At 46.4% G+C, this 528,253-nt stretch overlaps 2 protein-coding genes and 5 non-coding genes across 7 annotated transcripts; 4 read left to right on the top strand and 3 right to left on the bottom strand.

Moving 5' to 3' along the window:
- The first annotated feature begins 10,040 nt into the window (after positions 1-10,040).
- Positions 10,041-10,177, top strand: LOC119933869. Its single transcript, XR_005452738.1, has one exon. It is a non-coding gene; the product is annotated as a small nucleolar RNA SNORA7 (small nucleolar RNA).
- Positions 10,178-11,809: 1,632 nt separating this feature from the next.
- LOC119933870 lies at positions 11,810-11,946 on the top strand. The gene has a single exon (XR_005452739.1). It is a non-coding gene; the product is annotated as a small nucleolar RNA SNORA7 (small nucleolar RNA).
- Positions 11,947-49,897: 37,951 nt separating this feature from the next.
- Positions 49,898-77,267, bottom strand: ATOH8 (atonal bHLH transcription factor 8). The gene is made up of 7 exons (XM_038751957.1): positions 76,416-77,267; positions 58,891-59,113; positions 57,001-57,075; positions 53,092-53,171; positions 51,929-51,975; positions 51,766-51,864; positions 49,898-49,976 (listed from the first exon to the last, which is right to left on the bottom strand). Exons 1-7 carry the CDS (start codon positions 77,130-77,132, stop codon positions 49,898-49,900), a joined length of 1,320 nt encoding a protein of 439 aa, XP_038607885.1. The 5' UTR covers positions 77,133-77,267.
- A 137,510-nt stretch (positions 77,268-214,777) lies between these two features.
- FGFRL1 (fibroblast growth factor receptor like 1) lies at positions 214,778-452,870 on the top strand. The gene is given in 8 exon segments (XM_038753283.1): positions 214,778-215,244; positions 218,831-218,938; positions 340,369-340,641; positions 432,882-432,947; positions 440,687-440,971; positions 447,855-448,208; positions 452,351-452,547; positions 452,549-452,870. Coding segments are annotated over 7 exon segments (1,455 nt in total). The 5' UTR covers positions 214,778-215,244; positions 218,831-218,877; the 3' UTR covers positions 452,768-452,870.
- LOC119933747 lies at positions 384,222-384,358 on the bottom strand. The gene has a single exon (XR_005452621.1). It is a non-coding gene; the product is annotated as a small nucleolar RNA SNORA7 (small nucleolar RNA).
- Positions 452,871-467,115: 14,245 nt separating the features above from the next.
- Positions 467,116-467,253, bottom strand: LOC119933782. The gene has a single exon (XR_005452655.1). It is a non-coding gene; the product is annotated as a small nucleolar RNA SNORA7 (small nucleolar RNA).
- Positions 467,254-525,705: 58,452 nt separating this feature from the next.
- Positions 525,706-525,843, top strand: LOC119933938. The gene has a single exon (XR_005452805.1). It is a non-coding gene; the product is annotated as a small nucleolar RNA SNORA7 (small nucleolar RNA).
- The last annotated feature ends 2,410 nt before the right edge of the window (positions 525,844-528,253 follow it).

The following is a 528,253-nucleotide window of genomic DNA, read 5'->3' on the forward strand; positions in this document are numbered from 1 at the left end:
TTAACGAATACCATAAAAAAAGCACTGTACTAAGCGCTTGGGAGAGTACAATATAACATCAGACACATTCCCCCACTCCCAATGAGCTCACAGTCTAGTGGGGGAGACACTTTAATATAAATAAACACTGGGTTGGATACAAGACAATTAGATCAGACTGTTGTTGGGTAGGAACCGTCACTATATGTTGCTGACTTGTACTTCCCAAGCGCTTAGTACAGTGCTCTGCACACAGTAAGTGCTCAATAAATACGACTGAATGAATGAATGAGACACAGTCCCTGTCCCACTTGGGGTTCACAGTCTGAGAAGCAGGGAGAACAGGTATCATTCATTCATTCATTCATTCAATTGTACTTATTGAGCGCTTACTGTGTGCAGAGCACTGTACTAAGCGCTTGAGAAGTACAAGTTGGCAACATATAGAGACGGTCCCCACCCAACAACGGGCTCACAGCCTAGAAGGGGGAGACAGACAACAAAACAAAACATGTGGACAGGTGTCAAGCTATCAGAATAAATAGAAATAAAGCTAGATGCCCATCATTAACAAAATAAATAGGATAGTAAATATGTACAAGTAAAATAAATATGGAATCCCCAGTCACAGCTGAGGAAATGGAGGCTCAGAAAAGTTAAGTGACCAGCCCCAGGTCACACAGCAGGCCCTTGGCAGAGTTGGGACTAGAACCCAGGTCTCCTGATTACCAGGCCCTGTGTTCTTTTTGTATTGCAGCTACTCCAGTGCTTAGTACAGTGTTTGGCGCACAATAAGCACTTAACAAAATGTCCTAATTATCGTGAATTTCCACTAGGCCATGCTGCTTCTCTGTCTTTAACCCCTCTGGAGTGTTTCACCAACAATTGAAATCATTCATCCCAGACTCCAAACGTTTGGAGCAGTGTGGCCTAGTGGATAGAGCCTGGGCCGGGAGTCAGAAGGACCTGGGTTCTAATCCCAGCTCCGCCACTTGTCTGCTGCGTCACCTTGGGCAAGTCACTTCTCTAGGCCTAAATTACCTCCGCTGTAAACCCGGGATTAAGATGCGAGACAGCCTGATGATTTTGTATCTACTCCAGGGCTGAGAACGGTGCTTTGACAGATAGTAAGAGTTTAACAAATCCCATTTTTTTTTTTAAAGTAACTATTTTGAATACAAATAGAAAGAATGGGACACTGTATTCTTTGGCCAACTGCCTCTTCACGGCTACCAGGTGCCTTACCACAACTCCGGCGTGATTTGGAAAGGCTGGAGAATGTTGCCGACTTGTACTTCCCAAGCGCTCAGTACAGTGCTCTACGCACAGTCAGCGCTCAATAAATCCGATTGAATGAATGAATGAGAATGTCCAGAGCCTTTGAAAAGGCTGGTCAGAGCTGGTGAAACTTGCCCCAGGCTCAGCTGTGACCTTGGAGTGTAAGGTATTCGGTGGATTCGCTCCCCAATTCGTCTCCTCAGTCTGTCAATCAATCGGTGGCATTTATTAAGCTCTTCCTGGGTACACACCACTGTAATGAGCGTTTGGGTGCAGCGTGGCCAGGCAATCAGAAGACATGGATCCTAATTCCGGCTCCATGTCTTGCCTGCTGGAATGACCCTGGGCGAGTCACAGAGTGCTTAGTACAGCGTGGCTCAGTGGAAAGAGAGCGGGCTTGGGAGTCAGAGGTCATGGGTTCGAATCCCCGCTCTGCCACTTAGCTGTGTGACCTTGGGCAAGGCACTTAATTTCTCTGTGCCTCAGTTACCTCCTCTGTAAAATAGGGATTAAGACTGTGAGCCCCAAGTGGGACAACCTGATCACCTTGTATCCCCCCAGTGCTTAAAACAGTGCTTTGCACATAGTAAGCGCTTAACAAATACCACCATTATTATTAGTACAGCGCTTTGCACATACTAGGTACCCAATCAGTACAATTGAGTGAGCCCACTGTTGGGTAGGGACTGTCTCTATATGTTCCCAATTTGTACTTCCCAAGCGCTTAGTGCAGTGCTCTGCACACAGTAAGCGCTCAATAAATACGATTGATGATGATGAATTGAGTGGATGAAGACATTTAAATTCTTCTTGCCACAGTTTCCCCATCTGTAATATGGGGATTCATTATCTGTTCTCTCTCCTACTTAGACTGTGAGCTCCAAGTGGGTCAGGAATTCGGTCTGACCTGATTATCTTCTGTCTATCCCAGCACTTAGGTCTTGGCACATAGGAAGTGCTTAAAAATATGATTATTATTTTCATTATTACTACTATAAGAGTACAATGGAGTTGATAGACAGTAGTAGCTTATCATCCATGCTTCCCTCTCACTACAACTCAGCTCTCACTCTTCGATCCTCTCTAGCCAGCCAACCTACTCACCGAACTTCAATCTCCTCTCTCTCGCCATCGTGCCTGATGCCCCCCTCCCCATTCACATCCAGCAAAACACTGCTCTCCTCATCTTCAGACCTCTTCTAAGAGTTTATCTCCTCCAAGAGGTCTTCCCTGATTATATGTCATGCCCCTGCCCTCTATTGCCATTTCAGCACTTCAAGTTTCTTGCCCTTTGAATAGTTGGGTAGTCCCCCAGTAGCACTTAGGTACCCATCTTAAAGTTTTATTGCTTCCGCCTGCCCATAAATTATATTCGTGTTTCTCTCCTCAGCTAGATTATAAACTCCATGAGGGAAGGAATTGTACCTTATTACTCTATTGCACTTTCTGAAATGCTTAGTACAGTGCCCTGTTCAGGAGAAGCGTTCAATAAATAGTACTGATTAGCACCCACTCAGCATACCTTTTGAAAGGCATGGCCCTCTTTGTGGAGAAGGGGGTTGGGCCATTACGGTCCGACGGATTAGAGTTGGCAAATCACTTAATAATAATAATAATAATAATGGCATTTATTAAGCACTTACTATGTGCAAAGCACTATTCTAAGCGCTGGGGAGGATACAAGGTGATCAGGTTGTCCCACGGGGGGCTCACAGTTTTCATCCTCATTTTCCAGATGAGGGAACTGAGGCCCAGAGAAGTGAAGTGACTTGCCCAAAGTCACACAGCTGACAGTTGGCAGAGCCGGGATTTGAACCCATGACCTCTGACTCCAAAGCCCAAGCTCTTTCCACTGAGCCATGCTGCTTCTCTGTACCTCAGTTTCCTCATCTATAAAATGAGGACTCAAGGCCTGTTCTCCCTCTCTCTTAGACTTTGAGCCCCATGTGGGACGGGGGCTGTGTCCCACTTCATTATCTGGCATCTATCCCAGCACTTAGTACAGTGCCTGGTACATAGTAAATGCTTAACCAATATGGCAATTATTATTATGAACAATACAATCAAGCCTGATTCCGGTCCAGGATGTCCAGGGGTTGCTACGGGCTCTTGTCACCTAGTCAAAATGGGTAGAAGCCTTTACTGGTTGTTTACGGAACATGTCTGTCAGCTCTATTATATGGTAATAATCATAAATAATAATAACTGGGGTATTTGTTAAGTGCTTACTATGTACCAGGCAAGCTCTGGGGGATACAAGCAAATTGAGTTGGACGCAGTCCCTGTCCCATGTGGGGCTCACGGTCTCAATCCCTATTTTACAGACGAGGGAACAGGGGCGCAGAGAAGTGAAGTGACTTGCCCAAGGTCACACAGCAGACAAGAGGCTGAAGAGGGATTAGAACCCATGACCTTCCAACTCCCAGGCCCGTGCTCTAGCCACTAAACCATGCTGTAGTCTCCCGAGCGGTTAGTACAATGCTCTGCATAAAATAAGCACTCAAAAAATACACTAGGCCACGCTGCTTCTCAAACTCCTTTCAAACCTAACCCCAGAGGTGGGAAAGTCGGAGGGCAGGATGACCGAAAGTGTGGCCGAAAGGCAGCCCTGACGGCCAGGAATTGACAAATATTTACGCTAAGCACAGGGATTAGTACTTGTGGTCTCTGCTCGGGGGTGTGGTGGCAGGATCATGCGGGGAAAGGAAAATCCTCCTCTTCTCTCCCTCAGCAGCCCCTCATAATTCACCCCCTGAGGGTGGTCTTTCACCCCTTAAGGGCCTGAGCCCCTCTGTGATTGACCCTGGGAGTGGAGGAAAGCGGCTCAAACTTTCTGCTTCCCGGCCTCCCTCAAACTGGACAGGGATGGAATGAAATCCAGATTCTGGCCCCTTCGGGTGCGACGGAATGAAAGGACATCTTCTCCCACAGAAGGCCGAGTATCCTTGGACGTGTCTCGTGCTTTCGTTGCTCCAGATCACGCCGACATCCGTCGGTCAGTCAGTCGTATTTATTGAGCGCTTACTATGTACAGAGCGCGGTAAAACCACTTAGGAGAGTACGATACAACAATAAACAGGCACGTTGGTGAGCTCATTCGATTTGCCCATCTGCCTCATGAGGGAGGCAGAAGGAGAGCTTATCTCCATCTTACAATCAATCAATCAATAGTATTTATTGAGCCCTTACTGTGTGCAGAGCACTGTACTAAGAGGTTGGAAAGTACAAGTTGCCAACATATAGAGACAGTCCCTACCCAACAGTGGGCTCAAAGTCTAACAGGGGGAGACAGAACAAAACCAAACATACTAACAGAATGAAATAGAATAGATATGTACGAGTAAAATAAATAAATAAATAGAGTAATAAATATGTTCAAACATATATATATATGTTTGAACATATATATATATATGTTTGAACACACACACACACACATATATATATATATATATATATGTATATATATATATATATAAAGGTGCTGAGCCTTGGGGACCAGAGAGGAAGCAGTATGGCCAACTTGTACTTCCCAAGCGCTTAGCACAGTGCTCTGCACACAGTAAGCACTCAATAAATACGATTGATGATGATGATGATGATTGAACTCAGCCCCGGGAGTCAGAAGGACCTGGGTTTTAATCAGGGCTCTGCCACTAGTTGGCTGTGTGACCTTAGGCAAGTCACTTCATTCATTCATTCTTTCAGTGATATTTATTAAGCGCTTACTGTGTGAAGAACACTGTACTAAGGGCTTGGGAAAATACAATACAACAATAAAGAGTGAAAATCCCAGCCCACAGCAAGCTCACAGCCTAGAAGTCGCTTCTGGACTTCAGTTCCCTCATCTGTGAAATGGGGATTAAGACTGTGAGCCCCATGTGGGACAGGGACTGTGTCCAACTCATTTTGTATCTACTCCAGTGCTTAGTACAGTGCCTGGCACATAGTAAATGCTTAACAAATGCCATTAAATAAAAAAGAAACTGTGGAAAAAATGGCATCTCTGGGCTTGTCTGACTCTGAAAGGATTTGGCTTCCTTGTTCCTCAGTGCCGCTTTTGTGCCGTTCTCACTCCCTCCGCCCTCTCTTCCCTTCCTTTGAAATCCTCCTTTACCACCCACTCCTGATATTAGTCATGGTCATCTATTGCCCGCCCCCCAGACCTCTCCTCCAATTTTCTGAACCATTTTGATCCCTTTTTCACATTCCTTCTCTCTTTCTCCATCCCCACATTGATCCGTGGGGATTTGGATGTTCCCAGTGACCTTTCCGCCACCGCTTTCCATCACTCCTCAACTCCACTGACCTCCTGCTCCTCCCCAGCTCGCCCACTTGCCTAGTTTTGGACACACACTCGATCTCATCATCGCTAGTCTCTCTACAATCTCTACCCTCACTAACTACTTTCTCTGTGCAAATGATTCCCAAATCTACATCTCCAGCCCTGATCTCTCTCCTTCCCTGCGGTCTCACATTTCCTCTTGCCTTCAGGACACCTTTACTTAGTTGGCCCTTCTCGGCTTTGAGGGACAGACACATAGTAAGTGCTTAATAAATGCTATTATTATTATTATTATTATTATTATTATTATTATTATTATTATTATTATTATTATTATTATTATTATTATCTCCAGGCCCTGCCCGGCTTTGAGGGGGAGAGGTTGACACCCCTACAGCCCGTGCTGTTTGCTGGTGGTTCTTCTCCCTTCATGAGGTAAAATTCTCCCATGACCTAGTGGAAAAAGCACCGGCCTGGGAGCCAGAGGACCTGGGTTCTAATCTGGCCTCCACCACTTGTCAGCTGTGTGACTTTGGGCTTTGAGAAGTCTTTGAGTGACTTTGAGAAGTCACTTCACTTCTCTGTGCCACAGTTACCTCTTCTGTAAAATGGGGATTAAGACTTGAGCCCACTGTTGGGTAGGGACTGTCTCTATATGTTGCCAACTTGTACTTCCCAAGCGCTTAGTACAGTGCTCTGCACACAGTAAGCGCTCAACAAATACGATTGATTGATTGATTGATTGACTGTGAACCTTATGTGGACGGGGATTGTGTCCAATCTGATTTCCTTGATTTCCCCCACTAGACTGCGAATTCATTTTGGGCAGGGAATGTGTCTGATATTATATTGTACTCTACCAGGTACTTAGTACCGTGCTTTGCACACAGTAAGTGCTTAATAAATGTGATTGAATAATCATAATTGTGGTATTTGTTAAGCGCTTACTATGCTCCAGACACTGTACTAAGCACTTGGGTGGATACAAGTAAATCGGGTTGCATGTCCCTGTCCCATGTGGGGCTCACAGTCTAAATCCCTATTTTATGGATGAGGTAACTGAGGCAAAGTGAAGTGACTTGCGTAAGGTCACACGGCAAACAAGTGGTGGAGTCAGGATTAGAACCCATGACCTTCTGACTTGTAGATCTATCCCAGCACTTAATACAGTGCCTGGCACATAGTAAATGCTTAACAAATACCATTAAAAAAAATTAAGCAGGAGGAGGAGGAGACAGCAGCAGGGAAGAGAAGAGGGTCTGCTCTACAGTGTGGGAGAAAGGCAGTGCTGCATAGTGAATAGCGCTCAGGCCTGGGAATCAGAAGGTCATGGGTTCTAATGCTGGCTCCACCACTTGTTTGCTGTGTGACCCTGGGCAAGTCACTTCACTGGGCCTCAGTTGCCTCATCTGTAAAATGGGGATTAAGACTGTGAGCCCCACACAGGACAGGGACTCTCACCCATCTGATTAACTTGTAATAACGATGGTATTTGTTAAGCACTTACTATGTGCAAAGCACTGTTCTAAGCGCTGAGGGGGATACAAGGTAATCAGTTTGTCCCACGGGGGGCTCACAGTCTTAATCCCCATTTTACAGATCAATCAATCAATCAATCAATCAATCATATTTATTGAGCGCTTACTATGTGCAGAGCACTGTACTAAGCGCTTGGGAAGTACAAATTGGCATCACATAGAGACAGTCCCTACCCAACAGTGGGCTCACAGTCTAAAAGGGGGAGACAGAGAACAGAACCAAACATACCAACAAAATAAAATAAGTAGGATAGAAATGAGGGAACTGAGGCTCCGAGAAGTTAAGTGACTTGCCCAAGGTCACACAGCAGACATGTGGTGGAGCCGGGATCCGAACCCATGACCTCTGACTCCAAAGCCTGTGCTCTTTCCACTGAGCCACGCTGCTTCTCTGTACTTGTACCTACCCCAGTGCTTAGAACAGTGCTTGGCACATAGTAAGTGCTTAACAAATACCACAATTATTCATTATAATTAGTAAGCGCTGAACAAATAATCATTTAAAAAAGAACAAGCTGCGGGGTTGCCAGAGAATGTTGGGTGGGCAGAGAAGAGTGTTTTTTCCTCAGTGTAAATACAGATCAGCCTCATCTCACCTCTTGGGCCAGCCAATTTAACTTCAAACTTATCCTTTCCTGAAAACATCCTCAGTGCCAAAAACCTGGTTTGGCTTCCTGTTTGCCAAGAAAAAAAAACCTTCCCACCCAGTGAAAAGCTGTGAATGTCACCGTGGGCCACAGAATCGGAGGGCTGGAAGGAACTTGGCGAAGAGCGTCAGCTCCTTGAGGGCAAGAATCATCAAGCGTATTTATTGAGCGCTTACTGTGTGCAGAGCACTGTACCAAGCGCTTGGGAAGTACAAGTTGGCAACGTATAGAGACAGTCCCTACCCAATAGTGGGCTCACAGTCTAAAAGGGGCTCACAGTCTAAAAGGGGGAGGAGGAGAGGAAAAAGGGGGTCAATCTAGGAAGGCCTCCTGGGGGAGGTGAGCTCTCAGTAGGGCTTTGAAGGGAGGAAGAGAGCTAGTTTGGTGGATGTGCAGAGGGATTGGGGGCATTCCAGGCCAGGGGGAGGATGTGGGCCGGGGGTCGACGGCGGGACAGGCAAGAATGAGGCACGGTGAGGAGATTAGTGGCAGAGGAGCGGAGGGTGCGGGCTGGGCTGGAGAAGGAGAGAAGGGAGGTGAGGTAGGAGGGGGCGAGGTGACTGACAGCCTTGAAGCCGAGAGTGAGGAGTTTTTGCTTGATGCGTAGGTTGACAGGCAACCACTGGAGATTTTTGAGGAGGGGAGTGACATGCCCAGAGCGTTTCTGTACAAAGGTAAACTGGGCAGCAGCGGGAAGTATAGACTGAAGTGGAGAGAGACAGGAGAATGGGCGATCAGGCTGATGCAGTAATCCAGTTGGGATAGGATGAGAGATTGAACCAGAAAGGTAGCGGTTCATGGCACACAAGTGGGAGTGCCGGAATTAGAATCCAGGTCCTTCTGATTCCCAGGCCCGGGCTGTATCCACCAGGCCACGCTGCTATTTATTGAGCGCTAACGTTGTGCAGAACACTGATGTGTGTATGTGTAAACGCTGAGGAAAGGGAAAAGTCACTTGGGTAAGTGACTTCTCCAAGGTCACACAGCGGACAACTGGCAGAGCTGGGATTAGAACCCAGGTCCTTCTGACTCTCCAGCCTGGGCTCTATCCACTAGGCCACGCTGTTATTTATTGAGCGCTGTGTGCAGAACACTGTACTGAGCATTTGGGAGAGTGCAATGCAATAGACTTGGTAGACATGGTCCCTGCCCTCAGGGAGCTTACAGCCTTGGAAGGGTAGGCCCGGTTTGAGGTTTCTGGACAGGCACTGGAGTAAAGAGATGGAGCGAAAGCTGGAGACAGCTGAAGGAGGCTGAGGTTTGTTTGACACAAGGGAGAAGAGTGTGTTTGAAGGCAGTGGGGAGAGCCAGTGTTGAAGAGAGAGGCCAAGGGAAGGAGCGGAGTAGGAGCGAGTGTTCTGAAGAGATGAGATTCTAATCCCAGCTCTGCCTCATGTCTGCTGTGTGACTTTGGGCAAGTCACTTAACTTCTCTGTGCCTCAGTGACCTCATCTGCCAAATGGGGATTAAGACGGTGAGCCCCACGTGGGACAACCTGATCACCTTGTATCCCCTGCCAGCGCTTAGAACATAGTAAGAACTTAATAAATACCATTATTATTATTAGAGAAGCAGCGTGGCTCAGTGGAAAGAGCGTGGGCTTGGGAGTCAGAGGTCATGGGTTCAAATCCTGGCTCCGCCAATTGTCAGCTGTGTGGCTTTGGGCAGGTCACTTAACTTCTCTGTGCCTCAGTTCCCTCATCTGTAAAATGGGGATTAAGACTGTGAGCCCCCCCATGAGACAACCTGATCACCTTGTAACCTCCCCAGTGCTTTGAACGGTGCTTTGCACATAGTAAGTGCTTAATAAATGCCATTATTATTATTATTAAGAGCTAGGATCTGAGGCTCAGATAGAAGGGGAGGCTTAGAGAGCAGGTGGGAAGCAGCATGGCCTAGTGGAAAGAGCATTAACCTGAGTTCCAATCCAGACTCCACCACTTGTCTCCTGTGTGACCTTGGGCAAATAACACGTGTAGACAGGGAATGTGTCTGTTTGTGGTGGTAGTGTACTCTCCCAAATGCTTAGTACTGTGCTTTGCACACAATCAGCACTCAAAAACCACGATTGAATGAATGAATGACTTAACTTCTCAGTGCCTCAGTTACCTCATCTGCAAAATGGGGATTAGGACTGTGAGCCCCATAAGGGACATGGACGTATCCAACTGGATTAGTCTGTGTCTACTCCAGCGCTTTATACAATGACTGCCGCATAGTAAGCACTTAACAAATACCATAAAAAAAGATACAAGCCCTATGTGGGACATGGACTATGTCTAACCTGATTTAACTTATTTCTACCAAGGTGCTCCCCTCTCAGGATGGCACCTGGAGAGTTTTTAGTACTCTACCAGTCTTAGTACAGGAGGGAGAGAAAAGCAGAGGTGTGTCCATTCTGTTTCTAGCTTGGGCAGTGGCTAGCTAGTGGAAGGCAATCTGCTACAAGTCAAAACTCACTTCTGCTGGCAGCAGCGGCGTGGAAGACAGTCAAAGGCGGAGACTCAAGTGTACTGCGCGGAAGAAGGCAACGGTAAACTACTTCTGTATTTTGACCAAGAAACTCTGTGGATCCACTACCAGAATAATTGTGGGTGGAGGTGGGACGTTCTGGGAGAGATGTGTCCATGGAGTCACTATGGGTCAGAGACAACTCGATAGCATAAGACAAGAGAAGAACGCAGTGCTTATTACAATGTCGGGCACCAAGTAAGTGCCTAAAAAGTACCATTTGAAAAAAATAAAAGTGGGGGGTCTTTCTGGATGAACAGCTAAGTAGGAGAGGAAGCAGTTCTGATGGAGTGTGTGTGTTTGTGTGAGAGAAAGAGGACTGGATGAGACTGAGGAGGGCATAGCAGAGCAGTCAGAGGAAGGGCTGGAAGAGATAGAGGCATTTGGAAAATTCATTCCTTTTAGTTTCCACTTAGCTGGCAACCTAAACCCAATTCTACCCAAACATTGCGGTTACATTCTCGCAAAACCCTAAGTTAAGGACAACTTGCACTGCAGTCAATCAATCAACAATATTTACTGAATGGCGACTGTTTGCAGAGCACTGTATTAGCCACTTGGGCCAGTGACTAGATGGAAGGGATTCTGCGTGGCCTAGTGGAAGGAGGATGGGCCTAGGAGTCAGGAGATCTGGATTACAGGAAGTACAATTCTGACTTGTACTTCCCAAGTGCTTAGTACAGTGCTCTGCACACAGTAAGCGCTCAATAAATACGATTGATTGATTGATTGATTGATTACATGCCTGGATCTGCCACTTGTCCACTGTGTGACCTTAGACAAGTCCCTTTAATGTCTCTGCACTTCAGTTTCTCATTCGTAAAATGGGGATAAAATACCTGTTCTCCCTCTCTGCTACCCTGTTCAAATCTGTTACATGGGTTCAAATCCCGGCTCCGCCAATTGTCAACTGTGTGACTTTGGGCAAGTCACTTCACTTCTCTGCGCCTCAGTTCCCTCATCTGTAAAATGGGGATTAAGACTGTGAGCCCCCCCATGAGACAACCTGATCACCTTGTAACCTCCCCAGTGCTTTGAACGGTGCTTTGCACATAGTAAGTGCTTAATAAATGCCATTATTATTATTATTAAGAGCTAGGATCTGAGGCTCAGATAGAAGGGGAGGCTTAGAGAGCAGGTGGGAAGCAGCATGGCCTAGTGGAAAGAGCATTAACCTGAGTTCCAATCCAGACTCCACCACTTGTCTCCTGTGTGACCTTGGGCAAATAACACTTGTAGACAGGGAATGTGTCTGTTTGTGGTGGTAGTGTACTCTCCCAAATGCTTAGTACAGTGCTTTGCACACAATAAGCACTCAATAACTACGATTGAATGAATGAATGACAACTTCTCAGTGCCTCAGTTACCTCATCTGCAAAATGGGGATTAGGACTGGGAGCCCCATAAGGGACATGGACGTATCCAACCGGATTAGCCTGTGTCTACTCCAGTGCTTTATACAATGACTGCCGCATAGTAAGCACGTAACAAATACCATAAAAAAAGATACGAGCCCTATGTGGGACATGGACTATGTCTAACCCGATTGAACTTATTTCTACCAAGGTGCTCCCCTCTCAGGATGGCACCTGGAGAGTTTTTAGTACTCTACCAGTCTTAGTACAGGAGGGAGAGAAAAGCAGAGGTGTGTCCATTCTGTTTCTAGCTTGGGCAGTGGCTAGCTAGTGGAAGGCAATCTGCTACAAGTCAAAACTCACTTCTGCTGGCAGCAGCGGCGTGGAAGACAGTCAAAGGCGGAGACTCAAGTGTACTGCGCGGAAGAAGGCAACGGTAAACTACTTCTGTATTTTGACCAAGAAACTCTGTGGATCCACTACCAGAATAATTGCGGGTGGAGGTGGGGCGTTCTGGGAGAGATGTGTCCATGGAGTCGCTATGGGTCAGAGACAACTCGATAGCATAAGACAAGAGAAGAACGCAGTGCTTATTACAATGTCGGGCACCAAGTAAGTGCCTAAAAAGTACCATTTGAAAAAAATAAAAGTGGGGGGTCTTTCTGGATGAACAGCTAAGTAGGAGAGGAAGCAGTTCTGATGGAGTGTGTGTGTTTGTGTGAGAGAAAGAGGACTGGATGAGACTGAGGAGGGCATAGCAGAGCAGTCAGAGGAAGGGCTGGAAGAGATAGAGGCATTTGGAAAATTCATTCCTTTTAGTTTCCACTTAGCTGGCAACCTAAACCCAATTCTACCCAAACATTGCGGTTACATTCTCGCAAAACCCTAAGTTAAGGACAACTTGCACTGCAGTCAATCAATCAACAATATTTACTGAATGGCGACTGTTTGCAGAGCACTGTATTAGCCACTTGGGCCAGTGACTAGATGGAAGGGATTCTGCGTGGCCTAGTGGAAGGAGGATGGGCCTAGGAGTCAGGAGATCTGGATTACAGGAAGTACAATTCTGACTTGTACTTCCCAAGTGCTTAGTACAGTGCTCTGCACACAGTAAGCGCTCAATAAATACGATTGATTGATTGATTGATTGATTACATGCCTGGATCTGCCACTTGTCCACTGTGTGACCTTAGACAAGTCCCTTTAATGTCTCTGCACTTCAGTTTCTCATTCGTAAAATGGGGATAAAATACCTGTTCTCCCTCTCTGCTACCCTGTTCAAATCTGTTACATGGGTTCAAATCCCGGCTCCGCCAATTGTCAACTGTGTGACTTTGGGCAAGTCACTTCACTTCTCTGCGCCTCAGTTACCTCATCTGTAAAATGAGGATTAAGACTGTGAGCCCCTCATGGGACAACCTGATCACCTTGTAACCTCCCCAGCGCTTAGAACAATGCTTTGCACATAGCAAGTGCTTAATAAATGTCATTATTATTATTATTATTATTATTGTAAGCCCCATCTGGGAAAGAGACTAAGTCAGATCTGATTATCCTGTACCTAACTCAGTGCTTGGCACATAGTAAGTGCTTAACAAATACCATTATTATTATTATTGAGAGACATGACCCCTGACCACAAGGAGATCACTCCTCCAATGCCAACATACTCACTATACCTCGATCTTGTCTATCTCACCACCGACCCCTCTCCCACATCCTGCCTCTGGCTTGGAGCTCCCTCCCCATTCATATCTGACAGACAACCACCCTCCCCACCTTCAAAACTTCATTAATAGCGCATCTTCTCTTACAGGCCTTCCCCAACTAAGCCATCATTTCCTCTTCTACAACTCCCTTCTGCATTGGGTGATTTTTTTTTTATGGTATTTGTTAAACACTTACTATATGCCAGGCACTGTACTAAGCACTGGAGTAGATACAAGCGAATCAAGTTGGACACAGTTCCACGTGGGGCTCACAGTTTTAATTCTCATTTTACAGATGGGGTAACTGAGGCACAGAGAAGTGAAGTGACTTGTCCAAGGCCACACAGAGCTAGGATTAGAACCCAGGTCCTTCTGACTCTCAGGCCTGTGGTCTATCCACTAGGCTATGCTGCTTTCCTCCCGTCCTCTCCCCACTACGTCCCCTCGTCTACTTTCTCCTTTCTTCTCGCAACACTTCCTCCTTCCTGGACTATTGGCCCAAGTCAGGAGTAAGGGGAGGGATGTATAGAGGTCCAGGTCCTGGAAGGAGCCATGCCCGCCTGGTGCCAGCGGCCAGTCAGCAAAGCAGGCAGTGGGATACCAACCATCTTATTGCCAGCTACCCGGACAGAGGGGCGTTGTGGGAGTTGGGGAAAAGAAAGGCCCAACAAAGCTGGCTCACTGCCCATCTGAGAGAAACAGACCCCATTCCATTTGGTTAGCTGAATTTATGACCACCTGCTGTGGCCCAGGGCTGCGTTTCTCTCGGGGCCCTCCTGTGTGCTCAGTGAGGACAACTGGATGTTCAGACAAACTTCCCTCCACTCGCTGGTCCCCAGGAGTCCTGGCCCCCAGCCCTGCCTCTGCTGTGCTCAGCTCAGGAGCGGCTTTCCCTCCCAGCAAGTTCAGTCTGATAGCCCCAGGCCAGCGGGCCCTCTGGCTTTGTTGCCCGAATGGCCGCCAGAGCAGAAATCAAATCGCAATGAAAAATAGCTTGTTATCCAGCGCTTGATTCCAAGGAATTCAACCCACAGTACTTTTTAGACTCGGTTTCCTGATCCTTACAATGCTTCTGGGAGGAGGCGGGGAGGAGGGAGAGAGCGAGAGAGCAAGAATCGTTGTTTCCATTGAATAGGTAATAATAACTAAAATGATTTGTTTATGGTATTTATTAAGCACTTTCGATGTGTCGAGCACTGTTCTAAGCTCTGGGGTAGGTACTAGTTTGTTAGATCAGACACAGTCCTTTCCCTCACGGGCTCACACTCTAAATAGGAGGCAGAACAGGCATCTCCCTGTTACAGTTGAGGAAACAGGCCCAAAGAAATGAAGTGACTTGCCCAAGGTCACACTGCAAGCAATTGGCAGAGCCGGGACTGGAATCCATGTCCTTCTGATTCCCAGGCCTGTGCTCTCTCCATTAGGCCACGCTGCTTCTCTTCTTATTAAGTGCTTGCTATATGCTAAGCTCTGTGCTAAGAGCTGGGGGTTGTTGCAAGATATTCATTCATTCACTCATTCATTGTCATATTTATTGAGCACTTACTGTATGCAGAGCACTGTACTAAGCGCTTGGGAAAGTAAAATACAATAAACAGACACATTCCCTGCCCACAACAAGCTCACAGTCTAAAGCGGCGGAGATGAAAATCAACACAAATAAATAAATGAGATATGTACATAAGTGCTGTGGGGCGGGAGTGGGGAAGAACAAAGAGAGTGAGTAAGTGCGATGTAGAAGGGAGTCGGGGAAGAGGAAAGAGGGGGCTTAGTCTGGGAAGGCCTCTTGGAGAAAATGTGCCTTCAATAAGATTTTGAAGGTGGGGGAGAGTAATTCTCTGTCAGATTTGAAGAAGGAGGGCGTTCCAGGCCAGAGGCCAGGGGTCGGCACCAAGACAGGGGAGACTGAGGCATAGTGAGAAAGTTAGCACTAGAGGAGTGAAGTGTGAGGGCTGGGTTGCAGGAAAGTAGTGAGCGAGGTAGGAGGGGACAAGGTGGTGGAGTGATTTAAAGCCAAGGGTGAGGAGTTTTTGTTTGATGCAGAGGTGAATGGGCAACTGCTGGAGTTTTTTGAGAAGTAGGGTGACATGTCCTGAACGTTTCTGTAGAAGAATGATCCAGGCACCAGAGTGCAGTACGGACTGGAATGGGGAGAGACAGGAGGCTGGGAGGTCTGCAAAGAGGCTGATTCAGTAATCCAGGCGGGATAGGATGAGTGATTGTACTAATGTGGTAGCAGTTTTGGATGGAGAGGAAAGGGTGGATTTTAGCAATGTTGTGAAGGTGGGACCGACAGGATTTAGTGATGGATTGAATATGTGGGTTGATAATGCCAAAGTTATGGGCTTGTGATACAGGAAGGACAGTGGTGTCATTTACGGTGATGGGAAAGTGAAGGGGAGGACAGGGTTTGGGTGGGAAGATAAGAAGTTCTGTTTTGGACATGTTAAGCTTGAGTTGAAGGGAGGACATCCAAGTAGAGATGTCTTGAAGGCAAGAGGAAATGTGAGACTTCAGAGAGGGAGAGAGACCAGGCCCGGAGAATTTAATTTGGGTATCACCCACGTAGAGGTGGTAGTTGAAGCCATGGAAGCAAATGAGTTCTCCAGAGGAGTGGATACAGATGGAGAATAGAAGGGGACCCAGAATTGAACCTTGAGGGAACCCCACAGTTAGGGGTTGGGAGAGAGAGGAAGAGCCCTCAAAGGAGATTGAGAATGAACGGCCAGAGAGATCAGAGAACCAGGAGAGGACAGTCAGTGAAGCCAAGGTTTGATAACATTTCCAGGAAAAGGGGGTGGTTCACAGTGTCGAAGGCAGTTGAGAGGTCAAGGAGGATTAGGATGGGGTAGAGGCCATTAGATTGGGCAAGAAGGAGATCAATAGTGACCTTTTAGAGGGTGGTTTCTGTGGAGTGAAGGGGACAGAAACCAGATAGGAGGGGGTCAAGGAGAGACTTGGAAGAGAGGAATTTGAAACAACAGGTGTAGACAACTAGCTCGAGGAGTTTGGAAAGGAATGGCTGGAGATAATAATAATAATGATGGGATTTATTAAGCGCTTACTATGTGCAAAGTACTGTTCTAAGCGCTGGGGGGTTACAAGGTGATCAGGTTGTCCCACGGGGGGCTCACAGTCAACCCCCATTTTACAGATGAGGGAACTGAGGCCCAGAGAAGTTAAGTGACTTGCCCAAGGTCACACAGCTGACAATTGGCAGAGCTGGGATTTGAACCCACGACCACTGACTCCAAAGCCCGGGCTCTTTCCACTGAGCCACGCTGCTTCTCCACTAGAGAGACTTCTGGGAAGGAAGGGGTAGGATCTGAGGAGGGGCAGGGGTGTTTTTAGGGAGCTCATACTTGATAGTGTCAATTTTCTTTATGAAATAGGTGGCCAGGTAATTGGGGGCACAGGCTGGGGGAGGTGGAGGGACAGGGGGCCTGAGGAGGGAGTTAGAAGTCATGGGTGTCAATAAGGGTGGACCTATACCAGCAGTGTGGCCCAGTGGATAGAGCCCTGAGCTGGGAGTCAGAAGAACCTGATTCTAGTCCTGGCTTCTCCTCTCCCCTGCCGTTTGATCTCGGGCAAGTCGCTTAACCACTTTGGGCTTCAGTTTCCTCCTCTGTCAAACGAGGATTAAATATCTGTTCTCCCTCCCTTTTAGGCTGTGAGTCTTGTGGGGGACAGTGCTTAGAACAGTGCTTGGCACATAGTAAGCCCTTAACAAATACCATCATCATTATTATTATTGTGCCCAGTCTGCACTATATCCACTAGACTTTGCTGCTTCTCGGTTCTTTATTATTTTAAAAATTATTATTATTGTTTTCCAGACAGCTGTTTTGCTCTATTTAACCACCTAATATATTCATGTGTTCAGCACAGCAGTGTTCAGTTCAGAGAAGCAGCACCTAGAGCAAGGTCCTGGGAGCCAGAAGGCCCCAGGTTCTAATCCCAGCTCTGCCACATAATAATAATAATAATAATAATAATGATAATAATAATAATGACATTTATTAAGCGCTTACTATGTGCAAAGCACTGTTCTAAGCGCTGGGGAGGTTACAAGGTGATCAGGTTGTCCCAAGGGGCTCACAGTCTTAATCCCCATTTTACAGATGAGGGAACTGAGGCCCAGAGAAGTGAAGTGACTTGCCCAAAGTCACACAGCTGACAAGTGGCAGAGCTGGGATTTGAACCCATGACCTCGGACTCCAAAGCCCGGGCTCTTTCCATTGAGCCACGCTGCTTCGTTAAGCGCTTACTATGTGCAAAATACTGTTCTAAGCGCTGGGGGGATACAAGGTGATCAGGTTGTCCCACATGAGACTCACAGTCTTAATCCCCATTTTACAGATGAGGTAACTGAGGCACAGAGAAGTTAAGTGACTTGTCCAAAGTCACACAGCTGACAAGCAGCAGAGCTGGGATTAGAACCCATAACCTCCGACTCCCAAGCCCGTGCTCTTTCCACTGAGCCACGCTGCTTCTCTATGTCTGCTGTGTGACCCTGGACAAGTTACATCACTTCTCTGGGCCTGTTACCTCATCTGTAAAATGAGGATAAGAGTGTGAGCCCCCTGTGAGACAGGGATAGTGCGTGGCTCAGTGGAAAGAGCCCGGGCTTGGGAGTCAGAGGTGATGGGTTCAAATTCCGGCTCCGCCAATTGTCAGCTATGTGACTTTGGGCAAATCACTTAACTTCTCTGTGCCACAGTTACCTCATCTGTAAAATGGGGATTAAGACTGTGAGCCCCACGTGGGACAACCTGATCACCTTGTATCCTCCCCAGCACTTAGAACAGTGCTTTGCACATAGTAAGTGCTTAATAAATGCCATTATTATTATTATTATTATGAGCTCGTTGTTGGGTAGGGATTGTCTCCATCTGTTGCCGAATTGTACTTTCCAAGTGCTTAGTACAGAGTTCGGCACACAGTAAGTGCTCAATAAATACGATTGAATGAATGAACTTGTATCTACTCCAGCGCTTAGAACAGTGCTTGGTGCAAAGTAAGCGCTTAATAAATGCCATTCTTCTTCTTCTTCTTCTTCTTCTTATTATTATTATTATGAGCTCGTTGTTGGGTAGGGATTGTCTCTATCTGTTGCTGAATTGTACTTTCCAAGTGCTTAGTACGGGGTTCTGCACACAGTAAGTGCTCAATAAATACGATTGAATGAATGAACTTGTATCTACTCCGGGGCTTAGAACAGTGCTTGGTGCAAAGTAAGCGCTTAATAAATGCCATTATTATTATTATTATGAGCTCGTTGTTGGGTAGGGATTGTCTCTGTTGCCGAATTGTACTTTCCAAGTGCTTAGTATAGGGTTCTGCACACAGTAAGTGCTCAGTAAATGCGATTAAATGAATGAACTTGTATCTACTCCAGCGCTTAGAACAGTGCTTGGTGCAAAGTAAGCGCTTAATAAATGCCATTATTATTATTATTATTATTATGAGCTCGTTGTTGGGTAGGGATTGTCTCTATCTGTTGCCGAATTGTACTTTCCAAGGGCTTAGTATAGGGTTCTGCACATAGTAAGTGCTCAATAAATATGATTGAATGAATGAACTTGTATCTACTCCAGCGCTTAGAACAGTGCTTGGTGCAAAGTAAGCGCTTAGTAAGTAGCAAATAACAGCAAGAATCCCAAACATAGGCCAGCAGAGGGCAGAGCCCCACGTCAGTCGCCCTCCTGGAAGCCTGGGAGCAGCTGATTCCAATGCTCAGTCTTCCCTGCGGGCCTGGCTGACTTCTCCCTGGGAAGCCCAGAGACCTTCTCCACCTGATAAGCTGAAACATAATAATAATAATAATAATGTCATTTGTTAAGCGCTTACTATGTGCAAAGCACTGTTCTAAGCACTGGGGAGGTTACAAGGCAATCAGGTTGTCCCCTTTGGGGGCTCACAGTCTTCATCCCCATTTTACAGATGAGGTATCTGAGGCCCAGAGAAGTGAAGCGACTTGCCCAAAGTCACACAGCTGACAATTGGCAGGGCTGGGATTTGAACCCGTGACCTCTGACTCCAAAGCCCGGGCTGTTTCCGCTGAGCCACGCTGCTTCTCATCTGCCCAGAATTCCAACGCAAACCTCTCGTCAGGAATTGAGGGAAATCTCTGCGGGCAACGCCAATCTGTTGAAACCTGGTTTCAGCTGGAGGAAGAGCAAATGCTCCCCTTAGACGGTAAGCTCGTTATGGGCAGGGAACACGTCTGCTAATTCTGTTGCACTCTCCCAACAGTTTAGTATAGTGCTCTGTACATAGTAAGCGCTCAATAGATATCACTGATATCGATTCCACAGGCCTGGCCCCTTTCCCACCACCTGCTTGCCCCAGTAAAATGATGGCATTTATTAAGCGCTTACTATGTGCAAAGCACTGTTCTAAGCACTGGGGAAGTTACAAGGCGATCAGGTTGTCCCACAGGGGGCTCACAGTCTTCATCCCCATTTTACAGATAACTGAGGCCCAGAGAAGTTAAGTGACTTGCCCAAAGTCACACAGCAGACAACCCTCCCACCTGTCCGGAATGGTTTGCCATGGCTTGGACTGGAAACGGTAGGTGGACCAGATGACCTCTGACATCTGGACCTTCTGGGATTCTGAGGTGACCTTTCGGTGGTGGCCCAAGCAACGTGGGAGAGTGGATAGAGCACGGTCCTGAAGTTAGAAGGCTATAGGTTCCACCATTTTTCTGCTGTTTGACCCTGAGTAAGTCACTTCCCTTCTCTGTGCCTCGGTTACCTCATCTGTAAAATGGAGATTGAAACTGTGAGCCCCACATGGGACAGGGAGACTGTCTTGATTTTCTTGTATCCACCCCAGCGCTTAATAAAGTGACCGGCACATAGTAAGCGCTTAACAAATACCATCATTGTTATTATAGTGACCCTGATTTGGTGGATCTCCTCTTGCTCCCCTGACCCCTGCCTTTGGTGCAGGGGAGTTGGAAAGACTGTGCGGAGAGAATAGGCCTCAAAGAGGTAAAACCGGGGTCTATACCCAGCTCTGCCAACAATCTGCTGTGTGGCCTTGGGCAAGTCACTTAACCTCTCTGGGCCTCGGTTCCCTCATTTGTCAAATGGGTTATGATCCTGTGAACTCCAGGTGGGACAAGGACCGGGCCTAATCTTATGATATTTTATCTCCCCCTCTGCTTAAGCACAGTGCTTGGCTGGGATTAAATGATACGTAAAGATTATGATTGCTTTATGACACACTCCTTGACCAGCTGGGGCCGGCCCTTTCTGGATCCTTCCTCAGCATCCAGGAATCGCGGGTGAAAAAATATCAAAAGCAAATCAGCATCCTTGAACCCCCACCACCTCAGAACAGTGCTTGGGGGTTGGGGAGGAATTGGGGGAGTTAGTACAGTGCTAAGTGCTTAGCACAGTGATTTGCACACAGTAATAAATACAACTGAATGAATTGGGGGCTGAGGGATAGTCCAGCTTTCTGCGGCTTGTTCAGCACAGGAACGACAAGGGGGCTGTATGTCTCCCAAGCAAGTCACTTAATTTCTCTCTGCCTCAGTTTCCTCATCAGTAAAATGGGGATTAAAGACCTGTTTTCCCTCCTCCTTAGACTGTAACTTCCATTTGAGGCAGGGACGGTGTCTCTATCTACCCCAACGCTCAGCCCAGTGTGTGGCACCCAGTCAAAGCTTAACAAATATCGTAGCGGCAAAGGCGGCTGAAAGGTCAAGGAGAATTAATGTGGCTGTGGCATCAAGTGGTCTTTGGTAAATTAGAAAAGAGCAGTTTCTGTGGGGCGGAAGGGGAGGAAGCCAGATGGCAGGGGAGTCTAGAAGGGAGTTGGAGGAGAGGAAGTGCTTAGTACATTGCCTGTCACATAATAAGCACTTTTACAAACACGGTTAAGAAAAACACAGAGAAAGCATCCTCCAACCTCTAGCAATCCCCGGGAGAATCAGGAGTTGGGGGAGATGGTTCTCAAATCTGTTGAATCCCTGGTTTGGATTTCAGCTCCAGAAGCTTTTATTGAACATCCTTTTGGTGCTTTGCACTATACTAGGTGCTTGAGAAATACAGAATAAAAAGTGACAAGTTCCCTGACCACAGAGACTTTTTGTGTGTGTAGGGGATGGGAATTTGTTAAGCGCTTACTATGTGCAAGGCATTGTGCTAAGAGCTGGGGTAGATCCAGCGCTTAGAACAGTGCTTGGCACACAGTAAGCACTTAACAAATACCATCATTATTATGCAAACTAGTCAAGCTGGACGCAGTCCCTGTCCCACGTGGAGCTTTCAGTCTTAATAGCCATTTTACAAATAAAGTAATTGAGGCACAGAGGAGTGAACTGACTTGCCCAAGGTCACACAACAGCAGGCAAGTGGCAGAGGCAGGATTAGAACTCATGACCTACTGACTCCCAGGGCTGTGTTCTATCCACTTAGGCCACACTGCTTCTCTAACCTTGTTAGCGAGGCTGAGCTCCTGGATTTCTGGGGTTCTTAGACACTGTACCCCAAAGATTCCCTTCCCCACCTAGGCCGGGCCGGCTAAACTGCAAACTCGCTGTGGGCAGGGAATATGTCTAATGTTATATTGAGCTCTCCCTAGCACTTAGGATAGTGGTCTGAACATAGTAAGCACTCAGTAAAGCCAATTGACTAACTAATTGACTAGGTAATCAGACCCCTCCCCTCTGTAACCTCTGGAGCCTGTGAGAATGACCTTTATTCCTCATTTCAGGGGGCCTCCCAAAGTTGGGGGGGACACCTTGGGGTTTCTCCAGTGGAGTCTGTTCTCTTGAGAGAAGTGTTTTGCTCTATATGCTTCAGCAAATCCCTCTTTACAAGCTCCAATAACAATCAATCAATCAATGGTACGAAGTCTCCCCCTCGTCCACCTCTCCATCCCCCCCATCTTACCTCCTTCCCTTCCCCACAGCACCTGTATATATGTATATATGTTTGTACATATTTATTACTCTATTACTCCATTTATTTTACTTGTACATATCTATTCTATTTATTTTATTTTGTTAGTATGTTTGGTTTTGTTCTCTGTCTCCCCCTTTTAGACTGTGAGCCCACTGTTGGGGAGGGACTGTCTCTATATGTTGCCAACTTATACTTCCCAAGGACTTAGTACAGTGCTCTGCACACAGTAAGCGCTCAATAAATACGATTGATTGATTATGTGCAGAGCACTGTACTAAGCGTTTGGGGAAGTGCAATAGCAGAAGTAGACATGAACCAAGCCCCGAGAAGCTTTCAGTCTGGGGATATTTGCAAAAAGTACTTACTAGGTGCTAAGCCCTGGGGTAGATTCAATACTATCTGATTAGGCACAATAATAATGATAATAATTAGGTACTTGTTAGTGCTTACTATGTGCCAAGCACTGGGGTAGATTCAAGTGAGGTTGGACACAGTTACTGTCCCACATAGGGCTCACACTCTTTATCCCCATTTTGCAGATGAGGTTACTGAGGCCCAAAGAAGTGAAGTGACTTGCCCAGAGTCACGCAGCAGATGTGGTGGAGCCAGGATTAGAACTCCTGACCTTCCAACTCCCAGGCCCATGCTCCATCCACTATGCCATGCTGCTTCCCCAGTCCCTGGGCCACAGTGTAAAGGGAAGGGAAAGAAAGATATTTAGTCCCCACTTTACGAATCAGAAAATTGAGGCACAGAGAACTTTGCTCTGCCAATTGTCAACTGTGTGACTTTGGGAAAGTCACTTAACTTCTTTGTGCCTCAGTTCCCTCATCTGTAAAATGGGGATTAAGACTGTGAGCCCCCCGAGGGACAACCTGATCACCTTGTAACCTCCCCAGTGCTTAGAACAGTGCTTTGCACATAGTAAGCACTTAATAAATGCCATTACTATTATTAAATAATAATAATTGCGGTATTCTTTAAGTGCTTATTATGTGCCAAGCACTGTAACTAAGTGCTGGAGGAGGCACAAAATAATCAGGTCAGGTGCAGTCCTTGTCTCATAGGGGCTTCACCATCTAATAGTTATTGAATCCCCATAGTACAGATGAGGAAAGTGAGGCACAGAGAAGCAAAATGATTTGCCCAAAGTCGCAGCAGGAAGCAGTGGAGCCCCGGATTAGAACTCAAGTCATTCGGCTTCCCAGTTCCGAGCTCTTTCTAGTTGGCCACACTACTTCTCGCAAGATTCCCGAGGCCCTGGGGATCTGGGGTTTTGCCTGGTCACCCGACTTTGCCTTCCTGCCCCTCCTCTGTCCTCCCATCCACTGACCCTGGCCCTGACCCCTGGCTCTCTGGCCCCCAGAGGCCCGGGCCCTGGTTTTTGATCGTTTTCCCCTCCGCTCTCCACGACGTAGGCCCGGGCCACCCTCCCGGAAAATGGAGCCAGAGCACCTGGGCCAGCCAGGCCGAATGGTGGCCGAGGGGGTGGCCGAAGGGCTCTGCGGGGGCGGCCAATGGGTTCCAGATGTGGCGGTTGTCCCGCCTCCTCTGATTGATGAGACCCTAATCTCATCATCAGCTTGTGCTCAGCAGCTCTGCCTGGGGGCCGGACCCCCTCCCCGATCCCCCCCAACCCCACCTCCCCCAGCTGGCGGGAGAAGGGGGGGCTCCTCACAAGTGTGCCTGGAAAAGATGCCAGCCCACTGCTTCCCGAACTGGAGCCACCCACCAGAATGGCTCTGCCCCCAGTTGCCACAGCTGAATTCCCATCGACTCAGATGCTTATCATTTCATTTTACAAAAACCTACGTCGTTGGCGCGATATATTTTATTATGACCATTATCTGGAATGTGTAGGGCGCTTTCGTTTTTCCCAAGCAGCTTCCCAATGATTAGCTCATTTTATTCCCGCATCACTTCTTGAAAGTAAGGTGAGAGCAAATAATAGTAGTAATAGTAATAATAACAACAATTATAATAATCAAAATAATAATGATGATAACTGTGGCATTTTTAAGCATCCTTTCTGGGCCAAGAGCTGCGGTAGATATAAGGTTATGGGGCTGAGACACAGTCCCAGGACCACGTGAGGTTCACAGTCTCAGTAGGACGGAGAACATTTAACAAAGGAGTTGGGATTAGCCCCTTGCTCTTTCCTGGCTTCCAGTAGAAGCCATTCGACCAATATTTCTCAACGTTTTCAGCAGGAGAAGCACCTTGGAGCAGTGGAAAAGCCTGGGAGTAAGGAGACCAGGGTTCTAACCCAGCTACCGTGCTGGGTGACCTTGGGGAAGTCACGTCACTTCTCTGTGCCTCAGTTTCTTCATCTGTAAAATGGAGATTAAAGACATGTCTCCTTTCCCCTAAGACTGTGAGCCCCGTATGTGACAGGGACTGTTTCTGACCCGATTTGCTTGTATTCACCCCAGCATTTAGAACAGGGCCTGGCACCCAGTAAACGCTTAAAAAATACCATGATTATTGCTAGTATTAATAAGGAGAAGCAGTGTGGCTCAGTGGAAAGAGCATGGGATTTGGAGTCAAAGTTCATGGGTTCAAATCCTGGCTCCGCCAATTGTCAGCTCCGTGACTTTGGGCAAATCATTTCACTTCTCTGTGCCTCAGTTACCTCATCTGTAAAGTGGAGATTAAGACTGTGAGCCCCCTGTGGGACAACCTGATCACCTTGTAACCTCCCCAGCTCTAAGAACAGTGCTTTGCACATAGTAAGCGCTTAATAAATGCCATCATCATTATTATCATTATTATTATTACTGGGCAAATAGAATATAACAATAGCTTCAGGCAAGTACCAGCTTCATGCTGAGCTAGAACTCTAGCATTGACTTAGTCACCAAGGGGAGCTTGGAGTTGGGTATGTAACAGTAAGTGTCTTGGGCTTATTTGCAAGGTTCCTGGGGTTTTCTGTGGGGTTTTCTTGTGTGGGTCTTCAGGACTAGGGAAGGTGGAGTTAGCAAGGGAGAGGAAGGTGGGCCAGAGACCGTTACCTGAAGAGAAAAGGACAGGGCCCAGCAGCTAAATCCGCTGGCGAGGGAGAAAGAACTGGGTGAGTCCCATGGATGGCAGGAAGGGAAGGGCATTGACTAGGGCTTCAGGGGAAGGGGAAACAGTAGAAATCTGGGGTTACCGGGTGAGGTCCAAATCTCAGGTTGGGTTTGAGCCTGCCTGGGAAATCGGCAGGAAACTCTGGCCCTCGGCACTCGGAACTGTCTGAGAATGTCAAAAATGTCGCCTCCATTGCAAATGAGGTAGATGAATATATTTTCTCACTACTGCCTTGAAGAAGATCATTTACTTGGCTCTCATCCTCCCCCTCTCCCCACCAGCCCCCTATCGCGTCTTCCCTGTGGTCTTCCATCTCCCCTCTCGCGCAGGACGGCCGTAAAAAATGTAATGAAAACAGCATGGAGCCGCCACCTCCTGTCATGATTCATGGGCGTCGGATGGTGGGTGGCATCATGGCCTGTGTAGGTCCCAGGATGGGGCCACCTGATTGACCTCTGGGGGTCGGGGGGCTTTGCCGGCATAGCCTGTGGGAGGGTCCCTCTTCTAGCTCTGGTGGCAATCGGGGAAGAGAGGGGCAACAGATCGAGCTGTCAGCCCCAGGATCCCCTTAAATGTGAAGAGTAGCTGCTATCTTTTGGACATAAGGGAAAAAAAAATCGAGTTTGGCTTCCCCCTCGAAGCAGAAACACTCTGAACTGACTCACCTCGGTAGAACTCAGCTCCCCACGTTGGTTGATTGAATAGCTTTGGTTCAAGCGAACCGAACATGTTGACATGTCACACACGCGGCTACTGGCTCTCGGGCTCCCTGGTATCAAGGGCGGCTCAGATAAGTGCCCAATTGTTCCTGCAAAATCGGGAGCCGGCCTGCAAGCCCTCCCACCCCTCCCAAACAGAATATCAATTTATGCATCACCGAGTTCCTAATTTTCATGGAATTTCTCTCCCGCTCACAGACAGAAGTTGTATATACAGGATTTTAGTATTTCCTCTCCGGCTCCAGCCCCAATTTGAAGGACTGTAAAAGTTTGAACCGGTTCCAGGATTGCGTGGTTTGCCTGCTCTCAGCTACAGCAGAGAGTCAAAACAGCCCACACAGTAACAAGCCAGCCGTAAATCTGGAAGGGAACAGACTGTAGACACACACAGACACACACACATTGTGTGCGCTCACACACAAACACACACACACACACAATGCAATAAACATACTTCCAGATTGCCAGGAACTGTTTAAAATAGAACAAGGGAGCCCAACAAAACATCCAGATTGGAAACTGGTGGGGGGAGAAGGATTTGAGGGGAGGGAGAGAAAGGAGCAGGGAGGGAGAATAGGGGACAGGAGGGGTTCAAGGAAAGGGGTAGGGAGAGAGAAGGTGGATGTAGAACAGGATACCCTGGAAACCACTCACACTTCATTTTGGGGTTTCTGGACCTCTTAACGGATGAATATTAGAACCCATACGTCCTTGCTGAGCTTTATACTGGGCTGGTAGAAATGACTTGATCTCCTCTCCTCTCCACTTCCCCTGCTTAGAGAAGCAGCATGGCTCAGTGGAAAGAGCCCGGGCTTGGGAGTCAGAGGTCATGGGTTCTAATCCCAGCCCCGCCACTTGTCAGCTGTGGGACCTTGGGCAAGCCACTTAACTTCTCTGTGCCTGTTACCTCATCTGTAAAATGGGGATTAAAACTGTGAGCCCCATGCGGGACAATCTTATCACCTTGTACCCCCCAGCTCTTAGAACAGTGCTTTACACATAGTAAGTGCTTAACAAATACCATTATTATTATTCCCCCAAACATTTTTAACTCCTGAACACCGTCAAGGAGAATAGTCCATCAGATCAATTAATTGGCCAACTTACTATGTGCAGAGTACCGTACTAAGTCCTTGGGAGAGTACCATTATAACAGAGTTGGTAGGTGGTATCTGTCCACAAGGAGCTGACAGTTTAGATATTAAAATAAATGGCGGATTGGTACATAAGTGTTGTGGGGCTGAGGATGGGATGAATAGCAAGTGTGTAAAGGGCATAGAATCAAGTGCAAAATGAGAGCTTAGTTGGGGAAGGCCTCTTGGAGGAGATGTGCTTTTACTAAGGCTTTGATGATGTGGAGAGTAATGGTCTGTTGCTATGAAGGGGAAGGGAGTTTCAGGTCAGTAGCAGGATGCGGGAGAGGGGTCGTTGGCGAGATCGACAAGATGGAGGTACGGTGAGTAGGTTGGTTTAGGAGACTAAACGGTGTGGGCTGGGTTATAGTAGGAGGAAATCGGTGAGGTAAGATATTAGAAGGCAAGGTGATTGCAGGCTTTAAAGTCAATGGTGTGGAGTTTCTTCTTGATGGGGTGGTTCATGGGGGAGCAGGGAAACATGGGCTGAATGGATTTTTAGAAAAACGATCCAGGCAGCAGAATGAAATCTGAATTGGAATGGGGAGAAACAGGAGGCAGTAGTCAAAGTGGGACAGGGTTAGTGCTTGGATCAGCGTAGTAGCTGTTTGGATGGGGTGGAAAGGAGACGAATCTAAGGCCCAGAGGGAGGTCTGAGAGATTACACCATACTGTCCATCGAAATGAACTGCAGAAGCGGTAGCAGGGCCAGTGCCCTTGGCATCCTACCCGCCGGACAGCCAGCCATGACACTCCCCTCTACATTGAGGCCCTGGGCCTCAATTCCCGTCCTGCTTTGGGCTGCACTGGCAGAAAGGATAGAAGCAGCATCAGCCTACCGTGTCCCCAAAATGTAGACCATGGTGGCTGCTGTGGCTATTGGACTTCAGGTTGTGAGGAGTCCGATTCTCTGCACCTGTAGTCATAGCGCCGGGATGCTTTGGGGTTTTTATCTTGTGTATTTGTCCTTTTTCCTTAGCGTTGTTTTAGTGTTTCTATTATTTCATCTCTTCTATTGTGTCTGTTGCCATTCCCCTCTTCCCTCTTCTATTCCTAGATTGGGAGCCTCTCGAGGAGCAGGGACCCTGTCTAATTCCCACCTTTGTCTTCTTTCCCAGTACTTAATATGGTGCTCTGCACACAGTAAGCGCTCAATCAATGCTCCCACTACTACAAGGCATTGATTAAGCTCTCCCAGGGCCCAGCATCCTGTTTGTATAAATATCGTACTGAGCTAGAAAACGTACTTCTACTCCAGCGCTTAGAAGAGTGTATGCCTCATAGTAGACACTTAATACCATAAAAACAATAATAATAAGTGGTCTAGGAACAAGGCTACTTAAACAGTGAGCCTCACATGGGACAGGAACTGTGTCCGATCTCCTAATAGCAACAAAAACAATTATGGTACTTGTTCTAAATGCTGGAGGGATTATGAGTTATTCAGGTTGGAAACAGTCCCTGACCCACATGGGACTCCTGGTCTTAATCCCCATTTTACAGATGAGGTAACTGAGGCCCAGAGAAGTGATTTGCCCAAGCTCATACAGCAGACACGTGGCAGAGTCAGGATTAGATCTCAGGTCCTTTTGACTCCCAGACTATGCTCTACCCACTAAGCCACGCTATCTACCCCAGTGTTTAGCCCATGGCTAGGCTCATATTGTCCTCTAGACGGTAAGCTTGTCCATTCATTCAGTCATTCATTCAACCGTATTTATTAAGCGCTTACTGTGTGCAGAGCACTGTACTAAGCACTTGGGAAAGTACAATACAACAGTAAACGGTGACATTCCCTGCCCACAATGAGCTCACAGTCTAGCTGGGATTTGGGTCTGATTTGATCCGTTCCCAAGCCACGACTATCAGAAAAGACCCAGCTAAGGGCTGTTCCATCCTCTGTCCCGTCTTGTCTCCTTCAGGGGTCTCTGAGAGGGTCCCGTCCCACCCTCTTTTCGGCACCTGGAAGCTCAGCAGCTGTTCTTGCTCCTGGAGGGGACAGTGAGGATGTGATTTCCCCAACATAAAGGGGGCAGGGAAGGGGACGATTAGCCAAGACTACAGGGAGCTTGCCTGTGAGCAGAATCTGTAGCCACCAGGACCATGTTCGAGGCCTTCTGGGGCCCTGCTCACCGCAGCACTGTGCCAGTCGAGTACTGCAGACTCCTTGGCAAGGAGCCCCCGACTCCCCATGGCCTAGCCACCCCACCCCAACCCCCAATCCGTCCGAGCAAGTAGCCTGGGGGAAGGTGACAGCAATCAAAACAAAGCCACATGTTCCCCGCTGATGATGCCCAGAAATCTCTTTCCAAATCCCTCTGGACAAACTGTCAGCAGCTAACGTATTTACTTTGGTTCAGCAGCTGGACTTAATCTTGGGCCATTGTCTACTACTAATAATAAAAGTGGTATTTGTTAAGCACTTACTACGTGCCCAGCACTGTAATAAGCACTGGGGTAATAATAATAATTGTGACTGTGAGACCGCTGTTGGGTAGGGACTATATGTTGCCGATTTGTACTTCTCAGGTGCTATGTACAGTGTTCTGCACACAGTAAGTGCTCAATAAATACGATTGAATGAATGAATGAATGTTAAGTGCTTACTATGTGCCAGGCATTGTACTAAGCGCTGGGGGAGATACAAGATAGTCAGGTCGGACATAAACAGCTCACGGTTTTAATTCCTCTATGGATGAGGTAACTGAGGTCAAGAGAAGTGAAGTGACTTGCCCAAGATCGCCCAGCATACAAATGGTGGAGTCGGATTAGAACCCATGACCTTCTGACTCCCAAGCTTGTGTTCGATCCTCTACGCCATTCTGCTTCACTCGTCTAACACCAGCCTACTTAACTGTATCTGCTCTCGTCTCTCTTGCTGTCAACCCCTAGCTCAAACTCTCTCTCTTCCTATCCGACAGACCACCACTCTGCCCATCTTCAAAGCCCTACCAAAATCACATTTTTTTTTAAAAAAATGTGGTGTTAACTAAGTGCTTACTTTGTGCCAAGCACTGCGCTAAGCCCTGGGAGAGATACAAGATAAGCAGGTCAGCCACAGTGCCTCTCTTACATGGGGCTCACAGTCTTAGTTGAAGGGAAAAATGGGTAATTCATCCCCATTTTGCAGGGGAGGAAGCTGAGGTTCAGAGAAGTTAAATTACTTTCCGAGTTCACACAGCCAAGATTAGAATACCTGTCTCCCAACTCCCAAGTCTGAGCTAGTTCCTCTAGATGACACCCATTTGCTCCAGGAAATCTTTGACTAATCTCTTATTTTCTGTGCTATTCCCTCCCTACTACATCACCTATGCTTTTGAGTCTATACCAAGTAAGCATTTAGCCTTAACCCTCTCCTATACTCCTCTAGATTGTAAGCTCTCTGTGGACAGGGAATGTATCTGTTTATTACTGTATTGTACTCTCCCAAGTGTTTAGTACAGTGCCCTGCAGACAGTAAGCACTCAATAAATACGATTGACTGACTGAGTTATACTCCGTGATTTCCCCTACTGGTAACTAATTTCAACGTCGGTCTCCCCTGCTACACTGGTGAGCTCCTGGAGGATGGGATTGAGTCACCCAAGTAATAATAATAATAATGATGCCATTTATTAAGGGCTTACTATGTGCAAAGCACTGTTCAAAGCGCTGGGGAGGTTACAAAGTGATCAGGTTGTCCCACTGGGGGCTCACAGTCTTAATCCCCATTTTACAGATGAGGGAACTGAGGCCCAGAGAAGTTAAGTGACTTGCCCAAAGTCCCACAGCTGATAACTGGTGGAGCCGGGGTTTGAACTCATGACTTCTGACTCCAAAGCCCGGGCTCTTTCCACTGAGCCACGCTGCTTCTCATATGCAGGAGTGGAAAGAGCACAGGCCTGGGAGCCAGAGGACCTGGGTTCGAATCCTGGCTCTGCCACTAGTCTGCTGTGTGAACTTGGGCAAGTCTCTTACCTTCTCTGGGCCTCAGTTCTCTCATCTGTAAAATAGGGATTAAGGATGCGAGCCCCATGTTGGACAGGTACTGTGTCCAACCTGACTCTCTTGTATCTACCCCAGCGCTTAGAACAGTGCCGGGCATGAAGTAAGCACTTGAATACCACAATTATTATTGTTATTACCAATACACACTATTGATTGATTAATTGATAGATGACACTCCTGAGAGGCTGCATAGACTAATGGAAAAGGCATGGGACTTGGAGCCAGAGGGCTGGATTCTAGTCCCAGCTCTGGCTCTAGCTTGCTGTGTGACCTTGGGCAAGTCCCTTAACATCTCTGGGCCTTGGTTTCCTCAGCCCCTTGTTGGGTAGGGACCGTCTCTATATGTTGTCGACTTGTACTTTCCAAGTGCTTAGTGCAGTGCTCTGCACACAGTAAGCGCTCAATACATACGATTGAATGAATGAATCTGTAGAATGGGGTTAGGATACCTCCCTCTTCGACTGAAAGTTTTATGTGGGGCAGAGGTTGTGTCTGATCTGATGATTCATTCATTCAATCATATTTATTGAGGGCTTACTGTGTGCAGAGCACTGTACTAAGCGCTTGGGAAGTACAAGTTGGCAACATATAGAGACGGTCCCTACCCAACAACTGCTCACAGTCTAGAAGGGGGAGACAGACAACAAAACAAAGCATGCGGACAGGTGTCAAGTCATCAGAATAAATAGAAGTAAAGCTAGATGCACATCATTGACAAAATAAATAGAATAGTAAATATGTACAAGTAAAATAGAGTAATAAATCTGTACAAACATATATACAAGTTAGAGAAGCAGCGTGGCTCATTGGAAAGAGCACGGGCTTTGGAGTCAGAGGTCATGGGTTCAAATCCCGGCTCCGCCAATTGTCAGCTGTGTGACTTTGGGCAAGTCACTTAACTTCTCTGGGCCTCAGTTACCTCCTCTGTAAAATGGGGATTAAGACTGTGAGCCCCAAGTGGGACAACCTGATCACCTTGTATCTTCCCCAGAGCTTAGAACAGTGTTTTGCACATAGTAAGCGCTTAACAAATGCCATTATTATTATTATTATTATTACAAGTGCTGTGGGGAGGGGATGGAGGTAGGGCGGGGGGGATGGGGAGGAGGAGAGGAAAAAGGGGGCTCAGTCTTCTCCCTCAGCCCTAGACACATAGTGAGCACTTTAAAAAACCGCAACCTAAATTAATTCTGCAACACGTACCTGAGGCATTTTCATGGAGATCAGAGCTTAGAATAAGAAGGAAAAACATCAGTTGGAAATATCAGGCAAGGGGTCGGGGCTCTGAAAGAAGCTCAGTAAACAGGAAAATTCCTTAGCTTTTTGAAGAAGCCCCAGCTTCATGATTCTGGTGCTTTAGGAGCACTAGGCTGGGTTGCACGCTTTTAACAACCACAGCAACAACAGCTACAACAATAACACAAGCTTGAGGGCTTTGATGAAGTGGTAAGTACTGAGGGAGTTCTGCATGGCTCCCAGATGATTCCACGTTGCAAAAAAAAAAAAAAAAGCCCCCCAAAACGTAAAACCAAAAAACAAAATAAAACAAAAAACTCCCTGGCCATTCCAAAAGTCTCTTCCCCTTTGAAGAAACTATTGAAGCTCCAGGGGAGGGGACACACACACACACATACACACACGCACATTTTCTCTCTCTCTGTCTCGGGGCACTGGGCAGGAGTATTCCTGGATTTTGGAAAGAGCTCATCCTACCATACCAAGCTAAATTTCCTTTTCCTCTTCCCCCCAGGCTAGCTCACTAGATTCAAGTGATCAAGGCACTGGAGGAAACCAATTTAAGTAAGCCAACCGGTTTCAAATCCTGTTCCAATAATTGTTCATTGAGCCAGCCAAGCCAGATTTGATTTGGCCATCTTGGATTGGTGCCCACCCAATTGAGTTCAGTGAACCGAACTCTGTTTCAATTAGCTAAACAAGCCTGGTTTCTGAAGATTGGTCAGTCGACGAACAGATGTTTAGAAAAATCACTTTCCTCCTGAACTCCATTTTGACTTCTATCAGGTCTCTGAATCAGGTTTCCGTGGTTCACCCATCATCAACAGTTTGGGAGAAGGTGACTGCACGCTCACTAGCATTGTATTTAGTGGAAGGGCAGGGAACATATCTACCAACTCTGTTATAATTTACTCGCCCAACGGCTTAGTACAGTGCTCTGCACACAGTAAGCACTCAATAAATACCATTGCTTGATTGATTTGAGTGTCACTTCTGGGGATAAGAAGATGCTTGGATACTCCTTGTGGGCAGGGAACGTATCTACCAACCCTGTTGTATCGTACTTTCCCAAGTGCTTAGTACAGTGCTGTGCACATGGTAAGCTCTCAATAAATACCAGACAGAGGGATGATCTTCTCAAAGAGGAATCTGTAGTCAGGCTAGGGGCAGGGGCCAGTAAAAACTCCCTACTCTATCCTCATGGACAAAGTGCAAAAGCTCTTTTTTCAAAGACATTCATGCTAATTGATTCTGTTTCACTGACTGTAGCATCATCTTCGAATGGAAGATAATAATTGTGGTATTTGTTCAGCGCTTACTGTGTGCCAGATACCGAATTAAGCGCTGGGGTGGATACAAGCAAATTGGGTTGGACACATCCCCTGTCCCACGTGGGGCTTCACTTCTCTGGGCCTCAGGTCCCTCATCTTAAAATGGGGATTAAGGGACCGTGTTCAACCTGATTACTTTGTATTTACCCCAGCACTTAGAGCAGTGGCTGGCCGAAAGTAAGTGCTTCACAAGTACCATAATTATTATTATTGAGTGCTTATTGTGTAATAATAATGACGGCATTTGTTAAGCGCTTACTACGTGCCAAGCACTGTTCTAAGAACTCGGGGGGATACAAGGTAATCAGGTTGCCCCATGTGGGGCTCACAGCCTTAATCCCCATTTTACAGATGAGGTAACTGAGGCTCAGAGAAGTTGTGACTTAACGAAGGTCACACAGCAGACGTGGCTGAGCCAGGATTTGAACCCATGACCACTGACTCCCAAGCCCAGGCTCTTTCCACTGAGCCATGCTACTTCTGTAAGGAGCACTGTACTAAATGTCAGGAAAGAAGACATAAATGGGAATTAGACATAGTCCCTGTTCCTCACTGGGGTTCACAAAATAAGAATAGAATTGGGGAAAAGGGAGCTGGAGATAGACCCATAAAGAAAAAACCAAAGCAACGAAAAAAGACCAAATAGACGAGGATGGAAAAAGAAAATAAAAGCCATAGGGTGATGTGACAAGAAAAAAAGGAGAGTTTGGGGGGTTTTGTGGCTGGAGATAGACCCATAAGGAAGAAACAAAGCAACCAAGAAAGACCAACTAGATGAGGATGGAAAAAGAAAATTAAAGCCATAGGGTGGTGTGACAAGAAGAGCATTCATTCATTCATTCATTCATTCAATTGTATTTATTGAGCTCTTACTGTGTGCAGAGCACTGTACTAGGCGCTTGGGAAGTAGAAGTTGGCAACATATAGAGACGGTCCCTACCCAACAACTGGCTCACACTCTAGAAGGGGGAGACAGACAACAAAACAAAACATGTGGACAGGTGTCAAGTCATCAGAATAAATAGAAGTAAAGCTAGATGGACATCATTAAGAAAATAAATATAGTAAATATGTACAAGTAAAATAGAGTAATAAATCTGTCCAAACATATATACAGGTGCTGTGGGGAGGGGAAGGAGGTAGGGCTGGGGGGATGGGGAGGAGGAGAGGAAAAAGGGGGCTCAGTCTGGGAAGGCCTCCTGGAGGAGGTGAGCTCTCAGTAGGGCTTTGAAGGGCAGAGTTTCAGAGTTCTTGTGGCTCAGACGGCCACTGCTGTGATTTATTTATTTATTTTTCTTGTGCATATCTATTCTATTTATTTTATTTTGTTAATATGTTTGGTTTTGTTCTCTGTCTCCCCCTTCTAGACTGTGAGCCCACTGCTGGGTAGGGACCGTCTCTATATGTTGCCAAGTTGTACTTCCCAAGCGCTTAGTATGGTACTCTGCACACAGTAAGCGCTCAATAAATATGATTGATTGATTCCTAGCGTTCATGTGGGGGTGCCTTGCCGCCGCCGTTTCTGTCTTTCCCGCCGAGGTGGAGCAAAGCCCGATGGGCTGGATCCATGGAGGGCTGCCCTCTTGCCCACCCCAGGCTGGCTGTACCTCTTCTCAGTCACCGCTGCGGCCCGGGTGGTCCAGACATCAGTCCAGTTCTGGATGCGGCCCCCACACCCGGCAGGGTTGCAGGGGAGGAGGAAGGCCGGGCTGGGCTGAAATGCGGACAGGAGCGCTGATCCCTGTTGGGGGGGATTTCTGGGCAGCGCCCGCCTCGTGGCTTGCAAAGCTCCTTTCTAGTTCAAGCGTGTAAAGCAGCGGCTGAAACCTGGCAAGCCCTGGCTCAGGCTGGGCGGGGGGCCGCCGGCATGCAGACGCCCTTAGCCAGGACCACCCACCCATCACTTGGCGATGTCTTTACGGGGGAGCGGGCAGTCAGTCTACCCAGCCTTCTGGCGAGGCACCCTGCGGGGCAGACAGATGTGGTGGGCCTAGCCATTTTCCCCGGGAGCGTCCGGTAGCCGAGACCGTGACAGATCACCCAGTCCTCTGGGCAGACTCTGCCTAAGTCGTGGTGAATGCTCTGGGCAACGCTTATAATAAAAATAATAATTGTGGTCTCTGTTAATCAATCAATCAGTCGTATTTATTGAGCGCTTACTGTGTGCAGAGCTTGGGAAGTACAAGTTGGCAACATATAAAGATGGTCTCTACCCAACAGTGGGCTCACAGTCTAAAAGGGGGAGACAGAGAACAAAACCAAACATACTAACAAAATAAAATAAATAGAATAGATAGGTACAAGTAAAATAAATAAATAAATAAATATCTGGGACAGATACGAGATAATCAGGTCAGATGCAGTCACTCTCTCAGAGGAACTCAAAGTCTAAGTAATAATAGTAATAATAATGATGGCATTTATTAAGCGCTTACTATGTGCAAAACACTGTTCCAAGCACGGGGGAGGTTACAAGGTGATGAGGTTGTCCCCCGGGGGGCTCACAGTCTTAATCCCCATTTTACAGATGAGGGAACTGAGGCCCAGAGAAGTGAAGTGACTTGCCCAAAGTCACACAGCTGATAAGTGGTGGAGCCGGGATTTGAACCCGTGATCTCTGACTCCAAAGCCCGGGTTCTTTCCACCGAGCCACGCTGCTTCTCTAGGAAGTAGGAAGGAGAACAATGATTTAATACCCAGTTTCCAGGGGAGGAAATTGGAAGCACAGAGAAGGGAAGTGATTTGTGTAAGTCACACAGCAGGCAAGAGGCAGATCTGAGATTAGAGCCCAGGTCCTCTGACTCCCAGGCTTGTGCTCTTTCCACTAGGACACACTGCTTATCTTCCCCAACCCTCAACTATCGTACTCTCCCAAGTGCTTAGTACAATAGTGTTCTGCACACTGTAAGCGCTCAGTGAATACTATTGACTGAAAATTGCATCTTTGTTGCCATCGTATGTAATGGGGGGAATGCAGTCTCACTGTTGGTGCTATTTTCCATAGAGAGATGCTGAGTTTGTGGTGTCTTGGAGTCTAGGATGAATCAGCAGGCCTGGAGCCCATTTTTCCCCCATCCCTCACCGTCCCTGGGACTGAGTTGAGCCCAGCTGACCATGTATCTCTCTGGGCCTCAGTTTTTCCATCTGAAGGAGTTGAAGAGGCTTGAATGTGTGGAAGTGTGTATGTGTGTGTGTTCCCATGTATATCTCTGGGCTGTCTGAGGGTGAGGAGGATGCCTTGTTTTTCCTATAACTAGATAATAATAATAATAATAATAATGGCATTTATTAAGCGCTTACTATGTGCAAAGCACTGTTCTAAGCACTGGGGGGATGCAAGGTAATCAGGTTGTCCCACGTGGGGCTCGCAATCTTCATCCCCATTTTACAAATGAGGTAACTGAGGCCCAGAGAAGTGAAGTGACTTGTCCAAAGTCACACAGCTGACAGGTGGTGGAGCCGGGATTTGAACCCATGACCTCTGACTCCAAAGTCCGTGCTCTTTCCACTGAGCCACGCTGCTTCTCTAGTTCAATGCCAAGTTCAGTGTTTTGTCCAAATATCTCTCTCTCAGTTCTGACTGACTGCCCTGGGGGAATGGATGGGGTGGGGTGATCAAACCCGTAGAACAGTGCTCTGCACACAGTAAGCGCTCAATAAATATGATTGAATGAATGATCTAAATATTGCCTGTACTTTTTTTTCCATTGGTGTTTAAGCGCTTACTATGTGCCATGCACTGTACTAAGCGCTGCTGAGGTCATTACAAGTTACTCAGGTTGGGCATAGTCTGTGTCCCATATGGGGCTCCCAGTCTTAATCCCCATTTTACAGATGAGGTAGCTGAGGCTCAGAGAAGTGAAGCGACTTGCCCAAGGTCACAGAGCAGACAAGTGGTGGAGCCAGGATTAGAACAGGATTAGCCCCCCCCCTTCCTCTCCCCGTTCCCATCCCCCCCCGCCCTACCTTCTTCCCCTCCCCACAGCACCTGTATATATGTTTGTACAGATTTATTACTCTATTTTACTTGTACGTAAAATACTATTCTACTTTACTATTCTATTTATTTTATTTTATTAATATGTTTTGTTTTGTTGTCTGTCTTCCCCTTCTAGACTGTGAGCCCGCTGTTGGGTAGGGACCGTCTCCATATGTTGCCAACTTGTACTTCCCAAGCGCTTAGTACAGTGCTCTGCACATGGTAAGCGCTCAATAAATATGATTGAATGAATAAATGAACCCAGGTCCTTCTGACTCCCAAACCTGTGCTCTGTAAACTAGGGCATGCTGCTTCTACCTCGCAGCTAAACCATCCCAGAAAGCCATCGTGGTTTGCCCCATTCTGAAATGACTGCACCTACATGAATGCAGTGGGCAAATAAGAAAATGTGGTTTAGAAAGAGGCAGATTGGGAGACAACGCCTGGAACCATGAAACCCCCTCTGAGTCCGGGAAAATCTGTTTTAACAAGGCACTGCCACGGTCATTCTTCATAATTTAGACTTCTAGATGCGTCTGACGCACGGTTGTTTACACAGACCCCCTTGGAAGTTTGACAATGAAACCTGATTCTTTATCTGAAATGTGTTCTCCTCTACCATGTGTGGATGCCGCTGGGGTGGTGGCGGGGCTGGGGGAGAAGGGGACAGGGTGCTCAGCAGGGGGGTTTGGATGCTCAGTGGGGGAGTTAAGGTGCTCAGCAAGGGGGACTGAGGGCTCAGGGAGGAGGGATTGGGTGTTTAACAGGACCAGGGCCTTGTGTGGGGCTGGGGGTGGAGTGGCCGAATCGTCCTTTAGACTGCAGGGACGATTACTAGTACGATTGATTGATTGATTGATTATAAGCTCCTTGTGGGCAGGGAACGTGTCTGTTATGCTGTTATATTGCACTCTCCCAAGTGCTTAGTAAGTGCTCAATAAATACCATTGACTGACTGACTGTTCAGTGACTCTGGAATATCAACAGTGAGAAGCAGCGTGGCTTAGTGGAAAGAGCACGGGCTTTGGAGGCAGAGGTCACGGGTTCAAATCCCCACTCCACCAACTGTCAGCTGTGTGACTTTGGGGAAGTCGTTTAACTTCTCTGGGCCTCAGTTACGTCGTCTGTAAAATGGGGATTAAGACTGTGAGCCTCCTGTGGGACAACCTGATCACCTCCCCAGTGCTTATAACAGTGCTTTGCACAAAGTAAGCACTTAATAAATGCCATTATTATTATATTATTATTTTGGCAGGATGGAGAACTCTTTTTTCTCCTTTATCAGGAAAAAAAGAGAAGAAATCCCTAATGAGGAAAGAGATTCCTCGTGATCCACACATACCGCCCCGTGCCCTAGGGACTCCAGCCCACCTGGACGGCCGGGATAATAATAATAATAATCATGGCATTTGTTAAGCGCTTACTATGTGCAAAGTACTGTTCCAAGCACTGGGAGGATACAAGGTGATCAGGTTGTCCCACGTGGGGCTCACAGTCATCACCCCCATTTTACAGATGAGGTAACTGAGGCTCTGAGAAGTTAAGTGACTTGCTCAAGGTCACACAGCAGACGTGTGGCGGAGGTGGGATTCGAACCCATGACCTCTGACTCCAAAACCCAGGCTCTTTCCACTGAGCAACCATCCAGGGTTCTGAAGGATCTTCCCCAAGGTCACAGGTCTGGGACAGTGGGTGGCAGAATGGCCCCTTGGCCACCATCTAGACTGGTTCAGACAAGGGTAGCAGAGGCCTCAACCCAGCCCTGGTTAGCTCCCGTCTCTACCCTTCTTCTCAGTCTGGTTGTCCCGGGACAAATAATAATAATGATAATAATAATTGTGGTATTTAAGTGCTTGCTATGTGCCAAGCACTACGCTTGGCAGAGTGAAGCTAGAGAAGCAGCATGGCTCAGTGGAAAGAGCCCGGGCTTTGGAGTCAGTGGTCATGGGTTCAAATCCCAGCTCTGCCAATTAATAATAATTTTGGTATTTGTTAAGCGCTTACTATGTGCAAGGCACTGTTCGAAGCGCTGGGGAGGATACAAGGTGATCAGGTTGTCCCACGGTGGGGCTCACAGTCTTAATCCCCATTTTACAGATGAGGGAACTGAGGCACAGAGAAGTGAAGTGACTTGCCCAAAGTCACACAGGCTGATGAGCGGTGGAGGTGGGATTAGAACCCATGACCTCTGACTCCCAAGCCCGGGCTGTTTCCACTGAGCCACGCTGCTTCTCTGTGTGACTTTGGGCAAGTCACTTAACTTCTCTGCACCTCAGTTACCTCATCTGTAAAACAGGGATTGACTGTGAGCACCCTGTGGGACAACCTGATAACCTTGTAACCTCCCCAGCGCTTAGAACAGTGCTTTGCACATAGTAAGCACTTAATAAATGCCATTATTATTATTATTATGCTAAACACTGGGGTAGATACAAGATAATTGGGGTGGACACAGTCCCCGTCCCACACAGGGCTCACAGTCTTAATCACTATTTTACAGATGAGGTAACTGAGGCACAGACAACTGAAGTGACTTGCCCAAGGTCACACAGCAGACAAGTGGCGGAGCTGGTTTAGAACGCAGGTCCTTCTGACTCCCGAGCCTGTGCTCTTTCCACTAGGCCACGTGGTTGAATTCACTTGGTCTTTTTATTTCTGACTGACCACTTGGGCATTAGTGAGGTGGCCCAGGGTCTAAGATTCCCACAGGGAGATGGAAGTCCAGAGAGCTGAAGTGACCAGCCTCAAAACCTCCGACAGGTCAGGGATGGTACCAGGATGAGAATCCAGATCTCATCACTGACCTCATCATTCATTCAATCCTATTTATTGAGCGCTTATTGTGTGCAAAGCACTGTACTAAGTGCTCGGGTGAGTACAGTAGAACAATAGACATCGACTCTGCTCACAACGAGCTGCTTTATAGGCTCTGGAGGTAACGGACACTTTCTGAATCCCACAGATCAAATGTTATCTTCTGGATGGGAGTGGGGCAGGTCATCTTTCTCCTGACAAGGCACAAACACAGGAACAAGAGTCCTTCTGTAGCAGGACCCAGGCCCGGCCCCTGCTCTGACCCTACTGGTCTCTCCTAGGGGGATTTGGAATAGTCAGCAGAACCTCGGCCTCCAGGATTTAAGCCACTAGGTCAGGGCAGGGAACAAAAGGGATGGGGTGTAATAATAGTGACTGGGACCTTTGTTAAGCACTTAGTATATGCCAAACACTGGATAATCAGATCAGATTTACACAGGTTTACAGTCTAAGGGGAAGGGAGAACAGGTATTGAATCCCCATTTTACAGATGAGGAAATTGCCTCACCATGAAGTGAAGTGACTCGGTCAAGATCACACTGCAGGCAAGTGGCAGAACTGGGAATTGGATGGCCTAGTGACAAGACAATGGGCTTGGGAGCCAGAGGACGTGGGTTTTTAATCCTGACTCCGCCATCTGTCTGCTATGTAACTTTGGGCATGCCACTTCACTTCTCTGTGCCTCAGTTCCTTAATCTGTAAAATTCATTCAGTCGTATTTATTGAGCCCTTACTGCGTGCAGAGCACTGTACTAAGCACTTGAAAGTAGCAGAGGCGGGATTAGAACCCAGGCGCACTGATTATCACATCATCATCATCAATCGTATTTATTGAGCGCTTACTATGTGCAGAGCACTGTACTAAGCGCTTGGGAAGTACAAATTGGCAACACATAGAGACAGTCCCTACCCAACAGTGGGCTCACAGTCTAAAAGGGGGAGACAGAGAACAAAACCAAACATACTAACAAAATAAAATAGATAGAATAGATATGCACAAACAAAATAAATAAATAAATAAATAGAGTAATAAAAATGTACAAACATATATACATATATACAGGTGCTGTGGGGAAGGGAAGGAGGTAAGATGGGGGGGATGGAGAGGGGGACGAGGGGGAGAGGAAGGAAGGGGCTCAGTCTGGGAAGGCCTCCTGGAGGAGGTGAGCTCTCTCTTTCCAGTAGGCCACATGGCCACTAAAGCTGTTGGTCCCTGTCCCACATGGAGCTATGTCCAACCTGATTACCAGTGCTTAGAACAGTGCTCGGCACATAATAAGCACTTAACAAATACCATAATTATAATTATCCTGGGTCCATGGTCTTTCCACTAGACCACACTGCTTGACTAAGAAAGTCTCTGGCCTCTTCAAAGCCTGAGCAGAGTTACCCTCTCCCCCATTGGGTAGGGACCATCTCTATATTTTGCCAACTTGTACTTCCCAAGCGCTTAGTATAGTGCTCGGCACACAGTAAGTGCTCAATAAATACGATTGAATGAATGAATGAAAGTTAACAGCAATGGCTCTGCTGAGATTCTCTCCCTCCAGTCTCCAAGCCCCAATCCTGTAGCTCTCCTCTAATCCCAGCCCTGCCACATGTCTGCCGTGTGACCTTGGGCAAGTCACTTCACTTCTCTGTGCCTCAGTTCCCTCCTCTGAAAAATGAGGCTGTGAGCCCTTTGTGGGACGGGGACTGTATGCAACCTGATTTGCTTGTATTCATCCCAGCACTTAGTACGGTACATGGACCATAGTTAGCGCTTGACAAACACCATTATTATTATTATCTTTATTACTGGCTCCAAATTCTTCCTCTGAAGAGGCTGAAGACCAGAAGAAGCCACAGGGACTCCACCCTGAAGCTGACAGGATAGAGCAGAGCCGGTGTGACTCATTCAAATCCACCAAATGAGCCCGAAATCAGACTTCCAGGCAACAAACGGGAGAGGAGTGGTTATTGGGAAAGCTATGGATTTGAGCTTTTTGGGGGGTTTCAGATGTGGAGCATCTGGGTAGAGGAGAGAAGGATGAGAGAGGAAGATGGAGGGAGAAGGGGGAAGAGAGAAGGGGAGGGAGATGGAGGAAGAAGGAGGGAAAAGGAAGGAGAGGGAAGAGGGAGGGTAAGGATTGGGGAAGTGGATGTTCTATTTAGTGGATAGAAATCTGGCCTGGGAAGCAGAAGGACCCAGATTCCAATGCTACCTCCGCCACTTTTCTGCTGGGTGATCTCGGGCAAGTCACTTCACTTCTTTTTACCTCAATTACCGCCTGTAAAATAGGGATTATGACTGTGAGCCTTATGTGGGACATGGACTGTGTCCAATCAGATTAGCTTTTACCTAGCCCAGCGCTTAGTACAGTGCCTGGCACATAGTAAGCACTTACAGACACCATTAAAAAATAATAAAAAAAGTGATCTTTCGAGACAAGTTCCCTAAGATTCCCACAGTAAGGAGGATATGGAAGAGCAAATACCTCAGTTAGGAGAGGGGAGGGGTGAATGGGGTGTGCGATAGTCTAAAGCCAGCTGGTTCTGAAATGAATCTGTTAATAATGATAATAATAATAATAATTGTAGTAGTTGTTAAGGATTTGCTACATGCCACTCCCTAAGGGTTGAGCTGATTTAAGATCTTCAGATTTGCAAGGCTAATTCAGTGGGAAAATTCAGAGGAATAGTGAAACAGGATGGCTTAGTGAAAAAAGCACAAGCCTGGGAGTCGGAGGGCCTGGGTTAATAATAATAATAATAATAATGATGATGGTATTTGTTAAGCGCTTACTTTCCCAGCTCTTCCATTTACCTGCTGTGTGAACCCAGTGAACCCAGGCAAATTCAACCACTCTTCATGCCCTAGTTTCTTCACTTGTGCAAAGCGGTTATGATACCTGTTCTCCCTCCTTCTTAGATGGGGAGCCCTGTATGGAGTAGGGAGTGTGTTTGATCTTATTAAATCTCTAGACTATAAACTCACTGTGGGCAGGGAATGGGTCTGTTTATTGTTACAGTGTACTCTCCCAAGCATTTAGTACAGTGTTCTGCACACAGCAAGCACTCAGTAAATACGATTGATGGAATAAGTGAATGAGTCTACACCTGCCTCAGTGCTTGGCACAGAGTAAGCTCTTAACAAACATTATAGCTATTATTATTGTTGTTTCTATTACTGGGTCTGGCTTATTCCCAGAATACACCTTGTTTTGTTCCATCTCCACTGTCCTTGCCCCCTGCCTGCCTGTCCCTGAGGAGTCACAGGAGGAGGGGATTGTTTTTCCTCTTGGAGTCCGGTCAGGTGGGTGGGGGAAGGAACGGGTGGCCGCTCCGGACCAGGGTGCCCCGGCTGAGGGGAACGGACGGGAGGGAGGTTTTGGCGACTGCCGCGTGGGTGCAACAGGTGTGGTGCCCTGTTCCCAAATTGCCCCGGTGTCACTGTCCCGTCACATCCTCCCTCAGGGCCCACTGACAGGCACTGAGCTCTGAGGAATGCCGGACCCTGCCACTCACGGGGCCCTGCCCGTCTAGACTGCGGGACCCCAGCAAAAAGCATGCCCCAACAAGCAGCCTCGGCCTCCATTTTTAGCCTTCTCTTGCCTAACTCCAAATGGCTCGCCCCCGCCTGCTCCCCGGGGCCGGAGTTGGGGCCTGGGCTGGGGTCAGTGCTGGGCCTGAGATGAGGCGGGTCGGAGGGGGGGGGTCCCACAGGCGTTCGTGTCCTAAAATGGGCAGCAGCTGGCGTGTCGTCTCCGGACTCTGAGAGGGAATCCTGGCTCTGGGCCGGCCGGCCCAGCTGTGGGGGCTCAACGTCCATGGTGGGAGTCATCTGGCTCCCAGGGGGCTCCTCCCTCTCACGTGGAAGGCCCCTGGAGCCAGGCCTGTGAGGGCGGCCATTGGGGGAGTCACACCTCCCACCTCCCACCCCTGTCTGGAGACCCCAAAGAGCCACAGGAATCGCACAAGCTGTATGGCGCAGGCAGGAAATGTGTCCGTTACATTGCGATATTGTTCTTTCCCAAGCTCTTAGTGCAGTGCTCTGTGCACAGTAAGTGCTCGATAAATACCACTGACTGGCCTATTGACTTGGGCAGAGGCAGTGTTCTGCACAGGCTCTCCTCTAAACCTTCCAGCCTGTCGCAGGATGGGCTTGTGGGGAGGTCAGTAGTGATAATTGTGCTACTTGTTAAGCCCTTACCATGTACCAACCACTGCGGTGGATACAAGGTAATCAGGTCAGACACAGTCCCTGTCCCACCTGGTGCTTACAGTCTAAGTAGGAGGGAGAACAGACATTCAACCCCCTATTTATAGTGCTTAGTACAGTGCTTTGCACATGGTAAGCGCTCAATAAATATGATTGAATGAATATTTGCAGATGGCAATGGAGGGATAGATTAAGTGAGATGACATTTGGACTTCCCAAGTGCTTAGTACAGTGCTCTGTGCACAGTAAGTGCTCAATAAATACGACTGAATGAATATTTATTACTCTATTTTACTTGTACATATTAACTATTCTATTTATTTTATTTTGTTAATATGTTTTGCTTTGTTGTCTGTCTCCCCCTTCTAGACTGTGAGCCCGCTGTTGGGTAGGGACCGTCTCTATGTGTTGCCAACTTGGACTTCCCAAGCGCTTAGTACAGTGCTCTGCACAGAGTAAGCACTCAATAAATACGATTGAATGAATGAATGAATTTCATACAGCAGGTAGGTTGTGGAGGTAGGATCAGAACCCAGATCCTTTGACACCTCCCCGCCCCCAGCCAAAGCCCCTGCTCTTTCCACAAGGCCAGGCTGCTTCTGCAGGGTCATGGGCCATCCGTGTCTTTCCCCTCTAGACTGTAAACTCCCTGTGGGCAGGGAATGTGACTACCAACTCATTAATATTGTACTTCCCCAAGCTTAGTACAGTGCTCTGCACGCAGTAAGCACTCAATAAATTCAATTTTGTTTAAATGATATTTGTTAAGCATTTACTATGAGCCAGGCACTGTACTGAGTGCTGGGGTAGAGATTGGTAGATTGATTTCCTAAACTCCTTCCTCCCCATCCACTTTGGGTAAACATTTGCTCTGGGCTCCGCAGGGGAAATCTCACCAGCCTTGACGGTGGAGTTTTCCTCATCATCACGGACTGTCAGGCAGGAAGGAAGACCCAGGGGTTGGGCACATCTAACAATAATAATAATAATTGTGGTGTTTGTTAAGCGCTTACTATGTCCCAGGCACTGTACTAATCACTGGGGTGGATACAGCAAATTGTATTGGACGCCAGTCCCTGCCCCACATGAGGCTCACAGTCTTAATCCCCATTTTACAGATGAAGTAACTGAGGCCCAGAGAAGTGAAACGACTTTGCTGGTGCCCTCAGTGTGATATAATGGCATTGTACGGGATGGGGAAGGGGGCTTGGCAACTTTTAAATAATAGTAATAATAATGATGGCATTTGTTAAGTGCTTACTATGTGCGAAGCACTGTTCTAAGCACTGGGGAGGATATAAGGTGATCAGGTTGTCCCACAGGGGGCTCACAGTCTTCATCCCCATTTTACAGATGAAGTAACTGAGGCACAGAGAAGTTAAGTGACTTGCCCAAAGTCACACAGCTGACAAGCAGCGGAGTCGGAATTTGAATCCACTACCTCTGACTCCCAAGCCCGAGCTTTTTCCACTGAGCCACGCGGCTTCTGTTCCCCGCGAAATGACTGAATCTGGCCCTGCGGGCACTTGGGTTCCTGCCGAAACTAGGAACCCTCTAGACTGTGAGCTCATTGTGGGTAGGGAATGATTCTGTTGTTAGTGTTTAGTAGAATGTTTTGCACACTGAAAGCGCTCAATAAATACAATTGAAACTGGACTCCCAGGCAGGCCTCTCCCAGCTCCCACCTCTCCTTGGCGGCCAAGCCCACCCCCCGGGGTTTGGGGGCTCCAGAAGAGACCATCAAGGTCCACTCAGGTGCGAATCATCAGTCAATCAATCAATGGTATTGATTAAGCACTTCCTATACACAGAGCCATGTGTTAAGGACTTGGGAGGGTACAGTACAACAGAATTAGCAGACGTGATCCCTGCCCATAACAAATTTAATCATCGTAACCGGCCGGGCTGGGGCCCGGGGCCCAGGTAGCTTCTCAACTCCCAGACCTCTTCCCCCGACGTTCCTTGGGCCCGGGCCTCACAGAAGACCACCAGGACCCAGAAATCGGGGAGCGGATTTGTTGCCAATTTGTACTTCCCAAGTGCTTAGTACAGTGCTCTGCACATAGTAAGCGCTCAATAAATACGATTGATGATGATGAGCGGAGAAAGATCTGGGTCCAATCTATCCCCTGAGGAACAGCGAGGGGCCAGGGCTGTCAAGCGCAGTCCTCACCCCACAGTGTCCAAGGTAATAATAAAATCTGTGGTAGTCATTAAGCACCGTGTGGTCTAGTGGTTAGGACACAGGCCTGAGAGTCAGGAGGACCTGGGTTCTAATCCTGCCACGGCCATTTGTCTGCTATGTGACATTGGGCAAATCACGTCACTTCTCGGGACTTGTATACTTCATCTGTAAAATGGACATTCACAGTGTGAGCTCCATGTGGGACAGGAACTGTGTCCAACCCGATTAGCTTGTATCTACCCCAGTGCTTAGACCAGTGCCTGGCACAGAGTGCTTAACAAATACCATAAAAAAGCACAGTGTGTTCTAGAGAAGCAGCGTTGCTCAGTGGAAAGAGCCCGGGCTTTGGAGTCAGAGGTCATGGGTTCAAATTCTGGCTCCGCCACTTGTCAGCTGTGTGACTTTGGACAAGTCACTTAACTTCTCTGGGTCCATTACCTCATCTGTAAAATGGGGATTAAGACTGTGAGCCCCCCGTGGGACAACCTGATCACCTTGTAACCTCCCCAGCACTTAGAACAGTGCTTTGCACAGAGTAAGCGCTTAACAAATGCCATCATTATTATTATCAATGGTTAGGGCTCAGGCCTGCGAGTCAGAAGGACCTGGGTTCTAATCCCAGCTCTGCTAGGTGACCTTGGGCAAGTCACTTCCTTCTCTGGGCCTCAGTTACCTCATCTGTAAAATGGGGATTAAGACTGGGATCCCATGTTGGGGCATGGACTGTGTCCAACCCAACTACCTTGTATCTACCCCTGCACTTAGAACAGTGCCTGGCACATAGGAAGTGCTAACAAATATCATAAAAAATGTCCTGACTATGGGCCAAGCATTTACTGGGGTAGACCCAAGCCCTATGTGGACTCTGAGGCCTCGTTAGAGGGTGAGATCACCGTCCAAACCTGAGGTTATCACTGACCCTCCCACCTTGACCAAAGAGTTGGCTTAATCTGAGCAATGTTTCTCTCCGTTGCTTTATTTTACTTCAATTTGAAGCGAATGGTACAGTTCGGAATTCAAATGCTTTGGGCATTACAGCACGACGGTTGGTTTGGGGCTGTTACAAGCCACGTTCCCTCCCACCAATCCTAAAGCTTCTCACCAGCCCTTGAACCCCCCACCCAGTCCCCCCAACCCTACATCCCACCTAGAGGATCTGGACCAAAATAAAGATGGACGGGGCACTGCAGCCTTCTAGGGCCTTTCATTTGCATTTATTTGCTTATCGAAAATAACTCTGTATCAGAAGCTAGAGTTGCCCTGTCCCTGGAGGTTGTGGGGGCTTGAGAAAGGAACTGTGGGGGTGAACCTCACTCCCCAACCCCCTCCCAATTGAGGATCACCCCCGTCCGGGACGCTGATTCCACGTCCAGTCTGGTGCCAGGATGCGGAGAGATGAGAGGAAGCAGATCTGTTCCTTCGATGGGCTTCGTCTTTGGCTCACGGCGGTTTTTCGGGGGTGAGTGGGGGAAGGGAGAGGCCGACCCATAAGATACACGGTGTAGAAAAATCCCATCAAATCTTTGGCAACGGCAGCCACGACAGAAACGACTGTATAGCGTGAGCCACAAGGAGTCATTTCCCCAGGAAAGCGAAGGGAAAAGTGCTAAATAAATTGCACGTACTAAACGGGATGGCTGGGTTCGGTGGGAAAGGGGTCGTCGGAGGCTTGGCTCTCTCACAGGAGATGTGAAAGTCCACAGGCCGATCGGTCCCCGCAGGAGGAGGCGGGCTATCGTCCGTGGAACCTAAATGGCTTCCGTTGAGGATGTGCAGTGGGAAGTGGAAGGCGGCACGGTGGGTGGGTGGGTCCTTGGCTTGAGAGAACTTGGTTGGAGGGTCTTCCATATTCACCCTGCTCCACCGTCACTCCTGAAAGACATAATAATGATGGCATCTGTTAAGCGCTTACAATGTACCAGGCACTGCACTGAGCGTCCTGCCGCCGCCATGGCAAATGGGTTACCTTGTTCCCCTCTGAGAGGTACCCAGGGGACAAGCAATCATAGTGATTGCAAGAGATGATGCTTGCTGTCAGTAGGAAACGGTCTACTTATTTTATTGCACTATACTTTCTCAAAGGACTTAATACAGTAAACACAGTAAGTGCTCAGTAAATACTGTTGATTGATTGGAGAAAGAATACAGAAGTAAACCAACAAACCATTCCCCAGAAATAGTACCAGGGCTTCCAGAGTAAATCATTTCCCTCAAGGACTATCACTGTTTCCACTTCTCAAGATTGGGCAGTAGAGGCACAGTAATAGAGAAGCAACATGGCCTAGTGGATATTATTATTATTATTACAAAAATGGGAATTAGAGCTGCTTCCTAGGAATCTAGAGGGACTGACTCAGTTGCTACTTGTGAGGTCACTGAGCTCCTTGAAACCGTGTGCTGAAAGAAGCTGTGTCGTCTACTGGAAAGAGCAGGGACCTGGGACTCGGAGGACCTAGGTTCTAATCCCTGCTCTGCCACTTGTCTGCTGCGTGACCTTGGGCAAGTCACTTCACTTCTCTAGGCCTCAGTTTCCTCATCTGTAAAATAGGGAATCAATCTTACTCCCTCCTACCCAGGCTGTGAGCCCCAAGTGGGACTGTGTCCCAATCAGGTTAGCTTGTATATACCCCAGTGTTTAGTACAATGCTTGGCACACAGTAAGCACTTCACCAGTATCATAAAAACAAAAAGTGTACCTCCTTGGGGGTGGCTTTGACTATTCTCCCCCAGGGAAGAAGCATGGCTTAGTGGATAGAGCACGGGCCTGAGAGTCATATGGGCTTGGATTCTACTCCTGACACTGCAACTTATCTGCTGTGTGACCTTGGGCAAGTCCCGTAACTTCTCTGGACTTCAATTCCCTCATCTGTAAAATGGGGACTAAGAGTGTGAGCCTCATGTGGGACGGGGACTGTGTCCAACTTGATTAACTTGTGTCTACCCTAGTGCTTAGAACAGTGCTTGGCACATAGTAAGGGCTTAACAAGTACCATAATCATCATTATCATCAAGGTGGTCGGCTACTGCCCATTGTCATAGAGCGCAGATTCAGCTAACGCACACACTTGTCCTACATCTTTGCCGCTCCATAGGCTCGCCCTGTGGTATGGCGAACATAAACATTTAGACTTTCCTGCAGCCGCCCATTCTGACGGAACTCAGAAGTACAGCCGAGAGGAAAGAAAGAGAAATGAAGTGTCTGAGCCCACAGCAGAGTGCGGATGGAATTCCCCCACCCCGCCCCCCCACCTCTTTAGAGCTAGGAAACACTGACCACCCACGGCAAACTTTATGATTGACTTTTTCCAATCCCGCAGCAAGACTTCCCCCCTCACCTTCTGGGAACAGAGTTAGGGAAAAGGTGGGCATAGGTATCATCGGAAAAAGGGAAGATTTTAGACCAGGGAAGGGACAGTTACTATGAGGGGTAAAAGTAACAGCGTCAACGGCGATGACTATCTCTGGCAATCTCACGCCCAGAGTTCTCTCTTCTCCCTGGGAGTCCATTGGGTCCTTGAGGGCTGGGATTATGTCTACCTTCTCTATTGTACTCTCCCAAGTGCTTAGTCCAGTGCTCTCTAAACAGAAAATTCTCAATATACACCACTCTCCCGAACACTTAGTACAGTACTCTGAACCCAGTAAGCGCACAATAAATACCACTGAATGATTGATTATGGAACCGTGGAGAATGCAGTCCCCTCTTCCCATTCACAAGGGGAGGGGGGCCTGGACAGGCCCCTCCTTTCCGTGCTCTGAATCTGGACGAGGGGGAAGAAGGCCTCGCTATTCTCCCTTGCTCCGTCTCGTTAGACTAACGGCGCCTCTGGCTCTTTTAAAGAACGCAAACCCGACTTTTGGTTAACAAGAGGGTGGAAAGGGGAGGGGGCCGGCTCCGTCAAGCTGCCCAGATTCTTCCAGCCGACAATTAACCGAAAGGGCTCTGTGTCTCCGACAGGCTGGAGAGAGTTTTCTATGAATGTCGCAATAAGCCAAGCCTTCTGAGTGCAATGGCGGTGGTGGGGAGTGGGGAGCGGGGGGTGTGTATATTAGTATTAATATTCTCTCATCTCTTCTCCAATTTTCCTGTTAGCGGACTGACATGCTCTCCCTGCTGGCCCCTGGATCTGGTTAGGGGGCTCCTCTGCCATGTAACATCTTTAAGGGTCGGGTTTATTTAGGGTGACATCTATAATTACTTTCTGCTGCTGGGTTGTTCTTTTTAAATATGAAAATCAATCAGACCTGGCCCTCCTCAGACCCCTTCCCTCCCAACCCCCACCCCCAAAACGGACCACGGAGACAGCTACTTTCAAACGTGACGGTTTCCAGCAGCAAAACCTTACGTGTTTCCAGAGGCGCAATAATTCGGCGGCCTTTGCAGACCTTGAAGAAAATCCCCCGAAAACCAGGGAAATAACAGAGAGAGGGAGAAATCGAGAAGAAACTGCACGCCTCGCCACAAACTTTTTATGGAGTCTCCCTCCAACCGCTCGGCTGTTATTCATAACTGAGTTTCCTCTCTCACAAAGGACCTTTTGCATGGTTTTTTCCTTCTGCCTCGAAAACAGCTGCTCTCAGTGTTGGAACCTGAGTGATGATGAGGTTCTGAAAGTGTTTTTTTGGAACAGATGGCCAGGAGCGAGCTGGGGAATGCGCCAGCAGAGAACATGGCTGTAGGCCAAATCCTGAAGTGACTGAGTGCTTCAGGCTTCAACTCGCGTGCCTCTACCCTGGCCTCTGCCCTAAGTGGCGCCAGCAGGACTTCCCAACTAGCGCTCTGAACATCTGGAGTCTGAGCCTGCCAGCAAGGGGGGTGGGGGTTGCGGTGGGGGAGAGAGCAGGGGGGAGGTAGGAGAGAGACAGAGAGAGAAAAAAAAATCCTTGCTCAGGCTTAGCGTCCATGTACTCAGCGGCATGATCGCCGGGCAGAAAGACTAATCCGAACCAAAAAGCGACCAAAATAAGAATCATCCAATCCCAACAGCTGCAGCCGGAGTAAAAGGCGAACTTAAAACCCGGTGCAGGGGCTTCTCTTGAGAAACGTTTACCCTTTGCTCGTGGGGCTAACGACACAGGGGTCATTGTCTTGCAGGAGCTAAATGGAGAATTAGATCGCTCGGGAGTTTGTGGGTGATGGGAAATTTCACCGGGTGGAGGGGATGGGGGGCTTTGACTGGGAATACTTATTGGCTAGGATGTGTGTGTGGGTAAAGGATGTAGAGTCGGAGAGTTTTATATGCCTGAGAGTACATATAGTTCAGTGTGTGAGGGTACGTACTGGGTTGTGTGTTTATATATAGAATTCAAACACTATGCGACAGAGTGAGAAATTCTGAATGGGAAGGCTTCTCTAAAGGTGTTTTTGGGGCTCCTGGCATGTGGAGGAAAGGTTTGTGCATATTCCTCGTGTGTGTGTGTGTGTGTGTGAGTGTGTGTTTGTGTGTGCATCCACACGTGTCCCAAGACTGGGAAAGGAAAGCAACAACCCAAGGCAAAAACCTAAATCAAAATAAGTGAATGGGCACCCTGGGATGGTACAATACCAGACCATGGAGAACACTTGCTTAGCCCTAGATGGATGGTTGCTCAAAGCTAAGGAGTGTCTCACAGGATTCTATGGAAGAATAGTGGATGACCAACCTTCAAACTGAAGAGGGGCAAAGGCAGCAGAAAACCCTTCCCTGACATAAGCAGCTGGCGGCAAACTTCTGTGTGTTCAAGACATGGGGAAGAGGGCCCTGGGGCTGAGGGCCAGAGGGGAGGTGGCGGGGGAGAGGGGCCGCTTCCATATTCATGTCTGGAAGGTCCTTTATTGTTCTGGTCTCCAACAATGATGAGCCTTGCAGACTTGAAGACGGCCTGAGGATTCCAGTCCTCCCTCCCTCCCCACATCTGGGTCCAAATTCAAGCAGGCACAACAGGCTGTCTCTTCTCCAGTCAGCTCTGGAGATTTCTAAATCTGAGTCCCCCCTGCCAGATAAGGGGAGCAGAGCAGACTGAAGGGGTGTGGATCCCCACACTCCCCCCCAGGAATAGCTATTCAAGGGAATCCTGGTTTGTGTGGGGAGGTTTGGATTGTGGGTGGGGCATGAGGGGAGCCCGAGGAGGTGTGGGAATACAGTCCAGCTTAGGAATTCCTGGATATGGGTGGGAAGCGGGGGGCCAGGATCCCTCAGGCAGAAGGCCGGGTGTGGGGGGTCAGTGAGAGGACCTGGTTGGGGGTTTTCCCCCAAGCATCCGGATGGTCACTTTGACTGCCCTGCTTGTGGAGGCTCACGGCCTCCAGTTTTGCTAGTCAGACCGGGGCAACTGGGGAGATCAGGAGCCGGCGGTGATGGAAGGAGGCTGGGAGCAAATATGCTTTTGGCTTTAAGGTTTTTTTTTTTCTTTTTCATCCAGAATTCCCTGAGTGGACGTGGGGACGTGGGGTAGGAATGTTTCTCTCTAGACTTTGAGCTCATTGTGGGCAGGAATGTATCTGTTTGTTGCTATATTGTACTCTTCCAAGGGCTTAGTTCAGTGCTTTGCACACAGTAAGCACTCAAGAAATCTGACTGAATGAATGAATCACTGATCCTCCCCCACTAATTCTGCCCCCAAAGCGAGCCTCTTTTTCCCCTCATTGCCTTGTATCCTCGCAGGTGGGGCACAATGACCCAGGCTTTCAAGGACAAACAGGCCTGTTTCCTTGATCCAATGCAGCAGGCAAGTGAAATTATATTCCTACCCTGTCCCTAGCCCTGGGGAAAAATCTCCTCATCATACCAGCAAAAATAATGAACATTATGGTCTTTGTTACCTGCTTACTATGTGCTAAGGACTGTATTAGACACTGGGGTAGATACAAGGAAATCAGGTTGGATATGGTCCTTGTCCCACATGGGGCTCAGAGTCTAAGTAGGAGAATGAGTATTTAATCCCCAATTTTTGCAGATGAGGAAACTGAGGCCAAGAGAAGTTAAGTGACTTGCTCAAGGTCACCCAGCGGGTGCTTACTTCCCTTCCCCACAGCACCTGTATATATGTATATATGTTTGTAAGTATTTATTACTCTATTTATTTATTTTACTTGTACATATCTATTCTATTTATTTTATTTTGTTAATATGTTTTGCTTTGTTCTCTGTCTCCCCCTTCTAGACTGTGAGCCCACTGTTGGGTAGGGACCATGTCTATGTGTTGCCAACTTGTACTTCCCAAGTACAGTTCCCTCATCTGTACAATGGAGATTAAGACTGTGAGCCCCATGTGGGACAGGGACTGTGTCCAGCCTGATTAAGAGAAGCAGCGTGGCTCAGTGGAAAGAGCATGGGCTTTGGAGTCAGAGGTCATGGGTTCAAATCCTGGCTCCATCAGTTGTCAGCTGTGTGACTTTGGGCAAGTCACTTGACTTCTCTGGGCCTCAGTTCCCTCATCTGTAAAATGGGGATGAAGACTGTGAGCCCCCCATGGGACAACCTGATCACCTTGTAACCTCCCCAGTGCTTAGAACAGTGCTTTGCACATAGTAAGCGCTTAATAAATGCCATCATTATTATTAACTTGTACCTACCCCAGTGCCTAGACCAGTGCTTGGCACACAGCACGCACTTAACAAGTACCATAATAATCACAAAGACCCTAAGAGGGCTGACTTTTAAGCGAGGCTCAGAAGAGCTCTAAGGAAGCTGCCAAAGTCATCCAATTCATCTCCCCGCCTCTATGTAGCTATGCAGCTGCACCTATCCCATTTCTACAGACTTCCAAGTAGGGATCCTCTGTCTTGACCTCCCAAAGTCAGGACGGCTTGAGAGTCTGGATTTTCAAACAACCAGCTTATCGGCTGAATTGACACTATCTGCCTTATTAATCGACAAGATTTAGGATGATTTGGCTACTGGGGTGATCCGTTGCGCAGAAGAAATAGAGAAATAATAACAACAGCAATAATAATAGCATCGGTTCAGCGCATACTGTGTGTCAGGAACGGTATTAAGCGCTGGGGTGGATATAAAGAAATCGGGTTGGACACAGTCCCTGTCACACATGGGGCTCACAATAATAATGATGGTATTTGTTAAGTGCTTACTATGTGCCAAGCACTGTTCTAAGCATTGGAACACTGTTCTAAGAGCTGGGCAATCATAACCCCCCCATTTTGCAGATGAGGTAGCTGAGGCACTGAGAAGTGAAGTGACTTGCCCAAGGTCACACAGAGGGTACAGAAGTGGTGTGACCAAGTGGAAAAAAAATGGAACTGAAAGTCCGAGGTCCTGGTTCTCATCCTGGGTCCGTCACTTGCCTGCTACGTGATTACAGGCAAGGCACTTAACTTTGCCGTACCTCTGTTTCCCCATCTGAAAAACGGGGATCCAGTGCCCATTTTCCCTCCTACTTAAACTGGGAGCCCCGGGTGGGACGGGGCTGAATCTAATTTGATTATCCCAGATCCACCCCAGTGCTTGACACTCAGTAAGTACTTCCCAGTTATCACTCTTATTAACAAATACCACTGATGGCACAGTCTTCTGCAATGTGAATTCATTATTCACTGAGCGCTTACTGTGTGCAGAGCACTGTACTAAGCACTTGGGAGAGTACAATGGAACTATAAACGGATACATTCCCTGCCTACAATGAGCTTATAGTCTAGAGGGGGAGACAGGCATCAATATGAATAAATAAATGACAGATGTGCGTATAAGTGCTGTGGGGCTGGGATGGGAGGTGAAGAAAGGAAGTCAGGGTGACGCAGAAGGGAGTGGGAAGAGAGGAAAGTAGGGCTTAGTTAGGGGAGGTCTCTTTGAGGCCCTGATTGACAGTGAATGCTTGGAAGTGCTGGTTTCCCTCTTCCTCCAGCCCTGGCTACCTGGACTCTGGGTTCTGTCCACCCTGAGAGTCCCCGAGGAGGGAAGCGGGTGGACAGATGGGGCTGGGGGCTGCTTTCTATTTGTTAAGCAGTTACACTGACCATAGGGGGGCTGGGGTCGTGGGGTCATGGAGGTGAGGCCAAGGGTCTGTGGCTTCCCAGATGTTTGTCCTGGGTGTGCCGGTGATCACCCCTGCAAACATCAAAAACGCACGGAACATTAGCTTTTTCTGGGAATATTTCTTCCGGCACATCCTAGCACTTCTTTCTCTCATGCCACCAATTTATCCGGGTCTCTGAGTCCGACAGGGTTTCAGGTTTTGGGGCTCACCCCTCCAGAGCCTCTTCCCTGGAAAATTCTGTGTTCTCCATTGCATATCCTTCCCGCTGGTTCTAATTCTGGCTCTGCCACTTGTCTGCTGGGTGACCTTGGGCAAGCCACTTCTCTTCCTCTAGGCCTCAGTTACCTCAACTGTAAAATGGGGACGAAGACTGGAAGTCCCATGTGGAACAGGGCCTGGGTCCGACTTGATTACCTTGTATCTACCCCAGTGCTTAGAACAGTGCCTGGCACATAGTAAGCGCTTAACAAATACCACTAACAACACCCCTAGATCTGGAGAGTTGTTGGCGTATAAGAAACGAAGAGCGATCGACCGCTCTGACGAAGCTAGAGAGTCTTGGGGCCAATATCTCAGCAGTGAGAGTAGGAGGAGGCTGTGTGGAAGAGGGTGGGAACACTACCAGATCTGAAATGAACCTCTCTCCCAACTCCCATCTCCCAGCGGATCGATGGAAGGATAAAAGAAACCCGGACGCCTCTGAAGGTCAAGCGTTCTAATCCCAGCTCTGTCCCTGTCTGCTGTGTGACCTTGGGCAAGTCACTTCACTTCTCTGGGCCTCAGTTACCTCAACTGTAAAATGGGGATGAAGACAGCGAGCCCGAGGTGGGACAGGGAGTGTGTCCAACCCGATTTGCTTGTATTCCTCCCCAGTGCTTCGTACAGAGTTTGGCACACAGTAAGAGCTTACCAAATACCTCAGTTATTATTAATTATTATCCAGGCAAAGGCTGAGCTGGGGGACAGTGGAGCGGAAAGGAATCACAGACGGCTCTTCCGAGAGCTATCTGTTCCTCCATTAAAGTCCCGCTGATTTATTAAGCTGCCTGACGCCCGGGTCCAGAATGCCGAGGGAAGTTCAATCCAAGTTTACAAAACTCCTTTTGTCATAAAACGCTGAACAAAGGCATCAATCACTCCCTTAATTTACCCACGTCGCTTTTCGAGAGGAAGGCCGGACGGGGCACCGAGTTTCCTCTTTCACACTGTTTGATGATGATTTCCTCTAATTGGTTCACCGTTAAATAACCGAAAGGAATGCAACACATAATTGGGTTCCTCAGGATCCCCTCACGGTCCCCTGGGCCGCCCATGGGGATGAACAGATGAGGCCTCGACGGGCTTTCTTGCTAAAGGGTTGGACGCTTCCTAGAGGTAAGACCATGATGAGACAGAACCAGAGAGGGAGAATGGGAAAGTGCCCCGTGTTGGACCTCCCCCCGGGTGCTTCCTTCCTGTGTGGGTGGGTGTTCTCTCTGCCCCACTGCCAAAGTTTTATTCCCAGCTCTGCCACTTTTCTGCTGTGTGGCCTTGGGCAAGTCACTTCACTTCTCTGGGCCTCAGTTACCTCATCTGTAAAGTGAGGGGATTAAGACAGTGAGCCCCGTCACCATCAGGGCTCACAAAGGAAAACAACCCCTGCCTCTAGTGCTAGGAACAATATTTATTAAGCACTTACTGTGTGCAGAACACTGTACTAAGCCCCTCAAGGGGCTCACAATGGAAAAATGGGACAGCAGGAGAGGAGACTGGCAACAGACTCATGTGGAAAGATGATACAACACAATCACCAAAACGGCATAAACGACCAAGATAAATGCCTCAAATAAAAACAAAAAAGCAGCCAGGGACTATGGCTAGCAAAGCAGAGTTTTGGGCTCCTTGGGACGTAAGCACTTAGTATAGTGCTGTACACACAGTAAGCACTCAATAAATATGATTGAACGTTTGAATGAACTTAGAGTCCAACAGTTCCAGTCTCACCGCAGCGGCTGACACAGCTTTCCCAACATTCCCTATTTTGGTGGGAGATGAAAGTACTTTGGAAAGCAAAATGATACAGAAATCAGGAGATTATCATTGTAAGATTACAGCTGGATCAACCTAATTCATGAGGGAGGTCATGGTGTCAGTAGCCCCAGGAAACGACCTGATCAATGCGACCTGATCCAGCTTTGAATCTCGCTTAGATTACTGTAATATTTTTTAAGTGCTCATCAATCAATCAATCGTATTTAGTGCTTACTGTGTGCAGAGCACTGTACTAAGTGCTTGGGAAGTACAAGTTGGCAACATATAGAGACGGTCCCTACCCAACAGTGGGCTCACAGTCTAGAAGGTGGGCTCACAGTCTAGAAGCTGTCGAGTATTGTTCTGAGCTCTGGGGTAGATACAAGTTTATCAGGTTGGACACAATCCCTGTCTCCATGTCGCAGCCCAAGTATAGGAGGGAGAACAGGCATTTATTCCCATTTTACAGTTGAGGAAACCGAGGCCCAGGGAAGTGACTTGCCCAAGGTCACACAGCAAGCGATTGACAGAGCTGGGATTAGAACCCAGATCCTCTGGTTAGGCCTGCGGTCTAACCATGAGGTCACGTTGCTTCTCATAGGGTTATGAACCCTGGATGGGACAGGGACTGCCTCTGAATTAATTACAGTAAGCATGTAGTAGGTGCTTAATAAATATGATAGCCGTGTAACCAACCAACCAATCAGCTGGTCACAGTGATGAGGCATCCACCTCTACTACTCCGGTTCTCATGCCTGTGAGAGCCTCCCGCTTTGGAATCTCCCCTCTCAGAGTTGAATGAAGAGGAGCCATGACTGTGATCCCCAAGGGGCAGGGCAGGAAGAGGGGTCCCACGAGGGGACCCAGGACTCAGGACGTCAGAGCTGGGCGGCCCAGGATGCAGCTCAGTTGTTCGAGGGCCGGAATTTGTCAGCTCTCATACCATATGATAGCAAGGAACGATCAGCAGATCTCATCCGGGGCCTCGGACACCCCAGGCGTTTTAACAGATCTTCCTCAGTTTCCCCACCAGCACCATCCCCACTCCTCCCCGTGCTCACCTTCCGTTTCTTAGACCTTCCCTCTGCTTGCAAGGTTCGGGTACACTGTTCCACGCACTCAGAAAAGCTCAGGTTACTGTGGTCGGCGCTGTAATCCAGGTCAGCCAGCCTGGCCAGGGAAAGGATATAGTTACAGGCTATCCTGAGGATGGCCAGTTTGGACAACTTTTGACCATAAGAATAGCAGGGAACCTAGAAAGGACAACAGAGAACATTTAGGGGCAGGTAAAGCAGGCCACTCGACTATCACATCAATCACAGGCGTTTCTTTTGACATTCAATTGGGAAGAGGAGTTGGGGAGGACGTTTGCCCCGGAGAGCAGCGAAACAAGGGCCCTTTGAGGGCAAACATGGGCAGGAATCAGAGGAGCTGGAAGGCACATTCCCAATTCTGCCAATGATGTTCTGGGCATCCTTGAGACAGTGACTTGTCATCTCTGAGCCTCAGTTTCCCCAGGTGCAAAAACAAACCTACCTCCCCTATCCCCTCTCCCACCCTCAGAGGGAATGTGAAATACTGGACTTGATTCAATGATGAAACCCAGTTCAAAATTTCAGTATTCTCACTGTACAAGCAAAAACTTTCCCGGGGCAAGAAAATCTGACTGAATGGCAGAGGACGTTTTCCTCAGCATCCGTGTATTAATTGAAATGCCGAACCTGAGATAGTAGTCGTATGTAGTTCGAATCCCTGACTGGGTGAAATGGGCAATACTGGAATGGTAGAGACATCCTTGACACCTGTTTAGATTCTAAAAGGGTGTATACAAAAGTGTCAAAGTGTGGGTGACCCTAGATGGAGTTAGGTTCCTTTACTTGGGTTCCTGTGGGGTCAGGCTTTGGGTACTTTTCTGGCAGGGGGTAGGAGTGGAAGCCCCCACTCTGGTCTACCCCTTATCTTGTCCTCAGTGGCATCTGGCAGGATTGATTGATTCATTCATTCAACAGTATTTATCCAACACTTACTCTGTGCAAAGCGCTGTACTAAGCGCTGGGGAGAGTACGCGCCCATTTCCCGAAGGCCCTCTTGACCCCAAACCCTGGGAATTTTACTCTCCTTATGGACTGGAAGTAGCCTGACTTCCAAAATGTCCTAAAATTCAAAGTGGCTCTTTGAGTAATGTTTCTGTCTTAACAACAATAGTATTTACTAAGCACTTACTATGAGCTGAGCACTGTGCTAGATACAAGATAATCAGATCGGACACATTCCCTGTCCCACAGGTGGTTGCGGGGATAAGAGGCATTTCACCTCCATTTTACGGATGAAGAGACCAAAGACATAAAGCATCTTAGTGGTTTGCTCAAGGTCACACCACAAGCAAATGGAAGAGTCGGGATTAGAACCCAGGTCTCCTGGAGGTAGGTGAATTAGAGTTTTACTTCTCCCTTCCCCCTTCTGCCTTTTGGTGGAAGCGCTAATGAGCAGAGGAATGACCAACTGGCTGGATAAGTGGAAAGGAGAAAGAGAAGCTGAAAGCATGGAAAATCCACTCACTGGATCACTCATTCCTCGATCAGTGAGAATGAATGAATTCCTCTTCTGTTTGTGCTGCTTCTCCCAGAATCCTTAGGAGGTCCCTGAAAGGCCTTGGGCCATTTTTTCCTAAGTGTGAGCCTGTGTTCTGACTGAAATCCCAGTTGAGTAATTATTTTCTGCCTAAAGTCAACACCAGCCTATCCCCTTTCACCCTTTCCATGCTTGGAACTCTCTCTGACGTCAATAGGAAGAGGGCAGAAGGCATCGGGAACTGGACTCTGCTTCTGTTATTCTAGTCCACTCCACCTGGTACTGTATTTGCCAGCTTATAAAACACCCTGTTTTTCATTTTCTCTGGGGAACTCCAGTTTCAGCTCCTGAAGGGATGAGGGAGAGTAAGAGCTCTGTTCAGAGGAGCAAGCAGTGGATGGGAGCTCAGGCCTGAAATTCAGGAGACCTGATTCTGATGCCTGCTCTGTCTCTTGCCTTCTGTGTGACCTTGGGCCAGTCACTTCTCTTCTTTGTGCCTCAGTTTCCTTATCTGTAAAACGGGGACTCAGTAGTACTCCCTCCCTCTAAGAATGTGGGTCCCATGTAGGACAGGCACTGTTTCCCATCTGATTATCTCATATCTACCACAGTGCTTAGTACTTGTAAGTGCCTAATGAATATCTCAATTGCCATTATTATTACGTGGGTGAAAGTACTGGGGAGAAGGGAGGTGATGATCAGAATTGGGGTGAATGGAGAAAACAGAACAGAGGAATGAAGCAGCAGGGCTAGTGGATAGAGCATAGGCCTAGGAATCAGAAGGACCTGGGTTCTAATCCTGACTCTGCCATTTGTCTGCTGTATGACCTTGGTCAAGCCACTTCACTTCACTGTGCCTCCGTTACCTCATCTGTAAAATAGAGATTAAGACTGTGGACCATGTGGGACAGGGACTGAGCCCAACCTGATTAGCTTGTACTACTCCAGTGCTTAGTGCAGTGTCTGGCACAGAGTAAGTGTTTAACAAATACCACAAAAAGTCAACAAAGGGGGTCAGACTGTGAGCCCCTTGAGGGACAAGGACTGGGCCCAACCCGCTTAACTAGTACTCCAGGGCTTAGAACAGCACATAGGAAGCACTTAGCAAGGATCACAGTTGTTATTATTAATTATTAAGGAGGTGGGCCTGGAAGAGAGAAGTGCCCACACTACTGAATGTACCAGATACCCCTGCTGACGCAAGGGCCTTGTTTTCCAACCCAGCCCCAGTTTTCACTGTCTTGTGGGGAGAGAAGTAATTGGTGCTCTCTGGAGCCATTCACATGAATGAGAGAACCAGCTGGCCTCAGGGTGTAACCGTAGCAGCAGCCAGCTGACATCCAGATTTCTCTCTCTCTCTCTTTCTCTGTTTCTCTCTCTCTCTCTCCCTTTTCCAGTCTCTCTCTCTCTTTTCCCTCCAAGGCCACCCCCTCCCATCTCCTACTCCCCACGGACCGCCAAAGGAGTGTCTGTCCCAGGCTGGGTGAAACCCCAGGAGTAAGTAGATGCCAACCATGCCAGCCCCAGGTTCACCCACGTCCACAAGGAGAGTGGCAATTGGAAGCCACGGACTCCAACCTGTTCATTCAGTCATATTTCTTCAGCACTTACTGTGTGAAAAGCACTGTACTAAGCGCTTGGGAGAGTACACTACAACAACAAACAGACCCATTCCCTGCCCACAATGAGCTTGCAGTCTGGAGGGGGAGATGGACATTAATCTATATAAATAAATAAATACGTAAATAAATAAATAACCTAGTACCCCATCCCTTGGCTGTGCTAACACCACTCCCCTTTCACCAATCCAAGGGAGGCTGCCCTTCCCTGGAGGAGACAGAAATCAGGGAGGGAGACGGGACTGCCTCTCAAAGACAGAGGGAGAGAATCCAGGACATTCTGAACTTCCCTTCTTTGCCCTGTCCCAGAAAAGTTGGCAGCACATTGCCCACGGCCTGTTCACAACAAGCATCCAGGGGAACACCGTGCTTTTTCGACAAATCTCCTTATCGGCCTGTACAAATAAACACGGGCTGTGACAGGAAAGATAGCTGGCTCCTGGGGAGACCTCGGTTTGCAGGGGCCTCTGGTGAACCCATCTGTGGAGGTGTGGGTGTTGGAAGGAGGCAGGTGGGGAAGCCTCTGACCCCCCTAACTCTCGAGGCGGAGGTGAGCTACTCTGGGTGGGAGCTGCGGGGGAATCTCATGGTGGGGGGGGGGCCCTTGGCAGGAGGTTCGGGTAAGTCCCGAAGGAGGGCAGGGAGGATGGCGGGTGCTTCAGCCTCTCATTGTTTGGGCGGAGCGGCCTGCCAAAAGAATTTCCAGAAGGTTCATATAAATGTCCAGTGTTTTAATAGCCCTGGCTGGCTGACAAGGATGTAGCTGAGTCAGAGGCTCTGGAGTCTGGGGCTGGGTCCCCCTCTCGGGCCGGGGGCGGGGGACAGATGTTGGAGAGCGGCAGGTGAAGATGGAGCCAGCTGGAGGGGCTTGGGGGCAGTCACGGGGGAGGCCCTCCCTTTTCTCCTCCTCCTCCTCCTCTGCCCCAGAGAGAGAGACGGAGGCTCAGGGTCTGCCTCCTGGGCCCTGGGAGTAGAGAGGGACCCCTTCCTCCTGAGGCTTGCTTGCCGAACTGGCATGGCATGGCTGAAGCCCCAGAAGCCACCCTCAGCAACCCAGGAGGCTCAGGATGGCATCTACCAAGAGGCTTCCACATCATTATTATTATTGTTCTCTGTGCCTCCATTCCCTCATCTGTGAAATGGGAATCGACTAAGCCCAACCTGGGACAACCTGAATACCTTGTATCTCCCCCAGCGCTTAGAACAGTGCTTGGCACATAGTAAGTGCTCAACATATACCATCATCATCATCACCTGGAGGAAACTCGGGCAGCTCTTTGAGCGAGCGAATATTGTAGAGAAGCAGCATGGCTTAGTGGCAAGGGCCCGGGCTTGGGAGTCAGAGGACGTGGGTTCTGATCCCGGTTCTGTCACCTTTCTGCTGTGTGACCTTGGGCGAGCCCCTTCACTTCTCTTGGCCTCTGTTACCTCATCTGTAAAATGGGGATGAAGACTGTGAGCCCCACGTGGGACAACCTGATTACCTTGGATCTACCTCAGCGCTTAGAATAGTGCTTGACACATAGTAAGTGCTTAACAAATGCTATAATTGTAATATTATTATTATTCTTGCAAACAGGGCAGGAAGGGGGCAGGAAAGGGGCAAGAAGTGGGAAGGGAACAGGCAGTCAGGGGAGGAGGTCACTCTCTCCCCAGCTCCTGCTTCTTGGGACCCTCCTTCTCCCTTCTCCAGCCTTGCCTGGCTGAGCTGGGAGACCATGGCCTCTTGGAAGCCCACCTCTCCTTGGCCTTTGTGGGCAGGGTGGTTCCTCCAAAACCCTTTCTCTGCCTCACTGAGTGGACCAGTGAGAGGGTCCAAAGAGGAATCCAGGAGTCCTGGCACCCTCACTCCTCCTACCCAAGAGAAGCAGGAGTTACGGAGGGAAGAGAAGGTGCCAAGTTGGTGTGGTTTGATGCACTGAGCTTGGCATTTGCTGTGAAACTCGGGGCCTATCTGCAGTGCTCTGCACCTAGTAAGCGCTCAATAAATATCACTGATTGACTCACCCTCTTCAGGGCCTCAGTTTCCACTTCTTTAAAATGGGGAGGGGAGACTGTGCTCGCCTTCAGGGTGTGCTGAGGCTGGCTGCAGCTTTGTGTTAAGACATTCTTCCTACGGGCTGAGGTCTCTGAGGGCAAGGGACTGGAGCCTTTTTTAATGGCATTTGTTAAGCACTTACTATATGCCAGGCACCACACTAAGTGCTGGGGAATTTACAAGCCAATCAGGTTGGACAGAGTCCCAGTTCCACATGGGGCTCACAGTCTTAATCCCCATTTTACAGCTGAAGGAAGTGAGGCCCAGAGATGTTAAATGACTTGCCCAAGGTCACAGAGCATACAAGTGGCAGAGCCGGAGCTAGAACCCAGGTCCTTCCAACTCCCAGGCCCACTCTCCGGCTTTAAGGTCATGCTGCTTCTCTAAAGCATTTGTTAAACACTTACTTTTGGCCAAACACTGTGCAAAGTGCTGGGATAGATATGAGATCTTCAGGTCCCACATGGGGCTTACAGTCTAAGTAGGAGGGAGAACAGTGATTGTAACCCCTTTTTGCAGTTGAGGTAACTGAGGCCCAGAGAAGTGAAGTGACTTGCCCGAGGTCATACAGCAGACAAGTGACAGAGCTGGGGTTAGAATCCAGGTCCTCTGACTCTCAGGCCCGGGCTCTATGTGCTAGGCCATGCTGCTTGGATCCCTGACATGTATTGTTTCAGTACCATGAGAATCCCCCTCCCACTCCTCTGCTACCCCTGACCCCAAGGATGGTGAGCTTGGAGCAGATCACAGCAGAAAACACCCAGGAAAACCACACCGGGAGTTTGATAGAGAGCGTGCCAAGGACCAGGATGGCCCTGGAGAGAGCGTCCAGCTCCACTTCCAGGCTGACCGTCTCGGGGCAACTCAACCCAAGAGGCATCCCAAAAGTGGAATCCCTACAGTGGTGATTTGGCCTGAGAGCAACAACAGAGGTCCAGGGAGCCCAGAAGGGGAAATGGCTACAGCCAAGCGACTCTGAGGGCCCTCTATCAGGACACATGGAAGGTGGACGAGGAGGATCAGCTACTCAAAACAAGCTGGAAAACTGCCTGGACTCTCTTTGGACTTTGGACTTTAAACTCCTTGTGGGGAAAGGGGCACAATGGGCCCCTTGGATCCCAGAGGCAGCATAGCCTAGTGGAGGAGCAAGGGCCAGAGAGTCAGGGGACCTGGGTTCTAATCCTGGCTCTGTCAACTGCCTGCTGTGTAACCTTAGTCAAGTCACCCTCTAGACTGTAAACTCTCTGTGGGCAGGGAATGTCCGTTCTACTGTTGTGTTGTAGCCTCCCAAGCATTTAGCACAATGTTCTGCAAGCACATAAATACAATAAACTAAACTATACCCTCAATAAATACAACTAACTAAACTTTTCTGTGCCTCTGTCCCCTCAACTGCAAAATGGGGATTCAATACCTGTTCTTCCTCCTACTTGGACTGTGAGCCCCATAAAGGACAGGGACTGGGTCCGACTCAATTAATTTGTACCTACCCCCATGTTTAGAACAGTGTTTGACACATAGTAAGTGCTCAACGAATGCCATAAAAAAAAAGCTGCCAAGAGGGAAAGGACCAAGATGGGTCAGAGCAAGGACAAAACCTCCCCTTCCATGCTTCCCCCTCCCCTCTTGTGGCCCTTTCCTCTCCCACTTGAGTAAGTGGCAGCTGAGGAACATCTCTGGTGGGGACTCCAGGCTCATTTCCTCTAGGAGAAGAATCCCAGCCAGCAGGGGCCAATTGGAAGGGAAAGAGCAAGGCATAGTGGATAGAACATGGGCCCAGGAGTTCGAAGGTCATGGGTTCTAATCCCAGCTCCACCCCTTGTCTGCTGTGTGACCTTGGACCAGTCACTTCATATCCCTGTGCCTCAGTTCCTGCATCTGTAGAATGGGGATTGAGAGTGTGAGCCCCATGTGGGACAGCGATTGGGTCTAACCTGATTAACTTGTATCTACCCCAGTGCTTAAAACATTGCTTGGCACATAGTAAGCAGTTAACAAGTACCATAATTATCACTCCCCCTGCATGTAGACTGTAAGCTCTTTGTCGGCAGGGATTGTGTCTGTTGTTATAACGTATTCTCCCAAGCACTTAGTACAGTGCTCCACACACAGAAAGTGCTCAATAAATGTGATTGAATGGATGAATATTGTTATTATAACTCAGGACCTGCCGGACGGATCTGTCGGGTGGACCTACTTCTCCCCTTCAAGTCTCCTTTCCCCTTCCCAATCCTGCCAGGACCGTAAACGGATACAAGCATGTAACAGGTCCAGCTGTGCACATATGGCCCACATGGAGCTATAGGAGGCCAATAGGCCATGCGTGCACAGCTGGTTAGTTATGTGGGCCTCGGCTCCATCTGCCCCCCCATGCCCCGTGCCAGTTGTTTGACATGGGGCAGGACTTGGGAGACAGCAAGAGGCCGTGTAATTCACCGGAAACATTCCTCCCCATCTCTCCTCATCTTTGCCATTCTCTCGCTGCTGCCCTTTCTTCCCTTTGTTCCGGCAGGATCCACAACCTCATCTATATCACCTGGACTCGTTCTCTTGGTTCCAGTGGGAGCGGACTGGAGGCAGTTTTTGACTAGGCTCATCCAAGTTGACCGTTCCCTGCAGCTCTGGCAGTGTGGGTGTGTGTATGTGTGTGTCTATTCATTCAATCGTTCATATTTACTGAGCATTTACTGTGTGCAAAACACTGTACTTATGAGTGTGTGTGTGTTTGTGAGCATGTGCATGCATATATAACAATAATAATAATCATTGTGGTATTTGTCAAGCTCTTACTCTGCCTCAAACGCTGCACTAAGCCCTGTAAGCAAATTGGGTTGGACACAGTCCCTGTCCCACATGGGGCTCACAGTCTTGATCACCATTTTACGGCTGAGGTCACTGAGGCCCAGAGAAGTTAAGTGACTTGTCCAAGGTAACACAGCAGAAGAGTGGTAGATCCGGGATTAGAACTCACGTCCTTCTGACTCTCAGGCCCGTGCTCTATCCACTAGCCCACGCTGCTTCTCTGTGTAAGCAACAGAGAGCTGATCTTGCACTAATCAATCAATCAGCTGATCATTGGTAATTATTTGTTTTTTATTGTAATGGCATTTGTTAAGCGCTTGCTTCTCTGTGTAAGCAACAGAGAGCTGATCTTGCACTAATCAATCAATCAGCTGATCATTGGTAATTATTTGTTTTTTATTGTAATGGCATTTGTTAAGCGCTTGCTACATGCCAGGCACTGTACCAAACATTGTGGGGTAGTTGCAAGATCATCAGGTCCCACATGGGGCTCACAGTCGAAGTAGGAGGGAGAACAGGGATTGAATCCCCTTTTTGCAGTTGAGGTAACTGAGGCCCAGCATTACAAGCTATTCTGGTTTGGACACAGTCCCTGTCCCATATGGGGGTCACAAGCAAAATCCCCATTTTACAGATGAGGTAATGGAGGCAGAGTGAAGTGAAGTGACTTGCCCAAGGTCGCCCAGCAGCCAAGTGGTGGAGCTGGGATTGGGGTCCAGGACCTCAGATTCCCAGGCCTGTGCTCTTTCCACTAGGCCACACTGCTTCTAATGAGAGCTTATGCTGTATGGAGCACTGCACTAACCAACCACCATTCATCTAGGGAGAGGGGTTACAGTCCTCTAGTCTGTAAGCTCACTGTGGACAGGGAATGTGTCTGTTTATCGTATTAATGTACTCTCACAAACAGTATAGTGCTCTGCACACAGTAAGTGCTGAATAAATACAACTGAGTGACTGACTGAGGAGCAGTTGATTTCGGACAGGTTGGAAAGATTCCTATTTTGTTCACCCTCTGAATCTCTTGCTAGGAGGGAGGGCTAATCGGAAACAAGTTTGGCCTGGCAAGTTTTTGGTTTGGATCTCAAGATCTTGTCTGGGAAGACCCCAGAAACCAGTACAATGCTCTGCACACAGTAAGTGCTTAATAAATATGGTCTATTGACCGACTGATTCACTGAAACCCATGGCCTTCCTGTGGTCTCCAGAGTCTGGTCTGGTCGGAGAGCAGCATGGCCTAATGGCAAGAGCACAGGCTTGGGAGTCAGAGGATGTGGGTCCTAATCCTGGCTCTGCCACCTGTCTGCTGTGTGACCTTGGACAAGTCACTTCCCTTCTTTGGACTTCAGTTACCTCATATGTAAAATGAAGATTCAGTCTGTGAATCCCATGTGGGACAGGGAGTGTACCCAACCTGATTACCTTGTATCTACCCCAGCATTTAGAACAGTGCTTGGAGCATAGTAAGTGCTTAACAAATACCATTATTATTATTTGTTATTATTATTAGGCCTAGTGAGTGTCTTTTCCATCCCCTGACTCCATCACCTTCTCTTTCCCTCAGACCCTGGCCCCAAACTAGCTTTACCAGGCTCTGGTGTCTTGGGGTTCCAAGCCCTCCACACAGGAGAGGGAGAGCTCAGGACAAGTTTGCTCTCCCATGTTGTAACCCCAGGGCTGTGAGCCTGTAAACTCCCTAGGATTTGCTTGGCTTGTCGCTGGTGAAGTTTCAGCCATCCCTGGAAGCTAGGACCCTTTGGGCTGGAAAGGGGATGGGAAGTACCTTGGAAGGAATTATGGAAGAAAGATAGAAGGGGAGAGAGCTGATACTGATTTTTTTTTTAAATCCACGGAATCTCTGGGCCTGTGGGAGATGAGGAAAGAATTGGAATTTCTGTCTCCGACTGCCTGTCTCTATTTCCCTCTCGGTCTCTTTCTTCCCCTGGCTCTTGTGCTGAGGATTGTCTCTCTCTAGCTCGTCAAGGCTGTTCAGCAAAGCAGGAAGCAGGTCTGTGAACGGCAGAGCACAGGGGATTAACAGGATAGGGTGGGGAAGGAACAGGCCCATCAGCAAAGAGCGAGTTTAACCCCCCTCTCCTGTAGCTGGCTCCAACCAGCTGGCTTTCGTCTGCTTCCCAGACCTCTCTAGAAGGAACAAGCGCTTCTGAAAACGCCTGAGCAGAGATTCAAGCCTCTCCCTGGAATGGATGGGGGAGGATTAAAAAAAACAAAAACAAAAACCCAGTGGTGGGAGGGAGAAGGACCCCTCTCAAACCAGCTTGTGTTTCTCCCGACCAGATCTCAGAATCTTTCCTGGCCATCCTAAGGGAAAATTCTTCAGGCTTCCTTCTGCCTCTTGATGATAATGACATTTGTTAAGCGCTTATTACGTGCCAAGTGCTGTTCTAAACGCTGGGGTAGAGACAAGTTAATCGGGTTGGACTCAGTCCCGATCCCACATGGAGCTCACAGTCTAGGAGGGAGAACAGGGATTGAATGGGATTATAATAGAGGTCTATTGGAAACTTCTTGAGGGCAGGGATGGTGTCTACCAACTCTGTTGCATTGTACTCTCTCAGCCACTCAGTACAGTGCTCTGTACGCAGTGAGCGCTCAATAAATACCGCTGATTAACTATGCTCTGGACACAGAAAGCACCGAATCAATACCACTGACTGACTAATTGAGAGATGAACTAATTGAGAGAGACTTCAGTCTCTGCTAGGCTTCGACCCAGAAGCTGTCCCTCCCTCCAGGGTAAAGCCAGAGAAAATGGGTCTACGCTGTGGCCTGGGAGATTTAGTTAGGAAGGGAAGACTTCCAGGCAGGGAGGGAAGCTGGACCCAGGAGTGGCTTTGGAAAAGAAGTGGCGGAGGTTCCATTCCTGGAAGTCTTGGAAAAACAGGAGATATTTTCATTTTCATTTCAGAGGAGCAGCTTGGCCTAGTGGAAAAAGTGTGGGCGTGGGAGTCAGAGGAGCTGAATTCTATATCTAGGTGCAAGCTGTGTGACCTTGGGTAAGTCACTGAACGTCTCTGTGCCTCAGTGTCCTCATCTGTAAAAGGGGGATTCAATTAGCCTCTCCTCCCTCCTACTTAGATTGTGAATCCTATGTGGGGCAGGGACTGTGTCCCACCTGATGAGGCTATATCTAATTCAATGCTTAGAACAGTGGTTGACGCATAGAAAATGCCTAACAAATATAATAATGACAATAATAATAAAAATCAGGTGGAATTCTGTCTGGAGGCTCTGGCTAGTTCACCTCTGTCCAAGAATCCCCACCTGCCCTGCTATGTATTCATTCATTCATTCAGTTGTATTTATTATTATTAACAATAATGATAATAACAATAATAACAATAACTTACTATGTGCATGGTACTAAGCTCTGGGGTAAATGCAAAATCATCATCATTATCATCATCAATCGTATTTCTTGAGCGTTTACTGTGTGCAGAGCACAGTACTAAGCGCTTGGGAAGTACAAATTGGCAACATATAGAGACAGTCCCTGCCCAACAGTGGGCTCACAGTCTAAAAGGGGGAGACAGAGAACAAAACCAAACATACTAACAAAATAAAATAAATAGAATAGATATGTGCAAGTAAAATAAATAAATAAATAAATAGAGTAATAAATAGGTACAAACATATATACATATATACAGGTGCTGTGGGGAAGGGAAGGAGGTAAGATGGGGGGGATGGAGAGGGGAACGAGGGGGAGAGGAGGGAAGGGGCTCAGTCTGGGAAGGCCTCCTGGAGGTTCCCACATGGGGCTCACAATCTAAGCATGAGGGAAAACAGGTATTTAATCCCCATTTTACAGTTGAGGAAACCGAGGCACAGAGAAGTTAAGTGACTTGCCCAAGGTCACACAGCAAGCAATTGGCAGAGCCGGGATTAGAACCCAGGTCCTCCAACTCCCAGGCCCGTGCTCTTTCTACTAGGTTTCAACCTAATTAACTTGTATCTACCCCAATGTTTAGAACAGTGCTTGACCTATAGTAAGCACACAACAAACATACTCCTCCTCCTCCTACTACTACTAATAACAACAATGACCTGGGTGGCTTCCTGCTTCCCAGACTGCTGCTGGAAGGGCACATTTTTCCTGGTTACTCTACATCACATCCAAGGGTTTGCTATTTTTGCCACTCCCAAGGAGGCAGCAGGTCCGGAGCCCAGGCTTGATGAGGGGGGCTAGATCTGGGGTCCAAGTCCCATCTGATCCCTGGATTCTTTGTGGAGGGGGCGGGGGACCAAGCTGCCTTCAGCCCTTCCTGTGGCTCCAGTGGTCGGCCTCTCCAGGCTTTTTATTATGATTACACTGCTCTAAGCTCTGGGGTTGATACAAGGTAATCAGGATGGACACAGTCCCTGTCTTACACGGGGCTCACGGTCTTAACCCCATTTTACAGATGAGGTCACTGAGGCCCAGAGAAATGAAGGGACCTGCCCAAGGTCACACAGCAGGCAAGTGGCAGAGCTGGAATTAGAACCCATGACTCCCAGTCCCGTGCTCTATCCGCTATGCCACGATTTCCCCCTCCACGTGTGGGCATTCCCGGTTACTAGCTTTGGAATTTTCCAAGGGAGAGAGCAGACTGAAGAATGGGAAGGGTCTGTCCCAGTGACATTCCTCAGCTTCTCCTTGCCCTGCTCTCCCAAACTCTTCCTGCTGCCCCTTCCCGCCTGGAGCTACCACCTTCAGTGGTGCAGGGAAAAAGTCAGCCGCTGCTGCAGGGATAGTGATGTGATCGTAGGCAGGAGCAAAGAGACAACCCAGAACACAGAAATGAAGTGGAGTGTGTGCGTTTGTGTGCGTGTGTAATGCCAGTTCTAATCCTGGCTCCACCGCTTGTCTGCTGTGTGACTTTCCTTCTCTGTGTCTCAGTTTTTCCAACTGTAAAATGGGGATTCAATACCTGTTCTCCCTCCCACTTAGGACCGTGAGCCCCCGGCGGGACAGGGACCGTTTCCGACCAAATTGACTCATACCTACCCCAGGGTTTAGAACAGTGTTTGACACAGAGTAAGCGTTCAACAACCAACCAACCAGATCTGGGGCTGAGAGGAGGGCTCTGCTTACTTGCCAGAAAGGGAACTGGCTCATTATTTGCACTTCCAAAAGCAGATTTTAAGCAAGTCTTCCTGGCTTAACCTTTTCCCTCTAGAGTCTGCTCCACCAGGTTGTCTTCTGGCTGGCCTCCAGGCGTACCAAGATCCCCTGCTCTTTTAGGAACTGGAGGAGGTTGGCAAAAACCAGGGGAGGATTTGGGAATGGGCCGGCTGGCAGTAGGACCGATGAAGGGCCAATCTTGCCTGGAAACAGCCAAGCCTAAAAAACCAAAAAATGGCTCCTTTACAGGTAATGCCGGCCCTGGGAACTTGGCTTTGTAGGGAGCCACTGCGGCTCCCTGTGTCATAGGGTCTGCCTTCAGCACTCTGAAGAGTATGGGCCTGAGAGTCAAGTGGTCATGGGTTCTAGTCCCCACTCCACCACTTGTCTGCTGTGTGACCTTGGGCAAGTCATTTCACTTCTCTGGGCCTCAGTTACCTCATCTGTAAAATGGGGATTGAGACTTGTGAGCCCCATGTGGGACAGCGACTGGGTCCAAACTGATTTGCTTGTATCGACCCCCACACTTATCATTATACCACAATTATTATTATAATTACCAGTCAATCAGTAGTATTTATCGAGTGCTTACTGTGTGGGGAGCACTGTACTTAGTGCTTGGGAAAGGACAATACCACCAATGAGTGTTTTCCACCATTCATTCATTCATTCAATCGTATTTATTGAGCGCTTACTGTGTGCAGAGCACTGTACTAAGCACTTGGGAAGTACAAGTTGGCAACATATAGAGACGGTCCCTACCCAACAGTGGGCTCACAGTCTAGAAGGGGGAGAGTCTGGGGCCAACCTTCTTAGGAAGGGGAAATTGGGTATTGAGAGTTGACCTCTCTTTCTCCCACATTATCTCTTTCGCTCTCGCTCTTAGAGATGTTTGATTTCTCCTACCTCCATGAGTGAGTGAATTTTTTAAAACTCTAATAATTTTCCCAAAGGCTTATTTTTCACTAAAGGGCTCTGGGGCGCCTGGTGGGGGTTGATAACAATACTGGGTCTCTAGGGTAAACAACATACCGAGTTGGTGAGCTCAAGTTGGTCTTGGGGGAGAGAGGACACTCTTCCTAAGAATCATAGAGTCCTCAGGCTGAATGGGACCTTAAAAGGCCATCTAAGTCTGCCTCCCTCCTTCAAGACGGACCACTGGCCAATCGCCCCTGTTTTTAAGACATTCATGGAAAACGATTACCCAACCTTCCTCGGTAATCTGGTCCGGCATCTCCAACCCCCTCTTTATCAATCCCTTATGCTGCCATGAAAACCTATTTTTCTCCTTCACTCTCCTTGGAGAAAATAGGGAGCAGCTGGCTGTTGATTTTTGCAAAACCACCTGTCCTAGAGTTGAAGTCTCTCCTCAGCTGCTTTTTCTCAGGGTTAAGACATTTTTTAAGTTTATGTGAGGCATTTTCAGCCTAGGCACAACTCCCATTTCTCAGATTCAAAACCTCTCTCCCTACATCCAAACTTCACCTTATTGGCCACTGACTTCAGGAAGCCCACGTGATTACAGCGCATTGGGCTACTGGGCTGTATAGGACACCCTGCTCTCACCCCCAGCACCGCTTCCCCCCGGTAGCAGTTATGAACAAAAGTCATTTTTCACAGAAGGTGGAACTAGGATTCAGCAGAGTCTGGTTCAAGTCCCTGGTCTGCCACCGGCCTGCTGGGTGACCTTAGACAAGACACTTACTCTCTCTGGGCCTCAGTTTCCTCATTCATAAAATGGGGATATAATCATGTGGGAGCCCCGAGTGGGATGGGGCCTGGGTCCCGATCTCATAATCTCGTATCTACTCTGACGTTTACCACATAGTAAGGGCTTAAAATGTGCCATATTTATTTTTTATTTATTACCCCAGCCTATTTTTTGTAGTGAAAAATGTCCAGACTTAACCTATATCTTTGTTACCGGAAGCTTTCCTTTCGAGAACTCAAAGTACTTTCCAGATATAAAACCCCCTGATTTATCTTCACAGAGCTCCTGGGAGGTGAGCTGGGCTATGTTTTACCTACATAGGATGCTGGCCACTAAAGTGCTTTAAGCAAGCTCTGGAGCTCTATCAAATGGGACTACAAGCCTGCCTCGTGAGCCATCCCTCTTCACTCCCTCCCCCCCCCCCCCCCAGTCCTGTTTCATTAGACTATAAACTCCTTGTGGGCAGGGAATTTGTTTATTGTCATACTGTACTCTCCCAAGTGCATAGTACAGTACTCTGCACACAGAAAACACTCAAAAAATACGATTGAATTAGAACAATTGTTCCTGGAGTGCAGCGATGAGTCTAGAAGCAAGTGTTGCCTAATGGGTAGAGCACAAGCCTGGGAGTTGGAAGGACCTGGGTTCTAATCCCATCTCTGCCACATGTCTGCTGTGTGACCTTAAATAAGTCACTCAATCCCTGGGCCTCACTTACCTCATCTGTATAATGGGGATTAAAGAGTGTGAGCCCCATGTGGGATGGGGACTGTGTCCAACTTGATTAACTTTGTATCTAGCCTAGTGCTTAGAACAGTGCTTGGCTCCTGGAAAGTGCTTAGCAAGTAGCCATTATTATTACTATTATTATGTTCCTTATCAAGCTTGGTCCAAAGCTACCACTAGATAGATATGATTATCTTATATGTCTGCCAGCACCTGGCACCATGTGCTTTGTCACATGGTGAGCATTTAATCAATACCATCACTAATATGAGGTCAATTAGTCAGTCTGGTCAGTGAACCACACGTGTCCTTAGGGTACCAAACAAGTTAGGGGTCAACTCTCAGGTCTCTCCTGTCTCCCCCTTCTGCCTTGTTCCTTTTGTATTTTAAGCAGGCAGCCCACAACCACCACCGAGGAGCTTTCAACAAATAAATTATCCTGGGGATCCTCGTCCCCTGAAATCCTCCTCTCCTTCCCACTCCCAAACATCCCAGAAGGGGTCACGGAGGGACTGTGGGCGTTTAGCCAATTTGATTTAGGAAGGGGTGATGTGTTCTCCAACGGGAAACCCATGGGAACGCTTTGGAAGACCGGAATGCACGGTGGCTATAAAATTGAAATATGAGGACCAGAGTCAGAAGGCACCAATTCTCACCGTCACAAGGGAAATCTCGGCTCCGTTCCCTGTTTCCCACCCCCCCGCCCAAATAGAAAAGACATCGGTTTGGCTACCAGATGTTTCAGGCAAACTTATTTGCAAGGTAACATGAGATAAAGGCCATTTACCCTGGGCGAACCCTGTTCCAGCCTGGGATCGGACACTTTGGGAAAGCAGAGGTGTCTTAAGGGGACTGAGAACCCGGGAGAGAAGGAGGGGAGTAAACCCCATCATGAGCTTATGATCCCCAAATTCAACAGGGAGGATAGCAAGCCTTTTCCCTGGCCCTCTGTAGAGTAAGTGAGAAAATCAGGTGAAAATCTGGAACACAGAGGGGCGAGTGAGAGAGTGAGTAAGCGGGGAGATGGAGAGAAACAGAAGAAGATGGAGAGAAAGAGAGAGGAAGGTGGAAAGAGAGAAAGATGGAGAGAAAGAGAGTGGAAGATGGAGAGAAAGAGGGCAGAAGATGGAGAAAAAGACAGTGGAAGATGGAGAGAAAGAGAGAGGAAGGTCGAGAGAGAGAAAGATGGAAAGAGAGAAAGATGGAGAGAAAGAGAGGAATTCGGAGAGACAGAAAGAGAAGATCGAGTGAAAGAGGAAGATGGAGAGAAAGAGTGGAAGGTGGGGAGAAAGAGGAAGATGGAAAGAAAGAGGGAGGAAGATGGAGAGAAAGAAAGATAGAAAGAGAGGAAGGTGGAGAGAGGGGTAAGATGAGGAAGAAGACAGAGAGAGGAAGATGGAGAGAGAGAGGAAGATGGAGAGAAAGAGGAAGATGGAAAGTGGAAGGTGGGGAGAAAGAGAAGATGATGGAAAGAAAGAGGGAGGAAGATGGAGAGAAAGATAGAAAGAGGAAGGTGAAGTGAGAGAGGAAGATGGAGAAAAAGAGAGGAAGGTGGAAAGAGAGGAAGATGGGAAGAGAGGAAGATGGGAGAGATAGATGACGAGAAAGAGAGGGAGATGGAGAGAAAGCGAAAGGTGGGGAGAAAGAGAGGAAGATAGAAAGCAGAAGGTGAGGAGAAGGAGAGGAAGATGGAAAGAAAGAGGGAGGAAGAGGGAGAGAAAGAGAGAGGAAGGTGGAGTGAGAGAGGAAGATGGAGGAAAGAGAGAGAGAGAAAGGGAGAGAGGTGGAAAGATGGGAAGAGAGGAAGGTGGGTGAGAGATGAAAAGAGAGGGAGAAAGATGAAGAGAAAGAGGGATGGGAGAGACAGGCAGAGGAAGATGGAGAGAAAGAAGGGGGAGAAGAAAGGAGAGACAGTCGTGTGTGTGTGTGTGTGTGTGTGTGTGTGTGTGTGTGTGTGTAGTACCTGCTTCCTCAGCGCCTCAAAAGCTGCACTAATGGTATGCACTCGGGTTCTCTCCCTGGCGTTAGCGAGCAGCCTCCTCGTCTGCTGAATGGCTTTGATCTCTGAAGAGCCGCCCGACGCTTCGCCCAGCCGTTTCCTAGGCGATGCGGAGGAATCGTGCTGGTTATTGTAAGTTCCGTGGGAGAGCGGCGGGGAGGCAGTTTCGGAGAGCCGCTGGGGAGGCCCGGGAGGCGGCTGGGCAGGGTGCTCGGCCTGGTCCTTACGCGGATGCTGAGGAGGAGGAGGAGGAGGAGGATGCTGAGGAGGAGGATGCTGAGGAGGAGGAGGAGGAGGAGGATGCTGAGGAGGAGGATGCTGAGGAGGAGGAGGATGCTGAGGAGGAGGAGGATGCTGAGGAGGAGGAGGATGCTGAGGATACTGGTGGCACAGGACAATCCGGGCCTGCAGGCTGGGCTCCCCCAAAGGCGGGGCTGGGCGGGGGGCTGGGCCGGGGGGCTCCCGGCCGGGACCCGGAGGCAGCAGGGCCCGCTCGGCCCGGGCCCTCAGCCCGTTGGCCAAGGGCTCCGGGACTCGGTGGGCCACCTGGAAACTTTTGCTGGAGCCGTTGGCGCGCCTGGCCGGCTCCTTGGTTTTCCTCTTGAGCCTCTTGATGTCAGTCACCTCTTTCAAGCACAAGCGCTTCCACGGCCCTTCCTCCAGGGTCTGGATGTTCTTCATGGGGAGGGGCTGCTTCGAGGACGCCCAACAGCTCAGCGCGCTCGCCCTGCGCTCCTTCCCTGCGCGTTCTCTCTGCGCTGTCTCTCTCTCTCTCTGCGCGCTCTCTTTCCCTCTCTCCCGTCTCTCTCTGCTCTCTGTCTCTCTGCTGTCTCCGTCCCTCTCCCTCCCTCTGCCTGTCTCTCGCCCTCTGCCTTTTCCTAGCCTTCCCTCCCTCTCCCCGCTCCCTCTTGCTGTCTAGCTCTCTGCCCTGTATGTCTCTCCCTCACCTTGCGTCTCTTTCTCCTGGATCTCTCTCTCTCCCCTCGTCTCTCCCCCGTCCCGGGTCTCTCTCCTGGATCTCTTTCCCCTTCTATCTCTCCCACTGTCCGGGGTCTCTCTCCCGGATCTCTTTTCCCCTCTATCTCTCCCTCTCCCTGGTCTCTCTGCTGGATCTCTTCCTCCCTCTATCTCTCCCCCTGTCCGAGGTCTGTCTGCTGGATCTCTTTCCCCCTCTATCTCTCCCACTGTCCGGGGTCTCTCTCCCGGATCTCTTTCCCCCTCTATCTCCCACTGTCCGGGGTCTCTCTCCCGGATCTCTTTCTCCCCCTATCTCTCCCCTCTCCCGGTCTCTCTGCTGGATTTCTTTCTCCCTCTATCTCCCCCCTGTCCGGGGTCTCTCTCCCGGATCTCTTTCCCCCTCTGTCTCTCCCCTCTCCCAGGTGTCTCTGCTGGCTATCTTTCTCCCTCTATCTCTCCCCTCTCCTGGGTCTCTCTGTTGGATCTCTTTCTCCCTCTATCTCTCCCCCTATCCAGGATCTCTCTCCCGGATCCCTTTCCCCCTTTATCTCCTCCGTCCGGGATCTCTCTGCTGAATCCCTTTCTCCCCTCTGTCTCCCCCTTCTCCGGTCTCTCCTGCCCTGAGATCTCTGCCGGATCTCTTGGCGTCTCCCCTTTCGGGGTCTCTGTCCGGCCGTCTCTCCCTCGCCGAGGCTCCGGGTCCTGGGGGAGCTTCGAGGCTGCTTCCAACCGCTCAGAATGTCATCCCAACTCCGGGCCGCATCGCCAGCATTTTTGGTGAATGCACGCTGAGATCCATCTGTGTTTGTTTAGCGTCAGTTTACACAGAAGCCCTGTTAGTGAGATCAGTCAGCAGGCCGCCTGTTAAAGGAGACTTGCCTCCCACAGCCAAAAAGACGTTCCAGGCTCCAGGCACACAGATGAGCTTCTTTAAAGAAACAGGAAGCATTTTTCAAAACAGCTCCACTGCCAAACTCCTTTGTTCACCCTCTCTCTAGCTCGCTGGCTGGCTCCCTGGCTCTCCCTTTCCCTCTCTCTCCTTCCTCAGGCAGAACTGGGATTTGGATTAGATTTGCACCCGTCCCCCCAAGAAACTTCTCCAAGGAGCATTCCCTCTCCTTCCCGGAGGTTTCCCTGAAGGTCCGGGGTGAAAATAGCCATTGGTTTTGGCGGACCAGGTCGCCCGGCACCATCGCCTCGGGAGTTGAGGAAATGATAGAGAATTCCAGGCAAGAAGAGGTTTCATTCCCAAGGAGCCCGTCGGATGCAGAAACCAGGAGTCCTCACTCTAGCACTATCTCATCCTCACCTTAGTCACCCCACACTGAGACGTACACGCCTGCACACACACAGACACATCTTCGGAGAACTGGCGGTGTTGCAGACAGACAACACTTTTTAACACTTTCTTTTTAATTTTTCCAGCGAGACCCATTTTTTTGCCCCCAGGCTGAGAAAAATGAAAAGAACTGATTTGTGTTTGTGACTGTAAATCTGTCACCACTCTGAGCTCATCTCTAGACTCCAAGCTCGCTGTGGGCAGGGGAATGGGTCTACTGACCCTGTTGTATCATACTCTCCCAAGCTCTTTCAGTGCTCTGCACACAGAAAGTGCTCAGTAAATACCATTGATTGATTGATTGATTGATAACTGGCTCATCTCTTCTCTCCACCTTTCTTACCTTCCTGCTACGACACCTAGGCACTTGAGTCTTTAACCCTAAAACACTCACTCATTCATTCAATTGTATTTATTCAGTACTTACTGTGTGCAGAGCACTGTACTAAGCGCTTGGAAAGTACAATTAGGCAACAGATAGAGACAATCCCTACCCAACAACGGGCTCACAGTCTAGAAGGGGAGGAGCACATAAACATTCACTAAGTAACCCCCAACCCGAGCACCACAGAACTTTTGTACATATCCTTACACTGGGTTGCTTTCCCCTATCTGCAATTTATTTTACTATTTGTCACTCCATTTACACCACAAGCTCCTTAAGGGCAGAGAACGTGTCTACCAACTCTGTTATCTATACTCTCCCAAGATCACAGTACAGTGCTCTGCACATAACAAATGATCAATAAATAGTATTAATGATAATCAATCAATCAATCAATCAATTGCATTTATTGAGTGCTTACTGTGTGCAGAGCACTGTATTAAGTGCTTGGGAAGTACAAGTTGGCAACATATAGAGACGGTCCCTATCCAACAGTGGGCTCACAGTCTAGAACATAATGCCGTTGATGATGATGCTGTTGTAAATAGAGCATGTTAGTAATGGAGGATGAGGTAGGAGGGGAAAGAGGATACAAGGATAATTATAATAATAATAATGGCATTTGTTAAGCACTTACTATGTGCCAAGCATTGTTCTAAGCACTAGTGTAGATACAAGATTATCGGGTTGGACACAGTCCCTGTCCCACATAATGCTCACAGTCTTAATCCCTATTTTACAGATGAGGGAAGTGAGGCGCAGAGAAGTGAAGTGACTTGCCCAAGGTCACACAGCAGACAAGTGGTGGAGCCGGAAGGACACAGGTAACCCCACAACTTCACCTAGCCAGAAATTTCTATTCCTTCCCACACCAAACAGATAACAGCGGCTTCTACGAAGTAGCAACACATTCTGATGGAGTTCTGCTAAGCCAAATGTCCATCCCTTTAACATGAAGCCTGCCTCTCTCTGGGAGGTGGGGGTGCCAGGATAGGCATGGGGGTGGGGGGCACCAGGGTACACCTGGCTGCTTTGGCAACCTCTCAGGGCCCTTCCAATATTGCTATTGCATGACCTAGTCGATAGAGTCAGAAGGTCCTGGGTTCTAATCCCATCCCCACCGCTTGTCTGCTATGTGACCCTGGGCAAGCCACTTCACTTCTCTGTGCCCCAGCTAACTCATCTGTAAAATGAGGATTCAGACTGTGAACACCACGTGGGACAGGGACCATGGCCAACTCGATTTGCTTATAACCAACCCAGTGCTTAGTACAGTGCCTGACACAGAGTAAGTGCGTAACAAATACCATTATTATTATTATTATTGTTATTGCACTGCTTCAAGAGAATCGAGCTCATCAAGTGGAACCCCAGGACTTTATGTATCTTGTGGGCCCTCAAGAGGGTCAGCTGTGGCCTGGGATGGGGAAGAGGAGGGGAATGTACAAGCTGCCATTTTTCTGTCCTCAGATCTGAGAATGGGGAAGAATCTGGATTAGAAGACCCTGCTTAGAGAAGTTTGGAAGGCTTGAATTAGAAGACCTGCTTAGAGAAGGTTGGAGAGCCTGAATTAGAAGACCTGTTTAATAATAATAATTATAACAATAGTATTTGTTAAGTGTTTACTATGTGCCAGGCACTGTACTAAGCATTGGTGTGGATACGAGCAAATCAGGTTGGACACAGTCTCTGTCCCACAGGAGGCTCACAGTCTCAATCCCCATTTTACAGACGAGGGAACTGAGGCACAGAGAAGGGGAGTAATTTGCCCAAGGTCACACAGAAGACCCGTGGCAGAGCTGGGATTAGAACCCATGACCTTCTGACTGCCAGGCCCTTGTGCTATCCACTAGGCAATGCTGCCTCTCTACTGCACCATGCTTAGAGAAGTTTGGAGAGCCTGAATTAGGAGACCTGCTTAGAGAAGGTTGGAGAGGAGCCTGGATTAGAAGACCTGCTTAGAGTCTTTACTATATTAGTGTTACCATGTTATTATCATTATATGATGTTGTAGCCTCCTTATCAGCTCCACCTGGGCTTGGTCTGTCTTTATGAACTCCTGTGCTCTTCTGTCTCCGGATCTTTCTGGTTTCTGATGTTGCTGTTTCTTGAAACTAAATTCTGAAAGAAGGAGGGAAGAGAGAAGCTGAGCACTGTCCTCTGGTGGTGCAACATTGTCCTATGTTTCACGGCCACCCCTCAACCTTGTTGCAATCATGGGGAGGGACTCAAAACCATGGTATTAATAGGTCTCCGTAGAATCAGAATGGAGACGGACTTCATTCAATCATTCATTCATTCAATCGCATTTATTGAGCGCTTACTGTGTGCAGAGCACTGTACTAAGCACTTGGGAAGTACAATTCAGTGACAAATAGAGACAATCCCCACCCACAACGGGCTAACAGTCTAGAAGGGGGGAGACAGACATCAAAACAAGTAAACAGGCATCAATGGCATCAATATAAATAAATAGAATTATATATATACACATCATTAATAAAATAGATTATAAATAGGTATATATATGTATACACACACAAATGCTGTGGGGCAGGGAGGGGGTAGAGCAGAGGGAGGGAGTCGGGGTGATGGGGATCAGAGGGGGAGCAGAGGAAAAAGAGGGCTTAGTCTGGGAAGGCCTCCTGGAGGAGGTGAGCTTTCAGTAGGTCTTCGAAGGGGGGAAGCGTGCTATTTTGGCAGATTTGAGGAGGGAGGGCATTCCAGGCCAGAGGTAGGACGTGGGCCGGGGTCGACGGTGGGACAGGCGAGAACGAGGCCCAGTGGGGAGGTTAGCGGCAGAGGAGCGGAGTGGGCAGACTGGGCTGGAGAAGGAGAGAAGAGAGGTGAGGTAGGAGGGGGAGAGGTGGTGGAGAGCTTTGAAGCCGAGAGTGAGGAGTTTTTGTTGATATGAAAGGTGATAGACAACCTCGGAGAATTTTTGAGGCTGGGAGTGGCATGTCCAGAACGTTTCTGCAGAAAGGTAATCAGAGCAGCAGAGTGAAGTATAGACTGAAGTGGGGAGAGACAGGAGGTTGGCATTAGAGGAGCGAAGTTTGCAGGCTGGATTGTAGTAGGAGAGTAGAGAGGTAAGGTAGGAGGGGGCAAGGTGATGGAGTGCATCCCACAATTAGCCAGAGTGGAGATTGGAATCCAGGCCTTCCCATTCCCCATCCTGTGCTTTTTCCACGAGGCCATGTGGCTTCTCTGTAGAGAAAGGTTGTCCAGCTGAAAAGGTTGTCAGGTCTAGGGGCAGATTTGGAGCGGGTCCCTGCTCCTCCCCCCTGCTAATGTCCACTGATCAGGGATGGTTAGTCTGCCTAAGTCCACTCTCTACTTTCCCCCCTTTTCAACCCATTCTGAGAATCCCAGAGAGATAGGATCATCTAGCCCTAGAATCCCAGATGTTCCCAAAAGGGACCCCTACAGATGTATGGATGGAGCCTAGAGACCCTCCGGGGGCGAGACGGGGTGGTGTCAGGGTCACATTTAGGCTCTGGTGGGATCCAGCCTAAAGAATGTCCACCCCTATCCAACGGCCCTGCCTCTAGCCTCGAGCATGCCCTCCCTATAGAGCACGGGCCTGAGAGTCTGAAGGTCATGGGTTCTATTCCAGCTCCTACACTTGTCTGTTGTGTGACCTTGGGCTATTCACTTATTTCCTTTAAGTGTCCTTCCCTGACTAAGCCCTCCTTTTCTCTTCCCCCACTCCATTCTGTGTCACCCCAACTTGCTCTCTTTATTCATCCCCCCTCCCAGCCCCACAGCACTTATGTCCATATCTGTCATTTATCTATTTCTATTAATGTCTGTCTCCTCTTCTAGACTGTAAGCTCATTGTGGGCAGGGAATGTGTCTGTTTACTGTTACATTTGACTCCCCCAAGTGCTCAGTATGGTGTTCTGAACACAGTAACCGCTCAATAAATGCAACTGAATGGATGAATTCTCTGTGACCCAGTTACCTCATCCTTGAAATCGAGATTGTGAGCCCCATTGAAGGACAGAGACTGTGTCCAACCTGATTCGCTTGTATCCACCCCAGATCTCAGTATAGTGCCTGGAACGTTGTAAATGTGCAACTCATAGTATTATTATTATTATTATTACTACAGGCAGGATTACAGGGCCGAGTGATCAGAGCGGGGAGGGAAATTCAGCACCAAGGGGCTGTCCGCTAGGGAGACACTGTGCCCGGGAAGAGTCCCATAGTGTGCTGTTGATGGCGGACTCTGGACAACTGCCCATTTTCCCAGGGTTCATATCATCCCGGGGGGAAGGGTGATGGAATAAGTTTCATGACCCTGCCGAGGAGTCACTACACGCAAATAGCAACTGCAGAATGAAACCCCTTATTAGACTCCCGAAGCTGCCGTCGCTGGGTACAAATCGAAACGTTGGCAGTGACTGAGAAAGACAAATACAACACAGCCACCTGTGAAAAGACAGCCACCTGACAGGAAAAGATAACGCTGAAGAGCAATGGAAGACGTAAGGTCTCCCAGCTCTGTCCTTCAAAAGTGCCCAAGAGCACACTTCAACCACCTATGAGAAATGACGCTCCTGCGTTTGTTAGATGAAAAACTCTTCCGCTTTTCCAAGTTTTCTCCTTAGACACGAGGAACTTGATTTTAAGCCTCCAAACCACTGCTAAGGAGCAAAAACAGAACTGGTCCCCCTGGTGATGTGAATGAAGAATCCATCTTGATGCTTCATTCTTTAATGTTTAATTATGCGGTCACCCATCATGACATTGTTCCTTGCAGCCTAAGAATGCTCCCATTATAGACTCGGATTTGTGAGACATTGTAACAACTATACATATGTGTGATACTGTGATATCCAGAGTGCAGGAGTAGGAAATGAATGCGATAACTGCATTTTTGTGAGAAAAATAAGTGGAAATTCCTTGAGGGACACATTCCTTGACTATGAAGTCTTTCCCAAATATATATATATATATATATATATATATATATATATATATATATATATATATATATATATATATATTTGTCCATTTCCCACTGTCCAGGCTCTACTGAAAAACTATTTTTTCAGTTCTCTGAAAAACACTTTTCTAAAATCTGCAGTTTGTTGTGGGGAGAGCAGGGCATTCATTCATTCATTCCATTGTATTTATTGAGCACTTACTGTGTGCAAAACACTGTATTAAGTGCTTGGGAGAGTGCAATACAACAACAGACACATTCCTGCCCACAGTGAGCTTACAGTCTAGACGGGGAGACAGACATTAATATAAATGAATAAATAGATAAACAAACAAATGTTACAGATCTGTAACATGATTTGAATGAAACAGACTGTCTGTTGTATTGTAATTATTATCATTATTCTGATAAATGTGCATTGAACCCCTCCCATCCTCATAGCACATATACATATATACATGCTATGGGGATGGGAGAGGATACAATGCACATTTATCAGAATAATGATAATAATAATAATGGTATTTGTTAAGCACTTACTCTGTGTCCAGCATTGTACTAACCACTGGCGTGGATACAAGCAAATCGGGTTAGACAGTCCCTGGTTCCATGTGGAGCTCACCGTCTCAATCCCCATTTTACAGATGAGGTAACTGAAGCCCAGAAAAGTGAAATGACTTGTCCAAGGTCACACAGCAAACAAGTGGCAGAGCCAGGATTAGAACCCATGACCCTCTCACTCCCAGGCCCATGGTTTATCCACTATGCCATACTGCTTCACCAAGAATCATATGTGGGGATCCCGGGGATTGAACATGGGGTCTCATAGATGCGAAGCATGTGCTCTACCACTGAGCTACACAGAAGAGGCCTTAGCTTTTACCAAACAGTACTGTAGCCCTTAGACCACATAGGACGAAAGGGGAAAATGTCTGAAGACAGAGAGGTTTTGGTGATTTCTCCCTGAGTCTTATTTTTCAATGTCTTATAAACCCGATCAAGAACAAAACAGTTGTTTTTTATTTTTATTTCATCCTTTCTTATGGGTCTGTTGCCAGTCAATCGATCAATCATATTCATTGAACACTTACTGTGTATAGAGCACTGTACTAAGCTTTTGGGAGAGTACACTATAACAGAGTTGATAAAGACATTCTTTGCCCACGATGAGTTCACAATCTACGCGAGGAGACAGATATTAATGTTTAAACAAATAATTATATTAATTACTGTAAACCAGTTGTTGGGTAGGGATTGTCTCTATATGTTGCTGAATTGTACTTTCCAAGCACTTAGTACATTCATTCATTCATTCAAGCGTATTTATTGAGCACTTACTGTGTGCAGAGCACTGTACTAAGCACTTGGGAAGTACAAGTTGGCAACATATAGAGACGGTCCCTGCCCAACAAAGGGCTCACAGTCTTGAAGGGGGAGACAGACAACAAAACAAAACATGTGGACAGGTGTCATCAGAATAAATAGAGATAAAGCTAGGTGCACATCATTAACAAAATAAATAGAAAAGTAAATATGTACAAGTAAAATAAATAGAGTAATAAATCTGTACAAACATATATTACAGGTGCTGTGGGGAGGGGAAGGAGGTAGGGCGGGGGGGATGGGGAGAAGGAGAGGAAAAGGGGGCTTAGACTGGGTGTTCTGCACACAGCAGGCACTTAATAAATATGATTGGATGAAGGAATGAATGAATAAGATAAATACATAAATTACAGGTATGTACATATGTGCTGAAAGGCTGAGAGGGGGCGAGTAAAGGGAGCAAATCAGGATGATGCAGAAGAGATTAGGAAAAGAGAAAATGGGGGCTTAGTCAGGGAAGGCCTCTCGATAAGGCTTTGAAGGTTACTATAAAGTCACCCGCAACTCCTACCCAACTTTACTCTTAGATTTGGGGCCATGTCTATAGTCAATCAGTCAGGCAGTCAGTCAGTCGTATTTATTGAGCACTTACTCTGGGCAGAGCACTGTACTAAGTGCTTGGGAGAGTACAAAATAACAATGTTAAGAGGTACAGTCCCCGCCCACAATGAGCTCAGCTCATCTGGGCACTTCTTTCCCAGAACTTCTTAAAGTGCTTTGCACAAAGTAAATGCTTAATTAATACACTTAACGCTGAGGATTCAGGGCTTGCCCTAGGGTGACATCTCCTCCAAGAGGCCTTAACCGACTAAACCTTCTTTTCCCCAGCTCGCTCTCCCTTCTGCATTCATTCATTCAATCAATCGTATTCTAGACTGTGAGCCCGCTGTTGGGTAGGGACCGTCTCTATATGTTGCCAACGTGTACTTCCCAAGTGCTTAATACAGTGCTCTGCACACAGTAAGTGCTCAATAAATACGATTGAATGAATGAATTGAATGAATTTATTGAGAGCTTACTGTGTGCAGAGCACAGGACTAAGCACTTGGAAAGTACGATTCAGCAACAGGTAGAGACAATCCCTACCCAACAACGGGCTCACATCATCTACGTTCTTGGATTTGTGATCTTTGAACATTTGCTGTTCACCCAACCCCCAGTACCACAGTAATTATGCACACATATTTAAATTATATATTATAAATGACATTTATATTACTGTCTGTCTCCCCCACTACACTGTAAATTTGCTGGAGGCGGGGAACACATCTTCTAATTCTGTTGTACTGTGATCTACCAAGTGCTTAATATGCTTCTCTGCGCAGAGTAAGTTCTCAATAAATAAATAAATAATAATAATAACGATGGTATTTGTTAAGTGCTTACTATGTGCCAAGCACTGTTCTAAGCTCTGGGGAGGTTACAAGGTAATCAGGTTGTCCCATGGGGGGCTCACAGTTTTAATCCCCATTTTACAGATGAGGTGACTGAGGCACAGGGAATTTAAGTGACTTGCCCAAAGTCACACAGCTGACAGTTGGCAGAGCAGGGATTTGAACCCATGACCTCTGACTCCAAGGCCCGTGCTCTTTCCACTGAGCCATGCTGCTTCTCATACCATCAGTTGATTGACTGATTGGGTGTACATCAGCTGGGGAGCCAGAATAATCAAGTCTTCACTATGAAGGGAGTACCACAGTCATTTTTAGTAAGGGTGGAGTAATAATTATTGTGGTATTTATGTGCCAAGCGGATCAGACACAGTCCCCGTCCCATGTGGGATTCACAGTCTAAGGAGGAGGGGGAACAGGTATCGAATCCCCGTTTTGCAGATGAGGAAATTGAGGCACAGAGAAGTGAAGTGACTTGCCCAAGGTCACCCTGCGGGCAGGTGGTCAAGCCAACATTAGTACCCAGCTCCCTGGACCCCCAAGCCCGGGCTCTTTCCTCTATGCCACGTGGCTTCTCTTCCCAGTATGAGAGAGGACAGAGAGCAGAACTAGGAGGAGAATTCCAGCCATGCCTTTCCTCTTACTCCATGGGCACCTTTAAAGGTGAACCAGGCCCCTCTGATAGCCGTCCAAGATGCCACGGTCTTTGCGAAATCGTAGAGGATCACCCTGGCTCCAACTTGCCAACATATTTTCCCTCTTCAGTCAAGGGGGCCTTCACATCCCGGGCAGCAGCCTGGATTATTTTGGGACACGAGCTGGGGCCCGGTTTGTAAATACATGCACCATCTGCCAGGCCCTCTCCCAACCTGTTGATTCAAGCGGCTTTTTTGGATGGGTTTTCCTAAACCAGGCTGATACCATCTCCAGTGGCCATGCAGGAACAATCAGTCAATCAATCATCAATCAATCAATCGTATTTGTTGAGCACTTACTGTGTGCATAGCACTGTACTAAGCGCTTGGAAAGTACAAGTTGGCAACATATAGAGACAGTCCCTACCCAACAGTGGGCTCACAGTCTAAAAGAGGAACAGTGTGGCCCAGTGGGAAGAGCATGGGTCTTGGAGACAGAGGATCTAGGTTCTAATCCCAGCTCTGCTTCTTGTCTGCTGTGTTACCTTGGGCAAGTCACTTAAGTTCTCTGGGCCTCAGTTTCCTCATTTGTAATATGGGGATTAAATAGTACTCCCTCTTAGACAGGGCACCCCCTCACGGGACAGAGATTGTGCCCAATCCCATTATCTTGCCCATCTACCCCAGTGTTTGGTTCAGCGCCTGGTATATAGTAAGTGTTTAGCAAGTACCATAAAGTACCCTACAAAATCCAGCACTTGTATATATGTATATATGTTTGTACATATTTATTACTCTATTTATTTATTTATTTTACTTGGACATATTTATTCTATTTATTTTATTTTGTTAATATGTTTTGTTTTGTTGCCTGTCTCCCCCCTCTAGACTGTGAGCCCGCTGTTTGGTAGAGACCGTATCTCTATGTTGCCAACTTGTACATCCCAAGTGCTTAGTACAGTGCTCTGCACACAGTAAGTGCTCAATAAATACGATTGAATGAATGAATGAATGAACAAAGGAAAAACAAAAAGGACCAGGAATGAAGCGTGGCCTGTAATTTCCCCTGAGCTCAGAGGGAGTGGGGAGGGCAAGGGGCTCACCGGCTCTAGAAACTGGATAATAATCATAATTATTTGTGGTATTTGTTAAGCACGTACCACGTGCCGTGCGCTACTATGTGCCGTGCACTGTTCTAAGCTCTGGGATAGATAGCAAGGTAATTGGGTTGGACACAGCCTCTGTCCCACACAGACTCACAGTCTAAACCCCCATCTTCCAGATGAGGTAACTGAGGCACAGACAAGAGAAGCGAACTGCCCAAGGTCACTCAGCAGACAGGTGGCAGAGCCGGGATTAGAACCCAGGTCCTCCTGACTTCCGGGGCCACACTCTATCAATTAAGCCATGCTGCTTCTCATGATTATATGCCACAATCTATCATGATTAAATGCCCTAAGCGATGGATCCATGATGGACATTGACTGTAGTGGCAGGAAGCAGGAATTTGGGAGCATGGGCCAGGAGAGAGGCAAGCCGTTGATTTTGACATTAAATATTCATTTAATCAATCAGTGAAACCAGGAAGAGACCAAGCTGGCTTTTGGATGGTATGATCCTGGGGCTTTTCCTTCTGTCCTGTTGAGCGTGTCCTCTGTTAGGATTTCCTCTGGATCACTTCATGGGGACTCTCTTCTACTCTTGTATTTTACTCTCCCAAGCACTAAGTACATTGCTCTGCACACAGTAAGTGCTCAATAAATATGATTGACTGACTCTCTATTCAGGACAGGGACCATGTCTGACCTGATCAATCAAGCATCAATCAATCAATTGGATTTACTGAGTGTTTACTATGTACAGGACACTGTATTAAGCACTTAGGAGAGTAGGCAAATTCCCTGCCCACAAGGAGCACACCCTCAAGGAGGGCCCACATCCTTTTCTGATACTTGGGAAATCTGACTTAGAGGTAGCAATGCTCCTGCTCTGAGGTTGCAAGGCAGGGACCTGAGTTTTTTGTTTAATGGCATTTATTAAGAGCTTACTATGTGCAAAGCACTGTTCTAAGCGTTGGGAAGGTTACAAGGTGATCAGGTTGTCCCACATGGGGCTCACAGTCTTAATCCCCATTTTACAGATGAGGTAACTGAGGCACAGAGAAGTTGTGAGTTGCCCAAAGTCACACAGATGACAAGTGGCGGAGCCAGGATTTGAACCCATGACCTCTGACTCCAAAGCCCGTGCTCTTTCCACTGAGCCACGAGTTCTAATCTTGGCTCTGCCAATTGCTTGCTGCGTGATCTTGGGCAAGTCATTTCCCTTCTCTGTACCGCAGTTTCCTCAGCTGTAAAATGGAGATTAAATACCTTATTCTTCCTTCTACTTAGACTGGGAGCCCCATGTGGGACTATTTAACCTAATTAACTTGTATTCATTCATTTATTTAATTGCATTTAATGAATGCTTACTGTGTGCACAGCACTGTACTAAGTGCTTGGGAGAATGCAATATAGCAATAAATAGACACATTATTTGCCCACAGTGAGCTTACATTCTAGAGGGGGAATCTTCTCTTGTATTTACCCAGTGTTTAGAACAGTCCGTGATGCGTAGTAATGCCAATAACTACCATAATAATAATAATAATAATAATAATAATATTCACCCATGGGTGCATGGGTGGCCGAAAGGGTCACAGTCCTGGCCACGTTGGGCATACAAAAAGATTGTTCCTTGTTGTGTTGCTGTGTTTAATGTTTGCAGAGCCTAGTGTGCCATTTCCTCTTTTGCCTCCTCGTTTCTCTTTCAACAAGAAACTTTTGCTCCGAGAGCCCCTCACTTTCCGATGGAAGTTCCTGGTCAAAGCAACTGATTCCCTTTTCAGCAGGGTTGCAGCATTGTCTGAGGTTTTGTTTTACTGTGCCCTTAAAATGCTTCCACTGACCTCCTGGATTTAGCTTTCCCAATTTCAGCTCGTCATAGAGCAGTTATTTAGGTATCCTGCTGTTCCTCATTCCCCTCACATGCTCCACCCAGAGTAGCTGTGTTAAGGGTTTGGAGGGAAAGTTACCCTCTTCCAGATGTAGGGACATCACCCAATCACAAATGTGGATAATCTCCAGAGCAGTCTCAATTTTTATTTGTTTTTTAAGCCTTGGAAGAAAGAAATCATAGACTCACCCAACTGGAAGGGATCTCAAGAAGTCATCTGGTCCAGCCTGCTGCCTCCAAGTAGATGATTGTGAGCTCGTTGTGGGCAGGGATTGTCTCTCTTTATTGCTGTATTGTACTTTCTCAAGCACTTGGTACAGTGCTCTGCACACAGTAAGCGCTCAATGAATACGATTGATTGAATGATTGAATGAGAGCATTTCAAAGTGTGAAGCATATTTGTTAAGTGCTTACTATGTGCCAAGCACTGTATTAAGCAGCGGGATAGATGTAAGCTCATTGTGGGCAGGGAACGTTTCTACCAACTCTGTTTATTGTATTCTCCCAAGTGCTCAGAATAGTGCTCTGCAGATGGTAAGTGCTCAATAGATAGGATTGATTGAAGGAGGGGAGAGTAATTGTTTGTCTGCTATGATGAGGGAGGGCATTCCAGGATGTTCACAAGAGATCGAGGTACAGTGAGAAATTTGGCCTTAGAGGAGCGAAATTTGTGGACTGGATTGTAGAGTCACGAGGTGAGGTAAAAAGGGGCAAGGTGATTGAGTGCTTTAAAGCCAATGGTAAGGTGCGATGTGGAGGTGGAAAGGGAAACAAAGGAGGCTCTTGAGGAGTGGGGAAAAGTTCCCTGAATGATTCTGTAATTAGATGATCTAGGCGGTGGAGTGGAGTATGGACGGGAGTGGAAAGAGACAGGAGGCTGGAACGGCAGCATGGAGGCTGCTACAGTAATCCAGGAAGGATAGGATGAGTGATGTATTAACGTGGTAACAATTTGGATGGAGAGGAAAGGGCCGATTTTAGCAATGTTGTGAAGGTCGAGCTGTTGTTCCCTTCAAAGCCCTACTGAGAGCTCAACTCCTTCAAGAGACCTTCCCAGACTGAGCCCCCTTTTTTCTCATCACCCCCGCCCTACTTCCTTCCCCTTCCCACAGCACCTGCATATATGTTTGGACAGATTTATTACTCTATTTATTATACTTGTACATATTTACTATTCTATTTATTTTGTTAATGATGTGCATCTAGCTTTAATTCCATTTGTTCTGATGACTTGACACCTGTCCACATGTTTCGTTTTGTTGTCTGTCTCCCCCTTCTAGACTGTGAGCCCATTGTTGGGTGGGGACAGTCCCTATATGTTGCCAACTTGTACTTCCCACGCGCTTAGTACAGTGCCCTGCACACAGTAAGCACCCAATAAATACGATTGAATGAATGAATGAATGCTGTGAAGGTTGAACCAATAGGATTTAGTGATAGATCAAATATGTGGGTTGAATGAGAAAGAGAAGCTGCGTGGCTCAGTGGAAAGAGCACAGGCTTTGGAGTCAGAGGTCATGGGTTCAAATCCTGGCTCCACCAATTGTCAGCTATGTGAGTTTGGGCAAGTCACTTAACTTCTCTGTGCCTCAGTTCCCTCATCTGTAAAATGGGGATTAAGACTGTGAGCCCCACGTGGGACAACCTGATCACCTTGTATCCCCCCAGCGCTTAGAACAGTGCTTTGCACATAGTAAGCGCTTAACAAATGCCATCATTATTATTAAAGAGGAGTCAAGGATAATGCCAAGGTTACGGACTTCTGAGACAGAAGGGTGGTGATGCCATCTACAGTGGCAGCGTGGCTGAGTGGAAAAGAGCACGGACTTTGGAGTCAGAGGTCATGGGTTCAAACTGCGGGTCTGCCAATTGTCAGCTGTGTGACTTTGGGCAAGTCACTTAACTTCTCTGTGCCTCAGTTACCTCATCTGTAAAATAGGGATTAAGACTGTGAGCCCCACGTGGGACAACTTGATCACCTTGTATCCCCCCAGCGCTTAGAACAGTGCTTTGCACATAGTAAGCACTTAACAAATACCGTCATTATTATTATTATTAAAGAGGAGTCAAGGATAATGCCAAGGTTATGGACTTGTGAGACAGAAGGGTGGTGATGCCATCTACAGTGATGTAAAGTCAGGGGAGGGACAGGGCTTGAGTGGGGTGTAAGGAGCTCTGTTTTAGACATGTTAAGTTTGAAGTGACGGTGGGACATTGAAGTGAAGTTGTCCTGAGGGCAGGAGGAAATGTGACACTGCAGAGGGGGAGAGAGATGGGGCAGAAGATGTAGATTTGGGTATCATCCGCTTAGAGGTGGTAGTTGAAGCCATGTGAGTGAATGAGTTCTCCAAGGGAGTGGGTGTAGATGGGGAATGGAAGGGGACCCAGAACTGAACCTCGAGGGACCCCCACAGCCGAGGGGTGGGGGGAGGCAGAGTCAGTTCCCTCTCCCCACTAAATTCTTAGATTTTGAGACCCTGGGGAGTCAGAGACCCTGTTTAACACTCAGCAGCGTATTCTTCCCCAGTGCTTAGTATAGTGCTCTGCACACAGGAAGTGCTTAATAAATATTATTGCTACCACTACTACTCCTACTATTACGGCTGCTACTATGGTTACAACAACTACTACTCCTAGTACTACTATTCTTACTACTACCATCACTCCAGGCAGATGAGTTCCTATCCTATTTTAAAAAACATTTACGGGAGATTCATTCATTCATTCAATCGTATTTATTGAGCGCTTACTGTGTGCACAGCACTGTACTAAGCGCTTGGGAAGTACAAGTTGGCAACATATAGAGAGGGTTCCTACCTAACAACGGGCTCACAGTCTAGAAATTGCATAACCTTTCTCCAAAATGTTGCTTCCCTCCACAGTGAAGAAATCCTCTAATGCTATACTGTATCTAAGTGGATTCCTCAGGTTTGATCACCCTTGGAAGCATCTTAATCTAGCAGATTTAGCTTAGTCTAGTCTAGTTTTGTTGCTGAATTGTACTTTCCAAGCGCTTAGTACAGTGCTGTGCACACAGTAAGTGCTCAATAAATACGATTGAATGAATGAATGGTGGAAGGAACCTTGGCCTGGGATCAAAGGACCTTTCATTTCATTCATTCATTCGCTGTGGACAGGGAATGATACTATAACAATGCTTATTGTTATAATGTACTCTCCCAAGCGTTTAGTACAGTGCTCTGCACACGGTAAGCACTCAGTAGTAGAAAGAGCAAGGGCTTGGGAGTCAGAGGTCATGGGTTGTAATCCCAGCTCTGCCACTTAATAATAATAATAACGGCATTTATTTATCACTTACTATGGGCAAAGCACTGTTCTAAGCGCTGGAGAGGTTACAAGGTGATCCGGTTGTCCCACGGGGGGCTCACAGTTTTAATCCCCATTTTACAGATGAGGTCACTGAGGCCCAGAGAAGTGAAGTGACTTGCCCAAAGTCACACAGCTGACAGTTGGCGGAGTCAGGATTTGAACCTATGACCTCTGACTCCAAAGCCCGTGCTCTTTCCACTGAGCCACACTGCTTCTCCTGTCAGCTGTGTGACTTTGGGCAAGTCAATTAACTTCTCTGGGCCTTACAGAGTTACCTCCTCTGTAAAATGGGGATTAAGACTGTGAGCCCCACGTGGGACAGCCTGATTACCTTGGATCTACCCCAGCACTTAGAACAGTGCTTGGCACAGACCATACCATCATTATCATTGTTCTTATAATAAATACGATTGAATGAATGAACTGATTGATAGTTGACTGATGGACTGACTGACTAGCTGACTGCTTGACACGATGGCTGACTGACTCAGTGACGGATTTACTGATTGACTGACAGACTGATGAACTAACTCGCAGACAGACTGACTGACTGATGGAAAGACTGGCTGACGAGCGGGCTGACGGACAGACTGACTGACTGGTTGACTGACTGACTCAACAGCAGCTGAAGGGGAACTTGGACTAAGTCCTGTTATGAACCAAGTAGCCAACACCAGGCTCGCTTCCAACGTGTCTCCGCGGCAGGGCCTCTAGGCAGGAGGCCCAGGCTCCAAGCCTAGACTTGCGTGGGGGAGGAGGACATATTGGCTCCAAAGCAGCAACCACTGGCCACAGGGTCCTGGTTGCTGCTTACTCCAGACTCCAGCCAAATGTCTGCTTCCACAGCAACGTCAATGTCACAGATGTTTAATGGCGCCCACTGGGTCTTCACAGGGGCTCCTCTTATGTTCCCAGAAGGAGAAATGGTGGAAATGCTCATCCCTGCCTTTTTTCTGCTCCTCTGGCATCTCTGAGGACTTCTATTTCTGACAGGAAGAGATTCTGAGGGCTCTCTAGGACCTTCCCACCCTCTTCTTCTCTCTTGCTCACCCACCCCATTCCAGACCTCCTCCTCTTCCATTTATTGTCATCTCATGATCTTTCTAGCAGCAGAAACTTCTTCCCTGGAGTTGCTCGGCCCCAGACAGATGCTGGAGGGTTTGAGCAGATCCAGGTTTCAGCTTCCCAGGGGTGGACTTTATGCATTTAGAGGAGCACCATTCCAGATGCTGGGAGGGGGAGGAGGGGACTTGACCTCTTTTATCCCCTCCTCTCCTCTGTGCCTCATGAGTCCCTCTCCTAGAGGGTCAATTTCCCCCCTTTAGAAAGACTCAATTCAGGACCTGATTCCTCCCTTGTCTCTGGGATGAGGCGTCCATGAAGGGCCTGATAAGTGGGGAGACTGGGGTGAGGATGGTGAACATGGGGTCTTGAATGTCTCTCCCAAGAGGCACCTGGCCAGGAAGAACCTCAAAGTAGCCAGGGGCAGGGGTGTAATGGTCAGGGCTGGAGCTGAGGGGTAAGGGGCTTAGGGAGTCAGGAGACCTGGGTTCTAGTCCCAATCCTGCCATTAGCCAGTGGATGACCTAGTCACATGATCTTTCTGGGCCCCAGTTTCTTCAGCTGTAAAATGGAGATAATCACATCTGTTGATCTAATAGACAAAAAAGAGTCCGGGCTTGGGAGTCAGAGGTCATGGGTACTAATCCTGGCTCCTCCGCTTGTCAGCTGTGTGACTTTGGGCAACTCACTTAACTTCTCTGTCCTTCAGTTACCTCATCTGGAAGATGGGGATTAAGACTGTGAGCCCCACGTGGGACAACCTGATTACTTTGTATCCACCCCAGTGCTTAAAACAGTGCTTTGCATATAGTAAGCGCTTAACAAATGCCATCATTATTATTATTATCTCAAAAGGATCTCGTGAGGTTGAAATGATGTGAAGATGTTTGGGAAAAAGAAAATGGTGCAAGCGCCAAAGAGATATTCGTATTTATCGCAAATATTTTGTCTGGAGTACTTTCTCCCTTTTCCCCGATCAGGGGACGCTCTTCTCCTTAGTGAGGAATGAGCACAGGTTGGGTGGGGACAGAAGTCTTGCGTAGTCCTGTCAGGGAGCTGAGGAGCCAGAGGGCTGTCAGAGAGTTGGGGTAGGTCAGAGAGCGGCTTGACTTTCCGGAGGAAACCAGGGTCTCTGCCCTCCCTCTTTGCCCCACTGTCCTGAGCAGGGCTGCCTTTGGATGGAGCATTGTGGAGAAACTGTCACTTGGCTGGACACTCTGCCTTTGCTTTTGAATCCTCCCAGGACCTCAGAAGAGGCTGAGCTGTCAGCATCGTGGGTAGTTTATTGCTTTGCTTAGCAACAGAGAGGTCAGCACAGTGACATCAGACTGCTGTGCCCGGCTGTTAATAGCCAGAGAGGCTCCAGGGTCACACAGGTGCACATTACACGCCATATGACTGGAGCAGCTGACACAGCTGGGAAAATAAGACCCCTTCATCTGAAGCTTGCTCAATGACTCCTCTGGTTCCCCCTCAAGCCTCGGCCTGTGAATCAGTCAGCTGATCGGTCAATCAGGAAGTCAGCCAGCTAATGTCAGTCAGTCAGTCTGCTAGTCAGCTAGTCAGACAGCCAGTCAGTTAGCTGGCCAGTCCATCAGTGAGCCGGCCAGCCAGTCAGTCAGCTGGCCAGTCTGCCAGCCAGGCAGTCATCACTCAGTAAATCAGTCAGTAAGTCAATCAGTTAGCCAACTAGTCATTTTTTCAGTCAGTCAGTCAGTCAGTCAGTCAGCCAGTCAGTGATATTTATTGAGGGCTCACCTCCCCATCTCTCTCTTTCCCTCCCTTTGAAGCCCATATCATCGGCCTCTACCACCCACTCCAGTTACTAGTCATGGCCATGTACTGCCCCCAGGCCCCACCTCCAACTTTCTGAACAATTTCAGTCCCTTTCTCACATTTCTTCTCTCTTTCTCCATCCTTATGTTGATCCTCGGAGACTTTAATATCTACGTGGGTATCTCTTACAGCCCTTCCACTGTCAGCTTCCTCTCACTTCTCAACTGTAATGACCTCCTGCTATACCCTATCTCACCCACTCACATGCTCGATTTCATCATCTCTAGTCACTGTACAATGTCTACCCTCATCAACTCTGAAATTGTTCTAGCACCTCACCTGCCTTCTCTCTAATACACCCCCTTCCCAACAGATCTGTCTGTGACTTGCCTAATGTCACACAGCAGACAAGCGGTGGACCTGGGATTAGAACCCAGGTCCTTCTGACTCCTGGGCTTGTGCGCTAACCATTAGACCACACTGCTTCTCAATGCTTACAGTGTGCAGAACACTTGGGAAGTACAATGCAACAGAGATGGTAGGCATATTCACTGACCATAAGGAGTTTACAGTTTAGAAGGGGAGACAGACATTAAAATAAATTATGGATTGGGAAATGGTAGAGTTTAAGTATTGAGTATATCTGTACACAGTCTCAAGTCTGTAAGCTCACTGTGGGCAGAGAACATTTCTACCAACTCTTGTATTGTACAGTGCACAAAATAAGCTCAAATAAATACCATTGATATGTACATAAGTGCTGTGAAGGTTATATACTTTTTCCCTTCGGTTCCAGGATGGGGGCTTGCGGTTTTGTTAGGTCTTGAATGGTTGTGGATCTAATAAAATTCTAACCCTTATCCACTTCCCTTTTCCAACTCCCCCCAGATTCTGTTCCAGGACACCAGGGATTCCTAAATCCTGGTCACTCAAAGCCTAGCCTGTCTGCCTGCAGGCCTCTTGGAAGCCAGGAGCCAAGTGGAGACTTTAAATAATAATTGTGGTATTCATTAGGTGCTTATTAAGTGCCAAGCACTGTACTAAATGCTGGGGTAGAGACAAGATAATCAGGTCCCACATGGGACTCACATTCTAAATGAGAGGGAGAACAGGGATTGAATCCCCAGTTTGCTGATGATGGAACTGAGATCCAGAGAAGTTAAGTGACTGTAGACTGTAAGCTCATTACAGGCAGGGAATGTGGTGCCTGCCAATTCTGTTGTTAGACCAGTTTCTAGCACTGGGCTCGACTCCGGCCCTGCATCCCGACTTCATCAGGATTCTGCCAGGGAAGCAGACAGATGGAAGAGGGTTAACTATTCCAATCTTGCATCCTCCTCCTCCTCCCACAGCCCCTTGGGAATACCAGTCTCCCAAACTCTCCTATTGCCCCTTTCTGCTCCCCTATCCCCCAAACCACCAGGGCTCTGTTTCCTTGAAGAGGAAATATAAGACCCACCACACGCAAGCACACACACAGACACACAGACACACAGACACACACACACACACACATACACAGAGCCCCCCCCCCCCCCCAACTCCCTGAGGCATCCAGTTTCTCCTGGGCAGCTTGCCAGTGACTGAATGACCTGCCGCTTCCTCTCCATATTACATTCCACTGGCATGTCTTCTGCCCAGGCTGACGCCAGCCTCCTAACTCGCCCCCAAAGCAAACATTTCCAGTTGGCACCCGCTGCCTTGTTTTTCTGAAGCACCAATTCATACTTCCCTTCAGAAAAAGTTTTACTCTATGGAGCCTAAAAAAAAATAAATAAAATATTTCAAATCCGGAGCCACTGTGTGCTGAGACTTAGAGGGAAAAGCCCAAGTCCAAACACGATCCACCACCTCTGAGCAGCAGAGGCAGTGGCAGTGGCAGTGTGAGGCAGTGACAGTGATAGTGGAAGTGGCAGCGGGAGCTACAGTATGATTAATGCATTCCGGCCCCCGTATGCCTTCTGAAGGCCTTCTGCTAAAAAAGTTATTCTGCTCTCAGTTGCAGATAATTATTCCCTGAGGGACCAGGGGTGAGAGAGAAAGAGACACAGAGAGATGAGAGGGAGAGAGAGACAAAGACAGAGACAGACTGGCAGAGATAGAGAGATGGTGACTGAGAGAGAGCTGGACAAAGAGAGAGACAGAGAGGGACACACAGAGACAGGTGAGTCAGAGAGATGGTGACTAAGAGACATAGATGGACAAAGAAAAAGAGACAGAGAGGGAGACACAGAGGAAGACAGAGACCAATGGGCAGAGAGAGCCTGAGAAATAGTGACTGAGAGATGGAGAGAAGAGACAGAGAGACAGAGACAGACAGCCTGAGGAAGCCAGAGAGAGGGAGACTTAGAGACAGAGAGCTCTAAAGTGACAGGGAAGGAAAAAGAGAGAGGAGGAGGAGGAAAAGGAGAGAGACAGTGAGGCGGAAAATCTGCATAGACCTGGGAGTAAATATTATAATAAACTCTTTTTTTTTCTTTTTCCTTTTGAAAGGGAAATTAAGGAAAACAAAGTCGACTGGCTAGCTCAACTGGTGAAGACCGGTGTGGTGTGTGCGTGTTTGCTCCCTCAAAACGAAACCTCTCAGTGGAAAGAATGAGCACTTGAGTCCCAGCTGGGATGGGAGAACGCCTGGTATTCCAGGAAGGAACTGGAAGGTGGGAGAGGAGGGGGCGGGTGTGGAGACCAGGTCAGAGAAGGAAGTTGGGGGCTGCAGACCAGAGTAGCAGAGTTAAGTCTAGAGGAACTGGCTTTGGGGGCTGGAGTCCCACCCCCCATCCCAACACACACACGCGCGCACACACACACACACACACACACACACACACAAACACACACATGCACCCCTGCCTCCCTGGGGAGTGGCACCCCCTGCCTTTAATTCTCAGGAGCCCCCAAAACTCAAAAGAGTCAGGCCACAAGAGCCAAGCCAAAGGAAATCTTTAAGGAGTTGGTGCTTGGAGCCATAGCATTAGTGGGCCCCCACATGGTAGGTGATATCGCACAGGAGGCGGTGAGATTGACATCATCACACCATGTGGCTGCTTCAGAGCAACAGCTGTTCTTAGTAATGGGAGGGGGAATGGAAGGGGACTGGAAAAGGGACAGGCAAGGGGAAGTTGAGAGGGGAGGAGGAGAGAGGAGGGGAAGAGGGGAGAAAGAGGAAGGGGGAAAGGGACTGGTGCGGTGAGGAGAATGGAGAAAAGGAGAGGGAGGGAAGGAAGGGTGGAAGAGAAGGGTGAGGAAAGGAAGGGAGAAGGAGGAGAAAGTGGAAGAGAAGGGGGAAGGAGGGAGGAAGAGGAGAGAAGAAGCTGGGCAAGGAGGCAGAGATGAAGATAACTTGGTTAAATGGCACTTGTTCTACCCTGTTAATGAGGGAAAGAACTGGAGAGAGAGAAAGAGAGAAGGTAAGAAAAAGAGAGGGGGAGAGAAACAAGACAACTTGAATATGCCTGTTTTCTTCCTCCTCCTCTGCTTCACTCACATCCCCCAGACATGTTGATTTTGAAGTTCAAGACGTCCAAGAAGACCCATGGGTAGCTCACAAGGTACATGTTCCTGACCAATGATAATAATAATAATGATAATATTGTTATTTGTTAAATACTGACTCTGTGCCGAGCATTGTGTTAAGCACCAGGATGGAAAAAAAGTGCCTTGAGGGTAGGGATCCTGTCTATCTACCCTAGTCTACTCTCCCATGAGTTTAATACAGTGCTCTGCACTCAGTAAGTGCTCTAAATACCACTGACTGTTGGATGGATTGGGTCGATACAAGGTAATCAGATCTGACCCACTCCCTACCCACACAGGGCTCTTGGTCTAAGGAGGAGAGATCCCAGGTTCCAAATTAATCCCTGGGGGCATCTGAATGAACTCTTTCCAGGCAGCTTTGTAAATGATGATTTAGGGGATAATAACAATATGACTAAAAATGCAGCCATTTTTCCAAAGATCCCCAAATATTCTCACACTTCTCAGAAGAGAAGCAACATGTGCCTAGTGGATAATGGACTTGGGAGTCAGAAGGACCTAGGTTCTAATCCTGGCTCCACCACTTGTTTGTTGGGAGACCTTGGGCAAGTCACTTCACTTCTCTGTGCCTCAGTGACCTCATCTGTAAAACGGAGATTAAGATGGTGTGTTCCATATGGGACAGGGACTGTGTCCAACCTGATTACCTTTTAACTACCCCAGGGCTTAGTATAGTGCGTGTCACCTAGTAAGCACTTCACAAATACCACAAAATAGCACATGTTGGAGGCGAAGAGGAGGGAAAGCACTTTTAACTTTGGTTATTGCCTTCACCCCACATATCCCTGAGGGTATCTGTGGGTGCCGCCTTCACCCCACTTCCTTTCTGCAAACACCCCAAACCCTCCCCATTCAGACCCCTGGGGAATCGAGCTGGGAACTGGCCCTTCTCTGATGTGGAGAACGGAGCCGATGCCCCCTGCCCCCGAAGCCACCAGCCGAGGCCCAGCTGGTGACCGGAGGAGCATGTGACCGGCAGCAGTGACTGCCTTTGCCCACCTGTCGTCTGAGCGGGCAGACTGCCAGCGTGAGTGCAGGGTGGTGAGGGGAGGGAAGGATATGTCTCCTGGAGAGGCCAACGCGAGGGCATTCTTCAACCCGCTGCAGCCAGTAAGATTGCAGTCCCCAAGTTGCACCCACACTGGGTTTTGAGGGGCTTGCACCAGGTCGGAAGATTCCCAAAGCAGCTTGTCCTTCCCCAACTCAGAGATCAGGCCATTTTGGGGCCAGGAGTCCCCTGGCTCTGATGCATAGACCTGCTGGCCTGTGGCCAGGCCTGACTGATTTTTAGTTGCCTGGTCCAGACCAATCCCTTGTAGATTTTCCATTGCACTCCTCCCTCATCATCTTCATCATTATTTTGTTAATGATGTGCATCTAGCTTCATTTCTATTTATTCTGATGACTTGACACCTGTCCACATTTATTCATTGTCGCATTTATTGAGTGCTTACTGTGTGCAGAGCACTGTACTAAGCACTTGGGAAGTACAAGTGGCAACATATAGAGACGGTCACTACCCAACAGTGGGCTCACAGTCTAGAAGGGGGAGACAGACCACAAAACAAAACAGATTAACAAAATAAAATAAATAGAATAGTAAATACGTACAAGTAAAATAAATAGAGCAATAAATCTGTACAAACATATATACAGGTGCTGTGGAAGGGGAAGGAGGTAGGGCGGGGGGACGGAGAGGGGGAGAGGAAGGAGGGGGCTCAGTCTGGAAAGGCCTCCTGGAGGAGGTGAGCTCTCAGTATGGCTTTGAAGGGAGGAAGACAGCTAGTTTGGCAGATGTGTGGAGGGAGGGCATTCCAGGCCAGGGGGAAGATGTGGGCCAGAGGTCGATGGCAGGACAAGTGAGAACGAGGCACAGTGAGGAGGTTAGCGGCAGAGGAGCGGAGGGTGCAGGCTAGGCTGTAGAAGGAAAAAAGGGAGGTGAGATAGGAGGGGGCGAGGTGATGGAGAGCCTTGAAGCCGAGAGTGAGGAGTTTTTGCCTGATGCGTAGGTTGACTGATAGCTACTGGAGATTTTTGAGGAGGGGAGTAACATGCCCAGATCGTTTCCGCACAGAGATGATCCAGGCAGCAGTGTGAAATATAGACTGAAGTGGGGAGAGACAGAAGGATGGGAGATCAGAGAGGAGGCTGATGCAGTAATCTAGTCGGGATAGGATGAGAGATTGAACCGGCAGGGTAGCGGTTTGGGTGGAGAGGAAAAGGCAGATCTTGGTGATGTTGTGGAGGAGAGATCAACAGGTTTTGGTGACAGATTGGATATGAGGGGTGAACGAGAGAGCAGAGTTGAGGATGACACCAAGGTTGCGGGCTTGTGAGACGGGAAGGATGGAAGTGCCATCTACAGTGATGGGAAAGTCAGGGAGAGGGCAGGGTTTGGGAGGGAAGATAAGGCGATCAGTCTTGGACATATTGAGTTTTAGATGGTGAGCAGACATCCAGATGGAAATGTCTTGAAGGCAGGAGGAGACACGAGCCTGAAGGGAGGGAGAGAAAGCAAGGGGCAGAGATGTAGATCTGGGATCACAGGGCTCCATCTGCCCTCAAGGTATATAAGAGAAAACTGAGGCCCAGAAAGGTGTTGTTGCTTTTTTTAATGGTATTTGTTAAACACTTATTATGTGTCAGGCACTGTACTGAGCACTGAGGTAGATATAAGCTAATCAGGTTGGACACAGTCCCTATTCCACATGGGGCTCACAGTCTTAATCCCCATTTTACAGCTGAGGGAAGGGAGGTCTGGAGCAATGAAGTGACTTGCCCAAGGTCACATAGCAGACAAGTGGTGCAGCAAGGACTAAAATTCAGGTCCTCTGACTTTGGGGCATGTGCGCTATCCACTAGGCCACTTTGCAAGTGGCCTGGCTAGGGTCACACAGCAGCCCCCCGGGATCTGGGACCTAAACCTGGGCATCCTGGCTCCCAAGTCTGTGTTTTTCTCATTAGGTCACCCTAAGAGTCCTAGCAAAAATGTACATATGTAGGCCAGGGTGGGGGCGGGGAGCCCTTTTCTCTTCAGAATCTCCCCCCAGGGTCCCAATCCCTCGGTAACTGGGTGCGCCTGGTTAAGAGGGATCAGGGCAAGCCCATTTCAGGTCACCCCTGGTCCCCAGAAAGGCAGCTGGCTCCCCTCCCACCATCCACCCACCCTGGGACTCCTCCCCACCCGGGGCCAGACGCTTCAACAGATGGTGACTGGAGACAAGGCCTTGGAGGAGGCCCAGAGTCTCCCAGGGTCAGCTGTGCCGTCAAGTTCCTTTCCTCTTTCGTAGCTGTCCCCTCCATACCCCTCCTACTCCTCTGGCATGGGCCGGGCCGGGCCGCCCCCACCCGCAGCCAGGCTAAATGGTCTCTGAGGGTCACATTAGTGGGCAAGGTTGGGGGCAGAACCCAGTCCTTGGGGAGTCTCTGAGGCTGGGGTGTCTCTGATCCGGAGGAAGGCCAAAGATGTGGCCTAGTGGATAGAACCTGGGCTCAGGAGTCAGAAGGACCTGGATCCTAATCCCTGCTCTGCCACTTTTCTGCTGTGTGACCTTGGGCAAGTCACTTCTCTTCCTCTGTTCCTCAGTTCCCTCCTCTGTAAAATGGGGTTAAAGACTGAGAGCCCCATGTGGGACAGGAACTGTATCCAACCTGATTACCTTGTAACGATCCCACTGCTTAGAACAGTGTCTGGCACATGGCAAGCACTTAAGAAATATCATTAAAAAAAAAGAAAGAGGGAGAGTCAGGACAGGATTGGCAGAGTGAAGAGACTGATGGTAATAATAATAATGGCATTTATTAAGTGCTTACTATGTGCAAAGCATTGTTCTAAGCACCGGGAAGGTTACAAGGTGATCAGGTTGTCCCACAGGGGGCTCACAATCTTAATCCTCATTTTACAGATGAGATAACTGAGGCACAGAGAAGTGAAGTGACTTGCCCAAAGTCACACAGCTGACAATTCGCAGAGCTGGAATTCAAACCCCTGACCTCTGACTCCAAAGTCCGTGCTCTTTTCAATGAGCCACGCTGAGAGTGTCCATGCTTGGTGGAAAAAGCACGGGCTTGGGAATCAGAAGACATATGTTCTAATCCCACCTCTGCTACTTGTCAGCTATGTGACCTTGGGCAAGTCACTCAATTTCTCTGGGCCTCAGTCACCTCATTTGTAAAATGGGGATTAAGACTGTGAGCCTCACGTGGGACAACCTCATTACCTTGGATCTACCCCAGCACTTAGAACAGTGCTTGGCACATAGTAAGTGCTTAACAAATACTATTATTATTGTTATTCAATCTGAACTTTACAACCAATCCAGGGGTAATCCACCCGGCTGGAACAACCTGGCTCCTCAAGGGGGAGGGGACACACCGAGTTAACAGGTGATTAAATGTGCCCAGCTCTTGCCCCAGTGTCCTGGACAGCCCGTTCTCTCAGTCCCCTCCTCTTTCCCCCCCTCTGCCAAGGCCCCCTCCTTCCCCACCCCCAGTCAGGGCCCCTGAGGTCACTGAGCCTTAATTGCACAGAACAGTCAGAGAGGCCGAAAATCCCTTCTTCTCCTTAGAAATGTAGTTTCCCTGCACCTCTCCTTGATGGTTCCCTGTCAGCGGCGATGCCGTGATGCAGTGATGTCATGTCTGAATTCTCCAAACGGTTTCCATCTGCAGCAAATGCCCTCTTCTGGCTGTGCCTTCTGGCCGGCTGGAGATCAGTTCCCTGCGAGAAGCCTGGGCTAGAAAGATCTGGGGAAGAAAGACTTCAATAACGTCTTTATGTGGGAAGAACGGATGGAGGTTTTGGGGGCTTAAAGGAGGGGTCTTTGGAAGAGTCCTGAGCCATGGGGTCAGGTGAGGTTGTGGGAGAGGCCCACTGCAAACAGAATCCACTGGAAAAGGAATCAGAGAAATTTCCTGCCCTGAACTGCTCAGAGAGGGTCTCAGACCTCAGAAAGAACCCCTAGAAAGGAGTCATAATCCCCCATCAGTCAGTCAGTCAGTTCACAGCAAGAATGGTGTTTGTTGTAATAATAACAATAATAATAATGATGATGATGATGGTAGTAGTTAAGTGCTTACTATGTGTCAAGCACTACTCTAAGCCCTGAGGTAGATACAAGATAATCAGGTTGGACCTAAGAGGAGCAGCATGGCCTACTGGAAAGAGCACAGGCTTGGGAGTCAGAGGTCATGGGTTCTAATCCTGGTTCCGCCACTTTTCAATCATTCATTCTTTCATTCATTCAATCGCATTTATTGAGCACTTACTGTGTGCAGAGCACTGTACTAAGCTCTTGGGAAGTACAAGTTGGCAACATATAGAGACAGTACCTACCGAACAACGGGCTCACAGTCTAGGAGGGGGAGACAGACAACAAAACAAAACATGTGGTCAGGTGTCAAGTCATCAGAATAAATAGAAGTAAAGCTAGATGCACATCACTGACAAAATAAATAGAATAGTAAATATGTACAAGTAAAATAAATAGAGTAATAAATCTGTACAAACATATATACAGGTGCTGTGCGGGGAAGGAGGTATGGCAGGGGGATGGGGAGGGGGAGAGGAAAAAGGGGGCTCAGTCTGGGAAGGCCTCCTGGAGGAGGTGAGCTCTCAGAAGGGCTTCGAAGGGAGGAAGAGAGCTAGCTTGGCAGATAAGCAGAGGGAGGGCGTTCCAGGCCAGGGGGAGGACGTGGGCCGGGGGTCGAAGGCAGGACAGGAGAGAACAAGGCCCAGTGAGGAGGTTAGCGGCAGAGGAGCGGAGGGTGCGGACAGGGCTGTAGAAGGAGAGAAGGGAGGTGAGGTAGGAGTGAGCGAAGTGATGGAGAGCCTTGAAGCCTAGAGTGAGGAGTTTTTGCTTGATGCATAGGTTGACTGGTAGCCACTGCAGATTTTTGAGGAGGGGAGTAACATGCCCAGAGCGTTTCTGCACAAAGGTGATCCGGGCAGCAGTGTGAAGTATAGACTGAAGTGGGGAGGATGGGAGATCAGAGAGGAGGCTGATGTAGTAATCCAGTCGGTATAAGATGAGAGATTGAACCAGCAAGGTAGCGGTTTGGATGGAGAGGATAGGGCGGATCTTGGCGATGTTGCAGAGGTGAGACTGGCAGGTTTTGGTGATGGATTGGATGTGAGGGGTGAACGAGAGAGGAGAGTCGAGGATGACACCAAGGTTGTGGGCTTGTGAGACAGGAAGGATGGTAGTGCCGTCTACAGTGACGGAAAAGTCAGGGAGAGGGCAGGATTTGGGAGGGAAGATAAGGAGTTCATCTTGGACATATTGAGTTTTAGATGATGGGCAGACATCCATATGGAGATGTCCTGAAGGCAGGAGGAGACCTGAGCCTGAAGGGAGGGAGAGAGAGCAGGGGCAGAGATGTAGATATGGGTGTCATCAGAGTAGAGGTGATAGTTGAAGCCGTGGGAGCGAATGAGGTCACCAAGGGAGTGAGTGTAAATAGAGAACAGAAGGGGACCGAGAACTGACCCTTGAGGAACCCCTACAGTAAGGGGATGGGAGGGGGAGGAGGAGCCCACAAAGGAGACTGAGAATGAACAGCCAGAGAGATAAGAGGAGAACCAGGAGAGGACGGAGTCTGTGAAACCAAAATTGTATAGCGTGTTGAGGAGAAGGGGGTGGTCCACAGTGTCGAAGGCAGCTGAGAGGTCGAGGAGGATTAGGATAGAGTAGGAGCCGTTGGATTTGGCAAGAAGGAGGTCATTGGTGACCTTTGAGAGGGTAGTTTCAGTGGAATGTAGGAGACGGAAGCCAGACTGGAGGGGGTTGAGGAGAGAGTTGGCATTGAGGAATTCGAGGCAGCGGGTGTAGATGACTCATTCAAGGAGTTTGGAAAGGAATTGCAGGAGAGAGATAGGGTGATAACTAGAAGGGGAGGTGGGGTCAAGAGAGGGGTTTCTTAGGATGGGGGAGACGTGGGCATGTTTGAAGGCAGAGGGGAAGGAACCAGTGGAGAGTGAGCGGTTGAAGATGGATGTTAAGGAGGGGAGGAGGGAAGGGGCGAGAGATTTCATAAGATGAAAGGGAATGGGGTCAGAAGCATAGGTGGCTGGAGTAGCACTTGAGAGGAGGGAGGAGATCTCATTTGAGGATACTGCTGGGAAGAATGTGTGACCTTGGGTAAGTCACTTAACTTTTCTGTGCCTCAGTTATCTCATCTGTAAAATGGGGGTTGAGACTGTGAGTCCCCCGTGGGACAATCTGATTACCTTGTATTTACCCCAGTGCTTAGAACATTGCTTGGCACCTGGTAAGCCCTTAACAAATACCGCAATTATTATTATTATTATTATAGTCCCAGTCCCAGATGGGGCTCAAGGTCTTGATCCCCATTTTACAGACAGGGGTAACTGAGACACAGAGAACGGAAGTGACTTGCCCAAGTTCACCCAGCAAACAAGTGACAGAGCCAGGATTGGAACCCAGGCCCGTGCTCTATCCACTAGGCCCTACTGCTTCCCTTAGTGTATTTGTTACTATGTGTCAAACATTGTAGTAGATAAAACACCATTAGATCAAACACAGTCCCTGTCCCACCTGAGACTCTAAAGGGGAAGGAGAACAAGTGTTGAATCTTGATTTTACAGATGAGGAAACTGAGGCACAGAGAAGTGAGGTGACAGTCAGTCAGTCGATCATATTTATTGAGCACTTACTGTGTGCAGAGCACTGTACTAAGAGCTTGGGGGAGTGAAACATAACGATGTACAGTCACCTTCCCTGCCCACAAGGAGTTTACCGTCTAGAGGGGGAAGTCAAGTTCACATAGCAGGCAAGTGCCAGAGCAGAGCTTAGAGATCATGTCCTCTAACTCCCAAGCTTCTGCTCTTCCCACTGGGCCACACTGCTTTTCACAATATTTGTTGAGCAAAACCCATGACCCAGATACTCCTTAAGGCCCTGTGGGAAATTACCCAGGACGCCCAGGACATAATGTCTGTCTTAGAGGCCTTACAATTTCATGGGAGAAACAGGACAAACACACACAGACACATATGAGCTCAGGCAAAACTGAAAGCAACAGCAGCATGTGAACACATGAAGCATGACAACACAAAGGTTAGAAACATATCCCTATATTCCTTCAGTTAAAGAGAGATACATAAATAGAATTATAGAGGTAACCATGAGAACTTGCTAGTACGGGAGGAGGGGTGATTTTAAGCAAATGTTTTCTCCTTGTGGGTCTCAGACCAGTCACGATGCTCAATGACTCTGGCCCAGCTGGACAGGAAAAATCCACTGATTTCCTTTTCTCTGGTGGGTGTGGGGCAGCACGTGGGGGGAGATGAGAGTTTGCTTCCCCTTTCCGTAGTATTTTAAGCGTCACATTTCAGTGCTTTGCTCCAGCAAGTTTCTGCTGGACCGTAGCTTGTTTTCTTGCCTTTCAGGAGGGATGGGGTGGGAGAAGAGGGGGACAGCAGGGGAGGGGGTCTCTCCAACTGAGTGCACGTGGTTTGCCCTTAGCATGATACAAAAGGCTTACCTTTCTCGGAGAATGCCACCTCCTTCCTACTAGGAGAATCACAGAGCCGTTCCACCTATAAGCTCCTGAGAGCAGGGAATGTGTCTTCTTATTGTTCTATTGGACTCTCCGAAGCACTTAGTACAATGCTCTGCACATGGTAAATGATCAATAAATATGATTGAATGAATGAATGAATGAATGCTGCCCATTGTCACAGATGTCACTACTGACCTGATTTGGATTGGTAGCCCCGCCTGAGACAGGGGACTTTGTCCAATCTGATTATCTTACATCTACCCCAGCGTTTAGTACAGTGCTTGGCACACAATTAGCGCTTCACAAATAACATTGTAATTGGCCCCGTGGATCCCAAAATGGAAGAATAAAATTTCTTATGAGAAGAAGGTGTGGATCTCCTCAATTAAAATGTCACCTATTCATTCACTCATTCATTCATTCAATTGTATTTATTGAGTGCACAGCACTGTACTAAGAGCTTGGGAGAGTACAATATAACAATGAACAGACACATTTCCTGCCCACAAAGAGCTTACAGTCTAGAGGAGAAGGCAGACATTAATATGAATGTTACAAATTACAGATATGTACCTAAGAGCTGCGGGGCTGGGATGGGGGGATGAATAAAGGGAGCAAGTCCAGATGATGTAGAAGGGAGTGGGAAAAGAGAAAAGGAGGGCTTAGTCAGGGAAGGCCTCTTGGAGGAGATGTGCCTTCAATGAGGCTTTGAAGTGGGGGAGAGTCATTGTCAGATATGAGGAGGAAGGGCATTCCAGGCCAGAGGCAGGAGGTGAGCTTGGTGTTGACATAAATGAGGTCGAGGTACGGAGAGAAGATTAGCATTAGAACTGACTGCAGGAACTTTTGGGAAGGAACACAGTTATCAATCAATCAATCAATGGTATTTATTGATCGCTTACTATTTGCAGAGCACTGTACTGAGTGCTTGGAAGAGCACGACAGAATTGTCAGGCACATTCCCTGCTCACAACGAGCTTGCAGTCTTGAGCTGATTCTACAAAGTCCTTAAGTGGAAGGGAGTTGAGCCCAGTATGTATCCAATAAACTTGAGAAGTCCTATTCCTGGCTACCTAAATCCCACAGACTCTTGCACCAACCCAACATCCACAGAGACCTCAGCCCCCGAACCTCAATGCAGAGTTAAGTGAACAGTGATTTTTCCCGAAATGTTTTGCTCCTTTGGCTGAAGCAGAACTCAAAATGTGATCTCCAGTGCCATCTACTGCTACATCTTACCAGATGTTATTTTGCTGTATTTCACTTTTGCAAGAGCCTGTTTCTTTCTGTTTTTATTTTCCTTTAATGGCATTTTTTAAGTGCTAACTATCCACTGTGCTATGCCCTGGGGTAGATACAAAGTTGGACACATACAACATGGGGTTCACAGTCTTCATCCCCAATTTATGGATGAGGTAACTGAGGCGCAGAGGGGTGAAGTGACTTGCCCAAAGTAACACAGCAGGCAAGTGTCAGGATTAGAACCCAGGTCCTTCTGATGCTGTAGCCACTAGACCACACTGCCTGTTGTCCTGCTAATGATTCCCTTGGCAGTGTCTGGACTCCCAGGCTGTCCTCATTTCTACCACCAGCACCACTACCGTCACCACCAATACCAATACTGCAGTAAGGCAGCATGGCCTAGTGGAAAGAGCACAGGCCTGCGAGTTCAAATCCTAGCTCTGCCTCTTTCAGCTGTTTGACCTTGGACAAGTCACTTAACCTGTCAGTGCCTCAGTTCACTCGTCTGCCAAATGCAGATTCAATACCTGTCCTCCCTCCTGCTTAGACTGTGAGCCCCAGGTTGGACCCGATTATCTTGATTCTCCCCCGGCACTTAGGACAGCATTTGCCATGTAGAACATGTGTAACAAATCACACAGTTTAATATTTCTTAAGCACTTACTAGAATCTAATTAGACCTTGGGTTCTAATCCCAGCTCCTCCACCTATTGTTCTGTGATTTGGCAAGTCGCTTAACATCTCTGTGCCTCAGTTTCCTCATCTGCAAAATGGGGATTAACTCCTACTTCCTCCTACGTAGACTGTGAGCCTTATGTGAGACAGGGACTGTTTCCAACCTGATTATCTTGTGTCCACCCCAGCACTTTGAATGGTGTTTGACATTGGTCAGACCTCCTCACTCCATGGAAATAGTCCGCTCTAAAATCACCAACGACCTTCTTCTCACCAATTCTGACGGCATTTACTTTATCCTAATCCTCCTAGACCTCTCAGCTAGCTTTGACACAGTGGACCACCACCTTCTCTTGGAAACTTTATCTAACCTTGGCTTCACTGGCACTGTCCTCTTCTGGTTCTCCTCCTATCTCTCTGACCTCTTCTTCTCAGTCTCCTTGGCAGTTTCCTTCTTTACCTTCCACCCTCTGACGGCGAGGGTCCCTCAAGGCTCAGTTCTGGGTCCCCTTCTATTCTCCATCTACACCAACTCTCTTGGAAAATCCATTCGCTCCCTCGGTTTCAATTACCATTCCTATGTGGGTGATTCCCAAACCCACAGCTCCAGCCCTGATATCTCTCCTTCTCTGCAGTTTCACATTTTCTCCTGACTTTGGGACATTTTTACCTCCTTCCCACTCAAGCCCTGTCCTCCCTCGATCTTTCCCATCACCATAGACAAGACCACTAACCTCCCTGTCTCACAGGTTTGTAACCTTGACCTTATCCTCGACTCATCACTCTCAATCAACCCATATATTTAATCCGTCACCAATCCTATCAGTTCTACCCTCACGACATTTCTAAAATCCACCCTTTCCTCTCCCTCCCAACAGCTACCATGCTAATCTAAGCACCTATCCTCTCCAATCTTGATTACTGCACCTGCTTTCTTGCAGACCTCCCACCTCCTGTCTCTCCCCACTCCAGTCCAAACTTCACTGTGCTGCCTGAATTGGCTCCCTAGGATCTCGGCGGGATTAAGGAACTAGGGCAACCTTGAGACAATACTGAGAGACACTTGTTGGCTCCAGTTGGAAGTTGATGAGGATCCCTGAGGGGGCCTATTGTCTGACCTGTGCCCTTGCCATAGAGATTGGGTGTGCACCAGTGGATGTTTTTTACATAGTGACGATTTTTAAAGCAGTGAAAGACTCATTTGAAGGATCATGCCAGTGTATCTAACATACAACTGCCTGCTAAGCCCATGCATTAGAATGTGTGGAAGACAAGGAAATGACCACTATCACTCTGCCTTATGAGGGGTGCTCACGTGAACCACAGGGGATAGAATGTGACACTGAGTGTGGACAGGACACCAGGGTCTTGTCTCTGGGGTCTGGGGTCTCTTGGTCTTTGGGTCCCTCTGCAGAGAGGAACCAGATTCTGCAGGGCCTCTATAGGCAATAAACTCAGCGCTAATATTTTTATGGTATTTGCTAAACACTTCCTATATGCCAGGCACTGTACTAAGTGCTGGGGTAGATACAAACTAATCAGGTTGGTTACAGTGTCTGTCCCGCATAGGGCTCACGGTCTTAGTCCCCATTTTACAGCTGAGGTCACTGAGGCCCAGAGAAGTGAAGTGACCTGGCCTAGGCCACAGCAGACAAGTGGTGGAGCTGGGATTAGAACCCAGGACTTTCTGACTCATATGCTCATGCTTTGCTAAGTGCTTACTATATGCCAGGCACTGTACTAAGTGCTGGGATAGATACAAACTAATCAGGTTGGACACAGTGTCTGTCCCTCATAGGGCTCATGGTCTTAATCCCCGTTTTCCAGATGAGGTCACTGAGGCCCAGAGAAGTGAAGTGACTTGCCCTAGGTCACAGCAGACAACTGGGAGAGTCAGGATTAGAACCCAGAACTTTCTGACTCACAGTCTCATGCTCTATCCACTAGGCCACCCTACTTAGAACAGGTGTCACTTCTTACTGGTGTCATCTGTGACTGTGGAGGAGTTATTTAGAGTCTTAGTTAACAACCGTCTACATGACTACTGCCACCTGTGTTGAGCCTACAACAAGCTGCCTTTTTAGTGATTGTTTGAATTCCTGTGAAGAACAACAAGGAAGAGGCTGGCCAGACACTGATGAGCTCTATTTGAGGCAGGTGATTGCAGACCTGTGGAGGCAGAGCATGGAGGGAGGCGGGGTTATCTCTCCTTGTTCTACCCAGTAATGGACCTGGATCAAACCAATGCCTGCTATGTAGGGCCACAGCTGTGACGTCTAAGGCAAATAAAAGGTGCTTGTTTTGAATCAGGAGGACCCACTTTGTAGTATGCAGATAGAGGCCTGCAGAAAGCGCACACAGAGAGGAAGCAAGAGAGCAGCAGTCGGAAGCAGAAAGAAGAAGCATCAGCAGAATGGGCTCCTTTGACCACAGCCCGGTATTGGACCTTTGGTGAAGTGAGTGAATGAGTTTGTGTATGCATCACTCCCTTGCACGCTGGTAAAACTAAGTAACAAATTTTCCACAGTAACCTTGGTGATGAGAGGTGTGGTTTGAACTCTACTATATGTCACTGAGACTACCCAGTTCCTGGAAGGTCCTGGTTGGGTTGGTATGAACTGGTGGCTTAGACCCCCATCATTACCTTTGCCTCTACAATCACCACCATTACTGCTGCCACTGAACATATTTAAAAAACATTTATGGATGTTAATCCCCATTTTGCAGATGAGGTAACTGAAGCCCAGAGAAGTGAAATGACTTGCCCAGTGTCACACAGTAGACAAGCCTTGGAGCCTGGATTAGAACACAGATCCTTCTGTCTTCTAGGTCTGTGCTCTATCCCCTTTTTCCTCTCCTCCTTCCCCTCCCCACAGCACTTGTATATATTTGTACAGATTTATTACTCTATTTTACTTGTACATATTTACTGCTCTATTTTGTTAATGTGCGTATCACTATAATTCTATTCTGATGACTTTGACACCTGTCTACACATTTTTCTTCGTTGTCTGTCTCCCCCTTCTAGACTGTGAGCCCATTGTTGGGTAAGGACTGTCTCTATATGTTGCTGACTTCTACTTCCCAAGTGCTTAGTACAGTGCTGTGCTCAATAAATGATTGAATGAATGAATCCACTATGCCATGCTAATGGAACCAAGCCTAATAGAACTCCAAGCCCCTAATTCAAGGTCCTGGTGTCCCCAGTTTGGGAGAGGGCAGACATTGCCAGGAAACTTAGTACAGTGTTCTGCACACAGTAAGTGCTCAAATACAATTGAATGAATGAACCCTATGGATTAGACCAGTTTTCTCCTCCCGCCGATTCCCACCCTGAGGAACACCGGCCCTGGAGTTGTTCCCAGTGTCTCCGGTGGAATCTGGCCCTGTGCGATGTTCTCCAGGAAGCTTCCGGCCCAAGTTCTGCAGTCTCAAGTCCTTCCTGATAAACGTCCTGGCCCATGGAAACTGGGCCTCAGCTGAAATCTCGCAGCACCCAGGCTCCTCCCCTCCCCGGGCCAGGTTTGCTTCTGTCCAGAGGCTCGGCTTCCTGCGATAGCGGGAATTTATAACGACAGTCCTTCCCCTTTGGCTCCAGACTTTGTTCACCAGCCACTCCAGAGTGTTCTGGGGAGGCGGGACACATTTTTAATGGCTGATGCTTCCTTCCTCGGGCCATTGTTACTCTTATAGCCTGTTGGTTCCTGGCCAGGAGGACCAGCTGGGTGGCCTTTGCCTGCCCTGGGGCCAGGAGAAAGCCATTTTCTCAGTTCAGCACTCTCCTCCCACAGCGGCCCTGATATCAAACAAAAACTTCTCACCTCAGCTCTTAAAGACCCCAACAGCTGCCTCCTCCCCAGACCCAGTTTTCACACATCAGGAAGTGTGTGGCAGCTGTGCTCTAGTGGTCACTGTAGCTGTGTTGTGACTGTTGACTCTGAGTCACAAGGAGCCTGAAATTCTGCTCCTCTAGCCACAGCACCTTATTGATCTTTGCTTTTGTCTGTTTTTTGAATTTTTGTCTGTAATATTTTATTGTTTCACCACTCCTTATGTGTCTGTTGCTAGTCACCTCTCTCTAATCTTGTGTTCTGAGACTGTGAGCGCCCTTGAAGGCCAGTACTGTGTCTAATTTCCATCCATGTATTCTTTTGCAGAGCTTTTTTCAGAGTTCTGCATATAATAAGCACTTTCATTCATTCAATCGTATTTATTGAGTGCTTACTGTGTACAGAGCACTATACTAAGAGCTTGGGGAGGAGGAGAGGAAAAAGGGGGTTCAGTCTGGGAAGGCCTCCTGGAGGTGGCGAGCTCTCAGTAGGGCTTGGAAGAGAGCTAGCTTGGTGGATGTGCGGAGGGAGGGCATTCCAGGCCAGGGGAAGGACGTGGGCTGGGGGTCGATGGTGTGACAGGCGCGAATGAGGTATAGTGAGGAGGTTGGCAGCAGAGGAGCAGAGGGTGCAGGCTGGGCTGGAGAAGTGAGGTGAGGTAGGGGGCGAGGGGATGGACTGCCTTGAAGCTGAGTGAGGAATTTTTGCTTGATGCGCTACCACTACAGTCCTCCTCCTCTTCCTCCTCCTGACATTATTGCCACCAGCACTATTTAGCCTATCTGCCCACTATTCCCATTCAGCTCTCTTGAGCTTTACGCTTTCTTTCTCTTGACTTTTCTTTCTCTTGACTCTTTCACCATTTGAGGCATTAAATAGGCCATTTCCCTCAAATGGAGTTGAGAAGCGGTGTAGCCTAATGGAAAGAACCTGGACTTGGGAGTAAGAGGACCTAGGTTCTATCCCTGAATCCATTCCTTGTTTGCTGTGACATGGGTAAGTCATTTAACATTTCTGTGCCTCAGTTTCCTTATCTAATAATAACAATAATTGTGGTATTTTGTAAGCACTTACTCTATACCAGGCACTATACTAAGTACAGGGGTAGATACAAGATAGTTGGTATGGACACAATCCCTGTCCCACAGAGGGCTCACAACTTAATCCCCATTTTACAGAAGAGATAACTGAGATACAGAGAAGTGAAATGACACACAACAGACAAGCGGTGGAGGAGGATCTTGAACCCAGGTCCTTCTGACTCCCAAGTCCATGCTCTATCTACTAGACCATGCTGTTTCTCCTGCCTTCAGAGTCTGGGGCTACAGGGATTTAGCCATCAATCAATCAATTGTATTTACTGAGCAACTACTGTGTGCAGTACACTGAACTAAATGCTTGGGAAAGTACAATAGAGTTGTAGTCCCTATCCCTCCCTCAGGGAGCCTACAGTCTAGCAGGGATGACAGGCATTAAAATGAATGCCAGGTTTTGTGGGGGGAGATTTAGCAGGCCATTCTGAACCCCAGAGGAGCCAGAGGTCAATTTGGTTCTGAGGTTTCTGGGAGAATCATACTGAGCCCACAGTTCAGTGGCTGGCTGGTCTGCTCTCCAACTCCAGTGTCTTCCACTGACAAGTAGCGTGGCCTAGTGGAAAGATCCCGGACCTTGACGGCCAAAGGGCTTGGGTTCTAATCCGGATCTGCCACTTGTCTGCTGGGTGACCTTGGGCGAGTCAATAATAATAATAATAATAATAATGGCATTTATTAAGCGCTTACTATGTGCAAAGCACTGTTCTAAGTGCTGGGGAGGTTATAAGGTGATCAGGTTGTCCCACGGGGGGCTCACAGTTTTATTCCCCATTTTACAGATGAGTAACTGAGGCACAGAGAAGTTGTGACTTGCCCCAAGTCACGCAGCTGACGATTGGCGGAGCCGGGATTTGAACCCATGGCCTCTGACTCCAAAACCCATGCTCTTTCCACTGGGCCATGCTGCTTCTCCAACTTCACTTCTCAGTGCCTCAGGTCTCTCACCTGCATAACGGAGATCCAATATCTGCTCTCCTTTCTACTTAGATCGTGAGCCCCATGTGGGACCTGATTATCTTGTATCTATCCCAGTGCTTGGCACCACAGAGAGTGCTCACTAAATACCACTGATTGATTGATTGTTTGATTAATTCCCTGGATCCAGTCACAGCCCAGAGTTTTCCGGGCTGGGGAAGGAAGAACAGAGGCCATAGCCCAGGCTTGTGCTGCCATCCAGTGGCTTTGGAAGATTTTGGCGCTCGAATCGGGGAAGATCTCAAGGCTGATATGTGTGGAGTAGCAGTAATAGTGATATTTATTAAGCACTTCTTGTATACAGAACACTAAGCACTCGGAAAAAATACAAAGGTGGGAATTAGACACCATCCCTGTATCTCAAGGACCTCATCATCTAAAAATATGAGGGGGAGAGGGGACATGGATAACGATGAAACTTAAAAACCCGTTGTTGGGTAGGGACCGTCTCTATATCAATCAATCAATCAATCGTATTTATTGAGCGCTTACTATGTGCAGAGCACTGTACTAAGCGCTTGGGAAGTACAAATTGGCATCACATAGAGACGGTCCCTACCCAACAGTGGGCTCACAGTCTAAAAGGGGGAGACAGAGAACAGAACCAAACAAACCAACAAAATAAAATAAGTAGGATAGAAATGTACAAGTAAAATAAATAAATAAATAGAGTAATAGATATGTACAACCATAATAAATATGTACAACCATAATAGCGCGTGGGGGAGGCGGCTAGCCCTCACCCATGTGCACTTCCCACTCAGAAAGCATCCACTTACTTTCCCTCATGGGAGGAATTCATTCCATTACCCGTGCACATGGTGGGAGGCTAGCTCTCACCATGTGCTTTCCCTACATGGGAGGAATCCACTCATGATCCCCATCAGCAGCGGAGCAGCTGGGTCCCACCCACGAGGCACTCACTATATGTTGCCGACTTGTACTTCCCAAGCGCTTAGTAAGTGCTCTGCACACAGTAAGAGTTCAATAAATACTATTGAATGAATGAAAAACAAATCTCAGTAAGAAAGCAGAGTTTCAGGGTCCTTGCAGCTCAGACGTTCTGAGGAGGTGGTCCCAGGCCGTGGTGGCTTGTCTCTGTGGAAGGCAGGTCGGGATGGAGGGTTCTGGGGGAAATGGAGGAGAGTTGGGGTGCTGGGAATTGATCAGGGAAGACATACAGAAGGAGGGGGGATTTGGGGTGGGGAGTGCCGGGTCAGGGGACAGTGTGAAAAAGGGGTCAGGGTGAGAGCTGAGAGGGAGGGACCGTTCGAAGATGGCTTTGGGAAGATGCAATAGAACGAGCTGAGAGTAGTGGGGGAAGAGAGCTTTAACCTTGGCACAATGGCCAAGAGGCAATAAGATTGCAGAGAAGCAGTGTGGCTCAGTGGAAAGAGCACAGGCTTTGGAGTCAGAGATCACGGGTTCAAATCTAGGCTCCGCCAATTGTCAGCTGTGTGACTTTGGGTAAGTCATTTAACTTCTCTGAGCCTGTTACCTCATCTGTAAAATGGGGATTAAGACTGTGAGCCCCATGTGGGACAACCAGATCACCTTGTATCTCTCCCCCCCCGTGCTACAACAGTGCTTTGCACATAGTAAGCACTTAACAAATGCCATTATTATTATTATTATTATTATTATTATTATTATTAGGAGAGCTGGGGGGATTTGGAGGTAGTTAGAGCTGGGGGAGCTAGGGGAATTGGGAGATCTGAGGGAGTTGGGAGAACTGGGGGGAATTGGGAAAGCTGAGAGAACTTGGGGAACTGTGAGAATTGGAGGAGCTGGGAGAGCTGCAGGAACCTCAATGTTAATTAATTATGGTACTTGTTAAGTGCTTACCATGTGCCAAGCACTGTATTAAGCACTAGGGTAGGTACAAGGTAATTAGGTTGCACATAGTCCCTGTCCCACATGGAGCTCACAGTCGTAATCCCCATTTTACAGATAAGGTAAGTGAGGCCCAGAGAAGTTAAGTGACTTGCCCAAGGTCCCGCAGCAGGCGTGACAGAGCTGGGAGTCGAACCCAGGACCTTCTGACTCCCAGGCCTGGGCTCTATCCACTAGGCCGAACTGTGTCCCCCACAACACCCAATCTGAGGGGCAGGAAGCTCTCCCAGGCAATTATCTCTGGGAGATAATTGACCAGGAGATAAGCAAGTCCAATTGTCTGTGTTCCTTGGAATCCCTGGAGGCTGGTGAGAACATACAGGTGACAAATTCATCAACAGGTAAAGCCCTCTAAGCTGTTAAAGACTGAAGGCACCTACTAGAAGTGAGGAATGGCTTTACTGATACAGATAGAAAAAAGACTGAGCCTCCTGAAAGCTCTCATTTTCTGCTCAAGCGGGAACAGTCTGTGGCTATTTGTCAGATCTGTCCAAATCTAGAGGAGTAAAAACGCCACCTATATAGGAACAATTCTCATCTCCTTCCATTTAAACTCTATTACCCACTATGATGTTAAATTTAATTTCATCTGTGTTGGATGCGAGTCCTGGTAATAGTCTTCTGAATCCCTTGCTCTTTTTCCCCCTCAAATTTCAAAGAGCTTGCCTGCTTGGTTTTTGAGTGGCAGCTTTGAATTGGGTTCCAAGTTTCTCAGAGACAACCCTGGGATTCCAGGCAGGAATTCCAGTCAGTCAGTTAATTGTGTTTCTTAAGCACGTCTATGTGCAGAGCACTGTAATAAGCATTTAGGAGTGTACAATATTCCAGTATAACGGATACATTCCCTGTCCACAATGAGCTTACAGCCTATAGGGCGCGACTTTCAAATGTAGTATTTTCTGTGATCAGTTGATGGTATTTATTGAGCATCTACTGTTTGCAAAGCACTAAATTAAGCACTTTAGAATGCAGCCGAAGCACAGAACATCACCTGCCCACAAGGAGCTTATGGTCTAATGGGGGAGGATTAAATTGTCAATAATTATTTATGAGAGAACGGTAGGACAAGGAGGGATACAAATGTCAGGATGAAGTAGCAGAATAAATCATTGTTGAGGGTGAGAATAAAACACCTAAGTGCTGTGTCTCAGCGATTGTTGGCCATTTGACAGTGGGCAAGTCACTTCACTTATCTGCTCCTCAGTTACCTCATCTGTGAAACGGGGATTAAGACTGTGAGCCCCATATGGAACAGGGACTGTGTCCAACCTGATCAGCTTGTATCTACCCAGCACTTAGTAGATGCCTGGAACTTAGTAAGTGCTTAACAAATACCATTCAAAACAACAACAATGATGAAAGTAGGTGCTATGATTGTGTCCTGTGACCTGGGAGATGTGAAATCATTGGAGGAGGCTTCCTGGAGGCCCAGAGAAGTGAAATACCTTGCCCAAAGTCACACATGTGGACATGAGAAGCAGCATGGCTCAGTGGAAAGAGCACAGGCTTGGGAGTCAGAGGCCATGGGTTCTAATCCCAGCTCCGCCACTTGTCAGTTTTGTGACTTTGGGCAAGTCACTTAACTTCTCTGCACCTCAGTTACCTCATCTGTAAAATGGGGATTAAGATTGTGAGCCCCACGTGGGACAACCTGATCACCTTGTATCCTCCCCATTGCTTAGAACAGTGCTCTGCACATAGTAAGCTCTTATTGGTATTTATTAAGAGTTTACCACATGCCAAGAATTGTCCCAAGCACTGGGGTAGAAACAAGTTTTATTGAAGGCACCTCTCCTCCAAGAGGCCTTCCCTGACTAAGCCCTCCTTTCCTCTTTTCCCACTTCTTTCAGCGTTGCTCTGATTTGCTCCCTTTATTCACCCCTCACCCCCACAGCACATATGTACATATCTGTAATTTATATTAATGTTTGTCTCCCCCTCTAGGCTGTAGGTTCACTGTGGAAGGGGAATGTGTCCATTATTATAGTATACTCTCCCAAGTGCTTAATACAGTGCTCTGCACACAGTAATCGCTCAATAAATATGATCTATTGAATGATTAATCAGGTTGAACACAATTTCTGTCCCACCCGCGGCTCACAGTCTAATGGAGAAAGAGATCAGGTATGGAATCCCCATTTTACAGATGAGGAAACTGAGGCACAAGGAAGTGAAGTGACTTGCCTAAGGTCACACAGCTGGCAAATGATAGAGTTGGGATTAGGACCCAGCTTCTCTGAATCCCAGGCTTGGGCTCTTTCTACTAGGCCATGCTATTTCCCAATAGTTTGGGAGAGTACAGTGACAGTGTCGGGAGACAAATTCTCTGCCCAAAACAAGTTCACAGTCTAGAGGAGGAAACAGACCTTAAAATAAACAATAATAATATATTACAATAATAATTGTTGTATTAGCTAAGCACTTACTATACTAAGCACCGTACTAAGTTCTGGGGTAACTACAAAATAGCCCCACATGGGGCTTACAGTCTAGGTAGGAGTGAGAACACATATTGAATCCCCATTTGGCCGATATAGAAACTGAGGCCCAGAGAAATTGTAACTTGCCCAAGGTCCTACAGCAGGTACGTGGGGGAGGCGGGATTAGAGCCTCTGACACCTAGGCCTTGTCTATGCTGCTTCCCTGTAATAAATATATCTTTTTGATGATGATGATGATGGTATTTGTTAAGCACTTACTATGTGCCAAGCACTGTTCTAAGCACTGGGGAGGTTACAAGGTGATCAGGTTGTCCCACGGGGGGCTCACAGTTTTAATCCCCATTTTACAGATGAGGTAACTGAGGCACAGAGAAGTTAAGTGACTTGCCCAAGGTCACACAGCTGACAGTTGGTGGAGCGGGGATTTGAACCCATGACCTCTGACTCCAAAGATCGTGCTCTTTCCACTGAGCCACGCTGCTTCTCATCTTGCATCTGTTCCAGTGCTTAGTGTAGTGATAGATGCATAATAATAATAATAATAAGATGGCATTTATTAAGCGCTTACTATGTGCAAAGCACTGTTCTAAGCGCTGGGGAGGTTACAAGATGATCAGGTTGTCCCACGGGGGGCTCACAGTCTTCATCCCCATTTTACAGATGAGGGAACTGAGGCCCAGAGAAGTTAAGTGACTTGCCCAAAGTCACACAGCTGACAAGTGGCGGAGTGGGATTTGAACCCATGACCTCTGACTCCAAAGCCCAGGCTCTTTCCACTGAGCCACACTGCTTATCTTGGGGAAGCAGCATGGCCTAGTGGATAGAGCAGGGGCCTAGGAGTCAGAAGGTCATGGGTTCTATCCCCGGCTCGGCCACTTGTCTGCTGTGTGACCTTGGGCAAGTCACTTCACTTCACTAGGCCTCAGTGCCTCATCTGTAAAATGGGATAGAGACTGTGAGCCCCATGTGGGACAGGGACTGTGTCCAACCCAATTTGCTTGTCTCCACCCCAGTGCTCAGTACAGCATCTGGTGCATAGTGAGCACTTTACGAATACCATTATTGGCATTATTATAGTAAGTGCTCAACAAATACTGCTATTGTTATTAAGCATTTGTCTAAATTAAATTATGTCTTGTCTTCCCTGTCAGAGAATAAACACTTTAGTAGGGATTTGGTCCTTTACATAGTAAGTGCTCAGTGAATATTCTTGACTGGCCCATCTACAGTATATATTCATCTGGGACTAAGCAAGTTCATGGCAAGGTGATCCAAAGCTTTCTCTGCTTGGGGCCTATGGAAAAGAGACACTCCTTGGCTGAAAGAGATGCTCCAATCAGTCAATCAATAAATAACTATTGAGCTCTTACTGTGTGCAGAGCACTGTACTAAATGCTTGGGAGAGTGCAATATGATAGACGGTCGAAAGTTCCTCATTGGCTGAATGGACTGAGAGGTAGAAAAGATGGATTGTCCTCGACAGTCTGGAGCGATGATAATGACTGTGACTTTCGTTAAGCGCTTACTATGTGCCAAGCACTGTACTACTACGAATAATGTTGGTATTTAAGTGCTTATTATGTGCCAAGCACTGTTCTAGGCACTGGGGTAGATACAAGGTAATCAGGTTGTCCCACATGGGGCTCACAGTCTTCATCCCCATTTTATTCATTCATTCAATCGTATTTATTGAGCACTTACTGTGTGCAGAGCACTGTACTAAGCGCTTGGGAAGTACAAATTGGCAACATATAGAGATGGCCCCTACCCAACGGTGCTACCCACAGTCTAGAAGGGGGAGACAGAGAACAAAACAAAACATATTAACAAAATAGAGTAAATATGTACAAATAAAATAGAGTAATAAATACATACAAACATATATACAGGTATTTATTTTACAGATGAGGTCACTGAGGCACAGAGAAATTAAGTGAATTGCCCAAGGTCACACAGTTGACAAGTGGCAGAGCCGGGATTAGAACCTATGACCTCTGACTCCCAAGCCTGGGCTCTTTCCACCAAGCCACACTGCTTCGGGGTGGATACAAGGTGCCGCATGGGGTTCGTAGTCAATGTGCTTAACAACTACCACAATTATTACTAATTATTAAGTAGTGGAGCAGGGATTAGAACCCAGGTCCTCTGACTCCCAGGTTGGTGCTCTTCCCATTAGGCCACACTGCTTCTCTAGTTGACATGGGAATTGTCCCCCAAACAGTCCCGGTTGGGGTCACGGCAAGCTCAACTGGAATGGTAAACAGACTGGCTCAGCTGCTCAGGAAGTGGTGGCCAAGTTCCACTCTTCGGCCTTATTATAGCCCAAGCTGGCGATGATTAGACACTCTGGATTGTTTCCCCTGTGAGCTTTTATGCCCCTCAGGAAATGAGTCCCTGGTTGGCTGGGAAAAGCAATTCAGAAACAATGGGGTGAGAAAGCCGGACTCATAAGGGCAGCTGGAAACATTGGTCTCTGGAGGCCTCTTGTTAAAACAAGTGAGCAGACCCATCTGGACCAAAAAAAGAGGAGACATTGAACCCCTTTTGCTGAGCCTCAGTTCCCCTCTCTTATACACCCGTGTGCAAACACATGCCCGTGTGGCCTAGTGGATAGAGCTCGGGTCTGGGAATCAGAAGGACGTGGGTCCTATTCCTAGCTCCGCCGCTTGTCTTCTGTGTGACTTTGGGTGAGTCACTTCACTTTCTGGGCCTCATCTGTAAAATGGGGATTAAGACTGTGAGCCTCATGTGGGACAGGGACTCTGCCCACCCCGATTTGCTTGTATCACCTTAGTGTTTAGTATAGTGCCTGGCACAGAACTTCATAACAAGTACAATTACTTGCATTCACGTATGCACACACACATAATAATAATATTGGCATTTATTAAGCGCTTACTTTGTGCAAAGCACTGTTCTAAGCGCTGGGGAGGTTACAAGGTGATCAGGTTGTCCCATGGGTGGCTCACAGTCTTAATCCCCATTTTACAGATGAGGTAACTGAGGCCCAGAGAAGTTAAGTGACTTGCCCAAAGTCACACAGCTGACAAGTGGTGGAGCAGGATTTGAACCCATGACCTCTGACTCCAAAGCCCGGGCTCTTTCCACTGAGCCACGCTGCTTCTCTACATATGCATATGCATGCATTTATGCACCCGCACCCACGAACACATTTTGCATTTGATAGAAGTCACTTTTTCGCTACTTCTGTTTGAAAATTCAGTCTGTGGTGACCGATAGTCCCTGGAGGGCTAGTGACTGCCATTGAGACAGAATAGGAGGTGAAGCAGATACCCACCTCCTTGAGATGTGGTGGTGTGGAGAGGGACACGAAGTGGACACGTTGGTGGGGAAAGAAAGGGGGATAAAAAATTCAGAGGGATGGCGGCTCTCTAGAGCCAACCACTACCTCACTTCTCTAACCCAAACAAACCAATGCTGACAAGATAAGGCACAAACCTGGGGGTCAGAAGGACCTGGGTTCTAATCCCAGCTCCACCTGGGAAAGTCACTTCACTTCAGTGGGCCTCAGTTCCCTCAGCTGTAAAATGGGGATTAAGACTGTGAGCCCCTTGTTGGACATGGGACATAGTAAGCATTGAATAATTACCATTAAAAAAAAAATGGGGAATCCAGGATCTCTGGATTACTGTTGCCATGTTTCTGTTGTTGTATTGTACTCTCCCAAACACTTAGTACAGTGCTTTGCACACAGTAAACACTCAATAAATATGAATGAATGAATTAATCTAGGCCAAAATAGCAAGTGGTCCTCTAGCCAGGGGCTTTTCAAACTATAAGCTTTTTGTAGGCAGGGAATGTGTCTACTAACTTTATTATGTTGTACTCCCCCAAGCACTTAGTACAGTGCTCTGCACAAAGTGTTCAATAAATATCATTGATTTATTGATAGGCACCTGGATGCTGTTCGGCTTCGGGCCCAAACACGATGAACTCCTGTCTGGGAGTTCCAGAATGGAGAATCAGAACAATGCTTACAGAGACAGAAAATTTTAGCTACAGATATTACATGAAGTGCCCCAACGTTAGTGCTTATTCTCCCTTAATAAAGCAAACATTACTAATTGCGGTGTTTGATAAGTGCTTATTTTGTGCCAACCACAGTAATGGTAATAATAATTGTGGTATTTGTTAAGTGCTTATGTGCTAAGCACTGTACTAAGCCCTGGAGTAGAGACAAGATCATCAGGTCCCTCAGGGGGCTTACAGTCTAAATAGGAAGGAGAACAGGTACTGAATCCCTATTTTGCAGATCAGGGGACTGAGGTACAGAGAAGTTAAGTGCACAGTAGGTATGTGGAAGAACTGGTATTTGAACTCAGGTCCTCTGTCTACTAGGCCTGTGCTCTTTCTTCTAGGCCACACTACTTTCTAAGTACCCTAGTAAGTAGATACAATAATAATAATAATAATAATAATAATGGCATTAAGTGCTTACTCTGTGCAAAGCACTGTTTTAAGTGCTGGGGAGTTACAAGGTGATCAGGTTGTCCCATGGGGGGCTCACAGCTTAATCCCCATTTTACAGATGAGGTAACTGAGGCCCAGAGAAGTGAAGTGACTTGCCCAAAGTCACACAGCTGACAATTGGCAGAGCTGGGATTTGAACCCATGACCTCTGACTCCAAAGCCCGTGCTCTTTTCCACTGAGCCACACTGCTTTTCTACAAGTTAATAAGATAGTATAAATAATACATTATTTATTCGCATTAATTTTTGTTTCCCCACCTCTAGACTGTAATCTTGTTATGGACAGGGAACATATCCGCTAATTCTGTTGTACTCTTGGGAGAGTACAAGTGCTCAGTACTTAGTAAACACTCAATAAATATGGTTGACCGATTGAATGAGGGTAACTACATTGCAGTAGTTTTCCCAAGAGGTTTGGCTTGGGTCTCACCTGGTTCTGTGCAGTATTTATTCAATCAATCCATTATACTTATTGAGTCACTTCACTTCTCTGTGCCTCAGTTACCTCATCTGTAAAATGGGGATTAAGACTGTGAGCCCCATGTCGGGCAGGGATTGTGTTCAACTGGATTCGCTTGTATCCACCTCAGTGCTTACTGAAGTGCCTGGCACATTGTAAGTGCTTAACAAACCCCATTATTATTATTATTATTGTTGTCCAAGACTTATCAGGGCAAAAAATTGGCTGACCAGAAGTCCTGGGAAGCCAAGTAGTTCTCTCAGGGCCAATCCAGTCACTGGCTGGCTTTGTGGGAGTCCAGACCGACTTTCATCCTGTTACAGAACTTCCTTTTTCCGGCGGGCAAAGTTGAGTGCAATAATCCTCGAGTTTATGAAGAAATTGCAGGTGATTCATTAGACTCTATATGACGCCATTACTAAGGTAAACAATCCAATTTTCCCTTCAGGCCCACGACAGGTCAAATCACCGCCAGGTCAAATTACATTTCCTCCTCCGACTCTCGCAGTCAAAACACCTGCTCTCATAAAACACTCCAGCGTCTGGGGATTTGGTGAATAAATTATAGGAACCCTGGGCCCCGGGAGAAGATTGCATCTTTAGTGGAGGGAACGGCCATGATTTTGCAGAGCACTGACTGGAATTCTATCAGGGAGAGTTACGGAGCAGAGACTTTTCCTCGGGAGATGGTGAGGGAGAGGAAGGGAGAAGTCGGGAGACTTTCTATGCATCAAATGGCGGTATGACATAATAATAATGGTTTTTGTTAAGCGCTTTCTATGTGCCAAACACTGGGTTAGATACAAGGTAATCAGTTTGTCCCACCTGGGGCTCACAGTGTTAATCCCCATTTTACAGATGAGGTAACTGAGGCACAGAGAAGTCAAATGCATAGCGTAATACAATGTTAATAAGATTAGGAAGCAGCATGGAGTAGTGGATAGAGCATGGGCTTGGGAGTCAGAAGGTCATGGATTCTAATCCCAGCTCAGCCACCTGTCTGCTGTGTGGCCTTGGGCGAGTCACTTCACTTCTCTGTGCTTGTTACCTCATCTGTAAAATGGGGATTGAGACTGTGAGCATCACGTGGGACAGGGACTGTGCCCAGCCTGATTAGCCTGTATCCACTCCAGCCTAAATACAGTGCTTGGCACAGCGTAAGCACTTAACAAATATCCCAGCTATGCCTCGATTTGGTGGCAATGGATAAAAGCCATGTGTATGTGTGTTAGAAAATAAATATAAGGAGCTGGCTTTAGGGTTGTTGCCATTAGAGTTGTTTCTGCTGTCTTTGTTATCCCAGCTGGCAGTCTGTTCAGAATCAATCAATTATATTTATTGAGAGCTTACTATGTGCAGAGCACTATACTAAGTTCTTGGAAGAGTACAATACAACAGAATTAGCAGACACACTCGCAGTCCAGAAGCTTTGGAACACAGGAATCCCTGGCAGCTGACCGTCAGAGAGCTGAAGAGAGCAAAAACCAAGTAGTTGCCTGTAGTAAGCGCTTAATAAATGCCATTATTATTATTTCCTTTCCAGTGGCAACAGGGGCAGGAGAAAGGTGGGGATGATGTGAGATGGGGGAGAGGGAAAGTGGGGGGGAGAGAGAGTGAGGGAGGAAGAGAAGGGAGGTAGGTGGCACATTTGAGATTTAGCTTCAGCTGGGCAAGATCCAAGATGAGCTTGCAGTGAGGAATCATGGAACAGCCCTTGTAGAGTGCAAGTTCTTTGTGTCCATGGATCATGCTACCATTTGTATTTTACTCTTCCAAGTATAGTGCTCTGCACACAGTAAGCACTCAATAAATATGATTGATTGGTTGGGGAGCATGGTTGAGTTCCAGGGACACACTGGTTCAATCGGGGTCCCCCCGGGTGGTTCCAGAACTGACCAGCTTCTGAGGAGGGGATTGGCACCTGCCCGATTGGTACCTTCCTGAGGCCCCAAATCATTCACTGAGCAGGAAGGGGAGACTGAACCAAACAGCCCCTGAAACTGGACCTCCCAGAATTTGGCCACACACAGAATGTTTAGTGAGGAGTTCCTTTGGCTGGCACCGGAATCCAGACGTGATTAGTGGCCATAGGGAGAGGCCACTGTTAGCTGACTTAGGGGGAAGGGAATCCAACACCTTTCTCATGACCAGAAAAGCTCTTCTTTGGGGCCTGGAACCTTCAATCCCCTTTATTGTCTGTAGTCATTCAGGTGCGAGCCAGGCACCAGACGTAATTAGGTTTTCTTAAGTCCACGGCAGGGTTGTATTTCTCTGTCTCCCCTTCTCCAGGGCCCTTCTCTCTCCTGTCTCACTTCCTCTCCCCATAATTTGTGAAGCGCTTACTATGTGCCAGGCACTCTACTAAGCACTGGGGTAGGTACAAGGAAATCAGGTCCCACATGGGGCTCACAGTCTTAATTCCTATTGTACGGATGAGGTAACTGAGGCACAGATAAGTTAAGTGACTTGTCTAAGGTCACACAGCAGACATGTGGAAGAATCAGATTAGAACCCAGGTCCTTCTTTTGCCCAGGCCCCATCTCTATTGCCTAGGTCATACTGCTTCTCAGTAATAATTGACCAGACCTCCCCATCCTGACCACAACCCTTCTGCCCCAACACCATTGGACTGCTCTGCCATCTCCACCACCCCTAAGATGCTGCCTGGACTACATATTCAGTCAGTAGCCATAATCCTTGCCCACAAGGAGCTGACATTCTAAGTCCAGGCATAACCAAACAACCATTACTGGTATTTGTTGAGTGCCAAGCACCGTACTAAACACTTATGTCCATAGCCACAATTTATTTCCTTATATTAACATCTGTCTCCCTCTCTAGACTCTCAGCTCGTTGAGGGCAGGGAACATGTCTGCTATAGCATTATATTGTACTCTTCCAAGAGAAGCACCGTGGCTCAGTGGAAAGAGCACGGGCTTTGGAGTTAGAGGTCATGGGTTCAAATCCCAGCTCTAACAATTGTCAGTTGTGTGACTTTGGGCAAGTCACTTAACTTCTTTGTGCCTCAGTTACTTCATCTGTAAAATGAGGATTAAGACTGTGAGCCCCCCATGGGACACCTTGATTACTTGGTAACCTCCCCAGTGCTTAGAACAGTGCTTTGCACATAGTAAGCACTTAACAAATGCCATTATTATTATTATTCCAAGTACTAGTACACACAGTGAGCACTCAATAAATAAGACTGATTGATTGATTGATGTAACAGAACCAAGGCAAAAAGTCATTGATCTCCAGGATCTTACAACCTTATGGGGTGGACAGATAGAGATATGATATTCATTCATTCAATCATATTTATTGAGCACTTACTGTGTGCAGAGTACTGTACTAAGTGCTGGGGAAGTACAAATCAGCAACATATAGAGATGGTCCCTGATATGCAAATAGTGTGGAAGCAGGGGGAAGATTAAGGATAGTAAGCTTGTGTGGTGAGGGTCACATCTCCTCCGAGTGGCCTTTCCCAATTAAGCCCTCTTTCCCCTGCTCCCTCTCCCTTCTGCGTCTATGCAGGTGGATTTGTGCCCTTTAAGCATTTGGTATTTGCCCCACCCTCAACCCCACAGCACTTTGTACACATCTTTTAAATTGTATATTATAAATTATTAATTTGTATTAATGTCAGTCCTCCCCACTAGACTTTAAGGTTGCTGTAGGCAGGGAATGTGAATGCCATCTCTGTTGTACTCTCCCAAGCACATAATATGCACTCAAATTCCACTGATGATGATGATGATGACAAACTCTGTTGTATTGTCTCTCCCAAGTGTGTAGCACAGAGCTCTGCACACAGTGAGCATCAATAAATACCATCAATTGATTGTTGGAATAAGATGTAGTACAAGTGAATCAGGATGTAATGGTGAATAGAGTGTACAGATAAAAATACAAGTAAAATTCACCTGTAATAGACACATGGGAATATAGAGCAGAAGTCAAGACTAAAGCTAAGACTAAGCCCTCCCAGCTTTTCCTCAATTCTCCTTCCCTGTCGCTCCAACTCACTCTCTTTGCTCTACCCCTCTCCCCCACAACACTTGTGTATATACAGATCTATAATTCTATTTATATTAATGCCTGTTTTGATGTGTATATATTTATAATTCTATTTGTTAGTATTGATGCCTCTTTACTTGTTTTGTTGTCTGTCTCCCCTCTTGAAGACTAAGTCCAGTGCGGGCAGGGGTTGTCTCTCTTTATTGCTGAATTCTCCTTTCCAAGGCTTAGTGCAGTGCTCTGCACACAGTAAGGGCTCAATAAATACTAATGAATGAATGAAAGTCAAAGAAACAGTCCCTGGCCTCATGGAGCTTATGGTCTGAGGAAAGCTTATTTACCCTCTCCTCAATACTCTCCTATATGTGTCCATTCAATTTGTTTTGGTCCTTTGAGGTATAAATTATTTGATGTTTTCTCCCACACTGGAAGTGTAAACTCCTTGAGGATGGAGAATGTGACACTTCTATTCTACACTTCCTAAGTGTCTAATGTAGTGCACCTCAGTAAATGGTTGCTCAATAAATGCTACTGCTGCTCCTTCTCCTGCTCCTACTTTTCTATGATTACTACTACTACATCAATCTCCCTCTAGACTGTAAACTCACTGTGGGCAGGGATTGCGTCTACCAACTCTGTACTCTCCCAAATGCATAGTATAGTGCTCTGCACAGTGTAAGTAGTCAATAAATGATTGATTGACAATAGATGAACCTGCACTTAGCTTTAGAAAACTGAGGCATCTTCTGACCATGGCATCAAAAACATTTTCATTCTAGGGTTTTCCCAGTTTGGTCAAATGGGATCAAGACTGGAATGAAGTTAATAGAGATTTGTGGTGTCTCTGGAAAATTTTCACTTGTGCACACGTTTCCTTTCTGTAGGAGAGGAATTTGTTGTTCTGGGATTCTGCCCAAATTCAGTTCTAACCTTTGTGTCCTCAGTCTAGAGACCACATTTTAATCTTAAATTTGGAGTGAAGAAGGGGCAGGGATTTTAATAGGGAAGGATTGGCAGGTGACAGGCTTCATTCATTCAGTTGCTTTTATTGAGAGCTATGTGCAGAGCACTGTAGTATGCACTTGGGAGAGTACAATACAACAATAAACAGATTCCCTGTCCACAATGTGCTTACAGTCTAGCTTCAAAGAACTAGAGGCCAAAATCAAACTATTTTGGTTCTTTTTCACTGTGATGGGAAATGCTCAGGTCTTGTCAAAAACCTGGGATGAGAGAAGTGGGAAGTACAGCTCAAATATGCATGGAGAGTACTGCTTCTATCATCCCCATGGTAACCCACCCCCACTGTCCCCTTGGCAGCCATCAGTGATCTTCTATCCGCTTGCGGACCCTTGCCCTTTGTGGTTTCGGTTTATTTTTCATATTTACATCTTAGATTTGCCCTGTGTCCCTCTTCAGACTATAAGTTCCTGGAAGGCAGGACTGAGTTTTCTTTTTCCTCGATAACTCGCCACAGATTCTAGTTCATAACTTTCCACAAAGTGGATGCTCAATGACTAATCTTACCAAAGCCAGTTCTCTAGATGTCTCTTTCACTGGAGACCTGACTTTTACTTTGATAGAGCTGGTAAAAAAAATATTTTGGGCTGCCCAAAGTCACCTGAGACTTTATTGTAGCCTTTCAGAAGCAGCTGTTCTTCCCAAGGGCTGTTTACCTAAGGCCTTGTAACTCCCCCTTGGTGCCAAGGGAAAAGCAAAAGCCAATGGATCCTTATCACAGGAGCCTTGTTTCCTTCCACTCTTATCTAAGGAATCAGGGAACTGGGATTGTTTAATTTCCCCAGAGTTCACAAGGTGCTTCAAGTATGTTCAGAATGGAAAATGGAGTCTCCCAGAGGAGTGGACTAAGCAGTTTCCTATGATGCCAGGTGAATGGGTGGAGCTTTAACTGGGGAGACTTCCGGGAACTGGTGTTTTGTGTGACAACACCAATGAAACTGGGCTTCAACTGAGTGAAGTTAGACTTGTTCTTTCTTTCTCCTACTGAAAATTTCAGACTAGTCAGAAGGGTAAACGTCCAAATTCCCTCCTGAGTAGGTTCAACCCTGGTTTTGGAAGAGTTACATGGGAAAGGAGTTGGATTTCCAGGAGACAGAGCTGGGCCCAGAACTTCTTTCAAGACCCGATCTCACTAAAGTAGAAGGGAGAAAAGCTGTGGGCTGTTAATGTTCCTCTCCTTCAATAAATGGGCTGAAGTCAGGCTCAGAGGCTGTTGACAGTGGGCCATGTCACAAATCCATAGTGGGGCTGGGACTATCAATCAGTCAATCAACCTATCGTATTTATTGTGTGCTTACTGTGTGCAGAGCTCTGTAGTAAGAGCTTGGGAGAATATAATAGAAGAGAGTTTTGTAGATGCATTTCCTGCCCACAAGGAGACCTCAGTCTAGAGAACAGAGGCCTCTTGTCACCTGATCTGTATGCTCTCAGGCTAGACAGTCCAGTCTTCCAGTTGGGGTGGGGTGTGTGTGTGTGTGTGTGTGTGTGTGTGTGTGTGTGTGTGTGTGGCTTTGGTGGGATGACAAATTCTATGTTTTCTTCTGTGATAAGCAGGAAGATCAACGAAGGGAAGCATCATGGCATAGCCAATAGACCACGAGCCTGGGAGACAGAAGGTCATGGGTTCTAATCCCTGTTATGCCCCTTGCCTGCTCTGTGACCTTTGACAAGTCCCTTCACTTCTCTGGGCCTCAGTTCTCTCATCTGTAAAATGGGGATTGAGCCTGTGAACCCTATGTGGGACAGGGACTGTGTGCTTGTATCCACCCCAGCGCTTACATGGCACATAGTAGATGCTTAATAAATTCCACAATTATTATTATTAGAACTAGGAGCATATGGAGTCTGACTCTGGGAACTAAATGTTATCACTGCCCAAAGCAATGATACCGACACTTTCCCCTTCCAATTGTCCAAGCACTCAACTGAACTCCTTTAACAATCCAGTCCCCATCCAACACCAGGAGAGGTAATAAGGCCTGGATCCAGCTGGGTTATGTTGTTGACTGGTACTTATCCAAATCAGCAGCCTTGGTTTCTCTCCAACCTCTTCTATCAGGTCTAGCTTACTCTAGACTAAGTTCAAAGTGGGAGGGGAGTGTGTCTACCAACTCTGTTGGATCTTCCAAGTGCTTAGTACAGGGCTCTGCACAGTATCTCCCGCCTGACCTTTTAAGCCTTATTGAAGATTCATCTCCTCCTAGAGGTCTTCCCTGACTAAGCCCTCCTTTCTTTTTCTCTCATTTCCATCTGCATCACCCTGACTTGCTTCCTTTATTCATTCCCCCCCACCACACCGTCCCCCGCCCTCCAAGGCTCACAGCACTTAAGGTACATATCTGTAACTTATTTACTTCTATTAATGTCTGTCTCCCCCTCTAGATTGTAAGCTTGTTGTGGGCAGGGAATGTGTTGTTATACTGTACTCTCCCAAGCACTACACACGGTAAACACTTAATAAGTATGATTGAATGAATAAGTGCTCAATAAATTCCACTGACTGATCAGTTCAGGGTGAGGAGGGTGCTTTCTTCTTTCAGCAGGTGACTCCTTTGGCTGTTCCTCACAGGGTCAGAGAGGCTAAATGTGAGTTTTACTGGGTGTTCTCCCAGGGATGGAGAGTAAATCGCTTTTCTCAGGGAAGCAGCAAGGGCCTGGGAGCCAGAGGCCCTAGGTTCTAATCTCAGCTTGCTGTTTGACCTTGGTCTCTGTGCCTCAGCTTCTTCATTTGTAAAATGAGGATTCAATCGCTGTTCTCCCTCCGATTTAGACTACGAATCCCACATGGGACAGGGACTGGGTCCCATATGAAATTCATGTAATTTATTGCTTAAAGAATACCACCATTATTCTCTTGGTTACAACTTCTTGCAAGGATTGTAGAGGCTGGGTCTACACCAGGCCAGTAAATCCCTTTGGGAGGGAAAGAGGGATCTGAACTCTCTTGGCCTTTGTCTATGGAGCCCAATTGAGTATTTCATTAGCAAAGACCAAGCAACCTCACCAATTAAACCAGTTGGGATTGTTGGGGTGGCAGGGGCGGAGGCCTGGCCTAGTGGAAATCCAACTCCTTTCCTACACAACTCTTCCAAAGCCAGGGCTGAACCTACCCTGGAGGAAATTTGGACATTTACCCTTCTGACCAGCCTGAAATTTTCAGTCAGAGAAGGAAAGGACAAGGAAAGAAGGATCTGGGTGCTAATACCAGCTCTACCAATTGTCTACTCTGTGACCCTGGGCAAGTCACTTAGGTTCTCTGTGGTTCAGCTAACTCATCCGCAAAATGGGGATTAAGACTGGGAACCATATGCAGGACAGGGACTGTGTCCAACCCGTTTACCTTGTATCTACCTTAGCTCTTATTACAGTGCCTGTAGTGTATGTTCCCAAACGCTTAGTACAGCTCTCTGCACACAATAAGTGTTTAATAAACACATTTGACTGGCAATAGTAAGCCCTTTAGTACCACAATTATTATTATTATTGTTATTAATCCTTTCAAGTTTCTAGGGCTAGTTCTGGTGTTATTTTTCAGACTTGGTGCTCCAAGGCCCCCGGTCCATGACAGTGGCATTTGCCAATCTTTCTGTGAGCTGGGGGCCTCAGCTCTCCTCGGTGGATGGCGAGTTCAGGGGGAAGAAATCTAAATTTCTGCCCTGGCGTCAGCTTTTCAGCCTTCCAGTTTGGAATCAGGCTGGAGGGACCAGGAGCGGAGGGATGAGAAACCACTGTCACTTCTCCACCCCCTGCATAAATTTCCGGCTTCAGAATCAGAACAGAGGACAGCACTCCTGATCATCAGTAAACTTTGCCTCCTCACCATTAAATCCACTCTCACTCCGATCAATCCTGTCAATTTAACTCCCCTTGGAACCTAGGTTTTTCCCCTGTAAGCTACCCTACTTCCAGGTTGCTCCTTTGAATGAACACCAGAATATAAGTGTGTCATTATAGTTGCTTAGGAATAAGGATGTACAAACATTGTTTAAAGCTAGTGTTTCAATGGCAGGGGCTGGGAAGACCTTTAAGGGCTTGAAAACTGCAGGGAGAGGGACCATTGAAGACTTGGGAATTTGGGGGGCAATAGATCCAGACAGCTCCCTGACTGTCTCTGACATCCCCAAAGAGCCCCTACCAAATAGAACTCGTCCCTCTCCTCCCATACCTGTTAATAATAATAATAATAATGATACTTTTTGAGCCCGTACTATGTGCCAGGCAATGTTCTAAGTGCTGCGGTGGATAAAAACAAATCGGGTTGGACACAGTCCCTGTCCCACATGGGGCTCCCAGTCTCGATCCCCATTTTACAGATAAGGAAACTGAGGCACCGAGAAGTGAAGTGACTTTCCCAAGCTCACACAGCAGACAGGTTGTGGAGCCGGAATCAGAATACAAGACCTTCTGACTCTCAAGCCCATGCTCTGTCCCCTATGTCATGCTGCTTCTTTGTTCCATGTTCCTCTCCACTACCTACCATCACCCTGGAAATGGGCCTCAGTGGCTGGAGATGAGCCTTGTTGACACCAATAAGGAATGCCAGGTGACACTAAACTGGTGTGTGACTTCCCATTGGCACTGGCCAATGAGCCAGTGTCTCCCCTCCAAAGCTTTCCCCGGGTGACACTGTTTCAATAAAGGTAGAGAGATAAGCTACTCTAGATTGTCAGCTTGTTGTTGGCAGGGAACATGTCTACCAACTGTGTTATATTGTACTCTCCCAAGTGCTTGGTACGGTGCTCTGCATAGTAGGTGCTCAATAAATACGATTGATTGTGAGGAAGGTGTACAAGACCTAACTCCTTATCTTCACTCCTAAACCCTGTCCTCTTCCTGATGTTCCCATCACTGTGGACGGCACTACCATCCTTCTCGTCTCACAAGCCCACAACCTCGGTGTCATCGTTGACTCCGCTCTCTCATTCACCCCACACATCCAATCCATCACCAAAACCTGCCGGTCTCACTCCCACAACAACGCCAAGATCCACCCTTTTCTCTCCATCCAAGCCGCTACCTCACTGGTTCAATCTCTCATCCTATCCTGACTGGATTACTGCATCAGCCTCCTCTCTGATCTCCCATCCTCCTGTCTCTTCCCCGCTTCAGTCTATACTTCACTCTGCTGCCCAGATTATCTATCTACAGAAATGCTCTGGGAATGTTACTCCCCTCCTCAAAAATCTCCAGTGGTTGCCTGTCAACCTACGAATCAAGCAAAAGCTCCTCACTCTCGGCTTCAAGGCTCTCCTTCGCCTCACCCCCTCCTACCTCACCTCCCTTCTCTCCTTCTACAGCCCAGCCCGCACCCTTGGCTCCTCTGTCACTAATCTCCTCACTGGGCCTCGTTCTCGCCTGTGCCACTGTCGACCCCCGGCCCACGTCCTTTCCCTGGCCTGGAACGCCCTCCCTCCACACATCTGCCAAACTAGCTCTCTTCCTCCCTTCAAAACTCATTTGAGAGCTCACCTCCCCCAGGAGGCCTTCCCAGACTAAGCCCCCTTTTTCCTCACCTCCTTCCTCTCCCCACAACACTTGTATATATTTGTACAGATTTATTACTCTATTCATTTTACTTGTACATAGTTACTAACCTATTTATTTTGTTAACGATGTGCATATAGCTTTTATTCTGACTATTTTGACACCTGTCTATGTTTTGTTTTGTTGTCTGTCTCCCCCTTCTAGACTGTGAGCCCGTTGTTGGCTAGGGACCGTCTCTGTATGTTGCCACCTTGTACTTCCCAAGTGCTTAATATACTTAATGCACACAGTAAGAACTCAATAAATACTACTGAATGAATGAATGAAGGTGGCCTTTTTGGTCTGATTATGGTATCCATTAAGCATTTACAATGTGTCTGGCACTGTTCTAGGTGCTGGGGTAGATACAAGGTAATCAGAATAGGCACAGTTCCTGTCCCACTTAGTATACACAGTCTGTTAGAGGGAGGTGGGTTTAGTCTCCATTTTACAGATAAGGTAACTGAGGCACAGAGAAGTGAGATGAATTTCCCAAGGTCACATAACAGACAAGCAGCGGAGCTGGCATTAGAACATTAGCTGAATTTCAGCCCTATGATCTTGCCACTAGGCCAGGCTGGAACCTGTACCGAGAGGGGAAGGATCCTGTAAGCTCACTGTGGACAGGGTACTCTCACAAGTGCTAAGTACATTGCCCTGCACACAGTAAGCACTCAATAAATACGATTGACTGACTGACTGAGGAGGGGCTCAGTATTTGGCTTCTCCTTCCTCTAGACCGTAAGCTCATTGCGGACAGGTGACGTGTCTATTATCATATTGTACTCTCCCAAGTGCTTAGTAAGTACTCTGCACACAGTAACCGCTCAACAAATATGATTAAGTAAATGGATGAAGAACTGACAGGATGACAGGATGGGTTCAGTGTTCAGCTTCCCCCAGACTGTAAACTCGTTGTGGGCAGAGGATGTGTCTGTTTATTATGATATTGTCCTCTCCCAAGCTCTCAGGACAGTACTCCACACACAGGAAGCGCTCAAAAAATGACTGAATGACTGAAAAGCGCTCAATAAATGTGACTGACAATGAAAACTGTGCCTCTGAGGGAATTCCAGCCAGGCATTGGAGGGTCGTGTCCACCAGATGGCCACGGGGAGCTGCTTTGGTCGTCTCAGAGTGGCTTGGGTGACGGTGAGAGCGATGATGATTGTGGTATTTGCTAAGCGCTTACAATGGCTGAACACTGTACTAAACGCTGGGATGGATACAAACAAATCAGGCTGATCCTCTGACCCTGCTCCGTCTCCTGCAAAAAGGCAAAGCAGGGCAGAGGGATGGGAGGGGGTCTTTACTGCATCCCACCTGCGGCTCTGATGTCTCTCTTAGGAAACAAACAACCCATTGTACTTACTGATACTGTCCATCACCTTGCCCCTCCTACCTCACCTCCCTTCTCTCCCTCTACATCCCAACCCACACACTCTGCTACTCTGGTGCTCACCTCCTCACTGAGCCTCGTTCTCGTCTGTCCCGCCATCGACCCCTGGCCCATGTCCTACCTCTGGCCTGGAATGCCCTCCCTCCTCAAATCCACCAAACTAGCCCACTTCTCCCTTACTGAAGCCTCACTTCCTCCAGGAGGCCTTCCCAGACTAAGCCTCCCTTTCCCCCTCCCCATCACCCCAACTCGCTCCCTTTGCTCTACCCCCCTCCCCGCCCCACAGCACTGGTGTATATATGTACATATTTATAACTCTATTTGTATTAATGATGTGTATATGTCTATAATTTTGTTTATATTGACGTTATTGGTACCTGTATACTTGTTTTGACATCTGTCTTCCCCCTTCTAGACTGTGAGCCCGTTGTGGGCAGGGATTGTCTCTATTTGCTGCTGAATTGTACTTTCCAAGCACACAGAGGAGAAGCAAAAAGAGGCACGAGGAGAGAAGGAAGTAGGAGAGCAGCACTTGGAATCAGAAAGAAGAAACGTGGGCAGAACGGGCTCCTTCGACCAGCCCACTGATACTGGATCCTTGGTGGAATGGAGTGAGTGAGTGTGTGTATGTGTAAAACATGCATGCATGTTGCATGTTGGTAAAACTAAGTAAAAAATGTTCCAAGGCAACTTTGGTGGTTGGCGGTGTCTACTCTGTGTCACTGAGGCTCCCTCGGTCCAGGAAAGTCTTATTTGGTAGTAGCTTGGGGGGCTTGCAACAAGCCCATACTGCTCCTCGATATTATTATAATAGAGTTGGTAGATACTGGAGTTCTCCCTTCCCTTCAAAGAACTTATTCTCTAGTGGGAGACATGGCCACTAAAATTCATGACAGATAAGAGCAACTGAGTTTAAAATCAGTGCCCGAGTATTTTGAGCAGCAGGGTTTTCAAATCACCTTGCTCCAGACTCTATGAAGAATGGCCATTTTCTGAAGGTGATAATTATGGAACTTGCTAAGGCCTTACTATGTGCCAAGCACTGCTCTAACTACTGGTAGATACAAACTAATTAGGTTGGACACAATCCCTGTCCCATATGGGGCTCTCACTCTTAATCCCTATTTTACAGATGAGGTAATTGAGGCACAGGGAAGCAAAGTGACTTCCCCAAGGTTGTGCAGCAGACGTGGTAGAGCAGAATTAGAACCCAGGTCCTTCATTCATTCATTCAGTTGTATTTATTGGATGCTTACTCTGTGCAGAGCACTGTACTAAGTACAATTCAGCAACACAGAGAGACGATCCCTGCACACAACGGCCTCACAGTCTAGAAGGGGGAAGACAGACATTCCAAGAAGTAAACGGGCATCAATAGTACCAATATAAATGAATGGAATTAAAGATGTATACACATCAAAAAAAGTAAATGGGCACTGATATAAATAAATGTAAATTTATTTATAAATAGAATTATAGATATGTACATATGTAAAGAAGTGCTGTGGGGCGGGGAGGGGGGTAGTGAAAAGGGAGTGAGTTGGGGTGATGGGGAGGGGAGAGGGAACTGAGGAAAGGTCCTTCTGACTCAGACCTGTGCTCTATCCACAAAGCCATGCTGCTCCTCTACCACCATGGCATGAAAAGTAGAGGGATCATGGCCTTGAGAAGGAGTTAGTTTCTGTGCATTTGGACCCCTCTATAATAACATGCAAATGATACAGAAAACAGCAGGTAAATGAAGCCTGGAACTGCTCGGGCAATGGTTTGGTCACCTAGGCTAGTCGGTCTCTATCTTTCTCACCAACAGCAGCAGCAGAGATGAGCGTGAGGAGGAGGCAGAGCCAAGGTGGGGGCATCAGGTAACCTCATTCTTCCTCTGTGGATTTGTCCCCGTGTGAAACCCCAGAACTTCCTGATAATGGAGAGGATAGAGTTTCCTCCCAACCGAAGCGGGCGGTGAGATCATGGGAGTCCGTGGGAGCGGCCAGATGGGTAGTGGAATTCAAAGGGGCCAGGAAGGATCAGAAAACCTTCGTTCGTTCATTTAGTCAAATTTATTGAGTGCTTATTGTATGCACAGCACTGTACTAAGCGCTGGGGTGAGTACAATATAATAATAATAATGGTATTTAAGTGCTTACTATGTGCAAAGCACTGTTCTAAGTGCTGGGGGGATACAAGGTGATAAGGTTGTCCCAAGTGCGGCTCACAGTCTTAATCCCCATTTTACAGATGAGGGAACTGAGACACAGAGAAGTGAAGTGACTTGCCCAAAGTCACACAGCTGATAACTGGCAGGGCCGGCATTTGAACCCATGACCTCTGATTTCAAAACCCGGGCTCTTTCCACTGAGCCACGCAGCCGAAGCAGCATGGCGTAGTGGATAGCGCATGGGCCTAGGAGTCTGAAGGTTATGGGTTCAGCCACTTGTCTTCTGTGGGACCTTGAGCAATTCACTTCACCTCTCTGGGCCTCAGTTCCCTCGTCTGTAAAATGGGGATTGAGACTGTGAGCCCCACAGGGGACAAGGACTGTGTCCAATCTGATTGGCTTGTATTCCTCCCAGCACTTAGTATGTAGCCTGGCACATAGTAAGTGCTTAACAAATACCATAATTATTATTATTATTTTTATCAACCTCAGGGGCAAGTAACAGTGGGAGATGCCACCCCTCACCTAACCCCACTGTGCTGTGCCTCCCATGCCCATGGTATAGCATTGGCTGCACACATCCAGGAGTTATTAATAATAATAATGGTATTAAGCACTTTCAATGTGTCAAACACTGTTCTAAGGGCTGGGGTAGATACAAGCCAATCAGGTTGGACACTGTCCCTGTCCCAAATGGGGCTCACTGTCTTAATCCCCATTGCATGGATGAGGGAACTGAGACACAGAGAAGTGAAGTGACTTGACCAAAGTTGCACAGCAGACAAGTGGTGGATCCAGGATTAGAACCCAGGTCCTCCTGATTCCCAGGCCCATGTTCTATCCACTAAGCCTCACTACTTCTTGGATTTTAGGCAAACTTTGGTCTGAGACGATGGGGTGGAGCCCCTCTGTTTCTCATTACAACCAGGGACAAGGTTCCTCCGTGGTTTCAGACTCAGGCCAATCTGAATTAGATGCTTCTCTTGTCTCCTCTCCCATTTCAGACAAATGGGAAGCAGTGGGGCCTATTGGAAAGAGCACAGAACTGGGAGCCACAGGACCTGGGTTTGAATCCTGTGATACCTCGGGCAACTCACTTAATTTCTCTGTGCCTCAGTTCCTTCATCTACAAAATGGAGATTTACTACCTGTTCTCCCTCCTACTTCGACTGTGAGTCCCATGTGGGGCCTTATTATCCTTTATCTAACCCAGGACTTGGCACAAAGTTCCTTATCTTCCCACCCAAACCCTGTCCTCCCCCTGACTTTCCCATCATTGTAAAAGGCCCCACCATCCATCCTGTCTCACAAGCTCGTAACCTTGGTGTTATCCTTGACTACTCTCTCTCATTCATCTTGCATTATCAATCCATCACTAAATCCTGTCAGTCCTACCTTCACGTCACTAAAATCTGCCCTTTCCTCTCCGTCCAAACTGCTCCCATTTTAATCCAATCACTCATCCTATTCCACCTGGATTACTGCATCAGCCTCCTCGCTGTCCTTGTGGCTTCCAGCCTCTCCCCACTCCAGTACATAGTTCACTCTGTTGCCAGGATCATTTTTCTGGTAGGGGCTGTGGGGCTGGGGTGGGCTTAGGGATGGGATGAGTGGGATTGGGACGGGAATACTGATGGGATGAGTTGGCTGACAGGGATCATGGGGCTGGGGTGGGGATGGGAATTGGGGAGAGCTAATTGGTAGGGGCCAGCGGGGTTTGGATGGGAATGCCGATGGGCTGGCAGGCAGGGGTTCATTCATTCAATCATATTTATTGAAGACTTATTGTTTGCAGAGCACTGTACTAAGCGCTTGGAAGAATACAATAGAACAATAAACAGACACATTCCCTACCCACAACAAGCTTACAGTCTAGTGGGAAGCAGCATGGCTCAGTGGAAAGAGCACCGGCTTTGGAGTCAGAGGTCATGGGTTCGAATTTCGGCTCCACCACATGTCTGCTGTGTGACCTTGGGCAAGTCACTTAACTTCTCTGAGCCTGTTACCTCATCTGTAAAATGGGGATTAAGACTGTGAGCCCCGCATGGGACAACCTGATCACCTTGTATCCCCCCCAGCACTTAGAACAGTGCTTTGCACATAGTAAGCGCCTTAACAAATGCCATCATTATTATTATTATTACTAGAGGGGGAGACAGCCGTTAATATAAATATGAATGTAGGTGCTCTGTGGGCTGGGACAGGGAATGAATAAAGGGAGAAAGTCAGGGTGATGCAGAAGGGAGTGGGAGGAGAAGAAAGGAGTCTGTCAAGGTAGAGCTCTTGGAAGAGATGTGCCTTCAGTAAGTCTTTGATTTGGGGGGGAGTCATTGTCTGTTGGTTATGAGGAGGGAGAGCGTTCCAGGCCAGAGGCAGGATGTGGGCGAGGGGTCGGCAGTGAGGTAGAAGAGATTGAGGTACAATGAGAAGGTTAGCGTCGGAGGAGCGAAGTGTATGGGCTGGCATGGGGCAGTAGGGGTGCTGGTAACCAATTTAGGTGGAAATACAGGAGAATCAAATCTCTATCTCCTGCTCTGCCACTCCCCAGCTCCAAGCTTTCTCCTAGGACAGTGGAGATGAAGGCTGGTCCTGAAATAACCCAATCTGAATCCTGGAGCAGACCCCTGTCCACCCCCAGCCTGGGTCCTGGCATAGTCCAGGGACAGCTCCCCTGATAGAAGGAAGAGGTAACCTTCTCCTTCTCTCCCCAGCAGCAGGGAAGCGCCTGGACAAGAGGAGCAAGCCAGAGCCTGGCGAGGGGAAGGAAGCAGGGAGAAGAGCAGGAAACATACGCAGAAATATGCACCAAGGGGAAGGAGCGTGAGGTGCCTCTCTCCAGAGGGGAAATATTTGAAAATATTTGTCATTCCCACTGTTTCATGTTTTCCTATCATTATTCCTAATTGGCACCAGCTGTATTCCCCGTGCACTTGACAGAGTGACTCACTTGGCCTTTCCTTAGTTCCTCAGCTTCCTCGGACTGGTTGTAGCCTGGCAAGAATGACTTTTTTGGTAAGGGCGAAATGCAGGCAACTAGCTCTTGATGCTAGCCTTGTAGATAATGTCAGGTACCTACAGACCTGAAAATATTTTCAACAATTTTCTCACATTTCCCAATGTCATCTCATCATCAATCATATTTATTGAGTGCTTACTGTGTGAAGAGCACTGTACTAAGCACTTATCATCTCCTCGTCTGGGTCATCATTCACCCATGACACCAAGCTGAAAGAGAAGAAGAAAGAGAAGCAGCATAGCCTAGTGGATAGACCCTGGGCCTAGGACCCAGAAGGACCTGAGTTCTAGTCCTGGCTCTGCCGCTTGTCTGCTTTGTGACCTTGGGCAAGTTACTTCACTTCTCTCTGTCTGTGTTATCTGTAAAATGGGGATTACAACTGTGAGCCGCTGTGGGACATAGACTGTCCAACCTGATTAATTATACTATAATAATAATAATCATAATAATGGTACTTGTTAAGTGCTTACTATGTGCCAGGCACTATACTAAGCCCTGGGGTGGATACAAGGAAATTGGGTTGGACACAGTCCCTGTCCCTTGTGGGGCTCACAGTCTCAATCTCCATTTTACAGATAAGGTAACTGAGGCACTGGGAAGTGAAGTGGGTTGACCAAGACCCCTCAGGAGAACCCACGTATCTACCCCAGCACTTAAAACAGTGCCCAGCACATAGCAATTGCTTAACAAATACCATAAAAAAATTACAAGGGGATATGTTTGTAATCTCACACACAGTTGCTCAATGTTGTTATTATTATTACTATATTTGTTAAGCTCTGTGTGCCCAGCGCTGTTCTAAGTGGTGTTTTCATCACCACAGTCCCTATCCCACCTTGGGGGGGGGGGGGGGGGGTCACAGTTTAAGTAGGAAGGAGATCAGGCATTGAATCTCCATTTTACAGATGAGGAAATCGAGGCACAGAAAATTAAGTGGCTTCCCCAAGATCACTCAGCAGACAACTGAGCCAGGTCCTCTGTTTCCCAGCCTTGTGTTCTTTCCTATAGGCAAAACTGCTCCATATGGAAATCTAAGCAGATGGCAACCAAACGGAGATGGAGGTAAGGGGAAAATAAACAACTAATCAAAGGTATTTTTTGAGCACTTACTGTGCGTGGAACACTGTACAAAGCACTGGGAGAATACAGTACAATAGAGGTGGTAGACATGATCCTTGCCCACAAGATGGAAGCTTACGGGCTAGAGAAAATCTGGATGGCCTAGTGGAAAGAACAGAGACCTGAGAGTTAGAGGATCTGGGTTCTAATGCTGACACCACCACTTACCTGCTGTGTTACCCTTGGCAACTCACTTCACTTCTCTGTGCCTCAGTTCCCTCATCTGCAAAACGGAGATTCAGTGCCTGTTCTACATCTTACTTAGATTGTGAGCCCCATTTAGGACCGGATTATCTATTATGTAACCCATCATTTAGTACAGTTCTTGTCACATAGTAAGCACTTAACGAATACCACAAATGTTAGAGGGGTATATCGTGATCCTAGGTTCTAAATCTGGAGGTGGACAGGAGGAAATGTGAAGACTATAGAAAGGGAAGGGAGGACAGGAAGATTTCAGAAGCTAAATCTCCATTCCATTAATAATAATAATAATAATAATAATAATGGCATTTATTAAGCATTTACTATGTGCAAGGCACTGTTCTAAGCACTGGGGAGGTTATAAGGTGATCAGGTTGTCCCACAGCGGGCTCACAGTCTTAATCCCCATTTTACAGATGAGGTAACTAAGGCCCAGAGAAGTGAAGTGACTTGCCCAAAGTCACACAGCTGACACTTGGCAGAGCTGGGATTAGAACCTATTTCCTCTGACTCCAAAGCCCGGGCTCTTTTCCACTGAGCCGCGCTGCTTCGTGGCTCACCACCAACTCTCCCTTTCTTACCTCTCTGATGTCTTCAGCCCTTTTTCTGCAGCTCTCTCTTGCCTCCTCAAAAGCCAACCTTCTAACTGTACTTTGCTCTCACCTCTCCTCCCACTGTTGCTTCGCTCACACTACTGGCCCGACCTGAAACGTCCTCCCTCTCCTAATCCATCACATCTCAGCTCTCCCCATCTCCCCTTTTCTTCACAGCCCTCTAAAAGTTGTCCTCCTTGTCTCACACAATGTCATTCTCCCACCTGGAACTGCATCTCCCTTCACATTCATTCATTCAATCGTATTTATTGAGCACTTACTGTGTGCAGAGCACTGTACTAAGTGCTTGGGAAGTACAAGTTGGCAACATTTAGAGACCAACAGCGGGCTCACAGTCTAGAAGAGGGAGACAGACAACAAAACATATTAACAAAATAAAATAAATAGAATAGTAAATATGTACAAGTAACTCCGTCACAAAAATTTCCAGGGCTCTAATATCAGGCCCATTGCTTCCCCAGTGCAGGGTCCAGGCCAGATGGGAGTCCCTGGGGAAGGTTCCTATAGCAGAACAATCCTCTGGGGACTTTCTGGTTTCTCTGTGGCCCTAATTGAAAATCTTCAGCTTCTTGTCTCAGCCTCCAATCCCACCAAGGCCTCGTGTTTCATACTCTGGCCTCTGTTGTAACAGGCTTTTTTTCCCCTATAATGTATCATGGATTCAAATGGGCTACATTTTGGCCCATGGCTTTCTGATTACCATCTAGAGGGAACTAATAATAATAATAGTACTTATTAAGCACTCACTATGTGCCAAGCACTGTTCTGATGGAATGGCACTCTCCCCATCTTCAACACCCTCCTAAAATCATATCTCTTCCAGGAAGCCTTCCCTGACTAGTCTCTATCTCCTCTCCCTATTTTTGCTCTTTCTACTAAATCACTGAATGTATGCTATGTGCTGGCCCAGCTAATTGGAGAATATGCTAATTTTCAAGCAGTGAGGCCTAGTGGATAGAGCACAGGCTGGTAGTCAGAAAGACCTGGGTTCTAATTCCGATTCCAGCACTGTTTGCTCTGTGACTTTGGGCGAGTCACTTCATTTCTCTGAGCCTCAATTCTGTCATCTATAAAATGGGGATTACTACTAATAGTAATGGCATTTGTTAAGCGCTTACTATGTACAAAGCACTGTTCTAAGCGCTGAGGAGGATACAAGATGATTAGGTTGTCCCATGGGGGGCTCACAGTCTTAATCCCCATTTTACAGATGAGGTAACTGAGGCTCAGAGAAGTGACTTGCCCAAAGTCACACAGCTGACAAGTGGCAGAGCTGGGATTTGAACCCATGACCTCTGACTCCCAAGCCCGGGCTCTTTCCACTGAGCCAAGCTGCTTCTCTAAGACTGTGACTCTAAGATTAAGATTGTGGGACATAGATTGTGTCCAACCTGACGATGAGTCAGACAATGAGAGGACAATGAACAGATACAGTCCCTGCCCACAATAAATTCACAGAATAGATGGGGAGACAGACACTGTTAGAAATAAATAAATTACAAATATGGACATAAGTGCTGTGGGGCTGGGAGGGGGGATGAATAAAGGAAGCAAGTCATGGTGACACAGGAGGGAGTTGAAGAAAAGGAAAAGAGGACTTAGGGAAGAGAGAGGCAGAGCTCCTAGGCTAGTTAGCCCCAGAGCTGATGCAGCCCCCACTTGTAGGTAGGCCTCAGGAGGGGCATCAAGCCCCTGAGGACCCTGGTGTGCCCCTTTCCCAACCCCTGCCAAAGCCAAGTGATTCCCAGAAGCCCCTTGGCTTTTGCAGGCCCACGCCTTCCTGCCCATCTGCCATCTCAATGCTGGAGCCCCATCCGCCTCTCTCAATGTCTCTGAGCAAGCTCCGAACCAGGTCGGAGAGTCCCACTGCAGTGGAAGCAAAAGGGCTTCATGTCCCTCTCCCGTCTGGCTCCGGGCCCCCGGCCACCTAATCCATCCCTGTGTGGCCCAATCTCTGCTCTCCCTCAATGCCCCCAAGCTTCCTCCTAAGGAAGGTGCCAGGCTTCCTTTCTGGCCTGTTGAGAACCTCCTGGGGCCCACCATCTGAAGCAAACCCTGCGGTGATTGAGGCAAGTGCTGAAATGCTGAAAAACTCCTTCCTTTCCTCTCCATCCCCTCATCCAGCAACTTAGGAGGTACAAACGGAAGACAATGCAGTGGTGGTGTTGTCTTCAGTGGCTCTCTGCATTCCTCCAACGTCGACTCTGGGGAACTTGGATGTCCAAATGTCCCAGAGCCCATTTATCCGATGAATCGTTCTGAGCCCCACCTCCTCCCCAAGGCAGTGCCCTCTGACCTAGGAGGATCCAGCTGGAATTCTGGGAATTGCTGCCTCAGAGGATCCGGCTGGCCCTGTCTCCCGGCTCCTTCTCGGTGAGGAGCCTCTCGCCCATACTGGGCTCCAAACTATTTCCACCTCCCCAAAGTGGAGGTTTCAATCTGTTGTATCACCTTTACTATTTCCTCTGGCAGCAGGCTGACTGCAGGCTGCTGAGGTATGTGTCAGCATAATTCTCTTTTCTCACAGGGGGGATGGCTGTCAGCGGGTCTGCGATGAATGGGCCAGTGCTGGCAGGAGGTCGGTTGTAAGGCAAATAACAAAACTGTGTTCCTTCAGTCAGCCTCCTTTGTCCTCCCCTGACTCTTCCTCTCCCCATCTTTTTCCCCTTCCTCCGTCCACTCCCCAGGCAGAGGCTCAGCCACTGTCACTGGATCCGTCCAGAAATTACCCTTTTTTTTGCTTACATGTGTCAGCTGATTCCTTCCTTGCTGTTTCTTCCTTTTCGTCTCTGCTTTGGCAGTGTCAGAGTAGTGGGTGGGACCAATAATAATAACGGTGGTATTTCATTAAGTGCTTATTCTGGGTCAAATAGTGTGCTAAGCACTGGGGTAGATGCAACACTTCAGATCAGAAGAGATCACATCAGATGAGAAGCAGCGTGGCTCAGTGAAAAGAGCCCGGGCTTTGGAGTCAGAGGTCATGGGTTCAAATCCTGGCTCCGCCAACCGTCAGCTGTGTGACTTTGGGTAAGTCATTTCACTTCTCTGGGCCTCAGTTCCCTCATCTGTAAAATGGGGATTAAGACTGTGAGCCCCTCGTGGGACAACCTGATCACCTTGTAACCTCCCCAACACTTAGAACAGTGCTTTGCACATAATAAGCACTTAATAAATGCCATTATTATTATTATCAGACATGGTCCCTGTCACCTTATGCTAAGCTCACAGTTTAAGGGGGAGAAAGAACAGCTTCATCATCAATAGCATTTATTGAGTGCTTACTGTGTTCAGAGCACTGTATTAAGCATTTGGAACAATGCAGTGCAACAACAGTTGGTAGAAATATGACCTTGAACAAATCACTTAATTTCTCTATGACTCGCCTCATCTGTAAAATGGGGATTCAATCAATTCTCCTTCTTACTTAGACTGTGAGCCCCATGTGGGACATGAACTTTGTCCAACCTGACTATCACTAGAAGCAGCATGGCTCAGTGGAAAGAGCATGGGCTTTGGAGTCAGAGGTCATGGGTTCAAATCCAGGCTCCTCCACTTGTCAGCTGTGACTTTGGGCAAGTCACTTAACTTCTCTGTGCCTCAGTTACCTCATCTGGAAAATGGGGATTAAGACTGTGAGCCCCCTGTGGGACAACCTGATCACCTTGTAACCTCCCCAGTGCTTAGAACAGTGCTTTGCACGTAGTAAGTGCTTAACAAATGCCATTATTATTATTATTATTATTATTATTTGGAGTCAGAGGTCATGGGTGCAAATCCCGGCTCCGCCACTTGTCAGCTGTGCAACTTTGGGCAAGTCACTTAACTTCTCTGGGCCTCAGTTACTTCATCTGGAAAATGGGGACTAAGACTGTGAGCCCCCTGTGGGACAACCTGATCACCTTGTAACCTCCCCTGCATTTAGAACAGTGCTTAGCACATAGTAAGCGCATAATAAATGCCATTATTATTATTATCTGGTATCTACCCCAGTGTTTAGTCCAGCACTTGACACATAGTAAGTGCTTCACAAATGCCACCATTATTATTATTAAAGTTGTGACTTGCCTAAGGTCACCAAGCAGGCAAGTAGTGGTGGAGCTGGGATTTGAATCCCGGGCCTGTGCTTTTGTCATGAGGCTATTCTGCTTCTTTTACTATTATCAGGACAAAAAAGCCATCACGGTAATAATGACTGTGTTTTTTGTTAAGCACTTACTATGTGCCAGGCCCTGTACTAAGCGCTGAGGTAGATAGAAGGTAATTGGGTTGGACACAGTCCCCATTTTGAGGCACAGAGACATTAAATGACTTGACCAAGGTCACACAGAAGACAAATGGCAGAGCAGTAGACAGTCCAGGGAAAGCATTCATCCCCGTGCCATTTGATCTACTGTGTAATAATGATGACATTTTATTAAGCGCTTACTACATGCAAAGCACTGTTCTAAGTGCCGGGGAGGTTACAAGGTGATCAGGTTGTTCCACGGGGGACTCACAGTCTTAATCCCCATTTTACAGATGAGGTAACTGAGGCACAGAGACGTTAAGTAACTTGCCTTAAAGTCACATAGCTGACAATTGGCGGAACTGGGATTTGAACCCATGACCTCTGACTCCAAAGCCTGGGCTCTTTCCACCGAGCCACGCTGCTTCTCAACAGACTGACGTGCTCAGATGGACCCTATCCTCAAGAAGCAGAAGGTACTTTGGTTCTCCAGGAAGTTGGGATGCTGTAGGTCAATTTAACCTAAATTGATTTAAATTGCTGTGGATTCAAGTGTGATGGCCCTGAATAAATTTATCATATGGATAGGTGGGCTCACAATCCCAGGGGAAGGAGAACAAAGCAGCTGAGGCACAGAGAATAAATCAATCCGTGTTATTTACTGAGTGCTTACTGTGTGCAGAACACTGTACTAAGTTCTTGGGCGAGTACAATACAATAGAGTTGATAGGCACATTCCCTGCCCACAGTGAGTTTACAGTGTAAAGGGTGAGGCAGACATTAATATAAATTACAGAGGGGAAGCACCAGAGTATAGGTTATGCGCCCTCCAAGAATCAGAAATAATCCCACTGTTGGGTAGGGACTGTCTCTATATGTTGCCAACTTGTACTTCCCAAGAGCTTAGTACAGTGCTCTGCACACAGTAAGCGCTCAATAAATATGATTGATCATCTTGAAACTTCAAAATGGTGGAAGATGATACAACGCCATCCCTGGCATCCTTCAAACTATTTTTTTTTTAAGTTCTTACAATGTGCCAGGCACTGTACTAATCAGGTTGGCCACAGTCCATGTCCCTCATGGGGCTAACAGTTTCAATCCCCATTGTATAGATGAGGGAACTGAAGAACAGAGCAGTTAAGTGACTTACACAAGATCACACAGCAGTTGAGTGGCGGAGGCAGGATTGGAACCCAGATCCTTCTGACTTCCAAGCCTGTGTTCTATCCATTAGGCCACACTGTATCTACTTCGGGCAGACGGCCCCTAGGAAAATCTAAGCATGTCTCCCGACCTTGCAGAATCTGTCAGGAATCCATCCAGTCCTCTTTTAGACTGTGAGCCCACTGTTGGGTAGGGACTGTCTCTATATGTTGCCAACTTGTACTTCCCAAGCGCTTAGTACAGTGCTTTGCACACAGTAAGCGCTCAATAAATACGATTGATGATGATGTAGCCTCATCCCAGGAGCGGAGGGAGGGTGTAGTGAAGGTGAGCCAGGGCAAATCCATCTCTAGTCCGTCAGCTCGCTGTGGTCAGGGACTACATCTGTTTATCGTTGTATTCTCCCAAGCACTTTGTACAGTGCTCTGCACACAGTAAGCACTTAATAAATGCAACCGACTGATTACATCGAGAGAGAAAGTGGTGTAGGGAGTCTAACCAACAGGAGCCTTTGGAGAGGTCTACCGAATGTCCACTTAAGGGCTCCTCATCACGCTGTTGGGTAGGGACCGTCTCTATATGTTGGCAACTTGTACTTCCCAAGCGCTTAGTACAGTGCTCTGCACACAGTAAGCGCTCAATAAATATGAATGAATGAACCCAGTGGACTGGTCAGTCAGTCAATTGTATTTACTGAGTGCTTACTGTGTGCAGAGCACTGTACTAAGCACTTGGGAGAGTACAATACAACAGACACATTCCCTGCCCACAATGAGTTTACAGTCTAGAGACTGGTCCCCACCTGTTTCTGCCCCGTCATTTAATCATACTGATTAAGTGTTTACTTTGTGCAGAACACTGTACTAAGCACTTGGGAATGCCTGGCACATAGTAAGAGCTTAACAAATAGCACAATAATTATTACAATATAACAATAAGCAGGCACATTCTCTGCCCACAGCGAGCTTCCCCTCAGTCTCATCTCCAAGCTACTGGTCTTCAAGGGAAGAAAAACTGATATTCTCTCACATCCAGTTGAAGGGAAAACATACCAACAGGAGTCTGCTCGACAGGTGATTTTTCTGATTCAGGGCACTGATGGCTTCCATCCTCCTGCCAAGAGGTTCCGGGTCAGGCCCTAATAATAATAATAATACCTGTGGTATTTGTTAAGCACTTACTATGTGCCAAGCACCGTACTATGCGCTGGGGTGGATACAATCCCTGTCCCATGTGGGGCTCACAGTCTCAATCCCCATTTTGCTGATGAGGTAACTGAGGCTCAGAGAATGATAATAATAATAATGATAACGGCATTTATTAGGCACTTACTATGTGCAAAGCACTGTTCTAAGCTCTGGGGCGGTTATAAGGTGATCAGGTTGTCCCACGTGGGGCTCAGTCTTCATCCCCATTTTACAGATGAGGTAACTGAGGCCCTGAGAATAATAATAATAATGGCATTTATTAAGCGCTTACTATGTGCAAAGCGCTATTATAATCAATCGTATTGAGCGCTTATTGTGTGCAGAGCACTGTACTAAGCGCTTGGGAAGTACAAGTTGGCAACATATAGAGACAGTCCCTACCCAACAGGGGGCTCACAGTCTAAAAGGGGGAGACAGAGAACAAAACCAAACATACTAACAAAATAAAATAGAATAGATATGTACAATTAAAATAAATAAATAGAGTAATAAATATGTACAAACATATATACATATATACAGGTGCTGTGGGGAAGGGAAGGAGGCAAGATGGGGGGGATGGAGAGGGGGACGAGGGGGAGAGGAAGGAAGGGGCTCAGTCTGGGAAGGCCTCCAATATAAGCACTGGGGAGGTTACAAGGTGATCAGGTTGTCCCACGAGGGGCTCACAGTCTTCAACCCCATTTTACAGATGAGGTAACGGAGACCTAGAGAAGTGACTTGCCCAAGGTCACCCAGCTGACCTGTGGTGGAGCTGGGATTAGAACCCATGACCTAGGACTCCCAAGCCCGTGCTCTTTCCACTGAGCCACGCTGCTTCAAAGCAAAGTGACTTCCCAAGGTCACACTGTAGACATGTGGCAGGGCCGGGATTAGAACCCACGCCCTTCCGACTCTCAGGCTGGTGCTCTATGTGCTAAGCCATGCCCTCCCTGTTGCAGAGGCCAGAGAGGCAGGGCCTGCCCACCATCCCCTCTGAACTGAGGCCTGATCTGACTGAGAGAGACCCACACCAGGCCCTGGGTGGATCACACCCCCTACTTCCTACCCCCCAAAGGCGGTTGGATCCTCGGGAGGTCTCCCATCCCGGGGCACTGACCAGGCTTAGCTTGGGAAGCGGATGATTTCCCGGGAACGGGTGTTGCTGAAACACTTTGGAATGCAGCAGTTGAGTCACAGGGGAGGTGGGGACAGCGGGGAGAAGGAGGGCTAAATTTCAAATTGAAATCTTGCTCTAAGGGAAAGAGTATAAAGGAGTAATCTTATTTCCCTCCATCATCTGGAGCTTTGATATATTAGCTAGAAACTAGAACAGTGCCCACTTTCAAAGTGAACTCAGAACTATATGTCTAGAATTTGGACGGACATATTGGGAGGGGAATCAACTGTATATATGTTTCTATGTATTTATTACTCTATTTTATTTGTACATATTTATTCTATTTTATTTTGTTAATATGTTTTGTTCCCTGTCTCCCCCTTCTAGACTGTGAGCCCACGGTTGGGTAGGGACCGTTTCTATATGTTGCCAACTTGTACTTCCCAAGCGCTTAGTACAGTGCTCTGCACACAGTAAGCGCTCAATAAATACGTTTGAATGAATGAATGATAGTCCCATCTTCCAGGCTTTGTTTTCTGTTATTCACCTGATCCAGAAGCAGCATGGCCTAGTGGATAGAGCAGGGACCTGGGAGTTAGAAGGAACTGGGTTCTAATCCCAGCTCTGCCACTTGTCTGCTGGGTGACCTTGGACAAGTCACTTCACTTCTCCGTGCCTCAGTAACCTCAACTGGAAAATGGGGATTAAGACTGTGAGCCTTTTGTGGGACAGGGACTGTGTCCAGCCTGATTAACTTGTATCTACCCCAGTGCTTAGTACAGTGCTGGGTACATAGTAAACACTTAACAAATGCCACTAAAAAAAACCAAACTACTTTCAGATCAATCATAGTCATTGATCCCTTACTCTGGACAGAGCACTGTACTAAGCACTTGGGAGAGTACAATATATAACAGAGTTAGTAGACATATTCCCTGCCTGAAGCGAGCTATAGGGGGAGGACAAACATTAATAAACTCATTATGAACAGGGATCATGCCTGCTAATTCTGTTGTATTGCACTCTCCCTAGCCCTTATTACAGTGCTCTGCGCATAATAAGCACTCAATAAATAACATTGATTAAATTAAGGCACAGAGAAGTAACTTGCCCAAGGTCACACAGCAGGTACATGGCGGAGCTTGGATTAGAATTCAGGTCCTCTGACCCCCAGTCCCGGGTTCTTTCTACTAGACCACGGTATTTCCTTGAGATGGAATGGGACAGACTTCCAGGGATTGCTTCAGGGATCACCACAAAGTAGCACATTGTTCTCGAGCATTCCTTCTTTGGCCAAGTCATACACTGAAATGGAAGTGAAGCCAGAGGTATGTATCACATGTGGGGGTCCAGCCTGGTTCTGCCCCAAATTTGTGTTTGAGAAATCCAACCAGTCAGGACATTTCCCTGCCAGAATCCACCACCTCTTCCCTTCCCCACAGCACCTGTATATATGTTTGTACATATTTATTACTTTATTTATTTTACTTGTACATATCTATTCTATTTATGTTATTTTGTTAATATGTTTGGTTTTGTCCTCTGTCTCCCCCTTCTAGACTGTAAGCCCACTGTTGGGTAGGGACTGTCTCTATATGTTGCCAACTTGTGCTTCCCAAGTGCTTAGTACAGTGCTCTGCACACAGTAAGGGCTCAATAAATACGATTGATTGTTAAGGGAAGCAGCATGGTGTAGTGGATAGAGCACGGGCCTGGGATTCAGAAGGTCATGGCTTCTAATTCTAGCTCTGCCACTTTTCTGTTGTGTGGCCTTGGGCAGGTCACTTCATTTCTCTGGGCCTCAGTTACCTCATTTGTAAAGTGGGGATTAAGATTGTGGGCCCCAGGTGGAACCAGGGACTCTGTCCAACCCAATTTGCTTGTATCCACCTCAGCACTTAGTACAGCGTCTGGCACATAGAACTTAAATACCACAAACTATTATTATTACAATTATTACCCCCTCACCCATCTGGGTTTTTGCTGGAGCTTATCATCACCAGTCCTTGTGCCACCTCTCACCTCGCCAACCGAGAGTGGAAATCCAACTCTTCAACCACAACCTCCACATCTGACCCTAAGCCTCCCCACAAAATAATAATAATAATAATAGTGGAAATTGGTAATCACTGTGTGCTAGCCACTATACTAAGAGCTGGGGTGGTTACAAGTGAATCAGTTTCGACACAGTCCCTGTCCCACATGGGGCTCACAGTCTCATTCACCATTTTACTGATGAGGTAAATGAGGCCCAGAGAAGTGAAATGACTTGCCCATGGTCACACAGCAGACAAGTGGCAGAGCCGGGATTAAAATCCACGACCTTTTGACTCCCAGGGCTGTGCTCCATCCACTACGCCATGCTACTTCTGTCCTCCAGAAGTCATCTCCATCATCATCTCCACTTATCCCAGGATATCATGCCCCATTTAGAATCTCTACCCATCCACCTCTCCCTTAATGGCAGGATTCCAGGGAGCAGTTGTCAATCAGGCAGGCCCTTAAACCAATCAGGAGTAGGTGAATTTATGGAAAAAGATTCCAGGTCATCTTTTCTTCCTAACTCTTTCAAGTTGCTACTCTCACTACACTCCATCTGTAATTCAGCCTGCATATCTCGCTCCACTAATGCCAATTTCTTCACAGTACCTTGATCTCATCTATCTCACCCCTGACCTCTTGCCCACGTCCTGCTTCTGTCCTGGAATGTCCTCCCTCTTCATATCTGACAGACAATTCCTCTCCCCACCTTCAAAGCCTTACTGAAGGCACATCTCCTCCAAGAGGCCTTTCATAACTTAAGCCCTCCTTTCCTCTTCTCCTACTCCCTTTTATGTCACCTTGACTTTCTCCCTTTATTAATCTCCCCTCCCAGCCCCACAGCACTTATGTACATTTCTTTAATTTAATTTATTTATATTTACGTCTGTCTTCCCCTCTAGACTGTAAGCTCTTTGTGGGCAGGGAATGTGTCTGTTATAGGGTACTCTCCCGAGCTCTTAGTACAGTACTTTGTACACAGTAAGCACTCAATAAATGCAACTGACTGGCTGATTGACAGGTCTGTTATGCCTGCCATATGCTAGACATTTCTGTAAACTCACATCATTTGTACTTTTCCAAGTGCTTAGTACAGTGCTGTGAACACATTAAGTGCTCAATAGATACCACTGATTGAATAATTGATAGCTGGCACCCAAATTCACAGGACAAGATAATGAAACCAACTTGTACTTTGCCAACTTGTATTTCCCAAGCGCTTAGTACAGTGTTCTGCACACAGTAAGTGCTCAATAAATACGATTAAATGAATGAATGAATGAACCAAACTTCGGTTTGTCCTGGGCAGACATGGCTCTTGGTTGTCCAATGTTTGCAGATCACTGGGGGCGGAAACTACCAAAGAATTCCAAACCTTTCCTAAACACCCTTTCCAGGAAATGGGAGAAACAGCATAACTACAAAGAGTGCCAGGGCAAAAGGGACCAGAAAGATGTCCATCCAGAGACGGGAATTTAGGTGAAGGGAGAACTGGATGGACTGGAAAGAACGACTTGCACCAGGGGTGAATTAATCTGGGAGGGCTTTTTGGAAGAAGTGGGATTTTAGTTGAGTTTTGAATCACAGAAAGAAACCAATTTTATTCCATCTCAACTTTATTCCATCCTTGGCTGAGGAAGGGTCACTTTCCCCATCTGTAAAATGAAGTTCCTTTGAACTTGACCCAGTAGGGTGTGGGGACTCCCAGTTATATGTATATATTATATATATTTAAAGTACAAAAAAAAGAACTGGGGTCCCTTAAATTTACCCTACTTGGGTGTGGTGACAGTTACAAAAAAAAGACTGAAGTTGTTAAGCATTTGTGGATTAAAATGTATTAAAAAATGCAAACTATAGCATCACATGTCCACCTCCTTTGAGGACGACTCCATTAATGAGAAGCAAACCCTAAGCATGGAATGGGCTGGACGATTCGCTCAGAGCCAAAAGCACTTTGGTCCAGTGGACTGGAACGGTGCTTGGTTTCCTATGAGATATTCTGGTTACCTCTAGAGAGGACACTGTGTCAATCCAAACCATGAGGCCCGCTGGGTCCCTTCAGCCTTTCCAAGCAGCCCAGTATGAGTCAGGCTCCAAATTCTTGGCCAACGCTTCATAAATAACAGCTCAGTGCAAACAGCACATTTTCATGCAGAATGTGGCTTGTAAATGAAATATTTAAAAGGGGGGCTTGCACCCTGAGAGGCCTTTTCTAGCCCAGACTCAGACCTGTATTCCCTTGCCTTCTCTGCTTTCACGGAGATTATCTAGGCTCCTCAGGGTCTTCTCCTTCCCCCTGGGCTTGATTTCCCCCTACCCCTGTTTCTGCTGGGCAGGAATGGAGGGGAGAGTCCAGGGTCCCCACGATGCAGAAGAGGCTACCAAGTACAGATGGGACAGGTTACCTGGTAGGGGCTGTGGGGTTGAGGTGGGGGTAAGATTGGGAAGAGCTGGCTAGCTGAGGTCGTGGGGTTATGATGGGAATACCGATGGGATGAGCTGGCTGGCAGGGATCATGGGGCTGGGTTGGGGTTGGGGATTGGGATGAGCCGGCTGGCAGGGGTCATGAGGTTTGGATGCGAATGCCAAAGGGATGAGTTGACTGGCAGGGGTTGTGAGGTTAGGTTGGGGATACAGATGGGATGAGCTGGCTGGTAGGGATTCATCATATTTGTTGAGTGCTTATTGTGTGCAGAGCACTGTACTAACCATTTAGGAGAGTACGATAGAACAATAAACAGACACATTCCCTGCCCACGACAAGCTTACAGTCCAGAGGGGGAGACAGTCATTAATCTAAATAAATATGTATGCACGTTCTGTGGGGCTGGGACAGGAAATGAATAAAGGGAGAAAGTCAGGGCGACGCAGAACGGGGTGGGAGAAAGGAGGGCTTAGTTAGGGAAGACCTCTTGGAGATTTGAGGAGGGAGAGTGTTCCAGGGCAGAGGCAGGACATGGGCAAGGGTTTGGCGGTGGTGAAATAGACGACATCAAAGTACAGTAGGAAGGTTAGCATTAGAGGAGCTAAGTGTGTGGGCTGGGTTGTAGTGGGAGAGTAGCGAGGTGAGGTAAGAGGGAGCAAGGTGCTTTAACGGGATTGTGGGGCTGGGTGGGGGATAGGAATAGGATTGAATCATACTTTCCAAGTGCTTAGTACAGTGCTCTGCACACAGTAAGTGCTCAATAAATACAATTGAAAGAATTAGCTGGCCGGCAGAGGTTATAGGGCTGGGGTGGCAATATGGGTGGGGTGAACGGACTGGTAGGGGTCGTGGGATTGGGGTGTAGATAGGGATTGTAATGCACTCTCCCAAGCGCTTAGTACAGTGCTCTGCATAAGTTCTCAGTAAATACGATTGATTGGTTGATTGATGGGGTGAGCAGGCTTGCTGGAGTTGCAAGGTTGGACTGGTTTGTAACTTGTACTTCCCAAGCACTTAGTCAGTGCTCTGCACACAGTAAGTGCTCAATAAATACGATTGAATGAATGAATGAATGTTAGCATATGGTCCACTTGCTGAAAGACAATTACTCTCTCCACTTCAAAGCCTTATTGAAGGCACATCTCCTCCAAGAGGGCTTCCCTGACTAAGCCCTCTTTTCTTCTCCCACTTCCTTCTGTGTTGCCCTATCTCCCTATATTCATCCCCCCTCCCAGCCCAACAGCACTTATGTCCCTATCCAACATTTATTTATTTATACTAATGTCTGTCTCCCCTTCTAGACAGTAAGCTTATTGTGGGCAGGGAATGTGTCTGTCATATTGTTGTGCTGTATTCTCCCAAATGCTTAGTACAGTGCTCTGCACACAGTAAGCACTCAAAAACACTATTGACTGATTGATGGATTGATTAATAATCTTGCATTCCCTTCTGCCTTCAAGACTTCAATACATTAGTGTCCTTCCAGGCCCCTGGACTCCATCACGCCCCAAACTGAACTCTTTGTCTTTCATTCCAAATCCTGTAAATCATTTTAATATCTGTCTCCATTTTTTTATGGGATGTGCTCACTATGTGCCTGGCACCTTTACCAAGCACTGGGGTAGATACAAGCTAATCAGGTTGGACACAATCCCCTTCTCACATGGGGCTCAGTTTCTTAATCCCTGTTTTACAGGTGAGAGAACTAAGGCACGGAGAAGTAAAGTGACTTGCTCAAGACAAGTGGCGAAACCAGGATTAATTGGATTGATTTAGGATTTGGGGTGATGGAGTGAGTGGAAGGAATTACTAGCCCTGGGCAGTGCTGGCAGTGACTGGTGGTTAATGGAGTCTCTCATCAAGCCTGAAGCTGCAAGGCAACCATCTGCTCAAGTGCTTTCCCTGCTCTAACGACAGGACGGGGAACACGTGGTCTAGTGGATAAAGCACGGGCCTAGAAGTCCGAAGGAGCTGAGTTCTAATCCCAGCTCCACCATGTTTCTTCCGCGTGGCCACTTCACATCTCTGCACCTCAGTGATCTCATCTGTAAATGGGGATTAAGACTGTGAGCCCCATTCTGGGGACATGGACTGTATCCCACCTGATTACTTTGTATCTACCCCAGCGTTTAGAACAGTGCCTAGCACGTAGTAAGCACTTAACAAATACTATGAAGAAAAATAAAAAAGGAAAGAACTTTTACGTCCGGCAACTCACTTCCTCTGACATGATGAACTGTTCTTGTCAAGATACTGGACAGAAACAGAGAAGAGAGTGTGACCCACCTGATTACTTTGTATCTACCCCAGCGTTTAGAACAGTGCCTAGCACGTAGTAAGCGCTTAACAAATACTATGAAGAAAAATAAAAAAAGGAAGAACTTTTACATCCCGCAACTCACTTCCTCTGACATGGTGAACTGTTATTGTCAAGATACTGGGCAGAAACAGTGAAGAGATCGTGACCCCAGCAAACCCCGCAGGTCACAAGATGGTGACAGGGCAGAGCTTCTCCAGCTGGAATTCCAGCGGGATCCAGTCTCGGAGAACCGCCTTTAGTTGCTGCTGGAGTTCACTCTTCAACCTGCATAGCACAGAACTGGCTTCTTTGTTTTTGAGAATAGCCATCTGAATCACCTCTAGATTGTAAATCCCTTGAGGGAGGAGTGGTTTTTACTAATTCAATTATACTGTGCTCTCTCAGGTGCTTAGTACAGTGGTTTGCACCCAGGAGGTGCTCAATAAATACTACTGATTGATTGAGACCTGGACAGTTGATTGATTGCCTTGGGATCAGAAATCTCTAGGCCCGATGATGCTACAAACATTCTTTCCACTTCCATTCCTGGGGTGCTTTGGTTGTGTTTTGTCCAGGATGGTAGGTAAAATCTGCCACAGGGTAAGAGGATTGACTCGATGACCTTTTCAATCCTTCCCAAACCGATTGTTCTCTAGCTCATCCCCCTTTTCAAAGCCGGTTTCTGGGTGCTGAAGTGGTTTGGCCTATCCACCTGCCTCCTCTGTTCCTGAACTCTCTCCACCAGGTGGAAAAAAAGGAGCATGGCCTAGTGGACAGAGCACCGGTTTGGGAGTCAGGAGGACCTGGGTTCGAATTCTGCCTCTGCCACTTGTCTGTTCCCAGACTGAGCCCCTTCCTTCCTCTCCCCCTCGTCCCCCTCTCCATCCCCCCCATCTTACCTCCTTCCCTTCCCCACAGCACCTGTTTATATGTATATATGTTTGTACATATTTATTACTCTATTTATTTATTTATTTATTTTACTTGTACATATCTATTCTATTTATTTTATTTTGTTAGTATGTTTGGTTTTGTTCTCTGTCTTCCCCTTTTAGACTGTGAGCCCACTGTTGGGTAGGGACTGTCTCTATATGTTGCCAATTTGTACCTCCCAAGTGCTTAGTACAGTGCTCTGCACACAGTAAGTGCTCAATAAATACGATTGATGATGATGATGATGTTGTGCGACCTCGGGCAAGTCACTTCGCTTCCCTGTGCCTCGGCACCCTCAGATGTAAAATGGGGATTAAGACTGAGAGCCCCACGTGGGACGTGGACTGAGTCCAACCTGATTGGCCTGTATCTACCCCAGCTTTTAGTACAGTGCCTGGTACATACTAAGCGCTTAACAAATGCCATAAAAAAGACAACCCTTCTCTTCCCAAATTTCCTGGGAATGAACTCTGGGAAGCTACGCTGGCCCTTTCTGGCCACAAGGGGACACTGGATCCATTCCCTCTTCAGACTTTGAATGATCCCTAGGGAACTGAGAAATTGAATAACTCACTTCGACTGTATAGACAGTAGGATCAACCAAGCAAGTGACTTGAAGGGTCACTGACGGAGGGTTGCCCAAGGGGCAGACAGACAGAAGCAGGAAGAAGTGGGACAGGTACATCCTTCTCCCCACAGAGGCACGCACACACCTGGCCCTGCTCTACCTCCTAGACAAATGCCATTCTGCACGGTTGGGGTTTTTGCTTTCATAGGTTGACATCCTGAAGTACGTTCTGGGGAGATTTGTTTTACGGTGTGGATGATGTTGTCCCTCCAGACACATCACGGAGACAGGGTGTGGCCTAGCGGATAGAGCACGGAATTCGGAATCAAAAGGACCTGGGTTCTAATCCCAGATCCACCACTTGTCTGCTGTGTGACCTTGAGCAAGCCACTTGACTTCTCTGGGCCTCAGTTTCCTCATCTATAAAATGGGGATTAAGACCGTGACCCCATGTGGAACAGGGACTACATCCAACCTGATTTGCTTGTATTCACTCCAGTGCTTAGTACAGTGCGTGGCACATAGTAAGCATTTTACAAATACCATTAAAGAAAAGGTGCTTGGGAAAGTATAATACTTTGAGTTGTACTTTCCCAAGTGCTTAGTACAGTGCTCTGCACACAGTAAGCGCTCAATAAAAACTGTTGATTGATTGATCAGAGAAGCAGCGTGGCCTAATGGGTTGAGCACAGGCCTGGGAATCAGAAGGACCTGGGTTCTAATCCATCTCTGTGCCTCAGTTACCTCATCTATAAAATGGGAATAAGACTGTGAGCCTATGTGGAAAGGGACTTTGTCCAACCCAATTTGCTGTGTCTAACCCCAGTGCTCAGTTCCAGGCACATATTAAGTGCTTAACAAATACTGCAAATACTAAAATTAGAAGACTAATAATGCTCATTATGGTATTTGTTAAGCACTTACTATGTGTCAGGCACTCTACTAAGAGCTGGGGTGAATACAAGCAAATCATGTTGGACACATCCCCTGTCCCATGTGGGGCTCACAGTCTCAATCCCAATTTTCCAAATGAGGTAATTGAGGCACAGGGAAAGAAGTGACTTGCCCAAGGTCACACAGCAGACAAATGGCAGAGTGGGGATTAGAAACCAGCTCCTTCTAACTCCCAGGTCTGTATCTATCTTCTCTTTTTAAGAGAAGCAGCATGGCTCAGTGGAAAGAGCACAGGCTCTGGAGTCAGAGGTCATGAGTTCAAATCCCGGCTCCGCCACTTAGCTGTGTAACTTTGGGCAAGTCACTTAACTTCTCTGGGACTCAGTTCTCTCATCTGTAATATGGGGATGAAGACTGTGAGCCCCATGTGGGATAACCTGATTACCTTGTATCTACCCCAGTGCTTAGAACAGCGCTTGGCACATAGTAAGCGCTTAACAAATACCAACATTATTATTACTATTATTATCCACTACACCACGCTGCTTCTATAGGTCACAGCCAAAGCCGTGAACAGTGAAAATCCCCTAGATGGGTTGGCATGAAATCTGGCAAGAGAACTGCAGGGAAGGAAAGGAAAGGGCAAAAACAGTATGACTCAGAGTGCCAAGCGGCTGATTTGTGTGCATTAACCAGAAACTTTGGGCATATTCTGGGTGGAGTTTATCTCTTTGGCCAAAAATGAGGGGGCTCCGCTCCCACCTCTGGGCAGAGCTCAGTTTCCCTCAGTGATTGTCCAGAAGGAAGGCTCAGTTTCTGTGGTATTTTTACCCTTGCACTCCATCAGTCAATCCATCCATCATATTTATGGAGCTCTTCCTGCAGGCAGAGCACTGTACTAAGTTCTTGAGAGAGTACAATATGCTCCAGTCTTCCTCACATCTGTAATCAATTTAAATGTCTGACTCTGCCACTAGATTATAAGCTCCTTGTGGGCAATGACCTTGTGTAATAATTCTACTGTACTCTCCCAAGTGTTTGTTTCCAGTCATCATCCTCAATGATACTGATCAAGCTCTTACTTTGTGCAGAGCACTCACTGTATTAAACGCTTGGGAGAGTACAATACAACTGAGTTGGCAGACATGTTCGGTCCACCACATCGAGTACGTGTTCAGTTGATGTTATTGATTGACTGATTGATGCTAAAGGAAACAGGATTTTGGGGTGTTTTTCCTACAGATTGGAGCCAAGATCACCCTAGTGAGCTTGGATGTTTAGAATAAAGTGTCTTGTGGAGGTTTTATATTACTTGCCAGAGCTGATTTGGCTGCTTGATTAAATTTGTTTTTTGGTCGCCTTAAAAGTGATTTGCAGTGCAGTTTCTCATTTCCTTACGAATGTTCTGACCTTTATGCTTCATTTCTTTGGACTTCGTTGGCCTGAAAAATAATAATCAGAATTCAGCAGAGGTTAAGAAGATAAGGTATTGGCTGGATCCTGAGGGTGAGTAAATTAATCCCTGGAGTAGAGCTTGGGGAAGAGCATGGACTTTTTCCATGAGAAGCTGCATGGCCTAGTGGATAGAGGACGGTTCTGGAAATCAGAAGGACCTAAGTTCTTATCCTGGCCCCTCCACTTGTCTGCTGTGTGACCTTGGACAAGTCTTTTCACTTCTCCATGTCTCAGTTACCTCAGCTATAAAATTGGGATTAAGATCATGAGCCCTAAGTGGGACAGAGACTATGTCCGAGTGGCTTTGTTTGCATCCACCCCAGAGCTTAGAACAGTGCCTGGCACATAGTAAGCATTTAGCAAATACCACAATTCTTCTTATTATTCGGAGGTTGCCGGTCTGAAAAATAATAATTAGACTCAGCAGAGGTTAAGAAGATAAGACACTGGCTACAGACTGAGGGTGAGTAAATTAGTCCCTGAGATAGAGCATGGGGATGAGCATGGATGCGGTACATCACTGTTTCAACTTAGAGCCCTGTCTGGTCCCACTCAAGCCTGAGGATTGTGGGGCCTGGGCTTGACATGATTCCCTAGTCCGCACTGGAGGGACACCCCTCCCTTCCATGGAGCTGGAACTATGTGTACATGATATACTCATGTACTAATGTCTGCTCCTGGGAGCTGCTGGGACATCTACATTTACAGGGTCGCATGGTTTCAACATGGCAACACCTCAGCATCCAGTGTTCTGGCTGGGGACTGTTAGGGAATGTGTCCACTAATTCTGCTATATCATACTCTCCCTAATGCTTGGTACAGGTCTCTGCACATAGTAAGTACTCAATAAATATCATCATATTGATTGATTGATTGACTGTCCTGGCTCATTGGGGGGCATTGTGGGGAGAGGCCGATCGGCGGAATCATCTTGGATCTAATAAAGGTTATTTGCAGCCCAGCCCAAAGTCTAGCCCCCTGCAAAAAGGGTATACACAATTATTTGTTCAGATACTTTACCTTGGTATATTCATTCTAGTAATTGTGGTATCTAAGTGCTTACTCTGTGTCAAAACCTGCACTAAGTTCTGGGGTAAACAGCCTCTGTCCCACATGGGGCTCACAGTCTAAGAGGGGAGAGAGCAAAGACATTGGCTCTCCATTTTGCAAGAGAGGACACTGAGGCACAGAAAGGTGAAGTGACTTGCCCAAGGTCACAAAACAGGCAAGCATTGGAGCAGGAATTGGAAACCAGATCCTCCAACTCTCAGGTTGGAAAACATGGGCCTGTGAATCAGGAGGATCTGGGTTCTAGTCCTGGCTCTGCCACATGTCTACTGTGTGACCTTGGGCAAATCATGGACCTCAGTTACCTCATCTGTAAAATGGGGATTAGAGTGTGGGCCCCATGTGGGACAGGGAGCGTGTCCAACCTGATTAACTTATATCTACCCCAGAGCTTAGAGCAGTGCTTGGCACATAGTAAGTGTTTAAGAAGTGCCATAATTATTATTATTATTATTTCCACTAGGCCATGCTTCTTCACAGCAAGGGGCTCAGGAGTACATGGCAATCCAAAATGGCTAATGCGGACCACCTCCCCAGCCCCCAAGATCATCTCCATCACCCCAGGTCCTGCCAAATGAGCAGCTTACTCACCAGCAAAATCTGGACAAACAGTCAGCAGAACGGATCTGATTCACTCCCCTAGTACCGTTGCCCTGGGAGTGAATCAGACTCAAAAGCTATAAATCTGCAGATCAGAAGGAAACACGCTCAAGGGGTTTTTAAAAGCGAAAACAGCTCAAGGAAACAATGGCTACTGAGTTTTTATAGGACCTGGAGGACAAAAATCTGTAAACCACTGAAAATAATCTCCTTAAATCACAGGAGTCAGAAGAAAGGCTTGATGACTGGCAAAAGGCAAACAGACTTTAAAAAGGGGAAGGAGAAGAGCCAGGATATTATTGGCTGAGATGGGAACGTTTGCGAGAACTGCGTCTAATCGTCGACATGTAACTTGAATTTATTAAAAGCGGATCATGCCAAACTGAGCTAATAGCCTCTGTGGCATTTGGTGATTGAGAAGATAAAGAGGAGCGATGAAGACAGCATATCAAATTTCACTAAGGTATTTGATACAGTACCGTACCACATATTAAAGTTATAAAGAAATTGGATAAATACCATCTGAATACAAGAGCGATCAGTGCCTGATTTAGGCATTTAGGGGAAGGGGCTTGGGTTTAGAAACAAACAATGACAGAATTGGAAGGGGCCTCAAGAAGTCATCACTTCCAACCCCCTGCCTCCATCCCTGAAGCATGCAGGTCAAGCCAGAGGCTTGCTGAGTAGATTGTCTGCAGCATTTGAAGCAGGTAAGCAAGAGGAGAGAGAGAGAAAGAGAGAGAGAGAAGCAGTGTGGCCTAGTGGAAAGAGCCCAGGCCTGGGATCAGAGGACTTTAGTTCTAATCTGACTCCTCTACTTGTCTTCCGAGTGACATCTCCTCCGGGAAGCCTTCCCTGACTAATCTCTCATTTCTTCAGCCTACTTTCCCTCTCTACTGCATCACTTATGCACTTGATTCCATACATTCTAAGTGCTTAAGTACTCACCTCTTCGGCACTTATGTATATACCCTTATACTCTGTTGCTTCCCCTACCTGTAAATTAATGTCTGTCTTCCCCATTAGATTGTAAACCCCTTGAGGGCAGATATCATGTCTACTAATTCTGTTGTACTCGCCCTAGCATTTAGTACAACAAGCACTCAACCTATGCCACTGATAGAATGACTGATTGAATGAGGAGCATGGCCTAATGGATAAATCATGGACCTGAGAATCAGAAGGACCTGGGTTCTAACCCCGACTCCACCACTTGTCCGCTGTGTGATCTTGGGCAAGTCACTTTACTTCTCTAGGCCTCAGTTGCCTCAATCTGTAAAATGGGGATTAAGACTGTGAGTCCTGTGTTGGACAGGGGCTGTGTCCGACCTGATTAACTTGTATCTATCCCAGCACTTAAAACGTATCTGGCACAGAGTAAGAGCTTCATAAATACCATAAAAAATTGGGGGTTCCTTGTTTTGGAGGGGTCTTTCCTTACTGGACTAGTGGCTATGTGGGGGTGATTATGCAGTTAGACTATTGCTGGGATCAGGACTTCTGAATCTGCACTGAGGTAGAAGTGTCTGTCTCATCTCACTGCTCTGCCCCCTGAAAAAAGCACTTTTGTCTACATAGGTTTTGTTGTGATTTTCATTCCTCTATTTAGCCTTTGGCTTTCTCAAGAAAGTAGAAAACTCCCTGTTCTTACTAAACCATTCATTCATTCATTCAATCGTATTTATTGAGCGCTTACTGTGTGCAGAGCACTGTACTAAGCGCTTGGGAAGTACAAGTTGGCAACATATAGAGACGGTCCCAACCCAACAGTGGGCTCACAGTCTAGAAGGGGGAGACGGAGAACAAAACAAAACATATTAACAAAATAAAATAAACAGAATAAATATGTACAAGTAAAATAGAAACCACAGTGAGAATTGCAGTCATTGATGGTTTCCAGAATGAGAAGCAGCATGGAGTAGTGGATAGAGCATGATGAACCTGGGATTCAGAAGGTCATGGGTTCTAATTCCGGCTCCACCACTAGTCTGCTGTGTGACCTTGGGCAAGTCACGTCACTTCTCAGGGCCTCAGTTACCTGAGCTGTAAAATGGGGATTGAGACCATGTGCCCCATGTGGGACAAAGACTGTGTCTAAGCCGATTTGCTTGTAGCCATCCCAGTGCTTTGTACAGCGCCTGGCACATAGTAATCACTTAACAAATACCATAGTTATTATTATAATTATTAATAAAATGGGTGCTGCTGGTAGACGTCAGAAATATTCTGTTTGGTGACTGCTGGAGACTGATGGACCCAGAGGACCCTGGTGGGAGTGGGGATGGCTTGATGCAAGCCATCACCACTGCTATAGACATTCCTGCAGTATGTTTCTTACTGGTGGTAGGGCATATCTAGTCCCCACTAACCGGTGGTGTTTAGGTAATGCTCCCCAGATTAGCGAGGGGCAGAAAAGAGAAACAACGTGACCACAGGAAAGAGCATAGGCCGCGGAGTCAGAAGGACCTGGGTTTTAATTCTGGCTCTGCCATTTGTCTGCTGTGTGACCTTGGGCAAGTCCAACCCGATTATCTTGTATCTACCCCACTTCTTAGAACGGTGTATGGCAAACGGTGTATGGCATATAGTAAGTACTTAACCAATACCATTATTATTGTTATTATTCTTATTACAGCAATTTTTCTTCACTAGGAGGTGGAAAGAACTTTCCAAATCATCTTTTTTTGTTGTTTTTAATGGGATTTGTTAATCACTTATGTGGTGAACAAGAGAAGATACAGTACTGTGAGCCCGTTATTGGGGAGGGCCGTCTCTATGTGTTGCCGACTTGTACTTCCCAAACACTTAGTACAGTGCTCTGCACACAGTAAGCGCTCAATAAATACAAATGAATGAATGAATGGTGAGCCCAAAACAAGCTGCTTTAAATAGAGACTGTGATCCTGCAAATGACAAGGAGGAAGAGACTGGCCAAGGCACTGATGGGCTTTACCTGAGACAGGTGATTGCTCACCTGTGGGGTGGGGCATGGAGGGAGGGGTGGCCTTCTCTCCTTGTTCTACCCAGTAATGGGCCCCAATCAATGACTGCCATGTAGAGCTACAGCTGTGACGCCAAAGGAAAATAAAAGGCAGTTGCTTTGACTCCCAACAAACACTTGGAAGCAGAAAGAAGAAGTAGGAGAGCCACGGTTGTAAGTAGGAAGAAGAAGCATTGGCAGAATGGGCTCCTTTGACCCCAGACTGGTGTTGGAACCTTGGTGGAGTGAGTGAGACTGTGTATGTATCACTCTTTTGTATGTTGGTAAAACGAAGTAAAAAGCTTTCCACAGTAACCTTGGTGATCAGAGGTGTGGTTTGACTTTACTATGTGTCACCAAGGCTCCCTGGGTTCAGGAAGGTCCTGCTTGGTATGAACTGGGGGGCAGGGGGAGGCGTGTGACAACTTGCTATGTATCAAACACTCTTCTAGGCACTGGGGTAGGTACAAGTTAAGCAGGTTGGACACAATGCCTGTCCCGGATGGGGCTTACAGCCTTAATTCATTTATCCATTCAATCATATTTATTGAGTGCTTACTGTGTGCCCAGCACTGTACTAAGCACTTGGAAAGTACAAATCGGCAACACATCTTAAGAGGGAGAACAGATATGCCCATTTTACAGTTGAGAAAACTGAGGCACAGAAAAGTTAAATGACTTGCCCCAGATCACACACCATGCAATTGGCAGAGATGGGATTAGAATCCAGGTCCCTCTGACTCTCAAGCCCAGGCTTTCTCAACTAGGTCACGCTACTTCTCACATCTGATCAATAATCCTGCCTCTGGAATCTTTCCTCTGCTTATATAGTTGAGTGAAGGAGATTCCCCATCCGGAGGCAGAAATCCATTCCAAGTTTACACAATCCTTCAAGGTAGAAAGAAAGTTCTTAAATCTAAATTTAATCCCTCTTGATGCAAATTGTCTATCACTCTCCTCAGTAAAGACAAAGTCCCAGCTGGCCCTCTGCTTCTGGTGTAAGGGGCTGAGAAAAAAACTCCAAAGTGTTTGATTTGTGATTTGGGTTGGTGATGGGGCAGACATTCTGAACCCCCTTTTGTCAGAATCCATTCGTGAGAGCAAAGGGAGGAGAAGCTTCGTGAAGGAGGGTCAAGGATACTCAAGACAACTAGTTTATGTGATGCCTTGGGACAATCAGCATTCAGTTTTTTGGAATTGAGGCATAAACTTTCACCTTAATCTCAGGAAAAATAAAATTCCAGCTTTTCACTTGACAATAAAATGGAAACAAACTCCTTAGGAGCAACAAGGTTTAGGCTCTGAGCTCCAAGTGGGACAGGGACTGTGTGAAACCTGATTAATTTTTATCTACCCTAATGCTTAGAATAGTGTTTGCCACATAGTAAGTGCAGAAGGAGAAGAAGAAGAAGAAAGGGGAGGAGGAGGGAGAAGGAAGAAGGATGAAGAAAAAGATGATGAAGGAAGAATCTGGATACATTTTATAAACTTTTTCAAGCATGAGATCTAGTGTGAAACCTTACAAATGCTTCCTTCACCTTTGCTGTCTGCAACTTGGAGAGGAGCAGAGAAATGTCTCGGGAAACCCAAGGAATAATTACAATTGTGATATTCATTAAGCACTTAATATGTGCCAAGCACTGTTCTTAAGTGCTGAGGTAAATACAAGATAATCAGGACAGACAGAGCCCCTGTCCCTCATGGGGCTCACAGTCTAAAGGGGAATGAGATCAGGTATTGAACCCCCATTTTACAGATGAGGAAACTGAAGTCTAGAGAAGTTAAGAAATTTCAATGGTTATACAGTCATGAAGGGCAAAAAGGGGATTAGAACTCAGGTCACCTGACTCTCAGGCCTCTGCTCTTTCTACTAGGCAACACTGCAGTTCTATCACCCAATGCTCAATTTGTCTTCTCCTCTTCACCCTCCTGCTCCCTCTTCTCCCTTTCCTCCTCTGCCTCCTCCTACTCCTCCTCCCCTCCTCCTCCTTCTCCTTCCTTTTCTCTCTCCTCTTTTGCCTCCTCCCCACTTCCTTCTCCTTCTATTCCTCCTCCTTCCTCCTTGATCCCTCTCCTCTTCTTATTCCTCTCTTCCTCATCCTTCTGCTCCTCCTCCTCCTCCTCCTCCTTTTCTTTGTCCTTAGCTACCCTCACCAAATCCTAACTTAACCCTAACCTTTTCCTTTGGCTAATAGTGGAAGGACTCAGCCAGACCAGCCATATTACGTGTGTGTGTGTGTGTGTGTGTGTGTGTGTGCATGCATGCTTGGTGGGAGGGTGTCTAATGCCCCACTTATTAATTGGCTGAACTTCCCTCTTGTCTATTGCTATAAACCACTGCAGGCAATGATTGTACTTTTCAGGTCATTAAATCCAAAGTGCTGCATCAGCCAAAATGGGCTGCAATCGTCCCATCTGCTTTCCAAAGAGGAGTCATTAAAATGGCTTTAATTTCCTTAGGTGTGATCCTAAATCATAATGGACCAACATGCAGAAACCCACCAAGCCTGATCTGCTGATGGAATTTGGGTCCGGGGAAGATAGGTTGAGGTGGGCAAAGCTGTGACCCCGGCAGCAGATTGTCCAAGCTGAACTAGTGAAGTAAATCAACTTATGAAAGGGCAGTAATGATAGGATTGTTGCTCAGCAACAACATCATAAAGTGTTCCACCAGAGGTAACCTGTATCTGCATCCTGCCCATGAGGAAGAGGGGTAAAAGAAGCAACATGGCTTCATGGAGAGAGAGAATGGTCCTGGGAATCAGAAGGTCATGGCTTCTCATTCCAGCCCTGCCACTTTTCTGCTGTGTGAGCTTGGTCAAGTCACTTCACTTCTGGACCTCAGTTACCTCATCTGTAAAATGGGGATTGAGACTCGTGAGCCCCACATGGTATTTTAGACTGTAAGCCCACTGTTGGGTAGGGACTGTCTGTATATGTTGCCAATTTGTACTTCCCAAGTGCTTAGTACAGTGCTCTGCACATAGTAAGCACTCAATAAATACGATTGATGATGATGATGATACAAGGGACTGCGTCCAACGTGATTTGCTTGTATCCACCCCAGGGCTTATGTACTTGAGAAATAGTATATAGGTGTTGGTAAGGAGACATGAGGTAAAATAGCTTATGCCGAGCTCACTGTGGTCAGGGAATGGGTCTGTTATATTATTATACTTTCCCAAGAACTTAGTACAGTGCTTTGAACAAATTAAATGCTCTATAAATACGACTGACTGATGGCTATAAATATGATTGAATGATTGAATTAATTAATTAAATACACAAGCATGCACTTCCAGGACTTTGCATCCACTCCAGGCACATACCGGCTCTCCGGGAGCTGTGCAGGCTTTTTGTAGACAGTCGAGGCGAGACTGTCCATTCCACGCATCGACCCGCTCTCAGCTATGCAGTTTTCTTGTATCCAGTAGAGGGGAGACCGTCCACGAAAGCATTGACTGGCTCTCTGGGAGCTGTGCATTGTTTTTGTAGCCAATAAAGGCGAGACTGTCCACTACAGGCACTGACCAGCCCTCCGGGAGTCATGCAGTGTTCTTGTAACCAGGAGAGGGGGGACCGTCCACTGTGCTCTGGCCAGCAGATGGCACGTTACGGCCACCAAAAAGAAGCCAGGGCCATTCAGGGTGGACCACATGGGGAATGGACAGAGGACTCTGTTGTCGGATTCACATGTCCCTGTGCCCCTAGGTAGATGGGATGCTCATAGAGAAAAGAGCTGGGATAAAGGACAGAGTCGCTTTTGCCCAAGTTTCTTCTTCAGACAGAAATCTGGGCTCTTTCCTTCAACTCCTAGTACAGTGCTTTGCGCACAGTACGTGCTCAATGAATAGGATTGAATGAATGAATGACTACTCCTCAGTGACCCGGTAGCTAAATCCAAGCCACGATTAGCGTACGTTTCTGAAAGGAGCTGTGAAGAAAGGAAAAGGGAGGGGCGACAGGTGAAAATGAAATAAAAGAAAGAGTATTTAAGGGCAATGTGAAGCAGGGAAGGAGCAGGTCCTGAGATCATCATCGATCGTATTTATTGAGCGCTTACTGTGTGCAGAGCACTGTACTAAGCGCTGGGGAAGTACAAGTTGGCAACATATAGAGACAGTCCCTACCCAGCAGTGGGCTCACAGTCTAAAAGGGGGAGACAGAGAACAAAACCAAACATACTAACAAAATAAAATAAATAGAATAGATATGTACAAGTAAAATAAATAAATAAATAGAGTAATAAATATGTACAAACATAAATATATACAGGTGCTGTGGGGAAGGGAAGGAGGTAAGATGCGGGGGATGGAGAGGGGGATGACCTGGGTTCAAATCCTAGCTCTGCCGCTTACCAGCTGGGTGACCTCTGTGTGACCACTTAACTTCCTCTATCTCAGTTCCCTCATCTGGAGAATGGGGATAAAATATCTATTCTCCCTGCCTCTTAGATTAAGAGATCCATGAGACAGGGGTAGTATCTGATCCACTTATATAGTTTGAACCCCAGGGCTTGGCACGGAGTAAGCATTTAACAAATACCACAATTATTATTTTTAAGGATGAGGAATGAAATAGGAGACTGTGTGTGAAAAGGTTATATGGCTGTCAAACCTGTGTGAAAACCAGGGGGTTTGAAGGTCAGAGGTGTGTATTTTTGTGGACACTGTGATTAAGTGGCCTAGTGGAAAGAGCACAGGCCTGGAGTCAGAGGGCCTGGGTTTTAATCCAGTGGCTTTGCCACTAACCCTGCTGTGTGACCCTGGACAAGTCATTTCATTTCTCTGTGCCTCGGTTCCCTCAATTGTAAAATGGAGATAAAATACCTGTCCTCCCTCCCTCTTTGACTGTGAGGGTCAGGGACTGTCTGATCTCCTTGTACTGTATCAATCCCACCACTTAGGAGTAGTGCTTTGCCCGTAGTAAGCACTTACCAAATACCACAGTTAAATGATCCTGGCACCTCAGGGTCTGTTTGCCTTCCTCGATTTCCCCAAATGTCCCACCCAAATGTTGACTGTCATCCCCTGTACCCCAGGCCAGCTTCCCCTACCTGGCCACCCTATCTGGCCATCTATTTTTCTGCTGCAGTGGGGAAAAATACACTTTCCCACCGTGTTCCCTCTGATGTCATTATGTCACACCATGAACTTGTTTGGCATAATGTAATGACATCATAGGAAAGTCCATTTGAATCTCTGCCTCCCCCGGGCCGTTCCCCTTCCCCTCTTCCACTACTTCGGATGAGCAGATTAGGCACTTGACCATTTTAACTGCCGCTCCCCTGCCTCTCTGACCCCAGTAACCACTTCCACCGCCCCCACACATACCTGCACTGCCAGCCCCCTGGAAATGCCCATTCCCCATCTGCTGCCAACCCCTCCGACTTGCTCCCTGCACCACAGTGCCAGTCTCTTTGACAAGGAAAACCCTCCGCACACCTGTCCTGCTGCACTGCCAGCCTCTCTGACATGTCCCACACACTGCACTGCACTACCAGTTTCTCTTACATGCCCCCCTTCACACACACACACACACACACACACACACACACACACAATACACTCTTACTTCAAGGGACTTGCCCCCCATCCCACGATGATCCATCGGCCTCTCTGCCACCCCAACTGCTGGTCTCGCCTCCACCTCTGCCCCTCTTGCCTCTCTGCCGTGGCTTCTGAGGAGGGTGTCTTCCCTTAATCCCTGTCTGAGGGAATTACGTTCTCGGAGCTGCTTCAGGCCCCTCAGCCAGGCTGGTGAAGCCCCACATGGGGATTTAGAAGAATAAATCCAGACTGGAGCTCTGGAAGAGGATCTGGTCCTCCACAGGGTCCCTGACTTACATGGGGCTCACAGCCTAGGGGAGGAGAAGGAGAAGAAGATTTGTTAAGTGCTTATTATGTGTCAACCATTGGGCAGCACAGCTTAGTGGAAAGAGCATGGGCTTGGGAGTCAAAGGTTGTGGGTTCCAATCCTGGCTCCGCCACCTGTCAGCTGTGTGACTTTGGGCAAGTCACTTAACTTCTATGCACCTCAAGTTACCTCATCTCTGAAATGGAGATAAAGACTGTGAGACCCAGTGGGACAACCTGATTACCTTATATCTACCCCAGTGCTTAGAACAGTGCTTGGCACATAGTAAGTACTTAACAAATACCATTATTATTATTTTATAAGCCAAAGTCACAAAGCAGACAAGTGGCGGAGCCAGGATTAGAGCCCATGACCTAAATCCCAGGCCTACTCCAGTGTAACTCCCACTATACCACAGCTACTACTACTACTACTATTACTGTTATTACTACTGTTACTACTGCTGCTATTATTTACTATTACTAGTACTAATGATGGTATTTGTTAAGCACTTACTATGTGCCAAGCACTGTTCTAAGCATTGGGATAGAAACAAGGTAATCAGGTTGTCCTATATGGGGCTCACAGTCTTAATCCCCATTTTACAGTTGAGGTTGAGGTAACTGAGGCACGGAGAAGTTAAGAGGCTTGCCCAAGGCCAAAGAACAGACAAGTGGTGGAGCCGAGATTAGAACCCACATCCTCTTACTACCAAGCCCGTGCTCTTTCCTCTAAGCCATGCTACTACTGCTACTGCTATTACTACTAGTACTACAACTACTATCACTATTGCTAAACATGTACTGTAATGAAAGGTTTTGAATTGGATTTTTTTCTGTGTACATCTATAATTGCAACACTTAATTTTCCAAATGCTTTCTTTCACGGACCTTGTGCTAACAGACTAAAGATGTCATTATCTCTACCAAATAGACCTGCCATTATCTGCCTTAAAAGGGAATGGGCTATAATCATTCTAGTCAAGTTGGTCAGAATACTTCAGAGGGAGAAGGGAAGAGCTTAAAACTAAGGTTAACTTTAATGGTAGAATTTAAGGCAAACTTTAACGTCTTTCCATTCTTCCTGCTTATGGTAAAACTATATCGTTGGGTACATCTATCTTTGAGAAATCATTTCTTGCATCTTTGTCCCTTTCTCACTTTTACAGTTTGTTCTTGTCAAAAGCATTGTAGAGAATGAGCACTAAAAGAAGAGTGTTATAATGGGGTTCAGGCTGATGGTATCAAGTGTGATCCCTGACCCATAGGGGCCCTCAGACTGAGAATAAAACTGCTGGCCTCAGACACATGAAAAACGTTTGAACTGATAGTCAACAAAAAAACATAAAATAAGGACAACAATATAGACAAAAGAACAGTTTTTGGGCTTCTCATCAATCCTGCCAACTGGCCCAGGGTCTAAGGAGAATTAATCAATCATATTTATTGAGTCCTTACTGTGTGCAGAGCACTGTAATAAGAACTTGGGAGAGTACAACAGACTAGAAATGTTCCCTGTCCACAGTGAGCTTACATTCTATCAATCAGCGATATTTATTGAGTACTGTGTGCAGTGCATTGTACTAAGCACTTGAGAAAATATAATAGGAGTGGCTGCCATGATCCCTGCCATAGAAGATCTTAAAGTCTGGTGGGGGAGACCGACAATAAAATAAGTTCAAGACAAGGGAACCAAGCGAGTAAAAGGGTACACTCTGCACACAGTAAGCGCTCAATGAATATCATTGATTGTTTGACCGACTTCCAATTTTCAGCTGAGCTGTAGCATCACAGGTTAGGACCTTTGATGGAAAGGCGGGATGGATGAGGAAGAAAGAATGAAGAAGTTCAAGTTTGTTTTTTTTTATGGTATTTGTTGGGTGTTTTCTATGTGCCAGACACTGTCTTAAGCACTAGGGTAGATACAAGTTAATTAGATTGGACACAATCCCTGTCCCAAATAGGGCTCACAGTTTTAATCCCCAGTTTACAGATGAGGTAGGTGAGACATAGAGAAGTTAAGTGACTTGCCTAAGGCTACACAGCAGACAAGTGGCAGAGCTGTGATTAGAACCCAGGTCCTTCTGACTCTCAGGCCCCTGCTTTTTCCACTAGCCCACACTGCTTCTCATAATAATAATAATAATAATAATAATAATGGCATTTATTAAGTGCTTACTATGTGCAAAGCACTGTTCTAAGTGCTGGGGAGGTTACAAGGCGATCAGGTTGTCCCACAGGGGGCTCACAGTCTCAATCCCCATTTTACAGATGAGGTAATTGAGGCACAGAGAAGTTAAGTGACTTGCCCAGAGTCACACAGTTGACAATTGGCGGAGCCGGTATTTGAACCCATGACCTCTGACTCCAAAGCCCATGCTCTTAGTTCCATGTTCGTTGGGTGTATTCTAAATATGGAAAATGCAGTTTCCATTTTTGCCCCCACTGTGCTGTCCCCTCCCACCACCCAGCCCTGTGTCTTCCTTCCACTCAACTGCTAGGCTTCTGCAAGAGAAGATGGAAATGGAAAGGAAAGAAAATTTGGGACAGAGAAGTGCTCTCATTGAGAAGTAACATGAAGCCTTCTTTCGAATCATTAAAATGATTTTCCTTTTATTGCTCTCAGGAATGACATTAAATCATCCTTTCACGGGCAGAAATTATTGGTATGGATTTAGGTTTCGGGGCACAAATACCATCCATCAAATCTCTGATTACATGGCAATCATTTGCCATTTAATTACACCTTAAATACTTTTATAATGGAAGGCTAATTATAGCCCCAGTCTCATGCAGTGACAGGTAAACATGGCTATTTCTGTCCTTTCGACCAATGTTAACATGGAAGCTAAAAGAGGAATTTCCAGGAAAATGGGAAAGGGTATGCGGTGAGCTCAGTCTTGCTCTACAAAACCCCTGTTGTAGCCGCACAGCTGAAATCAGCGGTGCCTTGGGAAAAGGGAGTTGTCCTACTGCATTAGCAGTAGAAATAGTCACCATCTCCTCTTTGCACTTTACTCTGTACTCTCTTGTCTCCAACCCATTGCACAGCCACTGCAGACAATTATTCTCCCCCGCCTTCAAAGCCTTACTGATGGCATATCTCCTCCAAGACGGCTTCCCTGAGCCCTCGTTTTCTTTTCTTCCACTCACTTCTGGGTCACCCCCAACTTGCTCCCTTTATTCATCCCCCGCTCCCAGCCCCACAGCACTTATGTACATATCTGTGATTTTATTCAGTTCTATGAATGTCTGACTCCCCTCTAGACTATAAGCTCATTGTGGGCTGGGAATGTGTCTGATATATTATTGTACTGTAATAATAATAATAATGATGGCATTTATTAAGCGCTTACTACTCTCCCAGGCCCCTCTCAGGATCACACCTGGAGAGTTTCTGGTTTTCTACCAGTTTCAACTACAAGGGAGAGTCAAGCAGAGGCATACCCATTCCAATCCTGGCTTGGGCAGTGGCTAGCTAGTGAAGGTAATCTGCTGCAAGTCAAACCTCACCCATGCTGGGCAGCAGCGGCATAGGAGAGAGTCGAGGGTGGATACTGAAGTTTACTGTGCGGAAGACGGCAATGGTCAACCATTTCCATAGTTTTACCAAGAAAATTCCATGGATTCACTACCAGAATGATTGCAGCTGGAGGTGGGGCATTCTGGGAGAGATATGACCCTGAAGTTGCTATGGGTTGAAGATGACTTGGCAGCATAAAACAAGACAACGCTCTCCCATGTATTTAGTACAGTGCTGTGCACATAGTAAGCTCTCAATAAATAGGATTGGCTGACTGACACCCTTTTCCTCTCCCTTCTACCCTCTCAAATCTCCTAAACCATGTCCTTTCCCAATTGCAAGTTGCTTCAAGGCACCTTGCTTGGCGCATGGCAAGCACTTATTTCCCAACCAACATCCCCTCTGACCCAACAGAAAATTAATGTCCGATAATTACTCCCCAACTTCAAAACCTTCCTTATTTAAGGAACATCTCCTCTAACAGGCCTTCACTGACTAAGCATTCATTTCCTTTTTTCCCACTCCCTTCTGCATCACCCTGATCTGCTATTTTTATTCATCCCTCCTTCAGCCCCCTGACACCTATGTACATATCCGTAATTCATTGATTTATATTAATGTCTATCCCTCCCTCTAGAGTGTAAGCTTGTTGTAATAATAATAATGATGGCATATTAAGCACTTACTATGTACAAAGCACTGTTGTAAGCGCTGGGGAGGTTACAAGGTGATCAGGTTGTCCCATGGGGGGCTCACAGTTTTAGCCTCATTTTACAGATGAGATCACTGAGGCACAGAGAAGTTAAGTGACTTGCCCAAAGTCACACAGCTGACAACTGGCAGAGCCAGAATTTGAACCCACAACCTCTGACTCTAAAGCCCTTGGTCTTTCCACTGAGCCATGCTGTAGGCAGGGAATATGTCTACCAACTTTGTTGGGGTTTTTTCCTCTCCCAAGCACTTAGTACAGCACTCTGCACACAGTAAGTGCTTAATAAATATGATTGATTGACCCAGTTCTATCCCAACCCTTTAGTGGTTATGTAAAATCAATAAATCAATGGTACTTATTGAGCACTGACTATTTCTAGACTGTGAGCCCATTGTTGGGTAGGGACCGTCTCTATATGTTGCTGATTTGTACTTCCCAAGCGCTTAGTACAGTGCTCTGCACACTGTAAGTGCTCAATAAATACAATTGAATGAATGAATGAGCAGAGCACTGTATTAAGCTCTTGGGAGAATACAATATAAAAGAATTAGTGAACACATTCCCTGCCCTTAGCGAGCTTACAGTCCGGAGGGTGCAAATGGTTTCATTTATTCCACTTCATCATTTAATCATGATTTGTTTCTTTAGGGTACCAAATTGTATCTATGTTTTCCCTTTTGTTCCCTTTGGATAGATCTACTATCTCTGCCTGTCTCCTAGTGGCCCTCTATGATTGTAAAGAATTCCGGACTCCTTCACTTTGACCCCCACCCACCCAAATAAATAATGGACTCTATTTAATAATAATGATGACATTTACTAAGCGCTTACTATGTGAAAAGCACTGTTCTAAGTGCTGGGGAGGTTACAGGGTGATCAGGTTGTCCCATGGGGGGCTCACAGTCTTAATCCCCATTTTTACAGATGAGGGACCTGAGGCACAGAGAGTTAAGTGACTTGTCCAAAGTCACACAGCTGACAATTGGCAGAGCCGGGATTTGAACCCATGACCTCTGACTCCAAAGCCCATGCTTTTTCCACTGAGCCACGATTTAAGGGCTTACTATGTGCAAAGCACTGATACAATCAGATCAGACTTAGTTCCTGTCCCATGTGGAATCACAGTCTAAAGGGGAGGGAGATTAGACATTGAAGCCCCCTTCTGCAGATGAGGAAACTGAGACACAGGGAAGTTAAGTGGCTTGCTCAGGGTCATAAAACAGGCAAAAGATAGAAGTAGGATTAGAACCCAGGCCTCCTGACTTTCAGGTCTGGATTCTTTCCACTAGGCCAGGCTGCTTCATAGGTCAACCCCAGTTAACCCTGATTACTCATCACTCCATCTTTCCCCTAGCTTTATATCCACCCTGTATTTGTGTTTTTGTCCTCTTAGTAGAACTCTTTCTGCTTGTCATCCAGGAATTTTGTCTACTCGTGTGATTGTACATTTGGTGTTTCTAGCATGAGTTGTATCCCATTGACGTTGTCTCATGATGATCTTTGATAAACCATAAGCCCCTTGTGGACAGGGACTCTGACTTCTCGTAGTGGCTAAAAGTCCCAGCTACTGACCTAGTAATGCCCAGAAAACACTGGTGACAAAGCAGGCAGCCCTTTCAGAGATCTCATAGTGAATTTTTGGTTCTGTAAAGGTCTGTTCTGGTTGTCCCTGGAAGGCAGAAGGTCATTTAAGAGCAAGGGCCACGGGGGTGGAGATGAGCATTTGACCAATGCAGGAAATCCCCCGAGGATGGGCTAAATATGCCCCATCGATTGCTTGTCCAGTCGTCAGGTTTGTCAATTCCATGTTTCTCTAGACTGTAAATATGCGCTAGCTGTGTCTCAGCACATGTTGGCTGTGTGACTGCAGGCAAGTCGCTTCACTTCTCTGGACCTCAGTTATCTCTTCTGTAAAATGGGGATTGAGACTGTGAGCCTCATGTGGAACATGAACTGTGTCCAACCTGATTAGCTTATATCTACCCCAGTGCTTAATACAGTGCTTGGCACATAGTAAGGGGCTGACCTATGCCATTTGGGAAACACTAAGCTCCACAACACAACAAGGGCCAACTTAGCGGTAGGGACTATGGATTCCATCTTGGTCTTTTCAGTCATGCTCACACTCTTAGGTGAACTTCACCATCACTGATGTCTTCCTGGAATACAAAGCCTGACTCTCTACTTCCCAAAACCAACCTCCACCCCACATCTAACTAGACCCCTCTAGACTGTAAGGTCACTGCGGGCAGGAAACGAGTTTACCAACTCTGTCTTATTGTACTCTCCCAAGCATCCAGTACAGTGTTCTGCACACAGTATGAACTCAGTAAACATCATTGATTGAAGGACTGATAGATTTAGCCTAGGCAGTGGCCCCACTCAACAGTGCTTTGCACATAGTAAGTGCTTAATAAATGCCATCATTGGTACTATTGCTGGGGCAACTCTGACCAGAGGAAGCAGAAAAAAGGCCGCTTGAAGTTCCAATTCACCTGGCTTCCTCGTGAACTTTCCCTGGGAAACTAGGAAGGGATCCAGATGAGTCTTTAAAGGGAGATGTTATCCTCAAAGTGTTTGTACCCCACCCCAGGGGGCCAGATAATCTCTGTGAATTTGGGAGGGCCTGAAACGTAGAGAAAATAGTCCCAGATCCTGGATCAGTTTACCCTATCCTTACAGCTCTGGGCAGACTGACCTGTTTAAGCAAGTCCTGATGTCTCACCGTCATTACCATTATCATTGTTATTATTAATAGTCATAATAGAAGTAATGAGGCTGTACATGGCTATAACTCCTTTTATCTGAGCATCTCAAAGCACCCTGCAAATATTAACTCATTCAACCTTGCAAGCTTCCCTGTGAGGTAGGTGGGTGGCAAATAGGGTTAGACCCTTTTTGTAGGGAGGTAAACAGAGGTCTAGGGAGGTGAGGCTCAAAGACCGCACGGCCAGGGTGTGGGAAGGGCCAAGGCGTGAACCCTGGGAGGTTTCCATCTGCCCTTGGGTGCCAACCATGAGAACAGCAATCACTCCAAACTATCTCAAAGCCCTTAATGACTTCACTTCTGAAACAGACAGCCTTCCTAGCTCCACACGCACACCATGAGTTCTCTTTCCTCAACACCGAGGAGGAGCCTTTAAGAAAATAATTGGCTTTTCAACAGAAGAAAGCCCAAGTTGAAGTGAAGGAGAATCGTAGAAACAGAAGTCTTGGGACCACCACAGAACGTGTGATGAGTCGGTCTGTACTCCTCTTGTGTTTAATGAAGCCATTAGGAGGCAATATTGTTGCCCCTGTAGGAGGCAAGTACCTGGGCTGGATGGACCACTGGTCTGCTACAAGAATGCTAATTAACAAAAATAATCATCTTGGTGTGTCAGTGCTTACTAAGGTGCTGTACTAAACACTGGGGTAGATACGAGATAATCAGGTTGGACACATTCCCTGGGCCACGTGACACTCACAGTCTAAGAGGGAACAGTGGAAGGAAGCAGTGTTGTTGGAGGTTTATTTCACTAATATTGATAATAACAGTATTTAAGTGCTTACTGTGTGCCTACCACTGAACTAAGTTCTGGGGTAAAAACAAAATAATCAGGTCATACACAGTTCCTCTCTCACAAGGGGCTCACAGTCTAAAGGGGAGAGAAAACAGACATTTCCTTCCCATTTTTACATTTTAGTGGACTCTTTCCACTAGGCCTACAGTGAAGCAGTATGGCCTAGTGGAAAGAGTAACCTGCTGTGTGACTTTGGGCCAGTCACTTAACTTCTCAGTGCCTCAGTTGCCTTATCTGTTAAATGGGGATTGAATACCTGTTTGCCCACCTACTTGGACCATGAGTCCCATGTGAGTTCAGGAACTGTGTTCCATCTGATTGCCTTGTATCTACCCCAGAGCTTGACACACAGTAAGTGCTTAACAAATACCATAAAAACGTTTGAGAAAAGTATCATCTATGGGGAATTGGGCAGATGATTTAACAACATATCTTTTTTATGGCATTTGTTATGCACTTATTATGTGCTAGGCACTGTACTAAGTACTGGGGTAGACCCAAGAAAGTCAGGTTGGATGCAGCCCATATTCCATTTAGGGCTCACTGTCTTTAATCCTCATTTTACAGATGAGGGAACTGAGGCCTGGAGAAGTGAAGTGACTTACCCAAGTTCACACAGCAGGGGTGGAGCGGGCTTTAGAGCCCAGGCCCATGCCCATTCCACTAGGCCACGCTGCTTTTCCAACCTAGTCAAGCTTGGCAGAGCTAATGATAATGATGTTGAAATCTCTGGTCAAGGACGAAGGATGAGCCTCAGTCTTTACAAACTGTATTCCCTCTGGGGCTTGGAGTTCAGTGAGCAAACAGGCGGGTAGAAGTGCAGCACAACGTGAGAAACGCACAGAGATTTTTACATGCTGGACCCATTTATGGCCAAAGTCATCATCGCCTAGTGCCAGTGCTGGGCCACAGCACTACAACCCACTGTGAAGCAACAGGCCTATAAAGGATGATGTTGCTCCATTGGCAATGTGGTGTAAGAAGCAACGTAGCCTAGTGGTTAGATCACGGGCCTGGGACTCAGAAGACCTGGGTTCTAATCCCAAATCCACCACTTGTCTGCTGTGTGACCTTGGGCAAGTCACTTCACATAATAATAATAATGGTATTTGTTTAGTGCTTACTGAGTGCCAGGCACTGTATTAAGTGCTGGGGGTAGATACAAACAAATTAGGTTAGACGCAGGGACTCGTAAGTCTAAATCCCCATTTTACAGATGAGGGAACTGAGGCCCAGAGAAGTAAAAAGACTTGCCCAAGTTCACACAGCAGATAAGTGGACTTCTCTGGGCCTCAGTTCCCTCATCTGTAAAATGGGGATTAAGAGTCTGAGCCCCATGTGGGACGTGGACTATGTCTAACCTGATTATTTTGTATCTACCCCAGCACTCGACAGTGCCTGGCATATAGTAAGTGCTTCACAAATACCATTTTAAAAAAGCCCACATAAATAACAAATGCCAACCATAGTTTTCATCTCAGTAGGATGGTAAATTTTCAGGTTGTCACCACCCACATTAGCTATCTATTTTTCAGGATTCCTGCCTCCCCTCTAGGTCCCCTTCAGTCAGACTCTTTCACAGGTCCTAAGTTTCCTTTAAACTGCAAGCTCATAGAGTAAGCTGCTAACTGTTGTATTGTACTATTCCAAGTACAAGTACAATGCTCCACGCATAGTAAGCGCTCAATCAATACCTCTGATTGATAGCCTTAGCAGATGCTTGACCTGTTTATGTTGTCTCTACTCCAGGTCTTAGTACAGTGCCATCATTATTATTAGAACCCAGATTTCCTGATTCCCAGAATCGGGTTCTTTCCAAAGAACCCAGAATCTCAGCTAATGTTGTTCACTCCTATGATTGCTGAAGTCACACTGTTGTGCCAAGGTGCCAGAGAAGCACAAATCACATCAAATCGTATGAGGGATTTTTTTTTATCAAACTCCCTTGGACAGTAACTTGTAGTAACACGGGTCTTTTTTCCTGTAGCCTAGAGCCAGCATACCAAAGTGAGGGACTTTATTACTTGCAGTTAGAGCTGGCATGTTTTTTTGTTGTTGGTTTTTTTTTCTTTTTTTAATTGTTGTTTCAGCATTCAAACTTTTAGCCTGGTAAATGAATTCTAGCTTAACCTGTTGCTTCTCAGAACTGTTGGGTTTCCAATTAAATCCAGAAAACAGTTTTCATTTAGTGCCTGAAATAAGCCCTGTGTTCACTTCCCTGACCCTACCCACCACTGCCTTAGAACAGTGCTTGGTGCATAGTAAGCACTTGAAGTCAGAGGGACATGGGTACTAATCCCACCTCTGCCACTTGTCAGCTGTGTGACTTTGGGCAAGACACTTCACTTCTCTGTGCCTGTTACCTCATCTGTAAAATGGGCATTAAGACTGTGGGCCCCATAGGGGACAACCTGATATCCTTGTATCTATCCCAGTGCTTAGAACAGTGCTTGGCACATAGTAAGTACTTAATAAATACTATAATTATAATTACAATAATAATAATTATTATTATTAATAATAAATACCATTACCATCATCCCTGCCTCTCTTTGAGTAGTGGGAAAGGTTTGAGGATATTCTAATAGCATTTGGGTGGCCTCCTGAATAGGGCTTTAGATTCAGCCGAATCACTTGGATTGAGAAATTGATTCTTTTTTATTTCATGGTATTTGTTAAGCACTTTCTATATGTCAAACACTGTTCTAAGCACTAGGTTAGGTACAAGTCAGTTAGCTCAGACACAGCCCCTGTCCCATGTGGGGCTCACAGTCTAAGTAGGAAGGAGGACAGGTATTGAATTCCCATTTTATAGTTGAGGAACCTGAGGCACAGAGAACTTGCCCAAGGTCACACAGCAAGCAATGGCAGAGTGGGGATTAGAACCCGGGTCCTCTGACTTGAAGGCCTGGGCTCTGTCCATTAGGCCACACTCCTTCCCACGCTGTTTCTGAAGGAAAGTGCCAAAACAAAACAACTGAGCTATCCTTCTGGTAATTGAATCTAGAAAAGGCCATAGTTAATTCAAGGTAAATTCAGAGGGAGCTCTGAACTCTGGAGTGGATACTGATCAACAGAGAACAATCCACTGAGGCAGTTAACTTTCCCAAGCACCCTGTAAGGAGTGGATTTCAATGACGGGCTTGGAGTTGTCCAATCTTTCAGACAAACATCTTATCAGAGTTCAGAGATTGTGCAAGAGAATGATTTAGGGGGTGAAGGAAGGCCAAGGAATGAATTCATCAAGGGATGCTAAGCTGGGCTTGCTTCAAAGAAATCTTGTCCTCTTCTTCAGAAGATCTAATGCTAGTCTGTTTCTGCTTCTTTCTTTTTCTTTTTGCTTTTTTTTTTTCTTAAGGCACTAGTTAAGCCCTTACTCTGTGCCAGGCACTGTAATAACTGCTGGGGTGGATACAGGAAAAATAGGGTTGGACACAGTCCCTGTCCCACGAAAGGCTGTCTTAATCTCCATTTTGCAGATGAGAGAACTGAGGTGAAGAGAAGCTGTTAAGAAGTTACAGCCCCTCTAGACTGTAAGCTCGTTGTGGACAAGGAACACGTCTACCAACTGTAATATTGTACTCTCCAAAGCATTTAGTACAGTTCTCTTTCCCCTGTAAGTGCTCAATAAATATGATTGATTGATTGATTGATTGACTTGCCCAAGGTCAAGACAAGCAGCAGAGCCAGGATTGGAACCCAGGTCTTCCGACTTCCAGGCTGTGCTCTTTCCATCAGGCCACACTGCTTCCCTCCCCACCACTTTCCTGTCTCCAACTTCTTCCCATTGTCCCGTTTGTGTGTTGTGCATCTGAAACAAATTTCCTAGTAGTCAGTCAGTCCTTGGTATTAATTGAGCACTTATTTTGTATGGAGCACTGTACTAAGTGCTTGGGAGAGTACAATATAACAATGAACAGAGACATTCCCTGCCCACAATGAGCTTACAGTCTGGAGCCTGTGTAGGACTGTCTTCATCTCCACAAGACATGATAAATGCTTAATAAATACCATAATAATTATTATTATTATATTATTCCAGAAAGCTATTTGGGGAAAAGCTAAGCATCCCGAAGCATACCACCCTGTCTCTACCCTAAAGCTGCCCACTTTCCCCTTCATTACACCTCTAAGAGCCATTGACTGAGTCTGCCTGGAGCGAGGTGTCCCGGAGAAGATTATTCCAGGGGAAAATTCCTCTTGAGATGGGGACTTGCTCAGAGGAAATGCAACCCTAGCCTCAAATCCACATGACTGGGAAGTGACCAGTGCAGAGGCAGAAGTGCAGGGGAAAGATCTTACCTTTGGAATCGAAGTGTGTTTGTCTCGCTCTGGACCTGCCTAGGAACACTAGGGCCCCATGCCCACCCACCTTATTGTCAGAAGGCATTTTAGGATTTTGCAGCCGGAAAATCTGCCACCTAGGGAATTCCTTGGCTCCATGCCTTCGATCAGTGGTTTTTCATCAATGAATCAATGGTATTTATTAAATGCTTACTGTGTGCAGAGAGCTGTACTAAGTGCTTGGGAGAGTAATAATAATAATAATGATAATGATTGTTACTTTAATTCTAATACTAACCTTCTCACTGAACCTCGATCTCATCTACCTCACTGCCGACCTGTTGCCCACATCCTACCTCTGACCTGGAACGCCCTCCCTCCTCATATCAGTCAGATAATTGCTCTCCCCCACTTCAAAGCCTTATTGAAGGCACATCTCCTCCAAGAAGCCTTCCCTGACTAAGCCTCCTCCCTTCTTCTCCACTTCTGTGTCTCCTTGACTTGCTTCCTTTATTCATCCTCCCTCCCAGCCCCATGGCACATGTGTATATATCTGTAATTTGTTTATTCATTCAATCTATTTATTGAGCGCTTACTCTGTGCAGAGTGCTTATTCATTATGTATATTAATGTCTGTCTCCCCCTTTAGACTGTATGCTCGCTGTGGGCAGGGAATGAATGAATGAATTATGGTATTTGCTAAGTGCTTACTATGTACCAGGCACTGTACTAAGAACTGGGGTAGATTCAAGAAAAGCAGGTTTGACAGTCCCTGTTCCACATGGGGCTCACAGTTTTGATCTTTGCTTTACAGATGAGGGACCTGAGGCCCAGAGAAGCAAAGTGACTTGCCTAAAGTCACATAGCAGACAAGTGGTGGAGCTGGGATTAGAACCCATGACCTTCTGACTCCCAAGCTCATGCTCGATCCACTATGCCATGCTACTTCTCAATGCAGAGTATAATGCAACAGAGTTGGTAGACACATTATCTGCCCATAAGGAGCCCATCTCATTCATTCATTCAATCCTATTTATTGAGCACTTACTGTGTATGCAGAGCACTGTACTTAGATTTGGGGAGAGTACAATACAACAATAAACAGACACAATCCCTGCCCACAACAGGCTTACAGTCTAGTGGGGGAGACAGATGTTAATAAAAATAAATATAAATCTCCCACATGGGACTCACATTCATAATCCTTGTTTTACAGTTGAAGTACCTGAGGCACAAAGAAGTGAAGTGACTTGACCAAGGTCATCCAGCAGACAAGTGGCAGAGATGGGATTAGTACCCAGGTTTTTCTGATACCCAGGCCAGTGCTCTATCCATTAGGCCACACTGCTTCTGTTCACGATGTGTAGTATGCTGGAGACAGGAATACTCATGAGTAAACTGATACCATAGTCTAGCCTTGCTATGATGAGAGCTTGTACTGGGATGGTATCAGTTTGAATGGAGAGAAAGCCTTCTATTCCCCCTTGAACTTTGCCAGCCGAACTCTGTGCAAGGTCTTCAGACCTTGGGCAAGTCACGTAACTTCTTTGTGTGACCTTGAGCAAGTCACTTCACTTCTCTGTGCCTCGGTTACCTTATCTGTAAATGGAGGTTAAGACTGTGAATCTATGTGGGGCAGGGACTGTGCCCAACCTGATTAGCTTGTGTCTAGAGAAGCAGCGTGGCTCAGTGGAAAGAGCACGGGCTTTGGAGTCAGAGGTCATGGGTTCAAATCCAGACTCCACCAACTGTCAGCTGTGTGATTTTGGGCAAGTCATTTAACTTTCCTGTGCCTCAGTTACCTCATCTGTAAAATGGGGATTAAGACTGTGAGCCCCCCCATGGGACAACCTGATCACCTTGCCCACTGTTGGGTAGGGACTGTCTCTATATGTTGCCAACTTGTACTTCCCAAGCGCTTAGTACAGTGCTCTGCACACAGTAAGCGCTCAATAAATATGATTGATTGATTGTAACCTCCCCAGTGCTTAGAACAGTGTTTTGCCCATAGTAAGCACTTAATAAATGTCATCATTATTATTGTTATTATTACCTCAGCACTTAGTACAGTGCCTGGCACATAGTATGCGCATGACAGATACCCATTTACATTAAAAGGATCCTGAAGAAAACACCCTTCACTGCGATGATGATGTAATGATCTAAAGTAGCAGCTGGATTTCTGAATTCTCTGGGGGGAGATTGCAGCTCTAATGGTTAGAATACTCAGCCGTTTGTTTGAAATTTCTAAACTGAGCAAATGTGATCAAGACTAAATATGGAGTCCCCAGTGTCTCTGGTGTATGTTGTAAGAGGTCTGTATCCCACTGCCTTAGACTTTAACTGCCGCCTTTGCAGAAATGAGAATCTGTAAAGCTCTCTGTACAAACTTAATTCTGAATCCAATACAAAGCCTTAAGAAAACCATTTTTCCAAGGAATAGAATCACAGTAAGGGCATGTTCAGCAACTCCTGAAGAAAACTTGCCCCTCCCTGCCCCCCCCTCCATACCTCCACAAGTATGTACCAGTTTCCTTTGTCCTTGTCTTATCTTTTCATGCTTTTTCCTCTTTTTGTCTTCTACTGTGGCATTTGAATTTAAAAAGCTCTTAGCCAAGTGAATTCCTTTTCCTCTCATCCTGAAACAAAAGAAGAAATCTGCTTCTGGAAAAGAAAAGCATTTTTTTCATTAGGGTTGTTATTATTATTATGATTTCAGTGGTTAAAAACAGCCTCAACTTTTCCCATTATACCTGACCGTGTCTATTTACTCTTTAAAGCAGCGGTCCTTGTATTTACTCCTCCGGAGCTGCTTGTTTAATCCACTCTCTTTTCCACTGAATTGGAGGAGGACAAAAACACCATTGCGGAAGCCAACTGCTTCAGCACAGACCAGGGAGATGAAAAGCAGGGGGTCCATTCATGACAAACACAACAAATACTCACCCACAGACTGCCCTGATTTGCATCAGTTGGAAACCTGAAGCTTTTCATCTGTGTATCTCACTGGAGAGAGAGTTCAGGAAATGTACACTGCGCTGTTCTTTGCCATTGTTTTGGCTATCATTATCAGTAGCATTTATCGAATGCCTACTTCACTGTACCAAATCAACCCATTAGTCGTACTTATCGAGTGCTTACTGTGTGCAGAGCACTGTACTAAGCGCTTGAGAGAGCACAATACAACAGAGTTGGTAGATAATAATAATAATGATGGCATTTATTAAGCGCTTACTATCTGCAAAGCACTGTTCTAAGCGCTGGGGAGGTTACAAGGTGATCGGTTGTCCCATGGGGCGCTCCCAGTCTTAATCCCCATTTTACAGATGAGGTAACTGAGGCCCAGAGAAGTTAAGTGACTTGCCCAAAGTCACACAGCTGACAATTGGCAGAGCCGAGATTGGAACCCATGACCTCTGACTCCAAAGTCCATGCTCTTTTCCACTGAGCCACACTCAGAGATGCATTCTCTGCCCACAATGAGCACTGAAGAGAAGCACTTAGGAGAAAAGTATTAGAAGAGAGAATCCTGCCAGTCTTGCCCTCAGGAGCTTTTTTTTTTTTAAATCGTGTTTGTTAAGCACTTACTATAGGCCAGGCGCTGTACTAAGTGCTGGAGTAGATACAATTTAGTCAGGTTGGACACAATCAATGTCCCAATTGGGGCTCACAGTCTTAATCTCCATTTTACAGATGAGGTAACTGAGGCCCAGAGAAGTTAAGTGACTTGCCCAAGGTCATACAACAGGCAAATTGCGAAGGTGGGATTAGAATCTGTAAGGGCTGAGGAGGTGTTGGAGAATACAAGGAGAGAATGTTGGTGATTAATCAGGGAAGGCCTCCAAGAGGCATCTCTCCTTTTTAAGAATATTATGTATTTGGCCTCTGATGAGGAGACTTGATGAGCATCTGTTCTCCATTTCCACCAGGACAAAATAAAAACTTTGTTCCATTTAAATTCATTTAATTAATTTAGCTGAGACGTTGGTCAGAACTTCCTGGCTAGAGGGCATGTAAAAAAGTCATAAAGGGCTAGGGGAAAGAGCATAGGAAGAGGAGTCACTTTCATACATTTCCGTATTTTATTTATTTGTATTGAAAGTCGTCTTCCGTGAGCTCGTTGTGGGCAGGGAATGTGCCTGTTTATTGCTGTATTGTACTCTCCCAAGTGCTTTGTACAGTGCTCTGCAGCATACAGGAAGTGCTCAGTAAGTACGTCTGATTGATTGAGCAATATCAGGGCTTGGCCCAAAGTAAGCACTTAACAAATATCACGATGACTTTATATTTCTTCCCACTATCCTTGTGGACAGGGAATGTGTCTACCAACTCTGTTGTACTGTACTCTCTGTAGAGCTTAGTACAGTGCTCTGCCTACAGTAAGTACTCAATAAATACCATTTAATTGAATACATCCCACCCTTAGCCCCATGGCACTTATGTATGTATCCATAACTTATTTATTTATATTAAAGTCTGTCTACCCCTCTAGACTATTTGCTTTGTATTGTGTTCTCCCAAGCGCTTAGTGCAGTGCTCTGTTCACAGTAAGGACTCAATAAATACCATGGAGTGATTGATTGAAAAATAGGTGTAAGGCAGACTTGGGTAGAACGTTTCAGATGACATTGTTATGTTACCCTTTCATGAATAATAATAATAACGATGGTATTTGTCGAGCGCTTGCACTATGCCAGACACTGGGTGCTTGGGTGGATTTGGGCAAATTGGGTTGGACACAGTCCAACGGTCCCATGTGGGGCTCACAGTCTTGGTCCCCGTTTTGCAGATGAGGTAAGTGAACGCAGAGAGGCGAAGTGACTTGCCCGGGGTCTCATAGCGGACAAGTGGCAGAGCCGGGGTTGGAGCCCATGACCTTCTGACTCCGAGGTCTGTGCTCTAGCCACTGTGCCATGCTACGTGGCACACAGCATCGCCTGCTGCCTTTGGCCACCCTAGGGAGGGAGTGGTGCATTCTTTTTCTCTTCACGCAGCCAAATGGCTCAAGTCAGTTCTGGTGCAAGAGTGATGTTAGGCACTTGTCACTCAGTCAGCTTGCCCCCTCTTATCTCACCTTGCTACTCTCCTACCACAACCCAGCCTACTAACTTTCTCACCGTATCTCAATCTTGTCTATCTCGCGGCGGACCTCTCCCCCACGTCCTGCCTCTGGCCTGGAATGTCCTCCCTCCTTGACTGTACAGCTAGAATTTTCCAGTGCTTAGTACAGGCCTTGGCACATAGTAAGCACTGAATAAATACCATTATTATTATTATAAAGACTTATTAAAATCATATCTCCTCAAAGAGTTCTTCTCCAACTAAACCCTCATTTCCTCTTCTCCCTCTCCTTTCTGTGTCACTGTTGCCCTTGTATTTGCCCCCTTTATTCAAACCACCCTCAGCCCCACAGTACTTAAGTGCTTAGTATGGTGCTTTGCACACAGTAAGCGCTCAATAAATACAGAATGAATGAATTAGGTACATAGCCACAGTTTATTTTAATGTCTGTCTCCCCATAGAGACTGTAAACTCCTTGTGGGCAGGAATGGGTCTCCCAACTCTGTTATGCTGTACTTTCTCAACTGCTTAGTATAGTGCTCTGCACACAGGAAGTGCTCAATAAATATGACTGATTGATTGATTGACAGATATGGACCACATTCTAGGTTTTGAAGGGTTTATGGTGATCTCTGTGGTCCTCATTTAATCTTTTTTTTTTTTTTGCTTATGTCTGTATTTTATATAAGACTTCTAAGCAGCTATTGGTTCAAACCAAATGCTCCAGACACGGTCTGTATTTCTAGTGGCTTTGTGTGGCCATTTCTTCTAAAAGATCCAGGACTTGAGTGAAAAGGCCTGGGTTCTAATCTCAGCTCTGCCACTTGCCTGCTGGATCTGTGACCTTTGGATATTGGATATTCACCCCACACTCAAGTGCATAATACTTATGTACATACCTTTAAATTACATATTATAAATTACATATTCATATTTAATATCCATCTCCTCCTCTAGATTGTAAGCTTATGGGCAGGGAGTATGTCTGCCAATTTTATTATATGGTAATACTAATAATTGTGGTATTTAAGTGCTTACTCTGTGCCAAACACTGTACTAAGTACTGGGGTGAGCTCAAGACAATCAGTTCCCATATGGGCTACCAGCCTAAGTAGGAAGGAGAACAGGTATTGAATCAGTCTTTTGCAGATGAGGGAACTGAGGCACAGAGAAGTGAAGTGACTTGCCCATGTCCCTCCAGCTGACAAGTGGCGGAGTCAGGATTAGAACCCAGGCCCTTCTGCCTCTCAGGCCTGAGATAATTCTAGGCCATGCGTCCATTCTGAGCAGCAGTGTCAAGTAGACTCCTGTAAGTGTGGGGGGACTCCATGGCCTCTCTAGTTCTTCTGGTCTCGAGAGACCCCAGTCAAACGATTGATCAATTGACAGTATTTACTGAGCACTTTCTGTGCACAGAGCACTGCACTAAGTGCTTGGAAGAGTACTATGAAATAGAGTTAAGCAACCACAATCTCCGCTCTCCCAAGGAGCTCACAGACTGGAGGAGAAATGCCCCAGTGGATTAGAATGATGTAACGTGGCCTCCAAGAGACTTGGAGTCAGAAGGTCATGGGTTCTAATCCCGCCCCGACTTGGGGCAAGTCACTTCACTTCTCCATGCCTCAGTTACCTCATCTGCAAATGGGGATTGAGACTGTCAACCCTATGTGGGACAGGGACTGTGTCCGACCTGATTAACTTGTACCTACCTCAGTGTTTAGAACAGTGTTTGGCACATAGTAAGTGCTTACTGAGTACCCGAATTATTATTATTATTATTATTATTTAAAAGCCTGGATATAAAAAGAGGCCCGGAACCAAGTCCCCTGTGCTTATTCTCCCATAGTTTTAACTATGATATTCTGCCGAGTCTATTTAGATCCTGTGAAATTCTCTCCGGGACCTCTTGAACTGGGGGATCCCTTTTAGATGACAGGCGGCTCTGCTTCTCTCTGACCTCTTGGAAGCAGTTAGTTCCTTCCCCAGGGGTCTGGCTTCCCCTTTTAACATTGCCCCTGCCCATACGGACCCTGGCCTCCGTCCCATCCTTCTGGGCACGGACCCCGGGCGCTAACAATAACCAAGGCCCATGCTGCGATTTCACAGCGGGGCCGAGGCTCGGCTGGGTGGGGCGGGAGTGGTATGCTGATGCCCCCTGCCCAGCCCCAACCCCTTCCCCCCATCCCCAGCTGATCCGGCCTGCCCATTCCCAGACCCTTGGAGTTCAAGCGGTGCTGACTCTCTCGGACCCAGAAGTCCCATTGGGAGTGGGTGGCTCTGCCTTTCCCCCCACCACATAATATTATTTGTTAAATGCTGGAATAGAAACAATATAATTAGATCAAACACAGTGCTGGTCCCACTTGGGGTTCGCAGTCTAACGGGGAGGGAGGACTGATATTTCACTCCCTATTTACAGATGAGGAAACTGCGGCAGAGGGAAGTTAAGTAACTTACCCAAAGTCACAAAGCAGGCAGGTGGCAGAGCCGGAATTAAAACTCAGGCCCTCTGACTCCCAGGTCTGTTATCTTTCCACAAGGCCACACTGCTTCTGCTTTCCTGGGAATGTCATTAGCACAGATCTAGAGAAGCAGTGTGGCTCAGTGGAAAGAACATGGGCTTTGGAGTCAGAGGTCATTGGTTCAAATCCCGGCTCCGCCAATTGTCAGCTGTGTGACTTTGGGCAAGTCACTTCACTTGTCTGGGCCTCAGTTACCTCATCTGTAAAATGGGGATTAAGACTGTGAGCCCCGCCATGGGACAACCTGATCACCTTGTACCTCCCCAGTACTTAGAACAATGCTTCCATCCCCTACACTCCACTGAAACTGCCCTCTCAAAGGTCACCAGTGACCTCCTGCTTGCCAAATCGAATGGCTCCTACTCTATCCTAATCCTCCTCGACCTCTCAGCTGCCTTCAACACTATGGACCACCCCCTTCTCCTCAACACGCTATCCAACCTTGGCTTCACAGATTCCGTCCTCTCCTGGTTCTCCTCATCTCTCTTACTGTTCATTCTCAGTCTCTTTTGTGGGCTTCTCCTCCCCCTCCCATCCCCTTACTGTAGGGGTCCCTCAAGGGTCAGTTCTTGGTTCCCTTCTGTTCTCTATCTACATTCACTCCCTTGGTGACCTCATTCGCTCCCACGGCTTCAACTATCATCTCTACTCTGACACCCAAATCTACATCTCTGCCCCTGCTCTCTCTCCCTCCCTTCAGACTCGTGTCTCCTCCTGTCTTCAGGACATCTCCATCTGGATGTCTGCCCGCCATCTAAAACTCAACATGTCCAAGGCTGAACTCCTTATCTTCCCTCCCAAACCCTGCCCTCTCCCTGACTCTCCCATCACTGTAGATGGCACTACCATCCTTCCCATCTCACAAGCCCGCAACCTTGGTGTCATCCTTGACTCTGCTCTCTCGTTCACCTCTCACTTTCAATCCGTCACCAAAACCTGCTGGTCTCACCTCCGCAACATCGCCAAGATCCGCCCTTTCCTCTCCATCCAAACTGCTACCCTGCTGGTTCTCTAGACTGTGAGCCCACTGTTGGGTAGGGACTATCTCTATATGTTGCCAACTTGTACTTCCCAAGCACTTAGTACAGTGCTCTGCACACAGTAAGTGCTCAATAAATACGACTGATTGATTGATTGGTTCAGTGTCTCATCTTATCCTGACTGGATTACTGCATCAGCCTCCTCTCTGATCTCCCATCCTCTTGTCTCTCCCCACTTCAGTCTATACTTCATGCTGCTGCCCAGATCATCTTTGAGCAGAAATGCTCTGGGCATGTTAGTTCCCTCCTCCAAAATCTCCAGTGGCTACCAGTAAACCTACACATCAGGCAAAAACTCCTCACTCTCGGCTTCAAGGCTCTCCATCACCTTGCCCTCTCCTACCTCACCTCCCTTCTTTCCTTCTACAGCCCAGCCCGCACCCTCCTCTCCTCTGCTGCTAACCTCCTCAAGGTGCCTTGTTCTCACTTGTCCTGCTGTCGACCCCCGGCCCACGTCCTCCGCCTGGCCTGGAATGCCCTCCCTCTGCACATCTGCCAAGCTAGCTCTCTTCCTCCCTTCAAAGCCCTACTGAGAGCTCACCTCCTCCAGGAGACCTTCCCAGACTGAGCCCCCTCCTTCCTCTCCCTCTTCCAACCCCCCCGCCCTACCTCCTTCCCCTCCCCACAGCACCTGTATATATGTTTGGACAGATTTATTACTCTATTTTATTTGTACATATTTACTATTGTATTTATTTTATTTTGTTAGTATGTTTTGTTTTGTTGTCTGTCTCCCCCTTCTAGACTGTGAGCCCGCTGTTGGGTAGGGACCGACTATATATGTTGCCAACTTGTACTTCCCAAGTGCTTAGTACAGTGCTCTGCACACAGTAAGTGCTCAATAAATATGATTGAATGAATGAATTAACAGGGCTCAGCACATAATAAGCACTAAACAAATACCATTATTATTATTATTGTTACAGAGAAGTGAAGTGACTTGCCCAAGGTGACACAGCAGGCAAGTGGCAGAGCTGGGATTAGAACCCAGATCCCCTGGCTCCCAGTCTCATGCTCTTTTCACTGGCCACTCTGCTTGTCATAGCTGGCCACTTTATGGTTTGAGTGGAGGGGTGGGAAAGGGGAGTCAGAGGACCTGAGTTCTAATCCTGGCTCTGCCACTTGTCTGTCATGTGACCTTGGACAAGTCACTTAACTTTCCTGCACCTCAGTTACCTCATCTGTAATCTGCAAAATCTGTAAAAAGCTGTGAATCCCATAATTGACACCCATCTACATGTTGAAACCTGTCTACATGTTGACACCTGTGTACATGTTTTGTTTTGTTGTCTGTCTCCCCCTTCTAGACTGTGAGCCTGTTGTTGGGTAGGGACAGTCTCTATATGTTGCCAATTTGTACTTCCCAAGCGCTGAGTACAGTGCTCTGCACACAGTAGGTGCTCAATAAATATGATTGAATGACTGAATGAATAATAATAATGATGGTTTTTGTTAAGCGCTTACTATGTGCAAAGCACTGTTCTAAGCGCTGGGGAGGTTACAAGGTGATCAGGTTGTCCCATGGGGGGCTCACAGTTTTAATCCCCATTTTACAGATGAGTTAACTGAGGCACAGAGAAGTTACGTGACTTGCCCAAAGTCACACAGCTGACAGTTGGAGGAGCTGGGATTTGAATCCGTGACCTCTGACTCCAAAGCCCATGCTCTTTTCATTGAGTCACGCTGCTTCCCATGAAAGGGACATGAGAGTGTATCCAATCTGATTATCCTGTAGCTAGTGCAGTGCCTGGCACAAAGCATTTAACAAATACCATAATAATAATAATAATGATGATAATAATAATGATAATACTCCAGTGTTTATTACAGTGCCTGACACGCAGTAAGCACTTAACAAGTACTGTAAAAAAATGAGGGAGCAAGCAAAAAGGGATGGAGAGTCAGAGGGGGTGGTTATTGGCTTGGAAATATGGGACTCTAAAAATAGAGGGAAAGCATTCATTCAATCGTATTTATTGAGCACTTACTGTCGCATCACTTCTCTGTGCCTCAGTTACCTCATTTGTGACATGAGGATTAAGGCTGTGAGCTCTAAATGGGACAGGGACTTTGGCCAACCTGATTACCTTCCATCTAGCAGGAAGCAGCGTGGCTCAGAGCACGGACTTGGGAGTCAGAGGTCATGGGTTCTAATCTCAGCTCCTCCACTTATCAGCTGTGTGACTTTGGGCAAGTCACTTAACTTCTCTCGCCTCAGTTACCTCATCTGTAAAATGGGGATGAAGACTGTGAGGCCCCCCGGGGGACAAGTTGATTACCTTGTATCTAGCCCAGCACTTAGAACAGTGCTTGGCACATAGTAAGCGCTTAACAAATACCATCATTATTTTTATTATCATTATCTACCCCAGCACTTAGAACAGTGCCTTGGCACGTAGTAAGTGCTGGCCCAGGACAACCTCCTTTTCTTCTCAGTGTGAAAAGTGGGTTGGGAGATGGATCATTTCAAGCACTTAGTGGATCAGGCTCCATTTGTCCCAGTAGCAAACAGAGAGAGAAAAAGTCCAAAATATACTAAGCCAACGGCAGATTCGATAATAGACTTTCAAGTGTCTCGACTCCCGCTTATTGAAATCTCTGAAAGACGTCACGAGCTCTGCCCAGTCTTTGAAGTAGAATTCCGTACAGTTAATGGACTGTTTTCTTGGACCTTGTCCCAAGACAAGACAAGAAAATCCTCTAACATGGAAGAGCTCAAGCTATGTGGCCTAGTGGAAAGATCATGGGACTGGGAGACTGGAGACCTGGGTTCTAATCCCAGCTCTGCCACTGACCTGCTGGGCTGCTCTGGACAAGTCACTGTACTTCTCTGGGCCTCCATTTCTTCATCTGTAAAATGGGGATAAAGGAATTATTCTCCCCTTTCTATTTAGATTGTGAGTTCCAGTTAGTACACTGTGTTTTGTCTGATTATCTTGCAACTATCCCAGTGCCTAGTTCCAAGGCTTGGCACATAGTAAACACTTAATCATTATCATCAATGGTATTTATTGAGCACTCACCATATGCAGAGCACTATACTAAGCGCTTGAGAGAGTACAATATGATGTAGTTGCCAGACATGCTCCCTGCCTACAAGAAGCTTATAGAGTATCATTATCAAGATTATTGATATATATCCAAACCTTGGCTGTCTGATCTTTTTTGTTTTCTTTCCAATTAATTTATTCAAGCAGGAATAAGGTACCAAAGAGAATTATCCATCAGAAAAAAAAAATATGCTGGCCTAATGTAAAGAATGTACTTTGCTTTTAATCCTCAGCATAAACAACAAAAAAGTCCACTTACAGGATCTTCTGGTATCTTTATTTGCTCTAAGCAAAGGAACGTGTTTTCTACAACAGCCTTGATGTTTCTTTGTGTCACAGGCTGAACCAGTCTTAATTGGGAGATACTTTTTGGATAAAAATTGGGAGACAGAGGTTAGTTCCACCTCAGAACCCTTGATATTTTCAAGTTCAGTGGCCACCAGGCTTAATCACTGGGAGACATTTTAAGCAAAAATGACGGCAATTTTTACCCCAAATAAGGTCTTTGAACTTAGCTTCGGTGGGGCCAAGGCCAGCTGCGGCTGAGAACAATGTTTACATCCAGCAGCTCTGCTGCCAGTCTGTGGGAGTGGTGTTGAAAAGAAGAGGGCAGCGGGCTGTCCAGTGATGCTGAGGAGATGCTTTCCTCAGGGGTCCAAGCTTTCCGAAGGAAAATTCACCCATCAGCAGACACTGGAAGAGATTCCTCGAATATTTCGGGAGAGTCAAAGTAGCATGGCCTAATGCAAAGATCAAGAGACGGGGAGTCAGAGGACCTGGATTCCAATCCCAGTTCTGCCAGTTGGTTGCTGTATGACCTTGGGCAAGTCTCTTCACTTCTCTGTGCTTCAGTTACCTCATCTATAAAACGGGGATTATGACTGTGAGCCCTATGTGGGATGATGATAATAAATGGTATTTGTTAAGCCCCATGTGCCAAGCACTTTCCTAAACGCTCCTGTAGATATAATATAACCAAGTTGACACAGTGCGATGTGGAGGGACAGCAGGTATTGAACAGCCATTTTACATATGGGGGAACTGAGGCATGGGAAAGTGTAGTGACTTGCCTAAGGTCACACAGCAGGCAAGTAGTGACACCTGGGTTAGGAACCAGGTCTTCTGACAGTCAGATTCCCTACCCATGATGAGCTTACAGGCCCATGTTTTCTCTGCTTGGCCATGTTGCTTCTCATGTCCGTCCCCCCGGGGGGTGGGGGACCCCTGACCCCAGTGCTAGCTCTGGAATCTCTGCATTCCCCTCCCACATTCCTGGGAAGGACCCCACTTCCAGACTGCAGCACTTTGGAGCAGGACTCAAGGCAGAGAGGCTGGACCTTAAAATCCCAACAGGGGACTTCAAAGCACTTGGTACTATACCAATCCCATCCAGGGGCTAGGCCAACCCAAAGTCCACCTGTATAGTGTAGAGCCAGGTGGATGAATGGAGAAGCAGCGTAGCCTAAAGGAAAGAGCACAGGAGTCATAGGACTTGTGTTCTAATCCTGACTCTGCCACATGTCTCCTGTGTAACCTTGGGCAAGTCCCTTCACTTCTCTGTTCCTCAGTAACCCCATCTGTAAAATGGGGATTAAATCCTATGCTCTCTTACTTAGACTGTGAGCCCCATGTGGAACAGAGACTGTGTCCAACTGGATGAACTTGCATTTATCCCAGTGTTTAGAACAGTGCTTGGTACAAAGTAAGCATTTAATATGTGCTTACTTATAATATAATATATAGAGGGTATGAGGGCTCAAGGTAGATGAGCCCAGTCTTGGTGGCTCACTCTCTTATTCAAAAAAGAAAAGTTAAATCCTAGAAATCTATCTTGGTCACCCTCTCTCTCTCTCATTCTTTTTCACTTGTTCTCTCTCTCCCTTCCTCTCTCTTTCTCTTTTTTTTTTTCTCTTGCTCTGTCTCTCTTTCTGAAGTTCCTTATGGGCAGAGATTACGTCAACCAACTCAACTGTATTGTATTCTCCCAAGTACTTAGTACAGTGCTCTGCATACGGTAAGTGCTCAATAAATACATTTGATCGATACATTTAGCTCTTGCTGCTTTCTCATTTCCTTGTTCTCTCTCTTGCTTTTGCTTTTTCTTTCTCAATCTTCCCTTTGCTCCCTCTCTTGGTATTTCTTTTTTTTTCTCTCTCTCCCTCTTTCTCTTGCTCCATCTCTCTTTCTCAATATTTTCCTGGCTTTCTTTTTCCCCTCTTTCTTTTCCTCTCTCTTGCTTTTTCTCTTGCTCTCTCTTTCTCAATCGTTTCCTTGCTTTCTCTTTCTCCTTTTCCCTTGCTCTCTCTCTTGCTCTCTCTTGCTCTATCCTTCACTTTCTCTTACCTTGTCCCCCCCCCCCCTTTTCCCACCCCCCCATCCTTCCCTATCTCCCTACCTCTCCTTCTGGTTTTTGTCATGAGGTTTTAGGAAAACATGGACATTCTGAGAAGTGTTTCTATTTTTGAAAAAGCAACGAAACGACCCAGGCAGTGCTAGTAATATCCAAGGCTATCAATGACCTAGCATTGTAGCCTAGTGGAAAGATCAAAAGATCACGGGCCAGGGAGTTAGAGGACCTGGGTTCTAATCCTGGCTCCACCATGTGCTTGCTGTGTAACCTTGGGCAACTCAATTAACTTCTCTGTGCCTCAGTTACCTCATCTGTAAAATGGGGATTCAATATCTGTTTTCCCTTCTACTTAGACTGTAGGCCTGTGTCTGACCTGATTATCTTGTATCTTCCTCAGCGCTTAGAGCAGTGCATGATACATAGTAAATGCTTAACAAATACCACAATTATGATGATGATGATTCATTCATTCATTCAATCATATTTATTGAGCGCTTACTGTGTGCAGAGCACTGTACTAAGCGCTTGGCAACATATGGAGATGGTCCCTACCCAACAGTGGGCTCACAGTCTTGACTTTCCTTCCCAGATGATATTCCTGGGAGCCAAGATCCCAGAACCAAACACAATGTGATTTGGGGATTTGTTTCAAATCTTGTCAATTTTTTTTTTTAAAGAAGGAACCTGATCCTCTCTCCCCAACATTCCTTAGGGCTGGTCTGCATCCTCCCCAGTGAGAAACAACAGATACAAGTCTTGCCCTTGGTTTAGAACCCAGGGCAACCCTTAATTCAGCTCTGGAGAGCAGGTTTGGTGCTCTTGATGAGGTCAGTAGAACCAACCATCAACTAGAATCTAAATTAACCTAGATAGGGTTGTGTTGGCCCTTAAGGTGGAGAGGCTATTTTTTATGGTATTTGTTAAGTGCTTACTATGTACCAGGCACTGTACTAAATACTGAGTTAGACACGAGCTAATCAGGTTGGACACCAACCATACCTCACATAGGTTTACCATCTTAAACCCCATTTTACAGATGAGGTAACTGAGGCACAGAGAAGTTAAGTGACTTGCTCAAGGCCACACAGCAGACAAGAAGGTTCCCAAGCCCTTTCTCTTTCCTCTAGGCCACATTGCTTTCCAGGAGACCTCTCAAGGTGGGACAGGGGACTCTATGGATATTTTTTCTCCTATGGGGTTTCTACCCCCAATCTCCCCTCTTCCTGACCTTGTTTTGGTTCGGCTTTTATATCTGCTTTATATTTCTTCCTCTGCTGAGATGTGATTGTAGAGGTAACTTCTCAGCTTCAAGAAACCACTGTATATTCTCACAGGAAGGCTCCCCCTCAGTGTCAAAAATGAATACATCAATCAATCGATCAATAGTATTTATTAAGCACTTACTGTGTGCAGAACATTGTATTAAGTGCTTGGGAGAGTACCATAGAATTACTAGACATGATCCTTGCCCTCAAGCAGTTTACCATCTGACAGAGGAAATAGACATTAAAATAAATTACAGGTAGGAGAAAGCACTAGATTAGGAAAATATACATATAAAAGTGCTCCAGTGTGGATTTCGGAAGGGAGGGAAAATCCAATCAGCTGAAAATTAGCTGAGGGAAAATCAGCTGAAGTGGAAATGCTGAAGTGGCAATTAGGGAGGAAATATTCTGGGAGATGAGAGACTAATCAGGGAAGACCACCTGGAGGAGAGGTGATGCATGTAGACTTTGGACTGGTTTTAGGGAATGGGAGAAAGAAATGAATCACTTGATTATTTTGGCAAAATGAATTTGTTTAACCCCTCCCAAAACTCATAGAGGTGAATTAGCTCAAATTGAAAAGATTCCTAGGGTAGAACATAAGCAATTCTACAACTGAGTCAGCCCAATATCCCATCTTACCCAGCTCCAAAGCAACAAAGGGTATTTGACAGTCAACCACATGGTTATTTATGGACCATCTAATATTCCTAACTTTTCCCTCGGATGACTCGAGGAGGATTTGTCACCCTTGAATTTATCCAAACCCTTCTACATCCTATTGCAATTTTCTGCCTGCAGATCATCCCAATGTTAGAACCTCAAAGAAAAGATTTTCAGGAATAATAGCAATTATGACAGTACTCTGTCATTGTCTTCTTCATTCCAAGTTCAGAAGCTGAGCGCACGGCCTTGTGGCATCTTGGGCATGGGAGTCAGAAGGCCCTGGGTTCTAATCCACTTGTTCGCTGTGTGACCTTGGATGAGTCACTTCACTTTTCTGTGCCACAGTTACCTCATCTGCAAAATGGGAATTTAGACTGTGAGTCCCATGTGGGACATAGACTGTATCCAACCTGATTAGCTTGTATCCAGTGTTTAGTACACCATAGTATGCACTTAACAAATACTATTAAAAATAATAATAATAATAATGATGATGATGGTATTTGTTAAGCATTTACTATGTGCCAAGCACTGTTCTAAGCACTGGGGTAGATACAAGGTAATCATGTTGTCCCATGTGGGGCTCGCAGTCTTAATCCACATCTTACAGATGAAGTAACTGAGGCACAGAGAAGTCAAGCGGTTTTTCCAAGGTCACACAGCAGACAAGTGGCCGACCCGGGATTAGAACCCAGGTCCTCTGACTACCAAGCCCGTGCTCTTTCCACTAAGCCACCATGCTTCAAGTTTTGAGAGAGTCAATAGGCCACTTGAAAGTCATTAATCTCCAATGCACTCTTTGGCTTGGGAGAATTGTTGTCTTCATTGTGAACACTAAGAGTCTTGCAAGAAGATAAATCCAATGTGATGGATTTCATTGCCATCAACAAACACTTACATGGTCAACTCCTCATGAGTGTCAGTGTTATGGATGATGCAGTTTGGCAGATAATTTCTTACCCCTCTCTTTCTGAAATTTTTCGAAGTGAGCCACTTGCAAAACAATCTTCATTTTCAGCAAAAAATCATGCAAATACTTTCTTCTACTTTGGTGAATTCCTGGAAAGAACGTAGATATCATTTTGAAGGTTGTTCATTCAAAGTGGTGTCAGTGTGATGTAACAGCTAGAGGATGGACCTGGAAATCAGAGGATCAGGGGATCTAATCACAGCTCCACCACTTATCTGAAATGTGGCCCTGGGCAAGTCACTTCACTTCTCTGGGCCTCAGTTACCTCATCTGTAAAATGAGGATTGAGACTGTCAGCCCCATGTGGGACAGAGACTGTGTCCAACCTGATTTACTTGTATCCAACCCAACCCAGCACTTAGTACAGTGCCTGGCACGCAGTAAGAGCTTCAATAAATACCGTAATCATTATTATTACTATAAGTCCCATTTTATTTGAAAGTTTCCTGAAAAGTATATGTAAATGTTTTGTGCCAGATCAATGACTTCCAAGGAAGCCAATCCCTGCAATAAGAGCTAAAAACTCGAGAAGTAAAATCAGTGTTTGTAATGTGAAGTGCTTCTTTTTCAGCTACAGCTGAAGAAAGCCAATAACTGACTTGCTAAGACTTTTTCTGTGATGGTGCAGAAAGAGAAGCAAAGAAATTGTGCCTCCTCAATTGTTAAGACATTATATTAAGGAGAGAATCGGGTTTGAGTTTTCAGAAAAATTAGAAAAACTAGAAAATTAGAAAATTAGAAAAATTCAGGAAAACAATCCTCCAAATTGGTTTTTCAGCTAGGGTTTCTTCTGACCTCTGCCCTTTCCCTCACACTTTTCCTTGGCACTGAAATTATCTTCCTCTGTCTGTCACACTCTTTGAGATGTTTAGGATTTAGGTAGTGGGAAGAAATGTGGATGAGAGAAATCAAGAAATGAGAATCAGCATGGCCTAGCGGATAGACCTGGGAGTCAGACGGACCTGAGTTCTAATTCTGGCTCCATCGTTTGTCTGCTGGGTGACCTTGGGCAAATCACTTCACTTCTCTGGGTCTCAGTTACCTCATCTGCAAAATGGAGATAAGACTGTGAGGCCCATGTGAAACATGGACTGTATCCAACCTGATTAGCTTGTATCTTCCCCCGTGCTTAGTAAAGTGCATGGGACAAAGGAAGTGCTTAACAAATAGCATTAAAAAACAGAAATGATAAACAAAGGGGTAAGAATAACATTTTCTTTGAAAATATCCTGAGAAGAGATGGCAAGTGGCAGACAAGTGGAAAAGCCAGAATTAGAACTCAGGTCCTCCTGACTCTCAGGCCTGAGTTCTATCCATGCTGCTTCTCACTGAGCACTTACTGATCACTTACTGTGTGCAGAGCAAAATACTAAGCACTTGGAAAAGTACAATACAAAGAGTTGGTAGACATATTTACAAGGTGGTGGACACTCATTGACTGATTTATTAATAATGATGATGTTTATTAAACTCCTCTTTTGTGGTGGATATAAGCTATTCAGATATATTCCCTGATCTACAAGGGGCTCAACAAGTACAAGAAGGCAGTACAATCAATTAATCAATCAATCATATTTATTGAGCGCTTACTGTGTGCACAGCAGTGTACTAAGCGCTTGGGAAGTACAAGTCGGCAACACATAGAGACAGTCCCTACCCAACAGAGGGCTCACAGTCTAGAAGGGGGAGACAGAGAACAAAACCAAACATACTAACAAAATAAAATAAAATAAATAGAATAGATATGTACAAGTAAGATAAATAAATAAATAAATAGAGTAATAAATATGTACAAACGTATAAACATATATACAGGTGCTGTGGGGAACACATACCTTAACCCCATTTTGCAGATGAAGAAAAGTAGAGGTTAAGTGACTTGCCCAAGGTCACAAATCAGACATGTGGCATTGTTGGGAATAGAACAGAGGTCTCACAACTACCAATCTAGTGCTCCTTCCACTGAGCTACATCAATTGACTGATTTCATATTTACACTGGGCCTAGTTGCCTAAACTCCTCCTTGTAGCCTCTAAGATCACTGGGGGTAGGGATCATGCCTATAAACTCTGTTGTACTGTATTCTCCCAAATGCTTAGTGCAGTTAGTACAGTTTTCTGTACTAAGCTTACAGAAGCCCGAGGTCACACGACAGACAAGTGACGGAGCCGGGATTAGAACCCAGGTCTTTCTGACGCCGAGGCCCTTGCTCTATCCACTTGGCCGTGCTGCTTCTCTAATATCACTGATTGATTGATTGATTTGGGGGAGAGGCATTCACTAGATATATCTACTGAGCTGGCTGATTTTTCAAACGCGTAATGGGTATGAAGCACGAGATGAAATCAAAGTGACCTGCCTCGGGTGCTCTAGGAGTTTCGATTTAAAATAAAATGTGCCGGCTCACAAGAAGCAATGCATAAAATAGAAATGGTGACTTCATTCTGCAAAGACTGGTCGATTTTGTTTAGTCTCTATCTTGAATGTGTTCAGATGAATTGGATAAATGATTGGAAGCAGAGACCACCAAGCCATTCCTATGCATGGAATTTCTCAGCAAATAATGGTTCAATCTCCCCACTGTATATTAAGTGCTTCTTTTTCTTGATTAGTTTATGTTTAGTCTCTTCTAACTGCCTTTGAAATTACTTGGGTAGAAGATGAGCTTGCTGTTAAGAAGGGCCTCTGCTCCCAGGACAGGTCAAATGGGATTGATTTCATAATAATAATTATGATGATCATGATAAGAAATATGCAAGGCAAGCAGAGATTACTGTTTGGAGGTTGGTGTTGTTTAGTCTCTCTGTAGCTCAGTATGCCGGCCGATTACTCTGTGGGGAGATTTATTTGCTGTTAAAGGGAGGAAATGTGCCAATTTGGGGTCAATTCAAGTGAGTGGGGAGTATTTCATTACGGTAATAATGACATAATGATCATAATTGCAACCTCGAGGGGAATTTGGTATTGAAGGAACTCCAGACCTGGATTTATTGGTCCTTAAAAAAAAATGGACCTGTGAACTCCATGGCATCCAAGGGAGAATATGACACAACTCTATGTCCCCTTAGAGCAGGCGTCTGGGAGTCAGATGGTCCTGGGTTCTAATCCCAGCTCCACTACTTGTCTGCTGGGTGACCTTGGGCAAGTCACTTCACTTCTCTGGGCCTCAGTGGCCTCATCTGTAAAATGGGGATTAAGAGTGTGAGCCCATGTGGGACAGGGACTGTATTCAACTTGATTAACTTGTAACTCCCCCAGCACTTAGAACGGTGCCTGGCACATAGTAATTGCTTAATGAGCACCATAATTATTATAGTACTCTCTTCAAACATCTCTCTTCCCCTCTAGACTGAAAGCTCTTTGGGGGCAGAGAATGTGTCTGCTGATTCTGTTGTATTGTACTCTCCCAAGAGCTTAGTACAGTGCTCTGCACATAGTAAGCGCTCAATAAATTCCATTGATGATAATGATGACCAATCAATGATATTTATTGAGTGCTTATTGTGTGAGGAGCACTGTACTAAGCACTGGAGAGAGTGCAATATTCATTCATTCAGTTATATGTATTGAGCATTTACTGTGGACAAAGCACTGTACTAAACACTTAGGAGAGTACCATATGACAATAAACAGACACAATTCCTGCCCACAACAAGCTTACAGGGCTACAAATCAATATAAATAAATGCATACATAAATAACAGAAGCAGTCTGGCCTAATGGACAGAGCATGGGCCTAGGAATCAGAAGGTCATAGGACTTGTCTGCTGTGTGACCATGGGCAAGTCACGTCACTTCTCTGGGCCTCAGTTCCCTCATCAATAAAATGGGGATTAAGACTGTGAGCCCTATGTGGGACGGGGACTGCGTCCAACCTGATTATCTTGTATTTACCCCAGTGCTTAGAACAGTGCCTGGCACATAGTAAGTGCTTAACAAATCCCATAATAATAATAATTATTATTATTATATGTACAAGAGAATTAACAGACATGTTCCCTACCCACAATGAGCTTACAGTCTAGACATGATGATGATGATGATAATGGAGCCTTCCAGGACAGGACTGAGCCACGTGAAATTTCAACCTCCTGCATCTAATCCAGGTAGAAACACTGGGATGGGTAGGATGGTTTATTTCTAATGTTCACAGTATTTGCGTTTAGACCTATCTCACCCAGCACTTAGTACAGGGCTTGACGCTTAGTACCTAACAAATACCACAATTAGTGTGAATTATGTACTCTCATTTCTCTGTTCTTAGGATCCAGACATAAAGGGAAGTCTATTCTGTGGCATGCAGAAGAAACATGCCAACTCAGAGTGAGATAATAATAATAAAAGCATAGGTAACTGTTAAGTGATTACTATGTGCCGAGCTCTGTTCTAAGCACTGGAGGAGATAAAAGTTAATCAGGTTGTACATAGTTCCTGTTCTACTGACCAGACTAGATTAAGATAAGCAGATCAAGGGCTGTAGCATCTGCTTTCTAGTTAAGGACTTTGGTACAGTCCTGCTAAAAGCATAGATAATTCCAACCCAGAGAGAGAGGAGATCTGGGGGGAAATCCAGCACAGAGCGCACCATCCTACAGTGACTTTCTCAATACCTTCCTCCACTATGGATGTAGGGAACCCGACAAACACAATGTTAAGGACTTCATTTCAAGCACTTAGTACAGTGCTCTGCACTTGGTAAGTGCTCAATAAATAAAATCGATTAACTGATCAATTGATTTCACCTCTACGGAAGGGGTAATATTGATAATAATAATAATACTTGTTCAGCACTTACTAGGTGCCAAGCACTGTACTAAGTGCTAGGCCAGATTATTAATTTTTACTATTATTGCTGAACAACTTGTTATGTGCTCAGCATTGTTCTAAAAACTGAGGGAGATACAAGGTAATTAGGTTGTACCCAGGCCCTGTCCCACTTGAGGCTCACTGTCTAAGTAGAAGGGAGAACAAGTATTGAATTCCCATTTTGCAAATGCAGTAACTGAGGAACAGAGAAGTTAAGTGATCTTCCCAAAGTCACACAACAGACACATGACAGAGCTGGGATTAGAACCCAGGACTTATGAGTCCTAGGACTGTGCTCTTTCCATGAGGCCACACATCTTGTCAAGTGAGTACATTTCCAAATGCGTAGGTGATGCAGAAGGGAGGGTGAATAGGGTGGGGAAATGAGAGGTTAGTCAGGGAAGGCTTTCCGGTGGAGAAATTATTTTAGAGAAGAAATATGACCTGACGGAAAGAGTGTACTCCCGGGAGTCAGAGGACCTGGGTTCTAGTCCTGGCTCAGTCACTTGCCTGCTGAATGACCTTGGGCAAGTCATTTAATTTCTCTGTGCCTCAGTTTCCTCACCTGTTCTCCTCCCTACTTAAGATTGTAAGCACTTAGCAAGTACTGCAATGACTATTAGTGGTAGTAGGGCTTTGAAGATAGTCTGTCAAATATGAAGAAGGAGGGATTTCCAGGCAGAAGGGAAGACACGAGCAAGAAGTCAGTAGTGAGGGAGATGAGATCAAGGTACAGTGAGTAGGTTCGTTTTAGAGGAGCGGAGTGTGCTGGGTTGTAGAGGGAGATGAGAGAGGTAAGGTAGGAGGGGGAGAGCTGCCATGGGAAATGTCACAGGGTTTCTGAGGTGTCTTCACTGTCTTCGAGCGGACAGGGGAACAGGCTGTATGCTGACCCTATTGGACCATCTCACTACCGTTGATCGCTGACCCAATCCTAGCCAGTCTTTCTGCTGATAGTGAGCTATAGCCGGACCTGATCACCTATATAAGCTTAGGATCACATACAAAATAGGGCAGAGAATAGTGCAGTGTGGCAGGAATAGGAGAGTTTCAGGGAACAATATTAATATGTCTAATTATTATAATAATTGTGGTATTTGTTGTGCCAAGATATCCACCAAGTGCTGAGCTGAATGCAAGATAATCAGGTACATGAGGCTCACAGGCTAAGGGAAGACAGCCTGTGGATGAGGAATCTGAGGCACAGAGAAGCTAAGTGACTTGCCAAGATCACAGAGCAGGCAGGTGGCAGAGCTGGGCTTAGAACTCAAGTTGTTTGATTCCCAGGCTCTTTCCACTAGGACATGCTGCTTCTTGGCATTCCATTTATCAACCTTACAAAAGTGTTCAACGTCAACAGTAGGTAGGACCTGTGGTACTTAATTAGTGGGTTTGGCTAGCTAAAGGAACCACCAAAATGAAAAACGATGGCTGGAAATGTCGGAGTGAAGTGAAGCAAGGTTTTATAGTAGATCCAATATTACATTTTCAATCAATCAATAGCATTCATTGAATATCTACTAGGTGAAGAGCACTGAACTAAGTGGCTTGGAAGAGTACAATATGATTATTCTCATTATTTATCATTATTACTATTATTATTATTATATTTATTAAATGCTTACTATGTGCCAAGCACTGTATTAAGCACTGGGATAAATACAAGATAATCAAATTTGGTCTCTCTTTCTTTTGGAGCTCACAGTCTAAGAAGGAGGGAGAACAGATATCGAATCTCCTTTTGACAGATGAGGAAACTGAGGCACAGAAAAGTTCAATCACTTGCTCAGGGTCGCAAAAGAAAGAGCAGGGATTAGAACCGAGGTTCTTTGACTCCCAGGCCATGCTCAAAGAGCTCACCAAGGAGCAGGTGAGATAGACACTAAAATGAATAACCAATAGGAGGAAGTAGTAGAATATATACGGTGTGTACAGAAGAGCTCAGGAGGGCTGTAATTGAGTGTTTAGGTGGCATGGAAGTTGTGCAGTGGAATTTGGGAATTTAAAATGCGTACCTGAAGCAAGGGGAGTCATGCGCAGCACAAAATCTTAGAAAAATGATCCAGGCAGCAGAGTGAGGCAGAATTTGTGTGTATATACATATATATATATATATATATGTATCTGTTCAGTTGATTAATTTTAAGTGTTGTAACCTTTATGTTTTGTTTCCCCTGTTACAGTGTAAATTATTTGGGGACCCCGACTTTATTTTATTGTACTCTCTCAAGAGTATACTATAATCCTGGGCAGTTCTCAAAAAATCTGGAAATGGTTTAGAGGAAGACCTGACAGGACTTGGGGGTTCAAAGAAGGGGAGGTGTCTAGAATAATGCCGAGGCTATGGGCTTGAGAGACAGGGAGGATGACAGTGGTATTAACAGTCAATCAATCAATCGATCAGTTGTATTTATTGAGCACTTACTGTGTGCAGTGCACTGTATGTACTAAGCACATGGGAGAGGACATTACAACAGAGTTGGTAGGCATGTTCCTTGAAACGGTGCTGGGGAAGTTAGGTGAAGGAGAGGATTTGGGAGAGAAGACGAAGAGTTCGGTTTTGGATGTGTTGAACTGGAGCTGCCAGTAGGACACCATACAGAGTTGTCCCTGAGGCAAGGGGAGAAGCAAGATTGCAGAGAAGGATTGAGGTCAGAGCTACTTTTGGGAGTTATTCACAAAGAAGTCATAGTTGAGGCTATGGCAGTGAATGGATTTTCCCAAGGAGAAAGTGTAAAGTGAGTAGAGTCGGGGACTGTTGCATATTTGAACCTCTCCCCTGAACTCCCTCTTCCTCCCACTAAGCATCTTCAAGAAAGCCACCCTACATTTTCAGTAAGGGGATGATTGAATCAATCATCATCATCAATCGTATTTATTGAGCGCTTACTATGTGCAGAGCACTGTACTAAGCGCTTGAGAAGTACAAATTGGCAACATATAGAGACAGTCCCTACCCAACAGTGGGCTCACAGTCTGAGCACTTACTGTGTGCAGAACACTATATTAAACACTTGGGAGAGTACAACAATAAACAGACCCATTCTCCATGTGCAGGAGACCTTCAGGAGACAGGGAAGCAGTGGGGACTAGTGGAAAGAGCTCAGACCTGGGAGTCGGAGGACCTGGGTTCTAATACTTCCTCTGGCATTTTTCTGCTGTGTGACCTTGGGCAAGTCATTTAACTTCTCTGTGCCTCTGCTGTACCATAAGGATTAAATATCTATTCTCCCTCCAGAGTGGGCTGTGAGTCCATGTGGGATACAGACTGCCTCTGACCTAATTAACTTGTACCCATCACTTAGAACAGTGGTTGGCATATAGTAAGTGCTTAGCAAATATTATTATTATTCATAATAATAGAGCATAGGGTATTTCACAGGACTAGTGGTATGGTTTAGAGGACAGAGCATGGGCCTGGGAATCAGACTGTGAGCCCATTCTAGACTGTGAGCCCACTGTTGAGTAGGGACCGTCTCTATATGTTGCCAACTTGTACTTCCCAAGCGCTTAGTACAGTGCTCTGCACACAGTAAGCGCTCAGTAAATACGATTGAATGAATGAATGAATGAATCAGAAGGACCTGGGTCTAATCCCAGCTCTGCCACTTATCTGCTGTGTGACCTTGGGCAAGTCACTTTAATTTTCCGTGCCTGTAGCCTAGTCTGTAAAATGGGGATTAAGACTGTGAGCCCCATGTAGGACAGGGATTGTGTCTAATCTGATTACCTCACATCTACCCCAGTGCTTAGTACAGTGCACATACTAAGCGCTTAACAAAGACCATAAAAAAACCCAACAATCAGTAAAGTGCTCCTTGCTGACAAAAAGCCTGAAGAAAAAAGAGGTTTTGCACCAACCTGTTTCAGGGAATGAAATTCAGAGGCAACCGAAATCAATTGATCAATCATATTTATTGAGCACTGACTGTATGCAGAGCATTGTACTAAGCAGTTGGGAGAATACAACACTAGACAAATTCTCTGCCTACAAGGAGCTTAAAGCCTAGAGGGGGAGACAGACATTAAAATAAATTACAGATCTGTATGTAAGTGCTGTGGGGCTGAGGGTGGGGTGAATAAAGGGTACAAACCCATGTGCAATCCCAGAATGATGTGTTGACTGAAAAACCTGAGGCTGAAGGAGTGGCACCAAGAGGGCATCACATGCCAGGCTTAACTAGAGACCTACAGTGAAGTAACAACGTCCATTGTGGTTTTATGACTGACCTTCAGTCTTATCACCCATGACCCACCCTGCCTCTTGAGCAATTTTATCATAGTCTAGGAATGATAATTAACGATCTTGGAAAGGAGGTCCTGAAATGGAACTGTTCCACTCCTGCTGAAGTGATGCTTGCTCTTACAGAGCTCTATGAGCTGGTCGTGGGTGTGGAGAATGGATGTCAGCAAGATACCCAAACAGCTGTCCATTGGCCGTCCAAATAAATACTTTAAGAATATATTGAGGAACCACGTCAAAAGATGTGGCAGAACAGCAGACTGTTGAGAAGCAGCAGATCAACTTGGCATGAGGAAAAGTGAATTTTGAGCAAAAGGGAATTGTGAACAGGTCTAGGAGCAAAACGTTATGGTCACCCAAGGGTCTTTTCAGCCACAGTTGGTTTATGAATGAAGGGCAGTGATAGAGTGTAGACATTGAATACATTATTTGCATGAAGCTATCAGATAAGAACACAGTATTGAATGAGTGCCCACTGTGTGCAGAGCGCTGTGCTTTTTCATCTAGAACAACCTCCTCAAAGAATACATAACAAAGGCAGGAGTGAATTAGTTCCCACAGCAAAACAGCTTGGCCTAATATAAAAAGCATAGAATTGGGAGTCAGGAGACCTAGGTTCATTCATTCATTCAGTTCATTCCATCGTATTTGTTAAGTGCTTACTGTGTGTACAGCACTGTACTAAGTGCTTGGGAGAGTACAAAACAACAATAGACACATTCCCTGCCAATACTAAGCTTACAGTCTAATCCTGGCTCTTGCACTTGCCTGTTGTATGACCTTAGGGAAATCACTTAACATCTCTTGCTTCAGTTCCCTCATCCCTAAAATGAGGATTAATTACTTGTTCTCCCTCCCCCTCTCTGTAACCTCCAGGTGGGACAAAGAGTGAGTCTGATCTAATTTCACTGCATATACCCAGTACTGGGCACATTATAAATTATTTATCACTCACTATTGTCCATCAGTCAGATTTATTGAGTGCTCATTGTGTGCAGAACATTGTACTAAGTGCTTGGAAGAGTATAATATAACAATAAACAGACATTTCCCTGCTATTATTATTGTAGGACTTATCACCATTATTATTAGTATCATGGAGACAGGGGAAGCACAAAGACCTGGAGGTCAGAAGGGCCTGAGTTCTAATCCCAGCTTCGCCACTTTTGTGACTTCGGGCAAGTCACTTCACTTTTCTGTGCCTCAGTTACCTCATCTGTAAAATGGGATTAAAACAGCCCCACGTAGGACATGATGATGATGATGATGATGATGATGGCATTTGTTAAGCGCTTACTATGTGCAAAGCACTGTTCTAAGTGCTGGGGGAGGTTAAAAGGTGATCAAGTTGTCCCACAGGGGGCTCACAGTTTTAATCCCCATTTCACAGATGAGGTAACTGAGGCACAGAGAAGTGAAGTGACTTGCCCAAAGTCACACAGCTGACAGTTGGCAGAGCCAGGATTTGAACCCATGATCTCTGACTCCAAAGCCCGTGCTCTTTCCACTGAGCCACGCTGCTGATTACCTTGTATCCACCCCAGTGCTTGGCACGTAGTAAGTGCTTAACAAATACCACGAAAGAAGATGATAATAATAATAACAATGGTACTTGTTAAGCACTGTTCTAAGTGCTGGAGTTGATAGAAGTTGATCAGGTTGGACGCCGTTCCTGTCCCACGTGGGATTTACACTGTTAATCCCCATTTTACAGATGAGGCCACTGAGGCACAGAGCAGTTAAGAAAGCACGAAGCGTGGGGCATGACCAGGACGTCTGGCAATCTTCACTCCGGCTTGCTGCACGGTTTGGGGATTTAAAAATGGGTAAGACTGGCTATCCATCGTGGGGTCTACTCCCTCTCCGCCCCCTCCCCAGCTCTCTGGAAACGACCAGTGGATTTTCCTGGCTGGCAAAGGGGAGGGTCCTTGGGGAGCACCTCTGCAAGGCCTGGGTTCTAATCCCGACTCCCCCACGTGTCCGCTGTGTGACCTTGGGCGAGTCACTTTACTTCTCTGTGCCTCAATTCCCTCATCTGTAAAATGGGGATTGAGACTGTGAGCCCCACGTGGGACAGGGACTGTGTCCACCCTGATTTCCTTGTATCCACCCCAGAGCTTTGTAGAGTGACCGGCACTTAGGAAGTGCTTAACAAATCCCCTAATTATTATTATTAGAGGGGGCGGGAATCATCATCATCATCATCATCATCAATCGTATTTATTGAGCGCTTACTATGTGCAGAGCACCGTACTAAGCACTTGGGAAGTACAAATTGGCAACACATAGAGACAGTCCCTACCCGACAGTGGGCTCACAGTCTAAATGGGGGAGACAGAGAACAAAACCAAACATACTAACAAAATAAAATAAATAGAATAGATATATACAAGTAAAATAAATAAATAAATAGAGCAATAAATATGTTCAAACATATATACAGAATCCCCCATCCGGATTTTTCCTTCGATCTTTCCCACCTCCTCTGGGGCCGTGCCGGAGGGAAGGACGGAGTTAGGATGAAGAGGAGCGGAGGAGGAGGAGGGACGAAGGGGTTAAGGGGGCTGGGGGTGGGGATGGGGGGCCGGGCTGGGGGCGGGGCTCGACCTCCCGGTTGGTCCAAAGTTTGGTCGGGGGGCGGGATTCCTGGTTCCTCTGCGCTCCGGGAGAATCACAAAGCCCATCGGGGGGAAAGTGGGCTGGTGGCTGGGGCTCTCTCCCTTCCACCGCCCCCCACCCCCTTTATTTTGGTGGGAGACATCCCCCACCGTGCCCCCTTCCCCCTCCCGGCCTCGACCTCCCTCCCGGCCCAGACAGGCCCCTCCTCCGGGCCCCCCCTGTGTCAGAGCGCAGCTGGCCGGCGACCCCCAGGATCTGTCAGAGCCCAGGGGGCTGGGCAGGGGTCCCACCACTCTGAGCAAGGGGCCACAAGGAAGCTAAGCTCTTAGGAGGAGGAGGGGGAAAAATTGTCCCCACTTGCCCTTCTTTTCCCCCTCTTTCTCCCCCTCCCCTCTTCCCACCTCTCCGACCCCCCTTGCCCCCTCCCCAGGACTGGCCTGGAGACCCCCCGAGTTTCGGGTCTTTTCTTGGGGACCCCGGTGGATTTGACCCCCGGGACCCCCGGCGGAGAGAGGCTGCAGAGGGGGCGACCTGAGGGGCGACCCCCCCCCCCCAAATAATTGAACCTCGGACTTGGGCAGAGACAGAAGAAGAAGAGGCCCTCCCTGGCCTCCTCCACTTTAGCTCCGACCCCCTCTTCCACCCCCTCCGGGCCTGGCGAGAATTGGGGGGCTGTCAGGGAGCCAGGAGGGGAGAGGTGGGAACTCTCCTTCCTTTTGGCCGAAGAAATGGAGCTGAAATGAAGGGAAGGCGGCACATGAGGACAGGCTGACTCTGCTGGGATTTACAATTGAGGAGGAAAAGGAGGAGGGGGCGAAGCCAATCATGGAGAAATAATCGAGCCTCGGTGTTGGACAGGAGACCCGGAGAAGGTAGGTTGCCCCCGTTGCCCCCCTCCCCTTCTCCTTTTCCAGGTTGCGGCTGATGCGACGCACAACTTCCCCCCCACCAAAATTTCCCCCACCCCGATTTACCGCTCCGGGGGTCCCAGGCCCGGGCTCTGCGGGAGTCAGGGTGGGCGAGGAGACCCCCAGGGCCCCGGGCTGTAGTGGGGGCTTTGGTTGCCAGTCTTTTGCTGCTCCGGAGACAGAGAGGCAGGGTAGCCCAATGGGGGTCTCCCGTACAGAGTCTTCATGAGGTGGGTGGAACAGTGATTGGGACATAGCACTGTTAATACCCTTAACAAATACCATTATTATTATTATTATTAGATAACTTCTTCAAGAACTAGCCACTGTGGTCAGTTTCAGAGTCCCAACAGAGCCTGTGGAAGGGAGGACTAGTGCCTCCTCCCCCCCCCCCACCCCAGAAAAATTCTCGAGGTAAGTGGGAATTTGGAATTTAGAAATGGGATCCTGACAATTCATTTTTCAAGTCCCGGAATGGACAAATGGCCAGTATTCAAAACCTCCTTTGGCTACCCGGGTCTCAACAACCCCGGCCACAAATGATAACATTATATATATATATATTTTAACAAACAAACAAAAAAATCCCCTATTCATTTTGTATTTGTCCAGTCTCGGCCTGGGCGGATAGGATCCGGAGCAGGAGGAGGTGGTGGTGAGCCGCAGTCAGTTGCAAAGAAATCGGTCCCCTGTCATTTCACGTGTGTTGGTTGAAAACTTTGTACTTGGAAGTCAGAGAGGGAAAGGAGCGAACACTTTCATGGCATAGTGGAGAGGTCATGGTTCTAATCCTTGTTCTGCCACTTGTCTGCTGTGTGACCATGGGCAAGTCACTTCATTTCTCTGGACCTGAGTTACCTCATCTGTAAAATGGGGATTGAGACTGTGAGCCCACTGTGGGACAGGGACTGTGTCCAACCTCATTTGCTTGTATCCACCCCAGAGCTTATTACAGTGCCTGGCACACAGTAAGTGCTTAACAAATGGTACAATTATTATTACCTATTTATTTCGGGGGGTAGGGGGGCGGCACCAGTCCTCCCTTCCACAGGCTCTATCGGGACTCTGAAACTGACCACAGTGGCTAGTTCTTGAAGAAGTTATATAGTAATAATGATGATGGTATTTGTTAAAGGTGTAAACAGTGCTATGTGCCAAGCACTTTTCTAAGCGCTGGGGTAGATACAAGATAATTAGGTTGTCCCACGTGGGGCTCACAATCTTAATCCCCATTTTACAGATGAGGTAACTGAGGCCCAGAGAAGTTAAAGTGCCCAAAGTCACACAGCTGCCAAGTGGCGGAGCCAGAATTAGAACCCACAACCTCTGACTCCCAAGCCTGTGCTCTTTCCACTAAACCATGCTGCTTCTCAATATCTCCCCCAGGAACCCCTCCACTTATGTCTCCCTTCCCTACCCAGCCTCAGGACAGACGCCCCTGGCAAGGGTAGTGATCTTCTGGGCTGGACAATTTCAGGACTTTGCTAAATTTCTGACCCAATCCTCTTTGGGCTCTGGGTCGCTCGGGCAAAGTTGGTTAACCAGTCAGGGATAGTAGTAGTATTACTGGCTGCTCTAGATGGTGAGCTCATTGTGGACAGAGATTGACTCTGCTTATTGTTGTATTGTACTTTCCCAAGCACTTAGTACAGTGTTCTGCACACAGTAAGTGCTTAAATACAATTGAATGAATAAATGCAATGCCCTGAATTGAGTAAGCACTTGGGGGAAGAACAAAGTAGAAAAGGGTGACATTCCCAATCCAATGAATTGATCGATCATATTTATCGAGGGCTTACACCATGTAAGATCCTTGTGCCAATTGCTTGGGAGAATACAATACAATAAGTACACACGATCCACTCCAATGGCAAAGACAAATATGAGCCAATGTATAAATAGAGATTAATCAGATTGATCAATTGTGCAATGGCAGAACATCAATCAATTGTACATAGCATAGAGAAACAGCATGACATAGTGGATAGAACACAGGCCTGGGAGTCAGAAGGTCTTGGGTTCTAATTCTAGCTCTGCCACTTGTCCTCTGTGTGACTATGGGCAAGTCACTTCACTTCTCTGTGTTTCAGTTACCTCATCTGTAAAATGGGGATTGGTACCGTGAGCCCCATATGGGACAGGGACCGTGTCCAGCTCGATTTGCTTGTATCCACCCCAGCGATTAGTACAGTGCCTGGCACATAGTAAATGCTTAACAAATACCATCGTTATTATCTAGACTGTGTTCAACCTGATTAGCTTGTGTCTACCCCAGCGCTTAGAACAGTGATTGGCGCATAGTAAGTGTTCAATAAGTACCATACTTACAGTTATATAGACAAAAGTTGCAAGGATGGATTTCAAGGGCCTACTTGCTTTGCAAGGTGGCTTTTTCTTTTCCTGCCACCTCTTTACTTCTAAGAGAGGGGTCGTTCCACGATGAGGGGCTCTGGGTGACACCCCGTCCTGTTCCTCCCCCCACCCCTCCCCAGAAAAAAAACACCCCTCCACTTTGCCCTTACTCCTCCTCCTCTGGGGACCCTGCCTTCCCCCATCCCGCCCCCTTTTCTCCCCCCACCTCCTTTTCTATCCACGTGGGTTGCTGTGAACTCACGCCCCGGGTATAAAAACCCCCCACCAACCTCCCCTGTACCACGTTAAGAACTTCTGGTGCAAATTTGTAAGCTAATGGCAATGCGTAATTGTTTGCCTCGCTGGATGGGGTAGACTGAGTGTTATGTATCCTGCGGGCATAGACCGTTTAAATTAGGGAGTTTACAAGAGTCAGGAATTTAGACAGTGTTTAGAGAGTGAGAGTTAAAGGAGGAGAGGAGAGTGTCATAATGTAAACCTTTTGTCTGGCTTTGATACCTAGAAGGATTTTACCAAAACAAAACCCCCCGATGTTTTTCCTCGGGCCCAGAAATTAATTGAAGATGAACTGTCGTTCTGATAAGGTACCGTTGGTACCAACAAAGCTAGGGCAACTTTAAATAAAAGGTGGGTGGGGGAGGGAGGGTCAGAGAAGCAAGTGACTGCTAAGAATAATTCAACCTTCTGAGAATACACGCTGAGAGAAAGCCCAGAAGGGTGATCACCAGGCAGAAAAGTTTAGAACCAAGATGTAGTAGTAAGAGACATTCCTTCTGAGTGCTCCGTGGGATCTCAGCTCACATATTGTTTTATAGCAGGTTTTCGGAGGGCTAATTAGTTCGTGTTGGGCTTTGAACTCGCCCGTTTTTTTTTAAGCACAAAACCAGAAATATGGTCAGCGTCTAAAGCGTCAATCCAGCTTCTCTCTGTATTCCCAGTAGGTTTGTTATTTATATTAGGCAAACCTATTTTTTTTATTTGATTTAATTAGGGAAAGTTTAGGGCAGAGTGCAGTTTTAAATGTTGCCTGCTAAGGGGAAGATTAAACAAAACTCTTTTCAACAGGGCTACAATTTTATTTTCTAGTCTAATTAGCAGCTTTACTGAAAGAAAACAAACAGACCGTATTCATCTGAGGTCTCGAAATCTCTCTCCCCCTTCTTTTTCTTTCCTCCAGGTCTGAAGCAGCAGAGGTCGGTACATGCGGTGGATTGAGTTCTGAAAATGGAACTCTCCTTTGCCCTCTTCTTTCTAGGGATCGTTGCATTTTCTGACTCAGCCAGAGGTAAGCGGAGCGACTGCTTTGAACCTTTCAAAAGTGGCTTGTGGCTTCCGTGCTTTACCTCTGCTCCAGTTGATCTCATTGTCTGCAAATACATTGACTTCCTTTTCCAAAAGCAAACTGTACAGCATAACTTTTTGTGTGTGCCCAGAACTGGCTCCCGACTCTTCCAGACACACCCACCCACACCCCTATACATGCTCTCGACACATATATTCACACACACACACACACACACTCACTCACTTACTCACTCACTTTATTTTCCTCTGGCTGTCCCACACGGTATGATGTTTTCTATTAAAATGCAGCTGCCCGAGGTTTTATTTAGAGAGTTCTTTAGGTGCAGGTGAGTTTGGGTGTAAAATTACTTGGTTAGCTTCAAGATTTTGGGTGCAGGGTTAAAGAGAACAATGACATTCCTTCGCCGATCTGGAATGCCTCTCACTCCCTGAAAGCCTTGCAAGATCAACCCTGTGTAGTCCCAGTAGCAAACTAAACAAACAAAATCCATTAACTTCCCAACTGACAGACAAATGACAGTTCTCCACAGCCAGCACTTTTTCTGAGTGCTGGTTCCAGTCTGCTTTTTCTCGTGTTTCAGTAAGCCCGAGATCTCACCCTAAGATGAAGAAAAATTGTGCCACCGTGACAGGGAGAAAGGGTGGGTGTGGGGGAGAAGGCCTGACCTTTGTGAAGGAAGTGGTATCTCTTATGTGTGTTAGATTTTTTAGTGTGCCTTTGAGACAGCTTGCACTGAGCCACATTAGCAGGGCAGAGGCAAAACAGTTCAATCTGAAAGTCCATTCCTCTCCAAGCCCAAGCTGTCTTCCCCAAAGAGAGTTGTGATGGTAGGGATGGGTACAATGAACTGTGAGCTCATTGTGGGTGGGGAACATGCCCACCGATTCTGTTATATTGTTATGTTGTACCCTCCCAAGCGCTTAGTACAGTGTGCTGCACACTGTAAGTGCTCAATAAATACGATGGATTGATTGATCGATTGATCTCCAGGAGATGGCAATGTTTCAACTAGCACAGTGGCCACTTAAAACTGTTAACCTCACTGCTGGTCTCGGTAGCCGAACTTTACCCTAAAACGTGGAAAAGTAAGTATTGCCATAGAAACCTGGGACTTGGGTTAGCATAGCTTCCTCTTCTGTAGCAAGAGCTTTCCAGCCAAGTATTTTATGGCGGGTGGCAGTTCTGCAAAATGATTCTCCTGGAAGGTGAATGAAAAGGAAAGCAGTATGTTTATAGCCCGTAAGACCCAGAAATTGGGGTTTCAGTGATTTAAGTGCCTGGAATGGACAGCAATGTAGAAATTAAGGAAGGGTGACTACAAAAATAAATAGTATTTTAACGTACCCAAAGGACCCAGGGGAGTTGAGACAAGAAACTATGTGGATTTGGAACCGGAAAATAGGAAGATTTTTCTCCTAATTGTGCGATGTTCTAAGTAGGCTTTTCTTTTTTTCATTGCTTTATGGCTGGAATCCTGTTTAATTTTTGACCGTAGGTTTGTGGGCCTCGGTACACATTCGGTTCATGGACTGTTTTGCACACATGGCGCGTAATATCAGTTTGGACCTTGAAAAGAAAGATAGTTGTCATCATTTCTAGACTGCATAGGTTTGTAAAAGGGCAATTAACTTTGTAAGCTATTTGGGTTGCCTTAATATCCCATAGGTAAAGATTCTGTTGTTTCTCCATAAGTTAATTCTGTCCTCCCATTTCCAGGAGAAAGAAAGAGTTCTCTGAATCTTTCTCTCGAGAGTCACATGGAGAAAGATATGGGGCTGGATTTTTTTTTAAGTTTTCTTGTTTTTTTTTTTTCTCTTAATAGTGGAATGTCTTTTGGGGAATAGGCGGCAGATTTTCTTTCAACGGTTGGGAAGAAAATCTTTCAGGGAGACAGGCGGCTTCAAGGACTATACTGGAATTCACAAGTGTTATACACATGGTAAAGTCACTTTGTCACTGAGATTTACAAAAGAGTTGGTAAAGTCACTTTGTCACTGAGATTTACAAAACAGTTTGTTGGAAAATGCCCAGTGGGGATTATTTTTTTGGGGGGAGACTAGTCTCTTTGGGGGAAGTGATGTGCCCTCAGACACAGGGCAGCCAATGTCACTTGTATGGGACATTCAGAACCAGGGGGAGGAATCTGGCGAAGCCAACCCGGCAATACCGAGATAGAGAGTTTATAAGGGGCAGTATCTGAAAGCCAGAAATCAGAGCTCGAAAACTGCAGATTTCTCTGGCCAGCCCGTCTCCAGGTCAGCCCGCTCTGGTCTATATTTAGAGGCATCCATGTTCCGGGTCAGGGTTGATCATCATCAAAGACTGGATTCTTCCATCGATTGATCGATAGATTGATGCCGGGTTCCCTTTCCTACATGGGCCGGCCACCCAGGGGTGAGTCTTGAGTCTCCAGGTCGCTGGTCCCATCGGCCCTCCCACTGAAAGGTCCACATTCCGTGGCGGGTTCCAAATTCCTTCCATCGTCTTTGGGATGGCCTGGGGTGACCATATATGGCGTGCGAGGGCACTGTTGGCTGGCGGCACCGGGATGAGTGGCATTGCCCGGGGAGGGGCACGCACCACCTGACTCTTGGGGGGTGCCAGCGGGTCAGGTCGCCCCCTGCAGGGAGTGGACCGGCGCCATGTTCGGAAAGTACAGTGTGTGTTGAAGTTTCCGGACAGAGTTGTGACAGGCTTCTCTTAGTTAACCAGTAAATTGATATTCCACTGAGTCCCAATTACCCGAACCCAGATGCCACAGGGATTGGACATGATTGCTTGCCGCCATTCATCCATCTTTTTACTTTCCTTGTTGCTTGATTTCATTATACAGTACTCCGGCCTGCACCTCCCGCCTCTCTCTCTCTCTCTCTCTCTCTCTCTCTCTTTTTTATTTTTGGGCATGGGAAAACCCCAGCAAAGCTCTCTTCGGCTAACGGTTTGGAACGGTTGGGAAGGGGCTGGGGTCCCCTCAGATTCGGGAAGTTGTGAGGAAGCAATTTATCATCGCTTGTCTCTGCATTGGACTCTTTGGGCCACTTGCACCCTCGGCCTCTATCAGGGTGGGGAAAGGGTTTGGGTGGTGGGAGAGCCGGGCTGGGAGAAATGAACGGGCTACATATCTATTCTATTTATTTTATTTTGTTAGTATGTTTGGTTTTGTTCTCTGTCTCCTCCTTCTAGACTGTGAGCCAACTGTTGGGTAGGGACTGTCTCTACATGTTGCCAACTTGTACTTCCCAAGCGCTTAGTACAGTGCTCTGCACACAGTAAGCGCTCAATAAATATGATTGATTGATTGATTCTCCCAAGGAAGCATTTGGAGAGAACGCACAGTACAGAAGGACAACATATGGAGGCGACAGAGAAGCCGTTGTGTAGCACCCATCTGTGTAATGGGTCTGTGCACAGCCAGATCCACTTTAATGGAGCCGCTTTAACTTATCCATGAAAAGTTTAGTTCCTTCTCCTCTTTCCCTCCCTCCCTCCTCACTTTTATTTTTTATTTTGGTGAAGAACGTTGAAGAATTCCAAAGAGAACTGGAAATAGTCACTGTGTGGTGAACCTTTACCTGATTTTTGCATACAATCTGGTTTTTCGTCCTTTAAAAGAAAAAACAAAAACAAACAAACTCTTCCTTGGCTTGGTGTCTCTCTCCATTAAAAAGAGTGCTCCCTGGAGTTTAGAAAATTTAAATTGATAAATGATCATTTCTTGGGAGCTGGCTTTTTTTTAGAATCACAAAGCTGGAAAGTTGTGCCTTTTTGTAACTTAAAAAAAAATCCAGTGCTCAGCTTTCTTTGAGGTGTGTGTGTGTGTATGTATGTGTTTGTGTGTTCTGGTTGCGATACCAGAAATTTAAGAGATATAACCTAAAAGACATGTGCGTATGTATCTATAGTACATTATGTGGATCTATATGTATAGAGATTTAAGCATGTTTTCCTCATTATATTCTGAGAGGTGTTGAGGTATTTGAAGTGTTGCAGTGAAGGAAAGTCTCTCTGCATCAACAATCCATCCCCGCTTGAACCTGAGTGAAGTTGCATTTGACGATGATGATGGAGTCTGCTATCGTCAAAGCAGGATGAAATCTCGTCCTTGTCATGTCATCTTTGTGATCGAGAACCCGTGTGAGGGAATTGATCACAGTGCTTGTGGTCTACCCTGTACCACCTGATTTAAGAAGTGCAGACGGCCACTATCTAGCGACTGAAGACTTTGATACACACAAAAAAATACCTCCTTTCCATGCAGTCAAGAATGCCGGGGTTGGCAGTTCCGTGTAGGCCTCATCCTCTAGGCCTGCATTGACTGTAGAGTCTTTACTCTGCTCTGGGTTAGGATTTTGATTGAGGTGGAGGGAAACTCTTTTTCAGAGGAATTTAGGGGCTGGAGTTCTTTTAGTCTCCTGCCCAATTTCTTTCAGCTTGATTTCCTTTAGGCTCCAGTCGTGGTCGTGTAATTTCAACGTCTGCTTTGGATATTTTCCATTTAGCTAGAAATAGATTTTCAGAGGTAACTCTGTCCCGTTTCTTCCGGGGATTGTCTCTGCCATTGTCTAAAACCAGGGTGTGTGGGAAGGTGTTCAGTGGGTGGAGCTCTGGGTGGCCCACTTCAGTCAGGCCCAGGATGGTGAACCTATTCCTCGTTTTAAATCCTGTTAGGGTCAGATGTCACACGGAGATTTCATCGCCGACCTCCCGGCCTCCTGCCTCTCCCCACTCCAGTTTGTACTTTGCTCTGCTGCACAAATCATTTATCAACAAAAACGTTCAGTCTGTGTCTCCCCACTTCTCAAGAACCTCCAATTCTGCCTGTCCACCTCTGCATCCAACAGAAACTCCTTTCCATTGGCTTTAAAGCACTTAATCAACGTGCCCCATCCTTTCTCACCTCATCTCACTGATCTACTACAGCGCAACCCACACAGTCAGCTCCTTTTAGTGCAAGCTTACTCACTGTGCCCCAATCTCATCTATCTCACTGTTGATCCATTTCTAACATTCTCCCCCTAGCATGGAACTCTCCCCAAACCTTATACCCCAGACCACCCCTCTGTCCATCAAAGCATTATTAAGATCACATCTCCTCCAAGAGGCCATCCCCAATTAAACCCTCTTTTCCCCAGCTTGCACTCCCTTCTGCGTTGTCCATGCATTTGGATCTATGACCTTTGGACATTTGATATTTACCCAACCCCCAACCCCACGGCACTTTTGTACATATTTATAAATTATATAGTCTAAATGACTTTAGACTCTAAGCTTGTTATGGACAGAGAGTGTGTCTTTTGATTCTGTTGTACTCTTCCAATCACTTAGCACATGGTAAGTGCTCAGTAAATGCGAATGATTGATTGATTGATGTGGGAGCATAGTTGCCACTGTCCTAGATGTTGCTTGGACTTTTATTTTTGTACTGTTGCATTGTACTCTCATTCATTCATTCAGTCAATCGTATTTATTTTGCTCTTACTGTGTGCAGAGCACTGTACTAAGTGCTTGGGAAGTACAAGTTGGCAACATATAGAGACGGTCCCTTCCCAACAACGGGCTCACAGCCTAAGCGATTAGTATTGTGTTTTGCACACAGTAAGCACTCAGTAAATGCGATTGAACTGAACTTTTAGTTCCATTGAGCTCCGGAAGAGTTCAGTGCACACTTGAATTTTTTGCTTGTGTATCAGCTGTGTTACATCGCACTTTCCCAAGTGTTTAGTACAGTGCTCTGCACACTGTAAACACTCAATAAATCCCATTGCCATTGATTGATTTTGTTCTTGGTTGGGGGTGGGGACACAGGAGCAGCAGAGCCTGTTGGGAGTTCTTCCCATCCACCTCCACCAGTAGAGGCCTAAATAGGGTGAGGTAAGTCGGTCTCCTCCACTAGAATGTCAGCTTCTTGAAGGGCAGAGATTGTGTCTACCAATTCTATTGTATTGTACTCTCTCCAGCCCTCAGTACAGTGTACAGTACAGTACATAGTAAGCACTCAATAAATAGCATCGATTGATTGGTTTGAGCCCAAGCCCCAGCCCCACTTTGTGAGACTCGCATGGCAGGACCTGAAGTTGTCCAAAGATGCAGTCAATCCATTTGGTTGATAGACTAGGCAGCCTAGGGGTCTAAAGACGTGGTAGGAATGGCAACAGGAGGAACAGTATTAGAATTTTCCAGGTCCTTGAGAATCACCCAATGGGACAGAATTGATTTAACAGAAATGCAGTCAGCCCTCTCAGAATGAAAAATTTCCATCCCTTCCATTGAATATCGGTAATAGGTAAAACAACTGGCGTTGAGAAGCCGTTTCCTCGCACAGTTCTGCCTTAACCACTGGAAATGGCAAATAAATCATTGTCACCTAAAGAGAGGGAAAACTCCCAACAAAAGTCGTCTTTTGCTGGGTCTGGAAAAACTAAAATCTGAAGCCTTCTTTTATTCATTGTGCTTGGGTTGAATCAATGGAGCTTTCTATGTGGCCCAAGACTCGAAGCTCCTGTTAGAATCTGGAGAGGATTTTAAAGCCCTGCTCTTCAATGGTCTCCTTTCAGATCAATCCCAGTGTTACTGTAATCAGTGGAAATATTTTTTTTTTCCACCCGGTCTCATTAACTTATTAAACTACAGCCACAGACCCATTTCCCCAATGTTTGTCTTTGGTCTCAGCTGTTTCTGGGGCTGAGGGTTATTTTAGGAGCTGTGGTAGAGGGGGTGGGAGTTGGTGGGGGGAGTTGAGAACCAGAGGTCTCCTGACCTTTCCTCCCAACTGCTGTGTGATCCTGGGTGAGTCCTTAACCCCCCTGAGCCTTTTTTGGTCCCCATTTGTAAAATGGTAAACTTGCTCATTCTAATTCTTGGTGACAAGAGAAGCAATGTGGTTTAGTGGATAGAGCCTGGGCTTGGGGTCAGAAGGACCTGGGTTCTAATCCTGGCTCCATGACGTGTCTGCTCTGTGACGTTTGGCAAGTCACTTCACTTCTGGGTGCCTCAGTTCCCTCATCTGTAAAATGGAGATTAAGACTGTGAGCCCCATGGACTGTGTTCAAACTGGTTAGCTTGTATCTACCCCGGAGCTTAGTACAGAGCCTGGCTCATAGTAAACACTTAACAAATATCATTGCTTAGTACAGTGCCTGGCACAAAGTAAGCACTTACCACTAAGAATAAAACAAAACAAAATAAACTTTTTTCATTTTCATAAAGTGAGATTCTGGACTCCAGGCTTGTTGGTCCCATGCTTTGGGATCTACTGGGGCAAGACAGGATAGGCTAATGCTTTGTATTTAAAGAAAGAATGAGTCTAACTTCCAAAGAGGCTCCCAGCGCTTGACAGCGGGTATCTCATTAAGTCTTGCAACAGCCCGGGGATGATTTCTAGACTGTGAGCCCACTGCTGGGTGGGGACTGTCTCTATATGTTGCCAAATTGTACTTCCCAAGCGCTTAGTATAGTGCTCTGCACACAGTAAGCGCTCAATAAATACGATTGAATGAATGAATGAATGAATCAAGGAAGCTACAATTAGGGTGTCCATTTCACAGATGAAGAAACTGACTTGCCCATGGTCACCCTGAGCTGGAATGAAGGCACGGGCTCCAGCTCAGGATACTTCTTCCTCATTCTCAAGTCTTCCTTGGAAACTCCCCACAGCTACACAATGCAGCTTTGGCTTCCCTCTCTAGACTGTAAACTCCTTATAAGCAGGGAACATGTCTGTGATATTGTCGTACCATACTGTCCCAAGCGCTTAGTGCAGTGCTCTACACACAGTAAGTGCTCAGTAAATACGACTGACTGCCTGACTTTGTTTTGAAATTGTGCCTTCACACTGACTCTTGATGACTCTCAGATCCTCTACTTGCTCACTGCTTTCCCTAGATACTTTTCAGTCATTTGCCTGTTTAATTTGTCCTGTGTGTGGGAAGGGGAAAGGTAGGAGACACCGAAGTCCAATTTCCCCATTTGTGTCAGACTGTAAGCAAGCTGGGGACAGATTGCTGTATTGTACCTTCCAAGCGCTTAGTACAGTGCTCTGCTCAAAGTAAGCACTCAATACGATTGAATGAATATCGTGTCTACCAACTCTACTATATTGTACTCTCCCAAGCGCTTAGGACAGTTCCCTTCTAGATTGAAAGCTCACTGTGGACAGGTGACGTATCTACCAAATCTGTTGAATTGCATTCCCTCAAGTACTTAAGATTGTATCCCCCTAGACTGTAAACTCATTTTTTTTTAATGGCATTTGTTGAGCACTTATTATGTTGTCAAAAACTGTTCTAAGCGCTGGGGTAGGTACAATCTTTTTAGGTCGGACACAGACCCTGTCCCTCATGGGGCTCACAGTCCAAGTGCACAGAGGATACGTACACCAACTCTGCTGTACTCTCTCAAGTGCTTATGTGGCTTAGCGGAAAGAGCCCAGGCTGGGAGTAAGAGGTCATGGGTTCTAGCCCTGGCTCCGCCACTTATCAGCTATGGGACTTTGGGCAAGTTGCTTAACTTCCCTGTGCCTCAGTTACCTCATGTGTGAAATGGGGATGAAGACTGTGAGCCCCATGTGGGACAACCTGATTACCTTGTATCTACCCCAGTGCTTAGAACAGTGCTTGGCACATAGTAAGCACACTATACATACCATTGGTTGATTGATGGATTGTGTGTAGATGAAGTGAAAAGTTTGGTGGTAGACAGGAGGTGAAAATTTCACCCTAACGAAATGTTTAGAGGAGCCGTAGGTGTCATTTATCTCTGTGGCCGAGATGACTCTATTTGGTCGGAGAGCTGAAAATCTTTTTGCCTTTATAGGGAATCTCAAGAGCTTTCCCCCTGCCAAGACCAAAATCCCCAGCGAAGAAAATTCCCTGCTGTACATTCACTACGCTTCTGGAACACATAACCCCTTCTTATCAGGGCAGATTCTGGGTATGTGTTGGCAGCTCTGTTTCCTTGGCTAGGTCCCTGGGAGAGCCAACTGAATTTGGCTGCGGCATTAGGGCACTTAGAAATTCAGATCAGTGTTGTTACAATGTGCCCTCTCTTACCCACTCTTCTTAGCTCCGGTTCAATCATTTTGCTGAACCCAGTTCCTACCGCTCTCTTTTCCCCTTACTCCACTCCCAGTTCTTTTCCTGTTCCGCTATTCTGTTTATTGTTGTATTGTAATAATAATGATGGTATTTTTTTAGTGCTTACTATGTGCCAAGCACTGTTCTAAGCGCTGGTAGATACAAGGTTATCAGGTTATCCCACGTGGGGCTCACAGTCTTAATCCCCATTTTGCAGATGAGGTAACTGAGGCACTGAGAAGTTAAGTGACTTGCCCAGGGTCACACAGCTGACAAGTGGTGGAGCCAGGATTAGAACTCATGACCTCTGACTCCCAAGCCCGCGCTCTTTCCACTAAACCATGCTGCTTCTCTAATAATGATGGTATTTGTTAAGCGCTTACTATATGACAACCACTGTTCCAAGTGCTGTGAGGCGCAGAGAAGTTAAGTAACTGGCCCAAAGTCACAGAGCTGATAGGTAGCAGAGCCGGGGCTAGAGAGCAGTGGAGTCAGGGCTCTCCCAAGCACTTAGTTCAGTGCTCTTCACAGTAAGTGCTCAATAAATACAATTGAGTGAGTGAATGAGACAACCTGGCCTTGTGGAAGAGCCCAGGACTGGGATTCGGGTTTTCATCGGTGCTTAGGACAGTGCTTGGCACATAGTAAGCACTTAACACATACCATCACTATTATTATTATTCTGGCTCTGCCGCTTCCCTGCTGTGTGACCTTGGGCAAGTCACTTAACCTCTCTGTGCTTCAGTTTCCTTATCAATCAATGGTATTTATTGAGTGATTACTGCATCCAGAGCACTGTACTAAGTACTTGAGAGAGTACAATACAGCAGAGTTGGTTGACAGTCAGTCATATTTATTGAACACTTACTGTGTGTAGAGCACTGTACTGTTTGGGAGAGTACAGTATAATAGTATAAGGGACACATTCCCTGCCCAGAGTGATCTGTAATGTGAGGATCTGTTACAGTAATAATAATAATTGTGGTATTTAAGTGCTTTCTATGTGTTAGGGACTGTACTAAGCGCTGGGGTGGATGCAAGCAAATCGGACACCTGTTCTCCAGCCCTTCTAAACTGTGAGTTATGTGACAGAAGGACTGTGTCTGACCTCATTATCTCACATCTACCCCAGGGTTTGACACAAGGTAAGAGCTGTAGAAATACCATCATTATTAGTGAAGCTAGATGCACTCACCAGGGTTTGTCTCCAGTGCAGTTGGGAAGTGCTCCTGCTAAGATTCCCTCACCCAATAGCTGCACAAATTAGAGAAAGTCGAAATGCACCAAAAGAAAGGGCAGCTGCCGAAAGTCATAGGTTCTAATCCTGGCTCCACCACTTATTGGCTGCATGACCTTGGGCAAGTCATAGGATCTTGGACAAGTCACTTCGCTTCCCTGGGCCTCAGTCACCTCTTCTGTAAATTGGGGATCGAGACTGTGAGCCCCATGTGGGACAGGGACTCTGTCCAACCCTATTTGCTTGTATCCACCCCAGTGCTTTGTACAGTGCCTGGCACATAGTAAATGCTCAACAAATACCACTGTTATCATTAATAGTAGTAAGATAATAATAATAATAATGATGACATTTATTAAGTGCTATGTGCAAAGCACTGTTCTAAGCACTGGGGAGGTTACAAGGTGATCAGGTTGTCCCACGGTGGGGGCTCACAGTCTTTATCCCCATTTCACAGGTGAGGGAACTGAGGCACAGAGAAGTTAAGTGACTTGCCCAAAGTCACACAGCTGACAAATGGTGGAGCCAGGATTTGAAGCCATGACCTTTGACTCCAAAGCCCGTGCTTTTTCCACTGAACCATGCTGCTTCTCTTGCTGTGTGCAGAGCACTGTACTAAGCACTTGGGAGAGTACAACACAACAATAGACACATTCCCTGCCCACAACGAGCTATTGTACTCTCCCAAGCCCTGAACACAGTGCTCTGCACATAGTAAGAGCTCAGTAAATACAATTGATTGATTATATTGGACTCTCCCAAGCGCTCTGCCCACCATAATTGCTCAATAAATACCACTGATGGAGTGACGTAAGCTGAGCTGCTGCTTATTCAGGCCCCTAAAAAGAATTAGGGTGTCTTGATGCCCGGGGAGGCTGGGAGTCCCTTTTACCAAGTTCATATTTCCATCTGAACCCCCTCCGCATCTGATTATTTCCCCCTTCCAACAAGTCAAATTAACATCAGCTGTTTGGTGCTGTGCAGCACCGGTAACATAGACACTCCATTGTATCCCGTAGAACTTTGACGCAGACCTTGGTCCTGCGAACAAACCTAACAATTCTACTTCATCCAAACCGCTCCAGTTTTCTAGAAGAAATCCAGCCAACCACTCCGGGCTACTTCTTCCATCAAGCCTTCGGATTTAATTTTGCGTTTCACTTAGGGAAGAAAAATGTAAATGAGGAACAGAGTTTTTAGGGGGGGTGAAGCGGGCCTTTGACTCTTTTCCCCTAGGTCCCCCCCTCTTCTTTTCTCCCTTTTTCCCTTCCACCCCAAAGAGCTGAAGTCAGAATGCTTTCTCTCCACGTTGGCAAGAGGCACAGGTATTTGACCTTGTGCCTGGTCAATTTCTTTCATGAAAGATTTACACGATCTTGGGCGTCCTGACCAGTGGTTGAGGAGTGACTAACACAAAGAGGTGTTGGAAACTAGCTGCTGCTTGGGCTCTGTTGACTTTGGTCGGTATTTTTGGAGTTGTCAGTGTTCTGGTGTTGAAAAAAATTGTGCTGAAGTGCAGACAAATGCAGCAAGATGGGCATTTTTAAAAAGCTTCTGCCTTACTTGCCTCACCCGCAAGTGGATTCATGCTTACCTGGGTGCTAATTAGGTCAAACTGGTGGAGGCAAGAAACCTAGGGATCGACATTTTCACTCAATTGCATTTATTGAGCACTTACTGTGTGCAAAGCACTGTGGTAGAGAATTTGAATGTGGGCATAAGTGTGTTTTTCCCTGGTGGCTTTAACCAGTTAGGCCTCTCAAGGGAAGCAGTGTTGGCCTAGTGGAAAGAGCACGAGCCTGGGAGTCAGAAGACCTGGGTTCTAATCCTGTCTCTACTATTTGCCTGCTGTGTGACCTTGGGCAAGGTATTTAACTTCTCTGGGCCTCAGTTACCTTAGCGGTAAAATGGGGATTAAATCCTCTTCCCGCTTACGTAGTCTGTGAGCCCAGGGTGGGATAGGGATGATGTTCCACCTGATTATTTTGTATTTACCCCAGCACTTAGTACAGTGCTTGGCACATAGTAAGTGCTTACCAAGTACCATAAGAATAGGGCAGCCTTGGGGAATGGGAAAGCACAATGGGAAGTGAAGTGAGAGCGAAGGGTTAGTTGGGCATGGTTGGGCGGTGGGGACTGACTCTTGCTGGGGGACACTGGTTAAGTGACATAACCTCTCTGGGACTGTTTTCTCATCTGGAAAATGGACATAATGATGTCATCCTAAGCATTTTCAGAAAAGCAGCATGGCCTAGTGGAAAGAACACAGGCCTGGGAGTCAGAGGACCTGGGTTCTAATCCTGTCTCCACCACATGTTTGGGCAAATCACTGAACTCCTCTGTGCCTCAGTTACCTCATCTGTAAAATGGGAATTAAAGCTTTGAACCCCATGTAGGGCATGGACTGTGTCCAACCTGGCTAGCTTGTTTCTATCCCAGCACTCAGTACAGGGCCTGATACCATAAATAAAGAACAAACAAAATAGAAGGAGAGTAAGGTAGCTCATATGTATGGGATGAGCTGGGAGGATGGTGGCGTTGGAGGTGGGAAGCTAAAAGCAAAGAAGTTTTGTTGGGGGAGGGATGGAGGAAGAAAGGGCTGGGAGGGTTAGGCAAAGCAGGGCCCAGGGAATGAGTCCTGTTCAATTTTCTGCCTCCACACGACTTCTAGGCTGTAAACTCTTAGAAGGCAGGAATCATGTCTGGCAACTGTGGTACACTTCCAAGCACTGCACACAATAAGTGCTGTTTAACTGACTTCTGTTTCAGGGGAGGGAGATCTGTTTAGCAGCGTGAAGACTTAGTGGATACACTTGGGAGTCAGAAGGACCTGGGTTCTAATCCCAGTTCTTCCACTTAATTTATCTGTGCCTGGGTTCCCTCATCTGTAAAATGGGGATTAAGACTGTGAGGCCCACGTGGGACAGGGACTGTGTCCAACCTGATTTGCTTGTCTCTACCCCAGAGCTTAATATAGTGCTTGGCACATAGTAAGTGCTTAACAAATACCTCAATTGTTATCGTTATTGTCATTATCAGCCTTTAAGGATGGTCAGCAAGGAGGAGGATCTCAAAGCCTGTGGACTCCTTGCTTCTCTCCTTCCCTCTTTTTGTCCTCCTTTTGGTCATCATCTTGATTAAAATGTTTTCAGAGCCCACTTCCCCACTTTTCAAAACCCTCCAGTGGTTACCCTTTCCTCTCCTCAAGCAGCAACTCCTCATCATTGGTTTTAAAGCATTTAACCAGCAATCTCTCTCCTCTCTTCTCCCACCACACCCCAATTCACACTCTTCCATCCTCTTAAGTGAGGACGGTGCCTCGTTCTGGTCTCTCTTGCTGCTCCTGGGCTTCCTTTCCCCTTCATATCTAATAGAACAATCGCTCTTCCCACCTTCAAAGTCCTCCTGAAATCACATCTTTCAGGAGGTCTCCTCATTAAACTATAACCTCCCTTGCCCTGCACCCTCTGCTTCACCTAAGTTCCCACAACCACCTCACCTCCGTAGCACTTGTATACGGTTCTTAAATGCATTCATTCAATCTTTTTTATCGAGTGCTTACTGTGCACAGAGCACTGTACTAAACACTTGGTAAAGTACTATACAACAATAAAAAGGCACATCTCCTGTTCACAATGAGCCTACAGTCTAGGGTGGGGGAGACAGACATGAATATAAATAAATAAATTACAGATCTGTACATAAGTGCTGTGGGGCTGGGAAAGGGGTTGAACAAAGGGAACAAGTCAGGGTGACACAGAAGAGAGTGGGAGAAGAAAAAAGAGGGGCTTAGTAGGGGATGGCTTCTTGGAGGACATAAGCCAGTACTCACCCAAGTGCTTAGTAGAGTGCTTTGCACACATTAAGTGTTCAGTAAATATGACTGACTGAATGAATAAGGCTTTGAAGGTGGGGAGAGTAATGTCAACTCTATTTTAGACTCCATTACTTTCCTTAGGGCAGTGTCAACTTCACAGCTTGATTGTAAACTCCTTGAGGGCAGGGATCATGTCTATTAATTTCTACGGAAGCTTAGCATGGTTCTACGCACACACAATAGGCACTCAATAAATGTGGTTGATTGACTGACTGCTTGACTATGCTGGTATTTTGGCTCCTAGTGGAGAGAAACTGAGTTAAACGCGAGAGGTGGGAAGAGGAAATATACGTTTGTGAACTAGTGGATAGAGCATGGGCCTGGGAGCCAGAGGACCTGGGTTCTAATCCCGGCTCCACCACTTGCTGCTTGGTGACCTTGGGCAAGTCACTTCACTTCTTGGTACCTCTGTTTCCTCAACCGCAAAATAGGGATTACATATCTGTTCTCCCTCCTACTCAGACAGGGACAGGGACCGTGTCTGACCTCATTAACTTGTATCCACGCCAGAGCTTAGAATGGTCCTTGACACATAGTAAGCACTTAACAAATACCATGAAAAAAAAAGAACTACTTTTTCCAGAAGCCAAAGGCCTACATTTTCCATAATCTCCAGGGAATGAAAGCCAATTAGCAAGGTGGGCAGAGACTTTTAAATTCAGAAGAGAGAATGCTGGCAGCTGACTTCTTTCAGGAGTTGGTGATTTGTGAGCCTATACTCTCGGACTGCGGTCTGTGCATTTAGTGAAGTTCATTTGCACAGTGTATTTACAATAGCCCATGAGTAAAAGTGATGGTATTTAAGTGCTTACTATGTGTTTAGCACTGTTCTAAGCGCTGGGGTAGATACAACCTAATCAGTTTGGACACAGTCCCTGTTACATATGGGGTTTACAGTCTTAATCTCTATTTTACAGATGAGATAACTGAGGCCCAGAGCAGTGAAGTGACTTGCCCAAGGTCACACAGTAGACAAGTGGCGGAGCAGGGATTAGAACTCATCACCTTCTGACTTTCAGGCCTGTGCTCTATCCACTATTCCATGCTACTTCTCTGAGCAGAAGCCTAAATGCCTAGGGGTGTGTTGACATTTGGATGTGGGTTTTTTTTTTCTACCTTTCCTCTTTATGCACACCAAGCTTAAATTCCAATGTTTAAATTCTGAATGTTGGGAAATGTCCATATGTACTATTAACTTTTCCCAGGTTCCTTTCCTAAGTAACCCAAAGAGAGCAGCTTTCACTAAATATGACTAAAGAAAATTTTTAATGGTATTTGTTAATCTCCTATTTTGGGCCAGGCACTCTACTAAATGCATGGGTAGATACCAGATAATCAGTTTGGACACAGTCCATGTCCCACATCCGGCTTACAGTCCTTATCTCCATTTGACAGATGAGGTAACTGAGGCCCGGGGAAGTTAAGTGACTTGCCCAACGTCACATGCAGCAGAGTAGGGATTAGAACCCAGGTCCTTCAGACTCCAGACCTGTGCTCTTTTCCCCAGGTCATGCTGCTTCGCATTAGGCCAGGCTGTTTGTAGCTTAGTGAGAACTGTGATCCTAAAACAACTCTGAATCCAATACAGTATCAGCATCTCAGATATACAGAGCATTGCTCTACTAGACTGCGTAGGAAAATTCTGTAAGAGTAAAAGCAATATAGAGCAGGTTACCATCTAATGGAGAAGACAAGTTTGGGAACGTCACCATACAATGTGTAGGAAAGAAAAAAATGTGCAATGTGATAAAAACCAAAGAAGGAAATCAAATCTCTGTGGTATTGTACTCTTGCCAAGAGCTTAGTACAGTGCTCTGCAGACAGTGCTTAGTAAATTCCATTGATGATGATGAAATCAATGAACAGATCAATTTGAATCTGAGTTCTTAAAGGGGAGGGTTCACCTGCAAGGTGGGGATTAAGCAAGAGTATGACATTTGGAGGCAATTGCTTTCTGGAGGAGCTGCTAATTTACACCCATTTCACTGCTCAATAGCATCAGAGGGCCAGCAGGAAGAGGAGGAAAAAAATGGGAATTTAGCAAATACAAAGTCTGTTCTTCCTCTCTTAGATGAGCAGCCCCATGTGGGACAGGGATCCAGTCCAACCTGATAAACTTGTACCTTTCCCACTACTTAGTTCAGTGCTTGGCACGTAGTAAGACCTTGATTAATACTGTCTTCCTCATCATTATTAATACCCATTTTGTTTTATAAGCATAATCAGTCAGTGGTTTTTATGAATGTTTACTGTGTGCTAAGCGCTTGGGAGAGTACCACACAACAGAGTTGGTAGTGGCGGTCCAGTCCCACAGTGAGTTTACGGACTACCACCAGTCGTGTTTTCTCCTTTCTCCCCGATCATTCTCCCCAAATAGCTGGTTTCTTCTGAAGTTTTGCTGCCCTTAAGGAAGGACTGGTTTGCGGGTGGTAAGGCGGGCTGGGGGGAATTAGGCTGGATGTTCCAAACCTAATGGACATCTTTGGATCCAGGCCATAGTGCCGGGAGACTGGGGTTTCAAGTGTGAACTTGTATTAAAGCTGCTCACATGGAGATTTTTTAAAAAATTTATTATTAGTTTATTGCCGCACCTCTTTTCTAGATAAAGAAAGTGGGTTTGGTTTGTTTGGCAATGGTGAAAACCGGTCCCAGGAAGCCGTATATCTGTCCAGGGTGGTAAAGTAGGGCTAAAACCAAAGACAAGTACTGTTCACCTTCAACGAGGGTGGGAACCAGAAAGGTAGCTATTGCCACACTTACTTTTTCTTCCAAGTCCCTAATGAGGTGGAGGTCTTTTGTTAGCTTGGTTCTTTGTTTACCTTGAACTGATTGAGAGGGTGTCATAAACCGATTACCTGTAGAAACTGCTTGAGATATTCAATCTTAATTGGGGGGAGGAGGGGTTTGAAAGCTACAAGTGTTTCGTGGCCACCCTTCAGGGGGAGAATGCTGATTTCACACTTTGGAGATAAAGAGATATCGGGCCCCAGGGGTCCTATCCAGCAGCCTAGGAAGTTCATTCTCTCTGGGGCAGCTAATTGCTTTACCTTAAACGCCCCCCAACTGCAGTTCCTATGTGTCTGCAGAGCACGGGCCTGGGAGTCGGAGGACCTGGGTTCTAATCCCAGCTCAGTCCGATGCTAGCTGTGTGACCCTGGGCAAGTCATTTCACTCCTCTGTGCCTCAGTTACCGCATCTGTAGAATGGAGATTAAAACTGTGAGCCCCAAGTGGGACAGGGATTATGTCCAACCTGAATACTTTGTATCTACCTAGCGCTTAGTACAGTGCCTGGCACATGGTAAACGTTTAATAAATACCATAAAAAAAGGAAAGGGACTGCAGAATTTTCAGGTGGAGTTCTTGTGACTCTCGTTATTCTTCTGTTATTCTATTTATTCTCCTTTTGTTACTTATTCTAGACAGCAAGCTCATTGTGGGCAGGGAGCATGTCTGATATATTGTAGTCTCCCAAGTGCTTTGTACAGTGCTCTGCACACAGTAAGCACTCAATAAATACGGTTGACTGACTTATTTTTTCTATTGTCTATTTCCCTCTCTAGGTTGCAGGCTCCTTGTGGGCAGGAAATGTGTGAGCCAACGCTGCTATATTATACTCTTCCAAGTGCTTAGTGCAGTGCTCTGCAGGCATACCATAAGGCCTCAATAAATACGATTGATTGTTTGGTCTTTCCCCCAGTGGGGACACATGACTGGACAAATATCCCCAGCCCGGATCCCCTCCTCCGAGTAAAGTGAGGAGAGAAAAAGATCCACTCTGTCTCTTTCTCTCAGAGACCAGCCAAGAGGAATTTGAGGCTTATTCTTTCTCTTATCCTAGAAAATCCAATAAATCCAGCAAATTCTTTCAGTGTGGTCTTCCAGGAGGTTTTTCAACCCAGTCTAACTTGCAGATGACTTGAATGCCGTTTATAAACGCAGGGTCAGGCACGTTAATTCCCAGAACTGTATGCTGCCCTGTTTTCAGACTGTGCTAATCAGGGCTTTAGTGCAAGAGGTTTGCTTTAGAGAAATTATATTCCTGTTTAGAAAACTACTAATCAAGTTGGGGAAAACCCAGATTGGCTAGTTTCCCCAAGCAGCAACCGATCCCACGTGGAGAAAAGCCCTCCACCCCCACCCCAAACCTTGTCTTGCTGGGAGTCTGTGGACAGCTGGCTTTGGGGATGATATGTCGAAGTTCATTAAGAAAACTTGGCCTTGTCTGTCAAACCATCCAGAGGTTCACATCTGGGAGGGGCTCCCAACAACTCACAAGTGGGGGTTGCTGAAAGAGGTCCTGGAGAGGAGCCCCCTCCCTATTTTCCTGCCCCTCTTTCTCCCCTCCATTAAGTAATTGACTTTTGTTTACTTATTCCCGGCTCCTTTCCCCAAGTTTATTACCAGTGTTTGGCCAGAGGAAATGAATGAACATAATTTACTGTTTTTAAAACAAGACACATTCTACACTCCCACCTCCCCGCCTGGGCAAGGCTGGATGTTTACAAAGTTTGGGTCCATTTAGGGAGAACAATGCGCTGGTTATGGAGCTCAGACTTCCATTCACAGGAAAAACCATCGCTTTTAGAGTAGTTACTGCAGTAGTTACTCCAAGGTGCAGACAGACTGGAAAGTGTGTGTATGTATGTGTTGGGGGCGCGGGCATTGGAGGGAGGGGTCTCTGCTGTGATTAGAAACCAGAGGTGCTGTTTTCAGCCAATTTTGTTTAAGAAAGAGAGTTTTCTGGGGAGCTTGTCCAACCTACCATGAAAGGGCTTTATGGTGATTTGTAATCTAATTTCCAAGGGTAATAGGTGTTTGGAATACTTGCGGAGAGAGTGACCTGCAATCAATCAATCAATCAATCAATCGTATTTATTGAGCGCTTACTATGTGCAGAGCACTGTACTAAGCGCTTGGGAAGTACAAATTGGCATCATATAGAGACGGTCCCTACCCAACAGTGGGCTCACAGTCTAAAACCTGCAGTTTACTGGCCATATTTGAGGGGTCTTGGATTGGCAGGGCTGAGGTAAAGGGGAGGCAGAGATGCTTTAACGGTTGTAATCAAACCCAGAAATATCACTTGGAGGCTAGGGAGGCTAAGGCCTTGATCCTGAATTCAAGGGGTTAGAAGTATCGGTTGACTTCAGTTGGAGTTGTCTGGGCTGGCGGGAGAAGACACAGCTGTTTGCAGCTGACCTCATCTCCATCTGAACCTCGAAGATCATTCTAGGGGCGCCTTGGATCCATCATAATACTCAGTAAATACAATTGAATGAATGAACAATTGAGTGATGGTCAGGAGTTACGTGTGTATCTCACCTACGCAAAGTTATTTGGACACCTAATGTGTTAGTTCTCCTTGGCAGTTGGGCTTTTCAGGCCCTACTTCCCAAGAGTTCTGTGCCTGGAGATGCTTAGTAAATACCATTCACAGACAGAGTGGTCCTGGCCATCCCAAATTGTACGTGGCATTTGAGGTTTATCAGTCTCTCCCAGTGCCCTGCCTCCGCGAATCCCAGAGCTCTTTACCTTGCAAACCCGTGAGTTTCCCTCAAATGAAGTATCAGATTTCCCATCCATCCAATGGGGATGAATGTCTTGATGTGAAAAAACTGTAGGTTTCCCAGCCAATCTGTAAGTCCAGAAGCCAGGCCTCGGTTTCCTCTCCTGGGGGCCTGCTGCCCTAATTGTCCCGGGCCCACTTGCAGGAATGACAAGGGTTAGTCTGAGCGAGTGCTTAGTACAGTGCTCATTAAATACTATTGCTTGATTGATGGGTTATGTTCCCTGCCTGGGGGAAAAGGACAGAGGTGTGGGCTGATTTCTATTTGCCCAGGTGAATAGGTCAAGGGAAATATTAGAAGGTTGTAGTCATGGTGACCCCATCCCAGACTCCCCCGGGAAATTCACCCCCCCACCCCCGTCCCCCCGGCGTTGAGCTTACACCAATAGCTGACATCCTGGGAGAATTCTGTTTCCGGGGATAAGAGATGATGATCAACCCAGTGTGATGGAAGATTTTTGTTTTCGTGGATGTTTGACTCATCAAATCCCCAAACTGAGGAATTAGCTCAGGCAGCCTGGACTCCTGGTATGGATCATAATAGTAATAATAATAAATAATGATAATAATTATTATGGTATATGTTAAGTGCTTACAATGTACCAGGCACTGACGTGGATACAAGCAAATCGGGCTGGACACAGTCCCTGTCCCATGTGGGACTCACAGTCTCAATCCCTATTTTACAGATGAGGTAACTGAAGCCCAGAAAAGTGAATTGATTTGCCCAAGGTCAAACAGGAGACAAGTGGTGGAGCCAGGATTAGAACCCATGATCTTCTGACCTCTCCATCCCAGTTGGGGAGGCCCCAGAACCACCTTGGAAACAGAGAAGGCTTAATGAAGGACAGTCCACTTCCACTCTCTGCCGCAGGTGGAATCCCAGTCTCCCTCCCTCATTTATATTTTGGTGTTTGTTAGGTGCCTACTATATCCCAGGCAGTCACTTAGTCAATTGTATTTATTGAGCACTTATTGTGTGTAGAGCACTATACTAAACTCTTGGGAGAGTACAGTATAACAATAAACAGATATTCCCTGCCCACAATGAGCTTACAGTTTAGAGGGAGAGGACACTCTAGAGGGAGTTGGGTTGTATTAGGAAAGCAGTGAGGTAAGGTAGGATGGGGCAAAGTGAATGAGTGTTTTAAAGCTGATGGTGAAGAGTTTCTGTGTGATATGGAGGAGCATGGGCAACCACTGGACATTCTTTAGGAGTAGGGAAACATGGATAGAATGTTTTTGTAAAAAAAAAAAAAATCCAGGCAGCAGAGTGAAGTATGGACTGGAGTGGGGAGACACAGGAGACAGGGAGGTCAGAAAGAGGCTGTTAAAGTAATTAGGTGGGATAGAATAAATGCTTGGAATAACATGGTAGAGGAGAGGAAAATGCAGATTTTAGGGATGGACACTGGGAAGTGGTTAGAGATACCCATGGAGCCTGCTGCTTCCCCAGACGCCCCAAGGGTCAGATGTTGCAGACCCCTAGAAAAGGAACTGTTAAGCTTGGACCAATCCTGGGCAGTGTGAAGCCATTTATCCTACTGCCCACTTGCAAGTTTCTGAGCTGTCTTAGCCGGGCCTTTAGGAATGATTGTCTGAGTCAAACCCAGGTCTGCTGGGTTGTACAAGCCTTGGATTAGTGGAACTACCTGAGCTTCCCACTGGACAGCTGTGAGAGGTGCCGACATCCACCATTTAGGAATTTAAAATTTTGCTCTTGCTCCTCTGGCTGGAGGCCCCAGAACATAGATCTTTCAGTGAAAGTGCCCACAGTCAACAGTAGCAAAAATCTTTTTTTTTACCCTTTCTGTCTTTTAGGTGAGAACAAGGAAATTGTAACATCCCTGGGGTTGGAGGAGGGAAGAGGTGGTTTGAGAAGGGGCAGGCCAAGGGAAAAGCCACAAAGGAAAAAGAGGGAAAATTCAAGGTAAAATGTTAATGGTATTTGGATCGATCTTTGTTAGTACAGGATGTGGGCATAGCATGAATTAACTTCATAAAAAGTGTAATTGAGGAGCAGGTTCTTTTCAGAGCATAGGAAGGCAACAGTATTCTGCCTCAGGACACTGAAAACATGACTGTGATTGAGGGAGCTTTTCTAATTTAAGTCTCACAGCTCTTAAACTGGAGGACAAAACAAATCGTTTTCCAGTTCTGTTCCAATTTGGCGTCTTCGAGAGGAGAGACAGAGGTTAGCATATTCACGGGCCATGCATGACTCTGGCTTGACCAAATGTGACAGTAAAGTCTGAAAGGATTTGGAGTCAGGCTTGGGGAAGCCTGCTGGTAAACAGGCATGGCCTAGTGGAGAGAGCTCAGTTCTGGGAGTCAGAAGGACTGGGTTCTTATCCACACTCTGTACTTGTCTGCCGGGTGACCTCGGGAAAGTCACTTCACTCCTCTGTGCTTCAGTGACCTCATCTGTAAAATGGGGATTGAGACTGTGAGCCCCATGTGGGACATGGGCTGGGTCCAACCTGATTAACTTGTGTCTACCCCAGCACTTAGTACAGTGCCTGGCATATAGTAAGAGCTTAACAAATACCATTAAAAAACAGAATGAAAAAAATATTGTCCTGGAAATGATCAGCCTTGGAAGCTATTCTTGGTCAGGTTGTCTGAGGGAGGGCCACCTTTCCTACTACTGAGGTTTGCAAAAATAGCCTGAAAGCCACATTCATATAAAATGCAAGATCACAATTTGTGGATATGTGGTTGTGCTCAATAACAAGTGATTTTTCTGAAATGTTTTTATTTTTTTAATGGTATTTGTTTAGTATTTGTTAACAAATGTGCCAGGCAGGGTACTAAGTACTGGGGTAGATACAAGATTGGGCACAATCCATGTCCCACGTTGGGGTTCACCAACTTAATCCCCATTTTACAGGTGAGATAAATGAGGCTCAGCGAAGTGAAGTGACTTTTCTAAGGTCACAACAGCAAGCAAGTGGCAGAGCCAGGATTTGAACCCATGTTTCCTGACTTCCAGTCCCGTGCTCTTTCCTCTGGGCCCCTGCTGCTTCTCAACAGAGTTTGTCTGCTATTGGCAGGTGTTTGGGTTCTTGGGGACTAGTGATCTGGTGGGATAGGGAAAGATGGGTAATAAGGAGCAAGGGAAATGACGTATCAGTGTTGAGCGTAGCGCTGATTTTCTGGGCTTACAGTCTCCCTCTCTAGACTCTACACTTGTTGGGGACAGGGACTGTGTCTGTTTATTATTATATTATACTCTCCCAAACAGTACAGTGCTTTGCACACAGTAAGCGCTCAGTAAATATGAATGGATGAATGAATGAATGAATGAAAGTAGGCCAGCCTAAACCATTGCCAGCCAGAGTGACTTCTGAAAACTGTCTGCCAGGTTTCTATCTAGTTTGAAGTATTCTCCCTTGTGCTGAAATCTGACTTAAATGCACTGTACGCAAAAAAGTAGTGACAGGGTCCAGGTTCTTTCCCTTCTTTGGTGCTAATTGGCTGGGTTTAGTGTAAGGTTTTCTCAAGGTCAGGGACTTGGAATAGGGCCTGTGTTGCCCTCTTGGGGATGGAAGGATTCCTGGTTGAGAGGGAGATTTGCTGGGGGAAGGGAGTCGGGTCAAAGGTAGTTGTCCAGTGACCCTCTGCTGAAGCCTTTTGTAAATAATAGAATCAATAGCGGGCAATGGGCCTCTCTGCCGAACCCTCGCTCCCACCCCGCACTGACAAGAAACAGACCACCTGCCTCAGCCATGCCCTCTGTCACGTTACAAATGAGATGTTGAAAAGCAACCCTTGGACTTGAGACAGTTTTCTCTTACGATTTCGTTCTACTCGTCAATTAATGTCAAACAAAGGTGTTTTATAACTATTTGATAACTTTTTAAATGGCAGGACCCTTGCATTCTAACTAAGAAAGAGAAAGAAGGGTCTGACTTCTGTGTGCTTCAGTGCCTGCCGTGAACTAAACTGGAGCCTTCTCTGTTCCCCCTGAAAAAAAAAAATTTCCCCTTGAAAGCCAAGAATCCCTTTACTGTAGTAACTGGGGTGCGGGGCTTGTGAAGTGGGACTTTTTCAGATGTCTTTAGGACTGAAAAATGCTGATTTTTACAGGTTGTACTATTTTCCTCCCTTTTGCCACTGCTCCCCCATCTTGTCCAGTATAATGAGAACAGTCTGCATTTAAAGGAATTGTTCTCGCCAGTAAAGTAAATCCTGGCTTGTTGGGGGAGGTGTCAAGTCTGACAAGCAGGTGATGTGCCAAAGCTCAGAAAAAAAGATCTTGTCTAACCCAGAGATTTTCTTCACAAAGGGAAAGGGGAGGGGAAGGGAGAGAGAAGGAAGGAACTCACACTCCTTTTCTCCCTGAAACACCTTTTAATCTCCTACCTGTCATTTTTTTTTTTCTGGAACCAGCCTTGAGCAGAAGCTCTTGAAATTCCATTCACTCCAGTATTGCTCATGGAATGGCATAGGTTCTGTCCAAGCTGATGAAGCAGCACTGAAACCTTTCCAGATAGTGCAAGGTATTTTAGTTTGTTTGGCCTCTATTTGGGCTACTTTAGTCTTTTTGACACAGGCAGAGGGAGCGCAGTATTCTAATGAGTTTCCCAGGGGAGATGACTTTCCCCAAAGCCTATATGTGGTGACTCTCACGAAGCTCAAGCCTTCGCCAGCTGTCTGATAGGGCTTTTGGATTTGGGGCAAGGCAGAGCTTCAGAGGAGTCATACCTGAGGGGCAGGCACAGATGCGGACTCCCCTCCAATCTGCTTGGCGTGGGGAGAGCTCCCGCCCTTGAGACTGAAGAGAGAAAAGCCGGGGATTGCAAGCCACGCATCAAAATTTTGACACCATTACACTGTAATCTGAAGGATTTAACAGTCCAAAGCATAACGTCGGTGCCTAGTTGCCCTCCAGATATAAGCTCAATGTGGGCAGGGAATGTGTCTGTTTATCATTATATTTTTGATCCAAAATGAGCCAGGGCTCATTCTTCATAGCCAGTACACAAGCATTGGGAGCCATTTGGGATCAAAGGTCAGAGGCCCTAACTCTCAAATGGCCAAGAACCTTTTTTCAAGTGAAAGGCATCATGGACCTGTTTCGCAGAGGAGGGCTGGAAAGTGACCACAGATTAGCCTGGACGCTGAGGTTTTTAAAGATAAATTCAGGCATGGAAACAGTGTGGTGAGATGAAGAAGGGAGGGCTAGAGGAAGGAGGGCTGGGAAATACAGCCCGGGCTTGGGAACACCATTCATTCATTCATTCAATCGTAATTATTGAGTGCTTACTGTGTGCAGAGCACTGTACTAAGTGCTTGGGAAGTACAAGTTGGCAATTTATAGAGATGGTTCCTACCCAACAACGGGCTCCAGTAAACATAGCAAAATTAATGTTCTTTGAATGGTTCTACTGCCATTTTCACCCTCTGCCCCACAATGCTCTTGGGGGCCAAGATTTCTCTGACCTCCCGGGGAACTCTGTGCAGACATGAGGTGTGGGGAAGGGAGAAAGACGAGATTCAGGGCAGACAGTCACCTTAATACAGAAGATTTTAGCAGGCTTAGTGTTCTGCAACGCTGAGCAAATCGGGGTGAGCTACATACAGGCTCCCCACTGGATTGTCAGCTCCTTGAGGGCAGGGAGTTTTCATCCAACTTAATTGTTTCGTACTCTCCCAAGCATTTACTACAGTGCCTTGCACATGGTAAGTGCTCAATAAATACCACTGGCTGAAGGTGGAAGGGAGTAAATACACCGATTGCTTCTGTTGATTGATCCAAGTGGATACTGACATGCCAGCAGATTCTGGTGTGGGAGTGAGGGTAACATTTGCCCTTCTAGCTGCCCCGCCACCACCTCCACCCTCTACCCTTGAATGTGCTCCATGCCTCTGCATGCCCATGCCCCTCCTTGGCCCTTATTTTAGAATCTGCTGCCCAGCTGGCTGCCAGCTTTCTAAAATAAGTATCGAGGGAGGGAGGTCACCTGAGGAAGCAGTAGGTGCTCACGTGTGAGGGAGGGGTCACTAGATGTTGCCATGACGGTGAGATTATCCTTTCCCTCCCCCCGCCCCACCACTTGAGGGTGAGGGTGGTCGAGCTCCCGGGGAGTATGTCGCTCCCTTTGCCTGAAGACCGGGTGCCGACTCGAAGGGATCAAAGTGCCACAGAATTAGCCCATGCTTTCAGTCCCTTCTCTTGGGCTTGACATTTGTTCAAAGATCACACGCTTGACTCAGAGCAGGTCCCATTTATTAATTCCTTCAATGCCTTCAGTGGATAAGGGTGGGTGATTGAGGAGTGGGCATACCGTTGCTAAGGATGAGCAGTGCCCATGTCCCCTGAGCCCCCCCTGTAAGCATAGCAAAATAAAGAATGACAGTCCTGCTCTTTCAATGGTCCTAGTGCCATTTTCAGCACAGTGTTCTTGGTGGTGGGGGCAAGGTTTCTCTGACCTTCCGGAGAGCTCTGTGCAGACACGAGGTGTGCGGAAGGGAGAAAGATGAGATTCAGGGCTGACAGTCACCTTGATACAGGAGATTTTAGCAGGCTTCGAGTTCTGCAGGACTGAGCGGATGGAGGGAATGAGCGATTTGTGCTGGGGCAGCTCCTCTCATTCCAAAGTATTCTCCAAACATCGATCTCTTCCAGCAGTCCCCACAGAAGAAGCACATTCCTGGAGAATTCCTCACCAATCCTCTCGACAACCTTTGCTGACTTCGGCTCTTTGCTGCTGGGATTCTCTTCTCAGAGCCGTTTACTAGCAGAGTAGCGGACAACATAACCAGACGTGGTTGCAGAACAGAGAAATCAAAAATTAATTAATTATGGAATTTAAGCGCTTACTATTTGTCTAGCACCTTTCTAAGCTACAGGGTAGAGTCAAGACAATTAGGTTGGACACAGCCCCTATCCCAGTTGGAGCTTACAGACTAAGAGGGAGAACAGATATTGAATCCTCATTTTAGAGTTGAGGAGACAAAAGCACAGAGAGGTTAAGTGACTTGTCCAAGGTCACCCAGCAGGCAAGGAGCAGAGCCGGGATTAGAACCTGGGTCGTCTTCTCAGAGTACTGTGCTCACATCCGGCAAAAAGGTGGCAATTCACCTCATTCATTCATTCATTCAATCGTATTTATTGAGCGCTTACTGTGTTCAGAGCACTGTACTAAGTGCTTGGGAAGTACAAATTGGCAACATATAGAGACGGTCCCTACCCAACAATGGGCTCACAGTCTAGAAGGGGGAGACAGACAACAAAACAAAACAACTTCAGTATGTGGGTAAAGAGTGAGGTTGATGGCATCATATCAAGCCTGTCAGGGTCCTTAGGGTGATTTATGCTTTACCTAATTTAGGAGTTTTAATAAAAGGGTTTTTTGTTTTATATGAGTCTTCCCCTCTCTCATTTGATCATTTTGCCTCCCTTTTCTTTAGCCATATTGGGCTCCCATGAGTGTCTGTCTTGAGAAAGTTTTTTGGTGGACTCCTCAGAATCCCCTGATAAATGCAATAGTTTATCAATAAGCTAAAGTTTATGGTTGTTTTCAGTTCCCCTTGCTTTTTAATTTCCAATCTGTGAGTAGTCATAATAGTAGTAATTAAGCACTTTGTGCTGGGCACTGTCCTGAGCTCAGGGAAAGAATACACAGGTGAGAGAGCTCTAGCCTATTAGCCTCTGTTTTCCCTGTTACAGTCTAATTTAGAACCTAGTTAAAAATAATAATATTGGTATTCGTTAAGGGCTTACAATGTACTAAGCACTGTACTAAGTGCTGGGGTAGAAGCGAGATAATCAAATTGGACACAGTCCCTGTCCCCTATAGGATTCACAGCCCAAGTAGAAGGGAGTTCAGGTATGGAGTCCCCAATTTTACAAATAGGGAAATGGAGGTCCAGAGAAGTTAAATGACTTGCCCAAGATCATCCTGCAGGCAGCATAGCTCAGTGGAAAGAGCATGGGCCTTGGAGTCAGAGGTCATGGGTTCAAATCCTGGCTCTGGCACTAGTCAGCTGTGTGACTTTGGGCAAGTCACTTCACTTCTCTGTGCCAATGACCTCATCTGTAAAATGGGAATGAAGACTGTGAGCCCCCCGTGGGACAATTTGATCACCTTATAACCTCCCCAGCACTTAGAACAGTGCTTTGCACATAGTAAGTGCTTAATAAACGCCATTATTATTAGTAGTAGTAGCAGTGCTGAGATTAGAATCCAGGTCCTCGGAGTCCCAGGCCATGCTGCTTCTCAGTGCTTCACTCTCAGTGGAAGTTTTAGTGAATCCTCAGTCCCCTCCCCTAACTTATATTTTTAGATTGTGAGCACCCCCTCCCCGAAGGCTCCGGATCATGTCTAATTCCCACATGCATATTCTCTCCCAGTGTTTAGTAGAGTTTCCTGCACCCAGTAAAAGCTCTAGACTGTAAGCTTCTTGTGGGCGCAGAATGTATCTGTTCATTGTTGTACTGTACTCTCCCGAGTGTTTAGTACAGTGCTCTGCACACAATAAGTGCTCAATAAATATGATTGAATAAATACAATTGTACTACCACTCTGTTATAACTAAGCAGCCTGGTCTAGTGGAGAAAGTACAGGCCCTAGGAGTCAGAGGACCTTGGATCTAATCCCGTCTCAGCCACTTGTCTGCTGTGTGACCTTGGGCAAATCACTTCTCTCTGCATCAGTTCTCTCACCGGTAAAATGGAGATTAAATCCTCCCCGCTCCAATTCAGACTGTGTGCTCCATGCGGGACGGAGACTTTGTCTAATCTGATTATAGTGTATCTACCCCAGCACTGAGTACAGCGCCTGCACATAGTAAGCACTTTGCAAATGCAGTAATTAAATTAAGTTCATTAAATCGCTACTACCAGCACTACTAAATCTCAGGCAGAGACTAGCACCATCGATTGAGCAGTCGGGTCTCGAAATCATATCTTTTCATTTGTTACTCTCCCTGAGAGCTGCTGGTTTTTGAGCTTTGTTTTTTGGTTTCGCCTTCTCAGTCTCCCAGTTCCCCTGCAATGTGGGGTAGCAGAGAAGGGTCCCCCAGGGCTAGGAATAGTCTGGTAAGGGGGTGGGGAGGGAGAGAGGCTTCTACAGCAAGACTCTCTGGGGCATTTTGGGTCCCAGTTTGTAGAACTCGGCTTCAGGGAACTGACACAGGTCTGGCAGGCTGAATGGGCTCAGTCATGGATTTAAGCAATCTCACAGCTAATCTCCACCATCCGCAAGGGGTGAGCGGTGGCGGGGAGTGGAAATTAGACTGTCTGTTATCCTCGGCTGCTGTGCGCAGTAGCTGAGAAGCAAGGAAGTTTGGCCTCCAGTCTTTCCTGTGCATTTCTATTAAAGGACATATGTAAAAGTATATTTCCGTGCATTACCGATAGTCAGTTCCCTCCCCCTTGTCCTGTGGCAAGCTACCCCGGAGACAGGCAGTCTGTGTTGTTTTAGGGAGATGGAGAAAGATTGCGGTGGTGTTGCAAGAACTGGAGAGGTGGAAAGGGGAGGTTTTGACAGAAGGCTCTCCCCACTGACTGCCCCCAGCGGGATTTAGTCTGTGGAGAAGAGGATCAGGGAGTTTGGTGGAAAGGCCGGGCCCTGAGGGGGGATTTTGCCCCATTTTGAGCTGGTCCTCAGCTCTGGCCAGCAAGAAGCGCAAGTTTGGATCTGCAAGGAATCGGCTCTTGGAAACAGTCTCCGAGGGATTAACTGGGTGGCCCTACCTTTCAGCAGTCACTCTTACCGACTTGGGAGAGGCCCCGCAGAGCCTTCTGAAGGAGCAGTTCATTTTGTTTGTTTGGTGGTACATGTTAAGTATTTACTATGTGTCAAACACTACTGTAAGGGCTGGGGTAAGTGCAAGTTAATTAGGTCTGATACAGTCCCTGTCCCGGATGGGTCTCACAGTGTTAAGTAGGAGGGAGAACAGGTGTCAATCCCTGTTCTATAGTTAACAGAGAAGTTAAGTGATTTGCCCAAGGTCACACAGCAAGCAGTTGACAGAGCAGTTGGTAGAGCCAACATTAGAATCCAGGTCCTCTGGCTCCTTAGCCCATACTCTTTCCACTAAGCCTGGTGGGCAGTCGCTTGTCCATTTTCCCTGGAACCCCTAACATGGCCAGCTGGGAGAGTTGGGAAATAAAATCAACCCTAGAACAAGTATGGATTCTGTTGGCTTTGCTAGCTGGATGGCTTCCAAGTGTAGGGTGGGTTTTATGTAGGATGAAGAATAATAATGGTGGTTTGTGTTGAGTGCTTACTATGTTCCAAGCACCATATTTAGCACTGCGGTGGAAACGAGAATCAGGTTGGAAGCAGTCTCTTGTCCCTCAAGGCGCTAACAGTCTAAATAGGAGGGATAACAGATATTGAATCCCCCTTTTACAGATGAGGAAACAAGCACAGAAACTTGCCTAAGGTCATACAACAGACAGGTGGTGGAGCAGGGATTAAAACCCAGGTCTTCTGACTCCATCACATGGTCGTTCCATTACGTCGACCCTGAGTCCCAGATTTTGGTAGGCTGCCCTTGGACGTTTCAGAAAAAATATTTGGAGGTCATGGATTTCGCTGATCATTCTATGTTGTCTTGGAATCATGACTGTCCTGATCGTTCCATCTTGGACTGAACCACCTTCCCCGACATTTCTTCTCCACTTCTCCTGCTGCTCATTTCTCAGTCTATATGCACAGACTCCCACTTCCAGCCCAAAACACGGTCTGCTGCCTCGTTCTAGAACGCAAACACATGTAGCTCTATACTGAAAGCTTCTTGTGGGCAGGGAATGTGTCTGTCATCCCTGTTACACTGTACTCTCCTAATGCTGTTCACATAGTAAGCACTCAATAAATGTCACTGACTGATTCATTGATTGAGTTCTCCACAGCACACGAGTCACGCCCATTCTCCAGTTTGCTAACGCACGACTTTGAAACCTGAGTTATGCGGCGAGCAAAGTGTGGAACATTGACAAGTAAGGCGTTTCCACTTATTGGCATGTGACGACAATTGTTTGTTACTTTGGGGTATTTTTTAACCATTTACTACGTGTCAAACACTGTTCTAAGCGCTGGTCTAACTACAAGTTAATTAGGCTGGGCAATGTCCCTGTCCCACAAGGGGCTCACAGTCTAAATAGGAGGGAGACCAGATAATCCCCATTTTACAGTTGAGGGAACTGAGGCACAGAGAAGTGAAGTGACTTGCCAGAGGTCACTCATTCATTCATTCATTCATTCAATCGTAGTTGGGTAAGGACCGTCTCTATATGTTTCTGACTTCTACTTCCCAAGCACTTAGACAGTGTTCTGCACACACTAAGCACTCAAAAAATATGATTGAATGAATGAACAAATTTATTGAGGGCTTACTATGTGCAGAGCACTGTACTAAGCTCCTGGGAGAGTGCAATGCAACAATAAGCAGAAACATTCCCTGACCACAACGAGCTGACACCCAGCAAGCAACTGGCAGAGCCAGGATTAGAACCCGGGTCTGTTGACTCCCGGGACAGTGCTCTTTCCACTAGGCCTCGCTGCTTTTCAGTTGCAGGGTGCAGGGCTGCTGCTGGATGTGAAGAGGAGGTTGGCCCCGTCAGGGGGCCCCAAGTGTGGTGGAAAACTGGCAGTTTCTTGGGGTATTTGGGCAGAGGAGCCAACCCACCAGGAATTTTCAACAAAGTGGAAACAGTGCAAGCCTAGTGGATAGAGCAGCGGCCTGGGATTCAGAAGGACCTGGGTTCTGCTCTGCCGCTTGTCTCCTGGGTGAACTTTGGGCAAGTCACTTCACTTCCCTGGGCTTCAGTTACCTTATCTGGAAAATGGGGATTAAGACTGTGAGCCCATGTGGGACAGGGTCTGTGTCTAACTTGATTAGCTTGTATCTACCCCAGAGCATAGTACCCTGCCTGGCACATAGGAAGCGCTTAACAAATACCATAAAAGATGCAAAATGGATTTTGAAGGGAGTAAGAAAGTCATCTTTCTTGGAGTGGGGAACACACTTCCTGAACAGTTAGGTGATCAACCAACCCTTCTCCCCAAGGTACTTCTGTATATATCTTTGTACTTGGTTGCTTCTCCTACTCATAATGGATTTTTAGCATCTATCACCCCTTTTTGATGGCGAACCACCGAAGGGTGGAGGTTCAGGCCTATTTATGGTGCTGTACTCACCCAAGCTCCTAGTACACTTATCTGTGTAGTGCAGGTGCTCAATAAATACTATTGATTTATTGGGAGGCAGGGGGAAACTGGAGCCAGAGCAAATGAAATCACACCTCCTTCAAGAAGGCTTCCCTGACTTACCTCTTATCACCCCACCTTATTTCTCCTCCCTTCAGCGTCACTTATGCACGTGAGTCTGTACCCCCCCAAGCCTCAATGTTAATCAATTAATCATATTTATTGAGCGCTTGCTGTGTGCAAGACACAGTACTAAGGGCTTGGGAGAGTACACTGTAACAATCTAGCAGACAAAGCGGCATGGCTCAATGGAAAGAGCACGGGCTTGGGAGTCAGAGGTCAGGGGTTCTAATCCCAGCTCTGCCACTTGTCAGCTGTGTGACTTTGGGCAAGTCACTTCACTTCTCTGTGCCTCAGTTCCCTCATCTGTAAAATGGGGATGAAGACTGTGAGCTCCACGTGGGGCAATCTGATCACCTTATAGCCTCTCCAGCGCTTAGAACAGGGTTTTGCACATAGTAAGCACTTAACAAATGCCATCATTATCAGAGAAGCAGTGTGGCTCAAAGGAAAGAGCATGGGCTTGGGAAGCAGAGGTCAGGGGTTCTAATCCTGGCTCAGCCACTTTTCAGCTGTGTGACTTGGGGCAAGTCACTTAACTTCTCTGTGCCTCAGTTGCCTCATCTGTAAAATGGGGATTAAGACTGTGAGCCCCATGTGGGAGAACCTGATTACCTTGTATCCCCCCAGCGCTTAGAACAGTGCCTGGCACATAGTAAGCGCTTAACAAATGCCATTATTATTATTATTATTATATTCCCTCAACCCCAATACACTTACGTCCATACTCTTATACTCAGTTGCTTTCTCTAAGGTATTTTAATGTCTGTCTTCCCCGCTAGATTGTAAGCTCCATGTCTCCCAATTCTTTCGTACTCTCCCAAGTGTTCAGTACAGTGCTCTGCACTCAGTAAATGCCTCTGGTTAATTGGTTGCCTGGGGATTGGGATAGGGTTATTGACATTCCTAAGAGAGATGTTGCACCTCCCTAAACCTCTCCACTCCTCCCCTCACCACAAAATCATCTTAAATAAGCACTTCACAAATACCATTATTAGTATTATTATTACCTTCTTCATTTTTGTTTCCCTCGAACCTAGAGGAAGGGCTGGAATGATTCGGAGGTTGGGCCGTGGACCCTGCACCATGTTTCCGTCCTTTGGAGAAGCAGCATGGCATAGTGGATAGAGCCCGGGCCTGGGAGTCAGAAGGTCATGGGTTCTAATCCTGGCTCTGCCACTTATCTGCTGGGTGACCTTGGGCAAGTCACTTCACTTCTCTGAGCCTCAGTTCCCTCATCCAAGAAATGGGGATTGAGACTGTGAGCCCCCACATGGTACAGGAACTGTGTCCAACTCAATTTTCTTGTATCCACCCTGGCGCTTAGTACAGTGCCTGGCACATAATAATAATAATATTTGTTAAGCGCTTACTATATGCAAAGCACTGTTCTAAGCGCTGGGGACGATACAAGGTAATCAGGTTGTCCCACGTGGGGCTCACAGTCTTAATCCCCATAGAGAAGCAGCGTGGCTCAGTGGAAAGAGCCCGGGCTTTGTAGTCAGAGGTCATGGGTTCAAATCCCGGCTCCGCCAACTGTCAGCTGTGTGACTTTGGGCAAGTCACTTCACTTCTCTGGGCCTCAGTTACCTTATCTGTAAAATGGGGATTAAGACTGTGAGCCCCCCGTGGGACAACCTGATCACCTTGTAACCTCCCCAGCGCTTAGAACAGTGCTTTGCACATAGTAAGCGCTTAATAAATGCCATCATCATCATCATCATCATCATTTTACAGATGAGGTAACTGAGGCTCAAAGAAGTTAAGTGACTTGCCCAAAGTCGCACAGTTGACAAGTGGCGGAGCCGGGATTTGAACCCATGAAAGGGATAAAAGGCACTTAAGAAATACTATTACCTTTATTATTCTCCACCTCCCCATCTTAAGCCTCCCCCACCACTGTAAGCCTCCCTCCCACAAGGCTCTGGAAATGAGACCCGACCAGACTTTGACATTTTAGGGCACTGGAACAGAAAGCTTGTGTGTGGTGGTGAGGGGCAGCCCGCTTTGGCACTTAACACCAGATTAATGCGCGGCTGGCTCAGTTCATTAATGATTGAGCTGAGTTCTGCGGGCCCCAACCCTCAGAGTACACATCAGGGTCTAATAGTTCCCATTTCTGAGATTTGTCACCCTGCTTGCCCAGGGCAGTGCTGGAGTCCTGATAAGCTACTGTATTGTTAACTAGAGTTGGCCTGTGTTCCCTGGGCCCACAATGTGTAGGTTAAAGTCTCTGTAATAGGAGAGGTGTTGGCATGTTGGACATTAGCCGGGCAGAATCACTTCGGGCCCTGTCTTCCTGCTTGGCGGTGTCAGCCTTGGATGGTAAGTAACCTAATTAGACCAATCAGAGATAAGCAGAGAAGGAGCAGCAGGAAACACATAGTTGGCCTGGTTGAGGACAACACTTTGTACTGATTCTCCAGCACTTAGGGAAATTGGCCTTTGCCAATTTCTTGGACTGAGGCACACATTTTAGTTTCTAAACAGAAACGAAGCCCGGACATTCAGCTCCAGGGGCACAGACTGCACCGAGGAACTTCCCAGTAGAAGCTGGTCTTTTTTTCTTACGTTTATGGTATTTGTTAAACCCATGCTAGGTGCCAAGCACTCTGGTAAGCGCTGGGATAGATACAAGGCAATCAGGCTGGATGCACTCCCTGTCCCACTTTGGGGCTCAGAGTCTAAGTAGGAGGGAGTAGGTATTAATCTCCATTTTACAGATGAGGGAATCGAGGCACAGAGATGTTAAGAGATTTCCCCAAGGTCACACAGCAGCCAAGCAGTGGAGTCGGGATTAGAATTCAGATCCTCTGACTCTCAGGCCAGTGCTTTCCCTGGTTTTGCCAGGTCTCGGTGGTATTGGGCAGAAGGTTAAGAATAATAATTGTGGTATTTGTTAGCACTTCTAGTACTAAGCACTGGGGTAGATTCCAAATAATCAGGTAGGACACAGTCCCTGTCCCACATGGGACTCATAAACTGAGTAGGAGGGAGAAAGGTTATTGAATCCCCATTTTACAGGTGAAGAAACTAAGACACAGGGAAGTTAAATGACTTGCCTAGGGGTCACACAGTCCAAGTGGCAAAGCTGGTATTAAAACCCATGCCCTCTGAGTCCCAGGGCCCATCCTCTTTCCACTAGGCTACACTGCTTCCCTAAAACCCAGGATCCCAGGAGATGGTGTTGCCCTGAAGTACATAGTTTGGGGCCTTGTGGGTTGAAGTTCCTCTCAAGGGCAGAGTGTCTCACAGACGGGTTTGTCATGCCTATTTTCCAGATGGGAAAACCGGCTCCCTTGTCCAGCATCTCTACCATGCTGCAGGATTGATTCTGGGGAGTCCTGCCATCGGTTCATTCATTCATTCAATCGTATTTATTGAGCGCTTACTGTGTGCAGAGCAATATACTAAGCAAAACCCAGTTCCTCTGGACTGTAAGTTCCTTGGGAGCAGAGAGCAATATACCTACTCTTTTGTTTTGTGCCCTCCTAAGCATGTAGTACAGTGGTCTCTGCATACAGTAAGCCCTTAATAAATACCACTGATTGATTGACTGTTATGAACTTGCAGACGGCCAATAACTCAATCCAGGCCCCAGAGGTGAAAAGCAGCATGGCCTAGTGGATAGAGCACAGGCCTGGGAGTCAGAAGGACCTGAGTTCTAATCCTGGCTCCGTCACTTGTCTGCTGTGTGACCTTGGGAAAGTCACTTCACTTCTCTGGGCCTCAGTTATCTCATCTGTAAAGTGAAGATTAAGACTGTGAGCCCCATGTGGGATATGGACTGCGTCCAACCTGATTAGCTTAGTAGCTACCCCAGCTCTTAGAACCAGTGGCTGGCACATAGTAAGCACTTCACAAATACCACTAAAAAGAGGTAGTCCCATGGTTCAAGGGCTTGTTAGGCCAAGAGAATTGTTCTGGGGCAGGAGCCAAAATCCACCAAGGATCCCAGCAGAGCTTGTTGATCCCATTTGTATTTTTCATCTGTTCCAGCTGTCATCGATGGGATTTGACCTCATTTCCATGCCACCTCATGAATCCTGAACGTTTGCTCTGGGGTGAATGTCATCTTGTGCCTGGGGCAGAGCAAAGACTATTATAGATAGTTCTTCTCCGCATTTAATGGTGTCTTCTGGGAAGACGGCAGCAGAGGAGAAATATGTTGATTTCAAAGGCTTTTCTTCACTTCACTTGGGTCCAACTCGTTGTCACTTCCTCTGGAGGAGATTTAGTGTGAACCGAGGCTGAGGAGCACTGCTTTGAGCTGGGAATAGTTGGTCCTGGTAGAAGAACACTATCTTTTCCGGTTGGATCCCTTCTCCTCCTGCTCCTTCTCCTGCTCCTTCTCCTCCTCCTCCTCTTCCCGCCCCGCCTCCCAAGGGCATTTTTCTGGGTTTGGTTCATTTTTCACGGGCTGCCCCGGACAGGGGAACCAGCATTCCTCACATGTGACTCACTGGAATCAGTTGGAGTTCCTTTCTCTCTGAACTTCAGTAGGCCTCAGCATTCTGGGACTCCCATGGCACAGAGAGGCCTTATTGGGGGGCAGGGGAGGATTTTTAAATTAAGAGGCTTTGGCCAACAGGATTTTGAATTCACAGAGGTAGAGAGGCTGGAAAAGAGAAATTTTGGAGGGGCCTTTTTTGCCTCCCCCTTTCCAGAATAGATGCTTGTAGCTGCTTCTATGAGGGCTTTTGGTCCAGTGTGGCAAGTGGGGAGGGAACATTTTGCTTGGTCGGTGGTGTTGCTAGCGGTCTGATATCACAGTCACATGGAGAACAGAGACTCATTTGGGAGGGATGTGGGGAAAGAATCCCCCTCCAGGAATGATCAATCAATCACTCAGTGGTATGTATTGAGCACTTAATGTCTGCAGGGAACTATAATAAGTGCTTGGGAGACTTTGTACTTCCCAAGCGCCTAGTACAGTGCTCTGCACACAGTAAGCGTTCAGTAAATACGGTTGAATAAATGGATGGATGAATAAAAAACAAGAGTTGGTAATAGTAATAATAGTGATATTTATTAAGTGCTTACTATGTACCGGACACCGTACTAAGCACAGGAGAGGATACAAGCAAATCAGGTTGGATACAGTCCCCTGTCCCACATCAGGCTCAGTCTTAATCTCCGTTTTACAGAGGAGGTAACTGAGGCACAGAGAAGTGATGTGATTTGCCCAAAGTCTCACAGAAGACAAGTAGCAGAGCTGGGATTAGAACTCATGTCCTGACTTCCAGGCCAATCTCTATCCACTAGGTCATGTTGCTTCTCTGGCCACAACGAGAAAGTTGTCCTAGTGGGCATGGATCTTAGAAGGGCCAACAGCAGGGCCAGTTGCAGGTGTTTGGCTGCTCTGAGGTGGGGAAAAGCCTGGTGTGGGCAGGGATTGTCTCTCTTTCTTGCTGAATTGTACTTTCCAAGCACTTAGCACAGTGCTCTGCACACAGTAAGCACTCAGTAAATGTGATTGAGTGAATGAATGAAAATCATCTGTCTACTCCCTCCCTCTCTGATGGCAGGGAGGAGGTGGTTTGGGCTCCTGATCCTAGAGCGTTTCTCTGCCCTTCACGTTTGCTCCTCTCCACATTCCGAATTAGACGTAAATTGGACCCCTCTGGTCTGTGAGCTTACAGACCCATCTAGTCTGTAAGCTCTCCTTTTGTGGGTAGGGGATGTGTCTACCACCTATGATGTATTGTTCTCTCCCAAGCGCTTAGTACAGTGCTCTGCACTCAACAAGCACTCAATAAATAGCGTGGATTGATTTACTGTCGTGTCCCACGGGTTATAGAAGAACGGAGGGTCTTTGGTGTCATTTTTTTAGGCATCGCAGACTTTCTTGGAGATGGTTTTGGTAAGACGTTGGAGGGGAATTATATAAGTTATTTATTATAATAATGTCTTTCCACCCTCTAGATTATGACCTCCTTGTGGGCAGGAAACATGTCTAACAACTCTTCACTCGTTCATTCAGCCATGTTTATTAAGCACTTACTGTGTGCAGAGCACTGTACTAAGCACTTGGGAAAGTACAATGCAACAATAAAGAGTGATTGTCCCTGCCCACAATGAGCTCACAGTCTAGAGGGGGAAAGACTCTTCCAAGCACTTAGTACATGCTCTGCATACAGTAAGCGCTCAACAAATATGATTGATTATCATTTCTTTGTTCAGTGATCTCCAGTCATTTTTTTTTAGTTTAAGGATTCAAGCACTTTAATAAGTTTTTTAATTTGTTTCAAGTCTAACTGAATTGTATTAGGAAAAATCTTCCTGGTTTCAGGCCACTCCATAACATTTCCAGAGCATCCAGACTGTAACCTCGTGTGGGCAGGGAAAGTGACTACAAACTCTGTTACATTGTACTCTCCCAAGTGCTTAAAATAGTGCTCTGCCCCCCGTAAGTGCCCAATAAATACCACTGACTGATTATGGGCCTAGTCAATCCATCAGTAAAATTCACTGAGCACTTACTACATGAGAAGCATTGTATTAAGCACTTGGGAGAGTACAATACAGTCGGGACCATGATTCCTGCCCTCTAGGAACTTACAGTAAAACTTAATTAAAATCTCTGGGAGAGGGAATTCGTCATTTGCATTGAAATAACCAGATTACCTCCTAATTCAGCTCCCTCGCTCCATACACCAAAAGGATTTTTAAACATTCACCGCAAATCTCTGGTGGATTTAACTTCTTCCTTTGTTTTGTTTTTCAGTTAAGGGTTGATTGAAAGTGTCTGTGGCAGCAGTAATGCCTGGCTGAGCTTGGAGAAAACAAGCCCAGAGCCCATTTAGACATTTCAGTTGAAAGAGGCATCCATTATCTTCCATTAGCAGTTCATGCTGTGGAGCAGCGGTGTGTAATCTTTTACATTTAATAATTCATTTGGGACAAGGACGGGAACCCTTACCAACACTTTTAATCAATGCAAGATGAAGCCATGTTATGTCTGTGTCAGAACGACTTGCATTCGCAGTAGCCATCAAATGGATCCAAGCCAGAGTTTGGTACTCCTTGTTAAATCATTTTTCTGTGAATATGAGGATATGAGATGGAAATCTACAGAGAACTAGTGGTTAAAGGGGGAAAATGGCAAATCCAAACACAGGCAAGTCGGTGTGGCATCCGAGGTTAGATTTTTATTATTATTGTTATATTTTTAAGTGTTTACTCTGCACCGAGGATTGTACGAAACTCTGGTTTGGATCCAAAATTATCAGGCCAGATACAGTCCCTGTCCCACATGGGGCTCACGGTCTAAGTAGGAAGGAGAATGGATATTGAGTTCCCATTTTACTGATGAGGAAACACACAAGTTAAGTGACTTGCCCACTGTCACGCGGCAGGCAAGTGGCAGAATCGGGATTAGAACCTGGACCCTCTGACTCCCCAGGCCTGCATTCTATCACTAAGCCCCCTTGCCTTATCGGGAACAGGAGGGGAGGTATAGCGAGAAACACATAAGAATTGAATTTCTAGGGCTGTGAGAGGTCAGAAGAGGTGATCTTGTCTATCCCCCTGCCTCCAGGCGGAACTGCAATGAAATCACCCCCAGCAAAGTTGCTTCCCTGGAAATTCCAGTGTCTTGGTGACTTCAACCGTCCTCTAGGCTGTAAAGCTCACTGTGGACAGGGAATGTGTCCGTTATATTGTTCTGTTGTATTGTCTCCTAAAAGTTAACACCTTATTACCAGTGTAGGTCAATGAAGTTTAGAACTATTCTTTTGAGAGATATTCTGTCATCAGGATTACCCATTGTGGAAAAGTCTAAGCCACAGCATCGCACAAAGTTGATTCACCTGAGCTGGGCAGCAGCGGCATAGGAAAGAGCGAAAGGCAGACGATCAAGTGATCGAAATATTGATCAAAGACAATGGCAGAGACTTAAGTTTTTACTACGTGGAAGAAGGCAGTGGTAAACTACTTCCGTATTTATTTATGGACAAATCCATAAAGTCGCTATAAATCAGAAACGTCTCGATAGCGTTTGATGATGATTCTCCCAAACACTTTATGCAGTGCTCTGCACACAGTAAGTGCTCAATAAATATGATTAATTGATTGAGTCAATGTTTCTCCTCATTCTAGGGATTCTTTACTGGAATTTCAGTCTATTAATTTTTGTGCTGCCCCTCTAAAGAGGAAACCCTGCTGCCCATTTTCAGAAAAAGAACAAACTAGAAAATTTATTCAGTCTCCTCCTTAACCATCTCTTCTCCAGACTTCCTAATTCCAATTTTGGATAAGCAGAAAGAAGAGAAATACCACTTTCCCCCTGTTTATCGGGGCCCCTTGGGCTGTGACTTTGCTTGATGGCTTTTGATTTTTTTTTTTATGGTGTTTATTAAGAGCTTACTATGTGCTAGGCACTGTAGTAATCATTGGGGTACAAGCTAATCAGGTAGGACGCAGTCCATGGCCCACTTGGGGCTCACAGTTTTAACCCCCATTCTGCAGGTGAGGGAATGGAGGCACAGAGAAGTTAAGTGACTTGCCCAGGGTCACCCAGCAGACAAGCGGTGGAGCTGGGATTAGAACCCAGGTCCTTCTGACTTCCAGACTCGTGTTCTATCCACTAGGCCACGCTGCTTCTCATCCGTCTTTCAGGATGGAGAGGAGGGGGTGTTGGTGGGCTGCAGGGGATGGGGGGGGGGGGGGGGGGGGCGAACTCAAGTCCTAAGATCCTTGGAATCATTTCAAACAAGCCAAGACCAAATTATTTAGTGAAGCCTCATTTGGGAGGGTGATCATTCATTCTTGGGAGTTTGCTGCTGCAGTAGCAGAAGCAGCAACGGCATCATGCTGGGCCTAAATATGGCCAGTCCTTCAGCAGAACTGCAAACCCATAGTCAATTTTATAAGCACGGCCATGAAATTCACAATTTGACCATGTAATGACTTTTTATGGCATTTAATCTTTAAAAAATGTTATTTATGCAAAAGTATTCAGACTGCTGCATTTATTAAACAGAATTTATTTGGCTTCTTTCCTGGCCAGCTGTTCTTTCCAGCTAGTTCTTTTCTTGTTCCACCCCCTCTCCAGGCTATAGCAGGGACTCTGGGCTTGGGACTGAGAAGCCACCTCCGCCGACCCTTGTGGGGGCTGTTGGGGACCCTCCATGAAGAGCCCACTCTGCACCCACTCCTCCTAATCCCCCTCCTCCCCCTCAACACCTACCCTCCCCAATTCCCACCCTTGTTGATCATGGCCTCTTCTATCCCCTGATTCTTGACTCCCTGACTTGACTCAACCCATGAACTGAGCCTTGGCCTCAATTTTCTTTTCTTTTCTTTTCTTTCTGTTGCATGTCTGTCTTCGTGATTTCTCTATCTGGGCCCGTCTGTCCGCCTGCGATTAGGTTTGCTTCCCTCCATCTGTCCTGTATCTCTTCCTTGTTCTCTCTCTTCCCCCTTGGGATCTGAGAAAATCTGACTCTGGAGACATTTTTTAATATGAAGGAGAGAACTTGAGCTTGAACAGAAGCAATGGGTTCTAATTCCGGCTCCGCCACTTGTCTGCAGGGTGACCTTAGGTAAGTCGGTTACCTTCTCTGTGCCTTAGTCACCTCATATTCAAAATGGGGATTAAAACTGTGAGACCCTTGTGGGACAGGGACAGTGTTTGGCACATAATAAGCACTTTACAAATACTATAATTATTATTTTTAGTATTATTATTATTATTTGGAGAAGGAGCCAATCTCAGTGCTTTGCACCCCAGGCTTCTACTGGACTGTCCATGTGGATCAGCATCCTGGAAAAAAGAAACCAAACACCACTCTGAGCATTCATTCATTCATTCAATCATATTTATTGGGTGCTTATTGTGTGCAGAGCACTGTACTAAGCGCTTGGGAAGTACAAGTCGGCAACATATAGAGATGGCCCCTACCCAACAATGGGCTTACAGTCTAGAAGGGGGAGACAGACAACAAAACAAAACATGTAGACAGGTGTCAGAATTGTCAGAACAAATAGAACTATAGCTATAGGATATGAAGGTAAGTGCCATGCCGTGCAGCCGGGGAGAGTATCAAAGTGCTTAAGGGGGACACAGGCAAGAGCATAGTTGATGCAGAAGGGTAATAAAGGGCTTAATCAGGCAAGTTTTCTTGGAAATTTGATTTCAGGAGGGTTTTGAAGGTGGGGAGAGCGGTGGAGTGTTGGATGTGAAGGGCCGGAGAGAGGAAGTGGGCGAGGGGTTGGCAGTGAGATAGACGGGATCAAGGTATAGGGAGTAGGTTGGTGTGAGAGCAGCAAAGTGCTGTGTTGTCATAAGAGAGTAGCGAGGTGAGGTAGGAGGCGTCAAGTTCTTTAAAGCCAATGGTGAGGAGTTTCTTTTTGATGCGGAGGTGGATGGGCAACTGCTGGTGGTTCTTGAGGAGTGGGCAGCCATGGACTGAATGGGTTTTTAGCATGAAACAAATGCCAACAAACCAGTAAAGACTGACCAGTAAACCAGCCAAAATTGACCCACAAACTGACCAAGACTGACCAGCAAAATTGGCATTTTCCACCAAGCTTCTTGGTAGCACTCATTGCCAAACCCCTGAGCAGGAGGTCAGAAGACAAGAAACTGTGTTTTTCAGCCCTGGCTCACCCCTGGCTTCGTCATGGGATCTGTATATTAGTTATTTATATTAACTTCTTTCTTCCACTGACGACTATAAGCTCCTTGAGGGCAGGAATGTGTCTACCAACTTTGTTGATTTGTACTTTCCCAAACTCTTAGTACAGTGCTCTGCGCACAGTAAGTGCTCAGTAAAAACACTAATTCACTGATTGATTTGTGGGCCTGATCTCTACTCTCTTTCTCTCTTCTCCGACTCAATTGTTCAATGTTATTTACAGAGTGCTTACTATGTGCAGCATACTGTACTAAGCACTTGGGAGAGTATGGTATAACAAAGTTGGCACAAAAGTCCCCACAACAGGCTTACAGTCTCTTTGTCTTACCTTGTATAATAATAATAATGATGGCATTTTTAAGTGCTTACTATGTGCAAAGCACTGTTCTAAGCGTTGGGAGGGATACAAGGTGATCAGGTTGTCCCACGTGGGGCTCACAGTCTTAATCCCCATTTTACAGATGAGGTAACTGAGGCCCAGAGAAGTTAAGTGACTTGCCCAAGGTCACACAGCAGACATATGGCAGAGCCGGAATTAGAACCCATGACCTCTGGCTCTCAAGCCCATGCTCTTGTATCTACCCCAGTACTTAGAACGGTGCTTGGCACACAGTAAGCGCTTAACAAATACCATAATCATTATTATTTGTTTTTCTCTTTGCCTTTCTCTTTCTCCCCCAGTCAATCAGTGGTATTTATTGAGTGCTTACTGTGTGCAGAACACTTATTTCCTCCCTCAACCCCTTTTTCCTCTTTGTTTTCTTTCTTCCTTGCTCTGTTCTGTCTTTATCTGTCCTTCTTCTGTCCTTCTCTTTATTCCTGCCTCTCTCATTTCCCTTTCTTGCTTTTCCCCTGTTCTCCCTCCTCACTCCTGCAGTTGTAGAGCCAAGCCGAGGAGACGCTTACGCAGCCTAGCAGGGAGAATTTACAAGTGGAAGAAGCACTGCCTAGGGAATGGAGCACATGCTTGGGAATCATAAGGACCTGGGTTCTAATCCCATCTCTGCCACTTGTCTGCTGTGTGACAAGTCACTTCACTTCTCTGGGACTCGGTTCCCTCATCTGTAAAATGGGGATTAAGACTGTGAGCCCCACGTGGGACAGGGACCGTGTCCAACCTGATTAGCTTCTGTCTACCCTAGCTCTCAGACCAGTGCTTAACACGTAGTAAGTGCTTAACAAATACCATTATTATTATTATTATTATTGTTTTTATAATTAATTAGTGGAAATTGCCCAGAGATGCTGCCTATTGCTGCCCCCAGGGTCCCTCTCATGCCCTAGTTTGCGGCCTGTGTCTACCCAAAGCCGGAGCTTGTCTGGTTCTGCCCTCTGTCCTATGAAAACAAGCCTGAGGCCGCGGCAGGGGGCTTTCTTTCATCATCAATCATATTTATTGAGCGCTTACTATGTGCAGAGCACTGTACTAAGCGCTTTCTTTCCCTGCTTCAGAGGCAAGGTGGGAGGAAATTGGCAGTTCCCTGAAACGCTCAGCTAGTTGGCCCCATCTGGTGGCCTGGGTGGTTTTTCCTCAGGGAGTTAGCGCTCGGCTCCAGCTGAGGGCTGGGAAGCAACGTCTGGCACAAGGACCGGCCAAGTGACCGGGAAAATCTCTAGGGAAGATTTTGGAGTTCACCACTTGGTTTTTCTTTCCCCATTCCCAAGCCTCCCTCCCTCTTGGTTTCCATCATCGTCTTAGCTGTCACTTCCATCTGGTCGTTCTCGCTGGTGGAAAGAGGCAGGAAAGAAGGGTCTGGGGCCTGTTGGTCGGAAATGATGTTAAACGGTGGCAAGCCTGAGCCTCCAGGTGGGCCAGTGGCTATCTGCAAGGCTTTGTGGCCACGCTTTCTCTTGCCCAACTTCCATCTTTCTAATAGTAATAATAATAATAATAATAGCATTTATTAAGTGCTTACTATGTGCAAATCACTGTTCTAAGCGCTGGGGAGGTTACAAGGAGATCAGGTTGTCCCATGGGGGGCTCACAGTCTTAATCCCCATTTTATAGATGAGGGAACTGAGGCAGAGATAAGTTAAGTGACTTGCCCAAAGTCACACATCTGACAATTGGCAGAGCCAGGATTCGAACCCACGACCCCTGACTCCAAAGTCCCTGCTCTTTCAACTGAGCCATGCTGCTTTTCTGTGCCTCAGACCTATGGGTAATACGTCCACCCATAGGTCTGCGCTCTTTCTTTTAGCCTTCGAAATCTTGCGAGGTATGCAGCGTGGCCTAGTGGATAGTGCCTGGGCCTGGGCATCAGAAGGACCTGGGTTCTAATCCCGGTTTCACCTCATGTCTGCTGTGTGACCTTGGGCAAGTCACTTCACTACTCTGGGCCTCAGTTCCCTCATCTATAAAATGAGGATGAGTGTGAGCCCCATGTGGGACAGGGACTGTGTCCAACCCAGTTAACTTGTATCTACTCCAGTGCTTAGAAAAATGCTTGACACATAGTAAGTATTAAACAAGTACCATCATTATTATTATTGTAATTATTAGTAAAAAATGTTATTGCTACAAAGGCATGAAGGCAGGTAGGCCGATGGAGGGGAGTGGGTTTGAAGAGTTCATAGATCAGATCCTCTCCTCCCTGACAGCGAGCCTTCCCTGATCCATCTCCTCCACCTGTGTTTCCCTCAGGAGCAGCCGCAGTGGCCTTTGCCGTGCTTCATCCTTAAGGGTCGGTCTCCTGCAGCTTCATCTTGGAGGCTTTTCCCCTGGGTGCCTTGTGGAGTTCTGCTTCCAGAGCCACTCCTTTGCTTTGACAAATGTCTCCCTCCCTCGCCTCCTCGCACGGGTTATGGGATTCCTAAGCCTGGCCAGGGGCCTGGAGATGAGATCACAGGCCTTGAAGAGCAAGAAGGCCTGCAGAACTCTCCTCCCTCACCCCACAGAGGCTGCTTTGGCTGAGAAGCAGCATGGTTTAGTGGAGAGAGCTCGGGACCTGGGTTCTCATCCCGGCTCTGCCACCTGTCTGCTGTGTGACCTTGGGCAAGTCACTTTACTTCTCTCAGCCTCAGCTCCCTCCTCTGGAAAATGGATTTTTATTAATGATATGTATATATCTATAATTCTATTTATTTATAATGATGCTACTGATGCCTTTTTACTTGTTTTGATGTCTGTTTCCCCCCTTCTAGGCTGTGAGCCCGTTGTGGGCAGGGATTGTCTCTATTTGTTGCTGAATTGTACTTTCCAAGTGCTTAGTAGAGTGCTCTGCACACAGTAAGCGCTCAATAAGTATGATTGATTGAATGAATGAATGGGGATTAAGTCTGTGAGCCCCACCTGGGACAGGGACTGCGTCCATCCTGATAACCTAGATGTTTATTAATAATAATAATAATGATGGCATTTATTAAGCGCTTACTATGTGCAAACACTGTTCTAAGCGCTGATAATGATGGCATTTGTTAAGCACTTACTATGTGCCAAGCACTGTTCTAAGCGCTGGGGGAGGGGGGATACAAGGTGATCAGGTTGTCCCACGTAGGGCTCACAGTCTTAATCCCCATTTTACAGATGAGGTCACTGAGGCTCAGAGAAGTTAAGTGACTTTCCCAAGGTCACACAGCAGGCATGTGGTGGAGCCCAGATTAGAACCCATGACCTCTGACTCCCAAGCTCGGGCTCTTTCCATTGAGCCACACTGCTGCTTGGCAGTTTGATGTCTCAAGAATGCATTGTGTCATCCGCTTCTTCTGGGGACGGCTGGAATTCTGAAGTCTAGATGGTGGAGAAACTGCATGGCTTAGTGGATAGAGCATGGGCCTCAGAGTCAGAAGGACCTGAGTTCTCATACTGTCTCTGCCATCTGTCTGCTGGGTGGCCTTGGGCAGGTCACTTTATTTCTCTGGGCCTCAGTTCCCTCCTCTGTAAAATGGGGATTAAGAGTGAGCCCCATGTGGGACAGGGACTGCGTACAACCTGATTAACTTGTATCTACCCTGGTGCTTAGAACATAGTAAGTTTGGCAGAAGTACAGTCATTAGGGCTTTGCCATCACCATGGTGATGAATGTTTGCTGTGATGAAGCTGCTGACCCTTACCCCGTTCCTACCAAAGTGCATCAGCCTTTCACCTGGGACACCCCATCCCTTCACTCTAGTCCATTCTCATGCAGGACAACAAGTCACTGTGGGTCCAGGGGTCAGGTCTTCCTGCCCTGGGTCCCTGGTCACAGTCTCCAGTTGAAGGGAACGACTTGGGAATTTAGGTGCCGACCGCTGGTTCTCCCAGCTTTTCTCAACCCCTCCTCACTCCGTGGCTCCAAATATTGTGCTGGGATTTTGCAGCGGACTATATGGATTCACTGTTTACTTTTAAATTCACATACATGGGGCAAGATAATTTGATTCTAGCAGATCAACTGAGGCAAATCAGCCATCGGAACCATGCCAGTGAAAGGTAGAGATAAAGGGTATCCCCAGATTCACTGGAAACAATATGGCAGCCCCCACGTGGTGCGGTGCAAATGGGTCTCTGAGAGGGGCCTCAGCTATTCGGCTTTGCTCTATGAGGCTCAGTTGCCCCTGCTGAAAAATTGGTATAATAACCTGCCCTCTTCCACCATACAAAATAGAGGCAGGGGGCTGGAGAGTGAGTCTTGTGCCCTTCCTGTGAGAGCAGTCAGGTAAGGGCCAAGTATTGTGCTAAACACTGGCACGACTAGCACAGGTTCCTCATATCCAGCTCTCAGCCAGTCAGCTTGTCTTGTCTTATGCTGTCGAGTTGTCTCCGAGCCATAGCGACTCCATGGACACATCTCTCCCATTATGCCCCACTCTCCACCTGCAACCGTTCTAGTAGTGTATCCATACGGCAGCAATTCCCAAAGATGGTGGAGCCATCATAGTCCTGGCTCCACCACTTGCCCGCTATATGATCTTGGGTAGTTTCCTCATCAGCACAATAAGGATTGAGTATCTGTTTTCCCTCCTAGTTAGACGGTAAACGCCATGAAGGACAAGTACTGTGACCAACCTGATTATCTTGTATTTACCCCAGGCTTTAGTAACAGTAATAATAATAATGGTATTTTTAAGTGCTTAACTACGTGCCAGGCACTGTACTAACCGCTGGGGTGGATAAAAGCGGATTGGGTTGAACACAGTCCCTGTCCCACGTAAGGTTCACAGTCTCAATCCCCATTTTACAGATGAGGGAACTGAGGCCCAGAGCAGTGGGTTTGCCCAAGGTCACACAGCAGACAAATGGTGGAGCCAGGATTAAAACCCATGACCTCTGACTCCCAGGTATGTGCTCTATCCACTAGGCCATGCTGCTTCTCCTCCAGTGCCTGCCACATAATAAGTGGTTAACAAATGCCAATATTATTAATTAGAGCATTTGTTAAGCGCTAAGCACTGGAGTGAATACAGGATAAACAGGTGTGACACAGTCTCTGTTCCACCAGAGGCTCACAGTCTAAGAGGGAGGAACAGTGGGTATTTGACCATTTTACAGATGAGGAAATCGAAGCCCAGAGACGTGAAATGATTCACCCAAGTCACAGAGCAGACAGGTGATGGAGCAGCCCTGTGCTGCGCTCTTTCCATTAAGTCAGGCTGCTTCTCAAGCTGCTTCTTCTGAGGTTTGTTCACTCAGAAACCCCATTTTCAGATAGTTTTCCTATTGTTCACAATCGTTGTGCAGAAGTGATGAGACAGCATGAGCTGGTCACCAACACCCGATGTAGTGAATGTCATGAACAGTCTTCAAAATGGGGACTCACTACCTGCGAGCTCCGTGTGGGAGAGGAACTCTGTTGACCTGATTATCTTGTCTCTACCCCAGTGTGTAGCACAGTGCTTGGTGCAGAATAAGTACTGAACACACCCTATTATTAGTATTATTGTCATTATATTTTGGTGTGGGCTGGGGTCCTGTGTTTGGCTTAGGTGGGAGCTTTTTTTTCCCGCAATGCCAAAGAATGACTAAGGGTATGTAAGATTGACCCCAGTGCTTAGTACAGTGCTTGGCACATAGTAAGTGCTTAACAAATACATTATTTGGGGTGGGAGTCAGAAGGACCCAGGTTCTAATCCTGGTTCCACCACTTCTCTGCTGTGTGACCCTGGGCAAGTCACCTCATTCATTCATTCATTCAATCGTATTTATTGAGCGCTTACTGTGTGCAGAGCACTGTACTAAGCACTTGGGAAGTACAAGTCGACAACATCCAGAGATGGTTCCTACCCAACAACGGGCTCACTCACTTCTCTGAGCCTCAGTTATCTCACTTGTGAAATAAAAATGATGGCATTTGTTAAGTGCTTACTATGTGCCGAGCACTGTTCTAAGCGCTGATGGGAATCAAGACTGTGAGCCCCATGTGGGACAGGGATCGTGTCCCTTGTACCTACCCCAGTGCCCAGAACAGCGCTTGATACATAGTAAGTGCTAAACAAATACCATGATCATTATTATTATTATTTTATAAGCTACTGGGCTAGGGGGTCCATGCATTCAAGGAAAGGAAGATTTAAGCAATTATCCATATAATTTGACCCCTGTATTTATCCAGACTGCAAAACGGGAGCTCAAGAATTCATATGGAGACTGAAGTATCTGCAGCTGCAGGGATCAAATGACCAGATAATGGGGGAGTCTTTCCCTTGGCTCTGCTGAAGGCAGCCTCTCCCTCTGTTTCCTAAGTGAAAAAGCATTTGAAAGCGGCACTTACCCCATTTGAGATAAGGTTGCAGTGTTTCTGTGTTGACATACTTGTGGGTTAAAGTTGGAGGCTCTGTGAGGCGGGGCATGAGCGCAGGGTAGAATTCAGCACACCAGGTCTGCCTGGTCCTCGACAGGAAATGGTTACAAAAAGGTGGTCGGTGGAAGATTTTAAAGAGCCAAAGCTTCAGGGTGCATTATTCACCCGGCGTGTTCCGACAAGCCTCGTGTCGTCGGAGTAACCCTCGTCTGCCAACTAACCGACACTGTGTGCCCACACGTCTACTTCTGAGTGCTTGTGTGTACACACGCACACTCATATATGCTTGTGTGAGCTCCTTCTCAAGGGAAAAGGGAAGGGAAAAAATAATAAACAGGCCGTTCCAGGAAAGCAGGCGGCCCAGAGTTGCTCCTCTCGGAGAGAGCTGTCCTTGTGCTTCCCTCTCTTTCCCAAGATAAGGAGTCTGTGAAAAACCGTGTCAGGCACGGAGTTGGCGTAATCAGCCTGCAGGAGAGAAACTAGATATATGACCCCGTTTAGCCTGGTCACAGCACAAACGTGAAACCAAGTGGAAAGGGCTGGGCTGGCTCGGGTGCGAAAGAAATCCTTCATTTCCTAAGAGTAAGCCACAGGCCCTTGGGGATTGTTGTGGGCCTTATGTCTTGGGGATGTGGCCATTCTGGGCCTCATCGGCTGCCCTGCTTTCATGCCTCAGACCCAAACAAGCCACAGCCCCATGGCTTGATTTTCTGAGGAACCGCCAGCCCGGTCGTCTCACTGACGGAGTGCTTTTTTGGACAGAGGGTTTGGGAGAGGGGCATCATCTCTGGAGCCATTGATTGAGGAGGGGAGGACTGGGCCCATCTTGGCCTTCTCCCTCTTTATCCTCAGGCTGGAGCCGCCCCGTAGTGGGGCCAGAGATGAGGAGGGCAATTGCTAGAGTCAGATAGATGCCCAAGGCGACCATTGTGCCAAAGCTCGTTGGGGGCAGGGAATGTGCCTGTTTATTGTTATATTGTACTCTCCCAAGTGCTTAGTACAGGGCTTTGCACGTACGCTCAATAAATACAATTGTGTGAATGAATAAATGAATGAATGATGTAGGCGCTTGGAGTTTGGCGGATACCCACAGGTGCTCCTGGGAGTGTGGTCAGATCCCCGGTTCCGCTGTCACTGTTCCCGTGCGCACTTCTGGAGGGCACGGAGGAGTTCACAAGTATGGAAAAGATGTGGTCCCTGCTTTAGGAAGGAATGACCCTCTAAATGGGTAAACAGCCATGACAATAATGATAATGATAATAATAGTAAGCTTCCTCTAGACTGTAAGATCCTTGCAGGCAGGGAATGTATCTGTTTATTGTTGTACTGTACTCTCCCCAGTGCTTAATACAGTGCTCTGCATACTGTAAGTGTGCAATAAATACGACTGAATGAATTGAATGAATATTCGTCAAGTGCTTACAATGTGCTAAGTGCCATAGTAAGTGCTAGGGTACAATATAAGCAGGTGGGACACAGTCCCTGTCCCACATGGGACTCTCAGGCTAAGGGAGAGGGAGAACAGGCACTGAAGCCCCCATTTTACAGTTGAAGAAACTGAGGCACCGAGAAGGAAAGTGACTTGCCCAGGGTCACCTAACAGGCAAGTGGGAGAGCAGAAGTAGAACCCAGGTCAAATGCACCCAAATGGATGAGCATGTGATGTGGTGGAGGGGTGAGTAAATTCCGCTGAGGAGCGTGGAATGTCCAAGTCTTCATTCAATCGTATTTATTGAGTGCTTACTGTGTGCAAAGCACTGTACTAAGCGCTTATTGGGTCTTGTTTGGGTGAGTCTTGTTCAGGTGAGTCTGGGGAGGAAGAGTTTTACTCACCTCTGAGTCCTCCTTGCACTTGAATTTGCTCCCTTTATTCATCCCACCCTCAGCCCAACAGCACTTATGTACATATCCATAATTTATTTCTTTATATTACTGCCTGTCTCCCCTTCAAAACTATAAACTCCTTGTAGGCAGGGAATGTGCCTGCCAACTCTGTTACATTAGACTCTCTCAAGCACTTAGGAAATATGCGTTTCATACACAGTAAACATTCAATAAATATGACTGATTGATTAATTGATTTTCGTTTGAATGAGAAGCAGCATACTCCAATGGAAAGATCATCGGCCTTGGATTCAGACTCCCTGGGTTCCAGACTGTAAATTCATCCCTAGACTGCAAGCTCGTTGGGGGCTGTGACCGAGTCTACCAACTCTGTTGTATTGTACTCTCCCAAACTGTTAGTACAGTGCCCTTCACTCAGTAAGTGCTCAGTAAATATCACTGATTGACTAGTTTCCTTTTTCTGTGAGTGGGCACACACAAATGTACATTTGATGTGAATTCAGCCTGAAGGCCTCTGTTTAAAGGATCAGCTTGCCAAGGGAGAGGGGGCCATGATATCCACGGCCCTGAAGGGGTGGAGGAAGTACAGAAAGAAGGTACTGGGGAGCAGACGTAGAATAGGGATTATGAGAATGGATCAGAATGAGGCAGGTGACTTCTCGAATAGAAGGTTGCACATATAGTTGTCAGTTCGATTGTCTTTTGCCTTGATTCTTTTCGTAGCTGCTGTGTACCGGGAAAACCATTTTCCCTCAGCTGGTAAAGTATCAGAAAAGATTTTCTGAAAGAGAATTAGTGTGATCTAGTGGATAGAGCATGGACAGTCCTGAGAGTCAGAAGGAGTTAGGTTCTAATCCTGGCTCTGCAGCTTGTCTGCTGGGTGACTATAGGCAAGTCCTTTCATTTCTCTGTGCCTAAGGTACCTCATCTTTAAAATGGGGATTAAGACTGTGAACCTCATGTAGGACAAGGACTACGTCCAACCTGAATAACTTGTATGTGCCCCATTGCTTAGTATAGTGCCTGACACAGTAAGCGCTTAACAAATGCCTTTTTAATAATAAAAAAAGGTTTGAGTTGGTTTTCCTGGGTTCCCCGAGATGAAACTGCATCTCCCTTTTTCCTGGGTTCCCCGAAATGAACTGCTATCTCCCTTTTCCCTCTCAATCTCGCCTTTTCTCTTGAGCTTCCTGTCTCCAGCACTATCCTACTCTGTCCACCCTCCCCACTTGAACTCTTTCTCTCAGTTGGAATCTCTGCTTTTGTATCTGACGGGCAGCCATGTGATCCACATATTTCCTAACGCCTCGAGTGCCCTTTCATTTTTCACATGCTCTGAGGTGCTTAGACCCCAGGCTGAGGCTCATTGCTCTCAACCGGCAAAATATATCAGCTTCCTAAAATGCAAGGAGGCGGGGGAACTTTAAATTGATGCGAACACTTGACCTCTTGCTGGGAGGCCTAAGAGTCCAATCCAAAATCACCAAGGCCTTAGAATCCTGGTCTTTTCTTCTGCAAGCCCCGGCCTTCGTCTGAGAGCGCGTAATCTGGACTTTTACTGCGGTGGCCTTAATATGAAAATAAAACAAGGTCAGCAAAACCCCCTCTCTCCCCTGCCAGTGACCTCGGACCTAGCTGATAACCAGCCTTCATTGGTTTATGTTTGGTATCGCCCCGAGTCCGAACTTAAGCGGGAGGACTATAGTTTTGGAAATGAAAACAGACAATTCCTCTCCTTCACTTTAAAGCCTTACTGAAGGCACATCTCCTCCAAGAGGCCTTCCCTGACTAAGCCCTCATTTTTTCATTTTCTCCCACTCCCTTCTGCGTTGCCCTGACTTGCTCCCTTTATTCACCATCCCCAGCACCTCAGTGCTTAAGTACACATCCGTAGTTCATTTATTTATAGTACTGTCTATCTTCCCCTCTACACTGTGAGCTCACTGTGGGCAGGGAATGTGTCTATTGCTGTGTTGGGCTCACTAAAGCGCTTTATAATAATAATAATGGTATTAAGCATTTCCTATGTGCCACACACTGTACTAACCGCTGGGGTGGATACAAGCAAATCGGATCAGACACAGTACCTGTCCCATATGGGGCTCATAGTCTCAATCCCCATTTTACAGATGAGGCAATTGAGGCACAGAGCAGTTAAGTGGCTTGCCCAAGGTCACATAGCAGACAAGTGGTGGAGCTGGGATTAGAACCCGGGTCCTTCTGATTCCCAGGCCAGTGCTCTATCCACTCTGCACATAGTAAGCACTTATTAAGTACTATTGATTTATTGAAAATGGTTTTGGTTGTGGCTCTCGATAGAAGAGATGTATGTGCTTGGATCCTTCCTTGGCCACCTCACTCTGTTGAGATAGGGTGGGTATCAGGGGCATCAGGAACCGTGACTCTTGTTTCTGGCATTGGGAGTAGAGGAGCGGCACAGCTCAATGGAAAGAGCATGGGCTTTGGAGTCAGAGGTCATGGGTTCAAATCCCGGCTCAGCCAATTGTCAGCTGTGTGACTTGGGCAAGTCACTTAACTTCTCTATACCTCAGTTGCCTCATCTGTAAAATGGGGATTAAGTCTGGGAGCCCCACGTGGGACAACCTAATCACCTTGTATCCCCCTACTGCTTAGAACAGTGCTTGGCACATACTAAGCGTTTAATAAATGCCATCATCATTATTATTATTATTATTGTCAAGAATGTAACCTTGCTTTTTAATGTTGTCTCTGTCTGGTGGCTTGTTTGAAAACCAAGCAGGTTGGGAGAAAGTCAGAGCTAAGGAACTGAGAAGCATTGCTGCCTAGTGGGTAGAGCACAAGCCTGGGAGTCAGAAGAATCTGGGGTCTAATTTTGGCTCTGCCACTTGTCTGCTGTGTGACCTAGGGCAAGTCACTTTACTTCTCTGGGCCTCAGTTCCCTCATCTGTAAAATGGGGATTAAGACTGTGAGTCCCATGTGGGACATGGACTGTGTCCAACCGGATTAGCTTGTATCTGTCCCAGCGCTTAGAACAGTGCCTGGAACACAGTAAGCACTTAACAAGTACCAAAAAAAAAAAGGGAATTCCCCTCCAACCCCCCCAGCTCTGCCCTGGTTATGCTGTTTATTTTCCTATTTTTTTTATAAAAAGACCATTTTTCCAGGGCCATCTAGAAGGAGAGGACAACTGTCTCTACTCCAGGCTCTTTGCCTACTCTGTCTTCTTCTTGTCCTTCTGGGCTTCTCTGAAATGAGCACATCATGAGCACAAATGAGCTTTGGTACAGAACATTCAGAAAGAACAGTCTTCCTTCTCAGCTTGTGATCAGCTAGTGGCCACAGAGCTGGGAGTCAGGAGACCTGGGTTCTCATCCCAACTCCTCCTCTTGCCTTCTGTATGGCCTCGGACAAGTCACTTCACCTCTCCTGGCCCCCATTTACTCATCTATAAAATGGGCATTCAATGACTGTTCTCCCTCTCTCAGGCTGTGAGCCCCATATGGGACAGGGACTACGTCTGATCTGTTTGGCACATAGTAAGCACCGCACAAATACTGCAATTATTATTCTTATGTAATATCACTCAGGAGATGTTGGGCGACCAGCCTGAATCTGTGAGCCTCTGCTCATCCACTTAACCTAGATCCTTTGAGCTTTTTCATGCACCTGGGCATCATTTGAGGTTTTTTTTCCCTGGGGAACTGGGTTTGGGAGAACAGAACCTCTCTCAGCTTATCTTGGTCAAACAATCAATGGTAATTATTGAGCGCTTAGTGTGTGCAGAGCACTGTGTGTACTAAGCACTTCGGGGGGTACAATAGAAATATAAACGAAGACATTCTCTGTCCACAACAAGCTCACAGTCAAAGGATGAATATTGAGCGCTTATGGTGTGCAAAGCATTGAATTAAGCTCTTGGGGGAGTACAATATAACAATAAACAGCCACATTCCCGGTCCACAACAAGCTTACAGTCAAAGGATACATATTGAGCACTTACGGTGTGCAAAGCATTGAACTAAGCTCTTGGGGGAGTACAATATAACAATAAATAGCCACATTCCCTGCCCACAACAAGCTTAGAATGAGGGTCCCTGAAAGGGTCCACACTTTTGTTCAGGGCTGCTATGAGAAGGTGTGTCATATTCAGCGTGGCTCAGTGGAAAGAGCACGGACTTTGGAATCAGAGGTCATGGGTCCAAATCCCACTCCATCGATTGTCAGCTGTGTGACTTTGGGCAAGTAACTTAACTTCTCTGTGCCTCAGTTACCTCATCTGTAAAATGAGGATTAAGACTGTGAGCCCCCCGTGGAACAACCTGATCACCTTGTAACTGCCCCAGTGCCTAGAACAGTGCTTTGTACATAGTAAGTGCTTAATAAATGCCATCATCATTATCATCATCATATTCCATAGGGGTTGATCGGATTTCATCCACACCTCAATCTTCCCCCAACACCATTCCTCTCCTGGGAAGCTGTGGGCTGGAGTCCTACTAGGCCTAAGGCATGGCAACACTTTGGGAAGAGAAGAGAGAAAAAGAACGTCTCGCATTTGGCCTGGGACATAGTGATATCCTAATCAATCAGTCAGTCAATCATTCAGTGGTATTCAGTGAGTGCCTTTTTTTAATGGTAATGTTCAGTGCTTTCAAGTTAATTAGGTCGGACACAGTCCCTGACCTGCATTTATTTTATTTATGTTATTGTGTGTCTCCCCCACTAGACTGTAAGTGTGTTTTGGGCTAGGAATATGTCTGGTTTTTTTGCATATATTGCACTCCCCCAAGAGCTTCAAACAGTGCTCTGCACACAGTAAGTGCTCAGTAAATGATTGAATGAATGAATGGGGCTCACTTCTCTAAGTAGGAGAGAGAATAAGGTATCTCAGTTTACTGGGTGCAAAACGCTGTAATAAGTGCTTGGGTGAGCACAGTGAAAATAGTAGACTAGCTTCCTAGAATGTAAGCACATTGTGGGCAGGGAATGTGTCTGTTTTATTGTAGCACACTCTCCCAAGCGCTCTGCACACAGTAAGCGCTCAATAAATATGATCGAATGGAATTGAATTGAACTGAACTCTAGGTTGGGCAGGGTGGGGATGAGTACCTCAGTGTTTAGGTGCCTGGGCTCGAGAAAGGAGGGGAGATGAGCGATCCTGGGGATTTAGCTTGACCCACAAACCCTGCTGACTCAGGCTGGGGACAGCGCGGAAGAGAGGTTTCAGCGAGACGTCTGGAGAATTCTGGCCCTCGGCCGATGGAAGGCCAGGCCGGCATTTCTCGGAGCAGGGGGCGGGCTTCTCCTGAAAAGAGCTTGCCCAGCAGGAAGGTAATCTATGACACCGAAGCAGCAGGAGGCGGAAATAACCGAAAAATAAAATAACAGTGTCAGGTGGTTTCAGGAAACGGCCCTGTTGCGTCCGCTCCCTCCTGGCCAATTACCCACACGGACCCAGCTGCTCCTCACTCTGCTGGAGGAGAACTCCACGGATCAGTTCGGGAAGAGGAGGATCCAGAAGCTGGTAGTGGGTCCCGATTGCCAAAAATAATGATAATAATAATAACTGTGGTATTTGGTAGACACTTACTATGTGCAGGCACTGTACTAAGTGCTAGGGTTGGATACAAGCAAGTAGGGATGGACACAGTCCTTGTCCCACTTGGGGCTTAGACTCTCGATCCCCATTTTACAGATGAGGCAACTGAGGCACAGAGAAGGGAAGTGATTTGCCCAAGGTCACACAGCAGGCAAGTGGCGGAGCCAAGTGCCAGGGCTGACTTGTTCAACTTTATATGCATGATCAGGGAGCCACGGGACTGTCAGATTGATTTCTTTTCCAAGGAGACGACCCTTTCACGGCCCCCAGTTCTACAACGCATGGGGCATGGATGTTTTCTCCTACCTTATTTTCAAAGGCTCTGCTTTTTTTAATATATATGGTATTTGTTAAGCACCTACTATCTGCCAGGCACTGTACAAAGCACTTGGGAACTACAAGCTAATCAAGTAGGACACAGTCCTTGTCCCACATGGGACTCACAGTTTTAGTCTCCAATTTACAGTTTAAGGGGAGTGAGGCACTGAGAAGTTGTGACTTGCATCACACGGCAGATAAATGGCAGAGCCGGGATAAGAACACAGGTCCTTCTGACTTGTTCTGATTCTATTCCTTTCTGAACTGGGTTATCAGGACCTCTTTACCCCCTAATGTTTCAGAGGGTGGCCTAATGGGAAGGGGCCGGGACAGAGCGTACCAGCCGCTGAATTCTAAACCTGGCTCTGCTGCTTGCCTGCTGGGAAGTGACTAGAGAAACAGGGTGGCTAAGTGGAAAGAGCCCAGACTTGGGAGTCGAGAGGTTGTGGGTTCTAATTCCGGCTCCACCACTTATCAGCTGTGTGACTTTGGGGACGTCACTTCACTTCTCTGTGCCTCAGTTACCTCATCTGTAAAATGAGGATTAAGACTGTGAGCCCCACATGGAACAACCTGATTACCTCGTATCTACCCCAGCATTTAGAGCAGTGCCTGGCGCACAGTAAGTGCTTAACAAATACCATCATCATCACTTAACTTCTCTGGAGCTCATTCATAAAATGGGGATTAGGTGTCTGTTTTCCCGCCCCCTTGAACTGTGTACCCGGTGTGGGACAGGGACTGTGTCTGATCTGATCATCTTGTATCTAACTCATCACTGAACACAGGGGTTAGCACATAACAAGTGCCTAACAAATATCCCAGTTTTTGTTACTTAAAACCAAGAGGCACAGTATCAGATGGAGACTACTGTAGGGGACTGCTAAATGCTGAATACTGGTCCTTCTCCCTTTCAGACCAAATACATGTTGCAGATGGAGATGAGAGGGATGAGACTCGACATCTCAGTTTTCATTATGCATGGGAAAAAAGAAGAAATAACTTAGAATAGGTATTTTTCTTCTGTGAAGCCCTCTCAATTCAGATTGAACATGGTTATGCTTTCCATTCCCACCGTTCGATTTGGTGGGGGAAAGAGGAAGGGGAAGAAGGGAAAAGAGGGTGAATCTAGAATCCAGAAATGCAGACTGCCTTAGGTAGAAAATCTTTCTCAACACACACCACCCTATGTACCCCACCAAACTCTTCATCCCCAGGGCAGCATCAACTAAATGACCTGATGCTGACAAACGGAAAGTTTCTTAGGTTTTTCCAGTCTTCCAAAGCTGATTCCTTTTGTTTCATTAGAACTGGAAGTTTAAATTAGGAAAACCTCTGGGGAGTATGCAGACTTCCAAATCCCCGATCTATTGGAGCATGCTAGCCCTGACACAATTCGCCAATTTTTTTTTTTCAGTTTGTATTTTGTTTCAACAGGGTATGTATCTGTTTATTGTTATATCGTACTATCCCGAGCGCTTAGTCCAGGGCTCTGAACACAGTAAATGCTCAGTAAATGTAAATGAATGTACCCAAACCCCTCAAAATGAGGCGAAGCTGTCATCCGGACCCGTGGTGGTGTCCATTCTGAACTCCTGCCGGCTCAGCCCTGGTGGGCTGGTTGTGTGGTTGTCCACAGTCACTCTATAATCTTGTGGTTCCCGGCTAATGGGAGACCCTTCAAACGGCTTTTCTGAAATTACAGAGCAAGCCGGGCAGAAACATTAGCTCTCAAAAACTCTTAGAGTGTTTACAGGAGGGCTAGTGCTCACCAAGTCCCCAAGACGTATTCACTCATTCATTCAATCGTATTTATTGAGCGCTTACTGTGTGCAGAGCACAGTACTAAATGCTTGGGCAAGTTCAGTACAGCAATAAACAGATACATTTCCTGCCCACAGTGAGCTTACAGTCTAGAGGGAGAGACAGACATTAATGGAAATAAATTACAGCTATGTACATAAGTGCTGTGGGGCTGGTGAGGAGATTGATGAATGAAGGGAGTAAGTCAGGATGACCCAGAAGGGAGAAGAAGAAGAGGAAGGGAGGGATTAAGGAAAGCCTTTTTGTAGGAGATGTGCCTTCATTAAGGCTTTGAAGGTGAAGAGAGTAAATTGTCAGATTCGAGGAGGGAGGGTGTTTCAGGCCAAAGGTATGATGTGGGCGAGAGGTCGGCGGTGAGATAGATGAGTTCGAGGTACAGTGAAAAGGTTAGCATTAGAGGAGCAAAGTGTGCAGGCTGGCTTGTAGAGCTTAGTACAGTGCTTTGCATATAGTAAGTGCTTAATAAATGCATCATTATATTATTATTAGTAGGGGAGTGAGCTGAGGTAGTAGGGGGCAAGGGGATTGAGTGCTTTAAAGCCAATGGTGAGGAGTTTTTGCTTGATGTGAAGGGTGATGGGCAACCATTTCTTGTACTTCTGCAGAAGAACTATTGTGGACCCCCTGTGGCCTAGAGATCCAAAAGCTGAACTACCTCTGCTGGGCTAGGTGGTCAGCCATGATAACGGTTCTTTTGGGCAGGGAGGTTTGGGAGAGTCATTTACTGCTTTAAACCATCACCTCTCCTAAAGACTCACTTTCCTCACAGCTTGTGCCTCTCTCTCTGGGGAATTCTGACTTTTTTGGGGGGGAAGGGATAGAGATGGGATCCCTTTCCCTCTCCTTTCCTCTACCTACCCAGCTTAACTCACACGGCTCTAGTATTAGCAACAGGAACCAAGTGGAAAAACGGTTCTTAGAGGAAACTCTGGGTGCTTTTGTGCATATTAGTAAATCTGTAGAGGTAGTTATCCTTGTGTTTCTGAATATTGTTTGGGTGTGTGTTCACTGATATGCACCTGGATAATATATACATGCATATATATATGTATGCATTTCTATATATCTAGATATACCTAGATATATATATCTATCTATATATCTATACATGTCCATATATATATATAGACACAATAAACAGACACATTTCCTGCCCACAGTGAGCTTACAGTCTAGAGGGGGAGACAGACATTAATGGAAATAAATAAATTACAGCTGTGTACATTCATTCATATATATATATATATATATATATATATACAGAGAGAGAGAGAGAGAGAGAGAGAGAGAGAGAGAGAGCTGTCCTTCATGCTGTTCAAAGGAGGCCTAATTGACACTGAAATTCACCTCTAGATAAGTATTTGGCTGAGAAGGGAAATGTGGGTTCCCAAATCCAGACCTCAGTGGGCACCCACAAATAATTTCCTCTGCTGTGCTGACATAACTGTCGTTTGCCATACCTGCCACAGTTTTTACTTTTCCCTCCTTGTCTCAAGATTCCAGTGAGCTCATGTGTCCAATCAGTTCATTCATTTTGACCACTCTAGTTGTAAATATTTTTATGTTTGTCTCCTCTGTTGAAGCCTTGTGAACAGGGGATGTGTCACTTGGCTATTCTGTACTTCTCAAGAACTTAGTGTAGTGAACTACACTGTACTGTTCACTAGAAAGAAGCATTCCTTAGTGGATAGAGCATGAGCCTGGAAGTCAGAAGGACCTGAGTTCTAATCCTGGCTCTGCCACTTGTCTGATGTGAGACCTTGGGCAAGTCGCTTTACTTCTCTGGGCCTCAGTTCTCTCAACTGTAAAATGGGGATTAAGATTGGGAGCCCCATGTGGGATGGGGACTGTGTCCAACCCGATTATCCACCTTCCCCTCCTCACAGCACTTGTATATATTTGTACAGATTTATTACCCTATTTATTTTACTTGTACATATTTACTAGTCTATTTTGTTAATGATGTGCATATAGCTATAATTCAATTTATTCTGACGGTTTTGACACCAGTCTACATGTTTTGTTTTGCTGTCTTTCTCCCCCTTCTAGACTGTGAGCCCATTGTTGGGTAGGGACCATCTCTATATGTTGCTGACTTGTACTTCCCAAACGCTTAGTACAGTGCTCTACACACAGTAAGCGCTCAATAAATATGATCAAATGAATGAATGCATGAATTATCATGTATTTACTCCAGCGCTTAGAACAGTGCCCAGCACAAAGTAACTGCTTAACAAATGTCATAAAAAACATGGATGCTCAATAAATTCTGCTACTGCTATGAGTACAGTGCTCTGCACACAGTAAGCGCTCAATAAATATGATTGAATGAATGAATGAGTAGGTCCCATTGAAGCCCATCTGCTATTTTGAAACCTTCTCCTTAGCATTATGAAGACGCTTTGGGTTCACTTTCATCTTTATGGCATTTCACCACCTGGAATTGCTCAGTGACACCTGCCAAATTTGAGATTTAAGCACCATCACTCAACCTGGACCCAGAAAATACCTTAGGAGATTAATCAATCAATCGATCAATCATTAGTACTTGCTGTACTAAAGCAGTGGGGTAGACACAACCTAATGAGGTTGGACACAGACGTTTCCCTATGGGATCACTATCTTAAACCACATTTTAGAGATGAAGTAACTGAGGCACAGAGAAGTAGTCCAAGGTCACACACAGCCGACAAGTGGCAGACCTGGGTTTAGAACCCAGGTCCTTCTGATTCTAGGCCCATGCTTTGTCTGCTATAATACAATAATGATGGCATATGTTAAGCGCTTACCATGTGCCAAGCTCTGTTCTAAGCACTGGGGCCATGCTGGTTCTCTTGTCCTGTTCTAAACCCTTGAGAGAGCACACTGGAGTTAGTAGACATGATCCCTGCCCTCAAGAAGCTTACATCTAGCCGGAAGAGCTTCAGGATGCAATCTTTGGAATATCACCATCCCTCTACACACAACTCTGGCTGTAGAGACATTCATTTTCTCAGTTCCTGGAATGTTGTTATAACCAGATTCTTCCATATAAGTGGGTGTTTCATTTCAACTCAGCCTAACATGAACTAACTTAAGGAGAAGAGCCTACTCTTGTGATTTTTTTTGAAGTTCAGTGTAAATAAACAAACCAGTCTCCTGCTGATACCCAAATAGCTTCTCCATAAAGCCAGCTCCAAGCCAGATGTTGACAGAGGAGAGGGAGCATACTGCTCCCTGATGCTAATGGTTCCAACCTGTTAATCTGTAAAATGCTGCTCTCCTAACCTCCAGCCAGTTTGGAAATATAAAGTGGAGCAAGAAGCCATGTTTTTCTAGGGAAAGACAGATCGAAGCCAAAAACGAGATAATACTGCCTATTAGAGAGAACCACCACCTCAAGACTCCTGACAGATTCAGCTTTCTAGAAACAGAATTTGCCTTTCTTGAGTTCAGCTGTTCCTTGATATCAGTCCTTGCATCTAGGTTTTAGCAATCACTTTTTTCATTCAGGCAGACAAATGCCTACTTCATGGAAGGTCCTTTTTTTTTTTTTTTGTTAAATTGCGCCTCTCCATACTTAGCCTTTTGTTCCGCCTTTAACACCGGAGCCAGTGATCCTGACCCACTGCGATCGATCATCCGTAAAAGGAGTCGCTTCCAAAGGCTGAGCCAGTTGACTCTCGGCCTTGTTCCTCCGGTGAGGTGGGAATCGTGGTGTAATGACAGGCACAACAGGCCTGCGATGACAGATTAATTCAGCCGATGCTCCGCGGCCGCCTTGTGGCCCTCGGCCTGTCAACGGGCGTTTGGCAGGCCTGGGGTCTGGAGGGGAGCTCAAGGGGTTGATGGGGAAGCCCAGAGCTGAACAGGAGATCTTCCTCAGTCAGGTGGCTCTGAACAGATTTATCAAAAACACATGCTTTAACACACACACACTCTCTCTCTCTCTCTCTCTCTCTCTCTCTCTCTCTCTCTCTTTCTCTCTCTCTCTCTCTCTCTCTCTCTCTCTTCTCCCGACCCAGCACCGTTCAGTCCTGCACTACTCCTCATGTCTGGTGTCAGAGGCCCCAGGAACACAGTCATTTCTTCCTCTTCTTATTATTATTACTTCTACTACTACTATTAATAATGGTATTTGTTAAACACTTACTATGTTCCAGGCACTGTGCTAAGCACTGGGGTAGATATGACCTAATCAGGTTGGACACAGTCCCTGATCCTCGTGGGGCTCACAATCTTAATCCTCATTTTACAGATGAGGGAACAGAGGCCCAGAGAAACGAAGGGACTCCCTCAGGGTTACCCAGCAGACAAGTGTCAGAGCCTGGATTAAAACCCAGGTCCTCTGACTCCTAGGCCTGGGATCTAAACAGTGGGGCAGCTCTCTGGTTTGGAGCTGCCATGGCGTCAAGGAATCTGAATCTGCCAGGGTGGGTGTCTCTGAGAGGGAACTGAGACGTGACCTATAACATATTGCCATCGCCATAACCCCGGGGATGGGGCACCCTCAGCTGGAATCTCGGCTTAACTTGTATCCACCCCAGAGCTTAGTACAGTGCCTGGCACAAAGTAAGCGCTTAACATAGTCCAGAAAACCCCCCAAATTATGGATTACTTTTAGGGGGTTTGAAAAGGAGCCTCCAGATCCATCCTGGTGGTCTTAAAATGTCTCCCACCTACTGCCAACTCTTTCTCTCTCTCTCTCTCTCTCTCTCTCTCTCTCTCTCTCTCTCCCCTGTTAAACTCACTCACTTCCCATAGCTTAGTACCCTGCACATAGTAAGGGCTTAAGAAATACCGTAATTATCATTATTCTTATTATAACGTTTGCTTGGTCATGGGTCAGCGTAGTACAGTATGCGTAGTAAGTGCTTAAATACTATAATTATTATAATACTATAATAAAATGTTAGAGAAGCAGCGCAGCATAGCGGATAGAGCATGGGCCAGGGAGTAGCACCCGGGTTCTAGTCCTTGCTCCTCCACTTGTCTGCTGTGTAAACTTGGGCAAGCCACTTCACTTCTCTGTGCCTCAGTTCCCTCATCTGTTAAAAGAAAAATGGGAATTAAGGCTGTGAGCCCTATGTGGGACAGGAGCTGTGTCCAACCCGATTATCTCGTATCTACCCCCAGCATTCAGTACAGTGCCTGGCACATAATAAGCGCTTAACAAAATCCCATAATAATAATAATCATTATTATACTGGTTACCATGGTGGAGGTGAGGGTTCATGAAGAACTCACTCCTCCGGGCAAGAGGTCGGCCTGTTGCCCCAGGGTGGCAACCATGACCTGGCTCTAGGGGAGAGTGCAGGGCCCTGGGGACACTCCTGGAGGGCCTTGAAGAAAAACTCAGATCCTGTAGTCAATCAACTGTTTGTGGCATCGCAGGCAAACACAGCTATTTGAAGAGAGTTAGAACTCTCCCAACCTGGGTTAAATATTACCAAGCACTGGTTGTGCTGCCTTTTTTTTTCTATTTTAAGGAGGAGGTGAGTAAGGGCAGGTAAATGAGGCCTGAATACCCAACCACTTCTCCAACATGGGGCGGCCCACGGTTTTAACCCCATTTTCAGGTTGACGTGATCAGTTGGATCACCGGTGCCTGCTTTTCCTCTCCCGGCCTCTCTCCTTCCCCAAATCTGAAGTTCCAGTCAATCACTGAGGGTCCTGTTGGCCAGAGGCATGGTGTGATTTGGTTCCAGCGATCTCCTCCTGTTTCGACAGTCTGGGAACCTGCAAGCTTCACCTGGTCTGAAGTGCCCAGCCCCAGCACCCAGAGACGTGGGGAGGGGTGGGGAGAAATGGGCCAATCAACCTTGGAAGTACCCAGAGCTTCACCTGAGAGGGTTTCTGCCTGGTCACACCTGAGGGGCTTGGGGACACAGTCTTCTCGACTTCTGGCCCGTCCGTCTCCGGAGGGGAGATTTGTGCTACGTGGAAGCAGAGCCACCCCCGTGGTCTGGCTTCTCTGCTACTGACATGGGCTTATCTGAACCATCATTAAGCCAGCCCCCCTGAGAACAGGCAGAGCCAGCCCTAGCGCCTTTGTCTCTGGGATGAAAGACCAGAAGGCATCGGGCTTGGGCTATCTGGGGGAGGGATTATCCTAAAGGCAGCGTGGCTCAGTGGAAAGAGCACGGGCTTGGGAGTCAGAGGTCATGGGTTCTAATCCTGGCTCTGCCACTTGTCAGCTGTGTGACTTTGGGCAAGTTACTTAACTTCTCTGTGTCTCAGTTACCTCATCTGTAACATGGGGATTAAGACTGTGAGCCCCATGTGGGACAACCTGATTACCTTGTATCCCTCCCAGCGCTTGGTAAGCGCTTAACAAATGCCGTCATTATTATTATTATTATTAAAGGTCTCAGTTGTCCACTACTCCAGAAAGGTTGAGTGGGGTCACAGATGCTGGGCAGAGGCCAGGTGGGTATGATCCATCAGACAGGTGGGCACACTGATGCCCAGAAGATTTCCTCGCTTTCCTCCACTTCTCGTCCCATCCCCAGAGCCCAGATACATTCCAGGCATGGAAGGGGAGATTATGACTAGGTCCTGGCTCGCCCCAGGCAAAAAGACCATATAAAAATGGTACTTGTTAAGCACTTACTGTGTGCCAAGCACTGTTCTAAGCACTGGGGTAGATACAAGTTAATCAGGTTGGAAACAGTCCCTTTCCCATATGGGGCTCACACTCTTAATCCCCATTTCACAGATGAGGGAACTGAGGTCCAGAGAAGTGGAGTGACTTGCCCAAGGTCTCACAGCAGTCATGTGGTGGAGCTGGGATTAGAACCCAGGACCTTCTGACTCCCAGGCTCTAGCCACTAAGCCACACTGCTTCTCCAACGTTGCTTCTCCATTTAGCAACATCCCAAGAAAGGAGACCCTCACCTCAGAATTGGCTGTGGAATTTCCCTGGGTTCTGGGTGTCTTCAGGGCTGGGGAGGGGCCAGGTTGAGAAGGGCCCGGCCCTGGAGGGAAGAGGTCAGGGTTGTGGGTCTATGGCATGGGACTCTTAGATGGGCACTGAGCAGGGTTTCCATAAATGGTGCCCAGAGCGAGAGGATCAGCCTGGCTGTGGAGGGGGTGGGCAAAGCGTGTTGGGGAGAGTGAGGTTGGATGGAGCTACCCTTTCGGCCATTGGTGCAGCAGCTGGTTGGGGTATGTCTTGAGGGCCTGGCATAAACCGGGCACCTCCAGCACCAACAGCTATCCTCACCACCCTCTCTGGCAGCAAGATCTTCTGCTCCTTGTCTGGTGCCAAAGTCTTCACCCACCCCCAAGGCCCCCACTCAGCCCTTACAGTGCCGGCAACTTCAAAATCCCTGAGTCTCAGGAAAAGGTAGTTGTCTGTGTTGCTATTTCTCTACTAATCCAATACCAGCCGCTAAGTTTGGTGGCCAGTTCTACTGGGTAGCCACCTCCTGCGGTTGTGATAATGGTAATAATAATAATGATAATAATCAGCAGGGTCTAGTGGATGCAGCATGGGCCTGAGAGTCCTTCTGGGTTCTAATCCCAGCTCAGCCACTTGCCTATTGTGTGACCCTGGGCAAGTCACTTCACTTTGCTGTGTGTCAGTTACCTTGTCTGTCAAATGGGGATTAAGACAGTGAGCCTCATGTGGGACATGGAGTGTGTCCAACCTGATTAGCCTATATCTCCACCCCAGTACTTAGAACAGTGCCTGGCATACAGTAAGTGCTCTGTGAGCCTGTTTTTGGGTAGAGACCGTCCCTATATGTCACCAACTTGTACTTCCCAAGTGCTTAGTACAGTGCTCTGCACTCAGTAAGCACTCAATAAATGTGATTGAATGAATGAATAACAAATACCATAAAAAACAAATGTAATGATAACTATCATCATTATCACCATCATCAGTGACTGTAACCACCTCTAGACTGTAAGCTCTTTGTAAGCAGAGAACGTGTCTACCAACTATGTTGTATAGTACTCTCCCAAGCCCTTACAGTGTTCTAAGTGTACAGTGTACAGTACAATGAGCATAGTAAGTGCAGTGAACAGTGTAAGCATTCAATAAATATCATTGATTGATGATAATAATGGTATTATTTAAGTGCTTACTGTATTCCAAGCAATCTACTTAGTGCTAAATATTTATATGATATATGTAGTATATACTATATGAAATACTGGTGTAGTTGCCAGATAATCAGATCTGACATAGTCCCTGTCTCATATGGGGTTCGCAGTCTAAGGGGGTGGGGAAACAAGTTCTTAATTCCATTTTACAGATGAGAAACCTGAGGCATGGAGGAATTGAGTGACTTGCCCCATATCATGCAACAGGAACGTGGCAGAGCCAGGTTTCTTGATTCCCAGGCCCTTGCTCCTTCCGTTAGGCTACACTGCCTCATCTCTACAGTGCTTCTCACACAGTAAGTGCTCAATAAATGTGACTGAACAATCAATACAATCGAATACTTACTCTATTGTACTCTTCCAAGCACTCTACATGTAGTAAGTGCTCAGGAAATACCATGGACCGATTGACTGATTTTTCCTCTAGTAAGTGCTTAACTGATGCTACGATGATATCTTCTCCCTAGCAAGTTTTGGCCTGTTGGTGCCAAGACTATCAGTCTTATCACTTGACCAGGAGCCGCCTCTGCCTGGACTCTTTTCTCACACCCTTCCTCGACTATCTTCTCTCCCTTCTCTCATTGCAGTTACAATGGGGACGAGCCTCACTGTCCTTTCACAGATCTTCCCAGAATCCCCCCGTCCACACAGGCACCCATGATCACCGCAACAGAAATGCCTAACACTATCGAACAAGCGGAAACTGGGTTTTTCCTGCCCTGAGCCTAAAACATTCAAGTTCACAGTTTCCTTCTTCCATTTTTTTGGCAATGGATCCAAGTTTCCTTGGGGGTTTGTATTTGTAAAACAAGACAGTGCTTGTAATACAAGCAGACGGCTGCTCTCCACCTCTCCCTTAACTTCCTGTGCACGCCCCATCGATCCAGCTGGAGCTAGGGTTGAGAGAAGAGCGCTGTTGAGAAGGCTGCCGGGAGGGGAAGCAGTGTGGCGTAGTGGATTAAGCATGGTCCTGGGAGTCAGAAGGTCATGGGTTCTAATCCCAACTCTGCCGCCTGTCTGCTATGTGGCCTTGGGCAAGCCACTTCTCTGTGCCTCAGTTCCTTCATCTATAAAAGGGATGTGTTTACTGCACTGTGTCCAACATGATTTGCTTGTATCCACCCCAGTTCTTAGTACAGTGTCTGGCACATAGTAAGCGCTTAACAAGGCCCACAATTATTGTTATTAGGGAGTGGATACTGCTGGGATTCTCCTGGGCGGGGAAGAGCCAAGAAGCCATTCAGAGTTTTGAGGAAGGAAAAGAAAGGCTTGAGTTTAGGATTGTTCTGGGGAGAGGGAGCGAAATTTTCCTCTCTTGTCCCAACTCTCGTCGCCACAGCAATCTTCAAGCTGCTCCTGCCTCCAGGTCATCTGTACACAGAGGTCCTGCTGGCACCTCTAGGTCAGTATAATAGTGGTACTTGTTAAGTGCTTATTATGTGCCAAGCACTGTTGTAAGCGCTGCGGTAGATGCAAGTTAATCGGTTTGGACATAGTCCCCACCCCACGTGAGGCTCACAGCCTTTATCCCCATTATTCAGTGAGGTAACAGAACCATGTGGAAGTGAAGTGACTTAGCCAAGGTCACACAGCAGACACATGGCAGAGCCAGGATTAGAAGTCAGGTCCTCTGATGCCCAGACCTGTGCTCTTTCTACTAGGCCACCTTTTTTCTCAATGTGACCCAAACCGAACTCCGCATCCTCAATCCTCTCCTCCACCTCACTTTTCTATCACCATCCCCCCGATCACTGAAGGTCATAACTGTGGTATTATCCATGTCTCTCCACTTTCCGTCCAGTCCCTAAATCCTGTCAGGTTTGAATTTCCAGGATCCACCCTTTCCTCACCATTCGAATGACTGCCAAGCTGATCTAGCTGCCTGTCATGTTCTGGCTTGTCTACCGCATCAGCCTCCTTCCTGGTCTTCCTGCGTCCAGTCTCTCCCCTCTTCAGTTTGGACTTCTCTCTGCTGCCTGGATCATTTTCCTAAAACCCCATGCTGAGCCCATTTCCCCCAAGCCTGATCTTTCTTAGGGCAGGGGACCAGTCCAGGACACTTGGGTTAGCCTGAGGATTTTTCCAGACTCGGTGCAATGCCTGGAAGTCGTGTATTCTAGTGTTCATACCTTGGATGTGGCTGGAAGGGGCATCAGTGGGCCACTTAGAGGGTCATTGGGCTATTCAGAGAGAGACAGTGGGGCCGCTTAGGGGCTGGGGGCTGCCCAGCAGTTATTCCTGTTGTCTGTCTACACTGCCCCTTCCTCCCCACCCCTCCATGACCAATTCCTGTGGTCATCCTCCAGGGCTTTGAACAGCGCTTGACACCTAGTAAGTGCTGAACAAATACCATAAATAAATGTCTAGGCCTCCAGGTGGGCTAGGGGCCAGAGCTTGCCCCCGAACTCAAGACGTCTGCATTCCATTTGCCCGCCACTGCCTCAGTTTGCCAGCATGGCTGACCCTTCCCGCCAGTCCAAGCCCCACTATGGGCCATGTCATGACTACCGAGGGGCCGTTGGCGGGGGGCGGGGGGGGGGGGGTGCACACATATCCACAAGAGGCAGCACCCAAAGTTAGCAAGTGGGAAGCCCTCTCTCCTTGGCAGCACCGGGGGCTTGATTGATTTCTTTTTCTTTTTCCTTCGGTTCAGAAGGGGCCCAGCAGCTGGGACCTTTATCACATTTTGACTCTGGACACTTGGGGATAGATAATGAAATGAGAGACGATGATAACATATCAGGGCAGATAGAGTCACTCCCGGTTAATTAATCACAGAGAGTTTCTGCTCATCCCAGAGCAGGATCTCAGAAGAGAAAATGACACCAGAGCGATCCCGGGGCAGATTTCACGCTAGGCTGAGCCGATTCGGCTTTCCGGGGTGAGATAGCTGGCCCCATCCTCTTTCCTTCGCCCCCATCTCCCATGTTTTCACAGCTGTCCCGGCGTCAGGCTCTGGCAGGCCTCCTTGTGTCAGGGCTTTTCTTGTCGTCTTTTGAGAACCGAAAAATGGGCTCTGGCCTCGAGAGAGGAATGTTTCTGTTTTAAGACAGTCCTCTGGGGCAGAGGAGAGGGTCATTTTTTGAGCTTCATGATTTATGTGGAGGGCAGGCTCTGAGCCAGAGGTTTGTGAGGAATGAGAGATGAGGAGGCAAAAGAGAAAACAGCAGCGGGCACTGAAAATGTGAGGCAGGACAATACAAGAAGTGTCAGTCTTTTTGTATGCACACTGTGGCCGGGATGGCTGGGCTCCACATTCACATTTTCATCCACCCACTCACTCACAGGCGACCTTCACCATTGAATCTGAAGGAAGACTCTGTCGAGGCCGTGCTGAGTAGTGGGAGACAGGCTCTAGGAAAGGGAGCTGAACATGGAGGGCAGGATTTGGCCTAGTGACTGGTGAGGGTCTCCTAGCCCATTGGAGTTGCTTCAGAGGAAGATAAAATGTCAATTCCTTTCTCCACCCTCCCACCAACTAGAGTGTCCACTGACAGCACTACAGACTTCTGGACTCCCTTTTGCCAATCCCAAAATGTTTCAACAGGAAGGTAAGGGTGTCAGAAAGGCACTCACGTGCACACTCTTTGTGGAGGCTCAAGAGAGGTTGTTGTTGAGGGTCTCTCTGGGAGTGCCTGTTTCTCATCCTTGCTAGAGCCACTGTGAGCTTCCCCAACCCTCACAGGCCCCTGGGACCACAGGTGCAGCTTCCAAGCCATGGCACTCAGCAATACGAGTCAAGGGAGGTCATCAAAACGCTGGACATCCAAGACATCCAGGGCTATGTTCATAATAGAGCTAGGGGTCAAAACTTCCCGTGCTTAGCAGAGCGATCCCTGAATAGCCTAGTTTGGAAAATGCCTGGGAGATCTTTTCCGAATGACAATAAACAGTGTGAAAGAGCCAGGAGAAGCTGAGGTACAGCAGAGCACCCAGAAGGAACATCCGAAAATCCACCTCCTTTTGAAGGGGCCCATGAAGTATCAGACCATCTGGTATAAAACCGGGCAACTGTGCATTCTAAATTTACCGCAATTGTGCATTCAGCCACCAAATTTGAAACGGCCAAAATCAAAGTTGTTCCCTGTCCTCCTCCCCTCTCTCCATCCTACTCTTCCTCTCCCACCTCCCCCTACCATCCCACTACTCCCTCGCCTGAATTTCCCTTTGCATGGGTCTGGGACTATGAGGCAGCTTGCAAATGTATGTAACTGTCATGTTCTTAGAATGCTCTTTGGCAGATGCTCTGCCACTGAAGTGGGCACTCTCTTGAGCTTTCTGCAACCCCCATTTCTTGTCTGGAATATGGGAAGTTGATGCTTTCTAAGTAGGGTTGTTCGGGGTGCAAACCTATGCAGTGTTTGTGGCTCACAAAATTTTAAGACACTCCTTTCTCCTTTCCTCCTCACGTGTTTTCCCGTCCCTGGCACCCCCCTCAGAACCAAGGTTTCCCTGAGGCTCATGGGATTTCCCCAAACCTGCATCATCAGTTCCACATGGGGCTCAAAGTCTTAATCTCCATTCAACAGATGATAAATACCATTGATTGATTGACACAGTTCCTGACCATTTGGGGCTTGCAGTCTAAGGGATAGGGAGAACAGGTATTTTACTCCCATTTTACAGATGAGAACCCTGAGGCCCAGAGGAATTGAGTGACTTGACTGAGGTCTCCCAGCGTGCAAGGGTCAGCGGAACCGGGTTTAGAACCCAGGTCTCCTGACCTCCAGACCTGTGCTCTTTTTCTCAGGGCCATGCTGCTTCATGGCAACCTATAGGCTAAGAGGCACTAGGTAAAGCCTCACTCATTCATTCAGTCGTTTTTATTGAGCGCTTACTGTGTGCAAAGCACCGTACCAAGCGTTTGGGAAGTACAAATCAGCAACATATAGAGACGGGCTCACAGTCTAGAACAGTGAGACAGACAACAAAACGAAACAAGTTGACAGGTCTGGGAGAGAGCTGTCTGAAGCTTGAGAAGTGGCCAGCCTGCTTTCACCGCTTCCTTTAATAATAATAATGTGTGGTATTTATCAAGTATTCACTATGTGCCAGGCACTGTACTAAGCTCTGGGATAGATACAAGTAAATTGGGTCACTCTAGGCATTCCCCTGTGCAGAGGGAACCTCCGTAACTCCCAAATTGCTGGAATTCTTGCCTTTACAGCAGGCAGCCGTGAGGAATCTCCCCTGTCTCCTACATGCCTTTGCTGAATGTTTCCCAGCCCCCTGGCCTTCTGGCTCCCGATAAGCAGCCATTATTGGGATGCCAGGAGCCATGCTCCGCGTCACTCGGCTCCTCTCCGCGTTACCGGGATCAGGAGCAGAGATCCTGGATGTGTATTTCTGTCCAGCCGGTCCGGGTCAGGGGGACCCCCCCCCTGCATGCGACCCAGAGGAAGTCTCCCACCTCCCCTATCACAAACACCCACAAAAGGCTCTTCGGGTCTGGTCAGCCCCTGTCCCCCTCGACTCCATTTTGTAACAGGCCCTGCCAAGGCCTCCAGAATTCCCTTCCCTGGAAAGCTTCAGGGAAGAACAGTTGAGGGTTGATCTCTCTTTGGGGCTGGGATCGGGAAGGGGAACCAGAATCCGAGAGTTTTAGATGAGTCTATTTCAGTGAGGTAATTCTTTGACTGTGTTGCTCTCTAGGGGAGATAAGGAACACACTACCTTGGTCGTCTGGCCGTGGATAAAAGAGTTAGGTTGGAGAATGCTGAAAAATCATTCAGTTCATGTCTCTTCACTCCTCAAAAAGTTCCAATGATTGCCCTTTCACTTCTTCATCAAATAAAAACTAACCATTGGGGTAAGAGCACTCGATCAGCTCTTCCCCTCCTACTTTACCACTTTGATCACTTACTACAACCCAGCCCACACATTTTGTTCCTCTAGTACCAACCCACTTACAGGACCCCAGTCTCATCTATTTCGCCCCTGACCTCTTGACCATATCTGGCCTGGAATTCCTCCCCTTTCATATTTGACAGACCACTACTCTCCCACCTTCAGAGTCCTCCTAAAATCACATTTCCTCCAAGAGACCTTCACCGACTAAGCCCCCATTTTCCCTACTTGCCCTGCTTTCTGCGTCACGAATGCACTTGGCTCTATACCAGTTGATATTCTCCCCACCACCAGCCCCGAGCAGTGAACTCTCAGTATATGCCATGAATTGACCATTGATTAATTATGCAACATGTCCTTATTTTTTCCCCTTTCCCCTCTCTATACTTTATCTTAATGTCTGTCTCCCAGTCTAGACTATCGGTTCTTTTTTTTAATGACATCTGTTAAGTGCTTAACTATGTGCCAGGCACTTTTCTCAAAGCTGGGGTAGATACAGACTCATGAGGTTGGACCCAGTCCCTGCCCCAAAAGGTGCTCACAGTCTTAAAATCTTAATCCTCATTTTATAGGTGAGGTAACTGAGGCCCAGAGAAGTGAAGATCTCACAGCACACAAAGTGACAAAGCCGGGACTAGAACGAAGGTCCTTTGGATTCCCAGGACTGTACTCTATCTACTTGGCCACAGTGCTTCTGATTAGAGAAGCAGTGTGGCTTACTGGAAAGAGCACGGGCTTGGGAATCTGAGGTCGTGAGTTCTAATCCCTACTCCTCCACTTGTCAGCTGTGTGACTTTGGGCAAATCACGTATCTTCTCTGGGCCTCAGTTACCTTATCTGTAAAATGGGGATTAAGACTGTGAACCCCACGTGGGACCTGATTACCTTCTATCTACCCCAGTGCTTAGAACAGTGCTTGGGACATAGTAAGCGCTGAACAAATACCATCATTATTATTATTATTTTATTAAGTGATGGGTTGGAACGGTGGCAGTGTGGGAAGGACTCTCCCCAACCCTCTACCCCACCAGCTTGGAAAAACCTCAACGCTTCAGGGGAGATAACCTCTCACCCATGTCCTACTTTTGGCCTGGAACGCCCGCCTTCCTCAAATCTGACAATTACTCTCCCCTGCTTCAAAGCCTTATTAAAGGTACCACTCCTCCAAGAGGCCTTCCCTGACTAAGTCCTCCTTTCCTCTTCACCCACTCTCTTCTGTGTCACCTTGACTTGCTCCCTTTATTCAACCCCCTCCTGTCCCCACAGCACTTATGTCCATATCTGTAATTTATATATTTATATTAATGTCTGCCACCCCCTCTAGACTGCAAGCTGATTGTGAGCAGAGAATGTGTCTGTTATATTGTTCTACTGTACCCTCCCAAGCGCTTCGTACAATGCTCTGCACACAGTAAGCACTCAATAAATATGATTGACCGACTGACTGAGATGCGTTAAGGGGCTGCTGAGGTTCCCTCCCTTTAGGGCTCCCAAGGGAATTCCTGCTATAAGGCAGATGAAATGTGGGAGGCTCAGTCTTCCCCCTTGCTCAGATGTAAACCAAATGGGAAAGAAAAATAGACATAACGTAGCAGAGTCATAAAAACTAATTTAGAACCCTGAGCCTATCCAAAGAGCACATTCATTCTCCCTGTTGAATGCTAGAATGGGCTCCCAAGGGACAAACTATAGGAACTGGTGGAGAATTCATGTCTTAATGCCAATAATAATGCTAATAATAAGAGCTCACTACATGCCAAGCACTAGGGTCGATACGAGATAATCAGATCAGATGCAGGTCTTGCCCCTCACAGTCCTCACAGTTTAAGGAGAGGGAGAAGGGGTGTTGAATCTCCATTTTACCGATGAGGAAACTGAGGTTCAGAGAAGTTAAGTGACTTGCCCAAGGTTGCTCAGCAGGCAAGTGGCAGAATCTTGATTCAAACTCAGCTCTCATAATTCCCAGCTCTGTGCCTCGCTGCTTCTCTAAGGCCCAGGGCCACTCAAGAGTCTGTCTAGGTGATGGGATTTCAGAGATTCAGGTGGAATTTATTAATCGTGGTATTTATTAAGCCCTATGTTCCAAGCACTGTTCTAAGCGCTGGTGTAGATACAAGATAGGTTGGACACAGTCCCTGTCCCACATGAGGCTCACAGTCTTAATCCCCATTTTACAGATGAGGTAACTGAGGCACAGAGAATTGAAGTGACCTGCTCAAGGTCACATAGCAGACATGTGGATGTGCATGTGAGAAGCAGTGTAGCTCAGTGGAAAGAGCCCGGGCTTTGGAGTCAGAGGTCATGGGTTCGAATCCCAGCTCTGCCAATTGTCAGCTGTATGACTTTGGGCAAGTCACTTAACTTCTCTGGGCCTCAGTTACCTCATCTGTAAAATGGGGATTAAGACTGTGAGCCCCCCGTGGGACAACCTGATCACTTTGTAACCTCCCCAGCACTTAGAACAGTGCTTTGCACATAGTAAGTGTTTAATAAATGCCATTATTATTATTATTATGTGGCGGAGCTGGAATCATAACCCTTCTGGCTCCCGGGCCTTTGCTCTATCCACTAGGCCCGGCCTCCCAAGTCCCACTTTGGGGGCCCCATGGGGGATCCTGGGGTTGGATGGGCTTCCCCCAACCCCTTCCCACTAACAACCTAGTTCACTCAGCTCAGAACCTGTCAAACTCTTCTTACTGGATAGCTGGTGCTTAATGTTTTCCAACAGTTTCCCCAGTCCAGGAACTCTTATTGTTATTATTATTATTATTAAGTGCCGTCGAGTCATTTCCGATTCATAATGCCTCCATGGATATACTTTCTCCAGAACATCCTGTCCTCTGCCATAATCCTCAACCTTTCTAATGGTTCTTCTGGGATTGTTGTTATGGTGTCTATCCATCTAGCCGCTGGTCTGCCTCTTCTACGTTTTCCCTGGACTTTTCCCAGCATTTGTGCCTTCCAGGAACTCTACCAATCTGTCAATCAGTGGGTTTTACTGAGCACTCAGTGTGTGCAGAAGAACACTGTATTATGAGCTGGGAAGAATATAATACAGTAGAACTGGTAGATGTGATCCTTCCCCATAAGGAGTTTACAATCTACAGGAGCTTACAGCCTCAGCTCCTCCAAAGTGGGACAACACCTGCATAGCCACACTCACACTCTTTATTTTATGGCATTTTTTAAGCACTTATTATGTACCAGAGAGTGTTCTAAGTGCTGGGGTAGATATAAGCTGATCAGGTTGGACACAGTCCATGTCCCACGTGGGGTTCACAGTCACACAGCAGACACCTCATTCAAGGAACCCCCGGGTGCCTTATGGCCTCCGCTCAGAGAACTAGACAAGCTGAGCTGTTCCGATCTTTGAGTGTGGGCCCCTTGTTTCCTGCAACCTCCCCACCGCAAATTGAAAACAAAAAGCCTTAATGACTTTGTAATCCATCTGGCGGGCGTCTCTGGGGACGGGAATTCACGTGGAAAGGGTTGAGTTTGTCCCTCTTGGCTCTCCCTCTGATCCCGGGAGCTGTTACGGTGTGGCAAGGATTCCGATGGGGCTCTCTTCCCTTCTCCCCTTCTCCCTCTCCAAACAATGCTTCTGTTTCTTCACTGCTAAAAATAGAGGCCGTGGTCTGTTTCAAAAATACTGAGATGAAGTCAAAGCCGGGCTCAGTTGTCCACTAAAAATAGGAAAAACCTAGCCGGTGAAACAGAATGGGTATTTGAGAGTAAAACCCTGGAATCAGCGGGAGCTTGCCGGAGTCTGTGGGTCTGCACTGATTTATTTTCTTTTCCATAACCTTCCTCTTGAAAGGGAACAGGAGGCAATTTTGAGTTCTTTTTTTTTCTCTCTAAAGACTCCTTAAGGGAATTGGGTGACTTTTCCGTATGGAACTCAGGGCCAACTGGAGCATTATAGTTCGGCGTCACTGGGGTTGTGATACTTTGACCTGAGGCAGATATTCTGGGTGCCACAGAGGTGTGATATCCCTGCCGTCTGCCTCCCAAGCTTCCTCTGCCCATCCTGAGTGTCCAGAGTGTCCAGAGGAGACTCACCCTTGGTCCCCTTGACTGCGATGTGTCTTATCCCAAGAGTGTTTTGCTGGGGGCCGTACTGCCTTGAGCCAAACTGGCTCAATAAGGGAAAGTGCGCAGACATGGATTGGATGTGGGCTCTGCTGTGTGACCTTGGGCAAGTCACTTCACTTCTCTGAGCCTCAGTTACCTCATCTGTAAAATGGGAACTAAGACTGTGAGCCCCATGGGGGACAGGGACTGTGTCCAACCAGAGCAGTGTGTATCTACCCCTGTTCTTAGAACACTGCTTGGCACATAGTAAGCACTTAACAGATAACACCATTATTATTATCAGTAGTATAATTTAGATCCTGAGAGAAACCTACTCTCAATCAACTAATTATATTTATTGTTTATTCATTCAATTGTATTTATTGAGCACTTACTGTATGCAGAGCACTGTACTTATTCTGTGTAGATCACTGTACTAAGTAACTGTAATAATTGTGGGGTTTGTTAAGCACTTACTATGTGCCAAGCACTGAGGTAGATATAAGATAATCCAGTCCCACATGGGGCTTCACATTCTTAGTAGGAGGGAGAACAAGTATGGAATTCCCATTTTGCAGATGAGGGAAGTGAGGCATAGGAAAGTTAAGTGACTTGCCTAAGGTCACGCACAGCAGGTAAGTGGCAGAGCCGGGATTAGAACTCAGGCCCTCCGATGCTCTTTCCACAAGGCCACGTTGCTTCTCTGGTGTTTTGGTGAGTACAACAGAGTAAGGAATCATGCTCCTTTGTCTTCGAGGAGCTCTACTCTCTAGGGGGGAATATGGAAACTAAAGTAAATTACAGGTAGGGGAAATAACAGAATATAAAGATAAGTACATAAATGCTGTGGTGGGGAGAAAGTGGGATGAGCACCTAAATCCTTGGGGGCATGGACTTTTACACATAAGGGAGGCAGTAGGGGTGAATAGGGTGAGGAACTGAGGGACTAGCCAGGGAAGGCTTCCTGGAAGAGGTGTAGTTTTAGTAGGGCTTTTAAAAATGGGGAGAGTGGTGATCTGCCGCAAGTGAAGGGGGAGGTAGTTATCAATCAATCAGTGGCATTTATTGAGTGTTTACCATGTACAAAGAACTGTACTAAGCGCTTTGGAGAGTCCAGTACAACAGAATTAGCAGACATGTTCCCTGCCCGTATGAGTTTATAGTCTAATGTATAACACATAACTTAAAGGTACATACATAAATGCTGTGGGGTTCGGAGGTAGGGTATCAACTGCCCAAAGGTTATAAATTCAAGTGCGTAGATGATGCAGAAGGGCGAATGGGGAAAAGAGGGCTTAATTGGGAGTTATCTTTCCTAAGGGGAACAACAGTGAAATGTACAAAGTGCGAAAAGTAGACAGTGGTTCTTTTTCCTGGGTAGTTTTATTGGGGTTGGCTGGAAATGATACAATAGCCATTGTGTTTTCCAGGGAATCCAGCCAACTCTCAATTATCCCTACTATTAGAATGGAAATAATCCCAAACCATACTGAAACCATCAGTTTCGATTTCTCTTTCCAACCAGGAGCCACTGACAGATTTGAGCGGGTTCTTTTCTCCCTTTGGAGTAATAAATGAAACAAAGTGAATCAACTAAAACACTATTACTGCTGCTATTACTCCACCTGCTATTACTAATAATAATCGTCGTATCTGTTAAGTGCTTATTATGTGCCAGTCACTATACTAAGCGCTGGGGTAGATGCAAGTTAATCAGGTACTGGCCTGGTGGATCGAGCATTCATTCATTCATTCAGTCAGTCATATTTATTGAACGCTTACTGTGTACTAAGCACTTGGAAAGTACAATTCAGCAACAAATAGAGACAATCTCTACCCAACAACGGGCTCACAGTCTAGAAGGCGGGAAACAGACAAGAAAATAGGCCTGTGAGTCAGAAGGACTTGAGTCCTAATCCCAGCTCCACTTGTCAGCTGTGTGACCTTGGGCCAGTCACTTCACTTCTCTGGGCCTCCGTTACCTCATCTGTAAAATGGGGATGAAGACTGTGAGCCCTATGTGGGAAAGGGACTATGTCCATCCCGATTTGCTTGTATCCACCCCAGTGCTTATACAGTGCCCGGGACTTAGTAAACGCTTGACAAATACCATGATTATTATTATTGTTGTTAATCAGGACTGTGAGTCTCATGTGGGATAAGGACTGTGTCCGACTTAATTAAATTGTGCCTCCCCCAGCACTTAGAACATTATTTGACACATAGTAAGCACTTAACAAATAGCATAAAAAATAAGTTCCTGTCCCTCATGGTTCACAGGGTGTGAATAAGACTGGGATTGCTGTTATGTGGATGTTCTGAGTCCCACTATCCTTACTGATTGAGACATTCAGCATGGGATTCATTCATTCAGCCATCTTTCTTGAGCACTTACTGTGTGCAAAGGACTGTACTATGCACTTGGGTGAGTACAATGAGAAGAGTGCCTCCTTGCCAATTTATCCTGAGACTGGACCTTATGATTCCCAGAGAATTGAATAATAATAATGATAGTATTTGTTTAGTGCTTACTGTGGGCCAAGCACCGTTCCAAGCGCCCGGATAGATACAAGGTAATCAGGTTGTCCCATGTGGGGCTCACAGTCTTCATCCCCATTTTACAGATGAGGTAACTGAGGCACAGAGAAGCTAAGTGACTTGCCCAAAGGCACACAGCAGACTCGTGGTGGAGCTGGGATTAGAACCCTTGACCTCTGACTCCCAAGCCCATCCTCTTTCCACTAAGCCATGAAGTCCCCATGCTATTGTTGAAGGGTTTCAGTCTAGGGGAAGAGAATGATACAAGCGCTCACCTGGACCACCCGCAGGTTGTGTAATGCTCAGGCGAAGCTTACAGGTCCTGGTAGCTCAGTGACCAATCCGGATCTCACAGCTAAATATTCCTCAGATCACTGGGGATTTTGGTTCCACTGCAGGGCATGGCAGATGTTCACTCTGTTTCTCAAAGGTGCCTGTCCTCCAAGAAGTCTTCTCTGATTAAGCTCTCCTTTCCTCTTCTCCCATTCCCTTCACCTTCATTCACCCCCCCCCATCCCCTCAGCCCCGCAACACTTATACACATATCCATAATTTATTTATATTAATGTCTGTCTCCCCCTCTAGGCTGTAAACTCATTGTGGGCAGGGAATGCATCTGTATATTGTTATATTGTACTCTCCCAAGTACAGTGCTACGTACACAGTAAGTGCTCAATAAATATGATTGATTGATTAATTGCTATCCTAGGCAGTTGCTGTTTCTAGTATTACATTGGTTGCAGCTTTGATAAGGTTTTCTTCTGCCCTGCCTCATACCCACTGTGTTTTTGGGTTCAGTCTCTGGATTACCTTGGCCAGGATTACCTTGGCCAGGGAAGCGAACACAGTTCCACCAGAAATCTGAAGGTTTTCCCTTCTGCATTGTCCTCGCATTTGGGTCTGTGACCTTTGGACATTTGACATTTACCCCACCCCCAGCCCCACAGCACTTATGTCCACATCTTTAAATTATATATTATAAATGACTTATTTATTCATATTAATGTTTGTCTCCCCCTCTCATTACGGACAGAGAATGTGTCTGCTAACTGTGTTGCAGTACACTCTCCCAAGCGCTTAGTACAGTGCATAGCACATAGTAAGCGTTCAACAAATCCCATTGATCGAAGTCTTTCTCCTACCTCGGGGAACATGCACTTTCAGGGGGGAGAGCTTTGCAGGATACCAGCAGTTGGAGCCAGAAGAAATGGGTGGAGAGAGAGGATGGAAAGAGGTGACAAAACAGTTCAAGAGAAAAAGATTAGAGGAAGCCTTATTTTGGGAAAACAGAGGGATGTTTATTTGAGGATAAGTGACTCCAGTTTGCTCCCCTGAGAATGGCGGCAAACTGGGCTAGTATCCGGCATCAGGTGGCCAGTGCTTGGGGCTGATAGACACATCCATGCTGTGAAGTGTGATCAATTGCAGCTCTGATTCACGGCACCCTTCTTGAACTCAAAGGGGCCTAGGCTCTTCTGATGAATGGAGGGAGAGAAAACAGAGATGAGGGGGGTAGACAGAAGGGAGGGCGAGAGAGATAGAGAGAAAGAGTGAGCGAGCATTGATAGCTGCCTCATTTAATGATAATAATTATGGTGTTATTTATTAAGTGCTTACCCTGCACCAAACATTGTATTAAGCACTGTGGTAGAAACATGATAATCAGGTTGGACACAGTCCCTGTACCACATGAGATTCATAGTCAAAGGAGGAGGGAGACCAGGAATTTAATCCCCATTTTACAGATGAGGTAAATGAGTTACAGAGAAGTTAAATGACTTGCCTGTGGTCAAAAAGCAGGCAAGTGGCAGAACAGTGATTAGAACCCAGGTCCCTGTCTCCCAGGCAATGTGCTCTTTCCACTAGGCCTTGCTGCTTCCCAATTTTGAAACAAGCAATGAGACAGACTCCTTTAACAGGCACTAGTGACTCTTGACTTCTTCCCTATATTCCTTGACCTTCTTTAAGGGGAGCCTGACCATTATCACAGGATTCATTAACAACAATCCCTATTCCCAAATCCTCAACTTCCAGCGCCATGCGCAAACAAGCCACCATTCTGATCAGGGGCCAGATGTGGGGCATTAACTCATAGAATTCCCCTTACCCAGCCATTACAGCAATGCATGAAAAGAAGCAGCATGGTCTAGTAGATAGAGCATGGGTCTGGGCATCAGCAGGACTTGGGTTCTAATCCCGGCCCCGCCACTTGTCTGCTGGATGACCTTGGTCAAGTCACTTCTCTTCTCTGGGCTTCGGTCACCTCAAATGGGGATTAAGACTGGGAGTCCCATGTTGGACAGAGATTGTATCCAACCTGATTTCCTTGTATCTACCTCAAAGCTTAGTACAGTGCCTGGCACATAGTAAGCGCTTAACAGCTATCATAAAAAAAAAAAAAAACACGGATTAGGTTTTTCAAAGACTGGTGACTCATTTCAACCCAAGGCCCATAACCGGGGTGAGCACCAGTGTTCCCCAAGAGTCCCCCACACCCAGCTCCACGTTGCCCTTGCTTCCCTGGGGAAGAGATGAGATGATGCAGTTCCATTGTGAAGGGGAAGAAGAAAGGACCATTGTCCAGCAGCGGTGTCTCTGGTTGTAAGCAATCGGTCCCAGGGAGGCCTGCTGGAGGTGGAGAAGGGGAATGGGCTGGGCTGCCACAGACTCACTCCCAGGGCATGTTCTCCACCCCTCTCCCCCACCTGCAGGCTGCCTTTCAGGGCCTTGGTTTACCGTCTATCCTATCTCCCTTGTCCGCTGAAAAGGAGAATGACTGGAGAAACCTAATGCAGTTGGTGGACCCTCCCGGTGTCCCCCCGTTGTGTCTCCTGGCAGCCTCTCAAACCCCAGGGGTTGGGCTTTGGGCCTTGTCCCACGTGTGGCCTAATGGTTGGAGAATGAGCCTGGGAGTCCGAACAACCTGGATACTAATCCTGGTTCCACCACTTATCTTCTGTGAGACCTCGGTCAAGTCACCTCACTTCTCTGGGCCCCAGTCACCTCACCTGTAAAATGGGGATTGAGTGAGCCCCATATAATAATAATTATAATAATGATGGTATTTGTTAAGTGCTTACTATGTGCAAAGCACTGTTCTAAGTGCTGGGGAGGTTACAAGGTGATCAGGTTGTCCCCCGGGGGGCTCACAGTTTTAATCCCCATTTTACAGAGAAGTTAAGTGACTTGCCCAAAGTCACACAGCTGACAGTTGGCGGAGCCAGAATTTGAACCCATGACCTCTGACTCCAAAGCCCGTGCTCTTTGGGGGACTGTGTCCAACCTGATTATATCTATCCCATTGCTTAGAATAGTGCTTGACACCTAGTTAGCAATTCACAAACACCATCATTATTATTATTTTTATTCAGAACTCCTGACACAGAATGCAGATTGAGCCATTTCTCCTTGGGAGAGGCTAATCTGTCCTTCTCCTCCTTTCTCCCTGGAGGCTTTCTGGGCTCAGCCTCTTTAATAATAATAATAATAATTATAATTATAATAATAACGATAATTGTGATATTTGTTAAGCTCTTACTATGTGAAGGCCTGTACTAAGCATTGGGGAAGATACAAGGTAATTGGTTTGGACACAGTCCCTGTCCCACATAGGGCTCACAGTCTTAACCCCCATTTTATAGATGAGGAAACTGAGGCCCAGAGAAGTGAAGCGACTTGCCCACTTGCCCATTGGGTGACCTTGGTCACCAGCAGACAAGTGGTGGATCCAGGTCCTTCAGACTCTCAGGCCCGTGTTCTATCTACTAGGCCATTGCTTAGAATAGTGCTTTGCACATAGTAAGCGCTTAACAAATACCATCATTATTATTATTATTAGGCCACATTTCTTCTCATTGGTAACCTTCCCCTGAGTTTTCTGGCTCAAACAGAATCAGCAGTTCGGTCAGTTTTGAGGAAAGAGGGAGGAGACCCTCCTCGCTGGATTTGCCATCTCGCCCATCTCTCACATGGTCCCCAGGATCTCTCCAAAGACTGGGAAAACTGCTGATGGTCCATGGGATTGCCCTGAACCGCACTGCCTGCTTAGCCAAGCAGAAACATGACATTCCAGCAAAAATGTTACTCTAAGAGAAAAGAAAACACCCCAGCGCCTTCCCCATTGTTTCCCTTCTCTGTTCAGGTGCCAGCCGCCTGGCTCGGAATAACACAGGGGTGGCGGGGGTGGGTCACCTTTCCCCTGCTGGCAATGTGTTGGTTCTTGGATCTTCCCTCCCCGGGAGGGGACGTATGGGAACCGAAGGTATCACATCTGCTTTCGGAGGGGCGGAGGTCCCACAGTTGCCACATGAGAAATTGGGATTAGAAGCAAGGGCATTTAAAAGGGAGCTGGGCCCTGTTCTGAACTTGTCAGTCAGGCGGTCAACTGTATTTATCGAGTGATGACTGTGTGCAGAGCAGTATACTGAGCACTTGGGAAAGTACAGCATGGTGTAATGGATAGAGCATAGGCCTGGGATCCAGAAGGACCTGGGTTCTAATCCCAGGTGGGATTAGAAGGTCATTGCGAGCATATCTGGGGCTCAAGGAAAAAGCTGGGTAAAGTAGAATAATGGAAATCTTCACTGTCTTCACTCATCCATCTCACTGGGCTCTCCCCCCAGCCCCATCTTCCTTGTCTTGTCTTAAGCTGTTGAGTCGTTTCTGACCCATAGCGATGCCATGGACACATCTCTCCCAGAATGCCCCACCTTTATCTGCAGTCGTTCTGATAGCGTATCCATGGAGTTTTCATGGTAAAAATAAGGAAGTGGTTTACCATTGCCTCCTTCTGTCCAGGGTTTAGAACAGTGCTTTGCACATAGTAAGTGCTTAACAAATGCCATCATTATTATTGTTATTATAAACCTGAATCTAGGCCCTCTACTCTCTCCTGTGCCACTGCTGCCCAGCACAGGTGAGTTTTGACTTGTAGCAGATTGCCTTCCACTTGCTAGCCACTGCCCAAGCTAGGAATGGAATGGGTGTGCCTCTGCTTGACTCTCTCTCCCTTAGTTGAGACCGGTAGAGTACTGGAAACTCTCCTAGGCAACTCTGAGAGGTGTTCTGTCTTCCACTCAGTACTTATTAAGCAGTCCATGCCCCACATGGGGCCCACAGTCTCAATTCCCAATTTGAGATGTGTTAACTGAGTCACAGAGAAGTGAAGTGACTTGCCCGTGGTCAGTCAGTCAGTCAGTCAATCATTTTATTGAGCACTTACTGTGTTCAGAGCACTGTACTAACCTCTGGGGAGAGTACACTATTATAATATAACGGACACATTCTCTGCCCACAATGAGCTAACAGCCCAGATGGGACAGCAGACCTGTGGAGGGGCCGGGATTACAACCCAGGTCCTTCTGACTCCCAGTCCTGTGCTCTATCCACTAGGCTATGCTACTTCCTTTACAGCAAGGGATAAACGTGAGGACTAAATTTCCCTGACTGGAAATCAAACCTGGGCCATGGAGGTGAAAGCACCCAATCCTAAGCACTAGGACCATGCATGGGTGATGGATAGTGAAAGTGCCCTAAAGGAAGGAGTGAGTTAGGAGGGCTTGTCAGCAGCATCCATTGCAGCCTTTTCCTTTTCCTGCCTCTTTGACCAAACCCCAGACCACTTCCTGCAGAGGATCCTCGTTCCCCAAACCCTCCCCACACCTGGGTGGCAGGATCCGAAATCCAGAGTGGGGAACCTTAGCTCTCACGCCCGGCCTCCTGGAGTTCTGGAACTGTGACACAGATGTAATCCGATTGCAGCAATTACTGCCGGGGAAGGGCTTGATCCCTGTTTTTGGCTGGATTTCCCCCCGATCCTGGCACGGGCCAAGGACGCAGCGCCTTGCTGTCTCCCTAGGTCATCGCTGGTTCTGGTTATGGGCTTTTGCTGATGGAAAAAGAGCTCTCTACCTGATTGCAGATGAAAGTGCTCTTCAGGGAAACTTGTGTTTTTTGTGTCTTCAAAAAATACTTGGTAAGTTGTTTTGTCAAGCACCACCTGTCTGGGCAGGGAACTACTTGCTTTGGGGTTTCTCGGAATCACGTTCTTCTGTCACTTTCCTTTCCCTTCATTGTGCCCAACTCTCCCTGCACTCTTAGGCCGTGGTAATAGCTGCTCATCCACCTCTGCATCAAACAGAAACTCCTCACCATTGGCTTCAAAGCACTCCGTCACCTTGCCCCCTCCTACCTCACCTCGCTACTCATCTACTATAACCCAGCCCATACACTTTGCTCCTCTAATATTAACCTTCTCACTCTACCTTTACCTCATTTATCTTGCCTCCGACCCCTCACCCATGTCCTGCCTCTGGCCTGGAACGCCCTCGTTCCTCAAACCCCACAGACAATGACTCTCCCTACCTTCAAACCCTTATTGGAGGCCCATCTCCTCCAAGAGGCCTTCCCTGACTAAGCTCTCCTTTCCTCTTCTCCCACTCCCTTCTGCGTCGCCCTGACTTGCTCCCTTTATTCATCCCCCCTCCCAGCTCCACAGCACCTATGTCCATATCTGTCATTGATTCATTTCTATTAATGTCTGTCTGCCCCTCTAGACTGTAAGCTTGTAGTAGGCAGAGAATGTGTCTGTGTATTGTTATACTGTACTCTCCCAAGTGCTTAGTACAGTGCTCTGCACACAATAATTGCTCAATAAACACACTGAATGAAATATGCCACGGTTTCAGCAAATTAAGCCTACAGATGATGAACGAGTCCTTTTTTCATTGTATTTATTCAGCGCTTACTATATGCAAGGCACTGAGTTAAGCACTTAAATACCACAAATATCATCATTATTATTATAATTATTACACGTGACACTCTCCATCATGGACATTATTGTTGTTTATATTTTCTTTTTTCCTTTTGTTTAAACTGTCACCATGGGGTGGGCTTTCTAGCGACAACTGGGAGGGTCCCACTGTCCCGCCAGCAGCTGTTGCCCATTGCAATAACCCCCATGATCTCTCAAGACACTGATCTCCCTCTTACCTCTGCTGTGAGCCCCCCACAAGGGACAGAGACTATGTATGACCCGATTATTTTACCTCTACTCCAGCACTTAGTACACTGCTTGGTACATAGTAAGTCCTTAACAAATGTTGTTATTCTTATCATTATTATTATTAATGGTAATAAGTTCTGGGTCTGGGGTCAGAGTGCAGCCAGAAGCAGCATGGCCTAGTGGATAGAGCAGCGGCCTGAGAGTCAGAAGGACATGGGTTCTAGTCCCGGCTCCTCCACTTATCTGCCGGGTGACCTTGGGCTAGTCAATTAACTTCTCTGTGCCTCAGTTACCTCACCTGTAAAATGAGGATTAAGGGTGTGAGCCCTTTGTGGGACAGGACCTTGTCCAGCCTGATCATCTTGTATCTACCCCAGTGCTTAGAACAGTGCTTGACACATAGTCAGCACTTAACAAATACTATCATTATTATTATTAGACACTGTGAGCCAGGAGGCAGAGGCCTTAGCCTTAGGGAATGTGACCGCTTATTGTGTTGTATTGTACTCTCCCAAGTGCGTAGTACAGTGCTCTGCACATAGTAAGTGCTCAATAAATACGATTGACTAATTGCTTGATTAGGGACAGTTGTGTCCAGAGACCTGTGCCCTGGCTTATGAGAACAGAGCCTTTCTACCACCCCCCTACCCTTGCCCCAGGGTCATTCCATACAGAAAACCCTTGATTTCAGATACTTGAAATGTTTTCAGCCAAGTAAGGGTTTACTTCTTTCTCTCAAGCAATCAAGGCTATTTATTGAGTGCTTCCCATGTGCAGAGTACTGTTTTAAGTGCTTGGGAGGGTATGGTGCAATAGAATAGTCAGTCATGATTGCTGCCCTCAAGGAGCTTGCAGGCTAGACAGGGAGACAGACATTCAAATACACTGCAGATTGGGGAAAGAGCAGACTATAAAGATAAGGACATAAGCACTGTAGGGCTTGAGGGGGTTTGCTTGCCAAGTCAAATCTGAAGATGCGTTCTCCTTTTTTCTTTCAAGGAAGACATTTATGGGACATTTATGAGGTCTTTGATCAAAATGTCTGTGTTGGCTCCTGGCTGCTTCCCTCTCCCTCCAACTCTCTTACCTAAGTTTCAAAAACATTCCCCACCCTGCACTGTGTTTTCCCTTCCCTCAGGTTCCAAGCAGGGCAGTTTAGTGGATTGAGCATGGCTCTGAGAGCCAGAAGGACCCGGGTTCTAATCCTGACTCTGCCGTTTGTCTGCTGTAGGACCTTGGGCAGTTACTTTATCTGTAAAATGGGGATCAAGATTGTGAGCCCCATGCTGGACAAGGACTGTGTCCAATCTGATTAACTTGTTTCTACCCAAGTGATTGATACATAATAATCGCTTAGCAAGTACTATTATTAATGTTATTATTGTCTCTCGTGTTCACAGTCAGCCAAAATCGGGAACTCTGTCCTTCCCCTTGAGTCCTTGCCCTTGACTTGAGCCCAAGCCATTTCCAGCCAGGGAGATGTCACCGTGACCTTCCAGAAACTCTGGCTCCACGGAGAGAAAAGGGTTTTACATGTCCTCTTGTACACTTCTGTCCTGTGTCTGGGCTCGGAACCCAAACCAGGCCGATGAGGGAGACTCTCACTGCAGCTGAGACCCCGGAGCAAGAGGGGGGTTGAAAACCAGAGTACCCTGGGAAGAGATCCCCCTAAAGCTTCCTCAGACCCCACCTCCTTGGGGAGCACCATGGGTGAATAAAGCATTTCCCAGAATGGTCCTCCTTCTAGAGGCCTGTCTTTTAGACTGTGAGCTCGTTTTGGTCAGGGAACATGTCTGCCAACTCCATTGTATTGTACTCTCCCAAGTGCTTTGTACAGTGCTCTGCACACAGTAAGTGCTCCATGAGCAACACTGATTGGTGGTCAGTATGAACGCAATATGGGAAAGGGAGTCTCTGTGCTGAGAAGCTGGTTGTGAGCAGGCAGTGTGTCTGTTTATTGTTATATTGTACTCTCCTAAGCGCTTAGTACAGTGCTCTGCAGACGTAAGCACTCAATAAATATGATCGACTGACTGACTGACTAGCAGGGGCTACTGACACTAAAATAAATGACAGGGAGGGAGAAGCAATGAAGTTTAAAGATGTCTATGGAAGTGTTACTGAGGCGGGTACCTAAGATATACGGATTTCCTTTAAATGGAGCAAAAAGGACTTTGGAACATCGATTGTTCAGATTTGGCCATGGAAAGCGAATGGGGGGACATGGTCTCGAGAAGGTCAGGGCATGAAGGGTTGGGGCTTGATGGAATAGCAGGGCATGATTCAGAGGTTGGAGTTCAGAATGACACTTTTCAGTCTCAATCAATCAATTCATGGTATTTAGTGAGCACTTATTATGTGCAGAGCACTATGCTAAGTGCCTTGGTGAGTACACTACAACAGAATTAGCAGAAACATTCCCTGCCCGTAAGAAACGTACAGTGAGGGCTTAATCGGGATGGGCCTCTTGGAGGAGATTTGATTTTAGTCTTGAAGGTGGGAAGAGTGGTGCTCTGTCATATATGAAGGGGGAGGGAGTTCCAAGCCAGAGGCAGGACTTGGACAAGCGGTTAGCCGGGAGATTGATAAGATCGAGATACAATGAATAGGTTGGCATGAGTGGAGCCAGGCTTTTGGGCTGGGTGATAGCAGGAAATCAGTGAGATAAGGTTGGAAGAGGGCAAGCCGATTGAGTGCTTTTAAATCCTCAACTCTCATCACACTGAAGTCATTCCCACCTCTGCTGTCAATCAGTAATAAACAGTGAGAGCCGGACTTCAAGTATACAGCCTATGATCCTCCGTTAATAAAGACCCAGCTACGGCCCCTTGGGCTGCAAATCGCTGTGACTGAAAGCGATGTCCCAGCAGGTCCCTGAAGTTTCCTTTAGCCTTTTTCAGGAAGGAAAGGTGTTAGGCAGCATGGCTCAATGGAAAGAGCACGGGCTTTGGAGTCAGAGGTCATGGGTTCAAATGTCAGCTCCGCCAATTGTCAGCTGTGTGACTTTGGGCAAGTCACTTAACTTCTCTGTGCCTCAGTTACCTCACCTGTAAAATGGGGATTAAGACTGTAAGCCCCCCGTGGGACAACCTGATCATCTTGTATCCTCCCCAGTGCTTTGCACATAGTAAGCACTTAATAAATGCCATTATTATTATTATTAATCATTGTCCTGGTGAGCTGAGCATCTTTATGGAGAGGAGGATGCGTTTGCATTGTGGTCATCCTGGAGTTTAATTATTCAGGACCTCCTGGAAGAGGGGAGCGGGTTTTTTTGTCTATTCTGTGGGCAGCGAAAATTGAAAAAAAATCCAGAATGCAACCAAAAGGATGAGAGCATGGGCCTGGGAGTCAGAAGGTAATAATAATAATAATAATAATAATAATAATAATAATAATAATAATAATAATAATAATAATAATAGCAGTACTTGTTAAGTGCCGAGCACTGTTCTAAGTGCTGGTGTAAGGTCAAGTTCTAAGGTCGTGGGTTCTTATCCTGGTTCCGGTACTTGTTTGCTGTGTAACCTTGGGCAAGTCACTTCACTTCTCTGTGCCTCAGTTCCCTCACCTGTAAAATGGGGATTAAGACCGTGAGCCGTAAGTGGGGCAGGGACTGTGTCCAACCCGATGATCTTGTATCTACCTCAGTGCTCAGAACATTGCCTTGTACACAGTAAGCACTTAACCAATGCCATTATTATTATTATTATTGTTATTATTATTATTGTTATTATTGTTAGCTGCCCGGGGGTGAGTAGTAGAACCAAATTGGGTGGAATAGTCTGGAACAGTCATGTGTTCACTTGAGTCCTAGACCGACCCTTGCTTATCTCAACTCAGTTACTCTCCTGGCCTCTCCCAGTCAAAGACCCCCTTGTCAGCCCCGCTGGGAAAAGTGAGGTGACGTCTCTGAGTCATCTGCAGGCCCCGGAAGGCGATCCTTTCCGGTGGGGATGATGACTTTGGTCTGAAACACCGTTCTGCTAAAATCCTGCTGTATTGTACTCTCTCCAAGCACTTAGTACAGTGCTCTGCACAGAGTAAGCACTCAGTAAGTACGATTGATTGATTCCCCAGCAGAACACGATATCTAGGAGACTGGGAATACATTGCTTTCAAGTCTCAACCATTAGGAAAACTCCAAAGTCGTAAAGAGAGCTCAGAATGGATCAGCCTGGCTGTATCTAATGACCCCCTTTTCCCTAAAGTGATTCGGTATAGAAGTCATAGCAGCATGGCCTAGAGGAAAGAGTCTGGGCCTGGGGGTCAGAGGACTTCAGTCAGTTACTCAGTCAAAGGTATTTATTGACCACTTACTTTTTTATGGTATTTATTAAGCGTTTACTATGTGCCAGGTACTGTACTAAGCTCTGGGATAGGTACAAGCTAATCGGGTTGTAACCAGTCCATGTCCCACATGAGGCTCACACTCTCAATCCCCATTTTACAGATGAGGGAACTGAGGGTTAGAGAAGTGAAGTGACTTGCCCAAGGTCACACAGCAGACACGTGGCAGAGCCAGGATTAGAAATCCCAGGCCCGTGCTTTTTCCACTAGACCATGGTAGTTCCCTTGCAAGTGCTTAGTACAGTGCTGTGCACAGAGTAAGCACTCAATAAATACCATTGATTGATAGATGGATTGATTGGTGTTGTGATTGGGTGTCCAGTTTGGCATCGAACTCCCACAGATGAAATTTTGATAGTTGGGCTCCCAGCACATCCAACATCTGGGCGATTCCTTCCCAGGGAGGCCTTCGGGAGTCTTCCACTGAAATAGAGTGCACCTTCTCCTCCTATCTATCTATTTTTTTTTATTTTGTTAATATGTTTGGTTTTATTCTCTGTCTCCCCCTTCTATACTGTGAGCCCACTGTTGGGTAGGGACTGTCTCTATACGTTGCCATCTTGTACTTCCCAAGTGCTTAGTACAGTGCTCTGCACACAGTAAGCACTCAATAAATATGATTGATTGGTTGATTAATTGATTGATTGATCACGGCTTGGGAACTCAGGACCCAGGGCACCACTGACCTAGGTTAAGCCACGGAAGAGTCCTAGAAGTCAGTCAATTGTATTTATTGAGTGCTTACTTTGTGCAGAACACTGTACTAAGCACTGGGGGTAATGTATTGATGTGAATGCTGCATCTGGCAGCCCCGTGATGGACTGAGGGAAGGGGAGAGATGGAGACAGTGAAAAGACTCCTTTTTCAGTTTTCTGGCAGACTTTTCGGCGGCCTGTGAGACCACCCAGGCAATTGAATCCAGTGGTCTTAATTCTCTCCTGGCTGTTAGTGATGCCTGGGGCGAAGCAGATATGGGGCTTCTTCGTCTGTCTCAAGTAAGTACACAGATCACAAGGGGGTAAGCAGAGAGATCTCGGGTTTGGCCAGCAGCTGGTTGGATGGATGGATGGGTGGTTTGAAGCAGCATGGCCTTGTGGATAGAGCACAGGCTGGGGAGTCAGAAAGACCTGGGTTCTAATCCTGCCTCCTCCACTTGTCTGTTGGGTCACCTTGGGCCAAGTCACTTCAATTCTCTGGGCCTTAGTTCCTACAGATGTAAAATGGGGATTAAGACTATGAACCCCATGTGATACAGGGATTGTGTCCAACCCAATTTGCCTGTATCCACCCCAGCATTTAGTAAAGTGACTGGCACAAAGTAAGCCTTTAACAGTTACCACTATTACTATTATTATTATTCTAATTAACCAGAATGATCTCAGCTCTGACTGGTGCCTGGCTGGTTAGATGGATGGATGGGCAGACAGATGGATGGATGGATGGAAGGATGGATGGATGGATGGATAAATGAACACTCTGACCCAGAGGGTCTTCGATCTCCCCAACTAAAGCATTTTGGGACTCTTAGCAGGACATAACCAATCTCTGGGCCACAGAACTTTTGGATATGACCAGTCCACACCATTACCCGGTGGCATTCAAAATAGCAGGACTCAGACCTTCTGGGAAGCCGAGATAGAGTCTACCCAGAAGACAGCAAATTTGGACAGTTCTACGCAAACTATGGATTTTCCGTCAAGGCTGATAATAATAATAATAATTAATGATTGTGGTATTTGTACTGTACTACTACACTGTATTAAGCGCTGGGGTAAATACAAGCAAATTGGATTGGACACAGTCCCTGTCCCAAGGGGTGCTTACAATCTTAATCACCATTTTACAGATGAGGTAAATTAGGCACAGAGAAGTGAAGTGAAGTGACTTGCCCATGATGGTCTCACAGCCGAGAAGTGGTTGAGCTGGGAATAAAACCCATAACCTTCTGAATCCCAGGCCTGTGCTGCTTTTTCATGGACAGACTGACTGACTGACTGACTAACATCAACTCCCCTTGAACTTCCAAAATGGCAGCCATATATCTTGGCTCAGGGTCAGTAAGTTAGCAGCTGACATCACAAGCTCCGGTGGTCATTGACTGTGCGCAAGAATTCCAAACACCTCTTTGCCGACCTTCCTCCAACCTACATTTTTACTTAAATGAATAATAACAACTCTAAAAAATAGTTAAAATAAAAACCAGGGTGTATTTGCCTTGGGCGAACATGTAGCTCTTGTATTTTGGACTGTTCTTGGCAACAGGGTGACATTGATTCATTTTTTGTTTGGAAACGAAGGAAAAAGTCATTTTTCCATTCATCACGGAGCAGGGAACAGACGTAAATTGTGCTGTTTAAAGAAGGGCGTCAGATAGATCCATGCATGGAAAGGTCCTTGGTGGGATTGGGCAGAACCTATGTAGCTGCTGGCCTTGTCATAATAACATAACCGGTCTCTATCTGTTGCCAAATTGTACTTTTCAAGCGCTTAATACAGTGCTCTGCCCTCAGTAAGCACTCAGTAAATACTATTGAATGACTTTAGATGAGATGCAGCATGACCTAGTGCAGAGAGCATAGGCTTGGGAGTCAGAAGGACCTGGGTTCTAATCCCGATTCTGCCAATTGCTTGCTGTGTGACCTTGGACAAGCCACTTAGCCTCTCTGTGTCTCAATTTCTACAACTGTAAAATGGGGAAACCTGTTCTCCCTCCTATTTAGGCTGTGAATTCCATACGGGGACAAGGACTGTGTCCAATCTAATTAAGTTGTACCTATCCCAGTGCTTAAACAAGTGTTTGATGCCTAGTAAGTGCATAACAAGTGCCATTAAAAAAAAAATCAAGTGCCATATTTGTATGGGTAAGGGACAAACCAGCTGTAGACCAATAGAAGAACTCTCTACTGAGTACCTCCTTGTGTTCAGAGCTTTGTCTTGAAGACTGCAGCTGCTAGCATGGAAACCACAAGAGAAGCAGTGTGGTCTAATGGATAGAGCTCGGTCCTGGGAATGACACTGAGAAGGACCTGGTTCCAATCCCGGCTCCCCCACTTTTCTCCTCTGTGACCTTGGGCAGGTCATTTCACTTCTCTGTGCCTCAGTTGCCTCATCTGTAAAATGGAGATTAAGTCTGTGAGCCTCATGTAGGACATGGACCGCGTCCAATCTGATTAGCTTGTATCTACCCCAGTGATTAGAACAGTGCCTGGCATATAGTAAGTGCTTAATATATACCATTAAAAAAACCTCAAGTCATTGTCTTTGTCTCTGTTGCTTAGGTCTGCCTTCTTTCATTCAGTCATATTTATTGAGCATTTACTCTGTTCTTGCCCGCATTGCTTCCCCTCTCGGCTTAGTGGAAAGAGCCTGGGCCGAGGAGTTGGATTCTAATCCCGGCTCTGCCACGTGTCTATTCTGTGACCTGGGCAAGTAATTTAACTTCTCTGGGCCTCAGAACCCTCATCTGTAAAATGGGGATTTAATATCCATTCTCCCTTCTGCTTAGACTGTGAACCATGCATCGGACAGGAACTGTGTACAACCTGAGTAACTGGAATTTAATCCAGCACTTAGTATAGTGCTTGGCTCATAGGAAGAACTTAGCAAAAACCACAATTATTACTAATCATTATTTTTCTAGTCGGTCTGGGAACACAATCCAAGGTCTGGAAGTGAAGCCAAGGCTAAGGGGAGCCAGGAGATCATCTTCTTTGGCCATGTCTACCAGCTCTGTTGTATCGTAGTCTCCCAAGCGCTTAGTACAGCGCTCTGCATGCAAATAGCGCTCAATAAATACCACCGAGTGATTTCTCACTTCCTCCCCTGACAGTCGAATTTGTAGAATGGGGAACTGCGGAGGCTGCTTAGAACACCGCATTTGGTGGACAGTTCAATCCTACACACACAAAGAGCTCAGGTCTGCACTAACCATTATAACGGATTGCTCAAGAGGCACAATATCTTACTGGGTCAAAGGAGAAACACTATCTATTTTCGTATTTATTTAAATTAGCTCCTTCAACAATTCAATATTAATTGCCTTATCTGAAGCATGTGGTGCTTATGAGCTGTTAAAAACTACCCATTGTACTTGGAGCGGTCTTTCTGCTAATAAAGGCCAGGTCAGTTCTTCAGGAACCTTTGGGAAGAAAAGGCAAACTTTATTTTAACAGCGACTCGAGTTTCATTTCAGGTTCCATAAATATTTGTCAATGTGCCTTTCGTGAGCCCCACGCAAGGCCTTTGGCAAGCCTCAAGGTCTGTGTCCAGAATAGGGAATATAAATACATTCCCCAAACCACAGGCCGGAGCCCAAAGCAACTTGGCCCTTGTCAGAATAACTGAGCCAAGCGATCGGAGCCTAAAGTTGGTCCTCCGGTTACTACCGTTCGGAAGGAAAAAAAAAAAGAAAAACAGAGAGAGAAAAATTGGAGAACAGCCAGGATGAGAGAGTGTTTTTAGATTTGAATATCCAGGGATGTTCATCTTTGCTTGCATATGGAGACTTCGACTTGGGAGCAAGAGTCATTATTATAGTGTGCATTGTTATATATTATTACACATATTATTATTATTATTGTACATATTATGCATGAGAAGCAGCATGGCCTGGTGGATAAAGCATTGGCCTAGGAATCGGAAGGATCTGGGTTCTAATCTAGACTCCGCCAAATGTCTGCTGTGTGACATTGGGCAATTCACTTCACTTGTCTGGGCCTCAGTTACTCATCTGTACAATGGGGATTGAGATTGGCACCCCCATGTGGGGCAAGGACTGTGTCCAACTTGATTATTTTGTATCTACTCCAGTGCTTAGTACAGTGCCTGACACATAGCGAGTGCTTAACAAATAACACAATTATTATTATTATTGTTATTATTTTCATTATTATTGAGTAATAATAAAAGTAATAAATAATAATGGGATTTGTTAAACATTCACTATGGACCAAACACTGTGTTAAGCACTGAGGCAGATACAGGATAATCAAGTCGGTAACAGTCTGCATCCCACCTGACGCTCACAGTCAAAAGGAGAGAAAGGAAAGGTATTGAAACCACATTTTATGGATGAAGTAACTGAGGCACAGAGTTCAATGACTTATTCTGTTGTTTTGTACTCCCTCAAGTGCTTAGAACAGTGCTCTGCACGTAGTAAGTGCTCAATAAATACCATTGATTGGTTGATTGCTTAACTTAGCCAAGATCCCACAGCAGAATCAGGATTAGAACCCAAGTCTCCCAATGTCCAGCCACATGCCTTTTCCAGTACAACTCCCTGGTGGAAATGCTGGTGTATGGGGTTTGATCAGCTTCAGGTTTGGGGAAACTTCCAAAAATGGAAGAGAGCAGAAAGCTAGGAAAAGGAAGGAAGGGTGCAGCGTGGACTAGTGGTTAGAGCAAGCGCCTGGCAGTCAGAGGGATCTGGATTCTAATTCTGGCTCCTCCACTTGTCTGCTGTGTGACCTTGAGCAAGTCACTTAATTTCTCTGTGCCTGTTACCTCATCTGTAAAATGGGGATTTAGACTGTGAGTCCCCTGTGGGACACACATTATGGCCAACCTGATTAGCTTGTACTTATCCCAGCACTCAGTACAGTGTCTGGAACATAGAAAGCACATAACGAATACCATTACAGCTCTGAAGACTCGGTTTCCCCAAATAATAATAGTATTTGGTGCTTGCTATGTGTCAGGCATTGTACTAAGGTCTGGAGTAGGTACAAGCTAATCAGGCTGGAGACACTGCTTGATGCACTAGGCCACGCTACTTCTCAACTCACGGCACTAATTGCTCGGGTTGGCCTGTTTCTGCAGGGTGGTGTTCCAGTGGAGATTTGATGGGAAGGGCCTTTGTGATTTAAGCATGAGACCTCTTGAATCTCGTTTGAAAAGGGAGCGAGGGAGGGGGAAGTTGCCAACATTTTAGAGCACACTCAGCCATAGATTAAAGATGACCAAAGAAGCCAAAAGAAAAAGGTGTGGAGTCCAAGTGAAGTCCCCAAAGTCACTCCCACCCCTTCTCCAACCCCCTGGCTCTCAACCCTCTTCCCTATTCTCCCATCAGATGAGATCTCCTCCCTCCTCTCAAGTGCTAGTCCGGCCACCTGTGCTTCTGACCCCATTCTCTCTCATCTTATGAAATCTCTCACTCTGGCCCTCCTCCCCTCCTTAACTTCCATTTTCAACTGCTCACTCTCCACTGGTTCCTTCCCCTCTGCCTTCAAACATGCCCACGTCTCTCCCATCCTAAAAAAACCCTCTCTTGACCCCACCTCACCTTCTAGTTATCACCCTATCTCCCTCCTACCATTCCTTTCCAAACTCCTTGAACGAGTCATCTACACGCGCTGCCTCAAATTCCTCAATGCTAACTGTCTCCTCGACCCCCTCCAATCTGGCTTCTGTCCCCTCCATTCCACGGAAACTGCCCTCTCAAAGGTCACCAATGACCTCCTGCTTGCCAAATCTAACGACTCCTACTCTATCCTAATCCTCCTCAACCTCTCAGCTGCCGTCGACACTGTAGACCACCTCCTCAACACGCTATCCAACCTTGGCTTCACAGACTCCATTCTCTCCTGGTTCTCCTCTTATCTCTCCGACCATTCATTCTCAATCTCTTTTGTGGGCTCCTCCTCCCCATCCCATCCCCTTACTGTAGGGGTTCCTCAAAGTTCTTGTTCCCCTTCTGTCCTCTATCTACACTCACTCCCTTGGTGAACTCATTCGCTCCCATGGCTTCAACTATCATGAAGGGGGGATGGATAAAGGCAGCAAGTCAGGGCGATGCAGAAGTGGGTGGGAGAAGAGGAAAGGAAGGCTTAGTTAAGAAAGGCCTCTTGAAGGAGATGTGCCTTCAATAAGGCTTTGAAGGGAGGGAGAGTAATTGTCTGTCGGATATGAAGAGGAAGGGCGTTCTAGGCCACAGGCAGGATGTGGGCAAGAAGTTGGTGGCGAGATAAAGGAGATAGAGGTTCAGTGAGAAGGTCAGCATTAGAGGAGTGTGTGGGCTGGGTTGTAGTAGGAGAACAGTGAGGTGAGGTAAGAGGGAGAAAGGTGATTGAGTGTTTTAAAGCCAATGAATCCTACTCATGCTTTGGGAGACGGTGGTGGACATCCACTGACCCTTCCTTGGGTGAGGGGGAGTCACCTGGGTTGGGGGGTCCCCCAGATTTCCACCCTTGGTCCTTGACAGGCATCTTCAGACCTAACCCCTGCCCCACTCCAATCACCTAAAGCCGAGGATGAAGGATGCTTCTGGGAGTGAAACCCAGAAGCCTGTCCTAACTTGTTTGGTTCCTTGTACCTGATCCTCTGGGACGACGAGGGGGCAGAGTAGTCTAGGGGAAAGAGCCCAAGACTGGGAGTCTGGAAGCCTCGGTTCTAATCCTAGCTGTTGGGTGACCTTGGCCAAGGCACTTTATTGCTCTGAGCCTCCTTTTCTTTGTTTGTAAAGTGGAGTTTGTACCTGTTCTCTCTCCTTCTTAGACTGGGAGTCTCAACTGGAAAGAGGATTCTATCTTGATTGAATTTTATCTGCCCACCCTGTGCAGGCCACAGTAAATGCTTAACAAATACCGCTATTATTAAAAACCCTTTGATTTTCAACCTCCCTAAACACTTGGATTTGAGAGTGAAAATCCTGACATTAATTATGCCCCTAGGATTCATTTTCGGTTCCCGTCTATTTGTTTACTGTATTTGAACACCTGAAATATGTGTGGTTTACTTTAAGAAACAAGTACCCCTTCAGCCCTTCTACACCACTTTAGCACTTCAATTTCCACATCCTCAGAGCAATTACTGACCCATTTAATATATTCTATTACTCCCTATTTCAGATTTATTTGAGCCCCATGAAAGTCAGGGTTTGTTCCTTATTTGATTATTTTGAGTCTGCCTCAGCACTTAGTACAGTTCTTGGCAAATCAGTCAATCAGTAGTAGGTACTGAGCACTTTTACCAAGTGCATAGCACTGCACTAAGTGCTTGGAAGAGTACAGTGTCACAGAGTTGGTAGACATGTGCCTTCTGTACGAGGAGCTTGCAGTCTAGAGGGGGAGACAATCATAAAAATGTATTTCAGGTTTGTATGTACATGCTGAAGGGCGGAGGTCGGGGTGAATATTAAGTTATTAAAGGGCACAAATCCAAATGGAAGGACAATGAGGAAGGGAGAGGAAGTAGGGGAAATGAGGGCTTAGTTGGGGAAGACCTCTTGGGGAAGATGTGATAATGTGATAATGACTACCGAGGGAGTTTCAGGCCAGAGGAAGAACACGGGCAGGGGGGTGGCAGAGGGGTAGATTAGTTCAAGGTGCAGTGAGTAGGTTGGAGTTTGAGAAGCCAAGTTAGGATACTGGATTGTAGCAGAAAATTAGCAAGGTAAAATAGTGGGGGACAAGTCAATTAAGTGCTTCAGAACCAATAGTAAGAAGTTTCTGTTTGGTGTGGAGATGGACAGGTAACCACTGGAGGTTCTTGAGGAGTGGGGAAATATGGACTGATCGTTTTTGTAGATAAACTGATCTGGGCAGCAGAGTGAAGTATGAACTGGAATGTGGGGAGTCAGGAGGCAGAGAGGTCAGCAAGGAGGCTGATCTAGTAAAGGCAGGATAGGAGAAGTGCTTGAATCAGCATAGTAGCAGTTTGGATGGAGGGGAAAAGGCAGATTTTAAGAATGCTGTGAAGATAGAACCAACAGGATTTGGAGACAGATTAAATGCGTAAGTTGCGTGAGAGAGACAAATCAAGGATAATGCCAAGGTAATGGGCTTGTGAGAGAGGGAGAATTGTGGTGCTGCCTACAGTGATGGGAAAGTCAGAGCATTGTCAGTGTCTTGGGTGAGAAGATGGGGAGTTCTGTTTTGGACAAGCCCAGCTTGAAATGTTGGTAGACATATCAATCAATCAATTGTATTTATTGAGCACTACGTGCAGAGCACTGTAATAAGCAGTTGGGAGAGTAATAGTAATTGTGGTATCTGTCAAGTGCTTACTATGTTCCAGGCACTGTACTAAGCCCTGGGGTGGATACAAGCAAATCGGGTTGGACACAGTCCCTGTCCTACATAATAATAATGACATTTATTAAGCACTTACTATGTGCAAAGCACTGTTCTAAATGCTGGGGAGGTTACAAGGTGATCAGGGTGTCCCACAGGGGGCTCACAGTCTTAATCCCCATTTTACAGATGAGGTAACTGAGGCACAGAAAAGTTAAGTGACTTGCCCAAAGTCATACAGCTAATTTGAACCCATGACCTCTGACTCCAAAGCCCATGCTCTTTCCAGCAAGCCACACTGCTTCTCTACATGGGGTTCACAATCTCAATCCCTATTTTACAGATGAGGTAACTGAGGCCCAGAGAAATGGAGTGATTTGCCCAAGGTCACACAGCAGATAAGTAGTGGAGCTGGGGTTAGAACCCAGGAACTTCTAACTCCCAAGTTCATGTTTTATCCACTACACCATGCTGCTTCTCTACAATACAATTCAGTATGATAAAACAGAATTAGCAGACACACTCCCTACCCACAATGAATTTACACGCCAGAGGAAATGTGAGACTGCAGAGAATAAGAGAAATCAGGGCTGGAAATGTAGATTTGGGAATCATCTATATAGAGATGGTAGTTGAAGCCATTCAGTCATATTTAATGAGTGCTTACTGTGTGCAGAGCACTGTACTAAGTGCTTAGGAGAGTGCAGTACAACAATAGACACATTCCCTGGAGATGGAGTGAATGAGTTCTCCAAGGGAGAGGGTGTAGATGGAGACCAGAAGGGGCACAAGGTAAGCACTAAGTACTATTATTATCATTATTCTAAGAATCTGTCTCCCTGTAAACTAGTTTATAAGATCTCTGAAAGCAGGGTTTGTGTCTTCACTTTGGCACTTTTCCAAAAACTTAGTTCACTGCTCTGCACACAGTAGATACTACTGTTAACTTGTTTGATTGAAATAATTCTGTTGTTTACCACACCCAATAAAGACTAAACCTCTTCAAATCAGCCTGGTTGGAAAGGGCCACTTTTGTGCGTATCCGTAATATATTTATAGGTATTAATGTCTGTCTTCCCCTCTAAATGGTAAGCTCATACTCTCCCAAATGCTTTACAGTGCTCTGCACATGGTAAGCATCCAATAAATTTCACTGATTGATGATGGATTTATTCCATCATCAGCGCCCAGTACTGAGGTGTCTCAAGTGTGGTTGGGGGGCGGGGGGGCGATTTTGGTTTTGAGGATTTCAATTGAATGAGGGTTTGCGGGAGAAAAGTCTCCCTCCTAACAATTTGCCGATTCCTTGGTTTTGTGCTTTGCCCCATTGCTTATTAGCAGATGCCTTCCATGGCCTTGTCCTCAAGGGGCTTATGTTTGGAGGTGGTTGAGGGTGAGGGATTTGGCAAGGGGAACAGAGATGAGTCAGGTTCCCTGGGTTGTAATCTCTTTGTGGGCAGGGAATGTGTCTGTTATATTCTGACATTGTACTCTCCGAAGCGCTTAGTATAGTGCTCTGCACACAGTAAGCACTCAATAAATATGACTGGCTGACTGATTGACTGACAGTGGCCTACGTCCCAGCAGCCGGCCCTGTTTCCAGATGAGGAAATATAGTAACATCTGTTGAGTTTCCGGAGTGCAACATCCTGGAATCCTGTGAATTAGCTCCAGAACAGGGAGGGGCCCATCCCCCACCACTCCCTACCCGCCCCACGGTTTACATAGCTATATTGTATCACATCACCTTGTCTGCCTTTCAGGATGATTCTCTGTGTGACAAATTGCTCCTTAATTGCTCCACGGTAGCATTCAAGCTCTGTATCCCTTAGGTTACGGATAACAAACTGTGCTGTGGAAAAGTTTCGGAAGTCATGAAATGGGAAATTTTCTCCCGGTGGGGGTGGATGAATCCTCTGGTGATTGGCAGCCAGGTTGGTGGTGGTGCGGGGGCAGGGGGCGTTAAATAACAAATTAATGAATGGTATTTGTTAAGTGCTAACTATATGCCAGGCACTGAACTAAGCATTGGGATAGATTCATTCATTCATTCGGTCATAATTATTAAGCATTTACTGTGTGCAAAGCACTGTTCTAAGCACTTGGGAGAGTACAGTATAACAATAAACAGTCACATACCCTGACCACAAAGAATTTAACAGCTTATCAGGTTTCAATGCATCTCCAGTAATCTGGGTTTTAGGGAGAATTCTGAGGTGATCAGTAGAAATGAGAGGGCTAAGAGGGAGGGTTTTTAAGGGTATTAGGGCAGGGGAAGGAAATTAAAAGAATGACATGTCAGAATTTGATTCTGTGATACCCAAGGAGGGACTGTTATCCCCAGATGGGTGTCCATCAATCAATCAGTCAATCAATCAGTGGTATTTATGGAATGCTTACTAGGTGCAGAACACTGCACTGAGCTCTTGGGAGAGTGCACTACAACAGAATTAGCAGACACATCCCCTGCCCATAATGAGCTTAAAGTCTAGAGTGGGAGACAGACATTAATATGAATGAATAAATAATTTATAATTACTGTATAATATATGATTTAAAATCAAATGTCCAAAGGTCACAGATCCAAGTTCCTAGACAATGCAGAAGGAAGAGCAACTTTTTTTAAAAAATAGTATTTGTTAAGTGCTTACTATGTACCAGATACTGTACTGGGGGAGATACAAGGTAATCAGATTGAACACAGTCCCTGTCCCACATACGGCTCACAGCCGTAATCCCAATTTTACAGATGAGGCAACTGAGGCCCAGAGAAGTGAAGTGACTTGCCCAAGGTCACACAGCAGACAAGTGGCAGAGCAGGGATTAGAACCCGAATTCTTCTGACTTCTCAGTTCTATTCTCTCTCCACTAGGCCAACTGCAAAATGGAGATTTAGACTGGGAGCCCCATGTGGGATATATATATATATATATGTGTGTGTGTGTGTGTGTGTGTGTGTGTGTGTGTGTGTGTGTGTGTGTGTGTACCCAACCTGATTGTCCTGTATCTACTTTAACACTTAGAACAGTGCTTGGCACATTGTAAGTGCTTAACAAGTACCCTAGCTATAATTATTAATTATTATTGTTACTCCATACCTCAGATACCTCACTTATAAGGGGATTAAGACCGTGAGCCCCATGTGGGACATGGATGTGTCTGACCTGGAAAAGACAGGGATTTTTGAAGAGCTTTGACCCCGTTCACCTGTGCTGCGTACTGCAGATCACCAGAACTGGGAGAGGGGAACTCTCCATCCAGCAATCTGTTTTGGATGCTTGAGTTGTGGTTGCCTTGGAGATAGCATCTGAGGGTCCCCAAGTTCCCTTCAAGTGATGCCATTCTACCTGTCTTGAGTAGGAGCAGTTCCTGTTCTCCGATGTCAAGCAGAAACAAGGCAAAGAGCAGAAATCAGAACTCCCCCCAGCTTCCCCAGCTGCTAGTCATTAAAGGGAGGCCGCAGAGCACAGGACCAAGGGGTCAAGCAAAGCCTGGGGTTGCTTTTGTGCCCCCCAGCAGCACAGGCAAGACCCCAGGGGTGAACTCTGCCGGTAATAAAACATTTTCTTAGACCCCTGCTCTGAGAGAGGCTGCAAACGCGTGGCCTGTGTGCTTTCCTCCTTTCTCTCGCTCGGTCTGGGGACGGCAGATGGATGACTGACGAGTGGACCTCGTTCTGTTGTCCCTGAGAAAAGGATACTCCTTTTTTATGGTATTTGTTAAGTGCTTACTATGTGTTAAGGACTGTTCTAAGTTCTGGATGCACACAAATCTGTTCCTGTGGGCAGGAACAGGCTGTTGGCACTCTAAGTTTGAAGCTGATTGTTTTGGTGGGTGGGGAGATCTGAGTCAGTCAAGCAACCAATCGTATTTATTGAGCACTTACTGTGGGCAGAGCACTGTTAATAATAATAATGATGGTATTTGTTAAGCGCTTACTATGTGCAAAGCACTGTTCTAAGCCCTGGGGAGGTTACAAGGTGATCAGATTGTCCCACGGTGGGCTCACAGTTTTAATCCCCATTTTACAGATGAGGTAACTGAGGCACAGAGAAGTTAAGTGACTTGCCCAAAGTCACACAGCTGACAGTTGGCGGAGCTGGGATTTGAACCCATGACCTCTGACTCCAAAGCCCGTGCTCTTTCTGCTGAGCCACGCTGCTTCTCGCTGTTCTAAGCATTTGGGAGAGTACAACACAACAATATCACACACACATTCCCTGCCCACAACAGGCTTACAGTCTACTACTACTACTACTACCACTACTAATAATAATAATCATGGTATTTGTTAAGCGCTTGCTGTGTGCCAGGCACCATACTAAGCACTGAGGTGGATACAAGCAGATTGGGTTGGACACAGTCCCTGCCCCATGTGGGGCTCACAGTCTCAATGCCCATTTTACAGGTGAGGTAACTGAGGCCAAGAGAAGTGATGTAACTTGCCCATGGTCACGCAGCCAACAAGTGGCTGGGATTAGACCTTCTGATTCCCAAGCCCTGGGTTCTAGTCACAGGGCTACACTGTCTAGAGGGATGGGATTTGAATGGGAAGGTGGAGGTGAGAACGTTCCAGAGATGGCAGTGTCTTTTGGATCGACAACGCCCAATGGGCTCTCGTGTGGAGAAGGAAGCCAACGCTGGGACTCAGAACTTCCCAAACCTCAGGCTTAAGCTCTGGGTGGGCTGGCTGGGGGCCAGATCAAACCTGACTCACCCAGGAGGATTTTATAGGTCTGACTGGCACATAGGGTCATAAAAGCTTATCAGACACAAATAATATCTTCAGTCGACCCAGCTCGGACATTAAATGCCACTCCTTGCTCCATGTGTGCAGTTAGAACAGAAGACTCCCATAATGATTTTCCACATTGGACACTTTTTTGGGTTCACACCGTCAGACAGCATTTAGGGGGTATTAAAACCCTTTGACAGTAGAAATCTTCCCATAAGTTGTTAATGGGAACCAGTCACGAAAACAAAGCCCACATACCCAGGGCCTTAAAAAAATCACAGCAGGACTTAGGAGAAATTTAATATACTTTCCTTTTCCTTTCTGCTCCCTTCTGGATGGCTGTTCGTGGGAATCTGTTTTTATTGCCCGGGCCCTTGAGTGTACTTATGTAGGCAGAAGATTATTTTCTTTTCCTCTCCTCTGGGGCTTTTCTAAAGGGGGATATTAGAGCCACAGACAGCAGGTACCTTGGCCCTTAAGGGGGTGGAGACTTTGTTTTTTCTCAAGGAGGATGAGCAATCTGATTAAGACACTTTGCAGGTGATTAAAACAGTTCACCAATTCCCTACAAGTGTAAGTCTTCCCTGACTAATTTTTCATTTCCTCACCCTATTTCCCTCCTTACTCCCTCCCTCTAGACTGTAAGCTCACTGTGGGCAGGGAATGTGTCTACCAACTCTGTTGTATTGTACTCTCCTAAGCTCTTAGTGCAGTGCTCCAAACACACACAGTAAATCCTCAATAAATACCATTGACTGATTGTGATTCCCAAATCCCCACAACTTGGTTCATCCCTTCCGCGGCAGGGAACATGTTTACCAACTCTGTTGTATTGAGCCCCACGTGGGATAGGGTCTGCGTCCAACCTAATTACCTTGTATCTACTCCAACACTTAGAACAGTGCTTGGTACACTGCAAGAACTTAACAAGTATCATAACTATAATTACTTATTATTACTATTACTCTGTGCTTCAGATACCTCATCTATAAAATGGGGATTAAGACCGTGAGCCCCAGGTGGGACATGGATGTGTCTGACCTTGTATTCATTCATTAAATCGTATTTATTGAGTGCTTACTGTGTGCAGAGGACTGTACCAAGACCTTGTATCTACCCCAGCATTTAGTATGGTGCCTGGCACGCAGTAAGCACTTAACAAATGCCATTAAAAAAAAAGATTGGTTGAAGTGTTTCTCTCAGTTTTCCTGGATTTGTGAGCTGTTTCCTACTTCCCGGCCCACAAAGCTCTCAAGCAATAGGAGCCGAAGACCGTGGTCTTAGAGGAATTGGGTGGGATTCCCCAAATTAGTTGAAATGGTGAAACAGCCTGGTTCACACCCTTTTGCCCTGGCAGAGCTTGCCAGGAAAGTGAGCAAGAGGAGTTGAAAAGGGGTGGGCAAGGGAGATGTGGGTGAGGGCTCTGTAAATTATAATCACTGTGGTATTCATTAAGCACTAACTATGTGCCAAGAACTGAGGTAAAGTCTGGTGTAGATGCAAGATAATCAGGTCAGACTCAATCCCTGTCCCACTTGGGGCTCACAGTCTACGTAGGAGGGAGAATAGGTATGGAATCCCAATTTAAGAGATGAGGTAATTGGGGTTTGGAGAAGTTTATTGACTTGTTCAAGGTGTCACAGCAGATGGAGCCAGGATTAGAACTTTCAGGCAGGTACTTTCTCCACTAGGCCACGACGCTCCTCATCTTTGGAATCTCCCAGGCCAAATGGGAATTCTTGTGGTCTAACTGTTCTGGAATCACTGGGGGACCACAGGGGCCTCCCACACCTACTCTGAGCCCAAAGAACTGATTCTCATTCAGACCGACCCCTCCCGTCAGCAATTCTTATTAAGTGGGATAAATGGTAATCTGATTTGAGGTGAGCACCCCAGGCTGGCTGTGTTTGACCAGCAGTTTTGTAGGCTCCATTGAGTTGCTTAATCCTGCATCTCAGGTGCACAATTTGGCAGGGTTTCCTGGCGTACAGGGAAATCCCATCGGGCTCATCGTCGGCTGACCTCGTCTGGGAAGGGAGGCTGGTCGTGGCAGACGTGCCCTGTCCCAGCCTTGGTGCTGTGCGGCCTCTCTCTCTGCCCCACGGCTTGGTCTCACAGATCGGTGGCCATGGCCTGAGAGCATGAGAAGCCACAGCACCAGAGCAGGGACTGAGCACTGAAGTGGAGCCCAGGCGCTTAGTACAGTGCTTTGCACACTGATTGATTGATTGATTGATTGATTGCACACAGTAGGCGCTCAATAAATGCGATCAAATGAATGAATGAACGACCCACTTCTGCCACGGGTGTGCTGTGTAACCTTGAGCAAGTTATTACTCCGTTTTGGTTGTAACCACCCTAGCGCTTAGCATAGTGCCTGTTACATAGATAGCACTTAACAAATACCATAATTATTATTATTACTCTCTGGCCTTCAGTTTTCTCATCTATTAAATGGGGATTCAGTACCTGCTCATCCTCCTACTTAGACTGTGAGCCTCATATGAAACCTACAGTGCTTGGTACACAGTAAGCACTAACCAACACCACACTCATTGACAAATACCACAATTATCATTATTATCATCATCATCATCATTATTATTATCAGGTACCAGGGCTGTTCAGGCTTTGCATGTAAACGTCAGGCCCTGAACTAGCCATCAGGCAGGTGATTTCACCCATCCAGGCCTGTTTCCCCATCTCTGAAATGGGTCTGGCCACCGGGACGCTTCCTCCCCGGGGTGGCAGTCGGGAATGATGAGGGATGGGGATCGGGCCATTGAACGGAGCATCCTAAAGACACTTTGAGATTCTGAGGAGCTGGGGTTGTCCTGCCTTACTAAGGGACAATGGGGTCATTGTTTGGAGAATTAGAATTCTAATTCTCCCATGCTCTCAGGAGGGGAACTGCCCTGGTAATAGAATCCCCCTTGTTTGTGTAACCCCTGTCTTCCCCGTGGGGCTTTTCAAACTCTATATCCGTTGGAGAGTCGCTCAGCTGAGCTGGAAAGGATCCGGGGCCTAACCCCATCACTCTCCTCCAAAGAACCTACAGAGTTTTCTGCCCATGTGAAAAGCCAGAGTGGCCCTCCCGTCCAGCAGTTGGGGAGGGGGATAATTGACTCACTGGGTGGCACCTCTGAGAGAACTTTAATCATAATAATTGTGGTAGTTGTTAAGCACTGTGTGCCAAGCATTGTGGAGGAAAGAGGATAATCAGACAGGATGCAGCCCCTGTCCCACAGGGAGAAACCGTCTTACTAGGAAGAAGACCAGCGTGGTTCAGTGGAAAGAGCATGGGCTTTGGAGTCAGAGGTCATGAGTTCAAATCCTGGCTTCGCCAACTGTCAGCTGTGTGACTTTGGGCAAGTCACTTAACTTCTCTGGGCCTCAGTTACCTCAACTGTAAAATGGGATGAAGACTGTGATCCCCCCCGAGGGACAGCCTGATCACCTTGTAACCTCCTCAGTGCTTAGAACAGTGCTTTGCACACAGTAAGTGCTTAATAAATGCCATTATTAATAAATGCCATTATTAAGACCAGGTATAGAAACCCCATTTTACAGATGAGGAAATGAAGGCCTGGAGATGTGATGCCACTTACCCTAGGTCACGCAGTGGGCCGGTGGCAGAGGTGGAAGTAGAACCCAGGTCTCCTGACTTCCAGTCCCTCTTGGCCTCACTGGTCCTCTGCAAATCCCTCGTGGTCTTCCATCTTGGGCTGGCCCGTGGCCCTGATGCCCCCTAGCCTGATAAGTCTGACCATGAAGGCCAGCAAATAAGAGTTTTTTGGCTTTTTTAAATGGAATTCGTTAAGTACTTTTTATACCAGGCATGTACTAAGCACTGGTATATATACAAGGTAATCTGGTTGGACACAGTCCCTGTCCCATATGGGGCTCCCGGTCTTAATCCCCATTTTACAGAAGAGGGAACTGAGAAGTGAAGTGACTAGCCCCAGGTCACACAGCAGACAAGTGGCAGAGTCAGGATTAGAATCCAAGTCCTTCCGACTCCCAGACCTAAACTTTAACCACTAGGCACACTGCTTCTCACCTTGGTTCTTGCCCCCTCCTCCCCAAGGCTTTCTGCATTTTGACTTCTACTGCCCATATTTTGTGGCCCATTCTGGGCTACAGGGAGCATATAAAGGGAGGTCTCAGGGAGGACTTGAGACACAAGGGGTTCTTGTCTCTCCCATTTACCCTGACTGTGTCTCAGGGGGCTCTCTTGTAGGGGTGAAAGGAGTGGTGAAGTAATTTGGGATCCCCACAATGCTATAGTCATGGAATATTCATCATTACCAGCCTCTGACTTTTAGGTTGGGGCCTGGGGAAGGGTGGTCTGTTCGTTTGGCTTTATGTCTGAAGTCCATATTAAAGGGGCTGTGTACACCTTTGAGAAAGAGGCAGGAGTCATATTCCGGGTTTCCAAATCCCTTCTGCCCCACTCTCTGGCCCATTGGACTTTCCCAGTCAGAATTATGGTTTCCCCGTTTGCATATATAGTTTTTTTAGCATTGCTTTCTAAGATCAGAGAAGCAGCATGGCATATTGGGTAGAGCAGGGGCCTAAGGAGTCAGAAGATCACGGGTTCTAATCCCGGCTCCGCCATTTGCCTGCTGTGTGACCTTGGGCAAGTCATTTCACTTTCTCTGTGCCTCAGTTACCTCATCTGTAAAAGGGAGATCAAGACTGTGAGCTCCATGTAGGACAGGGACTGTGTCCAACCTGATTACCTTGTATCTACCCCAGCCCTTAACATAGTGCCTGACACATAGTAAGCGCTTAACAAATACCATAAAATAAAAAAGCTGCTTCTTTGACAGAACAGAGAAGAAGAGGGAATCCTGTGAGAGAACATTGGAGGCAAAAGCCAGCTGTTTACAAATAGGGCCCACTTCATTCAAAGGAATGGCACCGAGTCAATCGTAGTGGTTTCTGTTTCCCTGCAGACATAAACAATGACACTTACAATTTCCTGCTCGTAAGGCTAACACTGCACTGTCTGTCTATAGGGGAAATGGCTAATTACTTATTAAGCCACCCGATCCGCCAAAATCAGGTTGAGAATGGACTACCAGCTGCTTGAAGGGGAGACGTGTTTACACACACATACACATTCATGAACTCAGGCATCAGATCGCTTGGGAGAAATTCACTACAAAGATCTGATGATGACTCTCACACGCCGAAGCAGGAAACAAGCAAGATCCGTAGCGGAGGCTGAGAAAGACTCCCAGGAACATTATTATATTTAGAGTACATTTACAGCGAGCAAGGAAGTCAGTTGAGAAGCAGCATGCCATAGTGGAAAGAGCAAGGGCTTGGGAGTCAGAGTTCATGGGTTCTAATCCCAGCTTCCCCACTTATCAGCTGTGTGACTTTGGGCAAGTTGGTTACCTCAGTTACCTCATCTGTAAAATGGGGTTTAAGACTGTGAGCCCCACGTGGGACAACCTGATTACTTTGTATCTACCCTAGCGCTTAGAACAGTGCTTGGCACATAGTAAGCATTTAATACATACCATCATTATTATTACTATTGTTATTATTGTTATTGGGCTCTCCCAGGGTAGTTGAATTCATCTCTACTCTGTACTGTAGCTTGGTCCAAGAGGATGACTTAGCATTATGATCGAGGCAATACACTGTGGCCATCCTGAATGTCTTGTGTCTGTCCCAGCTCTTAGTACAGTGCTTAGCACATAGTAAGCCCTTAACGAATACCACAATGATTCCCTTAGGTGCTCTGCACCACACTCTACATGCTCAATAAATACCGTTGATTAAATGATTATTATTGTTATCCTTCACTGAAGGGTCTGCAAGTGATTTTTCACAGCTGGTGAAGAAAACAGCAGTGCTGAAATGAATCAGTCAATGGTACTTATTGAGCACTTACTGTGGGCAGAGCACTGTCCTAAGTGCTTGAAGGGAAAGGATGTGTGGCATAAATAGAACCAGATGATTTCCTTCTTGCTGAAATACACACAAACTTGGGAGGAGGTTTTGTTCTGAGAGGACCCCTGTATCTAAAGATATGTCTGACTGTCCCAACCCCCACCCTTATCACTATTTTAAAACCTGGGGAGAATAGTGTTCCTATTTTTTTGCCACTTAAAAAAAATACCATATGCTAAGGAAGCAGCATGGCATAGTGGAGAGGGCACAGGACTGGGAATCAGAAGGTAATGGGTTCTAATCCCAGCACCGCCACTTGTCTGCTGTTTGACCTTGGGCGAGTCATGTCACTTCTCTGGGCCTCAGTTCCCTCTTCTGTAAAATGGGAATCGAGAGTTCAAGCCCCATATGGGGCAGGGACTGTGTCCAACCCAATTTGCTTGTATCCAATCCACTGCTTAGTGCAGTGCCTGACACATAGTAAGCACTTAACAAATACCATAATTATTATTATTGCTATTAAATAAACATCAGAAAATTCATCAAGTTCACATGTCCAGTAGATTGGTTTTCATTCATTCACTCAATCATATTTATTGAGTGATTACTGTGTGCAGAGCACTGTACTAAGTGCTTGGTATTCACATGAGGGCTGAGGTTGGAATCTCAAGGAGGTTTGAGGAGCCTCACTAAAGTCTTTCAAACATGGAGTGCCATTTGTTTATCTTACCCTAGATTCTTCATCGAACGAGAGTCTACCCATTCAACCTGTAAATAAAGCATCTTGGCTGGCTCTTCTGTCTCTTTCACTCATCTTCCCCTCTAGACCATAAGCTCGTTATGGACAGGGAATGTGTTTTTCAATCCTGTTGTACTCTCCCAAGCACTTAGCAGAGTGCTCTGCACATAGGAACACTCAATAGTTACCATTGATTGATTGGTTGATTGATCCTACATTGTGTTACTCCCTGAGAACTGGTAGGTAACTGTGGAAGCCTTCTGAGACCCCTAGGAGCTCGTTTTTTTTTAAAAAAAATGTCATTTGTTTAGTGCTTACTATGTGCCAGGCACAATTCTAAGCACTGGAGTAGATAGAAGGTAATCAGGTTGGATACAGTCCGTGCCCCATGTGGGACTCACAGTCAATCTCCATTTTAAAGATGAGGTAAACTGAGGCACAGAAAAGTAAGGTAACTTGCCTGAGGTCACACAGCAGACAAGTAGCGGATCTGGGATTAGAACCCAGGTCCTTCTGTCTCTGAGGCCCTGTGCTCTAACCGCTAGACAACTCTGCATCCCCCTGCATTCCCAGACTCACTGGTTTTCAAGAGGTCTGAGGGAGTTAATATAGCTTGAAAAAGGACTTATCTGTGTTTCCCTGGAGAAGTTTAAAGAGTGAATAGAGAAGCAGCATGGCCTAGTGTAAAGAGCACGGAACTGGGCATCACAGGACTTGGGTTCTCATCCTGGCTCTGCCACTTGCCTGCTGTGTGATCTTGGGCAAGTCACTTAGTAAGCGCTTAACAAATACCACGGGGCAAAAAATGGAAAATCATACTCAAACAAGGAGCGATCACATTTTAAAAAGGGGAAGAGATGGAGGGATTTTTTCAAAAGATTTTGGCATAAAGAATGTTAGAGGTTTTACTAACAGAGAGAAGCAGTGTGGCTCAGTGGAAAAGACCACGGGCTTTGGAGTTGGAGTTCATGGGTTCAAATCCTGGCTCCGCCAACTGTCAGCTGTGTGACTTTGGGCAAGTCACTTCACTTCTCTGGGCCTCAATTACCTCATCTGTAAAATGGAGATGAAGACTGTGAGCCCCCCGTGGAACAAACTGGTCACCTTGTAACCTCCCCAGTGCTTAGAACAGTGCTTTGCACATAGTAAGCGCTTAATAAATGCCATTATTATTATTATTATGTCTAAAAAACTTGTCTGTGTCTGCTGATCTCTGCAGTGGGAGGCTTGGCGGATAGTGGTTGGATCCTGAAAATTAGAAGACCGGACATAAAAACATCCTGTCCTCTTTGTATCGAGCAGGGAACAAGCCACCCTGGAAACCAGACCATCTGGAATAAAGCCAAAGCCAGGCTAGTGCCTGTACGGCATGATGAGTAAAGATCTGCCTTCCCCTGAAAGTCAAAGCTCTGAGGAGAGGAACGAAACAGTCCAGCATGTTTCCCGTCTAATCTGATGTGTCCAAGTTTCACTTCATTCTTTCTCGTGCCTCAGACCCTTCTGCTACTCCAGGGACAGCTGCTGCATAACTCTGACAATGCCTTCTCCTCCCGTAGAATATGAAACCACCCTCTTTTTTTAATAGTATTTGTTAAGTGCTTACTATGTGCCAAACACTGTACTAAACACTGGGGGAGATAAAAGCTAATCAGGTTGGACACAGTCCCTGCCCCACATGAGGCTCTGAGTCTTAATAACCATTTTACAGATGAGGAAATGGAATAGAAAAGTAAAGTGACTCACCCAAGGGCGCACAGCAGACAAGTGGTGGAGTCAGGATTAGAACCCAGGTCCTTCTGACTCCGAGGCCCATGCACTCTCCACTAGGTCACACTGCTTCTCCCTCTTTTCCACTATTCTTCTAGCTGCCCTCTCCCTAAACGCCCCCCATAATTCTCCCTCCCCATTTTTCAGATGAGAAAACCAAGATATGATCAGCCCACCCCGTCACTTATCTGCTGTGTGACCTTGGGTATGTCACTTCACTTCTCTGGGCCTCAGTTACCTCAGCTGTAAAATAGGGATTAATACTGTGAGCCCCACGTGGGACAACCTGACTACCTTGTGTCTGCCCTAGTGCTTAGAACAGTGCTTGGCACATAGTAAGCACTTAACAAATCCCATAATAATAATAAAAATAATAATGCAGCTAGAATTTAGAGTTCTGGATGATCAAACAGGCTGGCCTAGTGGAAAGAGCCTGGGCCTGGGAGTTGGAAAACCTGGGTTCTAATTCCGGCTCTACCAGTAATTTGCTGTGTGTGGCCTTGGGCAAATCACTTAATCTCTCTGTGCCTTAGTTTCCTCAACGGTAAAATGGGGACTAAATCCTACTTCTTCCTACTTCGACTATGAGCCTAATGTGGGACAGGGATTGTTTCCAACCTCATTGACTTGTATCTACCCCAGTGCTTAGAACAGTGTTTGACACATAGTAAGTGCTTAATAAATACCATTACCGCCCCTCAAAAAAAACAACCCTCCCCCAAAGAAAAACAACTTTCACCCCTGACTTTCCATTTGTACTTTAAACTTCCATTTTTATTTCCACTTGGAGCCCCTTCCACCAGCTTACCCAGAATTCTTGGTTCACTCCAAAGTCCCTGGAAAGAGGTGAATTCTAACCCTGACCTCTCCAAGCTTCAAAAATAAATCTTATCTTCACAGGACGTGGACACGCTGACTATGAAATTACGAAACAGACATAACCCACAGCACTCTCGAACATATTTAACTACTGTATAAAATTTACAATACACTATGTGGGTGTTAAAAATTACTATTCATTCCAAAAAACTGTCCAAGTTGATTGACCTTCTGTGAAATTTCCCCTTTGTAGTGATGTTTAATGCGTTAGTAAAGTTCACTATGAATTGTGTTATGACAAATGTCAGGGCCCAGGGTTCAGGACAAGAGAGCTTATAAAGCTTACGACAGTGTCAGTGAATAACCAAACTGGCATCAGAGCCATTGGATAACAGTAACTTCCAATCCAGAGCTGGTGGTTTAAAAAGAGGAAAAACAGCACTTGTGTGACAGTAGAAATGGGGAATGGGTCACTTTCACCCTCAGCTCATGGTTGCTGCTCAGTAATAGCCCGCAGTTCAGGTTTCTTTCAAAACACAATCGATGTAAAGGGTTTCCTCAGCTGTAAAATGGTGATTAAGACTGAGAGCCTCAGGTGAGACAGGGGCTGTGTAGAACCTGATTAGCTTGTATCTCCCCCAGGGCTTAGTACAGTGCTTGATAGTGGGGTGGCTTAGTGGAAAGAGCATGGGCTTGGGATGCAGAAGTTGTGGGTTCTAATCCCCAGCTCCGCCACTTGTCAGCTGTGTGACTTTGAGCAAGTCACTGAACTTCTCAGTGCCTCAGTTGCCTCATCTGTAAAATGGAGATTAAGACTGTGAGCCCCACGTGGGACAACCTGATTACCCTGTATCTACCCCAGAGCTTCAAACAGTGCTTGGCACATAGTAAGTGCTTAACAAATACCATTATTTTAATTTATTTTTAACAAATACCATTACATCTATTGTAAAGAGGCGTAAATCAGAATAATAATGATGGCATTTGTTAAAGCACTTACTGTGTGTCAAACACTGCTCTAAGCACTGGGGTAGGTATAAGCTAATAGGGTTGGACACGGTCCCTGTCCCACATAAGACTCACTGTCTTAATGCCCACTTTACAGATGAAGTAACTGAGGCAGAGAGAAGTGAAGTGACTTGCCTAAGATCACTCAGCAGACAAGTGGTGGATTTGGGATTAGAACCCAGGTCCTTCTGACTTCCAGATCTGTGCTCTATCCATTCGTCCATGATCCCGGGTTGAGCTGAGGAAGCACGGGAAAGCTGCCGTTGGAGCCAAAGAAGCGTGATCTCACGCACGAGGGGTTTGTAGGCGATGGAGAGACGTGCAGGTGGGAAAGTGTGGGATACAACTCTCTCACCCAACCCTGCCCCACTTCAATTTGCGTTCATTGCTTCCCCTTGAAATGTGTTTTGTTAGTGAAAGCCAAAGGACTCTATGATCGTGAACAAAACTCAAGCCTGGGGATGGGGAGGGGAAAAAAAATCAAGCCACATTCCTGTCAAGGAATCAGAGCTGCCACAGGAACTCCTCTATAAGAGTGTGGGCTATTCTATAGCAGGACATAAATTGAAAATTGCCCAGCTGTTGGAGGAGACAGGTGTAGATTCTGTCTCTGTACAACAGAGCAGAAAGGAGATTCCCGTTGCTTTTCTCCTTTGTGGGACACATAAACCAGTACATTTGTCTGCATATATGTAAGCTGAACTGGTTAAACAAATCAAAGAATTATAAACAGTGTGCCTGTAAATATCCCCATGAACCTAAACAAATTAACAAGGCCTACTATCCAAACCTTTAACATACACTGATCATTGGAATTGCAAAAGAGAGAAAATTTACAACCTGGTGGTATAGCATAAATCATTTATTATTATTATTATTTGTAGTAGTAGTAGAAATAATGATTAATAATAATAGTATTTGTTAAGTTCTTACTATGTGCCAAGTACTGAACTAAGCACTTGGGTAGATAAAAGATGATAATAATAATAATAATAATGGTATTTGTTAAGCGCTTACTATGTGCAAAGCACTGTTCTAAGCACTGGGGAGGTTACAAGGTGATCAGTTTGTCCCACAGGGGGCTCACAGTTTTAATCCCCATTTTACAGATGAGGTAACTGAGGCACAGAGAAGTTAAGTGACTTGCCCAAAGTCACACAGCTGACAGTTGGCAGAGCTGGGATTTGAACCCATGGCATCTGACCCCAAAGTCCATGCTCTTTCCACTGAGCCACACTGCTTCTCAGTTGGTAGATACAAGATATTCAGTTTGGACACTGTCTTTGTCCCACATGGGGCTCACAGTCTAAATAGAGGGAGAAGAATTTAATCCCCAGTTCACAGATGAGTAAGTTAAGGCACAGAGATTTTAAGTGAGTTGCCCAAGGTCACACAGCTGACGAGTGGCGTGGCTGGGGTTAGAAACCAGGCCCTCTGATTCCTAGTCCTGGGCTATTTCCAGTAGGCCATGGTACTTCCCTAACTAGGTTGTGGTGTTCTCTTGGTTAGGTTCATATGTGTGAGTGCATGTGTGTTTCTGTGCATTTGTGTGTTTGAAGAGCTTGTAATCTGTCAGTAGTTGAAGGAATGGATGACCATTTATTGAAGCTGCTAAAGTAAGACTGAACTGTTGAAAATGAGAGGATGGAGTGTTTTTTTCATACCAAAAAAATCAACTCAAATTTAGGAAACCATTAGCTGATTCCCCAGCTCCAGGGACAATTCTAGCTGGATGGGGCATATGTGTTCATTAATAAATGAGGGTCTTTTAGTTGAGTAGCAAGTTGTGGGGGACAGGAGTCTTGAGGAGAAGGCTAACCCCCCGTCCCCCTTCAGACTGACAGCCGTTTCCATTCTTTCTCTGGACTCACAGATCATCTTCAAAACGAGGACGATGACTGCCAGGCTATCTACCCTCCAGGCTGGGTGGCGGGGGTCGGGGGGGAGGAGAAATCAAAATTTTAAGTGAAGGATGTAGCGCATTTGGGTGTCATTCAAATTCAAGTTCATTAATCAGGCTTATGTCATGGATCCTCTGGGTATAGTTGAGCTGAAATGCCTAAAAAAATAAAACAAGTTTAACAGAGTTCCTGTAAACTCGCTGTCATTAATAGTTGAACTTATAAAAATACCAAGCTGGTGACTTTAAAGGTTAGGGAGAAGGAAGGAGAAGGGACAAACACTTGTGGAGAGCACTTTCTGTCAAAGAGATCTCTACTCACATTTTTGTATTTGTGGATTTTCCAGGTCAGTAACCCCCACCCATTCCTTGCCCTGCCCCTACTGTTATCCCCAGTGGAAAGAGCAAGGAAGACCTGGGTTCTAATTACGACCCCGCCACTTGTCTGCTGTGTAACCTTAGGCCAATCACTTAACTTCTCTGTTTTGGGGGGTTTTTTAATGGTATTTGTTAAGTGCTTACTATCTGCCAGACCTTGTACTAAGTACTGGAGTAGATACAGGCTAATCAGGTGGAATACAGTCTCTGCCCCACATAGAGCTCACAGTCTTAACCCCCATTTTCCATATGAGGTAAATGAGACCCAGAGAAGTTAAGTGACTTGCCCAAGGTCACACAGCACCAAACGAAAGAGCCAGGATTAGCACCCAGGTCCGTGCTCTGCTTCTCTGTGCCTCAGTTCCCTCATCTGCAAAATGGAGAGTCAATACCTGTTCTCCCTCTTACTTAGACCGTGAGTCCCATTTGGGAACTGATTATCTTGTATCTCCCCCAGCACTTAGTATAGAACTTGGCACATAGTAAGCACTTAACAAATATCTCAATTATTATGACTATTACTTTTCTCAGCTTGTTGCTTTTGAGTTTTCCCTCCCCAAATCCTGAACTTCCCCACCTTTCCCCTGCCTCCCCAATTCCCACCTGCCACCGGTCCCTGCTCTGGTCCCCGACCTGTTCTGGATTAACAACATGGTTGTGTGGTTGTTTTAGGAATGATGCTGCCACCCTTTCCAGTCTCTGCCTCACCTTTATTGAATTTTACTGTATGGTACGTCTACCAACTCTGTTTCATTGTACTCTCCCAAGTGCTTAGTACAATGCTGCAAATGCAGTAAACAATAGGAAAAGCAGCATGGTCTAGTGGATAGAGCACCAGTCTGGAAGTCAAAAAGACCTGGGTTCTAATCCCAGGTCCGCCACTTTTCTGCTGTGTGACCTTGGGCAAGTCACTTCAATTCTCTGTGCCTCAGTTACTTTATCTATAAAATGGGGATTAAGACTGTGAGCCCCAGGTGGGACAGGGACTGTGTCCACCTGATTAGCTTGTATCTACCCCAGTGCTTGACACATCGTAAGCACTTAACAAATACTATCATTATTATTATAAATATGATTAATTTATTGATGGATTGGTTGAGAGGGAGGGGACAATCTGACACATAAATCTCACACTTCATTTGGGGGAGTCAGTCTGTCAACTGTGTTTACTGGGCACTTACTGTGTGCAGAACACTGTACTAAGTGCTTGGAAGAGTACACTAGAACAGACACATCTCTGTCCACCGAGGTGTGAAGTCTTGGAAGGCAGACCATGATTCGAAACGCTTAGTACAGTGCTTTGTACATGGTAAGCACTCAGTAAATACGATTGATTGAATGAATGAATCTGCAGTGGCATAATAATAGTAATGGTGGTATTTGTTAAGTGCTTACTATGTGCAAAGCACTGTTCTAAGTTCTGGTGGGGGGATACAAAGGTGATCAGATTGTCCCACATTTTCCATTTTACAGATGAGGTAACTGAGGCACAGAGAAGTTAAGTGGCTTGCCCAAGTTCACACAGCTGACAAGTGGAGGAGCTGGTATTCGAACCCATGACCTCTGACTCCCAAGCCCGCGCTCTTTCCACTGAGCCATGCTGCAGTTGGGAGGGCCAGTGGACACGTAGCAGGATGCAACTTCACTGGACTTGGGAATTATCTTTATTTCTCTTCACTGACTCCTATCCCTCAAGCGCCCTTTCGGAGAAACCTTTCGACTACCTCACGGATTGTGGAAAAGCTCCCCAGCAGACCTACCCTCACAACTTAGGTGTCAGCCTCGAATGTGTGGCAAGTGGAAGATGCAGTCCCTTCTCGTTCAGACATAGATTTTTCCATCACTTGCCCCCACCCTCTTACTTGCCACTGAAGACGTTAAGTGGCTTGCCCAAGGTCACACAGCAGACAAGTGACTGCGCCAGGATTAGAAGTCACGTCCTCTGCCTTCCAAGTCTGTGTTCTTTCCACTTAGCCATGGATAGTTGGAGGAGCACCCCAGGCCCACAGCCCCAGCCCAGCCCAGGGGAAGGGTGGAGGATGCCATGGTTGCCCCTTAGGCCTTTGTACATGGCTTGGTGGGCACTCTGTGGGTGACAAGAGGGGCTTGGATCAAGACTGGCAGGGATTGACCCACTCTGTGGCCTCCATATCTCCTCTAATCCCCCTCCCACCTCCGAGGCCCAGGAAAGGTGACTTCTTAATCCCCAGCATGGCCAAGTGGAAAGAGCCCGGGCCTGAGAGATGGAGGTCCTAGGCTCTAATCCCAGCCCCGTCACTTGTCTGCTATGTGACCTCGGGAAAGTTGTTTAACTTCCCTGGACCTCAATTACCCCATATGTAAAGTGGGGATTAAATAATAATAATGGTATTTGTTAAGTGCTATTTATGTGCCAGCCACTGCACTAAGAATAAAAATGATGGTATTTCTTAAGCACTTACTATGTGCCAAGCAGAGAATTGGGGTAGATTCAAGATAATTGTATTAGACATGGTCCCTGTCCTGCATGGGTCTCACAGTTTTAATCCCCATTTTACAGATGAGAAAATGGAGACAGAGAGAAATAAAATGACTTGCCCAGGGTCACCCAGCAAACAAGTAGCAAAGCTGGGATTAGAACCCAGGTCCTCTGACTCCTAAATCGAGGCTCGTCCCACTGGGCCATGCTGCTTTTCCCCCCTACTTAGATTGTGAGCCCTTATGGGGGAACTGTTTCCAACCTGGTTAACATATATCTTACCCCAGCTCATAAGTAAGCACTTAAGTGCCATCATCATCATTATTATTATTATTAGTGGTATTATCTAGTCTCTCTGCTGACTCGTGGCAAGCCACTGTACCTGAGCTGTCTCCCCACATGCCTGTTTCCATGTTGGGGAATACCAGCTGGCCTCAGGAAGTAGGTAGTATGGTGGATGCACCCACGAAACACTCCTCCTCTGAGGAGCTCTCCAGCCATCAGAGAACCACCCAATATTCACCCAAGGACAACCCTTAGTTTGGTCAAACTGTGTAAAAGTTCATGAGGATTTGGGGGAGGCATACAGTCGGGGAGTAGCCTCTGTTTTCCAAATAGATTCTCCACGTGGACGGTTGTTATCCCATTGAATGCTGCTCACTCAGCAGGATTCAAGGTCATTTGGTTTGGCCCGAATTTATTTCTGTGTGAGCAAGTTGCGGACACACTAGGCCAAGGGGCACGAGAACATTTGCAAACAAATTCTGAATGACTGCTTTGGGAAAGGTTTGAGGGGCATGGAATTGTGGGGAGGAAGGAGAGGGAGGAAGGAGAGGGAGGCAGGGAGGGCTGGATGTACTATTCCTATTTAAGAAGAGCCAGCATCATTTAGTGAAGAAATTGCCCTCTTGCAAATTCTATGTATCTTGGAATTGACCTGCTTTGTTCCTGAAATTTTCCTACTGATAGTAATCCTGCGGTGGGGATCAGAGAGATTACATCTACATATAAAGGCACGAAAGCCTTAGGGACTCCCTGCTTTGTTAGGCATTTTCACTTCTGAGTTGAGAACCAGCAGTCCTAGAGTATAAGGAGTTGTTTTCTTTTGAGCAGTAAAGCAAGATTGGGGAGGGAGTGGATGTGCCAGGCTCTGTACTAAGCGCTGGGATAGATACCAGATGAACAGTTTAGACACAGGCTCTCTCCCATATAGGGCTCACAGTCTTAATCCCCATTTTATATATGAGGATACTGAGGTCCAGAAAAGTTGAGTCACTCACCCAAGGTCACACTGCAGACAAATCTCAGAACTTGGATTAGAACCCAGGTCCTCTGACTCCTAGATAGGTGGATGGATGCATGAAGTGAATGGATGAAGTGGATGGATAAGGGAGCAAAAGAAGGCCCACAACTCAGTTCATCAATCGGTAGTATTCGTTGAGTGCCTACTGGGTGCACAGTATGTATGAAGTGCTCGGGGGAATATTATTGAGTTAATGGGCAGGATCTCTACCCTCAAGTGGCTTTACAGACTTACGGCCCATTTAATAATAATAATGGTATTTGTTAAGTGTTTACTATGTGCCAAACACCGTTCTAAGCACTGGGATAGTTACAAGGTAGTGAGGTTGTCCCGTTTGGGGCTCACAGTCTTAATCCCCATTTTACAGCTTAGGTAACTGAGGCCCAGAGAAGTTAAGTGGCTTGCCTAAGGTCACACAGCAGACAAGTTGTGGAGCCAGGATAAGAACCCGTGTCCTCTGACTCCCAAGCCCGTGCTCTTTCCACTAAGCCACTGTTCTGTTCTTCTTTCCCTATCCAGGCCCTCCCAGGATCTCAGATAAGGTGATCCACCGGCAGTCAGTGAGGCTGGGGAGAACCATTAAGCTGTTGTGCCCCGTGGAAGGGGACCCCCCACCCCTGACCGTGTGGATGAAGGACGGCAGGACCATCCACAGTGGCTGGACCAGGTTTCGTGTCCTGCAGCAGGGCTTGAAGATCAAGGAGGTGGAGAGCGAGGACGCGGGCACTTACATCTGCAAAGCCACCAATGGCTTCGGCAGCGCCAATGTGAACTACACCCTGATCGTGATTGGTGAGTGGTCCGGCCTCCACGGGGGGTTGAGGGAAGAAAGTCCACCTGGGTACCTCTGCTCCTCCCCTGACTGCTGCTTTCAAGGGTCCTCAGTGGGGAGCAATGGTGTTTTGTGCCGGACGCAATCTGGGAGCCAGGAAGCTCAAGGGGAGGTTAGAAAGGCTTCGAGGTGGCGGATCACCTCAGAGGGAGGACATTGAGCACCATTCCAGAGATCTCTTTGGAGTAATCAGAGACATCCCAGGCATGATGGATTGCATCCGGGTGTATGACCCCGTGTGGAAGCCAGGGACTGGGGTTATGGATCAGCAGCGTCCCTTTTCCCTCCAGGAGGAAGTCGTGGCCCTCAGGCCTGGGGTTCAGCTGTGGCCTTGGGAGGGGCCCTTGATTCAAGAAGAGTTCATTCATTCATTCATTCATTCAATCGTATTTATTGAGCGCTTACTGTGTGTAGAGCACTCTACTAAGTGCTTGGGAAGTAGAAGTTGGCAACATATAGAGACGATCCCTATCCAACAATGGGCTCGTCTGCTCAATTCTAGCCAAAAGTTTTGGCCTGGAAGTTGCTCACCCAGAGGGACGTCTGGTTGGGTCATCACGGTGGGTCAGTTCATCTTCCCCAGAATGACTTGCCCTGGAACTGAAACCAGGCTGAGAGACACAAACCAGTTTGGGGAAGGTGTGATTCTCCTTCCTCACCTCCTTCCAGCCTCCCACTCCTCTGCCATTGAATTCTCCCATCCCTCCTGGTGGCCTGTTGGTAGGTGGGATGAGGCGGCTAACTTTCAGGGACTGGGGAGGGTCTCGGAGGATCGATTATTGTCCATTAGGGGACACACAACCTCTCAGGAAGCAAGGTAAATCAGTGGCTCTCAGAGTTAGCTACAGAGGCTCAGAACCAAAGTGGCACAAGTGAGTGATTCTGAAGAACAGGAGGCCACTGAAGAGGATAGGTGACCAAGGATGACAGCTCTGCCATCAAGCCAAGCATCTGGGGGAGTTTCCACACCTGCTATGGCATTAAACCTGTACCCCTTAAGCACTTTGATTTTCTCCCCATCCCCACAGCACTCGTGTCCATATCCATCTGTAATTCATTTTAATGTCTGCTAGATTATATGGTCCTGGTGGCCAGGGAGCGTGTCTACCAAGTCTATTGTATTGATCTCTCCCAAATGCTTAGTACAGTGCTCTGCACACAGTAAGTGCTCAGTAAATACCATTGATCGATTAGACTGTAGACTAGATGGCTAGATTAGACTGCTAGACTCAAAGCTTGTTATGGGCAGGGAACATGTCTGTCAGTCAGTCATATTTATTGAATGTTTACTGAGTGCAGAGTACTGTAACAATATAACAATATAACAGATATATTCCCACAATGAGCTTACAGTCTAGAGGGGGATACAGACATTAATATAAATAAATAAATTACAGCTATGTACATAAGTGCTGTGGGGCTGGGAGGGGGGATGAATAAAAGGAGCAAGTCAGAGAGACACAAAGGGAGTTGAAGGAAAGGAAAAGAGGGCTTAGCCAGGGAAGACCATTTGGAGGAGATGTGCCTTCAATAAGGCTTTGAAGGAGGGGAGAGTCATTGTCTGTTGGATGTGAGAAAGGAGAAAATTCCAGTGCAGAGCCAGGATGTGGGCAAGAGATCGGCAGTGAGATAGATGAAATTGAGGTACACTGAGGTTAGCATTAAAGGAGCAAAATGTGCAGGCTGGGTTGTAGTAGGAGAGTAGCGAGGTGAGTTAGGAGGGGGCAAGGGGATTGATTGTGTGCTTTAAAGACAATGGTGAGAAGTTTCTGGTTGATGCAAAGGTGAATAGGCAACCACTGGAATTTCTTGAAGAATGGGGAAACAAGGCATGAGCATCTACCCACTCTGTCGTTTTGTACCCCTCCAAGGACTTAGTACGGGGCTCTACATGCAGTAAACTCCAGATAAATATCATTGATCTATTGACAGACTAGGGGAGACAAGTAGGGATGATGGAGACTGGAGGAACCAGGTGGTCCTGAGTGTTGGGCTGGGATCCGGGATGGTCAGCCAGGAAGGGGGAGCTGAGAACTGAGAGAACAAAATGGGGGTTTAGTGGGGAGAGAAGGGAGCTGCTCTTCCTCAGTGGGGTCAGGAGGAATGGAAGGAAGAAAGCTTGTTGTGGGCAGAGAATGTGTCTTTTATATTGTTCGATTGAATTCTCCTAAGCTCTTAGAACAGTTCTCTGTACCCAGTAAGGGCTCAATATGATTGACTGACTGATTGTTAGCCTCCCTCTTGCTCCATCCTGGTTCTAGGGCACAGGCCTGGGAGTCAGAAGGTCATGGGTTCTAATCCTGGCTTCACCATTTGTCTGCTGAGTGACCTTGGGCAAGGCACTTCACTTCTCTGTGTTTCAGTTATCTCACCTGTAAAGTGGGGATTGAGACGGTGAGCCCCACATAGGACAGGGATAGTGTCCAACTTGATTTACTCATTTCCACTCCAATGCTTAGTACAGTGCCTGACACATTATTACTATTATTCTTATTCTGGGTTCCGGTCCTGCAGGAGCAGTAAAATTGCTGACAGAGAGTCTGCTATGCCTTCCCAAAGAGGGGCTGTAGCAGAATGCTGGGCACATTCTCCCACTGCTTCTGTTCTCAGCGAATCCCCGGGGAGAGGTCACAAGACACTTTGAAGCAGAAGCAGCACAGCCTAGTGAATAAAGCATGAGCTGGGGAGTCAGAAGGACCTGGGTTCTAATCCTGCCTCTGCCACATGTCTGCTGGGTGACCTTGGACAGGTAACATCACTTCTCTCTGCCTCAGTTCTCTCATCTGTAAAATTGGGATTAAGACTGTGAGCCCCAAATAGGACATGGACTGTGTCCAACCCAATTAGCTTGTATCTACCCCAGTACTTGGTACAGTGCTTGGCACATAGTAAAAGCTTAACAAATACCATTAAAAAAAAAAGCCCTTGCAAAGTCACATCCATCCATCTGACAGAAAGATCTGTGCTGGACAGGAGCAGTGCGGACTTTGTAAAAATAACAGAAATCCATAAGGGTAGGGGTCGTTGTCTACTTTTACTCTCCTGTACTCTCCCAAACTCTTAGTAAAGTGCTCTGCACACAGTGAGCGCTTCAAAAATCAATTCAATGATTAATTGATGGGGGTGTACCACACAGGCCGGGTCCCGTAGGGCCTCAGGTGGGAGGGTTAGGTTCAGCCTCAACAGGATTCTGGGCTGGAAAGTCGGAAACCCAGGGCAAACTTCTCTCCCAGAAATGAGCCAAGGGCGCTTCCTGGATTTACTGGTTCAGGAAAGGGTCGATTGGTCTCTTTCCAAGAGCATCACAGAGAAGCAAAAAGGCAGACAGGACTCCGGCTAGACTTTCAGACTGTCGACGAGCCCTTGTGATTTTGCTTGGGGGCCCCAGGAACAACCACCCTGACAGTCCAGCTGTCGGAGAGCCTGAGCTCTCACCTCCTCACCCTGGTCTGCCCAGCCACCCCCAGCTGGGTAGGGCCTTTTTTGACTCAGGGGATATGCCACTGCCGCTTATGGTTGTCACTACACTGAAGCCAAACACAGCGCTCTCCCTCCGTTCCTCTCCTCCCTTCAAATAAGAGCTGGGAATTGGGAACTCTAGGGACCCTCTGCTGGGATCCACCCCACCCTCCACCCCCTTGGAGGGATGGACTGACCACTTGAGGCTTTAAAGCACCTGGTAGATACCGTGGCCCTCACTTAATGGGGGTGTGTGTGGTGTGTGTGTGTGTGTGTGTGTGTGTGTGTGTGTGTGTGTGTGTGTGTGTGTGTAACGTCTACCTATAGATCTTTTCAGCTTTTCTTCTTTTCAGATAAGCAGCGTGGCTCAGTGGAAAGAGCACGGGCTTTGGAGTCAGAGGTCATGGGTTCAAATCTTGGCTCTGCCAATTTTCGGCTGGGTGACTTTGGGAAAGTCACTTAAGTTCTCTGGGCCTGAGTTACCTCATCTGTAAAATGGGGATTAAGACTCTGAGCCCCTGTGGGACAACCTGATCACCTTGTAATCTTCCCAGTGCTTAGAACAATGCTGTGCACATAGTACACGTTTAATAAATGCCATTATTATGATTATCACCATCATACCGCCCAAAGCAGCCTCTTCTATTAAAGCCATAACCTTTCCACCCCCTGCGCGCGCGCGCACACACACACACACACACACACACACACAAGCTCTCGCTCTCTCTCTTTCTCCCTCTCCCTCTCCCCTTCTGAACGGGCACCCGACTGCTTAAACAGATCCTGAGAAGCTAGCCAGTGAAGGCCAATAAACAGTCGATGTTAAAAATGACAATTTCTGCTCATCGCCTGAGCTTAATGGGTTTTGTAGCTCACTGCAACAATGGGGAAGGCAATTACAGTGTAGACAGATTTACAAACCTGGGAGAGGGCACTCATCTTGAATCAGCAGTAGCACTCCGGCCACCAGTGATGTGCCTTATCCGGAGATTAACTTGTGGACCATCAAAACTCAAGGTTGTAATAGTGGAGGCAGGGAGGGAGGGAGGTAAAGAAGGAAAGATTTCGCCACGTGTCTTGGGGAAATCAGAGAAAGCCAAGCTTTGGGCCATGGGGCTGAAGGAGGTCATTACAAACATCCCTTTTGGGAAGATGCTTGTCGGGGACACACGTGAAGCCCAGTTCCGTGGTGGAGGGGAGAGCCTGGGCTTGGGAGACAGAAGCCCTGCCATGGCGTAGTGGATACAGCATGAGCTTGGAAGTCAGAGGATCCCAGGTTCTAATCCCAGTTCCACCACTTGTCTGCTATGTGACCTTGGACAAGTCACTTCACTTCTCTGGGCCTCAGTTCACATCTTTAAAATGGGGATTGTGACTGTGAGCCTCACGTGGGACAGGGACTGTGTCTAACCCAATTTGCTTTTATCCACCCCAGTGCTTAGTACAGTGCTCGGCATATAGTAAGTGCTTAACAAATACCCTATTTTTATTTTAAATTTTAATCCCATCTCTGTCATTCGGCTGCTATGAAGCCTAGGGCAAGTCACTTAACTTCCTTGTGTCTCAATGTCCTCCTCTGTAAAATGGGAGATTAAATACCCATTCCCCCTCCCCCTTTCTCCTCCCTTCTTCTGTTTCCTTGTACTCTTCCAAGTACAGTGCTCTGCACATAGTAGGAGCTCAATAAATACCAATCATCTATTGTTTGATTGATTCGTCTCCTCCTCCTCCTTCCTTCTTCTCCCTTCTCTTTCATTCCTCCTGCCCTCAACTGTCTCCGAATGAGAGTGAGTTTCTCATCCTCCCTTGCCCTTTCAGGCATTCTTTTAAGGTCAGGCATTCTTCAAAACAACATCAACATTCAGTTGTAGGAGGAGGCCTTCTCTCTGAGCTCTCTTACCCTCTTTCAGCCTTCCTTGCCCCGTGGAAGCTCTGTCTTACTCAGATCAGCAGCAGTTAGGGAGAAGTATAGGAGAATACCACCTCTTTTCCAGAGATAGGGTCACACAGGTCAGGAAGAAAAACCACCCAGGACATCTCAACCCCTTTGCCTGCAGAAACCTGTTTCATTCTGGGATAAACTGCAAAGTGACTCAGGTGTCCAATTGCCCAAAGATCATTTAGCAGTGCTCGGAGTTTTATCTTTTCCAACCACCATCACCTGCCAAGGGAGCTGGGAGTTTAGTTTTTTCACAACTTGTTCACGGTCGGCTCTATTTAATGTCAAGCACGTGTGGAAAAACTTTACATCCAAAGACTTAGTCGCCTTCTTTTATTTTATGGTTAGCATAAGTAGCTCAGAAAACCCATCAAGCATCTGTTTATCCTAGCAAGTTTCAGGCTGGATTTTTCAGGCTAGAGAATCACAGGCAGAAAAAGTAGAAGGCACAAAATACGATTTGCCTTAACTGTTCCGCACTGAAGCCATCGATCTGCATCTCAGGAAACACACAGGGTTCAAGGCCAAGAACCTGTTTTTGCACAGTCAGTTTCCTGCTTCCTTGGAGAAGGACAACAAGCCGTTAAAATAATGACGATAGTGGTATTTATTAAGTGCTTTCTATGTGCCCAGCTCTGTACTAAACATTAGGGTAGATATAAGATAATCAGGTCCCTCATGGGGCTCACAGTCAAAGTAAGAGGGAGAACAGGTATTGAATCCCCATTTTGCAGATGAGGGAACTGAGGCACAGAGAAATTAAGTGATTTGCCCAAGGTCACACAGCAGGTACGTGGTGGAGCTGGGAGTGGAAGGCAGGTTCCCTGATTCCCAGGCCGGTGCTGTTTCTGCTAGTCCACCCGGTTTCCCCAAATATTTTTGGAGACTCAAGTGAAGGGTACTCAATTCTCTCTGCTCCCCCTATAAATGCCTATCAAGGACCATTCATACTAGAGATGAGGATAAATAATGAGTCAATGTAATAAAATAGAAAGCAGGTGGGAGCAGTTTCAAGCAACTGAAAAGCGTTTAGCATTTAATAAACATAGCTGTTGACTTGAGATGTAGCCTTACAAACCACTTGGAGAACTTTTCTTGAAATTTTTATGTCCTGGTGTCAGTGGGAGCAGTACCTTAAGCGTGAAAGGGACTCTTATGACAGTGAATGTGCGTATTTTCTATTCCTTCCATTCTCATTTGTGATGTTTGACCAGAGTGACTTGGATTTAATTGGATAAGATGACTGGAAACTCAGAATTGTTATTCACATAGATTGCAATCATGTACGTTTCCCATTTTCAATCTCATTTTATCAAAGAAGATGGGTGGAATCAAGTATGTTTGGGGAAGATTGTGCATTATCTTGCGATCTCAGTGATAAATATTAAGCTCAGGGGGAAAGATGAAAATCAACTTTTATTAGCTTTTATTAGGAGTCCTGACATCCTGGTAATAACAAAGAACTTTCTTTTAACGGAAATTAATGTTTTGTAACAATTTTTCTTTCAACCTATATGCATTGCTATATTTCTTCATGAACACCAGATATGATTCACTAACAAGATCCTTTCTTAACTTAAGTGCTTTCATTAACATATCAGGAGGACTGTTTGCATTGAAAGGGAAGCATAGGGACTAGTAATAGTAAGAGAAGGAAGAGGAGGAGGAGGATGTGGAGCAGGAGGAGGAGGAAGAGGAGGAGGAGGAGAAAGAGGAGCAGAAAGAGGAAGAGGAAGAGAAGGAGGAGGGGGAGTAAGGGGAAGAGGAGGGGGAGGAGAAAGAGGAAGAGTAGGAGTAGTAGTAGTACTAATAGGAGGAGGAGCCAGAGGAGGAGGAATAGCTTGGGCACTGTGGCAGTAGTGGTAGTAGTAGTAGTAGTAGTAGTAGTAGTAGTAGTAGTAGTAGTGGTAATCCTATCATTTAATAAGCACGGACTGTGTGCGGAGTACTGTACTAAGCTCTGGGAAAGATTACACAGTTTGGGGTTAGACACAGTCATATATATTCTGCCTTGCACATATTTATATGTAGTGGGACACCTTCATAGACATTGAAAGACCTGGGTCTCGGGTCAAATTTAACACTGTTGCAAGGGCAGCCTTCTGAATCGTAGGATTGTCATTTATGATGAACATATGTATGAACATATTAATAAATAGGAACCATATGGTGTGTTATGGGATACACTTCTAAAGCTTAGAGTAAAGTCATTTCCCTTCCAAGTGCTACCCTGGGGTAAATTCACCCCTCTCTCACCGTCAGTATTTGTGAGAAATGCACATCGATGCCAAATGGAGTTGTCAAGGACTACCAGAGAAAACATATGCATATGGAACAACTCTGGGCCTCAGTTACTTCACCTATAAAATGGGGATTAAGACGGTGAGCCCCGTGAGGAACAGGGACTGTATCTGACCCAACTACTTTGTATCTGCCCCAGCGCTTAGACAAGTGCTTGGCACAGAGTAAACACTTAATAAATACCACAATTATTATTATTGTGATTACATTAGACCAATATGGGAAGCTCCCCTTCTTGATTGTAAGCGCCTTGTTCATTCATTCAATCACATTTATGGAGCATTTACTGTGAGCAGAGCATTGTAATAAGTGCTTGAGAGAGTCGCGTCGCTTAATGGAAAGAGCATGGACTTGGGAGTCAGAAGTCATGGGTTCTAATCCCTGCTCCGCTACTTATCAGCTGTGTGACTTTGGGCAAGTCACTTCACTTCTCTGTGCCTCAGTTCTCTCATCTGTAAAATGGGGATTAAGTCTATGAGCCCCACGGGGGACAACCTGATTACCTCATATCTGCCCAAGTGCTTAGAACAGTGCTATGTGCTGTGTTGGCACACAGTAAGCACTTAACAAATACCATTATTACAATCCAGCAATAAACAGACACGTTCCCTGCCCGCAATGACCTTACAAGTTTAGAGAGAGATTGTGGGCAGGGATCAAGTCCATTTTCCCCAAAAGGCTAATGGTGAGAAACAAGAGTCATTTGTGGTGGTGTTTCAGATTGAAATAGGAGAGCAGCAGGCTGAAGATGTAGAAATGAATAATCTCGGGCAGTCAGTTCAAGCCGATTGGACTCCAAAAGGCTGGTCGGGGCCGAGTCGCTGTCCTGCTTCTCTCTCCTGATTGTTCCATCAGGTGGATTTTGCTGCTGCTCAAACACTTCTTTCTCCAGTCTTTACCCTGTATGCCTATTCCATTGTCTCCTCTCTCCGGAACTTCTGGAAAGAAGGGATTCTAATGGTTAAAGCAGCGGCCTAGTGGAAAGAGCACGGGCCCAGGAGTCAGAGGACCTGCATTCTGCCACTTACCTGGTGCGTGACCTAAGGCAAGTCACTTCACTCCTCTGTGCCTCAGTTTCCTTATCTGTAAATCAGGGACTCCATACCTGTTCTCCCTCCTGCCGAGACTGTGAACTCCATGTGGGACAGGGACAGGGACAGTGCCCGCCCTGATTATCTCGATTCAACTGCAGCAGTTAGTACAGTTCCAAGGCACATAGTAAACACTTTACAAATATTCATTCAATCGTATTACATTCACTCGTATTTATTGAGTGCTTTCTGTGTGCAGAGCATGGGCCCGGGAGTCAGAAGATCATGGGTTCTAATCTCAGCTCTGCCACTTGTGTGCTCTGTGATCCTGGGAAAGTCACTTCATTTCTCTGTACCTCAGTTACCTCACCTGTAAAATGGAGATCGAGACTGTGAGCCCCACAAGGGACAGGGACTGTGTCCAACCCAATTTGCTTATATCCACCCCAGCTCTTAGTACAGTACCTGGCACATGGTAAGTGCTTAACAAATGCCATCATTATAATTATTATAATTATTATTCATTATTATCATTACTGCAGGGCAAAGATATGCCTTCAAAAAGTGGCCCAAACTGAAAGCCATCCCACCATTCCCACTGAGTGGGAAGTGGAGAGAGGCAGAAGTGACAGGAAAGCCTGCAGTTTGCTTCCATTTATCTCTACTCCTCCCACGTCCAAGCCATGGCATAAGTGCCATAACACAATACCTTGCCTATGTGCTTCCTGCCCTGCCCCCTCATTTTTTACGAGGGCTTGCTTTGTAATGTTTTATTAGTTTCATTTGATCTTGTAACATGCTTTGCAGTTGGCCTATCAATACATCATGTGGAGGCCAACAAAAGGCCCCACTGTTTCGAGAAGCAGGAACCTAGAAGCCAAGTTTGGAAGGTGACAACACCTGTTCACAATTTAAAGGAAATGAAAAGATTTTTTTTCCATGGATTTAAGCATGAAATTCATACATATATGTATATAGAATCCCCCTCCACACCCCACCTTCTCTGGAGACGTCTGAAAACCATCATCGCAGCCAGGGTAAACTCAAGGCCTGCAGGAAATATGGAGGCATTCAGGCCACAATCCTTTGCAGATGCGAGGGAGTGCGGATTTCATGAGCGGTTCCCTCCGCTGGGATTCTTGTTTCAGAATGAAAGCCGTCCACCACGTCAACCCCCGCCTGTCGTTCAAAGCAGTTTGGGTCAGGCCCGTTAAGAGCTGGCCTTCTGTGAACACATATTTAATAGAATTTGTCCTTTTTCTGACACACCAGTGTGGAGTACCTTTGACCTGAGACATTTATGGCTTGTTTGTTTTAGAAAGGATCCCTTTATGGGAAGCCTCTTTTTTTTTAGACAAGGTTGTTCCCAGATGGAACCTGGAGAAGATGCCCTCTTGCTAATTAAGCCTCACTTTTATCCTATGTACCTGATAAAGCCAGTAATATGGTCAGTAATTGGTATCATTAAGGAGACTTCCTCCCCATTAACCTCTCTTAAATAGGAAGGAGCAGTGAGATACTTGCAAATGGCAAATATTGCATAATGAAGAAAATGCTGGCTACTAGCGTCCCAAGAGGATATTAAATGTGGCACCCATTTTCCCAAAGGAGTAGATTCTATAAATGAGGGTGCTCTCAGAGGCACTGCCCAATCGATTAATCAATCAGTGATAATTGAGTGTTTACTGTGGGCAGAGCACTGTACTAAATGCTTGGGAGAGCATGATTCAGTTAGACACAATCCTTGTCCTCAGTGAGCTTGCAGTCTAGAGGAGAGGACAGATGATAAAATACATTACAGATAGGGCAAGTGGAAAAGTAAAAGGATAGCTCCAGTCTAAAGTTCCCCCAATCTGCCAATGAAAAAGCATATTGTCCAGGGAAAGTGGGCTGTTGCTGGAGGAGCCGATTTTTTCATCTTAATTCAATCAATCAATTAATCAACCAATCAATGGTATTTATTAAAGCGCTTACTGTGTGCAGACACTGCTCTTAAGTCTTGGGAAAGCTCAGTATGCTAGACTTGGTAGATGTAATCCTTGTCTGCAAGGAGCTTCCAGTCTGTTCTGCTTTCTCATCTTTCCCATGATCCTTTTGGGATGTAGGTGTTTGAAGCGCAACATTTTTGAGTTCCCAGTAAGGGAAAGAGCAAAATATGTGTTGCGTTCCCTGGAAGAGTTTAGCCGTGCTCTGTTGCTTCTTGTGGGTCTCATGGGAACTCAGATTCTCCTCAGAAGCTCAAGCCGTGTACATGAAATACTTCTGGCAATAAATCTAGGGGCAAGGGGAAGAAAAGACGCGTTAACCCTAGGAGCACCAAAATCTACCTTCCTTTTAAAAGCTACTCATTAAAAACATTAAGGACACGACCATCCATCGGCAGGTGAGAATTTGTGGAGAGGTCACTTTCTGCGGAGCTCCAGGCCTTCTGATTGGGCACAGTCCTTTGATTCTGAGTGGAGAATGCTTCCCCCACCACCCTGGCGACGATGACAGATTTATGTATTTTCACACCCGGAGGCTGCTGTATCTGAGAAGTGCTGCCAGATTCCAGTGGGGCTGTGGACGCAGTCGATTTTTCTGGTGTCAGAGGCGGGACCCCGAGAGGGCAAGGCTCATCCAGAGGCCTCGTGGAAGTAGCTACGGCCCCACCCCTGTGGACACCGTGAGCCCCATCTTGGAGCCGCCCTCTCTCCTCTAAGACTGGCTTCCTCAGGATCTGGGGTCTCTCTGCTATTCCAAACAGCGGGAGAAGGGAAATCTAAATCTCCAGCAGCCAGAGAAAGCGGCGGCCTTGATTTCACAGGGGGGTAAGTTATTATTTTGGTATTTGTTAAGCGCTTACTATGTACTATTCTGTGCACTATTCTAAGATAGGTATGAGCTAATCGGGTTGGACCAGTCCCCGTCCCACATGGTGCTCGATCTAAGTCGGAGGGGGAACAGATATTGAATCCTCATTTTAGAGAGGAGGAAACTGAGGCCCAGAGAAGTGAAGTGACTTGCCCAAGGTGACACAGCCAGCAAGTGGCGAAGCTGGGATTAGAACCCGGCCTGCTGACTCCTAAGCCTGTGAGCCATCTATTAGGCCATGCTAGTTCTCTGGAGTGCCAATAGCAAAATCGATTGATTAGTAAGTGATTGGATACTAGAGGAAACCCCTGGGAGAAGCCACAGAAAGGCAAGACTCAGTCCTTGCCCACTAGAAGCTTCCACTCCAGTGGGAGCCTCAGAAATTCGAGAACAAAGAGGGGGATGATGAGATGATGAGTGATGATAATAATGATGACGAGGATGATGTTGATGATGATGACCATGACAATGTTGATGACAGTGGCATCTCCTCCGAAGTTTCCTGATGGATGATGAATGAGTGGTGCTGGGGCAAGATGGGAATGAAGGCAATGGGGAAGCAGAGGCAAAGACTGGTGTTCCAGAAGGAATAGCTCAGCAGCTTCTGACTTCAAAAAGGGAATGGTGGAAGACATTGGTGGGGAGGAACTGCTAGGCCATACACCACTTTAGTAGGCAGCTGCTGTTTCTCTCTTTACCAAAGTTGGCCTGAAGAGATGGATATTTTGTGTGTGGTTGAGAGGGAGAAAGATGGAGAGAAAAGAGGGAGAGAGATTTCTGAGACAGCTTTAGAGTTGTCTCACTCCGACACACACACAATCTCTCTCTCTCTCTCTCTCTCTCTCTCTCTCTCTCTTTCTCTCTCTCTCTCTCATCATGGAGTATTAGCACATCTCCTCCAAGATACCTTCTCTGATTAAGCCCTCATTTCCTCTTCACCTACTGCCTTCTTTGTCTCCCTGATTTGCTCTGTTTATTCACATAGCCCCACAGCACTTATGTATATATCCATAATGCATTTATTTGCATTAATGTCTGTCTCCCTCTCTAGATTGTAAGCTCATTGTGGGCAGATAACATGTCTGTAAGCTCTGTTGTACTGTACTCTCCAAGAAGCAGTATGGCTGGAGAAGCAGCATGGCTTAGTGGAAAGAGTCCAGGCTTGGGAGTCAGAGGACATGGGTTCTAATCCTGGCTCTGCCACTTTTCTGCTGTGTGACTTTGGGCAAGCCACTTAACTTCTCTGTGCCTCAATTAACTCATCTGTAAAATGGGGATTAAGAGTGTGAGCCCCACATGATACAACCTGATTACCTTGTATTTACTCTAGTGCTTTGAACAGTGCTATTATTATTATTGTGCATTATTATTATTATATTTTAGTTTAATGTGCTGCATACAGTAAGCACTCGACAAATACAATTGATTAGTATAGTACCTGGCACATAGTAAGCAGTTAACAAGTACTATTAAAAAAAAGGAGAATGACTTGTCTTTGATAGCACACTTTGTTTTTCCTTCTCCTTAGCTTCCCTAAACGAGTTTGAGTTTGGGAAAGACACTCTTTACCCCTTCCTCTCTCCCACACAAGCATCTCCTTGTTCGATTATCACTTCTATTTCAGCAGAAACAAATGGCACTTTTCATTTTTAAAAAAATTATGGTACTCGATAAGCACTTACTATGTGCTTGGACTGTTGTAAGCTCTGGCATAGATAAAAAGCAATCAGGTTGGACACAGTCCATGTCCCACATGAGGCTCACAGTCTTAATCCCCATTTTACCACTGAGTTGACTGAAGCTCAATCAATCAATCAATCAATTAATCAATCGTATTTATTGAGCACTTACTGTGTGCAGAGCACTGTACTAAGCACTTAGGAAGTACAAGTTGGCAACATATAGAGATGGTCTCTACTCAACAGTGGGCTCACAGTCTAGAAGGGGGAGACAGAGAACAAAACAAAACATATTAATAAAATAAAATAAATAGAATAAATATGTACAAGTAAAATAAATAAATAGAATAATAAATATGTGCAAACATATATACATATATATAGGTGCTGTGGGGAAGGGAAGGAGGTAAGGAGGGGAGGATAGACAGGGGGAGGAGGGGGAGAGGAAGGAGGGGGCTCAGTCTGGGAAGGCCTCCTGGAGGAGGTGAGCTCTCAGTAGGGCCTTGAAGGGAGGAAGAGAGCTAGCTAGCAAGCCCAGAGAAGTGAAGTGACTTGCCCAATGTCACAGAGCAGACAGGTGGCAGAGACGGGATTAGAACTCAGGTCCTTCTGATTCCCAAGCTTTTGCTCTATCCACTAGGCCATGCTAATTTTCCTTTTCTTGAAGATAATAATAATGGTATTCGTTAAGCGCTTACTATGTGCAAAGCACTGTTCTAAGCGCTTGGGGGATACAAAGTAATCAGGTTGTCCCACGTGAGGCTCACAATCTTAATCCCCATTTTACAGATGAGGGAACTGAGGCTCAGAGAAGTTAAGTGTCTTGCCCAAGGTCACAAAGCTGACAAGTGGCAGAGCGGGGATTCGAACCCATGACCTCTGACTCCCAAGCCCTTGATTTTTCCACTGAGCCATGCTGCTTGTGGAATAGTTGGGTTCCTTTCACAAGGGAGAGTCCCAGCTGCTCCTCCTCACTAGCCCAAACAGGCAAGTTGGCAAGGGTGGGACAAACAGGGGAAAATCTGTCAGGGGTGTCTCTTGTGGCGCCATAAATTCTGGGCTTGGGACCCCCAAGGGACTTGCCCCTGCCTTGACATATGAGGCGTGTGAAACTCACACCTGCTTTACCAGAAGGAAGTGTTCAGCTGCCCCTGCCAGGCCTATGATTTGTGGGTCAGCTTATTTATTTGGATTCCCTCTATTTCTTATCTGCCTCCCCGTCTCTAAGCCACAAATCCTGAGGAGGGCTTTGATAAGACTTTGAGGGAAGGGATGGATGGAGGGTGGGTGGGGAAGAAGCAACAGGCAGGTTGTTTCCCCTGCTGGGTTCTGAGAGGTTCTCTGCTCCCAGCTGCCTTTATGGGGGACACCGGCTCTGTCCTTACCTCCCTCGAGACTCTTAATGCTCAACGGGGAGCATGGAGGTCACCAACTGTTTTGATAGAGGCGTCGCCATTGTTTCATCTCCTTTCAGAAGGCGATGTCCGGCTCCTGGCCTACATCTGCCAGGCTCCCACGCAGGAAGTTGGAATCAATCAACCAACAGATTGTATTTACTAAGCGCTTACTGTGTGCCGAGCACTGTACTAAGCTCTTGGGAGAGTCCAATTCAACAGAGTTGGTAGGCACATAGAAGTGGCGAGGCTTAATGGATAGATCATGGGCTTGGGAGTTGGAAAGACCTGGCTTCTGATCCCATCTCTGCCACATGTTTGCTTTGTGACCTTGGGCAAGTCACTTTACTGCTCTGTGCCTCAACTTCCTCAACTGTAAAATGGGGATGAAACACCTGTTCTCCTTCCTACTTAGACTGCGAGCCCTGCGTGAGACAGGGACTGTGTCCAATCTGATGGTGCTGGACACATAGTAAGTTCTTAACAAATGCCATAATTATTATCAGTCAATCATATTTATTTATTGCATGCTTATTGTGTGCAGGGCACCATACAGAGAAAACAATATAACAGAGTTGGTAGACGTGTTCCCTGCACACAATGAGCTTTAAAGTCTAGAGGAAACTTCTTCTCTGGAGAGCATTAAAAAGCTTTCATATTTCCAAGATAATGTTTATCAGGAATATCAAATTCATTCTTGCACTGGACTGAATAAGAACACCCATAAATTTACTCTATCGGGCTACACCTGGGGACTCCCTCACTGTCATCAGCATCTTTCTAGACACAGTATTGCTCCCTACTTTATAACATGGGCCTCACTTGGAAAAACCCTCTGCATATTTCTAAAAATAAAATGTCAAATTGTTAGCAGCATAATCACATTTGATTGACCCAACAAAAAGGAGCCAGCTTGGTGTTTTAGGTTTAATTCTGTCCAGAGGCAAGGGGATGGATGAGATGACCTTTTGAGGATCATCTCTGCCCAGTGATTTGCTGTGTCTTTGCCTTTTGGGATAGCTGAGCTGTTCTACTGACACAAACCTCATGCTGCTGCTCCTTTCATCCTAGAGAAGCAGTGGTGATCCCTGCCTGCCTTGATTCTCTTTATGCTGGTTGGGAGCTGGGTCTCTTCACAGAGCACTGTGGGCTGAAAAAGCAGGGCTCCATTACAGTTATGAGTTGAAGTTCAGCTTAGAGCTGCATCGGGGAGAAAGATTCGGTCAGGTCAGACACTTTTCCTAGTGGTTACAGTATGGGCCTGAGAGTCGAGGACCTGGGTTCTAGCCCCCGCTCCACCCCTTATCTGATGGGTGATCTTGGGCAAGTCACTTCACTTCTCTGGGCCTCAACTGTAAAATTAGTAATTAGCAGTTATCATACTTGTTAAGCTCTTACTATGTGCCAAGCACTGTTTTAAGTGCCGGGGTAGATACAAGATGAGCAGGTTGGACACATTCCCTGTTCCCAGTGGGGCTCACAGTCTAAGTAAGGAGGAGTAGGATTTAATCCCCATTTCACAGATGGGGTAATTGAAGTGAAGTGACTTGCCTAAGGTCATATGGCAGCGGACGTGTGGCAGAGATGGGATTAGAACCCAGGGCCTCTGATTTTCAGGTCAGGTCTCAGGCTTTTCATTAGGCCATGCAACTGCTTTAATGGGGATTAAGACTGTGAATCCCACACCGACTGGATCCAAAACTGATTAGATTGTATCTACCCCAGCTCTTAGTACAGTGCCTGGTTCATACTAAGTGCTTAACAAATATAATAAAAAAGGAAAAAGTGCCTAAGTGCTAAGGAACAGGCTCAAGTGACCTCCCCACTTTCTTTTTTTTAACCTTCAGGAGCTTGGCCACAGGGTAGAGTCTCCCCAGTAGCCTCTCGGCTAGCCATCCATCAGGAGTCCGTTCACATTCACAGTAACCTCAGAGTTCATCCCAGTCTTCCCAAAACACCACACAGAAGCCCAGAAACGAGCAAGAAACACTTGTCTTCCAGAGAGACGTCTCTCTTTCCCAATAGATGCTCCTCCCATCAACCCTCCCCCCCCACCCCAGGTTTGTTTTTTTTTTACAAAGATATTAAAACATTTCATATCGAAAGAGCATCTTCCTACTGGCAGAGAATGGGATTTAGAACAAGTCTGGCAGTTTGATTTACAAACCAGCCCGGGACTCTTCAGGCTGCCTGCACATACCAGAGGGGGACAATTAAAGTCCACATCTGGAATTCATTGGTGGAACAGATCTTAAGTAAACATTAAATGAAGGTCCATTTCCTTAGCGTTGGATTTCCTCTGGCTACCACTCCTCATCTGGTGTCATCCTGTCAGATAGAATTGATGATAGTAACAGAGCGAGATGGGAAAGTAACGAGCCAGCTTTGTTGACTCCGGCTTTCAACAGAAGGAGAAAAAAAAGAACCCTTGGGCACTAAAATTGAGCCTGTCTATGGCATGGAGGTGCCATCTGCTATCAATCAATCATATTTACAGAGTGCCTACTGTGTGCAGAGCACTGTACTAAGTGCTTGGGAGAGTAATAATAATAATAATTATGGTGTTTGTTAGGCACTTACCAAGTGCCAGGCACTGTACTAAGTTCTGGGTGGATACAAGCAAATCGGGCTGGACACAGTCCCTGTCCCCTATGGGACTCGCGGTCTAAATCCCCATTTTACAGATGACGTAAGTGAGGCACAGAGAAGGGAAGTGACTTGCCCAAGATTGCACAGCAGACAAGTGGCATAGGTGGATTAGAAGCCCTGATATTCTGACTCCCAAGCCCGAGTTTGATCACTATGCCATGCGGCTTCTCATGTAGCAGAGTTGGTAGACACATTCCCTGTCCACGGCAAGCTTACAGTTTAGATTGTTATGGCCAAAACAATTGAAAGCCTGTGTCATAAGCCTCTCCAGGGATTGAGTCCAGGTCTGGACACCTGCTACGGTCGGAGGACTGAGGATTTGCTTTCTTTTCAACACCAATGGTGTATTTACTGAGTAGCATGGCCCAGTGGATAGAGCATGACCCTGGGAGTCAGAAGGACTTGGGTTCTAACTCAGCCTCTTCCACTTGTCTTCTGAGTGACCTTGGGCAAGTCACTTCACTTCTCTGGGCCTCTGTTAACTGTAAAAAGGGGATGAAGACTCTGAACCCCATGTGGAAGAGAGACTATGTCCAACTCGATTTGCCAGTGTTGACCCCATTCCTTAGTACAGTGCTGGGCACATAGTAAGTGCTTGACAAATACTTTAATAATAATTATCATTATTATTAAAAAGTGAACTTGTTTACTGATACCCTGTCAAGTTAAGCCCTCCAGCTCACATGGCAGCCTAGGCTTTACTTGTCTGTGTACTGAACCCTCTTTGCCAGCCAGTCCAATGTTCCCTAGTCCCCAGGCACCCCATAATCTAACCCTATCTGGCCTTGCTCCTCAATTTTTCCAGCATTTAGCTTTGGAATAGTATCCTCTATCACTGAGAACAGTCTGGGTCAAGGGACCAGATGCTGTTTCGGAGATGGGCAAATAGGCAGAAAAATCTACCAGCCCACAAAAAAAAAATGTATTTGCAGCCTGGCTCTATCCCCAGGGGGATATTCCCGGAGTCAAGTGACTGCTGATTTCTCGCTGTACTTCCTGCTTGGTCTAAATTGCTATTTTTCCCAGGAGGCGGGCTGAGGAGGGAGAGAGGGCAAGGATATTTCCAAAACTCTAAAGTCCTGAGTACTAATAATAGTAATAATTGTGGGATTTGTTAACTACCACATGTTCCGCCGTATGTTCCAGACACTGTTCTAAGCCCTGGGGGAGATAGTAGCAAACCGGGTTGGACACAGTCCGTGTCTCACTTGGGGTTCATAATCTTAATCCCCATTTTACAGGTGAGGTAACTGAAGCACAGAGAAGTTAAAGGACTTGCCCATGTCACACAGCAGAACTTCAGTGCAGGGCAGTCCTTCAGTGAGTGCAGTGCAGACCTGATTCTCAATCCATCAATCAATCAATGGTATTTATTAAGTTTTGTTTTGTTTTGTTGTCTGTCTCCTTCTAGACTGTGAGCCCGTTGTTGGGTAGCGACTGCCTCTATGTGTCTTCCCAAGTGCTTCGTACAGTGCTCTGCACACAGTAAGCGCTCAATAAATATGATTGAATGAATGAATGAAGTGCTTACTGTATGCAAAGCACTGTACGAAGAGCTTGGGAGAGTACAATACAGCAGAATTAGCAGAGGTGTTCCAGGCCCATTATGAGCTTGTAGCCTAGAGGGTGTGACAGACACTAATTGGAATAAAGTAGTATATAGTATATATTATATAATTTAAATATATGTACTTAAGTGCTGGTGTGGGGACAAATATCAACTGTCCAAAAGTCATGGATCCAAGTACGTAGATGATGCAGAAGGGAGAGTGAGCCAGGAAAATGAGGGCTCAATTGGGGTAGGCTTCTTGGAGGAAATGGGACCTTAATAATGCTTTGAAGGTGGGGAGAGAGGTGGTCTGGCATATATGGAGGGGGGAGGGAGTTTCAGGCCAAGGAGAGGATATGGGAACGAGGTTGACAGAGGGATAAGTGAGATCGAAGCACAGTGAGTAAGCTGGCACTAGAGGAGCAGAGTGTGTGGGCTGGGCTTTAGTAGGAGATTGGAGGTCAGTGAAGTGAGGTAGGATGGGGCGAGATGATTAAGTGCTTTAAACCCAGTGATAAGGAGTTTCTGTTTCATGTGGAAGTGGATAGGCAGCCATTGAAAGTTCTTGAGGAGTGGGGAGATGTGAACTGAACATCTTCGTTGATAAATGATGTGTGCAGCAGAATGAAGTATGGACTGGAGTGGGGAGAGACAGGAGGCTGGGAGGTCAGCGAGGAGGCAGATGCAGAAGTCAGGATGGAATAGGATAAGTGACTGGATCAGCATGGTAGCAGTTTGGATTTTACCTCATCTGTAAAATGGGGGTTGAGACTGCGTGCCCCATGTAGGACAGGGACTGTGTCTAACCTGGTTTGCTTATACCCACCCCAGCGCTTAGTTCAATGCCTGTCACATAGTATGCACTTAACAAATGCCACAATTATTATTAATATTACAATACAGCAATAAACAGACATATTCCCTGCCCACAGTGAGCTTTGAGTCTAGAGGGGGAGACAGACACTAATATGAATAAATAAATTACAAATTTCTTCAGTCTAACCCAGTGATCAGCACGTATTTAGTGCTTAATAAATCCCATCAATATTATAAATAGGTGATGGTGTGGGGAACCCGTCAGGAGAAAGCAGGCGTTCTGTCACCCTTCCTTTGCTGTTATCCTTTCCTTTCTCTTTTCCTCGACTTCACCTAAAAATAACACCGCCAGTCTGTAGCGGGCGTCCCAAGTGTTATTTAGTAGATTTCTTTTCTTCCAGAATGTTAGCCCGGTGGAGAAGAACTGCCCCATTGTGCAAGCCCACAGGAAACCCTGAGTTAGAAAATGTGAGGAATTCTCAGGCCCCGATGTGTTTGGACGAGGAGGCCGGGGACTTGGAGGAATGTTGCGTCCGCTTCCAAAACTATTCCCTGCCATAGTGTTCTTGGTCAGCAACCGTTATTTTTATTGGCCCACTGGTCCCTTGAAATAATGGTGATGTCACTGCCTAACCCTGGCGCCCCCCTCCCCCAGGAGAAATGGAAATACAAAGAACTTTCTGTGGGTTTTACAGGGAGATGAGGGACAGCCGAGCTTCATGACCTCTCCTCTTACCTCAAATACTTCTTTTATGAACTAAAAGGAAATATGCAGCAAAAAAAGTGGAAAGGGCCAGGGGTCTGGGGAATGCAAACATTCACGACCACCTCGCCTTGATTTTCCTCCCTCTTCTCACTCAGGTCCAGTAAATTTATATCTATTAACATCTGTCTCCACCTCTAGACTGTAAGTTCGTTGTGGGCAGGGAATGTGTCTGTTTATTGTTCTGTTGTACTCTCCCAAATGCTTAGTACAGTGCTCTGCACACAGTAAGTGCTCAATGAATCTGAGTGACTGATTGACTCATTGACAAAATGTCAAAATTTGTGGGTCTATTCACGGACTGTTTTCCCCTTCCAGCCCAATATAGTAATAATAATAATAATAATAACTGCAGTATTTGTTAAATGCTTACTATGTGCCAGGCACTGTATTAAGCTCTGGGGTAAATACAAGCAAATCGGGTTGGACTCAGTTCCCATCCCACATGGGGTTTACAGTCTTCATCCTAATTTTACAGTTGAGGGAACTGAGGCACAGAGAAGTAAAGTGACTTGCCCAAAGACGCAGAGAGGACAAGTTGGGGAGCCAGGATAAGAACCCAGGTCCTTCTGATTCCCAGGCCAGTGTTCTGTCGGATCACACTCCAGAGTCAATTTGGTAGAACGTCAGGTGCCAGCACATCAGAGGATCAGGGATCTGGAGTCCATTTGCAGAGGATGAAAGGTGTTCAAAAAGGGTAATATGGTGGGTAGCGTTCAGGTTTCCTGCCCGGGCTGAGGTATGAGAGGAAGAGCCGTGAGTGTTCTTAAGGGACATGGACAACAAGTTTCCATTTCTTGGGCCTTTCAGGGTTGAAACAATACCATGGAGGAAGACTGAAAAGCAGAGTTCTACTGCCAACCCCTCCCCAGCCCCTCCTCGCCCCCCGGCCCAGCCCTGCTTCTGAACCAAATAGGGTTAATGGCGTCCATGGCCCACTGACAGAGAGAGTGTCAGAAAACTGTCAAAGAGGTTGGATTTTCCATTTTAATTCTGGAATACGTTGTTCCAGAAACACTGTGGAAAAGTTGCTGTCTCAATTGAAAAGTTAATGACTGTTTTTCTTTCCCCTTAAGTTCTCGTCTGTCTAAAGTCAAATCGAGGAATTGTCTTTTCTGTCATCATCCACACTCCAATTTTTTCTTGTTGACTCTTAGGTAGCTGGGGGCTGGGTAAGATAATAACAATAATAATAATTGTGGTATTTGTTAAGCACTTACTATGTGCCAGGCACTGTACTAAGCCCTGGGGTAGATACAAGCAAATCGGGTTGGACATAGTCCCCGTCCCAAATGGGGCTCAATGTCTTAATCCCCATTTTATAGATGAGGTAACTAAGGCACAGAGAAGTGAAGTGACTTGCCCAAGGTCATACAGTGGACAAGTGGTGGAGCCGGGATTAGAACGCAGGTCCTTATGATTCTCATCTCTATGCTCTATCCACTAGACTATGTTGCTTCTCTATGAGGTATCTATTTCACCTTACAATGATTATTTGAGAAACAGTTGTCCCATACATCATATCCAGAACAATCAGTCGATTAATCAATCAGTGGTATTTTTATTGAGTGCTTACTGTGCACTGTTCTAAACACTTGGGAAAGTACAGTATGTTAGAGGTGGTCAGTGCAATCTCTGACCATGGACAGTTTACAGTCTGCAAGACAAACATTGCCTCATCGACCCACTGTACTTCATTTTGTTTTCTTGGAAACAATGCTACTTTGAGCAGTTTTACTCCCAGAGAAAGCAATGGAGAAAGCTGATGCTGCTAGTTTGAAGAGGCAAGCGGTGCATTCTACAGAATATGCGGGTATAGTCTATACCAACGTGAATTAAAAGCATTCCTTGAGAAAGTGCAGTGGGCAGGTAGGCTTTCCTTGTCATCCAGATCCAAAAATGAAAATGAAATGCCCGGAAATGGCAGTACAACATAGCAAAATCGGGCCCCAGCCCAACCCCAGCACCATCTCCGTTCGACCCGTTTGATGTAGCCCTGCTGAATGCCAAAACTCGGCATTCATGTGCCAAGCCTCTGCTTGGCTCCCTCAGACAGTGTGACCTTAAGAGAGCTTCCAGGAAAGTCGTGTGCCCTTTACCGTTTCAAACTGTGAAGCCGGCCACGCATGCCTGATTCACTCTTCTGGGTGGGACGACAACTCCCGGCCTCTCAGTTGAGGAGAAAGCCCTTTGATGTCGGTGGAACACAGATTAAAAAAGACCCAGCAGCCCCTCAGATCAATCAGCTCGGGGGTCTGGGTGGTTTGAAGGTGAATTATGCCGGAGACTCCATTGTCCGGGGACGTCGTTCCGGCGGTCTTTTGTTGGTGAACAGCGTCTTAAAAAATGAATGGGATGGCAGGGCATTTTTGAACATTAAAGGAAAGAAGGAGCAGTCAAAGCTTCCAGTGCTGATCTGGGTCGGTTTTCATCCGGCGGGTCTAGACTAACCGGAGTGCCAAGTTGTTTGGCCGCTGGCCAGGCAGTCTGGGATCTTGTCTGTGGGGGGATTGGTGGGTGTTTGCTGAGGATAAACATGCTAGCCCGGTGGCCCCCTGAACAAGACAGAAGCCCCTCTGCGGTGGGGTGGCAACCTCCTCTGGTCGCAATGAACAGCAGTGACTCTGGGGCCTGGAACCTGTTTGGCTCTGTTGGTCGGGCCTTGTCTGTCAGTCAGTCGATCGTATTTATTGAGCGCTTACTGAGTTTGGAGTACTGAACTGAGCGCTTGGGATAGTCCAATAGAACAATAAACGGACACATTCCCTGCTCCTGCACGAGCTTACAGTCAAGACGGGGAGAGAGACAGGTCTTGTGAGCCTTTCTTCTTTGTAGATCTGAGGATGAACCCCCCCCCCCCCCCCCCCCCCCGGGTGTCTGTGGGCTAATGATGGAAAGAATTGGCACCTGAGGATAGGTGGAGAAATGGCCCGGGAAGAGCTGGGAAGTCCGCTGAGACCACAGGGTCAGGGATGAATACAGACCGATGAGAGGCGGAGTGATTTGTCTTTGGTTTTGACTGTGTCAGCAGGAGTTAGGCCAGCGGCCCTTGGTGATTCATTCATTCAATCATATTTATTGAGTGCTTACTGTGTGCAGAGCACTGTACTAAGTACTTGGGTAGTACAAGTTGAGCAGTTGATGATCATGGTGATGATCATCATGGTATTTGTGAAGTGCCTACTATATGTCAAGCACTGTTATAAGCGCTGGGGTGGTTACAAGGTAATCAGCTTGGACACAATCCTTGTCCCAAATGGGGCTCACAGCTTTAATCCCCATTTTAAAGATGAGGTAACTGAGGCCCAGAAAAGTGAAGTGACTTGCCCAAGGCCACAGAGCAGACAAGTTGCAGAGGTAGGATTAGAACCCAGGTCCTTCTGACTCCCAGGGCCGTGCTTTAGACACTAGAACCCACAGCTTCTTGTGCCCTTGTCTTATTCTTCCCGACGGGCTCTCTTGATATACACTGCTTCCCCTGCCCCACACCCACCATGGGATTAAGGCCTAATGAAACTTTCTTGTTTTAATGGTATTTGTTAAGCGCTTACTATATGCCAGGAACTCTACTATGCATTGGGGTAGATGCAAGTTAATCAGGTCGTACACATTCCCTGTCCCACATGGGGATCATAGCTTCAATCTCCATTTGACAGATGAGGGAACTGAGGCACAGAGAAATGAAATGACTTGCCCAAGGTCACACAGCAGACAAGTGACAGAGCTGGGATTACATACCATCCAGGTCATCATTGCCTCCAAGCCCCTTGCTCTAACCACTAGGCCATGCTCCATCTGAGCTGGCAAACTGACACCCATCGTTCTTGTCCAGCCTCCCCTACCTAATCCATTGGCTGGATGGCCACGGGCCTTCACCCCAAATTCTCTCTTTTCTCTGTGTGTGTGTGTGTGTGTGTGTGTGTGTGTGTGTGTGTGCGTGCGCATGCGTGCGCACTTGGTGAGTGTGTTATGTTGAAAGGCTCATTCAGTCAAAAATAAATTCTTCCTGAAAACCTTTCTTCAGATAATTAGAGACTAATCGTGAATTCAACATTTAAATTGTTTCAACATCTGGGCATGACACTTGAGGGATGAAAGAACTACTCCAGAACATCTTTTCCACACACTGCCGAAAGGCAAATGGCAAATATTCGTCTGATGGGGATTTTTGAAGAATGATTAAGCCTCACTTTCTCTCACTTGGTGGAACTCTTTGTCCTCCTGTTGAAGGTTTTTGACACCAACCCTGTCTGAGCTTTGCCCACTCAACTCCAGATTAGCAGTGCATATTAATGAACACTGTTACTAATGCCTACTAATAAATATAATCACTTCTACTATTACTACTACTACTACTACTACTACTACTGGCAAAGTGGTTTAAATTTTGGAGTCCGGTTGGGTGAGAATCTTTCTTTCTTGGATTTGTGTCCCTCTGTGGGACCTCGGGCAAGACACTGAACAGGTCTGGGGCCCCTTTTCTCTTTCCATGGGATAAGATGTACAGTGTGAGTTCTTATGGCTGTGTGACCGTGAGCAAATCACTTCACTTCTCTATGCCTCAGTTTCTTCATCTCTAAAATGAGGATTTAGACAAATGGGGATTTAGACTGAGCCCCATATGGGACAGGGGCAGTGTCCAACCCAATTATCTTGTATCTACCCCAGCATTTAATACAGTGCCTGGCACTTAGTAAGCACTTGACAAATACCATAGTCATTATTATCATTATTATTACTATTATTTCGGTGCGGGACAGGTGAGCTGGTTCATTCCCCAGCCCTCAGGCATGATGATGCCTGAAACAGGCCAGGTGGTTTCTAAAATTCTATGGAAAGAAATTCCACAATCCCCTTAGGGGCCTATTCCGGTCAGCAGGTATTCACTGGGCAGAGAAAAAGTCAAAGAACTTACTGAGCATCCAGAGGGTGTGATGGACTGTTTATGAGGTACCTGCCTTCCCTTTACTACTTTTCCTTGTTCTCCTTTTCCTCCTCCTCCTCCTTCTCCTCATTCTCATCTTTTTTATTCTCCCCCTCCTTCTCCTTTTTCTCCTCATTCTCATCATACTCTTTACCCTTCTCCCCAGCTCATATTTTTCCTCCTCCTCCTCCTTATCCTTCTCTTCCTTCTCCTCCTCCTCCCTTTCCTCCAACTCCTCCTCCCCTCCTCCTTTTCATCTTCCTCCTACTTCTCCTTGCCCTCATCCTCCTCCTAGTCCTCTTCATCCTTCTCCTCCTCATCCTTCTCTTCCTTCTTTTTCCTCCCCCTCCTCCTCCTCCTCTTTTTTCTCTCTTCCTTTCCCCCATCACCATCATCAAACAACCACAGAAGCATTTATGAAGAACTCTACATTGTGCACCGTACTGTTCTTGAGGAAGTTCTTCTTTCTCAGCCAGAGTTGAAGCTACAGGTTCCAGGAAGAGATGGGCTCCCTCTCTCATAGAGGGATACTTTCCAGGGTTGAGGCAGAGCTAGAACTAAGCCCACTTAGTTGACACATGGAGCGCTACCTCCATTTTTCTCCCTGCCTCTGGCCACAAGAGTCAAAAAGCTCCCACACCTGTGTTACCTCTGCCAGCCTGCATGGAATGGAAGAGTTCCACGAAAAGCATTATGGCTTAATGGATAGAGCCTGGGCCTAGAAGCCAGAAGGACCTGGATTCTAACCCCAGCTCTGCCACCTGTCTTGCTGTGTGACCTTGGGCAAGTCACTTTACTTATCTGGGCCTCAGTTACCTCATCTGTAAAATGTGGATTAGGGCTGTGAGCCCCACCTGGGACAGAGACTGGGTCCAACATAACTACCTTACTTCTAACCCAGAGCTGAAAACAACGCTTCAAACATAGTAAGTGCTTAATAAATAATATTAAAAAAGGTAAAAATATTATTGATCATGAAAGACATGTTGCCTGCTGTAGGGATTTTCCTTATCTTTGGAGTATAGATGACTATTTCCATGACATTACATTTTTTTAATGGTATTTGTTAAGCACTTACTATGTGCTGAGCACTGAAGTAAGCACTGGGGTAGATACAAGATAATCAGTTCTCACAAGAGGTTTCACAATCTAAATAGGAGTGCTAGAATGCTAGCACACAATAAGCACTCAATAAGAAGCATCACTTGAGGGAGAACAGGTATTGAATCCCCATTTTGCAGATGAAGGAACTGAAGCATGGAGAAGTGAAGTGACTGGTCCCAGGTCACACAACAGGTAAGTGGTGGATCCAGGATTAGAACACAGGCCCTCTGACTCCAAGGCCTGGGCTCTTTCTGCTAGGCCAATCTGCTTCCCTTTCAATTGGGGAATTCATTCATTCAATCGTATTTATTGAGCGCTTACTGTGTGCAGAGCAATGTACTAAGCACTTGGGAAGTACAAGTTGGCAACATATGAAGACGGTCCCTACCCAACAATGGGCTCACATCTGCCCACCTTCATGGTCTCCCCTCCTCCTGCCTTAAGGAGTAAGGAGAAGATCAAAAATCCTCGTGCTCTGATGCCGGATATGTGAGGTCATCAGTCATGCCCACATCAATCACTATTGCTCAATAAATTTGGACTTTATTGCCATTTAGCAAGGGAACAACGGATGCTATATCAACTCTATTGTATTATGCTTTCTTGAGGATCTAGTAATAATAATAATGTTGGTATTTGTTAAGCACTTACTATGTGCAAAGCACTGTTCTAAACGCTGGGGAGATATAAGGTGATCAGGTTGTCTCACGTGGGGCTCACATTCTTAATCCCCATTTTACAGATGAAGTAACTGAGACACAGAGAATAATAATAATAATAATGTTGGCATTTGTTAAGCGCTTACTATGTGCAAAGCACTGTTCTAAGTGCTAGGGGGGATACAAAGTGATCAGGTTGTCCCTTGTGGGGCTCACAGTCTTAATCCCCATTTTACAGATGAGGTAACTGAGGCTCAGAGAAGTAACTGAGGCTCAGAGAAGTTAAGTAACTTGCCCACGGTCACACAGCAGACATGAGGAGCCAGGATTCAAACCCATGACCTCTGACTCCAAAGCCCGGGCTCTTTCCACTGAGCCACGCTGCTTCTCTAAGTGAAATGAAATGACTTCTAAGAGAAGTGAAATGACTTGCCCAAGGTCACACAGCAGACAAGTGGCGGAGCAGGGATTAGAACCCATGACCTCTGACTCCCAAGCCCATTCTCTTTCCACTGAGCCACATTAGTATAGTGCTCTTCACACCGTGCTCAATAAATAATCACTGTGGTATTTGTTAAGCATTTACTATGTGCTAAGCACTGGGGTGGATACAAGCAAATCAAGACGGACACAATCCCTGTCCCACACTGGGCTCACAGTCTCAATCCCCATTTTACAGATGAGGTAACTGAGGCCCAGAGATTTGCCCTTGGTCATCCAGCATACAGGCTGCAGGGTAGGGATTAGAACTTATTTTATTTTATTCTGATGACTTGACACCTGTTCACATTTTGTTTTGTTGTCTGTCTCCCCTTTCTAGACTGTGAGTCCGTTGTTGGGTAGGGACCGTCTCTATATGTTGCCAACTTGTACTTCCCAAGCGCTTAGTACAGTGCTCTCTGCACACAGTAAGTGCTCAATAAATATGATTGAATGAATGAATGAATGAACCCACGTCCTTCTGACTTTGTGTCGTGCACTATCCACTAGGCCCAGCTGTTTCCCCATACCACTGAGTGATGGAAATCAGTCCTATGGGGAGCAGGAAAAGAGGAGTTCTGTCTTACTGGAAATTCAGCTTCCTCCCAGTGTCCACCATTGCAGGCCGCTCATGCCAGGGGGATGCAGGGCCCAAGCCTCAGAGGAACCTCCACAGAGAAAGGTGGTTCTCCTTCTCCCGGCTTTACGCTGGGTTGCTTGGTTCAGGTGGCTTCAAAAACTGGCACCCAGAAGCCAGGTGCCATTTATTCAAGGAGATTTTGGAAGGGCTGCCTCCGGAAATGAGAACTGCCCACGGGGAGGAACACGTTACAGACCACAAAGAGTGTCCAGTTCTTCCTCGCCGGGATGAACTGGGAAGGCATTCTCCGACCCATGGAGGGAAGAAGCTCATTTAATGCTTGTGTCGGGTTTCAGTCAGCTGCTGGTTTCCAGGACAAGGTCAATGGCTTGGGAGTTGCTGCTTCCAAATCGCGAGTGTCGGGAATATCTGCTTCAACCAGTTTTCCTTGCCCTGCAGCGTTCCCAGGTCTCTTCCTCCCACCAAGTTTTCAGACCCTTCAAGTCTGAAGCCTGAAACTCAAATCTCTAGTAGTAGTTGTAGTTCTAGTGGTCGTAGCAGTAGTAGTAGTCATAATAGTAGTGGTAATAGAGGAAGTAGTAGGGGTGGTATCAATAATAACAATAATAATAGTGTTCATTAAGCGCTTACTATGTACCAGGCACTGTGCTAAGTGCTGGAGGTGAATACAAGTAAATCGGGTTGGACAGAATCCCTGTCCCACATGGGGCCCACAGTCTAAATCCCCATTTTACAGATGAGGTAACAGGCCCAGAGAAGTGAAGTGACTTGCCCAAGGTCACACAGCAGACAAGTAGCAGAGCCAGGATTAGAAACTATGGCCTCCTGGCTCCCAGGACCATGCTCTATCCACTAGGCCTTGCTAGAGTACCGGTTTACATGGTATTACCCAAATGCAAAACCAACCCCATCTTTCTGTCTCTCTCTCTTGGGTGAGACAGACAGAGACAGCCAGGCCTGCCCTGCCAGGAGGCACTGGTCAGCCCTCCCCGCTCCCCCTTCGGAAAGGGATCCTGGAGTCCCCCCCTCCCCTCGTGGCGCCGCTTCCCCCCCGCCTGCTCCCTCCTGCCGGCCGCTTTGGCTCCTTGGAGGATGAGTTGGTTTTGGGTAACAGGGATCAGGGAAGGAGGCAGCTGCCGACTGTCACCACGTCCCCTCGTCTGCCGTCGCGGGAGCTCATCGTCGTCTCCCGGCTTGGAGTATGAAGTCCGCTCCAGCCAGCGGTCACCCGGGGCGGCCTGTTCTCCTGAACCAGCCCTCCGGTCCACTGTCAACGCACACTACTTCCGTCCTTCCTTCCCATAACTCTGAGCCATCAGAGTTAATAATACTAATAGTCATAACAATGGCATTTGTTCAGTCATTCATTCAGTTGTATTTATTGAGCGCTTACTGCATGCAGAGCACCATACTAAGCACTTGGGAAAGTACAATATAACAATAAACGGAGTCCCTGCCCTCAGTGCGTTTACAGCTTAGAGGGGGAGACAGACATTAACATAAATAAATAAAATACAGATATGGACATAAGTGATGTGGGTATGGGAGAGAGTACAAACAAAAGGAGAAAGACAGGGTGACGCAGAAGGGAATGGGAGAAGAGGAAAGGAGGGTTTAGTTCATTCAATTGTGTTTATTGAGCGCTTACTGTGTGCAGAGCACTGTACTAAAGGCTTGGGACAGTACAACAATCAACAGACACATTCCCTTTCCCTGCCCACAATGAGCTTACTAAGCCATCACTAGGTGTCAAGCACCATTCAAAGCACTGGGGTAGATACAAGCTATTAGGGTTGGACTCAGTCCCCGTCCCACATGGGGCTCGCAGTCTTAATCCCCATTTTTACAGATGAGGGAACTGAGGCACAGAGAGGCGAAGTTCTCCTCCGCGTGTCCTCGGACAGACTTCAAAGCCTTACATGTCTGTCCCATCCTCCCCCGCCCAATCCGTCCATCCGGGCAGATATGAGGGAGTCCCGGCCTGGACACCACCTGTTGGCCCGGCTGGACGTGTGCCAGAAGGGGATCAGTTGGACCCCAGAAGCCCTTTCATGTGCTAACGAAGGCATTGTCCTCCCCAGCTTGGTAAATTTGTCTTTACTTGTACTCCACTGACCCTCAATGGGCATGTGACTGCAGGCTTCTGTAAGGCCCCCGCGATGGGGGCTTAGCTGTCATGCATTGATAGCCGAGGAAAGAAAAAGTCCACTTTGCAGAGAGCAGACAATGCAGTCAAAAGAAAGGGAGGGAGGGAAGGAGAGAGGGAGGGGAGGGCTGTGGGATGGTGGGAGGAGAGATTGTGTTTGTGGGTGGAGAAGGGGGTTATGATAATTGGGAAACTTGTAGAGGAAGAAAAGCAGACCAAACTTTGCCCAGTGAGAGAGGAATCCAAAGGTAATAAACACTCCACATTTCTCACGGAAAGGGGGTGGGCTTCTTTGAAGAGGTGCAGGTTTCGATATGGGGTGATTTATATTTATTCAGTCCCTGCAGTGTGCTAAATGCATTTCAGAATATTGAACCACACGGCCCCTACCTATTAGAAGCCTGTACCTCAAAGCAGCCAGTCTCTTGTTCACTACCTGCGTCTCTGAGCCACCTATTGCAGAGAAGCAGCACGGCCTAGAGGATAAAGCACCTGCCTGGATGTCAGAAGGACCTGGGTTCTAATCCCGGCTCTGTCACTTGCCTGCCCTGTAAGTAAGTTACTTCACTTCTCTGGGCTTCAGTTCCCTCGTCCGTAAAATAGGGATTAAGAGTGGGAGCCCCCTGTGGGACAGGACTGTTTCTACCCAGCGCTTGGAACAGTACTTGGTACATAGTAAGCACTTAGCAAGTACCGTAGTTATTATTAGTGATCCCTATTGAACATAAATCAGTCGATTGAGAATATTTGTTGAGCACTTACCCTGTTCCAAGCGTTGTATGATCTCAGGGAGTTTGTTGTCTAGTGTAGGAGACAAACACTAAAACACATTCCAGTTATGGGGAAGCAACAGAGTATAAAGATGCATATAGAAGTGCTGACAGATTGGATAAGTTCCCAAGTGCAGAGGTGATGGAAGTACTGATGTGACAACAGGGGAGGAAATGAGAGATTAATCAGGGAAGGTCTCCTGGAGATGAGATTTTTAAAAGAGCTTTGAAAATGGGGACAGCGGTGGTCTGTTGAATGTGATGGATTGGTGAAGGTTGTTCCGGTGAACATCAGAGTGGAAAAACAGGGCTGCGTGTCCCCAGTTTTCTGGTTACCCCCATCTCCGCCCCTACCACCTACTACCTAAAGAATAGCCTATTCATTCCGATCTACTGCTGTCCCACTTAGGAGCTCAAAACACCACGACAACACTCTCCTCTGACCCGAGGGTGGTGTTCTTGAAGAAGCTTGTGTTTGGAAACTATGGTGTTATCGTAATCACTGATTCATTGGGAATGAATGGATCAAGGAGTAGACTGTAAGCTTGTTGTGGAATTTGTCTGTTTATTGTTATATTGTACTCTCTCAAGCACTTAGTACAGTGTTCTGCACATGGTAAGCACTCAATAAATATGATTGACTGGTGGGCTGACTGACAAGATGCCACCATAACAGACATTTTTTTGAAAGAGATTCCTCCATTATTGTTGTACAACCTCAAGGAGGCTGTAGTGGCTACTGCTGTAGCTGCTATTCCCTGGCTGTGGGGTGACTCTCGAACTCTGAGCCTGAGAAGCCTGAAATTATGCTCCTGTAGCCCCAGTACCCTAATACTTTTTGTTTTTACTTGGGTATTTATCTTTGCCTGTTGTATTGTTTTAGCGTTTCTTTATATTTTTCTTTAGTCCTTATGTGTCTGTCAGCAGTCTCCTCTACCTGCTTTATAATCTTAGTTTTTGAGTCCCTCAAGAACCGGGGATTGGGTCTAATTTCCACCCCTGTGTTGTTGTTTTTTCCCAGCACTCAGTACAGTGCTCTGAACTCAGGAAACAGTAGGAGCAGGGGAGTAGTGTGGCCTAGTGGAAAGAGCATGGGACTTGGAGTCTGAGAACCTGAGTTCTTATCTCACCTCTGCCACTTTGCTCTTGTGGGACCATGGGCAAGTCACTTAGCTTCTTTTTGCCTCAGTTTCCTCATCTGTAAAAGGGGGAATTCAATACCTGCACTCCCTAACACTATAAGCATTTCACAAATACCATAATTATTACAAAGACGATTTCTCCACTACCAGCTTTAACCCCCTTATCACTCATGGCTATTTTCCTGTATTAAAGATTGTCAAGTTGCAAAAGCACAAAGAACCACCGTAAAAATGCTCCATGGCACAAGATAGTAAAGCTGAAACACAAGATGGAAAGTGCTGAAGCATCTCACCTTGACTGACCACAGCCTGTTTCTTTCTATAAGATAGCAATTTGTGCCAACTTGAGGGTTGTGCTATAATGATGCAGTTTCAGGTTTGTGGTAAGAACATTCTTTAATTCTTTCACCATGTTATATCCAAATCGTGTAATGACGACACATTTTCGAGCATAACTGGGGGGTACTAAGAAGTTCATTGTGGTTGGGGAATGTGTTTGTTATACTGCTATATTGTATTTTCCCAAGCACTTAGTGTAGTGCTCTGCACACAGTAAGCACACAATAAATAGATTTGAAAGTCTCTGGATATATTCATTACTTGTTTGGTAGGCAACTGTTAGGCCAGAGCAAACTAGTCATGTTTATTTGCTTGGCACATTGTAAGGACTTAATAAATACTGCCATTATTATTAGTCCACATGCACATTATCTAGATAATTGAGGCTAAAATTATACCGTGGTCTGTTTTAGCAAGATGCTTCGGGACAAGTATATTCAGCAGCCTGAAAGATTGTATTATTCAGGTCATGTGTGCTTTAGGGAGGGTCCCAATTATTCAGATCAGAGTATGAGAGAGACATTGAGACAGTGGGAGAGACAGAGAAAGGGAGAGAGAGAGAGGTATAGAGAAGAGAGAAAGGGAAAGTGGGGAGGAGGGAGAGATGGGGAGAGAGAAAGGGATAGAGAAAAGAGAGTGGGACATAGAGAAAGGGATAGAGAATATATACACACACACACATATATATATATATATAGAGAGAGAGAGAGAGAGAGATAGCTTCTAGGGTAGAGATCATGTTTACTAACTCTACTTAGTACAGTGCTAAGCAAAGAATAAGCACTCAACAAATAGTACTAATTGATTGATTGTATCTTCCCTTGAATGGTCCCAAGGGGCTCTGGAGATGATTCTATTTCCACTCTGTCAGAAAAAAAAAAAACAAACACTGTTTCCCCTCCTAAAACCCCATTTCTCATCAGTTTTTTCCCATCCCCATAAGTAAAGAGAGAAAGCAACAAAATGTTCAAGCTTGCAGTGAGAGCCTGCCTAAGTCAATCAAAGATTTTCATTGAGCCCCTAATATGCAGAACACTGTATTAAGTATTGGGAGCATACATAAAACAGAGTTGGAAAACACAGTGAGCTTACAGTTTAAAGTCCTGACTTTTCATATTCACCCCACCTCCAACTCCACAGCACTTACGTACCTATCTTTAAATTATCTACTCTAAATGACTTATTTATTCATATTTATATCTGTCTCCCCTTCCAGACTGTTAACTTGCTATGGGCTGGAAGTGTATCTGTTGAACTCTCCCAAGAGCTTAGTATAGCGTTAAGCCCTCCTTTCCTCTTCTCCCAGTCCCTTCTGTGTCATCCTGACTTGCTCCCTTTATTGATCACCGCCCCAACCAACCCACCCCAGCCCCACAGCACTTATACACATATCTGTTATTTATTTATTTATATCAATGTCTGTTTCCCCCTCAAGACTTTAAGCTTGTTGTGGGCAAGGAATGTGTCTGTTGACTGTTACATTGTTCTCTCCCAAGTGCTTTGTAAAGTGTTCTGCACAAAGTAAGTGCTCAGTAAATATGATTGATAGCACATAATAAGCACTTAATAATAGTAATAATTGTGGTATTTGTTAAGTGCTTACTATGTGCCAGACACTGTACTAAGCACTGGGGTGGATACAAGCAAATCGGGTTGGACACAGTCCCTGTCCCAAGTGGGGCTCACCGTCTCAATGCTTAGTAAATACTATTGAGTGATTGATTAACTTATCTGAGATGATCTCCCACTTAGTACAGTGCTCTGCATACAGTAAGCGCTCAATAAATACGATTGAATGAATTAATCTCCCAGTGAACCTCTGGCCCACGTCCTTCCCCCGGCCTGGAATGCCCTCCCTCCACACATCCGCCAAACTAGCTCTCTTCCTCCCCTTCAAAGCCCTACTGAGAGCTCACCTCCTCCAGAAGGCCTTCCCAGCCTGAGCCCCCTTTTTCCTCTCCCCCTCCTCCTCCTCTCCCCATCGCCCCCCGCCCTACCTCCTTCCCCTCCCCACAGCACTTGTATATATTTGTACATATTTATTATTCTATTTTACTTGTACATATTTACTACATATAGCTATAATTCTATTTATTCTGACAGTTTTGACACTTGTCTACATGTTTTGTTTTGTTGTCTGCCTCCCCCTTCTAGACTGTGAGCCCATTGTTGGGTAGGGCCTGTCTCTATATGTTGCCGATTTGTACTTCCCAAGCACTTAGTACAGTGCACTGCATGCAGTAAGTGTTCAATAAATATGATTGAATGAATGAATGAAGAAGGAATTACTTGATTGAAAGATTTTTTTTTTTTTGGCCTGGCAACCACCCAGCTACCTGGATAGCCCATTTGCAGTGAATGCCAGGATAGTACTGTGTACTGATTCATGAGGTACCCTGCTAAATAAAGCCATGGGGGCCCCAGGACAAAGCCTGTCTTTTCTCTGGCTACGTTTTATAGTGGGTCTCTTGAAGCTCAGAGTCTCCAGTAATGGTATATGGGTGGGTGGATGGAAATAGCAAAAAGTCAAGCAAACAACCAGAAAAACTACCTCCTTTTTTCAAGGCAGTCTACTATAAAGAGAACTCTTTGAGGAAGCATCCCTCCCACAGCTGTTTCAATTTCACCTCTCGACACAGCCTCTTTTGAAGGAACTCAAATGTCCTTTAACAGTTTGTCTCCTGCCAAGCCTGTGGCTTATCCCCTTCTCTCAGAGAAGTAGTGTGGCCTAGTGGAAAGAACACAAGGCTGGGAGTCAGAGGACCTGGGTTCTAATCCTGGCTCTGCCACTCATCTGCTGCATGAGTTTATGTAAGTCACTTCATTTCTCTGTATCTTAGTTTCCTCACCGTGCAAAATGGGGATTCATTACCTGGTCCTTCTCCTACTTATTCTGTGAGTCCCATGCATGACCTGATTTTTTAAAATGTCATTTGTTAAGCATTTACAGTACTTTTTTAAATGCTGGGGTAGATACAAAGTAATCAGATGGGACATAGTCCATGCCCCACATGGGGTTTGCAGTCTTACTCTCCATTTTACAGATAAGGTAACTGAAGCACAGAGAAGTGAAGTGACTTGCCCAGTATCACTCAGCAGACAGTAAGCACTTAACAAATATCAATATTATTATTATTGTTGTTGTTCTTATTCTTCTTTTGGACACTGAGAAAGGAATTAAGTTGCTTCTGTTTTGTTTCAGCAGATATCCCAAAATCCTTTCCCATTTTTAGTGCCTGGGATGCCATTCTTAGGAGTTAGGGATACCCAAACATTGCCCCAGGTGTACTTTCACCATGTGGGATAGAGGTCAAGGAAGGTGAGAGTAAATGTCTGCAAAATCCCAGGAGATCTTAGTGGACATGTGGCAGAGAAGTTGAGCTCACCTTACTGACAGAATTTTCTGGTTCAGATTCATTCAAGATGAGGCAGGAACCCTTTTTATGAGAAATAAGTAGCATACCGTTCTGAAATGTGGAGAATCTCAACCACATGCAGGAAACGCTCCACCAGAACCTACCCCAATAAAGTCTCTGAAAAACCAAGTCCTAAAAATAAACTTTTGGCTTCAATGATCTGGGAAGGAGCATGGCCTAGTGGAAAGAACGTGGGCATGGAAGTCAGAGGACTTGGGTTCTCATCCCAGCTCTGCCAGTTGCCTGTGGTGTGACCTTGAGCAGTCACCTAAGTTCTCTGTGCCTCAGTTACCTCATCTGTAAAATGGGGTTTAAGACTGGGAGCTCTATGCTTTTCTCACCCTCGAGACTGTAAGTTCATTGTGGGCAGGGAGTGTGTCTGTTTATTGTTCTATTGTCCTCTCCCAAGTGCTTAGTACAGTGCTCTGCACACAATAAGGGCTCAATAAATATGATTGACTGACAGTTACAGGGAATGTCCCACCCGATTATCTTGTACCTACTGCAACACTTAGTTTAGTGCCTAGCACATAGTAAGTGCTTAACAAATACCACAATTATTATTGTTACTATTATTAAATCCCTTGAGTTTTTGAGGGTTCCTAGGTTATCCGGGCAATATGCCTGGGTTAATTCAGATTTAGCCTGAATGGGTATCCCTGGTTTCTCTGCTTCTTCCCAGGGCCGGCCACTAACCCTGGGAGAAAGTGGCTCATTTTGTGTCACAGGAACAAAAGTACATCAATCAATCAACCAGTCATACTTACTAAGCGCTTACTGTGTGCAGAGCACTGAACTATGCCCTTGGGAGAGGACAAAATAATAGAGTGGCTACCTTTGCTATGCATGCGTGTGACTGGAGGAGGTGAAGCCACGTGGCCCAGTGGTTAGAGCCTGTGACTGGGACTCAGAAGGACCTGGGTTCTAATCCCAGCTCCATCACTTGTCTGTTGTGTGACCTTGGGGAAGGCATTTACCTTCTCCATGACTCAGCTATCTCCTCTGTAAAATGGGGATTAAGACTGTGAGCCCCATCTTCATCCTGATTAGCTAAAATCTACCCCAGGACTTAGTACAGTGCCTGGAGGATAGTAAACACTTATTTTTAATAGTATTTATTAAGCTCTTACTATGTGCCAGACACCGTACTGAGCGATGGGGTAGATACAAAATAATCTGGTTGGACACGTGCACTCTCCCACATGGAGCTCACAGTCTTAATCCCCATTTCCCACATCAGGGAATGGAGGCACAGAGAAGTGAAGTGACATGTCTAAAGTCACACGGCAGACAAGTTATGGAGCCAGGATTAAAACGCAGGTCCTTTTGACACCCAGCCCTGTGCTCTGTCTACTGGCCCATGCTGCTTCTCTAATAAATGTCACTGAAGAAACAAAAAGCCAAGTACACCCAGCTGGCAGGGAAGGGGTGGGGAAGGGTGGGAGAGGGCAAAGAGGGATTCATCTCCTTTCTCAAAGGAATCAGGAATTAGGAAGGAATTCCTTCCCACCTTCCCTCCACCCTCCATGCGGGCTGGAGGGTGGAGGAGTTGGGAGCAGTGGCGTTTGGAGGTTAGTGGGATATCCCTAAATCTTTTATCTCCAGCCTGATATCTCAGCCAGCCCCAGGTGGAAAGTCTTTTGACGCCCACTAGTTGGACAGGAAATTTTAAATCAGTCATTCTGCTGAGCAAATGGCTGCCCGGTTCTCATTTCATAAGTTTGCGTCCTACATCACAAGATCATCTTTCAGACTCTTCCGTGTTTGAATGCAAACTTGATTTTTTTTGAGGAAAAATGAAGACTTCTCAGGCTCAGTGGAGGGAGAGGTGGGGGCAGGCTCAGGGACTCATTTCTTCCTTCAAGTTTAAATCCCATGTCATAACATTCTGGAGCCAGGATCTTATGCATATCCTGTGGCATTTCTGTGAGAGAGAATCCTGTCAAGACTCTGAGTTTTATACGTCGGCTATGCTACTCCCCAGTGAAAATGTTTTTACTACAGCCTGAAGCTGGATGCCAAGTTGACTCGGTGCAGTGTGTGTTGATAAAGGGCTTGAGTGTGAGTGATATGATATTTCAGTGTATAAACACACACACACACACACACGAAGGAAGTGTGTCCAAACTCATTGGGTTGAGGGCATTTTAAACCATTGCAAGGGGTCCACAGAATGGGTGCGATTTACGTAGGTGGCATGAGGTTGGCTTGCAAATCTGTTTGTGTTCCTTATCGGTTCTACCAATCCCAAAGCGAAGGGGTTGAACTACGATCCAACATGGCGCTGCCTCTCCCTGCCAGTGATACTATGCAATACCCCACATGGATTGAGTGTGGACATTGAGGTGAGTGGCGGGCCGGCCCAAGGGGGGTCATTTCTGGCCGGACACGGGGGCAGCTGAGGCCCACAGGGATGGAGGAACAGGCCAGGCCCTGACCCCCTCACAGCCTCCCCCTCCTCCTCCCTGTTCCCAGGTCCAGCCGTGGAAACTGTGCACAAGCCCATCCCCCATCATCAATAAAGCAATCGTAGTTATTGAGAGCTTACTATGTCCACAGCCCTGTACTAAACACTGGGGAGCATACAGTACAACAATATACCAGACATATTCTCTGCCCACTACGAGCTTTCAGTCTAGAGGATCATGATCATGATCATTATCATTATCAATGGTATTTATTCTTTGTGGGCAGAGAATGTGTCTGTTTACTGTTTTATTGTACTCTCCCAAGCACTTACTACAGTGCTGTACACATAGTAAAGACTCAATAAATTCGACTGAATGAATACTGAGGACTTACCATTTGCAGAACACTTTACTAAGTGCTTGGGAGGGTACAATGCATCAGTTTTGCTAGAAATGATCCCTGCCCACAAACAGCTTACAGCCTAAGGGACTCACCCACATACCTTCTAGTTCATTCATTCAGTTGTATTTATTGAGCACTTACTGTGTGTAGGGCACTGTTTCACAAGAAAACACACACACATATACACACACACACACACACACTCTCTCTCTCTCTCTCTCTCTCTCCCTCTCTCCCAGTGGGCAATCCACTCCCTGCGTACCAATCCCTTCTTCCTACGGAACTTCACAGAAAGTCCTTCCTCCTTTGTGCTCCTCCTGGCACAGAAGATCGAGTGACCTAGTAATTTAAACCACAAGACGATCCATCAGCAGCCATTAAAAAAAACCACTCATTCGTCGTATCATCTTGAAGGATTTCGCCTCATTCAAGATTTGCAGAGCAAAATGCACCACCCCTCATGGACCCATTATTATTGAGTTGGATTTGGCTGCCTTGGAAGATACATGAGCAATTACGTTAAAATTTTGTCCATACTTTTTTGATCCCATCACTTGATCTAGCCTTGGTCATATATCAAGGGTTTGCAGGAGAAGCAGTCTGGCCGAGCAGTCTGGGCAAGGTAATCAGAGCCCCAGGCCTGGGAATCAGAGGACCTGGGTTCCTACTTTGACTGTGAGCCCCATGTGGGACAGAGACTCTGTCTGATCTGATTAACTTAGCGCTAAGAACAGTGCTTGACACATAATAGGTGCTTAAATACCATCATTATTTTTATTTATTTATTTTTTAATGGTATTCACTGAGTGCTTACTATGTGCCAGGCACTCTACTAAGCTCTGGGGTAGATTCAAGCTAGGTTGGACACATCTAATCCCTGCTCTGACACTTACCTGCTGTATGACCTTGGGAGAGTCTCTTAACTTCTCTACGTCTCAGCTTCCTCATCTATAAAACAGGGATACAATACCTCTTGTCCCTCCTTCTAATAGTGTGAGCCCCTTGTGGGACAGGGACTTTGATGTGATGGTCTTGAATTTACCCCAGTGCTTAGTTCAATGCCTGGCATCCAGTAAGTGCTTAACAAATACCACAATTTTCATCACTGTTACTCACACACCCCAGTGGCACTTACATACTCACCTTTATACTCTGTTTGTGCTTATCTGCAGTTTATTTTAGCATCTGCCTGCTCTACTAGATTAGAACCTCCTTGAAGGCAGGGATCACGACTACTCTGTTCTACTTGCCCAACCACTTAGGACAGTGCTCTGCACAGTCAGCTCTCAGTAAATATAATGGATCCATTGTCTGATTAGCAATAGTCTATTTGTTCTAGTCTATTGATATTTATACTCAGAATTTATGGAGCCTGTGACCTCTGTGACCTGTGTTCAGGTAATGCCGACATGCATGGGCACACCCACAGCTGGCAACTATCAGAGTCGGACCTTTGAAAGTCTCGACCTTTAAGAACAAGTGGAACATGGGTTTGGAGAAAGAACTGGGTTTAACCTTTTGCCCGAAGACTTTTACGGAAGCTGGGGAGTGGACCGTCCGGATGACCTCTCTTGGATCCCTTTCCTGTCCTGGGACTCCAGGCTCTGCCAAAACAGAGTATAGTTTGGCCTGTTCTGTGGGAAATTCAGGACAGCCGGCACAGCCAATCTAATTATCTGGATCATTTGGCTCCAAAGTCCCCGCTGTGCTAACGGAGCCTTGGTTAAAGGCTATCCGGAGGAGCTGGAGTTTAGCTGTGCTTTGTATTGAAGGAGTGTGAGCTTGTGTAGACAAGTGTGACAACATTCTGTTGTCGTGGGTGGAGGTATGATATATAGAGCTGGCAATTAACTTTGGGGAAGACGGGTGTAAAGTGACGTTTCCTCCTTGGGTCTTTATCCTTAGGATAAATATCACATCTTGGGACCCCCCTCTTTCAGGGTCTATCACATTTGGAGACCCCCACGTCTTTCGGGACCTGGGGTTCTTGGATGTTGCATAGAAATCATTTCTCCTAATACTCGTAATCACGCCTCAAACATGTGCATCCGGGCACAGCTCTACTGACTCCCTGAGAGTCTTCCAAGTGAGGGGCTCTGATTTTAGATGATTAGCCAGTATCATGACCCACGGGAAGCAGTGTGGTCTAGTGGAAAGAGCACCGGCCTGGCAGTCGGAGAACCTGAGTTCTAATCCCAGCTCTACCATGTCTCTCCTGTGGGGTCTTGGACAAGATACTGCACTTCTCTGTGCCTCAGTTATCTCATCTGTCAAATGGGAACTAAGACTGTGAGTGCCATGTGGGACAGGGATGGTGTCCAACCTGATTAGCTTGAATCTATCCCCATCACTTAGTACAGTGTCTGGCACATAGTAACCACTTAATAAGTATTATTTAAAAAAAACATACAACTTGGGACTTCAGAATTCACCATGAGCCTGTGGAAAGGCTGGAATGCAGAGCCCCAAGCTTCAGAACTCACCCCCCAGTGACATCACATTGGCAGCAGAGGAGTGCTCGGTAGCTGGAATTCTTTCATTCAGTCGTATTTATCAAGTGCTTCCTGTGTGCAGAGCTCTGTACTAAGCACTTGGGAACTACAAGTCAGCGACATATAGAGACGGTCCCTACCCAACAAAGGGCTCACAGTCTAGAAGGGGGAGACAGATACAAAACAAAACATGTGGACAGGTGTCAAGTTGTCAGAACAAATAGAATTAAAGCTAAATGCACATCATTAACAAAATAAATAGAATAGTAAATATGTAAAAGTAAAATAAATAGAGTAATAAATCTGTACAAACATATATACAGGTGCTGTGGGGAGGGGAAGGAGGTAGGGCGGGGGGGGATGGGGAGGAGGAGAGGAAAAAGGGGGCTCAGACTGGGAAGGCCTCTTGGAGGAGGTGAGCTCTCAGCAGGGGAGGTGAGCTCTCAGGAGGAGGTCACTACTCAGGTGGGTATGGGGTTAGTGGGAGAGAGCAAATGCCTTGTATACACCAACTAAAGAGAGCTATTACTCTGTTTATTTATTACTCTATTTATTTTTTACTCTATTTATTACTCTATTTATTTATTACTCTATTTATTTATTTATTTATTTTACTTCTACATATCTATTCTATTTATTTTATTTTGTTAGTATGTTTGGTTTTGTTCTCTGTCTCCCCCTTTTAGACTGTGAGCCCACTGTTGGGTAGAGACTGTCTCTATATGTTGCCAATTTGTACTTCCCAAGCGCTTAGTACAGTGCTCTGCACATAGTAAGCACTCAATAAATACGATTGATGATGATGATGATGATGATGATGAACTGACCTCTGGCCCGTGTCTCAAACTCCCCTGCAAGATGGGGGAGGAAGCTAGTGCTGACATCACACTGGCCATTGGCCTGACTCCAGCCCAGACTCCCGCAAGCTCCCATGATAGAAAAAAGCATAGTGTTGGTCCAAAGCGACGTCTTGCTTCCTTGCACAGGGCAGAGGCACATCCCTAAGCCCTCTCTGATTGAATTTCATGGAAAACATGCGTAAATAATTTTGGAATTTCTCCACGGGAGGGACCATCTCCAGTTACGACGTTACGAAGGAGCAATTAGCTGGCTCTTAAGTCAGATTTATCGGGTAAAGTAAACCACATGCACCATGTGGGCATGCCCACTGCCCGGGCCGCCCTGCCCATCAGCCTGCCCCAGGGGAAACGGCGCCTGGCCGGGCAGAGAGAAAAAGACCCCTTTTTCTCTCCAGGGCTAGCGGGCGGCCCTGTGGTCAGATTCATCGTGGCAGATCAAAGGTCCTGAAAATGAAAGGACTTTGGTTTGAGAGTCACGGTCTGGTGGCTAGCCGTCAGCATGGCTAAGCAGTCCCGATTCCCCCCATCCCAACGCCCCCTCTCCGGCTCTTATTGCCTCGGGGTCTCTAACAATCACTGCATTAAAAGGCAGAAGGGAAGGGCACGAGGGGAGACTTTGGGGCCGGGGAGAAGAACAGAATGCTTCCTTTGCCCATTCTGGGGGTCTAGTGGAAAGAGCACGGGCCTGAGAACCAGGAGCCCTGGGTTCTAATCCCAGGTCCACCACTTCCCTGTTGTGGAACCTAGGTCTAGTCCCTTAATTTCTTAGTGCCTCAGTTTCCCAATTGGGAAAAGTGGAAATAAGATACCTGTTCTCCTTCCCCCTTGAACTAGAGTTCTGTCAGTCAGTAAGGCAGTCGATTGTATTTATTGAGCTCTTACTGCATGCAAAGCGCTGTACTAAGGGCTTGGGAGAATCCAATATAACAATATAACAGACCCATTTCCTGCCCACAGCGAGCTTACACCCCAGAGGAATTTCTGATTGGTATCTACCTGGGCACTCAGTTCAGTGTTTGGCACACAGTGAAGAACTTAAATACCACCATACCACAATGATTATTACTATCATTCTGATGGCAAAGGGGATTGGATTCAGAAAGATTGACTGGACAGGCCCCCTCACCCAACAGTGCACAGGGGAAAATGTCTTGTCTTATGCTGTCAAGTCATCTCCGAGCCATAGCGACGCCATGGGCCCGTCTCTCCCCAAACGCCCCACTTCCATCTGCCATCGTTCTGGTAGTGGATCCACAGAGTTTCTTTGGTCAAAATATGGAAGTGTAGTCAGTGTGTAATAAACTCGAGTCTCTTGCCCTCGACTCTGTCCCATGCTGCTGCTGGCCAGCCCAGGTGAGTTTTGACTTGTAGCAGATTGCCTTCCACTCGCTAGCCACTGGCCAAGCTAGGAATGGAATGGGTATGCCTCTGCTTGACTCTCCCCCCATAGCTGAGACTGGTAGAGGACTGGAAACTCTCCAGGTGCCATCCTGAGAGGGGATGGGGATTTGGGGAGACTGTCTACCCGATGTCCCAATTGTTGTTTCATCAGCTGCGATCCAGCTGTGACCTGTGAACATGTGCCGGGCAAGTTGAGCAATTATATGGTTTCCCTAAGGGGCTCTGCGGGACCACCTAGTGACCTGGATCACGCACATTGTGCTTCTCTAACTAGGAGAGGGGTTCGGGCAGCTTCCGACCCTGCTTCATGATTGCAAAATTCATTTCCCCAAGACTAGAAAACGGTTTATATTAATAATAATGGTATTTGTTAAACTCTTACTATGTGCCAGGTACTGTACTAAGTGCTGGGGTGGATACAAGCAGATTGAGTTGGACACAATCCCTGTCCCATGTGGGATTCACATCTCAATCCCAGTTTTACAGATGAGGTAACTGAGGCACACAGAAGTGACTTGCCCAAGGTCACACAGCAGGCAAGTGAAGGAGCTGGGATTAGGGAGGTGGATGAAAACTCTAAGTGTTAGCTGGCAAGCAGGTAAAATAAAAGATACCTCAGTTTCCCAGCATGACATGATCCAGGACCTAACTCAGGCTTGTGGTGATAATAATAATAATGATAATGATAATAATAATAATGAAGATAGTATTTGTTAATAATAATGATGGCATTTGTTAAGCGCTTACTTTGTGCAGAGCACTGTTCTAAGCGCTGGGGAGGATACAAGGTGATCAGGTTGTCCCGAGTGGGGCTCACAGTCTTAATCCCCATTTTACAGATGAGGGAACTGAGGCACAGAGAAGTTAAGTGACTTGCCCAAAGTCACATAGCTGACAAGTGGTGGAGCCAAGATTTGAACCCATGACCTCTGACCCTGAAGCCCATGCTCTTTCCACTGAGCCACGCTGCTTCTCTAAGTGCTTCTCTAAGTGTTAAGTGCTTGCTATATGTCAAGCACTATTCTAAATATAAACTAATCAGATTGGACACAGTTCTTGTCCCACCTGGGGCTCACAGCCTTAATCCCCATTTTATAGATGAGGGAACTGAGTCCCAGAGAGGTGAATTGAGTTGCCCAAGGTAACACAGCAGACAAGTGGCAGAGCTGGGAGGAGAACCCATGACCTCTGACTCCCAAGTCTGTGCTCTTTCCACTAAGCCATGCTGCTTCTCTTGAGCATATACTATGTGTGGAGCCCTGTACTAAGCACTTGGAAGAGTATAATGAAAGAAAATTAACAGACACATTCCCTGCTTACAGTCTACAGGATGAGCCAAATATGATATTAAGCCCTGGGGCACATATAAGTTGGATAGAGTCCCTGTCCAACATAGGGCTCACAGACTATGTAAGAGGGAGCAGGACTTAATCCCCATTTTACAGATGAGGTAACTGAGGCACAGAGAAGTTAAGTGACTGTGTGCCCAAAGTCACACAGCTGACAATCGGCAGAGCCTGGATTCAAACCCATGACCTCTGACTCCAAAGCCCGTGCTCGTTCCACTGAGCCATGCTGCTTCTCTAATGATCATAATAATGATCATCATAATAATATATACTATTATAATATTATATAGTATAATATTATAATAGTATATAATTATTATAATAATATATAATTATTATATATTAATATAATAATACTATAATAATAATATAATAATGATGATCATAGTAATAATATCTGTTAGGTACTTACTGCGTGCTAAATTCTGGAAGGTGTAGTTGCTTGAAATCCACATAGAATCCCGATTTCTTCCCCACTAAATAATTTGTCTAAGCCACCATAGTGGCTGTCCTAAGGGGTATCTCCCCATACGTAGGTGCAGGGGGGTGGGCAGGAGCTCAGTGGAAAGAGCCTGGGCTTTGGAGTCAGAGGTCGTGGGTTCAAATCCCAGCTCTGCCAACTGTCAGCTGTGTGACTTTCGGCAAGTCACTTCACTTCTCTGTGCCTCAGTTACCTCATCTGTAAAATGGGGATTAATAATAATAATAATTATGACATTTATTAAGCACTTACTATGTGCAAAGCACTGTTCTAAGCACTGGGGAGGTTACAAGGTGATCAGGTTGTCCCACGGGGGGCTCACAGTCTTAATCCCCATTTTACAGATGAGATAACTGGGGCACAGAGAAGTTAAGTGACTTGCCAGAGTCACACAGCTGACAATTGGCAGAGCCGGTATTTGAACCCACGACCTCTGACTCCAAAGCCCGGGCTCTTTCCATTGAGCCCCCCGTGGGACAACCTGATCACCTTGTAACTTCCCCGGCGCTTAGAACAGTGCTTTGCACATAGTAAGCGCTTAACAAATACCGTCATTATTTTTATTATTATTATTAGCCAAAGGTCAGGCAGAAGGAGGAGGAACCAAAGGTCTGGATAAACCACAAACAAGACCGTCAATCCCTAAATAATTGCCACCTGGCTGCATTTTTCTCTGGGTGATTGTGTGAGTGCTGACAGGTTGTTGTGGGTTGAGCCTAACGCGGGTAAGCATATTAGCTGCAGGCACAGACATGAGTTAGTTTGAAGCAGGGGAGATGCTTAGGGGAAAAAGAATGGGTTTGGGAGTCTGAGGAACTGGGTTCCTACTCAGACTGTGAGCCCCTTGTGGGACTCTATCCCACCTAATTAATTGTACCTATCCTAGCGCTTGGAACAAGGCTTGACACAAAGTAAGTGCTTAACAAATACCATAATTATTATTAATCATTCTTCTAATCCCTGCTCTGACACTTTCCTGCTGTGTGAGCTTGGGGAAGTCTCTTGACTTCTCTGTGCCTCGGTTTCCTCGTCTGTTCAGTGGGGATCCAATAGCTGGTGTCTCTCCTTCTTAGACTGTGAGCCCCCAATGGGAAAGGGACAATGTCGGAACTGATTGTCTTGGATTGACTCCAGTGCTTACTACATCATCATCAATCGTATTTATTGAGCGCTTACTATGTGCAGAGCACTGTACTAAGTGCTTGGGAAGTACAAATTGGCAACATATAGAGACAGTCCCTACCCAACAGTGGGCTCACAGTCTAAAAGGGGGAGACAGAGAACAAAATCAAACATGCTAACAAAATAAAATAGAATAGATATGCACAAATAAATTAAATACTACAGTGCTTAGCATATAGTAAATGCTGAACAAATACAGAGTTTGTTATTTATTTATTTATTTATTTATTTTACTTGTACATATCTTTTCTATTTTATTTTGTTAGTATGTTTGGTTTTGTTCTCTGTCTCCCCCTTTTAGACTGTGAGCCCACTGTTGGGTAGGGACTGTCTCTATATGTTGCCAATTTGTACTTCCCAAGTGCTTAGTACAGTGCTCTGCACATAGTAAGTGCTCAATAAATACGATTGATGATGATGAAATACCACAATTTTTATCATTATCCCTCATGTGTACCCCAGTGACATTTATAATTATTACTACTGTTGTTGTTGTTATTATTATTGTCCTACATTGGGAATCTGAGAAATGGCCCTGTCCTGTCTCTGAGTGCTCTTCACTCCCCTTGGCAAGACCTCCTGCCTGATAAAGGAGACAGGGCTATGTAGCCACTTGTCCAGGGGAAACCAGGCTGGACAAAAAGATGACCACCTGGCCCTGTTTGTACAGTCGTTTGTTTCCTTCAAAAGGTGGTCTAGTGCATAGATCATGGGCCTGGGAATCAGAAGGACCTGGGTTCTAATCCTGGCTTTGCCACAAGTCTGCTGTGTGACCTTGGGCCAGTCACTTCACTTCTCTGAGCCTCAGTTAACTCATTTGTAAAATGGAGATTAAGTGTGTGAGCCCCATGTGGGACAGAGACTATGTCCAACCTGATTAACTTTTGTGATCCTGGGCAAGTCACTCAACTTCTCTGTGCCTCAGTTTCCTCATCTGTAAAATGGGGATTAAGAATGTGAGCCCCACATGGAACAGGGACTCTTGTCAACCCAATTTTCTTGTACCTACCCCATCACTTAGAACAGTGCATGGCACATAGTAAGTGCTTAACAAATACCATAATAATTATTATTATTTACTCCAGTATTTTGAACAATGCTTGACACATAGTAAGTACATATTATTATCATTATTATTATTATTATTACGTGCTGCCTGTTCCCCGGAGCAGAGTTTTGCCCTCAGGTCTGGGGGTCCCTTTAATAATAATAATGGTATTTGTTCAGCTCTTACTATATGCCATGCACTTAGCACACTAAGCACTGGGGTAAATTCAAGCTAAACAGGTTGGACACAGTCCATGTCCCACATGGGGCTCCCATAAGTAGGAGTGGTAATCTCCATTTTACAGTTGAAGAAACTGAGGCCCAGAGAACTGAAGTGACCTTTCCAAGGTCTCTCACAGATAAGTAGCAGAGCCAGGAATAGAACCCAGGTCTTTCTGACTCTCAGTCCCGTGCTCTAACCATTAGGCATGCTGTTTCTCACACTGCTTAGCTAGATGGGTCCCCTGCTCTCATTGAGCTTACAATCTAGTGGAGGTATAGCTTAACCTGATTGGTTAATTGATAGATGAAGCAAGATTTGTCCCCTTGTCCCATGTCTCATTCCCCACCCCACCCACTGCACTCTGTGCCCTCACCCTCCCAAGAGACCCCATCCCTGATAAATCTCTCACAAACCACTCTCTGAGTGCTCAGGAAACCATTTAGGCCTCTATCAATTCCAGACCACCAGGAAAGAAGCATGTCCTAGTGGATAGAGCCCAGGTCTAGGAGTCCGAAGGACTTGGGTTCGAATCCTGGCTCCACCACTTATCTACTGGGTGACCTTAGGTAACTTCAATTCTCTGTGACTCAGTTACCACCTCTGTAAAATGGGGATTAAGATTGTGAGCCCCTTGTGGGACAGCGACTTTGTCCAGTCTGATTAGCTTGTATCTACTCCAGCACTTAGAAAAGTGCCTGACACATAGTAAGTGCTTAACAAATATAATCATTATCATTATTATTATTACCACCACTGTATCCTGATGTGTGAAATCAGTCAATGGTATTTCTTGAGTGCCTACTGTGGGCAGCGCACTGTATTAAGCTCCTGGGAGAGTACAGTACAACAGATTTGATACTTTCCTGCCTGCAAGAAACTTAGAGTCTAGAGGGGGAGACAGACGTTAAAATAAATTATATGCATAGAACAGGGAGCTCGCCTCTCTGAATAGGGCTGCAGTGGAAGGGAGGGGGATAGCCACAGGATTTTGTTGTAAAAACGTAGCGCTTAAAAACCTCTGATGCTCCGCCTGCCTCTAAGGGAGGATAATTGGTCTTTGAAAAATAGAGGGGTGGAGATTTAAGTGAGTCTTGTATAAATACCTGCAGGATTGAAAGAGCCTACAGAATTTCAGAACGATAACGCTCCTGTGATCAAACAGGTGTGGTTTGGGGTTTAAACAATTTCCTTTCTTTGTGATCTTGTTCGAGGGGTGTGGTGCTGAAAAGAGGGATTCGAAGGAGAAATCCATTTTGGCAGGGGGCTGGGGGTGGGGGGGAATTGTCCACCAATGCAATGGAGAGAATCAGAGCAAGTAGGAACAATGATGAAAATCTATCCACACAGCTCTGGTGGAGCCGGAGTGGTCGTGTTACATGCGGAGAAGGAATAGAAATTACCTGGGTGGCAGGTGAGACAAGTCACACCCAATTCTGTCAGGGCATTGGACAAACATTTAATCTGTGCTGCCCGAGGTGATTTGTGTGCATGTGTGTTTTTCTTGTGAAAGAAAGGAAAGCCACTAAGTTTTTTGATGCATAAAGGGTGATAGGAATGGGTAGCCGTGTATATGTTTTCTCCTGCCCTGCTACGCAAAGAAGTGGATAGTCAAACCACAGTCCGCTAAGCCCTCAAATTTTGAATGCTTTCTTGCCTCCCAAAAATGCCCATAGAAGGGCCCATCAGGGACGTGGTGCCCTTTTGAGGTCACAGAGAGGGATTGGGTCACTCAAAGGGCTGGGGGCTTGAAGTCATGAGTGTTTGAGGGGTCTTAAAGGGCTTCTCCATTTTCTAAATCAAGCCAAAACCCATCCCTGGATGGTGATGCACGGGTTGATGGACAGGTTGAATGGGTGGGGTGGGGGGATGAGGCTGCTTCTCCCCCTCCCATCGTCCACAGCTTTTCTTTTCTTGGCTCACTACACTACACTGCTCTATCAAGTCACAGAACCCCACATGCTCCTTCTACCAGGGGAATATCGACACATGTCAGGTGTGATTGAAGCTGCTTTGTGTTGAAAAACTTATTTATAATAATAATAATAATAATGATGGTAAAGTGCTTACTATGTGCCCAGCACTGTTCTGAGCACTGGGGTAGTTACAAGGTATTCAGGTTGCCCCACGTGGGGCTCACAGACTTAATCCCCATTTTACAGATAAGGTAACTGAGGCACAAAGAAGTTTAGAGGCTTGCCCAAGGTCACACAGCAGACAAATGGCAGAGCTGGGATTAGAACCCACATCTTCTGACTCCCAAGCCCGTGTTCTTGCCACTGAGCCTCTCTGCAAAGCAGTGTGGACCAATGCAAAGAGCCAGTCCTGGGAGTCAGAAGGATCTGGGTTCTAATCCTGGCTCCTGCTCTTGTCTGCTGCATGACCTCGGCCAAATCGCTTCATTTCCCTGTGCCTGTTACCTCATCTGTAAAATGGTGATTTAGTCTGGGAGACCCACCTGGGACAGGGACTGTGCCCATCCTGATAACCCTGTATCTTCCCCAGCGTTTAGAGCAGTGCTTGGCACATAGTAAGTGCTTAATAATAATAATTATGGCACTTAAGTGCTTACTATATGCCAAGCACTGTTCTAAACACTGGGGGAGGTGCAAGTTAATTAGGTTGGACACAGTCCCTGTCCCACAAGGGACTCACAAGCTTAACAAATACCATCATCATTATTATTCTTAATTTCCATCGGCTAACTGCCACCTCATTCTTCAAGAAGCCCTGTCTTTATCTCCCATGACTGGCACCGAAAATCCTCAGCTAGGACTTAGCCAGAGAATGTCTATGAGGCCCTGCAAAGCCTTTCTTCCTATTTTCCTCCCCCGCCTCCTCCAACTAACCAAGGCCCTCTGCTCCTAATCTGATTAAGAGTCTTTCTGACACCTCTGTCGTTAATGTTATTTTTATTGCTGTTTTTGGCAAAGCCCCAGACTCACCGTTCTAAGAGGAACTTGGGACGTGTCTTCCAAGAGATGAAATGCTGTAGAAATAATCACATCTTTGTACGCGATGGGGTGGGATGTGAAATGGAATCCAGGTCTGACAAGCACTAGTAAGTATAAAGTAGGTTTTGGCAACTCTCCGGAATTTTGGGAGATTCCAGGACTACTGTGTATTGGAGCACAAAGGCCAGGATATGGATTTAGCAAAAACTCCTCACCATTGGCTTCACAGCACTCAATCAGCTTGCCCATTTCCACCTCACATAGCTACTCTCGTACTACAGCCCAGCCCACACACTTCCCTCCTCTAATGCTAACCTACTAAGAGATCCCTCCTTAAATCTGACATTTACTCTCCCCATCTTCAGTCTTATTGAAGGCCCATCTCCTCCAAGAGGCCTTCCCTGACTAAGCCTCCCTTTCCTCTTCTCCCATTCCCTTCTGCATTGCCCTGGCTAAGCCTCCCTTCCCTCTTCTCCCACTCCCTTCTGCATTGCCCTAACTTGCTCCCTTTGTTCTTACCCCCTCCCAGCCCCACAGCACTTCTGGACATATCTGTCATTTATTTATTTTTGTTGATGTCTTTCTCCCTCTCCTCTAGACTGTAAGCTGGTTGTGGGCAGGGAATGTGTCTGTTGTATGTAGTTGTATCTTCTAAATGCTTGGTACAGGTCTCTGCACACAGTAAGCACTCAATAAATATGACTAAATGAATGAGTGATTGTGCCCTGGTGGAACTTCTCTCCTCACTTGTAACGGAGGGGTGGTTGTGAGGGCAATTATTGGGATTTCTGAGAGACTCTGACCAAAATTTCATGGATGATGGATTTTCCTCTGCCCCTTATCAAAGATCAGAGGGTTGTAAGAGTCAACTAGTCCATTCCTCTGCTTGCAGGCTATTGACCACTCCACCCATCTCAGATGCTTGTCTCTTCGTAATATGTCTTTAGATTCCAGATATGTAGGGCTTGTGTAGCATCCTACCAAATTTCCTCTGCTCCCCCTCCTCCTTTGTATTGCAAACTCGTTGTGGGCAGGTGATGAGTCTGCTTATTGTTATCTCATATTCCCCCAAGTGCTTAGTACATTGCTCTGCACACATAAGTGCTCCATAAATACGATTGGCTGACTGACTCCGGGCTCCTTAGATCCCCACTTGGTTCACTGGCTTCATGTCCTACCACTGGACCTCATTAGCCCTTTTTCCTTCTGCTGATCTCTTCCCTCTGGTTCCAGAGCCTGACTCTAAGCTCTGACCTCAGCACATCCTTTGTTGAGGAAGTTCAGAGTTCAGCTCTTGATTAAAACTGCAAATCAATAAACCCCTCCTTGAAAAAACTACCAAACCTTTCCACTTTTGCTCACTCTTTTCCAACTCGAGTAGGTGAAAGGGAAGGGTGAGTGGTTTTCATGTAGGCTGTAGACTGAAGTCTAGGAAACTATTGCTCTATTAGAAAGCAGAGACAACTCATTCATCTTCACCATCTCTACTGTTCTCAGGTGTTTGTTTTTGCTTTATGGTGTTTAAGCACTTACTATGTGCCAGCTACTGTACTAAGCACCGGGGTGGATACAAGCAAATCAGGTTGGACATAGTCCCTGTCCCACATGGGGCTCACAGTCTTAACTCCCATTTTCCAGATGAGGTAACTGAGGCCCAAAGAAGTGACTTACCCAAGGTCACAAAGCAGACACACAGAGACAGGATTATTCAACCAATCTGGATTTATTTTTGTCTTGGTGAGAGAGACGTTCAATTCATTTGCACACATTCCTGGAGTCATGTGGCTCTATCCCTATAGACTGCAGGCTCATTGAGCCTGACTGAGCCCCCTCCTTCCTCTCCCCCTCCTCTCCCTCTCCATCCCCCCCACCGTACCTCCTTCCCTTCCTCACAGCACCTGTATATATGTATATATGCTTGTACGTATTTATTACTCTATTTATTTTACTTATACATATTTATTCTATTTACTTTATTTTGTTAGTATGTTTTGTTTTGTTCTCTGTCTCCCCCTTCTAGACTGTGAGCCCACTGTTGGGTGGGGACCGTCTCTATATGTTGCCAACTTGTACTTCCCAAGCGCTTAGTACAGTGCTGTGCACACAGTAAGTGCTCAATAAATACGAATGAATGAATGAATGGGTAGGGACTGTGTCTGTTATAGTATTGTGCTGCATTTTCCCAAGCATTTTTTACAGTGCTCTGCACACAGTAAGTGCTCAATAAATATGAATGATTGATCGATTGATAGGCAGGTGTTGTTTTTTCCAGTGTCATTCCAGTCTACAGTGCAGAAGCAGGGGCTGAATGGGAATGAGATGGTAGACTGAAAACTCCCGTGGGCAGTGGTCCTATCTACCAACTCTCAATAAACCCTCAATAACTTTGATTAAATGATTTATTGATTGAGAGAAAAAGAGATGGAAAGGAAGATAGGAAAGATGGGGCAGGCAATGCTATATATGTTCAAAGGACTCCGGTGTGGGCAGGGATTTTCTTTCTTTATTGTTGAATTGTACTTTCCAAGTGCTTTGTACAGTGCTCTGCACACATTAAGTGCTCAGTAAATATGACTGAATGAATCAATGAGATGACCTGGTTACCTTGACTGAGAAAGGCAGGCACGTTCACAAGAACATTCCAGGGTAGAAATGAGGCAGAATCTGGTGAAACCGCATGGACTGGTGGAAAGAACAAGAGCTTGGGAGTCAGAGGACCCGGGTTCTAATCTTGGCTCCCCCAGGTGCCTGCTAAGTGACCATGGGCAAGTCACTTAACTTCTCTGTGCCTTAGTTGCCTGATTTGTGAAATTGAGTCAATATCTGTTCTCTTTCCTAGACTGTGAGCCCCATGTGGGACAGGGACTGTGTCCAGTCTGATTAACCTGTATCTGCCTGAGCACTTAACACACAGTAAGTGATTAACACAAACCATAAGATTAAAACCAAAAACCAGAGAAGAGATGCAGCATCCCATCCCAGCATGAATTTTTATTCATTCATTTGTATTTATCAAGCTCTTCCTGTGTGCAAAGCACTACTTGTCATAGTGGATAGAGCATGGGACTGGGAGTCAGAAGGTCATGGGTTCTAATCCCACCTCCCTCATTTGTCTGCTGTGTGACCTTAGGCAAGTCGCTTCACTTCTCTGGTTCTCGGTTACCTCATCTGTAAAACAGAGATTGAGACTGTGAGCACCATGGGGGACAGGGACTGTGTCCAGTCCAGTTTGCTTGTAACCAGTCCAGCGCTTAGGACAGTGTCTGGCACTTAGCAAGCGCTTAACAAATACCAGAATTATTATTATTATTATTATTTTAATTACCTCCCAGGGTTGTGGCTAGCAAGCCCTCAGGCCTCTCAGCATCACCAAAACTAGTGGCTGGGGCTGGGAGGAAAGGGCTTTGGGGAGAGCCAGGCAGTGAGAGGGGCGGGGATGGGATCTGAACAGAAATCACGGTGGGGATGGTTTGTGCGCGATTAGGCCCCAGAAAGGAAAGAAACTTTTGTCCTAGTGAAAGGAAAAGCTTGTAGTTCATTAAGTACCCCACGGGATTAGTCCTGTTGCGAGGTTGAGTTCTGAAAAAGAAAGAAGCTCTTATCCCTCCAGGGGTGGAGCATCTGCTAAGACCCTGCCTATTGTCTTCTCCTGGGTGGCTCTTCAGTGGCCTCCCTGCAGTGGGGCACGTTGTAAGTAGAAGATTCTTTCTGGGGGAGGATTCTTTTCCTGCTGTTTTGTTATTGGGTCTCTGCCTCCCCCCTCAAACCCTTCTCCATTCCCCAGCCCGTATACTCCTCTTCCTCTCCCCCCAAAGATGGCTGCTTTCGGTTGCCCTACCAGTTGAGACTTAGGCCTTGGTTAAGACATACTCGGTGAGGTGTTAGCTGAAGGAGGAAGATGAGGTGGGAGGGAGGGAGAGGGAGAGAGGAATCCCAGACTAATTCATTTCAAAGGATACAGGCCGGAGAGTGGGAGGCTCCGGAGAAGCAGCACTCAGAGCCCTCGAGAGGCTGGAGGGTGGAAGGCAAATTTTTCAATGCTGTTTCCTTTCAGGCCTCCCGCTACGATTGCCTAAATACTGGAGAGCTTCTATTTCCACAATTCCAAATGGCTCTTAGTGAACAGGTTTCCAGGGGCTTTAGATACAGCCCCTTATTCAGAACGATAAGAGGAGCAGCATGGTGTAATGATGATGATGGCATTTGTTAAGCGCTTACTATGTGCAAAGCACTGTTCTAAGCACTGGGGAGGAAACAAGGTGATCAGGTTGTCCCACGTGGGGCTCACAGTCTTAATCCCCATTTCACAGATGAGGTAACTGGGGCAAAGAGAAGTTAAGTGACTTGCCCAAAGTCACACAGCTGACAATTGGCTGAGCCAGGATATGAACCCATGACCTCTGACTCCCAAGCCAGTGCTCTTTCCATTGAGCCACATTGCTTCTCTATGGATAGAGCACGGACCTGGAATTCGGAAGGTTGTGGGTTCTAATCCCGGCCCTGCCACTTGTCTGCTGTGTGGCCTTGGGCAAGCCACTTCACTTCTCCGGGCCTCTGTTACCTCATCTGTAAAATGGGGATGAAGACTGTGAGCCCTATGCAGGTCAGGGGCTGTGTCCAATGTGCTTTGCTGGCATCCACTCCAGTGCTTAGTATGTGCCTGGCACATAGTAAGCACTTAACAAATACCATAATTATTATTATTAACATTAGTAGTAATAATAATAATTGGTTTGGGGCCAATTTGGAAATGAGGCATGTGTGGGTATTGTGGACACTTAGGATACTGCATTTCCCTTTGAATAGTAATAACAATGATAATAAAAATACTACTACTAATGATGATGTTACTTGTAAAGTGCCTGCTAATTCTGTTGCATTGTACACTCCCAAGCACTTAGTACAGTGCTCTGCATGTAGTAAGCACTCAATAAATACCACCGATTGACTGATAAGTGCTTACTATGTGTCAAGCAATATACTAAGCACTGGGATAGATACAAGATCATCAAGACAGAAACAGTCCCTGTCCCATATGGGGCTCACAGTGTAACTAGGAGAGAGTAGGATTTAATCCCCATTTTACAGATTAGGAAAATGAGGCCGAAAGAAGTTAAGTGACTTGCCCAAGGTCACCCAGCAGACAAGTGGCACAGCCAGGATTAGAACCCGTGTCTTTTGGAAACCATGTCTGTCCTTTTATCTACCTCCTCAACGTCTCTAAGAGAAGTAGCGTGGCTCAGTGGAAAGAGCCCGGGCTTTGGAGTCAGAGGTCATGTTCAAATACTGGCTCTACTAATTGTCAGCTGTGTGACTTTGGGCAAGTCACTTAACTTCTCTGTGCCTCAGTTACCTCATCTGTAAAGTGAGGATTAAGACTGTGAGCCCCCCGTGGAACAACCTGTTCACCTTGTAACCTCTCCAGCGCTTAGAACAGTGCTTTGCACATAGCAAGCACTTAATAAATGCCATTATTATTGTTATTATTATTATTATTGACTCAGTCCCAATCAGGGGACCAATGGGGTTATGAGTTAAATGCTTCCTGCTCAAGTTGTTGTTTGGGCAAACATGTTTTCTTCCGAGAGCCAGCTCTGGAGGTTTCTGGTGTTGATATACTGGACAGAGCGGGGCTGTGTCGGGATAGAGAGCTGGTGCCAGTAGCAATAAGGTAGAGAACGGAGGCTTCAGGGGAATGTAGGTCATCAACAAACACACCCAGACACCCGTGGCCAGTGCAGTGGTCTTTACAAGTGTGGCGTTGTTTGAGCTAGCACCTTGGGAACTAATGAAATGAAACCTATCCACCCTCTCCCTTCTGGGGAATGATACTTCACAGTCCTCTAAACAAAACCAAATTTCAATTTCCCTTCTCCGCACCCTGGTTTTCCATGTCAGCTCTCTCCCTGGGTGACCTAGGGGGTCAGAAGGGCCAAGCAGAGTCTAGCCTGGGGAGTCCCAGGAGCCCCAAGGGACCTCAAAGTTAATGGAGTCCATCCTTCTGCCTCTGGACTCACAGCATGGAATCATGTCAATGATGTGATGGTAATAATTGTGGTATTTGTTGAGTGCTTACTATGTTCTAAGTGCTGGGGTAGATACAAGGTAATAAGGTTGGACGCCGACCCTGTCCCATATGGGACTGACAGTCTTAATCACCATTTTACAGATGAGGTAACTGAGGCACAGAGAAGTGAAGTGACTTACCCATGGTCACACAGCAGACAAGGGGCAACCAGGGATTAAAACCCATGTCCTCTGACTCCCAAGCCTATGCTGTTGCCACTAGGCCAAGCTGTTTCAAGACAAAGGGAGATGTAGCTTGTCTCCCTTTACCTTGACAGTCTCCTTGAAAAGAAGAGTACTGTAGAAACTTTCTCTTCCCGCAAGGAGCTTGTAGTATAGAGGGAGAGACAGACATTAATATAAATGAATAGATATTCATAAAAAATAAATGACTGAAAAGGAAAGTCTAAATTTGGCCACTAACCCTGGGTTGGGCTTTGCAGTCAGTCAGTCATTCGTATTTACTGAGCACTTACTGTGTGCAGAGCACTGTACAATGCGCTTGGGAGAGTATAACTATATAACCAACACCTTCCGTGCTCGTAACGAGCTTAGGGAGGGAGAGAGAAAAAGGCAGTGACGCGGGGAAACACTGCTTAAGAAAGGAGGGCATTAATTGCAGAACGAGGAGATTAAAATTGTCACCATTTCAAGCAGCAAGCAGCGTGGCCTAATGAATAGAGCACGATTCTGGGAGTCACAAGGCCCTGGGTTCTAATCCCAGCTCCGCCACTTGTCTGCTGTGTGACCAACCTTGGGTAAGTCACTTCACTTCTCAGAGCCTCAGTTACCTGACTTGTAAAATGGGGATTAAGACTGTGAGCCCCATGTTGGACATGGACTGTGTCCAATCTTATATCTACCTCAGGGCTTAGAACAGTGCCTGGCTCGTAAGTACTAACACTATTAAAAAAAGTCATATTCTGGAAGAGTAGTAGCCATGAGTAATTCTTGCACACCAGGTGCGTTATTAGGAAGATTTGGAGTTCTGTGAGGTTGGTTATATCTGGAACCGCCAAATCCTCTCGCCTATGGTGTCAGGTGGTATGTTAGATAGTCACCTTTGGGACGCCAGGAGGGCATGCGTGTTCAGAAAAGCTAACACACTCCCTTTATTCGGGCGTCTGGGTTTCCAAGAGCCCGTCCAAGAGCAACAAGAAACATGTTTATGTTTCTGATTGACTTTATCTTAAGGATACAGGCCTGGGCTATCGGCTTCCGGGCAGCTCAGCCTGCCGTGGCCGAGAACAAGGTCCCGGTCCTCACTGGTCAGTTTGGCCAGCCGCTTGGCGATTCACTCAGCTTTGGTGTTTGCTTTTTCTGGGGTTCCGGGGAGGGGAGGGAAAGGGACTGAACATTCCTTTGCTGTGGACTTGGCTCTCAGGCTGTAAATGGAATCTGGAGTCCTGACTGGATCGAGCAGAAGCAGTGTGGCCTAGTGGGTGGAGTTCAGGCCTGGGAATCAGGAGGACCTGGATTCTAATCCTGGCTCTGCCACTTGTCTGCTGGGTGACCTTGGGTAAGTCACTTCACTTGTCTGGGCCTCAGCGACCTCATCTGTAAAATGGGGATTAAGACTGTGAGCCCCAAGTGGGATACGGACTGGGTCCAACTTGATTATTTTGTATTTGTCCCAGTTCTTAGAACAGTGCCTGACACATAGTAAGGGTTTAACGAATGCCATCATCATCATCATCAATCGTATTTATTGAGCGCTTACTGTGTGCAGAGCACTGTACTAAGCACTTGGGAAGTACAAGTTGGCAACATATACAGTCCCTACCCAACAGTGGGCTCACAGTCTAAAAGATACCACAGTTATTATTATCATTATTATTCCAAAGATATGTCAGCTCCACAAGCAAGTCTTCTTTGCTTCTTTGGCTTGTCCAAGGCAGGAGGCTAACAAAAAATATAAAATAGATATTAAAAAATAGGCCCAGAAATATAGTATGGGGACAGAGGATTCTTTTAGCTCTGGTCCATCCTTCAGAGTGTTAGGCAGTCTGAGCTGTGCATCTTCTTCCTTCTCTCTTTCTTCAGGGATCACATCTCTACTGGGGAGTGGTGGAGGAGCCACTGAAGCCAATGATAGGTATTCCGCTTCTGGAAGAATAATAATGACTATGCATATTAAGCACATTCTATGTGCCAAGCACTGAGATAAATTAACCTTCCATCTTCAATCTTATGAGACTTTGGGGCTCTCCAGGTACCTTGTATTTCATCCCTGTGGCCTTTTCACCATGGAGGAGGATGAAGAGAAAACGGAGAGGGAAAGAACATGGATATAGACCGGGACTCGGACACAGAGGACTTGGGTTCTAGCATAGCTTAGTGGAAAGAGAATGGGCTTAGGAGTCAGAGGTCATGGGTTCTAATCCCAGCTCCTCCACTTTTCAGCTGTGTGACTTTGGCCAAGTCACTTAACTTCTCTATGCCTCAGTTACCTCATCTTTAAAATGGGGATTACAACTGTGAGCCCCATGTGGGACAACCTGATTACCTTGTGTCTCCTCCAGTGCTTAGAACAGTGCTTGGTACATAGTAAGTGCTTAACAAATACCATCATTATTATTATTTTATTCTAATCCCGGCTTCACCACTTGTGGCCTTGAGCAAGGCACTTCTCTTCTCTGTGCCTCAGTTGCCTAATCCCTAAAATAGGAATTAAGACCGTGAGCCCCGTATGGGACAGACTGTGTCCAACCTTGTATCTACCTTCCAACCTTGTACCCACCTCAGCGCTTAGAAAAGTACCTGGGACATACTAAGCGCGCATAGTCACCTGATTATTGTACAATCTGGGTTGGCCGCACACAGAGTACTTGTAATCTCATTTGGGAACATTGCAGTTTCCTTTCAATCCTCTTTCCCCTGCTCATTCACAGACCTGACCACTTTCCCCAAGGCCTGGGTCTGATCTACTCCACACAATTGCAGTCTGCAACACAACCTTCATTTCCATTCCTACAGGTCCGACTTGATTCATTTCAATCTACCTCAAGTACTTAGAACAGTGTTGGACACATAAAAAGTGCTTAACAAATACCATCCTAATAATGAACACAGATTGGTGAGCTGGAATTTTCAAAAAACCCAAGATGGAGTCTGTCTTGTTCTTGTTCTCCTCTCTCGCTTCCTGCCTCTGTCTTTCTCCCTCCATTTGTGTGGGTCTTCCCCTTATTCTCATTCTCTCTCTCTTCCTATCTCCTTCCTTTTTTGAAATGGTATTTGTTAAGTACTTACTACATGCCAGGCGCTGAATTAAGCACTGGGATAGATTCAGATGAATGAAGTCTGACCTGTATGAATGAAAAGAAGGGTTGTGTTCCACCCTGCTGTTGTGTGGAGTAGATTAGAACCAGGCCTGACCAGTAGTCAGGTTGGTGAACAAGTATATATATATAGGGGGGAGGGGGGGTGTACAGGGAATGGATTAAAGGGATACTCCAAACAATGTTCCCAAATAAGATTACATGTATTTTTGGTGCACTAAACCCAGATTGCAGAGGGGCAGAGAGGAATTTAACCACCCAGGCATTTCCAACTCATCTCTCTCTAAGCCCCAGGTAATAGTTACGAATTTTTCCTCTTCTTTGATCTTTGGTTGCTAGGATCGATCAGTCTATAATTAGTATTTACGGAGCACTTTCTTTGTACAAAGCACTGAACTAAGCACCTGGTAGCAGTCAGTAGAATTAATAAATGTTCATTCATTCATTGTCGTATTTATTGAGCGCTTACTGTACACTTACTGTGTAGAGCACTGTACTAAGTGCTTGGGAAGTACAAGTTGGCAACATATAGAGACAGTCCCTACCCAACAATGGGCTCACAGTCTAGAAGGGGGAGACAGACAACAAAACAAAACATGTGGTCAAGTGTCAAGTCATCAGAATAAATAGAAGTAAAGCTAGATGCAAATTATTGACAAAATAAATAGAATGGTAAATATGTACAAGTAAAATAGAGTAATAAATCTGTACAAACATATATACAGGTGCTGTGGGGAGGGGAAGGAGGTAGGGTGGGGGGATGGGGAGGTGGAGAGGAAAAATGGGGCTCAGTCTAGGAAGGCTTCCTGGAGGAGGTGAGCTCTCAGTAGGGCTTCGAAGGGAGGAAGAGAGCTAGGCAGAGGGAGGGTATTCCAGGCCAGGGGTAGGACGTGGGCCGGGGGTTGATGGCAGGACAGGTGAGAACAAGGCACGTGGTTCCCTTACTAAAATAGACAATAGTAATACTAATAAGGTATTTGTTAAGTGCTTGCTATGTGCCAAGCACTGTACTAATCGCTGGGGTAGATACGAGGTAATCAGTTTGGACACAGTCCCTGTCTCGCATAGGGCTCAAGTCTAGGTAGGAAGGAATAGGATTTACTCACCATTTTTACAGATGAGGAAACAGGCACAGAGAAGTGAAGTGACTTGCCTAAGGTCACCCAGTAGGCAGGTGGAGCCAGGGTCCTCTAACTCCCAGGCTGACAAGAAACAGAAGGCTGGGGGGAGTAGGGGAGAGAGAGAGAGAGAGAGCGAGAGAGAGAGAGAGAGAGCGCGCGCCACAATCTTGGGAGAGTTTCTGCTTGTCTCCTCTTTCTACTAAACTCAATAAACAATCAATGGTTTCTACTGAGTGCTTACTGTGTGTACAATCTCATCATCATCTTCAATGGTAATTTTTGAGCACTTACTACGTGCAGAGCACTGTTCTAAGCCCTTGAGAGAGGATACCATACACCAGAGTTGGCAGGGACATACTGTACTAAGTGCGCAGGAGAGTACAATGTAATAACTAGGTACAGGAGGGCTGTAAGAGCCCCAAGTTAATACAGCACCAGTTTTCCTCATCACTGTGAGGATGAAGCTTTTTTCCCTTCGCCATTTTGAATGATCTGGAGTCAATCCTTGCTTCCCAGGAAAATATTTTAGGAGCAAGGAGTACTGGGGTCACATTTATTTGAGAAGTTTGTTATTGACTCTGGCCAGGGGATAAGACCCAGGTAGCAAAGCACCACCCAGACATGGAGTTGGAAGGGTTGGAGATGTCAGGCTGTTGCCGAAAAAGGCCTGGAAGGGGTGCCATTGCCCAGGGCTTGTTAAGGAGCCACACAAGTCACTGGGGAGCAGTTTGCTAGGAACAGAAATCAATCTTTGCAGAGGAGATTGGCCCTGGCCACAACTCTCTACTCACCATAGCCTGCGCAATCTCAGACGTTCATACCAAGCCCGCTCCGTGGATGTCCTTTCATTCTGCCCCTGAGCTGCAGTGGGTCTTGAGAACGCCATCCTTCTCTGGCTCGGTTTGGCCCGAGGCGCCTCCTGATGCATCCTACGGGATTGGAATAAACTGGAGTTCCCGGCTGGATTCACCATACACTCAACCAAAACAAGCTGGGATCCTGTCTGCATTCGCGGGGGCCCGATTAGAGTAGTTGGCAGTGGGGAGGGTGGAGGGAGAGGCCGGCTTCAGAAGGCACACAGAGTAAGCAGCTTGCAACCGATGCTCCCTAGATGGCCACCCTTTGGGACGTGCAAGATGGCGCCCGGATCGGACTTCCTGATCAAGATGACCACCGTGCATCCTCACTGCTGCATGTGCAGCAGCCATGTAAAATTCATTTAGTCTGTGAATGCCCCGCTTCCCCTGCCCCTCAGAAATTTAGGAGTTTCGTTAAAAGGTTTAACTTCATTTGGTCCGCTGGAGGCCTTTCCTTCTCTCCAAGCCCCTTCTCTCCTACTCCTCCAGGGCAGTGGGGATCTTCCTGGTAGGGGGTTCGGGCTTTGGTGTTCCCTGAAGGCAGGGATCTGGGGTTGACTATCCCTGCATGGGATAGTGAGCCAGTTCTTCTCACTCAGGGATTCCAGAGGGGGCTGTACCTTCAATCAAGCAATCAATTGTATTTATCAATAATAATGCTTGTGGTATCTTTTAAGCACCTATTCATACAATCATACTTACTGAGCACTGTACTAAGAATTTGAGGGAGTACGAAATAACAATAAACAGACACATTCCCTGCTCATAACAAGCTTGCAGTCTAATTCCTGGAATGGTCAGGTCCCGTACCCCCGACCCCAGGGAGAAGGTGGGAGAGAGGAAGAGGGTCTTTGAGCCCACCCCTCTGCCTCTTAGCTACCCAGAAAGATATCCAGCAACCCATAAAATAAATTCCACAACCTTCTTTCTAGTTTTTCACAACCTGCACATTCCACGGACCAACTTCTCTGCCACATCCCTATGATTGAACATTCCCTCTTTCCCTGCTTTCAGTGGAGAGAGAGAGAGAGCAGGGAGGAGCAGGGAAAAAGAGAGGTGCCAAGCACTTAACACAGTGCCCTGCACACATTAGCACTCAATAAATATAAGTGACTACTCATTGTCACCAATATGGTGACCTCTCATATTAAACACAAGAACCAGGGAATGGTGGCCTCTTTGTTACCCATCGCATTTATTATTTACTGTGTGCAGAGCACCGAACTAAGTGCCTGGGAGAGTAAACTATAAGAGAGTTGGTTATAGTTCCCTGTCCACAAAAAGCTTATAGTCCAGAGGAGAGATGCACTAGCTTACAATCATCCATTGAGACCTTTAGAAATATTTGTCTTAGATGGTTTGGGGGAAGATCTAGCTGAATGAGGGCAGGAGTATAGCCAGCTAGCCTCTGGAGGGCTATTGATTAGATCTGGGACCTTTGGCATTATTTGATATTCACCCCACTCTCAACCCCACCAGACTTTAGTACATACCTTTAAATTATATTTTATAAATTCTTCATTTATGTTAATGTCTGTTTCTCCATCTAAACTTAAAGTAATTAATAGTAATGATAATAATAATAATAATCGTGGTATTTGTTAAGCACTTACTATGTGCCACACAGTGCACTAAACATTGGGATAAGTACAAGGTAATCAGATAGGACACAGTCCCTGTCCCGGATCAGGCTAGAAGACTTCACCATCATTTTAAAGATGAGGTAACTCAGGCCCAGAGAAGTGAAGTGACTAGCCCAAGGTCACCCAGCAGACAAGTGGCAGAGCCGGGATTAGAACCCAGGTCCTTTTGACTCCCAGGACCATACTCTATCCACTAGGCCATGCTCTCTGTGAGCAGGTAACGTGTCTGCCAATCTGCTGTAGTGTATTCTCCCAAGTGTTCAGTACAGTACTCTGCACATAATGAGTGCTCAAATACTGCTGATTGATTGATCGATCGATTGATCGATTGATCGATCAATAGCTCAAAGTTGACGAGCGAACTGCTGGCACTGAGCTCTGCAGCCAGGAGGTCTGAGATTTTTCTCTTGAGCTGAACCCGATGAAGGGAGAAAGCCGGAACAGCGTGTATTTTTGAAATGATTTGTAACCATCATCAGAAATCAGGGACAAATCATTTGCAGTTGAAAACAGCCGAGACAATCTGTGGCAGATGAGAAGTGTAATGTGAGCTGGCACGTCTGTTTGTTATTTTATGCGTACTCCGGGACCCATGCATCCACACATGTGGCCTTGCACAAAACACTGTCTCCCCCCTTTCCTCTGGGGGCCAACTTCTCTTCTGATTCATTCCCCTTCTCTCTCAGGGTTAGTAAGGGATGGCTCTTTCCTCCAGATGTCCCAGCTAAAAAAGGGACCATTCATTCGTTCAATCGTATTTACTGAGCGCTTATTGTGTGTGGAACACTGTACTAGGTGCTTGGGAGAGTACAATATGAAAATAAACAGACAATTCCTTGCCAACAACGAGCTTACAGACTAGAGGGGGAACAGTGTGACTAAGCTTGGGCACCCCTCCAAGGCTGGTGGGAAAATATATATATATATATATGTGTATATATGTGTGTGTGTGTGTGTGTGTGTGTGTGTGTGTGTGTGTGTGTGTGTGTGTGTGTACACACATTCATGTGGGGTAGAGAAGCAGTGTGGCTCAGTGGAAAGAGCCCGGGCTTTAGATTCAGAGGTCATGGGTTCAAATCCCAGCTCCACCAGTTGTCAGCTGTGTAACTTTGGGTTAGTCACTTAACTTCTCTGTGCCTCAGTTACCTCATCTGGAAAATGGGGCTTAAGACTGTGAGCCCCCCGTGGGGCAACCTGATCACTCTGTAACCTCCCCCAGTGCTTAGAAAAGTGCTTTGCATATAGTAAGCGCTTAATAAATGCCATCGTTATTATTATTATTACAGTGCTCTGCACACAGCAAGCACTCAATAAATATGGTTGAATGAACAGGCTGTGGCAGGGCAGGGAAATCACCACCAGCTTTTTCTGTTCTAGCTGCTTCTCTCAGTCTTCAGGGGAGAGCACCTTTTATTGAGTCAATATTATATTAGTTCATCAAATATTAATCAATTCAAGTATGCAGCCACATTTCAAAATAATTGCTCGTGTTTATTGAACACTTACGATGCACGGAGCACTGCACTAAGTGCTTGGGAGAGCACAACAGAACAGAGTCGGCAGACACGTTCCCCTTCCCACAATGAGCTATAAGTCTAAAGAGAACACCTCTCAGTTCCTGAAATCTAACCATGGATAACAGTGGTATTTGTTAAGCACTTACTATGTGCCGGGCACTGGGGAAGCAGCGTGGCTCACTGGAAAGAGCATCGGCTTTGGAGTCAGAGGTCGTAGGTTCAAATCCCGGCTCTGCCAACTGTCAGCTGTGTGACTTTGGGCAAGTCACTTAACTTCTCTGGGCCTCAGTTACCTCATCTGTAAAAGGGAAATTAAGACTGTGAGCCCTCCGTGGGACAACCTGATCACCTCGTAACCTCCCCAGCGCTTAAAACAGTACTTTGCACATAGTAAGCATTTAATAAATGCCATTATTATTATTATTATGCTAGCTCCCGGTGGAGCTTCCGTCCACTACACTCCATCGAAACTGCCCTCTCAAAGTTCACCAATGACCTCCTTCTTGCCAAATCCAATGGCTCCTACTCTCTCCTAATCCTCCTTGACCTCTCAGCTGCCTTCGATATTGTGGACCAACCCCTTCTCCTCAACACACTATCCAATCTTGGCTTCACAGACTCCATCCTCTCCTGGTTCTCATCTTATTTCTCCGGCTGTTCATTCTCAGTCTCTTTTGCGGGCTCCTCCTCCCCCTCCCATCCCTTTACTGTAGGGGTTCCTCAAGGGTCAGTTCTCAGTCCCCTTCTGTTCTCGATCTACACTCACTCCCTTGGTGAACTCATTCGCTCCCATGGCTTCAACTATCATCTCTACACTGATGACACCCAAATCTACATCTCTGCCCCTGCTCTCTCTCCCTCCAGGCTTGTGTCTCCTACTGCCTTCAGGACATCTCCATATGGATGTCTGCCTGCCATCTAAAACTCAATATGTACAAGACTGAACTCCTTATCTTCCCTCCCAAACCCTGCCCTCTCCCTGACTTTCCTGTCACTGTAGACGGCACTACCGTCCTTCCCGTCTCACAAGCTTGCAACCGTGGTATCATCCTCAACTCCGCTCTCTCGTTCACCCCACACATCCAATCCATCACCAAAACCTGCCGGTCTCACCTCCACAACATCGCCAAGATCTGTCCTTCCCTCTCCATCCAAACTGCTACCTTGCTGGTTCAATCTCTCAAACTATCCCGTCTAGATTACTGCATCAGCCTTCTCTCATCTCCCATCCTCTTGTCTTTCCCCACTTCAGTCTATACTTCACTCTGCTGCCCAGATTATCTTTGTGCAGAAACACTCTGGGCATGTTACTCCCCTCCTCAAAAATCTTCAGTGGCTGCCAGTCAACCTACGAATCAAGCAATCAAGCAAGAACTCTTCACTCTTGGCTTCAAGGCTCTCCATCACCTCACCCCCTCTTACCTCATCTCCCTTCTCTCCTTCTACAGCCAAGCCCACACCCTCCACTCCTCTGCCACTAACCTCCTCCTTGTACCTTGTTCTCATCTGTCCTGCCATCGACCCCTGGCCCACGACCTTCCCTTGGCCTGGAATGCCCTCCCTCCACACATCTGCCAAGCTAGCTCTCTTCCTCCCTGCAAAGCCCTACTGAGAGCTCTCCTCCTCCAGGATCCCTTCCCAGACTGAACCCCCTTTTTCCTCTCCTCCTCCCCATCCCCCCAACCCTTCCCCTCCCTTCCATCCTTCCCCTCCCCACAGCACTTGTATATATATTTGTACAGATTTATTACTCTATTTTACTTGCACATATTTACTACTCTATTTTGTTAATGATGTGCATATAGCTTTTATTCTGTTTGTTCTGACGATTGACACCTGTCTACATGTTTTGTTTTGTTGCCTGTCTCCCCCTTCTAGACTGTGAACCCATTGTTGGGGAGGGACTGCCTGTATATGTTGCCGATCTTTACTTCCCAAGCGCTTAGTACAGTGCTCTGCACACAGTAAATGCTCAATAAAGATGAGTGAATGAATGAATGAATGACTCTGGGATCCTCCCTCTCAATTTCAGTTTGCACGGCTCCAGTCATGGCAACCTAGCCTTTCCCAGGCCCGAGTCTCTCTCGCCAGGAAGGTATCCCGTTGTGAGAGTCAGCAACAGGCAGAGCCAGGAGCAGCCTGGCACGTGGCCCTTCCCACCGGGCTATCTGATGTCAGGTTCAGCGGTCGGGGCCAAGAGCAGGGCATCTACATGAGGAAATGTGCGTGTGTGTTGATCTGGTGGGGGTAGGGGAGGAGGTGGTTTCTGACCTCCATGTTACCCTCTGGATGCTGAGCTGAGATGGAGGCATCCAAAGAATTCCACCTGTGGAATGATGGTCATTTGGTAGGGCAGTCGACCATTGTACAGGGGCAAACGGTTATCCAGTTTCTTCAGGCCTGCTCTCTGTACTCCTACCTAGTCTGGGCCCCCTGATACCATTTCTACCCACGGGTAAGACGGACAGAAACGATAATGTCACATAAGCCCAAAGAATTACTGAAGGCACATCTCCTCCAAAAGGCCTTCCCTGATTTAGCCCTCCTTTCCTCCTCTCCCACTTCCATCTGCATCTTCTGACTTGCTCCTTTTATTCATCCCACCCTAGCCCCACAGCACTTATGTCCATATCTGTAATTTATTTATAGTAATGTCTGTCTCCCCCGCTAGACTGTAAGCTCGTTGTGAGGAGGGAATGTCTGTTTATTGTTAAATTGTACTCTCCTAAGCACTTAGTACAGTCTTCTGCATGCAGTAAGCTCTCAATAAATATGATTGAATGAATAAATGAATATTGCTGAATTGCCACTATTACAGTGGGCATCTTGCCTCAGTCAGAAACTAGCCACCACTCCAGAAAATTACTTACTGTCATCTTTATCTGCACCACCATCATCACCATCATCTTTTAAATGACCATATTCATCTGTCCTGGGATGGGTGCTGTCCTTAATCGCATTTATCCATCAATCAATCAATCATACTTAGTGAGCATTCACTGTGTGCAGAGCACTGTACTAGCTGCTTGGGAGAGTACAGTATAACAATATAAAAGCCAGATCCCCTACTCACAATGAGTTTACTATCTAGAGGGAGAGACCGACATTAATATAAATAAATTACAGATATGTACATAAGTGCTGTGGGGCAGAGGGATGGGGGTGAATAAAGGGAGCTAATCAGGGTGACACAGAAGAGAGTAGAAGAACAGAAAATAAGGGCTTAGTAAGGGAAGGCCTCTTGGAAGTGCTTTGAAAGTGGGGAGGGTGATTGTCAGATATGACCCTCAAATTGAATGTCTACTTGGGTACAGAGTACTATACTAAGTCTTTGAGAGATTCCATTAGTCAATCGATAGTATTTCTTCAGCGCTTACTCTGAACAGAGTACTATACTGAGCCTTGGAAGAGTATAATAGAATTAGACAGGATTCCGGCCTTCAAGGAGCTGACAATCTTGAGAGGAAGACAGATACTAACATACAGTGCAGGAAGGGGAAAGCAACAGAATATAAAGATGGGTAAACAAGTGCTGCCGGGGATGGGGAAGATGAGTACCCAAATATATGGGTGATGTTGAAAGTACTGAAGTAGCAGTATGGGGAGAAATAGGGTGGGCAGGTGAGATATTAATCTGGAAGGCCTTCTGGAGGAGATGTACTTTCAGAAAGGCCTTGAAGAAGGAATTGCTATGCATGATTCCAGTCCTCAAGAATTTTATAATTTACCCTCCCAAAATTTGCGATTCAAAAATCTAAAACACTTGAAGAGGAGAAATACCAAGAAAGCAGAGACAGCACTGATCTAATGGCACAAACAAGGAACACATACATAAATTGAATAATAATATAAGATGTTTTCTTACTCAGTCATGAGCATTATCCTAGAAGCCTGGGGCCAAAAGGGGCCTCCTCAGTCCATCCCACTCTGTTCTTACTGGGTTGTCTCAAACCATTTCTCAAGTTGATCAGCATCCCTCAGCATATTGCCCCTAAAATAGAGCTCCAGCCTCCATTAAACCACCTCTTCTACTCTTCCTTCACTGATCTGGACAAAATCATCCCATTCCTTTTCAAAACTTCCCTCATTGGTGCTGTTTCCCATTCCCTCTCTAACCTTCGTGGGTCTCCTCTCTAAAAGGCCTCCGTGGCTATTTTAGTCTCCTGCACCTCTTCAGGTTTGCCATGGCACTTTGGGAAAGCAGTGTTTTGTGGGGGTCTTGACAGAGGTCACGGCCCCCCGGGAATGCTATTCCCCCCTGCCACACCTCACTGAGGCATATCTTAGGCCAAGCCTTGGGCACTAAAGGCCTTTGCTTCTATCCTCTGGTGTAGTTTGCCTTGTAGGTGTGGGCATTGACTCTGATGGACACCAGGTCCTGGCACTGCCAGATTTCATTATTCAAACCACCTCAGAAATCATTTTGGGGGATCATAATCTATGGGAAGGAATTATGGGCTTTTTGATATAATAATAATAATGATGATGATAATAATAATGGTATTTGTTAAGCACAGTGCCGAGCACTGTTCCAAGCGCTGGGGTAACTACAGGTTAAGCAGGTAAGACACAGTCTGTGTCCCAGATGGGGCTCACAGTCAAAGTAGGAGGGAGAACAGGTATCAAATCCCCATCTGTAAAATTTTCCTCATTTTACAGATGAGGAAACTGCAGCATGGAGAAGTTCAGTGGACTTGCCCAAGGTCACCCAGCAGGGAAGTGGAGGACGCTGGATTGGAAACCAGGTCTTGTGATTCTCAGGCTTGGGCTTTTTCCATTAGGCTATGCCACTGCTTATAAGATTTTTAAATGAATCCACATTCTCATCATAGACATCCCAACTGCACCTTTCACACAGTAGGGGTTGGTGGGGTGGGGAATCCAGTGGGCCTTTGTTCTTATCAAGAAAAAAGGCTTGAATTTTTGAAGGATTCAAGACTTATGCAGATGGAAGCACCTCTGGACTAGCTTGGGTTTCACCAGTGCCACGACAGACCATATTTCTGATTGAATTGGGATCATAACGATTGGAAAGCATGAAAGCCACTTGACACAATAATATGGTAATGAGATTCCCTCACTGCTTGCCTGAAAAATACGCATTGTCTTCTAAATTCCAACTAATACAATATAAATTTTTCCAAACCCATATACCACGCTGAGTTTTCAACTCTGGGTTTTCCCTTTTAGTTCAAAACTCAGGCTTGGTGGAAGTTCAAGTAAAGTTATTCAAACATTGCCGTATTTTTAAAATGCCCTTCCCCCACCCAATTTGGGCGGGCATAATTATTGGAAAGAGTCACGTGTTTTACCTAAAGACTCGCTTCCATTGTTTTCACACTGCACCCAGACATGCCGTATCACAAAAAAAGAACCACTTATCTTGGGTCAAACAAATAATTTCATTTGCCTTCATCCCACCCTCCCCTTACCTCTCTCATTATCAATTTGGAAGGAAGTTGAGTTTATAAAAAGATAAAGTCATGTAAATAAACTAGAAGAAATATAAGGAAAGGCTTTGTGGTCTCTGGCAGGCCGAGGTTTGCAAAACAATTCTTTCAGCTTTGAAGCTTCAGTTACCTACCTTTTTTCTAGGATGGTGCAGTGAGAAAATGGATACTGTACTATTTCTTAAAAGCAGAGATTGTATTATTTTATTTAGATAGAGCACATTTCCAATTTATGGCTTTACTCCCCTGGGCAGGTGCTAACACACCCAGACACACAGTCCTACACATTCACACTCACGTACTCGGTCTTTGGAAAAACAACTCACCCACTCTCTTCCCTTCCCCGCTCCTTCTCCCCCCGGGCTTCTGCTCCTTCTCTTCCCCTCCTGCTTGCCCTCTCCCCGATTTACACAGTTGCCCACATGCTCCGGCCACTCGGCATTTGTAGCTGTGGAGGATATTCGGTGGCTCTCAGATGCTAAAGATGGTTTGCGTTTTCTAGGGCAGTTACAGCTGTCCCTGAGATGTACAGAAAGATGCCAGGGCTTCCATTTCTCATCTTCCACCTAATTGTCTTCCCCGCAGGAAATAGTTATCAGCGGAGGTGCTGTTTTCCTGGCCTGTCCTAGGGCTGGGCCCTGGGAATAACTGCCCCGGATTTTTCTTTCTATCCAGACATTCTCGTTTCCCAATAAAAGCGTCAAAATGGGAATGCAGAACTATAGCATCTCCCAGCAAAATCAGCATTTTAGAACACGCCCATTGAATCTCAGCTCTCCCCAGCTTCGGGGAGGCAGCATTTCCTAGTGGAAAGGGCATGGGCCTGAGAGTTAGAGGACCTGGCTTCTATTTCCTGCTCTGCCACTTGCCTGCTGTGTGACCTGGGGCTAGTCACTTAACTGGGCCTCATTTTCCTCCTCTGGGAAATAGGGATTCAGTACCTGCTCACCCTCCTACTTTGACAGTGAGCCCCACGTAGGGCAGGGACTGTGTTCAACCTGATGATCTAACCCAAGACTCATCAGAATCAATCTATGGTATTCATTGAGCACTTATGTGCAGAGCCCTGTACTAAGCACTTGGGAGAGTACAATACAACATAATTAGCAGACAAGCTTCCTGCCCATAACGAGCTTGCAGTCTAGAGGCAAGCTTACAGCCTAGAGACAGTGCTTGAAATATAATACTAATAATAATGGTACTTGTTAAGAGCTATGTCCCAAGCACTGTTCTAAATGCTGGAGGAGGTACAAGCTAATCAGGGTGGACACAGTCCCTGTTCCACATGGAGTTCACACTCTTAATCCCCATTTCACAGATGAAATAACTGAGGCCCAGAGAAGTGAAGTGACTTGACCGAGGTCACATAGCAGACATGTGGCAGAGCTGGGATCAGAACCCAGGTCCTTCTGACTCCCAGGACCATATTCTAACCATGAAACCATGCTGCTTCCTGGCACAGTAAGCACTTAATACAATAATAATAATAATAATAATAATAATAATAATAATAACAAGAGTAATAATAAATGATGATAATGATTTGAGGATGCAGGTCTGATAGAGGACTCAGGAGAGGCACTTAACTGTGAGCAATCCCCAGTAGTGGTGTGGATTCACAACTCCACAGGCCCCGGGCCAGGTGGATGGAAAACTGGCAGACTCTTCAGAGCATCTGGGGCCTGACCCTCCCAGTCCTCCGGCAAGAGAACGAATGGCATGTGACCGACATGGGCAGCATGAGGATTTTCTTCCACATTTTCCCTCTTTGTATATGGAAACAGTAACCACCACCCCGCTTTGAAATAAAACGGGTTTAGAAGGCTTGGGGTCGGAGAGCGGGAACACAAGATTCATCAGACTTCAGCGCTTGTGTCGGCAGTGAGTTGGGGAGATTCCTTAAGAGGGAATGCCTCCGCTTCCTCGAACCTGTCCTTTCTGAGGTCCCTACGATCGCAACAATGTGCTTCCCTTTTGAACTTTCTTTGGGCCCGAGTATGGCAAGGCCTGCCACAGGCTTTGTACGGTTCACTCCCAGCCGGGTATTGGTTTCAAAGGGAACGATGGCAAGCCAGCATGTTAAACATTTTAATTCAGCAAAGCCTCCTGTTCTCCTTGATGTTTGCTAAGGTTACGCTCAGCAGCTGTAGGGGGGAAAACGTCCCCAAGAGACCATAGGTGAGGTCCGTATCCTTTCCGCTCCGGCCACCCTGATAAATCTTGGGGTGGAGCAGCCCTGCTCTCCCTGACCCACCCCGGGGAAGCAGAACATTGCAGACAGAAACTGCAGGGGTGTTGGGAGAAGCAGCGGTCGCAGGACTCAAAGAGGCTGACCCGGAGGCAGTGGTCTTCCCAAATGGTAGAAATTCCCAGCCTGACCAGGAAGGGTCCCCCTACAGCTTCCTGAAGGGCATTTAGCATGGGAGATTTCCTGCTTCTGAATAATAATAATAATGGCATTTGTTAAGCGCTTACTATGTGCAAAGCACTGTTCTAAGTGCTAGGGGGGATACAAGGTAATCAGGTTGTCCCATGTGGGGCTCACAGTCTTAATCCCCTTTTTTACAGATGAGGTAACTGAGGCTCAGAGAAGTTAAGTGACTTGCCCAAAGCCACAGAGCTGACAAGTGGCAGAGGCAGGATTAGAATCCATGACCTCTGACTCCCAAGCCCGTGCTCTTTCCACTGAGCCACACTGCTTCTTCTGAAGTCTGCTTCTGAAAGTTGCTGAACATCAGTGTGGCTTAGCGGGGATAGCCTAGGCCTGGGAGTAAGAAGGACCCGGGTTCTAATTCTGACTCCACCCAACATCTTCTGTGTGACCTTGGGCAAGTCACTTCACTTCTCTGGGCCTCAGTTACCCCATCTGTAAAAATGGGGATTAAGTGTGTGAGCCCCTCGTGGGATAGGGACTGCATACAACGTGATTAACTTTTATCTCCCTCTGTGCTGCTGCTGATGATTGTATTTGTTAAGTTCTTACCATGTGCCAAGCACTATTCTAAGCACTGGGGTAGATACAGGATAATCAGGTTGCCCCATGTGGGGCTCACAGTCTTAATCCCCTTTTTACAGATGAGGTAACAGGCACAGAGAAGTTAAGTGACTTCCCCAAAGTCACACAGCTGATAAGTGGCAGAGCCAGAGATTAGAACCCACAACCTCTGACTCCCAAGCCCAGGCTCTAACCACTAAGCCGCATTGCTTCTCTGCACAGTGCTTGGCACATAGTAAGGAGCTTAACAAGTACCATTATTATTATTATTATTATCAGAGTGCATTTGCTAGGTCTCATCCAGTTGGACAGGGGGATGATCCAAATGACATGACCACAGTCCTTCCCTCGAAGTGGGGCTGGGCAGGATGGACTTTTTAAATACAGGTGATAAGTCCTACTTGAGCAATCCTTTCTGTCGGATCCAGTTTGACGAAAGACTTAGGCAGGGGTTTTGTCTCTGACTGATCTGGGATTTCTCCACTAAGCTCAAGACAAATGTAGAACGCTTGAAAAACCAAAGAAAAGCTTGGAGAAATGCCCTAGGTTTGTATTCCCTCCTTAATACCCAGTGATGATCATTGACTGAAGAAGTTCTATACCAGTTCACCTGAAAACTTTGCTTTTATCTGGTACAGCAGCAAAACCAACAAAATAAATCTCAATAAATGTGCAAATCATCAGGAGCTGAGCACCCATAGGCTTTACCTCTAGGCTTCGGGTTGGTCTCTGGGAGGAAGGTCATCTAGATTGTCAATCAGACAAGCACTAGTCAATCAATGGTATTTACTGAACACTATACTAAGCACTTGGGAGAGTGCAATACAACAGTCGGTAGACATGATCCTTGCCTCCAAGGAGCTTCCAGTCTACAGGGGGGAGACAGACATGAAAATAAATTGCAGGTTCTAGTGGATAGAGCATGGGCCTGGGAGACAGGAGGACCGGGGTTCTAATTCTGCCTCTGCCACTTCTCTGTTGTGGTGACCCTGTGTAAGGCACTTAACTTCTCCGGGCCTCAGTATACCTCATCTATAAAATGGGGATTAAGACTATGAGCCTGATGTAGGACAGGGATTTTGTTCAACCCTGATTAATTTGTATCTATCCCAGCACTTAGTATGGTACCTGGCCCATAATAAGCTCTTAGAAAATACCATTTAAAAAAAAGGAAAAAAGAAGAAAGGGAGAGTATAAGGATTTGGGGCTGGGGGTGGCCTGATTATCAAAGTGCATCTCATGTTCATGTCAATTAATCAATTGTACTTATTGAGCACTTAATGTGTGCAGAGCACTGTACTAATAGCTTGGGGAAGTATGCACATTCCCTGCCCACAATGATCTAACAATTTAGAGGGGCTCATAGGTCCTCATAGGTTGAGAGAGTACAATAGAATTTGTAGCTATGATCTCTACCCTCAACGAACCTACAGTCTACCTGGAGAGAGTAGAATAAATTAGACATAGGAAGAAACAATAGATTATGTAAAGATACAATAATAATGATGGTTTTGTTAAGCGCTTATTATGTGCAAAGCACTGTTCTAAGCGCTGGTGAGGCTACAAGGTGATCAGGTTATCCCGCAGGGGGCTCACAGTTTTAATCCCCATTTTAATCCCCTTATGTTGCCAACTTGTACTTCCCAAGCACTTAGTACAGTGCTCTGCACACAGTAAGCACTCAATAAATACGATTGATTGATTGATTAAAGTCAACAGTCAGGAGTTTCAGCTTGATGTGGCCTGATGTGGTACGTAGCCCGGTGTCTTCGGCCATGCTTTGACACAGTAAGTGCTTAACAAATACCCTAAGTAATAATAATGATGGCATTTATCAAGTGCTTACTATGTGCAAAGCACTGTTCTAAGCATTGAGGAGCTTACAAGGTGATCAAGTTGTCCTGGGGAGGCTCACAGTCTTAATCCCCATTTTACAGATGAGGTAACAGGCACAGAGAAGTTAAGTGACTTGCCCAAAGTCACTCAGCTGACAATTGGCGGAACCAGGATTTGTATAATAGTGCATAATTAAGTGCTTGCTATGTGCAAAGCACTGTTCTAAGCACTGGGGAGGTTACAAGGTGATCAGATTGTCCCGGGGGGGGGGGGGCTCACAGTCTTAATCCCCATTTTACAGATGAGGTAACAGGCACAGAGAAGTTAAATGACTTGCCCAAAGTCACTCAACTGACAATTGGCGGAGCCGGGATTTGTATAATAGTACATAATATTGTATAATGTAGTACATACGTGTATACATAATACAGTACATAAAATGTACTGTAAAATGTACATGTATTATATACATTAAAGTACATAATAAATGAAATGTAGAGAGTAATGGGTAACCATTGGAGATGTTTGAGGAGCATGGCTTAGTGGAAAGAGCACAGATCTAGCATTCAGAAGGAGCTGAGTTTTAATGTTGGCTCTGCTGCTTGTCAGCCGTGTGACCTTGACCAGGTCACTTCTTTTGTCTGGGCCTCAGTTACCTCATCCGTAAAATGAGGATTAAGACTGTGAGCCTCATGTGGGACATGGACTGAGTTGAACATAATTAGCTTGCATCTATACCAGCACTTAGTACAGTGCCTGATACAGAGTAAGCGTTTAAATACCATAAAAAAGGAGAGGGGAGACGTATGCATTTAGATAAAAAGGATCCAGAGCAAAATAGACTTGATGGGGCAGGTGGCAGGTGTGGAGAAGGAAGCATGAAGGCAGAGAGGTCAGCGAGGAGGCTGATGTAGTGGTTGAGCTGGGATACCACAGTTGCCTGGACTAGTTTGGATGGTGAGAAACGAAGAAAGCCTATAAACGTGGAGGAACAACCTACGGAATTTGGAACTAAACTGAATGGGAGCAAGAAGTCAAGGACAATTCCAAGGGTTCAAAGAAACCAAAGATGCCTAAGAACCGTTGGCTGGGTCATCACTAGCAAGATTTAGCGTGTTTCTGAAGAAAGACCTATTCTGTTAGGAGGCATCCTAATAGTTAATAGCTGCCTTCATAAACCAGCCCTTGTTTTCTTTGGAATAAGTTGGTTAAATCCACTTCCTCTGAACAGTAAGCTTGTCCTCTAGACGGTAAGTTCAGTGTGGGCAGGGAACGTGTCTACCAACTGTTACTTTGTAGTCTCCCAAGTGCTCAGTACAGGGCTCTGTGAAATGGAAGTGCTCAATAAATGCCATTGATTGATTCCAGTGAGAAAGGTACCATTTTACTCCTACATAAGCAAGCCGACCTTGCCTATCTTGCCGCCAACCTTAGCCCACATCCTGCCTCTGGCCTGGAATGCCCTCCCTCCTCAAATCTGACAGACAATTACTCTCCTTGCCTTCAAAGCCTTATTGAAGGCATGCCTCCTCCAAGAGGCCTTCTCAGACTAAGCCCCCTCTTTCCTCTTCTCCCACTCCCTCTGCATCGCCCTGACTTGTTCCCTCTGTTCTTCCCCCATCCCAGCCCCACGGCATTTATGTACATATCTATTATTTATTTATTTGTATTAATGTCTGTCTCCCCACTCTAGACTGTGGGCAGGGAATGGGTCTGTTTATTGTTGTACTGTACTCTCCCAAGTGCTTAGTACACTGCTCTGCACACGGTAAGTGCTCAATAAATATGACTGGGTGAAACCAATCCAATAGCCTGACCTCCACTTCCACATCTGCTGTCTTTCAGACTTTTTAGCAACCAGCAGGCCTTGGTGCCAATAGCAAATCATTTGGGCTGTCCGGACAGCCCGAATGTTTTCCAAAATTTTGGCCTGGACAGATCTCTTTACCAAGTCTGTCCTATGGTAAATGATATGAGGACAGACATATTTATCGAGTGCTTACTGTACTTAGCACTTGGGAGAGTACAATGTAACCGCATTGGTAGACACGTTCCCTGAACACAAGGAGCTTACAGTCTAGATGTAAAGGGGAGAATGCAGGTGGGAACAGTCAGTCATGGAAGATGAGAGCAAAAAGAGGAGCCAGCTCTGTGGAAGCACTACAGGGAAAGCAAGGGAGAGGAAGCTTCTCCCAAGCGCTTAGTACAGTTCTCTGTACATAGTAAGTGCTTGATAAACACGATCAAATGAATTGAATGAACAAACCAAATATCCAAGGCCTGACTGTTGGAAAAAAAGAAGTGTCAAAGGAGGGAAAGGGACTGTGCTTTTTGAAAGATCCAATTAGACCCCACTGGGTAACTGTGGCCTCTGATTTAAAGCTCATAAATATACTAGCAGTTATGGTTTCAATGGGATGTGTGGCTTGGGGTGGCAGCTTGGATTGAAAACGTAGTGGGCCGCTAGAATCTTGCCCTCTGAAGTTGCTCCAAGTGAGGGACAACTTTGAGAAGAATTCCTGTTCTGATCCCGGGGCAAATTTATATGGGGTTCTGATGTTGAGCAGACCAGTCATAAATTAAATAATGAATTGTGTAATTTGTTAAGCACTTGCTGTGTGCCAGGCACTGTAATGAGCGCTGGGGTGGATACAACCAAATCGGGTTGGACTCAGTCCCTGTCCCACGTGGGGCTCATAGTCTCAATCCCCATTTTACAGATGAGGGAACTGAGGCCCAGAGGAGTGAACTGACTTGCCTAAGATCTCAGGGCAGACAAGTGGCAGAGCTGGGATTAGAACCCATGACCTCACGAATCCCAGGTCTGTGCTCTATCCACTATACGATACTATTGACAAGGCAATTATATGCCTCCCTGCTGAGAAGGGGCACAGCCTTCGGAAAGAAGAATAGTGCAAAAGAGGAGGGGTGGCGACCAGCAGACCAAAATGTTTCAGTGGTGGGTTCAACCGATCAAACATACTCGTGGACTTCTCCCACTCCAGATTTCTTGTCCTCTGTATTTTTGTTCCAGTTCCGTGGGAAGTGTGTCTTCCATCTACACTTTCTGAAAGGGGACTTGCCCCTTCTCTCCCCTTAACCAGATTTTCAGATGCTTCCAGCCACTCAGACTCCAAAACCTCCAAAGAAAACATCTCTTGGGTGTCACATTAATCAAGTGGGTATGAGATTATGGCTCATAAATTGCTGTTTCTGGAAAGGGGAGGTTGAGTCCACTGAAACCCTTCAGCAGTAAATAGTAAGAATAGCTGAGGCAGCCTATTCCCTCCAAAGGATGGACAAGGAGCTCTGCTTAGTCAAACAGAAAGGTGCCCCAGAAGCAGGAAATGGAATATTGTTAATGAAAACAGGGGGACTTAGGAATGTTTTGGCCAACTACAGTACTTCATTCAGACAGCATCAAAAGTGGGTGGATTTAACCATCCGCTCTGTTCCCTGAATAACCCACAGGTGATGTCAGGGGTCAGAAGGATCTGAGTTCTACTCCTGACTCTGCCACTTGTCTGCTGTGTGGCCTCGAGCAAGTCACTTCACTTCTCTGGGCCTCAGTTACATCACCTGTAAAATGAGAATTAAGACTGTGAGCCTAATGTGGGATAGGGAATGTGTCCAACCCAGTTACCTGCTATTCACCACAGTGAATAATACAGTGCCTGGCACATAATAATAATAATGATGGCATTTGTTAAGTGCTCAGTATGTGCAAAGCACTGTTCTAATCGCTGGGGAGGGTACAAGGTGATCAGGTTGTCCTACGGGGGGCTCACATTCTTAATCCCCGTTTTACAGATGAGGTAATTGAGGCACAAAGAAGTTAAGTGACTTGCCCAAAGTCACACAGCTGACAATTGGCAGAGCCAGGATTTGAACTCATGACCTCTGACTCCAAAGCCCGTGCTCTTTCCACTGAGCCACGCTGCCTCATAGTAAGCACTTAAATACTACAGTTATTATTATGAGTAGGCACAGGGGCCCACTGAATACCCCCTGGGATCATTGGAGGCATTTAGTGGGGCTGGTTTTAACTGGGTTACCTGATCTATCTCTGATGATACCTGTAGTGATTTCTCATGAGATAGGAGGGTGCAAATGAATGTATTAGGAGGAGGAGAAGCAGTATTATTAGTAGTAATAGTAGTCATAGTAGTAGTAATAGTAATAATAATAATAGTATTAGTCATAGTAATGGCAGTAGTAGTAGTACTAATAGCTCTAATATAAGTAATAATAGCAGTAGTTAGTAGTAGTAGTAGAATACCAATTCTCTCAAGTCATCATTCTCCATTTAGTCTCCCACCCAGATTACCTTCACTAACTCAGAAATCTGGATTTACTGCACATTCTGTTTCCTTCTCCCTTGTAAAAGAGCATCAGCAAGCTGCTGGCAGAAATCCAGATAGACTAACCTTGTCCATTTGAAGTTCATCCTCACCAGTTTTAACTCTGCCCTCTCCTCTGCCGGGCAACCTTATTGACTTCCCTGCCCATTGTCCTCATAAGATGATGCAGCTATTCATCTCCCTCCTCTTACCACCTGTCCCCCTGGCCCTCCTTCCCCAATTTGCCCCTAATGACCTGGCCATGTACTCTATTGGTAAAATTGAAACCATCAGGTGTGCTCTCCCTATAATCTCTGCTGCTCCTTTCCAGGCCCTCCCTCCTCCGGCCCCTTCATCAACTCTCCCATCTTTCCCAGCTGTACCTCAAGAGAAGATCTCCCCCCTCCTCAAAATCGAACCCCTTCATATGTGCCTCCGACCTCATCCCTATGCACTTTATCAAAACACTTTGCCCCCTCTCTTCTTCCCTCCCTGACTACCACTTCAACTGTTCACTCTCCAGTAGCTTCTTCCTCACTTCTTTCAAACTTGCTCATGGAACCCCTGTTCAAAAAAGAAAAAAACCTCCCTTGACCCCCTCAGCTGCCTCCAGTTATTGCCCCATTTCCTTCCTGTCATTCCTCTCCCTACTCGTTGAGTGAGTTGTCTACACCTGCTTCCTCCATTTCCTCTCCTCCAATTTTCTCCTTAACCCCCTCCAATCTGGCTTCTGCCCCTTCACTCCATGGAAACTGCCCTCTCAAAGATTATCAGTGACCTTCTACTTGCCAAATCTAATGGCCTCTACTCCTTCCCAATCCTCTTCGACCTGTCAGTTGCCTGTGACACTGTGGACCACCCCCTTCTCCTGAAAACATCATACAACATTAGTTTAATGGACACTGTCCTCTCCTGGTTGTCCTCCTATCACTCTGACTGCTCATTTTATTTCTCTTTCATGGGCTCCTCCTCTGCCTCCCATCCCTAACTTTGGGAGTCCTGCATGGCTCATTTCTGGGTCCCCTTCTATTCTCTATCTAATAATATTAATAATAATGGTATTTATTAAGTGCTTACTATGTGCAAAGCACTGTTCTAAGTGCTGGGGAGGTCACAAGGTGATCAGGTTGTCCCACGGGGACCTCACAGTCTCAATCCCCATTTTACAGATGAGGTAACTGAGGCATAGGGGAGTTAAGTGACTTGCCCAAAGTCACACAGCTTTCAATTGGCTGAGCAGAGATTTGAACCCCTGACCTCTGACTCCAAAGCCCGTGCTCTTTCCACTGAGCCACACAGCTTCAGTGGTTCTTTTTCTTCATCTACACCCACTCCCTTGGAGAAGTCATTTGCTCCCACAGCTTCAACTACTACCTCTCCATGGATGATTCATAAATTTACCTCTCTACCCCTGACCACTCTCCTCCTCTGCAGTATTACATTTCCTCCTGCCTTCAGTATATCTCTACTTGAATGTCCTGCCAATACTGCAAATTTAACATTTCCAAAACAGAACTCCTCACCTTCCTGCCAAAAAAATCCTTGATCTCCCCATGACTTTGCCATCACTGTAGACAGCACCAACATCTCCCTGCCCCACGAGCCTGAAACCTTGGCATTATCCTCAACTCATCTTTCTCAGTAAATCTGTCACCAAATCCTGTCGATTCTACCTTCAAAACCAATCTAAAATCCTCCCTCTCCTCCCCATCCAAACTGCTACTGTGCTGATCCAAACACTTATTGTATCCTACTTTGACCGCTGCATCAGCCTTCCTCCTCTCTCTTCACCCATCCTCCCCATACTTTCCTTTATTCATTCATTGTCATATTTATTGAGCACTTACTGTGTGCAGAACACTGTACTAAGCACTTGGAAAGTACAATTCAGCAACAGAGACAGTCCCTGCCCACAACAGTCTAGAATGGGGGAGACAGACATCAAAACAAGTAAACAGGCATCAATACAAATAAACAGCATTCGATATATATATATATATCTGTATATATATATACATCATTAATATAAATAAATAGAATTCACAAGACAATCCTAGGGCAACTATCACTTAGAATATCTGGTCTGTCTTGAATAATAAAATGTCTTTACTTCTCAAAACATTTCAGAGGAGCACACATCCTTGGCAAATTGGTAGCCAGGATGTAGCCACATAAGAACTCTCATCCCTAGCTAATGCCAAAATTAGGGGGTGAGAGGGTAGAGGAAACACAGATTCTTACAGCTTGTTCTAAATTCAGCTACTCGTTTTTCTCTCAATTAATGCACCTTGGATCAAGTTAAAATTCAGAAACAAATTGAAGTAAGCTGTAGGTTCTCTGCCCACAAATACTGTAGACCATAAACTCCTGGTGGGCACGAGTCACGGCTACTTGATTCTACTGCTCGGGTCACTTTTCTACAAAAAATGTTCAGTCCATACCTCCCCATTCCTCAAGAAGCTCCTGTGGTTGCCCATCTACCTCTGCATTAAACTGAAACACCTGACCATTTTCTTTAAAGCACTCAATCACCTTGCCTCCTCCCATATTACCTCAGTGATTTCGTATTACAACCCAGCTGGCCCACTTTACTCCTCTAATGTGAACCTACTCACTGTCTCTCAGTATTGTCTCTCTCATCATCCATCCCTCACCCACATTGTGCATCTGCCCTGGAACTCCCTCCCTATTCATATTCTACAGCCTACCACCCTTCCCACCTTCAAATCTTCATTAAAATCATATCTCCTTCACGAGGCCTTCCCTGACTAAGCCCTGGTTTCCTCTACTCCTTCTTCTTTCTGCATCACCCTTGAATTTGGATCTATTAAGCACTTAATAATAATATTAATGGTATTTGTTAAGCACTTACTATGTGCAAATCACTGTTCTAAGCGCTGGGGAGGTTACAAGGTGATCAGGTTGTCCCACAGGGGGCTCAGAGTCCATTTTACAGATGACGTAATGGAGGCACAGAGAAGTTAAGTGACTTGCCCAAAGTCACACAGCTGACAGTAGGTGGAGCAGGGATTTGAACCCATGACCTCTGACTCCAAAGCCCGGGCTCTTTCCACTGAGCTATGCTGCTTCTCCATTCACCTACCGCAGCTCCATAGCACTTACGTAGATATCCATCATTAATTTTAATGTCTGTCTCCCTCTCTAGACTGTAGGCTTAACAAATGCCATTAAAAAAAGAAAAACAGGGGAACATTTATGAACATTTATTAGGGCCCCTAATTCCCTAATAATGCACTAACCAAAGGAAGTATCAAAAACATGCGTTAGGGATCTTAACCCCTTAAGCACTTGGCTACCAATTCCTAAGCCCTACAGTATTTATGTCCATTCATTCATTCAATCGTATTTATTGAGCGCTTACTGTGTGTGGAGCACTGTACTAAGCGCTTGGGAAGTACAAGTTGGCAACATATAGAGACGGTCCCTACCCAACAACGGGCTCACAGTCTAGAAGGGGGAGGCAGACAATAAAATAAAACATGTAGACAGGTGTCAAAATCGTCAGAACAAATGGACACATGACAGTAAAGGCAGGCCAAGTCTGCTAGCAGGTAGGGCCTACACCAAGTACTGAAAGTCCAAAGGTTCTCATTCTGGCTCTGATAATACCTGAAAGGGATGAGGAAATGTGGCCCTCCTAGCCCAGAATTGGGGTCCCTTGCCCTTGCCCTTCTGGGGGTGTGTGTCTGGCAACTGACGTTTGATTCTCAAATTTATTTATCCCTCTTTTCCCTTTGCTTCTTCCTCTTCCCTTATACTCTGCTGTTTTCCTTATCTTTTTGTATTAGTGATATTTGTAGAGTGCTTACTTTGTGCCAGGCCCTGTATTAAGTGCTAGGGTAGCTAGAAAGAAGCTAATCAGGTTGGGTACAGTCCAAGTCCCACATGGCAGTTTTAGTCCCCATTTTACAGGCATAGAGAAGTGAAGTGACTTTTCCAAGGTTACCCAGAAGACAAAGTGATGGGGTCGGGATTAAAGCCCAGGTCCTCCAACTCTCAGGCCTAAAGTGGAAATTTAGGCCATGCTGTTTGTTTTAACATTAGTTTCCCCCTCCAGACTGTAAGCACCTTGAGGGCAGAGGATGGTTTCTACTGATTGTATAATATTGTCCTCTTCCAAACACTTAGTACAGTGCTCTACATGCAATAACGGCTTGACAAATTCCATTTATTGATTGGCCCTGGTGGATTATTCATAAATTGAGAGGAGAATGAAAATAAACCTCATAATGTCATGTGACCCAGAGCTCCTCACCTTTGATTTAGGGTGTTCTGGATGTGATTGCTTCCCTGGTTCTTCCTGAGAGTAAACCTGCTAGCTCCTTCCGAGATTCAACAGAAGCAAAGACCCATTGGCCCTATTTGCTAGAACAAAGAGTGTCTGAGCTATTTCTGGGACACCAGGGCTTTCCTGGCTTGGAGGGAACCAAGGGACAGATGGACAGCTCATGGAACACCGAGCTGTCTGCCAGGATTTGAACTTGTAATAAAAGAGAAATAAATGAGCACAACGCCTGGCTCCCTAGGGTGTGCGGCTGATCAGTTCCTTGCCAGTTCCAGAGAAATGCATTAAGCAGATGTGAAGGAAGCAGATGAACTCACCACAAGCAGTAGTTTCTCAGAGCAGAACGACAATGTTGAAGATAACTCAGCCTTGAAGATAGGTTTAATAAACCTACCAGCCTACTGGCCTGCAAATCTTTCCTTTTTGCCCCTTCCTACCTCATCATTGTCCTGGTTGTGACATAGTTGGAGACTGCTGAGAAGTCATAGCTTGGGATAGTCCTGAATGGTTGGGCCATTTGATGAGAATCAGAGTTGCCTAGTGCATAGAGCATGGCTAGGGAGTCAGAAGGACCTGGATTCTAATTCCAGCTCTATCGCTTGTCTGCTGTGGGACCTTGGGCAAGTCACTTCACTTCTCTGGGCCTGTTATCTCATCTACTCATCTGTCTGTCTTCTTGTTTTGTTTTGTCGTCTGTCTCCCCCTTCTAGATTATGAGCCCGTTGTTGGGGAGGGATTGTCTGCATCTGTTGCCGAATTGTACTTTCCAAGTGCTTAGTACAGTGCTCTGCACACAGTAAGCACTCAATAAATAAGATTGAATGAATGAATACATCTTCAAAATGGGGATAAGAGTGTGAGCCCCATGTGGGACAGGGACTGTATCCAACCTGATTAACTGGTATCTACCCCAGTGCTTAGAACAGTGCTTGACACATAGTAAGTGCTTGGCAAGTACCATAATTATTATTATTACATTCTTTCCCCCGACTGCCTCATTTCTTTTGGGCTCAGTCTGGTGTTCCCTGGGCCAGTGGATCAGTTGCGAGACTGAGTCCCTTTGAATCTATTCAGTCATCATATTGTTTGATGACCAAATTTTTGAACTCAAAAGTGTGTGTGTGTGTGTGTGTGTGTGTGTGTGTGTGTGTGTGTGTGTGTGTAAGTGACATAGACTGTCATTTTTAAGTGAAATGTAAAGAGGTGGAGAGATCGAAAGAGGACAAAATGGACAGAGATTTTTAAAAAGTGTAGAAATGTCCATGTTCTGACTGGTTTGCTGGCTTAAATATGACAATACGGACTCAATATGGTTCACTGAAGAAGCAGCGTAGCCAAGTGGAAAAAGCACGGGCCTAGAAGTTAGAGGACCTGGGTTCTAATCCCGGCTCTGCCATGTACCTGCTGTGTGATCTTGGGCAAGTCACTTCACTTCTCCGTGTCTCAGTTACCTCATCTGTAAAATGGGGATTAAGACTGTGAGTCGCATGTGGGACATACTGTATGCAACCAGTTTAGCGCTTATCTACCCCAGCGCTTAGTACAGTACCTTGCACATAGTAAGCAATTAACAAATACAATAATAATGATAATAATCATAAGTGCTTTAGTACAGTGCTCTGCACAGAGAAAGTGTTCAATAGATACTATTGATGAATTGATTGATTTGGATCACAGAATTCAAACTGTAGCCAGTAGATGAGAATCTTGCTCCCCTGCCTCCTTCCTCTTTCCCTTCACTCCCTCCTAGAATCTGAGAAGCAGCAAGGCCTAGTGGAAAGAGTGCGGGCCTGAGAGTCAGAGGACCTGGGTTCTAATCCTGCCTCCACCACCTCCCTGCTGTGTGACCTTAGGCAAGTAGCTTATCTCTTCTGTGCCCCAGTTACCTCTTCTGTAAAATGGGATTAAGATTGTGAGACTCAGCCGTGGAACAGGGACTGCGTCCAACCTGATTAGTCTATATCTACTCCAGGGCTTAGTACTGTGCCTGGCACTTAACAAATATCTTTATAAGAAAAAAACTATCTGGTCAGCAGCTGCTCTGTCCTTCTAGACTGTGAGCCCGTTGTTGGGTAGGGATTGTCTCTATTTATTACTGAATTGTACTTTCCAAGTGCTTAGTACAATGCTCTGCACACAGTAAGTGCTCAATAAATATGATTGAATGAATGTCCTGTGGGCTGGTTGCCAAGCTCCCCATCTATGGCCAGCAGACTCTACCTCCATCCCTTGGTCCCCCTTCTCTCAGGTCCCCCCAGAAGGGCAAGCAGTCATGGGTTCTAATCCTGGCTCCATCACTTGTATGCTGTGTGACCTTGGGCAAGTCACTTCATTTTTCTCTGCCTGTTACCTCAGCTGTAAAATGGGGATTGAGAATGCGAGCTCCATTTGGGACAGGGACCTGTCCAACTTGATTAACTTTTATCTACCCCAGAACAGTGCCTGGCACATAGAAAGCGCTTAACAAATGCAATCATTATTATTATTATTAGGCAGTAGATCTATTTATTGCTGTTGTTCCTTCAGGACCTTAATGGCTTTTGAGTAGGATCTTCCCAGCAGGCTGAAATCAAAGAGCCGTAGTGCATTCTCCAGGAACGAAGCCCTCATTACAATTCTCCAGGCCTGGCAGGATTATGTCACATGCCCCCTCCTTTTACTCCTCCTCTCCAGTCCCCTCCTCATCCTATTCCTCTTTCTTTCTGAATCCCCTCTCCTTCTCCCAATAGGAGTTTTCCTTAAGAATGCTCACAGAAGGAGTTTTTCTCCCTTCCCCCATCCTCACCAGAGCCCCCTTTGTTTTGAAGTGAGCTCAGGTCTCTGGCTCGAGTTCAAAGGTCGCCTTGTTTATTTATGCAAAGCTGGATCATCTGTGAAATGGGGCTTTCAAGACTGGGACATCAAAGGGTCTGGGGCAGGTTTGTCCTTGGAACAAATTAAAGCGACTTTGTGCACCGCACAGGGGGCACTGGGAGAGTGTTTTTCCTTCGCTGGCAGAGGATGAAATCCCCCCAAAGCCAGGGAAAAGCAAACTGTCCTCCAGCCAGCCTCAGGAGTTGGCATTGCCTACCTCTGGCCCCAAATCCCCACAACCCCTCATTCCCTGCCACCAGCCCCTTTCTCTAGACTATAAACTCCTGATGGGCATGGAATGTATCTGTTGTATTATTATATTGTACTTTCCCAAGCGGTGGGTACAGTGCCCTGCACAAAGTTAAGTGCTCAATAAATATGATTGACTGAGGGACTGAAGCTTTGATCCTGGGGTCTGAAGGGCTGGGGACGAATGAATACCAGGTGCCTTTTGGAGAGGAAGTGAAGAAAGGCCCCGTGTATTGATCAATAATATTGAGCTCTCCTGAGGGCTTAGCACAATACTGTGCACACAGAATAAGCACTCCCTAAGTAATCAATGGAGAATGGAGAGGGCAGGGTGAGTTCCATGAAGCATCTTGGCCTAGGAGGAAATGATCTAATCCCGGTTCTGCCACTTGCCTGCTGTGCTGTGTCATCCAACTTTTTATGCCTCGGTTTCCGCACGTACAAAACGCTATTTATTTTTTAAATGGTATTTGTTAAATGGTTATTATGAGCCAGGCGCTGTACTGAGCACTGGGGCAGATACAAGCTAATCATGGTGGGACACAGTCCTTAGCCCACATAGGCTCACTGTCTTAATAATCCCCATTTGACAAATAAGGACACTGAGGCACAGAAAAGTGAAGTGACTTGCCCAAGGTCACCCAGGAGATAAGTGGTGGAGCTGGGATAAGAACCCAGGTTCTTCTGATTCCCAGGCCTGTGTTCTATCCACTAGGTTACACCACTTTTCATCATTTCATACTTGTTCCAGTTACTCTGTGTGGGATAATGACATTGTGTGATCTTATTCTGTTGTATTTACCCCAGTGTTTGGCATATAGTAAGTGCTCAACAAATACCACAATTGTTATTTATCCTCTTGCCCAGGTCAGGAGAACCAAGGTATAACTTTCCGATCTGAGAAAGGTGGGATATGTAGTTAACCCTGAGTGAGAGAGAGAAAGAGAGAAAGTGAAAGAGAGAAAGTGACAGAGAGAAAGTAAGAGAGAGTGTGTGTGTGTGTTTGTGTGTGTGTGTGTGTGTGTGTGTGTGTGTGTGTGTGTAGAGAAGCAACATGGCCTAGTGGATAGTTCACGGTCCTGGGAGTCAGAAGGTCATGGGTTCCAATCCTGGCTCCACCACTTGTCTGCTGTGTGACCTTGGGCAACTCACTTCACTTTCTGTGCCTCAGTTACCTCATCTGTAAACTGGGGATTGAGACTGTGAGCCTCATGTGGGACAGGGACTGTGTCCAACCCAATTTGCTTGTACCCACCCCAGTTCTTAGTACAGTGCCTGGCACATAGCAAGCCCTTAACAAATACCATAACTATTATTGTGTGTGTGTGTGTGTGTGTGTGTGTGTTTGTGTGTGTAAACACGGTATACTTACTGTCTCATTTTTCTTCTGCCTGTGTGTGGTCACATTTAGACAGCTATATCATTTGCCAGAGAATAATAATGATAATGATGGCATTTGCTAAGCACTTACTATGTGCAAAGCTCTGTTCTAAGCGCTGGGGAGGATACAAGGTCATCAGATAGCCCCATGTGGGGCTCACAGTCTTAATCCCCATTTTACAGATGAGGTAATTGAGGCACAGAGAAGGTAAGTGACTTGCCCAAAGTTTCACAGCTGACAAGTGGCAGAGCCGGGATTAGAACCCATGACCTCTGACTCCCAAGCCCGGGCTCTTTCCACTGAGCCACACCAGCTAGAAGAAATGCTGGCCTTAACAGTGATAACATTTTGTGATTTCAAGGATTCTGCTCTGCCTCACAGATGTTTTGAGATATGATGAGACCATTTATCTATACAACATGCGTGTCTGTCACTGGGGCAGGGTCGAATATACACACACATCAGTTTGTGTGGATGAACTCATTCGATCCCACAGATTCAACTCCGCTGATGACACCCAAATCTACATCTCCACCCCTGTTCTCTCCCCCTCCCTCCAGCCTCGTATCTCCTCCTGCCTTCAGGACATCTCCATCTGGATGTCTGCCCGCCATCTAAAACTCAACACGTCCAAGAATGAGCTCCTTATCTTCCCTCCCAAACTCTGTCCTCTCCCTGACTTTCCTGTCTCTGTAGATGGCACTACCATCCTTCCCGTCTCACAAGCCCGCAACCTTGGTGTCATCCTCGACTCCGCTCTCTCATTCACCCCACACATCCAATCCATCACCAAAACCTGCCGGTCTCACGTCCACAACATCGCCAAGATCTGCCCTTTCCTCTCCATCCAAACCACTACCTTGCTGGTTCAGTCTCTCATCCTGTCCCACCTGGATTACTGCGTGAGCCACCTCTCTGATCTCCCATCCTCCTGTCTCTCCCCACTTCAGTCTATACTTCACTCTGCTGCCCAGATTATCTTTGTACAGAAACACTCTGGGCATGTCACTCCCCTCCTCAAAAATTTCCAGTGGTTGCCTGTCAACATTCGAATCAAGCAAAACTCTTCTCTCTTGGCTTCAAGGCTGTCCATCACCTCGACCCCTCCTACCTTACCTCCCTTCTCTCCTACAGCCCAGCGCACCCTCTGCTCCTCTGCTGCTAACCTCACTGGATCTCGTTCTCACCTGTCCTGCCATTGTCCCCTGGCCCATGTCCTTCCTCTGGCCTGGAATGCCCTCTCTCCACACATCCGCCAAACTAGCTCTCTTCCTCCCTTCAAAGCCCTACTGAGAGCTCACCTCCTCCAGGAGGCCTTCCCAGACTGAGCCCCCCACCTTTTCCTCTCCTCCTCCTCCCCTCCCCATCACCCCTCCACCGTACCCCCTTCCCCTCCCCACAGCACTTGTATATATTTGTACATATTTATTACTCTATTTTATATGTACTTATTTACTATATGTATTTTATTAATGATGTGTATATAGCTATACTTCTATTTATTCTGATGCTATTGACACCTATCTACTTGTTTTGTTTCGTTGTCTGTATCCTTCTTCTAGACTGTGAGCCCGTTGTTGGGTAGGGACCATCTCTATATGTTGCCGATCTGTACTTCCTAAGTGCTTAGTACAGTGCTCTGCACACAGTAAGCACTCAGTAAATACAATTGAATTGAATGAATGAATTATCCCTCTCCTGCCTGTGCTCGAGACCTGCAATGGTAAGAAGAAGCAGAAGGACAGACGTTTGACCACAGTGGCACCCTCAGAGTTTTGTTTCTGTGCTAGCTGACTATAGGGTGACCTAGATCAATTAATCAATGGTACTTATTGATTGCTTACTATATCCAGCGCACTGTACTAAGAGCTTGGGAGAGTATAGTACAGCAGAATTAGTGGACATGTTCCCTGCCTATAGCGAGCTGCGGAAGAAGTTTCTCCCAAATCAACCCAAGCTTATCAATCAATCAGTGGCATTTATCGATTGATTAATTAATTCATTCATTCAATCATATTTATTGAGCACTTACTGTGTGCAGAGCACTGTACTAAGCGCTTGGGAAGTACAAGTTGGCAACATATAGAGACAGTCCCTACCCAACAACGGGCTCACAGTCTACGAGGGGGAGACAGACAACAAAACAAAGAGCACTGTACTAAGCACTTGGAATCAATCAATCAATCAATCGATCGTATTTATTGAGCGCTTACTGTGTGCAGAGCACTGTACTAAGTGCTTGGGAAGTACAAGTTGGCAACATATAGAAACAGTCCCTACCCAACAGTAGGCTCACAGTCTAGAAGGGGGAGACAGAGAACGAAACCAAACATATTAACAAAATAAAATAAATAGAATAGATATGTACAAGTAAAATAAATAGAGTAATAAATATATACAAACATATATACATATGTACAGGTGCTGTGGGGAAGGGAAGGACGTAAGACGGTGGGGATGGAGAGGGGGACGAGGGGGAGAGGAAGGAGGGGGACTTCCTTGTTGTTATTGTTATTGTACTTGGAAGAATACAATATGACAGAGTTGGTAGAATGTTTCCTCCCACGACAATCTCCAGGGATGTCCAGGATGCCACTTGGCAGAGGTGTGCCCAGGGCCAGACCCAAGGGAAAGCACAGAAACACTTCCTGCCTCCTGTCTCTCCCCTCTCCAGTCCATACTTTCCTCTGCTGCCCGGATTATTTTTATGAAATACCATTCAGTCCAAGTCTCCCCGCTTCTCAAAAACCTCCATTGGTTGCCCATCAAACCGAACTTCCTTATCATCGGCTTTAAGGTGCTCAATCAGCTCTGCCCCTCCTACCTTACCTCACTAATTCTCCCCTAGAACTGAGCCCACCCACTTCCCTCCTCTAACACCAAACTATTCTCTATACCTCAATCTCATCTGCCTTGCCACTGACTCCTCACCCTCCTTAAAGCCTGGAACTCCCTCCGGCTTCGTATCTGACAGACCACCACTCTTCCCACCATCAAAGCCCTGCTAAAAAATCACATCTTCTCCAAGAAGCCTTCGCTGACCACATCCTCATTTCCCTACCCTGTTCGCCCCCCTCCTCTGCTTTGCCTGTGCTCTTGGCACATATCATTTTAAGTGCGAACAAATGTACTCCTTAACTTGACAGTCAGTTGGTCAATTGTATTTATTGAGTGCTTACTATGTGCAGAACAATATACTAAGCGCTGACCGAGTCTCATGCCACACCCGTGGCTTTTAGGGCCATTGTTGTCTGTCTCCCCCTTTCAAGACTGTGAGCCCGTTATTGGTAGGGATTATCTCTATTTGTTGCTGAATTGTACTTTCCAAGCTCTTAGTACAGTGCTCTGCACACAGTAAGTGCTCAATAAATACGATTGAATTAATGAATTAATGAATTTCTCCACAGTCCCGGGACTTACTGAAGCCAGCTCGCCTCATGCCAACTAGCTGATGAGAAATGCCTCAGCCGACCTTGTCTTTCTATCTCCCTCTGTAGATGACTCCAGCTCGGTAAAGGAGAGCCAAGTGCCGGATGATGAAGACCAAGCGGGCAAGCAGTGGGGTAAGAATTTTTAGATTAGGAGGGTTCAAAGTCATCCTCCTCCCACTAGGCCCATGGATACTCTCCATGGATATAGTCGTCCAGTGTGCATATGTGCCTATGTCATATGAGAACTAGACTGCCAGTCATGTGTATGTATGGAAAAAGCGAGATCCACAGTTCTGCAAAAAGGCTGATATCAATCGATCGGTTGTATCTGCTGAGCACTTACTGCATGCAAAGCACTTTACTAAGCACTTGGCAGAGTATATCAGAGTTGGTAGGCCCATTCTTCACCTGCAATGAGCTTATAGTCTAGAGTCCAGACATCATTAAGCATGATGTCATGCTTAATGTTTCATCATGTGTTGTCATACTTAAATGTTTGTAGTGCCTTTTTGCCTTCTTGTCTCTTGTTCCTCATGAAGCTCTTGCTCTGAGTCACCTCTTTTGGATGGCAGGGCACCATGCTAGTATGATCTCAGCATCTGACTCCCAGTTTTCAATATTGCATACAACTTTATGTTGTCCGTAAAATGCTTCCTCTACCCTCCTTAACTCAAGAATTATTATCCACGGAGATAATGTATGTGCTATGTAAAGCACACTTCTGAATTGCTGGATTGCTGGAAGTGAATGGGGCCAGCAACAATGATGGCTAACTAATAACAGTAATTGTATCTGTTAAGCGGTTATTATGTGCCAGACACTAAGCTCTGCGGTGGATACCAGCAAATCAGGTTGGACACAGTCCCTGTCCAACAGCCTCGGTCCGCATTTAACAGATGAGGTAACAGGCATAGTGAAATGAAGTGGCTTGTCCAAGTTCACACAGCAGACAAGTGGCAGAGCCTGTCTCAGAACCCAGGTCCTTCTGACACCCAGACTTGTGCTGTATCTACTGGGCCACACAGCTTCTCTTCACAGCTTGTTCCCTGTGTTGTGTGGTTCTCCTCTGCAGATGACTCTCCGTCACCCCAGCCGTCATGGCTTTTACAGAAGTTGGGCGACGCTCACATGAGCAAACATTCCTGCATTCCCTGGATTCAGTCAGCTTCTCAATCCTCTTAGTGAAGCAAAACAAAAATTGAATCTAGGGGCATAGAAGCCCTTCCCCTCCCCCTCCCCCCGGAGGTGCTTTAGCTCAATGCTCTAAATTAGGCTTTTCTGGGACCACTTTTATTTTCTTCTGCTAATGCAATTTGGCAGGAGCCTCTGGGTTTAATTTCTCTGCTTGTCGTTATCAAAAGTGGAGAGGGACAGAGGGGTGGGGAGTGAGAAAAGAGAATCCGTATAACTGCTTTAATTCAGGCTGTTAAGCTGGGCATCAAAATGAAGCAGGGTGGCCTGGTGGATAGAGCACAGGCCTAGGAATCAAGAGATCTGGGTTCTAATTATGACTCCACTACTTGTCCGCTGGGGAACCTTGGGCCAGTAACTTAACTTCTTGGTGTCTCAGTCACCTCATCTGTAAAGTGAGGATTCAAAACCTATTTGCTCTCCCCCATAGACCATGAATCCTTTGTGGGACAAGGGCTGTGTCCAATATGCTTACAGTCCTTTAGACTGTAAGCTCTTTGTGGGCAGGGAATGTGTCTGTTACATTCTTATACTCTCCCAATCGCTTTGTACAGTGCTATGCACACAGTAAGCACTCAAATACAATTGACTACTGTGCTCTGCACATAGTAAGTGTTGAATAAATACCACTGATTGATTGACTGATTATAGAGTATCTACCTGAGTTCTGGGCACATAATAAACACTTAGAAGATATGACAATTACCATTGTTATAAAGGTAATGATTTTCATCTCTCCAGTTTATGAGTTTAATCAGTGGTATTTATTGAGTGCTTACTGTGTGCAGAGCACTGTACAAAGTTCTGGGAGAGTACAATATAATAGAGTTGCTATTATTAGTCGCCTCTCTGTCCTCCAGGATTTGATAATGTGTTCGACCCACTCCCCGGAAGTCTCCCCTCCTCCTGGTAGCTTTGTTCATGCTTGGAATTAAATACTCGTCGCCTGTTAACAAAATCCACTCCAACCACGCTCCTCTGCAAACTTGGCTCTTACTCCCCCTCTGGGAAGTATCACATATTCAGTGGGTTAGTTATCCAGAAAACTTAGGCTAAGGTTTGGGGAGAAAATCTTGTTGTCTGTTGTCTTATGCTATCGAGTCGTATCTGACCTATAGCGACGCCATGGATGCATCTCTCCCAGAACTCCCCACTTCCATCTGCAATCGTTCTGGCAGTGTATCCATAGAGTTTTCTTGGTAAAAATACGAAAGTGCTTTACCATTGCCTCCTTCAGTGCAGTAAACAAGTCTCTGCCCTCAACTCTTTCCCATAACGCTGTGGCCCAGCACAGGTGAGTTTTGACTTGTAGGAGATTGCCTTCCACTTGCTAGCCACTGGCCAAGCTAGGAATGGATTGGGTAGGCCTCTGCTTGGCTCTGCCTCCTGTAGTGGAGACTGGTAGAGTACTGGAAACTCTCCAGGTGTGACTCTGAGAGGGCGGAGAAGATCTAGAAATGCCTAAGCAAGACAGGCTGATTAGTGAATTTGTTTCTAGGGTCTGTGAGTGCAGATGTTTTTTTTGGAATTGATCTCTTCCATTTCCCCAAGGTTGGAAATAACCGATTAATAGTCAGCCCCCAAAGTTCAAAGAAAACTGATTAATAGTGCGAGTAATGAAGACCTGATATTCATCCCAGTCTCAGCCTCACAGCCTTTACATCCATATCGTTATCTGCAAACTCTTTTCCCTTATCGGTAATTTCTATCAATCTCTGTCTTCCCCTCTAATCTGTAAACTCCTTGTGGGCAGGGAATGTGTCTACCAACTCTGTGGCATTGTATTCTTTGAAGTGCTTAGTTCAGTGCTCTCTACTACACTGCCCTGCCCCTCCCACCTTACCTTGCTAATACTCCCCTATAAGCCACCCACACACTTCCCACCTCTAACACTATTCACTGTACCTCAATCTCATCTGCCTTTCCACTGACTCTTCACCCTCCCTCAAGCCTGGAACTCCCTCCTGCTTCATATCTGACAGACCACCACTCTCCCCACCATCAAAACCCTGCTAAAAATCACATCTCCTCTAAGAAGTCTTCGCTGACCACAACCTCATTTCCCTATCCCTGTTCGCCCCCCTCCTCTGTGTTGCTAATGCTCTTGGCACGTACCATTTTAACTGGACAAAAGTGCTCCTTAACTTGTCAGTCAGTCAATCGTATTTACTGAGTGCTTACGGTGTGCAGAGCACTGTACTAAACGCTGTCTGAGTCACATGCCACTGAGTTGGCATGTGACTGATTAATTGATTGATTCCTTGATAATAATAGAATTTACTAAGCACTTATTGTGTGCAAATCACTGGGAAAGGTGGGATTAGATATGGACCCTGTCCCTCAAGGGGCTCAAATCTAATGATCACCCCTTAAACATAGAGAGAGCTCATAACTGAGAAGCAGTGTGGCTTGTGGCTACAACACAAGCCTGGGAGTCAAAAGGACCTGGACTCCAGTCCCGGCTCTGCCACTTGTCGGCTGAGTGACCTCGAGCAAGTTACTTCACTTCTCTGTGCCTCAGTTACCTCATCTGCAAAATGAGGTTTAAGACTAAGCCCCATGTGGGACAGGGGCTGTGTCCAACCAGATTATCTTGCATCTACCCCAGCACTTAGTACAATGCTTGGCACATACTAAGTGCTTAACAAATGCCACAGTTACTATTAGTAATTATCAGCCTCCCAAACTGGGATATTTTTTGCCTTTTCTTTCTTCCCTCTCTTTCTCTCTGGGTCTGTTTGGACTCTCTTTCTCTCCATCTCTCTCTCTCCCCTCCATTTCCCTCTCCCTCTCTCTCCCCCCACTTTCCCTCTCCCTCTCTCTCCCTGTCTTTGTCTCCCTTTTGTCCTCTTTTGTTATAGCCACCACCCTGAAGCTGAGCTTAGCCTTTTGTTAAGGGAGCATTTCGAGACGGGATATGGTATCACCGTATTCCCTATGGGTCGGAGAAGCTTTTGAGGCCTCAATAATACCCAAACGGCCTGAAAACACTCTGAAAGGTATCGCTTTACCTGTGGATCCCTCTGCTCTCATTGGACTGTCACACAGTCCAGGTGCTCAACTCATTGCTTTGAACAAGGAGAGTTTGAGGGTCAGGGGAGGGAGGGAAGTGGGGTGGTATAGTATATCATTTGCTGCTGAGTAGTTTGTGTTGCCTGAACATCAGCCTCTGGGTCTGGAGGGAGCTGGGGATTTGGGTTCCTGTAGTTAGATCTCTTTCCTCAAGGTCTGCCCACAAAGCACCAGGGTCACCTTATGCAACCCCAAAGCCAGTGTGGCCAGTTCCCCCGGAAATGCCAGAATGGAGGCCCATGTTGTAAAACGTCGAATGTGAGGTAACAGCCCTGGGGGACTGTCTGGGGCCTTTACCTCAGGAGACCACCCCTGTGGGGTGCGTTAATTCTGGGGCTCCCTCCTAGACTCCTCAAGGAGGAGGGGAAGCAGCATGGCCTGGTGGATGAGGGAATGAGGAGGTCCAGAGAAGTCAAATGACCACAGCAGGCAAGTGGGTAGAGCCAGGATTAAAACCCAGGCTGTACACTTCACTCCTCTAATACCAATCTTCTCACTGTACCTCGATCTCGTCTATCTAGCCACCAAACTCTCACCCATGTCCTACCTCTGCCCTGGAACACCCTCTCTCTTCATATCTGACAGACAATTACTCTTCTCTCCTTTAGAGCTTTACTGAAGGCACATCTCCTTCAAGAGGCCTTCCCTAAGCCCTCCTTTCCTCTTCTCCCACTCCCTGCTTCATCGCCTTGATTTCTCCCTTTATTGATCCCCACTCCCAGTCACACAGCACTTATGTACATATCTGTAATTTTATTTATTTCCATTAAGGTCTGTCTCCCCCTCTAGACTGTAAGCCTAGACTGTGGGCAGGGCACACGTCTATTATATTATTGTATTGTACTCTTCCAAGTGCTTAGTACTGTGCTGCACCCATGGTAAGGGCTCAAAAAATATGATTAACTGACTGACAGGTCTCCTGACTCAGGCCTATGCTCTTTCCACTGGGCCAGACTACTTCTCATCCCCCTTGCAGAGTCTGGAGGGGAGGTGCCAGAACTAACTCGCCCCAAAGGGGCAGTCACCAGTGACAAAGCTGGCCTCGGACGGTCCCCGTCCATCGCTGTTACCTCATAACCAATATTTCACAACAGGGGCCTCACTTCCAACCTCTTCCTGTCTATGAGCTCCTCCACTAGACTGTCAGTGAGGGCAGGGATCTTGCCGACCAAGTCTGTTGTATTCAATCATCAATCATTCAATTGTATTTACTGAGTGCTTACTTTTTTATGGTACTTGTTTAGTGCTTATTATGTGCCAGGCATTGTTAGATACAAGGTAATCAAGTTGGGCACAGTCCATAACCCACATGGGGCTCGCAATCTTAATCCCCATTTTATAGTTGAGGCAACTGAGGCACAGAGAAATGAAGTGACTTGCCCTATTCACACAGCAGACAAGTGGCAGAGCCGGGATTAGAACCCAGGTCATTTCGACTCCTGGGTCCGTCCTCTATCCATTAGGCAGGTTTCTGTATCCAGAGCACTGTACTAAGCACTAGGGAGAGTATGATGTAACAGTATAACAGACACATTCCCTGCCCACAATGAGATTACAGTCTCGGGGGGGACTACTCTTCCAAGTTTTAAGTACAGAGCTTTGCACACAGTAAGCACTCAATAAATACCAGTAATTGATTGACTGATTGATTGATTGGGTGTGGGAGAGATTTTGGGAGGTCTCTTGTTCCACTTTCCCCTTCTGGGTAGACTGACCTCCCCATGAACACCACCAGGCTGGCGAGTTTCTGGCTGTCCTGAGCATGATTATGTCCTGAGCCAGATATGATCATTCTGCTAATTCTCCCCAGATTGGGTTGATTGATTGATACACTCATTCAATGGTATTTATTGAGGACTTACTGTGTGCAGAGCACTGTACTAAGCACTTGGAAAGTAAAATTTGACAATAAAGGGAGACAATCACTGCCCCACTGGACATGCAGTCTAGAAGGGGGAAGACAAATTTGTTCCCAATACCTGACCAAGTGGAAAGAATATGGGCCTGAGAGTCAGAGGACCTGAGTTCTAACACCGACCCTGCCAAATGCCTGCTGCGTGACCTTGGGCAAGTCACTTAACTTCTCTGAGCCTCAGTTTCCTCAATTGTAAAATGGAGACTAAGTACCTGTTTTCCATCCTGTTAACACTGGGAGTACAATTTGGGACAGGGACTTTGACCCACTTGAGTAACTTATATCTACCCATTGCTTAGAACAGAGCTTGGCACATAGTAAGCGCTTAATAAACACTATATATAACTAAGGCATTTTTTAAGCATTTACTATATCTTATATATACTATAAATATATTCCTTAGCCCTGCTTGGCCACTGGAGGACAGACTGGGCCTCAAATGCCCTTCTTGCTTCATCATTGTCTAATAACACAATCCACAAAGGCTCAGAGGGATTTGAGCCAGGCTGTAGACAGGAATTGAGGCTCTAATGTGACAAAAGCAGCCTAGAGGGAAATGCTGAAGGAACAGAATGATTATGATAATTACAGTACCGCAGGGCCCTTGGGCCCTCTGTCCCCCAACTCTCCCCTGACCCTGTCATCAAAATGGGAAAGAAAGGAATCCTGGATGCAGCCATGTTCCCATGAATCACTGTCCGGCCTTACTGAGGAGAAGTGAACCAAGGCTTGTTGGGGTAGTTCGGAGGCCAGGGTTGGGGTTATGGCTGGTGGGGGAGATGGGGTGAGATAGGCTGATGGAGTGTAACCTCTTCATTGAGCGGGTGTCCTAAAGGCTGGATGGCCTGCCAGGCAGGACCAGTGTCTGAACTGCAGGTCAGAGGCGAGGAGCTTGGGGGTTAGGGCTTCAGGGGCTCTGAGGTGAGGAGCTGAAGGGAGAGAAGCTGAGAGGAGAGAAGCTCAGGGAGAGAAGCTCACGGGTGAGGAGCTCAGTGGCAAGGAGCTCAAGATGGTCCACATGTTCCGGGAGGTTCCAGAGTGCTGGGTCACTGAGGTTAGGGGTCACTGCCTGGAAATGGGGGCTCCAGAGGGAGCAGCCACACCCTCCCCAAAGCCTTTCCGGCCCAACTCACCCAGTTCCAGCCCTTTCACTCTCTCTCTCCAGTGACTCCAACTCAGTCTTTCCTTCTTCTCCCTTCCTCCCATATGCCAATCTCAGATAACAGCCTTACTCCTTACAGGTAGGGATTGTGTCTGCTTTCTATATTGTACTCTCCCAGATGCTCTGAACAGCGCTCTGTGAAGAGTAAATGCTCAGTAGATGCCACTGATTGATGGATAGTTTCCCTGTCTGCTTCTTTTAGGCCCATTCTCTAGTCTTCCCCAGGGCTCTGTTTCCAGGAGCCTCTTCCTTCCCAGAAGCCTCTGCTTCCAAGGAGTCTCAGCCTAAAAGATGCAGACTGACCATCAATTCAGCATTCAATGGTATTTAATGAGCACTTAGTATATGCAGAGCACTGTACTAAGTGCCTGGGAGAACACAACAGAAGTAGCAGACATATCCTCTGCCCATAATGAGCGTCCCTCAAAAGACTGTGGGTAGGGAGGGTACTACAGGTGGGTGAGCAATACAGGACACTTCCCCACTCCGGCCCAGGACCATAGACTGACTGTGAGTTTTCTCCCCTCACAGCCCGGCCCCGGTTCACACAGCCTGCCAAAATGCGTCGGCGAGTCATCGCGCGGCCGGTGGGGAGCTCGATCCGCCTCAAGTGCGTGGCCAGCGGGAACCCTCGGCCCGACATCACCTGGCTGAAGGACAGCCGGCCTCTGTCACCACCAGAGACCGGGGACAACAGGAAGAAGAAGTGGACCCTGAACCTGAAGAACCTGAAGCCCGAGGACAGTGGGAAATACACCTGTCGCGTCTCCAACAGGGTCGGAGAGATCAACGCCACGTACAAAGTTGAAGTGATCCGTAAGTGCTCATGCTGGGGGAGACCAGGGCCAGGGGAGGGGATCAGGGCATCACTGCTTCAGAGTTGCCCCAGCCCTCTAATTGGCTGGGGAACTCTGGAGGTCAATCTAAATACGATTGAATGAATGAATGAAAGGCTGATGCCATAATGATAATCATAATTGTGGTTTTTGTTAAGCACTTACTATGGGCCAGACACTGTACTAAACGCTGGGGTGGATACAAGCAAATGGGGTTGGACACAGTCCCTGTCCCACCCTGGGACTCGCAGTCTCAATCCCTATTTTACAGATGAGGGAACTGAGGCATAGAGAAGTGAAGTAACTTGCCCAAGACTTCACAGGAGACCAGTGGCGGAGCCAGGATTAGAACCCATGACCTTCTGACTGCCAGGACCGTGCTCTGTCCACTGGGCTGCCTTGAGTGCTTAATAAATGCCATCATTATTATTATATCTGAGGCCGGGGTGGGAATGGGCACAGCATCTGCCCCGCCAGAAGGGCTAGAATGTCGACGTTGCCCCATCCACTCAGACTTCCAGACTTCTCTGCTCCCCCAGGACAATCAGCCCCGTTCCAGAGTCCACCCTGGGATTTCAAAGTGGCAACGTCAGGGGTCGGGGAAGACCATGTGGGGCCTTGGTGAGGTTTTCCAGTGTCCTGGCTCAGTGCCATTCATTGATTCATTCAATCGTATTTATTGAGCATTTACTGTGTGCAAAGCACTGTACTACATGCTTGGGAGAGTACAATGTAACAATAACCAGACACATTCCTGGCCCACATCGGAACATTCTTTGAGGCCTGCAGAGGGGAAAGATTTAAAGCAGAAAGAAGCTGAAGACAGATTTTAATCCTACCATGCTATAATAATAACAGTTAGCGGCGATAATTGTTCAGGACTTACTCTGTGCCAAACACTGGGCTAAGCACTGGTGTAGCCACAGGATAAGCAGATCAGACACAGTCCCTTTTTTCCATGGGTCTCACCACCTAAGAACGAGGGAGAACAGGTGTTAGATCCCCATTTTGAAGATTTTTATGGTATTTTTAGTGGTACTTTTTAAGCGCTTACTATATGCCAGACATTGTTCCAAGTGCTGGGGTAGATAGAAGCTAATGAGGTTGAACACAGTCCATGTCCCTCCTGGAGCTCACAGTCTTAATCCTCACCTGTAAGATGAGGCCCAGAGAAGTGAAGTGACTTTTCCAAGGTCCACGAACAAAAAAGAAGCAGAGGCAGGATTAGAACCTGCATCTTCTGAACTCCCAGGCCCGGGATCTTTCTTCTAGGCCTCACTGCATCTGGTGTCTAACATAGAGTAAAGGTGGAGTCAAGACAGGCCTTCTCTTTTGAAACTCTCAGGATGGGAGTAAGGGGAATGGGTTGAAGAGTTCACTGCACTCCAGACAATGTTTTAGCCAATTTTGAACCTCTTCCCCCCCCAAGAGGTCATAAAATAGTCCCTTTGCAAAGCATTTTGAGCTGTTTTCTATCGTAGGTCATGAAGTTTTACAGTTCAAGGGTGAGAGCTAACAGTCCTTTCAAGCTTGTGTTTGGAGAAGCAGCGTGGCTCAGTGGAGAGAGCCCGGGCTCGGGAGTCAGAGGGCATGGGTTCTAATCCCGGCTCCACCACTTGTCAGCTGTGTGACTTCGGGCATGTCACTTAATAATAATAATAATAATGGCATTTATTAAGCGCTTACTATGTGCAAAGCACTGTTCTAAGCACTGGGGTAGATACAAGGTAATTAAGTTGTCCCACATGAGGCTCACAGACTTAATCCCCATTTTACAGATGAGGTAACTGAGGCCCAGAGAAGTCAAGTGGCTTGCCCAAAGTCACACAGCTGACAAGTGGCGGAGCCGGGATTCGAACCCATGAGCTCTGACTCCAAAGCCCGGGCTCTTTCCACTGAGCCACGCTGCTTAACTTCTCTGGGCCTCAGTTCCCTCATCTGTAAAATGGGGATGAAGACTGTGAACCCCACGTGGACAACCTTGATTACCTTGTATCCCCCCCCAGCGCTTAGAACAGTGCTTGGCACATAGTAAGCGCTTAACAAATACCAACATTATTATAAAGCCAGCCTCTACAACCAGCAAGGCACTGACCAACTGGTCAGTAGAGAGGCAGGACCTCACAATGGCTTTCCCAGAGTCACCTTCATCCTCTCGGTCTTCCCATCTCAGCCGCTCCAAGATTTGGGCCACTGGGGCACTGTTCGTGACCTCCCAGCCATGCGTAGCACTCTGGTCTGGAAATCCGAGCCTGGCTCCTTCCATTCCCTGGGGGTGCTGGGCGATTTGGAGTGCCCTGTTTCTCTCTCTGTCCAGGTCATTTCCCAGAAGGGAATCTCGGGAAGGAGAAGGGGATGGCAGGGTCTTGGGGTATGGTGATGGCATAGAGGAGCCCTGGAAGCAAAAGAATGGTGAAGTTGTCTATCAGGAAACCTTTTTGCCTGGTGAGGAAGGGAGAGAGAGAGAGAGAGAGAGAGAGAGAGAGCAACTCTGATCCAGCCACTTGGTCCATCCATAAGCAAATGGGGCAAAGCTCCGCGGAGTCAATATCCTGAAGGAAGCAGCCCAGCTCTGGCAGATGGGAAGCAACTAGATAATCCTGTTGGACTTTCTTCCTCTTGATTCCTTCAAGCCTTACTCTGGGTCATACTGAAGGCAGGGAAACCCCCCCTGGCCTTGGGGTTCTAACTCAGCTCCAGCAGGTCCCCAAAGCCTTCCTAAGGTGAGCAGAATCACAATTAAGGTATAAGGGCCATTCTTGCAGGCCACTGATGCCTCTTGTTCAGAAGGCAGCATATACTACATGATCCCAACACCCCCCCCCCCAAACCACCCCCATAATCTCCTGATCCCCCCCGACACCTTTCCCCTTAGGTCCTAGCCCGTTGGGGTACGGTATAGGCCTTGGAGATGACATGCTTCAAAGTTGATCATCATCATCAAATGCATTCAAGTTGTTTCCAATCCCATACCCATGTGAAAATCCTCATAATAATGATGGTACTTGTTAAGTACTTAGTATGTGTCATGCATTGTTCAAAGCACTGGTGTAACTACAAGCTAATGAGATTGGACACAGTCCCTGTCCCGCATGGGGCTCGCTGTCTTAATCCCCATTTTACCAATGAGGTAACAGAGAGGTGAAGTGACTTACCCAAGGTCACACAGCAGGTAAGCGGTGGAGCCGGGATTAGAACCCAGGTCTTTTTGTCTCCTGACAGACTGACAGGCCTGTGCTCTATCCTCTATGTCTTGCTCATTTCAAGATAATGTACTCATCTCTGATAACTTTCTGCCCCGCAAATAACCAGAATTCAAAGCACATGTGGCAAGTTTGTCTGCTCGGGAGACAAGGACCCATTGACCATCTGGGCTGGATAAAGATGCAGCTGTGTGCAGACACAAACACATGTGTTTCTGCTCAAACAGGGGGGCAGAGACAGGGAAATGAATCAAACCTCATCCTCGGGTCCAATGTGACATTTTCACTTCATCGGAGCCATACAGGACCAAGGGCAGAGCGTAGAGCAGGAATGTTAATTAGAAGGAAACCAGATGTGAACATTAAGGGCATGAAGTGATTTTTTTAGGCATCCTCTTGTTGTAATGCGGGGGCCAGGCTTGGTGGGAGGCTTTCTTCGATTTCCTCCCTTAAGCCTTTTCCTGAGCTACTGGGCCAGAGGCTTGCATCTCCATGTGGGCGTTTCGGGCTATGAGCAGCATGAGCTATGAGCTTTTAGACTATGAGTCCACTGTTGGGTAGGGACTGTCTCTATATGTTGCCAATTTGTACTTCCCAAGCACTTAGTACAGTGCTCTGCACACAGTAAGCACTCAATAAATATGATTGATGATGATGATGATGATGATGAGAAGGACCATGGCCCAGCGGAAAGAGCTGGGAGTCAGAGAACCTGGGTTCTTATCCCGGATCTGCCACTTATCTGCTGGGTGACCTTGGGCAAGTCACTTCAATTCTAGACCGTAAGGTCGTTGTGGGCAGGGAAAGTGTCCATTATACAGTTTTGCTGTATTCTCCCAGGCATTTAGTACAGTGCTCTGCACACAGTATGCGCTCAATCAATGCGATCGACTGACTGACTTCTCTGGGCCTCAGTTTCCTCATGTGTAAAATGAGGATGAACTCCCACTCTCTCCTACCTAGACTGTGAGCCCCCTGTAGGAAAGGGATTGTGCCCAAACTGATAGCCATGTAGCTACCCTAGTGCTTAGCAAAATGCTTAGAACAGTGCATATAAAAGGTGCTTAACCATAATAGCAATACCATAGTTACACATGGTATGTGCTTAAAAATTACCATCATTATTATTATTACGAGCTAGGCTTGGGGCATCATTCTGGAGTTGTTCACATGGACCCCCCAACACTCTCTGTTTGTCCCGACAAACTCTCTGTGGACACAACCTTGGGCTTGCCTTTGACCCCATGGTTCTTGGGGTAACTTGGACCCAACCCCACCCCATCCCATGGAGCTGGAAAGGGACAGGGTGGAGCAAGATGACCGCTGAGCCTCTCGACCCCTGAGGCAGGAGGGAGGAGGTGGCGAAGAGGCCATGGCTGCCCTTCTGTCTGCAGGCACGACTAGGGGTTGGGGCGAACAGGACACGGGTGTGGGCAGTTGCTCTCAGCCCTGGAGTGGGGGATGTTGGGGGTGGGACAGGGACTGGAGCTTTAGGCCCTGAGCGTCCACCAGCGAATCCATACTGCCTCTGTCACCTAGCGCAAAGAGAGCATGGGACTGAAAGGACCTGGTTTCTAATCCCAGCTCCTCCCCTTAATAATAATAACAATAATGACGATGGCATTAATTAAATTCTTACTATGTGCAAAGCACTGTTCTAAGAGCTGGGGAGGTTACAAGATGATCAGGTTGTCCCACAGGGGGCTCACAATCTTCATCCCCATTTTACAGATGAGGTAACTAAGGCCCAGAGAAGTGAAGTGACTTGCCCAAAGTCACGCAGCTGACAACTGGCAGAGCCGGGATTTGAACCCATGACCTCTGACTCCAAAGCCCATGCCCTTTCCACTGAGCCACGCTGCTTCCCTTGTCTGCCGTGTGACCACGGGCAAGTCACTTCACTTCTCCGGGCCTCAGTTACCTCATCTGTAAAACAGGGATTCAATCCTACTCCCTTCTACTTAGACAGTGGGCCCTATGGGGACAAGGACTGTATCCAACCTGATTAACTTGTATCTACCCCAGTGCTTAGAATGTAATGAGCACTTAACAAGTGTCATAATCATGATAATAATAATAATAATTATTATTATTGTTGTTATGAGGACCAAGCTGCAGCTCAGGTGCCGGTAGATAGTGGGGCGGCCGCAGCCCCCGAATGGAGGGTCCTGGGCAAAAGTGACAGGTCCCAAGGGGCCGTGGGTTCACCTTGCCCCCACTGCAGAGGCCCCCAGAGCTCCCACCCGCTCCTCCCCATTGCCTGCCAGTCCCGGGGGCTACCTGGGTGGGGGGCACAGCTTGTACCCAAGCCCACTCCCACCCGATCCAGGGGACAAGGGAGGACCAGCAGGGAGGCCAGCCCCCCTCCTTTACTGTATCTTTTGTTTTCTCTTCACCCCTTTCTCCTTTCCTCTCCTTCTCCCACCTCTATTGGCCCCCACTTTTCCTCTTCTCATTTTTTCATTCAATCGTGTTTATTGAGCACTGTGTGCAGAACACTGTACTAAGCACTTGGAAAGTTCAGTTCGGTAACAGAGACAATCGCTACCCAACAATGGGCTCACGCCCTCTCTGTGCCTCCCCTATCCCCCTAAACCCCACCCCATGGAACTGCACCCCCACACTCACAATGAAAAGCTGGTGTTAGCATCAGGACAGACTCCCAGCAGCAACAATTGTGTTCCTGCTATGGAGGGATATGTCCCTGGGAACTTTTGGGGTCTCACTCTATGTATCTGTATGTGCTGCGGGGGCAGTTGGAGTGTTGTTTCCTTCTCCCTCCCTCCCATCCTCACCCACCTCTCAGCACAAGGAAGTTTGGCATGGCCTTTCGTTGGGTCCTCTCAGCCAGGGTGCTGTATTTTTTTTTATGGCATTTGTTAAGCATTTACTGTGTTCCAGGCACTGTATTAAATGCTGGGGTAGATACAAGCTAATCAGGTTGGACACAGTCCATGTCCCACATGAGGCTCAGAGTAGTAATCCCCATGTTACCGATGAGGTATCTGAGGCACAGAGAAGCAAAATGACTTGCCCATGGTCACAAAGCAGATACGCGATGGAGCTGGGATAAGAGCTGGGAGGGGGCTCAGACCACGGACCGGTCTAGATCTCCCAGGAGGCAGGTAGGACGTTTTCAAATTCCCCACTGCACAGATGGGAATGCTGAGGCCGCAGATGCTCAGCAGCATGGGCTAGTGGCTAGAGCATGAGCCTGGGAGTCAGAAGGTCATGGGTTCTAATTCTGGCTCCGCCGCTTGTCTGCTGTGTGACTTTGGGCAAGTCATTCATTCAGTCGTACTTACTGAGTGCTTACTGTGTGCAAAGCACTGTACTAAGCACTTGGGAGAGTGCAATATAACAGCAAACACATTTCATACCCAGAGTGAAGTCATTTCACATCTCTAAAATGGGGATTAAGACAGGGACTATGTCCAACCCAGTTTGCTTGCATCCTCCCTGCCCCAACCCCAGAGCTCAATACAGTGCCTGGCACATAGTAAGTGCTTAAAAAATGCCTCAATAATAATAATAATTATTATTATGAGGCCTCCCAAGCTCCCAGACCAGGGCTCCCTTCCCAATCGACGGGGTCTTCGGGTCCCCGGGCCTCCCCCCAGAGCACCCAGGCCAAATAGCCATGCCCGGCTTCTCTTCCAGAGCGGACGCGGTCCAAGCCCGTCCTCACGGGAACCCACCCGGTGAACACGACGGTGGATTACGGCGGGACCACCTCATTCCAGTGCAAGGTGCGCAGCGACGTGAAGCCGGTCATCCAGTGGCTGAAGCGGGTGGAGTACGGCTCGGAGGGCAAGTACAACTCCACCATCGACGTGGGCGGCCAGAAGTTCGTCGTCCTCCCCACCGGCGAAGTCTGGTCCCGCCCCGACGGCTCCTACCTCAACAAGCTGATGATCGCTCGGGCCCGCGAGGAAGACGCCGGCATGTACATCTGCCTCGGAGCCAACACCATGGGCTACAGCTTCCGCAGTGCCTTCCTCACCGTGCTTCCTGGTGAGGCGGGGGGCCAGGGGGATAGGCGGGAGGATGTGGGTTCTAGGCCCCTGCCCCCCTATAGAAACCCTATATAAGATAGGGACCTCCTCGGAAGGTGCACAGCGACAAGGTGAACGACAAGATTTGGTTAATAATTGTGGTATTTGTTAAGTGCTTACTATGTGCCAGTCATTAGCGTGGCTCAGTGGCAAGAGCCCGGGCTTTGGAGTCAGAGGTCATGGATTCAAATCACTGCTCCGCCAATTGTCAGCTGTGTGACCTGGGCAAGTCACTTCACTTCCCTGGGCCTCAGTTCCCTCATTTGTAAAATGGGGATTAAGACTGTGAGCCCCATGTGGGACAACCTGATCAACTTGTAACCTCTCCAGTGCTTAGAACAGTGCTTTGCACATAGTAGGCGCTTAATAAATGCCATCACTATTAGTATTATATTATATTTTAGTCAAATTTATTGAGTGAGCAAAGCACTGTACTAAGCACTTGGGAGAATACAATACAACAACAGACACATTCCCTGCCCACAATGAGCTCACAGCCTAAAGGGAGCTGATCAGGTTGGACACAGTCCCTGTCCCACATGGGGTTCACAATCTTCATCCCGATTTTACAGATGAGGTCACTGAGGCTCCGAGAAGTGAAGTCACTTGTCTAAGGTCATGGGTTCACAGTTGTCAGCTGTGTGACTTTGGGCCAGTCACTTAACTTCTCTGTGCCTCAGTGACCTCATCCCGGCTCCGCCAATCGTCAGCTGTGTGACTTTGGGCCAGTCACTTAACTTCTCTGTGCCTCAGTTCCCTCATCTGTAAAATGGGGATTAAGACTGTGAGCCCCACGTGGGACAACCTGATCACCTTGTATCCCCCCAGCGCTTAGAACAGTGCTTTGCACATAGTAAGCGCTTAACAAGTACTATTATTATTATTATTATCTATAAAATGAGGATAAGAACTGTGAGCCCCCCCGGGACAACCTGATCACCTTGTAACCTCCCAAGTGCTTAGAACAGTGCTTTGCACATAGTAAGCACTTAATAAATGCCATCATTATTACTATTATTATTAAGGTCACACAGAAGACAAGTGGCAAAGCTGGGATTAGAACCCTTCTGACTGCTCTATCCAGTATGCCACATTGCTTCCGTTCTTATTTATACCAATGGCTCTCTTCCCCTCTAAACTGTAAGCTTGCACAGTACTTAGTACAGTGCTCTGCACACAGGGACAGAAGCGATGTGGCTCCGTGGATAGAGCACAGGCCCGGGAGTCAGAAGGACCTAACTCTTTCTTGGGTCTCGCCCAAACAAATCAACCAGTGGTATTTATTGGTTGCCTACTGCACTAAGTACTTGGAAGAGAACAACAGAAGCAATATACATATCCTTTGCCCTCATGAAACTTTTATTTGAACGGATTCCTGTGTTACAATTCAAGACCATTTCCCCATGGGCTGATCTCAGTGGTGATAAAGAAAATTTTCCCCGCTCCCTGATGTATTTTAATGTCTAGCTCCCCCTGTAGACTGCAAGTTCTTTTTTTTTAATGGTGTTTGTTAAGCACTTACCATCAATTAATCAATAATATTAACTGAGTGCTTACTATGTGCACAGCACTGTGCTAAGCACTTAACAATAATAATAATAATTATTATTATGGTATTTATTAAGCACTTACTATGGGTGAAGCACTGTTCTAAGCACAGTGTAGATAGAGAGTAAACAGGTTGTCCCACGGGGGGCTCACAGTCTTAATCCCCATTTTTACAGATGAGGTAACTGAGGCACAGAGAAGTGAAGTGGCTTGCCCAAGGTCACAAGTGGTGGAGCTGGGATTAGAACCTATGTCCTCTGGCTCCCAAACCCGTGCTCTTTCCACTAAGCCAAGCTGCTTCTCTTGGGAGAGTAAAATACACAGAATTAGCAGACACATTTCCTGCTCTTAATGAGCTATGTCCCAGACACTGAACTAAACATTGGAATACATACAAGCTTGTCAGGTGACACACTGTCTCTGTCCCACGTGGTGCTCACAGTCTTAATCCCCATTTCCCAGATATGGTACCTATGTCCTCTGACTCCCAAACCCGTGCTCTTTCCACTAAGCCAAGCTGCTTCTCTTGGGAGAGTAAAATACACAGAATTAGCAGACACATTTCCTGCTCTTAATGAGCTACGTCCCAGACACTGAGCTAAACATTGGAATGCATACAAGCTTGTCAGGTGAGACACTGGCTCTGTCCCGCATGGTGCTCACAGTCTTAATCCCCATTTCCCAGATATGGTACCTGAGGCACAGAGAAGCGAAGTGACTTGCCTAAGGTCACAAAGTCGACAAGTGGCAGAGCTGGTATTAGAACCCAGGCCCTTTTGATTCCTAGGTCTGTGCTCTATCCAGTAGGCCACACTGCTTCTCAAGCTTCACAAACTCCTTGTGGGCAGAATTCGCATCTACCAACTCCACTGTATTGTGCTTTCCCAAGTGTTTAGTTCAATACTCTGTGCACAGTAAGCACTCAATAGTTACCAGTGACCTTTATCTCCTTAACAAAAGTTTCAAATCGCCCTGCAGCTGCCTCTTCTTCAGGCTAGACTCTCCCCTGTTCTCGCCTTTTTAATAATAATAATGATAATAATTATTGTATTTAAGCACTTACTACATGCCGAGTGCTGGGGTAGAGATAAGGCAATCAGGTTGTCCCATGTGGGGCTCACAGTCTTAATCCCCATTTTTACAGATGAGGTAACAGGCACAGAGAAACTAAATGGCTTGCCCAAGGTCACACAGCAGACAAGTGGCAGAGCCAGGATAAGAACCCACGTCCTCTGACTACCAAGCTCGTGCTCTTGCCACTGAGCCCTGCTGCTTCTCTGGCAGAACACGTCCATTTTCCTTCTTACCAGCCTGCTTGGAAGCAGGTGTTGTCTTGACCCAGGAAAACCAGATCATCTCTAGCCCAATTGGCCACAGGTGTTAGGGCCCGTTATTGCCCTCGGAAGATGAGGAAGTCCAGGCACATCCGCAACCAACGTTCTTCCATGCTACCAAAGACCTAGCAACCATCTGTTTGGGGTGGTATGGAGGTGGCCCCTACAGAGGCAGGGGGCTAGATGAGGTCCAGGCCAGGGATATTATGGATTTGGCAAGGGACTTCTGGAAAGGGAAGCAGCTATTTGGGACCAGCTCTGGGTTTCTGAGTATTCCGATGAATCATCCCATTTGGGTATAACTCCGAAAAACTGTAAGTAGTAGTCAGTCAGTCATTTATTGAGTGCTTACTACCTGTGGAGAGCTGTACTAAGCACTTGGGAGAATACAATATAACAATAAGCGGGCATTCCCTGCCTACAATGAGCATACAGTCAGCGCTTAATGCAGGGAAAGAATACATGGATGAAAAAATAGGGTCCCTGGCCCCAAGGAGCTCAAAAGCGAAGAATAAAGTTAGGCACTTAGTACGATGCTTTGCACACAGTAAGCTAATAATAATAATTATTATAGTATTTGTTAAGCACTTACTATGTACCAAGCACTGTTCTAAGTGCTGGGGTAAATACAAGGTAATCAGGTTGTCCCATGTGGGGCTCACAGTTTCAATCCTCATTTCTAGATTGTGAGCCTGTTGGGTAGGGATTGTCTCTGTTGCTGAATTGTGCTTTCCAAGCGCTTAGTACAGTGCTCTGCACACAGTAAGCACTCAATAAATAATAATAATAATGGCATTTGTTAAGCGCTTACTATGTGCAAAGCACTGTTCTAGCACTGGGGGGGATACAAGGTGATCAGGTTGTCCCATGTGGGGCTCACAGTCTTAATCCCCATTTTACAGATGAGGGAACTGAGGCTCAGAGAAGTTAAGTGACTTGCCCAAGATCACACAGCAGACATGTGGGGGAGCCGGGATTAGAACCCATGACCTCTGACTCCCAAGCCCGTGCTCTTTTTACAGATGAGGTAACTGAGGGCCAGAGAAGTGAAATGACTCTCCCAAGGTCACCCAGCAGACCTTAATATGGGGATTAGAACCCAGGACTTTCTGACTTCTAGACCCCCTCTCCCTCCGCTGCGCTCTGCCATCAGTTGGTTGCCTGTTTGACTGATTCCTCTCTCCCTCTCTCTGCCTCCCATCCGGCTCCCGCTCCCCAGACCCAAAGCCGCCCAGCGCCCCAGCTGCCCCGACCTCCGCCAGCAGCCTCCCGTGGCCGGTGGTCATCGGCATCCCCGCGGGGGCCATCTTCATCCTGGGCACCGTCTTGCTGTGGCTCTGCCAGACGAAGAAGAAGCCCTGCTCCTCACCGCCCCCGGGCCCCGCTCACCGTCCCGCCCCCAGAGAGCGGGCCTGCGGGCCCCCCCGACAAAGACTACATCTCCTCGGTCAACTACGACGAATACGCGGTGGGAAGCCAGCAGCAGCAGTCGCAGCAACAACAGCAGCTCTTGGGCCAGGCCCCGGCCCCCAAGATATACTCCAAGCTGTACACAGACATCCACACCCACTCTCACACCCACTCCCACGTGGAGGGGAAAGTGCACCAACACCAACACATCCACTATCAGTGTTAGGTCCGATCGGTGGGGTCTCCCCCAGGTCCCTCGGCGTCGGGCCCGGCCCCGCTGCCAGTCACCGAGAGCGAGCCAGAGATGGAAAGTAAATGACCCACTGAGCAGGAGAGAGAGAGAGTCTAGATACAGAGATATATTTTTTTCTACAAATGCAGGTAGGGATCTAGAGGTGGGATGATGAAGGAAGTCTCCCAGTCCAGGACCTGTTGGAAGGCCGGGAAATCCTGAAGCAGCGGGAAGGGATTTCCTCTCTCGGCTCTTTGCTGGCGACCATCGGGATGGCAAGAACGGTCCCAGATTTAGCAACAACCAGAAAAACTGGGGTTGGCAAGCCCGCGTTTCATGAGGCGACAAGAAATGTCGGAGCCGTCGGGGTTGGAGGGAAGACCTTGTGGTTTGATTCCGACAGACGAGGTGCTCCGTACATTAGTGGCGGCTCTCACCCCAGCTCCGGCAAGGGATCTGACCCCGTGATCCAGCGACAGATCTCTAGGCCTGTCCACTTCCCCCAAACCCCTCAGAAAGGTGAGGACTTCCCTATTCAGAGACCTCAACATCTTCACCCCAACGCTTCTGGAACAAGGGTGGTGCATCGGGTGGGGGGAGGAGGACGCCCTGACTCCCCCGTCACTCCCTGCAGTCCCTTGGGCCTACAGACTGGCTCAGCCCCACTCTCTCCCCAGCTTCTCCCGGACCCTCTCCCTGGCTCCGAAAAGGATTTTCCGTCCTCCACCATGCCCCTGTCGATGTCCCTAAGAAGGAAATCCTATCCAGGACCCTTTCTATTTATATTTAAGAAAAAGAGATAATAATAAATATTAATAATAGCCCTGAGGAACTAAGGAAGATCCCAAATGCAGTGCCCGTCCTGAAGGCAAACCACTGTGACGTCATTGGAGGCTGACAGAGAAATGGGACAGACGTTCCCTCTCTCCTCCATCCCGATAAACAAGGGTCCACGCCGAAACCCTCAAGTGACTCCAGGGAATGAAGCTACTCCCCTGTCCTACAGGCTGCCGGGTCTCCAGGGAGCTGATTCCGGGATTTTCCAGCTAACCACAGCACTCGAAAGGAATTCAGTCCCACCTAGAAAACCTCCGGAATTCTATAGAGAGTTTAAACAGAAACCGTGTATATTTAATTTATTTTGTTAAGCGAGAAAAAAACAAAGAAATGTACGATATTTTCTTCCAAACATTTTACAAGGATTTTCGATCGGAAAGAAAGTTGGGTTTTTCTTTTCCCCAGGTTCTCATAGCTGCCAGTGCGCCAAAGTGTAAACGATGTAGCATATTCTGAACTTTATTTAATCCACTTGAAAGTCATATATTTGTATGCATCTGTAATGATTCCAACAGCATAAGCAGTGCAGTGCTGAGGTAAGGTGTTGGAGTTTGGGTCATAATCCCCTATTTTCAGGGGTTTGTAAGTTGACCTGTTGATTCCCTAGCCCTTCTCCTCCTCTTAGAAAACCTTCAACCCTTTTGAGCCAATTTGACCTGAGAAATTCCCTGAAAATTTTTTCCCCAAAGTCACACTTAGTCTCAGAAGATGTAATGATCCCTTGGTATAGAAAAGAAATGTCCCACTCTCTGCACACAGTAAGCGCTCAAGAAATACGATTGAATGAATGAATGAATGTGAGGGAGAGGGGCTAATAGGGGTGGAGGTTGCATAGCAACCCATCCATTCCAACCCACCCACTTTCCCCCTCTGCCCCCGGCCTTTCTGTACCTTGGGTTATATGTTCTGTCGTTCAGTGTCAGGAAGAAGAGAGGAGGAACCGGGCTTCCAAGATCCTGACAGGTGTTCAGGATCATTCCTGTTTGCTGGAGAAATCCCAGGCCTCCGAGAACCTGTAGTCCTTAACAATGATAACTGTGGTATTTGTGAAGCACTTACTGTGTGCCAAGCACCGTGCTAAGCACTGGGGAAGACACCTGGTAGTCAAATAGGACACAGTCCCTGTCCCACATAAGGCTCGCAGTCTAAGTGGGAGGGAGAAGAGTATCAAATCCTTATTTTACAGATGAAAAAACTGATGGCTTAGAGGATTTAAGTGACTCAGCCAAGGTCACACAGTGGGCCAGTGACAGAGCTGGGATTAGAACCCAGGTCCTCTGATACCCAGTCCTGCAATCTTCCCACTAGGCCACACTGCTTCCATTAGAGTCTTCCAAGGGTCAGACTCTGGGCCCAGACTGGTTCTACGCCCTAAAGGTATTTGTACACCAGCTCCAGTGGAGCTCTTGCAAGTTATTGGTATTAGCAAAAGTTGTCGGGCCCAGTTGGTATTCCCAGCCAATTTAAGAAACTGGGCCAGAAAGTATATTGGAGGGATGAGTTGTTAGGGCCCCAAAGGAACTGAAGGCAGCTGACTGAGTCCCCTCTTCCTGGTTTGTGAATGGCCTTTGAAGGTGGCAAACATGGGCCAGATATCGCCATTCTGTGTTTGAGCAACATTCCATCGTGCCTAAGAACTGGAATCCAGTGGAGAGGCTGCCATCACCCACTTTTGCCGCCGCTCACTGGGAAGTGGGGTTGCTGCTTATGTTCTTCCTAATGCATCATGGGCCCACCTGCTGCTGCACAGAGCCATCTCTCCCAGGCAACTGTTCCCAGTTGCTGGGAAACAATAGCCATTGGGGCATTTTCAAAATGGCGGGCTGGGCTCTTTCATCCACCTATGTTTCAGATGAGAGAGCTCCACATCTCTTAAAGGGTTTTTTATCATGAAAAAAATATCCCAACCCAGCCTATTGTGTTTCTTCCCTTTGGTTCTCTGTACATCTGTTTTTCTGGGACGATCCCCCTGAGGCTCATGGGAAATTCTCCAGAAGAAACCGTTCATTCTGCTATTATAGGGAGGCCCCATGCAGATGCTAGAGGTAAAAGAAAAGCAAAATAAAGTTAATCAGAATAAGGATTGTTTGGGAAGCACCGTCTTCCACCTTTGTTGGGCAGGGAAAAAGCCACATCAGTCTACCATTTCGCAGTACGGATTTTATCCCCCCCCCCGATTAAGTAGCACAACAGAGGAGGTGAAGCAAGGAAAGCCGACAGGCTGGCATGGAAAACTCTTACTCAGCTGTTTTGTTACACCTTGAACATGAAGTTAAATATTGAGAGAGAGAGTGTGTGTGTGTGTGTGTGTGTGTGCAGGTGGATGTGTGGGCATGTGTGTTGTATGAGAGGAGAGCACGTGTGTGATCTGGAATCTGTGTCTTGACAATCTTGTAAAGGCCCCCCTCCCACCCTACCTCCCCCAACCTGTTAAGATGAAAGCTTTATGGAACAATAACAAATAAAAAGTGTGAAATCATTGTCATCCATGAGAAATTTATGTTGGATACATAAGCACGCAAACATTTATCAGCTCATCATTTGATCAAGAGTACTTGCCTGGAAGAGTATAACTGACATTAAGTAAACATGATCCTTACCTTCAAGGAGCTTCCCATCTCAGCACCTCCAGCCTTCTGGCTGGGTTCAAAATGCCCAGTCCTAATGATAATAATATCGATAATAATAATAGTAACTGTGGCATTTCTTAAGCACTTACTATGTGCCAGGCACTGTCCTAAGTGCTGGGGTGGTATAGAAGCAAATCAGTTTGGACAGAGTCCCTGTCCCATGTAGGGTTCACAGTCTTAATCCCCACTTTTAGAGATGAGATAACTGAGGCCCAGAGAAGTTAAGTGAGGTGCTCAGGGTCACACAGCAGACAAGTGGCAATGTCGGGATGAGAACCCAGGTCCTTCTGACTCCCAGGCCTGTCCTCTAGCCACTAGATGCCGCTGATGACGCTGGGTCATCCCAGCGATCTGGGTCAGGGTTTGGGTACCTGTTCTCTGCACATGCAGTTCCAGCTCTATTCCTACCACCTCTAGATCTGGGGTGGCTGGCATAGCCAGGTTGGCATAGCCAACTGACATAGAAGCGGGCTCCTAAGTGGGTGAGTCTTATAGGCCATGAGCAATCAACCAATGAATCAATGATATTTATTGAGCACTTAATGTGTGCAGAGCACTCTGTACATCTCCTCTAAGAAGTCTTCCTAGACTAAGCCCTCCTTTCCTCTTCTCCCGCTCTCTTTATTCATCCCCCATCCCAGCCCCAAAGAACATATACACAGATCTGTCATTTATTCATTTATATTAATGTCTGTCTCCCCCTCTAGACTGTGAGCTCATTGTGGGCAGGGAATGTGCTCTGTTTATTGTTATATTACATTCTTACAAGTGCTTACTACAGTGCTCTGCATGCAGTAAATGCTCAATAAATACAGTCAACTGACTGACTGACTAAGCGCTTGGGAGAGTACAGTACAACAGATTTGGTAGACATGTCCCCTGCCCAAAAGGAACTGACAGTCTAGAGGGGGAGATAGGCATTAAAAATAAATCACAGATCTGTACATAAGGGCTGTATGGCTAAAGGAGGGGTGAATAAAGGGAGCAAATTCATGTTCAATAATAATAATGATAACATTTGTGGTGTTTGTTAAGCAGTATGTATCTGGCACTGTTCTAAGCACTGGGGTAGATACAAGCTAATTGGGTTAGACACAGTCCATGTCCCACATAGGGCTCACAGTCTTAATCCCCATTTTACAGATGAGGGAACTGAGGCGTGGAGACATGAAGTGATTTGCCCAAGGTCACACAGCAGACAAGTGGCGAAGCTGGGATTAGAACTCAGCCCCTTCTGACTCCTAGGCCCAGAATCAAGCCACTAGACCACGCTGAGGGAGTGGGAGGAAAGGAAATGAGGGCTTAGACAGGGAAGGCCTTGGAACATGACGGCAGCCATCTCTTCATTGTGGGTGCCCTTCTCCCTGCAATGCTGGGCATGGCTACCCCCACCCCCACCCACTTAGAGGAGACACCATACAGCATGCAGAGTGGACACCACTGGTGGTCCGGTGTGGACAGTCAGGATGGCTGGTCAAGGGACACCAGAGCGCATTTGTACCTCCTGGGCCTCCCCGCATCTTATTCCAACTTACAAACCCTTGGAGTTTAACCCTGGCCATTTGTGACCATCAAAATCAGGCAAATGGACAAAACACAAGGCCTAAAACCCCTGGCCTAAATTTGACCTTACTAAGCTCCGGCAGGAAGTGTCCAGAATCAGCCCCACTTCATACATGTGCTGCGACTCAGAGTTGGGCAGGGGAGAAGGGTGTTTGTGTGTGGAGGGGGCGGGGGCAGAGGGGGTGTCTGAACTCAGCGGAGTTAATTGAAAGGTTGGGCTTATTGCAACCTTGCAAATACAGACCTGCACCCCCATCCCAGCAACCACTCTTACCAAGGGATTCACATAAGAACTACCAAACTTACTTTTTAAGTGCGTTCCCTTTGCCAACCACTGCATTAAATGCTAGAGTAGATACAAGTTCAACATGATGCAAATGCAGAATGAGTGAAATCAGTTTTCTTCCCTACTCACCGGACAGAAAAACATTCCGTGCCCCGGGAGGGTGAGAAAGTGGCCATTTGTCGATTCCGTTTAATGCAACCAGCTATAACTCTCGCCAGTTGCCAGAGAGGGTAGCATGCCTGAGTCCTCCTTTGGATGGCTCGCTTTATTTTCACAAGCCCTCTCAGACTGCATAAGCTAGAGTTGAAGCCGAAAGGGCATGAGTCACTCCAAAGAACTGGAAATAAATATCAGCCCATCCTGTGTAAGCTGTTTATGAAACCCTAATCCGGAGAGCTAGCTCCACAATCAGCCTGCTCCTCTCTTTCCTGCTCCTGTTGTAGAGCTGACAGTTTGCTTAGCAGCTCCCCAAACCTAACAGCAGGGCACAAGCGTTATAATGAGAGCAGAGTTTGGTATTTAGTAATATTAATAATAATAATTGCATTTGTTAAGAGCTTACTTTGTGCCAAGCACCTCCCTAAGCACTGGGGTTGATACAAGGTAATCAAGTTGAACACCGTCCCTGTCCCACCTGAGGCTTACAGTGTTAATCCCCATTTCGCACGTGAGGTAACTGAGGCACAGAGAAGTGAAGTGATTTGCCCAAAGTTACACAGCAGACAACTGGCAGAGCCAGGTCTAGAACCCATGACTTTCTTACTCCCATGCCTGTGCTCTATCCACTTCACCATGCCTCATATGACTTGTATCAGTTTCACTTTTATCACCCTGGGAGATGTATATCCGCCAAACTGGCTCTCTTCCCCCCTACAAAGCCCTACTGAGAGCTCACCTCCTCCAGGAGGCCTTACCAGACTGAGACTCTTTTTTCCTCTCCTCTTTGTTAAGCGCTTACTATGTGCCGAGCTCTGTTCTAAGTGCTGGGGTAGATACAAGGTAATCAGGTTGTTCCACCTGGGGCTCACAGTCTTAATCCCCATTTTATAGATGAGGCAACTAAATATAACAGAGTCGATAGGCATGTTACCTGCCCATTAAGAGCTTACTGTTTTGAAATGTTGCTCTCCATCTAACTCCTTTATGAGCTTGGCTCTGCCAGTAGCTGTAGCAATAATGTTTTTCAAGCATTCACTCTGTACCAAGCACTGTAATCCACTTGTATTAGAACAACCTCAGCTCTAAGTAAAGCGCTTGGTACACAGTAAGTGCCTAACAAATGCCACCGTTATTATTATAATCGGAAAGGATTACACAGGTGAGCATTAGACAAGCAAGGTCTCCGATCCTTGGGAAGTTCTGTCGCTTTATCTCTGGCTGAGTTGGGGACAGCTTGTGTTCCTTACATTCTTTTGTGGCTTTCTTAGGACCTCCTTTCCCGTTCCCCACAAAGGTAGTCTGCCGGCAGTTTGCCCGAAGCTTAGGATAAAGGGAGGAGGGTTCACACCTGTTCTCTTCCACCCCAACATTCCTCCTATGTAGATGAGAAGCCCTATGTAGAACAGGGACTATGATAATCTTGAATCTACCCCAGTGCTTAATACAGTGCTTGGTGCATAGTAAGCACTTACAATTATTATTATTATTATTATTATTATTATTATTATTATTATTATTATTCCCATGCCAAAGACTGCTGGTCAATTCAGACATCAATCTCTGAGAAGCTCCATCTCTCCCTCCTCCTGAAACCTCTTAGTCAGCTCCTTCAAATCCAAAATCTTGTTGGACTAACGAGAGTTACAATGGGAATGCAGCGTGGCTCAGTGGAAAGAGCACGGGCTTGGGAGTCAGAGGTCATGGGTTCAAATCCTGGCTCTGCCACTTGTCAGCTGTGTGACTTTGGGCAAGTCACTTCGCTTCTCTTTGCCTCAGTTACCTCACCTGTAAAGTGGAGATTAAGATTGTTAGCCCCACATGGGACAACCTGATCACCTTGTATCCTCCCAGTGCTTAGAACAGAGCTTTGCAGATAGTAAGCGCTTAACAAATACCAAAATTATTATATGAAATGATGGGATAGGAAATTCATTCATTCATTCGTTCATTCAAATGTATTTATTAAGCGCTTACTATGTGTGAAGCACTGTACTAACTGCTGGGGAGGGTATGCTACAGCAACAAACAGACACATTCCCTGCCCACAACGAGCCCATAGTCAAGAGGGGGAGACAGGCACCAATGTACACAAATAAATAAATAAATAAATAAGTATATAAATAAATTAAATAAATTACAGATATACACATATGTGCTGTGGGGATGTGGGGTTCATACTACATCCTTAGGCACAAGCTAGGGGAATTGCAGAGGAAAGCCAGGAAGGGGTTAATGGAGCATTCTTATTATTATTATAATTTTTTTTTACTTTCCTATATCACCTGGTCATCAGGTTGGGGCTAGTTGAAACAGGATCCTACAAATTTCATGTAAATAGATGGGAAAATGTCCCCCACAGTACAACCCCAAGATAAATCCGCTTAGTACAGTGCTTTGCACACAATAAGCTCTTAGTAAATACGACTGAATGAACAGCCATGTTTTCAGGGAACTCATCCCAGCTGATTTGTGGGACACTCCTATAGAGCAAAAAGTGGCTAGCCTGGCTGTTTCCTCAGAGTTGGGGCGACTATGTGTGGAGAAAAGAACAATTTACTGCCAGAAGGACTAAACTCGGTTGAGACACAATAAATGTAACAACCATTTTATAGCCAGGAATACATCCATGCTTCCTAGGTCTGGGCCACTGGCAAAATCCTGGCCCTCAATGTAATATGCTAGTCTAAATAAAATGCAGTTATTCCCGACAACGCTAGCTGCTATCGCTTTGGGCCAGAGGGTTTTAATGGATTTTCCAGGAAAATTCAGGCTCTCCCCGGTTCCAAAGTTGACAAACCACTTTTAAGAATGATTTTTCTTCCTTTTTTTCCCCCAAGATTTCTTTTTAAGGAAAAACAAAACACATCTTAGACTAGCCAGTTAAGAAAGAATCCAATCCCCCAGAGGATTCAGAGAGCTGATAATGCTCCCACTTTTAACTTCGAATGTTATGTTTGTGGAGCTGCAATGCTGGACAGTCTCGCTTTTCTTGGGGAGAAAGGAAAGTGTGAAGCCAGGGCCCTGCTGACCCGCGTAGCCACTGCGGTTTTATTTGGCCTTTACATTTTGCCCTGTCAGCCAGTTTGGGCTTAGCTAAGAGTCGAGTTGTTACTTTGTTGGCTACACCTTCAGAGTGCAACCCTGGAATGCCCTACTTCTTCATATCCGACAGACGATCACTCTCAACACTCTCAAAGCCTTATTGAAAGCACATCTCCTTCAAGAAGCCTTCCCTGACTAGGCCCTCCTTTCCTCTTGTCCCACTCTCTTCTACATCACCCTTGCACTTGGTTTCGTTCCATTTATTCACACCTCCCTCAGCCCTACCACATTTTTGTACCTATCGGTCATTTATTCATTTATTTACATTAATGTCTGTCTTCACCAGTTAGGCTGTAAACTCACTGTGGTCAGGGAAAATGTCTACCAACTCCACTATACTCTACTCTCCCAAGCACTTAGTACAATGTTCTGCACACCGTAAGTGCTCAATAAATGCGATTGATTGATTGACACTCTTGCCTCATTTGTGAGATGGGGGTGAGCTGTAACCTGAGTCACAGCTGAGTGGTTCGGAGAGGTCATTTTCCCTTATTTGCAGGGCAGAGGCCATAAAGTTTATTGTGGGCAGGGAATGTATCTATCAACTTTGTTATAGTGTACTCTCCCAAGCGCTTAGTATGGTGCTATGCACACAGTAAGCACTCAATAAGTACGATTTATTAATTGATTGAGATACATCCCAGGGAAGGTGATTGGGCAGAACACTGGGCCCAGGCTGGACATTCAGAGGAGCCCCCTGCTCAGTGCCCTCTGTTAGCCAGGGCAGACATGCTTCAGGGATAAATCGGAAAATGCGAACTTTAACCTCCAAGGCTCCTGCCAATTGTTTCTCAGCCCCACCAGAGTCTGAAACTGGTTCTATTTGGAGTCATAAGAACCCTAAACAGCCCTAATCTTTTCTGCACTTCAACTTTTGGTTGATGTAGCTCTAATGAGGGCAATGGCAGTGGTAGTATTAGAGATATCCATTAAGTGTTTACTCGGTGCCCTGCACTGTGATAAACACCATGATCAGTACAAGATAATTTGGATCCAGTCTCCTGTTCCACAGAGGCTCACAGTCCAAGAGAAAGGGAGAACAGATATGCTGTCCCCATTTTACAGGTGAGGAAACTGAGGCACGGAGAAGTCGAGCAACTTAAACAAGATCATCCAGCAGGCAAGGGGCAGAGTTAGGACTGGAACCCTGGTCTCCTGACTCTCAGTCCATGGGGCGACACGACAATCTCCACGTGCTAGTCAGATTCATACTCTCTTCCCACACGCCTCGACCTTTCCATTCGATGGGTTTCGGACTGCTAGTTAGCATACATGGACAGTCACGGCTGGACTCGACATCTAATGACCTTAAATTAATCCCTTCTGCCTCCAACCTTTCTTTGAATTATCTAAATGTGCAGCGAGGTGAGGATAAATTTAAAGACTAAAGTTAAGCAAATATGACATTTCTTTTACATTTCTTTTCTTTTTCTTTTTTCATTCCGAGCTTCAGCAATAAAAAGCCAGCCCTTTACAGTAATCAGTCATCTTGACATTTTTTATGGGGATTTTATTACCCCTGGATCATTTCCACACTAAAAAAAACCACTTGTAACAATACTTAGTTGGCTGCCTGTGATTCCCGATCTAGGCCTGCCGGCATCCTGTCCGGGTTCCGTTTTGCGCTGGGAAGTTTCTGGCGTTCGCTCATCTCCTAATAGACTCTCTGTCCTGGGTGGAAGGAGAGCAGCAATGTGTCAGAGAAAAGAGCAGCTGGGCTGGCTCCCTGTGATAGGGCAGGGGACATGTCTATGAACTCCGTTGCAATGTACTCTCCAAAACGCTTAGTACAGTGCTCTGTGCATGGTAAGCTCCTAATAAACACCATTGATGATGATGACAGGTCTTCTCCAACCACACGGCAATTCATCGCCCCAGCTCTGAGCAGACCTACTTGCTCCTTGTTGAAAAGAGGCCTTGATTGATTCATTCATTTATTGATTGATCAATCAATGGCATCATTCGTTCATTCATTCAATCGTATTTATTGAGCACTTACTGAGTGCAGAGCACTGTACTAAGCGCTTGGGAAAATACAATACAGCAATAAAGAGAGACAATCCCTGACCACAACGAGCTCATAGTCTAGAGATGGAGAGACAGGCATCAATACAAACGGACATCAATATATGCATCACACCCCATCTAGCCTCCGTACCCAATCTATTCACTTTTGATGAGCAAATAGATGCTCTCAACACCACCTTCTCTACTGAACTCAACTCACTCGCTCCCCTATCCTTTCATCGCTCTCGTACCACTAACCCACAGCCCTGGTTCACCAGCAACCTCACTGCACTTGTATACATATCTTTAAATTATTTATAATAGATTATGTATTCATATTAATGTCTGTCTCCTCCTCTAGACTGTAAGCTCATTATGGGAAAGGAAAGTTTCTGCTCATTCTCTTATATTATACACTCCCAAGCTCTTAGAACAGTGCTCTGATATAGTAAGTGCTTGATAAATAGCACTGATTGATTGATTGTGTCAGTGAAGCTCAATGGCTACTTTCTGGTGGTCACAGAGGGTCAGAGGTCCAAGAGCCATGGTTTCTGATCAATTAATCAATCAATCAATAGCTCTGCACTCAACATTTGGGAGAGTACAGGTTGCACTTCTTCCTACTTAGACTGTGAGCCCCAGGTGGGACAGGGTCTTTGTCCAAACTGATTATCTTGAATCCACCACTTGTCTGCCGCGTGACCTCAGACAAGTCATTTAACTTCTCTGTGCCTCAGTTCCCTCATCTGTAAAATGGGGATTGAGACTGTGAGCTCCATGTGGGACATGGACTGTGTCCAACCTAATTAGCTTGTATCTACCCCAGTGTTCAGAACGGTGTTTGGTGCATAGTAAGTGTTTAATAAATACCACTATGATTAGAATAATGATCATAATAATAATTATATAATCATCGTAATTATTATTATACAGTTGGTAGACATGATTCTTAAAGGAAGTCTTTTTTGGTCCATAGAATTAACCACCCTGATCCTCAATTTCTTCATCTGTAGACTTAGAATGAGAGACAGGGTGCCTAGTGGAAAGAACCTGGATTTGGGAGTGAGAAGGCCTTGGCTTCTAATCCGGGCTCTGCTACTTGCCTCTTTGTGACCTTGGGCAAGTCACTTCACTTCCCTGTGCCTTAGTTACCTCATCTGCAAAATGGAAATTCAATCCCTTTCCTCACTCCTACGTAGAATGTGAGGCCCATGTGGGACAAAGACTGTATCTGTCCCGATGATTTTTGTATTTACTCCAATGTTTAGCACATAGTTAGTGCTTAATAAAAACAGTATAATCACTATTGATAATTGTTAATAATAATTTCTACTACTACTAGAGAAGCAGCATGGCTCAGTGGCAAGAGCACAGGCTTTGGAGTCGGAGGTCATAGATTCAAATCTCCACCAATTGTCAGCTGTGTGACTTTGGGCAAGTCACTTCACTTCTCTGGGCCTCAGTCATCTCATCTGTAAAATGGGGATTAAGACTGTGAGCCCCCCGTGAGCCCCTCTTGTAACCTCCCCAGTGCTTAGAACAGTGCTTTGCACATAGTAAGTGCTTAATAAATGCCATCATTATTATTACTACTACTACTGTGTGTCAAATGCCATCAAGTCGTTTCTGATTTAAGGAGAATTTCTGGACATATTTTCTCCAGAACATCCTATCTTAATCTGTAGTCATTCTGCTATATATGTCCATAGAGTTTTCTTGATAAAAAAAAACTGGAAGGGGCTCACCACTGCCTTCTTCTGCACAGTAAAAATTTGAGTCTCTGCCATTGTTTTTGATCGATATTTTAATCAATTGATCATCCTCCTTTGACTCTCTCCTATGCCACTGCTGCCCAGCAAGGAAAATCAACTTTATCTGATGCTTCAGCTTAGACATTTCCATTATGAGTAACCCTGATGAGTATCTCTCAGTGGCGTAGCTCTAAGCTTCATCAACATACACAAACTCTCCCGTCTCGTAGTTTGAGGGTCCCAGTCCATTTTGCTCTCTGTGGTCTGAGGATCTCAGACTTGGTATCCTGTCCAGGCCAGCTTGATGCCTGCCAGCTATCGAGTCCTGCCATTGGCCTTGGGCATCCACTAGCCTCAGGAGCTCGGTGGACAGGGAGGCTTCCAGCATGGACCTTGGGACTCAAATCCTTCATCTGTAAAATGGGCATGAGAATAACTTCTCCTATGAGGGACTCCTCAAAAAGGAGTCAAACCCAACAAAGGGGTGGGAGATTGAAGGAAGACTGGTGTTCCCACTGGTCTCTGCCCCATTTCTGTGGACAATAGCCAATGGCATGTCAACAATCTATAGGCCTTTGTCTCCTCAGCCAGTGGCCAAGCTACTTGGGGTCTGAAACAATGGAATTTCTGAGAGTGATTCCCATATGGCTGTATTTATGATTGTAATAGCTGTGGTATTTGTTATGTGCTTACTATGGCCCAGGCTCCGTACTAAGTGCTGGGATAGATACAAACTAATCAATCCAAACGAATCAGGTTGGACACAAACCCTGTTCTACATAGGGCTCACAGTCTTATTCCTCATTTTGCCGATGAGGAAACTGAGGCCCAGAGAAGTGAAGTGACTTTCCTAAGGTCACACAACAGACAAGTGGTCGATCCAGGATTAAAACCCTCGTCCTCTGACTCCCAGGCTCACGGTCTTTCCCCTGGGCCAAGCTGCTTCTCATGTTTACCGGCCTGGAGGCAGGAGTCTGGAGCAGATGACCTCCTTCTAGACTGTAAGCTAGACTGTGAGCAGGGAATGTGCCTGCTAATTCTGTTGTATTGTATTCTCCCAAGGGCTTAGTACAGTGCTCTGCACATAAAACGTGTGTAATAAAGACGATCGATTGAGTGATGACCTCTGGTGTTCCCTCCACCAGACCTGGGCATCCATTGCACCTTTCTTTCCTGAAGACGGCTGTGTACCTACTGTCCTCATGTCCTCCTCTACTGGACCACCATGCTGCCTCACCGGTTCTCTTCCAGGTCACCATGGAACCTCCATCGCAGCCTGCCCTGCACCAGCCCAGTGGGACGAAGAAAAACAGCCACAACCAGGCACCACTTCCACAGTACCTTTCTCAGAGTATAGCAACTGCTGCTGCAGTGGTCACTGTGGCCACGGTGGTGATTGCCTACTCTGAACTGCCAGGATAACCTCAGCACACCACTGATCTTTGTTTTGTCTTCATGTTCTCTTAGCGATTTTTAAAAAATCTCTCCTTATTCCCTCTCCTGCTTTTAATTATTAGACTGTGAGCCCTTTGAGGATCAGGGACCTTAATACAGTGCACATGCTTAGTAATCTGCATATGGTAAGTGCTTAATAGATGCTATTGCCACCATTACTCTATAATAATGGTGGTATTTGTTAAGTAATTACTATTAATCAGTGGTACTAATTGAGCACTTTATGTGTGCAGAACATTGTACTAAGTGCTTAGAAGGGTACAGTACAACAGAGTTGGTATAATGTTCCCTGCAAGTTTACAGTCTAGAGGGGGAGACAGACGTTGTTGTTGTCTTTTTGCTGTCACGTTGTGTCCAACCCATAGCAACACCATAGACACACCTCTCCCAGAATGTCCCACCTCCATCTGCAATCATTCTAGTAGTAGATCCACAGAATTTTCTTGGTGAAAATACGGAAGCAGTTTACCATTGCCTCCTTCTGTGCAGTAAATCTGAGTCTCCACCCTCGACTTTTTCCCATGCCTCTGCTGCCCAGCACGGGTGAGTTTTGATTATAGCAGATTGCCTTCCATTTGCTAGCCACTGCCCAAGCTAGGAATGGAATCGGTATGCCTCTGCCTGACTTTCCCTCCCATAGTCGAGACTGGTAGAGTACTGGAAACTATCCAGGTGCAACCCTGAGAGGGCAAGACAGACATTAATATAAATAATTAATTCATAGCATATAATAATTTAAATAATTATATAATTATTTACAAAGTTTACAACATACAATTTAGAAATATATATGTAAGTGCTGTGAGACTGAGGATGGGGCAAATGCCAGATGCTCAAATACTATGTGCGTTATACTAAAAACTGGGAAAGAGGAAGCATAAACAGATCAGAAAAAGTCCCTTTCCCACAGGGAGCTCTCAGTCTAAGGAAGATCATGATGATGATGGTATTTATTAAGCACTTACTATGTGCCAAGCACTGTTCTTAGCGCTGGGGTAGATACAAGGTGATCAGGTTGTCCCATGTGGGGCTCACAGTCTTAATCCCCATTTTATAGATGAGGTAAGAGAGGCCCAGAGAAGTTAAGTGACTTGCCCAAAATCACACAGCTGATTAGTGGCGGAGCCGGGATTAGAACCCACAACCTCTGACTCCCAAGCCCAAACTCTTTGCCCTAAGCCACACTGCTTCTCTATGGAGAACAGGATTTAATTCTCATTTTCCAGGTAAGTAAACTGAGGTCCAGAGAAGTTAAGTGACTTGGCATAGGTCACAGAGCAGGCAAGCGACAGGGTCATCTGTATGGCCTAGTGGAAAAAAGTCTGAGTGTCTTCCCTCTCAGAGTCCATGGTGTTTATTTTAAACACATTTATTTGCATCAGTATTTCTTCAGGAGGCTTGGGGAAACTGTCCACAGCTCGCCCAGCTCCATGTCCCAAGAATCCAATGAACACTTCAATTATCCAGGATGTTTACGTCACCTTTTCCTCAATTATCCAAGCTGAACACACGTCCTTTTCGCTGAAGCCTCCTGCTTCGGACACAGTTCCCTGTCCTGGCTGTCTTTCCTGGATAATTTGGTCGTTCACTGGCCCACAAGCAGGGGGCTAAACCCGATGACCTTCCCAGATCCCGAACACAGGTGGCATCACAGGGAAAAGCCGGGAAGAAATTACAGACTGCTTTTCTGTGCAGGTAACATATCTTCCAACTCTGACTCCCCATTCTGGACTTACTGGAGATTTACCATGATGATAATAATGATAATAACTGTGGTATTTGTTAAGAGCTTACTATGTACCAGGCATTGTACTAAGCACTGGGAGAGATACAAGTTAATCGGACTGGACACAGTTCCTATCCCATACACAATAGTATTCCCCATTTTACAGATGAGGTAACTGAGGCCCAGAGAAGTGAAGTAACTTACCCAAGCAGACTTGGCAGAGCTGGGATTAGAACCCAGGTCCACTCCCAGGCCTGGGCTCTAATGATTTTGCCACACTGCTTCTCAGCGACTAGCCCCTTTCCTGGTTGTAAAGGGCAATAGGACCTGACACATGTCCTCTGACAGTCACGGAGACTCTCTTAGGAGACTCTCTTTGACTGATTCCCCTAGGCTGCTGTCAAAGGCAGAGGTTAATAACACGGCCAGGGGGATCATCAATCTCCACCGTTGGATATGAACCGTGGCCGTTCTGACCCTCTGGAGAGAAACGAGCCCAAGTACCGCACTGTTGAAGGCTGTATATGTTTGCTGCCTGCAGGGTCTTGGGGGCTGGGGGGGAGTGGGAGGGGTAGAGGGGCCGGTCACCTCACCTTTTCCTCTCCGAAGTGAATTTTCTGGAACTACAATCTGTTTCCAATGTCTCCGTTTAATGGGGTGCAGAGGTTCTAAAAAAGGGTGCTGTTAGCTGTCATGATCTTTAAAAGTTCTATAAATCAATTTGAACACTCTTTCAGTCAGAAGCCAGTCCAAGGGTGGTAAACTGGGCTTGGGGTTCAGATGTTGGGACTTGCTGGACTTGGAATAAAGAATTGTAGCTTCTCATAGAATCGCCAGCTCACAATGGCCTAATGGAAAGAGCATGGTCCTTAAAATTGGGAGGTCACAAAGCAGACGAGCGGTGAAGTCAGGATTAGAACACAGGTCCTTCTGATTCCCGGGCCCATGCTCTATCCAGCGGGCCATGCTGCTTCTCAGTAAAGTAAGCACTTTATTGAGTGCTTACAACATGCGGATCACTGTACTAAGCCCTTGGGAGAGTATAATACAACAGAGCTAGTGGACACTTTCCTGCCCATAATGAGTTTACAGTTTAGATGGGGAGACAGATACTAATCCATTAACAATGTGGGGATGCCAATATATTCAAATAGGGAAAGGAGGCCAAAGGTTAACACAATGGGATCTTGCCCAACATTCAGAATTCCCCCTCCAGCCCTTCCAGAAACATACTGTGCCATAGAACAAGTAGGGTTGTTTATCTGTCACCTTGGAGAAGAGGGAAAGACAATGAAAGCAGAAAGTGACTGAGAATCAAGAACATAAAAGCCCAGCTCAAGCCTATCTCAACCGTAGAAATATACATTTTAGCGGTTGTATATTCTATTCTATTTGTTCTGATGATTTTGACACCTGTCTACATGTTTTGTTTTGTTGTCTATCTCCCCATTCTAGACTGTAAGCCCGTTGTTGGGTAGGGACTGTGTCTATATGTTGCCGACTTGTATTTCCCAAGCATTTAGTACAGTGCTCTGCACACAGTAAGCGCTCAATAAATACGATTGAATGAATATTTATCTTTGCCCTGAGGACATTTTGGGTTCCAGAATCAATTTAAAGGCTCTCTGCCTCTGCCAAATATGCAATAATAATAATAACAGTTACGGTGCTTGTTAAGCACTTACTATGTGTCAGCTATTGTTCTAAGCACCGGAATAATGGCGTAGTGAATAGAACATGGGCCTTGGAGTTAAAAGGTCATGGGTTCTAATCCTGACTCTGCCACATGTCTGGTATGTGACCTAAGGCAAGTCACTATACTATTATTATTACCTATTATTATTATTCAGTTTGCCTCGGTTACCTCATGTGTAAAGTAGGGATTGAGACTGTGAGTCCCACTTAGGTCAGGGACTGTGTCCAGCCTGATTTGCTTGGGGTAGAAAAGCCATAGAGTTAGATAGTCACAGCCCCTTCCCACATGGGATTCCAAGAGGGACAGAGAACAGGTATGGAATCTCCATTTTAGAGATGAGGAAGCTGAGGCTCAGAGAAGTTAAGTGACTTGTCCAAGTTCACACAGCAGGCAAGCAGAAGAGCCGGGTTTAGAACCCAGGTGATGGAAGCAGGAAACTAAGAGATTCGTCGCTGCACACGTAACAGACACAAACTGACCTCTAATTTACAGAGGTTTATTTAAGGTGGCTGGAGAAAATAGAAACTGAAGCCAGGGGGAATTAATCTGGGAAGGTTTCCTGGGAAAAAATTGGGGTAAAAATACGAAGGTGAGGAGAGATGAGGAGGGGTGGCAATCCAAGTAAGATGATTTCCTGCTTAGTCAATACAGTAGGGCAGGAGTCTAACCATTATGTCAATCATTTTGTGACCTCAGTGAGCTAACTGATCACAGAGACAGGTCTTGGGCCCACCCCATCCATTCAAGTCAGATGGTTTGAATTATTGGGTCGTCTTGACAAAGGTCATTTTGTGATCTTGGTAGTGAAAGTGGGATTCTGGGTAGCTGACAGCAAACTTCCAGGCAAATGGTCCCTGGATTATCTGCATAATTGCTTCTACCCCCTGCACCTCAAGTTCCTCAATAATTGTGGTATTTGTTAAGCGCTCTCTGTGTGCCAAGCACTGTGCTAAGCCTTGTGGTAGTTACAAGATAATCAGGCTCCACATGGGCTCATATTCTAAGTAGGAGGGAGAATGCTGCCGACCCCTTTGAATACGTCTTGCCTCTGGTCTGGAAAAATAATAATAATAATATTGATGGCATTTATTAAGTGCTTACTATGTGCAAAGCACTGTTCTAAGCGCTGGGGAGGTTACAGGGTAATCAGGTTGTCCCACGTGGGGCTCACAGTCTTAATCCCCATTTTACAGATGAGGTAACTGAGGCACAGAGAAGTTGAATAACTTGCCCAAAGCCACACAACTGACAATTGGTGGAGCTGGGATTTGAACCCATGACCTCTGACTCCAAAGCCCGGGCTCTTTCTACTGAGTCACACTGCTTCCCTCTTCATATCTGACATACAATTACTCTCCCCACCTTCAAAGCTTTATTGAAGGCCCACCTTCTCCAAGAGGCTTTCCCCAAATCCTCCTTTCCACTTTTCTCACTCCCTTCTGTCTGACCTTGACTTGCTCCCTTTATTGATCCTCCCTTCCATCCCCACACTACTTGGGTACGTATCTGTAATTTTATTTATTCATATTAATGTCTGTCTCTCCATTTAGACTGTAAGCTTGCTGTGGGCAGGGAATCTATTATATTGTTGTGTGGTACTCTCCCAATCGCTTAGTACAGTGCTTTGCACACAATAAATGCTCAGTAAATACAACTGACTGACTGACAACTGGTATTGAATCCCCATTTTGCTGATGAAGGAACTGAGGCACAGAGAAGTTAGGTGAGTTGCCCAAGTTCACACAGCAGGTCAGTGGCGAAGCCGGAATCAGAACCCAGGTCCTTTGACTACCAGGCTCTTGCTCTTTCCATGAGGCTACGCTGTTCCCCTTGTGGGCAGGGATTGTGTGAACCAATTCTATTGTATTATAGTTTCCCAAGCACTTAGTACAGAGCTCTGTGCACAGTCACTGTTCAAAAAATACCATTGATAAGTTGATTGTCAATACAGAATAATAGTGGGTTGCTTTTACCATACAATTCAGCTGTGAGCAGGGAACATGCCTACCAATTTAAGGGGAGGGATTGTGTCTTCTTAATTTATTGTACTCTCCTGAGCACTTAGAACAGTGTTCTGTACACAATAAGCACTCAATAAATACAATTGATTGTTTGGAACCACTCACCAGTGTGGCTTAGTGAAAAGAGCATGGGCTTGCGAGTCAGAGAATGTGTGTTCTAATCCTGGCTCTGCCAATCGTCTGCTGTGTGAACTTGGCCAAGCCACTTCTCCGTGCCTCGGTTACCTCATCTGTGAAATGGGGATTAAGACTGAGGTCCACGTGGGACAACCTGATTATCTTGGATCTACCCTAGCACTTAGAACTGTGCTTGGCTCACAGTAAGCACTCTGCAACTACCATAATTATTAATATTATTATTATTATCCATTCAACTGTTCACCCATTCGCTTACCACCCAAGGGTCCTTCCCCATTAAAGTGTTTGGCTTTTAGCGAGAATGCCAGCAGAATAATGGACTTTGTGTTTGCAGAAGAGAGAACCTGGTGGATCCTGATCAGGCTGGGAGAAGCACCCAAGCAAGTGGGTATCGGTGAAGAGATTGGCCGTGTCTATCTTTGGTTTCCATAGGAACACATTCCACTCTCCCTATCGCTCTGCTCTCCGAGGCCAAGAATTTGGAGCATTAGAACAAGAGGACTTATAATGGGTTTGTCAAAGTAGCAGAGTTAGGAATGACAGAACTCTTCCAGAGCATTGAGATAAGGGGGAGATTCCGTTAAACGTGGGAGAGCGACCCAGCACAACGCTAGCCAAATATGACATTGCTCAGCAAACCGAAATGAGGGCTAAATTCAGGGGCAAGTGGACGGATGGAAGAGTCCGCTCTTCAAAATGCCAGTAGGAGGTTCCAGGTTCAAGGATCTGCTGTTGAGCCACTGGCTGATGACAACTTGGGGACACATTTAAGGAGATAAGAGGGCTTTGCTACTACTACTACTACTACCACCAATAATAATAATTATAGTACTTGTTAATTTGCTATTGTTATTTAATAAAAAATAAGTATGGTACTTGTTAAGGGTTTACTATGTGCCAAGCACTGTACTAAGTACTGGGGTATTAAGCACTGGGGTACTAAGCACATAGAAAAGCAGTGAGGCCCAGCAGAAAGGTCCTCTGGAAGTCAGAGGACCTGGGTTCTAACCCTGCCTCTGCCATGTGACTGCTGTATGATCTTGGGTAAGTCACTCAACTTCTTTAGGCCTTGGTTATCTCATCTGTAAAATGGTGATTAAATCTTATTCCCTCCTATTTAGATTGTTAGTCCCATGTGGGACATGGGACTATGTCCAACCAAATTAATTTGTACCTACCCCAGAGCTTAGAATAATGCATAGCATATTGCAATCGCCTAACAAGTACCACAATTATTCTAATTATTGAGGTAGGTAATAGTAATAATAATAATAATGGTATTTGTTAAGGGCTTACTATGTGCCAGGCACTGTAGTAATGATGGGGTGGATCCAAGTAAATTGGGTTGGACACAGTCCCTGTCCCACATGGGGCTCACACTCTAAATCCTCATTCTACAGATGAGTTAACTGAGGCTCATTCATTTTTCATTCATTCAATCATATTTATTGAGAGCTTACTGTGTGCAGAACACTGTACTAAGTGCTTGGGAAGTCCAAGATTACACAGTAGACAAGTGGCAGTTCTGGGATTGGCCCACGTCATCCCCCGGGCCTGGAATGCCCTCCCTCTGCCCATCCGCCAAGCTAGCTCTCTTCCTCCCTTCAAGGCCCTGCTGAGAGCTCACCTCCTCCAGGAGGCCTTCCCAGACTGAGCCCCTTCTTTCCTCTCCCCCTCGTCCCCCTCTCCATCCCCCCGTCTTACCTCCTTCCCTTCCCCACAGCACCTGTATATATGTATATATGGTTGTACATATTTATTACTCTATTTATTTATTTTACTTGTACATTTCTATCCTACTTATTTTATTTTGTTGGTATGTTTGGTTCTGTTCTCTGTCTCCCCCTTTTAGACTGTGAGCCCACTGTTGGGTAGGGACTGTCTCTATGTGATGCCAATTTGTACTTCCCAAGCGCTTAGTACAGTGCTCTGCACATAGTAAGCGCTCAATAAATACGATTGATTGATTGATTGATTGGGATTAGAACCCATGCCCTTCTGACCCTCAGGCACCAGCTCTATCCACTAGTACGGCATACTGCGTAATAAGGTTGGGCACGGTCCCTGTCCCACATGTGTCTCACGGTCTAAGTAAGAGGGAATAGGATTTAATCTCCATTTTACAGATGAGGTGACTGAGGCACAGAGAAGTAAAGTGACTTACCTGAGGTCACACAGCAGACCAGTGGCGGGCTTTGCTTCCCCGCCTCTTTCTGCCATTCCATCCGCTCTCAATATCTGGCTCTCTATCTATGGCTGTGAGAACTTGCCAGGGGGAGAACAAGATCCGTCGGAGGAATTAGAAGAGGTAATCCTATCGGGGTCTAGCGCCCGTGTCATGGAGACACGTCAGATCAAGGGAGAGCTTCAGCAGCTGGGGCTGGAACAGATGTTCTCCAGGCAGGCCCTGCGAGACCAAGAGGCAGCGAAGAACACGGGTCGAGTTTCACGGCTGAGAGGGAAGAGGAGACAAAGGGCGGGAGGGGGAGAAGAGTGTGTTTGGTTCCAGGGGCGCTTTCAGGCTTGAAGGACAGGCAGAGCTCAAGGTCTCCCTACCATCCCTGAAGTTGGAATGGGCAATAGCCTTTTAGCACAAAATGGGCCCTTTTGGCCTGCATTGGAAGACCGTGCCCTGTGGGAAGCAGTGTGGCTCAGGGGAAAGAGCATGGGCTTTGGAATCAGAGGTCATGGGTTCAAATCCTGACTCTGCCACTTGGCAGCTGTGTGACTTTGGGCAAGTCACTTCACTTCTCTGAGCCTCAGTTACCTCATTTGTAAAATGGGGATTAAGAATGTGAGCCCCATGTGGGACAACGTGATCACTGTGTAACCTCCCCAGCACTTAGAACAGTGCTTTGCACATAGTAAGTGCTTAATAAATGCCATTATTATTATTATGGGCAGGGAATGTATCTCTTTATTGTTATATTGAACTCTCCCAAGCACTCAGTACAGTGCTTTGCACACAGTAAACGTTGAAAAAATACGATTGAATGAATGAATGCCGTAGGACCCCTGCCTCTGACTCCCTTCCACCCCCTCATCCCACCGGGCTCTCTGGAATCTGATTTTAGCATCAAAAAACCCTACTTACCATCAGCTTTAAAACATTCAATCAGCTCTTCCCCTCCTACCTTACGTCACTGATTGCCTACTGTAGTCTAGACCACACACTTACTCACCGTGCCTCAATCTCATCTCCATCACCACTGATCCTTTTCCCATATCCTCCCTCTGACCTGGAACTCCCTTCTCCTCCACATACGACATACTACCCCTCTCCCCACCTTCAAAGCCTTATTAAAATCACATCTCCTTCAAGGGACCTTTCCTGATTAAACCCCCGCTTTTGTCCACCTCCTCTTCCCTTCTGTGTTATCCTTGTACTTCAATCTGTACCCCTTAACCACTTGATATTCACTCCAACCTCAGCTCCATAGCACTTATTTTTTTTAAGTGGTATTTGTTAAGAGCTCACTATGTGCCAGGCACTGTACTAAGCTCATCAGCTTGGACATAGTCCGAATCCCACATGGGGCTCATAATCTTAACCCCCATTTTACAGATGAGGTAACTGAGGCACAGAGAGGTGAAATGATTTGTCCATGGTCACACAGCAGACAAGTGATGGAATGGGGATTAGAACCCAGGTCTTTCTGACTCTCAGGCCAGTGCTCTATCCACTAGACCAGACTGAGCCCCCTTTTTCCTCTCCTCCTCCCCATCCCCCCTCCCTACCTCCTTCCCCTCCCCACAGCACCTGTATATATGTTTGTACAGATTTATTACTCTATTTATTTTACTTGTACATATTTACTATTCATTTTGTTAATGATGTACATCTAGCTTTATTTGTTCTGATGACTTGACACCTGTCCACGTGTTTTGCTTTGTTGTCTGTCTCCCCCTTCTAGACTGTGAGCCAGTTGTTGGGTAGGGACCATCTCTGTATGTTGCCAACTTGTACTTCCCAAGTGCTTAGTATGGTGCTCTGCACACAGTAAGCTCAATAAATATGAATGAATGAATGAATAGACCACACTGCCTCGATTCATAATTTATTTATATTGTGAGTTTCCCCCTCTAGACTGTCAGTACCTTGTGGACAGGGGCTGTGTTTATCAACTCTGCTGTATCATACTCCTTCAATCGCTAAGCACAGTGCTCTGCACAAAGAAAGCGCTTAATAAATACCACTGAAAAAAGGCCGAGACTAGGCCCTGAAGCTGGCTTTCTTATCTGAATAGTTAGAACCTCTGAGGCCCAATCTAGAACTGCAGCACTGCTGAGCCATAATAATAATAATAAGTAATAATTATGGTATTTGTTCATTCATTCATTCAATTGTATTTATTAAGTGCTTACTGTGTGCAGAGCACGGTACTAAGCGCTTGGGAAGTACAAGTTGGCAACATATAGAGACGGTCCCTACCCAACAATGGGCTCACAGTCTAGAATGGGGAGACTGACAACAAAGCATGTAGACTGGTGTCAAAACCATCAGAATAAATAGAATTACAGCTATATGTACATCATTAACAAAATAGAGTAGTAGATATGTACAAGTAAAATAAATAGAGTAATAAATCTGTACAGATATATACAAGTGCTGTGGGGAGGGGAAAGGAGTAGGGTTGGGGGGATGGGGAGGAGGAAAGGAAAAAGGGGGCTCAGTCTGGGAAGGCCTCTTGGAGGAGGTGAGCTCTCAGTAGGACTTTGAAGGGAGGAAGAGAGCTAGCTTGGCGGATGTGCGGAGGGAGGGCATTCCAGGCCAGGGGGAGGACGTGGGCCGGGGGTCGATGGTGGGACAGGTGAGAACGAGGCACAGTGAGGAGGTTAGTGGCAGAGGAGCGGAGGGCGTGGGCTGGGCTGTAGAAGGAAAGAAAGGAGGTGAGGTAGGAGGGGGCGAGGTGATGGACAGCCTTGAAGCCGAGAGTGAGGAGTTTTTGCTTGATTCGTAGGTTGACAGGCAACCACTGGAGATTTTTGAGGAGGGGAGTGACATGCCCAATTGTTAAACATTTACTGCATGCCAAGCACTGTTCTAAGTATTGGGATAGATACAGAGTAATCTGGTTGTCCCACATGGGGCTCACAATCTTAATCCCCATTTTACAGATGAGGAAAATTGAGGCACAGAGAAGTTAAGTGACTTGCCCAAGGTAGAGCGAGGATGCAAATTCAGTCATTTATTCATTTGTATTTATTGAGCTCTTATTGTGCTGAAAGCACTGTACTAAGCACTTGGGAGGGTACAACAGTAAACATACAAAAATGAACAATAAATAGGCACAGTACCTTTCACTTTTGCTGGAGTTTCTTCAAAGACTTAGAAAAAAGTGGGATTTATTTGGCCATCGCTTGCCTGGATAGCACCTTTCATTTTCTTTTTCTCTCTCTCAGAGCAAATCCAGGAGAGGTTGACAGCAAATCCTCAAGCTGCATGGTGAAAAGAGCACTGATCCATTACCCATCTGCTGTGACCTTGGGTAAATCACTTAACTTCTCTATGGTTCAGTTATCTCATCTGTAAAATGGGGATTATGTCTTCCTCCCTCTGCCTTAGACCGTGAACACTATGTGGTACAGGGACTGTATCCAACCTTATTATCTCGTATCTACCCCAGTGCTTAGAACTGGGGTAGGTGCTTAATAAATACCATACAAAAAAAAGGTTTAGTGCTGGTGGGTGCACAGGGTTAATCAGAAAAACACATCTGGCACACCTGAGCTTCATTCCTTTGAGGCACACCTGTGGCTCAGCAAGGGGGAGGCAGAGCGGGGTGGGGAAATTGAAAACAGCTTTCAAGCCTCCTAATTGCTGGAATCACAAACAAGCTTTCTGGTGAATGAAGGTTTTCACCGTGATCTCCGAACAAAGCCTGGGCCCCCTCAGACAGGCTCAGAGGGCATGGGAGATGCGAGGAATCTAGGGTTGAGACCAAAAGCCAATGAAGCCTTTTTTAGGAATGTCAGTGTTTGATCAGTGACTTCTGAAGGCCAACCTCACCAAACCAGCCCCCGGGAATCACTTTCTGCTTCTGGCCTATCTACTCTCCTGTCATTGGGCCCTCAAGTTCAGAACTGGGAAAAATCAAATCAAAATGTCTTTGATGAAGGGTTGTCCCACCCTCCCTCATCAACCAGTTGTAACAGGGAAACAGGGTGGCCTAGTGGATAGAGCCGGGCCTGGGCATCAGAAGAACTTGGGTTCTAATCCTGGCTCGGCCACTTTTCACTGTATGACTATGGGCAAGTCATGTAACTTCTCTGTGCCCCAGTTACCTCATCTGTAAAATGGGGATTAAGGCTGTGAGCCCCACTTGGGACAACCTGATTACCTTGTATCTATCCCAGTGCTTAGAACAGTGCTTGGCACATAGTAAGTGCTTAACAAATACTATCATTATTATTATTAGGCAGAATCCCTGTCCCATAGGGCTCACAGTCTAAGGGGGAAAGAGAACAAGTATCTTATCAGGTAAGGAAACTAAAGCCTAGAACAGTTGAGTGACTTGCCCAGTGTCACAGGGCAGGAAAGTAGCAGAACCCAGGTGCTGTGACTTTCAAATCAACATTATTTCTACTAGGCCTCTCTGCTTCCTTACGTTGCAAAGCCATATCCTGCTCTGACTCTGGAGTTCCTTTCTACTCCCTGATCTAAAGTCTAGCTGGGCTCCTTTCCTCAGCTGTCTCCCTCCTCCTTAGTCTGTAAACCCCATGCTGCACAGGGACTCTGTCCAACCTGATAGCCCTGTATCTACCTCAGCACTTAAATAGTGGTTGACACATAGTGGGACTTAACAAATACCATAACAAATTCATTCCTGAGCAAGGCTAGCACCAGCATGATGAGGCCAGAAGCTCGTATGTAGAGAAACTCCAAAGGAAGGAGATGTAGAAGACGAACCGTAGTGCCAGAGGTCCTATAAACAGACTCCATGTGAACCTACAGTGTTTCTCCAGGGAATCTCTGAATCCTCAATTTTTTTATGGTATTTATTAAGCACTTATTATGTTCCAAACACTCTACTAAGCAAATCAGGAGGGACACAGTCCCTGTCCCACATGGGGCTCACAGTCTTACTCCCAATTTTCCAGATGAGGTAACTGAGACACAGAGAAGTGACTTGCCCAAGGTCATACCAAAGACAAGTGGTAGAGTAGGGATTAGAACCCAGGTCCTTCCAACTCCCAGGCCTGTGCTCTATCTGTTAGGCTAGGCTGCTTCTCACTAGATGCAGCGTGGCTCAGTGGAAAGAGCACAGGCTTTGGAGTCAGAGGTCATGGGTTCTAATCCTGGCTCCACCAATTGTCAGCTGTGTGACTTTGGGCAAGTCACTTAACTTCTCTGTGCCTCAGTTCCCTCATCTGTAAAATGGGGATTAAGACTGTGAGCACCACGTGGGACAACCTGATCACCTTGTATCCCCCCAGAGCTTAGAACAGTGCTTTGCCAATAGTAAGTACTTAACAAATACCATTATTATTATTATTATTATTAGGCCACACTGCTTCTGGCTCAGAGCCCTTGAGTGCCACTCCCAGTTTAGCGTGAAGTCTGACTCTGTGTCTGAGCTGTGGAAATTGGTGACAGAGCCTTGGCTGGTGATACCAAAAACAAAATGGTGGACATACTAGCGTCTGTTGGAAACGAAATAGAGGACATATTATCACCTTGTTCCAATTGGAAGTCGGCCACCTGGAAACTGGACAGTCTGGTACGAAAGAGCACGACTGATTGCCCTACCTACAAGCAGGCACTTGTGGCATCTGATGCAGGGTTTGACACGTCTCTGGGACTCGGGGTCTGACCAAAGTTCCCTCTCAAGGAGAACCTCTGCTTTCATTCCTGCTGCCCTTTGGGTCAGTACATCAGCTGCTGCTTCTTCTTCTTCAAATGCCATGGAGTCATTTCCAACCCAAAGCGACTCCATATCCTCCCTCTGATCCCTGCAGCACATATGTATGTATCTGTAATTTATTTATCTATTTGTATTAGTGTCTGTCTCCCCCTCTAGACTGTGAGCTCGCTGTGGGCAGGAATTTGTCTGTTTGTTGTTATACTGTACTTTCCCAAGTGCTTAATACAGTGCTTCGCACACAATGAGCGCTCAAAACATACTATTGAATGAACAAATGAATGGACACACCCTCTTCAAAACGTCCCATCTTCTGTCTTAAGGTCATTCTGGTATGCGTATCCATAGAGTTTTCTTGGTAAAGATATGGAAGTGGTTTACCATTGCCTTCTTCTGCACAGTAAAAGCTTGAATCTCTGAATATTATCTTTGTTGAATGTTTTGATCACTTGATCATCTGCCGTTGACTCTTTCCCATGCTGCTGCTGCCCAGCACAGGTGAATTGACTTTGATGCTTCAGTTAGACCTTTCCATTATGGGGAGCCCTATATGACATAGATCTGAGCTTCATCAGCATACGCAAACTCTCCTGGCATGATAAAGCATCAATTCATATGGGAACAGCTGCTGCTAGGACCCCCACATTTCACAGCTCTAACCTTCATTCAAAAATTTTTTTTTATGATATTTGTTAAACGCTTACTATGTTTAAGGCACTGAACCGAGCACAGAGGTAGGGGTGGCTTAGTGGAAAGAGCACAGGCTTGGAAGTCAGAGGATGTGGGTTCTAATTCCGGCTCTGCCACTTGTCTGCTGTGTGACCTTGGGCAAGCCACTTCACTTCTCTGAGCCTCAGTTACCTCATCTGTAAAAATGGGGATGAAAAGTGTGAGCCCCACGGGAGACAACCTGATTACCTTGTATCTACTCCAGTGCTTAGAACAGTGCTTGGCACAAAGTAAGCGCTTAACAAATACCATTATTATTATTATAAAGATTGGACACAGTCCATGTCCCACGTGGGGCTCACACTCTTTTTCAGATGAGGTAACTGAGGCCCAGAGAAATTAAGTCACTTGCCCAATTGTCACCCAGCAGACAAATTGCAGTCAGGATTAGAATCCAGGTTTTTTTAATGCTATTTGTTAGGCACTTACTATGTGCCTTGCACTGGGGTAGATATAAGATAATCAGGTGGGGCATAGTCCCTGTACCACAGGGGGCTCACAGTTTTCATCCCCATTTTACAGATGAGGGAACAGAGGCACAGAGAAGTGAAGTGACTTGCCCGGGGTCATATGGCATACCAGCGGCAGAGCTGGGGTTAGATTCCAGGTTCTTCTGATTCCCAGGCCCATGCTGGATCCACTAGGCCACGCTTCTTCTCTGTTCTTCATCATGAGAAGTAGTATAGCCTCGTGGATACTGCACAGGCCTGGGAATCAGAGGATCTTGGCTCTGCCAGTTTCCTTCTAGGTGAACTTGGACAAGTCACTTACCTTCTCTGTGCCCTAGTTTCCTCATATGTAAAATGGGGATTCGATACCTGTTCTCCCTCCCTCTTAGACAGTGAACTCCTTGTGGGAGTGGAATTGTGTCTTGCCTGAAGTTATCTGCATGGCTCAGTGGAAAGAACACAGGCTTGGGAGTCAGAGGTCATAGGTTCACGTCCCAACTCCGCCAATTGTCACTTATGTGACTTTGGGCAAGTCGCTTAACTTCTCTGGGCCTCAGTTACCTCATCTGTAAAAATGGGGATTAAGACTGTGAGCCCCACGTGGGACAACCTGATCACTTTGTGTCCTGAACAGTGCTTTGCACATAGTAAGTGCTTAACAAATGCCATTATTATTATTATTATCTGCCCCAGTGCTAGTATAGTCAGTGCTTAACAAAGACCGTCATTATTATTCTGGATCTGAGAAACCATCCAGGGAGAAAAGGGAGGAGCTACTCCAGGGAATAATGCATATACCACACCTAAGAACTCCTAGCTTGCACAGTGACACATCCCAGCCATGCAGATATAAGGTGTGGGAAAACCTGACTGAAAGGAAGCGTGGCCCCCGAGGACAACTCTCTGCTCCCAGCTCTCGTTTCCCGACTCTTGGCGCCTGGCTCTTCTTTCCTGGATGTCAGAGTCAGAGTGAAGGCACTGCATTTCGGGAAAACCCCTGCTTCCACTCTTGGTTGCTGCTGGGGAATTGTGGTGGCCCGGTGGGAAGCCCCTAGGCATTTCTTTCTAGACCCAAGGGGTCACGTGGGAAAATCTTCCTTATGATACAAAGGAGAGAACAGGTCCCAGCAAGCCCAGGAGAGAATCCAGAGGCTGAAACCTGACAAAGGGAAACAGCGTGGTCTAGTGGAATGATCCCCTGCCTGGGAGGCAGAGGACCTGGATTCTGATCCCTGATCCCCACTTACTTGCTATGTGACTTTTTTTATGGTATTTGTTAAGCGCTTTCTATGCTCAAAGCACTGTTCTAAGCACTGGGGGGGGGGATACAAGGTGATCAGGTTGTCCCACATGGGGCTCACAATCTTAATCTCCATTTTACAGATGAGGTAACTGAGGCACAGAGAAGTTAAGTGGCTTGCCCCAGGTCACACAGCTGACAAGTGGCAGAGCCGGGAATCGAACCCATGACCTCTGACTCCCAAGCCCGTGCTCTTTCCACTGAGGCACGCTGCTGGGCAAGGCATTTAACTTTTCAGGGCCTCAGTTACCTCGTCTGTTAAATGGGGATTAAATCCTGCTACTTGTATTTAAACTGTGAACACCATGTGGAAAAGGGATGTATTATAATAATAATAAGAAGAATTGTGGTATTTGTTAAGCACTTACTATGCGCTAGGCACTGCACTAAGTGCTGGGGTGGGTACAAGCAAATCGGTATTCATTCATTTGTTCATTCAATCATATTTATTGAGCGCTTACTGTGTGCAGAGCACTGTACTAAGCTCTTGGGAAGTACAAGTTTGCAACATATAGAGACGGTCCCTACCCAACAACGGGCTCACAGTCTAGAAGGGGGGGAAAGACAACAAAACAAAACATATAAACCAAATAAAATAAATAGAATAAACATGTACAAGTAAAATAAATAGAGTAATAAATATGTACAAACATATATACATGTATACAGGTGCTTTGGGGAGGGGAAAGAGGTAAGGCAGGGGGATGGGGAGGGGGAATGGGAGAGGAAGGAGGGGACTCAGTCTGGGAAGGCCTCCTGGAGGAGGTGAGCTTTCAGTATGGACACAGACCCTGACCCACAGGGACTCACAGACTCATTTCCCAATCTGCATATCATTTTTCTACCCCAGAGCTTAGTAGAGGGCTTAGCACATAGTAAATAACTTCTGGTGAAGCTTTCCCTGGATTTAAAGAGTGTTTTCTCCAAGGACCTCTCCCTTCCATTCAGGTTTGCACAGGGAGTCTGAATTTTCATCCCAAAATATACTTATGGCAATTGTTAAGCATTTACTATGTGCCAATTACTGTTCTAAGCACTGTGATAGATACAAGTTAATCAGGTTGGACACAGTCTCTACCCCACATGGGGCTGACCCTCTAAATCCCCATTTTACAGATGAGATAACTGAGGCCCAGAGAAGTTAAGTGATTTATAGAAGGTCACACAACAGGTGTGAGTTCCCTCTTTCTACTTATCCCTGACAATTTCTCTGGGTCTCAGTTTCCTCTTATTTACAATGTGTTACATCTGATTATCTTTCATCTATTCCAATGCTTATGACAGTGCTTGCACACATTTATCAAGTAAATACTTCCATCATCATCATCATTGTAATCAGTTCTGAGGGCATAAGGCAGAACAGCCTGGAGTGGGGGAATTTCAAATAATAATAATAATAGTATTACCTACTGGTGGGTAGGGACTGTCTCTATATGTTGCCAACTTGTACTTCCCAAGTGCTTAGTACAGTGCTCTGCACACAGTAAGCACTAAATAAATACGATTGATGATGTTAAGCGTTTATTCTGTGCCAAGCACTGTTCTAAGCACTGGAGTAGATACAAGGAAATCAGATTGTCCCATGTGGGGCTCCCAGACTTAATCCCCATTTTACAGATGAGGTAACTGAGGCACAGAGAAGTTTAGTGACTTGCCCACAGTCACACAGCTGACAAGTGGTGAAGCCGGAAGTAGAACTCATGACCCTTGACTCCCAAGCCTGTGCTCTTTCCACTAAGCCACACTGCTTTTAAATTCCCTCTCGGCAGGGATTGTGTCTACCACGGGCATTAATAATAATAATAATAATAATAATAATAAATATTGATATTTATATTCAGTCACTCTACTAAACACTGGAGTAGCTACAAGCTAATCAGGTGGAACACGGTCCTTGTCCCACGTGGAGCTCACAGTCTCATTCCCAATTTTTCAGATGAGGAAAATGAGGCACAGAGAATAATAATAATGGTATCTTGCCCAAGGTCCCAGGGCAGGTGAGTGGCAGAGCCAGAATTAGAACCCAGGTCCTCTGACTTGCAGGCCCATGCTCTTATGATCATTGCAGACTGGGAAGAAAGAAGAGGGCCGAGATGCCTAGTGCTAAGAGAAACCAGGGAAGTCCTGGACTCAGAAGACCGGTTAACCCCTGAAGTCTTTAAAAGAAGATAAAAGCCAGAAGATGAAAGCTCTGAGAAAAAGAGATGGGAATCTCACTCAGGTCGGGGAGAATTTGACAAGCATCGATTCACACTCCTCTTTTCATCTCTAGATTTGCCCGTCTGTATTTGAACACGTCCAATCGTGTTTTACAGGGCTGTCTGAGCATGTCAATGTTTAGTGTGTGTAAATGTGCGGGTGTGTTTGGGGGTTGGGGGGATGCTGGGCAGAGGAGGATCCCTGGTATCAGGGTCAGGGTAGACACCCCCACATTCCCTACATGCTTCAGTTTTCCCAACATACTCTCCGTCATCATCATCATCATCATCATCATCAATCGTATTTATTGAGCGCTTACTGTGTGCTGAGCACTGTACTAAGCGCTTGGGAAGTACAAGTTGGCAACATATAGAGACAGTCCCTACCCAACAGTGGGCTCACTGTCTAAAACGGGGAGACAGAGAACAAAACCAAACATACTAACAAAATAAAATAAATAGAATAGATATGTACAAGTAAAATAAATAAATAAATAAATAGAGTAATAAATGTGTACAAACATATATACATATATACAGGTGCTGTGGGTAAGGGAAGGAAGTAAGATTGGGGGGATGGAGAGGGGGACGAGGGGTAGATGAAGGAAGGCATTCGTCATCCGAGCGAGGATGACAAGGGTGGCAAAGTGCATCGGGGGACAAGACCATCGCTCTCGGGATCATGATGAATTCCAAACTTCTAATCCCAGCTCCACCACTTGTCCGCTGTTTGATCTTAGGCAAGTCACTTTGCTTCTCTGGGCCTCAGTTTCCTCACCTGTAAAGTGGGGATGAAATACTAGTTCTTAGACTGTAAGTTCCATATGGGCATATGATACAGAGATGGTGTCCAATCTGATTATCTTGTAATCATTCCTTCAATAGTATTTATTGAGCACTTACTGTGTGCAGAGCACTGAACTAAGCGCTTCTATACCAGTACTTATTATGGTGCTTGGCAAATGGTAAATGCTAATAAATATAATAATAATAATAATAACAATGAAACAGAGAAGGAGCAGTGAGCAAGATAGGAAGAAAATCAGGAGAGAACCAAAGAGGCAAAACCAAGATCAGGTAGCATTTTAAATACAACAAGGTAGCTTGTGACATCAAAGGGGGCTTTGTGGCCATGGACATTAAGGACAGAAAAGAAACCATTAGCCTGCCTGTAATGAGGTCATCAGTGACTTTGGAGCATTCAGTCTTCGGAGAGTGAGAGGGCAACACCCAGCAAAAGGAGCAGTGTGGCCTAGTGGAAATGGTACCGGACAGGGAGAAAGAGGTCCTGGGTTCTAATTCCGACTAGACAATTTGCCTGCTGTGGGACCAAGGGCCAGTCGCTTAACTTCTCTGTGTCTCAGTTTCCTCATCTATAAAATGGGGATTCAATACCTGCTCACCCTTCTATATAGCCTATGAGCCCCTTGTGGGGCAAGGATTGTGTCCAACACTATTACCTTTTACCTATCCCAGTACATGATTCAGTGTTTGGCACATAGCAAGTGCTTAACAAATACCACAGTGATCATTAATGCAGCGATTGAAAAAAGAGTTGGTGGAGAGAAAGCAAAGGCAGTGGATTTGGCCCTTTCAAGGGGTTTGGACTGGAGATGGGACAGGAACTGGTGGGGGGCTGATAAATCATCGAATAAATGATCTCCAGATGGTTTTGGGGTGCCAGAGAGAGTGACTGAGAGAGGCGGTGGGATCTACTTTTTCAGCCGTTTTATGGAAAAGGCCAATGATTGATCAGTTTGGAGAGGCATAGAGGCAGTCATGTCCAGAAGAGCCTGGGAGACATCCTGCTAAAGAAAACACTAGATGAACACTGCAAGAGTATGGAAAGCACACATAAAGAGAGATGGAAATCTTTGCCATAATCATTAGGCTGGCCATTTTGGTTCCCGTGACTAACAGTCAGTCAATCATATTTATCGAGCACTTACTGTATGCAGAACACTGTACTAAGCACTTGGGAGAGTACAATACAACAATGAACAGACACATTCCCTGCCCACAAAGAGCTCACAGTCAGTACCACTGACTGTATTTTTAATATTTTTATTTACTTTTAATATGTTTAAGGATATTCATTAAGCACTCATATGTGCTAGGCACTGTACTAAGCACTGGGATAGATACAAGAGGTTGGACCTGATCTATGTCCCACATGGACTTGCAACTTCATTTCATTTTACAAATTATACTGTACAAATGGGGACTAAGGCACAGAGAAGTGAAGTGATTTGCCCAAGATAACAATAATAATAATTAAGTACTTACTATGTGCCAAGCACCGTTCTAAGCACTGGGCTAGATACAAGTTAATCAGGTTGAACGCAGTCTCTGTCCCACATGGGGCTCACCCTCTTAATCCCCACTTTCCAGATGAGATAACTGAGGCCTAGGGAAAGTGAAATGACTTGCCTGAGGTCACACAGCAGACGAGTGGCAGAGCCAAAAATTAGAACTCGTGACCTTCTGACTTCCAGGCTTGTGCTCTATACACTAGGCCACACCTGTTGTGTACCTGTTTGGGTTGTTAGACCAGCAGGAAGCGGCAGAAGGAACCTGTTCTGTGTAGGTGCATTAAGTCCCCTGGGGAACCAATCCCTTTCTGAAGTTGGAATTGGCAAGTCGAAGCCCATCAAGAAGCAGCATGGTATAGTGGATAGAGCACGGGCTTGGGAATCAGAAGGTCACGAGTTATAATTTCGGCTCTGCCACTTGTCTGTTGTATGGCCTTGGGCAAACCTCTTCATTTCTCTGTGCCTCGGTTACCTCATCCGTAAAATGGGGATTGAGACTGTGAGCCCCACATGGGACAAGGGACCGTGTCCAACATGATTTACTTGTATCCACCCCAGCACTTAGTTCAGTGCCTGGCACATAGTAAGAGCTTAACAAATACTATAATTAATTAATTAAGGGAGGGTCTAGGATGCTGGCAGCCTTTAAAGATTGCCTATCCCACAGCCCGAGCCTTTTCCCATGAAGCTGAAGGCCAATTCAGTAGGCTTCCTTTTTCTCATGAAAATAGCCCTTTGGCTAGGAGCGGCAATTAAAGACTCATTTTCCAATTCTGGGGTGTAATCCTCGCTGCCGAATTAGTGAGCGCCACAACCAGTGGGGAAATCCAGGACAGGGTTGGAAGCAAAACAGAATGGGGCTGTTTTGCAAGTGAAGACATTGGCAATGCCTCAGCCCAACAAAAACTCAGGCGAATGCATCAGTCAAAGCAGTCAAAGGTTGTCAAAAACAGGGATTAAACTGCTTAAACCACACTTGAAACCGCATATGCCTTCCAGGACTGGGAGAAATTCCTTGCTACCTTTTTTTTTTCAGATAGGATAATTAGTGTTCAAATAGGCTTGTGGGAGAGAACACATTTGTCCCAATGGAAGGAAACAAATGGCATGATGTAATTGGTTTCTTTCAGCTCCCACTTCACTGCGACTCTACAATAGCTCTGGACTTGGTAGGGGATTAAGTTCCCGTTTTGGCCAGGGGCCAGTGGCCCTTCTCTGCTATTTGTCGATTACCCCAGCATTCCAGAAAACATTTTATCCCCTTCATTAACTCACAATTGACCAATCCTATAAATCAGGCTAAGGAACAGGGGTCCGCACTCCAAAGGAGAGACAGATTAAAGACGGGGGATGTATTTGCTTTTATAAGGTCTCCATTCTTCAAATGACAGAGAATGACCTTTGCAAATAAAGAACCTAATAAAACCTGCGTGGCTTTTATTTACCTAGCCAAAGGGGACCCCAAATTCGGTTTTTGCCCAGAATGCCCTATCTTCCGCAGTTCCTGGACCATAAAAATGGTTTGGGAGTTGGATCTGTCTGGGTAGATGTGTCTGGGGAGGTCTTCCCCACCAAGCCCTCATTCTTGTACACTGTAAGCTCGTTCTGGGCAGGGAACATTGTCTACCAACTCTGCTAAGTGGAACTCTATCAAGTGCTTAGTATGGTGCTTTGCACACAGTAAGTGCTCAATAAATACTATTGATGGATTGATTTCTTCTATGCCCTCTCCCTTCTATATTGTCCTTACACTTGGATTGCTTCAGCCCATGTCTACTAATTCTGGTGTATTGTACTCTCCCAAGTGCTTAGTACAGTGCTTTACACACAGGAAGCGTTCAGTAAATATGACTGATCGAATAATTAACTGCTCTTCAGATTAGGTAGGTGAAGCCATCCTTCCCAATCTATCGATCATTTGTACTTATTGAGCACTTACTATGTGCAGAGCATTGTACTAAGTGTTTGGGAGAGTACAGTACAACAGAATTGATAGACAAGTTCCCTCCCCACAAGGAGCATACAGTCTAGAGTGAGAGACAGCATTAATACAAATTAATAAATTATGGAGGTGGCCATAAATGCTGTGGGCTGAAAAATCAATCCAGGTGCAAGGGTAACACAGAAGGGAGTGGGAGTAAAGGAAATCAATCGATCGATCAATCAATCAGTCAACAGAGTTGGCAGATATGTTCCCTGCCCACAGTTTGCTTCAGAAGAAACCTAATCCAGGGTGTTTCAGGTGGTAGAATTTCTTAGCAGCTTCAGGTTCAGGCATTCTCCTGCCACACCCTCCCCTTCCCTCTCCCTTGGGAGTTGCGGTCCTGACTGCCCCAGGGGACATCTGGCTGGTCCACCCAGGGCTGAAACCCCTGCCAAAGTTAAGGCAGAACCTTGGACTCAGGCCTTGTGTTCATAGTAATAATAGTGATAATTGTGGTATTTAATATGCCCTTACTGTGTGCCAAGCACTGTTCTAAGCACTGGGATAGTTACGAGGTAAACACGTTGGATTCAGTCCCTGTCCCACATGGGGCTCACAGTCTTGATCCTCATTTTATGGATGAGGTAACTGAGAAACAGAGAAGTGAAGTAGCTTGCCCAAGGTCACACAGCAGACTGGGATGAGAACCCATGTTCACTGATTCACACCCAGGCCTGTGCTCTTTCCATTCGGTCACGTGTTCTTCCGGCTGGTCAGAGGAGGCGTGTGCAGAAGAAATCAACAACACTGAACCTTGTCCCTCTGTTTCTCTGTTCCCTTCTCACCTCTGCTTCTTTCCTCTTTATCTCTTTCCCCCCCTCCTCCATTTCTCCTTCACACAGCTCTCTCCAGCCCTGCCCACCCTGGATGCCATCATCCTCGTGCGGAGGGAGTGGTCTCAGCTGAGGAGAGACAGCAGGGGAAGCCAACACTGCACCCTTCCTCAACCCTCCAGCTGGGCTCCCTCCACATGGCTTCTAGCCCTGTTAAAATATCTTTGTTTATTTCTAAGCAGCCAGGAAATGATGGCTACCTGATTGAATTAGGCTGGACCATGGGGAGAAGCTCTTTGACCTTCTCCAGTCCATTGTGAAGGAGATAATTATTTCGGGGATTGTAAGCTCCAGGAGGTCAGGAGCCCTGTTTATACAGTTCCAACAGAGTACCACAAGCAGTGTAATACTCATGGATTAACCAGCTATGGGCTACATTGTTTTCCCTACTGTAGATCATTTTCTCTGGGAAGCAGCGAGGCCTAGTGGAAAGAACACAGGCCCAGGAGTCAGAGGATCTGGGTTCTGATTTTGGCTCTACCACTTGTTTACTGTTTGGCCTTGGGCAACTCACTTAACGTCTCCTTTTTACCTCATCTGCAAAATGGGGATTAAGACTGTGAGCCATATGTGGGAGAGGGAAATAATCATCATCATCATCAATCGTATTTATTGAGTGCTTACTGTGTGCAGAGCACTGTACTAAGCACTTGGGAAGTACAGGTTGGCAACAAATAATAATAAATAACAGATATAATGGAAATGAGTGGTTCTTCTTAAGTGCTTCCTGTAGGCCAAACACTGCAATAAAGCTGGGATAGATGCAGAATTTTCAGGTCAGACAGTCCCTGTCCCTGTGGGGTAAGGTACTAGGTCCAGCACTTAGAACAGTACTTGGCGCATAGCAAGCATTGAACAAATACTATCATTATTATTATTATCATCACATCAAAGGGCCTTAAAAAGAGCCACCTTTTCAAAGTCAGAAATAGCTTTGCTGTAGTAAGGAATGTTGATTACATTGATTCTACCACTTGAGGTAGTGAGGGTCCATTTTTGACCCTCTTTTGTGAGCTGGTTTACAGGTTTAACCAGAAAACTGACCAGGACTCGGTTTATCCTCCTCAAAATCTCCTATCACAAGGCAGCCCTCACACTTGGCTGCTCTATCGCCAACCTACCCACTGTCCTTCAATCTCTTCTCTCTCTCGCCACCCTACCTCAAACTCTATGGAGGAAAACATTCCCCCAGAAAAGTTCCTAAGAATTCGGAAGACCAAATGACTGAAGGCCACAGGCTCAGCTCCTCTACTGGCTTGTTTCCATGACTGACCACTCAGACCGCCCAGAGAAACAGTGTGGCTCAGTGGAAAAGAGCACGGGCTTTGGAGTCAGAGGTCATGGGTTCAAACCCTGGCTCAAACCCTGGCTCTGTCAATTGTCAGCTGTGTGACTTTGGGCAAGTCACTTAACTTCTCTGTGCCTCAGTTACCTCATCTGTAAAATGGGGATTAAGACTGTGAGCCCCACGTGGGACAACCTGATCACCTTGTAACCTCCCCAGCGCTTAGAACAGTGCTTTGCACATAGTAAGCACTTAATAAATGCCACCATTATTATTATTATTACCTCTAGCCCATATCCTCTCTCTGGCTTGGAACTTCCTCCCCCTCCAAATCTGACAGATCACCACTCTCTCCAGCCCCAGGACTTCTCCAAGAAGTCTTCCCTACCTAATCTCTCTTTTCCCTATGCCTTTATGTCCCCTATTCACTTGGGTCTTTAGTGCTTAGATGCTTTGATCTCCCCTCCAACTAAGGGACCATGTAGGCCCCCTTCCTACAGTTAGCTGAGCAATCAGGCCCGTCTGGATTCACTCCTCATGGAACGCCTGTTGTTGGGTAGGGACCGTCTCTATATGTTGCCAACTTGTACTTCCCAAGCGCTTAGTACAGTGCTCTGCACACAGTCAGTACTCAATAAATACGATTGAATGAATGAATGAATGAATGAACCACGTCCTGCCTCCGGCCTGGAATGCTCTCCCTCCTCAAATTCGATAGACTCTGCTCACCTTCAAAGCTTTGTTGAGGGCACATCTCGAAGAGGTCTTTCCAAACAAAACTCCCTCTTTCCTCATCTCCGACTTCCTTCTGCATCGCTCTGACTTGCTCCCTTTGCTCTTCCCCACTCACAGCCCCACAGAACTTATGTATCTACCTGTCATTTATTTGTGTTGATGTCTGTCTCCTCCACTCCAGACTGTAAATCTGTTGTGGGCAGGGAATGTGTCTGTTTATTGTTGTATTGTACTCTCCCAAGCACTTAGTACAGTGCTCTGCACACAGTAAATGCTCGATAAATATGAGTGAAAGGATGAATGAATGAACCCTGCCCAGTGATGGAAGGGAGAGGAGAATGGAAGAATCAAACTCATTGTATTGCAATGCTCAAAATTCCAGGCCTTCACTGATATGCCAGGGGGGTAAAGTCCCCAGTTGTCTTCATAAAAGAAACAATAAATATTAAACACCAACGAGGCTGTGTTTGATGCACCATAAAACATACTTATTACATGTCCTGGCCACACTTCAAAGGCTTCCTGGAGAGGTGCAGAAGAGATTGTAGGGATCCCAGCTGTCCCAGAGGCACAGATGAAGCCTGGATGACAGGACCACCTGCTGCTTGGCTCAGCAAACTGAGCTCAGCCAGCTTATTGGCCCACTGGGGTTTTCCTTCTTACTCCTCAACAGTCCCCAGAAATGGGCATGTAGGAGTCCAGCGACTTGCCCATGACCCAGGCAAAGAGGACATCATCGTGGCTTTGGGAAAACTGGCGCACAGAGAAACATCATGGCCTAGTGGACAGGGCACAGATCTGAGAGTCAGAAGGACCTGGGTTTTAATTCCCGGCTCTGCCACTTGTCTGCTGTGAGACCTTGGACAGGTCTCTTAACTGCCCCATGCCTCAGTTTCCTCATCTGTTAAATGGGGATTAAGATTGTGAGCCCCATGTGAGACAGGGACTATGTCTGGCCCAGTTTGCTTATATCCACGCCAGTGCTTAGTACAGTGCCTGGAACATGGTAAGTGCCTAACACATACCACTATTGTTATCATTATTATTAATATTATTACTGGGGCACACTGGCCCAGATTTGCTCCACTGCTGTGGATCTCATTCTCACTAAGGAGACGAAACAAATTCCTGGCCCTCACCAACTTTTTCCAGGCTATAGCAACCTTCCTTAGCCACACATGTTCCTCTGGTAGAGAAAAGAATGAAATCAGATGTCGCTTCTACTCCCGTGATTTGATCGTTCCTCACTCTGCCATGTTGTTTCACTGCCTCATGTATATCCGGCATATGAGTGAAACCCAAATCAGAGCACGAGGGAGATGGGAAGGGTGCCTAGGGTAGAAGGAAAAATAGATGGACAGCCTTGGGGATTTCCAATATTGCACTCATGTTTAGGTCAAGAAAATATCAGAGTGCTTCTGCTGAGACAGCTGGAGTCCTCAGACCTCTGGGGAGGGGGCATTTTGGGCATGGAGACTGGAATCTCAGTTGATTTACACTTTTCTCATTAAAATAAATTTTTAGGCTCTTGCCACATCCAAAACCTGGGCTAAGCCCCTCTTCTCAGTGGGACTAATAGAGGTTCTTTTGCCTCTCTCCTAATAATGATGAAAATAATAATAACAATAATAATGATAATAATAATACTTGTGCTATTTGTTAAGCCCTTAACTATGAGTCGGGCACTGTACTAAGTGCTGGGGTAGATGCAAGATAATCAGGTAAGACACAGTCCCTGTCCCAGCTGGGACTCAAAGTCTAAGTAGGTGGGAGAACAGGTTTGGAATTCCCATTTTACAGATGAGGAAACTGAGGCACAGGGAAGTTAAGTGACTTGCCCAAGGCCACACAGCAAACAGGTGGTAGAGCCACAGAGAGAAACTAGGTTCCCTGACTCCAAAGCCTGTGTTCTTTTCCACTAGACCACGCTACTTCACACGCTGCTACATACTAGAGAATGACAGAGTCTTCCTCTCCCTCTTACTGTCACTTAACTCTAACCCTGTGGCACACTCTCAAGCTCACTCCAGACTCAGAGGATATGGGGAGGTAGCCAGCCAAGAAGTGGCTAGAAGAAGAGGAGATTCACTCCAAAGGAATGCCCTTTCCCACACCTCCCTGAAGGAAGATTAATGGGGTTAGATCATAGGCCTTATAAATTATCTGTACTTTGATCATGGTTTATCAACAGGAAATCCTGAGACGGGAGGAAGCAAGGCCAAGCAGTTGGGGAGGAGCCATTTGGGGGAAGAAAGGTGGCAGTCCTGGAAGGGTACAGGTGGAAGAGAAGAAGCAGAGAGCTGATTCTACAGGACCGTGTCCATCTGAAATGATAATAATGGTACTTGTTATGAGCTATGTGCCAAACACCGTTATAAGTGCTGGGGTAGATACAAGTTAATCAGGTTGGACACAGTCCCTGTTACATATGGGGCTCACTCAACCTCCATTAGAACAGATGAGATCACTGAAGTCCAGAGAATAATAATGATGGTATTTGTTAAGCTCTTACTATATGCCAAGAACTGTTCTAAGTGCTGGGATAGATACAGCGTTATCAGGTTGTCCCATATGGGGCTCACAGTCTTCATCCCCATTTTACAGATGAGGTAACTGAGGCACAGAGAAGTGAAGCAGCTTGCCCAAGGACATACAGCAGAAATGTGGTGGAGCTGGGATTAGAACCCAGGTCCTTCTGACTCTCAGGTCTGTGGTCTATCCACTAAGCCATGTTGCTTCTAAGCCACACAACCAATCACACCTACACTTCTGCCTCCCCTTTTACCCAGGATAACAGATAAGCATTATATAGATTTTAAGCTCATTGAGGGCAGCGAATGCGTCTGTTATATTGTTATATTATACTCTCCCAAGTGCTTAGTACAGTGCTCTGCATGCAGTAAAGTCTCAATAAATACTATTGACTGGAAGTGAACGATCAGAGGATGGGTCTGCTCCCAGCACCACCAGAGCCTCTCAGCCTCAAAGACAGGGGAAGTGGAGCACTTCAGTCCATTCCCTTTAGACTGTAAACTAGTCTGCTAGACTATAAGGTCACTGTGGGCAGGGAATGAATCTGTTTACTGTTGTTTTGTACTTTCCCAAGTGCTTAGTACAGAGCTCTGCGCATAGTAAGCACTCAGTAAATTCAGTAAATACAACTGAACAAATGAAGGAATTCCCTAGTACCAACACCCCTGACAGATTATGATTATGATGATTATTATTGCTGTATCTGTTAAGCCCTTGCTCTGTGCCAAGCCCTGTTCTAACCACTGGGGTAGATACAAATTAATCAGATTGGACGCAATCCCTGTCCCACATGGGGCTCACAGTCTAACTAGAGGGGAGGCAGTTGAAAGTACGAGCTGCAGAAGCTCAGAGTCAGAGCACAGAATGTTGAAATCTTATTATCAGAGGATGCTCAGTACAGGTTAGTTAATGATCCTCATTGTGGGCAGGGAACAGGTCTATCAACTCTCTTATATTGTGTTCTCCTGAACGCTTAGTACAGTGCTGTGCACACAGTAACGTTCAATAAAAACGGATTGTTTGGCTGATTGATCCCTTCTTTAGTATGTGTAAACATGTGCATATACTTAATACTCAATCTATACATTTATTCAATAATAATAATAATAATTGTGACATTTGTTAAGCCTTTACTATATGCCAAGCACTGTACTAGGCACTGGGGTAGTTACAAGATAATCGGGTTGGAGACAGTCCCACATTGGGCTCACAGTCTTAATTCCTTGTTTTGTTTTGTTGTTTGTCTCCCCCTTCTAGATTGTGAGCCCCTTGTTGGGTAGGGACCCTCTCTATATGTTGCCGATTTGTACTTCCCAAGTGCTTAGTACAGTGCTCTGCACACAGTAAGCACTCAATAAATACAATTGAATGAATGAATGAATCTCAATTTTATAGATGAGGTAACAGAAGCATAGAGAAGTGAAGTGACTTTTCCAACGTCACGCAGCCGACAGATGACAGAGCTGGGATTAGAACCCAGGTCCTCTCACTCCCACCCTCCCAAGCCTGTGGTCTTTCCATTATGCCATGCTGCTTCTCTAGAACACAGACCACTGCTAAACAATTCCCTCTCATCCCTGCTGTGGGGTCTGATGACAATTCAGACTGTAAGCTCATTGTGGGCAGGGAATGTGTCTGTTTATTGTTACATTGTACTCTTCCAAGCACTTCATACAGTACTTTGCATGCGGTAAGTGCTCAATAAATATGATCGAATGAATGAATGAATTTAGAATGAAATGTCCCCATTTTTCCCATCCCTAGCATCTATGGGATGTGGATGACTGTGGAGTTTGAGCATCCAAGAGCCAGTGGTAACCCGTGGATTTGAACATCAGCCATAGGCGAAAACCCGGCATTCAGAATAATGGCCTCAGGGAATAGTCCCAATAACACCGAAACAGGGGTGTTGGCATTATCAGAGCTACAGTAGCCTCTGAAACGCCATCCCAGAAGGGAAAACACAAGGGCATCGTCTTTAAGGAACCTGTTCCTTGTCTTTGCATCTTGGATTTATGTATCATTCTCGCTTGTAGTACTTTAGTACATTGCTCTCCACAAAGTAAGCACTTAATAAATATTCTTACTATTGCTACCACTAAAGTTCCATGAATCTTCTAGGCCTACTTTCTAGGTTATATGTACCTGTCTTTAGTCTTGTTTTTTGGGAATTTTTTTATGGTATTTGTTGAGTGCTTACTAAGTGCCAGATCAATCAATCAATCAATCAATCTTATTTATTGAGCGCTTACTGTGTGCAGAGCACTGTACTAAGCGCTTGGGAAGTACAAGTTGGCAACACATAGAGACGGTCCCTACCCAACAGTGGGCTCACAGTCTAGAAGGGGGAGACAGAGAACAAAACAAAACATTTTAACAAAATAAAATAAATAGAATAGATATGTACAAGTAAAATAAATAGAGTAATAAATACATATAAACATATATACATATATACAGGTAATATAGCCAGATACTATATTAAGCTCTGGGGATACAAGGTAATCAGGTTGGGAACAGTCCATGTCCCACAGTCTTAACCCCCATTTTACAGATGAGGGAACTGAGGTCCAGAGAAGTGAAGTGACTTGCCCAAGGTCATAGCGAAGACAAATGGTGGAGCCGGCTCTAGCCCCTAGGCCATGCTGCATCTGGGCAAATGTACCTGACTGGGGTCTTTGGTCTTCGTTGGGCTTGTACTACTTTTCTCCCAGGGTTTCCAGCCTGGGTGTGTCTCCCATGGCACAGGGGGTTGTGAGCTGTTCTTTCCATCTGATTTCCCCCTTTTGGAAATGATATGCAGCCCATACCTCAGCTGCCACGGGACAAGCCCCCTCCCCCTTCCCATGGATTCCATAGATTCTCTCCCTAGTCTTTCTCTCCCCCTTCTCCTGGTGCATAAGTGTGAACAGGTGTGGGGTAGAGGGAACAAGAAACCCGGAGCGGGGTCCAAACCCCCTGACGAGGGTGGTCTTGAAGAGTTTCCACGGGCCGCGTTGCACAGGGGTCTACTTTTACCCAGAACTGCCTGGGACGGGGGTGGAGGCCAGGGGGGTTGGGGGACCATATGCCCAAAAGCAACGATCTGACCAGCTTCAAAGCAGGCACCAAGCCGCACTAGCAGATGGGCATCAATGGGGGAATCCACGAAGCCATGTCTGCTCATCGAGGGTGTTAGTTCAAGAGCCCGGGAACATCCATGCAGCTGTTCATCCTGACTTTACATACCCATAGTTCAGGGGATCTGCCATTGCTAATCCAGCTTCTGAGCTGGTTTAGCTTTCCCAGATTAAAAATAGCTCTCCTGCCTCCTGAGGGGCATTCCGGGCCTAGGGCAATCAAGGGGACCAAGGTGGAGCTGGAAGGAGAGATGGGGTGAAGGGAAAAGCTTACTCTGCCTCTCTCCACCTCCTAGAAACCTGCAGGGCTGAAACTAAGTAGGATTTGGCATAAGACCTCAGTTCGGGAAGTCTAGTGGAAGAGCACAGTCCGGGCAGTCCAAGGATTTGGGTTCTCATCCTTGCTCTGATCCTACTCTGACCTGGGCCTCAGTCCCCTCATCAGTAAAATGGGAATGAAATGCCTGTTTTCCCTCCCTTTTATACCGTGAGCCCCAAGAGAAGCAGCGTGGCTCAGTGGAAAGAGCATGGGCTTGGGAGCCAGAGGTCATGGGTTCTAATCCCAGATCTGCCACTTGTCAGTTGTGCGACTTTGGGCAAGTCACTCAACTTCTCTGTGCCTCAGTTACCTCATCTGTAAAATGGGGATTAAGACTGTGAGCTCCCCGTGGGACAACCTGATCACCTTGTGTCCCCCCCAGCGCTTAGAACAGTGCTTTACACATAGTAAGTGCATAACAAATGCCATTATTATTATTATTATTAAGTAGGATAGGAACTGTGTCTGACCTGATTATTTTGGAGAAGCATCATGACCTAGTGGATAGAGCCCAGGCCTAGGAGTCGGAAGAAACTGAGTTCTAATCCTGGCTCCTCCACTTGTCTGCTGCATGACCTTGGGCCAGTCACTTAACTTCTCTGTGTCTCACTTCCCTCATCTGTAAAATGGGAATTAAAACTGTGAACCCCATGTGGGACAGGGATTCTGTCCAACCTGATTTGCTTGTATCCATCCCAGTGCTTAGTACAATGCCTGGCACATAGTAAGCACTTAACAAATACCACAATTATTATTAGTATTTTGCATTTATCCCAGTGTCTGGTACATAGCACTTGTGAAATACCGCAATTATTAACACTGTTATTAGATCCAGTCCTTTTATAAAAGGCATATGGAAAGGGAGCTAGAAAAATATTTTTGGATGGCAGGTCCCTGAGGAGTTTCTGGTTTTTAGCTGCCCTGCCTTTTAGTAGTCTGCAAAGTATACTACTTAAGGCAGGTGGAATTTCTAGATTTGTGCAGTAGAGAAATCCACTTTGGCCCCCTATCTGCTCTGCATAGCTCTAACAACTCATATCGCCCTTGGCGAACACATCTGCTCCCACAGTTTCAGCTACCTCCTAAGTCTTTCTCGCTAGCAGAAGGAAGAAGCAGGGAAGCAACTTTGCCTAGTGGATAGAGCATGGCCGTGGGAGTCAGAAGGACCTGACATATAGCAAGTATTTAACAAATACCATTAAAAAAAGCTAACACATCTCTCTCCTCTTCTGACTTGCTTCTATCTCCTGCACATTTCTATATGGATGCCTGTCCAACATTTAATTCATTGATTCATTAAATCATATTTATTGAGCACTTACGGTGTGCACAACACTGTACTAAGTGCTTGGGACAGTGCAATATTACAAAAACAGACACATTCCCTGTCCACAATGAGCGTCTCTGAAACTAAACTCATCTTCCCTCCCAAATCCTCTCCTCCACCTAACTTTCCTAGCACAGATGACAACACCATACTCCTCCCTGTTTAATAATAATAATAAGGGTATTTGTTAAGTGCTTACTATGTGCTAGGCGCTGTACTAAGTGCTGGGGTGGATTCAAGCAAATCGGGTTGGACCGAGACCCTGTCCCACATGGGGTTCACAATCTTAATCCCCATTTTACAGATGAGGTTGCTGAGGCCCAGAGAAGTGAAGTGACTTACCCACGGTTATCTCCAAAGCCCTCAAATTTAGTCAATCAGTAGTATTTATTGAGCGCCCTCTCTCAACCCCCTGGCCCCTCAAGCTATCGCTCCATCTCCCTGCTCCCCAAATCTAGCCACAGGATTAGGGACCTGTTACCTTAATTTCCTCCACAACAACTCTTCACAACCCTCTTTGGTCTGGCTATGGACTCACTCCACTGAGCCTGCTCTCTTCCAACTCGCCAGTAATGTCCAAAGTTCAAAAGGTTCTATTCCAAGGTGATTCCCTCTAGGAACAGAAGTCCTGTTGCTGAATTGTGCTTTCCAAGTGCTTAGTACAGCGCTCTGCATACAGTAAATGCTCAATAAATACGATTGAATGAATGAATAGAATGTAAGCTCATTTATAGGCAGGGATCATGTCTGCTAATTCTGCTCTATTGTATTCTCCCAAGTGCTCAGTAGAGCTCTCTGAACATAGTAAGCACTCAATATATATCATTAATTGATTAATTGATTCATTTCGATCTCTCTGCTGCTGCATCTGACATCGAGGACCTCGAGGACATTACATACCATTTCTCACATGCATCCCCCAGTTGAATCCTTTAGCTGAATCCCCTCTCCAGATACAGACCCGTCTTTCCGGGAGACAGTGATTTATAAAGATAATTGTCCTCTAGAATGTATGCTCTTTATGGACAGGGAACTTGTCTGCTATTATCTGTTGTATTGCACTCACCCAAGTGTTTAGTTTCCTCTCAGGACGGCACCTGGAGAGTTTCTGGTCTTCTACCAGTCTCGGCTCTGGGAGGGAGAGTCAAGCAGAGGCGCACTCATTCTATTCCTAACTTAGGCAGTGGCTAGCGAGAAGGTAATCTGCTACAAGTCAAAACTCACCTGTGCTGGGCAGCAGTGGCATGGGAAAGAGTCGAGGGTGGAGACTTGAGTTTACTTTGCAGAAGGTGGCAATGGTCAACGGCTTCAGTATTTTTACCAAGAAAACTTTATGGATACACTACCAGAACAAATGGAGATGGGGTATTCTAAGAGAGATGTGTCCATGGAATCGTTAAGGGTCACAAAGGACTCAACAGCTTAAGACAAGTGCTTAATACAGTGCTCTGCACATAGGAAGTGCTCAATAAATACCACTGATTGATAACTAAGAGAGATTTATGCTCTCATATATTTCATTACTTATATACCTTCTGGAAACAGGATGGGAGTGGTTGGTAAAAACTGAGGTATTTATTTGCTTGGCTAGGTCCAATTGTTTAGTATGAGGTTTGACTTTTTCCATTTCCTTCATTCATTCAACCGTATTTATTGAATGCTTTCTGGTGAATGTCTGGATTTTTCTATAAAAAAACTCAGGACTTCTTTCCCTGCTCCTCAAGAAATCCAGTGTTTGCCCACCCACCTCCACGTCCAACAAAAACTCCTCACCATTGGCTTTAAAGCACTCAAATACCTTTCCCCCTCCTATCTCACCTTGCTATTCTCCTACTACTGCTATTCACACACTTTGCTCCTCTAATGCTATCCTTCTCACTGTTCCTAGATATCATCTATCTCACTGTCAACCCCTGGCCCACGTCTTGCCTCTGGTCTGGAACGCTATCCCTCCTCCAATCTGACAGACAATTACTCTGCCCCTCCTTCAAAGCTTTACTGAAAACACATCTCCTCCAAGGGGCCATCCCTGACTAACCCCCCACTTTCCTCTTCTCCCACTCCCATCTGCGTGTCACCCTGACTTGCTCCTTTTTTCATCCCCCCTCACAGCCCCTTAGCACTTATGTCCATATCTCTCATTTATTTACTTATATTAATGTCCATCTCTTCCCCTCTAGGCTATAAGCTCACTGTGGGCAAGGAATGTGTCGGTTTATTGTTTTATTATACTCTCCAAAGCGCTTACTACAGTGCTGTGCACACAGTAAGCACTTAAAAAATACGACTGAATGGATTCACTGGCAGCAGTCCAGAAGGGAACAGGCCAAGTTAATAAGAAGGTTTGTTTACTTTTGTTATGACACACTTTGGGACTTTCCACTGAAGCTAGAAAAACAAACGTTCTGAACTTACTGGAGAAACAGAAGTTCTGAGATAAACACTTTGTGAATAGGGATTGGGAGGTTCAGCTCTCTCACCTTCCCTCATTTCTGCTCACATTAAGCACTTAGACGTGTATCCGCACATAATAAGCGCTCAATAAATACCACTGATGGTGATGTTCTATCCATTTAGAGGTCAGACCAACAGTCCCACAAGGCATAGTCGAGATTACGGTGGTGACCTTCTCAATGTTCCTGAGTTGAGGCTTCATGCCACCATTGGAAGTCCTCCCTAGTTGCAGCAGGGTTGATGGGAGCCCTGGTGTCCTGAGAGTAAGTCGGCATTCTTGCGGCCTGGCTAGGCCCCAGGGGTCTGGAACAGGGAGAGCCGTGGATGGCTCACACAGTTTCCAATGGTCAAGTCCTTCCCCGGGCTGGAGCGAAGGTTGATGGGAACTCAGTGTCCTCAGGGTAAAGGACTTAGGGGTGAAAGAGAGAAGAGATAAGTGACGTGAGAGACTTCACTGGAGGCAGTCCATCCCTTAAGCCCCAAGTGGTTTGGGAAGATTTGAAAAATCTTCTCATCCCCCGTTCGCCAAATCTTCATCAGATTTTCCAGGCGGAGACCGCACTAGCCCATCTCATCCCTTCCTCATGTTCTCAGATTTACCGAGAGCCTGTATTGAGTACGCACAGAGGCGTCCACCAGATATCCTTGCATTGCACTGTGGGATTTTGGACCCAGACAGGAGCCTGGCCAGGAATTCACACACTCTTTGATGATAATGATGATGATGATGGTGATATTTGTTAAGTACTTACTATGTGCCAGGCACTGTACTAAGTTCTGGGGAGGATACAAGCAAATCGAATTGGGCACAGTCCCTGTGCCAGGTGGGGCTCACAGTCTCAATACCCATTTTACAGATGCGGTAACTGAGGAACAGAGAAGAGACGTGACTTGACCAGGGTCACACAGCAGACAAGTGGCAGAGCCTATTCACTATGTCTTATTGCATATGGTCTGTAACCAGAAGTCCTTCCTTCCTCTTCCTCCCTTTCCTCGTTGCCCTACGTGGCAGCAATAGCAGCTCCCCCTTATTAGTAGGCGACCATGCAGGGGGTGGAAATGGTGGTTCCGGCTGAGGCGTGGAAAGGCAGAAGTGGGGAGTGGGGAGAGTTCAGGTCTGGAATTCTGACTGTCTTTCCTCCCCCAATTCAGAGGGTGGGAGAGGCCTAACAGAGCCTTCCTTGATGCTGCTGGAGAAGAATTTTTGAGCTGATAACTTCAGTGGCAGCAGGGACAAGGAGCATTGTGCTCTCCCAAGTGCTTAGTACAGTGTTCTGCACATAGTAAGGGTTGAATAAATACCACCGGATGATTCCACTTGCTTAATAAGTGTCCTGAACACAGCAAGCGCTCAATACCATTAATTGATGGTTGGAGCAAAGCTCAGTACAATGCAACAATGAAGTGGATTCTTAATAACTACTACTTATACTACTACTACTACTACTACTACTACTACTACTACTACTACTACTACTACTACTTTTACTATTTTCTTTTAATTTTTTATGGTATGTCTGCCAGGCACTATAACTAAGCATACAAGCTAATCAGGTCGGACACAGTTTTCCTACAAGGGCCTCACAGGAGTAATCCCCATTTTACAGGTGAGGTTACTGAGGCAGAGAGAAGTTAAGTGAGCTGCCCAGGATTACACAGCAGACTTGTGGCAGAGCTGGGATTAGAACCCAGGTCCTTCTGACTCCCGGGCCCTTATTCTTTCCCACTACTACTACTAGTACTACCAATACTACATTGTTTGAAACACGGAGGGTGGCTAAATTTTCCCTGGCTCAGGGAGGGTAAATAATAATAATGGTATTTATTAAGAGCTTACTATGTGCAGAGCACTGTTCTAAGCACTGGGGGCGAATACAAGGTGATCAGGTTGTCCCACGCAGGGCTCACAGTCTTAATCCCCATTTACAGATGAGGGAACTGAGGCTCAGAGAAGTTAAGTGACTTGCCCAAGGTCACACAGCAGACATGTGGTGGAGCCGGGATTCGAACCCATGACCTCTGACTCCAAAGCCCGGGCTCTTTCCAGTGAGCCATGCTTGAAGCCAGTCCCAACTCAACTCCCAAGGGACAAATCCGGATGGGATATCTGGGCTCAGTATGGTCCAAGGGTAAGCTTTAAGAGGGAGTTCCTTATTTCTCAAAGGTAATTCCACTCTGTGTTCTTGCCAGATAACACTGCTGTACTTTGGCACGGCCTGAACCTGTGTAAAATCAGTGTAGGAACGCACCATGGCCAGTGGCTTAGTGACAAGAGCCCGGGCTTGGGAGTCAGAGATTGTGAGTTCTAATCCTGTTTACTGTGTGACTTTGGGCAAGTCACTTCACTTCTCTGTGCCTCAGTTCCCTCATCTATAAAATGGTGATTAAGACTGTGAGCCCCATGTGGGACAACCTGATTACCTTGTATCTACCCCAGTAGAACAGTGCTTAGCGCATAGGAAGTGCTTAACAAATACTGTTGTTATTATTATGGGGAAAGAGCACAGGCCTAGGAGTCAGAAGACCTGGGTTCCAATCCCGGCTCCACCATTTTGCCGCCGTGTGACCCTGGGCAAGTCACTCAACTTCTCTGGGCCTCAGTATCCCAATCTGTAAAATGGGGATTCAATATCTGCTATCCCTCCTCCTTCTGTGATTGTGAGCCCCGTGTTGGGCAGGAACTGTGTCCAGCCTGGATTATTTTAAATCTACAACAGTGTTTGATAAGTAGTAATTGCTTTTAGACTGTGAGCCCACTGTTGGGTAGGGACTGTCTCTATATGTTGCCAACTTGTACTTCCCAAGCACTTAGTACAGTGCTCTGCACACAGTAAGCGCTCAATAAATACGATTGATTGATTATCAATACACTCATCCTTGTGGCCTAGTGAAAAAGCACAAGCCTGGGAATCAGAGTACCTGACTAATCCTAATCCCGGCAAATTCTAATCCCAGCTCCACCACATGCCCGGCTCAAGTGGGGCAAGTCACTCAACTTCTCTGAGCTTCAGTTACCTCATCTGTAAAATGGGGACTCAAGACCTGTTTCTACTTAGCCTGTGAACCCTGTGAGAGACAGGGACTGTATCTGACCTGATTATCTTGTATCTCAGAATTTAGAATTTAGAATTTAGAGTTTAGAACAGTGCTTGACATGTAGTAAGCGCTTAACAAATACCATATTGATCATTTTCATCATCATCAAGCCACGCTTCTTTCCCCACACAGATACAAGCAATCTTGTATAGCAACACAGAGCGGCAAAGGGGAGACGATTCTACCCAACTCCCCAGCTGAGTCTATGAGCCCCCTGCATCAACTCAGGGAGTTGATAGTGGACAGAGCACAGCCTGGGAGTCAGAGGACCTGGGTTCTAATCCCTGTTCTGCCACTTTCCTGCTGTGTGACCTTGGGCAAGTCACTTCATGTCTCTGTGCTTCAGTTACCTCACCTGCAAAATGGGGATGAAGACTGTGAGCCCCACATGGGACAGACCTGGGTCCAACTCGATTTGCTCATATTCATTCATTCACTCATTCATTCAATCGCATTTATTGAGCACTTACTGTGTGCACAGCACTGTACTAAGCACTTGGGAAGTACAAGTCGGCAACATATAGAGTCGGTCCCTACCCAACAATGGGCTCACAGTCTAGAAGGGGGAGAGAGAAAACAAAACAAAACATGGAGACAGGTGTTAAAATAATCAGAACAAATAGAATTATAGCTATAGCCACCCCAAAGTTTAGTAAACTGCCTGGCACATACTGAGCTCTTAACAAATACCACAGTTATTATTATTATTATTATTATTATTATTATTAAGGGGAGACCTACTGGAAAGAACCCAGAGTAAAACAACTGGACGATGAGCATGCCAGGGCGATTGATTGAAGGGGGAATATGAAAGGAGCTAAATGTGGACATCTTGGCCAAATGACAGTGGAGTCGACGGCGGAGGTCTGCAAATATTTGCAAGGCCTCAACATCAAAGAGGGCAAGGACTTGTTCAGCATAGCTGGTGGGACTAGAAAGGAGGAGAGGGAAAATGGAGTCTAGATATCAGGAAATGCCTTTGGCCACCACCAATGACTTGTTGATGGACTGGAGTCCTCAGGAGGAGTTGGGGGTACACTCCATTAATGGGGAGGATGATCAACTACAATTATGAATGCAGGCCTCTCTCCCATAATCCAACCACAGCAGGACAAACCCGTGTGTAAAAATGACCACCATATCCAACTAGCCCTGTTTGCAAAGAAAATTTATTAGACATATAAAGAATAATAATAATAACTGCGATATTTGTTAAATGCTTACTCCATGCCAAACACTACACTAAGTGCTGAGGTAGATACAAAATAATTGGGTTGGACACAGTTCCCGTCCCATATGGGGTTTACAGTCTTAAACTCCGTTTTATAGATGAGGAAGCAGACACAGAGACGTTAAGTGACTTGCCCAAGGTCACACTGCAGACAAGTGGAGGAGCCAGTATCAGTAGTCCCAGACTCCCCTATTTGTAATTTATTTTATCGTATGTCTCACCCCACAGATTGTAAACTCTCTGTGAGCAGGGATTGTGCCTATCAACTCTGCTGTATTGTACTCTTCCAAGCCCTTAGTGCAGTGTTCTGTACACAATAAGTGCTCAGTAAATACCACTGATTGAGTGACTGATTCAATCCCACTGAAGGTGGGAGCAATGCGGGGGCTGCTTTAGGCAGTGGGGAGAGATGGCTTCTTATTGAATTATTAAATGAGAGATTCTGATAATGTTCACGATAATAATAATAACAACTGCGGTATTTGTTAAGTGTGGCTCAGTGGAAAGAGCCTGGACTTGGGAGTCAGAGGTCATGGGTTCGAATCTTGGCTACGCCACATGTCTGCTGTGTGACCTTGGGCAAGTCACTTAACTTCTCTGAGCCTCAGTTACCTCATTTGTAAAATGGGGATTAAGACTTTGAGCCCCACATGGGACAACCTGATCACCTTGTATCCCCCCCAGTGCTTAGAACAGTGCTTTGCACACAGTAAGCACTTAACAAATGCCATTATTATTATTATTATTATTATTATTAAGTGCTTTCCTACACGCCAGGCACTGTTCTAAGGACTGGGATAGAAACAAAATAATTGGGTCAGACACAATCCCTGCCCCACATAGGGTTCTCAATCTTAATCCCCATTTTACAGATGAGGTAACTGAGACCCAGAGAAGTGAAGTGACTTACCCAAGGTGACACAGAAGACAAGTGGAGAAGCTGATTTATTTTATTTGTACATATTTATTCTATTTATTTTATTTTGTTAATATGTTTTGTTTTGTTGTCTGGCTCCCCCTTCTAGACTGTGAGCCCGCTGTTGGGTAGGGACCGTCTCTATATGTTGCCAACTTGTACTTCCCAAGCGCTGAGTACAGTGCTCTGCACACAGTAAGCGCTCAATAAATACGACTGAATGAATGAACCCAGGTCCTCTGGTTCCCAAGCCTGTGCTCTTTCCACTAGGCCACGCTGCAGCTCTAACACTAAAGTAGGTGCTCGCTTAGTACAGTGCTCTGCACACAGTGAGCGCTCAATAAATACGATTGAACAAACGATATCCTCTCCTGCTGGGCAGTGTGTGGAACCGCAGGAGAATGTGGAAGGGGAAAGAGAAAACTCTTTACCTTTGTAGGCTCCACAACGTTGGACTAGCCCCATCCAACAGGCTGGGCAAATCCCAGGAGCCTCCAGGGTCATGGCATGATGTCTCTGTAAGGGAAGCAGGGAGGAGACAGGCCAATAAACTGCAAAACAGTAGCACCTTCTGCAGGCTGCCCTCGTGATTCTAATGGAGTCCACACCTGGAGTCCAAGCTGAGGGAATGACTTAGCAGGGGGATCATTCCCTGCTCTGGATTAAGGAGAAAATATCCCAGATAGCCCCGCACGGGCCCGGATTTCAAAACTGTCCACAGTGGAGATGAAACCAGGCCACCTAAATGAGGCAGATTTCAGCTCAGGCTAGGCTAGCACTTTCACTTCGCTCTTTTAACACCATTCTACTCACTGTATCTCCACCTCGCTATTCATTCATTCAATCGCATTTATTCAGTGCTAACTGTGTGCAGAGCACCGCACTTGGGAAGTACAAGTCGGCAACATATAGAGACGGTCCCTACCCAACAACGGGCTCACAGTCTAGAAGGGGGAGACAGACAACAAGACAAAACATGTGGACAGGTGTCATGTCGTCAGAATAAATAGAAGTAAAGCTAGATGCACATCATTAACAAAATAAATAGAATAGTAAATATGTACAAGTAAAATAAATAGAGTAATAAGTCTGTACAAACATATATACAGGTGCTGTGGGGAGGGGAAGGAGGTAGGGTGGGGAGGATGGGGAGGAGACCACCACTCTCCTCATCTTCAAAGTCTTATAAAAACCACGTCCCGTCCAAGAGGAGAAGCAGTATGGCCTAGTGGAGACAGCACAGGTGCGGGAGTCCTTCTAATCCTGGCTCCACTACTTGTTTGCTGCATGACCTTGGTCAAGTCACTTTACTTCTCTGGACCTGTTACTTCATCAGTTAAATGGGGATTGAGACCGTGAGCCCCTTGTGGGATGGGAACCGCATCCAACCCTATTACCTTGTATCTATCCCAGTGCTTAGAACAGTGCCTGGAAAGTAGTAAGTGCTTAACAAATACCATAAAAAGAGGCCTTCTTCTACCAAGATCTCATTTCCCCTAGGCCCTATCCATTCAGCATCACCCTTGTACTTGGATTTATTCCCTCTATTCATCCCACCCTCAGCCCCACTGCATTCATGTACATATCCATACGTTGATTTTAATGTCTGTCTCCCCATCTAGACTATAAGCTCATTGTGAGCAGGGAACATGTCTACCAACTATTGTATTGTACTCTCCCAAGCGCTCAGTATACTGCCCTGCAACAGCAAGCACTCAATAAATACAATTGATTGAGGACAGAATCAGGTAACTTTCGCTTGGAAGAGTTGGCTGACAACAGAATTCCATTATGTCCTGTCTTTGGCTTGACACCTCCACGCGCAAGCCCAAATCTTACTCAAAGTCTACATTTTCCTTAGTAGGATCTATTTTGGAGGCAGGAAGATCCCTGAGACATAAACTTAGATTTTATTTTAAATAGCATTTGTTAAGTGCTTTGCACTGGAGTAAATACAAGCAAATCAGGTTGCATATCACCCATGTCCCAGATGAGATGCACAGTCTTAATCCACTATTTTACAGAAGAGGTAACTGAGGCACAGAGAAGTGAAGTATGGGAAGTAGCGTGGCTCAGTGGAAAGAGCACGGGCTTTGGAGTCAGAGGTCATTGGTTCAAATCCCGGCTCCACCACTTGTCAGCTGTGTGACTTTGGGCAAGTCACTTAACTTCTCTGGGCCTCAGTTACCTCATCTGTAAAATGAGGATTAAGACTGTGAGCCCCACGTGGGACAACCTGATCACCTTGTAAACTCCCCAGTGCTTAGAACAGTGCTTTGCACATAGTAAGCACTTAGTAAATGCCATTATTATTATAAGTAGTTTGTCCAAGGTCACACAGCAGAAAAGTGGTGTAGCTAGAATTAGAACCTGTGCTCTTTTCACTAGGCCATGCTGCTTCTCAAGTATTTCCTCTAACCCTGCTCTCTGGCACCTCAATGGATGAACCTCAAATCCCAATCCCGCAGCATTTATACACACACCCTTAAATCACACATTTTAAATTATTTATTCATATTAATGTCTGTCTCCCTCTCTGAGCTGCGCTCGTTATGGGCAGGGAATGTGTCTGCTAATTCTGTTGTATGTTACTCCCCCAAGTGCTTAGTACAGTGCTCTGCACATAGCAAGTACTCAGTGAATACCATTGACTTACTGATTGATTGACTGTAGGGTTGAGGGTGTGGTGAATATCAAATTCCCAAAGGTCACAGATCCAAGTGTACAGACAGTACAAAAGGGAGAGTGAGATGGGGAAAACAGGGCTTCGGGGAAGGCCTCCTCGAGGAGATGTGACCTTAATAAGGCTTTGAAGGTGGTCTGGCATATCTGGGACGGGGGGACTTCCAGGCTACGGGGAGGATGTGGAAAAGGGGTCAGTGGTGAGATTGGTGAGATCGGGGTACAGCAAGCAAGCTGATGCAACACGAGTGAAGTGTGTTGTCTGGGCTGTAGGAGATAAGTGAGGTAAGGTAGAAGCGGGAGAGCTGATTGAGTGCTTTAAATCCAAAGAGTGTTTTAAAGCCCCTTTCCACTGTTGCCCATGTTTATTTGTCTGCCTGTCCACTCCATTAGATTGTAAGCTTCCAGCGGGCAGAGAACACTTGCTTGGTTCTGTTACCCTCTCCAGAGCGCTTAGCCCAGTGCTTTGCATTTGTAGGCCCCCAATCAAAAATTCATTCAATCATATTTATTGAGCGCTTTCTGTGTGCAAAGCACTGTACTAAGTGTTTGGGAGAGTACAATATGACAATAAACAGGCACATTCCCTGCCCACAAGGAGCTTATTATCCTTGATTGAGAGACTGAATAGACTGTTGGCTTCCTGAGAGCGGGGATCACGTCTATCAACTCTATTGCAAGCACTCAGTACAATGCCCGGCACACAGAAGCGCTCAATAAATCCCACTGATTGATTGATGAATTGATTGACTGAACAGCTCCAAGCCAGGGGGGTTTCACAGAGGGGCTCCCCGGAATCCAGCCAGTCTCCATGTTTGCTCCCCCACTTGAATGCCAGGAGGAGTTTGAAAGGAAACACGATCCACGGCGTTCCGATCTACTGCATTTCTGTTCCATTGGTTTTTCTGTCACATGGGTGAGGCATGGAAGAAGCCTGGATGGAAGTCCCGGGATCCTGGCTGGATATCCCAGGAGCCTGCGGAGTCATTCTTTCTTTAAACAAAACAAATTACGGAATGATCGTCTGCCAACGATAAACAAACAGGAGAATCCAAAGGTTCAGCCTGGGTCCTAGCTTCCACCAGCCAGAACTAGAAATGCCTCTAAATTCTGGTCAAAATTTTCTCTTCCAAAATGTGCAGGCTCAGGGCCAGGCTTCTGAGAAGCAGCATGGCTCAGTGGAAAGAGCCTGGGTTTTGGAGTCAGAGGTCATGGGTTCAAATCCCAGCTCCACCAATTGCCAGCTGTGTGACTTTGGGCAAGTCACTTAACTTCTCTGTGCCTCAGTTACCTCATCTGTAAAATGGGGACTAAGACTGTGAGCCCCCCGTGGGACAACCTGATCACCTTGTAACCTCTCCAGCACTTAGAACAGTGTTTTGCACATAGTAAGTGCTTAATAAATGCTATCATTATTATTATTATTATAGAGCACGGGCCGGGAGTCAGAAGGACCTGGTTTCTAATCCTGGTCCCCCCATTTGTCTGCTGTGTGGCCTAGGGCAAGTCACTTCACTTTTCTGTGCCTTAGTTACCTGATCTGTAAAATGGGGATTAAGACTGTGAGCTTTACATGGGACAGGGACCGTGTCCAACCAGATTAGCTTGTATCTACCCCAGCACTTAGTACAATGCCTGGCACATAGTAAGCACCTAACAAATACCATAAAAAAAGAAGGTCGGACTTAGTCCCTGTCCCATATGAGGCTCACAGTCTTAGGAGAGGGAGCTCAGGCACTTCATCCTCTTTTTACAGGTGAGGAAACTAAGAGCTAGTGAAGTCTAGTGACTTGACTAAGGTCACACTGCAGACTACTAGCAGAGGTGAGACTTGAACCCAGATCCTCTGGCTCCCAAGACTGCTGCTTTTTCTACCATCTGTAATTTTATTTATCATATTGATGTCTGTCTCTCCAACTCTAAACTGTTAGCTTATTGTGAGCAGGGAATGTGACTATTTATTGTTGTATTGTACTCTCCCAAGCGCTTAGCAGAATGCTCTGCACACGTAAGCACTCAATATATATGAATGAATGAATGAATAAATCCTTGTCCCATGCTCAGAAGATGAAAGATAGAATGGAAGGGGCATCCATTTCCAAAGAACTACAGTCAGTGGAATCTAAAGGGAATAGCCTCCATATTCTCCGGCTTGTGATGGAAGTCGGAATAACGTCCCCAACTCTGGTTTGGATGAACATGAAAATCCCACATAGGCAACATACCCTACCTCCTCCCATTAATCCCCACATCTTACCGGGGTCCCAGCACCGTCACAGCCTCTCGCCCCCTCTCCCCCCACGAAAAAGAAGCACTCTCTGATTTCTTTCCAAGCTTTTCCCTCTGCCGAGGTTTCCAACAAGGCAACTGCGATTCAGTTTGGAGTCAACAACGCCTTAGTCATATTCTTGCTGAAACCTTATATGACAGTTTCCACAGGCCCTGAATCATTATCCACAAATTCCTGATGACTGTCTTTAGCCCCGTTCTTATAAATCGAGTGTGACGGTATTTTGATTTGGTTGTTTTCCTGCGACTTGCTTTCTGCGTGTGCTTGCACGAAGGACCCCAGGGAGGCTATAACTCAGTCCGTTCTGCTTCACCCAGAGCAATCGTATATAATTGCTTTTAACCCACATGCTGTTGCTAACGAGGAGCGGGGGGCCAAGTTTGCCTCTCCTCTCCCTCCTGTCTCTGCACCGCCCTCTGAGGCATCGAACTAGTAGGTCTCTTCTCGGGCGGGTCACCTTCTTCTCGGTTCAGGAGAGCCCCGGAGCCCCCCAAAACCCAGCACCCCAAGAGAATGGTCAACGGGCTCGTTTCTCCTAGCCGCAGTTTCCTGGCTTCAGATCACTGAACGGCGGCAGTCGAGCTGGCAGCCAAAGAGGTCTCTGTTTTGAAGTGGCAGCCCTGCCGTGTGTCCTGCCAGGATGGTGGCTCCATGGGCTGGGGGGAAGGGGAGAGCAGGACGGGCCAGAATGACTAGATCCATATTCGCTGGAGGGGCGGCCTCCACCCATCTCTCACAGAAGAGGATCCAGATGTCCCGTCTTCCCGAGCCTGGAAAATGACCCAACAACAGAGCCTCTGCGGACCCAGCGGCCAGCCTGAGGTGTGGCTGAGGGGCTGAGGGGAAGGGGCCAGAGGCAGAGCTGGTTTTCCTCCCGGCCTTCGGGTCTACCCATCGGTGACGGTGTCTTTTGGTGTTTTCCGCGTGACCTCGTGCTTCTTTTCCGGAGCAGAGTATCCCAGTTACTTTAGCCTTTACATCCACCAGCCAACAGTACCTATTGAGTACCTACTGTGTGTAAACCACTGCCCTAAGCTACATGGCATACTGGATAGAGCATAGGCCTGAGAGTAAAAAAGTCATGAGTTCTAATCCCGGCTCTGCCACTTGTCTGCTGTGTGATTCCGCGTGGCCTCGTGATTCTTTTCCGGAGCAGAGTATCCCAGTTACTTTAGCCTTTACATCCACCAGCCAAGAGTACGTATTGAGTACCTACTGTGTGTAAACCACTGCCCTAACCTACATGACATACTGGATAGAGCATGGGCCTGAGAGTCAAAAAGTCATGGGTTCTAATCCTGGCTCTGCCACTTGTCTGCTGTGTGATCTTGGGCAAGTCACTTCACTTATCTGTGCCTCATTTATTTCATCTGCAAAATAGTGATTAAAATTGGGAGCTCCACATGGGACAGGGACTGTATCCAACCAGATTTGCTCGTATTCACCCCAACACATAGTACAGTGCCTAGCACATAGTAATTGCTCAACAAATGCCATTATTATTATTATTAAGTGCTTGACAGAGTTCGAGTGAGTAAATGTAATCCCTGCCCTCAAGGAGTTTCCTATTTAGCCCATCTTTCCTTTCCTCCCCACCTTGTCCATCTTTGGCTTGAAGACCCCTCTCCTGCCTCCCCCTCTTCCAATCTCAGCATCTCCCAGCCCTCAACTTTCTCTCCAGTGGAGCAGGGATTCACTTCTCTACCAATTCCCCCTCAGCCTTCATGCATCTGTAATCCCTCTAGACTGTCAGCTCCTTGTGGGCAGGAAATGTGTCTGTTTACTGTTCTCTTGTACTCTTCCAAGTGCTCAGTACAGTGCTTTCCCCATAGTAAGTATTGAATAAATATGGCTGAATGAATGAATAATCCAGGTCAGGAGAAGGCTAAGAATGGAGCTAGGGGAATCTGATGTTTCCTTCCTTCAGCTTAGTGCCTTGTCCCTGTAAAATCCTGCTTATCTCTGAGTCCTGGCCTAGGGAGTTGTAAAGTGTCTGTTTCATTCACTTATTCATTCAATCTTATCTACTGAGCACTTACTGAGTGCACAGCACTGTACTAAGCGCTTGGGAAGTACAAGTCGGCAACATATAGAGACGGTCCCTACCCAACAACAGGCTGCAACAGTGACATTATTTTCCTTTAGGTGATCAATTAGTCATTTTGTCTTTTGGGGGAAAAAAATCTGTTACTGAGGAGAAAGTTGAATGCAAACTAATTTTGGCAAGTCACAGGAAGACCTTCTGTTGCTTGGCACATAGTAAGCACTTAAATACCATCATTATTATTATTATTAACCAAAGAGATTTTTACTCAGGAAAGGCAGCTTATGTGCCAAGCACTGTTCTAAACACTGGGGTAGATACACGGTAATCTGGTTGTCCCACGTGGTGCTCACAATCTTAATCCCCATTTTACAGATGAGCTAACTGAGGCCCAGAAAAGTTAAGTGACTGGCCCAAAGTCACATAACTGATAAGTGGTGAAGCTGGAATTAGAACCCATGACTTCTGACTCCAAAGCCTGTGCCCTTTCCACTAAGCCACGCTGCTTCTCAGCCAGATCCTTCATGCACTTACTAAGCAGCCATCCAGGCAGTGGTGGCCAGAAGGGTCAGAGAGCCTCAGTTTCCCTTCCATGGGTTGCACCCAAAAGCCTGAGGCAAGACAGTCCCCAGGGAGCTGCAGGGTCTGCATGTGCCCTGGCTCTGGGTGGGTTCTGGGTTCTAATCCTGGCTCTGCCACTTGTCCGCTCTGTGACCTTGGACAAGTCACTTCACTTCTCTGTGCCTCAGTTACCTCATCTGCAAAATGGGGATTAAGACTGTGAACCCCATGTGGGACAGGGACTGTCTCCAACTCAATTAACTTGATTCTCCCCCCCATGCTTGGTATGGTGCCTGGTTCATAGTAAGTGCTTAACAGATACCATGATTATTATTATTATTATTGTTCTCTGGGGTGCTCCAGAAGGTGACAGATGCGCTCATGGCCATGCAGAGACGGGGGATGAAGGGAAAGAAGGGTCCCATGGACTAAATGCCCAGTGTCAGCGGGGGCGAGTGGCCCCAGAGCCCTGAAGTGGGGATGTCTCACCTTCACCTGTGCCGATCCAACCAGTCTCTCCTTCCCTCCTCTCTCCTCCCTTCCCTTCCTGCTGATCACTGGCGGTATTAGAGAAACAGCATGGCCTAGTGGATACAGCACAGGCCTGAGAGTCAGAAGAACCTGGGTTCTAATCCTGACTTCACCAGTTGTCTGCTATGTGGCTTTGAGCAAGTCGCTTCACTTCTCTGGGCCTCAGTTACCTCATCTGTAAACTGGGGATTGAGACTGTGAGCCTCATGTGGGAAAGGGACTGTGTCCAACCTGATTTACTTATATCTCCCCCAATATCCAGCACATAGTAAGCGCTTAACAAATACCATTAAAAAATAAAATTAGTAATCTAATGAAAAAATCCCCTAGCCTGATCCTAAATCTCCCTCCTGTCTGCAGTCTGCATGGTTACCCCAGGACACCCACTCCCTGGTCTCGCCTCCAGCTGAATTCCAATCAGTGGTATTTATTGAGCACTTACCATGTACAGAACAGTGTGATAAGCACTAGGGAGTGTACAATAAAGTAAGGAAACAAATTCCTTACCCTTAAGGAGCTTACAATCTAACCAGAGAGACAGACACTAAAATAAATTACATGCAGGAGAAGCAACAGAGTCTAAAGAAAATGTTCACTCTGGGTGGCTGTAGAGTGAATAACAAAGTGTTCAGGGGTACAGACTCAAGTATAAGGATGAGGCAATAGGAGAGGAAAATAAGGAGGGAAGATGAGAGAATGGTCAGGCAAAGCTTTTTTCTTTTTCAATGGTATTTGTTAAGAGCTTACAATGTGCCCATCACTGTACTAAGCACTGGGTAGATACAAGTTAATCAGGTTGGACACAGTCCACGTCCCTCATGGGCTCACCGTCTTAATCCTCATTTTACAGATGCAATAACTGAAGCACGGAGAAGTGAAGTGACTTGTCCAAGGTCACACGGTAGCTTCCTGGAGGAGATGCAATTTTAGTAGGGCTTTGGAGACGGGAAGAGTAGTGGCAATCTGCTGGATGTGAAGAGTCCCCTGAGACTCTGAAAAAAGCTTTAGACCCTCTCCCCTGAAAATTTTCCAGTCAGGCATTCCACCTATCTCCCAGGATGTAAATCCGCCATGAGGGAGGGCTACGGACCGCATGACCTCGGGCATTCCCCTCCAGCTTCCCATGGCTCTCAGTTTCTCCGGCGTGAATAGGTTTATTTTTAAAGGCTCCAGGGAACTCTCGCCAAGGGAATAAATCCATGCGGACATTGCGACATTTCTTTCTTCAGCTTGCTCACTAGGAGAAAGCTGCCTTTGACAGCTGGCCACGCCACTATCAGCTTCCTCGCCACCTGGCAAGGAGAGAGCCCCGTTACTTAACCAGGACATTTTCCAGTACGCAATTCTGGCCAGGACGCGACCTGCTCCCCTCTTTGGCTCGGAGAACAGTGGCTGGGAAGGGAAAGGAATTCTTCTGGCGCCTTGAGGAAGCCGAGCGTGGAATGAGGGCAGGAAGGAGTGAGTCTCCCAGAAAGCTGGTTCTGGGGTCCAGTGCTGATGATGAGACGTCTTCAGGCCCACAGTCGTAATTCACTTCTCTGGGCCTCAGTTCCCTCTTCTCTAAAATAGGGATTGAGACTGTGAGCCCCACCTGGGACAGGGACTGTGTCCAGCCTGGTTTGCTTGTATCCACCCCAGCACTTAGTAGAGTAGCTGGCACAAAATGAGCACTTAACAAGTACCACAGTTATGTTTATTATTATTACTATTAAATACAAGGTGGGGACTGAAGAGTTTCAGCCATCACTGGTCTGGCAGTGATAACTCAGAGAAATCTTTTAGAGGTTTAAAGCGAATCAACTTTTAAATGCCTCTTTCCCCCAGAATGTCTCATTTCACTGTTTTAAATCTGATAGACAATTCCTTTCCCCACCTTCAGACTTACTGAAGACACGACTCGTTCAAGAGGCTTTCCCTGACTAAGCCCTCATTTCCTTCTCACTCACTCCCTTCTGTGCTGTCCTGATTTGCTCCCTTTATTCACCCCTCCCTCAGCCTCACAGCATTTATGCACACATCCACAATATTTGGTTTATATTCATTTATATTTATATTAATGTCTGTCTCCCCTCTAGATTGCAAGTTCATTATGAGCAGGGAATATCAACTCTGTTATATTGTTATTTTGTACTCTCCCAGGAGCTTAGTCAGTCAGTCAGTTGCATTTCTTGAGTGCTTACCGTATGCACAGCACTGTGTTAAGCACTTTGGAGAATACAATAAAATGATAAACAGACACATCCCCTGGCCACAGTGAGCTTACACTCTAGAGGGGAGGGAGACTGACACTAATAGAAATAAATATATTACAGATATATGCATGAGTGCTGTGGGGCTGGGAGGGGGGATGAACAAAGGGAGCAAGTCAGGGCAAAGCAGAAGGGAGTGGGAGAAGAGGAAAGGGGGACTTAGGGAAGATGGAGATGTGCCCTCAGTAAAGTTTTGAAGGAGAGGAGAGTAATTGTCTATCAGATTTGAGAAAGGAGGGTGTTCCAGGCCAGAGGCAGGATGTGGGCGAGAAGGTTATTGTTTGACACCATCACACTGCAGTCCTATGTTTGTGTGTGTGTCAACACAACAGGTGTCAGGAGGGGAATTTTGAGCTTTTGCCTCAGAGAACAAAACCCCTCAAAGCCAGCCACAAGGCCCTCCACACTGGACTCCAGTAGAAACAACATTTCTTGAGAAATACTGCTTTGAGGTTAGGAGACGGATGCAGGAATAAAAAGACACAAGCAGAATGCCTGGATGCTGAGTTAAAACAGGAATACGTTGGCTGACTAATGTGGGCTGGGGGTTATGCCTCTAGAAGCCAAAGAAGGGCAGGGTGGGTGGGAAATAGCAGCGTGGCTTAGTGGAAAGAACACGGGCTTTGGAGTCAGAGGTCATGGGTTTTAATCCCAACCCCTGCCACTTATCAGCTGTGTGACTTTGGGCAAGTCACTTTCACTTCTCTGTGCCTCAGTTACCTCATCTGGAAAATGGGGATTAAGACTGTGAGGCCCCCGTGGGACAACCTGATCACCTTGTAACCTCCCCAGTGCTTAGAACAGTGCTTTGCACATATAGTAAGCGCTTAATAAATGCCATTATTATTATTATTATTAAATAGGTCAGAAGGGTTTATGCAAACTCAATCAATCAATAGTATTTATTGAGTGCTTGCTATGTGCAGAGCACTGTACTAAGCACTTGGGAGAGTACAATATAATAGAATTGGTAATCACAGACATCACCAGTTTTACTTTCCTGCTGAAGCTATTTGAGGCTGTGCAATGAATGTCGAGAAATAAGTACGAACAGTAGCATTGGCATGGTTAAAAATGCCTTTAAGATCAAAAACCTGGTCCTAGATATCTTGTCTGTGGCTTTGGGTTCAGTCATTGCTTTCCTTGGCCTTTTATTCCACAGGCCCAAACTTGATCAATCAATCGTATTTGTTGAGCACTTACTGTGTGCAGAGTACCGGACTAAGTGTTTGGGAGAATACAATATAGCAGAATTGGTTGACACGTTCCCTGCCCACAACAAGGTTAAAGTGTAAAGCGGGAGGTAGACATTGCTTGGCATATAGTAAGCACTTAAAAAATATTAAAAATATATAATCATTATTATATAGCTAATAAACAATAATAATATAACTTGACATGATTAAAGGAAGGAATCAGGAGGTCAGTCTCAAAATATATCCAAGGGACAGGAAAGCCTAAGTTTGAATCTTTTTTTTTTTAATGGCACTCTACTAAACACTGGGGTAGATACAAGGTATTCAGGTTGGGCACAGTGGCTGTCCAACAAAGGGCTCACAGTCTTAATCCCCATATTACAGATTCATTCATTCATTCAATCATATTTATTGATCACTTACTGTGTGCAGAGCACTGTACTAAGCGCTTGGGAAGTATGAGGTAACTGAGGAAGGGAAGTAACTTGCCCAAGGTCACCAAGGAGTCAAGCAGCAGAGCTTGGACTAAAACCCAGAGCCTGTGTTCTTTCCACTGGGTCATGCTTCACCTCCTGATTTCCGTAGCACTCAGGGAATGTCTCTGACCCCATCAGGTGTCCCTGGGTTTCCTAGGATTTGGAGCATTTACTCCAAACCCAGGCACAAACCCATCAGAGCCCAGAGAAAATCCACCAGGTCCCAACCCTACCAAAAGCTAGACATCCTTCTCCCTCTGGGCAATCCTCTTCCCTAAGCAGAGTAGGCTCAATGTCAAGGTGAACACAAGTCAATAGATAACCAATAATAATGATGGCATTTATTAAGCACTTACTATGTGCAAAACACTGTTCTAAGCACTGGGGAGGTTACATGGTGATCAGGTTGTCCCATGGGGGGCTCACAGTCAATCCCCATTTTACAGATGAGGTAACTGAGGCGCAGAGAAGTTAAGTGACTTGCCCAAAGTCACACAGCTGACAATTGGCAGAGCCAGGATTTGAACCCATCACCTCTGACTCCAAAGCCCAGCCTCTTTCCACTGAGCCATGCTGCTTCTTAGGTAAATCAACCAATCAGTTATTTTTATTGAGAAATGCCTCTGGATGTGTAGCTGAGTCTCCCACAAATGGACAACCTCCATCTAATGGCATCAATATTGTAAACGGCTGACTTGAATCGGGACTTTGGGGCCAAGTAACTTGAGGAGTTCAAGCCAGCTGGTCCTTCTGGCCAGTAACAAATTGCTATTTCCTTCCCCATGGCCTTTTGCAACAAGGTGATGTGGGGGAAAGGATAATGCATGGTAAACACAGGAATTATTAATCTCCCTCTTCATATCCTACAGACAATTACCCTCCCTGTTCCAAAGCCTTACTGAAGGTGCATCTCCTCCAGGATACCTTTCCTGACTAAACCATCCTTCCCTCTTCTCTCACTCCCTTCTGCCTCGCCCTGATTTGCTCCTTTAATTCATCCACCCTCCCAGCCCCACAGCACTTATGTATACATCTGTAATTTATTCATTTATATTCCCATCTGTCTCCCACTCTAGACTACAAATTCACTGTAGGCAGGGAACATGTCTGTTATGTCATTATATTTTACTCTCCCAAGCACTTAGTTCAGTGCTCTGCACACAGTCAGCGCTCAGTAAATAGGGTTGATTGATTCACTTCAGCAGGAGGAGGCTGCTGGTTGAAAGCAACTTTGACCCATCTTCTTTCCTCCTGTGGGATGACTTCTTGTTCTACTCCCTCTGTAGCCCCTCTGAGAGTGAGTTGAGGGGAGAGGATTGGCAGGGGAGGGGGTCTGGAGAGCAGGGGCAGGCTCCAGTCTGCTTGGAAGCAGGAATGCACGCAAAGCTGCTCACTGTTTCAGAATCAAACGTACTTATTGAGCACTTATTGTGTGTAAGGGCACTGTACAAAGCGCTTGGTAGAGTACAACACAGTAATATAACAGACACATTCCCTGCCCACGGTAAGGCCTCTTTCCTTCACAGCTCGTTCCTTTTTGCTGTCCAGCAGCTGAACGACTACTCTGGAAAGAGAGTAGTGGGGGACTGAGCTCCCCTGGGAAAGCTGTGGTGCATATGTACAGGAAATTGAATACAAAGATTATTTCCCCCAAGGGCATTTCAGAAGTGCCAGGGTTAGAAAGCAGAGCTTTCAACTACCAAAATTGTGAGCATTTCTGCTCACCCAGGTTGCATTTTAATACTGGTCTGTGGTCCCTAATTACATTAGTTTACTCCCATAAATTGAAAGTAAGCCAAGATTTACTGGTAGGTAGGGAATGTGTCTGTTATACTGTATTGTGCTCTCCCAAGAGCTTAGGACAGTGGTCAGCACAAGACAAGTGCTCAATAAATACAATTGACTGACTATCCCTTCCTCGTGGTCTCTTCACCTCAAAGAGCTATCCTCTCAATGCAGGGAGGGAAAGTATCTCCTGGTCTGATGTGTTCAATAATCTCACTTTCCCTTTCCTTATAGCCATGTCTCTTGTTCAGCAGAATTCCAAATTACGTATATGGAGATGGATTGCAACGATGATGAAGAAGATAGTTTCCAGTCAGAAATGACGGATGAGCCGTGGTCAGAAGATTAAAGACTGAGAGACTGGGCCATGGATTAATGTATTTGGGCAATAGGGCATCACTTGCACTCTCTTTTCCCTGTCAGTCATGTCCCCACTGGGGTTCAGAGTGCAACAAGAGAGGAAGTGTGCAGGGGCACAGCTGTATGAGAAGAGGCCTTCCCAGAGACCTTCCCTGACTAAGCCCTCCTTTCCTCTTCTCCCACTCCCTTCTGCCTCACCCTGACTTGCTCCCTTTATTTATCCACCCTCCCATCCTCAAACCACTTATGTACATATCCGTAATTTATTTATTTATCTTAATGTCTATCTCCCCCTCTAGCCTATAAGTGCATTGTAAGCACAAGATTATACCTCAGGTCTTCTGATTCTTAGAACAGTGCTGTTTCCAAAGAACCATCAAGGTTGTATTGGAATACAGAGAACAGAGAAGCAGCGTGGCTCAGTGAAAAGAACACGGGCTTGGGAGTCAAAGGTCATGGGTTCTAATCCTGGCTCTGCCACTTGTCAGCTGTGTGACTTTGGGCAAGTCACTTCACTTCTCTGGGCCTCAGTTCCCACTCTGTAGAATGGAAATTAAGACTGTGAGCCTCACATGGGACAATCTTGATTACCTTGTGTCCCGCCTCCCCCCCCCCCCCACAGTGCTTAGAACAGTGCATGGCACATAGTGAGTGCTTAACAAATACCAACATTATTACTATTCTATAGATTTCTTTTTCAATGACATTTGTTTAACACTTTTTCAATGACATTTGTTTAACACCGTTGAGAAGCAGCGTGGCTCAGTAGAAAGAGCCCAGGCTTGGGAATCAGCAGTTCTGGGTTCTAATCCCAGCTCTGCCACTGGTCAGCTCTGTGACTTTGGGCAAGTCACTTGGCTTCTCTGTGCCTCAGTTACCTCATCTGTAAAATGGGAATTAAGACTGTGAGCTCCACGTGGGACAACCTGTTTACCTTGTATCTACCCCAGCGCTTAGAACAGTGCTTGGCACATAGTAAGTGCTTAACAAATGCCATCATTATTATTATTATTATTATTACTAGGTACTAGGATAGATACAAGTTAATCAGTCTGGATATAGTCCATATCCCACATGGGGCTCACAGTTTTAATCTCCTTTTTACATATGAAGTAACTGAGGCACAGAGAAGTTAAGTAAATTTCTCAAGGTCACACAGCACATAAGTGGTGGAGCTGGGATGAGAACCCAAGACCTCCAACTCCCCAACCCATACTCTTCTTCCTAGGCCAAGATATACATCTATATGCACCTCCTTTCAATCAGTCAATTGCATTTGTTGAGTGCTTGCTGGGTACTAAGTGCTTGGGAAAGTACATTATAAGAGAGTTGACAGGCATGTTCCCTGCCCACAGTGAGCTTCTGCCTAGAGGGAGAGGCAAAAACTAATGTAAATGAATCAATTAGGCTAATGTACAGAGGAGGAGTTAATAAAGTGTACAAATCCAAATGGAAGGATGATTCAGAAGGGACTGCGGGAAGAGGGAAGGCATTCCAGGCTAGAGGCAGGAATGGGAGAGAGGTCAGCTGCAAGATAGATGAGATCAGATCTAGTACAGTGAGTAGGTTGGCACTAGAGGAATGTTAGAGGAGTGAAGTGTGTGGATTGGGTTGTAGTCGGAAAGCAGAGAGGTAATCAATCAATCAATCAATCGTATTTATTGAGCACTTACTATGTGCAGAGTACTGTACTAAGCGCTTGGGAAGTACAAATTGGCAACACATAGAGACAGTCCCTACCCAATAGTGGGCTCACAGTCTAAAAGTAAGGTAGGAGGGGGAAAGGTGTTTAATGTTTAATGCGTGGATTGGCAACCATGGAGGTTCCTGAGGAGTGGGGGAACATGGGCTGAAGAATTTAAAAAAAAATTGGGGTAGGGAATGACAGGAGGCAGGGAGGTCAGCAAGGAGACGGATGCAATAATCAAAGTGGGATAGGATAAGGGCTTGGGTTAACATGGTGGTAGTTTGGATGGAGGGGAAAGGATGGATTTTAGAGATGTGGAACTGACAGGATTTGCTGACAAACTGAATATGTAGGTTGAGTGAGAGAAATTAATCAAGGATAATGTCAGGATTACAGCCTTGTCAGTCAGTCAGTCAGCCAAATGAATTTATTGAGCACTTACTGTGTGCAAAGCACAGCACTGAGTGCTTGGGACAATCCAGTAAAACAATTTAACAGACACATTCCCTGCCCACAGTGAGCTCACAGTCTAGAGGGCTTGTGGGACATGGGGGATGATGGTGTAAAATGATGGGAAAGTCAGGAGAAGGACAGGGTTTGGGTGGGAAGATAAGGAGTTCTGCTTTGAACATGTTAAGTTTGAGGTGTCTCTGGGACATCTAATTAGAGATATCCTGAAGGCAGGAAGAAATGCTAGACTGAAGAGAAGGAGAAAGATCAGGGCTGGAGATGTCGATTTGGGAATCATCAGCTTAGGAGACAGTAGTTGAAGCCTGGGAGCAAATGAGTTCTCCAGAGGAATGGGAGTACCAGGAGAAGAGGAGGGGACCCAGAACTGAGCCTTGAGGGACTCCCACATTTAGGGGGTAAAAGGCAGAGAAGGAGTCTGCAAAAGAGATTGAGAATGAGCAGCCAGAGAGAGAGAAGGAGAACCAGGAGAGGACACTGTCACTGAAGCCAAGCTTGGATGATGTTTCCAGGAGAAGGGGGTGGTCCACAGGATCGAAGGCAGTTGAGAGGTCGAAGAGGATTAGAATGGAGTAGAGGCCATTGGATTTGCCAAGAAGGAGATCACTGGTGACCTTTGAAAGGGCATTTTCTGTGGAGTGAAGGGGCGGTAGCCAGATTGGAGGGGGTCAAGAACAGAATTGGAGGAGAGGAAGTGGTGATGGTGGGTAAAGGCGATTTGCTCAAGGAATTTGGAGAGGAATGGTGGAAGGGAGATGGGGCGATGACTGAAGGGAGCTGTGATGTCAAGGGAGTTTTTTCTTAGGATAGGGGAGAAATGGGCATGATTGAAAGCAGTGGAGAAGAAGCCATTGGAGAGGGATCAATTGGATAGTTCCACTAGGCCATTCTGCTTCATTAGAGATTATTATTAAGAATAATATTGCTAATAATAACAATGATAGTGATACAATAAAATTATGATATTTGTTAGTGCTTACCATGTGCCAAGCACCATACTATACTCTTGTACTATAGATACAAGATGATATATAGAGAGAGAAGCAGCGTGGCTCAGTGGAAAGAGTATGGGCTTTGGAGTCATTGGTCATGGGTTCAAATCCCGGCTTCACCAATTGTCAGCTGTGTGACTTTGGGCAAGTCACTTCACTTCTCTGTGCCTCAGTTCCCTCATCTGGAAAATGGGGATTAAGACTGTGAGCCCCATGTGGGACAACCTCACCTCATCACCTTGTATCCTTTCCAGCACTTAGAACAGTGCTTTGCACATAGTAAGCACTTAACAAATGCCTTTATTATTATTATTAATAAATGTCATTATTATTATCCATTTTATATATATATAAATCTTTGGTGAACTTATTTTCCACCCCAACCTTTTCCTGAAACAACTCCAGAACAGATTTGCAGATATGGGACAGCTAGAGTTTAGTAGTTTCACTGTGGCAGAGAAATCCTTTCGGTGTCTGGGTTGAGAACAGTAAACTACAGTGGATCTTTTTTTAAAGGGTATTTGTTAAGCACTTACTATGGACCAGGCACTGTACTAAGCACGGGAGTAGATTAAAGATAATCGGGTCGGACACAGTCCATGTCCTACGTTATTAATCCCCATTTTCCAGGTGACTTAATTGAGGCACAGAGAAGTAATTTCCTATAAACTATTCCTATCCTAGAACAATCAATCAATCAATCAGTGGTATTTATTGAGTTCGTATTGCATGTGGAGCACTGCACCAAACACTTGGGAGAGTACAATACAGCAGAGTTGATAGACTATTTTCCTGCCCATAGTAAGCTTCCCCACTAGACCGTAAGCTTGTTGTAGGCAGGGAATGTATCTATTTATTGTTATATTGTACTCTCCCAAATGCTTAGTACAGTTTTGCACACAGTAGGTGCTCAGTAAATATGATTGAATAAGTGGATAAATGAGCTGAGTACCTGCTACAGCATGCATCATCTTCTGTTTATCATACTTGCCCAGCCACTCAGTCCAGTGTTATGCATACTGTAAGCGCTCAATAAATACTATCGATTAATTGATCTCCTGAAGCATCCCTCAGTCCATGTCTTTCCTCTTCTCTTGTCACAAACAAAACTCCCCACATTTGGCTTCAAGGCTCCCCACCATTTGGCCGTTCCTCGCCTATCTGCTTGCTTCTCCCACTTTTCCCTAATTCTCTGGCTCTGCTCTTCCCAAGCCAACCTTCTAGTCACCCTTCACTCTTGCTCACACCCTTCCCTCAGCTTGGCTCTCACTACCTCTCCACACCAGACAGACCACATTCGACTCCCTCCCAAAACCCACCTCCTCCAACAAACTTCCTCCAGGGTCATATCATCCCTTTGGCCAACACTAGTGCTTGGGAATCCTGCTTAGCAATCACATATATGAATATATGATTGGTATATATCATATAAATATAATGAAAAATTTATTTATTTTTGGCCTTTCTAACTGTTAATATTTTTCAGTTTGTCTCCTCTGCTAGAATGTAAGCTCCCTTTGGGTAGATAAAGTATCACTTTTTTATTTTGTACCTCCTAAGCCCTCTCAGGGTTGCACCTGGAGAGTTACCAGTACTCTACCAGTCTCAACAATGGGAGGGAGAGTCAAGCAGAGGCATATCCATTCCATTCCTAGCTTGGGCAGAGGCTAGCAAGTGGAAGGCAATCTGCTACAAGTCAAAACTCACCTGTGCTGGGCAGCAGCAGCATGGAAGAGAATGGAGAGCGGAGACTCAGGTTAACTGTGAGGAAGGAGCAGGGTGGCTCCTGCGTGAGAAGCAGCGTGGCTTAGTGGAAAGAGCACGGGCTTTAAAGTCAGAGGTCATGGGTTCAAATCCCCGCTCTGCCAATTGTTGCTGTGTGACTTTGGGCAAGTCACTTAACTTCTCTGTGCCTCAGTGACCTCATCTGTGAAATGGGGATTAAGACTGTGAGCCCCCACCATGGGACAACCTGATCACCTTGTAACCTCCCCAGTGCTTAGAATAGTGCTTTGCACATAGTAAGTGCTTAATAAATGCCATTATTATTATTAATTAAGGAGGCAATGGTAAACTGCTTCCATAATTTTACCAAGGAAATTATATGTATCCACTACCAGAACAATTGCAGGTGGAGGTGGAGCATTCTGGGCAAGATGTGTCCATGGCATTGCTATGGGTCGGACATGACTCGACAGCATAAGACAAAAACAACAACCTCCTAAGCACCTAGCATAGTCCACTGAACCAAGAGGGTACTCAATAAATACTACACTCCTCCTCCTCCTCCTCTTCCTACTATTCATTCATTCATTCGTATTTATTGAGCACTTACTGTGTGCAGAGCACTGTACTAAGCACTACTACTACAGCTGCCCCTACTCCTAATTCTACTAGTACTACTGTTGCTACCACTGCAACTTCAGTTACTGCTAAATATTTGGGGTGATAACAGATGATCCCCTCGAGGGGCAAGAACCATATCTAATTTCCACCTGTGAACTCTTTCCTAGTGCTTAATACAGTGTTATGCATATAGTAAGTCCTTAATAAATACTATTGTTACTATTACTGATACTATGAAGATGATTACAGCTACTACTATTACTACTACTACTAAATATTTGGGTCAGTAACCAACAGGTGACTCCGCCTAGGTAGACCATGTCTAATTCCCCCCTGTGTATTCTTTCCCAGCGCTTAGCACAGTACTTAAGTATTTAAAAATACTATTGGGCTATTATTATTAACTAGTTGCTATCCTCAGACTGCCTGAGCCTAGCCATGTGTTTTTCATGATGGTGTAATCAGCCAATTAGAACTGCGAGTGATGGTCTGGGTCAGGACTTGATACTGACAGCCCAATATCTAGGCTTCTACGTTATGATGAAAGTCAGGCCCATCTCATCAATTCAGAGATCACATGCTTATTGCTTAACTACAAACAGTTGCAGCCAACCTAATGCTAATCTGGGAATTCCAACAATGTTTCCAGGCTTTCATCTATGAGAGTAATGGGAAATTCTTCCCTGCTGAGTTCAATATAATTTAGTACAAACCACCCTGGATGCAGATGGAGCAGAAAAAAAGTGCACACAAGGACACTGTAAATGATCAACAAATTATTCTAATAATAATAATTAATAATTGTGGCATTTGTTAAGCGCTTATCTGCCAGGCACTGTGAATGATAAACCAATTATTCTAATAATAATAATTAATAATTATGGTATTTGTTAAGTGCTTACTATGTGCCAGGCACTGTACTAAGCTCTGGGGAGGATGCAAGTAAATTGGGTTGGAGGCAGTCCCTGATCTGCATAGGGCTCACATTCTTCATCCTCATTTTATAGCTGAGTTGACTGAAGCACAGAGAAGTGACGTGACTTGCCCAAGGTCACACAGCAGACAAGTGTCAGAGCCGGGGTTAGAATTCATGACCTTCTGACTCCCAAGCTCGTGCTCTATCCACTATGCCATGCTACTCCTCATTCTACTACAAGTACCACAAAAAAAACAAGTCTGCATACTTTCATGGCCTGAGTTTCTCCTGCTGCTTTGCCACCACAGGTTTAATAAGAAGATTAAATCATAACACGATTCATTTGGTATTTCCATGAGATGAGACATTTAGTCACTGAGATTCTTTGAAAAAAGTGCTTGCAGCTGAAAGGACTTTAGATGTTGAAATCATTTTACACTTGTACTTATTCACAGTACTCAGATCAAATTACTTTAAATCAAACTTCACTATTAAATGATCACACCATAACTGACGATCGATTTTGACCGTAGATATGTCCTCTAGTGCCACTGGAGGCCGTAACAGCATTATTTATAGTTGTTGGAGCTGTCATTGCCTTTAAATGTTCTAGGATATGGAAAGCAAACTGAAAGACAAATCACATTAAACGTTGCTCATTCTTCCTTGGGAAAAGAACAGCATTGAAGAGTCTGATCATAGAAACAGGCTCTCACTCTCTCTCTCACAATCAATCTGTGGTATTTATTGAGCACTTACTGTGTGCAAATCAGTGACCTAAGCACTTGGGAGAGTTGAATGTTTTAGTTGGAAAGCCCAATCAATCCCCTCAAGGAGCTGATAAT

The sequence above is a fragment of the Tachyglossus aculeatus genome, chromosome 10 (genome assembly GCF_015852505.1).
Source record: "Tachyglossus aculeatus isolate mTacAcu1 chromosome 10, mTacAcu1.pri, whole genome shotgun sequence".
NCBI classification, from domain to species: Eukaryota; Metazoa; Chordata; class Mammalia; order Monotremata; family Tachyglossidae; genus Tachyglossus; species Tachyglossus aculeatus.

Bases quoted from the DNA above. Each gene is read 5' to 3' on its own strand.
- ATOH8 (XM_038751957.1), bottom strand. From the start codon at position 77,132: ATGAAGAACATCCAGACCCTGGAGGAAGGGCCGTGGAAGCGCTTGTGC. The intron at 53,172-57,000 runs GTAAATTAAGGG...CGGTCTGACTAG, and splicing joins CCTCTCGAAAAGCGACGTGG to CAAAACTGGAGGCCGTGAGC. The intron at 51,976-53,091 runs GTCCTCTCACTG...TTCTCCATTTAG, and splicing joins GGGGGAAAACCCCCAACCAG to CTCCTGCAAGACAATGACCC.